Here is a 576716-nt window from a genome sequence, read left to right as displayed (position 1 = left end):
AAATAGTTGACCATTTATCTTCATAGTCCATAACAGCCACCTTATTCAATATCATGTCCTCAGCATCACCAATAGGTGTTTATTTTCATCACCAAAACATTTTTGAGCACCAAAGAAAGGCTACCCATACTTCAGAATATCTGCAATTTAATCCCATAGTCAAATCTTTAACGCAGTCACTTGAATGACTCACTCGTTCTCCATCTTTTACCCACTCGGCTTCAGCTCACAATCAATATCATGCAATCTCCAATGGATCAAATCCCTCAATCTCAGATTTAAAGTGCTCATTCTCCAGTTTCATTTTCAGACCCATCAAACCTACCAGTGCCTTAAAAATATTTCCCACCTCCCTTCTCTCATATCCGATTACACTCAAATTCTCTGATCAAGCTTTCAGTCACTCCTTGGGTGTTTCTCTCTTTGGCTCTGTATCCATTGGTTTAGTGTTGCTTCACCATGCATTTTTTATTAAAAGGGTCAATACTTGTAATGATTATTGGTGATGGTGGTATTTTGAATACAACATTAGCTGTGTGTAAATGTGCAAGTTGGGTTACTTAGAGCATTAAGTAGGTGGTGACAATGGAAAGTAGTGAGGGATTATTATAGCAAAGTAGAAAGTTCTCACAGTGAGACTCTGATGGTGTCTGTCATTCAAAGTAGTGAGGGATTATTATAGCAAAGTAGAGAGTTCAAATTGATAGGGGATAGGAAAATCAGGAATGATGCGGGAGTGAAATGAAGAGAGCATCGAGAGTGGAAAATGAATGAGAAAGTGTGGATGCAGAGCCATTTACTTTCACTGCACATCGACGACCCCAGAAGGGAGCTGGTAATGGCCCTTGCCTTTTTTCTGCATCACAAATAATCAGCATGAAGGGAGAACAGAAAACAGACAAAGCATCAACTTTAAACATCAAGAAAAGGCAAGATATCATTTTTCATCTTGCTGCATGGAACGTTGATAAGTTTAAAAACCAAAGCCATTAAAGATTCACGACTACTGAAATGTAATGCATCATTTAATACACTTGATCACAACAGCTTAATATCATCACAAAAATAAATTTACATCAAGTGCTGTAAAGTGCTCTGTAAAGGTCGAGTTTCCATTAATTTTTCAATAGAATAAATATGGAGGTTACAGGAGACAAAATAAACTTAAAAGCAGCAATATCATTACTCAAAACATTTTCAAACTTGAAATGCAAACAAGTACATTATGTACAAATAATTATGGGCTTCATTACTTTTGATCTAGCCACATTATTAGCCATGAAGGAAGAATAACCCCATTGCTACTGAATAAACAGTTAACTGCACTTTATTTCTAATTCTTATTTTATCTTGCTCTTCACGCTTGTTCCTTCATTTGTTCACTCTTCCTATTTTTATTACATTCATATTGCAAAATTCCTAAAAGTGCTAAATAATGAATCTTGAAGAATAAATGCAAACGTGCAAAGTATTGTGCAGTTAACTTGGTGACTCTATAGTTTTTAAGCAGTGCAGCAGCTTTTCATGGGTGGCTTCTTAATCAATGCCGTGCTGGACAAATTAGTTAAGGTCTCCAGATTGGTTCCATCACCTCTCTTCCTCACTTCCCTATGGAATGAATTAATCGGAAATATGAAAACAGGGACAGTCAAAATTTGTTAAACATTAATTAGGATTGTAAAATAGACATATCCAGATCCTTCTTGTCAAGCAACATCACCAATATTAAGTATATGACTAATAGATGCAAGAGATTATGATTTTACTCATTTCTTCTCAGGTTCAAAGGATGCACAGTTGGGCAGATGGCGTTCAAACCAGAAAATTTGGACAATCGAACACAAAGGCGGTGTTTAATGGCAGAATTCTAAACAGTGTGGAGGAACTGAAGGATCTTGAGGTCCAAGTCCATAGATTCCTGAAAATTGTTGCAAAGGTTGGTTAAGGCAGCACATATTTGGGGAAATCGAGTACATGAGCCAATACTGCAGCTCTATAAAACTCTGGTTCAGAGTATTGCGTTCCATTATGTTTGCCTTGTGATAGGATGGATGTGGAAGCTTTAGAGAGGGCGGAGAGTTGATTTTTCAGGATTCATCTGGATTAAAGAAGATGTTTTATGAGGACAGGTCAAGTGAGAGCTTTTCTCTTTCGAGCAATGAAAGACGAGAGATGATTTCATGCTTTTCAAACTCTATTATTGGATCTGCTTCTAACACTGCCTTTGGCAGTCTGTTCCAGGCAATTCTCAGTGTGCATAGAAATCTTACCCAACATATTGAAGTGCAAAATTGCAAGCTCAGTGAAACTACCAATAACATTATGCTGATAGGAAGATTCTGGAGGACCGGAAAATTGATAGCATCATTCCACTCTTCAAGAAGGGAAAGAGGAAAAAGGCAGGAAATTCTAAACTTGTTAGCCTGACTTCGATAGTTGGCAAGATGTGAGAATTTATTTTTAAGGATGAGGTTTTAAGACCTTGGAGGCTCAGTGCAAAATAGGCCAAATTCAGAGTGGTTTCCTTAAGGGGAATTCTTTGAGGAAATTACAGAAAGGACAAAGGAGAGTCAGTAGATGTTGTTTACTTAGATTTTTATGAGCCCTTTGACAACAAAATTTTGCTTAGCAACCTCATGCAGCACAAGATATTAGCATGAATAGAGACTGGCAGAAGGCAAAGAGTGGGGATAAAAGTGACCTTTTCTGGTTGGCTGCCGATGACCAGTGCTTCATCGGGCTTGGTGCTGGGACCACTTTTCATATTAAATGTCAATGATTTGCATGACAGAAATGATGACGTTTGGCCAAGTTTGCAGATACAAAGATAGGAGGAGAGGCAGGTAGCATTTAGGAAGCACTGAGACTGCAGAAGGACTTGGACAGGCTCAGAGATGGGGCAAGTAAATGGCAGATCGAACAAGGACAGAGAAATATATGATCATGCACTTTGATGGAAGGAATAAAGGTGGAGACTATTTTCTAAACGGCCAATGAGTTCAGAAATCAGAGCTGCAGAGGGATTTTGAAGTTCTTGTGCAAGATTCCCCAAAGATCAACTTGTAAGCAGGGTAAGTGATAAGGAAGTCAAATACATTGCTTCATTTATAGAGAGGAAGAATACAATGTTGAGCCTTCATAAGATTTTGGTCTGACTGCATGGAATATTGAGAGCAGACCATCAAACTTGCTTTTGACTACTCTTGCAGCGAGAGCAAGACCCCATGGACTTGCTGATATACTTAATAAAAATCAGCGTTTACCTAGCAAGGTGAAGGACTGCTTCAATAATGTTCGAACCTTCTCTGGCACTCGTTTCACAGAATAGCACACTGTAGTTCTGTAAATAAATGATGTAATAGAAGAATGAATCTTGATTTATCTCCTTAAAATACCTCCCAAAGATTACTAAGGCCAACCAATATGCTGCACAATTACAGTTTCCATCAGTGTCCATCTTAGATCAAAAAAACGATAACATTAACTGCAACTTCAGGCAGCATGGTTAGCGTGGCAGTTCCCACAAATATTACAATGCCAGCAACTCTGGTTCGAATCTGGCACTGTCTGTAAGAAGTTTGCACCTTCCCCTTGACCTGCATGGGTTTTCCCCAGTTGCTCTTGTGTCCACATTCAAGTGATGCATGGAATGTACAGGTTAATTGGTGTATTTGGGCAGCATGAGCTCATGAGCCTGTTACCATGCTGAATCTCTACATTAAACAAAAACAAGACACAAATTAAAAGTTTTATTAAATAATTCATTCTTTGCTACTTGTCATACTGTTCATTATGGAAACAGTGACCTTACCGCCCCCAAGGTGCATACTTGCCATTAAGCACCCACAGGCACTAATTCCACTTTACGAACCACACATCACCATAAACTCTTCCTTTCCCAATTCTACCACTCACAAAATAGGCCATTGAAACAAACAACCCTTGTCTGGGAGATGGGAGGAAAGTGCAGCACCCAATGAAAACCCATTCAGTCTTAGGGATAGCGAGCCAATACCAGAAGTCAGGATGGAATCTGGATTATCGATTTGTGAAGCAATTTGACCAGCTATAACACTGTATTGCCTGGGCTGTTTTGTGTAACTCAACCCTTTTGTTGCCAACCAGAAGACTATTAAGATTTCAAGCTCAATGTCACAATAAAACTGTAATATACAGGGAGGGTTGCAAAAACATGTCCTTTTTCAATTTTCTGGTTATATTTTGGTGAAACAGCCTAATCAGTACTTTGAGTTTTGGAGAAATTACTTGGATTGAGCTAGATAATGGGGGACTGAGTGTAATTACAAGTCAATGCATTCATCAAAACAAAAGCAAAACTTTCTTAGATTTATGGTTAGAGTACATACAATCCAGAGATTCTTTTTCCTGCTGGCAAGGCAGAATTACCACTTATTGGAAGTGCAAAAAACTGTACTTAATTTATACATGTAAACAAGAGATGCCAACAAACTGACTGCAATATTGAGAAAAAAATGTGGAAAAAGTAAGAGCCCTTAAACAAGTCCCTGCTTGGGTTTGTTGTTGAGAAGTCTGACGGTGGAGGGGTAGCAGCTGTTCCTGAACCTGGTGGTGCTTGAATACTTAAAACAATGCTTTCAATAACTCAAACTCTTCAATACTCACCATGGCTAGTTTCTCTCCGTAACTGGTGGGTATGGACTTCTGTCCCTCTTTCGTTGCTTTGTTTCTCAGGTCCACTTTGTTCCCCACCAACATAATGGGTACGGCTTCATTGGTCGAATCCTTTCAGGATACATTATCATAACTTTTTAAATCACAGAGGAAAAATCATCCTTCCTTTTCCTTTAAACTATTACTTTAGAAAGGTTTCTTCAAAAAAATAATTGAAACTATCCTGTATGATATCTTTTTTTTAAGATTTAAGATATATTGTGATTTGTTGTAACACTAATTATTGATTTATGTGTATAATTGTTTTAACAGATAAACACAATTAATAATAAGGAATGGAATGTATACATTATTTTTGCCTTACTTTTTAATATTTTGTATATGGATGGTTATGTTAACCTCAATAAAAAATATTTTTAAAATAAATTAAACCAAAACACAGGATGTAGCTTTTGTGTACATCATCTTTGCAGATGATGCCGCTTTAGTTGCCCATTCAGAGCCAGCTCTTCAGCGCTTGACGTCCTGCTTTGCGGAAACTGCCAAAATGTTTGGCCTGGAAGTCAGCCTGAAGAAAACTGAGGTCCTCCATCAGCCAGCTCCCCACCATGACTACCAGCCCCCCCACATCTCCATCGGGCACACAAAACTAAAAACGGTCAACCAGTTTACCTATCTCGGCTGCACCATTTCATCAGATGCAAGGATCGACAATGAGATAGACAACAGACTCGCCAAGGCAAATAGCGCCTTTGGAAGACTACACAAAAGAGTCTGGAAAAACAACCAACTGAAAAACCTCACAAAGATAAGCGTATACAGAGCCGTTGTCATACCCACACTCCTGTTCGGCTCCGAATCATGGGTCATCTACCGGCACCACCTACGGCTCCTAGAACGCTTCCACCAGCGTTGTCTCCGCTCCATCCTCAACATCCATTGGAGCGCTTACACCCCTAACGGCGAAGTACTCGAGATGGCAGAGGTCGACAGCATCGAGTCCACGCTGCTGAAGATCCAGCTGCGCTGGATGGGTCACGTCTCCAGAATGGAGGACCATCGCCTTCCCAAGATCCTGTTATATGGCGAGCTCTCCACTGGCCACCGTGACAGAGGTGCACCAAAGAAAAGGTACAAGGACTGCCTAAAGAAATCTCTTGGTGCCTGCCACATTGACCACCGCCAGTGGGCTGATAACGCCTCAAACCGTGCATCTTGGCGCCTCACAGTTTGGCGGGCAGCAACCTCCTTTGAAGAAGACCGCAGAGCCCACCTCACTGATAAAAGGCTAAGGAGGAAAAACCCAACACCCAACCCCAACCAACCAATTTTCCCTTGCAACCGCTGCAATCGTGTCTGCCTGTCCCGCATCGGACTTGTCAGCCACAAACGAGCCTGCAGCTGACGTGGACTTTTTACCCCCTCCATAAATCTTCGTCCGCGAAGCCAAGCCAAAGAAAGATTACACAAGATGAGAATCATGTACATCATTTCATATTAATCATAAGTAAATTGAAAATGCTGAAACTCCAAGTGCCCTACTTCGCTATTTTTGCTAATTTTCTGTTGATCTAAACTACAGAGATCATTACTGCTGTTCAGCTCTGTTGCTGCAGTCTCAAAAGGCAGCCCTGGCCGTCTCCTAGCCCATAGGTCATCCAGTTCTCAGCCACCAGGACTTTTAAGTTCTTCTGACTATAATGTGGAGCTCTCACCTTTGCCCCTATAGCCCCTCCTTCAATGGTAGCCATAGAGAGTTTCTAAAACTGTCATAGGGAGTGTGCCTTTAAGGACTGATGTCATGTCAGATTTCTACGCAGCAAAGTGCTTTAAGATGCATTAAATTGACTGAGGTCTCAAATGAAACCATATAGGTTCCATTTCAGCATGATCTTGGGTACAAACTACCATGTATTGTTTGTAATTTCACAAATCATAGTAGAGACCAGCTTGGACACAAAAACCCCAAACAACAAATGTTTTGTGTATAAAAGCCTAAATCTACTTCCTAGACTTTCAGTAATTCTTCTCTTCCTTCCATGAACTGTGACTTAAAGATCACAATCCAAATCTAGTAGCAGGAGTAAAATATTTTTGTGATGCTCCAATGTGTCTCCTAAAAATATTATTGCAGAGTCTAGTTAATAGTATGGGTGCTTAACTTTTGCAGGCACATTTTCAGATTTTTCTCACCCAGTAAGTTCAGCAAGACAGATCCAGAATAAAAAGAAATAAACAGAAATTGCCTTGAAAAGACACTACATGTAATAGTATGCCACCAACAGAAAAGTGAAGGTTTGGTAATTATATAATTGTTATAATGACACCACTTTTAATTAAATGGGAATTATGAACTCAAATTACTTTATATATTGGAGGTATAGAGAAACCTGAGATATGGATCCAGGCCTAATTTTACACCACCCATGCTACAGTTATAGGTAACATGAAATTCATTGTTAATGCTTACCTTAATCGTGTCAACCCATTCGCGTACATTGAGGAAACTTTTCTCACAAGTGACATCATATAGCAATAAAACACCATCCGCACGTCTGAAATAAGACTTGGCAATACTCCGAAATCTGAAACAGATTGTAGTTACTTTATTTGGATAAAAAAAGTTATGGTACTGCCATTGTCCTATTATATAAATGACAATTTAACATTCGGGTTTAAGGAAACCTAGTTTCAGTGACTCATTATCATCATGTCACAGATCCTTGCAGAAACCATGATGATCAGCTTAAAATTAAAAATTCAATATTTATTCTTCTAATTGTGATATCTTTGCATTCATACCTGCTTTGGCAAAAACGAGATCAGTAGATTGAATCAGTCAACATTCCACTTGCAACTGGCATGCATTTCTAGTAAACCTTTGAGAAAGGTTTACATTGAATACACTGATTACTTTTAAGCCCTTGAAGTTCAGAAATATTGTAGTACTGTTACATCCAGCTAAGGTGCACAAAATAGGATGCATTTTTTTTTTAAACATTACATCAGAAATTAAATTCTTAACCAGTAATTAGCTTTAGTTCATAAGACAGTAGAAACCCCATTCTCTACCTTAGAGCAAGATTGCTCAGAAGGTGATTAAGGGACAAAGGAAATGTTTCTGTTGTGTTGTAGCGTGAATAAAAGCTCTCACATCTGGAAGGAGAACATACGCTTTTATTAGCTTATAACTGAGGGGAGGGTCTTACAGTGGTCTTCAGAAGGGCTCAAGGTTTAGGTGGAAAACCAGGGCTATATATGGGTAGATGGGGACAGAGTTGGGAGGCAGAGCCAGGCATCAGTACAACACCACCAGTGAATCTCAGTTCACTGCATGTATATATTTGGTTTTGCAATTTCAAACATGAATGTTACTTATTTACCTTTCTTGGCCTGCAGTATCCCACAGCTGCAATATTGTTTGCTCTCCATCAACAACCAAAGTTTTCATCTGAAAGTCAACCCCTGCGCGAAAACACATGCAATATTTAGTTGCCTCTCAATGACATCCAAAATTCAGAATAAATTTGCCACTAATGATACGCAGATCAAAGTTTACACACTCTCAATATATATTAGATATTACTGGACAAGTTAGCATTTCCATTTTTGGCTATAGACTTTAAAAATTACTCTTTTACTCTGTCTTCATAATCTCTTCGGCTACTCATTCAGGCTAAATTAAGCAATGCAAAAAATCTCTGCTGCAAAAGTTTATTTTCAAAATATTTTTAAGGCCTTGATTTTCCACTATTTTATGACCTCAAACACAATAGAGCGTCTACCTTTTCTCCACTCACCTAGGTATTTTCCTGACCCCATTGCTGCCACCAAAGTTTGTACATTGCAACTTCCCGTGCCCTCAAATTGCAAACTTTGCATTCCTTCTGCATTAACCTTTTGATTTGACGCCAGATTACCCAATTCTATCACGCTTTAGAACCGATGATAAGATCTACAAATATATTGATGGAGGTCCCATTGACTAATATTTAAGGACATTAAGGAGAATGCAACACTCAGATATGCAAGTTGCATTGTTAAATTTTCTTATATTCAGTTGTAAACTTAAAGTACAGCTGCAGATTATCAGCTTTAACTCAGTAATTAGTGTTGCCTTTTACCATTCAAGCACATAATAAGGCTGATATTTTATATTGGCAGTGGAGTGCTGCAACGATTAGAAGCTACATCTTGTTGATGTAAAATGTTTATCTCTCAATCAACATTTCTTTCACACTATTTTAGTTATCCCGTTTGTGGGATCTCCTCAAGAACAAACTGCTTTATGTTAAAAAAACAAAAACAGGCTGCATTAAAACAGTGAAATGTAACTAAGATCACGCAGAAAAATTCAAATTTAGGAATGGATTACATTTTCTTCGGGCCTTATTGAAAGTTAATAATTAAAACTGCACAACTTGCAATTAACATTATACACAGAGGACATCTGTAGCAACAAACAGGTTCTGGTCAAAACTGCAATTTTATTAAGTGCAGCAAAGCAATGTCCCAGCGTGTGATTTGGTATCTATTAATTTATAGAAAGTTGGTTGGAAAACATACCCAAGGTGGCACTGGTGCTCCCCCGGAACTCGTTTTTGCAGAGCCGTAGAAGGAAACTTGATTTGCCTACAGCTGCATCCCCAGCAAGCACTATCCTGAAGGTTTTGCTAGATTGGGGGCTTTTAGAATTTCCATCTGTGTTACATGGCTGAAGAAAGAACAAGGTTTAGATCGATTAATATTCTGGTTATTGCAAAAGGACATTCATGCCGAGTATAACAAATGCAATCTTTTAGAAAGAATCAATCCACTGCTGATTTAAATGTTGCCACATCCATGTACACATAAGCACAGCTGAGAGGCCAATAATTATGGCATTTGTTTACACCCTAGGAATTTCCTCCTCCTGATGTAATGAGGTACAAGAATGTATGCCTATTTAGAGGAGACTTGTGACAAAATACATTGTGTTTGGATTGTACATAGGATATGTTTTTGGGAGATAAATTGTGGCAGGTTTTTTTTAGTGGAGGTCACATACAAAAACTTCAAAACAGGTCTCTTTTAAAATACTGGAGCTCTGCTCAAGCCAGACAGTCCGGCTTTGAATACCTTTGCAAAATCTTAGGGGAGTGCTCAGGGGACTTCACTAATGGATTGTTGTTTTAAAAAGCAACAGATGAAAGAACTCATTAGCTCTAGGGCTGCAGTCTGTCTGAGTGGTGGTTGCTGTTCTAAGAGGGTCATGTGGTTTTGCAAGTAGAGAGGGTAAAACAGGCTTTTCTCTGAGAGAGTGAGTGAGTGAGTGAGTGAATTCAGTTCTCCAGCAGTAGCTGGGATTAGAACAGGACCAGCTGGCAAGCTTATGGGAAAAAAAAAACATTTTGAAGATGGATTGTGAATGATTAGTTCAGCCTGGTCAAAGCCCTAGTGGTCCATACAAGAGGAGAGGACTGGCTGCTAATGTTTCACTTGAAATAAGAGAAACAAAAAGAAATTCTGTGGTGACCTGAAAGAAAAAAAGTTATCATCTGGAAAACCCTGATAGGGCAAGTTTATCCAGCAAGACATTGATGTAGATGATTAAAAGGGATCAGTTTGTGTCCAGGAACAACAAATCTCTTGCTCTGAAAACTGACAAGAACCTTCCTGAGTGGTGGCCATTTACCTTTCAAGCACCAAATCCTGGTGAACTTTATAAATATTAAATTCTGTGCACAGTCTAAGAATTGCCTGATACCAATGAATTTGGAGGAGTGAGAAGTGAGATTGTTGTTTTGAAAAGCAACAGATGAAAAAACTCAGAGGACCTTTCTAAACTTACACACACACTACATACATGTACGTTTAGAATTAGAAGGGGGTTAAGTTAGGTTAAGAAAGTTAATAGTGATAAGTTAGTGTGATCCTGTCTTCATGTTTACAGATAATTAAAAGCAACTTTTGTTTAAATAACCATTTGTCTCAGTGAATATCTATTGCTGCTGGGTTTTGGGGTCTTCTGGCCTCGTAACAGACTCAAATGTAGAAGAGTTCTTATCACTGGACAATAATTTCAACTCTCATTTTTAAATATTTATTTTCTTTCTTCTGAAGCTATTAATTCATATTGATGATACTTTCTATCTCCATAACCCTCACTGCAATCTCACTATTGCATTTACCAAATTCAGAGAATATTCCTGATTTTTTTTAAAATCTCTTCCCTTACATTTGGGAATTTTCCATATCTCTAACATTAAGGAGGTGCCCATAGAAATTACATCACAAGTGTCAACAGACTATTTAACTTTGCAAAGATCTGGAGAGCCAGAAGAAAAATAACTTTATTCAGGCCTCACCCTATGCTTACATAGTCACTGAACGTTATAGAACATTACATTATAGAGCCTCACCACTGATACTAAGTTAACATTAGCCTCTGGTGAATACTCTTCCCCTGTCCATTTCATTTTTCCTACATCATAAAATTGACACAAAAATCAGCTACTTGCAGATAAATTTGTCTACACATCTAAACAAAAATATAAAATCACTGAGCACCTTCGCTCCATCCACAACAGTAACAGAGACCACCCAGTAGCCAACCATTTCAGTTCTGTGTCACACTCTCACACTTGCAACTCTATGGCCTTAAACACCGTCACAACAAAACCACCCGCAAATTGGAGGAACACCTTATTTTCCATCTGGCCATTATCCAGCCAGACTTTTTTGGTTTCTGCTAACCTGCTCCCCTTTTCCCACTCCCTTCCCTTCACCTAACAATCCCTTCTCCCCTTGATCTCTTGTCCCCTCCCTCCTTTCTCCACCTATCATCTCCTGCCTAGCTAGCACCCCTTCCCCCTCAACTACTCTTTTGTTTGGATGTCTACTGACATCTTCGCATACCTTGAAAGGCTATGTACTTTTTCCTTTGCTATATAAAGATGCAGATAATGTATTTTTACCTTTGCTACATAACAGACACTGCTTGACCTCCTGAGTTTCTCCAGCATTGTGTTTTTACTTCAACCACAGTGTTTGCAGATTATCGTGTTTTGTTTCCAATATAAAATCAAAGTCTGACATGGGAGTATTGTTTAAGAATGTGCAAAAAGGCATTACCTGCTGTGAAAAGGCAGAGATACAGCGTCGTGCAGAGGAGGCCCCAGAATTGCTCCGGCTCACAGTGTGGGATGATTCCCATTCTAAATCAGTGTTTGTACCATCCTGGCTTAAAGCTTCATCATCCTGGACTTCAGACACCTGCAGAATAAGCCAATTCTACTGTAACTTCAGACAAATGCAACACAACTCTAACTAATTTGTATGTTTTAGCTATTGATCAAACTAGGAAGTTTTGAACCCAAGTATCCAATTGAGGAAACTTCTATATGAGGCATATAGCATTGAGGGCACTGCACTGAAATAGAGCACATAATTGGAAATAATATTTAGATTTACGAGGATATTGCTTGGATTGAAGGAGCAGAATTACAGGGAAAGTAAAATGAGGGGAACAAGTGGAGTTATTCAAGTGAACTGGCGCGGACTCGCAAGGCCGATATGGCCTGTTTCCGCGCTGTAATCTGATGTATGGTTATATTCCCTAGAGCATCAGAGAATGAGGGAAAATTTGATAGAGGTATAAAAAATTGAGGTGTATAGAAAGTTAATGCCAACAGGGGTTTTACCCACTGAGATTAGGTGAGACAAGATATTGAGGACATGGGTAAAGGGTGAAAGTTGAAAATTTAAAGGGAAAACCACAGAGTAGCAAGAGTATGGTAAGAGGTAAATGAAGGTTCAGTTGTGATATTTAAGAAAAAATTTGGATAGATACATGGATGGGAAAGGTATGGAGGACTAAGGGTCTGTATTCTGGCCCAGGGATAAGGTAGAGTGATAGTTTTGTACAGATCAGAAAGGCCAACGGGCCTGTTTCTGTGCTGTAGTGTTCTATGGTTCAAATAGATTGAGAATTGGTTATTGAATGGAGAATAAATTGTGAGAATAAACAGATCCTTCTCAGTTCAACAGGTTGTGACTAGCGAGTATCATTGGTATCAATGTTTTGGGCCTCACCATTCACATATGGATCAACAAATAACTAGGTGAAATTGTGAGTATGAAAGAAGCCAAAGCAGGTGTCAAGGACATATGGACAAGCCAAGCAGGTGGACAAGAACATGGTAGACAGAGTGCAATGTTGACAAATAGGATTTTATCCAGTTTGGAGCATAAAACAAAAAAGTAAAAGAGACCAAATAGAGTTGACGTTCACAGAGGTTATGTTGTTCTTTTGTACATTTCATTGAAGCTCGGTATGTGGGTTCAGCATTCAATTGGGACAACAAATATTATTTTAGCCTTTATTATGATAGGGTCTGATCGCAAGTGTAAAGAAGGCCTGATGCAATGGTGCTAGGTCTGGAACAGTGCACACAATGTTGATCTCTTTACCCAAAAGGTGAACTTGCCATGCAGAAGTGCAGCAATGATTTACTAGACCTATTCCAGAGATGGGAAGTTTCCCCAGATGTTAAGAGAACAGATTAAATTATATTCAGTCCGAGTTCAGAAAAACAATCTCAATGAAATATGAATATTTGTAAGAGGCTTAACAGGGAAGTTTCAGGAGGAATTTTCCCCTGTCAGAAATGCCTAAAGGTATAGTTTGAATGTGAAGGATTTGACCTTTAAGACTGAAGAAAGTTGAGAGTTTGGTGAACCTTTTGAAGTCTCTATCCTAGGAGGCTGTGAAAGGTCAGTCACTGTATTCACTCAAAACAGATTAATAGATGACTGAGCACAATAGCAATTAAACAACATGGAGATGTTGCTGCAAATGTGCTAAGAGAGAAGATTAGCCACAACCTTGATGAATGTCAATGCAGGTTGCAAGGACTAGAAGACCTATTTCTGCTCAATCCCTTACAAAATTCATCCTAACCAAGTACCATTCATAAATATTCAGAACCAAGTAGGTTTTTTTTTAAAAAAGTATGGCTGCATTGTGGGGCAGAAAATCCAGCAGACAAACAAGCATCAGTGATGTGAAAACTAAATAATCTATTCAAACGAAATTGGTTAAGGAACCAATAAGGCCAGGACACCAGATGATCTTCAACTTTCTTAATTTGTTCTGTGCATTCCTCTGCATCCATCAAGTTAAAAAATAGGCTTCCAACATTATAAATGTGTCCAAATGCTGAAACCAATTATTTTCTCAGAGCCAAGTGTTACCAGGAACTAGGACTTTTGCATTTGATGTAATTCCAGTTTGAAGTTACAAATGATCCTCTATCAATCACAATGTCAGGTACAAATTGAATGCAGCAATGAGGAATTATTGCATTCTCACAGGAGCACATTTTTCCAGATGAAGTAGCTAAACAAACACTTTTTAATAAAAATATTTACAAAATCACCACTTGACTATTTCTGTCTTGACTAATCCATTCCACGACTAATAGATCAATTACTACGTTTGCCCTAATGGCTAAAAGGTCTACACATTTGATTCCTCTTAGAAATATTGGGATCAAGACCTCTCCCCGTGAAGGAAAAGGGAAAAATACTCCAAGCTTAGCTCTAAAGCAATCCTGACCAGTCAACTGTATGCTGGTATTATGAGCAACCCTCTTGCTTATTCTCCAGAGCTCAAAATGTTCTTTCACTAATGTACAATGAGGAACGGGAAGCACTAAACAATAAAATTAAGCAGCATTTGAAACACGAGAATTCTTGGTCTCGAAAACTATACCAAAAGGTTAATCAACACTCTGCAGCCAGCTTCCACTCTTAATGGAAAAGTACCCAAGAACCTGGCCCCTTGCCAAGTTCCATAATGTTTTATTCTTATTCTGCCTGCAAGCTCTAGTACCAGAAACAAAGCGCAGAATAGAAAGTGATTGCACTTCCTGAGAAGATAGAGATGGCAAAAGCTATTGGCCACCATCCTGACAACTTTCTACAGGGGCTTGATCGAGAGACTCCTGGTTGGCTGCGTCACAAGAATGGCAGAGAATCACTGGGGTCTTCCTCCACCTCCACCCCACCCCACCCCACCAATTGACATGATCTAACAGGACTGTTATTTGAGGAGGACTCCCAAAAAATCATTGAAGACCTTATCACTGGGACAGAGAATCTTTCAGCTACTCCTGCTGGGAAAGAGATACAGGAGTACCAGAGCCAGAATCACCAGGCTGAGAAACAGTTTCTTCTCCTAGGCAGTGAGATTTATGAATGACTGAATGAGTTCAAACATGAGCCTTCAAAGCTGTCCCATCATTAAAGCATGCATGTCTGCCCGCTCTCTGCAATGCCTCGATACCAATACTTTTTGTTTCGGTAAGACTCAATAGATTTCAATTAAACCAATATGCACATATTTTTGAAAGAATTTTCCCAATTTCTACTACATTAGTTCTAATTTTAAAACAGTGTTTTTCATGATATTCTTCTGGAGCATCAGATTCTTCCAGTCTATCCTGTTAAATTTCATCATTTGATCATTTTAAACTTTGATCAATAACTCCAATTTCCAACTCAAAAAGAATAATCATACTTATGGATTCGGTGATTTCTTTTCATCAAACCTGAGGTAGGGGTGCTCACAGCAATAATGAACATTTTGGTTTTACTAATGTGCAGTGCAATTACCATCATTCTAAAGGTCAGGAGTATTTGTTACACAAGAAACCAACTTTCATTAATTACTTATGCGAGCCAAAATATTTAGTAAATAAAAATCTACACAGCTGAAAAATTATTTTAAAAGTTGCGACGACCCACCTGTGGAGAAAAAGCAGAACTGCAATGCTGTGATGAATCAGCTCTAGATTTGCTCCTGTGTGCCGTGCAAGACATTTTCCCCTCCAGAACGGTGTGCGTACTATCTTGGCTGTATGCTTCTTCGTCATGGATTTCAGGCACCTACAAAAAAAATGTTACCAGTATAAAGTAAGTATCCAGTGCCAATCTCAAATCTCAGTAGCTGACTTAGGCTTTGCAGCTCTGCATCTCTTTAAGGAAAGATACATTCCTACAATTTAGTTTTGCAATTGAGACTTCTTTCTAGTGGAAAGAAATCAAAGATTGCAGATTCTAGAATCTACAGTGCAAGATCTTTTGGCATCTGTGAGGTGGTGCGGGGGGGGGGGGGTGTGGGGAAGGAGTGGTTGACATTTCAGCACAGAATCTTGCATCCTATGGACAGTGGAGAAGGAATATAGCCAGTAATAAAGAGGAGAAGAGTCACACTCTGGTGGAAAATCTCATGATATGATGCGAGAATAACAACCCAAGTCTCAATGTGGACGAGACAGTGGAGATTACTGTGGACTTCAGGTGGGCTAGGGATGAACACACCCTACTATACATTAATAGTTCAGTATAGTGGAGAGAGTAGAGAGCATCAAGTTCCTCAGAATCTATTTAAATAGTGATCAATCCTGGACACACATCTCCTCACTTGTCAGGAATGCACAAAAGTGATTGCATTTCCTGAAAAGATAGAGATGGTGAAAGCTTTTGGCCACCACCCTGACAACTTTTTACAGGGACTTGATCGAGAGATTCCTGGTTTGCGTCACAAGAATGGCAGAGAGAATCACTGGGGTCTTCCTCCACCCCCCCCCCCCCCCCACCAATTGACATGATCTAACAGGACTGTTATTTGAGGAGGGCTCCCAAAAATCATTGAAGACCTTATCACTGGGACAGAGAATCTTTCAGCTACTCCCTCTGGGAAAGAGATACAGGAGTATCAGAGCTAGAATCACCAGGCTGAGAAACAGTTTCTTCTCCTGGGCAGTGAGATTTATGAATGACTGAATGAACTCCTCATCCAAACCTCTGAGAGTTTACTATTTATTAAACAATATTTATTTTTATATGTATAGCATGTGTCATATGTCTGTATGTGTGTTAAATCTGGATGTGTGTACATCAGTGGTTCTCAACCTTTTTCCTTCCACTCACATAACACTTTAAGTAATCCCTATGCATCAGTGCTCTGTGATTAGTAAGGGATTTGTCAAGGCTGTATGTGAGTGAGAAGGTTAAGAATCACTGCTCTAAACCTAACTGTTACTGAAATATTTTGCCCATTTCCTTTGGAGTTATAAAACCATGCACATAACGAGTCAATTAGCTATGATTAAAACAGTGGTTTTCAAACTTTTTCTTTCCTCCCACATACCACCTTAAGCAATCCCTTACTAATCAAAGAGCACCTATGGCATAGGGAATACTTAAAGTGGTATGTGAGTGGAAAGAAAAAGGTTGAGAATCCTGGTGTACACAGAGGACCTGACTTTGTACTTATAAAATCAGATCATAATAAACTTGAGTTAACAAGTTGGTGGCAGGTGAATGATGACAGATGGATGGATCTGGCTGTGGGAGGTGGGGGGCAGTGGAGGAAGGGGTTAGAAAAGATGAGAGATAGCTGCTGAGTGACAGGTGAGGACACAAAGGTCAACAGCAGTCGAATCTGACAAGATGATAATATAAACTGTTGAGAGAAAGGGAGGATTGAGCCAGATGGGCAAGGACCCAGTGCTAAGCCATTACACAAATAGTGAATCAGTAGTTGCTTACAGATCAAGCAATTGTCCCTTTTGTTGAATTATGTGGAAATCTTTTTTTTTTTTTTTAAAAAGTAGACCAAACGAAAATCATACTCCCATAGCTTATTGGGCTACATTGTCAGCAGCTGCCCTTTTAATAACAGGAAGCATCTTTAAAATTGTTCACTCAACTTTTTGCCATTCAAAAACACAATTAAGTGCACATTTGTAACCCACATCTCCATAAGGTTGTTCATTTTTTTTTAAATTACAGGGTGCAACATGGCAAGGATTGCCTAAAAAATATCACTTATTTCACTACTTACATCCGTGTCGGAGGCATCATATTCAAAGGCTTCTTGAGTAGATGGTGATCTTCTAAAGTTTCTCTGATGCTTGTATTCAACCTCTGAATCACATTCATTTGAATCCCTCATTGTGGACATTCCACTATCAAAACAGCTTTCAGATAAGCTTTCTAATTCATAGCTGGCTCTGCGCATGGGATCACATAAAGCCAGTAACTCACTGTCTTCACCTTGGCAAGAGGATCTGGATGATTTAAAAAAAAACACATTTGGTTGTCTATTTGGTTGAAGTTTAGAGTTGATGGAATGAGACTCTTGAAAGAAACTCAACCTCTTCCAACTTGGGAGAGGAGAAGCAGAGCTCAGCTTGATGGGATAGTCTTCTGGAGATTTGGCCCCAAAGTGTTCGAGTCACAGAATGTTAAGCCATTACACAAATAGCTGCTTGAAAAGCAGCAAAGATATTTCATACATTTTAATACCGGTGGTATGGTCAGTAAATTAGTGACTGCCTGAGAAAGGATTTCAACATTCTGAAGATTATACCTTGTGAAAGCTGCTAGGCCTTCGACATTAAAGGCATTTCTATCATTAAATGATATTACTGCAAAGTGACAAGGATGGTGATGGGTGTTTGCAATCTGTATTAACAATTTTGAATGATAATGTAGTTATGACTAGTAAATTTGTAGATGCTGTCTAAATTGCTGCAATAGTTGACAGGGAGGAAGGATCTAGATCAATTAGGAGAGTGAGCCAATGAGTGACAAATGGAATTTGACAATTGCAAGTTATTTCACTTTGTTAAGCCAAACCAGAGCAGAACTTGTGCATTAAATAGGAGAGTCTTGTAGACTGTTGAAGAATGGAGAGAGACAAGTACATTGTCCATCTGGTTCCCCTCTTACATGGAACAATGTGGGGAGGGTGGTGTTGGTATGCTTGCTTTCATTGACCTTGGTGCCAAGGAAGGACGTTTATAAATTAGAAAGTGTGCAGAAGGGATTCACCAAGATGTAGCTGGGACTAAAAGGTTTCAGTTATGGGGAGAGGCTGTAATTTGTTTATGCAATAATAGTATATAAATAAAAATATAAGCATGATGCCAAGTGGGAGGGTTAGTAGATTGAAGATAAAGTTTAAGATATTGGAAAGTACAAAATTTTGTTATCAAATTAAGATGTTTTGTGAAATTTTTGGTCAAGATTTATTATTACTAGTGGAGACAGAAGTAGAATTATTATTATGTACTAGAGATGTAAAGAAATTTATTTCAGAGATGTATAAATTATTACAAAAGACATAAATGGGAGGTAGATTTAAATAAACAAATAGATGAATGTAGATGTATTCAGATATGTAGAGAGAGAATGAAAAGTACAATAAATGAGAGATCGGTTAGTTCAATATAACTATTCATTGGTTATATTTAAGGCCACAAAAGTTACATAATAGGAATTATATTTATTCAGATTTATGTTTTAGATGTGGACAAGAAGTTGCTTTTATTTTGTATCCAACTTGGTGTGTTCTACAATTAAACCTTTTTTGCTTGTTTTGGGTAATTTATTGGAACAAATAATTAGAGTAAGATTTCCTCAGGATCCAATGTCATTTTTACTGAGAGATGCTAGAGGAATTAAACCTAAAATAAAAGTGAATATGCATCGTATAATTTGTTCAAATTGCCTTGGCAATAGCTAGAAAATATATTGCTATAAATGAAGTCGGATACGGATTTGGGAATGGATAGATGACATGCAGAAGTTCAGAGTTTTGTATTCCACTTGAGAAAATTACTTAGAATTTAAGAGCCCATATTTACAAATTGTTGGTATTAAAATTTAAATTAATCTCCAACATCCCCTCTCTTATATTTATATGTTTAAAAGTATCAGTGTGACATACTCCTGTTGTGGTTTTCTTGTCCCTCTGTTTTTTAAAGTTTGTAGGGGTTTGGGGGAGAGGGGAGGTTTATAGGAGGTTTTTCTTTCTTTTGTATTTCTTTACTTTTTTTATTAAAGAAATGCCACATGTATTTGGATTAAGTTTGAAATATTGTTACATGTTTGCTAAGTATTTAAAAAAAGTATTAAAAAATCAAGTGGGAAGGTTTGCTAAGAAAGGTTTATGTCTTTTTGACCTCATAAGCATGTATAGCATTCCTCCTCATATCTCCAGAAAAAGTCCAAGAAATTGTTCATTGATCAGCTACCAATTCATCACCAAACATGCAGTTCTGAGAACTGTAGCCGAAACTCACCATTTTTGCACCATTACAATACCATACACCACACATGTCAAACTCTGGCCCGCGGGCCAAGTTTGGCCCGCGATATAATTATATTTGGCCCGCAAGATCATTTCAAAAATGTATTAGAGGTGGCCCACTGGCCGCCGCGCCAGTATAGCGCATGCACAGCTAATACTATAAATCCCAGAATGCATTGGCGTCAGCCCGCTAATCGCCCCCACCTCCTCTATTTACGTTGCAGGGTCTCACCGTGGACTCTGGTTTTGGGGCCTGGCCGGTGTCAGGGGAAGCCAAGGCCGCTTCACAGCGCCCAGAACCGGAGGCCTCGGGCCTGACCTCGCCAGGACCATTGCCCACTCCCCCTCCCTGCCGCAGGCCGACCCGCAACTCACGGTGACGGGGCCGCTGATCCGCCGAGATGCCGCCCTGCAGCAAGAGCCGATGCCCCCGCACTGTCGTTGTCCAACCCGATCGCCCGCAAACCCCGCCCTCCCGCACACAGGCCTGAGTAAGTATTATGAACTTTAATCTCAGGATAAAACGATCTTCCAATAGTTTCATGTCACAGTGATAAATATATTCCTGGTTAAAAATGGTCCTGCACCTGGATACAAGCTCATTAGGCATAAAATTTGAAAAGTGTGTAAATCAAAGGATATCTGTACCAATGGAAAAAGGGCATGGCAAATAACCCTGCTAGAGTTCATGCCCACAATCAGTCACCCATTTGATTGTTTCAGGAATCATGTTATTCTCCCACATTCTCAATAGCCCTCAGATTTTACTATTCAACAGCACACTAGCAACATTTGAAAAATCTTCTATAGAGAAATATTATTTATTGAATATTTTATTTCTCATTTGTTAATGCTTCTGGAAAGAGTTTATCCAAAACTATTATTAAACATTAATTTTAATAAGGAAAAGTTTAACATTACATATGTTGAAAGAAGAGAAAACATGCAGATGTTGTTGAAAATTTTCAATAAATATTTAGTTCGGCCCTCGATTTAGTCCAAATTTTTAATTTTGGCCCTCCGTGAATTTGAGTTTGACACCCCTGCCATACACGAAGAAGGACATTAGACCTTAAAAGCACTTTTTAATCCAAAGGAAGGCACAAACTTCGGGCAAGTAACCCCTCTCTGCGTGTGTGTTCCTCTGAATGTGTGTACAGGAAAAGAGTATGTATGCCTGATTGATTAATCAAATCCACTGGTCCCATGCTACAAGTGGCCCCATGCCAATACGATGTAAGCATTGATCAATATGGGAGACAGCATGGCACCTTGTGATTTCATCTGCGTTAATTGAAAATTCGCAAGCAATATATACATTGCTTCTATATACATAGAGAGTAATGCAAACAGTGACTATCAACATTATTAGAGGGATTATTACTTCTAATTCAAGTATCATCAATCTGCTACAGGATCTGCAGTTCATACTTTTTGGTGCAGTATAAACAAAGGTTGCAAATTTCACCATGCACTGATTTAATCTGGAAATAGCTACTGCCCACGTGACATTATTAACTGCACAACCAACACCAAACAAGAAACATAGATATCAATTGATCTGGAACTTTTCCCCATAACTATCCAATCTGTTGATAACTATTAAGCTATACATGTAAAAAAAATTACTAATTTATTCAGATTGTAAGCAATTTTGCTTTTAATAAATCTTTGACAGGGTGGGATTGATGAAGATACTCTATTTGAATTAAAAGGTCCCTGCAATAATGTTGACTTAGATAATCTTTTGCAAGAACACAGAGTTATAATGAAATTTCGACATGCAAAGATGCTCACCTGTCATACAAATTTGAAGAGCGGCACTCACAATGTTTTGGGCTACTTCTGAATACAGCAAATCCTGGGGAAGAATTTGCAGCGTGCTGCAATACAAAAAAGTTCATTATTTATACATTATGCATGATGGGGAAACTGCTGAGCTTACTTCTGAAAACTTCCCCATTTAGAGAGCAGTTTCATGAAGAATTGGGTTGGCATTGCTGAGCTACAGCAGTTCTTCACTGTAGTCTTTAGTTCAACTAGTTCTGCCAAAGCAACTCCAGTGCATCTTTGATGTTTCAAGTGCTTCAAAAACAAAAGCAAAGTTCATAGCACACCGGGAAACAAACAATCTGATGGATCAACGAAATTCTGTAAGATAATTGACTTCAGTACAAAAGAAAATTACATGCAGTCAAGTACATCTCAAGTTGAAGTTAGAAGGGAGGTCTACATTTCTATAGCAAGACTCATGTTCTCAGGACATCATCAAGAAGCTCATAATGAAAAAACAAACATGGCAGACAATTTGCCTGCAGCAAACCTGCAGTCAACTAGTTTCTGGTGCCCTTGGTTGAGTTACATATGGGTAGAATAATAAGAGGCTTTCATCTGCAACCAAACATTTTTAACCTCCACTTGAGTAGGCATGTAACGCCCAAGTCAGAGGGAGACAGCAGAGAAACAGGTTCCACAGTGTCAACACTACTATCCAACACATTTGCACAAATCCTATCCTGAACCAATTTATTCTCATGTTTCCATCAACTCCCCAGATTTTCCCAAACTGGAGGTGTTTTACAGCATGCTAACCCACAGGTTCCAGGAACGTGGGAGGAAATCCAAGAAGTCCTTGTTACACAGCAGAACATGCAAACTTCACAGACAGAAGTTGAGATCAGAATTGAAGCCAGGTCATTGAACTTGTAAGCTACTCCTCTACTGCTCTTCAGTTTAATATTTCATCTGAAAGACCACAATGCACATTGTTTGATTGCTACAAATGCAGAATGATTCTGGTAACAAAAACTGAGTAAACATATTCCTATTTTGTACTGAATCATCACCATGTTTGCAAGTGATACTAATACCTGTGAGGAGAATACAGAGTCGGCAGGTCAAACTCAGTCTGCAATGCTGATTTGATATAAATACTGCCATATTGGAGCTACTAGCATATGTAAAACACTGTCAGAAAAACAAGTACTCAGCAGGAGAACTCTTTTCTAGAGCAATTTAAAGGGATTGTTCACTTCCAGAAGCCTTCAGATACATATTTTTTTAAAAACCTACACTTGCTTTTATTTACTAATGCTTAGTGCTCTAGAGTAAAAAGTTCTAGTCGATAGAAAGAATAATCAATAAAAAGAGTTGTATCAGAAATTGGAGTGCACTTTAACGCTTCCACAATCTGTTCTCAAATCTGGGTGCATCATAGTTTAACAGACCCTTCAGGCAAACATGTCCATGCCAACCAAGTTAACTACCCAAGTGAGTCCCATTTACCTGCATTTGGCCAATATCCCTCTAAACGATTCCGATCCATATGTCTTAAATTTCAATGTCTTAAATTTTGCAATTATATCCATCCCCTTCCATTCCCTCTGTCCTCTCTACCCACCATTCTCTGAGTGAAAAGGTGCCCCTCAGGTCAGTTTTAAATCTTTCCCTTCTCACTTCAAATTCACGTCCTCTAATTTTAGATTCACCCACCCTGCGAGAAACATTACGACTATTTAAATTATCTATGCTCGTGATTTTATAAACTTCTAGTGTATCAGTTTCCTACATTCCACAGTGAAAAGTCTTAGCCTAACTTACTTCTTGTTAAAATTCAAACTGTCCAGTCCCAGTAAAATTCTTGTGAATGTTTCCTGAACAAGGACATCTTTCCTATAAATAGTTGACCAAAACTGTGCACAATACCTCATGTGTCATCTCACCAATATCTTATAATTTTGTAACAACACCCTGCTCTTGTATTCAATGTCAGGACCAACAAAGGCAAGTGTGCCAAATATCTTTTCACTGCTATCTCTTCTTTCTTTGGCTTGGCTTCGCGGACGAAGATTTATGGAGGGGGTAAAAAGTCCACGTCAGCTGCAGGCTCGTTTGTGGCTGACCAGTCCGATGCGGGACAGGCAGACACGATTGCAGCGGTTGCAAGGGAAAATTGGTTGGTTGGGGTTGGGTGTTGGGTTTTTCCTCCTTTGCCTTTTGTCAGTGAGGTGGACTCTGCGGTCTTCTTCAAAGGAGGCTGCTGCCCGCCAAACTGTGAGGCGCCAAGATGCACGGTTTGAGGCGTTATCAGCCCACTGGCGGTGGTCAATGTGGCAGGCACCAAGAGATTTCTTTAGGCAGTCCTTGTACCTTTTCTTTGGTGCACCTCTGTCACGGTGGCCAGTGGAGAGCACGCCATATAATACGATCTTGGGAAGGCGATGGTCCTCCATTCTGGAGACGTGACCCATCCAGCGCAGCTGGATCTTCAGCAGCGTGGACTCGATGCTGTCGACCTCTGCCATCTCGAGTACCTCGACGTTAGGGGTGTGAGCGCTCCAATGGATGTTGAGGATGGAGCGGAGACAACGCTGGTGGAAGCGTTCTAGGAGCCGTAGGTGGTGCCGGTAGAGGACCCATGATTCGGAGCCGAACAGGAGTGTGGGTATGACAACGGCTCTGTATACGCTTATCTTTGTGAGGTTTTTCAGTTGGTTGTTTTTCCAGACTCTTTTGTGTAGTCTTCCAAAGGCGCTATTTGCCTTGGCGAGTCTGTTGTCTATCTCATTGTCGATCCTTGCATCTGATGAAATGGTGCAGCCGAGATAGGTAAACTGGTTGACCGTTTTGAGTTTTGTGTGCCCGATGGAGATGTGGGGGGGCTGGTAGTCATGGTGGGGAGCTGGCTGATGGAGGACCTCAGTTTTCTTCAGGCTGACTTCCAGGCCAAACATTTTGGCAGTTTCCGCAAAGCAGGACGTCAAGCGCTGAAGAGCTGGCTCTGAATGGGCAACTAAAGCGGCATCATCTGCAAAGAGTAGTTCACGGACAAGTTTCTCTTGTGTCTTGGTGTGAGCTTGCAGGCGCCTCAGATTGAAGAGACTGCCATCCGTGCGGTACCGGATGTAAACAGCGTCTTCATTGTTGGGGTCTTTCATGGCTTGGTTCAGCATCATGCTGAAGAAGATTGAAAAGAGGGTTGGTGCGAGAACACAGCCTTGCTTCACGCCATTGTTAATGGAGAAGGGTTCAGAGAGCTCATTGCTGTATCTGACCCGACCTTGTTGGTTTTCGTGCAGCTGTGTTCTCGCACCAACCCTCTTTTCAATCTTCACTGCTATCTACCCATGTCACAACTTCCTTGTTCTTACAAGTACAATTGTGCCCTGGAGCAAAACATAAAATGCTGGTGAAATTTATAAGGCCCAAAACATTGATTATTGCCTTCCAATTGATACTACCTGATGCACGGAGCTCCCTGAGTATCTTGTGTGTTGCTCTAGTTTTCCAACATTTGCAGTCACACTTGTTTACTTGTACCATCCAGTCTCTGTTTTTCACTTTCAAGGGTCCCACCATTCATTCCATGGTGCCCTTGTAACACCATGCTCTTGCCAGACTCAAATTCCACCTGCCATCCCTGGGCCACTTTTCCAGTTCATTAGAACCTGTTGCAATCTCAGGCAAATTTCTTCATTATTTACTCTGCCACTAATTTGGCATCATCTGCCAAGATTTTAACTATTCCAACTACATTCTCATTCAAGTTGTTAATATAGATGACATAAAACTTAGAATCCAGTACTGATACCTCTGGTTCACCACTAATCACAAGCCTCCAATCTGAATTACAAACCTCCACTACCACCACATGACTCCTACCTTTAAGCAAATTCTGTATCCAATTGGCCAACTCACTCTGGATCCCATGCAATCTGACCTTCTAGACCAGTCTACATGCAGAATTTTGCCAAAACCCTTGCTGAAGTCCAATAACAACCACACAACTGAGCACAGCTCAACTGGGAAACAGGTAGAACAGTGAGAGGAAGGGGAGGAATGAACAGCTCTCTGAAGGAGACTATACACTTATCCATATAGTTCTCCAAGACAATTTCTAAATTTCATGCATCAACATTGAAACACTGTCCTCACCAAAAATTCCACCTGTGACCACAACTTAAGAAGAGCAAGAAAAAGGTCATCATAAGCATCAACTTCAATGAGCCAAGTTTCTTCAAGCAGAGGCTAGAAATATTTGGAATATGATCACGTTAGCATCAAGTGCTGCAAAATGGAGGATACATATACTCAAGGAGTTCAAGAATGTGGAATATGCAACTATCCAAATTAAAAGACTGTTTTGTAGAGAATAAAGAGGTGTCTTCACAAAAATTTCTAGCTTCTTTGGTGCAATGGGTGAGAAATGGCATGCAAGAGTGTAATTATTGACCTTCTTAAACACAAAATCATTTGAATTGGTGATACTGCAATTAATCCTCTTGAGCCTCCTGCAGATGGAGGACCTCAGCCACCAATGTAACATATTAAAGCATGAAGCTGGACTATGACTCTTCCGGCCTGATGTTATTACCACAATACACTTCTCCTTAAGAGGGAAGCTGTATTCAGTAATCCAGGCGATTTTAACATAGTGCTATTAATTAAATTGGCCTCATGTTGAAATGTGGCTGAAGATGGCCATCGTACTTGCCTTGCAACGGAACATTACTGCCAGACTGCGATGGACTGAATGGGCACAGGCTGATCATACATAGTGATACCTGCACCCATTTCCTAGTATTATCCAGCTGAACCCAACATCTGCAGAACATTCAGTCTTCACTGCAGTGACAGTTGTGACTGCACAAAGTCCTAGAGCAGTGCATGCTTAATAGGCTGCTTGCCCACATCTTTAAAGTGCATGCACAAAACAATCCGCTGGATAAACCAGTGTGTCAAGAGTATCAGTGCTCTTAGTTGCTATTCAACTTCAGTTCCTAAAACAGATTTTTTTTCCAGATTCCAGAATTTGCCCTCGTGTATCTCTTTAAAACATTAAAAAAGCCATAGAAAGCAATGTTTACAAGCAAAGTATAACATTTTGAAGACCATGTATTAAGTTAACAAAATTGCTCTTCATATGAATTTACAAGTTAATTATAAATATTTAATCGGATACTCACTAATGATCTGTTATACTTGCTGAAACTGTTTTCAAGAGCAGATCTTAGGCCGTCGTTGCTATCATGAAGTTTACGGTTAGCTGATCTGTTTTTTTAAAAAAAAACTTCAGGGATCAAACATTGCATTGATACTTACAAAACATTGAACAATCTCACATTATGCACTGGCAAATAAAAAGAAAAGTACTCAAGAGTTTAGAATTTGACTTCAAGTCAAATTTTTACATTTTACAACCACCAATATCTTTATTTTAATGAACATCTCTGGGGGAAACATTGAACAAAATAAAACAGTAAAATGGCACTTTGTCCCATGTTGATTTCATAAATGGCTTTCATGAATATTATATTTTATTATGCAATTTTTTTACACGTACATTTCTTTTGAAGGGAGACTGTTATTGAATGTTTTAATTATATGCAAAAGGACTAGATGATGCAAAGTCAATAAAAAATGGAAGCACCAAAAAATTCTCTAATTTAATAATTAAAAAAATAGCCAAAGCATTGGTGACAAACCAAAACAGATGGACTGTATCTTAGAGGGAAATTTATCATTGAGCTAATGCACTTTAAATATGGAAGAATGTGACAATTTCCTTAGTAGTTTGCAATGATGACCAGATTGTCCAGAATGAGGAAGGGTTCTTGGATGAGCAATATTCCCAGCACAGAATAGTGAAACAAGGTTAGTGAGTTTTAAAGAGAAAAATATTCAATGTCAACTATATTCACTAAATATTTTGCAATTAAAAACAATTACTGAAGCATTTCAATTTGCCGTGTTAGGTTTTCTCGATCCTCCGTATATTCTTTGACAACATCTTGATCCCTGCAGTAAATGTAGACACAGTTAGATCAAAGTTAAAACACATTTTACTCAAAGTTACACAGCACCTGTAAAACAGATATTTTTAGTTATTTTTACCTTTCTAAATTCAAACTCTGATTCATATAATCACTTTTCAAGGTAGCCACTTCACTCTGCAGCAACATTATATCTGTCTGTGCTTCAAGTATTTCTTTCTTCAATTTATCGTTTTCCTGAAAAAGAAACCTGTATTTGGTTTTCTAGTATCAAAATGCTTTCACAGCATTCCATTTTTATTATCTGAGAAAAGTACAAGTCAGGAATTTTCCCCAGATGACAAGATGTTGAACAGGTCCCGCTCCAGAGGAAAGGAGGAGAGTGAAAGGCATAGGACTGAGCTAACATATTTTAAATGAGAAGTGTGCACAGTGGGCAGATCACTATGTTAATTGCCAGCCCTCATGTTGGAACTCAATGTTGTGGATAAATGTTCCTGGCAAACAAAATCGTGCGTTCAGCTGCAAAATTATGCTCATGCTTAACAAGGTTACTTTAACAGCCATTTTCCAAGGAATGCAACAAGAAGAATTTTTTGCTCCATACATTCAACCCTATTCTGGCTGTGGGAAGGATTAAAGACAAAAGGGTCGTGCTTAGGAATGGGGAATAAAAAGGCTCACAGCAGACAGCCACATGTATTCCATGTCTCCATGTCTTAAGATTGCAATTTGCTTACCAGAACCTGAGTGCAGAACATTTTATACAACATCTTCAGTTTGCAAAACACTTTTGGATTACAAAAAGAATCACAGATATACTCTATTGCACAAAAAAAGAATGTGTAGCATTCTCCTTTAGAGAGTGGTGGTGATGTTTCCTCCATTGTATATAGTTATGATTGACTACTATATATATGAAGCTGGCCCACCCACTGATGACTCATACCCTATGACTCCTCTCCCATGGTCCTGGGCAAAAAGGTCGAGCCACCTTTCCCTTCCCTCCATTCCAATACCTGGATCCAGGCAGCAAGGCTTTTCTGTATATTAAAGCCTATTGTTCCCTCAGTCTAGTCTCTGTGGTTATTAGTAGTGCCTACCAAGAGTACAAGGCTCTTCTATGAGAAGTGGACACATAGAAAAATGGCACCGAATGCCAATTAGTGGATGCATACTTCACAGTCACAAAGCCAGGCATCATCCCACAATAGAATTTGTTGATCACGTCCTCTCCACCTTGCAATCAAACTTTCTTGAAATAATTTTCATTCATATGTCAAAGATTTAATAAAATTACACAAAGTGTGCACAAGGTTCTTACACCAAGTGTCACAATATTCATATGCTGTAGAAAATTTTGATTTTGTTTCAGGTCAACATTGTTGGCATTTAACTTACGATGGTAATATCATTTATTTTTCTTTTTAATGCAATTCTCTCATCCTTTGGACTAATTGATCTGTATTGTTCTTCTAACTGCAAGAGAAGAAAATGTATTTCAGTTTTTCTTACCATGTGAAAAGACAACAAACAGCATTTTCTTACAACAATTCCAGCAAGGCAACACCAAAGACCAGTCTACGAGCACAGGTGCAAGATAATCAGTGTGAAGCATTTAAACCAAATCTGCCTCTAACTAGGGATCACGTCATCAGCAGGGCTGCATTACATCTCACCTGAACTCCAACAGCAGCTTGCTGGAAGAGTCAGGGCAGAGTTGTGACCTCCATGTGGATTTTTTACAAATTCTTTACAAATTCTTTGCAATCAAGAGATACAATCAGGGTCATCCATTACTCAAATTGTCACCTTCCAGTTCCATGAAAATTAAATGCTGCTAATACAGGCACTCCTCAAAACGAGTATACCCAGAGCAACACAATGGCAACATATCCACGTCCTTCTTTATTCAGGATCTATGTAGAAGCCCTATTATAGACCTTTAAAAAACATTAATGATAAAAAATGTACAGTTCACAGATCAAATCAGGTTTAAAAAAAAAGCTTGACATTTTTCCAATTGGGCCCAAATCTTCACAGCAACAGCAAATAGCATACATCAGCTGAAATAAAAGACAACGAAAAGCATAAAACCAATGCAGTGAAGGGCATACATGAGAGATGTACAGTTGATCACTGAAAGATCAGAGCATTATTTCACCATCCAGGAATCACCCTACACCAGTCACATTCTGTCCCTACCCTCTTCAATCTGGTATTGGACATTACAAGTCCCACCTCTGCACATTTTAGGGGATTAAACACATCTTGGTCCAAATGCCCTACCACCACCACTACCACCATCTTCTCCCTTTCCATTTCTGGGTCAAAAATCAGACCATCCTGTTTGTGTGGTCTGCCACAAGCAATGAACAATTCCATCCAACTTGAAAACATGCACAACTTTTGATCAGGGTAGATGCAACTAAAATATCTACTTGTTAGAATTAAGATCCGAAGGAAAAAGGGAAACCTAAACTTTCCAGATATTTGTACAAACTCCACCACCCCTCTCTTCTGTAAATATCAAAACCATTGTTTACGTACAACACAATGTCTACACCCTTCCCTCAAGAAGCATGAAAATTACTTCACAAGCCACTTGTCCAATTTTTCTCCAGTTCCTTATCACAGGATTATGGGTCACAGCTTCAATTGGGAAAAATTATGGTCATTAAGACCACAAGATACAGGAGGAGAACTGGACCATTCTGCCATCGAGCCTGCTCCACTATTCCATTAGGATCTTATCTATTCTCCCTCTTAGCCCCATTCCCATGCCTGCTCTCCATAATCCTTGATATCCTGACTATTCGTATACCTATAAATCTCTACCTTAAATACACCCAACAACCTGGCCTCCACAGCCATCTGCGGTAGAAAATTCCAGAGGTTGATCAGACTCTGGCTGAAGAAATTCATTCAGATCTGTTTTAAGTGAGCAGCCTTCAATCTTGAAGTTATGACCTCTTGCCCTAGATTCCCCTACCATGGGGAAGAACTTTGTCACATCTACTTTGCCAAGGTCTTTCAACATTCAGAATGCTTCTGTGAGGTCTCTGCTTCATTCTTCTGAACTCCAAGGAGTACAGTCAAAGAGCCATCAAACATTCTTCTTGTGCTAAACCCTTCAATGCATGAATTGTTCTTGTGAATCTTCTCCAAACCCTCTCCAATGCATCCTTTCTTAAACAAGGAGCCCAAAACTGTACCCCATAGTCCAAGGGGGTCTCACCTTATAAAGTCTCAAAATCATATTCCTATTCTTGTAATCTATTCCTTTAGATATAAATTCCAACATGGCATCCACCTTCTTTACCAAGTCATCCTGGAAGTTAATCTTTAGGGTATCTTGCACAAGGATTCTCAAATCCTTTTGCATCTCCAAAGTTTGAATTTTCTCCCCATCTGAAATAAAATCTGCCCTTTTATTCCTTCTGCCAAAGTACATGCCCATACACTTTCCAACATTGTATTTCATTTGCCACTTTGCCCATTTTCTTATCCAAGTCCTCTGTAGCCTCTCCATCTCATTCTCACTAGCTGCCCCTCCACTCATCTTTGTATCATCTGCACACTTAGTCACAAAGCCATTTATTCTGCAATCCAAATCATTTACAATGCAAAAAGTGTCCTCAACACTGACCCCTGCAGAACACCACAGCCAACCAGAAAAGGATCCCTTTACTCCTACTGTTTCTTGCTGATCACCCAATACTAATCTTTTTCCAGTAATTTCATGAGCTCTCATCTTGCTAAGCTTCACATCCCACACCTTGTCAAAGGCATTTTGAAAGTCGAAGTATTCAACATTCACTGCATGTCCTTTGTCTAGCCTGCTTGTGGTTTCCTCAATAAATAAAACTGCTGCAGGGATCTTAAGCTACAAGAAATTTTTGCTCCACCTTTTACAAAAGGTTTCTTTAAATTGTTGCCAAATACAAGCACAAAGGTTATTCTACTATCAGCTCTAGAGATAATCCTTACCTTTTTCAATTTTGTAATTGTTAGTTGAAGTTCATTGATATTTGCATCGTATTGATGTTGAATGCTAATGAGAGCCAACTCTGCTTTTCTTTGCTCCTGCAATCAAAGTTGAATGGCTCAAGCTTTAGCAAAATGTATATACAACATGCTGTTCCAACTATGAAGTTCATCTTATAAACCTCCATTAGCATCCTTGCTAATTCAACTACCTTAGAGGAAAATTACTTAAAAATTTTCTATGAATTTTTTTTTCCTTAAGAATAGAGACTAAACAGATGCATAACATGGCAAAATGACCAGGCAGCCAAAAGCAATGAGATATTCCACCACCCCCAACTCCCAACCATAATAATAAAAGGAATTGCATGGTTTATTATGGGGCTTGAACCTGCAGGAGTAATGGAAGACATCACAGGTTTTTAATCTGAGAGTCTGTTTCTTCTCTAGCTTTCTACAGAATGCTTCTTTGAGTGACCGGGTCTCATTAGCCTTAAATCTTAAAATTCTTTAGGATGATACATGCTCCGCAAAAAAAATTCTGCATTGGAAATCCAGCTCATCCAGTGAAAACAAAACAAACAATATCGTTTTTTAACTCTTCAATATTAACTTAGAGGCTGACCAAACTAAATTACATCATTTTTTAAAAAAAAAACATTTCATCAGTCTGGACTCCATTTAAAATTTAAGGTGTAAAAATGAGTGAAAAGCCCATATAGAGTGGCATCCAACTCTTAAGATAATGACGTGCTTGAAGGGAAGGGCTCCATAAGGCAATGAATTCCTACAGAAAGATGACCGAGCTGAAAAGTGATTCATACCTCAAGGAGAGATACATTTTCACTTGATTTTAGGTTTAAAAGAAAGTAACCCTCTAAACCAAGATGCTTTGCCCTGGTCAACTTACTGGACTCACAGCCACAGTTCTGACCTTTGATCCAGATATACAGTTTAAATCCCACCATGGGAGAAAGGGAATTTAAAACATTTAACTACATAAATTCATCTGCAATTAACATAAAATAGTGGTAACAAAAAAAAACTGTCAGATCATTGCAAAAATGGTCACTAATAGTTTCTGGAATGGAAACTTGGCATCAGTCTGGCCTATTTATGACCCCCAAGCCCATCAATGTAGTGAATTCCCAACTGCCTTTTTAAGCATAATTAATTTTATTTCACCATTAATGGCCACAACCCATGAACAAACAATTTAAAAACCATAACAGAGGTTGAGCAAAAAGCATCATTAAATATACAAGTCTATTATTTATGATTATGTTGAAACTACACGTTTGCTTCTTTCTTGGCACAAATGTATTATTTGCCAACATGTCTTGGGCTAAAAACACGTGCTGATTTTAAAAAAATTATGATTTAGCAGTGCTAGCCACACTGGCAAAGCCAGTATTGAACCCACCCCCAAAGAAACAGAAAATCGTTTGTCGTGATGGATAAGGTTTTTACACTATGCTCCAGTGAAAGCTAAATACTACAAAGTTACTGCAGCTTCAAACTGCTTGAGAAAAAAAGAACTGAAATGCTCCTTGAACAACATCAGCCTCTGCAATGTTACTACGAAATTCAAAATATTCTAACTTACCATTTGCCACCAAGCCGTGGGTGAACTTACACAACTACCTGCGCTAATCAGATCAAATGGTGAGTTATTTTATGCTAATATGACTGCCACCCATTCCACCCTGTTCTGCGACTGGATTCAAGAACAATGAGGCACATCAGTGGAAGACTGAGGATCAAATCCACACACAAGCAGAAGATGCAGATGAGGGCTTGGAGGCTCCAAGTGTTTGGAGCAGAATATGGAACTGGGTATGAAGTATATCACTGGGTTTGGATCATTTTACATAAATTAGTAGTTATACAAATTGTAATTCTGCTTATGGTGTCAGCAGTTTACATGGTGATATTGCTGGGGTGATGATAAAGATCAAGATTTTTTTGTTTAACATCCTTCAGGTATTTCTTCATAGTCATGGTCAGCTCACAGGCCAAGGCCCAAGAAGAGGGACTTGAGGCATAAAGCAAACAGTTTCAACCTGGGGAAAGTTTAGCTTATTGATTTGGCAGATAGGCCATGATGTTCTCCATTCATGATTGGTTTCAATAAATATTCTATTGGCCCAATGTCTAAACTGCCATTATGAGATGATGTGAACTTGACAAGTTATTGAACTTGTACTCATCATTCTGACATGCTGTATTTGGGGAAGTTTCCAAAACAATTGTAGTACAAAACTGCATGATTTGTACAAAGACTGAACAATTCTGAACCTCAGCAGAATAAGCCAGAAATCTTTCAGGGTATGACTCCAAGGCATCGGTTGAGTTGAGCTTCTGAATAAACTGCCTTGCTGTTAACCAGATCTTCTGCAGTGTTGATTTTTGAAATGCTCATATAGCAATTGATTTCTATTTTTCAACAGAATTCAACTCAGGAACTTATTTATGAAGCACAGTAGCATTTTTTTTAAACTTTATTTTCAACAGAATGAAATTCAGATTGGTTCCACAGCAGGCAGCCAATCCATTCTGTCAGCTCACCACTGCATGAAGTTGAAAATTATTCTCAAGAGGGCTACCAATCTTCTACACTTGGTTTAGAGGCTTTTTAAAAAAAAAATGGCTATATTTTTCATCCTATTATACAAAAATGTTTTATTTCAAACTATAAAATCAAGTCCAATAGAAAACATGTTTTCCTTTTAAATCTCACCTCTTTTTGGGACTCCTGAACAGCAGTCTTTATTCGCTGATCAGTTTCCTCCTCAAGCTCACTCAGATGTTGTGCAGCCTCATCCTGGGACCTGAAACAGAAGTAACAATGGAACAAAGGTTAACAAGCAAGTTTGCAAAGGTTAAAAGGTAGCAGAGAGCAAGAAACCACAATATTTACCTGCTATATAGATTCTGGTCCCCAAAACAGAACAAGTAATTGAATTTTAAGAAAAGCCATACTTTTGAATTTTAAGAAAAGCCATACTTTAAGTACCAAGGGTCAGCTTTTTAAAAAGTATGTTATTAACTATTTTCCCCCTCCAAAAGAAATAGTGAGAGAAATTAACCAAAACTACTCCAAAAATTGGGCTTCAGGGACCACTGTGAATGAGGAGGAAAGAAGAGATTTGGAGCTTTGGAATTCAGTCTACATTTGGAGCAACAGAATCAGATCATTCAAGCCAAGGTTGCCACAGTCAGTTGAATTCTGGTCAGTTTTATGGAGATAAGATGGGGCCAAACAATCAAAGCACAGAAATGGTCCCTTCACCCCTCCCAGTCTGTGCCTCTCAATCACCCATTTAAATCTCTCAAGTCTTTGAATCTTTTGCTTTCACTTGAGTCCAGAGAGATCCTCACATTTGATATTTCATTGAAGATACAGCAACTCCAACATTTTAGTGCCTGCTCATGGGAGCAAGGACCAAAGCAAAGATTCTGCAGTCATCTTTGAAATAGACAGTACAACCAGAACTATAGCTGAACTTGGGGAGAAAATTTGAAAGCAAAAAAAAATTGGCTTGGGAGCAATGGAATCAATGGAAAGTATTCATAGGTGCCAAAGGCCATGATATCCTCCCCTCCTCCAATAGTTAACTGGAAATATCTGCACACCACCAATAGAGCAGCAGTGTAACAGGTGAGACAAGGAGAGAAGAGAGGCCGAATTGTGTTACTATCATATGGTATCTTATATCCCATCAAAGAACAGCACGAAAAAGAGGAAATCAAAAATTGATTTCAAGATTTTGGTTAGCCCAGTTTTGGATTAAAGCAAGCCCTTGTCAACCCAAGATTAGCAATGACTACTTCATTATCCAATTGACAAGAATTAAGTTGCATTCCACTGAACAATCAATGCAGAACCTTCCTACTCAAATCAGGTGGAAAATTTAATTGATGAATTGTCTATGGTTTGTCAGGTCACCAGTTAATGTGGGCTGGTCTTCAATGAGATCAGTGAAAACAGTCAAATTTGCATGTGCTTTTACACTGGAATCAAATAATCATTCTTGTTGGGCGCATTAGTGCTGTAGCCATTCGAGTATGTTGTCAACACCAACTACTCACACCTCTAAATCATACTTATATTTATCTGGGTTTTTTTGTGTACAATTTTACAAAATGACAAATAAACCTGGTAAGTGTCACCATTCTACTGTGGATGATTTCATTTAGAAATTACAAACATCATCCTTAGTAAAGGCCAGTCATACAAAATCACAGACATTTTCCACGAGCATCTGGTGAGGGAAGCTAACTGTCCGCCCTGCTTCTGGACCTACTATCAAATGCAGTGGCAGAACCCACAGATGCTGTGTAGAGGCATCAGATTCCAAAGGTTTATGCTCAAGCCTGAAGGCACATATGAGACGAGTAAATAGGTAATAATTTTTACTTTAAATGACTAGAAGTTTAAAAACACTAATTTTATTTTTTTAAGACTATTACAATTCACTTTCATTTTTTTCCATTAAGTGTATTGAAACTCATTTAAATATCTGATCAGAATTACTTACAAACACACAAAATGCCCAAATCAGCTAATTCAAATTTAAGGACCAAAGGGGACACAAGGTCAATCTCAGTCACTAATCAGAAGGCTCTTACATGCAGTGAAAAAGCTCGACTTCAAAGGTGGAGATTCTTCGTCTTTACGTAGGGAGACTTACCTTTACGAATGCACTGTGGCCAGCTCCAAGGCGCTGACTGCAATCTCTCCTGGGGGCAGAGTCCTGCACTCCACCGCCTCACATGAATGTAATGCCACTGTAAGCAACTGGCTAGGGATGGGCTAATGACGTCGCGATGATGCCATCAGCCCGTAACCCATCTCCCACCCACTCACCCCTTTCCCTCCATGACCCACTCAGGGCGGGGGCCAGCAGCCGCTCTGGCACCTCACCGGGCCACTTCAGCCTTCAGGGCTGCTTGTCAGCAGCTCAAAATGCGGCAGAACAATGGCCATCTTCACTGCTCATATTCCCCCCAAGCAGCTGGAATCATACTGGGAAACAGAACGGTTCCAGCTGGATGGGTGATTATGAGTAGGAAGGACAGCTATATATGCTGCAATATTTATGACAGATATATTTTGTACTGTATATAGATATGTTTTGGGGAGATAATTATGGCAGGTTTTTTAATATAGGTCACATACAAACACTTCAAAACAGATCTCATTTAAAATGCCCGAGCTCTGCTCAAGCCAGACATTTCAGGCTCCAACTGCCTTTGCAAAAACTTTGAAGAATGCCTATAAGGACTTCACAAGTAGGTGTTAATTGAACATGCTGTGGAGTAAAGGATTATTGTTTTGGAAGCAACAGATGGCGAACTCAGAAGATTAGGTCCAGAGCCACAGTCTGTCTGAGTGCAGTTGGCTGTTCTAAGAGGATCATGTGGTTTTCTGTGAGAGAGAATTCAGTTCTACAGTTCAGCAGCAGCAGATGGGACTGGAATGTGACAAACTGGCAAGCTTGTGGAAAAACCCTATTTTGAAGACAGTATGTGAGTTCTTATTCAGCCTGGTCAAAGACCTTTGACCATACAAGAGGACTGGCTGCATAATGTTTCACTTGAAATAAGTGAAACAAAAAGGAACTCTGTGGTGACCTGAAAGAGATTATCATCTGGAAAACCCTGATGGGGCAAGTTTCTTTGTAAAGACACTGAAGTGGCTGATCAGAAGGAATCAGTTGTGAGTATCTAACAAGCAACAAATCTCTCTCTGAAAACCAACAAGAACCTTCCTGAGCGGTAACTATTTACCTTTCAACCACCAAAGCCGAGTGAACTTCATAAATGTTAAATTCTGTGCACAGTATAAAAATTCCCTGCAACCAGTGAACTTGGAGGAGTGAGGTGAGTTTGGACTGTGAATTAAAGAACTTTTCTGAACTTATATACATATTACATACTGTTACGAGCCCAAAGGACCCCAAAACCCAGCAGCAATAGATATTCACCCAGACAAATGGTTACTTAAACAAAATTTGCTTTTAATTATCTTTTAACGTGAAAATAGAAACAAACTTTAACTTATATATTATCTTACTATAATTCTAAGCACACATGTGTGTAATGTGTGGTAAGTTTAGAAAAGTTCTTTGGTTCACAGTCCAATCTCACTTCTCACTCTTCCAAGTTCACTGGTTGCAGGCAATTCTTATACTGTGCACAGAATTTAACATGTATAAAGTTCACCAGGCTTTGGTGCTTGAAAGGTAAATGGTTACCACTCAGGAAGGTTCTTGTAGGGAGAGATGTGTTGTTCCAGGACTTCCCTCAGTATCTTGCTGATGAAACTTGCCCCATCAAGGTTCTCCCGATGACCATCTCCTTCCCCTCTCTCTCTCTCTCTCTCTCTCTCTCTCTCTCTCTCTCTCTCACACACACACTTTGACCCTCAGTCAGGGACTGCTTTCTCCCTCTGCTTGCAAAAACCACCTGACCTTCTCCATCAAACAATAGGAGTCCGTCTTCTGGTTCATCTGTTGTTTTTAGGTAAACAAGAACCCATCAGTGACCTCTCTGAGCACTCTTGTGAAAATCCATCATGTCTCTGCTGTTGCTTTAAAGATAATAGTCCATTCATTTCACAACATCTGTCCAATTAATATCTACTTGTGAAGTTTCCATAGGTATTCTTCCAAAGTTTCTGTAAAGTCACTGTGGACATGAAGTTTCCAGTATTTTCAATTAAGATCTGTTTTAAAGTGTTTGTATGTAATCTACTCTAATGTTTCCCAATTTATCTCCCAAAAATATTTCTATATATTCTGTCACAATACACATGTGCTTAAGTTAGGTTGTTAATTTTTTTTTTCTTTCTTTGGCTTGGCGGACGAAGATTTATGGAGGGGATAAAAAGTCCACGTCAGCTGCAGGCTCGTTTGTGGCTGACAAGTCCGATGCGGGACAGGCAGACACGGTTGCAGCGGTTGCAGGGGAAAATTGGTTGGTTGGGGTTGGGTGTTGGGTTTTTCCTCCTTTGCCTTTTGTCAGTGAGGTGGGCTCTGCGGTCTTCTTCAAAGGAGGTTGCTGCCCGCCAAACTGTGAGGCGCCAAGAGGCGTTATCAGCCCACTGGCGGTGGTCAATGTGGCAGGCACCAAGAGATTTCTTTAGGCAGTCCTTGTACCTTTTCTTTGGTGCACCTCTGTCACGGTGGCCAGTGGAGAGCTCGCCATATAACACGATCTTGGGAAGGCGATGGTCCTCCATTCTGGAGACGTTACCCATCCAGCGCAGCTGGATCTTCAGCAGCATGGACTCGATGCTGTCGACCTCTGCCATCTCGAGTACTTCGACGTTAGGGATGAAAGCGCTCCAATAGATGTTGAGGATGGAGCGGAGACAACGCTGGTGGAAGCGTTCTAGGAGCTGTAGGTTATGCTGGTAGAGGACCCATGATTCGGAGCCGAACAGGAGTGTGGGTATGACAACGGCTCTGTATACGCTTATCTTTGTGAGGTTTTTCAGTTGGTTGTTTTTCCAGACTCTTTTGTGTAGTCTTCCAAAGGCGCTATTTGCCTTGGCGAGTCTGTTGTCTATCTCATTGTCGATCCTTGCATCTGATGAAATGGTGCAGCCGAGATAGGTAAACTGGTTGACCGTTTTGAGTTTTGTGTGCCCAATGGAGATGTGGGGGGGCTGGTAGTCATGGTGGGGAGCTGGCTGATGGAGGACCTCAGTTTTCTTCAGGCTGACTTCCAGGCCAAACATTTTGGCAGTTTCCGCAAAGCAGGACGTCAAGCGCTGAAGAGCTGGCTCTGAATGGGCAACTAAAGCGGCATCGTCTGCAAAGAGTAGTTCACAGACAAGTTTCTCTTGTGTCTTGGTGTGAGCTTGCAGGCGCCTCAGATTGAAGAGACTGCCATCCGTGCGGTACCGGATGTAAACAGCGTCTTCATTGTTGACCTCACCAAAGCCTTCGACACCGTGAGCAGGAAAGGGCTTTGGCAAATACTAGAGCGCATCGGATGTCCCCCAAAGTTCCTCAACATGATTATCCAACTGCACGAAAACCAACAAGGTCGGGTCAGATACAGCAATGAGCTCTCTGAACCCTTCTCCATTAACAATGGCGTGAAGCAAGGCTGTGTTCTCGCACCAACCCTCTTTTCAATCTTCTTCAGCATGATGCTGAACCAAGCCATGAAAGACCCCAACAGGTTGTTAATAGTCATAAGTTAAAGTTTGATCCTATTTTCATGTTTAAAGATAATTAAAAGTAACTTTTGTTTAAGTAACCATTTGTCTTGATGGGTTTTGGGGACCTCTGGACTCAAAACACCCTGCCTCCATCAAATCTAGAGGGCGCTACAAGGCACCGCTAAACATGAAGGTGATGCAAGGACAGCCTTTTAGGGCTGCTCCATGAAAGGCATATTTATATTTTTCCTTCCATGCTTATAACTAGCTTCCAGGCAGAGGCTTGGCATGAAAGGGTCTATAGGCTACTCTACTTCATGCTGGGATTCCTGGATCAAAAAGTCAGTCAGTCCACCAGATTTAGATCTGGCTTGTACATGCAAGCAATATGGCAGTGAGTTCAGACATCATGCCAGATTCATTGCAATTCATATGCTAATGTCCTACAAATCAAAAGGTACATATGTTAGAAATACAGTGTTCAATTGTTAACAAGATATGGGATCATGCATACAAGTTTCCATAACAAGCTCCTGAACAATTTGCTCAGATTTGTTTACAAAAAACACTGACTGAATTAGTACATGACCAAATTGTAGGTATAATTTGCAGAACAGTTCTGTTCAATGCAGGCTTTCAGTAGCAATTGCAGTGTTATTTGTACAATAGATAGCCTGTTCCAGCACAGAAAGATACTTGTTTATTTTCAAAAAAACATTGGCATCTGACATTTAAAATAATGTCACAATATTTTATTCAGCGAGACTTGATGCAACTGATGAAAACTAGCATAACCAAATGACTGTGGAAGATGGGACGGCATAATACTTAGACATTTATCATTTCATTTTTAGCTTGGTTGACTCTGATAAATAACCACATCATTACATTGGTTGGCAGAATCTTAGGTTATGTAAAGATGCTAAAATTGCTCTTTATCAAAGGACAATCAATTTCTGGAGAGTTAATTTTGTAAGGGGGTTAAAAATGTTGAAAATTGTTATGAAAGATGGCAATTAATGTCATTTGAGCAATTGAAAAATAATATGGTAGAATTCACAATACTCTCTTTTTTTATTTCCAGTAGCATATTTGAGGGATAAGTTAGGACCAACCATGTTGTTGCCTAGTTGTACTGAAGAAGAACTCCTTATTAGAAGAGGAATAGTTAAAAAGTTTACTTCTATGATATACTCTTTATTTGTATTAAGTAGGAACTTTTAAATGAGGAGTTCACAAGTCTGGACAAAGGTGGGAAACAGATCTGAATATTGTAATTGATGAGTAAATATGGGTAGATTTATGTAGGGATTGTACTATTAATGCAAGATATAGATTAGTTCAGTATAATTTTTTTACATCTTACACCACAGAAATTGATTAGAATAAAATCCAATTTATCAGATCAATGCTTTAGGTGTGGTGGTGTGGTGAAGATGCAGGGACTTTCTTGCATTCATCTTGGTCTTGGGCTAATGCAAGAACTTTTTGGGTAGATTTACAGAAATTTTTTTGGAACAAGTTACAGGAGTTGTTTTTCTGCAAAATCTGTACTTATTTTTATTAGGAAATATTGAAGGAACAAGGCCCAAATTAAAATTATCAATTGGAATTTGTTAAAGAAGCGTTAGCGGTGGTGAGGAAATGTATTGCAGTTACTTGGAAATCAGAGATGGTACATATAGCTTGAGAAATAAATATCCTATGTTTTTTTTGCAAATTTGGTGCCCGCATACCCAAATATTAGGCTTAAATTTGTAGCAATGGTTTTTCTGCTCCTCTAGACCTGCGAGATTCTTCTGAGTTGTATAGAAGAATTTTTATATACGTGTATTAAGACAACAATCCTATGCAATCCTGAAAATTTTCTTTCTTCTTTCATTTCTTTCTACATTTATATAGCTATATTATATCTTTTAAATTAGCTATTTTGAGGGGGGGGGGGTACATATCTTTTCCAATCTGTATTATTATATTAATTTTGCTTACTGCAAGTATGGAGAAAATTTTTAATAAAATATTTTTAAAAATGCTACAATTGTATTAGAACAAAACTATTGTACACCATCATCTGATTATTTAGGCATAATATCCATGGGCAGTCTCAAGACATAGAAGAATTAGGCCATTTTCCCCCATCAAGACTGCTCCACCATCCACCATTGCCTTTGACGCATTTACTGTCAAGAACACATTAATCACCACTTTAAATATACTCAACAGCTTGGCATCCACAGCCATTTATGGCAAAGAATTCCACAGATTCAACTCCTTCCGGCTGAAGAAATTTCTCTTCATCTCTTTTCTAAAGAGATTTTATTCCGAGATTGTACCCTCTGGTCCTAAACTATCCCACTACTGGTAACAACAGCATGTCCGCTCTATCCAAACATTTCAATATTTTGAACATTTCTGTGAGATTCTCCTCATCCTTCTAAACTCCAGTGAGTACAGGCCCAGAGCCAAATGCTCTTCACAAGTCCACTCTCTTCTCTGGGATCATTCTCATAAGCCTCCTCCAGATTTTCTCCAACAGCAGTATATCCTTCCTTAGATAAAAGCGTGCAAAACCCCTCACAATACTCCAAATGTGGTTGGACCATTGTCATAGAATATCAGCCTTCTATCCTTGATTTTATATTCTAGTCCTCTAGAAATGAATGCCAACATTGTATTTGCCTTTTTTTCCCCCCACTCAACCTGCAAGTTAAGCATCAGGGAAACCAGCTCGAGGAATCCCCAAGTCTCTTTGGACCTCTGTTCCATTTTTCAAAGCTTAGAAGAAAATGTGATGTTATCTAGCCATTTAAAGAATGAATGGTCCCCTCCTGAAACATTGGATAACCAATACAGTCGGAAGGAACCGAGTCATTTTAAAACACGTTGCAGGCAAAAACAGTCTGCAATTATTCAAAAGATCAGAGAAAAAGTCCGACAATACATTCTTTTTAAGCACTTATAACCTGGAGGAGCATCAGCTTAAGTCTCGAATCCAAAAAACTATTGGTTCAGGGACTGCTACAAGTTAGAACCAAAGAAGCATTTCATTTGTCAGAGATATCTCAGGTGAGATATTAAACAGAAAGATCAGTCTGGTAAAGTCTATAACAGCATTTTTAAATCAAACACATCAAGGAATCATTGGATCAAATGGAAACCAACTCAACAATCAGAGGATAATGAAGAGTTTGGAGGCACTCAGCTTTTCAGGAGACAGAATAGAAGTAGAGAAGCTTCAAAAGAATTCCTGTGAGAGAAAAGTTGCTGACATTTTTTGAAAGATGGAAAATGAGAAGCTGGACGGGCAACCAAATGCAGGCAATGACAAACCCTTGGATTACATGCATCGGTAGATCCACCACTCCAGCTGTTCTCTCAACCTTTTTACTGGATGTGGCCAGACTGCTAAGTGATATCTGTCTTGAATGAACCATTTTTTTCTTCAAATATAAATTAGCAAGACAAAAGACAATCTCTTGATTTCTGCAATCTCTGCATGGTTAGCATTGATTCAATCTCTTTGTCTGGGGTGAAAATGATTTGGAGCTCAATGGGTCACTCTTTATCGCCTCCATTTTAATAACACATTGCCTCCAGCCACTTCCTACAGCTGTTGTTATCAGCAGGCATTTCCGACCAATCCAATATCTAATAATGCCTGTGAGATAGGTGCCCTCAATGGCTTGATAGGATGTTTAGAGTTTATAGTAAAGTCTTCTTACCCCCTTCTCAATTAAATAGATTTTCACATTGATAGTCAGACACTCAAAACTTCTGCCCAATTTTCTACCCATTCAGATCAGTGGTGGATGAACTACCACCCAGGCTGCAAGGCTGACCTTGAGTAAGGACCCCTAGGGCCAGCATCATTGGCAGGGGGCAGAGGGGCGGGTAAGCATTCGTAGGCCATGCTCAACCACCCAGAGGTGTACTTATATAAAATAGCACCTACAACCAGCATTGAAATTGCACCCTCTCAAAACAATCAGCTTTTAGATAAATTTACCAACTCAAAAAATACAAGTCAAGCTCTCAATGCTGCAGGGATCTGCCAATTCCCCAATTCCCTCCCCAGCCAGCCACCTACTCCCTTTCCCCACACCCACTCACCCCCTCCTTGACCCTGCCAACCCCCTTCCCCAGGCTATACCTGCACATGCCTCTCTAGCACCTCTGTTTCTTGACCAATCAATGCTGAATGCTGCAACTCTACAGTCACCACACCTCCATTTCCTCGAGGGCCCAGCAGCATCCCCTTCCCCAGGGCCCTCCCACATTTTTGCTGCTTCTGATCCACACCCAGGCTCCTTCACTCCTTCCTTCCTCAAACACACTTTAAGGTCAGACTGCCTCTTTGCGAGGCCAATCGGCAGCCCCATGCTGAACCATGATGGTACTGGAGATGTTGCGATGGTGCATACTGCTGCTTCTTCCTTTCCCCCCCCCACCCCGCCCACTGCTCTGCCCAGGACGCAATGTGGCATAACTGACAGTGGATGCACATCACTGGCTGCCTGGCGTTCGACCGGGCAGGAAGCCAATGGAAAGCAAGCTTGGCACCAGCCTGGCCAATGGGAAGCACAGTGTATCCCGAATTTTTGGATTTTTCTGGATTTTGGAAAACCAGATTTAAGCCCACCCGAATTGTGCTGCCGTATTCACCCCTACCCCCTTCCAGTCGCACTGCGGTCTCCCCCCCAACCCCCTCACCCACCGACTCGTGCTTCCAGTCTCCCCCCCCCATACCCCTCGCCCGCCCGACTCGCGCTGCAGTCTCTCTCCCCAGTTGCTGGATTTTGGAGCTTTCTGGATTTTAGATGTCCGGATAAAGGATTGAGTACCTGATACAACAGCATAAACTTCCTGAAACAGATTAGTCAATATTTTATTTTGTCTTAGAATTGGAAAATATAATAAAAGTAATGATCGAATGAAAGGAAGTATACTTATCCTAAAATTAACCATTAGCGCAGTTTCTGACATTTTTCTTTGCAGAAAGTGCATCAAAACTGCGCTAACCTCATGCTTTACTTTCTGGGGTCCTTTTTTTTTCTGTGATTTTGACACCCGCCCCCTCAGGCTGGCACCTGGGGTGGACCCTTCCCACCCCCATCAATACGCTAGTGCACAAAGATACATACAGATATCTTTCACTCACTACTGAACTGAAAAAGTAAAGGGGTATGGACAGAGACATGATTGTTGAGATAACATGGAATCCTCGTTGCTAATGAGATCATTTGGAATGGATGATAATAAGACCGGTCAGAAAAATATAATTATAATGTTAACCAAGGACAACAACAGTTAAGAGAAACAACAAAGAAACATCAGAAGAGCAAAAACACGTTATGAAAATAAAAACAAAGTGATTTTACTTGGTAGTTACCACATTTGTGTTGTACTGACGTGTTGCCAAGTCATATCTTTCATACCAACATAATAAGTTTATTTTTTCAAACCAATTTTTTAAATTATTTCCCAAAATATTCCTACACCCCACTGAAATATTCCTAAGCCCCACCAAAATATTCCCACGCCCCACCTTGAGAATCTTGATAGAGCATAGAAATCTATTGCACAGGCTTTTTGCCTAAATGTTGTGCTGACCTATGAATAACTGCACAGAATTTCCCAACCATATAACCTCCCCATTCTACTTAATTCCACATATCTAATAGTTTCTTAAAAGATCCTACTATACCTGCCTCCACCAGAGCATCAACCACTCTATGTGGAAAAATATGCCTCTTACTTACTTCCAAGCACCTTAAAAATATGCCCCCTCATGTTATCCATTTCCGTCCTGGGAAAATGCCTCTGACTATCCACATGATCAATGCCTCTCCATCTTGTACACGTCTATCAGGTCATCCTTCATTCTCCTTCACTCCAAGGAGGAAAGACCCAAGTTTATTCAACCTCATGAGGCATGTTCTCTAATCCTGCAACATTCTCTGCACCCTCTCTATAGATTCACACCTATCCTGCAATGTGGTGATTAGAACTGAACACAATATTCCAAGTGGCGTCTGACCAAGATTTTGTATAGCTGCAACATTACCTCACAGCTCTTGAACTAGACCCCACAGTTAAGGAAGGTCAACACACCATACATCTTCATAACAACATTATCAACCTTTGCAACAGCTTGAAGTGTCCTCTGGACACAGACCCCTAAAGTTCTCAATTTGTTCATGCTGCTCAAAGTCTTCCCATTAATATTTCATTTTGCCTTCCATTTTGACCTACCAAAATAAACCACTTCACACTTTTCTGTGTTAAACTCCATCTGAAAGTTATTAGCCCAGCTCTGCATCAAATCAATGTCCCTTTGTAACCTCTGGAAACCCTCCAGACTAACCCACCCAATCCTCTGTGATCTTTAATGAAAACTTCAGGTTTACCTTTTCATAGTACATGTTAGTTTCTCCAGTTCTGCATTCTGCAGCATAATATCTGGAACAAAGTTCCTGATGACACATTCATATTGATGAATCAGCCTGGGCTCTGCTGTTTTTAGGTTCTGATAAAGGCCAGCAGCTTGTTGGGGTCTGTAGAGTGGGGGGGGGGGGGGGGGAAGAGAGAAGAAAACAGAATAATGAAACAAAATAAGGCATGATTAGAGGGCTTTAAAATATCTTCAATCTAACTATTTTGTACATTGTTCATATACCCAAAGATTCTCAGTAGTTAGTTTCCTGACCAAATATTGAAGTTATTGCCAACAGCCTTGACAAAAAGCTTAAAAATAAAAGCAAGAAAAACCATGCAAGAAAAATCAGATCAGATTATGGTTGACCTTTATTCTCAATGCTTCTTTCTAGACCAATTCTGTATTTTTCAATGCCCAAAACAATATTTATTTGTTAAATATACTCAGTTATGAGGAACACAATATGGAAATTTAAAAGAAACAAACATCACAATCCAAGGTGCATTCCACTGGGCCTATGCAAACATTTCTAAAAGCTTGAGATGATAACAATTATGTTTACCACAGAGATGCAAATACAGATTAATGGATATAATTATATAATGCTGCCACATTTCCTTTACCAGATCATCTACACGTTTTATTAAAAGTATCCAGAAAGGGTACCAAAGAAAATTCAGTTGGCAGGAACAGAAATGAAAGGTGGTTTTTTTGGGGGTGGGGTGGGGTGGGCGGTTGGAAATAAGAAGAGGCAGAGTGTTAGAGGAAAATTTTAATTGTCCTTTTTTGGTGATTTAATTTAACCTGCTTCCAATTCAGAATTTAGTTTAGAGACCTTAACAGTAAAAGCATTTATTCCATTAGCTGTGAAGTAACTACTAATTTGCTGAACTATATATATTGCTTCCTCAGTAATCCTCATCCTATTAAAATACATTGATCCAAACAAATTTAAAATGGAAAATAGCCCAAGCTGATCCTTCTCTCAAGTCCAAAGGAAAATGAGATCAATTGTGATTACAACAGACATTTGGCCAATGAAAAATATTCAATTCAGAGGCCAACAATTGATAGGTTGTATTGGGAAGGGTTGTGGCTGTCATGTGACAGCACTGTCCCCTACCTAGTCAGAGAACACACCAGCTGCCAATCAAGGTTTGGATTCACCCCACCTATTAGTGCACTCCTCGCTGTTGAACCCATGTAAATTACCTGGACTTGACTCACCAGCCTGCCAGTACTTGGCTTTGGGCCATTGGCTGTTGTAATTGGATTAGCCCTCCTGGCACCAAGCAATTTTTCCCTGCTTACGGTGTGGACTGGAACCTCCAGCACTATAAATGTGCCATGTGTTCTTTGTTCTCTCCCTTTGGGAGCCGTGGTTTTCTAGAAAAATTAGGTAGTTTGTTCGGGATAAGAGGGAGGCCTATGCTAAATATAGGAAACAAAAGATTGATGAGATGTATGATCATTACTTAGATTGCAGAAAGAACCTTAAGAGGGAAATTAGAAAAGCAAAAAGATATGAGGTGTCCATAGCTAATAAGGTGAAAGTGAATCCCAAGGGTTTTTACAGATACAGGAATAGTAAAAGGAGGGTTAAGGACAGAGTAGGTCCACTGGAAAATGGGAACGGTGGACTATGTGAGGAACCGTATGAGATGGGGGAGATATTGAATGATTTTTTTTCTCATCTGTATTCACAAGGAAAGGGATATTGGACTATGTGAGATAAGTGAGGTGAATGGCTTAGTTATGGAAAGGATAGGGATTAGTAAAAAGAGGGTTTTGGAGCTTCTAGGATCAATAAAGGTGGACAAGTCTCCTGTCCTGATAGGATTTTTCCCAGGACGTTAAAGGAGGTCAGGGAGCAAAGAGCGGGGGCTCTGACAGTGATTTTTCAATGATCTCTCGAGGAAGGTGTGGTGCTGCAGAATTGGAGGGTTGCAAATGTAGTTCCGTTGTTTAAAAAAAGGCACAAGGTGCAGGCCAAGTAATTATCGGCCAGTTAAGTTTGACTTTGGTGGTGGGGAAATTATGGAGGGTATTCTTAGAGATAGTATATACAAATATCTGGATAGGCAGGCATTGATCAGGGGCACCCAGCATGGGTTTGTGAAGGGAAAGTCATGTTTGACAAATCTTGTTGAGTTTTTTGAAGAGGTGACAAAAAAAAGTGCATGAAGGTTGACGAGATCTATTTGGATTTTAGTAAGGCTTTTGATAAGGTTCCGCATGCAAGGTTAGTAAGGAAGGTTCTGTCACTAGGGATTAATAGAGAGATAGTGAGATGGATTCAGAGGTGGCTGGAAGATAGACAGCAGAGAGATGGAAGCCTGTGACGAGTGGTGTGCCTCAGGGATAGTGCTGGGTCCTCTGTTGTTTATCATTTTATATTAATGATTTGGATGAGGGGGTGGTTAACTGTGTAAACAAATATGCAGACAATATGAAAAAAGGGGGAGGGTTGGATAGTGAGGAAGGCTTAATTGAATTACAGAAAGATTTGGTTTGTTTGGTAAAGTGGGCTGAAAGATGGCAGATGGAATTAATGCAGACAAGTGCAAGGTGCTGCATTTTGGAAAAAAATAAATATGCAGTGAAGGAGAGGGCATTGAGGAATGCAGAGGAACAGAAGAATCTTGGTTATGGTATAGAGTTCCTTGAAAGTGGATTCCCATGTAGACAGGATGGTTAAGAAGGCATATGGTATGCTGGCCTTCATAAATCATAGCATAGAGTTTAGGAGCTGCGAAGTGATGCTGCGACTGTTTAAGGCATTGGTGAGGCCAGGTTTGGAGAATTGTGTTCAGTTCTGGTCTCCAAATTATAGGAAGGATATAGATAAGGTGGAGAGGGTGCAGTGAAGATTTACAAAAATGTTGCCTGGATTACCACATCTAGAGTACAGAGAAAGATCAAGGAGACTGGGACTTTATTCATTGGAAAGTAGACGGTTGAGAGGGGATTTGATAGAGGTATTTAAAATTATGAAGGCAATAGATAGACTAGACATGGGTGGACTCTTTCCCCTGAGGGCAGGGAAGGTTGGAACAAGAGGCCATAAGTTAAGGGTAAGATGGTAAAACTTTAGGAGAAATGTTAGAGGATGCTTCTTCATTCAGAAAATGGTGGCAGAATGGAATGATTTTTCAGAGACTATAGTTGTGGCAGGGTCCTTTCTGTAACTTAAGAGAAGGTTGGATGTGTACATGGATATGAGGGGATAGGAGAGTTATGGGCAGAGGGTGGGGGGGGGGGGGAGAACTAGTGGAGTTGTTCAAGTGAACTGGCACGGACTTGAAGGGCCAATATGGCTTGTTTCTGCACTGTAAATTGTTATATGGTTTGCCAGCTTCGAACCACCCTGCTTCACTCCGGGCCTAGAAATGTAGGAGTGCGCTGGAGAAACTGTTGGGAAGATGTGCACTGTTAAAAGGGTTGGGAGTATTTAATTCGTGTCCCTAATAGCACAGATCCGTGCCTGAGAGTCAAGGGGTGGTCGGCATTGTATTGACTTTTCCCGTGCGTGTGTGTGTGTGTGTGTGTGTGTGTGTGTGTGTGTGTGTGTGTGTGTGTGTGTGTGTGTGTGTGTGTGTGTGTGTGTGTGTGTGTGTGTGTGTGTGTGTGTGTGTGTGTGTGTGTGTGTTTTCCTCACTCTCAACATAAGTACATTATAGGCCTGTTGGAAATCTACATTGAAACCTTAACATATGGCATAGGACATTATCTTTTTGAACCTGCTGCCTTTCAATAAGATAAACAATCAACTTCAAATCTACTTCCCTAGACTTCACCCTGATCTTTCAGTATTGTAATGGAATATTTGGGAGATAAATTGGTAAAATTAGAGTAGGTTACATTTTAAAACAGATTTTATTTGAAATATTGAAGAATTCATATTCAGTAAATTTACAGAAACTATGGAGAATGCTGTGCACATTTCACCAGTAGGTGCTAATTGAAATGACATCTTTAAAGCAATAAGCAGCAGATGCTCTGGCTGTTAAAAGCTCTTTGCAAGGATTTTGACAGAGTGCACAGAAAGGTCACTCCTGGGTTTTTGCTTACCTAAAGACAACAGCTTGACCAAGAAGACTAACTCCTATTGTTTGCTGGAGAAGGTCAAGAGTTTCACAAGTAAGAGAGTCGCATGGGCTTTCTGGCAGTTGGAGAGAGAGAGAGTGTGAGAAAGATGGCTAGCTGAAATAAGCAGGAGAAGCTGGTTGGAACTAAAACAAACTCCAGAGCAGCCGATGGCTGTGAATGCTATCTGTCTGATGTTTCTCTTGGAATAAGAGAAACAGAAAGGAACTCTGTGATAGCCTGAAAGAAAGAGGTTATCACCTGGAGAACCCTGATGAGGCAAGTTTCATCAGCAAGACATTGAGGTGACTAATGGTGGTACCTCAGTTATGGAAATCCTGAAACAACAAATCTCTCTCTGCAAACCCTATGAGAACCTTCCTGAGCAGTAAACATTTACCTTTCGAGCACCAAAGTCTGGTGAACTTTATACATGTTAAATTTTGTGCACAGTATAAGAATTGCCTGCAACCAGAGAAATTGGAAGAATGAAAAGTGAGATTGAACTGTGAACCAAAGAACTTTTCTTACATTTACACACACATCACATACTTAGAATTAGAAGGGGGTTAAGTTGGGTTTAATTAAGTTAATAGAGATAAGTTAAAGTTTGATTCGGTTTTCATGTTTAAAGATAATTAAAAACAATTTTTGTTTAAGTAACTACTTATCTTGGTGAATGCCTATTGCTGCTGGGTTTTGGGGTCCTTTGGGCTCGTAAAAGTATCTGAGCACCTATCGATCAGTCTCAGTAAGGTATTCGGTGATTTATCAGCTGCAGATCTCCAAGGCAGAATTTCAAAAATCATGACCAGAATAAAAACTGTTTCTCCAGCGTGGCACTTAGTGTAGTGGTTAGCATAGCGCTATTCCAGCACAATCGACCTGGGCACAAATCCAGCACTATCTTCAAGGAGTTTGTACAATATCACCGTGTCTGCGTAGGTTTACTCCCACATTCCAAAGTCATACGAGATTGGTTGGTTAATTGGTCACATGGGTGTATTTGGGTGGTGTGGCTCATGGGCCAGAAGGGAATGTTATGGTGCTGTATCTCTAATCTTAACTAATCTTAATACCCGCCTGCTGAGATGATTATTCACTTCCAGATTAGGCTGTCAGTGGAACCATTATTCAAACAATTAACAAACAAAGAATTAACTTTCAATGAAGTTATCTCAAGGTGCTATACCCAAAAATAGGCCACAGAATGTTGCCTGAAAAAATCTTACTGAATACTACTCTCAGGGAATCATGTCATTCTTTCCTCAATTACAGAAAATTATTTTTAATCCAAATTTCAAATTATCAAAAGTGCATTCATGATAATCACATACAACCCTGAGATTCTTTTTCCTGCAGGCCAGACAGAATGTCTACTTCTCTGTAGTGCAAAAAAAATTGGACTCAAAAGATACTTAGACAAAAGAGAGAAATGTAAACAAACTGTGCAATACAAAAAATATTCAGTAATAAATGTGTAAAGTCCTGTAAAAGTCCTTAAAAGAGTCTTTGATTGAGTTGTTGTTGATGAGTCAGATGGTAGGGGATTAGCAGCTGTTCCTGAACCTGGTGGTACAAGTCTTGTGGCACCTATACCTCTTTCCTGATGGCAGCAGTGAGATCTTTGATGATTACTGCTGCTCTCCAACAGCAGCATTAATGTAGATGACTCTCGAGGGTGGGGAGGGTTTTTCCTGTGATGTACTAGGCTGTGTCCACTACCATTTGCAGAGTTTTCTGCTCAGAGGTACTGGCGCCCCCATACTAGGCTGTGATGCAGCCCAGTCAGCATATTTTGCATTACATTCCAGACTCTTTATAATAAAAACCAACATTGCAATTTGCAGATATACACATGTACACTGTTACATCTCACACCTACAATTTAAGTTAAAAATTCTGCTTTTCCATCTTTCTCCAAAGGCAATTTTGTTCTATTTGTCACGTTCTTGCCCTTTTGGACCACAATGTTGTACCAAGCTATAGAAACCCAATCCTTCCCTACCTCACACCCATAACCATCTATTTTTCATTCATCCATGTGCATGTCTAAGCATCTTTTAAATAACTGTATTGTGCCAACCTCCACCACCACCATTGACAATGTATTGAAGGCACCTATCACAGTATACAAAAAAAATTACCCCTGATGTGTCCCCTCAATTTGTACAGATGTCCTCGGGTATTTGCTACTGTCATCCCAGAAGATGTTGGTTTGCCACCCTATCAATGCCTATCAACCATGTACACCTCCATTAAGTCACATCTCATTCATCTTCACTCCAAACACAAAAGCGCTAACACTGTTAACCTTACCTCATTAGATAGGTTTGGGGCAGTTCGGATGGCAATAGCAGTTAGTGCAATGTTTTTACAGTGCCAGTGATTGGGACCAGGGTTTGAATCCCACACTGCGTGTTTTCCCCTGGGGCTCCAGTTTCCTCCCACCATTCAAACCATACCGGGGGTGTAGGTTAATTGGGTGCAAATTGGGCGGCACGGGCTTGTGGGCCGAAATGGTCTGTTACCATGTATGTCTAAATTTAAATTGAAAAAAATTAAAGTTCCTCAATCCACAGAACATCCAGGTAAATCTCATTTGCACCTTTTCCAAAGCTCCCATGCCCTTCCTGCAATGAGGCAATCAGAACAGAACACACTTTACCAAATCAGGTTTTACCAGAGTTTTATAGAGCTGCAACATGACCTCACTGCCCTTGAACTCAATCCTCTGACTAATGAAGGCCACAAACTTTCATAGAGGGCAGCAGGTCCAGACGACATACCTGATCAGTCATAAAGGACTGTGCAGACCAATTGACGGAGAGCTTCACAGACATAGTCAACACCTCACTTCAGCAGTCCATCATTCCAGCATGGTTCAAGACAGCTACCATCATCCCTGTACCCAAGAGGGCAATAATAACAGGCTTCCATGACTATCACTCTGTTGCACTGACCTCCACCGTTATGAAATGTTTCGACCGTCTGGTGATGGAACTAATCAAAGCACACCTCTCAGACACTGGATCTATTTCAATTTTCCTAGAGAAGAAACCATTCCACAGACAATTCTATAGCCTTGTCACTTCACTCTGTCCTGGCCCACCTGAAAAATGATGCCTCATATGCCTCATCACCCTAGTTCATCGACTTCAGCTTGGCATTTAATACAATTCCCCAGAGGATGGTAGAGAAGCAGTCCTTGCTGGGACTCAACACCCCTCTCTGTAATTGGTTCCTGGACTTCCTAATGGAAAGATCACAGCCTGTCCAAGTCGGTAGCAGAATATTGAGTACCACCATGCTGAACACTGGCACACCTCGGGCCTGTGTACTCGCCCAATCCTGTTCACGCTACTGACCCAAGACTGCATCGCCAGATCCAGCTCCAAAAGTGTCATCAAGTTTGCAGATGCCACAACAGTAGTTGGCCTCATCAGCACAACAATGAGTCTCAATACAGAGAAGAGGTGGAAAATCTCATGAAATGGTGCGAGAGTTGCAACCCAAATCTCAAAGTGGACAAGATGAAGGAGATAATCTTGGACTTTAGGAGGACCAACATCTCTGTAGTAGAGGGAGTGGAGAGCACCAAGTTGCTTGGAGTTCACTTAACTAGTAACCTATCATGGACACTCAATATCTCACTTGTCAGGAAGGCACAGCAGCGACTGCACCTCCTGAGAAGACCGAAGCAATCAAGGCTACTGGCCACCATGATGTCAATTTTCTATAGGAACTTTATTGAGAGCATCCAATGTAGTAAGGTTGCTGCAGAGAAAAGGATCGGAGGACAATCCACATGACCATAAGAGTGGCAGAGTGGATCACTGGAGTCTCTCCTCCCAACCCCATTCCCCCTTCCAATCAACAGGATTCACTGCAATAGTTGTCTGAAGTGGGCAAATTATTGAGGACCCCTTCCACCCTGCATCTTTCATCAGTCCCATAAGGGAAGAGATACAGAAGTATCAGAGCCAGCACCACCTGGCTGAGGATCAGCTTCTTCCACAAGCAGTGAAAATGCTGAATGACCAAAGGAACTGCTCACACATAGAAAATAGGTGTAAAAGGCGGCCATTTGGCCCTTCAAGCCTACATCACCATTCATTTTGATCATGACTGATCATCTACTCAGTACCCAGTACCTGCCCTCTCCCCATATCCCCGATCCCCTTAGCCACATGGGCCAAATCTAATACCCTCTTAAATATAGACAAACCTAGCTTCAACTACCTTCTGTGGCAAAGAATTCCACAGATTCACCACATTCTGAGAGATTTTCTTTTCATCTCGGTCCTAAAAGACTCTCTTCTCCCTCCCCCCATCCTTAAACTGTGACCCCTTGTTCTGGTCTTCCCCAACATCGGAAACAACCTTCCTGTATCTAGCCTGTTCACTCCCTTAAGAATTTTATATTTCTACAAGATTCCCCCCCCCCCTCAATCTTCTAAATTCCAGCAAGTCCAAGCCTAGTCGATCCAGCCTTTCTTCATATGCAACTCCTGCCATCCCTGGTATCAATCTAGTGAACCTTCTTTGTACTCTCTCAATAGCAAGGATGTCTTTCCTCAGATATTCTAGGTGTGGTCTCACCAAGGACCTGTATAGCTATAGTAGAACCTCTCTGCTCCTGTACTCGAATCCTCTTGCTATGAATGCCAACATACCATTCGCTTTCCTCACTGCTTGCTGTACCTACTTGCCCACTTTCAATGACTGATGAACAGCGACACCCAGGTCTCGTTGCGTCTGTCCTTTTCCTAATCGGACACCATTTGGGTAATAATATTCTCGCCTCCAAAGTGGATAACCTCACATTTATCCACATTATATGGCATCTGCCATGCATTAGCCCACTCACTTAACTTGTCCAAGTCACCCTGTGCCCTCTTAGCATCCTCTACACAGCTAACCCTGTCACCCAGCTTCAAGTCATCTGTAAACTTGGAGATTCTGCTTTCTATTCCCTCATCTAAGTCACTGACATATTATAAATAACTGCTGTCCCAGCTCTGAGCCTTGCGGTACCCCACTAGTCACTGCCTGCCATTCTGAAAAGAACCCGTTTATTCCAACTCTTTGCTTCTTGTCTGTCAACCAATTCTTTATCCACTTTAACACCATAACTCCTATACTGTGTGCTTTGAGTTTGTACACTAATCTCCTATGTGGGACCTTATCAAAAGCCTTTTGAAAGTCCAAATATATCACATCCACAACTGTTTCTCACTTATCCACTCTACTAGTTACATCCTCAAAAAATTCTATAAGATTGGTCAGATGTGATTTTCCCCTCGTAAAACCATACTGACTCTGTCTGCTGATATCACTACTTTCTAAATGTGCTGCAATTGCATCTTTAATAATTGGCTCTAGCATTTTCCCCACTACTGACGTCAGGCTAACTGGTCTATAGTTTCCCATTTTCTCCCCCCCTTCTTAAAAAGTGGGATTACGTTTTACAATCCTCAAGAACTAATTCAGAATTTAAAGAGTTTTTGAAAAATTAACACTAATGCATCCACTATTTCTTGGGCTACTTCCTTAAGCACTCTGGGATACAGACTATCTGGCCCTGGAGATTTATCTCCCTTTAATCCTTTCAATTTACCTAATGCAACCTCTCAACTTACATTTATTTCCTTCAGTCCTTCCATCACATTAGATCCTTGGTCCCCTACTATTTCCTGAAGATTATTTAGGTTTTCCTTAGTAACTAAAGTAGTTATTCAGTTGGTTTGCCATGACCAATTGACCTATTTCTGACTGTAACGGACATACATTTGTCTTAACTAATCTCTTTCTCTTTACACATCTATAAAAGCTTTTACAGTCATTTTTTATGTTCTCTGCCAGCTTTCTCTCAATCACTTTTACCTTTCCTAATTAATCCTTTTGTCATCAAGTTTAGCTTTTAAAATGCATCACTTCACACATATCCAAACTGATTCCAACGGCCACTTTTCTGTCCAATGCTGCATCCTGTCTACATCCTGTTGTAACCTACAACAACCTTCACTGTCCACATTACCTCCCGACCTTAATGTCATCTGCAAACTTACTGACCCAACCTTTCATTTCTTCCTCAATGTCATTTATATCTTAAAAAGATCACAGTCAGCTGGGGTCCCAGAACAGACCCCTGCAAAACTCCACTGGTCACTGAACTCCAGGCAGAATATATTCCATCTACAACTACCCTCAGTTTTCTGCAGGCAAACCAATTCTGAATTCATCTGTATCATAGATATCGATTGCAAATATAAAGCCTTTTTTGACCTATCACTGATTAAACAACTCAAATATGACTCATTTATTCCTCATTTTACCTGTCCATCAACAATCCTCAATCCATGCCAATCCATCACTCCCAATTTCACAAGCTATAAGAATGGCAGCTTGCATGGTGCCTTGAAAATTTAAGTGCATTACTTCTACAGGTCCTCCTTTATCTACCCCACTGGATAAACTAAATTTTAAACAAGCTTGCTCTTTAATTCTACCCAATCACATGATGCTCAATGAACCAGCACGGTGCCCAGAACCACAAGAACAGAATTTGCAGCAGTCATGCAAGGCAATTCACCCACTTTTTCAAAACAAACATTGAAACTTCTTTCAGAACAAGAAGAAATGGGAAACACTAGATCAAGGTACAAATGAGGAAAGAAATAATTTAAAATTATGTTATATTGAAATCTGAGGGAATCACAATACACACAAAATTATATTTTTTTAGAACCAGGGATAAGTTTTAAATGAAGCCTTAAAGTAAAAGCCTAGCACTTTTTTTAAAAAAAAGCTTCACAGTGATTCTACACCCAAGTGGTTTGACTTGATATTTAATTTTCGTCCTTCCCATTTTTCCTCAAATGTCCTGTAAGCGGTATCCTGAGACATTTAATTCTCACCCTTAATGATTCTGCAGCTAAGGGGCCATCAATCAAACCCATTTACAGAAAACCCATTACAAGCTCTTAGTGCACAAATAATGCTTGTGCGTTTAACCTAGTGTCGACAAAAATGTTGCTACTTCCTCATAGTCACAATCAACCTGGTTGTAACCCATTGTAAATCGCCTTATGCAGTCCCGCAAATGGTTTTGCATAGAGTTCAACTTTACTTCTATTAAATCAAAAGTTGTGAGGCAGATACACCCACTTTTAATGATCACTTAAATACAATTAGCCTTCACGCAGCTTTAACACATTCATTTGTATATGTTTACTTCTTAGGATGAACAGCAGGGTCAAAATTAATCAGGAACCCAGGAATGATTCGCCATCTATTTAGCATTAATTCCTTCACAACGTCAATGAATCATTTAAACTCAAACTCCTGAAATGGAAATAACACTACAACCATTTCCAAAAATTTCTGGAAAGCTTACTAACAAGAATCTATCCAATAAAAATAAAAATAGATAAATTCAGAGTAATGTTTGGGGCACCTGCAGATTATATTTTGGATGATAATTTTATCACAGTGCTTTAGGAAGGATATTAAGAGTGTGGCATATGCAAATGTCTGCTACTATAAGCCAATTTTAAAATGGGTTGGGTTCCCATTCTTAAATGTTATGCACTCTAATCTCATTTTAATGAAATATTGTAGCGAAGTATTCTATACTGAGCTACTATAGTCCTAAGTGTACGTTGTTGAGTTGATGAATACGTGGGGGAGTCGATGTACACACTGTGGAGTCTAGTGCAAGTCTGATACCTCCAGGCTTGCATGCTGGGCTTATATACATCACTGCTTCTGTCACATGGTCAAGAAGTGACATCATCAGTAGTGTCATCAGCTCAGATAAAAACCAGTGTTGGATGCAGGTCAATTTCTCACATTTTCCACAGTACGTCCACCATTTTAGGAGCTGGTTCACTTGCTGGTGAGTGGCCACATGACCTCCTTTCCACCCCCCACCCCCGCCAGATTCTGCAATCCTGGTGTAACCCCATTCAACCTGTATATTTTTCTGTTTGGGAAGCCTTCATCTCCACCAAGGTGCCTAAACCATGACTGATCTGTCCAGATCCAGATGAACAGGTTTGAGGCAAAAGTTTCCCCTTTACCTCTGATGTCCAAAATGTACATCAAGCCATGCGACTTAGTACCTCAAAGGGCCCTCATATGGATACTGGAATGGTGCTCGATGTGCTCTTTTCTGTATGAAATCATACTTGCAGTTCTGCAAGTTCTGGGGTATATAGGACCTGGTCTGACTGTGTTGAGATGTCGGTATGGGTGCTAAATAACTGAGCTTCTCGTGCAGCTTGCACCACTGAGAGTGTCTCCTCCCATCCTTGTGACTCTGATACAAATTCTCCTGGAACCATCAGGGGCGCACCATAAACCAGTTCTGTCTATGAGGTGCCTACGTCATCCTTAGGTGCAGTTCGCATCAACAAGAGTACCCACAGCAATTTATTAACCAGGTTAGGTCCCTACACATGCACCATAAGGGCCAATTTCAAATGCCTATGGAACCCTTTTACTAGTCTGTTGGATTGTGCGTAGAATGCATTTGTGTGATGCAACTTGGTTCCAAGCAGGGAGGCCAAAGGCTTGATCTGAATTGGCCACGCATGTCAGATGTGATATGTGTTGGCAGACCAAAGCATTCTATCCAGGCAGAAATGAGGGCCCTGACGCAGGTGTCTGTAGTCATGTCTGCCAGTGCAACCACCTCTGGCCACTGCGAGGCCCGATCCAGTATAGTGAGAAGAAAACGGGAACCACGTGACACCGGCAGGGGGCCTACAATATCCACACCTCTGATCCATCGGCTCATTGTAGTGGGGCATCGGAACGATTGGGCGAGGATGACCTGTAGATACGTCACACCGGAGTTTGAGCTCCTACCGGCTTACTGGAATTTTCCTCCAGCTGCAGGTTTGAGTCTCCTGTTCTGTAACACAGAATTTATTGGTCTGCCTGTTGTGCTTTTGTGAGTGCAACATAGTCCACCCCTTAGGGAGGCTAAGGTCTACATGGATTGTATAGCCAGGCAAGACAGTGCATCTGCCAATACGTTGGCCTTTCCTGAGATGTGTTCGATGGCCGACATGAACTCAGAAATATATGGCAGACATCTCTGTTGATGAGCCGACCATGGATCTGATGCCATAGTGAAGGCCATTGTAATCAGCTTGTGGTCCGTAAAGGCCGTGAAATGCCTGCCTTCCAGAAAGTGCCAACAAATCTCAATCAGAAGCATTGTACTCTAGTTCTTGTGGTTTTAGGTGCTTGCAAAAGAAAGCCAATGGTTTCCAATCCCCATTGACGTATTGTTAAGCACCGTCGTACTAGACCCATCCATTCTTGAGTGGACCAGCAATGCAGCATTAGCCAGCGCTTCCTTGGTGTTTCCGAATGCTGCCAACGATTCTTCATCCAAAGTGACATCCCTTGCCTGACTGACACCAGGGCAAAGAGAGGGCACATGATGCAAGCCGGTGATGTAGAAAATGTGCTTAGTAAATGCTCAGATTGCCTCGACCTTCGCCGGTAGTGGCTTTGCTCCATGTTTTCAGACCCAAAAGGTCGATGGTCACTAACCCAAATTGACTTTGGCCAGTTTGATGGTCAGCCCAAACTCATTTAAATGGGTAAAAAGCTTGCGCGGGTGCGACAAGTGTTCCTGACACCTGTGGCTAGTGAGAAGTGTGTCATCTACGTATATGAAGGTAGAGTTTGCGTTGCACTCTGTCCATTATACATTGGAAAGTCTGCACAGCATTCTTGAGTGCATAAGGCATCCTTCTGAATTCAAAGAGGCTAAAGGGTGTATTATTTTTGGAATGTCATCCAGGTGGACCAGGATCTATTGATACTCCTGGACCAGGTCCACCTTGAAAAAGATGCAGGCTCCCTGCAGGTTGGACATGAAGTCCCGTAAATGTGGTACCGGGTAGCAAACTGGTGCAGTAACCCCATTCAACCTGTGGTAATCACCGTAGAGTCTCCATCCGCCTGCGGCCTTGGGTAACGTGGAGTAGGGAGGTCCAAAAGCTATCAGACTATTGTGTAACAACCATTTTCTCCATCCTTTTAAACTCCTCTTAGCCCAGATGAAGTTTATCTGGAGGGTGCCTGCGATCTCAGGCATGCAGTGGTGTCCCTTCGGTTTGTACATGGTGTTGCATCCCATGTTTTGGCATTGCTGAGGTGAATTGCGATGTAATTATTGTGGGGAATTCCACCAACAATCTAGCAAATTCATTCTCCAAAAGAGTAATGGAGTCTAAATGCAGGGCTGGCAGCTTGGCCTCACCTTGGGTGAAGGTTTGGAAAGTGTTGGTACGAATGAGCCTTTATCCGTCTAGATCACACATGTCAAACTCTGGCGCGCGGGCCAAATTTGGCCCGCGATATAATTATATTTGGCCCACAAGATCATTTCAAAAATGTATTAGAGGTGGCCCGCCCTGCAGCAAGAGCCAATGCTGTTTTTTGGTAATGTCACCCCCACCATCCTCCCCCTTCATTGCACATCCTTCCCCATTGTAACACGAGAAATTGTAACACGAGAAGTCTGTCGATGTCATCAGCCGACAAGCCGGTTGGAAGGCTCCCCGCACAACCAGTCACTTCTCCCACCTGTCGAGTGGTGCGGCGGATTGGCGAGCACCTGTCGGTGCGACGGGCATGGCACGGCCCCCGGGCAGCGCGAGCCCCGCGCTACTGGCACCGGACGGCCCTTCCACAGCGCGAGCGCACTTCTCCCGGTCGCCACGGCCTTCAGCGCTTGTACCCGCGTGGACCCCAGGGACGGCTGGTTCGGCCCTGCACGTGAAGAGAGAGATGGTGGCTGTCCGCAAAGGCTGATCGGCAGCGCGCTGGGCCTGAGTGGGTGGGTAAGCAGGGGTGGGCAGAGGGTGTAGGTGAGGAGTAATGGGCAGGGGAAGTTATGGTGGTGAGAGGGGCAGTTAGAGGGAGGGATGAGTAGAAGGAGGGGTGGATAGGGAAGAGGTAAAAGGGGAGGGGCAGGGCGAGTAGGGGAGGGGTGATTAGAGGGTGAGAGACGGGTAGAGGGATGAACAGGTTGAGGGGAGAGGCAGTAGAGGGGCGTGTATAGGATGGGGTGGGTAGAGGCAGAGCGAGTGGAGTGAGGGGTGAGTAGAGGTTGGGTAAAGGACTGGTCAGGTAGAGGGATGGGGGGTCAAGGGTGAATAGAGGCCTAGAGCCTGAGGAGTGAGCAGGAAATGCTGAGTCCTGATGCAGGCCAAAATGGACACAGCCTGTGAATGCTGACTACATCTCCACAGGGACCAAATATGTTTTCCTCAGGTCAAGCAAAGGGTGAACTTGAGCTACCTACTCCTGACCTGTAACATTATCCTCCTAAAGTTATATCCTAAAGTTTAACATTACATATGTTGAAAGAAGAGAAAACATGCAGATGTTGTTGAAAATTTTCAATAAATATTTAGTTCGGCCCTCGACTTAGTCCAAGTTTTTAATTTTGGCCCTCCGTGAATTTGAGTTTGACACCCCTGGTCTAGATCAACCAGCCGGCCATGTGCTCTGAGAAAAATCAGCTTCCAGTAGCAGTTATGCAACCGCAGCCAATGTGAACGTCCACGTGTACTTTGTATCACCAAGCTGAAGCAGGACCCTACACGTGCCAAATATCTGAATAGTACTGTAGTTTGCGGGTTTGATGGCCCAGGTTTTCTGTTATGTGTATAATATCCCAAAGGGGGAAACACGCTGATGTCAACCACTGTATCCACCAAGAAAAGCTGGCTAGAATGTCTATCCCAGACATAAAAGGCTGTCTCGATGGCCAGCCGCTGCAGCCATTAGCGACAGCTGGCCCCGACGTTTTCCCTGAAATGGACAGGGAGGTTGGCAGTTGCAAGCTTCTGCGGCCTATTTTTGATGGTAGAAACACCAGTGGGTGCTATCTTCATCCCACTGTCTCCTGGTCAACTGACGGTCTGACAATGGATTTGATCGACCCTGTACTGGTCTAATGTTGGAGTTGCACGCTCCTGCTGCTGTGAGCGGGATCTGGCGACCTGTCCTACAGATGTCACGCTTTCTTGCTTAGCCTGCCATAGAATGTCTGCATGGGCCGCAACTCTCCATGGGTCACTGAAATCCTCATTAGCCAGTGGCATGTGGCAACTGGTCTAAGAAAGATTACTCGAACATGAGGCAGGGCTTATGCCCTTTTGTTAGTGCCAGCATTTCATTCATGAGCATGGAAGGGGTCCTGTCTCCCAAGCCATCCACGTGAACGAGCCGCTCGCTCATGTCATGAGAGGCCAAAGGTATGGATGAGGAGACTTTTGAGATCCATATGCTTGTCCTCCTCTGGAGGCTACTGCAGAAAAATCAGAAACTCGGCATGCCATCTCTTGATCCAGGCACTTACTACATAGAAGTACCACATGGAATCAAATGTTATCTGCCCCAATTGGGCTTCTGCTCAGTCAAATCATACACGTGGTTGTTAAGTCCAAAACATTGGCAGTTTCAGAGCCACAGAATGCATCAAAGAAAAATTTTCCATGTTGGAGCCCAAAAATCGTTTGGACCGTTGGGGGTTACCAATGTCGCAAAGCATTCTATTCTGATCTCCTATAAACATCAGTGAACACTCTGTGGAATTGCAGTACAAGTTGTCAAGTTGATTGTATACGTTGTAAAATCTAGTGCAAGACTGACACATCTAGGTTTGCATGCTGGGCTTGTATACATCACTGCTTCTGTCACATGGACAGGAAGTGATATCATCAGTGATGTCATCAGCTCAGATGAATGTGTTGGATGCAGGTCAATTTACCGGATTTTCCACAGCACGTCCACCATTTTGAGAGCCAGTTTGCTTGCTGGTATGTGGGACTCCACAAAACTTTAATTGTTTTAAATGTTCATTTCAAGTATTAGCAGAATAAATTAGTTTTATTACAGCTGAGATAGCAAGTGGATGAATCAACTGTTTTTCCAATGGATACATGAGGTTGCTCTTGTCCTCCACAAGTACAAATTTGTGTATTTCATAGCTAAAGATTACAAATTAACAATCTGACACCAACACAGTGAAACTGCAAGTTGGAAAGAGGGGATTGGGAAATAAGTGAAGCAGGTGGGGAGAAAAAAAAAATCACTTCTCAGACAACCAGATTTTTTTTTTTTTACAACTTTTTTTTTTAAAGTATTAACTAACAGAACAAATAAAGGGTAAAATCAGTAGATACATTTTCAGATGGCCTCTGTTAAGGTCCTGCTGAGAGACCTTTAAACTGGGAATGATATGGCATAAATTGACTGCTTAATCAACAGAAAACAGTTGGATGAAATGGGTATTTTCAGGATTATGGGGCCTATGGGGATTGGTGCCTGGGTCTCACCAGTTCACAACCTGTGTTAATCAAAGCCTATGTGGCAAATGGATGAGTACAACAGTAAAGCTTCCAACTACAATTAAATAGGTGACCAGAACAGAGTGTACAGATTTACTCTCCCAACCATGGCAGTGGAAGAGGGAATGCAATGAAGATTTACCCAATTAATTTTTGGCTGGAGGACTGACCTACAAGATCAAGGCAGAAATTAGAGGTATGAGGAAACACAAGAGTTGATAAGATAGATACTGGGATAACTTATCCATGGCTGGGGTATCACGATCCTGAAATCATGGCATCGAAATAAGGAGATTTGTCACCTAAAGTTGCAAAATATCTTTAAATGCCTGGGTGCCAATAAGTCTATGCAATTCTCTTTCTCAATGTATTCAGCTAAATATAGAATTTTTATTTTGGTGGGGGGGGGGGGGGGAAAGGAGAGGAGAGGAGGAATAAAACAATATGAAATCAGGATAAGGAAATGAAGTAAAAGAATAATCCCGATCATCTGAAGGGCTGAACATACACAAAAGGCCAAATGGTTAATTTTTGTTTCTATGTTCTTATGAGTTCATAACAATGCAAACACTCTATAATCAAACTTATTCCAATTTTTACAAGCTTTTAATTGCATTTTAATGTGCAAAGTGAACATAAAGCAATTCTTCACTAAATTGCAATAAATGCTAATTTAGCAGGTCCATATTTTTGCAGTGACAAAGCATAAAGAATTGCCAATATCAAATCCAAAACAATAAACTCAATAAAGACAATTTAATTATCCATTTAGTGCTAGATTATACATTGCATTTGCTTTATACACAATACAAGAAAACAATGGAATTACCACCACGAAGCTCAATTGAAAAGGCACTGAAACTGCTGACCTCACAAATGTGTGGGATCCAGATGTCACAAGTTAGTAATAAGCTCCCAAACTGCTTCTTTTGATTTTAAATAAACCCCATTGAGAAATTATTGAAGCCTCCATTTTCCAGGATTTGCCACGACTCAGAAACAACAGTGGATTTTTTGAAATAAAGGCGATTATAGCAAAATTCCTTTAAACCATCAATAACACTATTTAAAAATACAAACCTTTAAGAGGATGCCATCCAATAAAATTAGTCTGACATCACGTGCCAAAATGTATGATTTGTAATCAATAAAAGTTAATTGAGAAGAATATTAAAACCTTGTAAACACAAAAGTGACAAGTCTGAATGAGGCCATCACAGCACAGAAGGTTGCTATTAGGCCGAACAATCTATGTTGGCTTTCTGTCGAGGAATGCATTCAGCCCCATATCCCTACTAGATAGATTAAAAATTGTTCCAGAAAAGAAATACAAGAGAATGGAAACATTTCGAATGCTGAAAGAATTGGACAGAGTAGATGTGAATAAGATGTTTGCCTCATAGCTAAACCAATTTTAACATTTTTTGACTTGCAGTGTGCCTCAAAATAGACTGATAGGATCTTCCCATTTCCTTCCGATAAAAAAATTGAACCTCTGAGGTTTAAAAACAAAACTTCCCCTAAAGCTCTTAAAAGTCAGACTACAGGACCTCATTTCTTCTCAATATCTTTGACCAGGATAAACAAGATGCACTTTGGACAGCAAAAGTCCCTAAACACATTTGGAAAGCTATTATTCACTGCAGTGCAGCAGACAGCAATAAATCTACAAGCCTGCAAAACAGGTGTGCCTAAAAGTCAATATGCCTTCCACATTGTGAAGATCAGTGTACATATCAAAAGTTTCATAGTCAAATTTTCACTCCACGCCCTCTTAAAGAACATGATGTCACTGGGAACTAATTTTCAAGAAACTGTTCAGCACTGATGATTATGACAAAATGAATTACCACAACCAGTTTAAGTTTAATCAGATGTTTGCTTCTGAAAAGGCTAGTATACAAGTTACTCTATTCATTAAGCAGGCTGCAGCATCAAAACAGCCAACATTTCCAAAATATGCAGATTCACTCAAACTTCAAGAAATAATTTGATACCAAATTATCATTAGATTGCAACAGCAAAATCCATCAGATCAAGTCCCAGGAACTGCAAAACTTTATAGTTCAAATTAAGCTCTAAAGACATTCCACATGCTATTGAAAATCTGGCTGAGAATCAAATACTCTCCAAAACTACCAACCCAGCCCCTTGCATTCACATACCAAATCTTTGGCCACTCAGTGATTCCAGCATCCCAATTATAATTTTCCTCACACAAGTTTCCTGAACAAAATCTGGTAGTGAAACAAATATAGCTCACTGATAATTCCTATGTCTAATACTGTTTTACACCAGTATTCAAGATGAAAGTGTATTTGCATGAAAGAAGACAGATGACTCTAAATGAAGCATTTGTGGCGGCTCACCACAAGGCAGGCGAACCAGCCCCAGTTATAAGCCAAGCAGCGGGGCAGCCGGCCAAAATGGCGTCGTCAGGGGTTTCCCTTCCTTCCAGCTCGGGGCTCAGAAACCCATGCTTGGTGACCACATGACGCCCGGATGACCTCAGTGCCCTCCAGCGTGGTTCTCAGCCAGGTTGGGGCTGGAAGTACGTGCAGCCCAGCAGCCTGCAATAAACTAGTCTGCTCACTGAGCTCAACCCGCCTGGTTGCATGTGTTATTGCAGGACCAGTGTAGCCGCCGCTACACATTTAAATTTTGAACCTAGAGCAGACTTCAATAATTCTCCATCAGCAATCACTCACTCAAGAACCTCCTACTTCTGCTTTCCAAGATCTATTAATTGAAATGGTAGCTTAGTGCATTTTTTCTCTCCAAATCCAAACAAAAATCAGCATTAAACCAAGGCTTATTCCCAAGCACAAAAATGCACCATGCACATTAAGTAACCAAGATTGAAGACAGAACAGTAGATGTAATCTGCACAGACATTATCAAGATATTTGACTAGATCCCACATGGTATGCTAGTCCACAAGGTTAAGGCACGTGGGATCCAAGGCAAGATGGCTAATTTCATCCAAAATTCGCTTTATGATAGGAAGCAGAGGACAGTGATCTACTGCTGAAAACTATATTAAATGCAATATACAAGTTATTGTAAGAGGAGTGAATGGCAAGCTAGCAAACGACACACACAAAATTGGTGGCTGTCTAATCTTCCCCCAAGGCTACAGCAGGATCTAGATCAGATGGAAAGGTGGGTGGAGCATTGGCAGATTAAATTTAATCCCCATCAAGTGCAAGGCAATAAAGGATACAGACCCAAGGTAGACAAATGGGATTAGTGGAGATAAGTGGGGGGGGGGGGAAGGAGGATCAGCATGGTGGGTTTGGGCTTAAAAGTCTATTTCTGTAATATGACTCTAATCACTCATGGAAACAAACCAACACAATCACAATCCCCAGACTCCATTGGATCCAAACCAAAACTGGCTTCACCCACATTCTCCTTCGAAGAATCTCAGACTCTTGTACCACAACTTCCAGCAACATATTGTGAAGATGTACAAAAGGTATCAACATTTTTTTTAACCTCAACTTTAAAAAGTAAACAAACAGTAAAACTTGGATAAAAATTATTCAGGAGGTACACAATCTGAGTGTATCGGATTAATTATATTCTAATTAGAGGTGTTGGAGCAGAGATATCAGAAGGCATACATGCACAAATTACTGAAAATGGCAGCATTTGGAGATACCACAGCAATGTTTAACCCTTTGGACTCTGTGTCCCAGTTTTCAGGCATTACCAACAAGCGCATATACTTTGTGACCCCATTTTCCAAGGCTGGTTTTATACCCAACCACCAGCTGGTTCTTACTGGTGTTCGTACTCTGCTTATGGACCTCATCCGGAGTATATATTATGAAAGGTTCAAAATGGCCGATGTCCAAAGGATTACAAACATTTAGACATGCAAATAATCAGGGGAATGGAGGAAACAGACTATATGCAGCAGGCATATTTTCAGCTCAAATTGACAAAGGGCTCGTTCCTATGCTGCAAAGTTCTATGTTCTTATGGTCCAGGTGCAGTCTCACCAAGACATTTATTCCAGTATTAAATCTTCCAATTCTAACGTCAATGGAACTGTTCTTTCTTAATTGTCTGCTGCAGCTCGCAGCAGCTGCATTTGGTATTCAGTGACTGGTGTTTATGGACACCAATTTATGATCTTTTGGGATGATCAGTCCCTCACCATTAAAGCACACATCTTATGCACATTTTTTTCTGCAATAAATTCCATCTCCCTTGTTCTTACCTTTGTGCTCCTTGAGGCCCCCTGGAGGCCACTCTTTTCCTCATCCCCACTCTTTTTTAATATTTTATTTAAAATTTAAAATCACATTACATACGAGTTACTATATATTGATACAAATATAATGTGATTAATAATTTTTAAGTAAAAAAAAATACCCCTAACCTCCCCAACCACCCTACTAATACCCTCCCATACAAAAGATAGATAAAGGAGATCATCATCTACTACAATCATATTTAAACTTTTTGGCTGCAGGAGTGGTGGCATCCATCGAAGCAAACCTAGAGATCAAATTCTAATACCAATAATTTTCAGAGAAGGGCTCCAAACTTTAATAAAGAAAAAAAATATTTGTCTCTTAAATTATATGCAAATCTTTTCTCAAGGAATACAGGCTCTCATTTCATTATGCCATCTTCTCATACTCAAAATCATATCAGATTTCTTCTTCTTTCTTTCTTTGGCTTGGCTTCGCGGACGAAGATTTATGGAGGGGGTAAAAGTCCATGTCAGCTGCAGGCTCGATTATGGCTGACAAGTCCGATGCGGGACAGGCAGACACGGTTGCAGCGGTTGCAGGGGAAAATTGGTTGGTTGGGGTTGGGTGTTGGGTTTTTCCTCCTTTGCCTTTTGTCAGTGAGGTGGGCTCTGCGGTCTTCTTCAAAGGAGGTTGCTGCCCGCCAAACTGTGAGGCGCCAAGATGCACGGTTTGAGGCGAGATCAGCCCACTGGCGGTGCTCAATGTGGCAGGCACCAAGAGATTTCTTTAGGCAGTCCTTGTACCTCTTCTTTGGTGCACCTCTGTCACGGTGGCCAGTGGAGAGCTCGCCATAACACTTTTTTGAAATAGCCAGGACCAAACGCAAAAATTCGATTTGATACATCGTCAATCTCAATCGACTTAATATCTCCTAGTAAACTCATCTCCATTCGTAATCCAACTCATTTTCTCACTGCCAAACTTGATTGATCAGATTCGCAATTAACTGAAAAGTCCAATTATTTTTTTAAAGTTATAATATTCCACACGAGCTAAATCAGGAGAGATATTGTTACTTGCAGCGAGTCTGTAAAGGCACTGGCCATGATTTCCGTTGCCCGATCACCTGTAGGCTCCCGACATTCACATACAAGAGTTGTCTCACCACCGCTCGGGTTTGCAGAGAGCCCGACTGGCCTGGCCCTGCACTTCCTTGCAAGATTGAGGCGACAGCACCCGAGCAAACCCCGGCACCGGGGTGAGGTAACCGCATCAACCGTTAAAGAGAGAACAAAAAAAGGGCAAGTAAAGCACGAAAGTCTGCAGTCACCGTGGTTGAAGAAACATTGTGAGTAAAACATGAAAGACTACAGAAGTAGTTGAAGTAGAAGCGCAAGGCTATCTTTATCCTTGCTCTATAAAGGACACGGTTTGACAGCTGAGTTTCTTCAACGTTGTGTTTTAATAAAGATACGTAACTAACGTTTCGGCTTGAGCCCTTCACCAAGGTATGGCCAAACGCCTGGCGACATTGTATCCAGACCTCAGCCCAACACGTTGGTTATCTTTCCAGTATTTCACAGTTCGGCGGGCAGCAACCTCCTTTGAAGAAGACCGCAGAGCCCACCTCACTGACAAAAGACAAGGAGGAAAAACCCAATCCCAACCCACCAATTTTCCCCTGCAACCGTGTCTGCCTGTCCCGCATCGGACTTGTCAGCCACCAACGAGCCTGCAGCAGACGTGGACATTACCCCTCCATAAATCTTCGTCCGTGAAGCCAAGCCAAAGAAAGATATATTATAATATACAGTACACTGTTCAACCTGCGGAGTTTCGCCCGCCTTGTGTTTTTACAATAAACCTCAACCCCAGTAAACGTTACGAGACGCCACAGGAGTAACGTGTTACACGGTTTTCACCTTGGGATGAACCTGGCTTCTTCGCCCAGTCTTTGTTGGAATTCGTCCCAGTCCGGCTCGACACTCAGAGTCTCGAAGTTGAGCATTTCGGAAACTCCTTGAAACCCTTGGGCGAACTCGCAGAAATCGATGCCGTCGTCTCCGTTGGAATCGAGCTTGCGAAAGATCGCGTCGATCTCGCACTCTTGTACTTGTAATTGCAGGCAGACGGTGAAGAATTCCTCATACTCGATGCGCCCGGAGTTATTCACGTCGCAGGCGTGGAAGAGAGCGCGCAGTCTCGGCTCCTCTTCCATCCGGAAATGGAGACACACACAACATGCAAGACAGATACTCTCCAGCCGGACGAGTGCAGGTCGTGCCTCCAAGTGACCGCCGACTTGCGTGGTGGTCAGCTGCATTGGTCCGAGTCGCCCACCCAGCTCTCCGCCGTCTTTGAGGTGAGCTGGCTCGGCGATTCCGAGCCCCAGGCCCCCCGGGACTCGTTCATTCCGCCAGGTAGTGAGAAGGGTGGAAACTCCTCCTGACGTCTGTCTCCCCGTCCCACCTCGCGGCTTTGTTCAAAGATTCTGCAGGAACTCCGTGTACTCGTGCACCTGGTCCGCGTCACACAACCAAGGAGCAGACGTGAGCTCGCCGCCGATTGCCGTGCCGCTGCGACCACCTGGGCAGAGAGGGGCTCCAGCCAGGTCCGATCGCCTGTTTGCGCTCGGCCGGCAGCTTTGAAGTTCGAAGAATAAATGTGGCCAAAAAAAATCCGTCAATAGCAGGTGCCGCAAAATGAACTCGAGAACTAATCGATTTAGATGGGTGATTTGGGCTTGGAGACGTGTGCCCTGATAGTTTGAACCTTTTATCTTGTCTCTTGTATGTCCTCTTTTCCTGAATCTGCCCGCATCCCCGTGAAAACAATTGCAATTTATTCACAGATCGGGCCTGTCTTAATAATTACTGTATTTTTTTAAAATCTCTAAGTACCTAATTTCACGTTTTCCCACCTGTTTGTTACTTAAACACTGACAGAAGTTATTCAGGTTCCTTTTCTGTTAGCTACCAATATGTTTTCGTATTCTGTCCTTGTCCCTCTTTTGCGCTCACCTTTTAATCATTCTATATCCATATAACTCTTTCATATTGATAATCTGACATTTCTATTTCTCTTTCCGCTTCATTTTACATTCCATTTCATTTATAACTAGCAGGATACCCCGGAGTGACCAGGAAATAAAACACACCGTTGTTGAGTACATGGTTGAAACAACATTTCAAGGTAATTCTGCATAAATATTTTTTTTTCCCAAACACAACATTTATATTCTTTGTAACAGAAAATGGTGCTTCCCTTTGGCTGGCGGGTGGCTTTTGTTCGGATTGCTTCTTGCTTGTTCTTTCTCAGCAGATTCTTGTTGTCTGCTCAGGAAGGCCTGGTGACATCACCACTGAGGTGGGCTTGGTGTTGTTCCGAAGTCTCCTGGTGCCTGCTCCTTGCTTGTCTGGAGGCCTGAGCACTGAGACAGTCGTATTGCTGCTGTTCTGTTTCCTGCTGCCTGCTCCTTGCTTGTCTGGAGGCCTCAGCAGTGAGACAGTCGTATTGCTGCTGTTCTGTTTCCTGCTGCCTGCTCCTTGCTTGTCTGGAGGCCTGAGCACTGAGACAGTCGTATTGCTGCTGTTCTGTTTCCTGCTGCCTGCTCCTTGCTTGTCTGGAAGCATCAACAGTGAGGTGAGACTGATGTTCCTCTGCTGTTTCATGCTTCCTCTTCTGTCTAACGCTACTGGCTTCTGAAGAGTTTCTGCCAATGTTACTTTGCTTTTTTGGGACCCATATTGAACTGGGTTTGGCCACTTGTTTTTTTTTATTCTGAATGTACATTAATACACAGCACTGCAACTAAATGAGGTGTCCCTGTGGCAAGTTCAAACTTCATATGACCTTAAAGGTCATTCAATGTGGTTCAGCATCAAATGTTACCATGATTACTGTAATGCAAGTCAGTGCTAGTGAATACTTGTCTAATAAACAGTAATGCAAGTCAGTGCAAGATTGTCAAAATACACTTTTGAACTTCATATGACCTTAAAGAATAACTTCAATGTGGTCATGACATTCAGCATCAGATCTTACCCCTTTTGAACCTCCTTGGACATTTCTAGAATGCTCCATTATTGATTTGCATGGAAAACAGACAAACAGACATATATGGACAAATATACATTAGATTCAGTGAGTCCCAGTTTCGATGACCTTGCATTTCCCTTCACACAAATAATCCTGGGTTTCACCTGAATTATCTCTACTTCAAAATCTGCTCATTTTTTTCAACCTACTGATGCTGGCTTTCCACCGATGTACATTTTTGCTCCTTGTCTTTTTCCATAGCTAACCTTAACCTTATGATCACAATTCCTCAAATTTTGTAGGATTTTTAACCACTTCCATCCACACCTATCCAACCTCCCTCCCTGAACACTCTGCAGTCATCAATTTAAAAAAAAATAAGAGATGCATTCACTCAACTTCCTTGTCTACCCTGCTTGTTACATTACTGATGGTATAGATTGTCCTGGACTTGTAGAGGGATACAACATGGAACTAAGTTGACCATCAACATTCATCTATACTTATCCAATTTACTAGCACTAGATCCATCTCCTTCTGTGCCTCGGTTATTTAAGTGCTCAAGTTATATCAGTTTGACACTAATATCAGGAGGCTAATCTTGCCTGAACTAACGTTCATCGAGAAAGGAGTTTTTAGACCTACAGGGTGACCCAAAGCAATTTACAACCAATGGACTACTTCAGTCAGGCGAACATAATTGTCAGAAAATAAAGTGGCCAGCTAGCAACTCGATAAATAGGTGAGCCAACGTTCCATGTGCAATGTACCTTTCTAGATCTTCCTCTTCTATCTTTTTTTGTCTTCTGTTACTTCTATGAATGGTACAGAGTGGTTGCAGTTATGAGGTATTTTGGTTTATCGACATAATCTAACTGTGTGAATATTACTGTTAATATTCTTTATTCTTTGACAGGTGGTTAACTTAATCTGTTATTTCATTCTTGCATCATGGTGAGTCATTAAGATATGTTGCTTTCTCCATATTTGTGATTTGATCAACCTATAATATTGTAAACAACTTCCATGGCTCAGATATCTCAGAATTTTGATTTTAAATGGGTTATACATTTAAGTTCAGTATTGCCCCAGTCTCCTCAATCTTTTAAATCTATCCATCAATGTCATTGAAACTCTATATACAAACTGGACATGTCATCAAATACAAGTATCCTCCGTTTGCACTTGTCGATAGATCTGAAGAGGGGGGACTCTCAACACTGCTTTGAAATTTCAGACACAACAGGACATTTAATAATTTATTGTGGTATTTTAATAGTTTATTATTGTTTAAAAATAGTCCTCATTGAGTTTTTTCTTTTTACTGATTTATATTTGATTTCTAGATTTTTATGCTACATAAATCACATTAAAATTAAAATGCTTCCCTGAAATAAACATGGGGTGCCTGAATTTGTATGAATAATAGTTGAACAAGTGGAAGTATAAATATGAAGGCTTGTGTATGAAATCTGTTCATTTCTTTGGAGTGTGATTTATATCCATTTTAAGTTTGTGGATTTGAGTATGAAAGTCTGTTATTGTATATATAAGTAAAATGTACAGATGCACCAAAATTCTTGATTTGTATTCGATGGAGTGGGGGTAAATAGCACAATTTAATTGTGGTAAAAAGGGTTCAACTTTACTTACAGTTTTGGCATAAGCTTCCAATTTTCCCCATTGAGGAAAAACTGGGCTTCATAAGCAGAAACACAAAGCACAATGGTTAATGCAAGGAGGTTATGTTGAATCTTCAGCAAATTGGTTAGGTTATTAGTAAAGTATGGTATCCAGTTCCGATTGCCACATAGTAGGATGGATGTGAAGTTACTGGAGGGTGCATTGCATGGATCATGAGGAATTTCAAAGAGATTAGACCTAAAAATTAGGCTTGTACTCCTTAAAGCTAAAAGGATCAAGAGATTTGATAGCAGTCTAAAGGTAATCCTGCCAATGCACAGGGCATTTCCTTGTGCATACAGTAAGCCTTGTTCTCTCAGCTGCCCATAAAGATATTTCACCTCAGAATTCAAGTAAAAGCTTGCCCTCTGGGAACTTCAACCTACCATTTCTCCCTGCCCTCAACCTGTCCTTTATCTAGTGTCCAGTGATTCATAATCTCTGTTTAATGACTATTATTGAGAAAAGGTACAAGGACTGCCTAAAGAAATCTCTTGGTGCCTGCCACATTGACCACCGCCAGTGGGCTGATATCGCCTCAAACTGTGCATCTTGGCGCCTCACAGTTTGGCGGGCAGCAACCTCCTTTGAAGAAGACCGCAGAGCCCACCTCACTGACAAAAGGCAAAGGAGGAAAAACACAACACCCAACCCCAACCAACCAATTTTCCCCTGCAGCCGCTGCAACCGTGTCTGCCTGTCCCGCATCGGACTTGTCAGCCACAAACGAGCCTGCAGCAGACGTGGACTTTTACCCCCTCCATAAATCTTTGTCCGCGAAGCCAAGCCAAAGAAAGATTGACAATAAAGTGAGTTGTTGTCTGTGAGAAACAAAAAAACTGAAGATGCTGGAATCCTGAGCACACAATGGGCTCCTGGAGGAACTTGGCAGCATCTATGGATAGAAACGGTCAGTCAATGTTTCAATTTAGGTCCCTTAATTAAAATTGAAGTAAGATAAAGTGATATTAAATATTTCAAAGGGCGAAAGAAGCTGAGGTGGGGCTCAGAAGTGATAGAATATTAGACAGAAGGTGGGAGAGGAGGAGAGATGATTGGAAAGCAGAGTAAGAAAGAGAAAAATAAGAACATGAGTCACCAAAGAAGACGTGGAATCAAATGGAGTTGGGGGGGGGGGGGTTACCAAAAATTAGAAAAAATCCAATGTTGATGCCTTTGGTTGTAAGGTTGTTCTGTGGTGTGGTGTGTTGTGCGCCAGCTCAGCGAAAAGACTGAGACAACAGACTGTAAGATTGTTTAGCACAACTGATTTACTTTGAAGTTCGTGCTGCAGCCTTTAAGCCCATTTTCAGCCTGCCCTTCATATTCCAGAACTTGCATCACATTGACGTAAGCGAGCATGCGCTCTTCCGGTCTGCACCAGAATAGAAGGATCGTGTATGACAAGCAGAGCCAGTTCGCCACTACAATTATGTGTGTCGCCACAGTTCCTCGGTTTTGTCAATGATGAGACCGAGAAAGTCTGTATGGGAATGGTGAGGGGAGTTGAAATGGTTTGTTACTGGGATTTTAGGCATAAGCACACCAAGTATATGGCAAAGCAATTGCCCTCTCTGCATTTGGTCTCACTGATATAGAGCACATCGAGCACACCAAATGCAATAGATTAGATTGGACGATGTGCATGTAAAGCTCTTCTTCACAGGGATCCTCTGATTGTGGCCCAGGACAGAGGTGAGGGCACAGATGTTGGGACATGGTTTGCACTTTCTTTGATTACAGCAGAGAGTGGATGAAAGGGTGGGTGGGAATGGACCAGGGAGTCTTGGAGCGATTGATCCATGTGAGAAGCAGAAAGGGGTGAAGACAGAGATGTGGCTGATGGTGGAATCGCACTGAAGTTGGTGCAGTTGTCAGAGGATAATGTATTGGATGTAAAGGCTGGTGAGGTGGAAAGCGATGGCCGAAGGTCTCTGACACTGTTCTGTAAGGGGAGAGGATAGAAGTAACAGAAAGGGAGGTGATGGGACTTTATTAATGATAGAAAGGGGGAATCCACATTTATTAAAGAAAGGGGCATTTTGGGTGCTGATTGTGAGCATCAAGTATACCAATTGTCCATTGTTGCTCTCATCTTTTTGTCTACCCCCTAGTCAGAATGGACCAGTTGGTAACAGGAAAAGGAAAAAGCAATTGGCTGGGATTACAATGTGCATATTGGGGGGCATGAGAACAGTACCATCTACAATGGTCTCAGCACCACCACTGGCTGACAGCTTTATAATAGTTGGTGCAGTGCTGTTCAATACAATACTTGTGCAATGTACATGTCCCTAGATAGTTTGCTCATACTGAAACAATATGCACCAAAAGGAAATGCGTGGATGTTTAGGATGATAAGGTTAGAGTATGGCCAGTGTTTGTGTTGAGGCACGTTAAGTTGTTAGAAATGTTGACATTTATGGCCCCTGAACTGAGGAAATAGTTAAGAGTTGCATATGAACCATACCAGAGAAGGAAGGCAGACTTCCAACTACAAAGGAACCCCACTGAGCCAGATAGATTAATACAACAAGGCTGCAAATCCATGGCTTTCATCACAGAGATTAGCTTTAACTCAGAATGTATTTGATTAATTTAAATTCTCTAACTGCCTTGGTGGGATTCTGACCTGCCTTTGGATCAACTGTCCAGGGCTTTGGTTACTAGTCTGGTAAGTTGACTGCAACAGTATTTTACCCTTTATTCTGATTAGCAGAGCTTGTTGATCCATGTGAGTATGATGTATTGAGCAGTTTTTAAGTCTAGAGAAGCCTTTAAGAAATGTCATTTGAAGAGTTATTTTTCATATGAACAATTAGCAGGAATGAACGATTTGTCTCTTAAGCACACTGTCCCATTTAATAAGATCAGGGTTAATCTGATTATAACTCAACTTTGCATTTCCAAGAACCCTTTGCTTATTAGGAATCTACCCCACATTAAAAATACACAGAAATTCTGTGCTTATTACCTTTGAGGAAAAGCGTTCCAAAGATTCACTGAAATCTGAGGAAAGGATATTTTGCCTTGTCCCTGTCTTGAATAGATGACACACTTATTTTCAAACAGTGGCCCCCTAAGTTTTAGATTCTGCCACAGAATTAAACATCCTTTTTGCTTCCACCCTGTTAAATCTCTCAGGATGTGAAATGTTTAAATTACGTCTCCCCTCTCTTTGCTAAACTGCAGAGGATGCAAGCCTCGTCTGGACAATCTTTTAACAAAACATAATCCTCTGATTCAAAAGAGTTCAGTAAACCTTTGCAGAACTCTTACAATTAATTTCAGTCTAAATAAGGAGGCCAATTAGGTACATAGCACTTCAAGTGTAGTCCTCCAAGGTCCAAAATCATCAAAGTATAACCTTCTATTTACAGATTCCTCCATAATGTAGGAGACAGACACTTTTGTGTTCTTTTATTTGCCTCTGTGCTCCACAATTTTAAATTTGTAATCAAACAATTCACTTGTAATTCACAGTGATGGGCCTTATTAGTAAGAATGAGGAATCAGCGAACAGAGATGAGGTGCAGTCACCAACGGACTGGTGCAAACAACAATCTGTATCTGAACATTAATAAAAAACAGATGGTTGTTAACTTCAGGAGGGTCCTGAGGACCATGCTCCGGTGACCACTGATGGCTCGACCATTGAGGTCATCAAGAGTATCAAGTTCCTTGGTGTCCACTTGGCAGAGAATGTCACCTGGACCCTTAACACCAGTTCCATAGCCAAGAAAGCCCAGCAGCACCTCTACTTCCTGTGAAGGCTGAGGAAAGTTTATCTCCTACCCTCCATCCTCACTACATTCTTCAGAGGATGAATCGAGAGCATCCTGTCCAACTGCCTGTTTTGGAAGCTGTACCATCTGCAAAGGATAGTGAAGTCAGCAGAAAAGGTAATTGGGGGCTCTCTTCGTACCATGAAGGACATCTACAACAACACTTGATGCAGGCAAAAGGCAATAAACATTGTGAAGGACTCCACACACCCCTCACGTAAACTGTTCACCGTCCAAATTGGGCAACAGTTTTTATCCCCCAAGCCATCAGGCTCCTGAATGGCCATAATTCCCAGAATATATGTGGATAGTGTGAATAGTACAATGGACATTTTCTTTTAAATGTCTTAATATTTTAATATTTCAATGTGTTTATTTTCTAATTTATATTTATGTAAATATCCTCCGTGGTTCTGGAGAAACACTATCTCGCCTTTACTGTGCGAGCATGGTATGAGCGATAAATAAAGGTGATGACTGAATTAAAGTGCATATTCCAGATTTTATTTGACATTATTTGTATACATTTTGGTTTGACCAGGTATAAATTACAGCACTTTTTATACATAGTTCCCTCATTTCAGGACACCTTAATGTTTGGAACGTTTGACTTTACAGGTGATTGTGAGTACTCCGGTATATTTAATTGCTTCATTGATGCAAGTATAAGAGAACTTGACTTGCTTCTAAGCATTTGATCACCTTTTGAGTCTGTAGTTTTCAACGAGGACCAAAATTCTGCCAATGAAAGTCAAAGAAGTCATTGTGGACTAAAAAGCAAGAATAAATCTGTGAGACATCACCCCAAACCTTAGGATTACCAAAATCAACAGTTTGGAACATCATTAAGAAGAAAGTACTGGTGAGCTCAGCAATTGCTGAGAGGTGATCCAAGCAAGACTTCCCTGCTGATGACAGAAGAATTCTCATCATAATGAAGAAAAGTTCCTAAACACCTGTTTGATATATCAGAAATACACTTCAGGAGGCAGGTGTGGATGTGTCAATGACTACTTTCCACAGAAGATTTCATGAACAGAAATACAGAGGCCACACAGCTAGATGCAAACCATTAGTTAGCCACAGAAACCAGATGGCAAGATTACATGCAAGAAGGATTTAAAAGAGCCTGCAGAATTCTGGGAATAGGTCTTGGGGACAGATGAGACCAAGATTGACCTGTAATGGCAAGCGCAAAGTATGGAGGTGTAAAAGAGGCCCAAGATCCAAAGCATACCACCTCATCTGTGAAACATGGTGTTAGGGCCTGGGCATGCATGGCTGTCACAGGTTCTGGTGTACTTATCTTCATTGATGACATAACTGCTGATGGCAGTAGCAAAATGAATTCTGAAGTGTATAGAAACATCTTATCTCCTCAAGTATGAGCAAATGCCTCACTGAATGGCATTTCATCCAACAGCAAAGCAATGATCGCAAACATACTGCTAAAGCAATAAAGGAGTTTTTCAAAGCTAAAAACTGGAAAATTTTTGAATGGCCAAGACAGTTATCCGGATCTAAATCCATTTGAGCATACGTTCCATCAGCTGAAGAGAAAACATAAGGGGACATGCCCCTGAAATAAGCAGGAGCTGAAGATGGCTGCAGTAGAGGCCTGACAGAGCATCACCAGAGAAGATACCAGCACCTGGTGATGTCAATGAATCAGAGACTTCAAGCAGGCAAGGGATATGCCAAAGTACTAAACATGACTACTTTAATATACGTACCATTGTTACATCCCAAATATTAGGATGCCCTGAAATGAGGGAACTATGTACAAAAAGACTGTAATTACTACATGGTCAAACTAAAATGTATAAAAATAGAATTGAATAAAATTTGGAATTGTCACTTTAATCAGCTGTGAATTGTTTAATTTAAAATTTAAAATTGTGGAGCACAGGGAAAAATAAACATAAAAAGTGCCTTTGTCCCAAATGTTATGGAAGGCACTGTATCTTCTTCTACACTGACTTGCACCAGGAGTATGAGGTCTTAGAACCTCCATAGTACTGCAATTAGCTTGTTAGAATCCAATCCACTCATTGTTCTGAACACTGACACTCCCATTGCTGCTTGAGCGTATATCAGTTGAACTTGAGGGTATAGAAACTTTATCCTCTTCATCTATTGAGGTATCTAGCATTGGGTGCCGGTGTTTGATCTGCCATTAAGTTGTTTTGACCTTTAAAATATTTTTCCCTACTAGCTCCAGCAACAATTAACCTTGCCTTTTAGAGCAAAAAAAGGTTAGCTTAAATTGATGCCAAGTAGCTTGAACTTGTGATAATCAATCACAAATTAGGCCCTGAAATGATAAGATGAGCTAATAAATAGGCTGGTCATATAACTCATGATAATGTGCAAGCAGCACTTATTTGTCCATGCTCCACACCAGCTTTAATAGGAATAGGTTAATCACATCACAATCTCTGCACCTGCTTTCCTGTATTCTCCAAATTAGCCTCCGATGTTTTTTTTTAAATCACCTGACTTGTTATGCAAACTTCAATACTTTTCTTCCCGCCACCTGAAAACATTTTAGATTAGGAAGGTACCCATAGAAACATTGCTGAGTATTAGGCCGGTGGAGTGATTAATTCAAGATATGTTTTCTTATTCTTTTTATATTCTTGTATACAAAGAATGATTAACTATCATATGGTGAATATTCCAGGGGGTTGGAGATAATGGGAGCCTGATTTCTATCATACCATTGTCACAATCCATACAATGGAGGGGGGTTACTAACCTTGATGTATGATCAATGTAACCTCGATCTATGTTATATATTTTTTTACTGTATTCCTTTTCTGTTTCGACAGCTGGAGGTTGTGTGCCCATCACGTAAGATAAAGATTTAACAACTTATTGGAGGAGACATGTGGGGAGAGGCGAAAGGGGATCATGTAGATATTATGAGGAACCTCTGTAGAGATGAATAACACAGTGAAATATATACGTTTTAATGTTAGTGGGATAAATGGAACAGTGAAGAGAGAGTATTGTAACACGTTAAGAAAATGGCCTTTCTGCAAGAATCTCACTTAATTGACAACTTCAAAAATTAAAAAGGGACTGGGTAAGGTAGTCCTTTGCTTCTTCTTTTTATTTGAAAGCAAGAGGAGTGGCGATCTTGATGCATAAGAATCTTCCAGTTAGAGTATAGGATATGGTAATAGGGTACTGTCAAATACACTCAGAACCCTGGACTCTTATGAATATATATGTGCCAAATGTTGACAATTAGAAATTCATTCATTTCTTAATTTTAGCAGATGCTAATGAAAATATTTTAGTAGGAGGAGACTTTAATTTCTGTTTGAACACAGTTTTAGAAAGATTTACAAGGGCAGTAGTAAAGACAAAAATTGCAAAAGCCACTTTGGTATTAATGGGAGAGCTGAACTTAGTGGAAGAATTCATTCAAGCGAAAGAGATTGTTCTTGTTTATTCAAATAGACACGGCTCCTATTCTAGGATGAATTTATTTTTAGTATCAGCTCGATTATGTCAGGATTATGGAAGCTGAATATAACATGAGAATTTTATCAGATCACTTACCTTTGATATTAAACGATCAGGATGCCAGATAAAGAAAAAATGGTCTACAGGTGGCATTTTAACACTTCATTGTTAAGATTAGAGTTTCGTGATTTTATTGGAAGACAAATTCAGATATTTTGTGAGACCAACTGCAATTCAACTACTGATAAATTTATTAAATTTATTAAGTTGTTTTTTTTTATTTAAAGTGCTGGAAAGATTTGGACTAGGTCAAATTTTTACAAATTGGATTAAGGCATTAGACAATGAGCCTAAAGCCAAAGTGGTGACTAATGGACAAATCTCTACACCATTCCAGTTGCCAAGATCTAGTGGACAAGGATGCCCATTATCTCCATCTCTAGTCATTTTAGCTACAGAACCACTTGCAGAAGCAATCTGTTGAGACCCAGACATTAAAGGATTTAGGGTTAATCGGGAGGAATATGATTAATTTATTTGCTGATGACTTATTGATATATTTGACACAGCCAGCAATTTTGTTACAGAAACTCTACTCAAAACTGGAAGACTATGGGAAAGTTTCAGGTTATAAAATAAATTGGGATAAGAGTGAAATTATGCCTCTTACAGGAGGATATTATACTCATTGTGTCAAAGAAATACCCCATTTAAATGGCCGGCAAATGGGATAAAATACTTAGGAATACGTACAGATAATAACTTTAAACATTTATACAAATTGAATTATTTACCTTTACTTAAAAAGGTTGAAGAAGATCTGAACAGATGGATGACCCTACCTATAACATTAAGAGTCAATTGTGTTAAAATTAATATTTTTTCAAGAGTACAATATCTCTTTCAGGCACTACCTATACCATTATCTCAGAGGTTCTTTCAGAAATTAAATAAATATGTCAGAAAATTTCTTTGGAAGGGTAAGATGGCAAGAGCCTCCACAGAAAAACATGGAAATATGAACTGGGAGTTTTTAAAACTCCTAATTTAAAAAATTGCTATCAAGCATCTGAGTCACTTTTTCTGAAGAAGGAGATAAACCTGGAGGGGTGAAAATAGAACTGGATAAAATAGAATGGCAGAGGATTTTATATATAAATGGAATGTGAAATGAGTAACTGATGAGAAAGAAACCCCTTTGCTAAATTATTTAATCAATAGTTGATATAAAATCAACAGGGAGCAGGGTGGGGGGGGGGGGGGGGGGGCTTATCTCCCAAAAGCCCTGTACAAGGGGTAACCAAATTTTTGAAATTTGGTCTCGTAAAGGGATCATATTCATCGAATATTGTTATGAGCGTGGGCAACTGATGTCATTTGAACAATTAAAAAAATGTTGGAATTCTTAATAATACAATTGTTGGAATTCTTAATAATACAATCTTTTGCTATTTTAAATAAGAGCTAATTGGGCCCAACAATGTTTTTACTAAACTGTAGTGATGTGGAGACTCTGATTTGAAAGGGAAATATAAAGGAATTTACTTCAGCAATGTATCACTTACTTCAAATGGGAACCCCCCCCCCCCATCTCCCCCCCCACCACCAAGGAGGGTGATCATAAGTCCAGACAGAGATGGAAATCAGACTTAAATGTAAGAATTGATGAGAAAAACTGGTCTGACTAACACATAAATTTAAGATATAGATTAGTACAATATAATTTTTTGCAACAATTATATCGCATCCATATTAGACCAATGTTTTAGATGTGGCGAGGAGTTAGGAACCTTTCTACATTGAACTTGGTCATGTTCTAAAGTGAGACCTTTTTGGGTAGATTTAGGAAATTCCTTAGAGCAGATTACAGGAAACCCAGAATTGTTTTTAACGTGGAATATTATAGGGATAAGACCGAAAGTGGAACTATCCAAACATCAAACAGAATTTATTAAAATTGAGTTGACAGTGGCCATAATGTATCACAGTTACTTGGAAGTTTGATTCACATTTAGGTATGGCATGTTGGAATGCGGAAATGCATAGTTGTATTCCTGTTGAGAAGATTTAGTATAATTTAAGAAATAAATACAACATATTTTTACAAGTTTGGTATCCATATTTACATATTTCAGGTGTAAATCTTTAGTTGTGTTCTTCCTATCCCTCGAGACCTACATCGATTCTCTCCAAAAAAAATTAAATGGAATATGAACTTATGATCTGTGGAGGGTGCAGCACTTTTCGGCAATCTATTCTGCTTTTTCTTTCTTTTCTATTTCTTTATCTTTTACCTGCTTTTCTTTTTCAATATCTTCATCTTTTTCTTCGGGGTCTTTCTTGGGTGGGGGATTGGGGTTGTGACCATCATGGAGTAAATACTGGATTTATTTGTTCTCTTTAACTTTGTACTTTACTGCATGTATGGCCAAAAAATAAAAATAAAAATGGAAAGTACCCAATTACCACGTATCCAAGTACGTGGCTCAGATACAGAGCCACGTCAGCTAGTAGGTGCTCTCAGTGAGTACTGATCACATATTTGTTCCTTGATGCCATTCTCTCATTTTGTACCTTCATGAACTGGTCTTGTGACATTTAAATGAAAATAGTCAAACCTTAACTTGACTATGAGAAATAAATGTTCTGGTTGGTTGTTCTTAAAAATTTTACAGCAAAAGTAATTCTTTGGAACTAAGTGACTTGCATGAAAATCAGCTTCAGGAAAAATATGGCAAAATGCCACAGAAGTTAAGCAAACATCATTAGATGACGCATAGGAAAATTAGCCAAAAAAAAACTGCCACAGTATTTTATAACAGGTACAGTAGAAAATTGAGGCAAATTATTAATATAATGAATTTGTTTAAAAAGTCCTTAGTAAGTCATAACTTTTTATATCTCATGACTTATACTTAAAATGACCACGGCTCCCATGCTTCTCCTAAACTCTGATCCCATAAAAATACTTCACTCCTTTGTCTAAGGGCTTGCTTACTCTGTGTCCCTTTCTCCTTATTCCAACTGATGTTCTCAATGGCAATGGAACAACTACTAGAGCTCTTTAAGTCTGGGAACAGCAGTTTTCGCTTGGAGCATAAATCCTGATCACATAATCAGATGGTTCTGAAATAAACAATGTACTAACACTGTCACAAGATCTAGAAGGCCAACACACTTGAAACAGCACTCTCAAAATCAACACCAACAAATCTGCAAATACTTTAAGAGGCAGATGTCTTCCCTATTGCAAATACAAATGTTCTATGTGAGATATACATTAACAATGAGTTTCATTTCTTACTGATTTGCAAAATAACTATCATTGAAGCAGCATGGAGACAGTTAATCAGATTTAAAAGTTTAAAACAAATCTTCTATGTTTTAATTACAATTTCCATTGAGAATCAGTAATATAATTTGACTGTGATGGAGTATATCAACCAAAACACAACTGTGAAGCAAGATGGATCTACAGTCAGCACAAATCTGATTAATTCAAGAAAGCTATATACTGTATAGAATTGTGCAAAGAAAAGGAACAAGGAAGGTGATTTTCTCTCCTTTCTTTCCTGGTAAACTATAAACTCAAGGTAGGGTTACCTTCTTCCATTTATTTAAACTTGTACAAGATTGTAGGCCAGTAGTATTCTGCTGTTTAAATTCTTGTTCTGTTCATAATGTTCCTTTAGTTGGGAACAGACAAGTTTCACTATGATCAACTATGCTTTTGCAGTATAATCTTTAATAACTAACACTTTCTGGAGAGACTGTCTAAAGCCTTTCTCAAAGGCTTATAGTTCAACTGGATGAATATTAAAAAGGGTGTAACCCATTAGTCTTTGGCTCAATAAAAGCTAAGCTTATGAACTAAGCATTCTAAAATGATTGTCCACGGAGTTTATTCAGTGTGATGTAATTGGCTCACTAAAATATGTAAGACATTAATAAAAATGAGCCAACAGGCTATTTCAACCAGCATGTAATTAATGCAGTATATGTTGGCCGAGAATTTCACTCATGCTGTGTTTCTGCATGGACCATATAATTGAATTGCAATGTAAGATTAATTGTTAAACATGAAAACCTTATAGCATTCAGTACATAAAGCAGTTTTTGATTTCCAACAGATAATATTTATATGCACAAAGCACTTGGAGCGCACAGGGATACTGTTAATCCACATGCAATCACAGTTCCCCATTGATGATTACTTCCAACATTGCATATTGGCTTCAGTTACAGGAAAACAAATCTATAATTCAGGGGCTGAGCTCTGTACCTCTGCTCTAGTAGTAAATGTTGACTTCACCAATAATGCCCACCACCCATGACTGATGTTTAACAGAACTAGCTTAATTCCTATGTCACCATCACACTATTTCATTTCATTGCCCTCTCACCAACAACTCAACATGCCAACAGATTTTGTGCATTGACAACAATCTATATAACTTTTATTTTTCAGTATGCAATGTTTGTTAATTTTCCAAGATGCAATAGTTTAACGTGAGCACACATACTAGAGTATCCTCGGCACTAGAGGAATTTTGTTGCCAGGTTGAACATGCCTACACTCTGTGACTAACACTGGTATCAATAGACGTGCTGTAATCAGACACTAATATTGTCTGTGGCACTAAATAAATAGAGCTATTTATCACTCTTTTCTAAAGAAGAGAAACCAATTTCACTAAAAAAGGTGTAAGTATGGACATAATAGGACTATCAAAAAGCTTTCAAAATAAAGTCATAACTAGTAAATGGCAACATTTTAATTTAACAAGTTTTCCACAATTAAGAAAAATATATGCAACCTATATGCATTTTTGTGCATAATTTTAGATTTTTTTAAAATCTGATGATTCAAAAAGGCTTTGTAGTTCATTATTTTTTAAATACACAATTAAATGAGGTATATGCTATTCTTACTATAAGGTTGTTTGCATGATACATTAGTGGGAGTCGATTCTAAAAGTTAATTATGCCTAAGTGTTGTACAGTGGTGCAGCAAATAGATCCTGACCTTGGGGTCTTTCTATTGAGTTTTGCATATTTTCCTTGTCATCAAGTGGGTATTCCCCAGGCACCCCGTTTCTTCCCATATCCTAATAGACTCATTATAAATACCCTAGTGAAATTGGGTGCCAGAAGAATCAGTGGAGAGTTGATTGATTGTGAGAAAGAATAGATTTCAGGGAAATAAGTGGAAGAATTAAACTCTTGGGCATGTTCTGAGAGCTGGCATAGACTCAATCAGTGGAATGGTCTCTTCCTATGTCATTATGAGAAATAATTATTCCAAGATATTTAGAGCAGAATCTTCATCAAAAACCATTTGGCAACCTTTATATTCCTTGTTTGCTGTAGCACAATATCCTGACAAAGTTTTGTCAGATTGCATCATGAAATTTGTGTATATCAAAACAACTTCTGTTTTATTTCCCTGGGTAACAAACTAATTCTTCAAAGTACTTCAGAAAAGGGTCTTACACTAACTCCTTCATTTTTTTTGTATTGGGGGAGGAGGGGGGGTGGGGGAATGATCTGCATTCTGTAAACCATTAATCCAAAACTTTGTTTTTAGGTGAAGATGAGTGCTACATTTGTGCTGACATTTTAAAAACTGTAATGTTTTGAATCTCCTTCAAGGCGTGACAGTATACAGGACATACGCTTCTCTGTCTCAGATCTCCAGGATGTGGCTTTTGCTTAGTTACTATGGTTTCACAAGCTTGTTTTTCAGCCATTGCCATGGTATTAATATCTCAATGGGCTTTCCTAAAACAAATACAATTTCTTATAATCAGAATTTTGCTAGAATTTGTCATATAGTTTAAAAAATATTAATTTATTTTTAAAAAATCATTAACCCTTTAGCAAGTCATCAATTGGACTGCTCCTTCCTAAATGAATGGCATTTATTCTTAAAATTTGAATTGGATCTCAATGCAGGAGGAATGAGTGAAATATAACACAAATTTATGTGAGGAACAGTTGGCTTAGCTGTAAGCACAATGCCTTTACAGCACCAGCAACTGGTTTGAATCCCACGCTGTCTGGAAGGAGTTTGTACGTTCTCCCCATGTCTGCTGGGTTTTTCCAGGGGGCTACAGTTTCCTCCCACCGTTTGAAACATACTGGGGGTGTAAGTTAATTGGATGAAAATTGGGCAGCACAGACTCATGGGCTGAAATGGCTTGTTACCGGGTGTCAGCACAGATTTTAAAAAACCATTAAGCTTGTAGGAAATTTGAGGTTAGGGCATTCTTCACTGAAGGAACCTGTAGGTATGCAAATTAATATAGAAACAAGTTGTTTAGCTCTGGCCAGCCCAATGCAGTCAACCTGTGTCCCCCACCTGCCTTACCACCTCACTCAGAACATGACTATCTCCATCTTTTGATCATTGAGAAGCACTGAATTGATGCCATTTGAACATGGCACCTGCAATTCTAAAGCTACAAATTGGGGAAGGAACCAGTTGAGCATACTCCTTAAATACATTTTTAAGTTGTGAAACATGACCCAATAACATTCCCGAAAAGGTGTCATCGTGACACCAGAATCTTGCCTTGAAAACCCCCAATACCAGCCTTCTATAGATTCCTAGAGGCCCCATAATTGCAGTTGAGACAGAACAAATGTAATAGGAACACAATGCTGAGTGTATGGAAAAAAAGTTATAAATTTGTTAGAAAATTTGAGCATATAGGAGTTTGAAGACAGCTTGTTTTCCTGGAATTGGTGTGGGGGGGGGGGGGGGGGGTGTGGGAAGAGGATAAGAGGGTAAAAATTTAAATATTTAAATAGATGAAAAATTAGGATGTCAGAATTAACACTGTGGCCTCAAGGCTCCAGATGCCCTCGTTCGATCGAGTTGATTAGTGATATCATGTCAAATTTGCATGTTTTCCATGTAATTGTTTGGATTTTCCCCCAGGGATTGTGGTTCCCTCTTGTATCACAAAAATATACGATTTCAGAGGAGAATTGGCAACGGCAGAGAAATGGAATTACCTTCTATGCTATTAGTAAACATGAGAAATATTGCTAGAAATGAGAAAATAGGTCATAAATATTCAAGTCCAATCCTCAGCCTGGCATGGTAAATATGACATGATGGTCACAATATGCTCCTAAGGATGAAAGACTCATGCAGGCTACCCAGATGTTTGGTGTTCATCTTATAATATATAACCATATAACAGTTTACAGCGCAGAAACAGTCCATATCGGCCCTTCGAGACGGCGCTGGTTCAGTTGAACAACTCCACTAGCTCCCCCTCCCACTCTCCACCCATAACCCTCCAACCCCCTCATATCCATGTACACATCCAGCCTTCTCTTAAATAACAGAAAGGACCTTGCCACAAATATCTCCTCTGGAAGATCATTCCAATCTGCCACTCTCTGAGTGAAGAAGCATCCTCTAATATTTCTCTTAAAGTTTTGCCCACTTACCCTTAACTTATGCCATCTTGTTCCAGCCTCCCCTGCCTTCAGGGGAAAGAGTCTACTCACGTCTAGTCTATCTATTCCCTTCAAATTTTAAATACCTCTATCAAATACCCTCTCAACCGTCTACGTTCCAATGAATAAAGCCCCAGTCTCCTTAATCTTTCTCTGTACTCTAGATATTGTAAGTATTTTCTAAATCCTCTCTGTACCCTCTCCACCTTATCTACATCCTTGCTATAATTTGGAGACCAGAACTGAACACAATACTCCAAACATGGCCTCACCAATGCCTTAAACAGTCATAGCATCACTTCCCAGCTCCTATACTCTATGGTATGATTTATGAAGGCCAGCATACCATACACCTTTTTAACCACCCTGTCTACATAGGAATTCAACTTCCACGAACTCTGTACCATAGCTCCAAGATCCCTCTGTTTCTCTGCATTCCACAATGCCCTCCCCTTCACTGCATATGTCCTATTTTGATTAATTTTTTCCGAAATGCAGCACCTTGCACTTGTCTGCATTAAATTCCATCTGCCATCTTTCAGCCCACTTTTCCAAACAAACCAAATCCTTCTGTAATCCAAGAAAAACTTCCTCACTATCCAACTCTCCCCCTATTTTCATATCATCTGCATATTTGCTTATCCAGTTAACCACCCCCTCATTCAAATCATTAATATAAATGATAAACAACAGGGGACCCAGTACCGATCCCTGAGGCACACCGCTCGTCACAGGCTTCCATCCTGACAGACAGTTGTACACTATGACTCTCTGCTGTCTATCTTCCAGCCACCTATGAACCCATCTCACTATCTCTCTATTAATCCCTAGTGACAGAACCTTCCTTACTAACCTTACATGTGGAACCTTAACAAAAGCCTTACTAAAATCCAAATAGATCCTGTCAACCTTCATCCACTTTTTTTGTCACCTCTTCAAAAAACTCAACAAGATTCATCAAACATGAATTTCCCTTCACAAACCCATGCTGGGTGCCCCTGATCAATCCCTGCCTATCCAGATATTTGTACATACTATCTCTAAGAATACCCTCCATAACTATTCCCACCACCGAAGTCAAGCTTACAGGCCGATAATTACTTGGCCTGCACCTTGTGCCTTTTTTAAACAATGGAACTACATTTGCAACCCTCCAATCCCGCGGCACCACACCCTCCTCCAGTGATAGTTGAAAAATCACTGTCAGAGCCCCCACTATTTGCTCCCTGAACTCCCTTAATGTCCTGGGAAAAATTCCATCAGGACCAGGAGTCTTATCCACCTTTATTGACCCTAGAAGCTCCAAACCCTCTCTTTACTGATCCCTCTCCTTTCCATAACTAAGCCATTCTCCTCACTTATCTCACATAGTCCAATATCCCTTTCCCTTGTGAATACAGACAAGAAAAAAATCATTCATTATCTTCCCCATCTCAAACAGTTCCTCACATAGTCCACTGTTCCCATTTTCCCTCTTTTTACTATTCATGTAAGTGTAAAAACCCTTAGGATTCACTTTCACCTTGTTAGCTATGGACACCTCATACCTTCTTTTTGACTTTCTAATTTCCCTCTTAAGGCTCTTTCTGCAATCTAAGTAATGATCATACATCTCATAAATCTTTTGTTTCTTATATTTAGCTTAGGCCTCCCTCCTATCCCGAACCAACTTCCTAATTTTTTCTAGAAAATCACGGCTCCCTTGAACTTTTGGTCTTGCCTTTCAGCCGGACTGGAACATAAAGATCCTGTGCTCTCAAAATCTCACCTTTAAATACCCTCCTATTTATTAAGGGACAATTCACACAGAAAGATAAACAGGAAGGAGAATAATCATGTGTTTGTTGCAGTTTAACACTCTATTTCCTTCACAATCTCTGAGGTCTAGCTGTATATTAAAAAAAATTACAAATCCCCACCAAGCCTGACTTCCTTTCTAAAAACCTTTGAAATTGTTACCATTGGAGTGAAATTCAATTTATCAATGTTTCAAAATGTTGAATATCCCAAAACCTTCCCTTCAGAAGATCTTGACATGATAATGGTCAATGCACCCATCAGGATGCAGATAATAAACTAATGCACTATCACAAGAATGGAAAAGAATGGATTAAGATGGACTATGATATCAAATTGAATTTTTATGCTTAGCTTTGGCTGTTTCTAAAAGATGTTTGGCCATCACCTCGAAATCTGATTTAGCTTTAGGAATGCAAAGATGGCATACTGAAATTAAATCCTGTATTCCTCTTGAAAAGATAATGTACAATTTGAGAGATAAATACCATTTTTTTTGTAAAAGTATGGAGCCCATACTTAAAAATTCTTGGTTTGAAGATTTAATCTCTCAATCCATTCCAGTATGGTGTCTCGGTTTTCACAGCTAAATAGCTGAATTTTTTTTTAAATGATGGTCTCCTTTCTTCTTTCTTAGTGGGTAAAAGGGGGAGGAGGGTGGGTGTTAGTGGGGAGGGAGAGGAAGGTTGGGGGGGTTTATTAATTATATACTCTCTGTATGAATATATTATAATTGATGTTATATGATTTAAAAATTACAAATAAAATGTTCAAAAAAAAAGAATGGAAAAGAATCATTTGTCATCAACAAACAGACAAGGCTAAAATATCAATTAAATGGGAGGGAGTGTTGCAAGTCAAATTTGGATCGGTTTATTTTTCATGTCATTGAAAATCAGGTAAAGTTGTGCCAGTTGGATTGATCCTTTGCAGATTTGTAGAGGATTTCTTTCAGTGACTTCAAAATATCTGGAATTAAAGAGACTCAAGATACGAATGAGTAATAAAAATTAAGGATGAACAGTTTTAAAGGAAATCACAGAGCAGTCACAATAATTACAATGAACCATTAAAAGAACATATTTAGACCAATTTTATTCAGAAAACATGGCATCAGTCGAGGGAGGTGAGCATCGCCTAACTAAAAGTCCGATTTGATTTCAGGAGTATGATTCACTGTAGACATTTTGGAGGGAGGTTCCTCTGGCAAATACACTTCTGCTGCTTCTCCTTCAGGGCTCTCTGCCAAGTTACTTTTGTCTTCAGTTCTTTTTTTTCTTATTTCTGGGTTGCATCAAAGATCCAGTGGAATAATGGCTAAAACTTGGATTTTTTTTTAGATGACAAACACATAACTTTGCAATGTTCAGAATACACCTTTATTAAGAGTTTGGTGCAATTCACAGTCACAATGATCATAGAAAAAAAACACCCCTTTTAGCCCAACTCATCCACGAGAACCAACTTGAGTAACTGAATGGTTGGTATAGTGGTTACCACAACACCTTTACAGTATCAACAAGCAGGACCGGGGTTCGAATCCTGTGCTTTCTGTAAGGAGCTTGTACATTCTCCCCATGTCAAAATGGGTTTTCCCCAGGGGATTTGGTTTCCTCCCACTGTTCAAAATGTACTGGGGTGTAGGTAATTGGGTGTAAATTGGGCAGCATGAATTCGTGGGCCGAAATGGCCTATTACGGGGCTGTATGTCTAAAATAAATAGTACCATTTGCTTACCTTTGGTCCATATCCCTCTAAACTATTTCTATCCATGTACCTGTACAAATGTACCTCAAGTGTCATAAATGCAACAGTCTCTGCAACTTCCGCTAGCAGCTCGTTTCCATTTACACACCATCCTAACTGTCAATATGTTACCTTCAGGTGCCTTTTAAGTCTCTCCCCCCCACCCCCCTCACCTTCATCCATTTATCCTTTCCAGTTTTAGACTCCCATAACCTGGGGAAAAGACTATGACTATTCATTTATCTATGCCCTTCATGGTTTTATATTCCTCTATAAAGACACCCCTTGGCCTCATACCTCCAGGTACAAGGCTAAAAGGTGTCCAGTATCCGCTTATACCCAAGCCTTCTGTCATAATTACAGCCTTGTGAAACTTTCCTGCATTTTTTGCAACTGAATTTCATTGTTCCAATGAACTAGACAGAATATTCCAAATATAGACTCATACAGCAGTAACATAATGTTCCAATTCTTGCATTTAATGCCCTGACTGATGAAGGCAGGCCAGATCGATGCCTTTTCATCACCGTGTGTACCTGTGTCGCAACTTTCAGAGAACTATATACCTGCATCCCAAAGGTTCTCTGTTTTACCACTTCCTCCAGGATCCTCTAATAGGCTTATCTGCAAGTGAACGCCCAATGTTGAGTGATTAACAATCCTTTTTATCGAGAGATGTGAAGCATGCTCCTCTGTCCCATACATATCACAGACTGTACATTAATTACATTTTCATGACACTATTTTATAGCAGTGAATCCAATTGAAGATTGCACAGAATTTGCTTTCATTCCTATATGCTCTGTGTGATGCATTCATAGGAGCATTATATGCATGTAAGTTCCAAAACAACTCTTTTCAAGCAAAGAATCCACTTTTGTCTATATTCATTGTAAGCAAATGAATGTGAAATAAATAAAGCACACCCTGGTTAAAAAAACAAATAATGCACAACAAACTTCTCGTCTAATAAGTTTGGTCCAATTCATTTTACTTGTATTTAATCAGTGAGATTAAAAAAAACTTCCCTCAGTCCTATCATAACATTAAAAGGAAGGCAGAGAGGAGGCTAACACAGTTCTTTTCAACTGTGGTAAATGCAACAGTCTCTGCAACTTCCGCTAGCAGCTCGTTTCCATTTACACACCATCCTGTGAATATGTTACCTTCAGGTACCTTTTAAGTCTCTTCCCCCTCCTCCCCCTTTTTTTTTCATGGTTGGCATGGTCATGCATTGTGTGGGAATAAATATGCAAAGGAATTAAATGCATGGCATTACATCAGTGATTTTTACATGCTGAAAGCACAAAAATGAAAGGAGAAAGTATCTCCATCTTTCACATATAATACAATTGCTTCAGATTACTTTTCAACTGTACTCTTTAGAGCTTAACAGAGTCGTGCAAGGGAAAAAAATAAATGCAGCTGAATTGATTTTGAAGCAGCTTAGTGAACTAACAAGGCATCTAACTTGGCCATATCCTTTGAATACTTTATCAAGAACATTGGCCATTGACTATTGTGGACCTAAGACAATATTTTTAATACAAACCTCTCACCACCTGGCCATGTCTAATCTATAGCACAACATTTTCTTGGTGATCTTCATTGTTCACACTGGAGGGAGATTAAGGAAGATAATCACTTGAGCTCTGCTGGAAGGCCTTTTGTGCATTTCATAATCCCTGAAGTTAAATACACTTACATCCATGATCATTTAACATGCCAACAAGAAACGGGTTTCTTGGCTGTGAACTACAACTGCCCCAATTCAAAAGATACAATACATTCTTCAGGTCTAGTTCACAATGATACTTTCTCCTTTCAAACTTCCAAAAACAAGCTCGCTATTTCCTTTTTTTTGCTACATGCAACTCATCCGTAGTTCCCCAGTTTAATGCACTTTTTCCATCCCTAGTTCCTCAGTTTAATGCACTTTCTTCCATCCCTAGTTCCTCAGTTTAATGCACTTTCTTCCATCCCTAGTTCCTCAGTTTAATGCACTTTCTTCCATCCCTAGTTCCTCAGTTTAATGCACTTTCTTCCATCCCTAGTTCCTCAGTTTAATGCACTTTCTTCCATCCCTAGTTCCTTCGTTTAATGCATTTTCTTCCATCCCTAGTTCCTCAGTTTAATGCACTTTTCTTCCATCCATAGTTCCCCAGTTTAATGCACTTTTTTCCATCCCTAGTGTAATGGAGGATTTAGACCAGCTTATGCAAGAAAGGATGCAGTTGCATCAGAAGACATAACCTAAATTCCATCATGAGGCCCAGGGATGTAGTTGAATAAGAAGACATAATCTAATTTACTCTATGAGGCCCAGGGATGCATATGAATCAGTAGACATTATCTAATTTCCACCATGAGGCCCAGAGATGCAGTTGTCTTTTGTTGGTCGCAGACTGTCAGGAGACCTTAAAGATAATTAAATCATTTATTCAAAGAGATAAGCTATGAGTAAACCACTTTTGGGTAATATAAACCATGGTCCCACTGCTGAAGTTTGAGACTCTCCGAGAGGTGGCAACATCTCTCAGCAAGAAGAAGAACTTCTAGATTCCAACCAAAGTCCCGGTCGGGGAAGGTGGAGAAGCTGCCACCGGCGCCCAGACAACCTACTACAAGTGTGCAGTCATTGCCTCGCTTTGACAGTTGGGACCAGTCCAGGCGTTGATAAGTATAATTGGGAAGGGCTTGCATATTGTAGTTTGAATTCAGCTTTAGATTTAGTAATAAAAACTTGTATAAACTGAAGTGCTCTCGGTGTGTGTGTCTATTTTCTTTCGGTAGCTCAAATACTGTGACCAATCTAAAACGAAGAAAGTGAGAGGTACAAGTTTACCCAGGACACCTAGATCCTCAGTTTAATGCACTTTTTTTCCATCCCAAGTTCCCCAGTTTAATGCAGTTTTTTCCATCCCAAGTTCCCCAGTTGAATGCAGTTTTTTCCATCCCTAGTTCCCCAGTTTAATGCATTTTTTTCCATCCCTAGTTCCTCAGTTTAATGCACTTTTCTTCCATCCCTAGTTCCTCAGTTTAATGCACTTTTTTCCATCCCTAGTTCCTCAGTTTAATGCACTTTTCTTCCATCCCTAGTTCCTCAGTTTAATGCACTTTTTTCCATCCCTAGTTCCTCAGTTTAATGCACTTTTCTTCCATCCCTAGTTCCTCAGTTTAATGCACTTTTTTCCAGCCCTAGTTTCCCAGTCTAATGCACTTTTTTCCATCCCTAGTTCCTCAGTTTAATGCACTTTTCTTCCATCCCTAGTTCCCCAATTTAATGCACTTTTTTTTCATCCCCAGTTTTTCTGTTTAATGCACTTTGTACCATCCCTAGTTCTCCAGTTTAATGCACTATTTTCCATCCCAAGTTCCCCAGTTTAATGCACTTTTTTTCTAGCCCAAGTTCCCCAGTTTAATGCACTTTTTTCCATCCCTAGTTCCTCAGTTTAATGCACTTTTTTTCCACTACTCTGGCTATATAGATATTATCTATGAAACACAGAGGCTCAGGTCAAGTGTAAAGATTTCAATTGATTTTCAACCCAGGTACATCATCAATTTCAATGTGAAAGTTGCAGCTAGACTCCTCAAAAGAGGAAGTAAAATATAATCTTGGCAGCTGACACTCACTATTTAAGTACGTTAAAAGGTGAAAAATGGCTATATTTATTTCAAGATAGGAACTAATCTCAACAGGAAAAACTGTGGGCATGATCATTTCAATTACCTTTTTAATGTCAGCACATAACCACTCGGGTACTGAAAAATACCATTTATAAATAGAGAGTCTTGATCTTTCAGATTTTTATTACTGGACATTTACAAAATTACATTTTTAAAAGTTTCTTTGTATATATCCTTCTTATCTTCCACTAATCCAATCACTCAATCCTTAACTTTTGTGATCAATATTTCTTGGTTTGGTTTAAGTTCTGGTATTTTATGATTCTCTATTATGATCAGTTGCTTGCCAGTTCATAAAGGTTCTTGTAGTTCTCTAGAGGGTATTACATCATTTTGGTTCAGTAATTAAAGTAAGAACCATTGTAAAACTTCACTTTATGAGTATGCTCAAGTATACTTTACAGCAATTTGCTGCTCAGAGCAAAAAGCCACCTGCTATCTTTGAAGGGCAATTGTTACTTCTTCAAAATGAAATTAAATGAAAAATACTTGTTATAAAACTTATTAGCTTTCCTAACTTTTTCTAACTTACAAAATCATGACCAGATGAAACATTTCTCCAGTCCTTACAAGGTGAATAATGCACAAACATCAGTAAAATCTCATCACTGTAACTGATAAAGGAATCAATAATTTATTAACATTTTGTTTGGACACTGCTTAGTGGATGATCGTAATGCAATTTCACTTGCTTGTTCACATCTTGAATTGCCTTCAGATTGTGGACAGATTGGCACCCATAGAGATGAAGTAACTTAAGCCTAAAAGTAAAATGTAAGTGTACAAGTATATGGGTTAAGATTTACAGAAGTTAAACACAAACTGGCAGAACTGAAGTCAATGACCTACTTTCTTGTATAAAGTATTTTGAATGCAATTCATTTCTTTAGTGTATAGTTTAATAAATTTCTGATTGCACACCTGGTCATTTAAAGAAATGGACAAAAATTTCCACTATGTTCTTTTACATCCAAATCAAGTGTGGCAATGAGATTTCTAATCTGCAAAAATTGAATAAAAGTAAAGAGAACATTTGAGAAATGGAACAAAATACATTTTTCATGTATGGTTGCCTGGAAATGTAACCCCTATCTGTTGTATGGTGTATGCCAAATTGTAAAGTTATTTCTTCATACTTTGTCTCCAAAATATATTCCAATGATCTTTAAACCTCCAGATGTCACGTTCTATCCAAATTATTGGTGACTTGCTTAGTTTAATAATGATGGGACAGTGTGATTTTCCTCATGTTATTGTGAGAGTTAGACTTTTGCTCATTATTTGATGTAGAAATTTGTAGGATAGATGTAGGAAATTTCCACAGTGACTCAATTGCTCTGTAGTACTGTGATTTAAAAAAAACATACAGTATGTCCTGCTTGGGATATTTAAACACTAGATCACTGAAACATCAAATCAGAACTGATCCATATAATAAATGTGACAAACTTACTGTTTGCTGTTTTTACACAATTTTTTAATGGCATCTTCAGTTATATCTTTGCAGAAGCTAAGTTTCACACATTCCAAGTTCTGGTTGCAATAAGCTGCAAGTAAACAAATTCTGGATTTGGATAAAAAGAAAAAAAAACATAAGTGTGATTTTTTTTTCAGCTATCCTGAATTTACTTTAGGCCATGCTTTTCACACAGAAAATGAATGGGCATATGCCAGAGAAACTAGTAAAGACAGATGGAATTACAGTCAAAAGACCTTTAGTCAGGGCATGGATTGGAAAGGTTAAATAGCATTTTCCACTTTGGGGCAGACAAATGGAAACAATCAAGTCATCTGGCAATGACAGCTGTGCCAAAGTTGGGGAAATGGGAAGAGCTCAAATAGCCATCTTGGTCAGCATAGATGAGTTAGGCCAAATGGTCTGTTTCCATGATTTACCCTAACCAGAAGTGTCACGTATGAGATGATCTTGCTGGCAGTGCTGACACAGAAATAGCATTGTGGGAGCTGTCATTGCCAGGTGACCTGATTGTTTCCATTTGCCTACCCCAAAGTGGAAAATGCTACTTAAAAGCAATCTTATTTAGGGGCTTGCAGTTATAATAGAGAAATAGTGGGATGAACATTGTCCCTTTGAAGTCTTGTGATAGTTTAATAGTTATCTTGAAACTGAAAAGAACATATGCAGAAGTTCAAGATGAAGAACCCGAGAATTGTCATAACAAATTATGGTAATAACCAGGGTTCAGAGTACAGTTCACAACAGGAGTGATGATATTGCCATGCACCTATATTGGCTGGACCATTATAATAGAATGAATGCATGCAATGATGTATTATGGTGTTGATGGTATACACATGAGCTGGCGATTGCTTCTCTTTTGTTGCCTTGAATGTCTTTGGGTGTGAAGTAATATCCCTGTGTGTTTCACTTCAATAGCGAAACAAAGAAAAAACTGCCCTAGTGAACAATTTGCAGACATGGCTATTTGTTTGATACGAATGATTGCACCATCTGTAAAAATGTGATCTCCCACCCAGTTGACAAATATAGCATTGATAAGCATCATGGTCAAAGGTTTTATGTGCTCCAACAGCTGGTATTACCAGATTATAAAACATATTGGCAAGAGAAAATTCTTTTTCTGAATGGCAAAAAGAACAGTAAAAAGAAGTGATGAATCACCTGGATGGAATGCAATAGTCTACATTATACATGCAAAACTTCATGCCCAAATATGTTTTGAATACAATAGTCAAGGGCTCCTTTATACCTGAGTTTATTTATGTGTCTTTTTTGATAATTCTTCACTGCAAATATTCTGAGTTTTCTTAGTTCACAGTAATCATGGATTAAAATATTGTAATTAATATTGCTATTATTGCTACCCATGATCTCACAGGCCTGGAAATTGCACTATTCACTGCTGTGATTTACACGCTTAATGCATTTATTCAAAATTCCTTTGTTTTCTTTTATAATGTAAGTATTAACCTACTTAAAGTGAATAGGGTCAATATTTCTATTAAAATGGAAAACATTAGAATTTTATACAAGTACAGTTTGCAAAATATCACAGTTTAATTCCCAGACCACTGCACTTTGACAGATAAAGAGAAGGGAGAAAGAGCCGATTATGGGCACTCACCCATATTTTCCAGTTGCTGTTGAGCTGAGGTCAATATATTGTAACTTGTGGCAGCTCATGGCTATAGCCCGAACTCCAGTATCTGTCACTTTCTTACACCCACTGACATCAAGGTGCCTGGAGAGAAGAAACAAAAGAATATCTTAGGGAGATGAAACTGAACATACATGGTATTACAGGAGGCAATTCACTGCCCCAGGTCTGCCATTTAATTAACACACGTGCCTTAATGCAACAGACCTATTTTGTGCTCAGGAAACAGAAGACATAGCATACAAATTAATTCCGTCCTTCACCTGCAACAGTTGTGGAACAATGATATCAATTTTTCCAACATCTATTAGTTTACCTTATTATTGCTCACTTTTATTTCTCAGGTGTAATAAAACTTTGAAAATATAAACTAATCAAAATATTATAACTCTGAATGGCAAACCTTAAAGCAAATTTGAAGCTAATTTTGCGTTAAATCTTGCAATGGGATTTCTTTCCTTTTTTGAATTAGGTTAGACAAACACAAAAAGCTTTTCCACAGAGTTTTCTCTATAGTATGCCTTTCAGTGCAGGTGATGGAGTGACTTAGCTTCCTTTCACCTGATTTATCCTTTATCAGCATGAGGATTTGATAACTAAACTCTTCCAAATTTTTCTAATTTTCTTGTGTGTTCACATAAAATCTAGATTTGCTGTACCATTTGAAACTGTACCATTTGTGAAACCCTTTTGTTTTGCATAAGGGCATGCCAAAGGTGTCTTTGGGTTTAAGTGACATCCTGGATCATCAAGCAAATTTTTCAACATTCAGGTTGAATAGCTCCTTTGCTATTGAGACATTCTCAGATACTTACAAGGGATCCAGAGGATAGTTCTTCTTCACTCTCCATAATAATTGTGCAACACAAATGAGGCACATCTTGCACTCCCCTGATAGAGCTGACTGTGATACATTTGGATCATGCAATTTCTCTCAGGGCAATCTGAGTACCATAATTGATTCGCAGCCTGACTCCCACCACATATGTGACATACTGTAAGACTGAAACTGTCTCTACAAATGAGACAGTTGCTTTAACAGCTAAATGAGGCCCTGCCCTAGGCTCGTCAACAGTGACAGCTGTCAATAATATTGAATGTTTTTGATAATCACGAAACACATTCAAAGTACTCTTTGAGTACCTTAAATGTGTGTTTTCTATTTATTATTCATCTTAACAAAAACAAATAGTATAAAGGAGATATTTGAATTGTGTGTACGTTATCATTCTCATTCTCAGCATCGCCAAGGTGAACATAGTAATTCTGTGACTTATAACTGTTTTAACTTTTTTATTCTATTTCCACTTCATCATGACAAGCTCATTGCAGTGGAATAAGTACATCTATATTTAGATTTGGTCAAATTATTCAGATTAATTGAATTTAATTGTCAGCATAAGTTGAAAAGGACAAACAAATGGACAAAAATATAGAAAAATCTAGTTCTTCCAATATAAACATAAAAACCATCCTTAATGTTACTGGTTGAGATTTTCTTGCATAGTTTGTAAAACACTTCTTTGTCCATTCTTTGAACAACTTGTTTACTCTGAATATGTGTTCTAATGAACAAAATAATTTCATATCGTTGTGTAGTTGAAATCATTCCTGAACAATGGAAAAAAAAATGTTTTGGTCATCATAAAGCATATTTACCAACCATTATAATTACCAACTAATTTTAACTCATTACCTATGAGATTAGACACTTATAAGTATATTTATTCAGTCAATTCAGTAATTTGTTTGCATTGCTAGCAAAAAAAAGGAGAAATTAACATTTCAGTTAAGAATCTTGCTGCCAATAAAAATGCTGATAAAAAGTACCAATGTATCTTGAGTGAGCAACTCAGGAATTTCCAAAATTTGTACCAGGTATGCTTGCATAAAATATTATGGGTGTAGATATGAGCTGTGACATACAACATATAATACATGGTTTGCCATTTGGGACCCTCATATAGAAGGAGGTTTTACCTGGGGAGCTGATACCTGTACCTGTTTGTGCTACTGAAAGAAGGCCAGTGATACCTATTCATTTGAAGTGGTGAAATTCTGTCAAATAGATAATTCTTTATAATATTTACAAGAGTTGGCTTCCATTCCCTACTCTGACCATTCCAAGCCCAATTCTCACTCCCAATATCCTTACTGGTTGAGATTTTCCTTTGGAAAATCCCATTACCCCACTCCCAAACTCTCGCCTGATTAGATATCCAAATCTATCACCCACTCCTGATTGCATCTCTGGCTAACCCTGTCCCCAACTCTACCACCTCAATCTCATGACAGGATATTGGCCCAATTTGCATCACCAACCAATCCAATTAACCATGTCTTAATTTATCCTGTCTTCAAACCCTCTTCTATCACTTCATGTTTCAGAGTCTAATTATAACCAATTTTAAATCTCTTGATGCTCTGATCTTCAATGTTCCAACCTATGACATCCTTCATTTTGGTGCCTTGAACTTCCATGTTCTAACCCAATTTCTATTCCCCATCCCCTTCCCAATCATCAACCAGATCTGACGATCTGAACGGTTCTTTGAAACTAGCCTTACTACTGCTGATTAGTGGCTTGGTTTTATTTGCCAATCTGCAATAATGGAGCTAGACTTCTCTGCAAAGGCAGCACTGATGGTAAGATTCACCACCATTAGTTAATTGAGGAAAAGTGTATTTGAAAAATATATGTTTCTCTATGTTTCATAGAAATCCAAATGTTTCTGAGATCTGAGACCTAAAGGCAGTGGAAGCATATTCCTAATGTTGCTTCCATAAACTTCTCCAAATTCACTGGAAGAATGAGCATCCTCTTCCAGGTCAAAATCTCCAATATTGAGGGCCTATTAACATTTAGTCGGCTGTAGTGGTTTGTCCATATCATTCGCTTGCCCAACATCAGACTCATCAAAACACTGTATTCCAAGCTCTGTTGTGAGAGGAGATTATCAGACCAACAGAGGAAAAGATTCAAAGTTGTGCTCAAAGCTTCTCTGAAGAAGTGAAACTTTTCCACTGACTCCTGGGAACCTCTGGCTCATAACCCTTCAAAGAGGAGAAGGAGCACTTGCCATGGTTTTGATAACCTCAAGGCCACATATCAGAAGCACAAATACGTCTTGTGTAAGTGGTGGAAGGCGCACCAAATGCACCAAAAACCTGCTCCTGTCTCATTTGAGAAGGGACCTATAATTCCTAAATTGGCCTCATTAGCCATTTCCGATCCCATAAAATTGAATGAGGTGCAAGTCATCCTGAAACTGGAAGCACTGTCATAGAAGAAGAAATGCTTTGGTGAGAAGTTTCACATGATGCTTTGCATCTAATGGCCACAAATCCAGTTCTGGGCTGGTTTAATGTTCAATTCTCAGCATGAACCAAGTTCCAAGATGCAGTGATTTGCTTGAGTTTTGTGTTCTAAATGATGCATGGTTACATTTTGTTTTGCACCAATGGAAATGTCTTAAATGCTAAAGTCTATTATAAATTACTTTTTTGTACATAATTCCTTCTTCCATTTTCTCAATCAAGAGGAGAGGAAAGCATACAAGGGTAGAGATTTTCTACCCTTTAAAACATGGGGTCTTGCACCTGTTTTGAGGATTAGCTTTCCTCCTAAACTTCATGTTGAACTGTGAATGCACCTAGTACATTGATTAATGAGCAATAAGTGTTACTGTTGAGTTGTGTAAATGATCCAGCAGTAAATGGCATCAGGGCTTCATCTCTGAAAGGAAACCACCACTGTTGATGTCTTTAGACTCCATGCAAAAATGGCTGAAAGGGACCTTGTTTTGAGCATGGCCAGGAACCCAGATTCATCATGGGAAAACTTGACAGAAATGCAATAATGCAAGGAGGCCCCCTGGAGAAACAAAGTGCGGAAGGAGGAGGTAACAGAAGAGATAAACACTGGGGTTATGACTGTCCTGGTACCCGTATCAAACACGACAGCCATTTCAAAAATACACACTAGAAATAAACAACAACTCTTCCTTCTCTCTTGCAGGAGGATGCTCACAATCACTGCTTGGAGCAGGAGACTGGAATGGGCCCCATTCAACCACAGTAGATTGCTAGTTTGCAGGATTTGTATTTGTGATCAGGTTGACTCACAAATGCATGGAAATCATCAGGGCTGACAGCATGCCCAAACAAGCTTTTCCTGTGGTACTTTACTTATTCCATCGTAAATTCTGTTTTTCGTTTGTGCCCTTTTAACTTGTGTAATTCATGTCCATTGTAGAGACCTATTCTCTGAATGTCGGTATGTTTAACTTATATTGACGCTCATCTCGTTCTCTGTTCCGTTACGAAATCCAACAATAAGTTCAGTTTAATGTTGTTTATTGATGTAAATGCAATTTCAAACTGTGTTGCATTTCATTTTTGATAGTATACAATTTTTCAATTGTAGAAACATTGTTAAATAATTACAATTCTTTGAAATTACTTGGTAACTTGAAATAGTTAACATAGTTTGAGATATTTGAAATGTTGCAGATGAGTCAATTCTTGCAATTTTTGCTGATGTGTTCTTTACACAAACAACCAAAACATATCCCATTTTCCTTCAAAAAGGTTTTTTTTTTTCATTATGTATCTTCTTCTCATACCGTGAATATGTTTCCAAAGCATGTCCAACTTCTTTAGAGAACAAACAGCTATTCTCAGCAGGCTTATATTCCTTTTCCTTCACTCCATTTTTCTTCTCTTTATTCTCAATAGATATAGTTGTAGCAAAAGCACTCCCCCTTGTTTTCTGAAGAGACTGTGCCTTATTCTTCTTTGCATCTTTACTTGAAGTAAAAGTGCATCTGATATTACTATAGACTGGATCCATTACAATATCCATTTGTTCCTCCATAAATTTTGATATTCATTAACCAAAACTCTCCATAATTCTCTCATCCTATAAGGTAGTTTACTTATAATAATCTTCAAATTTGCAGATATATTAAGGTCCTGCAGATAGTCAATTTTAGCCGTAGCATTACAACATCCTCTTAGAAACGGAGTGTAAGCTTGTAAACCCCTTGTGCTTGCGGTGAAACCATTATTGTATATATAAATGATATGACCTTTTATGTTTGACCCTGTTCTCACTGGCCGGCTCATGACTCCTCCCCTTTATCCCCCATAAAGGCTGCCATGCCACAACCCTGTCCCCAGTTTGAGTCCGGGTCAGGGAGAGCCAGCAGCACAATGGATGGGTGTCCATTTCTTGCTAATAAAAGCCTTCAGTTCCAATAACTTCAGTCTTTGTGTAATTGATCATATGTCAATTTTATTTGCAAAATTTTGTTTCTTCTGAACATGAACAAATACTTGAAGCTGGACTGCCTAGAGATTGACCTGAGAGAACCCGAAGCAGCCAACAAATTCGAACTGGCGCTGCTGCTTCAAAAGATTCCTCTGCGGCTGTGATCCAGGATGACAAAGTCAAGCTCCATCTGCTATTTTTGTACATCGGGCATCAAGTCTACTTGTAAACTGTTCAAATTACATAGGCGTTCCGCCAGATCTTGATTTTGTTTTCAATACCACGTTCAAAGGATCTCATGAACATTTGATATTGTAATAAGTCATCACTAAAAACTTGAACTTCTATTTTAGGTAAAGAAAACAATGAATGTAACTGTGTTACCAATGAAACTAATTCTGGTTGCCTTGTCAAGCTTGTATATACATCACTTTGCCCTCCAGGTAATGTTGTTGGGAATGGCCTTTCCATTCTTTCACCTGTATTCCTAATTGACGGTAATTCAAGTGCTCACTGCAAGAAGAACGACTTTCACTTACACCTCTATCTCCTGTCATCTCCAATAGCATTTGTAAATTATCAACACAATTTGTTCAGACTGGTACACACCTTGTGGCTGCTGTACAACATGATAAGTTTCCTTTTCACAATGTCCTTCTTCAAAATGTGTTTCTTTACTCATAGATACTCGTGACAAGTTGGATCTAATTTGAGATTCTTCTGAAGTATCTAATATCTCCATTATGGCTTTAGCAGCAGCAAAGTTCGCTTGCATTTCCTGTTGCTCTCTTTTCATCTTTAAGTCAAAATTCATGCATTCTTCCTGCTTTCTTAATTGCTTTACACACACTCTTTGTTGCTCCTCTTGCGCTCTTTGTTGTGCTCTTAGTTGTTCCCTTTGTTGCAACTCCCACTCGTCTAAAGTCTGTTTATCTTTAAGTGCCTTTTCCTTTGTATAAAGAACAGCCATATTAATGTGTGCCTTTTCACACCTTGATGCAGTATTTGAAACCTTGGAACTTGCATTCGAACTTCGTTTGCTTCTTTTACTTCCTGCATTTGACACTCTATCTTCTGGCTGTATTTCATCTTGTAAGTCATATGAAATTGTGATGTTTACCTTTTCTTTAGGATCAGATACCTCTATCACCAGTTCCACTTCCTTGTCACATTCTCGTGACACAACTTGAGCTATTTCCCAGCCACTGGCTAGCTGTTCATCTGATGCCATTTGCTCTTGACTGATCACAGGTTTCTTCTCCGTTGCTGTTATCTTCTCTGCTTCTATTGCATCCAACAATCTTTCCATCAGGACTGCTTTGGTTCCATCCGTGCTCAAACCACACTGTTCCAATTCGTCCTTAAGCTCCTGAACTTTCATCTCCATGAAGTATCAGAAGATGGTGAAACACAGCAGCTTGTCTTAGGCTGGTAACCAAGGCCTGGTTCATCCAACCTTTCCTTTGTAGAAATCCTGGCACAAAGCAGTGATGTGGCTCCTTTAAGAATCTTCACATCCTGGTAGCCTGCAAATTCTCAGCTACAGACAGTCAAGAGCAAACTCCTTATCTTCAAGGTAATTTACAAAGCTGTAAACTGGTTTAGGCTCAAATACAAACTCTGAACATTCCAAAGCTTACAGACAGAATCCAATGGTTTACATGGAATTTACATTCAAATATCACTTCTTAATAACAAATTTCAATCCACAATCAGAATCTTGTTTGTTGACAAATACGTAGAGACCTATTCTCTTCTGAATATCGATATGTTTAACTTAGTTATTGATGCTCATTTCATTCTCTGTTCCATAACGAAATCCAACAATAAGTTCAGTTTAATGTTATTTATTGATGTAAATACAATTTCAAACTGTGTTGCATTTCATTTTTGATAGTTTACAATTTCTTCAGTTGTAGAAACATTGTTAAATAATTGCAATTCTTTGAAATTACTTGGTAACTTGAAATAGTTAAGATAGTTTGAGATATTTGAAATACCGTAACTTGAGGTTGAGGTCAACAAACATTATCGAAACATTCTTACCAACCATCAAACTTCTTGCTTGATCCACAGCGACAAACTGACTGACCCTGACCCTCACATTCTCAACAAATCCAGACACTCTAATGACCTTCACACTATTAGAAATTCTAAACAAGCAGTACCATAAATATACTAATACAGAAACTATATCATTTTAGCCTCTACACCCATCCTTCCCATCATAATCATCCACTTGTGTCTTGCACCTTGAGTGCTATTCATTGGCGTCACTAGGGGATTGCAGACCACACCGGGTGACACCAAAATGACTGACCATAAAATTTTTGTACAGGGTTTTGCAGAAATTTATTATTTTTAATAAAAATATCCCTGTAGTTAGTTATAACAACATTTTTCGTAAGCCCAGCTTACATGAATCAATATAGATACAAGGCTAAAACTCGATGCTGATTTACTTTTTGAAACTCTTAATGCACTCCGGTCAGACCTCCCCCCTCCAGCTCAGTGCTGCCATCATCCTCCCCACTCATTCGCTCCGCTGTCACCCTGGACATACAAGGAACATACACCTGTTTCTTCTAAGCTCAGTACACTTGGTCCATTGTTGGGGGAGGTGGGGAGCAGAGGTGACACCAACCCTAGTGACGCCAGTGGTACTATTGAAGAATCAGCCAACAGAAAGAAAGAAAACATCACCCACCTGCCCCCCCTCCCCCTCCCACCACCACCACCCACTGGAGCTGTCATTCTTCCCCATCAGTTCAAACAGCAGTACTTCACATAAGTGGTATTGCTGAGGTTTAAATTTCATGTGGTGAGATACCTGGCATTTTTTGTCTGTAGCTCAACTGTGAGGCTGGGGTAACTCATGTGACACCCAGTTGGAGGGTACATTCATATACCAGGTCTTACAGAACTGAGGAAATATTAATATTTCCATGACTGAGATAAGTATGATACTAAATGAAAAATCCTACATTCGACACCAATTCTTGTCCATACACCAGATTTCTAGTGAATTGTACCTAGTGATCATTTAAATTCTTCCTTTGGTTTCTTACCTTATGGTAGACAAGTAGGTACTTATTTCAAAAAGACTGACATCTGTTAGTTGAGGGCACGAGCTGAGAATGAGATGATCCAATTTAGGACAATGTCTGGCAGTGTGATGCACAATGGAATCATGAACCTACAAAACACCAAAATGTCATTCTGTTCAGAGTCTTGTATCCCTCATTCTGTTTGTAGGGACAACAATGTCTCACCATGATTTAAAACATTGGAAACATTTGGTATAGGCAGAAAAATTATAAATTGGATAAAAACTCTATCATAAGCCACAAGCTAAAATTATAACTAATAACCAAATGTCATCTATTTTTCCCTTTAGGAGATCAAGTAGACAGGGGTTTCACTATCACCAGCATTATTCATACTAGCTATTGAACCTCTGGTTGAGATTATAAGAAGGGATCAGGATATTAAAGGCTTCAAAGTTGGACAAGAAGAACAAAAAATTAGTTTATTTGTTGATGATGTGCTATTATATATGTCTGACCCAGCTGGATCCTTGATAAGATTACAAACAATATTAGAAAAATATGGAAGAATATCAGGATATAAAATAAATATGGATAAAAGTGAGATAATGACATTGCATAATTGTGATTATGAAAGATACCAAAAAGATAGTAGATTTAAATGGAAAAAAGATGGAATTAAATGCTTTGGAATAATGACAGATAATCATTTACAAAATTTATATAAATTCATTATACCCCTCTAATAGAAAAATAGAAAACAATCTACAGAAGTGAAAAGATCTGCCAATTACATTAGCGGGAAGAGTAAATTGTATAAAAATGAAGGTAATGCTGTTATAGAGTCCAGAGGACCCCAAAATCCAGCTACAATAGATATGCACCATAACACAGGGTTATTTAAACAAAAGTAGTTTTTAATTATATTTGAACAAGAAAACAATTAATCTTTAACTTATTACTTAACCTACCTAACTACTTAATCCCCCCTCTAATACTAAGTGCAGGCCTATGTAATGTATATTTAAGATTAGAAAAGTTCTTTGGATCACAGTCCAATCTCACTGGTTGCAGGCAATTCTTGTTCTGTGCACAGAAGTTAGCATTAACAAAGTTCACCAGTCTTTGTGCTTAACAGGCAAATGGTTACCACTCAGGAGGGTTCTTGCTGGTTTTCAGAGAGATTCCTTTTCCAGGACATCCGCAACTGATTCCTTCTCAATCAATCTTGCTGACGAAACTTGCCCCCTTTAGGGTTCTCCTTCTTTCTTTCAGGTCACCTTTCACACTGCCAGTCTTCTCCTTCAACCAGGCAGCCTTCCAAAGTTTGCCAGATTGTCCTTCTTGAACTGATTTCTTTCTCCTCTCTCTCTGTTTCACACACTCTCTGAGAGCAAAACAGTCCTCTTCTGCCTGCAAAGATCACATGCTCTCCCAGGCAAGCTGCAGTCAATACTTTGTTGCCTCCTGCAAAAAGCATTCTGCAAAAGTCCTGCAAATATTCTGGGTTTTAAAATGTGTGTGTGCAAGCTGCTCTAACAATTCCTCCCAAACCACCTCTAAATACTCTGTCACAATGCCAAGACTACATTATCTTTTTCAATCGTTGCCTATTGTAATAACTAATATTTTATTTAAATGTATTATTAATTGTGTAAGACCATTACTATGGAATAACAAAGTACCAACAATTGCACTGGAAAACTTAACATGGGATTATAAATTGGGAGGGTTTAGACTTCCAGATTTTAAGAAGTACTATCTATCAGCACAAACAAGATTTCTATAATCTTTCTTTGAAGAAATCAGTCTCCCTTCATGGATTAAAATGGGTTTGAATTCAATAAAAGAGGGAGACAATGAAGGACTTTATATATAAGAGTACTGTTAAGTCAATAACAAAAAAACAGATAACCCTATATTAATACATATGATTAAAATACGGCAAGAAATAAATGAACGTATCTGGGGAAAAAGCAGGTATATCACTGAAGACACTATTATTTTTACTACTGCCTGTGAATCTGGGTAACAAAATATTGAATTCATAGTATGATAAAGGAATAACATATGTTGATAATTGTTATATGAATGGATCTCATGTCTTTTGAACAATTAAGAAATAAGTATGGAGTAGGTAATGGGATATTCTTTTGCTTTCTCCTGCTAAGATCATTCTTAAGAGAAAGATGGGGACCAAACTTGGACCCATTGAAATTAGTGAGATGGAATGAATGATTTGGCTGGGCAACACACCTAAATTTATAACTAAGGTGTACTTTGTTCTTCAAAATGAAAGTGCAAAACCAGGTTTACAGAGATCGAAAGAGAGATGTGAGTTGGATTTAGGAGTTGCAATAATGGAAAGATGCTGGTCTGATTGGTGTTTGGATAGCATGACATCAATTATAAATGCAAAGTATGGATTAGTACAATATAATTTTTTACACCAATTATACCTCACCACAGAAACTACGTAGATCAAAATCGGAAATATCAGAGATCAGTTTTAGATGTGGAACAGAAATAGGAATGTTTGTATATGCTATATGGCTGTGTGTGAAGGTGAGACCTTTCTGGCAGGAGATTACTTATATACTAACAAGGATAACAGGGGTGGCCTTTGCGGATAACCTGGAGCTTTATCTTTTGGGCAACTATATTGAAATAAGTAATACTTAACTAAATTCCAAATGTCATTTGTTAAAATAGCTTTAGCTGAGGCTGAGAAATGCATTGCATTCACTTGGAAATCTGATTCTCCTCTACAGATAGCATGATGGAAGACAGAGATGAACAGTTGTATACCTATGGAAAACAATCATATATGATCTAAAGAACAAATATGATGTATTTATAAAATTATGGCAACTATATTTGTATTATGTAGGGGCCCAATTATTAATAAAAAAGGTGTGACTGTTATAACAATGTAAGTGAACCCCCCTCCCCAAATACTTTTAAAAAAACTCTTATGGTGTACGGCTTTATACTGTGAAGGGGGTGGTGGGAAGGGGTGGTTTTGTAAGAAAAAGAATTATGTGTGTGTGTGGGTGTCTGTGTGTTTATATATTTTGAAAATTGAACATTTTGATATGTATATTATTATAATGTTTTATTTTTCACACTATGAACCATATCAACCAAAATATGTACAAACGTTTCTCATTAAATTTACACAGTGGTGTTTTCCCCTTTTCCCTCACTCCCCTCTACCCACCCCCCTCCAAAACCCATAAATATTCAACATATACAATACAATAAAACCATAAACCAATATCTTCATCATCTATTTATTACACATTGAATCTAGTCATTTTGTCTTCTTATAATTTTCATTCTCATTTTAGGGGATGGAGGTTGTAGGCAAGCTCTCTCTGATATGTTCCATGTATGGTTCCCAAATTTGTTCAAACAATGTGACTTTATTTTTTAAATCATATGTTATTTTTTCCAATTGAATACATTTATTCATTTCCATGTACCATTGCTGTATTCTCAGGCTCTCTTCCATTTTCCAAGTTGACATTATACATTTTTTTGCTATCGCTAAAGCTATCATAATGAATTTTTTTTTGCACTTTATCCAATTTGAGGCCTAATTCTCTACTTCTTATGTTACTTAAAAGAAATATCTCTGTTTTTTTTTGTAATTTTATTTAGTATCTGATTTAATTCTTTCCAAAACGTATTAACTTTCGTACATGCCCAAGTTGCATGTAATGTTGTTCCCATTTCCTTTCAGTGAAAATATCTATCTGATAATGTTGAATCCCTCATTTAAAATTTTTGAGGAGTGATATATAACCTGTATCATGCATAACCTTGTGTTTATTGTATTCCTCATAGTTCCAGAACATAACTTTTCCCATACTTCATTTTTTATCTTTATGTTAGATCCTTTTCCCACTTCTGCTTAGGTTTATAGTTTATTTTATTTTCCTTACCTTGCAGCTTAATGTACATGTTTGTTATAAATCTTTTAATTATCATTGTGTCTGTAATCACGTATTCAAAGCTGTTTCCTTCAGGTAATCTCAAGCTGTTTCCCAATTTATCCTTTAAATAAGCTTTCAATTGATGATATAGAAACATTGTACCATGAGTTATTCCATATTTGTACTTCAACTGTTCAAATGTTAATAAATTATTTCCCAAAAAACAATTTTCTATTCTTTTGATTCCTTTTCTCTCCCATTCTCTAAAGGAAAGGTTGTCCATTGTAAAAGGGATTAGTGGATTTTGCATCATTAGTAATTTTGGTATTTGATCATTAGTTTTTTTCCTTTCTAAGTGGATCTTCTTCCATGTATTAAGTAAATGATGCAATACTGGTGAATTTTTATATTGCACCAGCTTTTCATCCCACTTATAAAGTATATGTTCCGGTACCTTTTCCCCTATTTTATCTAGTTCTATCTTAGTCCAGTCTGGTTTTTCCCTTGTCTGGTAAAAATCTGATTAAATACCTTAATTGTGCAGCTCTATAATAATTTCTAAAATTTGGTAACTGCAAACCACCTTGATTATACCTCTCTGCTAATTTATCTAACGCTACCTTTGGATTCGTCCCTTTCCACAAGAATTTCCTTATTATTCTCTTTAGTTCCTTAAAGAATTTTTCTGTTAAAGGAATTGGTAACGTTTGAAATAAGTTCATTTTAATGCAGTTTACCCTCCCTATCAACATTAGTGGTAATTCTTTCCAATGTTCTAAGCCTTTCTGCAATTTCTTTATTAATGGCTGATAATTTAGTTTGTACAAGTGGGTTAAGTTATTATCTAACCAAATCCCTAGATATTGGATTGCTTGTGCTTGGCATTTAAATGGTGATTCTTTTTAAAATTCTGTATAGTCTGCATTACTCATTGGCATCACTTCACTTTTATTTGTGTTGATCTTGTACCCTGATATTTCTCCATATTCCTTCAATTTCTTATGTAATTCTTTTACTGATACCTCTGGTTCTGTTAGGTATACTATGATGTTATCTGCAAATAAGCAGATTTTATATTCCTTCTCCTTTATTTTTATCCCTTTTATTTTATTTTCTGTTCTGCCAATGGTTCTATTGCTAAAGCAAACAGAGAGGGAGATAGTGGACATCCCTGACTAGTTGACCTACTTAATTTAAAGTGATTCGATACATATTCATTTACTGTTACCTTCACCAACAGTCCATTATACAATGCTTTAATCCAATTTATATATTTTTCTGGTAGATTGAACTTCTGTAATATTTTAAATAAGTAATTCCATTCTACTCTGTCAAAGGCTTTTTCTGCATCTAGAGCAACAGCCACTGTTGGTTTCTTATTTCCTTGAACTGCGTGGATTAGATTAATAAGTTTGCAGACATTGTCCGCTGTTCGTCTTTTAATAAATCCAGTTTGATCTTGTTTTACTATTTTAGGTACACAATCGGCCAATCTTTGCTAATAATTTTGCTATTATCTTATAGTCTGAGTTAAGTAGAGATATTGGTCTATATGATGCTGGTGTTAATGGATGCTTCCCCGTTTTTGGCATTACTGTAATTATTACTGTCTTACATGAATCTGGCAAGTTTTGTGTTCCTTCTACTTGGTTCATTACTTCCAGGAGAGGAGGAATTAATAACTCTAAATCTTTTATAAAATTTTATTGGAAATCCATCCTCTCGTGGTGTTTTATTGTTTTGCAGCTTTTTTAATATATCCTGTACTTCCTCTATTTCAAATGGTTTTATTAGTTTGTTTTGTTCCTCTTCTTGCAATTTCGGCAATTCAGTTATAGCTAAAAATTCCCCTATTTTATCATCTTTCCCTTCGTTCTCAGTTTGATACAATTGTTCCATAAAATTCCTTAAAATTTTCATTAATCTCTGTTGGATTATATGTAATCTGTTTGTCCTTTTTCCTTGATGCCAGTATCGTTCTTTTAGCTTGTTCTGTTTTAAGTTGCCAGGCTAATATTTTATGCATTTTTTTTCTCCCAGTTTGTAATACTTTTGCTTTGTTTTCATTATGTTCTTCTCCACCTTGAACGTTTGTAATGTTTCGTATTTAATTTTTTTGTCTGCCAATTCTCTCCTTTTCGTTATATCATCCCTTTTTACTATCTCCCTTTCCAACTGCTCTATTACCCAATTGAAATCCTTTTTCATCTTAGTCACATAACTTATCTGCCTTCTAATTGCATCCCATAATATAAATTTGTCTTTCACTGATCCTGTGTTTATTTCAAAATATGTTTTAATTTGGCATTCAATAAACTCCCTAAATTCCTGTCTTTTAAGTAGCATAATGCTTAACCTCCATCAATATGTTCTTGGTGGGATATTATTGCTAATAATAGGGGTGAATGATCTGATAGTAGTCTAGCTTTCTACTCAGTTTTCCTAACTCTCCCTTGAATATGGGCTGACAATAAAAACATATCAATCCTTGAGCAAGTTTTGTGCCTACTCGAATAATATGAAAATTCCTTCTCTCTTGGGTGTTGCCTCCTCCATATATCCATAAGTTTCATTTCCTGCATTGATTTAACTATACATTTGGCTACTTTATTCTTTTTACTTGTCTTTTGTCCAGTTTTATCCAACATTGGGTCCAAATTAAGGTTAAAATCCCCTCCTATCAATATATTTCCTTGTGTGTCTGCAATCTTCAAAAAAAATCCTGCATAAACTTTTGATCCTCCTCATTAATGCATATATATTGAGCAAATTCCAAAATTCTGAGTATATCTGACATTTTATCATTGCATACCTCCCTGCCGGATCTATTATTTCCTCCTTTATTTTGATTGGTACATTTTTGTTAACTAGTATGGCTATACCTCTAGCTTTTGAATTATAGGATTGTGCCATTACCTGTCCTACCCAGTCTCTCTTTAGTTTGTTATGTTCCGCTTCAGTTAAATGTGTTTCCTGCTCAAATGCTATATCTATTTTTTCCTTCTTCAATAAATTTAGTAGCCTCTTCCTTTTAATTTGGCTATGTATTCCATTAATGTTTATAGTCATATAGTTCAACATGGTCATCTTGTATCTTGCATACTCCTCTTTTCTACCTCTTCGCCACCTCCATCCCCCTTTTCCCCATTTTCATCTCTGAGTTAATGTACGACAACACATTTAAGACATAAAGTACCCCCGCAGTCCCAGCATCCACTAATACCTTAACCCCAAAAGTCCCCCCCTCTCTGAGTTGCCCCATATCCCTTGCCGAGCAACCATAACTCCCCTTTTTATTTGGATTGCGATCTTGTTCGCAGCGTCAACTGATTTTGCAGTGACAGTAATTCCCCCTCTACCCAGCCCTCTCCAGAAAACACTTTTTCCTCTTTCTCCTTTGATTCCACACTGCGCACTTTTGTTTGGCTCCAACAGCCATTTTTGTAGTGTATCGGCTGGTGGGTTGCGACTCCGCAGGGCAGTCTCTGACCTCAGTTGGGCACTCCTTGCTACCATGGTCCTGTTCCTTCATGCAGGTAAGGCCTTCTTCTTTCTTCTCCGGTGACTTTTCTACTTTTTTTCCAGTTTTTTTAAATTTTCTCCTTCTTGGAAGCCATTTTCTTTCTCTTCTCTGTATCTTTATCTTTTATTTCTTATATTTTATTTTTGTTATGCTTTGCTTTTTCCTAACTTTTTTCCTATTTTCCTGGAGAGGGCTGGTTTTCCCGACCGGCCACTACTCCAACACGTGACTCCTCTGATATGTATATTTATGGAAAAAAAATTAAAAAACAATGTCCCACCATGTGAATTCAAAATATAGTGGAATAATGATATTTTACAAAGGGAAGCAGCATCAATTGTGCATCATTTTAGCTCAAAACTCTACAAAATAGATGATTTTTCAGTTTGGATTCTTTGAACAGAGTATTTCTGTCATGGACATATCCTGGAAAGTGAGATGCACTAGAAAAGCAGATCTACTCTATCCACATAAACATAAATAAATGCCAGTAAATTGAAATTAAATTTATTTTGCAGGATTATGCAGATTTGTGAGCTGGGATGGAGTTGCTGATGGAGATCAGAATAATTTTTAGGCAGGATGTGTGTGAAACCCATTTGTATGTCTTGGATACTTACTGATTTGACCATAAAATAAATATTCACTAATTTTTTTCAGTTTAGGGAGGGAGGGGAGGCTAGGGATTTTCTTTTAGTATTTTCTGTAATTCTTTTTAGGTTATTTCTCTGTAACCACAAACGATTTTGACAGTTTGTTAACATTTCAGTTATATAATTGTGGTTATTGCTTTGTTTTCTAATAAAATATTTTGCAAAAATTTCAGTTTAATATAGGCCCCACTAATTTCCTTAAAAATTATTAGTGAAAATTAATAGGCCTTAATCAGTCAATAGAGTTTCAACAGGGAAGTTGTTTTCTTAATTGGTAGCTGAAAAGATCTGGTTTACAGTAGTTTTACAGGAATTTTACTTGTTATGGAGAAGCAATTTCACATCATGGAAGGTATATTTTAAACACTTAACCTTGTTGCTTTTTGTCTAACATATAGTTGTTTGAAGTCTCAACTAATCATGCAGTATGACCCAAATTACATAAGCAAAGTCCCAACATTGTTTCAGATTTTGGCAAATGCACTGCAACTTTTGACCTTAAGCAAGATGGAAAAAAAACAGATATTTAGTTCATTATGAACATGTAGTTTCAGCAACTATCTTAGAGATGTAAAAGGCCATTTACTGCCTGCAAAATGACTACTGAGGCGCCAAAGAAAAGGTACAAGGACTGCCTAAAGAAATCTCTTGGTGCCTGCCACATTGACCACCGCCAGTGGGCTGATAACGCCTCAAACCGTGCATCTTGGCGCCTCACAGTTTGGCGGGCAGCAACCTCCTTTGAAGAAGACCACAGAGCCCACCTCACTGACAAAAGGCAAAGGAGGAAAAACCCAACACCCAACCCCAACCAACCAATTTTCCCCTGCAACCGCTGCAATCGTGTCTGCCTGTCCCGCATCGGACTTGTCAGCCACAAACGAGCCTGCAGCTGACGTGGACTTTTTACCCCCTCCATAAATCTTCGTCCGCGAAGCCAAGCCAAAGATTCCAGAATGTTTTCGAATCTCACCGCATTCAATCCGGATAAATTCAGAGTTCTTAGATTTTTCAAACTGGTCACGATCTGTATCAGACAAGCTGTTGTAAGCTTTGGGATTCGACCGATATTCAGAATCTGCAGGTTTAAGCATTTTTGTGCCAAATGGATTAAGCAGTGTGAGCTCAGCGCATGACATCCGAAAAGTTCCAGCTCCCTTAGACTGCAAGAAAATAAAGATAAAAATTAGATCCTACACAGACAAAGAACATTCAATAAAAGTTATGCAGTTTTGGTATTTCTTACTCTTCAGTCAATGTTAACTTCCACACGCATAAATGGGCCTATGTTGAGCTAATTGCTCATATAGTCATTGAGAGGTTCAGCATGAAACTGGTCCTACTGCCCAAGTTCATGTTATCATCAGTCACCTACTTTACACAAATCCTAGATTAATCCCAAATTTATTCACATCTTCCACCAATTCTATCCCTAACTTGCACATCAGGGACAATTTATACAACCAATTAACATACAAATCCACACGTCTTTAGGATGTGGAGTAAACTGGAACACCTGAATTGAATCCATGCTGTTATAGGGAAAACAGATAGTTCATGAGTTCAGGATCAAACCTGAATATCAAGCATTGTGAGGTCATGGCTATTCTAGCTGTACCTCCATGCTACCATCTGTGTCATTGGAGAAACAGCAATCAATGAGCAGAGGCTTGCTAGCCAAGAACACATGATAGAACACTACAGCCCCAGAATCTCTGTCATTAATTAAATTTGGAATTCGGGCTGTGAATGCTGTGTCATGACTTGAGAACACAAGATCATAAGAAACAGAAGCAGAAGTAGGCCATTGGCCCCATCAAGCCAGCTCTGCCATTCAATAAGATTATGCCTGATCTAATGATAGGCTGGTATCCACCTACCTGCCTTTTCCCCATATACCTTAATTTGCCTAGTATGTAAAAATCTATTCAACCTTGTCTTAAATATATTTACTTAAGTAGCCTCCTCTGCTTCAATGACCAGTGAATTCCACAGATTCACCACCCTCTGGGAAAAGCAGTTCCTCTTCATCTCTGTCCTAAATCTACCATTCTGAATCCTGAAGCTATGTCCCCTATTCTTGTCTCCCCCATCAATGAAAACAACTTACCTACCTCCATCTTATCTATGCCTTTCATAATTTTATGTTTCTTATTCTTCTAAATTCCAATGAGTACAGACCCAGATGACTCAATCACTCCTCATAAGCTAAACTCCTCATTTGTGCAATCAACCTGCTGAACCTCTGTACTGCCACTAAAGCCAGAACACTCATGATAGAGTCCAGAACTGCATGCAGTATCTCAGATGCGGCTTGACCAGTACCTTGTAAGTTACAGATGTATTAGCATGGATACAGGATTGGTTAATCAATAGAAAGCAGAGAGTTGGGGTACAGGGATGTCTGCCTGATGAATCTATTTTGCTCCAGATGCCTCGCTATTTCTTCTTCAATGATAGCTTAAAGCATTTTCCAATTACAGATGTTAAACTAACTGGCCTATAGTTCCCTGTCTTTAGCCTACATTCTTTTTTGAATAGTGGTGTTACATTTGCAATCTTCCAATCCACTGGGACCAGCCCAGAATCCAGACAATTTTGGTAAATTATCAGCAAAGCCTCAACTATAACTTCTGCCATTTTTTTCAGTACCCTGGGATGCATTCCATCAGGACTAGGGGATTTAGCTATCTTAATACCCTCAGGTTTTCTGAGTACTACCTCTTTAGTGATAGCTGCTAGTTGAGTCAAGTCAAATTTATTGTCATCTGATTACATAAGTAAAACTGACAAAACAATGTTCTCCAGTCATCAGTCCAAAACATTCAGATGCATAATCAGACATAACGCACATACACAAAATCAATTACATCCAGGTCCTCACCTCCCATCACATCCATAACATATATCTTTGGCATGTTTGATGTGACCTCCACCATGAAGAATAAACCAAAGTAGTCATTCAAAGCATCTTTACCCAATATCAATACCCACTTCTCATCTTCTAAGGGCCTTCACTTTAGTTACCCTTTTGTGGTTTATATAATTATTAAAAAACTTTTACTGTTGGTTTTTATATGTTGTGTTAATCTTTTCTCATATCTACCTTCCCTCTCTTTATTGCTTGCTTCATGGTCCTTTGTTGCTTTCAAGAGGTGACAGAGAGTAGTGTAGCTAAGTTTGCAGATTATACTAAATTGAGTGGAAACGAAAATTGTGCAGAGGATGTGGAGAGGCTGCAGAAGGATATAGTTAAGTTAGGTGAGTGGGCAAAGGTCTGGCAGATGGAGTACAACATTATTAAATGTGAGGTCATCTACTTTGGTAGGAAAAATAGAAGAGCAGATTATTATTTAAATAGTGAAAAACTGCATCATGCTGTTGTGTAGAAGGTCTTGGGAGTGCTTGTGCATTAATTGCAAGAGGTTGGGTTTCAGAATGGGAATGGAGAGAACAAGGTCAAAATGTATGGCAAAAATCCAATGAAAATAATTGGCGGGATAATGCGAGAAGGTGGACTAAAAGATTGGGAGATCCTGCCAACTATACCAATCCGGAAATCAGCCCGTGCCTCTGAAATTAAATCAGACTGCAAAAGAACAATCAGCAAAAATATCTCTTTGAAGCATGCAGGCTTTATTATAAATGTTCAATTCATGTACGGGATGTGAGGATGACTAGTCAGGAGGTGTCTCAAACAGATATCTTTCTTAAGGCTCAGCTCTCACTTCAAAGATACAGATGGTTGCTTCTATATTTATACAATTTATAAGTAAGGGGCAGAACAACCCTCATTCTTAATGTTACATCATTCTATATATGAAAAAAAAAAGATTTCCCAGTCCTGATACCTGGCTTTTTGGTGTTTGCTTTTTATAAGACAAAATAGAATATGTTATGGTTTGAGATTGCCCCCAAAAATACAAAATTAATGATGTTATGCTAACTTTATCTTTGGTTTTCATTGTATCTGTCCTTGCAGAGTCTGCACAATTGGTGCCTATTCTCAAAGCATGTTTGCAAGATCTAACTGTTTTCAGCCATCTTATGTCACACTAAACGTTTGTCAGCCATCTTGTGTTAAAAGAAAAAGCTTTAGCATTGAGATCCAAGTCAAAATCATTAAAATATAGGTGAGATATAAATCATCCTTCTACATTACAACAGGTTATTAAGAATATGGGCCTTCATTGCTAGAGGAATTGAATTCAAGAGCAGGAAGATCATGCTGCAACTGTACAAGGTACTAGTGAGGCTGCACCCGGAGTACTGTGTAGAGTTCTGGTCTCCATATTTGAGCAAGCCTTGGAGGCAGTCCAGAGGAAGTTCACCAGGTTGATCCTGGAGATGAGGGGTTGACCTACGAGGAGAGACTAAATTGCCTGGGATTATACTCAGTCGAATTCAGAAGAATGAGAGGAGATCTTATAAAAACATAAAAAATTATGAAAGGGATAGATAAGATAGAGGCAGGAAAATTGTTTTCACTTGTAGGTGAGACCAGAACTAGGGGAAATAACTTCAAGATTCAGGGGAGTAGATATAAGACAGAGATGAGGGAAAACTGTTTTTCCCAAAGAGCAATGAATCTGTGGTATTCTCTGCCCAGGGAAGCAGTTGAGGCTACTTCATTAAAGATATTTAAGGTTCAATTACATGGATTTTTACATAAAAGAATTAATGGACATGGGGAAAAGGGAGGTAGGTGGAGTTGAGCCAATGATCAGATCAGCCATGATCTTAATGAATGGTGGAGCAGGCTGACTGGCCGGATGGCCTACTCCTGTTCCTATTTCTTATGTTTCCAATCTTCTCGTTTCCCACTGCTCTTGGTGAGTTTCTATGCATGGGCTTTTTACTTGATGCCTTCCTTTATTTCCTTAGTTATCCACAGCTGACTGTCCCCACCCTTACTGTCCTTGCTTTTACTAGAATATACTTTTGTGGAGCAGTGTGAAAACTCTCATTGAAAATCTTTCTTTGTTCCTCAATTGTCCCTTTGTATATCCTGCATTCCCAGTTTACCTTGGCCAACTCTTCCCTCATCCCCTTGTAGCATCCCTTGTTTAGGCATAACACACTGGTTTTAGATTGAACTATTGTACCTTCCATTTGTATGAGAAACCAAATCATACTGTGATTACTCTTTCCAAGAGGATCCTTAACTACAAAATCGCTAATTTTACCTGTCACATTGCATTGAACCAGATCCAAGATAGCATGTTCCCTTGTAGATTTAGTAACATGGTGTTCAAGAAAGCAATCACGTAAGCATTCTATGAAGTCCTCCTCAAGGTTGCCTCAACCAACCTGAGTCTAAGTGCATGTTAAAGGTCCCAAAAGAACTGCTGCTCCATCCTTACAGGCCTCTGATATTTCTTGGTTTATTGCCTGTGCCACTGTAATGTTATTATTTGATGTCGTCCAGACAAGTACCACCAGAGATTTTTTTCCCTTTACTATTCCCAATCTCTACCTAAATAGATTGAACATTTTATTCCTTAGATCTTACACTATCTCTCACTATTGCCCTGATCTCATCCTTAACCAAGAGCACTACCCTGCCTCCCTTACTTTCCTGAATGTCATTTCTTATTATTTGAGATCCTTGGCTATTTAATTCCCAATCCTCTCCACCCTGCAACTACATTTCTGTACTGGCCACTAAATCATAGCCCATTGTACTGATTTGTGCTTCAAGTTCACTGACCTTGTTTCATATACTATGAGTATTCAGATAAAATGCCCTTATACACATTGTACTTTTAAAATCTGGTAATCTTTGCTTCTTTTGCACTTGACATTTATCTACTCTTACTTTTCTTTTTTCTAACTTTTGCATTTAATTTATCCACACTCTTCTCTTTCACTTTATCCATCCCTCTCCAATCCACTCTCCTACTATTTAATTTGAAGCCCTGTCCACAGTCCTACTTATGTGAGCCGACAGGTTCCAGGTCCCATCATGTTTCAGATGGAGCCCATCACCTTTGAACAGTTCCTTCCTTCTCCAATACTGATGCCAATTTCCCATGAATTAGAACTCACTTCTCCCACACCAATCATTGAGCCATGCATTTAACTCTCTAATCTTTTGGCCCCTGTGCCAATATGTGTGTGCCTCAGGCAGTAATCCAGAGATAACCACCTTTTTGGTTCTGCTTTTTAATTTGATCCCTAGCTCCTCAAATTCTCTCAGCAGAAGCCGTTTCCTGGTTGTATCTATGTTGTTGGTACCCACATGGATCTCGACAGCTGGATCTTCCCCTCCCACTGTAAATTCCTCTGCAGACTAGATAAGATGTCTCAAACCTGGGCACCAGGCAGGCAACACATCCTTTGGGATGTTTTATCCCTGAGAAAGAGAACTTTGTTTATTCCTCTAACTATACTATCTGCGATTACCACTAAATTTCTCATTCCTGCCCCACCCTCACCTTGAATGGCTTCCACAGGGCCACAGTTAGGTTGCTCATCCTTCCAAGAGCCTCCACAAAAGGAGTAAGGATCTCAGATTGTGAGATAAAATCAAGGGTTAAGGCTTCTTCAGCACTGTCTCTTCGATCCCACTACCCGCCTCAATCATAGCCACACCATCTTGTCCCTGACCATAGGCCAAATCTGAGGCATATATTCGAATGAGTGTGACTGCCTCTCGAAATATAGTGTCCATGTATCTCTTCCCCTCCCTGATGTGCCACAGTTTTTGAAGCTCAGATACGAGGTCATCAAAGTTGAACCTGAATTCTTCACCAACACTTGCTGCAGATGTAATCATCAGGAACCACAATGGGGTCCACCTGCTCCCACATCATGCAGCTACAACACATCAACTGATCCTGAATCAGTTTACTTTATTGCTTCTAATTTGTTGACTTTTATATACCCACAACAAAAGCCTTGCCTACTCTGTGCCTCCTCGCTGAAGCCTTAAAGTGACACTCTTTCACTGCACCACTCACACACTGGCTGCTCTGCTTGAACTTTCCCTCTTTTTATTGGCTCCAGCTAATTAGCCAATTGAGAAATTTAAAAGAGTGCCTACCTCTCCCGCTGTTTTTTAAAGCCTTCTGAGTTCCTCTAACAGCCCTCTCTCGCAGAATATCTGCTTTTCCAAAAGTCCTTGATTGTCATCTTATAGGGAAAGCTATTCCATGTTTTGCAATTTTGATCACCACAAACGAGCCTGCAGCTGACGTGGACATTTACCCCCTCCATAAATCTTCGTTCGCGAAGCCAAGCCAAAGATGGAGACCTTTCCATAAAGTTTCACTTGAAATACACTTGCACATGTGTGTACGCAACATCAACTTTGAGGGAATAGATGACTGGCAAGAGTATAAGAGTGTATACACATTACAATCTACTGTGCTTGCCCAAATTACCCCACTGTATAGGACGATGATTTGATCCTACTCTGAAAGATTAGAATATGCAGATTTTACAAAGTTAAATTAAATGAAAGTGGTAATAAAAAATGATTGGTTATTATTGCTTCAGGTTGGTGCTAATTTTTTTAATCTCAAGAACTATTTAACTCAAGATTATACTCACTCAGACATAACATCAATGCAACTGATAAATGCACCCATGTATATTGTTGAACCAAAATTCTTAACTGAGGTAACATGAGGAAAACCAATTAAACAAAAAGCACTGTAGCTACATATTTTCACTTCTAGGTGTCTTTGCAGAGAAAGTCTACAGCAAACCTTGAAAGATCCAATCAGAAAATGTAATACTCTTAACTTTTTCAAGAACTAAATTAATTTTATTTTGAAGTTGAGAATATATGGTAGTTCAAAGTACTAGAAATCCATCTACTGAAATGCAGGCTTACTGCCAATTTTCTGACTGAAAAATTTGCATTCTTACAAATAAACAAAACATTGATCAAACTTGAATGTTTGTTTTGCTAAAGCAGCTTCTGTTGATGTTACCTTTGTCCTCATTCTGAAAATGTCTACAATTCTTTAAGAGAATATTGACAACAAGGAGATACTTTTCAAATTTTAGCTTCATTTTAGTCCTTCCTTCCTGATCTTTCCCATCTTGATGTATGGAGTGCAAAGAAAGTATTGTGGACAGATGAGAAAAAAATCCTGTAGTTGGAACATCCAGCCCTTTCAGTCATTGGATTCTAATCTGTAAGTAATGACCTCAAGGTTTGGCACTAATAAACACATCCCAGTGAATGGAGATGGGGGGGGGGGGGGGGGGGGAGGATAGGAGGGTGAAATGTATTTCAGTCTGATTGCCCACTTTTGAAGAGTGGGAGAAAATGGGAGCACCCAAAAGAAATCCACGCCAACATGGGAAGAAAGTACAAACTCCTAAAGACAGCAACTGATTTGAACCCAGGTCACTGGCACTGTAATAGCATTGCACTAACAGCTACACTAACCATGACATAAATATGTCTCCTTACATTTCTTTTTTTTATTTTGTAAAATGTACATTTTAACATTTCTGGTCATACATTTGTGCTTTTCAAATTGTTTTCCTGCTCTTCCCACCCGAGGGATTTTACCACCCTTTTGATGTAGTAACATTGATGAAACTATCTATATTATGTGTCACTATCTGTGCAGATAATGTTTGTTTTTTTTAATATACATTTTCATAATCTGTGCATTGTCAGCGAGGCCCACAGTTTTTGTATGTCCTTAATTGCCTTCGAGAATGTGCTGGTGAGTTCTCTTTTTGAAATATTGCAGTCATTCTGGAGAAAGTAATCGCAAAGTGCAACTTGGGAAGGGGTTGCAGGATTTAGACCCAGTGACTATGAAGGGGCAGCAATATATTTCCAAGTCAGGTATGCTGTCCTTATCCATCTTGATAGTAGAGGCCATGGATTTTGGAGAAGCTGACAGAATTTCCAGGTGAGCTGTTGTGTATTGTGGAAATGGAACATTGGGCAGCCACCATACAGTGGTTGGAAGGAATCAATGCCAATCATAGAAGACTGCTTTGTTGTAGATGTGTTTGTACTGCACTCATCCAGGTAGAGGGAGTGTATTCTATCACTCTTGATGTGTGTCTTGTGGATGGTGTGAACACTATGGAGTGAATATGGAGTCACAAAGAGAGTTTTTCAGTATGAATTTCACAGCTGACAATTGCAAAGGACAGTTGTAAGCAAGTAATTGTCCTTGAGAGGGTACTGTAAATTATCTTCTTGAATTTCTTATGAATATATTCCCATAATGTTGTTGAGTAGAAAATTCTAGGATTATATATTTCCAAGCAAGAACCATGTGCAGGTTCAGATTTCAGATTTATTGCCAGAGTACATACATGACATCACATACAACCCTGAGATTCTTTTTCCTGCTGGCCAGGCAGAGTTGTTGGTAGTGCAAAAACAACTGAACACAACACACACATGTAAACAAATGTTAGCAATCATAGGACACCATAGAAAGCATGCCATTCAGCCCTTCTAGTCTGTGCCAAAAATAATTCCACTACTCCCATTGACCTGCACCCAGTCCATAACCCTCCAGATCCCTCCCATCCATGTATCTATCCAATTTATTCTTAAAACTTAAGAGTGAGCCCACATTTACATGTCAGATGACAGCTCATTCCACACTCCCACCCTCTGAGTGAAGAGGTTACCCCTAATGTTCCCCCAAACCTTTCCCATTTCACCCTCAAACCATGTCCTCTCGTCTTTATCTCCCCTAATCTAAGTGGAAAGAGATTACTTGCATTTATTCTGTCTATACCCTTCATAATTTTGTAAACCTCTATCAAATCTCCCCTCATTCTTCTACACACCAAGAAATTAAATCCTAACTTGTTTAATCTTTCCCTGTAATTAAACTCCTGAAGACCCGCAACATCCTAGTAAATCTTCTCTGCACTCCTTCAATCTTACTGATATCCTTCCTGTAGTTAGGTGACCAGAACCGCACACAATTCTACAAATTTAGCCTTAGCAATGTCTTATACAACCTCGCCATAACATCCCAATTCCTATACTCAATATTTTGATTTATGAAGATCAAGATGGCAAAAGCTTTCTTCACAACCCTGTCTACCTGTGATGCCACCTTCGTTGAATTATGTATCTTTATTCCCAGATCCTTTTGTTCCTCCGCATTCCTCAATGCCCTACCTATAGCAACTTCCATCCAACAAATAGTCGCTTGAAGGCTAAATGAGACACTTATAAGTGACACGTTTTCAATTAGTTTCAATACAATATTCTCCAGTTGACTAAAGTTGTGGTGATCTCACTCACCCTTCTTTATGTTAACACCATGTTTTATAACATTATAGCTAAAAACTCCCAATTTGCGCTCTGCCCCAACACACATGCTTCAATTGGCACTACAACATCTGAATGCACTGTGCAAAACAGCAAAGATGACAACAAAAAATGAGAAACTAACTTGGGATGCCTCCAATGACCATGCAGGACCAACGGGATGCCGACCTAACAAAATAATGAATTATTTACACTGTGACAGGTTATTTTATATTTTATATTGTAAATAGATATGTTTTAAAAGAGATAAATTGTGCAGGTTTTTTAGTGTAGGTCACAAACAAACACTTCAAAACAGATCTCATTTAAAATGCCAGAGCTCTGTTCAAGCCAGACAGTCCAGGTTCCGGGTGCATTTGCAAAAACTTTGAAGAATGCCTATAAAGACTTCACAAGGAAGTGTTAATTGGACATGCTGTGGAGTAATGTATTATTGTTTTGGAAAGCAACAGATAAATTAACTCAGAAGATTGGGTCTGGAGCCGCAGTCTGAGTGCAGTTTGCTGTTCTAAAAGGGTCATGTGGTTTTCTCTGTGTGGGAGAGAGAGATGGGAGAGAGAGAGAATTCAGTTCTACAGTTCAGCAGCAGCAGGTGGGACTGGAACATGACAAGCTGGCAAGCTTGTGGAAAAACCCCATTTGGAAGACGGGTTGTGAGTTCTTAGTTCAGCCTGGTCAAAGCCCTTGTGCTCCATACAAGAGGAGAGGACTGGCTGTATAATGTTTCACTTCAAATAAGCGAAACAAAAAGGAACTCTGTGGTGACCTGAAAGAAAGAGATTATCATCTGGAAAACTCTGATGAGGCAAGTTTCTTCAGCAAGACACTGAAGTGGCTGATCAGAAAGAATCAGTTGTGGGTGTCCAACGAGTAACAAATTTCTTGCTGAAAACTGACAAGAACCTTGCTAAGCTTTAACCATTTACCTTTCAAGCACCAAAGCTTGGGGAAATTCATAAATGTTAAATTCTGTGCACAGTATAAGAATTGCCTGATACCGGTGAACTTGGAGGAGTGAAAAGTGAGATTGGACTGTGAATCAAATAACTTTTTTTGAACTTATATACATATTACATACACATGTGCTTAGAATTAGAAGGAGGTTAAGTTGTTAATAGTAATAAGTTAAAGTTTGATCCTGTTTTCTTGTTTAAAGATAATTAAAAGCAACTTTTGTTTAAGTAACCATTTGTCTTGGTGAATTTCTATTGCTGCTGGATTTTAGAGTCTTCTGGGCTCATAACAACACATTTTTTGCCCCTAAACTATCATTTACTGTGTATGTCCTACCTTGGTTTGTCCTTCCAAAATGCAACACCTCACACTTATCTGCATTAAATTCTATCTGCCATTTTCTGGCCCAGTGTTGCAGTTTGTCCAGATCCCTCTGCAAACTTTGAAAGCCTTCCTCACTGTTAACAATGCCTCCATCAGCAATCTTGCTGATCCAATTTACCACATTATTATCCAGATCGATATAGACAACAAACAACAATGGTCCCAACACCAATCTCTGAGGCACACCACAGGCCTCCAGTCTGAGACATAATCATCCACTACCACTCTCTGTCTTCTCCCTTTCAGCCAATTTCAATTCCAGTTTACACCCTCTCCATGGATACCTAGTGTCCAAACCTTGTGAACTAACCTCCCATGGGGGACCTTGACAAAGGCCTTACTAAAGTCCATGTAGACAACATCCACATCCTTTCCTTTGTCAACTTTCCTCATAACCTCCTCGAAAAACTCTAAAATTTGTTAAACACAACCTACCACACACAAAGCCATGCACACTATCCTTAATTAGCCCTTGGCTATCTAAATACTTGTATATTCGATCTCTCAGAGCACCCTCCAATAATTTACCTAGTACAGTATTGACATCAGGCTCACTAGCCTGTAATTTCCTGGTTTACTTTTGGAGCCTTTTTTAAACCACAGAATACTATGAGCTTCCCTCCACTCCTTGGGCACCTCACCTGTGGCAAAGGACGTTTTAAATATTTCTTCTAGGGCCCCTGCAATTTCTACACTAGTCTCCCTCAAGGACCGAGGGAATATCATGTCAGGCCTGGGGGATTTATCTACCTTTATTTGCTGTAAGGCAGCAAGCACTTCCTCCTCTTTAATCTCTAAATGTTCCATGTCACTACTGCTTGTTTCCCTTCCTTCCTTATACACTATGCCAATTTCCTGAGTAAATTGATCCAAAAAAGTTTACAATCTCCCCCATCTCATGAGGCTCCACACAAAGATGACCACTCTGATCTTCTAGGAGTCCAATTTTATCCCTTACTATCCATTTACTCTTATATACTTGTAGAAACTCTTCAGGTTTACTTTCACATAATCTCCCAAAGCAACCTCATGTCTTATTTTTGCCCTCGTGATTTTCTTAAACTTTTTTTTTTACATTTTCTATACTCTTCTAGTACCTCGTTTGTTCCTTGTTGCCTGTTCCTGCTATACACGTCTCTTCTTCTTAACCAGATCGCCAATATCCCTTGAAAACCAAGGTTCCCTATGCCTATTAACTTTGTCTTTAATCCTGATAGGAACATGGAAACTCTGCACTCTCAAAATGTTGCCTTTGAAGGCCTTCCACTTACTGAGCACATCCTTACCAGAAAACAACTTATCCCAATCCACTCTTCCTTTCTCATTTCCACAAAATTGGACAAAAAAAGAAACAAACAACAGAGAGCAAAATTAAGAGTCCTTAAATGAATCTCCAATCGAGTATGTTGTTGTGGGGTCTGATGATGGAGGGGTAGCAGCTGTTCCTGAATCTGGTGGTGTAAGTTTTATGGCACTCATACCTCTTTCCTGATGGTAGCAGTGAAAACAGATAATGTGTTGGCTGGTGTGGATCCTTGCTGATTGCTGCTGCTCTCCAACAACAGCATTCCCTGTAGATGTTCTTGATGGTGGGAAGGGGTTTGCCTGTGATATCCTGGGCTGTGTCCACTACCTTTTGCAGGGCTTTATGCTCAGGTGTATAGATATCCCCATACCAGACCTTGACGTGTTTTCTTCACGATGCCATTAACATGTTGGCTCCTGCAAAATCCTCCGAGAAAGTTTCTCCCAAGAACTTAAATTTGCTCACCCTCTTCACCTCTGATCCCTCAATGATTATTGAATCGTACACATCTGGTTTTCCCTTTCTCCTTGGTATTGGTGACATTGAGTACGAGGTTATTGTTGATGCCCCATTCGACCAAGTTTTCAATCTCCCTCCTGTATGCTGACCGATCACCTCCCACTACCATGGTATCGTCAGCAAATTTGTAGATGGTGCTGTTGTCATACCGAGCCACACCATCATAGGTATAAAGCGAGCATAGGTGTTGGAGGGAAACCTGCAAGTCATTGTAATCCCTTGCACTTTCTGCCCTTGTTTGCTTTAGTGATGGAAGTCATGGATTTTGGATGTACATTTAGAGTAACTTAGTATAATAATTGCAGTACATTTTGTAGATGGCATACAGTGGTCAAGAGAGTGATTATTTAAGTTTGACCAGAGGCATGACTAGTCTTGGGTTGTAAGGATTACAGACAAAATGTTTTCTGGTTCACCAGTCTTTGTTCTATTATGTTGTTCCAGCCATATTTTACTGGGTGGACTGAATCAAATTATCTAAAGATTGGCTTCTGTAATGTTCATAATCTCAGAAGGAAGCTGAGTTAGACCATCCACTCACAGTTCTGGGTGAAAATGGCAAATGCTTCACCCTTGACTTTTGCTCCTGTGTGCTAGAACATTAGAAGCAGGAATAAGCCAATTATCCCTTTCATCTTATTCCACCACTCAGCAATTAAATATGTATTGTTTACAATGTGGCCTTCCACTTTGTTCTCTTGGATTTTTTTTTATGCTGTCTGTTGTAATAACAACAATTTGTAGTCAGAGAATAGATGATATGTATATTTATATTTGCATAATATGCAGATTTTACAAGGTGAAACAATTTATGATATACACCTTGCTTTAACTTCTGGGCTGCCTTGTAAAATCAACCATTAACAGCCTGCACGTTTGTGTTGTGTTATACTTCATACGTCCAATTTAATTTTATGATGAATATAGCTTTGAAGTGACTAATTTTACAAAATGTACTGTACAAACAGTACCGCTACAAAAGCAAATTGTTCATTGTTTATGCTTATTCAGCATGACACCTGATTCTCATGTTCCAAGGTCTTAGAAAATGTTTTCTTTCAGCTGCAACAGCAAAAACTTTATTTTGATCTTACCTATTTTATCAGAACCATCACAGATCAGGCAACGTTCACTTGGAAACAGCTGGTAAAATATACCAAACTGAAATTGTATGCCACTTGTTCCAGTGCAACTGAGAGGTTTTCTGGTGACACACATTGTACAAGATATGACAATGTCAGTCACAATCTTCTGCATGTTTGCATGTATTAAGTGGTAAAGAAGACTTTTGGCATGCTTACCTTCATTGGGTGCGGCCCTGAAGTTGGGACGTCATGATACAGATGTACAAGGAATTAGCGAGTACTGTGTACGATCTAGTCACAGTTATAGGAAGATCAATAAATTGGAAGGGTTGCGGAGGAAATTCATCAGAATGTTGCTGGGATTTGATTTATTGGGAAAAGTTGGATAGACATAGGAGGCTGAAGAGTGCCATTTTATAAGGTTATGATTATAAGGATCCTGGATAAAGTGAATGCTCAGTATTTTTCCTAGGGGAGTAGATTTAAAACTATGGAGGGCATGGATTATAGATGAAAGAGGAGAAACATAAGAGGGAACAGGAGGGTAACATTAGGGGTTTACAAACTGGATTGTAAAATGAGTTTAACCTGCCAATTTGACCTGCGTACAGGTCAATTGGTGGGTAGAATTTTTTTTAAAAACTGCACAGGTAGGCAAATCACCTCGGAGTTGGATTATCTACCTCTGTACACGCACCATGTAGCTGATGCTGGTCAATTTGTAAGTGAGCGATGGCTTCCCGGATAGAACTTGACTTCAGTGTTTGCATGCAATGGCTGTCTTCCAGTGGTGTGGAGGATTATGGGTAAGAAGGACAGCCATTGCTCCTGCCCCAACTCTGCTCCCCACTGGCCCACTCCATTCCCTGCCAGCTCACTCTGCTCCCCTGACAGTCTACTCCCTCCCTTCCAGCTCACTCTGCTCCCCACTGACCCACTCTGCTCCCCTGACAGCCCAATCAGCTCCCCGCCAGCCCAAAAGCATTCCCCCTAACCCCAACAGCATTCTCCTCTGGCCCCGCAAGCATTCCAACTCCACGCTCACCTCAGGCCCAAAAGCACCCACCTGCCCCTGCCCCCCACCCACCAATTTCGTGCCTGCCCCAGCCACTTACCTTTTGGAGGTAAGTGGCCTCCAGCTACCCGATGAGTGCATGACATGTCATTCACCGTGTCACCAAAGGGGTGAGACTGCCCTTAAATTGCCTGATCGCCATTCGATTGGGCCATTTAGGGTCCAGTGTGCAAAGGGCTGCATAGGTAGGATACATGGGTCCCGAGCAGCCCGTTTATAAACCCCTGTTTTCACCCAGAGCGTAGTCAGTAACTGGATTGAGATTCTAGAGGAAGCTATAGAATCAGGTAAATTACAGCATTTAGAGACATAGATATATGGAGAGGAAAGGTTCAGAAGGATATGAATCAAACAAAGGAAAAAGGAACTGACCCAGAATACCAAATTGTTTGGCATAGATGAATTGGGCTAAAGGGCCTATTCCTTGCTATCTTGCTCTATTAATTGCAGCAAAATATCATTAGGAGTCAACCCTTATTATGATAGTCCCATAATCCATGATTGAGTTATACTAATACTACTGTATAACATCTGAGTAAATAATTAGAATGTAGATGTTGCCAATAGGAACAGAAGGCACTCCAAGTCTTTGTACCATTCCATACAACTATTAATTGTGCATTACCAATGAGAGATGAGTTTGTATGTTCCTGTCAGGTTTAAAGGTAAAGTTAACAGGCAAAAACCTTGGTTTTGAGGGATATTGGGGATATGGTTAAAAAGAAGATGGGCAGGATGTAGTAGAGAGATGGAAGTCTTTTAAAGATCAGATTTTGCAAAATCTTTATGTTCCTGTTAGGTTAAAAGGAGGGGCAAAAGGTTTGAGAGAGCCGTGGTTTTCAAGGAATATTGGAAACTTGGTTCGAAGAAAAAGGGAGGCGTACATTAGATATAAGAAGCATGGAGTTAAGGAGATGTTTGAAAGATACATTGAATGTAAGAGGAATCTTAAGAGAGGAATTAGGAAAGCTAAAAGAAGGTACGAGAAAACTATGGCAAGCAGGGTGAAAACTAATCCAAAAGAGTTCTACAAATATGTTAATGGTAAGAGGAAAGCTAGAGACAAAATTGGTCCCTTAGAAAATCAGAGTGGAAAACTGTGTGTGGAACCTAGAGAAATGGGGGAGATATTGAACAGTTTCTTTTCTTCGGTATTCACTAAGGAGAAGGATATTGGGAGATGTGGGATAAAAAAAGCAAATTGGGTAAATATGGGGAATATAGAGATTACAAAAGGTGTAGTTTTAAGGCTTTTGAAGAATATAAAGGTGGATAAGTCTCCGGGACCAGACGGGATCTTCCCCAGGACATTGAGAGAAGTGAAGGAGGAAATAGCAGAGGCTCTGGCGGTAATTTTTCAAATGTCATTAGATATGGGGATAGTGCCGGAGGATTGGCGCATTGCGCATGTGGTTCCGTTATTTAAAAAGGGTTCAAGGAGGAAGCCTGGCAACTATCGGCCTGTAAGTTTGACGTCTGTGGTAGGTAAATTAATGGAGAAAATTCTTAGAGATAGTACTTATAAACATCTGGATAGACAGGGTCTGATCAGGAGCACTCAACATGGATTTGTGGGAGGAAGGTCATGTTTGACCAATCTGATTGAATTTTTTGAAGATGTGACTAGGAATGTGGATGAGGGTAGCGCAGTGGATGTTGTCTATATGGACTTCAGTAAGGCCTTCGATAAGGTACCACATGGAAGGTTAGTTAGGAAGGTGCAGTCTTTAGGTATAAATTTTGAGATAGTCAAATGGATTGAACATTGGCTGAAAGGGAGAGGCCAGAGAGTGGTAGTGGATAATTGTCTGTCAGGTTGGAGGCCGGTGACCAGTGGTGTGCCTCAAGGATCTGTATTGGGCCCATTGTTGTTCGTTATATACATTAATGATCTAGATGATGGGGTGGTGAATTGGATTAGTAAATATGCAGACGATACTAAGATAGGTGGAATAGTGGATAATGAAGAAGGTTTTCAAGGATTGCAGAGGGATTTGGGCTGCTTAGAAAAGTGGGCTGAAAAATGGCAGATGGAATTTAATGCTGATAAGTGTGAGGTGCTTCATTTTGGTAAGAAGAATCAGAATAGGACATATGTGGTAAATGGGAGAGCATTGAGGAATACAGAAGAGCAGAAAGATTTAGGAGTGACGGTACATCGTTCCCTGAAGGTAGAAACTCACGTGAATAGGGTGGTGAAGAAGGCTTTTAGTATGCTGGCCTTTATCAATCATTGCATGGAATATAGGAGTTGGGAGGTGATGTTGAGATTGTATAAGACGTTGGTGCGGCCTAATTTGGAGTTCTGTGTCGCCTAATTATAGGAAGGATATAAACAGAGTGGAGAGAGTGCAGAGAAGGTTTACCAGAATGTTGCCTGGGTTTAAGCATCTGGAGTATGGGGAGAGATTGGACAGATTGGGTCTTTATTCTTTGGAGCGTAGAAGGTTGAGAGGGGATTTGATAGAAGTATTTAAGATTATGAAAGGGATAGACAGAATGGATGTGGATAGACTATTTCCGTTAAGAGGAGGAAAGTTTAAAACAAGAGGACATGAGTTAAGAATTAAGGGGCAGAGGTTTAGAGGTAACATGAGGGGGAACTTCTTTACTCAGAGAGTGGTAGCTGTGTGGAATGATCTTCCGGGAGAAATAGTGGCGGCGGAGTCAATTGTATTATTTAAAAGGTTGGACAGATATATGGATGAGAAGAAGATGGAGGGTTATGGGCATTGTGCAGGGAGGTGGGATTAGAAAGGGGTGTTTGGTTCGGTGCGGACTAGAAGGGCCTAATGGCCTGTTTCCATGCTGTAATTGTTATGTTATGTTATGTATAGCAAGTATTAGCAATAAAGTTCAAATGAGGTACTTGAGGAGCATAAAATTGCAAGAATAAACAAGACAGAAATCAGGAAGGCTAAAAGAAGGCATGAGATTGCTTTGGCAGACATATGAAGAGCAAAAGGATAGTAAGGAACAAAACTGGTCTTCTTGAAAATCAGCGTGGTTGGCTCTGTACGGAGCCAAAAGAGATGAGGGAGATCGTAAATGTTTTTTTTAATCAGTATTTACTCAGGAAACTGGCACAGAGCCTAGGGAAGTATGGGAAACATGCAGCAAGGTCATGAAATCTATACAGATTAAAAATCTATACAGCCATTGCTACCTTTAAGAAATTAAGGGTAGATAAATCTCCACAGACCTTAAAGAGGAGAATGTAGAAATTGCAAGGGACCTGGCAGAAATATTTAAAATGTCCTTAGCCTCCGTGAGGTGCCAGAGGATTGGAGAGGGGTTCATGTTGTTCCATTATTTAAAAAAGACTCCAAAAGTAACCTTGGAAATTATAGACTGATGAGCCTGATGTCAGTAGTAGATAAATTATTGAAAGATATTCTGAGAGATTGGATAAACAAGTATTTCGATATCCGGGACCTAATTATGGATATTCAACATAGTTTTGTGCGTGATAGGTTGTGTCTAACCAATCTTACTAAGTTTTTGAGGAGGATACCAGAAAAGTTGATGAAGGAAAGGGTGTGGATGCTGTCTAAATGGACTTTAGTTAGGCCTTTGACAAGATCTCACAAGGGAAGTTAGTCAGGTCCAGACACTTGGGGTATTCATAGTGAGATAGTAAACTGGATTCAACATTAGCTATATGGAAGAATCGAGAGAGTGGTGGTGGATGATTGCTTCTCAGACTGAAGGCCCGTGACTAGTGGTGTGCCTCAGGGATAGGTGCTGGAACTATTATTGTTTGTCATTTATATCAATGATCTGAATGATAATGAGGTAAATTGGATCAGCAAGTTTGCAGATGACAAGAAGAAATGTGGACAGCAAGGAAGGCTTTCAAGAGCTTGCAGAGGGTTCTGGACCAGCTGGAAAATGACAGATGGAATTTAATGCACCCAAATGTGAGATGTTGCATTTTGGAAGGACAAACCAAGGTAGGACTTACACAGTATATGGAAGGGGACTGAGGAATGTGGTAGAACAGAAGGATCTGGGAATATAGGTAAATAATTCCCTGAAAGTGATGTCACAGGTAGATAGGGTTGTAAAGAGAGCTTTTGACATATTGGCCTTCATAAATCAAAGCATTGAATATAGGAGGTGGGATATTATGGTAAAGTTGTGTTTGACATTGGTGAGGCCAAATTTGGGGTATTGTGTACATTTTTGGTCACCCAACTGCAGGAAAGATATCAATAAGATTAAGAGTGCAGAGAAAATTTACAAGGATGTTGCCGGGAATTCATGAACTGAGTTACAGGTTAGGATTTTATTCCCTGAAACATAGAAGAATGAGGAGGGATATGAAGGAAATATACAAAATAATGGCGGGGGGGGGGGGGGGGGTATTATAGACAGAATAAGTGCAACTAGGCTTTTTCCACTGAGATTCGATGAGATACAAACCAGACAACATGCTTTAAGGTTGAAAAGGGAAATGTTTAGGGGGATATAAGGGGGAACTTCTTCCCACAGAGAGTAATAGGAGCGTGGAATGGCCTGCCAGCTGAAGTGAAGGCTCAATTTTAACATTTAAGAAGAATTTGGACAGGTACATGGATGGGAGGGGAATTGAGGGCTAAGAACTAGGTGGAGGTCAGTACAAGGATGCAGAATAATAGTTCAAAATAAACTAAAAGGGCCAAAGGGCCTGTATTCTGTGCTGTAATGTTCTATGATTCTATGAATTAATGCCAAACCTTTAAAGTTAAACATCACTATGGATGTCCATCCATTACATCTCACATGTCTTCTATCTGTTCAATAACTTCCAATTCCCTGAACTTGACCACTTAATTTTCACTATGGATATCCAATCTCTTTACACCTCCATCCCCCATATAGAAGGTCTTAAAGTCCTTTGTTTCTTTCTTAACAACAAACTAAACCAGTCCCCCTCCATCACCCTGGCAGAACTTGTTCTCATCCTTACTAACTTCACCTTTGACTCATCCCACTTTCTCCAAGTCAATGGAGTAGCCATGGGTACCAACATAGGTTCCAGCTATGCCTGCCTTTTTGATGGCTCTGTGGAATCCTACAAAGGCAAGGCTTCTCAACTCTTGCTCTGTTACACTGACAACTACATTGGTGCTGTCTCATGCACCCATGATGAGCTTGACAACTTTATTCACTTTGCTGCTAACTTTCATCCCAACCTCAACTTCACTTGGTCCATCTCTAGCGATTCTCTCCCCTCTTCTTGATCTCTCTTCCTCCATCTTGGGAGACAAACTTTCTACAGACATTTTTTTACAAATCTACCAAGTGGCACAACTACCTTGACTATACTCCTTCACACCCAATTACCTGTAAGTATTCTATTCCTTTCTCTCAATTCCTCCATTACATCATTTTCCAAGAAGAGGTCTTCCAGTCCAGATTATCTGAGATGTCCTCTTTCAAAAAAATGTGGCTTTTCCTCCACTAACATCAACTTAGCCCTTACATGCATCTTCTCCATTTTCTGCACATCTTCCCTGACCCCTAGATGCAACAAAAACAGGATTCCCCTTGTCCACACCTACCAGCCTCTGTATTCAACATGATGTTCATCACCTACAGCAGGATCCCACCACCATCTATCCTCTCATTTCCTCTTCACTTTCTAGAGACCACTCCCTCCGTGACTCAGTCATCCAAACATCCCTTCCCACTAATCACCCCCATAGCAATTTTCCTGTGACCACAGGAGGTGCTCCACTTGTGCCCACACCTCTTCCCTCTCCACCATTTGGGGCCCCAACACAGTCTTTCTAAGAGATGAAACACTTCACTTGTGAATCTGTGTGAGTCATCAACTGCATCTGGTGCTCCCATTGTGGTCTTCTCTAAATTGGAGAGATGAGACGCAGACTGGGAGATCACTTCACTGACCGCCTTTGCTCTGTCCACATCCAATGACAGGGATCTCCCAGTGGCCAACCATTTCAATTCCCACTCTCACACCAACATGTCCGTCCATGGCCTCATGTACTGCTGAACCATGGTCATCCATAAATTAGATGTGCAACACCTAATATTCTGTCTGGGTACTCTCCAACCAGATGGTATTAACATTGACCTGCTCTTTCTGTTAAACCACTCTCCATTCTCCCTTTTCTCCCTATCCCTTTCTCTTCTTTCCTCCAATTTTCCATCCCTTCTCTCTCTACTCACAGAGCAATCCCCTCCCCCTGCTTTCTGTTGTGCCCCTCCTCCCTTATCCACATTACCTCTTTCCTGTGAGCCTATGCTCCTCCCACCACCATTTTATTCAAGTGCCTGTCTACATTTTGCTCATACCTGATGAAGGGCTCTAGCCTGAAATGTTGGTTTGTAATATAATGTACGTTGCTAATGCATGAGTCAGAAAGCAGGATGGAGATCAAGAATCTGGTTGTGTGGTGCCAGGACAACAATCTTGCTTTCAATTTCAATAAGATTCCACCTGTATTGAATTCACCCATCATTATTGAATGAAGATCTACTGGGACCAATGCCTGAAGAAGGTGCACAAAATCAGTGAACCGGTGCGGACTCGAAAGGCCAACATGGCCTGTTTCCACTCCGTAAATGGTTATATGGTTTGACCTGCTGAGTTTCTCCAGCGCTGTATTTTTACTTCAGTCACTGCATCTGCAGCCTTTCGTATCTTACTCCAGTGTAAAACATGAAGCAAATGACATTATTTAATGGACCAAATCACACTAATGATTTGCTGACAAAAGTAAAACATATATTGGAATCAAAAAAATGTTGCTGTTTCTGACTTCCAGTACAAAGTCCATAAGTGCCTCAGAATCTGACTAAGCTGAATGACTCAGCACATTTCATACACAAGCCCTCAACCATATTCTCCACATAATTAATATCAAAGGTTTTAAAGCATATTATTTTGTAATCTTTAATTGTTCTAATAGTCCTGACTTTTTAAAATTATTTAAATCTTATATCATTTATCAATAAAATATTTAGAAACAATAGGGGGCAACCTCTATACTTGCAGGAGTGTAAAGGGACAGGACAACACCTGGCCGGCTGTCAATCAGTCGGACTGAATGGATCAAGCCCCACCTGGTCGGGTGTCAATCACCCTTCGGGATATAAGCCTGCGCCGGCCTCCCGAAGTCTCACTCAGAGTTACTGCAGCTACAGCCAGCCTGGCTCTGTGGAAGTCTTTGTGGATTAAAGCCTGTTGTACAGTCTTTACCTTGTGTGTGTCTGATTCTGGCTAACAGCACACCACACTATGTCTCCAGTATTTCAAATAAGATCTGTTTTAAAGTGTTTGCATGTGAGCTATTCTAACAAACCTTTCCCAATTTATGTCCCAAAAACTTTTCGATATACTCTGTCACAATGTATATAAAAGAGAAATGCAAACAAGAAAGAATTGCAAACAAGCGATGCAACACACAAAATATCAATAATAAATAATGTGCAAAGTAAGAGTCCGTAAATAAGTCTCTGAATTTTTGGTTTAGGAGTCTGATGGTGAAGGGTTAGGAACTGTTCCTGAACCTGGTTGTATGTGTCTTGTGGCACTGAAATCTCAGACCTGATGGCAGCAATGAGAACAGAGCATGTCAAAAATCAGAATTTATTCAAGAATCAGAATTTGTCAAGAATGTGACAAAATTTGTTGTTTTATGGCAGCATTACAGGTGCAAATGTTGTTATAAATTACAGTTTTTAAAAATGAGTGAAAAAGAAGATGGATAGTGTCTGTGTTTCATTGTCCATTCAAAAATCTGATGGCAGAGAGGATGAAACTGTTTTTGTATCATTGGATGTTCGTCTTTGGGCTCCTGTACCTTTTTCCTGAGCGTAGCCATGTGTGGTGAAGGCCCTTGAGCATAGAGGGTGTTTTCTTGCGACACTGACTCTTGTAGATGTCCTTGATGGAATGAAGATTGATGCCCATGATGGCGCTGGCTGAGTTCACAATTCTGTAGTCTTTTCATCTCTTGTGTATTTGTGCCGTCATACCAGAATCAGTCAGAATGCTCTCCACAGAACACCTGTAACATACCAAATCTCCTCAAACTCCTCAGAGATGTTGACACCCAGAAATTTGAAGTTCTTAACCTTTTCCATTGCTGAACCCTCGACAAGGACCAGTTCATGTTCTCCTGATTTCCCCTTCCTGAAGTCCACAATTATTTGCTCAGTTTTGCTAATGTTGAGTGCAAGGTTGTCGTGACACCACTCAACTAGCTGATCTCTCTCACTCCTGTACGCTTCTTCATTGCCGTCTGATTCTGCTGACAAATGTGGTGTAATTGGAAAATTTGTAAATGTCATTTGAATTGTGCCTAGCATATAGTCATGGGTGTAGACTGAGTAGAGCAGTAGGCTGAGCACTCATCATGAGTGCAACTGTGTTGATTGTCAGTGAGGAGGAGACATTGTTTCCGATTCATACTGACTGTGGTCTTCCAATGAGAAAGTCTAGAATCCAGTTGCAGAAGGAGCTGCAGAGGCCTAGGCTTTGAGGCTTGCTGACCAATAATGAGGGGATGATGGTGTTAAAAGCTGAGCTGTAGTTGATGAAAAATAGTCTGATGTATGTGTTGGTGTTGTTCTAGGTGATCCAGGGCTGAGCGGAGAGCCAATTATATTGCATCTGCTTTGGAGTGATTGTGGAAGTAGGCAAATTGCATTGGGTCCAGATCTTTACTTAGCTGTAAATTGATTATGGCCATAACCAGCCTCTCAAAGCATTTCATCACAGTTGATAGTTATTGAGGCAGCCCATTCTGCTCTTCTTGGGTACCAGGATGAGTGATGCCCTTTTGAAACAGCTTGGAACCTCTGACTGCAGCAGTGAGAGATTGAAAACGTCTGTGAGTACTCCAGCCAGTTGGTCAGCACAGATTTTCAGTAACCTGCCAGGTACACCATCATGGCCTGACACCTTGCAAGGGTTCACCCTCTTGAAGGATGTTCTGATGTTGGCTTCTGAAGGGATTCTCATTGGAACCATTGAGTTCTCCTTTTCAAAGTGACCAGAAAATGTGTTCAGCTCATTGGGCAGTGAAACTGCACTGCCATTTATTATGCTCAGCTTTGCCTGGTAGAATGCAATGGCCTGCAATCCCTGCCATAGCTGGAGAGTATCTGACTGCCTCTAGCTTCCCTCAGAATTGCCTATTTCCTGCTGAGAAAGTCTTCCTGTAGAGATCTGAAACATCAGTTTTAAATGCCCTCCACTTTGCCCTCAGCAGGTTGCAATTCTTTTGCTTCATCCATGGCTTCTGGATGGGGTACTCCTGCTATGTGTGCGTGGGTACACACTCATCTACGCAGGTTTTCATGAAGTCCTGGGTGGTGTAGATCCTTGACGATTGCTACTGTTCTCCAATGGCAGCATTCCATGTAATTTTTTTCAATGGTGGGGAGTATTTTGCCTGTGATGTTTTGGGCTGTGTCCACTCTCTTTTGCATTCAGAAGTATTTGTGCCCCCATACCAGACCGTGATGCATACTTTCTATGATACATCTGTAGAAGTTTGCCAGGTTTTTTTTAATGTTGTATCAAACCTCCATAAAGTCCTAAGAAAATAGAGGTGCTTCCTTCATGATGATATTCGTGGGTCCAGTCCAGGAAAGGTCCTCTGAAATAGTACTTGGCAGAAATTTAAATTTGCTCATCCTCTCCATCTCTGATCCCCAATGATCACTGGATCATACACCTCTGGTTTACCCTCCTCAGCTCCTTGGTTATGGTAACATTGAGCTGGAGATTGTTGTTAGTACATCATTCAGCCAAGGTTACAACCTCCCTCCTGAATGCTGACTCATCACCTTTTAGACAACTCACTACTGTAGCATCATCAGCAAATTTCTAAATGGTGTTATTGTTGTACTGTGCCATAGGTGTAAAGTGAGTAGAGCAGCACTGATGGAGATTGTGGAGGAGATGTCCTTACCAATTCTTACTGATTGTGATCTTGAGGTGAGGAAATCCAGGAACCAATTACACAGTGGGGTATTGAGACCCAGGTCTTGGAGTTTGGTGATCAGTTTTGAGGTGATGTAATGGAGGATTTAAACCATGCTTTTGCTTATGCAAGGCTGAGTATCAGTAACCTACTTTGAGAATAATGTATGACATAATCTAAATTCCACCATGGGGCCCAGTGATGCAGTTGTCTTTTGTTGGTCGCAGACTGTCAGGAGACCTTGAAGATAAGTAAACCATTTATTCAAAGTGATAAGCTATGAGTAAACAATTTTTGGGTAATATAAGCCATGATCGTGCTGCTGAAGTTTGAGACGCTCTGAGGGGTGGAAACGTCTCTCAGCAAGAAGAGAACATCTAGAGTCCAACCAACGTCCCGGTCGGGGGAGATGGAGAAGCTGCTACCGGCTCCCCGACAACTTACTACAAGTGTGTGGTCGTTGCCTCGCTTCGGCAGTTGGGACCAGTCCAGGCGTTGATAAGTATAATTGGGAAGGGCTTGCATATTGTAGTTTGAATTCAGCTTAAGATTTTGTAATAAAGATTTGTATAAACTGAAGTGCTCTCGGCGTGTGTCTCTGTTTTCTTTCGGTAGCTCAAACACTGTGACCAATCTAAAACGAACAAAGTGAGAGGTACAAGTTTACCAGGACTGGTGATGATGGTGTAGGATGCTGAAATGTGGTCAATAAAGAGCATCCTGATGTATCCATCTTTTCTGTCAAGGTGTTCCAGGACTTTGAAGAGACCCAGTGAGATGGCATCTGCCATAGATGGCTGTTGCTCCAGTATGCACATGGAAAGGATCCATGTCACACATTTGTGATAAGATCCATCAAACTGGAAGTGTGGCAAAAAAATGTTGGAAGACCAGAAAACATTTTTGTTCATTGCAGTGGCATGTTGATAGCTTCTTCCCCTCACACACCACCCCCCACCCCACCACCTGCTGACTCCCTTTTCATCATTCCAATGGGATATTGTGTCAGATTGTGCTTGTTCAGCCTGCACCTCAAACCTATCACCCATTTGATCTCATGGCCATACAACATGTTTGAGACTGTTTGGATCTATTGAACCTGAGGCCTCTCTACCTCAGCTTTACCTGAAATAGAAGTGCATGTGTAGTGATTGAGACTTAGCTGGCAGAAGATGAGGTCCCCATGGGCATCTTCAGAGCCTTTCGAGAGTAGGCCAGTGGTGTACCACCACATTCACCCTCTTCTTTAAAATTCTCCCGGGGGGGGGGGGGGGGTCAGTAACAAGGAATCATACCCACTATACAAAATACAATATTTACAGACTGAGATGATCCGGCGGCCGCCGGGGTCTCTGTGACCGTCGTATGACTGGCTCCTGGACACTGGTCGGAGGGGAAGGGGTCTGTGTGACTGGTGTGGTGCCACGCGGAGGGGTGACTGAAGGGGCCAGGGTCGACGTGTGTGAGTCGTATTGGATGGGTGGGGGGGCAGGTTCGTCCCCCAGGGCTGAAGCATGACCCTGGTGGTCATGGAGTTTGTGTGCGCCCCATAGCTGTCTGGGGTCGGGATGTACGCCCGGTTGGAGTCATCCTGGGCTGAAGGCCAAGTCACTGGTTGAGATGGTGTCCTCCCTGCCATAGCTGAACCTAACGTAAACGTAGTTGTGGTTCGCGTGTAGGAGGAAGACCTACTCAACCAGGGGTTCGGCCTTATGTGTCTGTACGTGCTTATGCAGGAGCACCGGTCCTGGGGATGTGAGCCATGCTGGGAGGGACATTCCAGTCGCTGACTTCCTGGGGAATGAGAACAGAAGTTCATGAAGAGTCTCGTTGGTAGCCATACACAGCAGCGACCAAATGGCATGGAGTGCCTCAGGAGGGCATCCTGCCAGTACTCAACAGCCCACCCTTTTGACTTGAGAGCCAGGAGGACCACCTTCCAGACTACCCCATTTTTGCGTTCCACTTGCCCATTGCCTCTTGAGTTATAACTCGTCGTGCGGCTAGTCACGATGCCCCTCGCCATCAGGTACTGGCGCAGCTCATCACTCATGAAACTAGACCCCTGGTCGCGTGGATGAAAGCGGGGTAGCCAAACATGGTGAAGATCTGCTCCAGGGCCCTGATGATGGTGGCCGTGGAGGTGTCCGGGCAAGGGAAAGCGAAAGGGAAGCGTGAATACGCATCCACTACCGTGAGGAAGTAGACGTTTCAGTTCGTGGAAGGCATCCCGAGACGCTCGAAGGGCCGGGTGGCCTTTACAACATGGGCCTGGGGCGGGCAGAAGAAATGGGGTTTACACTCCGCGCAGACCTGCAGGCTTCGGTCATGTCCCTGACATCCCTGATGGTATACAGCAGGTTCCGCGACTTAATGAAGTGGTACAACGTGTTGACAGCCAGATGGCAGAATGACTCATGCAGTGCCTGCAGCCTGTTGTCATGCATAGACGTGCAGGTCCGAGAGAGGGCATTGGGGGAGTCGTTAAACTTTCTGGGATGGTATTGGATGTCGTAGCCGTAGGTTGCCAGCATGACTCTCCAGCGCAGGATCTTGTTGTTCTTAATGTTGCTCTTGCGGGTAGTGTCAAACATGAACACCACGGCCCACTGGTCAGTGAGGAGGGTGAATCTCCTGAGGGCCAGGTAGTGGCTCCAGTGGCAGTCCGCTTCCCAAATCGCCTGGGCCTCCTTTTCAATGGTGGAATGCCCTCGCTCGGAACCTTGGAGGGTCCTAGAGAAGAAAACAATGGGGAGCCCCCCCTTGGTTGAAGGTAGTGGCGAGGGCTACCTGGAAGGGGGAGTCCTCATCCATGGCCTGCATCATGGCATCCGCGATGTCCTGCCTGATGCGGATGAAGGCTGCCTGTGCCTTGGGTGGGAGGGGAAAAGTTGTAGCTTGGGCCAGTGGGTGGACCTTGTCCGAAAAGCGAGGGACCCACTGCAAGTAATAAGAGAATAGGCCAAGGCACCTGCGGAGGGCCTTTAGCATGGGGGGAAGAGGTAGCTCCATTAATGGGCACATCCTTTCTGGATCTGGGCCGACGACCCCATGGGCCACGATGTACCCCAGGATGGTGAGGCAGGTGGTGCTAAACACACACTTCTCCTTGTTATAAATGAGGTTCAGCTCCCTGGCCATCTGAAGGAATTTTTCCAGGTTAGTATCGTAGTCGTGCTGATCACGGCCGCAGATAGTAACGTTATCCAGATATGGGAACATCTCCTTTAACTTGTGCCAGTCTACCATGCGATCCATTTCCTGCTGGAAGACGGAGACCCCATTTGTGACGCAAAAGGTAAGTTGGCGGCACTGCTACAGGCGCCCATCCGCCTTGAAGGCTGCATAGGGCTTGTCCTTCGGGTGGATGGGAATTTGGTGATACGCTGACTTCAGGTCAATCGTGGAGAAAACCCGGTAGTGGGCTATCACGTTGACCACGTCGGCTATCCTCGGCAGGGGGGAGGCGTCCATTTGGGTGTACTGGTTAATGGTCTGGCTGTAATCCATGACCATCCTCAACTTTGACTACCAGGACTTGGGCACTCCAAGGGATGTTACTGGGCTCTATGACACCTTCCGCCAGGAGTCGCAGCACCTCCTCCTTGATGAAGTCTTGGTCTGTGGCGCAGTAGCGCCTACTTCTTGCGGCAATCGGCTTGCAGCCTAGTGTAAGATGTAGGAAGTGCACCAGTGGGGTGATGCATAGTGTGGAGAGGCCACAGGTTGGCCGAGGCTGGTAGATTGGCACGCTGTGTAATGTGAGTGGAGGTTGGGGCCCCCCGAAGGCAAGGGTGACACTGCAGGTGGCACTGGAAATCTAGGCCCAAGAGGACTGGGGTGCAGAGTTTGGGCAAGATCAGGAGCCTGAACCCCGTGTATGTCTCCCCTCCCGCAGCACAAGAGGGTACCAACAGTCTTATCTTTGGCAGCGTGGGCGATCGAGCAGGTGGTGGGGTGGACTTTTAACCTCAGGGAGAGGGCCACGCTTGGGTGAATGCTCTCGGTGTTGCCACTGTCGAACAGGCACCTTTTTACCTGCCCCTTGACTTGCTCATCCATCATAGAGTGCCCGAGGTTGTGAGGGATGTCCCTGGTCAGAGTAGTGGCAGCCAGGACCATCTCGGAGTTGGAGTCATTGTTCTCCGGCTGTGTGCGGTGATTTACGACATCTGGAGGTATGGGGATCATCAGTAGGGTGGCCTGGTCATCGTCCGTTTTGACCACGTCGACGTCGGTCGTGCGGTGTGGCGTGCGGCAACCGATGACATCCGGAGGCATGGTGTGTGTCAGTAGGGTGGCCTGGTCATCACCCGTGTTGACCACGTCATCCCCTTCGTTGTCGGGAGCCCTCCGTGTCGGCCGCTGCTTGGCCCAAGATGGCAGTGACACATGGCATCCCGCCGCGTGACTGGCATCCTTCCCCAACCGTGTTCGTTGCACCAGGGGAAGTGACATCATTGCGACCGGCAGAAATTACATCTTTACGTCAGCCGGAGGTGACGCCATGCTGTGAGCCAGATGTGACGTCACTGTAGTTCTTGGTGAATGGCGCTGGCATGCTACGATCATCGCTGATGGGACCGGATGCTGCAACATTGGGGTCGGGGAAGGTGTAAGTTGGAGTGGTGACAATGGCACCACCCGACACGTGCACATGGAGGGGTCCGCGGGGGAGGTGGGGAGGTCATAGAGGGCTGCTGAGTTGCTGGCTGGTTTTCAGAGGCACACTTTAGCAAAGTGGCCTTTCTTGCCGCATCGGGAACAGTACTGATTCCTAGCTGGGTGGGTTTGGTGCGCACTTACAGGGGCGCCGGGTGCCCACCGCAGCGATGTTCTCCTCCCCAGCTCAGACTGGGGCTGGAGATGCAGTGTAAGAGGGCCATAAAGGAGCCTGGGATCGAAGGCTTCGATGTGCAGAGCTGCAGCTTCCAGGATTCTGACCACTTCCACTGTCTTGGTCAGGACGTAGATACTATCAGCAACTTCTGCCGTATGGCCCTTGAGCGTAGCCCTCGGACAAAGACATCCCGGATCAGCCTCTTGACCTCCTCTGCACCTACCCCAGGTTCAGCCAGATATGGTCAGGCCAACTCTCGCAGGTGTCCCAGGTAAGACTCAGCCATCTCCCTGGGTTGCTAGGCTCGGGTATTGAGGAGATATCTTGCACAGACCGCATTCATGGGGGGCTTGTACAAGTTCTCGAGAGTGTCCATTGCGCTCTTGTACGTGGAGCAACCTTTGGTTGCCTGGAAGGCGTAGGGACCCAGCTTTGACCGGAGTAGGACCAGCTTCTTCCAATCTGAGTCCAGCTTCCCACCTGCATGCACCTCGATGATTGGCTTGACCACGTGCTGCCAGATCTCGAAGCGTGTCTGGGCTTCTGGGTACTTTGGGTCAACTTCGAGGCTCCCTGCGCTCAGGAGTTTTTCCATAGCAGACGTGGGAAAAATTGTGGATTAAATTGTGGTGCACTGTTAGCCAGAATCAGACACACACAAGATAAAGACTGTACAACAGGCTTTAATTGACAAAGACTTCCACAGAGCAAGGCTGGCTATATTGCAGTAAATCTGAATGAGACTTCAGGAGGCTAGCACAGGCTTATATCCCAGAGGGTGATTGACATCTGACCGGGTGGGGCTTGATCCATTCGGCCAACTGATTGACAGCCGGCCAGGTGTTGTCCTGTCTCCTTACACTCCTGTAGGTACAGAGGTTTCCACCTGCAGTAGGCTGGTTATGTACCACAACACACAGTGGCTTCTCACACCTTTTTTCGAGAGCTTTAAGGAGTACTCAAAAGACATCACTAAATGGGTTCTTGTTTACCCAAAAGCAACAGAAGAAAAAGAATGCTGGCTCCTATTGTCTGCAGGATATTTGCTGTTGTAAGAGGGTCATGTAGTATTGCAAGCAAAGAGTCAAAAAAAGGCTTTCTCTCGGTCTCACAGAGAGAGAGAGAGAGAGAGAGAGAGAGAGAGAGAGAGAGCAGAGACTCTAACAGTGTCAGCCAGCAAAAGTTGCTGGGACTGAAACAGGACTAGCTGGCAAGCTTTTGGAAAACAGCCTATTCACAGCCCTTGTGGTTCATGCAAGAGGAGAGGACTGGCTGTCTACTGTTTCACTTGGAATAAGAGAAACAGAAAGGAACTCTGTGGTGACATGAAAGAAGGAAGTTATCATCTGGAGAACCTTGAAGGGGCAAGTTTCATCATCAAGACACTGAGGTGACTGATGGAAGTACATCAGTTGTCGATGTCCTGGAACAACACATCCCTCTTTGAAAACCGACAAGAACCTTCCTGAGCACCAAAACCTGGTGAACTTTATACATGTTAAATTCTGTGCACAGTATAAGAATTGCCTGTAACCAGTGAATTTGGAGGAATGAAAAATGAGATTGGACTGTGAACCAAAGAACTTTTCTGAACTTACACACACATTACATGCACGTGTGCTTAGAATTAGAAGGGTAAAGTAAGTTAATAGTGATAAGTTAAAGTGTAATTCCGTTTTCATGTTTAAAGATAATTAAAATCAATTTTTGTTTAAGTAACCATTTGTCTTGGTGAATATCTATTCCTGCTGGGTTTTGGGGTCCTCTGGGCTCGGAACAACGTATCTTCTTGAGTACAATATTTTTGCAGTATTAATAAATATAAAATTCTGCCTGGCCCACAGAAAAAAATATCTCAGGGTTATATGTGATATATTCCCTGACAATACATCTGAACTTTGAATTTCATGTAAATCTACTGGGAATGTACTTGGCCTTGTATCTGCAATTCTCCTTGAGACAGATTTTTCTGTTACTGCTCTATATGGATTGAATTACTCAGGTCCAATATGTTATAGATAGAGAATTTGGGTTAAAAAGGGTTTAAGTTAAAATGTGATGATTAGTCATAAAAGGGGGATAACCACTAGAGTTTAGCTGGAAAATGTTACAACAGACTTGCAACAGATTTAACTACAGAGAGACATGCAGGAGCCAAAGATTGATAAAGAGTGAAAAACAGAATTTGGTGTGAGCGGAGGTCATGAATGATCGTGGTGTGCGTGACTAACAGTAATCAGGATGATTCTGCAAAAACTAACCAATTAAAGCAGTGTAGTGGAGATGCCGAAGGACAAGCAAATTGTATAAAAAACAATGCACTGTATGTATCGGGGCTTGACTTGGCAAGAAGCCGGTTGAGTCCAACTCTGCAGACTTGTGAATAAAGCTTGCCGTGTCACCGATCTTAAAGAGACTCATTTGTGAGAATTTGTGTTTCTGACACAATATATAGCAGAAAACTAATGAACACTACAGGGAAACTAAAAAAATTATATTGTTTATGTTGAAACATTTGAATAGAAAGGTAGGAAGATTATGTTTCAGTGATGATCCCCTAATTTAAGGAAGGATGCTTTACTTGATCAATACTGGAATAAGCACTTGTCCTTTGAAGAAATGTAAAGGTTAGACTTGTTTTTACTGCCATTTAGAAGAGTGACAAGAACTTAATCTATAAGATCCTGAAAAGTTTTGACTGGATGGATGTGATGAGGTTTAATAATAAGTCAACCTATTATAGACAGATTGAGTTGAAATGTTTTGCTTCTTATTTGTATGCTTGTATGAAAACAATCCCTTTAAAATTAATAACAAGAAATTCCTGTGGTCTGCTGTGGTTGTATAATAATTTCTGTTCAATCTCACTATATGCTGAGCCCAGGTGGTACAATATGCTCAAGTGAAAAAAAAATCTGATCCGCTCAATTCACTCATTTTGTTCTTACACGGGGAAAATCCCCCCAAAATACTGTTTCAACCTTTTTTCTCTGCATGTGCCCTTGAATTAGTGAAGGAAAGCAATTACCTTTCTCCATGTTTTTTAATCAAAGCGTTGATACTTTCATCTGTGAGTTGGCAGCCATTGACAAGGAGCCTGTAAAGACTAAAATAAACACTTTTGGATGATATATGAACACACTCATACACTTACACAAAGATAACAATTATTGTCAAAAGAAGGATCATCAATCTGAGAGGTTTCCCTCTCCTCAAATGCTGCCTGTCCTGTTGAGTATTTTCAACATTTATTTGAATATTTTATTTAAAATTTTTATCCCATGCATCAACACGTGGTCTGTAGTCTTTTATTCCTTGTCAAGTCAGATGCCTGACTAGGTAATTGTGTGTTCCTTCCTCTACCATCCACCCAGTCAGCATATTCTATATTCCCTCACCTTTATTCCTCAGACCCCTTTTCAATCTCTTTTCTTGACCTATATCTACATTTTTTTGGATTTTTAACATTTTGATTATGGGAAAAAGTTGCTTTCCATTTGTATGATCTTCTAATTTTGGATTATTCAACCAGATCCCCACTTCTAGTCCAAGGAAAAAAAATCCATTTATCCAATGTCTCCTCATAATTAATCCTGTTTTTTTAGACATACAGCGCAAAAAGGCCATTTCAGTTTATGAGTCCGTGCTGCCCAATTTTCAACCAATTAACCTACATGCTCGGTACATCTAGAACGGTGGGAGGAAACCGGAATCCCTAGGAAAAACCCACACAGACACAGGGAGAACATACAAATTCCTTACAGACAGTGAAGATTAATCCTGGTTAATCTCCTCAGAACCTTCTCCAGTATAATCACATCATTCTTATCATGTGTTGACCAATTACGGTCTAACCAATATTTTTTCAAACTCCGCCATATATTCCCTGTTCTTTTATACTATATCCTAGCTATTGAGATGAGTATCCTGTATACATTTTTTTTACCACCTTATCCACCTGTCCTGCCACCTTCAGGAATCCTTGAAAAATAGACAAAGGCCCTCTGTTTCTCAATATTACTTGGAGTCCATTCTCTGCTACTTCTTCCAAAGTGTACCACCTCATCAGGATTAAATTTCATCTACCCATTTTACCAATTGTTCAATTTCTTCCTGTAATCTAAAACTATCTATTACTAACACCATCAAGCTTTGTGTCTCTGCAAATTTACTAATCATACCATCTACTTTCATGTCCAACTTGTTAATGTTTATTGTTAACAATAAGGGTCCCAGCACCAGTCCTCATGGTTGAGGATGGAGGCATTGGGGGATAGACGGAACTGATAAAGACTCTTTGTAAAGCAAATATTCAACTTAAAAGAGACATACCTGGACCAGAAATGTAATCTGCAACCAGAGACATGCTCAGGTGCTCCCTCACAATGGGACTTGCATGCACAACAAAAACACGAATCGATGAAAGTTAACAAAATGACCAAATGAACACTATATGTTGTGTGTCATTGGATATAATGGTACATGAGAAGACTCAAAGGACTAAATAGGCTATTTCTTCCCCTGTGTCTTATGGTATTTGTTATGCTTCTGTGGCAATGTATCAGACCAAGAAAGAACCCAGAGGAAAATAATGGGGCCCACAATTCACATATTAACTTCACAATCTACTTTAACCAGTTTTTTCCACATGAATGTTATGAGAGAATGAACATGAACAACATGTTACTTGATTGAATTGAAATTGATCACAAAAATTTTATTTCCAGCAGAGTTCACAATTCACCAACAACACAAAACAAAGCACATACCATGAAGAAGCCTGAGCGAGAGCTACAATTCCTTTATCAGTAGCAGCTGTCCATCTGACATCCACAGAATTTAACTTGTGACAAAATGCACTTGCATGGAGAAGAATTGAGTCCCCTGTCAGCTTGGGTCCACTGCAGCATGTAACATATAGTTCCTGTGTATTGGTAAATGGTGCTTTTAAAAGAGCAGCCAAAATCAACAGAATATACAAGATTTTCATGATTCAATGTATTGAAAAAAATTTGTATGGATTTGCTAACATTAAACGTACATTGTTTTATAAGACAAAACTAATATACAAAGTGTGATGAAATCACTATTGTATATATTTACCATATGTAAATGTCATGACCTTTCCTGGTTGACCCTCTCTCACTGGCCGGCTCATGATTCCTCCCCCTTTATTCCCCATAAAGGATGTTATGCCACAAGCCTGCCCCCAGTTTGAGTCTGGGTCAGTGTAAGCAAGCAACATAGTCCATCTCTTGTAAATAAAGCTTTCAGTCTTAGCAACTTCAGTCTTTGTGTAATTGATCATGCATCACAAAATTGTGTTCAACATGCCTGCCTCATACTAATTACTCTGAATGGACATAATCTGGGAAGCATGTTCTGAGGAAGAATAAAGGTAAATTGCATACTTTTGCTTTCCTGGATGCTGATTGTGTTAATAGTTGATGTTTCATTCTGATATTGCTTTATATATTTGCAGAAATTAAGGATTGTTGAGGAACAAGGGGGACAAATTTCCTTCATCATTTAAGGAAGTGGAGGCATGAGTGTGGTTTCTTGTCTGCTGTGTTAACATAGTCATTCCAGGCCAGGTCATTGGAAATCTTAACTCCCAGGGAACTTGAAACAATCTTCTCTTTCCACTTCAGCATCATTGATGTGGACAGGGAAGTGGGCTCCACCCCTTCTCATGAAATTTATGATCAGGTATACAAGAAAGTCTGCACCTCCTGGGGATTAAATGCAATACACAAACGTGCAGGAGAAATCAGCAGGTCATGTGGAATATGAGGAAGAACCCCTCAACAGGGCTCTCATGCTACCTTTGCGATGTGCAAGCTGACTTTTTTCATTCTAACTCTGTACTCTTACTTTGTATGGTTGAATACATATTTATGATGAATTTCTAGACTCTTCATGGAAGATCCCTTCTCATGGTACCAGGTACAAGTGGTAATAAAATTGAACTAATGCTATGATTCCAAGGTTTTTTTTTTTAAATTTTAGCAGTTGTTCAATTTTCAAAAGTTCACAGAAACCCTGTGCCATTTACCAAGAACATTTGGTTGAATTCAGTCTTCTATTTAACCTATTCTTCCCATAGATGGCTCAATCGACATTACCCTCAGATCACAGCATGATTGAGAGAAAGTACAAAAGGCACAGAGGGTAAGGTAAGTGAGAATATGTTGAAGGGCTGTCAGCAAGAAGTCGTGCCTACCCTGGGTGTTTAAGGAAATATTTTCCCAGCCGAAACTCAATATTTCAATGAGGACCTACTGAACTCTGCCATGTGCTGCTGAGAACCACATTGGCCATCAGGTTGACCATAGCAGTGGGGGTTACAATTACAGCTCATAATATTTCAAATTTAACAAACACTTCATCAGGAGACTCTCTCCATTCAAGGGAGCTGTCTCTATTTCATTGTCCCTTTCCAGAAATTGGTGAGGAGAAAAATCATGCTGTTTTGTCAGGTCAGGATTTCAGACCACCATTTATTCTGCATGCACATCACTTTGGGGGGTGTCTGCCTGTCAATCCAGTCCTTCAAAAGAAGTGAGAGCATCACTGGTGACGTTGGTGCACAGCTCACATATATTTTGCTAGTCTTTTGGGATCAAGTATTTTATTAAATTTGTGCCAAGGTGGATAATGAGGCCATTGAGCGAACCATAGACACATCCACAAGATAAGGCAGGAGGGTAGTTAGTTTGTGAGATGTTACATTTCCTTCTGCTGCTCCTCTCTGTGCCTGCAAAGCATCAGCTCAAAGTTCCCAATAATGTCCCAAATACTCCTCCCCAACTTTGAGCAGAGGACAAAAAATTCACAGAGTATTACAATTCTTTGAGAAGGCTAAAAACATCCTTGAATCATTTTCTCTGTTCACCTTATAATCTCTTCCGATTCAAATTCCAGAACAGTGCATCTGTTACAAGAGTCTGGCACCAGGCACATGAATGACATGGCCTGCCTCGACATAACTGAGTGCATATAGCTGAAGTCTCAATGCTAAGGAATTTGGACAGGGAGAAGCACTAATATTGGTTGGTTTATCTTTCCAGTTAGTTTAGATGTTTATGGTAGGTTTCCCATGACAAAGAGGCCATTGTTTCTGGAAGACCATGAGTTCTGTGCAAGGTCTGAGGTTTTGAACTTCATATGCCCATTTCTTCAATTGATCAAAAGCTGGCATGTTGAAATGATAATCAATGTCCATCTTTTCTAGAAGAAACTCTTAATGATGGGAAATGATATGCTGAGAAAATAATATTCTTGTTGAAATACTTGATGTTTCTATTGTTTTAGTCATAAATGATTGTAACATTCCAGCACTGTTGAACTGTTTCTTCATTTAGGACATAGCTTTGTTCTAAAGAAACAACTTACACAGATGCAGCAGCTGCTGGCATTGCTATTGGTGTCAATGAATGAGTGCATCAGCAATTAAGTGCTGAGAGCACTCCCTGTCAGAGTAAGCATTCTCTATCAACGCAGAAAAATGTTTGAGCTGTCTTCCTGAGGTCCGAAGCTACCTTGTCAAGTCTCACATTATAAGCAAACAGTCCCTGCAAGATAAGCACAAAATGTAGGTTCCACCCAAAAATTAATTTAGGCCAGTAACTGATGAGTGCCTCTGTAACATGATTAGGTGTAGGACTAATCCTGGGAAAATAATTCCATGTTTTTCGATGCCCATTTGAGGACCAGCTACCACCTTCAGCTCTCAAGGGAATGCAGTTGAACATCAAAATTTGTCGTTGCTAATCAGTTTACACTTCCTTGCAAAGATAAAATGATTATGTTGCTTCTTAAAAAAACCAGAAGTTATTATTTCCTAGTATCGAATCCACGCTGCTGAAGATCCAACTGCGCTGGGTAGGTCACGTCTCCAGAATGGAGGTCCATCGCCTTCCCAAGATCGTGTTATATGGCGAGCTCTCCACTGGCCACCGTGACAGAGGTGCACCAAAGAAGAGGTACAAGGACTGCCTAAAGAAATCTCTTGGTGCCTGCCACATTGACCATCGCCAGTGGGCTGATATCGCCTCAAACCGTGCATCTTGGCGTCTCACAGTTCGGCGGGCAGCAACCTCCTTTGAAGAAGAACGCAGAGCCCACCTCCCTGTCAAAAGACAAAGGAGGAAAAACCCAACACCCAACCCCAACCCACCAATTTTTCCCTGCAACCGCTGCAACCGTGTCTGCCTGTCCTGCATCGGACTTGTCAGCCACAAACGAGCCTGCAGCTGACGTGGAGATTACCCCTCCATAAATCTTCGTCCGCGAAGCCAAGCTAAAGAAAAAATATTGTAGGCTACTTTGGCTGGCTATATAAGCAAGGCTTACCTTTACAGTGAGCTTTAGTGTGATTGTAAGGGCATCCCCTGGTGCTGATTTTGCATCCAATTAATTGGACAGGAGATAGTTGCCAGTTTTCTCCATGTGGTGAGGGCAAGTGCAAAAGGAAAAGTTCATCAGCAGACCAAAGGGATATAATTTTATGAAATTTGCTTCATGCTATGCATCTGTTTGCATGAAATAAGAGGTTAATCTCCTAGCTATTACTGACATTTTCACTGAACCAAATGAGAAAATGGGCTTTACTCTCAATATCCACAAAACAAAGGTCCATATTTAACTTATCAGGACAGCACTGTTGGCATAGCAGTTAGAGAACATATTTATAGCACCAGCTTTCTTTAAAAAGTTTGTACGTTCTCTGCTTGACTGTGTCGGTTTTCCCTGGGGGCTCCAGTTTCCTCCTACCCTTCAAAATATACCGGGGGTGTAGGTTAATTGGACAGTAATACGATTAGCCATGATCACTCAGTTATAAAGAAGTAAACACTAACAGTAAAACTAATTTCAGAAAGTCCAATGTGCATGTGCAAAGCTGTACTTGTGCACAATGACCTCCAGCCTGCAGATGTCCTTATTAAACCAGAGGGTACAACTTCTTAAGATGTAACCAAATAATAATAAAAATAGAGCACTAAGGCAATGCAGAACACCCATACACCCACCCCCGTTCTTCTCTAGTCCCACCCAACTAAGGCTTTTGAATAGGCCAACAGCGCACTAATTAATTCTAGAAACCCATTATCTTCCATTTGAGATTAGGTGTTCCTGCTCTAAAGCAAAATAATTAAAATTCCCCCACAGCTACTCATAGCACCCCAAAATAAGATATGTTTAGTCTAAATCACAGAATATGTTAAAAAGAGATGAAAAACTTCTCAAAGTTTTCTTTTAAATGTATTACAAAATAAGATATTTTATCCCGTTTTGGTAAAACAATCTTCACTGTAAATACAACCGAAGTTTTGTGGTGGCGCACATCGCTCATGATGAAATGGCCCCGCTTGTATCGCCGCGCCAGCGGGGCAGCTGCAGGAAGATGGCACCATCGGGGTACCTCAGTACCTTGTGGCTTAGGCCAAAGCGCATGCCTCAGGCAAACGTAATGACATCACCCCCAGCACAGGGAAACGACCCAGCCAGCCGTCGTCGATGGCTGCGACGGCTGGCCACACTAACAGCCTCCTGCATGTGATCAATAAGACCAGTGGCCTACATTTCCTGGTAGACACTGGAGCAGAGCTGGGTGTGCTTTCCCTGACCGCCCTCGAGACCCGCACCTGAGCACGAGGCCCAACACTATGGGCAGCCATTGGATTCTCCATCAAGACCTTCGGCACACATAGCGTCCAGATCCAGATTGGCAAGGACAGATTTCGCTGGAGTTCAAACTGGCCACAGTGGGCACAGTGCTGCTGGGAGCTGATTACCTCTGGGCGCACAGCCTGTTGGTGGACATCAAAGGCAAGCAGTTGGTGCATGCCCACATGTTCCAATCCACCCGTCTCAATTCCACAAACACGTGCGACCCGGGAATAGTTTCCATTAGCACCCCCAAGGATGTGTGCTCTCGCATACTCAATGAATTTCCCGCCATCCTGCAGCCACAGTTCACTTTCTCCATGCCCAACATGGCGTCCGCCACATTTCGACCCATGGCCCCCCTCCATGCGAAAGCCAGACGTTATCCCCCCCAAGAAGCTACAACTGGAAAAGGAGTCCTCCCGACTCCAGGACCGATATCCTATCCCGCATATACAGGACTTTACAGCCAACTTGCATGGAACCCAAGTGTTATTGAAGTTTGACCTGGTACGGGGGTACCATCAAATCCCGGACCACCCTGATGATATTGGCAAGACAGCCATCATCACCCCTTTTGGCCTATTCGAGTTTCTGCGGATGTTGGCCTTAAAAACGCGGCCCAGACCTGGATTTCATGTTTATCTATCTCGATGACATTCTCCTCACCAGTCATGACCACGATGAACACAAAGTCCGTCTCTGTGCAATATTTGCTCACCTGACAGAGTTTGGCCTCACCGTCAATGTGATTAAGTGCCAGTTCGGCAAGGAGTCTCTGCAGTTCCTGGGCCATACCATCTCTGAGGATGGGGCCGCCCCATCTCCAGAGAAGGTTGCAGCCATACGCCAGTTTCCGAAGCCTGACACCCTCAAGGGTCTACAGGAATTCAACGGGATGGTCAACTTCTACAACTGTTTCATCCCGGGGTGGCTCACATCATGCGGCCATTGTTCGCACTGATCGCCGCCTAAAGAAAGGCCCTGGAGTGGACGGAGGAGGCTGAGAGCGCTTTCACCACAACGAAGGACTCCCTCGTGAGCACAACCCTTCTGACCCACCTACAGCCCGATGCCCAATCTGCACTCTCAGTGGACGCTTTGGCCACGAACATCGGAGGCATCCTGGAGCAACTGGTCAATGGCCAGTGGCACCCACTTGCATTCTTCAGCAAGCACCTCCGCTCTCCGGAACTAAAATACAGCCCCTTCAACAGGGAACTCCTGGCCATGTGTCTTTTCATCAGGCACATCCGGTACTTCCTGGAGGGTAGGCCGTTCATGCTTTTCACCGACCACAAACCACTCACTCAGACCCTCACCACATCCAAAGACCCCTGGTCGGCGCGCCACGAGCGACATCTGTCCTATGTATCGGAGTTCACCACTAATATCCAACATCGAGCGGGTAAGGACAATGTTGTTGCAGACGTGCTAACAAGGCCCACCATTCATAGCCTGCCCCTAGCCCGGACTATGCACAGCTAGAGCAAGTGCAGAATGGGGAACGAAGAAACACAGGCCTTCCGTCCCGCCATCATGGGCCTCTGTCTCAAGGACTTTAAACTGCCGGACAGCCCCAACACACTGCTCTGCGACATCTCCACCAGCTTGCCGTGCCCGGTAGTTCCACCACAATGGAGGCTGCAGGTTTTCAGCATGGTTCACGACTTGCCTCACCCCTTGGTCAAGACCTCAGTGTGCATGGTAGCAGAACGATTCATGTGGCACAGACTCAAGAAACAAGTAGCACAGATGGCGAGAAACTGCACACAGTGCCAGGCTTCTAAAGTCCAGCACCATGTTAAGGCTCTGGTGCAGCAGTTTGATCCCCCCAACCAAAAGGTTCGAGCATATCCACAGCGACATCGTGGGCCCCCTTCTGGTGTCCATGGACGCCCGCTACTTGTTGACTGTCGTCAACCACACAACGAGGTGGCCAGAAGCTGTGCCACTGAAAGACACTTCCGCTGAGTCCTGTGCCAGAAATCTGCTCACCCACTGGATCACCAGGTTCGGTGTTCCGACATACATGACCAGCGACAGGGGTGCCCAGTTCACATCAGCCCTCTGATCACAGCTGGCGCACCTCTTGGGCATTAAGTTCCACCATACCACTGTGTACCATCCCCAGGCCAATGGTCTAATGGAGTGTTTCCACCGGCACCTGAAGTCAGCTCTCATGGCATGCCTCACTGGCCCCAACTGGATGGACGAATTGCCCTGTTACTGCTTGGCATCAGAACGGATCCGAAGGAAGACCTACAGGTATCGTTCGCAAAGCTGATCTACGGCGGACCACTGTCATTACCCAGGGAGTTTTTTGGCCCAAGCATTGGTTCTGCGACCAAGAATCAGACCCTACTGGCAAACCTGCGGGACAAGTTTGCCTCATTTGTGCCCCCACCACCGACCCACCATGGCAGCCGCCTGACTTGCATTTCCAAAGAACTGGTCATGACAGACTTCATTTGCATCCGGCAAGGCCCACACCCCGTGCCCCTATGAGGGCCCCTACAAAGTCCTGAAATATTCAGGTAAGACATTCACTTTGGACATTGGGGGCAAGGAGGAGATATTCACAGTTGACAGACTCAAGGCGGCACTCTTGAACCTTAGCCAGCTAGAACTGACAGCCCAACCAAAATGACGAGGTCGGCCGCTGAAGTAAGGCAGTTCTGTGGGGGGGGGGGGTTGTGTGGCGGCGCACATCTCTCATGGCGAACTGACCCCGCTTGTATCATCGCGCCGGCAGGGCAGTCACGGGAAGATGGCGCCATCAGGGGACCTCAGTGCCTCGTGGCTTAGGCCAAAGCATGCGCCTCGAGGAAACATGATGACATCACCCCCAGCACTGGGGTGGAGCTCACGCCACCCTTAAAGGGTGCATGCGAAGTTTGAATAAACCAGTTCAACTGAAACCCCTCAGCGTCCTGTGGTGTGTTTCAGAGTTGGTAGCTGCCGCTACAGTTTGTCATATTCTTTTCTTTTAATCACTCCAAATTCAATCAATTCCCAATAACAATGCTTTCCCTGTGAAACCCTTTAAAAACAAATGAATGTACCCTTAACATGTGCAAATTCAATCATTGGTTCAAAAGAGAATGCCATTCAGTAACTAGAGCGGGAAGGTTACGAGTATACTCCTGAGATTTCTCCACTGAACCAATCCATTTGGAAGAGAGATGCAAAGTCTTGCTGGAAACAGCTGTGAAGGCTTACACCCACTTGTACAGCTCCGACATAACTTCCCCTGTAGATGGCCCGCTGCTTCATAACTTCAGGAGAGTAATCTTCAACAATTCTAAATTGTTTGCCTTAATATTGCAGTGTACCTTTCCAATGGACTTCACGAATCAGCTGATAGAGATATAGGTATATAACTACCGAACGTGGTTTTTGCCCCGGTTTAGGCTTGGGCAATAGTGAGTGATATGCTCTGTCAAGCTTCAGTGGTGTCAGAAATATGTCAACCCAAACACCAGAGAAAAACTTGGGAAGCGTATACAGCAATAAAAAGCTTTGATTTCTTCAACTGCTTCAGAGAAGCCCTCAGTAATCAGGTTTGCCTGTGGATTAGCCGGAGTTTCTTGTTTCTTTCCAATTTTTCCCTTTCTTTCACTATTTCCAATTCTTGTATCGATTTCAAACACAGAATATGAAATTCAACACCACTTCGAAAGTTTTTAAAAAGTAAACAGGGAGAAAAAAGAATGCTGAAGGTATGGAGCTGTGATAGAGTTGCCTACTCCATATTACACTCTAACTGGAAGTACTTTCTCCTCCCTTTTTATTTGGATGTTTGATTTGCAAGTCTGGCTCAAGAAGATGCCAGAAACATTGATGGCAAGAAAGTTTTACTATGGAAATAACAGTCTATTCACCCAAAATCTACAGCAAACTACAAAAATGTGTGTAAGTGTATGAAGGACTCTTTAAATAATGCTGCTGCCCAGTGTGGCTAAAAAATGCTTCTGTAATAATTAACCAACAATGTCTGATTTGGAACAATTTCTGCCAGCAAGGCTCTAAAGGAATATTACTCACTGTATTAAGTATTTTATGATGAATAAACCTAAAAATATCTTCAGCTCACATGACCGTAGACTAAACTAAAAATTAAACTATATACCATGTCTAGCCTACCTCACCATCATCAATTTTCTTCAAACAAAGGCATTCATATACTTTTATTTAATGTATACATTCAATGTATATGACCTATTTAAATTTGCCTTTCCAAAATGTAGCACCTCACATTTATCTGTATTAAATTCCATCAGCCATTTCTCAGCCCACACCTCCAGCCTTCCTAAATCACCTTTTAATCTACGGTAATCTACCTCACTGTCCACAACACCACCAATCTTTGTGTCATCCGCAAACTTGCTTATCCAATTCTCCACCCCTACATCCAGATCGTTAATATATATAACAAATAATAGTGGACCCAGGACCGAACCCTGAGGAACTCCACTAGTCACCGGCTTCCAATTGGACAAACAATTTTCTACCACTACTCTCTGACACCTCCCATCCAACCACTGCTGAATCCATTTCACTACCTCTTTATTTATACCTAATGCCTCCACCTTTTTTCCTAACCTCCTGTGGGGAACTTTGTCAAAAGCTTTACTAAAGTCCAAATAGACAACATCCACAGCTTTCCCTTCATCAACCTTTTTTGTAACCCCCTCGAAGAACTCAATCAGGTTTGTCACACACAACCAGATTTTCAATCTCTATCCTATATTCTGACTCAGCCAACAACAAGTGTCAGCAAATTTCTAGATTGCATTAGAGTTATTCACTTTTGTTTATGGGATTTTCTGTGCTTTGTAAGCATTGCATTTCTATAGAGAACCAAAAGGAATTCCTTTCCTTCAGAATCTAGGAAATATGTGACCAGAGGCATTTAGTGAAGCAGCTCGATGCTTGATTACACTGAGTGTAATGCCTGAGTGCAAAAGTGGCGTCTTTATTCAATTGAGCAGAACATGTTACTGCAGATGCAGTTTGCATCGATGTATCAAATGGAGGGGAGGCTGGTGCCCTAAGAGTATCCTCCTTACTATCAACACCACCATCAATTTTCCTGTCATTTGCAAACTTACCTCCTACATTCACATTTGTCATTAATGGATATAACAAACAGCTGGGGTCCCAGTACTGATCTCTGAGGTACCCTGCTAGTCACAGATTTCCAATCACAAAAGCTACCTATGATCATCATCCACTATGTCCTAATACAAATCCAAATTTCAACCAATCCTGCATGTGGGTTTTTGTCAAAGATCTTAGTGAAGCTTGTGCAAATTTCAGATTTATTGCCAGAGTGCACACATTACATCACATACAACCCTAAGATTCCTTTTTCTTGTGGGTGCAACAGAATTACCACTTAATGGCAGTGCAAAAAATAAACTGTACTCAGTGTAAAATGTAAACAAATAAAAGAACTGTAATAGATAATGAATGTAAACAAACTGACTGCGCGATAAAGAGAGGACAAAGAAAATCAATCTATAAAGTGCACAATTAAGAGTCCTTAAATGAGTCTCTGATGACTTTGTCATTGAGGATTCTGATGGTGGAGGGGTAGCAGCTATTCCTGAACCTGGTGGTGCAAATCTTGTGGCACCCGTACCTCTTTCCTGATGGCAGCAGTGAGAACAGAGCGTGTGCTAGGTAGTGTAGATCTTTGATAATTGTTGCTTCCCTCCAACGGCAGCATTCCCTGTAGATGTACTTAATAGTGGGGAGGGTTTTGCCTGTAATATCCTGGGCTGTGTCCACTACCTTATGGAGGGCTTTGCACTCAGGGGTATTGGTGTTCCCATGCTAGACTGTGATGCAGCTGGTCAGCACACTTTCCGCCACACCTCTGTAGAAATTTGCCAGGGTTTCTGGTGTCATACCAAATCTCTGCAAGTTCCTGAGTAAGTAGAGGCGTTGATGTGCTTTCTTCACGATGCCATGATGTGTTGGATCCAAGAAAGATCTTCCAAGCTGATGACTCCCAAAAATTTGAATTTGTTCACCCTCTCCACCTCTAATCCCACAATGCACACTGGAATGTACACTTCTGGCTTTCCTTTCCTGAACTCAACAATCAGCTCCTTAATTTTGATGACCTCGAGTACAAGGTTATTGTTGGTGCACCATTCAGCCAAGTTTTTAATCTCCATCCTGTATGCTGGCTTATTCCCTTCCTACATATAACCCACTATCATGGTATCATCGGCAAATTTGTAGTTGGTGTTATTGTCATTCCGAGCTACACAGTATTAGGTGTAAAGTAAGTAGAGCAGGGGGCTAAGAACACAGCCCTGTGGTGCTCTGGTACTGATGGAGATTGTGGAGGAGAAGTTCTTACCAATCTTCACTGATTGTGGTCTGGAGGTGAGGAAATCCATGATCCAATTATGCAGTGGGGTGTAAACTCCCAAGCCTTGGAGTTTGCTGATCAGTTTTGAGGGGATGATGGTGTTAAATGCCGAACTGTAGTCGATAAAGAGCATCCTGATGTATTAATCTTTGCTGTCCAAGTGTTCCAGGGCTTTGTGTAGACCATATCAACTGCATTGCCCTCATGATTATATTCAGTTACCTCCTCAAAAGCAATTAAATTAGTTAGGCAGGATCTTCCACCATAAATTCACTCTGGCTATTGCTGTACAACCCCAGGCTTTCCAAGAACACTTTCATGCTGTCCTTCAGAATTTTTTCCCAATAATTTCTCTACCACTGCTATCAGATTAAGTGGCCTGTAATTACCTTTATTACCTGCCCTTCTTAAATAAAGGTTACAAGTTTCCTGTCTTCCAGTCATCTGGCAACTCACCTGTGGCAGGCAAAGATTAAAAACTGTCAGAGCACCTACAATTTACTCCTTTGCCTTTCAGATCGCCTAAGGATAACCATGGGGAGACGCGGATAATGTAGCAGTTAACGCAAATCTATTACAGCGCCAGCAACCCGTGTTCAAATCTGGCAATGTCTGAAACATTTGAATATTCTCCCCGTGTCTGTGTGAGATTCTTCCGGGTGCTCTAGTTTCCTCCCATCCTTCAAAAAAACATATGGGGGTTGAGGGTTAATAGGCGGTATTTTGGTGGAAGTGGACCAGAAGGTCCTGTTACCATGCTGTATGTCTAAAAATAAAATTTATCAAGCTCTGGGGATTTATACACCTGTATATCCATCACGACACACAGTGGCTCTGAAACTTCGGTAATACATCTTTACCTCCTGCGGACGCTGCAAGACCTACTGAGTTACTCCAGCATTTCTGTATTTTTACTGTAATCACTGTATCTGCACACTTTTATGTTTCACTCTCGTCATTATTTTAAAAGAACTTAACCACTGACATGACATCCATATGCCTACTTCATTCCATAAAATTAGATCTAATATTGTCTATTGGCACAAAAAAACTCTCCTGAGATCCATCAAATCAGTTCACATTAACATGATCCTGGTTAATATTGTAGAAGTTGAAATCTCCTATTATTAGAGCCTGATTGCTCTCACAGCTCTATGATTTGCCTACATATCTGCTCATTTGTCTTCTATAAACTATTGGAAGGTCAGTTGTATTATCACTTTGCCATCAAAGTGATCTTCATTTAGTTTTGAAACTCTGCCCTATGGCTTCATTTGAAAACCATATCTGATTATCATTCTTTCTATCCCCTCCCCTTTCATTAACTTACCTGAAGAGTTGTCATGGCTTTATCAGCATGCAATGCTGGCTCAATCAACATGGATGTTTCCCCTGTCTTATCCATCCCTCTCTGCAGAGTCTTCAACCTGAAATGTTAATTTTCTTTTCCCTTCACAGTGCACGTCCAATGTTTACTGTTTTTATAATTAAAGTGATTGGAACAACAAAGTACTATTGATATAAAGTGTACTTTAACACTTGTACACACTTCACAGCTTCCCAATGTAGACCATCACCTCTGAAGTATAAAAATGTAAATATTTACAAGGGTAGACACAGTTATAAATTCAACCAATAATAAATCTAGCCAATCTTCCAGTATACTTATACACTGAGATTTCTTCTTGCAAAGATATATTTGTCATTCCTAAATATGTATTCCACATTCCCACAATTCTGGAGGATCCCCTTTGCAAGTTGGTGATGTACCAGCCACTCAGACACAGGTCTCCTGTGCCAACTCACTATCTCCGATCCAGCAGTGGCTGCAATATAAAAACATCCAGCAACTTGCCTGCCCTATAGTTTAGGTTCTATGTTCACATACTAAATTGATCATGCAGATACATTTCAACTAAAGCTGCATTGTCTGTTTGCTGCCTTTCTCACTATTTAAAGGGACACACTGCTGTCAGAGGTAGTTCAGACTTGGAACAATCAGAACTGCCATCTTCTCAATGTTTTCCTCCCTCTAGCATCACAGAGATAACGTGAGCACTACACTTGTGATGAAATTATTTAATCTACTTTGACCTTAGTCATTTGCAAATGCCCTTGGGCACCCCTTAATACCTCAAACAGTTTCATCAACAGGCAAGTTACCCCCTTCCCCACTTAACAACATAAGATTTAACTTCTTATGGTGAATGAAATGCTATCAGGAAGCACAAATGACTCAGTTGTCTTGAAGAGCCCACTTCACCAGGTATATTCAATGGTCAGAAGGATGGCTCCTGCAGAACAAGGGTACTTACAGCTTTCCAGATTCTGCAAATCAGTGCACTCACCACTCACAACAGCTGAGCATGGATATTAGCGGAGCCATGCAAGAGCAGAGGACACAAACATTAGCTGTGTATGATATGTAAGGCAGAAGGTGCTCTCTAATTAAGAGTTTCATAGAAAATGTGTAAAATTGTTCCCATTGCAAACCAAATGAGTCTCTTCACAAAATGATCAACAACATGTTACACAAATCAGGAGGGGGTGGGCTCCAGATAACATCTTACCCCACATCTTATTTGCAGAACCTTTTGTACTGATGTTATTACATGAATGAATTAATCCCTGCTCCAGGTACTTTAATGGCTTGCTACAACATCTCTACATTTTATGTAGAGTGACACTTCAATTACAGAATACAACCTTTACAAAATATCTGCTTGAAAGTGAGAATCTGTTGTACTGTTCATCAGAAGCATGGCAGATCTTCTATTTCAAAACAATTTTCATATCCTATCCTTTTGTTCCTTGATTTTTCTGATATCCCAAATTCCAATGTTCACAGTGTTGATATGAAATCAATAATCAAACCTCCAAAGTCCTCTGGAAAAGAGAATTCTGAAGATTTGCCATGCTTCAAGTGAAGAAATCTCTCCTCATATGTCCAAATGTCCAACCCCTTATTTTGACACTTGGAGTCTTTCTTCACCAAGGAAAGCATCTGCATAATTTTGCAGTTGAGCTCCCTCTAAGAATTCTGTCCATTTCAATCAGATCACCTCTCATTCTTCTATACACTACAGAGGCCGAGCATACTCATTTTCTATCTTCACAGGAACTGACTGATGAATCTTTGATGCACTCTCTTTGAAATAACTACATCATTTTTCAGGTAAGAAACCAAAATTCCACATAGTACTTCAAGTGTGGTTGCACCAAAGTCATAGCATAAAAGATGAAAATATTCAAAATGACTGACATTAATACTTTTTAATTAATCTCCTTATGAAATTTAAAAAAAACTTACATAGCATTTCATCATTTGCCAGGCGGTAGAAGCAGTAACAGACCTGGGCAACTTGACAGAGGTCATGGTGTGGTAACAGAGTAAAAACTCTAATCCAGATCTCATCAGGCAGAAAAAGCCATGGTGAATGGTTATCATCTCCTTGGCAAATCTAGGTCAAGATAATGCAAATAGAAGAATGAGATCCATCCTTTATGTATGCATCTGTATAATGAAAATATATACACCACTTAAAATTTATTTGCTCAGCTCTACAGAGGCTATTCTGGAGTGAAATTGATTGTGGATATTTCTATCCACTGTGCCACTGAGAAAATGTACGCTTGTATCCAAAATGATATATCTGCCTCAGAACCCTAGCAACATAAATACCCATGCAATACTCCTTCAGAGCATTTCCTATAAAATCTAGTCATGTCATAGAGTCACAGAGACATAGCATGGGCTGCTTCATCTATGCCAAATGTTATGCCCATGTACGTCCCATTTACCTGCATTAGAACCATACAATTCTATGCTTTGCCTATTTAAATATCTAAATGCCTCAAATGTAATAATTGTACAAGGTATGTATCAGATTCCACTCCTTCCTCAGGCACTACATTTCAGGTATCAACCACTCTTTTTAAAATAACACCCCTCAAATTGTCTTTTAAATTCTCTCTTCTCACCAAATGCTCTCCTGTTTTTGTTAACCCATAGTGGGGGGGGGAAAAAAAGTTTGACTATCGACCTTTCTGTTCTTCTCATGATCTTATATCACTACTCAGCCTTCCATCTGGTCCAGCCTATCCAATCTCTCCCAATAACTAAAATTCTCCATTTCCAGGCAATATCCAGGAAACTCTCTCTAGCGCAATCACAAAACTGAACACAATACTCATTTCTTAATCATTGTTTTGTGAAGTTGCAACATAATGTCACACTCTTTCATTCAATGACTCATCCTATGAAGGTAAGAATGCTACATGCCTTCATCATTCTATTAACATGTCGTCACTTTCAAGAAACTGTGGTCTTGATCTCATAGGTCTGTCTGCTCATCAACATTCCTTCGTGCCCTCCCTTTTACTATATTTGTGTGACCCCTAAATTACTTCTGCATCACACCTTTTGTTGAGTACCTTCAGAACAATCATGTTTTTTTTTAATCTGCTGTTGCCTACAGCACTGCAATTCCTCAGAATTTTCTTCATTCACTGACCAACCATCGTACCAAACTTATACCCCAGCAACGTCCTGAAAAACTTCCCAAGTCTAGTTTGTCCAGTCACTTAATCACCCTTCCCCCAAATCTGCTCCCAAGGCTCTTCAGAGAACACTCAAGTTTTGGTTCTAATTCACAATATGAAGGCCCGACCCACTTGCATTTCCAATCTGAGCCTGATGCAACTTCTCTCCAAAGTTTTAACTGGGTTCTCAATCATTGGTCCTCTTTTACATAGATCTTAATCCTAACCCTACCCACAGACCTTTCTGACACTTGCAGAATTGCATGGATGGTGTAATGGACATTCAACAACACTAACACGTTGACCTTGTGTATTGGGCATTGGTGAATTATTTTTTGTTACAGACCCAGAACTGAAATGGTTACTGCCTTGATGGCTGACAATCTTGTAAAATAACATTTTTTTAATATTTTAATTTTTCCAAGACTCATATAGAATATTAATACATACATCATATAAATAAGTATTTTAAATTAAAGATCTCATATGATTGCCCAAATTTCACCTCCCTCCCCCAACTGCTAACATTTAAAAAAAATTGTCCAAAAAGGGGTGTTTGAGCTGCCTTCATTAATTGATCCATATCTTGATCTTCAGGAATTTAATGCTATTAACCTAATTATATTATTTAAACCTTTTTGGGGAGATAATCATATCCTTAAGCAGGTATGATTCAAAAAAAGTTGCCATATTTTAAAACATGTCATATTTCTTTCTAAGATTATAAGTTAAATTTTCCAGGGGGCACAATTTTGAACTTCCATATTCCAGTGAGTAATAAGTAGGGGGGAGTCGGACATCCATGTAACAGCTACACATCTCCTGACTCCTGCTGGTGTAATCTTCACAAACTGTATTTGATATTTTGTCAACTTTTGTGCAGATAACCATTAGATTGCTCAAGAAATATAGATCTGGTTTCAATGGAAAATCTACTTCTATAATTTTTGTCAAAATTTCTGCCAAGTCATTCCAAAAGGATCTTTCACGATTAGGCAGGTTGAATGTATAAATGTTCTAACCTCTATACTACACCTAAAACACAAATCCGGAATTTCAGATTTTAAACTGTGCAATTTTTGTGGTGCAAGGTATAATTAGTGCATAAAATTGTATTGTTCTGATCCATATCTGACATTAATAAATGATGTCATATTATCAGAGCACAATTTTGACCAATATTGTTCTTGAATCCTTTTCCCAAGTCCATCTCCCACCTCGATTTGTGCAAGCCTGGTTTTAGGCTATTGCTTTGCAATAGGAAATACATCTTGTAAAAGAATTTCCCCAGCACCAATAAATCACTGTGATGTAGTCACCATCTAGTGGATGACTGACACAGGTGTTTACTCTGAGCAATATGCCTGTGTGACCCAGATTTCAAATAAAATTTAAAAAAAACAGTTCAAATTTCATAGAATGCATGAACATAAAGATATACTGAAAAGCCTTTTCATACTTTTGCAATTGTCTCTTTTTCACATTGCCTCCTTTGAACACTGTTGTTACCAACTTCATGCATGAATGAGTGTTTCCCCTGCTAAGTTTATACAGACGTGCACTGTTATGTATGCACCTACACAATGAGGACTCAGAGATGTGGTGGTTTTTTTCATTCTTTAATACCATCAGACTAACATGGCTATTGACATACAGAGATATGTATGTGGTGGGGGGTGACATCATGACGTTGCTGTCACGATGTACAGCAGGGCAGGCTTATACACAACACTCTTTCTCCCCCCCACCCTCCCCACCCCTGTGCAATAAATGTTGAATGGGCCCCCTCTAACTACCATTACTACATCGGGCCCTTGACTACTAGTGAGAATTAGGGTACATATACTGAGTGATTATAATACAGAAAGGAACAATGATAATTATGGAACATAGTCCTTGAAGCACTCAGGTGGACTTCTTTCTCTCTTGGACCGCCTCGGCATGACATGCTGGACTGGTATTTGTTTGGGGTTGTTCAGGGTGGGACCCATTGATAGCCGGTTGACGGTGACTGCCGGCCTTCGCTGGCCTCCGGGGTTCTACGTGCTGGGCTACTAGTCACAGTTACTGAACTACCTGTCTCTGCCCCTCCTTCACTTGGCTCAAGGGGTTGGATTGCCATGGCAAGTCTGGTTCTATCTCCTCCAGGTGATAAGGTAGTTCGCGGACTTTAGTACAGACAATGGTCGCAATTGGGCAATGTGTTGCTTCCATAGTCTGTCTCCCACTGGAACAGAGTATGAGCAGGGGCTCCACCTTTGGAGGATCACCCCTACCATCCATGGGTCTTTGCATTGTCTATAATCTTGTGCCAATACTCTCTTGCCCACCTCTAGTGCTCTAGGTAAAGTTTGTGGCGATGTGGATTTTTCTAAACAGAGGCTCAAATTGGGGTGAACCACGGAATGTATTGTCCGCAGGCTGCAGCCCAACATCAATTCTGCTGTGGTGTGTTTTGTGGTAGAATGCAGTGTGTTTCTGTACCCCAATAGGAAACCTGCAATTTTGTGAGTCCAGGAAATGTTTAGAAGTTTCTTGGTTTTCATTGCCTTTTTGAATGTTTGCACAAAGCGTTCCACCTCCCCATTAGTACTTGGGTGATCGGATGCTGACAAAATATGTCTGATATTGTTGTCGCATATAAATTTTTTAAAAGGTTCTGATGTAAACTGTAGTCCATTGTCTGTGACCAATTCATAAGGTAATCTGTATGAGGTAAACATGGCCCTGTAGACATTAAATTGTAGAATCGGCTTTGGTGTTTTTCATATACAAAACTACTGGCCATTTGGAATGTATGTCCACCACTATAAGGAAAGTCTCTCCCAGGAATGGCCCCGCAAAGTCTACGTGAATCCGATGCCAGGGTCTGGAAGGCCATTTCCATGGATTGGCCTCGCCCTGCGGCATTTTTGGTTGCATTGACTAACATATTTTGAATTATCTCACTGTTATTTCAATGTTTCTGTCTATTGACGGCAACCAAACATTCATCCAGGCCAGCGCTGTCAATCGTTCCATTCCTGGATGGTTATGGTGCAGCTCTGATAATATGGAGCTTTGCCATTTGGCCGGGATAATTATACGGGTACCCCAAAGTAAACATCCTTCTTCAACTGATAGTTCATGGCGGCATGTGAAGTAAGTTTTCAGGTCTTTTGGTATGATCTCAGAATCTGGCCATCCATTAAGGATGAAGTACAAGACTGCTTAATGTTGCCTCCTTTTGGGTTTCTTTGCCGATCATCTGAGCTATAATGGACAGTTGTTGCAGTTGTTCTTGGTTGATGGCGGCTGCTTCTGTTGTCCATTTAATAATTTCTCCTTTTTGTTCAGTTTTGGGTAGTGGTAAGCATGATAAGGCATCCGCATGGCTGTTGAATGTTCCCGGTTTATGTTTTACCTGGTAGTTGTATGCGGCTAGTAGCATGGCCCATCTTTGAATTCTGGTTGCAGCTAATATTAGTATCCCTTTGTGGGGGCCCAGAATCAAACTTGGAAGTTTGGTGTCAGTGATTTGGGTGAAAGTTCTTCCATAGAGATATTAGTGGAATCTTTTTACTCCAAAAATTATTGCTAATCCTTCTTTTTCCACTCATGTATAATTGCATTTGCTTACAGTTAATGTCTGCAAAGCATATGTCACTGGATGCTCATCCTTCTCTGTGATTTGGGACAATACTACTCCCAGTCCTACATGTGAAGCATTAATGGCTTGAGTCACTTCCTTGTTTGGGTCATAGTGGATTAGAACCTCATTCGTTGACGTTAATATTTCCTTTAGTCCATCAACTGTGTTTTTAGTTTCCATATTCTAGTACCATTTTTGATCCTTCTTGAGTAAGAAGTTTAGGGGGCTACATAGTGAAGACATGTTAGGGATATGTTTCCGGTAGTGATTTATGGGCCCTAGAAGGACTATAATTCCGACTTTTTGGTTGGATCTGGGACATTGCTAATGGCTCTGTGGCTTCCAGATCCATTTGTAACCCCTCCTTGTCGATTGTAAATCCCAAGAATGTCACTGAGGCCAGCATGAAGACACACTTATCTTGTCGTAATCATATTATAGTCTGTTTAGGACCTCTTCAACGTTTTCTAAGTGTTCCTTGTTGTTTTGGCCCATGACGATGATATCATCAAGGTAACATCCCACTGATATTCCATGTAGTAATTTGTCCATTGTAGCTTGAAAAAAATGCAGGTGTTGCTGAAACTCCGTATTGGCCCGTGTAGGTGAACAGGCCCAGGTGGGTACTGATTGTCACATATTTTCCTGATCCTTTGTCCAACTGTATTTGTTGGTATGCCTCTGACAAATCCAATTTTGTGAACTTTTGCCCTCCATTTAGTGCTTGGGCATGGGATGTTCTGGTACTTTTTAGTGCCTATTTAATGGTGACTTTGTAATCATTGCATATGCAAATCTCACCGTTTGCTTTCAGTACAGATGTGATGGGCACTAGTTCTATTATGCATTCATCTTTCAATCTATTTAACTCAGCTTCAATTTTTCCTTTCATTGTAAATGGAACTGTTCTGGCTTTGATGAACTTTGGTTCCACATTCTCTTTTAATTGCAGTTTGGCTTTAACCTCTTTTATCTTTCCCAACCCTTGTTGGAAAACCACAACATGGTCATTGAAAATCTGGTTGAGTTCTGGCTGGGTGTTGTCTTCGTTGTTTTATTCAGTATTGAACTGATTTCCAGTCAGTCCAGGGGAACGTGTTGTAGCCAGTTTCTTCCAAAAAGTGCTGGTCCTTCTATAATGTAGAGAGATAGCGTTTTTGGTTATTGTTGCTTGTATTGTACGTTGATCGTACATTTTCCAAACATTTTGATTTTTGTCTCCCGTAACAGATCTCCGTATTGCTTCAGTTGTTTTCACTAGAATGTGTAGTAACAAGCATTGTTTTAAATGGAATGCCATTAGAGACATGGCAGCCCCTGTGTCGAGCTCCATTTTAAGAGGTTCATTGTTTATTTTCAGCTGAACATAAAGTGCTGTGCTTTTCTTGTTTATCTTTTGGATGTGTAAAACTGCAGCTGTTTTTTGTTGTTGTCTTCAGAGCTGTTGCTATGCTCGTTGCTAAGGCTGCTCTCTCTTTCTCTCTCTCTCTCTTTCTCTGTTAGTCATTTGACCTCAGCTGGGTGGTTATCACAATTTTGAGTTCTCAGTTTTTTACTGTTTCTTTAATTGGACATCTCGCTCCAATATGTCCTTTTTTTGTTGCAACAGTGGCATTTGAAATTTTTGAAGTAACAGTTTTCTGGGCAATGGTTGTACTTCCCACAACGGAAGTACTTTTGGTGGGAAAATCTGCTGACCAGAAGATCTTGTGACTCACATCCAAATTTTCGTCTGCTATTTCTGAGCTGCAGGCTGTTGTATAAGTATTTCGAGAGTTACTTCATCATCCATTGCCAGTAATTCCTGCTTTGCCTGCCTGGTGATCTGCCAACCCCATCACCAATCTGTCTTGAAGTGCTTGGGTCAGAAACTGCTCAAAGTGACAGTTTACGCAATGCTGCCAGGTATTCATTTACTGCCTCCCCTGGCATTTGTCTCCTTTCACAGAATCGTGGCCTTTCTGCCATAACCGGTAGTCTGGTGCTTAAGTGCTGTGCATAACTCAGTATATGTCTTTGTCCCTGGGTCCTCAAAAAAAGTTTTAAGGAGATTGAATGTTTTGCTGCCCATTATATTGAGGAATAGGACATATTGTCAGTTTACCAGGGCTTCAATAATATTATGAGCTACGCAGTAGTGGTTAAACTGTTGTACGTAATTGCCCCAACTTTCATCTACTTCGTTGAATTCTCCGAACTTTAATTCTGCCATCTTGCCATGCTTTCGCTTTGATATTTGGGTGGGAACTTGTGGAGCTCATTAGGTAGTTACCTTTTGCTTCCTTCCCCCGGTTGGTGCATGGAGCACACATAGGTTCGTTTAGTTTCTCGACATCATTGTCATGTATGCACTTACACAATGAGGACTCAAGAGACGTGGTGCTTTTCTCATTCTTTAATACCATCGGACTAACATGGCTACTGACATACAGTATATATGTGGGGGGGGGTGGTGACATCATGACATGGGTGTCATGATGTACAGCAGGGTGGCGGGCTTATACACAATATACACGAATCAGAAGCTGTGGATGAACCAGGAGATCTACAACCAATTCAGGATACAATTATTGCATTTAAGAGGTACAACTTCAGGATTATAGGTGTCCACTTGGAACAGAATATGTGGAGGAATTTCTTTAGCCAGAGGGTGGTAAATCTGTGAATATGTTGCCACAGGCGGTTGTGGAAGCCGTCATCGGGTGCATTAAGGCAGAGATTGATAGGTTCTTTATTAGCCAGGGCATCAAAGGTTAAGGGGAGAAGGATGGACAGTGAGATTGAGTGGGAAAATAAATCGGCTCATGATAAAATTGTGGAGAAGACTTGATGGGCTGAATAGCCTACTTCTGATCCTATGTCTTATGGTCTTATTTAGACAAGCATATGGCCCTGATGCAGAAAATGTGATGTCTAGATGGGCATAAAGTATGATTCACAACTTGCTAAAGACTAGATCTGTGTTGTTCTTATCAGGTAATTCAGTCATACAGTAAGACTGGGTATGACCTCTTGAGGCCATTAAAGCACAAAAAGATAATTCCGTATGAAGTTGGAGTCTCAGAGGATGCCAGTAGGTGTGACAGGACGTGAACTTCATCACTTCCCATGAAGTGAAATTGAATCATTTCCAGAATAAATGCCTTATGGTCTCACTTTGAATGGAAATCAATGATTCAGCCTCACAAGTACGCAAGGCCAACACCATACCTGTGCTCCTAATCACTGAGGTTGGTGTAAAAACCTGATAGTGCCTTAGTTACTTATTTTATATTGAATTTAGTATTCACTTACATGTCACTTTACAACCAGGCACAGCATTCTATATCTGCCAAATCTAATATTGCCATGTAAGGCTCATGTTTATTTCATAACATTCCCTAAATAGTTAAATTTCACATGCCATCTTTCAAAGTGCATGAAAACACTGGTAACATTATGACGCCTATCTCATGATGATTACATAATAATGTTTCATGTTTATTTATATCATACTTTTCATGACCTTAGGCTTTGAGGACCAAGAAAATACTTCTGAAGTATAACTATAATTGGGGTAGCATAATTAATCTGGCCACAGCAAGGTCCCAAAGACAACATAATAATAAGAAGAAAACCTTCTTTTCCTGTTGGCAATTCATACCTAAGGCTGCTCTTCATTGACTACAGCTTGGCCTTCAATACCATTATTCCCTCAGTGCTGCTCAAGAAGCTACAAACTCCAGGCCTCTGTACCCCACTCTGCAAGTAGATCCTTAACTTTCTCATCAGAAGACCACAGTCAATACGAATCAGAAACAATGTCTCCTCCTCACTGAATATCAACACAGGTCCACCGCAAGGATATGTGTTTCGCCCAATGCTCTGCTCATTATACACCCATGACTGTGTGGCCAGGCGCAATTCCAAATCTATCCGCAAGTTTTCCGATGACACCACAGTTATCGGCAGAATCACAAATGGCAAAGAGGAAGCGTACTTTGAATGGTGTAACGACAACAACCCTGCATTTAACGTTAGCAAAACCAAGGAGGTGATTGTGGTCTTCAGAAGGAAGTCAGGAGAACACGACCCAGTCCTCATCAAGGGCTCAGTAGTGGAGAGAGCCAAGAACTTCAAATTCCTTGGCGTCAACATCTCTGAGAATCTGTCCTGAAGCCTCCATGTTGATGCAATCACAAAGAAGGCTTGCCAACGGCTGTACTTGTGAGGTGTCTGAGGAGATTCGGTATGTCATTGAAAACTCTCAAAAACTTCTACAGGTGTACCATAGAGAACATTCTGGATGGTTGCATCACTGCTTGGTGTGGAGGTACCAACTCTCAGGACAAGAATAAACTCCAGATGGTTAGTGTCTCAGCTTGCAACATCACGGACACCAGACTTCATTCCATCAAGAGGCGGTGTCTTAAAAAAGCAGCCTCAATCCTCAAAGACCCCACCACCCAGGCCATGCACTTTTCACTCTGCTACCATTGGGAAAAAGGTTCAGGAGCCTAAAAATGAGCACTCAATACCACAAGGACAGGTACATTGCCTTACTTTTTGTGCACTTTTTTATTTATAGTAATGTTGTAAGATGGTTATAATATGAATGTTTGCACTACGATGCTGCCACAAAACACCGAATTTCATGACTTATTCATGACAATAAATTCTAATTCTGATTCTGAGGGTTAAATAATAGCCACAACAACATGCTCTCTGCTCAAATGGTAATATGGAATCCGTTACATCTAACTGAGAAGTCAGAGGAGTTTCCAGGAAAGAAAAACAACACTTATTTGTACCAGACTATATTTTATGATCTGGCCTCTGGAGGGGGACACGGTAAAGATCTCCTTACTCAAAGTGGGAGTGCTGCAACTAAGACAAATGCAAAACCTACTCAGTAAACTTCATATATGCCATTGGTCTGTGGTGGATAGATGTTAAGGCTTTATTTTCACTCACATTAAAGAAACTCTGATTTCAATTTTTACTTCTAACCAGATAACTCATGGTAAATGAACAAAGACCTTATACATGTTTGGTAAAAATGGAGTTGCCAATAATCAATTAATTTCTAAATTTCTTATATAAAATAAACAAAGGTAAAACACTTGCCTGCTTTGCACAAAACTGTGAAGCATTGTTTCTGAAATACTTAGCGGTTTCTCCTAAAAACAAAGTAGTACATTTCACATCATTTTGTAATTCATAACATATAATTGTACAAGAAAATAAACATGGAGAATATATATTTATGAAGATTATGAAATAGTCAAAGATACAGATAAGTTTGCATCAATTACATCAATATACAAAGGTAACAATGCAGAAAATGTGATAAAGCACATTTGGTATACAAAACTTCAAAAATACATCCTAAATATGAAATTGTATTTTGTGTTAGAAATGCATGAACAGATTATTTTAGATGGTAAAGTAAAAATACATAGTTATAAAAATGGTAAATAGCATCCATTGGTTTTAAATCCAAAGATACAGGATAAATAAACATTTTAATGGTTATTTTGCAGTATTGTGTAGAGATCTTAGGACAAAATTTACAATCAATGGAGTGCACTGTAAATTCATAACCATATCAGGGCTGGAGGGGTGAATTTTAAAATAGATGATTATGTATATTACTTTGAACTGTTATTCTGAGAGGAAACAGAACACAAGTATTCAGAGAAACAATGTCATATAGTAGATATGAAATGTAACATTTGAGGGGATAAAAGGTTCAGAGTAATTTTACACCAAATGTCTAATACAGTGTTAAAATACTGGAACATTATAATTCAATAATGCTGTGACACCAATTGCAATAAATCAATCTATTCCTGATAGCCAGAAGTTCTATCGTGAACTATTGGCATTTACCCCTTTAAAGTAGGATCAGCTCTTCAATATTTTGGCAATCAAAATGAAGCAGTCCTGGATTTGTTGAGAGATTCTAAGAAATGATCCCTCAAAAGGTTCAACATTAGCTCCACACAAAGACCAATGGTGAAGTAAAAAATCAGGAACATTTAGAAGTATTTCAAAACTTATTAGCTCTGACAGGTAACAAGGCTGGAACACAGATTAGGTTTTGTAAACAAATGATGATGTCTAATGTGACTTTTTGAATATTGACTACCCCAGATGTTTCAAATTGAGCAAAAGCTTGGCAATTCAATAGCAGGTCCAATGAGATCAGGCATTATTCAGTAGGCACACAGTAGACAGCAGATGCTGAAATCTGAAGCTAAACACTATCGATAAGTGGAACCCAAGGTTTGAGCAGCATCAATAGGAGAAAAAAATGGTTGATGTTTTGGGCCAAACACCTTTAGACCTTTGAGAATTTCTGTCCCTTTTTACAAACCTGATAACTTTAACATTAGAATATATTAACTAATTTGTATTTAAGATCAGAATGAAGACACATTTGGATTAAAACTATTTTTGCATCACAGTTTCAGAGCCTAAGACAGAATATTCAAGGATAGGATGTCAGTAAAGCTTTCTTGTTGCCCCCAAAGTTAGCAGTGACAATTAAGATTAAAGATTCAATTAATTCTCATGTAATAAAACGTCATATTACACAGAATTCCTTTTGCCTGCTTTAAGGCAGGCAGATTCACCATCAGAAAAATTGCTTGAAGTGCCTCTTGCAGTCTTTTGCTTCTCTTTTTCATACTGCAAGAGACCCCTCAGAGTCATCATGTGGTGCCAGACTATTTTGTGCCGCTGGTCAACAGGGCAGGGGCTGCTGACAGGGTGGAGGGATACCTGATGTGATGTCCGATGTGCGCAGTACCACTTCCTCCCTCCGCCTTACCAGACTAATGCGCATTAGTCAGAACCATGTCATTCATGATGCAGAGGTGCTGGAACTGTTGGAATCTCTCTTCAACAGCATCCCTCTGAGGTCTGCGCCCTGGGCAGCTGCCTAGTTTGGCTAATGTCGCGCCAGCCCGGTGTCCATGGATTTGCCTCCAGTGTTCCCGCAACCTCTGCAGCCACATAGAATCCAGTCCAAAATATTGGCAATCCGAGATCCAGATCCAAACCTCCAACACGATCAGGAACCCTTCAGCACTCCCTCAGATCCTGGCTCCAATACCTGGTATCCCTTCAATCAGTTTCAAGCCAGTCTCCAGCAGTCTTCAGCCCGGCGTGAGTCCCATGACAGAGTCTCCAACACCCAACAGCCTCCGTGGGTTCCTCAACCAGCAGCCCGCCACATACATGGATCTTTTAGTCTTAGAGCCGCTGTGGCCACCGTCCCGTAGGTCGTCTTGTCTGCTTCTCCTTCTCAGACAGGGGGTGGTCTCCCTGTTTTCTGGTGCTGTGTGCCAGTCCTCCTCTCCACTGGAGTCTGCCATCCCTCATGGCTGCTGCCGATCAAAGGCGCTGCCATCTTGGGCACAGACCCCCGCGGTCACAAGATTTTAAATAAAACTACTGATGGTTCCTTTTAACAGACCACTTAAAGCCTATGTGGAGCTGACAGTAATTGACTGAGTGGTTGGACCCCGCAGGAGTGCTGTATCTCCACTCCTTGCTCTTTGTGGGCCCCCACCAACGGCAGCACTGCTGTTAGAGTGCTCTGGCAGTGCTACCATTTTCCTTAGGGAAAATAGAGGAAATCAATACTGTTGTTTGTTTAGCTCAATTAATGTATTCTGACACCAGAACATTGATTATTAATGTAAAACCTGAATGCTGGTTTGGATGCAAATGATGCATTTAATGTGAAAATACTAGGCCCAGATATTCTATTCATCATAACCATATAACCATTTACAGCACGGAAACAGGCCATGTCGGCCCTTCAAGTCCGTACCGATTCACTTGAACAACTCCACTAGCTCCTCCGCAAACTCCTGAGGAAGTAGAGGCTTTCTTCATGATGCCATTGGTGTGTGGTTCCAGGAAAGATCTTCCGAGATAGTGACTCCCAAGAACCTACATTTGCTCATCCTCTATTGATGACAATAAAACAATCAAGTCATTAAGGAAAAGTTCAAGGAAGCCAATTTGAAATCCTAATCTGATCTAGAAACACTTTTGCTGATGTATGTGTGCTCTTGGTACACAAAGACAGTGATCTATGGTTTTTCTTTGGCTTGGCTTCGCGGACGAAGATTTATGGAGGGGGTAAAAAGTCCACGTCAGCTGCAGACTCGTTTGTGGCTGACAAGTCCGATGCGGGACAGGCAGACACGATTGCAGCGGTTGCAGGGGAAAATTGGTTGGTTGGGGATGGGTGTTGGGTTTTTCCTCCTTTGCCTTTTGTCAGTGAGGTAGGCTCTGCGGTCTTCTTCAAAGGAGGTTGCTGCCCGCCAAACTGTGAGGCGCCAAGATGCACGGTTTGAGGCGATATCAGCCCACTGGCGGTGGTCAATGTGGCAGGCGCCAAGAGATTTCTTTAGGCAGTCCTTGTACCTTTTCTTTGGTGCACCTCTGTCACGGTGGCCAGTGGAGAGCTCGCCATATAACACGATCTTGGGAAGGCGATGGTCCTCCATTCTGGAGACGTGACCTACCCAGCGCAGTTGGATCTTCAGCAGCGTGGACTCGATGCTGTCGACCTCTGCCATCTCGAGTACTTCGACGTTAGGGATGTAAGCACTCCAATGGATGTTGAGGATGGAGCGGAGACAACGCTGGTGGAAGCGTTCTAGGAGCCGTAGGTGGTGCCGGTAGAGGACCCATGATTCGGAGCCGAACAGGAGTGTGGGTATGACAACGGCTCTGTATACGCTTATCTTTGTGAGGTTTTTCAGTTGGTTGTTTTTCCAGACTCTTTTGTGTAGTCTTCCAAAGGCGCTATTTGCCTTGGCGAGTCTGTTGTCTATCTCATTGTTGATCCTTGCATCTGATGAAATGGTGCAGCCGAGATAGGTAAACTGGTTGACCGTTTTGAGTTTTGTGTGCCCGATGGAGATGTGGGGGGGCTGGTAATCATGGTGGGGAGCTGGCTGATGGAGGACCTCAGTTTTCTTCAGGCTGACTTCCAGGCCAAATATTTTGGCAGTTTCCGCAAAGCAGGACGTCAAGCGCTGAAGAGCTGAACAAATTCTCAGACATTGTAATGGAGTAGATAAATTTGGGAGAATTTGGTAAAATTAGAGTATGTTACATACATACACACATTTTAAAACAGATCTTTTTGAAATACTGAAGAATTCATATTCAAGAACTTTACAGAAACTATGGAGAATACTAAGCACATTTCACAAGTAGGAGCTAATTGAAATGATGTCATGAAATGAATAAACCATTGTTTAGATTGGAGACAGGCTGGCTGGTTGAATAACTACAAGGCTTCTGATCTTTCTACAAAGTGCTCACAAAAAGGTCACTCGTGGGTTTTGTTTACCTAAGACAACAGCTTGACCAAGAAGGATAACTCCTGTTGTTTGCTGAAGAAGGTGGGGTTTTTTTGCAAGTGAGAGAGTCACATGGGTTTTCTGGCAGTTGGCAGTTGGAGAGAGAGAAAGGTGAGACTAGCTCAACAAGCTATCTCAGACAGTGTGTTTGTGACACTAAAAGAGAACGAACAGTCATGGCTGAAACAAGTCAGGAAAAGCTGGTGGGAAACAGAAAGCTCCAGAGTGGCAGTGCTATCTGTCTGATGTTTCTCTTGAAATAAAAGACACAGAAAGGAACTCTGTAGTAGCCTGAAAGAAAGAGGTTATCATCTGGAGAACTCTGATGGGGCAAGTTTCATCAGTGAGACATTGAGGTGACTAATAGTGGTACCTCAGTTGTGGAAATCCTGGAACAACAAATCTCTCTCTCTCTCTTTCTGCAAACCCTACAAGAACCTTCCTGAGCGGTAAACATTTACCTTTCAAGCACAAAAGCCTGGAAAACTTTATACATGTTAAATTCTGTGCACAGTATAAGAATTGCCTGCTACCAGAGGACTTGGAAGAAGGAGAAGTGAGATTGAACTGTGAACAAAGAACTTTTCTTAAATTTACACACACATCATACACATGCACTTAGAATTAGAAGGGGGTTAATTTGGGTTAGTTAAGTTAATAGAGATAAGTTAGTGTGATTCTGTTTTTATGTTTAAAGATAATTAAAAACAACTTTTGTTTAAGTAACCATTTGTTGTGGTAAATATCTATTGCTGCTGGGTTTTGGGGTCCTTTGGGCTCGTAACAATAACTCCAAATTTTTTAAAATTTCAGCAGATGTTGGAATGCAAGTTTTCTTTTTCCTTATTGCTGCTCCTGCCAGCATATTAATCAGGAATCTCTGGTATCTAACAAGTCACATCAGTAGGTTGGTTGACTAATCAGACTGAAGAGTTTTGACAGACAGTAGATAGAAGTTAAAATGCTTTGTTTTTAATTTTACACGGTGTGGTGGAACATTGTAAATACATGCTTTATAGAGATTGGCCTGCCTCATACTGTACCTTCTCCCCTTCAGGATTCCTAATAAAGGTTGTACTACCCAATTCCTTCCTTCAGTATTGACTTGGAATTGGACCAACATCATGTAAGATATGCCTGTAAGTTAATAGCTGACTTCTGGTCTGTCGGGTCTAATTGTCAACGTTAAACTTTAATCGCTACACTTTCATGCAATGGACAAAACTATGCAAGTGGAGAAGCTGGACACTGACCCTAGGAATCCAGAGGCCTCCATAAAATTCAACAAGTGGTTGCTCTACCTGAATGCCTTTATGAGGCAACATGATATTTGGGAAGAAGTCGACAAGAGAGGCCTGCTGTTTGCACAGGTTGGCCACCGCGTTTTTCAGATGATTAGAGACCGTCAAACTTACTCAGTCACCATGGGGCTCCTGCAAAAGCAATACCGGGCCCTGAAGAACTTAATATACACCAGATACCTCCTGGGCAGCTGAGTCCATTGATGAATACATTCAAGCCATGCAGGAGCTGGGGCAAGCTTGGGGCTGCACCAACGTTACGGCAGCCATCTAACAGGAGGAGCTGATCAGGGACACATGTGTGGCCAGCTTCAGGTCTGACCACATCAGACAAAGGCTCCTGGAGAAGGGCGATCAAACCCTGCAGTACATAATTGATCTCACCAAATCGTTAGAGACAGCCTAACAGAACGCAGAGGCTTACTCCTCCGCCATTGCGGCTGCCACGTGAGGAGCACGGGTGCCACCATTTTTGGATGCAGGATCCCTAACAGCAGCCACTATCACCAAGCACTTGAAGTGTTATTACTGCAGCCAGATGAAACACCCACAGAAGAACTGCCCTGCCAGAAGCATAACCTGCTCCAACTGTGGAAGGAAAGGACACTACACAAGAGTTTATAGGTCAAAATCTTCCCCCTGCAGTGCTGTGTTCAGGCAGCAGCTGTCACCATCTTGGACCACGTCATTCCCGGTTCCACTTCCAGTCGCAGAAAATAGCATGACAAGAATGCAGCGACGACAGCCCAGGTCAGCGTCACTTCCGGCTTCACTTCGGGCAGCAACTGCATGTGAACCATGGAGGCAGCCATCTTCGGGGTGGACATCTTGGAGGTTCCAACACACTTATAGCAGCAGCGAGATGAACAATGAGCTGACACTGGCATCTATTGTTCTGAACTACAGCAGGCCACATCAATTAGCAAGGTCCACCATGGACATCGAGGTAAACGTCTGCATTACAAACTGCTTGTTCGACGTGGGAAGCAATAAAAGCTTTATACACCCTGGCACTGTACAGCGCTGCTCCCTTTTATGAGCCAAGAGGACCCCAAAATCCAACAGCAATGGATATTCACCAACACAAATGGTTTCTTAAAATAAAAGTTGCTTTTAATTATCTTTAAACATGAAATCAGGATCAAGCTCTAACTTATTCCTATTAACTTAACCTAACTTAACCCCCTCCTAATTCTACGCGCACATGTATGTAATGTGTATATATTCAGAAAAGTTCTTTAATTCACATTCCAATCTCACTTCTCATTCCTTCAAGTTCACCATTATCAGGCAATTCTTATACTGTGCACAGAATTTAACATTTATGAAATTCACCAGGCTTTGGTACTTGAAGGGTAAATGGTTACAGCTCAGGAAGGTTCTTGTTGGTTTTCAGAGAGAGATTTGTTGCTTGTTGGACATCCATAACTGATTCCTTCCGATAAGCCACTTCAGTGTCTTGCCAAACAAGCTTGCCTCATCAAGGTTTTCTAGATGATAACCTTTTTCTTTCAGGTCACCACAGAGTTCCTTTTTGTTTCCCTTATTCCAAGTGAAACATTAAACAGCCAGTCTTCTCCTCTTGTATGGACCACAAGGGCTTTGACCAGGCTGAACTAAGAACTCACAACCAGTCTTCAAAATGGGGGTTTTCCACAAGCTTGCCAGCTTGTCCTGTTCCAGTCCCAGCTGCTGTTGCTGAACTGTAGAACTCAATTCTATCTCTCTCTCTCAGAAAAAACCACATGACCCTCTTAGAACAGCAAACTGCACTCAGACTGTGGCACCAGACCCAATCTTCTAAGTCCTTTCATCTGTTGCTTTCCAAAATAATAATCCATTACTCCACAACATATCCAATGAACACCTGCTTGTGAAGTCCTTATAGGCATTTTTAAAAGTTTTTGCAAAGGCACTCGGAGCCTAGACTGCCTGGCTTGAGCCAAGCTCTGGCATTTAAATGAGATCTGTTTTGAAATGTTTGTATCTGTTTGTGAGTTAGACTAAAAAAAAACCTGCTACAATTTATATCCTTTAAAACATATCGATATACAATATAAAATATAACATAATCTGTAACATCCCTCAATGGGACCCCAGTCCAGTGTAAAATCTCGTTGTCCTCCAAGCCCCACTCAACCAAAATCTGAGGTAACTGCACAGTAACATTAACTGTGGATGAGACCAAGTACAAGAATTTTAAATTGCTCGTTATGCCACAACTCTGTGCACCGGTCATACTGGGGCTGGACTTTCAGTGCCAACTTAAAATTGTTCTGATGGAATTTGAGGGCCCCTACCCCACCCTTATGGTCCATAATAACCAAATTTTAAACCACCTGCCTGCCTCCCCAGTCACAGCCAATCAGCGACCTGAACACCGTCCACTGCTCATGACCTGCGGTCTGTCCACCCTCCAGGTCCCACCACCCCCCTTGTCAAAAACATCACTCCCGACTACGTCTGTGGCCATCAAGGGTAGGTGATAGTCCTGGGGACAGAGCCTTTATCAAGGCTGAGGTTAAACGACTCCTGGCCAAGGATATCAAAGAGTAGAGAGAAGCACAAGATGGTCATAGACCACAGCAGACCATCCTCTTGGACGCTTACCCCGCATAGCCAACATGGTGAATTACATTGCCCAATACCGGGTCTTTTCCACTATAGACCTCAAGTCGGTCTATCACCAGCTCCTGATCCACCCAGAGCACAGTCAATACACAGCATTCAAGGCAGACAGCCACCTCTACCATTTCCTCACGGACCCCTTTGAAGTCACGAATGGAATTTTGGTCTTCCAGAGTGAAATGGTGGATGACCACCAACTGAAAGCCATGATTTCCTACCCAGATAACGTGACCATCTCTGGTCATGACCTGCAGGATCATGATGCTGACCTGCAAAAATTCATCCTGACAGCTAAAGCCCTAAAACTCATGTAGAACCAGAAGAAATACATGTTGTCCACTGCACTTTGGCTACACTAGGGTGTGTGGTGGAGGATGGAGTCATTGGACTAACCCTGAGCATATGTGACCCCTGCTAGAGCTCCCACTTTCCTATAACCTTAAGACCTTGAAAGGATGCCTGGGTTTTTTTTTTCCATATTATGCACAATGGGTCCCTCATAATGCAGACAAAGCCCATCCTCTAGTAAAAACTACCATATTTCTCCCAAGCAGTCAAGGTGACAATGCATGCTACAGATGAATCCATCCAATTTCAGGTGGAGAGTGATGCATCTGACTTGACTTAACCAGGTGGCAGGCCAGTGGCATTTTTCTCCTGTACCCTCCAGGGCCCTGGACTCTGGCACTCAGCCATTGAGAAAGAGCCCCAGGCTATAGTGGAAGTTGTGCACCACTAGAGGCATTATCAGGCCTGCAAATCATTCACCCTGCTGACTGACCAACATGCAGTCCATTCGTGTTTAACAACAAGCAGCAGGTATAAATTAAGAACGACAAGGTCGTGAGGTGGAGAATTGAACTGTCCACCTACAGCTACAAGATTTTGTACTGGTCCAAGAAGTTCAACGCCCTGTCAATGCCCTGTCTTGGGTTACCTGTACCAATGCACAAGCAGACTGCCTCCAAGCACTCACAACTGCCTTTGCCACTCCAGGGTCACCAGGTTTTATCACTTTGTGAGAGCCCACATCCTATCATACTTGGTTGAGGACATCAGGGAGCTGACCTGCAGCTGCTCGTTCTGCATGGAGTACAAGCCACACTTCTAACAGCTAGAGAAAGCTCACTTGATCAAGGCCACCTGCCCCTTCAAATGCCTAATTATGGACTTCAAGGGCTCCCTTTCCTCCATGAACCGGAACGTGTATTTTCTCAGCATTATAGACGGATACTCACAATTTCCATTCCCCATCCCCTGCCCAGATATATTAAGTTCCTGTGTAATCTCTTCACGCTCTTCAGATACCCCAGCTATATCCACAGTGTCTGGGGGTCCTCATTCATGAGCAATACCAAAGGAATTGCCACGAGCAGGACCATCAGCTATAAACTCTGAGGAAATGGTCAGATGGAAAGGGAGAACATTTAGAGGGCAGTCTTCCTGGCCTTTAAATCAAAAGGGCTTCCTGTCTCCCAGTGGCAAGAGGTCCTCCCAGAGGCTCTCCATGCCACCAGGTCTCTCCTCTGTACTGCAACAGATGCTACCCTGCATGAAAAATTATTCTCCTTTCCCAGGAGGTCGGCATCAGGAACCATGCTACTAGTCTAGCTGATGACCCCAGGGCCTATGCTACTCCAGAGACACATCAGACCAAGAAAGCAGACCCCCTAGTTGAGAAGGTCCACCTTCTCCACGCAAACCCCTAGTATGTCTACATGCATTACCAGGATAGGTGGAGAGACATTGTCCCTGTCCAGGAGCCCTCACAACTGAGGCACTGCTGGAACCCCCCCCCCCACCGGTCAACCAACCAGCACCCCTCCTTCCTGCACAATTATCAGGTACATGGTCGGGTATCCAACCTCACCATTGGTACCAGTTGCACCACCCCAACCCACCCATCCCCCAACCCAGCCCCAACTGATTCTGTTTAACCATCCAAATCGCAGCCCAGGAACCAACGGCTACACCACAACCAGTATTTTGATGGACAAAACCATCAGATAGGCTGAACCTGTAAATAGACTCTGACACTTCACCCACACTGAACTTTGTTTTAAAAGAAGGGGTAAATGTGGTGGAACACTGAAATACTTGCATTAAGGCAGTTTTGCCCAATCCCCTCTTTCAGAACTGTCCCGGAATTGGGGCCAACACCTTGTAAGATATACCTGTAAGTTTATAACAATTAAAGCCTGTTAATCTCGATTTTTGTTCTGTAAGGTCTAATTGATAGCGCTACACACGGAAATAAAGATTAGGACATGGCATAAATTAAGTTAGAAACTGAAATATAAACAAACTAGTAAAAAATTCTTAATTTTGAAAGCCATAGAAATTAGAAATAGATACCTGTAATTTGCAGAAATTAGAGTCCACACAAACAAAGTTGGGCTTTCAGGACTATTAAAAATAAATCATACTTTATTCAACTAGGTGTAACATTTGTGTTTTTTACGGCAAGGATAATTAGAGAAAATTGAGGTTCAAAGCAATTAACGAATTCAGAACCAATTCTGTGGCAGCAGGGTAGTGACCAAAAAACATTGGATTCTCGTCCTTCACTGTCCATGTGCAATGCTGAATGCAGCTGAGAATTTCACAGCATAATGATAATGAAAGCCAGTACTTTTTCCATTGTTATTAACATAAAGTTCCCACTCAAGTTTTTAATAGCAAAATATATTACAGTACATGATTTTGCAATTACAAAAAAGTTGTATTCTGTACATATTGCACAATCTGTTATCTGATTTAGATATATTATTCAAATCAGTAAAATTGTTATAAAAAGATAAATCAAATAGGAAAATTGGAAACACATGACTAAAACTTATTCACTGCACAGAGATCATGGCCAATAGAAAAATAACTTATGTTGATTATGTTCTGCAAATAATTACATCTAACATAAGATTTTAAAGGATATCTGAAATTTTAGAAATCAAAAAATATTTGAAAGGTAAGTTTTATTGTTTAAACTTACTTGGTTTCATTGTTGGCCTCAAAGTCACTGCTGTGTTTTCAAATGGTAGTTTTGATCTTCGTGCATCCAGAATATTACCATTCACGAGCCTTTTGATTGGCTGCTTCCAAGGCACCTTGTTGTTTTTCATATGCACTAACAAAAAACACTCAATTTAGATTTTATTTCAAAAAGGCATTAATTTCCTAAGAAATTAATCTACCAACAACTGATTCAAAGTTCAAATTAAAAGTTTAGAGTGGTACAGTTGGCATAGCGGGTAACACAATGCCTTTACAGCACCAGTGATCGGGATTTGTATCCAGTGCTGTCTGTAAGGAGTTTGTCTGTTCTCTCTGTATCTGTGTGGGTTTTCCCTGGGGCCTCCAGTTTCCTCCCACCCTTCAAAACATACCAAGTGTGTATGGGTGCAATTGGGCGGCACGAGCTTGTGGGGCAAAACGGTCTGTAACCGTGCTGTATGACTAAAAGAAAATCGTCAGAGTACATATATTTTCTAAATAATTTTTGATTTAATACTTCACTACAAACCACATTAGTAACAATATGTACAAATATTCAGCATTAAAATATACAGTGGCATTTTCCTTTTTCCCCCTTCCCTCAATCCTCCCCACCCCCTATAACTTAAAGCAAGAAATGAAAGAAGAAAGAAAGAATAAATAAATTGGAGAATAGAAAGAAAATAAAAAGAAATTGTGTCATCCAATATTTCATATTTAATTATTTTCATAATTGTAACATCATGTCAAGAGATGGAGGTCTGAAATTGGCAGTTTCTAATATACTCTAATGCAGGGGTGTCAAACTCAAATTCATAGAGGGCCAAAATTAAAACCTTGGACTAAGTTGTGGGCCAAACTAAATATTTATTGAAAATTTTCAACAACATTTGCATGTTTTCTCTTCTTTCAACGTATGTAATGTTAAACTTTTTCTCATTAAAATAAATGTTTAATAATAGTTTTGGTTAAACTCTTTCCAGAAGAAGCATTAACAAATGAGAAATAAAATATTCAATAAATAATATTTCTTTATAGCCTTTAAGCTCCTTTTAAATGTTTTTTTTTTTCACAAGCCAACAAGTCAAAAAAATAACAACTAGCTTCAATGAAAATCCAATCTTTCAACTATGAACAGTCCAAAGTTAACCAAAGAAAATATTAATCCAAGCTTAGCTTGCTACACTGTGATTTACTCTGATGCACCTGGGTCTAAACCAGATACTTGGCATCTCTTCTTAGATGCAAGTTCATCAAACTGTGGGGTCAGAGTTTGCCTCCCACCTGTCTTGAAAGGTCCTGTTTTCTGTCTTTGGTTTGGCCATTTATCGTAAGGGGTTTATTACATGTGAGTTCGGCGACAGGTCATAGATGCTAATGAAAGTAAAGAGAGGAGGTGGGGGTGATTAGCGGGCTGACGGGCCGACGCCAACACATTTGCAAAGCATTCTGGGATTTGTAGTATTAGCTGTGCATGCGCTATATTGGCGCGGTGGCCAGCGGGCCAGCTCTAATACATATTTGATATGATCTTGCGGGGAAAATATAATTATATCACAGGCCAAATTTGGCCCGCGGGCCTGAGTTTGAGATGTGTGCTCTAATGTATGGTTCCCAAATTTGCTGAAATAAAGCATATTTGTCTTTTAGACTGTAGGTATTTTTTTTCTAATGGAATACACTTGTTCATTTTTATGTACTATTGTTGTTTTCCAAGTTATCATTATGCACTTTTTTGAGCCCTGTCTAATTTTAGACCTAAATCTTTATCTTTTATATTGTTTAACAGGAAGATTTTTGGTATCCTATTTTTTGTAATTCTATTTAATATTAGGTTTAAATCCTCCCCCAAAAATTTCACTTAAGTTCATATCCAAATTGCATATATTGTTGTTCCAATTTCTTGTTTACAACGGAAGCATTTGTCCGATAGTGTTGGATTCCATTCTTTTAACTCTTGAGGTGTAACATAAAGTTTATGTAGTCAATTGTATCGTATCATACAAAAATGAGTATTTATTGTATTAATCATGGTCCCTGCACATAGTTCCTTCCATGTTTCATTCTTTATTTGTGTATTTAAACCTTTTTTCCAACCTTGTTTGGGTTTATATATTGGTTCATCATTTTCCTTGTTTTGCAATTTGCTATATATGTTTGTAATTTTTCTTTACTATCACAGTATCTGTAATTAAGTATTCATAGCAGCTACACTCAAGTAATCTTAGACTAGTTGGCAACTTTTCTTTTAAATAAATTTTAAACCGATAGTATGAAAATATTATACCATGTGATATTCCATATTTATTTATAACTGTTCAAATGTCAATAAATTATTTCCCAAAAAGCAATCTTCTATTCTTGTAATTCCTTTTCTTGCTCATTCCTTAAAAAATGAATTGTCTATTGTAAAAGGAATTAATGGGTTTTGCATTAGTAACATTTTTGGTATTTGATAATTTATCATCTTTCGCTCCAGATGCATTCTCTTCCATATTTTTAGTATATGATGTAGTATTGGTAGATTGTTATGTTGCACCAGTTTATCATCCAATTTATAGAGTAAATGTTCAGGGACCTTTTTACCTAATTTATATTATTCTATCTTGAGCTAATCCAGTTTTTCTCCCATCTGATAAAAAAATCTGCTACCTTAACTGTGCTGCCCTGTGATAGTTTTTGAAATTTGGTAGCTGCAATCTCCTTGTTTATACACCCATGTTATTTTTTCCAAAGCCACTCTTGATTTTTTACCCTTCCATAAAAACGTTATTATTAATTTATTTAATTTCATTAAAAATTCCCGTCAAGGGAATCGGTAGCATTTGGAACAGATATAGTAGCTGTGGAAATACATTCATCTTGATGCAGTTTGCTCTCCCTATAAAGTTCCATTTCTCTAAGTCTTCCTGTATTTTTTTTATTAATGGTTTTATACAAATGATTTAAATTATTATCTATCATGATACTGAGGTAACGTATGGCCTGTGATTGCCTTTTAAATATATTTTGTATAAATCGAATTTGTTCATTGGCATCACTTCACTTTTATCAATATTAATCTTGTATCCTGATATCGCCCCATATTCTTTCAATTTTGTTTATAACCTTTTTATTGATTTATCTGTGTCTGTTAAATATACTACAATATAATCATCTACAAATAAGCTCATTTTAAATTCTTCCTCTTTTACTTTTATTGCCTTTATCGTAGGTTCTTTTCTCATCAGCTCTGTCAATGGTTCTATAGCCAAAGCAAACAGTGATGCTGATAATGGGCATCCCTGTCTTGTTTACCTACTCAATTTAAAATGGTCTGAAAAATATCCATTTGTTACCACTTTTGCCAAAGGACCTTTATACAATGCTCTAATCCAATTAATAAATGTTTCCGGTAATTTGAATTTCTGTAGTACTTTAAACAGATAATTCCATTCCATCCTATCAAAAGCTTTCTCTGCATCTAGAGCTACTGTCACAGTTGGTGTTTTATTTCTTTGTGCTGTATGTATTAAATTAATAAATTTACAGACATTATCTGCTGCTCTTTTTTTAAAACAAATCCTGTCTGATCTAGCGTCACTAATTTTGGTACACAGTCTGTTAATCTATTAATAAGTAAATTTGCTATTAACTTATAATCTGTATTTAGTAAAGATATTGGTGTATATGAAGTCGATGACAACAGGTCTTTTCCCATTTTTAGAATTACTCTAATTATTGCTGTTTTATGAGTCAGGCAAATTCTGGTCTCTTCCACCTGTTTCATTACTCTAAGAAGGGCGGAAATAGTAGATTATTGAATACCTTTTAAAACTCTGTAGGGAATCCATCTTCACCTGGCGCTTTATTGTTTGGTAATGTCATTAGTGTATCATGTATTTCGTTCTTGTCAGGGGTTTTAGCAATTTATTTTGATCTTCTAATTGTAATTAGGGAAATTCAATGTTCACTATTCTTCCCTGGGTTTTTGGTTTGATACAATTGCTTGTATTTTTTTTTAATTCCATTAATCCCTAATGGGTTATATGAGATCTGTTTATCCTCCTTCCTTCTTGCTATGATAGTTTTTGCTGCTTGCTCTGTTTTTAGTTGTCAAGCAAATGTTTTGTGGGTTTTCTCTCCTAATTCATATCTTTGCTTTTTTTTCATAATATTTTTCTCCACTTTGTATGTTTGCAATGTATCATATTTTAACTTTTCCTCTATCAATTCTCTCTTTTTCTCTATATCTTCCCTTCTCATTTAATCTATCTCTATAGTTACTATCTTTTTTTCCAACTGTTCTATTTCCCAATCATATTCTTTTTTAATCTTGGTCATGTAACTAATTATTTGTCCCTAATAAAGACCTTCATTGTGTCCCATTATATAAATTTGTCTGTTACCGAATTTGTATTTGCCTCAAAATATATTTTAATTTGTTATTCTACATATTCCTTAAAATCTTGCCTTTTTAACAATATGGGTTTTAGCTTCCATCTATATGTTTTCGGTGGAATATCCTCTGAAGAAATTGTCAATAACAAGGGTGAGTGATCTGATAAAAGTCTTGCCTTATATTCGGTCTTTTGAACTCTCCCTTGAATCTGAGCTGACAACACGAATATATCAATCCTAGAATAGATTTTATGTCTGTTTGAATAATATGAATAATCTCTTTCTTTTGGATGTTGTTTTCTCCATATATCGACTATATTCATGTCATGCACTGAGTTCAATGTAAATTTAGCTGCTTTATTTTTTATAATAGTCTTCCTGGGTTTATTCATTGATTGGTCAAGGTTCAAATTAATATCGCCCCCCCCTAGTAAAATGTGTCCCTGTGTATCTGCTATCTTTAAAAAAACATCCTGCACAAATTCCTGGTCATCTTCATTAGGTGCAAAAATGTTCAACAAGTTCCAAGATTCTGAATAAATCTGGCACATCATCATTACATATCTACCCGCTGGATCTGTTATTACTTTCTTTATCTTAATTGGTAGATTCTTATTAACTAATATAGAAACTCCCCTGGGTTTTGAATTGTACGATGATGCCACTACATGACCTACCCAGTCTCTCTTCAGTTTGTGATGTTCTAACTCAGTAAACTGTACTTTTTGTATAAATGCTGTCATACTTTCTCCTTTTTTAGTGTCAGTAACTTTTTTCTCTTAATTTGAATTCCATTAATATTAATAGTCATTTAGTTCAATGTATTCATTTTACCCATGCATTTTCACCTCTGTCCCACCTCTTCAACCTCTCCATTCCCTTCTTCTAAAATCACTCTTTAGATTGTTCTTACTCTTTACTATACGCAACGACACAACTAATAGGCAAATAACAAAATCCATAAGAAAACCAAAGAATACTATTAAAGACAACAACATTAAATCCCCCTTAACTGAGTTGCCCTTGCCACCTCGCAAGACAACCACAACTCCCTTGCCTACGTGGGTTGCGGTGTATACCACAAATGTCAAGATTTCACAGTGGACAAATCCTCTCCCCTCCCCAAGAGAAATCATTATATATTATTCTTAAAAATCAAACAAAGCCTTTTTTAACCTCTTTTTTTCTTAAACGCCTGTAATCAAATTATTAACATACCAAATATTTATATACATTATCTTAACAGCCCTTTTATTATTTTCTTTACTCCTCTTCTTGTTGCTTATTTGGTAATTGGTCTGCAAAGCTTCTTCTGAATCTGAAAATAGTCTGTTTTGCCCACCAGGGATGAATATCTGCAACACTGCTAGATGCCTTAACACAAAGTTATAACCTTTTTTTCATAGTACAGTTTTTGTTAAATTAAACTCCTTTCGCTTCTTTAAAAATTTGAAGCTTATATCTGGATAAAAAAATATTTTTCCCATTGTACTCCAATGGTTCCTTTGATTTCTTTCACTCTTTTCATTGCCAGTTCCAATACTTTCTCTCTTATTGTACATCGTAGTAGTTTTATTAGTATGGATCATGGATTCTGATGTGGCTATGTCTTTGGCGTCAATGCTCTTTCAATTTCTATTTCTTCTTGGAGTCCTTCTATTCGCAAGATCTGTGGGATCCATCTTTTTATAAACCCTTCTTCATCTTCTTTCAGGCCCACTATTTTTATATTATTACATCTGCTGAAATTCTCTAAAATGTCATTTTTTTGGGCTAGCAGTCATGTATTTTCTTAATCTCCTTACCTCTATCTTCCAATTTTTCTCTTAACTCATTCACCTCCATTTCCACACTTATCATTTTGTCTTCCAGTTCATCACTTCACTTTCTCATTTCTGCCATAGCATTTTCCATTCTTAGTATTTTTACATCTGTCTTTTGCATGGTTTTTTTTAATAGTACTGAACTCAGCCATTATTTTTTCCATTGGAATATTTAATTTGGCTGTCAAAGTATTCCTTATCTACCATCTGCATCTGTTTTTTTAATCTTGTAGTTTTTCTTGTTTGTCTTTATCTTCCTCTTGATCTTCTTTCTCTTGCTCCATTTCTTTGTTCCGTGTATCTTGCTTCTATCATTTACTTCTCTGCAGCTTCTCCCATTACAGAGTCAGCGTCTTGCTGTCAGCGTCCATTCCCTTCGGCATCTTCTTTAGAATGCATACCATGCATGCACAAGGAGTCACGCATGCATGTTGGCATTTCTTTTTCAGGCTCCGCCAGCCAACGTTCCAGACTGCCCTGGGGGCTGTTGCCGCCGAGCTGCCGCTTACCGGCTTCACAGCTCGGGCCATCCTCTTTGGGAGAGCTCCCTGTTCACCGTCTCTGGTAAGGCTTTTCTCTTTTTTTTCCCAGCAATTTCTTCATCTCTTCTTTGCTTGCCATTATAGTATTTTCCTTCTTTGGAGCCATCCTCAGGTCCTTTCTATACTTCTTATCTTGAAACTTTTTTTATGTTTTATTTCTCTGACTTGTTTTTCTACCTTTTATTTTCAACTTTCTCTGTGAAGGGCTGGTTTTCCCTAACCAGCCGTTACCCCATCACGTGACCACCCACCATCAGAGTACATATATGACATCATATACCAACCTGAGATTCTTTTTCCTGTGGGCCAGGCAGAATTTCTAACTGTAAACTAGTCAAGAAGAAGAATATAAATACAAACAAGAGAAATGTTAACAAAGAAATGTTAACAAACTGTGTCCAATACAGAAAAAAAAATATTCAGTAATAAATAATGAGAAAAGTTAGAGCCCTTAAATGAGTCTTTGATTGAGTCAGTTGTTTAGGAGTCTGATGGTTGAGGGATAGCAACTGCTCCAAAACCTGGTGGTACAAGTTCTCTGGCACCTCTATCTCTTTTCTCATGGCAGCAACAAGAACAGAACATGTTCTGCGTGGTGTTGACCTTAATGATTGCTGCTGCTCTCTAATGGTAGCTCTCCATGTAGATGTTCTCAATGTGTGGGAGAATTTTACCTGAGATAGGCTGTGTCTGCTACCTTTTCCAAGGCTTTCTGCTCAGATGTATTGGGGCCTCAATACCAGGCCATGATGCAGCCAGTCGACACACATTCCACTACACATCTGTTGAAGTTTGCCAAGGTTTACAAATGACATAGCAAAATTCTGCAAACTCCTGAGGAAGTAGAGGCACTGATGTGCTTTCTTCACAAATGACATTAGTACATTGGGTCCAGGAAAAGTCCTCCCAGGAGTTTAAATTTGCTCACCCTATCTACCTCTAATCCTGCAATGATCACTGGACTGTACACCTCCGGTTTTCCTTTCCTCTCCTTGGTCTTGGTGGCATAGAGCAAGAAGTCATTGTTAGTACACCATCAGCTAAGTTTCAGTCTCTCTCCTGTATGCTGACTCATCATTAGAAATTTGGAAATGGTATTGTTGTCGTACTGAGCCACACAGTCATAGATATAAAGCACGTAAAGCTGGTGACTAAGTACACAGACCTGCAATGCTCCAGTGGTGATGAAGATTGTAGAGGAGATGGTCAAGCAATCCTCATTGATTGCAGTTTGGAAGTGAGGAAATTCAGGATCCAGTTACATGGTGGAGTATAGAGGCTCAAGACTTGGAGTTTGCTGATTACTTTTGAGGAGATGATGGTGTTGAATGCTGAACTGTAGTCAATAAATGCATTCTGATTTATACATCTTTACTGTCCAGGTGTTCCATGGTGTTGCGTTGAGCCAGTGAGATGGCACCTACTATAGACTTGTTGCTGTGGTAAGCAAATTGAAACAGATCCATGTCACCACTCAACAGGAGCTGATATGCTTCAATACCAATCTCTCAAAACACTTCGTTACTGTGGGTGTGAAAACCACTGCTTGTAGTCATTTAGGGAAGTTACCACATTCTTCTTGCACACTAGTATGAATGAGACCTGTTTGAAACACATGAGTAGCCCTGTTAGGGAGAGATATTGAAGATGCCCATTAATACATATTTTTGACCTACTGAGTCTATCCAGCATTGCGTGTTTTTACTTCAACCACAGTGTCCACAGAATTCTGTGTTTTACCTCCATGAATATATTGGCCAGTTAGTCAGGACAGGTTTACAATACTCTACCTGGACTAGATTCTTTCCTTGGATTCACACTCCTGAAGGCAGCCCAATTGTCATCTTGAGATACTGACAGTGAAGTATCATCAGGAGGCTCAGCTGTTATGTTCTGGTGGTTAAATCGGACATAGATGGCATTAAGTTCATCTGGGAGTGAAGCTTTCCCGTCTCCTACTGCACTGGATTTGGTTTTGTAGCAGGTTATGTCATTTAGGCACTGCCACAGCTATTGGATATCCTTTGTTGTTTCCATTCTCATTCGAAATCTCCACTTCGTCCAGGAGATGGCTTTCCATACCTGCACCTTGTGCAATGTTTTGGATTTCCAGATTAAAAGCCTGTGATCTGTCTCTCAGCAGGTTCCAGATCTCATTGTTCACCCAGGGCTTCCTGTTGGGGGAACCCTGAACCATTGTTACTGATATTTTAAATAGAATTAATGCTTTGTAAATAATAAAGCGAATCAACAGAAACTTATTCCATTGAGTGAAACACTTAGAATAAATTTGATTCAAATATAGATTAGTAACAATAGTTCAATGAATTCTACTTGAAATAACATGCTGTTTGGAGATCATGAGTCATATTTCTGTTTTACATGCCATATAGGTTAATTATTTTTCTTGTAGCTATTTGAATAAAGATAACTTAATATCTAAACTTTATAAAACAGATTCTATTTTACCATATTTATCTGCACAGATGCTTAATATTGAGACTCAAAGGTTCTTGACCTGGTGTTAACACTGTTTTGCTCTCTACAGATGCTGACTAACCTGTTGATATTTCCAGCAATTTTTATTTTTATTCCATCTTTGTTCCCACACAACAGTCAAAGCAAAGAATTTCTCAAAATCCACTCTATTAAGCCCCTCCAAAACCTAACATATTTCAATAAAATTACCTTAACTTCTACATTTCAGAGAATATAGGCCCCTTCAGATCAAACTTTCAAGAGCAATTGCCTGAAGGAGTCACGTGATGGAGTAGTGGCCGGTAGGGGAACTCCAGCCCTCTCCAGAAAAGTTAAAAAAAAGATAGAGAAAAAGCAAAGGCACAAACATAAAAACCAAAACAGTGAAAGTAAAAGTGTGGAGAAAATGGCAGCAAAAAAAGAAAAACCAAAAACAATGGGAAGGAAAGCAGAAGGAAAGACGTCGGAAGAAGAAGGTGAAGGCCTTACCTGTACGAGGAGGCCCGCCGTGGAGAGAGAAGCCCGCTCCCTGAGGTCAGTCGAAGCCCCGAACTCTGGACTACAAAAATGGCTCACGGAGCCAAACAAAAGTGCGCAGCCGCGCATGCGCAAGGATTCGCGCATGCGCGATGCGCAAGACAAAAATAACACTGACGGGAGGGGGGGACCAGCTGAGGAGTCAATCTCCACAGCTGAAACAGACAACTACAACCCAACAGCAAGAGGAAAACATAGAGAATAACGAGAGCAAGAAAGAAGAGAGTAAAAATAAGAAATCAAAGAAACAACAGATGACCAACCCAGAGGAAGAAGACCAACATCAAGACACTTCTAATAAAAATAAGAAGATCAAAAATACCCAACAAATTAAAACAAACAACCCAACAAGAAAACCAGAAGAGACATAGGTAAAGGACACAGATCCTGGAGTGGACTCAGAAGAAGAGGAAGAACACAGAGAAATGGAAGATGAAGGGAAGGGCAAGTACATGGATATATTTTTTTTTAAAAGAATATATGGAAACAGTAAAAGAATGGCAGTCACAAGAATTCAGTGAAATAAAAAGAAGAATAAAAAGTACAGAAGAAAAAGTGAATAGATTAGCGATGATCATGACAGATATAGGAAAAAGAGTAGACAAGGTGGAAGAACGAGAAACAGCCATAGAAATGGAAGTAGATGACTTAAAAAAGAAATCAGAAGAATCTGATAAAAAAAGTTAAAGAGACACAAGAGCTGTTAGCTCAGAAGATAGATATAATGGAAAATTATAATAGAAGAAACAATATAAAGATAGTGGGCCTTAAGGAAGATGAAGAAGGCAAGAATATGAGAGAATTTATAAAAGAATGGATCCCCAGGGTCCTAGGATGACCAGAATTACAGGAAGAAATGGAAATAGAAAGGGCACACAGAACATTAGCCCCTAAACCACAACCACAACAAAAACCAAGATCCATTCTAGTAAAATTCCTAAGATATACAACAAGAGAAAATATATTGGAGAAAGCAATGAGGAAAATAAGAGAAGACAAAAAACCACTGGAATACAAAGGTCAAAATTTTTTTTTCTACCCAGATATAAGTTTTGAACTCCTGAAGAAGAGGAAAATTGAACTAATATCGAGAATTGAACTAAAATTGAACTACCGAAATTACAAACAGAGGAACAAAATAAATTAACAAAACCATTTGAAATAGAAGAAATACAGGAGATAATAAAAAAACTACCGAATAATAAAACACCAGGAGAGGATGGATTCCCAATAGAATTCTATAAAACATTTAAAGACTTATTAATTCCTCCCCTTCTGGAAGTAATCAACCAGATTGATAAAACACAAAGCATACCAGATTCATGCAAAACAGCAATAATTACAGTAATACCAAAGACAGGGAAAGATCCACTTGCACCAGCGTCATATAGACCAATACCTTTACTTAACACAGATTATAAGATAATAGCTAAACTATTAGCAAACGGATTAGCCGACTATGTACCAAAAATAGTAAATCTAGACCAAACTAGATTTATTAAAAAAAGACAAACAACAGACAATATCTGTAAATTTATTAACTTAATTCATGCAGTAGAAGGAAATAAAACTCCAACAGTAGTGGTTGCTTTAGACGCAGAGAAGGCCTTTAACAGAGTAGAATGGAATTATTTATTCAAAGTACTACAAAAATTCAGCCTACCAGAGAAATATATTAATTGGATTAAAGCATTATATAAAGGGCCATTGGCGAAAGTGACAGTAAATGGATATATATCAAAACAATTTAACTTAAGCAGATCAACAAGGCAGGGATGTCCACTATCTCCCTCACTGTTCGCATTAGCTATAGAACCACTAGCAGAACTGATAAGAACAGAAAATAAAATAAAAGGGATAAAAATAAAAGAGAAGGAATATAAAATCAGTCTATTTGCAGATGACATTATAATATACTTAACAGAACCAGAAATATCAATAAAAGAATTACATAGGAAATTGAAGGAATATGGAGCAGTGTCGGGGTACAAGATCGCAAATAAAAGTGAAGCAATGCCAATGAATAATGCGGATTTCTCAAAGTTTAAGAAAGAATCGCCATTTAGATGGCAAACGCAAGCAATGCGATACCTAGGTATACAACTAAATAAAAAACCTCGGCCATCTATATAAACTCAATTACCATCCATTAATGGAAAAATTACAAGACGACTTAGAGCATTGGAAAGACTTACCACTAACACTGATAGGAAGGATAAACTGTATTAAAATGAACATTTTCCCAAGGATACAATACCTATTTCAGTCATTACCAATACGCCTAACAGAGAAATTCTTCAAGGAGTTAAAGAAAATAATAAGGAAATTTTTATGGAAAGGGGGGAAACCGAGGATAGCACTAGATAAATTAACAGAATGGTACAAACAAGGAGGCTTACAACTACCAAACTTTAAAAATTATTATAGAGCCACACAATTAAGATACCTATCAGATTTTTATCAAACAAGGGAAAAACCAGATTGGACCAGATTAGAACTAGATAAAATAGGGGAGAAGATACCTGAACATATACTATATAAATGGGATGAAAAATTGGTACAACGTAGGAATTCACCGGTATTGCATCATCTGCTCAACATTTGGAAGAAGATTCATGTAGAAAGGAATAAAACAAATTACCAACTACCAAAACTAATATTGACGCAAAATCAGCTAATCCCTTTTACAATAGATAACCTTTCCTTTAGAGAATGGGAGAGAAAAGGGATCAAAAGAATAGAAAATTGTTTTTCGGGAAATAAATTATTATCTTTTGAATAAATTAAGGATAAATATAATATAACTCACGATACAATGTTTGCATACTACCAACTGAAAACCTACTTGAAGGACAAATTGGGAAACAGTCTGAGGTTACCAGAAGGAAGCAATTTTGAATATGTGATTACAGACACAATGATAATCAAAAAATTTGTAACAAACATGTACATCAAACTGCAAGAAAAGGAGAACGAGGAAACAAATGGTAAACCTAAACAAAAATGGAAACAAGATCTAAACATAAAGATAAAGAATGAAACATGGGAGAAGCTATGCTCCGGAACTATGAGAAATACAATAAACACGAGGTTACGCATGATACAATATAACTGGATACACAGGCTATACATCACATCTCAAAAGTTAAATAAATGGGACCCAACAGTATCAGACAGATGTTTTCGCTGTAAAAAGGAAACGGGAACAACAATTCATGCAATTTGGAATGTGAGAAAGTGGAAAAATTTTGGGAAGATCTAAACCAGATATTAAATAAAATCACAAAAAGCAATATACCAAAAAAACCCAGAGATCTTCCTCCTAAGTAATATAAGAAACAAAGAATTTGGACTCGATTTGGATGGAGCACAAAAAAGATTTGTTATGATAGCCCTAGCTGTAGCAAAAAAATGTATTATGTCAACCTGGAAATTAGAAGACAACTTGAGAATACAACAATGGTATATAGAAATGAAAAAATGTATTCCATTAGAAAAAATAACATATAATTTAAGAAATAACATTACAATATTCGAACAAATATGGGAGCCATACATGAAACACAATAGAGAAATCCTACCGTGGACTTCCACCACCTAAAATGACAGAAGGAGAAGATAATGAAAAGAACTGACTCAGTAAAATTTCTTGTTTATTTTTATTAAGTGACAACATTGTTTAACGGGTTTAATGTATCTTATAGATTGAACTTTAAATAAATGGGAAAGGGAGTGAGGGAGGGAGGGAAGGGAGGGGGGACAAAGGGGGAGAAAACTACACTGTATATATTTAAGAAGAAAAATGTCTGTATGTATCTTGGTCAATATGGTTTATAGTGTGAAAAATAAAAAAAATTAAAAAAAAAGAGCAATTGCCTAATCCCAGATTAGGAGAACTCTAAACTGTCAACTAAAGGCAACCATGCTTTTTATTGCCACTTGTTTTGCTCTACCCGTACATGACAATTAAGAGTTGCTTTCTATTTAAAAAATTATGTCAAGAAATTTGCCTTTCATACAGAATAGTTCATAGCTTTAAATGGTTGAAATTCTTGGTTATTTGTTTTCCTATTCTTTTTGCTGAAGCAAATAATCTATCAATAACAAGTATACCCTCTTGGATATTGTTGGGAGGGGTTGACCTACCAGGGACAAGCCACAGTGGTCAGGTCTCTGGCATGGAGTCTGATCTTGTGGTGAAGAAGGTAAGGGAGGAAAAGAGGCAAGCAGTGGTGATAAGGGATTTCATAGTTAGGGGAACAGATAATAGGTTCTGTGCAAGACATCAAGAATCCCGGATGGTAAGTTGCCTCCCTGCTGCCAGGGTCTAAGATATCTCAAATCAAGTTCAGGGCATTCTCAGGAGGGTGGGTGAGTAACTAGATGTTGTGATCCATGAGGGGACCAATAACTTGGATAGAAAAGGTGATGAGGTCCTGCAAAGTGAGTTCAGGGAGTTAGGTGCTAAGTTGAAGGACAGGACCTCCAGGATTGTGATCTCAGGACTGCTATCCATGCCACAAGCTTGTAAGTTTAGAAATAGGAGGAGAATGCAGCATAATATATGGCAAAAAGAGATGGTGCAAGGAGGGGGGGTTTCAGGGCTCTGGACCATTGGGGTCTCTTCCAAGGAAGGTGGGACCTGTTTTGATGGAATGTTTTGCATCAGAACTGCAGAAACACTATTCTCCTTGTGGGAAAGTTTGCTAGTGTTGCTCTAGGAAGTTTAAACTAGATTTGCAAGGGGATGCAAACCAGAATTGCAGAATGGAGGAGAAAAAAGATGATGTGAAGGATGCATGTAAAATCAGAAATCAAAGGGTTGTACGTGGTGGAAATGTTCTCGGGTGCATCTATTTCACTGCAAGGAGTATTGTAGGAAAGGCAGATAAACTTAGAACGGGCATCGGCACGTGGAATTATGACATTGTGGCCATTAATGAAACTTGGTTGCAGGAGGGGCAGGACTGGCAGCTCAATGTTCCTGGAGTCTGTTGTTTCCAACTTGATAGAATAGGGAAGTATGAAAGGAGGAGGAGTGGCATTGCTCATCAGGGAAAATATGTCAGCTGTGCTCAGGCAAGACAGACCAGAGGGCTCATTGACTAAGGATATATGGGTGGAGCTGAGGAATGGGAAAGATATGACCACACTCTTGAGGTTGTATTATAGACCACCCAATAGTCAATGAGAATTGGAGGAGAAAATATGTAAAGAGATAGCAGACAGCTGCAGGAAAGATAAGGTTGTAATAGGGGATTTTAACTTTCCACATATTGACTGGGACTCCCAAACTCTAAAAGGCTGGATGGCTTGGAGTTTTTAAAATGTATTCAGGAATGTTTTCTAAATCAATATATAGAGTAGGGGTCTCCAAAGTGGTCGATATTGACTTCTAAGGGTTAATGGACTATCCAAGGGATCAAAAAATGGAAGGAGGTCAAAAGAGGATCGATAAATGCTGCAGGGGGATTGATTGAACTTTTTGGGTCGAAATAATTGTAGAGCTCAAGGTCCCCACTCCTGCTGGCAGTCCAAGACCCCCTGCTCCTGCCGGCAGCCCGAGGTGACTACTTCAATGCGGATATATATGTTATAGCTTTTCGAGGAGGTTACCAGGAAAGTTGATGAAGGAAAGACTGTGGATATTGTCTACCTAGACAAGGACAAGGTCCCACATGGGAGGTTAGTCAAGAAGGTTAGTCAAGAAGGTTTAGACATTTGGCATTCATGGTGAAGTAGTAAAATGGATTTGACAATGGCTGGACGAGAGAAACCAGAGAGTAGTGGTGGATGGTTGCTTCATAGACTGGAAGCCTGTGTGTGCCTCAGGCACTGGTGCTGGGACCATTGTTGTTTGTCATCTATATCAATGATCTGGATCATAACATGGTAAATTGGATCAGCAAGTTTGCAGATGATACTATGATTGGAGGCATTGTGGACAGCGAAAAAGGTTTTCAAAGGTTGCAGAGGGATCTGGACAAACAGTAAAAGTGGAATTTAATGCAGACAAGTGTGAGGTGCTGCACTTTAGAAGGACAAACCAAGGTAGGACATGCATTTTAAATGGTAGGGCTCTGAGGGGTGCAATAGAACAGAGGGATCTGGGAATATAGATACATAATTCTCTGAAAGTGGTGTCACAGGTTGATAGGGTTGTACAGAGAGCTTTTGTCATATTGTCCTTCATAAATCAAAGTATTGAGTACAGGTGTTGGGATGTTATAGTAAGTTGTATAAGACATTGGTGAGACCAAATTTAGAGTATTGTGTGCAGTTTTGGTCATCAAACTCCAGGAAAGGTATCAATAAGATTTTTTTCTAGGATGTGCCAGGATTTCAGGAACTGAGTTACAGGGAAAGATTAAACAGGTTAGAACTTTATTTCCTGGAGCATAGAAGAATGAGGGAAGATTTGATAGAGGCATACAAAATTATGAGGGGTTTAGACAGTAAATTCAATTAACCTTTATACACTGAGGTTAGGTGTAATACAAATCAGAGGGTACAAGTTAAGAGTGAAAGGGGAAAAGATTAGGGGGAACATGATGGGGAACCTCCACATAGAGAGCAATGCGAATGTGGATTGAGCTGCAAGCTGAAGTGGTGAATGTAGGCTCAATTTTAACATTAAAACAAAATTTGGTAAGGTAAATGGATGGGAAGAGTATGGAGGGATATATTTTGGGTGCATGTTAGTGGGTCTTGGCAGAATAATAGTTCGGCACAGACTAGAAGGGCAGAAGGACCTGTTTTCTGTGCTGCAATATTCTATCATTTGTCAAAGTTATACGACATCAACTTAACCTGCCTTCCTGCTGATATCACTTTGCATCCTTCTTATGACTTACTCTCCCACCTTCTTGTGGAAGGAGTTAACCCCCATAGCAAAGAAGCATTTGCATCAGGGTTGTTACCCCCCCACTGCTGCAGCGAGTCAGGGGTGTCTGGATAATTAAAAGATCAGAAAAGAAAGAGATTGGGAATGGAGTTAGAAGTGATGGGGAGACTGGGAATTAGGATGAGATGATTAAGGTTCAAGCAAAGGAAAGTTTAGGAAATTGGCAAACGAGGGGATTCAGGAATAACAGCTATATGCTGATCAAGAGAGGAATTATGAAAGGGGCAGCTGGTCAAGAAGTTGATGAACTATGGGGACTTTAATGTGGTTAAATATTGAACGATTGTTCCCAGAGAAATGATAGTTGGAATAAGACCTTAAAAGATCAGATCTTCCCACTGAAGAGGCAAAGCAAATGAGAGAAGGAAAGTTCACAAAGTGAGTATTCTCTCTGGAATTATCACCTGAAATTACTCCATAATAGAGTTTATGGCAATGTGAAGAGAAACTACTAACTCCTTCCACATTTCCAATATGAAATTAGACCTCCCATGAGACCACACCCATCCCCCACTTTACCATTAACCTTCTCCTATGATGTATCCCAGTTAATAAAGAGACTAATATGGAACTTAAATGTTTTAAGTAGATTGAAAGTGCTAAGAAGAGTTATCAGCAGGTAAACAGATGTTATGGCAAATAATTAATTAGCTATAAGAATACAGTTCTGCTCCTCCCTTTACCTTTCCTTTCTAAATGCTCTCTGCCTGAAGTTACTGCTAACTTCTGTAGCTATGAAACAGATATTTTGGGTGGAAAACAAGAATTAATAACACTGCATTCTTTCAGGGAACTTTCAATTGCTTCATCTTATGGCAGGAGGCAACTTTGCTTGGGATATTCATTCATAAATTGATAACAGCTTTTCCAGTGCCCTGTAGTTGAACAATATATAGATGCACCTCCCTCTGTCTTTACCAAAGAATGCTTGAACTTCATGAACAGGGACAATAATGTGGTGCAGAAGCCTTGCTGACTGAACTCCACTCACTGATGAGGTTATATTTCATGAATTGCATGGAAGGGATGCCCAGATGTAGCACTCATTTACAGCCATCTATAGACTGCCTGCCTGGTGGCTTCTAAGCTTTCTGGTGGCTGTAGGGTATCCATCAAGAGATCTCCAAGTTTGAAAGTTCAATTGATTATCCAAGAAAAATAAATTGACTTATTCCTACAGACTCTTCAATCTCAGCTGATTACTTAATTGTCACCAGTGTACAAGGCCACTGCCAGAAATTGACATTTTTTGTGTAGACCACTGCCAGAAATTGACATTTTTTGATTCAACCATAGAAAGTATAAAAGATCTTCTGGAACAAGTGGAATGATTACATGTGCTCCTCAAGTGAAGTTCTTGAAATAACACTGGACAATGAAGATGTTGCTTCCTGAACACTTTTAGGAGGATTTTATAGATTTTCAGCTGCTGATCACGAAAAATCACCTTAAAAGTTTCCTATCACATATTTTTGTGATTTCCTGTCATATTTTAAGTCTGCTAGTATATTGCCCATAAAGCAGGCTGTTTTGGTCAGTCCAAACAGAATTTTCTTGGCATCTACAGAGCACAAACTACATCCAGCTGATTGGCAACATGCTTCAAGCATACAAAACCATGAAGTGCAAAATTCATTGTCTGCATTTGCATTTGGACTTCTTCCCTGCTGATCTTGGTGCACTCGGTGACAAAGTGAGTTTCACCAGGATATGTGACCATAGAAAAGTGGTTTCAGGCCAAATGGAATTCATCAGTGCTGGCCGACTATTGTTGGACACTGACACGAGAGGCATCAGATGCTGAGTACAAACAGAAATCAGCAGCAAAACATTTTTAGGTCAGTTGAACGATCGCAATCCATCAACATCATTATGCGATTAAATATGCTGAATTTAATAAGTTAATGTAATGTTTCTCCAACCCTATATAATAGAGCAAATCTGCAATTATCTTTGTGTCCAGCTTGAAGTTGTCTATCATAATCCCCCTTTTTTTTTCAGGAAGCAAACCTTTTGAAAAATTTGTTGTCCAGTATATTGAACTAAGCCAGCTGGACATAATAGTCATCAGATCATACCAGCAGAACAGCCATAAAGTAGAAGTGGTTTTCCTTTTGTACCATGACATTCATCATCTGATCTTGGATGATTAGCATTTGTTGACCTATGGAATATAAAACATATCATTCTAAGAATTATTCATATAAAGCTTCCTTCATCAACGTCATTTCTCTTAAAATTCTACAATTGCTTTTGGGGAAGAGTTCCAGCATACATGCAACTTGGCAGGTCAACTGTTAAATAGTTCAGAATAACCTGTCATTTACAAGGTTTTAAAACAGAAAACTGATATGCAAGTGAGGCCAGAAATGTACACCTCCACAAAAGTACAAAACTTGAAAGAAGTGCCTGGATTGAGCCTTGGCTCTGGAGATTACATAGAGACTCTCATATTCATGAAACAATATTTATTTATTTGTATAGATGAAATATTTGTCCTGCATATGCATTGCTTGTCTGTATGTGAGTTATGTCTGGTTGTGTGTCTGTGGGTTTTGCACTAAGGACAGAACGCGGTTTCGTTGGGTTGTACTTGTACAATCAGATGACAATAAACTTGACTCACCTGGAGATGGATTAATATAGATGGGCGCCCACTGGGTGATGTGAATGTGATGGGCTACTTGGCTTGTTTCTGTACACCCATGTTTTATTTATGGACAACTTTACGTCATAATATTCACTATCTACAGCCCCCCAAATCATAGTTAATGATGTTCTCAGCAACAATCCACAAGAATCACAAAGTGTGCCACCATCAAAAAATCTCTCAAATCCGACCTCATTCTCCCCAAAAGCATTCTGGGCTCTCCCGTCTTCTCAATCCACAGCTAGTGAACCATCTCTGTACTCCCAGAGGCAGACAGATGGCCAGCTGCCAGTTAATAAGACCTGGCATAACAATGGATCCTAATGCTCACAGCAGTTGGATTTCTGCCTTGAAATTAAAAATTCCCTCTCAAATCTTTCTAATTCAAATATTGTCATGTTTTATTTCAGCATTATTTCTCACCAAGTATACTATCACCATAAGTAATGTGAAAGGTGTCTTGTGACAACTGTAGGTCTGACTCACAGTCTATTCACATTTTTCAAGCTGCAATAATTAGAGACCATTGCATTTCAAGCTTCCCTATTTTGTATGAAAGGGTTTGAATGCACTGTGGTCACCCATTGTTAACAGATTCTCACAATAAATGTAACTCAAAGTAACACTACCATGCTTTCATGTTTATGCAATATTTGTTCAACATGCCCCTTCAAACTCCTGAAATGAAGGGCTGTTCAGCAAACTGCTTACTAGCATCAATGGATTTGCAGAACAATTCAAAGCAAGATTATATTTTCAAGCAATTTTTTTAAAGAAATTAAATAGTAGTAAATGCTAATCTCAAAGTGAGCTTTAGTTGAGCTATTTTTTAAATTTTCACTGCAATTATATTTTTGTAAACGGATAAGTCACCAATATTTTAGCTCGGAAAAATCATTGTAAAAACAAACTATTATAAGGCAAGGGAAAACATAGCATTAAATTTTATTTTAAATTAACTGCATTTCACTACACTGCCTCACCCAATTAAAAGCAAGTCCTTGATGCTTAGTTTACTTCAAAGCTTTATACTTCTGTAAGTACGCGAGTTTTAACCTGGAAATAAATTGCATAAGTGACACCTATGTTCTCTTCACAATTAATTATTTCAAACATTTGTAGGACTGGTCAATTAATTTGCACATGTTCCAAGTTATTACAAACAATTATGTTTGGGATCATCTTTAAGGACATGAACCATACCAGAGGAAATATCTGAATGGAAAAATCTCATCACTGTGGCTGACAAGGCAAGTCAAAGCCAATGTGAAAGCAAAAGAGAGGGCAAACATTAGTGGGAAGATGGAGGATTGAAAAGTTTTTAAAAACTTACAGAAGGTAACTAAAAAACATAAGGAAAGAAAAGATGATTGTGAAAGTAGGTTAGCAAATAATATCACAGAGGTAACAAAAAGTTTCTTCAAGTATATAGATAATAAAAGAAAGGTGAGAGTAGATATAGAACCACTAGAAAATGGCACTGGAGAAATAATAATGAAAAACAAGGAGATGGAGTATTTTACATCAATCTTCACTGTGGAAGACATTACCAGTTGAAGGGCATCAGGGAAGTGAATCCAGTTATTATTTCAAGGAAGAAGGTGCTCAGAAAATTGAATGGTCTCAGGGTGGATAAGTCTCCCAGACAAAATGGATTGCATGCATGGGTACGAAAAGAGGTAGTGATAGAGATTGTGGAGGTATTGGTAATGATCTTTCAGGAATCAATAGATTCTGAAGGACTGTAAATTGAAAATACCCAGAAGCAAAGGGACCTGAGAATCCTAGCACTGAAGATAAACTTGGATGTTGAGATGGTGGTGATGAAGGCAAATGCAATGTTGGCATTCATTTCAAGAGGAATAGAATATAAGAGCAGGGATGTGATGTTGAGGCTTTATCAGGTACTGGTGAGACCTCACTTGGAATATTGTGAGCAATTTTGGAATCCTCATTTAAGAAAGGATGTGCTAAAGTTGGAAAGGGTTCAAAAGAAGTTCACCAGGATGATTCCTGTTATGAAAGGGTTATCATATGAGGAGCATTTGACAGGTCTTTGGCTTGTATTTCTTGGAAGTTAGAAGAATGAGGGGGGTATCTCATTGTAACATTGCAAATATTGAAAGGCATGATGGGAGAGTCTAGGACAAGAGGGCATAACTTCAGGGTTGAAGGGCATCTGTAAAGAACAGCAAAAAGTGGGAATTTCTTCAGCCCACAGGGTGGTCATGTGGTGGAACACATTAATGCAGGTGGGGACCTCACTAGGCTCCTCAGGCTGGCCCGCCTCCAACCTGGGAACTCCTCCCCATAATTTCCCAATAAAGGCTGAGACCCACTAGTCTCCTCCCACGATACCAGCCTTGGATCTGAGCCAGAAGCATGTAGTTATGTGCTGGATGTTTCAGAACATTAAAGCTTCATGTCTGCTTGTGGTTATTGATCATGCTACAATTTACTGTCCTGAATACTTTGCCATGGACAAGTCGACACGGGTGGAGAAGCTGGAGACCAATCCCAAGGAACCAGAGGTCTCCATTAAATTTGATAGGTGCCTACATTGTCTGAAGGCCTTCATGAGGCACCACGAGACCTCAGCCGATGGCGATAAGTATGATTTGCTTTTTTCATCACTGGGCAACCGAGCCTACCAAATAATACAGGGCTGTGAGAAATATGACAGCACAATGGCCCTCCTGCAACAGCAATATGGGGCCCCTATAAACTCGATGTATGGCCGCTCTTTATTGGGCACCCTATACCAGAATCCTGGTGAGTCTGTCGATGACTTTGTGAGAGCCATGAGAGAGCTGGAGCAAGCCAATGGATTCAAAGATATAATGGTCGCAGTCTACCAAGAATAACTCATCAGTGACGGGTTAGTGGCTGGTTTCCGTTCCAACCACATCCGTAAGCGACTCCTGGAGAAGGGCGATTGGACCCTTCAGCTAGTTTGATTGTTAGAAACAGCCCAAAAAAATGCAAGGCCTATTCAGCAAACCATGCAGCTGCCAGATGAAGAGCACAGGTGCTGCTATATTGGGATTCGGGGGACTCTGACTGTCGTTGCAACCACTGAGCACACAAAGTGCAATTACTGCGGCCAAACCAACACCCGAAAAAATACTACCCAGCCCATAGCACAACCTATTCGAACTGCCAGATGAAGGGGCATTATGCTTAGGTATGTCACTCTAAACCCCCTTCCAGCAGTGCCATGTATGGGCCGCGACCCACATCGCTATCTGGGCTCGACCTTCTTCCAGCGTCACTTCTGGTAGCCGAGAACCAAATGACAGGAATGGGAGACCGTCGACCCAGGATGATGTCACATCCGGCATCTCTTCTGCACCACACTGTGTGCAATTCATGAGGGTGGCCATCTTCGAGATCCCCATGGCCGCCATCTTGGAGGAAACCATCCCTATGTTACAGCAGCAGTGACTCCGATGAGTTGACACTAGCTTTCATCGTGCTAGACTAGGACAGGCCAAACCAACTGGCATGATCAATGAGGGACATCAAGATAAAAGGTCACACCGCAGATGCCTATTCGACACAGGGAGTTCTGAGAGCTTTATACACCCGGCACAGTGCAACAATATTCCTTTGGAGTGTCCCCTGCCAAATGTAGGGTAGCATTAGCATCCAAGTCCCGTTCTACAGAAATTTGCAGGTGCTGCACCGTGACCCTAACCATTAAGGGCACAAAATGTAAAAGCTTCAAACTGCTAGTAATGCCCCATATCTGTGTGCCAGTCATAGTGGGGCTAGATTTCCAGTGTCAGTTTATGAGCGTGCTGATGCAGTTTGACTGGTCCCACCCCCCCAATCATGGTCAGAAATAACCAATTCCTGGAGGGCCCACCCTCCCTTCTGAATGTGGCCAATCACACACCAGAACGCCTTCTTGGGCAACTGACCTGCAGGCTGGTCATCCTCCTGCCCTTTGCGCCACCCCACCCCCCTTCCAGAACCTTACCCCCCTCGAAAAGCAGAAGATACAGCTCCGGGGTCAGGGAGTTGATAAAATCCGAAGTGGGGCAGCAACTTGTGGAGGGTACCACAGAACCCAGTAACAGCCCCTGGAGGGCACAAGTGGTGTGGTTAAAAGTTGAGAGAAGCACCAGATGGTCATCACACCTTATTGGATGTCTACCCCCCTCCCCAGCCTAGCCGACATGGTGAATGACATTGCCCAATTCTGGGTCTCCTCCACCATAGACCTCAAGTCGGCATACCGCCAGATCCCAATTTGCCCGGAGGACCGTCCATACACATTGTTTGAGGCAAACGGCTGCCTCTAACACTTTCTGTGGGTCCCATTTGGCTTCACAACCTGAGTGTCAGTATTCCAAAGGGAAATGAACCTCATGGTGGACAACAATAAATTAAAATCCATGTATCCCTTTTTGGATAATGTCACCATCTGTGGCCGTACCCAAGAGGAACACGATAAAAACCTGCAAAAGTTTCCAACAAGAACCCTGAACTTAACATACAATCAGAAGAAGTGTGAGTTCAGTACCATGTGGTTGGCAATATTGGGGTATGTGGTGGAGCATGCTGTCATTGCTCCCAACCCCAAGTGCATGCACCCCCTGGAGGAACTCCCACTGCCCCAGAACCCCAAGGCTTTAAAAAGATGCCTGGGGTTCTTCTCATACCACATGCAGTGGATCCCCAACTACGTGGACAAAGCTCACCCTCTGGTGAAAACAACTACCTTTCCTCCATCAGTAGAGGCCCACGAGGCATTTGAGGGCATTAAGGGAGAGATCGCCAAGGCAGCCATACACATCACTGATGAAACCATCCCTTTCCAAATCAGGCTCATAGCATTATTTTCCCACACCCTCCAGGGCCCCAAACTCCAGCACTTGGCCATTGAGAAGGAGGCACCTGGCTATAGTGGAGGCTGTGCACCACTGGAGGCACTATTTGGCTGGCAGACCTTTCACCCTGCTGAGGAACGAGAGAGCCTTTGATTTTATGCTTAACAATAAACTGCCGGGGAAATTCAATGAGCCACCCGATGCTCTTTATAGAGGAATCTGAGCAAGAGAGTGCCCTCCACGATAGTCTTTGCCACCCTGGGGTCACCAGGCTCTACCACTTCGTGAGACCCCGCAACCTCCCCCATGTGGTGGAGGAGATCAGGGAGCTGATCTGAAACTGCTCGGTCTGTGCATAGTGCAAGGTCCACTTCGACCAGCTGGAGAAAGCTCAGCTGATCAAGCCCACTCGCCCCTTTGAACGGCTCAATATGAACTTAAAGGGCTCCCTCCTGTCCACAAACAGGAATGTGTACTTACTTAATATCGTGGACGAGTACTCCCACTTCCCATTATGGAAAATATATCTATGTACTATTCCTAATGTATTCATTAATCCATTACTATGTAACAATTTACTAAGTACTTCAACTACACACTGTTTATGGAAAATATTCATGAAATTAAGTAACAGCCATAGTGTGTAGAAATGTTGCTTGATTATAGTATGTGTAGAATTTGCTGACTCCAAAGCCTGCTAACTTTAAAACACAAGTCCAAAGAGAAAACATCAAGGTCATACATTCAAATCTAAGAAAATAATAGTGGTTACAGACACCGGAGAATAATCATTCAAACAGGATGAGATCGGGGGAGTAACAGGAGATTAGATTGGAGAAGTTAGACAGGATAACCATAGTGACGAGTGATTTATTATGAAACAGGCCAGTTACAAGAGGATAAGTGTTCGCAAAGATAAGTGATAAGAATACCATGACCGAGAAATGAACCCAGGATGAGCTAATTGGTACAAAACATCAATCAAAGTTGAACATTGATAAGTAACTGAAAATCTGTTCAAAAAAGGGCAGTGTCTCATAGCAACAGGCATTTGATTTGTCTCAGCTTTTGTTTGCAAATAAAGGCTTAAACTTTTCTGAAGAATTCTCATTTTTGGACATCAAAAAACCACACCACCATTTGCAATCCCCTGCCCAGATATGACCACGCCCGCAGTCATTAAAGTCCTCTGCAACCTCTTCACCTTGTTCGGATATCACAGTTACATTCACAGTGACCGGGGGTCCTCATTTATGACTGAGGAGTTGCATCAGTACCCTGTCCAAAGCTATAGCAACGAGCAGAATCACCAGCTACAACCCCTGTGGAAACAGGCAGATGGAAAGGGAGAACGACACTATCTGGAGGGCAATCCTCTTGGCCATCAAGTAAAAAGGAATGTCCATCTGCCAGTGGCAAGATGTCATCCCAGAAATGCTACATGCCACCAGGTCCCTATTATGTACGGCCAAGTATGCCACCCCACATGAGAAATTGTTCTCCTTCCCTAGGAGGTCGGCATCAGGAACCACGTTGCCTGTCTAGCTGACGACCCCCTGAGCCGGTGCTTATCCGCAGACATGTTAGGACTCACAAGGCAGACCTGCTTGTTGAGGAAGTGCACCCCTTGCATACCAACCCCCAGTATGCCCACATACAGCACCCAGACAGGTGGGAAGACACAGTGTCAGTCCAGGTTTTGTTCCAGCAGGGGCTCCAGCAGGGAGATGCACCCAGAAGCCCTCATCGGCAACTAGCTGGTCCCAGGTATTATCCAGGTAAATGATATCTTACCACCACCACCACAACTCCCCAAAGTCCCCGCCCCCAACACCCGCCAACGGAACAACCGACATTCCCACTCACATCAGAACTGGTTCACACTGCCACAGTTCAGCCCCCGGACACTCAGCCCACCAGACGAGTCGCCGCACCACAGGAGCCAATGAAACACCACCAATGCTGCAGTGATAGCACAGCAGATAAAGCCACCAGACCGGTTGAATCTATGGACTGGCATAGACTGCATGACCGGAGATAATGTACACTGTCCCACTTCAACCTGCAGGACTTTATCCAAAAGGAAGGGGTGAATGTGGAGGAACACAGTAATGTAGGTGGGAACCTCACTTGACTGCTCAGGCTGGCCCGCCGCCAACCTGGTAACTCCTTCCTGTAGTTTCTCAGAAAAGGTTGAGAGCCTTAATCTCCTCCCTCCAAACCAACCCTGGATCCAGGCTAGAAGCATGTAGTTACATGCTGGATGTTTCAGGACATTAAAGCCTTTGACCACGTGCTTTGTGTCTGCTTGTGGTTATTAATCGTGTAACAGGTCAATCTGTGGAACTTGTTGCCACAGGCAGTTGTGGAGGCCAAGTCATGGGATGTATTTAAGACAGAGATTGAAAGGTTCTTGATTAACCAAGGTACCAAAGATTATGGGGAGAAGGTTGGGCAATGGGGATGAGCAGGAAAATGGATCAGCAGACATGATGACCTGAATAGCCTATTTCTGCTTCTGTCTTATGGCCATTCTACTTCAGATTTGGTTGTAATTAGCTCAACAGGGCCATGAGACTTTGAATCTGCCACATATAGAAAATAATAGCTGGACTGTGCTTGTTCATTGTGCAAATATAGACAAATACTCTATTACTGGAAATATCAGTAAGGTCAATCACTGCAGAAGAAGCTCTGCAAATATTAGAGGAAAGTATAGAGGAGAGTTGCAAGACTTTGTTTACACGGGGAATAGTAAGGGCATGGAATACACTGCCAATAGGGATGATCAAAGCAGAGTGAAGCAATGGTTAAAAGGCACTTAGACAAACATATGAATAGACTGAAGAGAGTGATACAGACTGATATGGTGCAAAAAGATGGTATTAGTTTAGAATGAAATCATGTCAGTACAGACATTTAGGGCCAAATGGCCTGTCCTTCTGCTGTATTGCTCTATATTTTATGTTTTAAAATAGAAGCATGACTGGTTACAAAAGATGGGGAGCTTAGAGGATTAAGCAAAGTCAAAAGTAAATCTATGAAACATCAATTAATTTTAATTTTAATTTAATTCCATCCCACCATCCTGCCTCTCCAAAATTTCTCCACCATAATTTTAGAGTCTATTATTAATGTGGAATAAAATAGGCTGAAGAAAGCATTGTTCCCTTAAGAGATCTTGATGACAAACATGTTGGAATTCTTTGAGGAAGTAACAAAAAGGACTGACAAAGGAGAGTCAGTGGATGTTGTTTACTTAAAGTTTCACTGGGCCTTTGTAAAGTTGCCACATACGAGTTTGTGAAACAAGATAGGAGTCTATGATATTACAGGAAATGTACTAGGTTGCTGGTAATTAGTCATGTTCCATGGGGGTTAGTGTTGGATCTGCTCATTTCCACATTATTTTTAATGATCTGGATGCTAGAACTTATGGCTTTGAAGCTAAGTTTGCAGATGATACAAAAGATGGATGGAGGACAGGGAGTGTTAAGGAAGCAGAGAGTCTGCAAAGGGACTGGTACTGGTTGGAAGAATAGGCAAATAAGTTGCAGATGGAATACAGCATATGGTGATGTACTTGGTTGAAAAATAATAAAGGCAAAGAATATTTCTAAATGGGGAGAGGATTCAGAAAGCAGAGGTCCAAAGGGACTTAGAAGTCCTGATGCACAATTCCAGAAAGGTTAACTTGCAGGTTGAGTTGACAGTAGGGAAGGCAAATGCAATGTTTATTTTAAGAGGGCCAGAATATAAAAGCAAGTATGTAATGTTGTCAAGTGATGGATGTTCAGTTTCTAGAGACAGAGTATAATTGGTTGTGGAAGAGTTTGGATAATCAGTTGAAGTATTAGGTTGGGCTAGAGACAAGGTTGGCTTGAATACTGCATATGGAATTACTTATTTCACCCACTTGAAATTTACTCTAAATAATATAAATTATTTCAATTAGATGTTCATTCCAAATAGACACCAACTTACAGCAATCCCCTCCTATAATTCCTATACACGAAGTAGCCAAAAAAATACACGGGATAAAATCAGGTGAATTTGACTCATTGTTGCATGTTGCTTAATGTGCAAATGAATGAATTAAACTGACCAATGCATTCAATACTGATGCAGAGAAGTAAAAGAAATCAGTTCAGTTGAGTTTTCTCGATTTATCTCTTCTATCCAGCAGATGGTGCTCATTGATAAATCTGAAGCCAGAGCTCTAAAAAAAATTTAGGAGTAGAGGAGGCAAATTTACAAACTAAATTGCTACAAAGCCGTGGACAAAAAAGCAGAGGCATTTTTCCACACATTTATGAAGTTAGAAACACTAGAGTTCATTACAGTCAGAGTTTTGTTTAACCTGCCACAAAGCACAAAAACAAACAATCATTTAGCATTTATCACTTGCAACCATCAACTCCTGAAATTCCAACTTATACTGCAGTCTCGCTGGAGCATCCTGTAGCAGAATCAGCTCCTAATTCTTTAGCATATAGTTCAAACCCCTTCAGATCCACATTAAAGATCAAGCAAGCGAGCAATAGAAAATGTGAACATCTCACAACTTAGTCAATTTTTACAGGTTTTAAATAAGTAGGTGGTGAAAATCACATAATTGCTGCCTTGGCTTGGGGTTTAAATGCATGTGTAGAACTGAACCAAAGAAGGTACTAAGCTCATTTGCTGATTAATGCCAGTTAGATATTTTTTGACAGCATTTCACCTCACCATTCCAAAACTAAGAAAGAGAGGAGCAAGGATTCCACTTCTGACTGCAATTCAGTACCTCTTGCTGGAAAGTCGCTGTAGCAATGGATTAGGTTAAAAAAAAGAGCACACTTGATCTAGGTTAGATGTTGGCCATGATAAATTAACTTGCCATTCCAGCACAACTAACATTTGCACTTGAAGAAAAGAAAAGTGGTTGGGTGTTACATAATAGAGGGCCTGAACATAGAATGCTTGTGTCACAAAAGGGAATAAAATTACGGAAGAAATTAAACTATTGCAAGTTAGTACAAGTCATTGCAGCAGAGCTCTATACCTTGTCTTTATCCCTCCACGGGTGTAGGATAACCCTGCAATACTAGACTTCTCCCAACACCTTTGGTGTTGATTAATGCTTGACTGGATATCATTTTTTCTCCTGGGTTTTTTTTCTGCAACTTGAAAACAAAATACTATTTTAGGATTCTAGCATTGTTCGACAGCTTACTAACAATGAATTACAATGCCTCAAAAATATATTTTTTACCTGCAATGTTTATAAAACACAAAGAACTTTGGGAAAAAATATGGTTATTTGGCCTACCAAATTCAGTTTAAGACCCGGCAAAAAAAAATTTTAAATACAGCTCACCAAATCCCCTAATTTCCACTCCAGAGGAGAGTGTGATTTTTTAAAAATCTACAATTGTAAATTTATTGGCCATGGTTAGATCAGTAACCTCCTATCAAACATATTTCCCTGATTCTAGCAGCAAGAGTAAACAACACATTTTATGGAGTTTGTTTGTTTACATTAGATCTACAGATATCCCTGTCAACTTCAAGATTCATTATCACTCTTTGAGATATTTGTATTCATAACTCATTTGAGATTGCTGTGTGTTCTGGCACCATGTTCATTTCAAATTAAATTATGACTATTAAAAGGCATTAACTAAAGGAGCATTTTTATATTTTGAAATTAAACTGAAATTATCTGGAGTCCTCAGAATAGCAGTATTCCTTATCCTTTGTGTCAGCTTCATATAATCTACATATTTCTAAAGTCCAAAATTGCTTCAATTAATGCCTTTTTACATTTAAATCCCATTCCAGAAATTAGTTGTTTAGCATCTTCAGGTACTGTCTTTCAAAGTAAATTTAAAAGGTTCAATTCCCCTGATAGCCTGACCACTATGTGTTAATAAAAAATATTGTCCAAAGGAATTTTCTCAGACCTATTGGTTTTTACGAACTTAACTGAGGAAAAACTTGACAATCCCAAGTGTAATCTGAGGTCCCAACTCATGCTCCAGTTACATGTCATCCTCTGGATATACAAGTTGTTGCAGTAGATTTATTGACCTGGTCCAAGTAGAGTTGTTCCGATGAAAAAAAATGGGAAGAAATGGGCGTCTATTGGATAGGAGGTAGTTCATTTCATTTTATCAAATTTATTTTCGATGTATTTGCATGTTTTTAAAGTATCCCCGTTTTTAATGCTTGTTTTAAAAAACTGCAAACCCGTAACTAATAATTAACAAGTTTGGGTGGTTTGCTATTCCACAGAAGATTTAGCCAAAGTTATGTTAACTTTAGTATTATTGTTAGGCATTCCTGTGAATAAGATGGCTGATACATTACAATGCCTCTGCATTTCAATCATCATAAAATTTCAATATTTGAAATTTTCCAACTTATTGAAAAGTGCATCATAATCAGAAGACCTGTCTTAAGAAATACTTTGGTCTTCTAAACCAAATGCTTAAGTAATAACCTGTATTACATAATAAAAAAATCCTAAGGTGATTTACAGAAATGCTACTGAAGTAAAATTTAATATTGAATCTCATAATCTCATATTAGCGCAAGAAGAAAGTTCGAACAGTAGACCAATTTTGCAGGAGAACTCCTGGGCTTTCGACAAGGCCACCAATGGTGGAGTGTTTTAAATCAAATACTTAAAATCAGATTGGAAACCGATGAAAGTGAGTACAGGGACACGAAGTTAGGAAATAAGCATCAGTGCTTTGGAAGGTCTTAAATTAATATGGAATGAGATGTGTAATGCTTGTAGAACTGTAATGAAATAGCTACAGCTACCAAATACTTGGATGGGTTTTCAACAGTAGAGTCATGTTACAGTATTAACTTAAATGAACAAATAAGATCAGAGATGAAACTTTGAAAAAAATGGCTGATTAAAAAAATATGACAAGACCAAATATTGTGTGTAAAGATTTTATTCCGTTCAATAACTTATTTTAACATATTAATACAAACTATTAATAGAATTCTTACCTCCAAAACTAATAGTTTAAATGTGGTCTTATGTTATGAAATTAAAATCTCTAACGTTACCTGGGTAGGATGGGGAATGTACTCAATTTGTTGGCATTTTATGTTCTCAAGGAAAAAATGCTTCCGACTATATAACCATGATATCAAAACGTGAGATATTTTCACACAAATGAAGCGGAATGGGTGGGTCATGTGTGTTAATTCCATGACACAACAAAAGGATTTTACATGCCACAGAGACTCCTGATGATTTATTTCAATTATCGTACCCCTGCGCATAAAATCAAAATTTCCTACTGATAATTTTTGCAGCACAAGAAAGCTAACTGCATTTTTGTGATGCCACGTAGGAAATAAATTATGACATCGTTTCCAGTACTTCAAACAATTCATGGTATTTAGAGTAAAATAAAATCATTACACCCTATACACAAAAGAGCCTAACTTGTGTTCTAATAGATTTAAAATAATTGTGGAAACTAACATCATTGGGTATTTGATCATTCATGAATTTGTTGTTCATGAGAATATGCTCTGTGTACATAGTAACAATTACCATGCTACACAAGCATTTTTTTGGCAAAGTGCCTTAGACATCCCAAGGACATGAAAAGATTTAATTTGAACACCTGATTTTCTGATTAATGATTAATGAATAAAGAAAGGTGTTTACTTAAAATACAAATTCTCTCCAATTCAAAGACTGAATATGTTTTGAAGTTAATACATGTTCCAATGGCATGGTTTGCTAGCACCATATCTATTATAGGTTAGTAAAGAAGGTTAAGTCTCTAGGGATTAATATGGAGATAGTCAGATGGGTTCAAAGGTGGCTGGAAGATAGGCACCAGAGAGTCATGGTAGACAACTGTCTGTCAAGATTGCAGTATCTTGAATATGGAGAAAGATTGAGTGGACTGCGATTTTATTCACTGGAGCGTAGAAGGTTGAGAGGGGATTTGAAAGAGGTATTTAAAATTATGAAGGGAATAGATCGAGTAGATGTGAATAGGCTCTTTCCTTTGTTGTTCGTCATTTATATTGATGATTTGGATGTCTGGGTGATAAATTGGGTGAGTAAATATGCGGACAATACAAAAATAGGGGAAGTTGTGGATAGTGAGGAGGGTTTACAGGGATGACAGAAGGATTTGTACTGTTCGGAAAGGTGGGCTGAAAGGTGGCAGATGGAGTTTAATGTAGATAAGTGTGAAGTGCTTCATTATGGGAAGAATAGCCAAAATAGGACATAAGCAGTGAAGGGGAGGGCATTGAGGAATGCTGAGGAACAGAGGGATCTTGGAATAATGATTCAGCATTCCTTGAAGGTGGATTCCCATGTAGATAGGGTGGTGAAGAAGGCTTTTGGCATGCTGGCCTTTATAAATCATAGCATAGAATATAGGACCTGGGAGGTGATGTTGAGACTCTTTAAGGCATTGGTGAGGCCAAGTTTGGAGTATTGTGTGCAGTTCTGGTCTCCAACTTATAGGAAGGATATAAATAAGGTAGAGAGGGTGCAAAGAAGGTTTACAAAAATGTTGCCTGGATTGCAGTATCTTGAATATGGAGAAAGATTGAGTGGACTGCGATTTTATTCACTGGAGCGTAGAAGGTTGAGAGGGGATTTGAAAGAGGTATTTAAAATTATGAAGGGAATAGATCGAGTAGATGTGAATAGGCTCTTTCCCCTGAGGGTAGGGAAGAGAGGAGCAAGGGCTCATAAGTTAAGGGCTTGGGGGCAAAATTTTAGGAGTAATATAAGAGGATGCTTCTTCACTCAGAGAGTGGTGGCTGAGTGGAGTGATCTACTGGAAGAGGTAATTGTGGCAGGGTCAATTCTGTCATTTAAGAGGAGGTTAGATGAGTACATGGATGTGAGGGGGTTGGAAGGTTATGGGCATGGGAGTGGGTAGGTGGAACTAGTGTAGTTTCACGTAAATCAGTGCGGACTAGAAGGACTGATATGGCCTGATTCCGTACTGTAAATTGTTATATTGTCTTTTGATAAAAATTTCCTTACAATGTTAAAAACCATTAATTTTATGGGACAATTTCAATTTAATGAACAACAAAGTAAGGATTACATAAATTATATCCATACAAAATGTGGTGGAGAGAGGGTAAAAGGGCACAGTGAATCTTTAACTATTTAATAATTACCTTTTAAAGTTTCTTTATTATTCTCATGCTTCAAAGAAATAAAATTCTGATTTCCAAAGTTTTGTTTCAAAGTAGTTCCATGAAAAATATTTTTCGATTTTTCAACATTGCTATTTTGCTTTAAGTAATTTCTCTTCTGAATACCACAGTGCAGTTCTAAAGCTTCTTGTACATTTTCTGCCAAAGGTATTTTTCCCATCTCTGGTATGAGAATTGGGTTATCTTCTGAATCTTGTTCGTAGTCAATGTGCTTTTTATCTGTTTGGTTAGTGAAATGTGTTGATAATTTGAATGAGGCAATATTACTATCTTCAGGTTCACATTCTCCACAGAAGTTTTGGTTTTCATCTTTTGATTTGGTTTGATTTGTGCTTTCCTTTTCTAAAAGGGCATCTGTCTGCAGGTGTTCTGGAGTTTGATGTTGGCCTCGTATTTTTTCCAGGTGGCCCATGTACAGAAGATATTTCTGATACGCACTTAACTGAAGTTCTTTCATCTCTGAAGGGAAACAAGCGCTGTCTTCAGAATCTTTAAAATCATAATTGTTAGATTCTGCAATTTCAAAATCTTCCTTTAATCCATCTGTTGCTATGGTTGGCAAAATATCAATTTTTTCTTTATTAGAACTACCTCTTGGATTTGAGAATGCACATCTATCAACGTTGCTGGTGACATCACAATGTTGTGGCACAATCCCAATCAGAACACATCCACATTTTGTGCACCAGTTGACAGTTGAATTGTTGTCACTTTTGCACTTGGGGCAACGTTTGACCAGATTACTTGTATAGAGGAAAGAGCCACGATATTCCTTTGTGATATGGTCTCTTTCTCTTTCTATAGACTCCTCTTTTTTAAATTGCAAACTGGATATTTTTGAATTATTGAAATCATAGGATGATTGTAAAGGCAAGGAAGACAATTTCAAGGTATGTTGTGCCTTACTCTCAGTTATTTGGTACTTTGCTTCCTTTTCATCATTATTACAGTTTGTTTGTTTCTTTACTACGTAATTGTCCAAAGCTGGCAGATTTTCACTTCCTCTGCTGTCCAATATTATGTCACTACAATCTTTCGGAGATATTGATGAACATGAAACGAAATTTTCATTTGCATTGCATAGGTTTCTATTTTTTTTGAGGGTTTGGTCACTATTTGGTATTTCCTGGGAACCTTTGACTAGGTTGGTTCTTTTGCCTTTTTTATTTGCTGTTGTTTCATCTGAGCTTTCAGTTATACCTTTGCAGGGGATTGGAATAACTGATAAAGCAAATGGAGATTTCAAATTAAAACCATCTTTTTCCAGACTCAATGAATCTCTGAGCATATAAGCAATTTTTGGGTCTCCCTGTGAAATCTCATAACATCCTGAGTACTCCTCTACTTTTTTGTCTTCCCATGCATAATTATGTTTTCCTTGATTGCAAACAGTTGATTTGCAATGTGGTACAGCATAATGCAGATTAACAGGATTTCCCAAAACATTTCCTAAACTGTTACAATTTGTTGCAGGAGATCTTCTAAGTGTTACTGTTCTTGATGATAAAGCTGGATTCGCATTATTATTATTATAATGATAGTCACTCCTAACGTTGTGTTGTGTCGTGTTGTGCAGATTAACAGAGTTTCCCAACACACCTCCTGAACTGTGACATGTTGTTGGGGATGTTCTAATTACTACTGTTCTGGCTGATAAGATTGGCTCTCCATTATTATGATATTGATTGGTACTATCACAGAAATGTGGAATTATATCTTTTACAAAATGATCCACAGATGCTTCCTTCATTTGTCTATTTTCTATGATATTTTCATCATCTGAACCACCTTCAAGGGGAATCCAAAAATAATCATTCTTTTTGAGTGCATTCACTTTATCAATCAGAGAATCAGAATTTTCAGATGGCAACTTGGTCTCCAGTATTTTACTTTCACATGTCCAGTTGTTACCTGAAACTTTATATGTATCGACTTGTCCAGTAGATTCTCTTTGCAAAATATTATTAGAATCAAAGTGATGTTTGCTTGAATAGCCAGTATTTGTTGATGTATATTGTTCCTGCACATCATTCAGAGGGGAAGAAGTCTGAAATAAAGTCCTATTTGACCTTAATAAATCAAGTGAACTGCAGCTTCCAGAAGAACTGTCTGCTGAATAATTTGTATAATCATATCTGCTACCTACAGGACTACTGCAGGTACTTTTATTGGTACTTGAAGGCCGATTAAAAGTTGTTGTTTGTGAAATGTCAGGATTCATGTGCTCTTCAGCTAATTTGGTCTCATTTACCGTGGTGTTCTGACATACTTGGGTATTTGAAACCTCCTTACTTTTTTTCAGGATTTTTTGAGCCCAGCATAGAATATGCCTGAGCTTCTCGATTTCTGAAATAGTGGGATTCTCCAGGAAATTATAATCTGGCTTTGGCAGGCAAGTAGCTTCCTCAGCACTCTCAGAAATCTTCAATGTTGTTTCTAAATCTGTACAATGCATACCCTGTATATTTTTAACTTGAGTATGTTGAACTGGTTCATTAACATCAAGATTCTTTTCTTTTAAAGATATATTTTGCTCAACATTAAGCACATTTTCTCTTGGTGGATCACCATTTGTGTAATTATTGTTAACTTGTCTATCACCCAAACTGCCAATAGCTAGTGTTGAATTTGTGTAGCAATGGTTACGGTCTACAAAGTAAGCCAGACGTTTTGCTCGAAGGTTCTTCAAATCACAGGTGCGAGGAGAGTCTGTCTGTAAGATGGTAACAGAATTTCCATTCTTTGATGTTCCTGCAGTTGTACACTTGTTCTGAAAGATATTACAATTATTTTATTATTTTCTGTGACTATAAGAAAAACTCACTTAGGGAGAGAAGTACACTTATTTAAATACTTGAGATCAAGTTATTTAGGAAAGGTTTCATAATACAATTCATCTGTTAATTTGCTTTACTTCTTACGGAACACATCAAATCCAACATCCAAATGGCTAGTATATTATATTTATGCAATTGCATGTTACATAAAACAGTTGTGAAACATTTTTTTCCTCTGAAGCAATGAAATGAAAAGGAAGAAATATATCTCACCACATCTGTAGGAGTTAATGGCCGAAAACCCTCAGAAGATCTTGAACTGATCATATTTTCCCTTCCTTTCTTATTGACTTCACAAATTCAGCACCTGATTATGAAATGGATAACTTTAGAGTGATGATTAAACAGAATATATAATCAAAGCAATCTTTTCTTAACAGTAGATTAAAAGTACATTACCCAAAGGACTAAACTATGGAACCAGAATCAACAGTTGTCAACTCCTGTACACAGTTGTGGCAACATTTACAAGGCATCAAGCACTGCAGTTCCTCCATTGATCAAAAAAGCTTCGGGTAGAGACATAAACACCTGAATAAAAAGGTGAGGTAAAGAGAGAGGAGGAGCACAAGCTAACGGGCAAGAGGAAATAGATGAATAAAAGTGGGAGGGTAGACAAGAAAGAAGCTGAGAAGTGATAGGAGAGAGCAGATAGTTAAGGAGGGTATCTCTCTGATAAGGAAAGATTGTGGATAGCTGGAGGAAAGGATACAGAGGAATAGGGAAAGAGAGAGTCTGGGGAGGTAATGGGAAGTCAATATTGATACTGTCTGGTTGGAGACTGGCAAAGCTGAATACAAGGTGTTGTTCCTCCAATACACGAGTGGCCTCAGTACACAATGCCTTTATCAGACATGCTGGTATGTCAGTGGTGTGAGGAATTAAAATGGTTGATCACTGGAATGTCCATGCTGATGCAGCAGATGCATTGAAGGTGCTCAACGAAACAATCTTCCAGTCTGCCTCCAGTCTCCCTAATGTTGAGGAGGCCAAACCAGGAGCACTGAATGCAGTAAATAACCCTTGCAAATTCTGCTTCCTTCGTCCCCTCCTACCTGTATCCGGCTATCACCTCATATCTATTAGCCTGTGCTCCTCCCTGACCTTTATATTCAGACATCTATCTGTGGGCTCAGGCCCAAAATGTTGATTGACTTTTACTTTCTATGGATACTGCATTACTTGTTGAGTTTATGCAGCACTTTTGTGCTTATTTATCACTAAAAAATCTTCCACTGACTCATTGACTTAAATATTATCCACTTACTTATGGATCATAAATGAAGGAAACATAAACAGAGTCATCCCGAAGGAGGAAACTCAGATTTAAAGTGTCACACATTTTGACAAATAGATACAGGAGACTGCAGATGTTGGTGGAAACTGGAACAAAGAAATCTGCTGGAGGAACACAGCGGTCAAGCAGCATCTAAAATAGGGTTTCCACTCAAAACAATGACTATCTCTGATTCCACAGATGCTGTTGTGAAATGACTGTTTATAACCAGCTAAGCAGCAATTTGATTTTGTTGCACCATGACAACAAAAAAAAATGGGTTTAAAAAAAAATCCCACAGTTCAGTAGCTCCCCCACCTAGGCAAAGGAGGTAGTGCCATAGACTTGAATAAAAGTGCTGGAGAAACTCATCAGGTCATGCAGCTTATTTTTATTGAGGCACCTGCCTGCTTGTTGCTCATACCCTAATGAAGGGATCAGGTTCAAAACATTGATCTACCTCCTGTAGATGCTGTGTGACCTATTGAGTTTCTCCAGTACTTTTGTGCATTGCACTACAATCGCAACATCTACAGACTTTCCTCTTTAAATGATACTACGATGGCTGAAACAGAAAGTTTTCTCTGCCCTTCTCCAAGCAATAGTAAAATGACCAATCAGTACACAGCGGTTTTATTTAGTAAGTCACAATAATTCAAAATTATATGCTTTACATACACAAATTCATATATATAGTGACATTTTCCATTTTCTCGCCATCCCTCCTCCCTCTCCTCGCCCCCCAAAAAAAGCTGTCATCTGGTTATTATCCAATATTTATTGACGATGAATAATATTATATTGTCCAAAATTATCTATTAAATTATAGGTAGTTTTTTTTTAATGGAATACAGCTATCTATTTCTATATACCAGCACTGTATTTTCAAAGAAGTTTCCATTTTCCAAGTTGTCGCTAGGCATTTTTTTGGTGCTGCAAAAGCAATCATAATAAATTATTTTTGAGATCTATCCAATTTTAACTGTAAGTCTTTATCATTTATATCAGTTAATACAAATTTTTTTGATCTTTATCAATCTGAACACAGGTTGACGCAGCTCGATGTAAGATGAGAGCCACTTATCTTGGTAAAACAAATAACTTTTCTCTTCAACAGATCTATACAGTACAGTTTCCATTCACGCCCCTCATAATTCCTTCTGGCCTTTAGTTTGATCCTTGTTGATAGAACAGTGGGCACGACACATTTTGAGCGTGGCCTCAGTCGGTCATGGTCGACCCTGGGGACTGCACCTAAAGCAAAGCTGGAGTAGCCTCTCCTGGGCGCTGATATGGAGATCCATCTGTGGCCCATGCAGTGGGATTCCCCTCTCCAAACTAATGACAAGTCCAAAGGAACGACCAAAGTCGGTACAGTTTGGTGCTAGCAACATCACAGGAGTTGCCATGCCGGTGCTGGTACAGTAGTCAGCCACTTTCGGGACTCCGACCCCTGACTTTTCCTCGGGGTTTACTCCAAAGCCTTTACCATGAGTGGGAAAAGCCACAAGGTTTGAAATCAGAGCTTTCCCTTTCCTAGCTGAGTTACTATCAGTGGTTAAAAAGCCCCATCTGGCCAGAGCAACTGGTTTCAAGGCGCCAGTGGCCCACCTTTGCCCCCTCTCCCTGTCAGTGAGAAGGTCCTTGGGCATGACCTCTGTCACACTTGAAGGCCAGGAGTTGGACTTGCTTGTCTCATGCCATGAAGAGCATTTGGGCAGCAGGGGGAGCTTGTCCCCACCACCACCCTTCGGCTGGAACTTGCCCCCCCCCCCCACCCTTCGGCTGGAACTTGCCCCCCCCCCCCACCCTTCGGCTGGAACTTGCCCCCCCCCCCCACTCGCATTCCACTTCTGCCATAAGTGATGTGATTGGTGAGATGTGAGTTGGGGGTGGGGGGCAGTTATTCCAAAGAAAAATCCTCTATTGCACAGAGGCGGTGAAATATAAACAGGAGGGGAAAAGTGAAACTGTTCGTGAATGACATACCTCCTTCAGCTGAACCCGCTTTCTTTCTCCTCCAGTGTGAAATGGCCGCAGACACGGGTCGCCACGGCAACCGCACTCCTCGCAGGGAAACACGACGCCTGCCCTTTCGCGGGGACAAACCTCAAGGCCCCTCTGGTTGACGTTTGCCTCTTTCGCCAGATCCAAACGGAAAGGTGCCTCTGCTCAGAGAAGGACGCCGCGCTGCAGCCGGTGAGCGCTCCCGGAAGCCCGCGCTGAGAGGTTGGCCGGGCGGCGCCGTTCTGCCTCGCGGGAGGGGGGGGGGGGGGGGTGGCCGCCCGTTCCCACTCACGGACGCAACCACGTGAGCCCATGGTGTTGCAGGGCGCCCTCCTCAGCCCGGCCAATCCGGCTGCAGGAGATTTCCGGAGCCACTCCGGAGAGGTCATGGGGACGCACTGGAAAGTGCTGGAGGAACTCAGCAGGTCTCCCAGTGCCCACTGGAGGTAAAGGTTTTCACTGATGCCTTTCTTCAAGGTGGCAGGGGCCTGAATAAAAAGTCTGGGGGAGGATGGAAGGGCGGAGGAGCACACGGGCCAACAGATACGGACCTGGATGTGGACAGGAGAGGAAGGGTTAGAATTGACCGCTCTGTCAATGCAGAGCTGGAGGAAGGAAAAATAGGGATGGGAAGGGGCGAATGAACAAGGGCAGAGTGGTTGGCAGAGCAGTCTTTGACAGTGCTGGCAATTGGGACCGGGGTTTGAATCCTCTGCTGGCTTTCAGGAGCTTGTTTCTTCTCCCCGTGTCTGTGTGGGTTTTCCCTGGGGACTCTTGCTTCCTCCCACCGTTCAAAACATATCAGGGGTTGAGGTCAGTTGGGCAGCACAGACTCATAGTCTGAAATGGTCTGTCGAAATTCTAAAAATACAGTGTTAATGCTCTCAGGTTAGAGGCTGCACAGATGGAATACAAGATGTTATTCCTCCTATTTTCAGGTGGTCTCAATCGAGGAGTGCATGAGACCATGGACAGAGATGTCAGCAAGTGAATGGGGAGGGAATTGAAATGGGTGCCAAGATGTCCAATCCTCCAAAGCAGCAGAGAGCCATATTCAAACTAAAAAGAATCAGCAAAGATACAAAACAGCACATTTCAATTTCTCTCATTTCTTATTTCTATAAATGTCTCCATTCCTGTTTATCATGAGAAGGATGGCGCAGTGATACTGCCGCAAAACGATGAATTTCGTGAAATGGTTGTGACCCTAAATTCTGATCTCCATGAACTTAGGAATCCATTATAGAAAGAGGCAGCCAAATGTTCCTAATAAAGGCAAAGAGTGGGATTTGCATCATGTTTGAATGTAAAAGTAGAGGGTGAAGAAAAAAAAGTAATATTAATAACCTGGCTATAGAGTCTGGAAAAACAACCAACTGAAAAACCTCACAAAGATTAGCGTATACAGAGCCGTTGTCATACCCACACTCTTGTTCGGCTCCGAATCATGGGTCCTCTACCGGCATCACCTACGACTCCTAGAACGCTTCCACCAGCGTTGTCTCCGCTCCATCCTCAACATTCATTGGAGCGACTTCATCTCCAACATCGAAGTACTCGAGATGGCAGAGGCCGACAACATCGAATCCATGCTGCTAAAGATCCAACTGCGCTGGGTAGGTCACGTCTCCAGAATAGAGGACCATCGCCTTCCCAAGATCGTGTTATATGGCGAGCTCTCCACTGGCCACCGTGACAGAGGTGCACCAAAGAAGAGGTACAAGGACTGCCTAAAGAAATCTCTTGGTGCCTGCCACATTGACCTCCGCCAGTGGGCTGATATCGCCTCAAACCATGCATCTTGGCGCCTCACAGTTCGGCAGGCAGCAACCTCCTTTGAAGAAGACCGCAGAGCCCACCTCACTGACAAAAGACAAAGGAGGTAAAACCCAAAACCCAACACCCAACCCCAACCAATCAATTTTCCCTTGCAACCGCTGCAACCTTGTCTGCCTGTCCCGCGTCGGACTTGTCAGCCACAAACGAGCCTGCAGCTGACGTGGACATTACCCCTCCATAAATCTTCGTCCGCGAAGCCAAGCCAAAGAAAGAAGATAGATCAGAAATAGAGTACATAGTTGTGTGTGGAGAATAGAGTGCACCGTGGCGAATGGCAATAGGTGGTGTGAGATTAAGATTGTGGGCTGATGAGAAGTAACCACTAAGCTGTATCAATTAAAGAAGCAGTGCTGCAGAAATGGGATGGTATATAATACAAAGATGACAGGCATTTATTTGAAACTGGTTAAAGGGTAACATTAGAAGCATGTTAGATATTGTAATCATAGAGACCAAGAAAAAGAAAAGAAATGTGGGGGTAAAAAAACAAGAAATGTGAAAACAAAATTCAAGCAGGAGTTTTAGTTCTGGGAATCTGACTGAGTAGACAATTCAGGATACATCTGAGAAGCTACTAATACAAGAAAGAAGCAAAGGGTACAGTCTTCCACCATCCTGTCCATGAGGAATTAATTTTCACATTTGCTAGTAAAGCGGCTGTGTCAGTTCCTGCAGCCTCTTGTCCCAAGCTCACCAGCTGCCAAATATATTTGACATTCATAAAAATTCATAACATTTGGGGCTTGTTTAAAAATAATAAAAACATTATTTTGAAATATACTATAAACACACACTTAAAAATTGTAAAAGCGATATTTATCTTTTTTCTGGCAGCTGATATTTCCTGTTCATTTTAATGGGCACAAGGGTGCTTGGATGAAGTTAGATGCAGCTGGGAAGTTTGTGGAAGGTTGTAATGCCTTATTGAGCAAATAGCAGCACCAGTAGCAAGGCAAAAGATCTCCTGATGAGCTAAGCTTGTACTAACAATGGAAAACGACTTTCCCAAAGGCTGAAAAATAGCTGGCTATTTACTAACTTTAAGAAAATCATTGTCATTCTATAAGGACGAATTTAAGCATTCGCTGGTGATGCTTTGTTTTCTCTTTAGTGAATAACGAGCAGTGTAATCTGCAGCCACAGTGAAAATAGAAGGACTGCAAACATTCAAGAGGACTGGCCATATCTGTGAAAAGAGAAATAGAATTAACATTTCAACTGGATGTTGGCAAAACAATAAAGAAGAAAAGAAGTAAGTTTTACGTTTCAGAGAAGTTTGCAGATGGATAGAGAAAGGAACTATTTCTGATAATCTGATAAAGTGTCATGAAGGTTGATGTGATATGATGTTGCTATCAGATAACATTCAATCTACTTATTAAAATGGTTAAAAAAAAATCATTGATACCTTCTCGCCCACAAAATCCATGCCAACTAATTATACCCAACTAACCTGCTTTCCATTAAACCTTAAACTTCCTCCCTTTTCTGTCCTTCCAGTTCTTTCACCCACACAGCCCTTCCATCCCCACCTCCCCCCTCACTGCTGCTGTCTCCTCCCTCCTGTCTCCACCTATCATCTCCTGCCTTGCCTCCCCCTTTCCCCCTCCTACTTTTTTGTTGGGACGCTTGCTGACATTCTATCATACTTTGATGAAGGGCTGAAGCCCGAAATGTCAGTTATTTATCTTTGCCTTTGCTACATAAAGGACACTGTTTGACTGCTAAGCTTCTCCAGCATTTTATGTTTTTAGCCCAACTAACCTTCCAAACATTACGTTTTTGGATGGTGGGAGGAAACTGGAGCACCCGATGAAAGCCCATGCTGGCCATGGGGAGTACACACCAACTCCTTATGGACAGCACTGGATCAGAACCTGGATTCTGATCAAATCATGCTTCCAAATATTCTTGTGGCATTTTTTTAAATGCCTTAAACTGACATTTAAAACAAAATATTTGAAAATATGGGCCCATTGCCAAAGCTATATACTGGGATGTAAGGTAAATCAACAAACAGCAATTATTTAAATGTAAAATATTAATGAAAAAGCTTTTGTTCAAATGTGCTTTTATTGATGGTTTGTCATGGTTATAACATACAAAACAATCCAGACATAATTTAACATTTAAATTTGAAAAGCCAACCTCCTCTACATTTAATAGCTGAAAGTTACAGCTTTCTTCCCTGTATGATTAAATATATAATGACAAGTATCTCATTTTCCCCAGAGTTGGTATTTATTAAGGTAGGCCAAACAACAATTAGTGAACTATCCTTACTTACACAGTATATCACAGCAAGACACCACAATGTGAACACAGACTGTACATTCTATCTCTGCTATCCATCTCAATAAATTGGATAAATTATCCCCATGTATTTCTACATAGTTCATCTAATTTTCATTATCAATGTAAATTAGTTAATGAAAACAGTAAAAATCTGACAAGGCTTTAATGGCGACTGATTCATTCTGAATGCAAGAATAAAAGATGACATTTTAAACATTTATTTTGGTGTACTATAGAATTTCATTGTTGACAAATGACACAAAGGTAATACAGGGAGCAGAATATGTTGTGAATAACAACATTCTGGTATCTTCAGTTGCTTTTCTGTGGTAGAAAGGAATACTATTTTGTTTGCAAGCAAGCATATGACACTACAAGAAGATTCTTTTCTGTGTTAAAACAAAAAATACTGAAATAATTTAATATTTTTGTTTATTGAAATGTTTTTGCAACTAATTATTAATATTTCATTATAATAATTGCTTTGAGTTAGATTCTCCATCTAAATAATATAATTAGAATTGTTCACATAGATTTTTAAGAGTATGAGACATATTTAAATTTTAATACTCATTTATTTATTTAACTTATTTAAATAAAATTTATTTATTTTGATTCCTTTTCAACAATCAATATTGAACCATGAACTTTCAATTTATTATTTTAATGATAAACACAGTTCTCTGGATGAGAAGTCTATCTTGTCAAACCACTTAACCAGTTGATTATTCACTAAATAAAATATTATTTTAATAGCTTAGCTCTCACAATGCACCGCCTAATTTTGTTTAGTTTAAAGGTTGGCTCAATTTAAGATTAAAAAAAAATGAATGGATCCATTTGCTGATCAACTGAGGAATTTGTGTGTACACATAAGTAACGTCTATATAATGTGTCTCAGTAGAAAATAGTGTGGTGGTTTTGAAATGGTGCTGAAGCATATATAAGATTCCAATGAAAAGGTCTAAAAAGTATTTTATATAAAACTGCTGCATAGAAACAGGAGTTGATAGACACTCTGGTGAGTCGACAGCAATAGTAGATTTTAAATGGTATGTTTTTAGCTTCACAGTGAAATTTACAATGTTTTTATCAATGCCATAAAACACTCATTTTTTTTATAGTGAGAAAAAATTGTGTGGCTCAAGATAGCTAGTAATTTTATGAAGTGACCATAGAGCAAAATAATAGTTGAAAATGTTTTTTTCAATTACCATGGAAATTGAAATGGGCTAATAAATATTATGTTTTATCACTTCAATGTAAGTCAAATATCACCAAAGTTCTCAGAAAAAAATAGTGATAATACTATTTTAATTTTTTTAAATTTATTTTTTCTTTAAATGTAATTCTCTATTGTATTCATGTTATAAAATTTTAAATAAAGTCTTCAAACAAAAAAGAAAAAATAGTGGAAATGTGTAATTTCTTTTCAACCATTTGCTCCCTTTCTCGGCTTTTTTTCTGGCAGTCACTTCCTGAAGTTACAACAGTAGATTCAAAGATCACCTGCGCATTTCATCGGTAGAATCAGAGGCAGGCACTGGTTATAGGCACACGATCAAACACGGAGTAAAACATTATTTCTTGGGAATTTAGCACACTTAGAGGCAAAAGTGCACATTAAGTGGTAATTCATTGGAACCATTTAGATGCAACACCCAACATTCATTTTCATGAGTTTCAATCAAGCAGAATATCAGGTGGTCCCATAATAAAGAGTTGTTAACTGTGCTTCTGCTACTTTGATGCCCATGTTCAATGCCTATTTATTTTAAATAAATTTAGTCAGTATAAATCTTTCCAAAACTGTTAATTAAATAACTTAAGTATGCAAATGCATTGTAAATAACGAATCTAATTTCTGTAAAGACTAAGTAGAGTGGTGAAATTAATGAAATGAACATTTTTTTAATGTTCTTGTGAGTGATAGCCTGTTTGACCAGATAATCCAGTTAATCTTATTTGATAGTTCCAAAATGAGGAGTCAGGAGATGTAGCTGATGGCATTAAAATATCGATGATTTTATTAGCAAACTGAAATGTACCAATATACCAATGGTCGCATACCTAGAGCAACTTTTGGAAATTGGCTACTCCGATCTAAGATTCATGTATCATGTGAAATGCTGCTATGGTAATCACTAAATGAAGTAATACAAAATCCTTTTTTTGAAAACTGATTAGAATTGCTATTTTGAGTGTTTAGTTTATAACTATAACAAGAAAGCCAAATTTTAAAATAAATCTGAAAATTTGGTGCATAAAAATGTATATGGCACTTAAAAATACATTGAATAATGAAAATAGCAAAATTGCTAACTATGGAGAATTTACCAGAATGTTATATCAAGGGTCTAGATATAAAAGACCAAATTTTGCAAGTATAAAGCATGGAACAGCAAATAAAATGTGCATCATAGAAGCAGATGTGTATGATTTTAATGAGCTTATACTGTAAAAGAGCTAGAATTGTGCTACCATGGTCAAGATAAAATACAGAATTTTATACAAGACAAAGATTTTTAAAAAAACAGTAAATAATATTCTTGGAAGCAGGGATGACTGAAGATCATTTGTGTGTTGAGAACAAGGGATTGAGGGGGAAATTGACTATACTGTTGAAAGTAATAGAAAAAAAAAGACTGTTGGGTACTTTCTGATATATGACCACATAGGATGACACCATGATTTTAATTCCAAAGACACACTTTCATTGGTGTAAAAATATGGATTAAAAACAAATCAAACATGTTTCCTCCTTCATTATGTCTAGTAGGGATTGACAGGGATCCAGATATCCATGATCCATACAAATAGTTTAGGGACACAGACAAATTGACTGAGTGAGCAAGGGCATGGCAGATGCCATATAGTATGGGGATATATGTGGAATTATCCACTGCAGCACACAGAACAAAAGTAGTGATAGATTGGTTAGATGATCAAAGGCAGGAGTCACTTAAGATAAACTTGCAAGGGCAGCAAGTAATTATGAAAACAAATTGTAGGTTGACTTTATGATGCAAGGACAAATCTAGGGATAAACATGTTTTTCTCCAGTTATAGGGCTTTAATGGGACCACACCAAGTGTAATGCCTTTGTGTTAGGCATTCACCTCATTGTGTTAGTTCTGAGGTGACTCCTCCATAGATGGGCCAGGAAATGCCTATAGAGGTCTGAAAAGTGGGTAGTTTGTGAAGTGGTATACTCTTTTAGTCATTTTCAAAGGATTTCTATGTGCTCCCAACACATGAGATTCTCAATTAAATCCCAAGTACTCCTCTTCCACTTTGAGTGTCTACAGAGTGGAAGAGCCTTCAGCTTAATTCACACATGCCTTCTAAGCCGGCATTCTGGGCTAGTCCCATTTGCATGCATTTGGTCTATATCCTTCAAAACTCCTCCTATTCATAAATCTGTCCAAATAACGTTTGAATATCAAAATTGCACCTTCTTCCTCTGCCAATTCATTCCATCCTCTGCTGAAAAAAGTTGCTCTTCTGGTTCTATTAAATCTCTCCCCTCTCACAAGCAAAGTTCTGTCCTCCTATCTAAGAAAGGATGTGTTGGCAGTGCAGAGTGTTCAGATAAAAGATATCCTGAGGATGAGAAGGTTAGCGTATAAGAGCAGTTGATTACTCTAGACCTGTATCCGCTGGAGTTTAGAAGGATGAGGAAAGACCTCATCAGAACATACCAAATATTGAAAGGGGTGGATAGAGTGCATATGAAGAAGATGTTTCCAGCTGTAAGAGTAGCATTAGAGCCCCAGAATAAAAGGACACCTCTTTAGAACAGACATGAGGAGAGATTTCTTCACTTTGAGGGTGGTGACTCTGTGTAATCTCGAATTTTTCCCTTGTGATTCCCCTCTTGAGCGTACTCTACACTTGTACCCTTCAAGGGATTTAATTGATCCAGACTGCTTAAATATAATGCCACTTTCTTTTTCTTGACCAGAATTTCATTGTCCCTCGCTAACCAGCATTCCTTAAACTTACTAACATGCCCTTCACCTGAAGTCTTGCTCTTTCACTTTTAAAACCATCCCATTTCCAGCCATCCTTGTACCTGTAAACATCCTCTCCCAATCAACTTCTTCAGGTACCTGCCTATTTGCTTCTTGCTCCATTTAGGACTTTAATTTGTGGGCCAGTCCCATCTTTCTCTATAACTTTTAAAACTATAGTCACTGGTCTCAAAGCGCTCTCTCAATATCACTTCAGTACTTACCCTTCCTCATTCCCTAAATGGAAGGTCTAATAGAACATTCAATATTTTGATTGAGGAAACTCTCTAGGACACACTGAACAAATTCAAGCCCTTCATAGTATGGTTGCCAGTAAATCTTAGGGAAGATAAAATCCCCCAGGAAACACCAGAGATTTTCAAAATGGTTTTGAGAATCCCTTTAAATTTCCTCTTCCCCTTGTAATCTCTTTCTGAACAGAGTGACTAAAACTATGATATGAGTACCTTGATTCCATCCCTCACTTAGCCAACTTTGCTGCCATCTTGGCTTACAACAATGGAAAAAAAAAATAACAAGTCTTCAAGAACAGACAGTATTCCTGTTGAAGTTATGATACTTGAAGGATCACTTTGATCGCTTATCTGGTGCAAAAGAGGATACATCACAGGACCACAGTGATGCTGTTGATCATAACACTTTCAAGAAGTTGCACAAGTATGACTTTAGTAACTACAAAGGGAAATCTCTGCTCTCTGCCACATGAAAGGTCATTCCCTTGGATCTCCTCAACTACAGCCTGCCAGAGGCTGCTGGGCTACACTCCAAATTGCAGTATTATTCATCGTTTTGGCCTCTTTACCCAAATAAAGGATATATTTGCTTGCAGTGAGAGGGCAGAATAAATTCACTTGAATTGAATTCTTCATTGTCATGTGTAAGGAAGTACAGTGGGAAAACTTTTTTTTGCCAGCTATCCAGGCAAGTCAACCTCTCCTTGAGAACAATAGGTAGTATAAAATAAACAAAAATGCAGAGTCTGCTGTTATAGAGAAAATGTTCAGTTAAAAATGTGGAAGGGCAGCTAATGAGAGGTCCAATTCAATAGTCTAATAATTGGAAGAAACAGTCTTGGAGTCTGGTGGTGGGGGGTTATCAAACTCATTGCACCAGGGCGCAATGGGTCTTTTAACATGTTGACAACTTTCCTAAGGCAAAGGGAAGTGTATATTGAATCATTAGAGGAGAGGTTAGTTTGCTTGATGGCCTTGCACTCTTGGGCAGAGCCATTCCCATACCAAGCTGTGGAATTGTTAGAGTAGGATATGTTCTATAATGTATCTATAAAAATGCTAAAAGACAGATGATATGCCAAATTTCTCTCGGCTTTTCGTTGAAACGTAATAAATTCTAAGGCTCTTCTGGCCGGATGCAAAGGGGATGTTTAAATTGCCTGATGAGTCTACATGCAGCAGTCTGTATTAGAATAAGAGTAAGCCATTTAGCACAAAGTTGAAGGGAAATTTCTTCAGAAGATGGGATATCTTTGGAATCCTCTAACTTGGAGGACTGTGGAGGATCAATCATTGAGTTCATTCAAAACTGAGATCAATAGAGTTCTGGATATTAAGGAAATCTAAGGATACAGATAATGCAAGAAAATCATAATCTTAATGAATGGACAGGAAAAGGCTACGGAGAATTGTGAACCCAGACAGTACCATCATGGAGCCTTCACTCCATTAAGGATGTCTGGAAGAGATGGTACCTCAAGAAAAACAGCATCTATCATCAAGGACCCTCACTACTCAGGCCATGCCTTTTCTCACTCCTACCATCAAGAAGGAGATACAGGAGCCTGAAAACGAACAACCAATGGTACAAAAACAACTTCTTCCCCTCCGCCATCAAATTTCTGAATGGAGAACAAACACAGTCACCACCTTACTTTTTATCTTCTTTTGCACTAATTATTTTTAATGTAAATTATAGCAATTTTTGCATCTAATGGTGCCACAAAACAACAAATGTTTTGACGTGTTCATGATGATACATTCTGATTCTAAATGATGAGCAGGCTTAAAGAGCCAGGTATGGTTTTTGTTTAAACTTGTGTTCTTATTTATAATCACTTGCTGTGATTATTTTAAATTGGAGCATTTTGTCTCTATTTTGTTCACTGTTTAGTGTAGATACCAAGAAATATTCCACTTACTAATTTAAGTCTGTCTTGCCTTCATTACTGTGCAAAATTTAAAATGTCCTGGATTTTGTGTAAAATTTAAGAAAATTATCCATTTCTTATTCCATTCCTCTTTTATCAATCTCTTTTTTTATTTGAAGATTAAGGTCTATTGTCATCCAACATTATATTCAACATAAATATTCAATTACTTAGATTACCGACCAGTCAGTGACAGATTCAGTTAGGCATTAACAATTTTGACAGACCTAAATATTTAATTAATTTTCAAACTGACATTTGATAAAAACTGTCAACATTATTAAAGACTGGTGGTGTCATAAAATAATGATAAATTAACTGCAAATTGACATGTTTAAACTGTATCTGAAGAATTACTAATTGAAAAAGGTTCTTAATGACTTTCAAATCCTTTAACTTCCAACTCCAAAAATCCTTACTTACAAAAAGTCTCATTCACTGTGCTCACTGACCAAAACTAGCTGTTACGGGCTACAGTTTAGCAACTTTAAAGTTTTAATTCTCCTATTCAATAATTCTTTGATCCTTATCTCTCAGCCTCCTGCAACCCTACATGTCTGCTTCTTCTTGTTCCACAAGGATGACATTTGCCTTGAGCTCTGTCATTCTCTCCCTATAATTCTCCACCTTTACTTTTTTTTAAAGTTGCTTTTTTTAAAATCCTACCTCTTTGGGTAAGTATTTAATCATCTGTCCTAATATCTTTTTATGTAGCTCCATATAGTCATTTGCTTGACAATACACCAAGAAATGTCAGCTGTTTTTACGGTTTTATATTTATAAAACAAACATGGTTCCCATTTTTTTCAAATTTGTCTTTTTATTTTTCAGTTAAAGTATAAATTATATAATATTCAATTTTTTTTAATTTCACAAATTCTCATTATTTGTAATATAAAATTAGGATTAATTAACTAATGTCAGTTTGTTTTTTTAATCATACATTAAATTCTTGTGCATAATAATCTCATTGCTCCATAAATCAGAGCACAAATTTCAGCGATAATTGTTTTAATCAACTCTCTTAAAAATGAAATGTTGGAAAAGTCTATTTTTCAGAACATGAGGGATAGAACAGGATTCCACGTGTTTAGAAAGGGAACTACATATTAGTACCAACACATTTGCTGCCTTCCCCATATACATCAATGATAAAATCGGAAGAGAGATCTTGTGTTATATTTTGTGTACAACCTATACAAAGTGGTGATTCTTGGGCATATATTTCAAAAAATTCAATTAAGCATGTTGGCCAGAAGATCTTTGTTCAAATGACATCTTAATGGTTATGCTTGGAAATTAATGTTTTTATTTACTGGCAACGTAAATCAAAATCAACTGATAGTGTACAATTAATAGGCCAGGTGCCTTTCCAATCCACAATGGAAAAAAAGTTATTTGAAAATGTATGAATATTTGTGTTATCTATATTTGATATTTTCAACACTACTCACTTTGGCTTTCTTACTTGCAATAGATATGTGTTGACTGCTGTTTGTTAACTTTAGCATTGTATCTGCTCCACTGAAAAGATTCACTATCCAAAATTCATGATTTGTGATTGAATTACTGAAACACAAGCCTGTACATTGAAACAAAAAATTAATTTTGGTCATATTTCCCATGAAACATGTTTTAATGAAGAAAATTATACAGCTTTGTATAATTGACAGTATTAATGTAAATGTGCAGTGACTTCACCAGGTATCATACGATGTTAAATATTCTTTTGTTGTAGCAGTATGCTTGAAGGGAGTGGGCAGAACCAGCGCTTATAGCTCCTGTAGGTCTACTGAGAAGCCCTGGCCTACTCAACATAGTTATGTCATGAGGTCGTTAGCACTTCAGATGTCATGACGCCAAGTCACATGTTATATGCCTATATTAAGCCTGATAACACTGTAATAAACACTCTTTTCTTCGCTGGCTGATAACTTCAGGTGTGGTCTCGTTATTTCAACATGATGGTGTATGAGCACAAACATCGTCCGCCATATTGTATTGATAAATTTCAGTTTGCTCAATGAAGTGAAAAAAGTGAATATAAGCAATGAAATGAAAGATCTCTGGCAGTTGCCAAATGTTTTTTGATTCCTGATCTTATAAGTCTAGTTCAAAAATGGTAACATCGCCTTACATTTTCCCATAACTCCTCCAAACCTCCATGTCATCTCTCAATCTCTTTTTCAGAGGGTGTATTTACAAAAGTTGGATTTCTGCAGATTAACTATCATTTCCAGTACCTTTCCAGTTTCTGCCATTCCCCCACCCATGACAGACAGGCAAGAGAATCTTCAAGAATATTCACCCCTAATGAATCTGCTACTTCTAATTAATACAGACATAACTGATCATTTCCAGTAAACAGAGTATTGACATCATTGCAATACATGTAAATACCAAGTTACTATTTCCAAAAATAATGCCTTTGTAGCTAATACAATCTTGAAAATGGCCAATGCTTAATCAGTTTAACAAAGTACAGCTCTGATTATTCAAAATCAGATTCTCCAAGATCCTCATTTATCCAAATTTTTAAAAAAAATTTGGATAAATGATATCCGAAACAAATTAGAAATCCTCACTAATCCAAACATTTTTTCGGAGCCGAACTCACCTCACAGGTTGAAAAAATATTCACTCAACATGAAATTAGAACGACAATTGTCCTCATTACAGGTAACTCCCTCCCATCTCTTTTTTGAATTCTTCTTTACCTTCCCCATTGCCCTTTCTTTCCAACTCTCAAACTGTTTGCCACTGTCTCCCAGCCAGTCGGAAGAATCCCTTGACCTGGCGTCAACAAGGGGAGTGGCCTCCCGGGCAGGAGTGGGGACCTTGGACTCAGTGGCGTTCCCTCTCTCCTCGGTACAGCAGAGCTGCCAACTCCAAACTCTCCCCTTGGCCTACTACCACACACCGGCTCCCCAGGCCTCTGGAGAGGATTCAGAGTTGGGACTCGGGCATTGCCGTCAGGAGCTCCGGTGACTGGGGAGACCAGAGCCCGCTGACTCACCAGTGAATGTTCCACCAGCCCGGGAAGCATCCCAGGGATCAGCAGCAGTGGTGAGGATATGTCGGGGACCAGCAGCGGCCATTGGGAGGTCTCGGTGATCGGCAGTGGCATTGCGGCCACTATCTTTTTGGTGAGAATTAAGCATTATTTTAAAAGTCTTCCCTTGTTGTTTGTGGTCGTTTAAACATTGATACAAGTGATTTGCTGCTGCTACTGGATTGTTTTTTAAAAATGACCAGTTACCCAAACACACCGTTTATCCAACATAGGCCCAGATCTGACCATTTCAGATCATTGGAGTTGCACTATAATTGTTTATCTGCGTCAACCTTTAGAATCTGTCACCATGGGCAAAATGGAGATAAAATGTTGTGCAGTCACTCAAGAATACAATAACCTTGAACACCAGATAAAATGTTGTAGTAATTTACAAAAATCTTTCATGCCACATCTAATACTTTGGATGTAAAATTCAATCATTTCATGAGCAATTTTCACTTAAAAAAACTGAATAAAATTTCCTGATATACTTTTTAAACCACATTAAAAAGGTACAAAACAGTAAAAACAGCAGAAATAAGTTTTGCTCAAAGTTTTGTTACTGTTCGTCCAACTGCACACTGGTGTGGCCTCAGGAGCTGCCTTGTCTGTCTAGGAGATAGTGCATTTTACATATCAACCACTGTCTAAGTGGACAGTAATATTCATTGTGAAACTGCTCAAACTCAGGTGTTTGCCGGATTTCCCTCAGAAAAGAAGCATCAATGTCAGATTCCAGTAGGACCAAAAGAAGTGGGAAAGCAAACAGCATCAAACCCAGGCCTGCCAGAAGGAGTTTGGCAATACTCTTTGCCAGCATATTTAGATGTCTGTGGCTTGTTAAGAATTCAAAACTCCCAGCAAGTGCCCACTTCTCCTCCTTCAGCTCTTCCTCATCTGTAATCAGGGGTGTACTTTCAGATGCATCTAACTCATCATATGAGCTTCCATCTTCCTTCTGGTTCCCAAGTGGATGACTATTAAAAAGCAAATCTATCCCACCATCTTCCACAGGAGTAGGCAGGACACTGGCACTTGGACTGTACACTAACTCTGATATAGTTGGACAATCTTCACTCTTTTTCTCTTGGTTTTCACATTTAGATTCTTCCACTTCTCCTGACTCATTATACAGCTCTTTTACCTCTTCCTCATCTGGTGCTGAATGATCACTGAATTTCAACAGCTCTCCACCTAAAAAAAAAACAGAAGAATTTAAGATATGGATCACTTCATGTTGTTTTCCCTAATAAATGTCAGTCTTTGAGTGAGTGGCTGCTTTTGTAAAATTGTCTCTTATTTTAACATTTTATTAAAATAATGATTTATTTTTAAACACTGTCAAACAGCAATCAACTCAGATTTGTCATTGATAAAATTATTGTATTGGAAGTTGGAAAAAAATTTCCAGACAACTGAGCATTTGATGTTTTATTTAGGCTCTTTCAGATGGCCAGAATACCCCGATGTAAAAGCCACATATTCTACCCCTATGTGGCTGTCGGGAGGCCCCGTGAAAGAGTAGGAAGCGCCTCTGACGTGCACTTTCTAACCCTCCTTCGGGAGGGATAATCGCTGAAGCATTGAAGTCTCCCTCGGCCCCTGAATGCAGCCGCCTGAAAGCGGCTGCTAAGGGGTGGGCTGATGACAATCAGCCAGCGACCCAACTCCCCACACCTGACAGCCCCCGTCTCCATGCCTAACAGCCCCAGTCCCTGCTGCCTGACACCCCTCCTCTCTGCTACCCCTGCCCCCTGGCGTGGGAATTCAAGGCAGTGGCTGGCGTGAGACATCGGGGCAGGGGCAGCCGGCGCAGAACTTCGGGGCAAGGGTGGCCGGAGGGGGAATTTGGGGCAGGGGCAGCCAGCGGGGGGGGATGTTAGGGCAGGGGCTGCCGGCGCGGGACTTCGTGGCAGGGATGGCCGGCGCAGGATGTCGAGGCAGGACGTCAGGGCAGGGGTGGCCGGTGGGTGATGTTGGGGCAGGGGCTGCCGGTGCAGGATGTCAGGGCTGGGGCGGCAGGTGCAGAATTTCTGGGCAGGGGTGGCTGGCGTGGGACGTCATGGCAGGGGCAGCCAACGGGTGACGTCGGAGCAGGAGTGGCCAGCCCCGACGTCAACCGTCAGCCACGATGTCCCATGCCGGCCACCCCTGACCAGAAGTCCCACACCTGCCGCCCCTGCCCCGACGTCCCGAAGGGACAGGAGCCGGAGTGCGCTCCAAGGCACCTCTCCTGGAGCTGTCCCTTTCAGGTGGACAGCGCAGTGCTTTCAGGGCTGCCACCTGAACGACCATTCCACAGGTCTGTATCCGCTTCTGCAGGCGCATTCCTGAAAGCGCCTTTTGATAGTATGTAAACAAGCTGCTCAAGGAGTTGTGCATTGGTTTACATTTTCCCTTCCTGTGCAGAAAAATACATGAACCATAAGTAAAAACATATTGCTAAAAAAAATCAGCAGATCAAACAGTGAACTATATACAGCAAAGATAAGGATATATCACCAATGTTTCAGGCTTGAACCCTTCATCAAGATATGAACAAAATTTAGGCAGGTGTCCAAATAAAATGGTGGGGGGAGGAGCATAGTCCCACAGGCAGGAGGTAATATGTGGATAAAGGAGGGAGAGCACACCAGCAAATGGTAGGGGGGGTTGGCTCTTAATGGAGAGCTGGAGGAAAGAAGACAGGGATGGGGAAGAGAGGAAAAACAGGGTGGGCTAGCAGAAACTGGAGAAGTCGATGTTAATGCCATCTGGCTGGAGAGTACCCAAACAAAATATTAGGTGTTGCTCCTGGAATTTACAGGTGGCCTTACATTACATGAAGCTATGGACAGACATGTCAGCACAGGAGAGGAACACAGAATTGAAATGGTTTGCCACTGGGAAATCCCTGTCATTGATGCGGACAGAGCAAAGGTGCTCAATGAAGCGATCTTCCAGTCTGTATCCAATCTTTCCAATGTAGAGAAGACCACAACAGGAGCACTGGATGTAATAGATAACTCCCACAGATTCATTTGAAAGGACTTTTACTAGTAAGGGAGGAGATGTGGGTGCACGTGAAGGTGCCAAGGAGGTGATTGATGGTGATGGGAATGGAGGAATGGATGAGGGAGTTATGGAGGGAGAGGTCCATATGGGAGGGAGAGAGGAACATGTGTTTAGTTGTAGGATCATGTTGTAGCTGGTGAAAATTATGGAGAATCATGTGTTGGATGATGAGGCTTGTGGGGTGGTTGGTAAGGACAAGGGAAATCCTGTTTTTGTTGCATCTGAAGGCAGAAGGGGCCAGGGCAGATGAGTGGGAAATGGAGATGTGGGGAAAGCTGAGTTGATGCTGGTGGAGAAGAAACCACATTTTCTGAAGAAGGAGGACATCTCAGATGATATGAACTGGGAGACCTCATCTTGGGAGCAGGTATGACAGAGACAGAGGAATTCAGAGAAAAAAATAGAATCACTGCAGAGGACTGTGTGAATAAATGCAGTTGAAGTAGTTGTGGGATTTGGTAGGTTTGTAAAATATGTCTGTTGAAAGCTTGTCTCCTGAAATGGAGACAGAGAGATCAAGAAAGAGAAGGTTGTCCCTGGATATGGATCAAGAGAATTTGAGGTTCGGGTGAAAGTTAGGAGCAAAGTGAATAAAGTTGATGAGCTCATCACAGACAATTGAGGCAGCACTGATGTAAGTGTTAATGTAGCAGAGGAAGGGTTGAGGGGCTTTGCCTGTGTAGGCTTGCAGCATGGATCGCTCTACTAGCCCCACAAACAGACAGGTATAGCTAGGACCCGTGGCTACTCCTTTGATTTGGAGAAACTGGGATGAGTCAAAGGTGAAATTATTAAGGGTGTGAACAAATTACGTCAGGCAAAGGTGGATGGTGGTGGAAGGGGACTGGTTCGGTCTGTTGTTCAGAAAGAAACAAAGGGCAATGGAGACCTGTAAGGGGATGGAGGTGTAAAGACATTGGACATCCATAGTGAAAATGAAGCAGTCAAGTTCAGAGAATTGAAAGTCATTGAAGAGATGGAGGGTAAGTGAGGTATTGTGGATGTTGATGAAGAGGGACTGGACCAGAGGAGAAAAAAATGGAGATGAGGTAAGATAATACTAGTTTAGTAGGGTAGGAGCATGGATAAACAATTGTTCCACCTGGATAATTGGGTTTGTGCATCTTGGGTGGGAGGTAGAACCGGGCAATGCAGGGATGGGACACAACGAGGGAGGGAGGGAGATAACCGGAGGTTAGTACTTGAGACAATGGCTTGATGTTTTTTGGTGAGGTCCTGTTGAAGGTGTTTGAGATCTGTTGTCTGATTTCAGCAAGATCGAATGAGTATGTCAGCACCATCCTCATCTGCAGATTTGATAGTAAGGTTGGGATTGTTGTAGAAAGAAAGAGCAGGGCAAAGCATTCGGAGGAGGTGAGACTGGAATAAAAAGGGAATGGTGAATTTGAGACGGTTGATGTCTTGGCAGCAATTGGAAATAAATAAATCTAGAGCAGGCAGCTGGCCAGGACAAGGTGTCCAAGAGGAGGAAGAAGATTTAAAGTGGAAGAAGGGGTCTTCAGCGGGGGAGGGGGGGTGGAGAATCCTGGTTGTGGAAGTGGGCACAGAGACGGCGGAGAAGAACTCGGCATTGTGGCATGCATGGAACTCATTAAGGTGTGGGTGGAGGGGGATGAATGGGAAGCCTGAACTAGGACAGAGCATTCTGTCTCTGAGAGGGGAAGGTCAGAGTGGATGGTAAAGACCAAGTAGGGGTCAGTGTGGAAGAGGATGTTAGGGGAAGGATGGTGAGGGAGAATGGGGGTGAAGTGGAGGGTTGGGGAAGTCAGAGTAGGGAGGTGGTGGTTTGGGGAGGTCAGAGGGTGGAGAAGGTAGGTAGGGGGAGTCAGAGGGAGGAGGTGGATAGTTGTGGAGGTGGAGGGTAGGGTGGTCACTCGAGAGTAGGGAAGAGATGACAGGGTCTGAGGGTTAGGGGGTGAACAAAGGGGAAGCTCAAAAGGGAAGATGGGGTTTGAGTAGGGAGAGGTGTGAGGGGATTGTTAAATGTAAGGGATAATGGTAAGAGGGATGAGACTGTGGGATCCAGTAGTGGTGTCAGCCTTGGCAGTTTAGGAGAGGTCAGGACTGCAGTAAGTGTCTTTGTCATCGTGACATCAGGAGTTCATTACATGAACCATAATTGCCTCTGTGTTTCAGACCAATTTGTTGGATATGAGCCCATCTTCTAACGGATCTGGCATCTACTGACTATGGAAGCTACACAGATATATAACTAACGTTTTTGGGCTGAGCCCTTCTTCAGGAAAGGCATCAATAAATTTGAAAGAGTGCAGAGAAGATTTACAAGGACCTGAGTTATAGGGGAAGGTTGAATAGGTTAAAACTTTTATTCCCTGGATGTTAGAGAATAAGGGGAGAGTTAATAGAGGTTTACAAAATTTTGAGGGGTGTAGATATGGTAAGTGCAAGCAGGCTTTTTCCACTGAGGTTGGGTGAGACAAAAACTAGAGGACATGGATTAAGGGTGAAAAGTGAAATGTTTAAGGGGAACATTCGGGGGGCATCTTCACTCAGGGTGGTTTGAATGTGGAACAAGCTGCCAGTGGAATCAGTGAATACGGGATTTATTTCAACATTTAATAGAAATTTGGATAGTTACATGCATGGGAGGGCTATGGTCCAGGTGCAGGTTGATAGGACTTGGGTGAAAAAATAGCTTGGTATGAGCCAAAGGGCCTATTTCTGTGCTAGAGTGTTTTATAGATCAACTGCTATTTTATAAATATTCTTGATTAATGTTTAGTTCCCTTATGAGTAAGGTCTATTGCCTTTAAATTGAATGGCAATGCAAAATCATGTCAGTGGGGAAGTAGTTGGCAAGTCAACATGTACCTCTCGTCCATTTGATAGTGTGCAAAGGAAATCAGGAATCAGGTGAGGACAAGTCCACGCTGGTTGGCGATGGAGCAGCAAGGAAGATATAGCTGGGTGAAGTTCAGGAATATTAGATCTAAAAATTACATCCACTAGTATCTGCTGGGTACATCATCAAGGCTGTCATGTTGTATTACTGGGGTTGGTCAAAGGTCGAGAGACAGATTTGTTGAAAGAGAGTGGATGATTTGGGCACCATTCTGTGGTGGGTTGAAAGTTGTGGGGTTCAGCATTGGTTGGGATAGCAATTGATAACTGAGGTACAGTTAGGCAAAGATCATGAGCTGTGCATATAGTTAATTAGAATGAAGGAGTCTTTCTTAGTAAGGGATATTGATAATGAATTTGAAAGGTTGAGGAATCTAGTTGAAAAAAATGGGATCCAACCAATGGACAAGAAAATGAAATAGAGTGCTGCATGAGGGTGGGATGAAACATGTAATAGATGAACTCCATGGAAAATTTAAGATCAGAGAAAACTAACATAAATGGGAGATAAAACAATGCAGTGAATACCAGCATCAGTCTCAAGATCAATGGCTTGTTTTGGGACAACATTAACAGTTGCTCCCAAATCGAAACATCATTGTTTTCCTGTGAAAATTTTCAACTGGTAAGCTGAATCTGACCTTGTTTTTCTGCCTTTTGCTTCATACTTCCCTCTATATACTTTCTTCCAATGGGCTACCAACATTTCTAGCCCGTCTGACAAACAGCCCAGGCCCAAAACAATGGTTACCCTTTACTTATTATGGATGCTGTCTGACGTGCTGAGTTTCTCCAACATGTTTGTGTTTTGCACTTTTGATAGCTTGCATATCTTTATGCACTTCACTAAAATTAACTCTGTTTCACATTCTAACTGTTCACTCAAGGAGGATTCCTGGATTTATAAATAATCAAATTACTGATCAGCGAGCCTTTCAAATCTGTTAAAATAATTATCTGCTTGTATCCTTGTCTCCATCAAGGGATAACCATAACCATAGAAAGATTTGTTCTGCTTCTGTGGAAAGAATGGGCAATTTCACATCTCAGCAAGTTACAACTTGCTTTCCATTCCTCTGACACATTCTCCAGGGATTCATCTGAGGACTTTATGGTATCAATGGGAAACTTATTTAGGAGTGCACCAACTTAATTTTGCATCATTGTCCTATTACCTCATCTGAGCAGGTACTATCTAATATCTTGGCATAATAATACTGAAGAAGGTGCATTATTACATTCACTGGAATACCAGAGCAGAGAGAATACTTTTTTTCTGGAAAAGGTAAATAAACTGGGATTCTTTTTCCTTGTAAATAAAATACTAAGTGATAACTTGAAAGCGTCTGTAAAATAAATGGACATTAAAAGGTAGATAGACAGAAAATATTTCCATTGGTAAGGGCATTCAAAACTATGCCATATATGCAGGATAGTCTTTCATAAATCCATTTGCGCTTGTAGTGCACATGTGTGTATCCAAGGAAGCTACCACAGATAGTAATTTAGGCTCACTGCATTACTACATTTAATGGAAAGCTAATTAAGAAAATTATTAGGAAAGAGTGTGTTTGTACAGTTACATGAAATACAGTAAAATGTTTGTATTGTGGCGGCACACCACTAGGCAGGCGAACCAGCCCCGCTTGTAAATCATGCAGCGGGGCAGCCGGCCAGAATTGTGCCATCGGGGGTTTTCCCTTCTTCTCAGCACAGGGCTCAGAAGCCCACGCTGGGGGACCACGTGACACCCGGGTGACATCAGTGCCCCCCAGCACGGTTCTCAGCCAGGTCCGGGCTGGGAGTATGTCCAGCCCAGCACCCTGCAATAAATCAGTTCTGCTTACTGAGCTCAACTTGTCTGGCTGTTCTTTCAGTAACAGTGTAGCTGCGGCTACAATTGGTGACTCCGACTGGTTCAAACATCTTTGAACCCATCATGAGTGAACCTGGGATCAGTGCTATAGCTGTCAAGCTGTCTGAATTCTGGATTCAGGAACCAGAGACCTGGTTCGGCCACGCGGAGGCTCAGTTTCACCTCCGCCAGATTTCATCTGACACGATCAAATTCTACCATGTGGTCACCGCCTTGGACCAGGCCACCGCAAAACACGTGCTGCACCTCGTTCAGCACCCACCCGCAGAAGACAAATACGAGACCATCAAGCGAGTGCTCACCGGATCCCTCGGACTATCCAGGCGCCAGCATGCCGCTCAGATGCTGCACCTCGACGCCCTGGGGTCAGGTCCCCGATGGAGCTGATGGACGAGATGCTCGCGCTCATGGGTGATCACACCAACTACCCATTCTTCGAGTGGATTTTCCTTGATCATCTGGCCGAGGACATCTGGCCGTAACAGGCCCAAGAGAGCTTTACAGACCTGAGGAAGGTCACTCAGAAGGCCCGGAGAGCTCAGCGGTCCAGCAGGTCACGAGGCAGAGGTATGACCATGCGAAACCCGCCCGTAGCATTGCAGTAGAGCATCCGGCCCCTGCAGCGGCCACCAAGAGCATAACCAGGGGCATGGCATCCGCTCCAGGCCTCTGCTACTATCACCAGTGCTAGAGAGTCAAGGCTCAAAAGTGTTGTCAGCCCTGCTCATTACAGGGAAACGAACAGGCAGCTGCTGTTGATGGCTGCGGCAGCTGGCCAAGGACACAGCCTCCTCTACCTGCGGGAGTCAGTCAGCGGCCGCGGTTCCTCATCAACACTGGGGCCCAGATCAGCGTTATCCCAGCCACAGCCATCGATTCCAGGAACCGACTTCGAGGACCTGCCTCCGTGCGGCCAACGCAACAGAGATCCAGACGTACGGAGACAAAACAGTCCACTTACAGTCTGGCCGACGAAAGTTCTCATGGAAGTTAACCGTCTCATCCCTTTCGACTGCCATCCTGGGGGCTGACTTCCTCCTTGCCCACGGGCTTCTGGTGGACATTCGGGGTAGGCGCCTGATGGATGCCCATATTTTCCAGGCCATTCGCCTCGACGTCTCCCGCATAGAGCAGCCACAGATGGCCATGATCAGCACACCCAGAGACAAGTTCCAGTGAATCCTGAATGAGTTTCCGACCCTCCTTAAGCCACAGTTCTCTGCTGCCTCGCCGTGCCACGGGGTGTTCCACCACATCCCCAGCCAGGGCCTACCGGTTCATGCCAAGGCACGCCGGCTCCTGCCTGACAAGCTCCAGGTGGCAAAGGAGGAGTTTTCACATTGTTGGAGCTGGGGATCATTCGGCGGTCCGACAGCTCCACCTGGTCCCGAAAGCCTCCGGTGGCTGGCGCCTCTACGGAGACTATTGATCGCTCAACGAGATGACAGTTCCTGACCCTTACCCCATCCGACACATCCAGGACTTTACGGCCAACCTGCATGGTGCGAGGGTTTTCTCCAAGGTTGACCTGGTGCCCGGGTATCACCAAATCCCAGTGCACCCTGAGAATATATCCAAGACGGCCATCATCACCCCCTTCAACTTGTTTGAATTCCTTTGCATGCCGTTAGGGCTCAAGAATGCCACTCAGACCTTCCAACACTTCATGCACTCAGTGGTCAGGGACCTGGACTTCGTCTTCATTTATTTAGACGACATCCTCATTGCCAGCAGGGATCGGGTGCAACACAAAGCCCACCTGCGCACTGGCCAACTTTGGCCTCACCATCAACCCAGCCAAGTGTCAGTTTGGGAAAGAGTCCATGCAGTTCCTGGGCCATTCCATCACAGCCGAGGGAGCCACGCCCACTGCTACGAAGGTCACTGCTATCAAGGAGTTTCCACGTCTGGACAATCTCAAGGGGCTGCAGGAGTTCGCGAGTATGGTCAACTACTAGAACCGACTCATCCTGGGAGCTGCGCACATCGTGCAGCTGCTATTCGCCCTCATCGCAGCCAAGCAGAAAACGCTCACCTGGACCCCAGAGGCCTGCAGTGCATTTGAGGCCACCAAGGACGCCCTCGTGAAGGCTACCATGCTCGCCCACCCGCACACCGACCTGCATATGGTGCTCTCCGTCGATGCCTCTGCCACAGCCGTCAGTGCCGTCTTGGAGCAGCAGGTGAACGGACAATGGAAGCCGCTGGAATTCTTTAGCCGGCTTCTCTGCCCACCAGAGCACAAGTATAGCACTTTTGACCATGAGTTACTGGGCATGTAACTGGTGGTGTGGCATTTCTTCTATTTCTTAGAGGGGAGGACTATTACCATCTTCACTGACCACAAAGCCCTCACTCAGGCACTCGTGATGGCAAAGGAATCCTGGTCAGCCCGCCAGCAGCGTCACCTCTCCTTCATGTCAGAGTTTACCACCGACATTCGGCACAAGGCGGGGAAGGACAACGTGGATGCCGATGCACTCTCACGACCAGCCATCTACGGCTGACGCCCGGCCTCAACTTCAACGAGCTCGCCCAGGACCAGAAGTCTGATGAGGAGACACGAGCCTTCAGGACTGCCATCATGGGCCTGCGGTTCCAAGACCTCCTGACTCCGAGCAGCAGAAGCACCATCCTGTGCGATGGCTCCATGGGCACCCCGCAGCCAGTGGTTCCCCAGGAGTGGCACAGGCAAGTCTTCCAGCACATCCACGACCTTTCGCACATGTCCATCATGTCCACGGTCTGGATGGTGGCAGAGCAGTTCGTCTGGCATGGGGATGCGGAAGCAGATCGCGGGCTGGGCCAGAACATGCACCCATTGCCAAATGTCCAAGGTACACAGGCATACCAGGGCACCCAGGCAAGAGTTCAAGCATGTTCGGGAATGGTTCAGCCACATTCATGTGGACATAGTCGGGCCCTTACCCGTTTCCCGGGGCAACCATTACCAGTTCATAGAGGTGGACCGCACCACTTGTTGGCCCGAAGCGATCCCGATGCCGGACTCCTCCACGGACTCCTGCTCTCGAGCGCTGTTGCACGGTTGGGTCACCCGGTTCGGCATTCCGAATCACCTCACCAGCGATCGGGGTGCCCAGTTCACCTCCACACTCTGGGCACAGCTCGCCAACAGGTTGGGGATCGAGCTACACCACACCACGACCTATCACCCGCAGGCCAATGGGTCGGTCGAGCCAGGTGACATCAGTGCCCCCCAGCGCGGTTCTCAGCCAGATCCAGGATGGGAGTTTAAGTCCAGCCCAGCAGCCTGCAATAAATCAGTTATGTTCATTGAGCTCAACCCGTCTGGTTGTGTGTTCTTTCAGTCGCAGTGTAGCTGCCGCTACAGTATGAAACATAAACTAGCAGCCCAGACAAGTGGATGAATATCTTGTTTCTAATGCCAGAGGCTATCTAACCTTGGAACTCACAAATTACCAGTATTATAAAGACCATATTGGTGGAAAGCTTCTCACACTGATGCATTTGTATACATTTGTCGCTGTTGCCCTCGTGTTCATGTCACTTAACTGTTTAAACACAAAACCAGCTGTACTTTTACAATTTGGTTCAAAATAGATGCATACCAATGTAAATTGCGACCATGCAAGGCAATAAAACATCTGTCTATGTTTCCATGATGTCATTTACTATTTTAATAATGATTACAGAATCGCATTACCATTTCCCTGGGGAATGACCTAGTTCTGATTAATATTTTACATATACTGGTCTACTGGAACAGTTTGGGAAAGTATCAGCTGTTGAATTTACTTCAAAGAATGGGTGACAGATTCCCTTTACACACACCCATTATATTTCTGATTTGGATATTGCTGCATGTTTAAAATCTCACAAGAATGACAATAATAATGTACTTTGAAATTAATTCTTGGAAACATTTATCCATAGTTGTACTGTGAACATTCCGAGCAAATTCCACAAAATGCTTATGTTTTATCATCACAGATGCATGTACAAGCAGTCAAAGAATGTATTTGGTCTGATGTTTTCTCAGTAGAGTTAATTAATGCAGTTCAAGACCACTATAAGACAGTGAGTATTTTTAATACAGTTTTTAGATTGTTCTAATGACTATTTTAATTCCCTTTTTTCATTTAAATAGTGCGAGAGAAAAAATTTTTTTCTTTCCTAAGACCTACAGGCCAAAATCCTGGCAGCTAAGCTTGGATAACAACCTTCAGAAACAAATTGTCAAGATTTTTCTAGGTCAGCATGTGGCTGTCAAATGCATTTTCTCACTGAAGATGCACAATACTTGTAGTAGCCTCCTAGCACTGCATTTGCAAGATCCACCATGCAGCCCATCATTAAATACAGTTCATGGTCCTCAATATTAGGCAACCAATTTTTTAATCAATTAATATTGCAAAATATTAATATTATGTGTGAAGCTACTTCTACAGATCAGGCACAGATTTGGTTCTTTGGAAATAATTTCCAAATAACAACTGCTAATAATAATCACTTTTTCTACAGGGTAAGTCCACTCCTCATATCAGAATGGCTCATCATCATATTCAGACTGATGTATTTCTAACCCAGCAACACTTGTTCCTCAACTGTTCCTCCAGCAACTTTTTTTAAGAATCACATAACACCAAATATATCGTTGGATACGCAAGGATGAAGTTCCAGCAGTTGTGCTCTACAACGATGTGCAATGGAGTAAAATTTTTGATTGACTCCAAAATCCAAGAGCACAAAATGCTCTGCTTAAAGATTTTATAAAACTAAGGCTTTATATAAAATCAGGTGGTTCTCAAATTTAGCAGCTGCCCGAACCAGTGGGAACCACCATCTAACAGTGCTGTAGTGTGGCTGTCAGAAAGTGCAAGAGTGTTGATGAATCTGATCACTGCCACTGATTACAGGACTAGTAGGCAGGGTATTGTGGTACGTGTCATCAACTGGGATTTAAAAGGAAGTACAGTTCAGTGGTTTGTTCTTTCTTTATTTTAAGAAATATTAATGTTTTAAATGATTTAAATTGTCTTTTAAATTGAGTGAACAAAGAGAAGTTGGAGAGACTCAGTCTCTCCATTGCATCCATGGAACAAAATCATCCGTCAGTGTTTAGGATTGTGGTGTTTTATTGAGACTAAAGAGAAAAGGGGAGATAGAAAGCATAAAAAGGTGCTGGGAAGGAGTTGGCAAGGAGCCATGGTGATAGGTAACTGGACTGGAGATGGAGAGACAGAAATGCCACCAAGGTTGAGGGGTGGGGAGCAGGGAAGAAGAGGGTGGAGAAGTTTTGAGAGAAAAATGAGAACAGGAGCAGGCAAAGGACTGATGGAAACTGTGGAACTAGATTGGGGTGGGGTGGGGGGGGGGGGGGTTATCATGTTAGCCACGGCAACATGGCCCAGAATCCCTTTATCTCCCAGAGCCAAGAAAAGTTATAGCATCCCACAGGAATTAACCAGGGAGTGAATTTGAGGGGAAGGACAGATCAAACATAATCTGACCCAAGATGTGAAACTGTTGATTGCATTATTGCCATAGATGTGACTGTTAAATGCAATCATGGTGAATTGTGGGATGCAGAAGAGGTACAAAATCCAGAAGTCTACACTGATTTCCCAACAAAAATGGCAGGAGATAATGAAGCTTGATTAGCCCATATCTCCTGAACTTTAATTTTAAATAAGATATACTAACATCTCTAGATGAAAAGCTTTTAAAAGCTGAGTGAAATTAATTAGATTTAGAAAGACATAGTTTAATCAACGTCAGCCAGCTCTGATTTGTAAAAGGCAATTCTGTGTTTGTTTATGAAAATGAGAATGCAAGTCAACTGAACAGTTTGGTCAGAGGATTGGTTAATTAAGTTACCACTGATTAATAAAGGGCAAATTACATTTGACAAATGCAAATTTAAGCAGTGTATTAATTAAGCAATTGAGCTTGTTAATAAAAGGCTCATAGAACTTAAACTAAAGTGACAGGATATCAGTAATGAGTCAGAAAACTGTGATAACAATTCATGAATACTTTCTAGGCCGGAGGAATTATGAAGAGTGATTAATATTCAACTAAGGTGTGCATACATAAATATCTGCTCTTGTTTGGCTCTTAATAAATTCAAGGCTTTCTTCGTATATGAGGAACTGTGTATGATCTTTGAACAACATTGACAGATTAATAGGTTTAACAGGTAGATATTGAAAGAGAGCATTACTTTTAGAGAAAGAATTCATTTGCATTTGCATTGACATATGGTTAACAGTAAAATTTCAATTGAGTGGTACAAGCAAGTGGCAGTGATTCAGATGGGCAAATCTTTAAAATTTGCAACTCAAAGTTGTAAATATATCAAAGCAAAGCTCTGTAAGCTTGCCATATTCAGTCCATATTGACAATTAAGCAACTCACAGCAGGAAGCAGCTCAACAAATATCACTACCTTCAATGGTGGGGATACTTACAATATGAATGCAAAATGACCACCTTCAGCTGCAGGTGAAAAATATATGATCAATCCTGCTCTCTTAAAATTGCTAAAGAAGAACCCAATCTTTAGTCAATTCCACTAAATTCATGGTTTATCGAGATATTGGTGTCAAACATCTGTAGTGTTGGAGATGTTTCCTGGAACTGGAAGCAACTCCAGGCAATATGACCCAATATAAATACAACATTGGAATGAACTCAACAGTCCACTACAAACCAGAACAAACTCAATAGTGGCAATGACCACTCCAGGATCACTTGGCTCCAGGCCCCATTACAACTCAAACTGAAATATGAACTAAACAGCTAAATTGTTACACAATATCCCACAAAGACTGCAAAAATTATTAATATAGAGTTTTCAATTATTTTTAATGTGATTTTCATCCATTTTTGCATTGAGAATCAAGCCAAATGAAAGGTACAAATGAATTCTCACCATCCATAGCTGAGTGCTCTTCAGATTCATCAGGTGATGGGAGGTATAATTCCACAGCTTCCACATTTGCTATCAACTGCTTGGATAGAGAACAATGACTGCGACTCTGAGCAAGTGTGGACCTGAAAGAGATGATGGTACTGAAACCCATCATTTTTGGACAGTAAAATTGACAAATTATTCTGATAGTTTTCTGCTTTCCATAAAATTGCCCAAAAAGTGCAATATATTTTTGACTTTTCCACACATTTAACCTGAAATTAAGGACATCAGTATTCATCTCTTGACTGATATTCAAAGGTCCCCATTATAAGATTGTTAAGAATGAAATAAAACTCAACAACAAAACCAACAATACAAATCAAACTTTACTGAAAAGCAAGGTCTGCTTTTGGTGGCTTTCCATCATTTTTGGGTAAATGCATCACAAATAATTCAACTGCTGACAATAGAATGGTTTAGGTGCTATCCCCTCTCTTAGGAGAATTAACACATTCCAAATGGATTAATAGTTCAAGTGCAATAATTCCTCTTGGGTCGCTGAGAGAAATTGCATAGTCGATATTTCTGATGGTAGTGACTACTGCTGGCAGAGGAGCATTGTTAAAGCCCCATTGTTGGACCTCTTAGGCTTGACACTGAGAGGTCCAAACAAAATTATTTAGTATATATTTTAAAGTACAAAGACACTGGTCAAGAAGTCTGGAACAGTAAGAGTTGCAGCTGAACAAATATTGAGGCAGCCAGTGATAAGGTACAGGTTCACACGTTTAATCACAGCCATGCTGAAACCTCATACAGAACAAATGGAGGTCACTTCTCATATGAATGTTAGTAAAATGTTACCTTTGGCCATTTCTAATCCTCATGATAAGATATAGAGAAATCTCCAAACTTAAAATTATCCATTTGTATTTAAGGATAAATAAATGACATGGGAGGTTACTTGAAACCCCATTGCCTTCATGGGGTTCGGAGTGACGTGTCTGTAAATATTGAGGATCAATTAAAAAACAGAAAATAGTTATTTAACCAATCTATGCTGAACTATATCAATTGGCAAAAAATGTAACATATGGAATGTCACAGGTAAAGACCATTTAAATTAATGACTTTGTTGAGAAAAAAGTCACCTAAAAATTCATCTCCAGTTGGTAACACAAGCTGCACTATAGAGTAATAGCTGTGTTTTCTCCTTCACTTCCAAAATATCATTTAAATGGCTATAAGGTGTAGACAGTACTTTATAGAAAGTTCACAATTGGTGGTCAGGGATGAATTTCCCATTTCCCATATTTTACTGTTACCTGTGAACTTCAGGGGGGGGTCGCTGTATTTTGGTGCTTGCTTCTATAACTTCTTTGGCAACTCTTCCACTACAAATAAGATTAAGAATATATAAATATTTAGATAAAAATCTAACTCGTTTTGAAAATAATAGAATTGTTAAAACTAAAGAGAAATAAAATACAGACAGTCCCTGAGTTGAAGACGACCGATTAACAAACAACCTGTAGTCACGACGACCTCCACCCCCACCGCCTCCAACGAGGCCTGGCCACCACCCTGCGCACCACTCCAATGCGGCTGCTACCTTCTCAACTGGATTGGATAACTTCTGAATCAGATGGAAAAAATGGCTCCAGTTTTCCATGTTGTAAATCACCCAAATAAAAATCTTATCTGCTAATTTTGGTAGCTAGCACCTTGATGAGATGAAAACTTGTATTGTTAGAACTCAAAGTGATAGCATTTAATGATGAATATTAAATGTTTTCCTCTTGGGTTTCTTCGGCTACCAGTTGCCATTCCGAGAATACTGGCTGTCATCTTGTAAATTCCAAGGGTTCACTTCTCCTGTTTGATCCTTGGATTTTTTTTAATATAGTGAATACTAAACAGACCCATATATATTCCCTCCCTCCACCACCTTGCCAAAGTAATTATATATACAGTAGCTTCCAGCACTTAATGACATAAGAAGTGGGTGCTGAATTGCCAACAAAACTGATGTGATTTATTATTTTTATTTTGACACTGATGTGGTCAACAAGGGCTGGCTATAGAACTCTAATCTGTTTTGCTGGGAGATCAATCTTAGATTTGTTTATTACAGTACTGCATTATTATGTAGTGTATTATTATGTTTAAGATGTTTTAGTGTTGCGAAGTGTTTTATATGTGTTGAAAGGTAAAATATATACTAAATATGTTATATAGTAAGATAAACATATGCCTAACTGATGCTAATTAAGGACTTGTTCCGACTTAAATACAAATTCAAGTTAAAGTCAGACCTAGGTAATGGAACTTGGATTTAACCTGGGGACTGCCTGTACAGAAATAAGAATTGTCAAAAGATTCATAAACAAAGCAGTTTATATTGGCCTTCTCCCATCATCTAGTTATTTCCATTTCTTCAAGCATGCCCATAATCACCTCTTCAGTTATAAGTATTAAGTGGGTTTCAAAACTGTTATTTACATTTATTCCATCTCCCTTTCTCGTATATATTATCCTACACTGCAATACAAATCTGTAAGTGTTACCAACTCTCTGGTTCATCTGACCAGTCATCATTCTTCATTTGTGATCAGTTTTAGCAGTCTTAAATCATGATCCCTGAGGTTGCTGAACTCAAATTGGCTAGTGATCAAAAATTGAGTTAAACAGGAAAGTCTGCAGATGCTGGGATTGTCGTACAATACACAAGAGTGCTGGAGAAACTCAGTAGGAAGTAAAGGGTAACCAATGCTTTGGGCCTGAGCCCTTCATCAAGGTATGAGCAAAAAGCAAGCATTGAAAACTTCCATCACTTTGTTGGTTATCAAAAGTAGACTAATGAGGTGGTAATTGCCTAGAGTAAGATTTGTCATGCTTCACAGGGATATGATATACTCGAGTAATTTTCCACATTTTTAGGTAGATTCCAGTGTTGTAGCAGCACTGGAACAGGTTGGTTAGGGTGCAGCAAGTTCAGAGCCCACAGTGTCCTTTAGTTATTTCTTGCTATCATATGGATCGAATTACATGGCTGAAGACTGGCATCCACAATGCTGGGGACCACTGAAGGAGGCCAAATGGTCAACAACTTGGCACTTCTGGATGAAGATTCTTGCAAATACTTCAGCTTTCTCTTTTGCACTGACCGTCTGGGCTCGTTGAGAATGGAGATATTTAGTATCTTAAGCCAATATAAAGAGGCAAATTTATTGAGACAAAAATGAAAACACTTACCTGAAACGAAATCTCCTGCCTTTGAAAAAGATGTTACTGCTGGAGACTGTCTTAATGTGACAGGATTTTTCATACCTATAACAAGGTGGAAAAGGTTATTCATAGGGAGTTTTAGAGAAAAATAAACATCGAAACCAGTGGTTCTCTACCATTTTTTCCACTCACATACCACTGAAAGTAATCCCTTACTAACCACTGAGCACCTATGGAATACAGTAGGTGCTTTGTGGTTAGTAAGGGATTACTTAAGGTGGTAAGTGTATGGGGAAAAAAAGGTTAAGAACCACTGATCTAGACATAATATTTAGTATAACCTTAAAGGCAAGATTCACTGCTTCTGCACATTAGTTCATAATTCTTCAGTTCATTGAAAGTTTAATGGGAAAAATTGCAGACTGATGAGTTCACCAAAATGGTTCTACACAATGGGCAGCAGAGTGGCACTGAATGTAGTTCTGTATCTCATACTCTGGGATTTAGAAGAAAATGTATGCTCCAGAATAGATATTCAATATAATAGAAATAGCACTTCACACTCATGAAAATATCTCTCCTTGCAAAAAGAATACGATATACTATTTACATTCCATAGTCTGTGGCTGAAGGTTTCCTGGTCATGTCAGAGGTTTTGATCATATGGGGCTTGGGTTGCCAATGGATCAAACAGGAGTCTGTACAGTTGTAGAGGCTGCAGGAGTGCTGGTGGGGAAACAATGGACGCTCAGTGACTCTAAAGGGACTCTCTTTTGCTTTTCTATCTTTCGTACAGTAAGGGGCACCAGGCAACACTAATGGCAATTCTTTGTTTAACTTATGGCAGGCAAAAGGCAATTTTGTGTAATATTACAAGTTTTGTATTATTACATGACAATAAAGGATTACTGGATCTTGAATAGTCCATACCAGACAAATATACATAATTTTAGAATGAACTATTCCTGCATTCATCAGGGATGCAAAACTAGAAACTAATCTTTAATATCTGAAAACAAATGTCCCAATCATTTTAATAAAAAGTTAATTGGCAATAATTTTCCTACAATCTGTTTGGGTGCATCACCATATAGTTACCTCAGATTTTTCTTTACATGACTTGAGTAATTTTCCTCAAGATGTTTCACAAAGAACTTGCATTCCCCAGCATTTTCATACAACACTGTAGTCATCTCCTTCAAACCGGATTGTTTCTCAGTGAATGCTTGAATTGACCTTGGTCTTACTCTCAAAAGAGACATAACTTTGCTATGAGTTGATTTAGGAGTGTATCCAATTCTGATGGTCACAGGTTATCAAGAGGGAAGTAATTGGCTATTTGATAGTCATGAAGTAATGTTTAATAAGTCCCATTATTAGCTTTTGTCTAAATTGCAAATCAAGAATGGAAGTAATCAGGATGGATGTTGCTCTATTAGCTACTGGAATGATTTTGAAATACCTCAACAATCAAAGGTTACTGGTTTGGTTTAATCTCCAATCCTCACGAGGGAACAATAGCTTTGTCAGAACGCTTAAAATAGGGCAAATTGATTTATTAGCCCAAGAGTAGTCTGTTCTTAGCCAGTGCCATTTGCTTTCTGCCAAGACTTTGATAATGTCTCATACTAAATTCAATTAGAGCCACCAGCCACAATTTAATAGACAAAATTGTGTGTACTCTTTTGCAAATGATGAAAATTGCACATGGTGCAAGAACTTGCAAGATGCAGTAAATTATGCTCTTGAACTTTCTTGTGTGATGTCTCAATGAACATTGACATTGTCATTTTTCTCAACAAATGAGATAAAAAATTTAGATTTCAGATATATTGTCGGAGAGCATACATGACATCACATACAACCCTGAGATTATTTTTCCTGTGGGCAAGGCAGAATTACACTTATTGGCAGTGCAAAAAAAAACTGTACACAACATATACATGTAAACAAATGAAGAACCGTAAACCGCAATAGAGAAAGAAAACAAAAAGTATAAACGAGTCCCTGATTGAGTTTGTTGTTGAGGAGTCTGATGGTGAGATGGGGGGGGGGGGGGGGGGTAGCAGCTGTTCTTGAACCTGGTGGTGAAGTGTTGTGGACCCTATACTGCTATCCTGATGGTAGCAGCGAGAACAGTGTGTGTGCTGGGTGGTGTGAATCCTTGACGATAGCTGCTGCTCTCTGACAGCAGCATTCCATGTAAATTTTCTTGATTTTGGAGAGGGTTTTACTTATCATGTACTAGGCTATGTTCACCACTACCTATTGCAGGGCTTTCCAATCAGAGGACTTGGTATCCCAATTCCAGGCCATGATGTAGTCAGTCAGCACACTTTCCACTGAACATCTATAGAAGTTTGCAAGGGATCTGATGTCATACTAAACCTCTACAAACTCCTTAGGAAGTAAAGGTGATGACATGTTCTATTCAATATGACATTATTATTGGGACCAGGAGAGATCCTGCAAGATGGTGACACCCAAGAACTTAAATTTTCTCACCCTCTCCACCTCTTATCCTCCAATGATCACTGCATCGTACACCTTTGGTTTTCCCTTTCTGAAGTCTACCATCAGTTCCTTAGTTTTGATGGCAGTGAGATGGCATTTGCTGTCGATAGGTCCCCATAGACCCGTTACTACGATAGTCAAATTGTAATGGGTCCATATTGTCACTCAAATAGGAGCTGATTTGCTTCAACACCAGCCATTCAAAACACTTCACTATCCCGGAGGATCTTTCCTGGATCCAACATTATCTCAGAGGATCTTTAATGGACCCAACACACTAATGCCACTGAGAAGAAAGCACATCAGCACCTGTACTTCCTCAAGAGTTTGCAGAGGTTTGGTAGGACATCGGAATCCCTGACAAATTTCTACAGATGTATGGTGGAAAGGGTGATGATGGGGTGCATCATGGTCTGGGTATGGGGACTCCAAAACCCTGAGCTTAAAGCCCTCCAAAAGGTGGTGGACACAGCCCAGGACAAGAAAAATCCTCCCCACCGTCAAGAACATCACAGGGAATGCTGCCGTTAGAGAGCAACAGCAATCATCAAGGATTCACCCCACCCAGCACACACTCTATGCTACAATCAGGAAAGACATATAGGTGCCACAAGATTTACACCACCAGGTCCAGCTGCTACAACAAATTCAATCAGGGATTCATTTAAGGAATTTTACCTTTGCACTTTTTTTTTATTATTCACTCTGCGTTGTACAATTTATTTACATTTCTTTATCTGTTTACTGTACATTTCTTTATTTGTTTATGTGTGTACATTGTTTTATTTCTGCATTACCAAATAAGTGGCAATTCTGCCTCGCCCACAGGAAAAAAAGTCTCATCATTGTATATGTGAAGCATTGTTTGCACTCTGACAATAATAAATCTGAAAATTTGAATCAGAAATCACTGTTAATATGAGTGTTACTGGTCGACAGCATCAATTAGGTGAAAATCTAATTGCAGACAAAATTTATCAACTGGAGTACTGCTTGAGTTAGTTCGGCACCAGAAAAACGTTTGCCAGTGCCAAAAACAAAAAGAAAAAAAATCCAATTATGGAGAAGATAAATTTCCTATACAAAATTGTTCCACACTTGGCTAATTTTCAACAACATGGAATGATTTTTGGAATTGTGCAAATGAATGTTTAGGCAAAATTATTAAAACAAGACCATGGAATTAAAATCACCTGAGGGTGGTTTCCTTTACTATCCTATGAATATACACTTTGGACTGTTGTTTCATGGTCCAAGTGTGTCAATATTTCCTCAAGTTAGATTTGTTGGCATGCGTCAACTTCCCCTCCTTACAGAAGGAACAGCACCATTTATTTTACTGGGATTGCTGTTATCAAGAACTAAATTAGTTAGAAAACATCAGAGGGTTTCAGAACAAATTAGTTGGAGAGCTATTTAAAAAACAGAAATCCTGCATGTGTTCACAATAGTTACTTCCTTCATCCCGGTAATATTAACTTAAAACTATTGAAGTCAAGCGTAACAAGCAACTTTAATTTTAAAAGTAAGCATGTAAACTTCTAGTCATTGGTTAAATTGCAAATAATCATGAAAAATCAGAAAAACTATGGGATCACATAAATAAGCCAAGAAAAGGCAGTCACCACATTCTTTAGTTTTCAACAGAACTATTTTACTCATTACAAACTCACTTGTAAAATGCTTGGTTCTCCACTCCACACTTCCAAAGATGTTTGCAAGCATCTGGTGTTGATGTATGGAATGTAAGCACAATCTTTTTCTGAATATTTAAATTAAAAACGTAATAAATATTCATTCTAAAAAATATGATTTTAAACAAACAAAATATACACTTCTTTTGAGCATGTGTCAGATGAGCAAATTTTCTATCAATACATTAGTTTTCAAAATATTAATATTCAAAGGTGCTGGCACCTATTCTTTTTAAATTGATAATTCTTTTTGTTTGTCAGCAAGGATCATGCAAAGCTATGGGCACCAAAACCAGCATCCATTCATCCAAGAGTTCATACACCTGCTCCATGCAGATGGAAAAGACCAAAATTTAGATCACTGGATGGTTTTTCCATTTCCTTTATGGTAAAAACTGAAGCCAGTTAATTTGTTCTATTAATAATTCTGTCGCACAGACCAACAACCTGATTGGAGACATTCACTCCCAATATGTCTAAATACCAGCAAACAATCATCATGCAATTAAACAATGAAGAGGTCACAACAATAAGATTTTGAATATTATTTGTTATGTTTGCTAATTCACAGTGACTATAGCTTTATACCGGCTAATAAATGTGTTATTCTGCTTGGATAATAAGAGAATTTTGTGTAAAGAAATCAAAAACCCACAGTGGGTCATTTAAAATAAACTAAATTTTAAAAATCGATGTTGAATTGAATAATTTCCTTCTTGACCATTGGCAAAATTTAACCTTTTGGATTCAGAGTTGGATGCACAATTAGGAATACCAATTTATTTCAAAAATTACTCAGTTCTCATTTGAAATTCCAAATTTATAAGGAGATTACAGACTTAGCCACTCTTCTTTGCTAATTTAACTGGTCACTATCTTCTTCTTCTCTGTAATCTAAATATGTGTACTACTCCTGACAGTACCTAACTTCAAATCTACTGCAGATTCTCAGGATGTGAAACAATACATATTTTTAGATAAATATTTATCCCATATTGAATCCTGAGTCGTCTGTAAGGAAATTGTACATTCTCCCTACATCTGTGTGGGTTTTCCCTGGGGGCTCTGGTTTTGTCCCCTGTACAAAACTTACCAGTAGTTGTAAGTCAATTGGGTGTAATTGGGTGGCATGGGCTTATGGGCCAAAAGGGCCTGTTACCATGCTGCATGTCTAAATTAAATCTCTAAAATCTTTTCAGGACATATCTATCTGTGACATTACAAGACATTCACATTACGGCAGCCTGCACATGAAAACCATAAGATCATTTTCTGGCCTTGAGAAGAACAATTATTTTATACATTCCATCAAAAAATGTTACGAGGTCCTAATTAAATAACATTCTGTTTTTCTCATGCCACAACTCCATCCATGATTTAGGAATTATTGATGATTAAATACCACATTAACTTCTTGAAGTCTGAAAGTCAGAAATGGAGTATGTACACAAAGATAGGCTGTTGGAAATTTCTGCCAGGTTACATTATCAAATTTATGAAGCATATAGAAGATATCCCTAATGTACCAACCTGGCCGACAGAAACAGGTGGAGTTTAATTAGTGTTTAATTTAATAAAATGCAAATTGTTATCTTATAATGCAAAGAGACACAGGTTTTTACACAACAAAAGCTAGTCAACCAGAGCTATATGTTGTCCATCTTTTTCATACAAATGTACATCCATTAAAAAAAATGTCTAACTTCTTTCTGAAGACCATGAACACAGAACGTCTTCCCACTGAATTTCAATTTGCTGACATCAGCCCTAGAAAAGAAAACAAAATATCATGGTAAGAATTATATGATAAAACGAAGAACATTATAAAACTAAAATGCATTATTCCCCAGATATAAAAAAAGTGAAAAAGAAAAACTGAATGGAAAATGATGGAAGCACTCAGATTAGACAGAAAATGTAGAAAGAGGAAGAGAGATAATCTTTCAGATAACATGTTTCCAGCAAAGCTGTGTCATAAGGTCAATGATTTGAAACCTTAACTTTGTATTTCTTATCACAGGTTCAGTTGAATCGACTACAGTAAAACCTCATTAGAACGTGGTAGTTGGGGTCCAAGATTTCATACCATGTTACATCCGAGTCGCGGAACTGATGCATATATGTCAGAGTGCCTCGCACCAGCCACCTGTGCCCCAACGTCCCGTGCCGGCCGCACCTGCCCCAAAGTCCTGCACCAGCAGCCCCTGCCCCAAAGTCTCGTGCCTGACATCCCCCATCCCTACTGCCTGACAGTCCCCTCCCCACTGCCTGACAACCCCTCTCCCCACTGTCCTTGGCCCCCCTACATGGGACGTCAGGGCAGGAGCAGCCACCGCCAGACGTCGGGGCAGGGGTGTCCTGCACAAGCTGGGGGGCAGGGGCAGTGGGAAGGGGGGCTGTCAGGTGTGGGGAAGGGGGCTGTCAGTCAGCGGGGAGGGGGGCGTTCAGGTGCGGGGAGTTGGGTCACCAGCTGATTGTTATCAGCCCACCCCTTCGCATTTTGGGGTCCATAGACACCCGCGTTATAGGCGATTCCGCGGAAAACAAATCGTGTTCTAACGAGGTTTCAGTGTATTTTCAAAAATGTTCATGTTTATACAAAATACTAGGCCATATCATGGTTGACCCAAACTACAAAATGCATTTGCTCCTCTTCATCTCCTCATGAGGCTGCAAGCTCCCAATGTCTGAGAGGTGGATCCTCACACTATGTTCCTCGATCATTCAGAGACAGTTCAGATTGTCAAAAAAATTTCCTACTGATTTTAAATGCTTCAGATATTCTAAGTCACTTCGAAACAATTGAAATACATTTAATAATTAAAAATGATTAATTATTAAACCCTTTTACTTATATACATTAATTTAAAGCATTAATAGTAGAAGAGAGAAAAATCTAAAATTTAACTTTTAGTCAACAAAGGTAAGATCTACATTTGAATGAACAGACACAATTGATCCATTAAGAATAGTTGGTGTAAAGCCAAGGGACCATATACAATATATTCAACCCTTCAGGTCAATATGAGCAGGAACTGGTGTTGAAATCGTTGCTGAGTCAAGCTGTAGAGCATCAGCCTCTGACATCTAGCACATTGCTTACTTCCACATGGATCGTCATTTTCATTGCCAACAGCAAGCTAAAAATCAGAACAACCTGGCTCATTTGTAATTATTTCATAATTACACACTGGAATAGTTGTTTGCCCCTTGATCTCTCAAGATTCTTTAGACATTCAGTTTGATTATACAGTACCTGACCAACAGATTAATCCTCTTTGTTTTGAAATTTTCCATTAATTCAGTATCGAAATCTTTTTGGTGAAAGACATTCAGAGATTTCCACTGATCTTTCTGTGAAAGTTATATGGCATTACCCTTCAACAGTTTATTTCTAATATTAGAGTTCTAAACTCATTCTCTCAGCCTTACGAAGCTCCTTCTACATCTCAATTATAACACAAATTCATCTTCAATTTTCAAGATATTCAGTGATATAACTCTTTCTATTATATTCATTCAGAAATAAATGCATTACCTGGGTAGATTTTTGGAAATAATTGACTAAATTACATTTCTGCCCAGTTGGAACTCGGTCATGATTGCATTTGACATCAATAGTACCGACAACTTTAATTAACTAAATTACTTCAAACCAGTTTATGTTATTTTAATCTGGGGTTTATATAAATCTGCGTTTTTACCTAGACACTTTTTTGAAGCATCTAGTTATCCATATTTTCCTTTGATTACAATATAAACAATGGGCAGTTAAAATGGAGCAGTTGGCTTAACTAATTTTTGCTCACCCTGATAGACTGCAATTAGAAAATTTCAAGTTGGATGAAACTACCTTCAGGCCACTTAAATATCCAGTTTGAGTTCAACTTACATTATTAGGGCCTGATATTTTAACCCTGGGCATGGATGAAGAGGCAGCGTTGACCCATCTGTAGCTGCAGTTAAGGGCAGAAGAGGCCAACCAAGGCAAGATTTGTCATTCCTTTATGATCCTCCTATTCCCCTTACTGCAGCATTTCCTTATTACTTCTCCAAATAAAATTCCCTTTCTTGTTCATTGAACATTCCTCTACATCACAGGAAGCAGTGTCAACCAGATAATTTCATAAGCTAGAGAGCTTCTTCCTTCCCTTGCTATGCAACAGATTAGGTGGGAAGATATCATGCACAGATGAAACCAGCCAGCCCTGCTTTCTGTTGTTCTTTTGAGAAGTACATTGAGCTTTATTTCATTCTCACAAGAACAAGACCTCCCATTGAAAATTATTGTATACTGAAGATCTAAATAAATACAAGTGTCCATTCTTCATTTTATCTATTAAGAAAATTATTACAAAACCTTCCTTATTGTCACAGAACCTAATCTTTTCTGGGCACTTCCAATATGCATTTAGATTAATTCTCAGCATAATGTTAAAGCTGTTCTCAAACAAGATCAAAGATGGAATAAGGACTTCATAGTGAAAAAAACACTATAATTTTATATATTCCACAAAACAATAATGCTGAAATCAGCTGTTTCTACAAACAATGAGGATCAAATGCATTTCAGAGCCCCATCATTAGTCACTACAACAGGATGGATCATTCAGTAATGGAGCCAAATGATGCCAACAGAATTAGAAAAATCTGTAGTTTCATGACTTGTTATATCACAAATATGCCACAGATAAAACATTACTTACCATAAAAGCACAGATGCACAAGGGGGATTTTGGTGCATCTTATTTAGTACTGCTAAATTACAACACAATGTCATATTTTTTCAATATTTTAACATTGAAATTTCGCATCCAAAAATACCGAGTACATGTTAAAAGTGAAAATGATACATTACACTTAAATCATATAATTTCATCCAAGGTACTCCGCATTTTAATCAAATAGATTATATTATATTGATATTTTATTATTTTATTAAAAAAGGAAAATCTAAACCCACTATCGAGTAAGAAGATGTTTAGCCAAAAAAAGAAGACAGAATTCTTATCAGAGAGATAAATTACCTCATTAACCAACACTCCTACCTTCATAACAAATCAAAGATTATAAAAGAAATTTAAATCAGAAATTGAGCATCTAATCTTCTTTAAATTTAAACACAACATGACATCACATTGCCTGCCTATCTATATGAGAAATACAAGCCAATACAAACAACTCTGATGCTGTTAAAGTTATGTTACTCTCCCCCACAATACCAAATAAAGCAGTTAAGGGATTAGATTTAAAATTAACTTTAAAAAGTGAAGAGAGAGTTTGAAATACTTTGTTCCAATATTTCTCAAGACTCTGACATATCCTAAATTAATGAATTAATGAAGCATCTCCATTGTTGCATTTATCACAATGAGGAGATACATCCGCATAAAAACATTATCATTTGACATTGGACATGTGAGCCCTATGGACTAAATTGAAGGAGAGTGGGTGGCCACATAAAGAAGAGGTATTAACCAATTTGAAAATTACATTCCAAGATACCAAGCTGAAGATCCTGTTCCCAGGGTTCTTTTTAATTTTATCTGAGGGAACCTCTTTTATTCCCAACAACATATAATAAATGCTAGATATTGAACCATTAAAATTACACCAATTTAATTCTTATCATTCCTCTTAGGAAATTTATGTAATTGAGATAATAATAAAATCTCTAATCTGTCAATAATGAAAAAATGAGTATTTGGTAGACTGCATTTAACTGAAAGTTGTTCAAAAGAAATGAGACTCCCCTCAATAAATAAATCTTTAAAACATTTAATGACCAATCTATACCATTCTTTAAAAGTTACATCAATCATGGAAGGTTTAAAGAAATAATTAGAAAAAATAGGACTAAAAAGAGAAAATCTCATTAAACCAAAATGTTTTCTAAATTGCAACCATATCCTCAAAGTATGTTTAACCACCAGGTTATTAGTTAATTTATTTAAAGATATAGGAAGTGAGGATTCAAGATAAGAAATTAGAGAAAATTTTCTAACAGAATTAGATTACAAAGAGACCCATATCGAACAGTCTTCACAGTAAATATTTTACAATCAGAACTTAAGATTCCATATATTGACTGCAAAATTATAAGACCTAAAGTTTAGCAAGGCGAAACCTCCATTCTTTTAAAGTTTTTGTAAATGGACTATTTAGGTAAGGATGTTTATTCTTCCATATATTAGAAGATAATATTGAGTCGAAGGAATCAAAAACGACTTAGAAATAAAAACAGACAGCCTGAAAAAGGTATACAAATTTCAGTAATGTATTCATTTTAATAGAGTTGAATTGACCAACTAATGATAAAGAAAGGGATGACCAATTTGGTAACACCCTTTCACATCATATTCAAATGAAATATAGAAATATTTTTATGCATAAAATGCACATTAACATCCCCCCCCCTCCCTCGATACAATTGAGTACTGTTTACCATGTTAGGAGATGGATCCGTTTATTCCCTTGGAACACAACAAAACCTGTCGCAGTGAACCCTATGAAAGCTGTAGCTCCTGAAGAATCCTTAAAGGTAAAAGACAAATAGTTACAATCCTTTCAAGAGACACCATGCTAGAAATTAGACTATAAACACACAATTTTTCTAAGACTATTAACATATCCACTGTTTCAAAGGTAGAATTAATCTGCATACATGACATGGGCCCAATTCACCTCAATGAATTTATAGTACAAGGAAGATATACTGTATGTGTTTAACGAGTAACACAGAGTGATCATCAGCGAGATCATGCTAACTTTTAGCTGTGCATTCCAAAGAGAAACAATTTTTCCCAGAATAATGCTTGATCTGCCATTTTAAAGGGAGAATTTACTTCAGTTGGGTTGACCTTGCCAATGAATTTCATATCTTAACCATGCTCTTTATGACTCACTTCTAAGTCTTGGTTGGAGAGAGGGGAAGGGAGGAGGTGGAAGAGGAGGGAGGATGTGATGTAAGGTTATTCCATAATATACTAAGCAAAGGGACCTGATATACTTCATATCTGGATCATCAGCTTTATGCCATCAAAGCAGATCCAATGCAACCCCTTTCAAGTGAACAAGGCTATAAACCTTCACTAAAATTAAAACCTTTACAAACCTGCATTAAAATTGTTACAATAAGTTGCTTTAGTTTATTTTAATTAGTATCAATGCTTTTAACTATTTACATGTTGAATATTGATTTTTAATTGTTTTTTTTATATAATTGTTTTCAAACTGTTTGTCAATGTTCTCTGTTCATCAGGGATCTTTAGAGATGGTAGTTAAGGCCTTCTGTGGCAAAACCTTAGTTTCCACCTTGCAGTCTTGACCCGGCTCATAGACCACCATGTTTTCTGAAAGGCTACTGCAGCACAGAGAGCAAAATGCTGGAAATTGTGCAACTGCAAACACGTGTAGAATTTTGAGTATCTCACAAGTGAGGAGGTCCAAGCTCTGACCAATTCAAACACAATTCGACACAATATTTTGTGTTTTAGAAAAGTCCAAAGATGGGGACTATGAACATTTAAGAGGGACCAGAAGGGAATATTTTCATTCAGAGGATGGTTGTATCTGGAACAAGCTGCCTGAGGAAACTGTCTCAGCTAGCACAGTTTTGACGTTCAAAAGAAATGTGAACATATTTCTGGTTAACAAGGCCTGATTGAGGTATGTACCAAATTCAAGCATGCCCAACTTGGTTGGCATAGACAAGCAGGGCTAAAGGGCCTGTTCCATGCTGCTAACTCCATAGGCAATATTAAAAAGTATCTGAACTTTGCTTTCATATTGTGCATTTGAGATGAATAGCATAAAGGTATTTATTAGTCAATTGGAGGAGCACATGGAGGAGAAAAGAATAAGGTGAGTTCAGATAAGATTAGTTGAAATTTGGTGGAAGGAGACCTCAGTGAATCATGTGGGATGTAAACACCAATAGAGACCAATGGATTGATTGATTTGTTTTTGTATGGCAGATTCAATGTAGATCAATGCGAGCAAAGGAAGATGATGAACTTCTTTAATGTTATCTACAGACATATTTACAGTTGGAAAATTACTTTAATTTAGATTTCCTCTGACATTCAATTTTCTCTCTCCCCCATTCCAGCTTCTCATTTCCAAATTCCTCCCCATTTCAGCATCCCCTCCTATTCACTCAAGCATCTTTATTTTTGATCTCTTTGTACCTCTGACTATAGTCTTCATTTATAACTACTATTTTATCAGAACCTATCAAAATTGTCTTCAGATATTATTTTAAAGTAAAGAATGAGTACAGGCGTATCTGTGCTTCCAATAACAAAATGCAAAAGGCATCAATCCTCAGTTCAGATTCTACTCTCTGGGTGTCATATGTTAACTTTGTCTATTCATGCTATATTCCAGGTTTGATTTGATTTGGTGTATTTTTAAATTGCTTTTAAAATCAAATTCACACAAACATTCATTGCACTACCGCTGCCCAGACAATCTTGATACAACTTTCTGGCGTGCATTTTGCAGGTTTGCTGAAGACCCACTTCAACAAGGCAGAAAGGACTGAACTCTTGCAGTACCTGTAAACCAGCAAGAAATGTCAACTTTCTATCAATGGGATCAAACTGCTACCTGATTTTGAAATATAGCATTCAGAAACTTGCAAAAGTTGGTACTAATGGTGATGTGGTTGATTCTTTTCCTCACAGTGTGAAGGTTGCTAGGCCATAACAAAACAAGCCACTGAAGCACCTCAAATAATTTCTAATTCCTTGCATCTGTGGGTTTCTATCTTCACAAAAAAAGGAACAAAAATCATACCCAAAATAGTTTTAAGTATGAGGAATAATATTAGTAAACAAAATATTACTATTTTGTTCTGATAGCTCAGTGGTTAGTTATCGCACTGGTCTTGTAAACCAGGAGTTGCAAGTTCATTTCTCGCTGGGGCCTCATTTCTGTGAGGGATGTTGAACAAAGTGATGACTCTCCGTCTTACATATGGTAGACAAAGTTAAAGAATTTCAAATATGTTAGGTTCTAAATGTAGTATTACGCGACAATAATGGAATCTTTACCAAAATATACAAGGAAAATTACTGAGGATAAAAAGTGAGCTGTGGGTGAGAAGGCCTAACATCCAGAATTTTAAAAGAGGTGGCTATGAAGATGATAAAGTGTTGAACTACCATATTTTCCTATGTTCCAGATTGGTCAACGTGGATTGGAAAATTACAAATAAAAGGGAAATATTCAAGAAAGGAAAGAGTGAAAACAGGCAAAACTATAGGACCAATTACTGGGATTTTTGCATCATGACATAAAATAATGTCACCAAGCAGTTTGGTGAAAGAAAATCAATTGGAGATTGCTGACATAGTAGACAGCTAAGTAGATAAGGATCTAATGTATATATACCAGAGATTATTATGAAAAATTATTGGATTGGAAATAAAATTTGCATGGAGCAAGGGCCGGTTAACAATAAACTGAAACAAATAAATGGATTACATTTGGACTGGCAGGATTACTGCAAGGAACAATGCATTAACTTGAACTGATAATGTTCAATATCAATGATTCAGATAAGATGATGCAATATCATATATATTAGTTTGATTCTGGAGAAGTTCATCTGCTATGCTTTCTGAAGTCTGCAAGGACAGATCATCCCATTGAAAAAAAAAACATTTCTTAGACAGTTTGGAAGTTAATATTCTGGTTCTAGAGTCTGGAACTGGGCTGTTGTGTTTCAAGACAAATGAAGGGTATATTTATTTCTGGAAGGAAACAAAGTCCACTGTATTATTCACTATCTGAAGTCACTTAAACCCAAGACAAAAAGGCTAATGCCACTGTAATTCAAGAATGGAAAAAGTATTCAGGGATCGAGGAGGCAAGAAGCTCACAGTTGATCCATGATTTATTAAGGGATGAACTGAATGTGTCCGTCAGCCTCTTCCTGAAAATGCAGGAAACTCAATGGAAGTAATTATCAGAATTTGCATGAACTGCAAAACTGATGCATGTTTGATAAAATGTGCAACCTAAGTTTCAAAGAATAACTTACAGAGTGCTGGAAACAATGGCTGGGAATTTCCTCGGAACTGCTCCCTTTCCGCCGCACTTCTGGAGAAGTTACGGCAGCCTGTTTGCACGAAAACACTGGCTGGGGTCATGAGTAAAAGGAAAAGGAGTCATGGGTGTGAGAATTATGTTTGGATTTAGTTTGTACAGCATTTATGATTCTAAAAGAACAGGTTAGTTACTAATTAAACATCTTTTGTTACTTTTCCTGGAATTTATCTAACATTTAAACATCAGGGTGATCATATTTAGTGATGTAAATATATTCCAAAGAGTCATAAAGAGTTGAAATGCCTGCTAAATCCTTCAAAGGTTAATTTTGCCATATACCCACTTATAAAGTGGGTTTCTCAGATCCTATTTTGGGATTTGAAAGGCCTCCATTATCCCAGGTTCCTATTCAAATGTCCAACCGAAAAAGACCCCAAGGCTACCATTTCCCAGTCCTTCACACTCCAACCAAATCCACAAGCAGCACTTGCCCTAACAGACCCATTAATTTAATCTGTTCTTGCTCTAACAAACTTATTTCTTCCACCTTGACTCTATTGTTTCTCCTCTGGCCCAGTCCTTTCCTACTTATATACATAAGTATATCTCTGAATCCATATGCCAATTTGAGCATTTCAACTTCCCTGATCCCAACAAGTTCATCCTTACCATAGATATATAATATTTTTACACCTGCAGCCCTCATGAAGATAGTCAATGGGCTCTCCACTTCTTCCATGACCAGTACCCCTCCACCAAAAAACTCATTTGTCTGGCTGAACTTATTCTCACTTTGAACAATTTCTCCTTTAGTTCAATTCACTTTCTCCTGATCAAAATCATTTATGGGAACTTAATTTTTTTAATTTAAATTTCGACATACAGCACAGTAATAGAGGCCATTTTGGCTCATGTGTTTGTGCTACCCAATTTACACCCCAAAGAAAACCCATGGAGACACGGGGAGAATGTACAAACTCCTTACAGGCAGTGTGGGACTTGAACCCCAGTCCGGTCCCAATCACTGGCACTGTAAAGGCGTGGTACTAACCATTACACCAATTGGGCCACCCAAGAGCTCATGCATGAGCCCAAGCTATGCCCAGCCTTTTGTGGGATATATGGAACCATTCCAATCTGGGCTCACTCTCATTGTGTTTTTTCAGTTCATGGATCTCTGCTGAATAACAATTTAATTACTTTTTCTACCAATTTCTACCCTGCCCTCATTTTTACATGGGCCAATCTTCCTTTACTGGATCTCTTTGTCTGCATCTCAGGAGACAGGCAGGCAAATAATATCTATTGTGAGCCTATTGACTCTAACCATTCCATTGATGTTGTTCCCCTCCCTGCAGGACTCTATTCCATCTCATATTTCGTCTGTCTTCATTCATATTTACTCTAATAATGCTACTCTTCATACAGCTGACTTTGAAATTCCTTCCCTCTACCACTGTTTACAAAACGCTTGACCACATCTCATTCATTTCCTGCATCACTTCTCTTAGCCTGTCTATTCCGGGATAGAATGAAGCTAGATTAAAATTGTTGAGTTTTGCATTGAGTACAGGTGCAGCATCAATGGGGGAGAGAGAGGATTACAATGATTTCTGGTAAGATTGAATCTCCACTACCTTCAAAGAATTACAGTCACGAGATACATCTTCCCTTTCCTCCTTCAACATTTCATAGGGACTGTTCCCTTCATGACTCCCTAGTCCATTTTTCTACCAACTTTCCCATTCAACTAAAGGCAATAAAACACTTGACCTTTAATCTGTCCACTTCCTACAATTGAGAGATCCAAACAGTTTTTTTCTGATGAAGCAGCAATTTACTTGCATTTTTTCCAATCGAGTTTACAGCATTAGATGCTCACAATGTGGTCTCTTCTGCTCTGGAGAAACTAAATACAGAGGGGATGTTCATTCAGTCTACAGGGATGAACTTGAGTTTCTTGTTACCTAACACTTCAATTCCTCGTCCCACACTGACCGAGCAAACTGTGGACTCCTGGACAGTCACAGTGAGGCCCAGTGCAAGCTTGAGGAACAGCTCCTCATCTTCAAGCTGCGCACATTACAGCCTTCTGGATTCTAATCCGAATTCTGCAATTTCAAGCAACTGGATTGTCTGTATCAGTCATCCATCTGTGATATTTGCTCAGCTTGTTCATTTTTTTACTCCTTTGGAAGTGGACGACATGTTCAGTCTGACCAGCTGATCATGCCTTCCTGCTCTGCATCTTTCAGCTCTTGTATTCTTTAAATTAGGTTCTTTAGTTCACCTTCTCACTCATTAACTGCTCCATTCATTCGTTGACCAGATAACTTTGTTTGCAGCCAGAGTCACCCAGATTTACCCAATCAAAGGCATTCCTCCACCCCACGTTTTCCATGCAGTTTGAGAGAATCTCGTCTTTGTTTTCTCCCTCAGATGGTGTTTGACCCACTGCGTTCTACCAACAGACTGTTTTCTGAGCACAAGTTTATTTCCTCTCCTTCCCAGTTCTGATGAAAAGTTTTCAACTTGAAACTTTTTCTGTTTTTCTTCCCACTGAAGTGGCTTGTCTTGCTGAGTATTTCCAGAATTTCCTGTTTTTTTTTATTTTAGGTTTACAGCATCTGCAGGTTCTTTTATTCCAATTTTTTTTCTCTGTCAATTATTTGTTTACCAAAAGGCAGGAGTAAGCCAATTAGTGTAATATTTGTTTGCATTCAAGATGAGTCATAATTGGATAGACCAGTTTTGGGGTAGTTTAAGGAGGAAATTGATAGGTATCTAATTAGTCAGGGTATCAAGGAATATGGGGAAAAAGATGGAAATTGGAACTAGATGTGAGAATGGTTTAGTTCAGGGTGGAGTTGTGGAGCAGACTTGATGGGCCGAATGGTCTACTTCTGTTCCTTTATCTTGTGATCAGCATTTATTGTCCATCCTTAATTGCATTTAAGAGGGTGATGGGGTGCATCAACATATTGAACCACTGCAGTCATTCCAAAATTTAGACCCAAAAATTATAAAGAAAGAGCATTATTACTTCTGTCAGTAACATATGCAACATGGAAGGGAACCTGTGATATTGGTATTCTTAGATACTCATTGCCCTTGCAGAGACATTGAGTTTGGGGTGCTGCCTTGGCAAGGATCTGCCCTGCAACTTAATGTGGTCATGTTATAACCATCAATTTGAAAGAAATTAATATTTAGGATGGTGATTATCAATGAAATTCACAAGGTAATAATGGGAGTTTACATCACCTATAATGTTAACTAGTGTTATTATCAAAGAAAGCAAGGCTGAGCCAAACATGTATCGCACATCTGAAAAGTGCTTGCAAAGCACTCAGATAAGATTATTTGAGGGCTAATTGCTTTCCCCTTGTAGCTATGAATAGTGTGAGCAGAAACAAATCAATTTTTTTTTTTTAAAAAGTGGCACTAAAATAATGTTGATTAAATGCCCAATCAATTAGATAATATGAAGTGGAACAATGTTGTAAAAATCTCACAAATATTAATTATTAATTACAAATATTAATCATTATCCTCCCTATTATCAGAGACATTATTAGCTACACTTGAACTAAATCCTGAAGTTCTAAAATGGACTTACAAAATAACTTGACAATCGGCATTTTAAGCAGTATAAATCAGATTTTAGGTCAATTTGAAATGAACTAAAGATCACATGCACACCATTAATTGTTTATAAATGTTTAATTATAAAACATTTTTGCCGTAACATTGAAAAGTTCAGTAGATTTATGATTCACCTCTTTCTCATGATTAATAATATTAACTATAAGAATATTCATGCATCACAAATATCACTTTTAATAATAACATGTAAATCGAATCTGACGCTGTCTTAAAAGGTTTGCACGTACTCCCCGTGTCTCCGTGGATTTCCTCCAGGTGCTCAGATTTCTCCCATCCTTGAAAGTGGATGGGGATTGTAGGTCAGTTGGGTATTGGGAGGTATGGGCTGGAAGGGCCCGTTACCATGCTGTGTGTCTACATTTAATTTAATTTAAAAATTAAATTTGAAATATTGATTATTTCAACCCAATATTTACTTTGTTTTCGGCACTTCCTTTATTGGGTTGATTGTCTTTTTACTAAATGGACTGGATGCTCATATAAAAAGACTCATCACATCCCTCCCATTGTCAAGAAGATACACAAGTATTAAATCACAAATCAGTTTCTTTCCTTGTTAGACTCCTGAACGAACTCCGAAATAGTACTTATACTGATCTCACCTTATAACTCCACACTTTTGTACTGTTTTATTTGTTGTACTATGTATGAGAAGTCTGCTTGCAAAATAACCTCTGTCCCTGGATCTTTAGTGCATGTGAAAATAAACAAACTTGAAAACTGATATCAGTCCAAAAGGAAATTAATACAGTAAATTGGATCAGCAATTTTAGAAATTCAAGGCCTCCAAATCTAGCTCCATGGGTCAAGTACATGTGATCAAATTGGTTCCACTAGGAGGAATAATGTTAGCAAAGTTATTTGTAGTGAGAGCCACACTATTAACTATATTGATAAGGGTGTCAGGGCATATTAATACTGACATCTACGTAAGTATATAGAGCAAGCAGATTGAAACATCAATGAATCTGTCACACAGATTCAATGAGGTCCTGTTAGATCACAGTTCATTGTTCTTTCTCTTAACAGTTGAACATTTGTCTAGCAACAGGAAGAATCCCACCAAAAATAAAATCATCAATTGCTTCCAGGTTATTTTCTATTGGCTGCTGCTACATTTGCCCAAGAATTTTTCAATTTCTGGACCTTTAAAAATCCTTAAGTACATAGAGGCAGCATTGTGGTGCAGCAGATCATGCTCCATGAACCCAGATTTCAGCCTGAGTTCTTGTACTATCGTGCTCTGATCTCAAGGGCTTCTACCATGTGCTCTCATCCAATATCCCATGGATGAGGAAGACTGTCGTGGGTGACAACAGGATATGGACAGAATACAGAGTTGGGCAGAGAAGTGGCAGAAGGAGGTCAATCCAGAAAAGTATGGTAATGCACTTTAGTACATTTAACTTGAAAGCGGAGTATATGGTTAATGGCAGGATTTGTAGGACTGTGGAGGAACAGAGGAACCTAGGGCTCCAAGTCACCAGATCCCTCAAGTGGCCTCACAAGTTGCTAGGGTGGTTAAGAGGGAGTAGTCACGGGGTAATGTTGTAACCCTATAAAACTCTGATTAGAACCATAGAATATTCAGGCAATTCGGCCCTTGAGTCTATGCCAAACTATTATTTTGCCTAGTCCCTCTGATCTGAACCCATTCACATCCGTCAGTGTACCTGCCCAGATTTTTATTAAATATTAAAAATGAGACCACATTCACCACTTCAACAAGTAGTTTATTCCATACTCCCAATGCAGTGGAAAAAAGCCTACTTGGATTTATTCTATCTACACCCATCATAATTTTAAATACCTCTATCAAATCTCCCATCATCCTTTTATGTTCCAGTGAATAAAGTCCTAACCTGTTTTTTTCCTTGTAACTCATTTCCTGAAGTCCTGCCAGTAAATCTTCTCTGTACTTTTTCAATTTTCTTTGAATATTTTATTTTTGATTTTCAAAGAGATATAAATTCAAACACACAATACAATCTCTTTCAACACCAATATGACCTTTTTTAATTCTCCCCCACCAACCCACTTCCTACCACTTCCCACACCTGCCCCAATACAACTGAGAATAAAGTCATATAAATTCTTCTTTTTCTTCTTTGGCTTGGCTTCGCAGACGAAGATTTATGGAGGGGGTAAATGTCCACGTCAGCTGCAGGCTTGTTTGTGGCTGACAAGTCCGATGTGGGACAGGCAGACACGGTTGCAGCGGTTGCAGGGGAAAATTGGTTGGTTGGGGTTGGGTGTTGGGTTTTTCCTCCTTTGCCTTTTGTCAGTGAGGTGGGCTCTGCGGTCTTCTTCAAAGGAGGTTGCTGCCCGCCAAACTGTGAGGCGCCAAGATGCACGGTTTGAGGCGATATCAGCCCACTGGCGGTGGTCAATGTGGCAGGCACCAAGAGATTTCTTTAGGCAGTCCTTGTACCTTTTCTTCGGTGCACCTCTGTCACGGTGGCCAGTGGAGAGCTTGCCATATAACACGATCTTGGGAAGGTGATGGTCCTCCATTCTGGAGACGTGACCCACCCAGCGCAGCTGGATCTTCAGCAGCGTGGACTCGATGCTGTCGACCTCTGCCATCTCGAGTACTTCGACGTTAGGGATGAAAGCGCTCCAATGAATGTTGAGGATGGAGCGGAGACAACGCTGGTGGAAGCGTTCTAGGAGCTGTAGGTTATGCTGGTAGAGGACCCATGATTCGGAGCCGAACAGGAGTATGGGTATGACAACGGCTCTGTATACGCTTATCTTTGTGAGGTTTTTCAGTTGGTTGTTTTTTCAGACTCTTTTGTGTAGTCTTCCAAAGGCGCTATTTGCCTTGGCGAGTCTGTTGTCTATCTCGTTATCTTTCTTTGGCTTGGCTTCACGGACGAAGATTTATGGAGGGGGTAAAAAGTCCACGTCAGCTGCAGGCTCGTTTGTGGCTGACAAGTCCGATGCGGGACAGGCAGACACGGTTGCAGCGGTTGCAGGGGAAAATTGGTTGGTTGGGGTTGGATGTTGGGTTTTTCCTCCTTTGCCTTTTGTCAGTGAGGTGGGCTCTGCGGTCTTCTTCAAAGGAGGTTGCTGCCCGCCAAACTGTGAGGCGCCAAGATGCACGGTTTGAGGCGTTATCAGCCCACTGGCGGTGGTCAATGTGGCAGGCACCAAGAGATTTCTTTAGGCAGTCCTTGTACCTTTTCTTTGGTGCACCTCTGTCACGATGGCCAGTGGAGAGCTCGCCATATAACACGATCTTGGGAAGGCGATGGTCCTCCATTCTGGAGACGTGACCCACCCAGCGCAGCTGGATCTTCAGCAGCGTGGACTCGATGCTGTCGACCTCTGCCATCTCGAGTACTTCGACGTTAGGGATGAAAGCGCTCCAATGGATGTTGAGGATGGAGCGGAGACAACGCTGGTGGAAGCGTTCTAGGAGCCGTAGGTGGTGCCGGTAGAGGACCCATGATTCGGAGCCGAACAGGAGTGTGGGTATGACAACGGCTCTGTATACGCTTATCTTTGTGAGGTTTTTCAGTTGGTTGTTTTTCCAGACTCTTTTGTGTAGTCTTCCAAAGGCGCTATTTGCCTTGGCGAGTCTGTTGTCTATCTCATTGTCGATCCTTGCATCTGATGAAATGGTGCAGCCGAGATAGGTAAACTGGTTGACCGTTTTGAGTTTTGTGTGCCCGATGGAGATGTGGGGTGGCTGGTAGTCATGGTGGGGAGCTGGCTGATGGAGGACCTCAGTTTTCTTCAGGCTGACTTCCAGGCCAAACATTTTGGCAGTGTCCGAAAAACATAGATACCAATGGGGTCAACAACCCCCCCCTACAGAAGCCTAGGGAAAAGCCTAGAATAAAACAACCAAAGTGACCAAGTAATCGAAGGTAAAGAATAAAAAGAAAAAACTAAAAGAGCACATTATCTGCGCCACATCCCATTTCATTGATCCTAATCATTTCCCTGTTAGGACAGATTGTTTCAGTACCCTTGTTCCGAAGGGGGACAGTCATTTCTGCAAACCAACATATTTCAGCTAAGGTTGCTACTCTCTAACAAATGTGTCACATTTCCTTCTTAAATTGTATGTGGGTTTCTCCAGGGAATTGCAACTCTGCATTTCCATATTCCATCATGCGATATTTAGTAGGGAGTTGGACTTCCACATAACTGCTATACAATTCCTGGCTACTGCCAAGGTGACCTTCACAAACTGAATTTGGTACTTGGACAGCTTAAAACACACATCCATAATGTTCACCTGAAGGTACAATTCTGGATCCTGTGGATTATCCACCCTTTGTCATTTTTTTCAGACTGTCCCCCAGGTCCTCCCAGAAGGATCTCACCTTTGTACACAGCCAGGTTGAATGGATAAAGGTTCTATCTCCACACTACACCTAAAGCACATTTCCAAGATTCCTGATTTAGATTAATGTAATTGTTGTGGTGTGAGGTACAGTTGATGCAGGAAATTGTATTTCACCAACCTATACCTGGCATTAATAACAACTGTCATGCTGTCCAAACACAGATCTGACCAGCACCGTTCATGGATTGTGTGTCCAAGTCTGACTCCCACCTTTCCCTTGACCTATGTAAGCCCTGCTTCAGGCCCTCACTTTGGAATATGAAATATATTATAAGCTTATGCACATTCCCCCTTCGAATTAGAATCTCCATGTCCCCAACGCATAGGCAGGATCATAGATGGTCCCAATTTTTACCTCAAAAAATCTTAGTTGAGTACCAGAAGAATGTTCTATTAGACAAATCATATTTATTCATCAGTTGCTTGAATTACTACATGAGCTGCCCTCACTTGTAGCAATCCTCAATAAATCTGATCCCTTTCTGGCACCAGGTGCCTAGGATCTTACTTTCCAGAGTCATGGGTATTAAGTTGTTCTGGGTCAAGGGCATTTTGGGAGACTCTTTCAATTTTATTGATATCTTTCCTGTGGTTAGGTGACCAAAAATGCACACAATACTCCAAATTTGACCTCACCAATATCTTATACAACTTTACTAACATCTCAGCACCTATATTCAACATTTTGATTTATGAAGGTGAATGAGCCAAAAAGCTATCTTTAAAACCTTGTGATGCCATTTTCAGGGAATTATGTATCTGTATTCCCAGATCCCTCTGTTCTACCGCACTCCTCAGAGCCCTACTGTTTACTATGTCCTTCCTTGATTTGTCCTTCAAAATTCCTCAAACCTGCCTAAATTAAACCCCATCTGCCATTTTGTAACCCATTTTCCCAGCTGGTCCTGATCTCTCTGAAAGCTTTGAAAGCCTGCCCCACTCTCCATAACACCTCTAATCCTAGTTTCATAGAATCATAGAACACTATAGGACTGAAATAGCCCCCTTTGGAACTTCTAATCTCTGCTGAACCATTTTGTTTTGCCCAGTCCCACTAACCTGCACCCAGTCCATAGCCTTTCATACCTCTGACATTCATGTATCAGGCAAAATTCTTCTTAAATGTTAAAATTAAGCCTGCATTCATCACCTCAGCTGGCAGCTTGTTCCACACTCCCACCATTCTCTGTGTGAAGAAGCTCCTCCTCATCTTCCCCCTAAACTATTCCCCTTTCACTTTTAACCCATGTCCTTTGGTTTGTATCTTAGCTACTCTCAGTGGAAAAAGTCTATCTAGATTTACTCTGTCTATGCCCATCATAATTTTAAATACCTCTATCAAATCTCCTCTCATTCTTCTACCCTCCAGGGAATAAAGTCCTAACCTGTTTAACCTTTCCCTTTAACTCAGTTCCTGAAGTCCAGGCAACATTCTAATAAATCTTCTCTGCACTCTTTCTAAGTTATTGATATCTTTCCTGTAGTTAGATGACCCAAAACTGCACACAATATTCCAAATTTAGCCTCACAAATGTCTTATACAACTTTACCATAGCATACCAACTCCCATACTCAATATTTTGATATATGAAGGCCAATATGACAAATGCTCTCTTTACAAACCAATCCACCTGTGACAACACTTTCAGGGAATTATGTATCTGTATTCCCAGATCCCTCTGTTCTACCGCACTCCTCAGTGCCCTCCCATTCACCATGTATATCGTTTCTTGGTTTGTCCTTCAAAAATACAACAACTTACACTTGTCTGCATTAATTTCCATCTGCCATTTTTCAGCCCATTGTCCACATCCCTCTGTGAGCTTTGAAAACCTTCTTCACTATCCACAATGCCTCCAATCTTAGTGCCATTTGCAAACTTGCTGATCCAATTAACTACATTATCATTGATAATGCTGATCCAATTAACTACAGATCATTGATATCCATGACAAACAACAGGACCGATCCCAGGATCCCAGGACCGATCCCCAAGGCACACCACTAGTCACAGTCCTCCAGTCTGAGAAGAAATCATCCCCCACTACTCCTTCACTCATCCAGCCATTGTTGAATCCAGTTCATGACTTCAATATGAATATTTAGCATCTGATCCTTCCTGACTAACCTCCCATGTGGGACCTTGTCAAAGGCTTTACTAAAGTCCATGTAGACAATATCCACAGCCTTTCCTTCATCAACTTTCCTTGTAACCTCCTTGAAAAACTCTATGTGGTAAACCACTGTAATGTATAATTATCTTGTCAAGCATACCTATTGGCTGGTTGTACCTGTGGCCCCTCCCTACAGGCTCCTATACAAGAGTGATTATCCCACAGTCAACTGCAACTCAGTGTAGGACAACCAAACAGTAGGGATATGCTATGTTCTCAAGTGAATGAAAGCCTTTGGGTTTCTCCACAATAGTCTCCTGATGGATTGATGGTGCATCACACTACAAGATTGGTTAAACAAAACCTACCACGCACAAAGCCATGTTGACTATCCCAAATCAGTTTAATCAGTTTCTGGCGATCCAAATAATTGTATACCCGATCTCTTAGAACACCTTGCAATAATTTACCTACTACTGATGTCAGGCTCACTGGCCTGTAATTTCCAGGTTTACTTTTGGAACCTTTTTTAAACAACTGAACAATATAAGCCATCCAGCTCTTTTACAGTATGGCAGTCCCAATCAATAATGAGAAAGTTAAAATCACTTACTACCACAACTTTATGTTTCCTTTCTCCCTACAGATTTGCTCCTCCAATTCTCTCTGTCTATTCGGTGGTCTATAATACAACCCATTACTGAGGTAATTCCTTTCCCAATCCTCAGCTCAACCTACATAGCCTCAGTACACAAGTCCTCTGGTCTGTCCTGTCTGAGCACAACTGTGATATTTACCCTGATGAGTAATGCCACTCCTGTCCCTTTCATCCTTCCCATTCTATCACTTCTGAAAGAACAGAAGTCTAGAACATTGAGCTTCCCATCCTGCCTCTTCTGCAACCAAGTTTCACTAATGGCCACAATGTCATAATTCCATGTGCTAATCCACACTCTAAGCACATACTTCTTGCATTGACATAAATTATACCTAAGAACATTATTTCCAGCATGCTCAACCCTTTAATTTATGTCTCTATATGCAGTTTTGACATCATCTTTTTCCTCCTTACCTCCGCTATGTGCTCTGACACTCTAGTTCCTATCCCCCTTCAAATCTACTTTAAACTCCCCAGGGCAGTATGAGCAAACCTTTCTGCAAGGAGGTTAGTCCCCCTTCAGTTCAGATTCAAACCGTCACACTGGTACAGGTTCAACCTTCCCTGGAAGGAAGCCCAATGATCCAGAAATATGAATCCTTACCTCCTGCTCCATCTCTTTAATCACATATCAAGTTGTATTATCCTCTTATTTCTAACCTCACTAGCATGTGGCACGCGTAGTTATCCTGATATTACAATCCTGGAGTTTCTGTTCTTCAACTACACACCTAACTCCCTGAATTCTCTTTGCAGGACCTCATCACCCTTCCTTCCCATGTTATTGGTCCCTACACGGACCACGACATTTGGCTACTCATCTTTACTTTTGAGGATGCCGTGAACTCGATCTGAGATATCCCAGACACTGTCACCTGGTTAAACCATACATAGGAATATTATCTTCAGTGCTGGTTGTCTCATTGTGGGGAAAAATGTTGAATCTTTAAAGGATACAGAGTAGATTTACCAGGATTCTGCCTGAATTGGAGAACCTGTCTTCTGTTTCAATATTTTTATCAAGATTGAATAATAATAATAAACAAGTAAAAGCCATTAAACAAAGTAAGTATGTAAAAAGGAATATACAGGTATAGTAATTACATGGAGAAAAACAATATAAGCAAAGTACTTTAACAAACAGACTAGAAGAAATACATTGGTAGAGCATCTGATGTTTTCCAAAGTTAAACATACCATCATATTAGATAACTATTGAATATGAGAGGAAGAACAACATCTTTCCATTTCAACAGTATTGCAATAAGGGAAGCAAAGGAGATTACATGGAATTGAGAGAATATCCAAAATAGAAAGCTGAAGCTCTTGCTTCCATAACTTTTTAATCTTGTCTAAGTAATTGTCCCTAACTTTAATAATAAATCATATACAGCTGATAGCATTTTTTTAATTTGGTTTAAATTTATAAATAGTCCCTATATATTTATATAAATGTCCTGAAGAAGTCGCAACAATAAAGAATTCACAAAACTCCTAATTTGTAGGTATATAAAGAAGTCGTGCTTGGCTAATTTGAATTTAGAAGATGGTTGTTCAAATGAAGCTAAATTATTATCAATAATTAAATCTTGAAAGGACTGGATACCCAACCATTCATTAAAAGCTGATTATTGCACAGAAGATGAGAAAAAAGAATTAATTAATACAGAGATAGCTAGTAAAAATTTGATACCCAAAAGATTTTCTAAATTGAAACCAGATTCTCAAAGTAAGTTTAACAACATTATTGGTTAATTTAGAAGCTGAAAAAGGTAATGGTGCTCCATGTATTGAAATAAGAGAATATTTTTTTAGTAGAATTAATTTCTAAATTAATCCAATCTGAAGCATCCCTTCTGTCCTTATAATGAATCCAAAAAATGATATCCAAAAAAAAATATTAACTGTCCAATAATAAAATCTAAAATTAGGTAATGCCAAACCACCTTTCTTTTTAAGATATTGCAGAAAAACTTTACTAAGATGAGGAAGCTTATTTTTCTAAATATATGAAGAAATAATTGAGTCAAAAAATGTTTCAAGAACAAAGACAGCTTGAAAGATATATAAAAATTTAGGTAAAATATTCATCTTGACAGCATTAATTTGCCAAATTAAGGACATTGAAAGTGGAGGCCATTGAGCTAAAGATTTCTTAACATAATTCAATAAAGTAAGAAAATTCTCTTTGAACAGATTATTGTAATTTTTAGTAATAGTGACACCTAGATAATTAAGGAAAGACAGTATCTAGGGAACCAGAAGATTTCAATACAAACAGCTCACTTTTCTTAGTTTCTTAGATTTAGTTTATACCCTGAAAATTGACCCAATTGGTGGAGCAGTGACACAATAGATGGGATGGAATGATCAGGGTCTGAAATATACAACAATTAAATAATAAAGGGCTAAGAGGACAACCTTGTCTAGACCCACAGTAAAAAAGGTTTGAATTTTAAAGAGTTGGTAAAATTTGAAGCAACAGGAGATAAATATAACAGTTTGATCCAATTTTTAAATTTAGGGCCAAAGTTAAATTTTTCTAGCACTTTAAATAGATAGTCCCATTCTACCCTATCAAAGGCTTTTCAGCATCTAGGGAGATAACACACTCCAAAGGAGAGACAGGAGGGGAGTAAAGAATGTCAAATAAATGACAGATATTAAACTGAGTAATATTCCTTAATAATCTCTGTTTGATCTGAAGAAATAATGAGCCATAATGTGATCCAACCTACAAGCTAATAACTTAGACAAAATCTTAGCATCAGAATTCAAAAGAGAAATAGACCTATAAGAGAACAATCAGATAAGTCCTTGATCTTTTCTGGGATGTGAAACTGAAGCTTCATAAAAAGTAGTAGGTAATTTCCCAACAATAAAAGATTCAGAAAACATTGAATATAAATAGGGTACCAAAGATTGTGAAAAAGTTTTATCAAGAATGGGAACTTTACTGGATTGTAGAGTTAATTGTTGCAGTGATCTCTTCAGAGGAGACAGGCTTATCCAACAATAACTGGTCTTGTGATGAAAACAAAGGAAAAGTCAGCTTATCAAAAAGTTTCTCCACACTGAATGAATCTTTAGGAGATTCTTATTTATAGACGTTGGAATAAAATTGTTGAAAGGCTTCATTTATCTCTAAGAGGTCAGTGGTAATCACCCCATTGTATTTACGAATTTCTGAAATAATTTGCGGAGAACCTGTCTTATGAAGAAAGGCTGAGAAACAGACATTTGAAAGAAATTAAAGACATTTAATAAAGTTGTATAAGATTATGAGAGCCACAAATAGAGTGGACAGCCAGCAGATTTTTTTTCTAGGGTGGCAATGGACAATACCAGAGAACATCTGTTTAAGGTAAGTGGAGGAATGTTTAGGGAGATATCAGAGAATGGTGGGGGTCTGGAATATATTGCTAGGGAGAGGGAGTGACGGTAGAGGTTGATATAATAGCAACATTTAAGAGACTGGCATATGGATGCAAAAAAAATGGAAGGTTATGAGCTATGGGAGGAGTAAAGATTAATTGATGAGGAGTAGACCTATATAGGTCAGCACAACATCATGGGCTGAAGGGCCTGTATTGTCCTGTTCTGTTATATGGTCATTAGTTTAAGTGGCTACTGTAAATTACCACTGAATACAGGTCAGTGGCATAAAAAAAATCAAAGGGGAAATTGATGGGAATGTGAGAGAGAAAATAAGTTACAGAGCCACTGGAAATAAGTGATGAAATTTGAATGGTGGGATAGCTCTGCTCAGAGCCACTATAGATCCATGTGGCTGAATGGCCTCCTTCTATGTGGTAATAAATAGAGTATATCACGCAAGATACATAGAAATTTTATCTTAACCTCTTTTTTTTTGTACAAAGCTATTGGTCACAGCTTCTCCGTGGATTATCACCTTGTTGTGTTGGAGAAGCATGTGTGGTCCTGAGAACCCGAGAGTGAAGGTATCTGGAGCTATGCTCCTAGTAGGGGCAAGATTGAGGATGATATCCCTGGCAAAGAACAATCCAACCAAGTCCTCAATAGTGGAACATGCGGACAAAGTTAATCTGAACTCAATGGCTATAAAAGCAGACGAAGGCCACAACAAATCCATCAGCTCCAATCATCATGGTTTCCATGCCATTGGAATTAGTTGGTTGGTTTGTGAAGTATTGTGTGCTTCTTGGAGGGCAACATCAAGTACACGTTAAACAAATACACGCCCAGGCATCTTCACTCTGTGGATCAATGAAACGAAGGCCATCATCCTCGACTACGAGGGAGAGCCACGACGATTGGTCACACACATTAGTTCCATTAATGAGCATTCCTATCGGAAGACAACATGACTTGACAAAAAGCCAAGGACTTGTAGAAGAGGATAAATAAAAAGTGATACTGTATTACACAGTAATACAGATTCATTTGAAAGAAAGAGACAAGATGTTTTAACTGTTACTTATCATTATGGGTCTTGTTAATCCATCTTTCTCATTTGGGGACTGGCTTATCAGCACTGTATTTTCTTTTTATTTCAGACTTTCACCATTTATAGCTTATAGTTATTTTTAAGTCAATAATTGTTTTCCATTCATAGTAGTGAAAGGTAAGTAGTATGCATCTACAACAGGTTATTGACATACAAACAGTGAATCTGGGTGTTATTACCTTGCAAGGATGTGGATCAACACCATAGGTTTCTAATGTGTGAGCTTTTTGCAGGAGATTCAGTTCAGCAACAGCCTCACTCTGTCCTCTAAATGAAAAAGTGAATTGCAGATTTTAATTTTAAAGCAGTAGTATAATTTCATAAAGTATTTGTGCAAATTTTGTGAAAAAGTGTCCATGCAGCAGAGTGTAATAAATTTAAAACCTGAACAGTAACATGAAATCAGTAAGAAAGCGAGTTGAGGATAGTGTTTGAAAGCACAAAGGCAAGATCTCACTAAAGAAGAAAAGCAACAAGGATATGTGGTTTTTGAAAACAAGCTATAGAGAAGCAAGTAAGGTCTAGCTTCATTACCACCTACGTAGGCATCATCTATGGAGAAAGATACAGAGTCAATATTTCATGTCAATGACTCTTCATTGGAAGAAAGAAAACCGGTGGGGGAGGGGGGGTTTGAGTGTGTGTGTGTGTGTGTGTGTGTGTGTGTGTGTGTTTAAACGCGCGTGTCAGAGACGGCAAGAAGTAGATAGCGAGAGTTAGGGTTGAATCTCATAGAGTGCAGAACAAAGTTGTCAAAGTGAACCTTACCATTACTTTTAATTAATTAGAGATAGAAGGAAGAAAACAAAAGATTGAAAGTGAAATAGACATAAAAGAAATACAAGAATGGTAAGCATATATTGCTGAATTCAATACTCAGTCCAAATCACACCTCAAGCGAGATGTACCAGCTATCCTTTTACCTCTGCCCATCCCATAATCCAGTGAGCTAACCAATTTTTCACTTAGACTTCTTCCAAATGAGTGCATTGCATTTGATTTTCTTGTTATGACCTCTCTCTACTGGATATACCAAATACAGGTTGGGTGACTGTTTTATGAAACACCAACGGTATGTTAATAGCTTTGGTGTGTTCCCTGAAACAGTCTGAGCTTCCAGTTGCCTGTCACTTTTATTCTTTATCCCATTTTGATCTTACCATCTTTAGCCCACTATTCTATTCCAATAATGCCCAAAGTAGTTTGAGCAATAGCACTTCATCTTTTGAGAAGACAAGTTGGAGCCCTTGTAAGTCAATACTGAATTTAATTACTTCAGTTACCAGATCTTTGTTTGGCTTCATTTTTCTGATTCAGTTAGGCCTATTGCTTCATTTAATTTCTGCCTGCATTAAGTTATGGGTTACCTTTTCAACTTTCACGTGCATTTTATCACAATCATTCTATCAGTTCTCTCCAGCTAAATCACCCCCCCCACCCCCTCTCACCCCAACTGGTGCCCAACTTTCTGCAACTTTAAAAGACACTTTTTTTTTCCAAATAAGTTTACTTCTGATGAAAAGTCCAATCATTTGCTCCAATCTTTGTTCATCTCCTTGGTCTTATTTTATAAAAGCAAAAGTGAGGTGATCAGCACAGTTATCATTGTATATATTTGACACAAGCATAGTAAAAATTCAGAAATTATGTAGAGTCCTAAAGCTGAAATAACTAGCACAATGAATTCTGTCTTCTTACAACCATCTCTAGAAGCGAGTAAACCTTTGATGGCATAATGCCTGGCCAATTCTCCTTGGTCCTCAAAATCAACATTGCAAGAGTGGCTCAGTATAGTTTTTGTTCCACCACCTATCCCCACAAAGGAGTTAATAAAACTGCACAACCGTTGTATTATAATTAAAGCTATTCACACATTCATCTATTGTGTACATTTACCAGACTGTTAAAAGCTTGATATGGCATCTGATGATTTAATCTCCTGTCACCTTTTAAGAATCAGTACCAACACAAGATTTTAAAAAGTTATGAAGAAAGGTTTTATGGATATGCTGGTAAAACCCACCTCAATTACAATATAGCATAAGTAGCTAAGGATCTACTAATGAATTTAATCTAAATATAAGTAACTGAGATCTCAAGGATATATTAAAAGACGCAAGAATTAAAAAAAATACCTCAATTCGTTTTTATGAATATCTGCTATTTTTCTTTCCAGCTTCTGTGTTTGTTTAGGAAACAACTTAATTTCATTAACGTAACCCTCCGGGTGTTCATCTGGCTCATAATTGCCTAATTCTGCTGCAAGGGAGAACATATTTAACAGCAAGGTGAATATTCAACCACTGTAGTATACTACATTTCAATTACAAAACCTAAAGATATTTTTGAATGAATTTTGTTTTCCTAAAGACTGTGCCTATTTTTTAACAAAACAAATTTATTCAACCCCAGCATCTGCAGTCTTTCTTGTTTAACAAATCCACAAAACCTATCATTTCCATAGATTATTGGCTATCTGATATATTAATTTCCTGTCTTGAAGTATATTAATTTACAAATATTCTCCACAGATTTATTGTAGAAAGATTTCTATAATCAGTTGTTAAGATAACTGAGTTGGTCTTTTCCCATCAATGGTGCCAAAGTATAAACTAAACCAATTCTGCCTGAGGATTTCCAAAATGCAGTAGCAAGGGCAGTTTATATTAAGTTTCAATAAGTATTTGACTTCAAGTACTATATCATTCACTCCACTCTTCAACTCTTCCTGCAATCCATTTATTAAGATCTGACTGCTAGTAGTACAAACATTCAGTTCATAAAGTCAATGGAAATGTAAGTCAGGTCACACATATCATGTTTGCTTGATTAGATATTCATCAATCTAAATTATTGTCCAAAATTTAGTTTCCATTTTGAATGTGCAGAGAATCTCAGTCTTTTATCCCTTTCCAGAACTTCCATAAGTGTTATTCTTCTTAAATTTCCAGGAAACAAAACATCATTTCTCTTGCTCTCTGCTCTCCTTGACTTGTGCTGCATTCACCAATGCACATGAAAGTATTTTTGAGGAAGCATCTTCCTAAACTTTCCCCAGACTATGCCAGGTAACAAGATTTAGCAATAAAGCAACAACATGAATCATATAGTAGTTATTCACCTCAACAAATGATGAAGGAACAACAAAATTTTCAGTACATGGCATTATGATGGTCAGTGAGATCACACTGCAAACCAATTGACCAGTGTACTGAGCTTATGATTATATATACACACATAGAGTGTGTAAAAAACACACATATATACATATATAAAAACATGCTTTCTTTCAACAATTTTTAAAGTTACATTTTGGTACTTGTATTTACTTCCTTGCAGAGTAATGCCTGACTATAGTCATTTTGTAGTTCATGTTATTCCAATTACCCTAGGAGTTTCTTTAACAGTTCTGTTATAGAGTTATTGGATAATTCTATCTATTTGAATATTAATGTTGATCTTATGCCTATCATCATCTGTAGTCTTGAAAAATGCTATCAAAATGCAATTAGTATTGTGAAAGAAAGTTTAACAATTAACTGATCAATTTCATTTGAGAATAGTTGACCAATTTTAATAGAAAGTTGATAATTTGTGAATAGTTTCTTCAAGGATATTACCATTTACATGTAATCCAAATTGTATCTCAAACTTGTTATCAAGTTGCCACCTACCTTGTAAAGTATATGCACCCAAAGAAGCTGCATCTGATAAAGAGCAAAGCAGGCGTCCATGAAATATATCCCTTTTAATTTGAAGATATAGCAAATATCTGTAAAAGAGCAAAATTAAATGAACAATTGTACAAGAAACTATATTAACAGAAAAGGCCAGAATTTAGCTTGGATGCTGAGAGTATCAGAGCCTCAATCAAACTTGAGGTTTTACTTAGCAAGCGGTTCAAATTAATGAATGGCTGGAGCACACTTGTAGGAAGCAGCAGTATAGGCTTCTATTGCTACCAGTAGCTAGCAATGGTGTATTATTAAGAAGAGATTCTCCTGATCAAATTTCTACCTATCATCCCAAATCCCCCAGACTCCCCCTCCTCATCATTGTTTCAACACATGATCCATACCTTTCACTTATCCTTTGAATACTTTCCACTGCTACACTGATATACCCTCATGTAAAACAAAAATACAAAGATTGAAGAAAATCATCTTTACATATCATCAAGCCCACTGTTATATTTTTTAACTTTCCAATATTGAACTGAAGACCCTTCACCCAAAATTAAGAGAACTCAGGTGTTCGTGCATAAACTCTATTGCAAATTTGTTTCAAAATTATTTAAAGAGAATTAATTTATTTTAATTTAACCACATTCCCCCACTGTGTCTTTCCATCTTCCCATTAAGAAAGGCAAGTAATTTACAAGCATTTTATTAAAAGCCCAACTTGAACTGACATGACCTCCATTTATCACCACTGTCTGCAAAACGTGATGCCTGTGTTTCAATTAAATAGCTTACCTAAGCATTAGCCTCTCTATTTAATCAAAGAGAAGACATTTATTGTTTAATTTATGCTTCTGATAGATGAGATATTTTTCTAGGAGTAAACAAATTAGTCCAGAAATAGATGGAGATGTTTTTTTTTTAGAGAAATAGGATAAGATACAAGAGATGATAACATCTGGCTTTTGAATGCTATTAATGCCTTGAAAGAAATGAAATATCATTCATGCCACATGCACACAAAAATGGAACCGAGAGTACCAGGTGCCTGTTTGCTCTGAGACCCCAGTGCTTCCAGCACAAATATTTAGTGGAATCATTTATTATCTATGTTACTTAATGGACATTTTCCATTTGCTATCATACAAAACATTTTTATATTTTTGCAGTTGCTTCAAATATCAACATGAAGTGTTCTAGAAGTTGTTTCTATACCACTCCCCAAAGATATTTGCAAAGACTAGTTGCTCCCTGATGGGGAAATATGCAATGTCTTCCTTTTTGAAATGTGCCTGATCAAATGTCACTAAGTGAAAGGCTAAGTTTATCTAAGCTTCATGTTCCACTGTTCAATACCAAAGCTAGTCCTTGGATTAATCAGCTGTTAACATTCATTAGCACCTGTCTGGAAGCAGGCAGGCTCTTGGTGGTTATACGAAGTCTCTCCATCTCTCTATTTACTTCAACATATTTTCCAATATAGCATTGGAAAACCTTCTGTTTTTTGTATGTCCTCTTTCTTAGATGAAATTCAGCTCATAAAAATGTGCTCTGTTTTAGCAACAACAATACATCTCCTTTTTAAGAGACTAACTTTCAACAACACATCCCCTTAACTACTGGTCTCCTGCCCACACACATATAGAAAATCAAAAGCCAAGTTACCAATCCCAATCTTGAAATTTATCAGGTGGCATCTAGATGCCATGCATCCATCATACAAATACTTGCAGGATAACTGGACTTTGTGATATCCAGATCAATTTTCCTGGGCCTTTCAATTTAGCTCCTACAATCTCTCAATATCTAAAAATGTTAATCTTCTTGGTACATTAAAGAAAAATCAGTAAATAAAAGGAATTTAATTTGATGAAATGTTCAGAAAGACATTAATTGATTTTTAATACCAGAAACCATATTTGAAAGGAACAATGGGATGCAATGTTAATAAAAAATGAATTTGAAAGGGGGTTTTGAAAATCTGCACATTACCCTTTCTAATATAATATTTAACAATTATACAGAACACAAAACACCAAAGAAACTCCACTTCCCTAGCCTTCCTATATAAACCCAATTAAACAAAGACAAAAAGAAAAAAACATCAATGCATACAATGAAAGACATAGAGACTCTGTACTAATACAGTGTTATATCCTTTATAGAGGTATTCTGGTGAGGACCACCAACGCCGGCCAGGACAGGGCTCATCATCTCGCCTGCTCACTCACCCATCGCTCACTCCCTCAATCCCTCTCCCCCCCCCCCCCCGATCCCCCTCAGTCCCTCTTTCCTGCCCCCCTGGTCCCCCTCAGTCCCTCTTTCCCACCCCCACCCCGGTCCCCCTCAGTCCCAGGAACCGTTACTGCAGCCCCACCATCCCGGTTCCCCCGCCGTCCCCTCATAGCTTGGGGACTGCTCCCTCCCCTCTCCCACAGAGTTCCATTGTTTGGGGGCCTCTCCTGCCTCTTCCTCCCGGTGTTAATGCTCCATCTTCCAGGACTGGCAGGTTACGAGTTAGTGCATCGGCAGGAATCTCCTCCCAAAGGCTCATCAGGTCGGGAGACAGAACAGAGTCCAGTGCCCTGCTTCATTGTCAAGCCCCTTTAAGCAAAGGCTAAGAGATGGCAAACTCTGAATTGGTTTTGCCTCTTCATGCAAAGGCTAGGAGAAGGTAACTCTGACTTCAAATCCCCGGGCTCGGCTCGCCCAGTATCAATACCTGGAAAGGACCCCAGCTATGGGCAAATAGCACATGTTAGGCTGGCAGCTGTGACAGAGAGCAGGAAACAGTTTCCCTAGTGGTCTGCAGCAGCAAACTCGGTGAGCGAAGGATCTGTAAGGACAACGGCCAGCGAGCATGATCTTGCAATAGACCACTGCAGGGCAATCCCACGTCACTCTGGCTGTCGTGCCTCGTATTCTACCAACTCCAGTGGCATGGGACCCAGAGGGAGGCGTTTGTCTTGGGCAAGCACTCGCCTCGCAATGTGGGAGGTTAAGCTCTGAGATTTATTGAGGCTGGAAGGGCTCCTTTTATACAGTTGGAGTTGCCGCCGTTTGTTTGATTGGCTGATATCAGCCACATGAAATTACAATAGTGGACGAGAACATTCTTGCATGTGAATACCCATCTTTCCCAGCCTGTTATTGATCTGTTAGCTGGGCAGCTTGGCCAGTGCCATTTTAGGGCTGCTGGTTTTGTACTGCTCCAGCTTTCAACCGCGCCTGTTTGCTGTGTTAAGGGACGTGTTACAGTATGTTATGCTGCTGTTCACTACCGTGCATGCCACGCAATGTGCCGGCTTGATCTCCGCAGTGCCAGGCCACCACAAATTAATACATATCAGCCTGATGGATCAATAATAGTTTCTCCAATCATCCCAGGGATGTTTTTATTTATCAAAATAGCCACTCACCCCAGCTTTGGAATTAAGATGATAATACATGTCCTACCCATTCTCTCCTCAGTTTCTTATGCTCTTGTATTTCTTGTATAAAAGCAATATCAATTTGCAGATTTTTCAAGTGTGTCAAGATTCTTTTCCTTTTAACTGTACCATTTATCCCATTAATATTAAAACTGATAAATTTCCCTTTAAACTGATAAATTACCCTTTATCTCAACAATAAGCATATACATCTGTCAAAGTGTTATGACCTCTTCGTGGAATCTCTGTGCAAGTGAAAATGTGTCTCATAATAAAATAGCAAAAAATAAGATAAAGCATTGAGTCAGTTAAAAAAAAAACACCCTTCCCCCTCCCAGAGCTGACTATTGAATATTCAGCACCATCTTCCCTATCAAACTGAGATACACACTTTGCACTTGTCAGATATTATATGTCAGCTGAGTCATTAACATCTTGCCCAGCCGAGGGCTCTATCTGAAAATGTGAATTACCATACAAAAATATCCAATTTTAAATTAAACAATTAATTTTTAAAACACCCATTTCAAAAATTGTTACTACAGAAATTAGTCGATTTAAACTGAAACCTATCCATCAAATTTAAACTAAAAATGCTGTCATCACTTACTTTATCTAGAATGTCTTTAACAAAACAAGAGTGACCACAGTTTTAAGCATATAGCCATGACAGCTCATAAAAACTATGGCTTTCTGTCCAGTTTTCATCCATTATTTTTCTCATGGAAAGTTACATCAGAGAGTGTGATCCTCATGTTGCAGGGTGGAGTAGATCAAAGCTCACTCTTAACTTGATCATAATCCTTCCTGCATTTCATTAAGCTGGCAATCAAGTTGGGAAAAAAGCAGCAGTCATATCATCGTACATGATGGAACCCTTAATCTCTCTTGTGGCAAAACACATGATTTTTTTCCCAGTCTTGATATTTGAACAGGCATATCAGGACATTTCTCGGTCTCTGGTCTGTAGGTATATGGGGTGTAAGACCCTGATGTGCTCACTCTATTATCATGAGCTTAGTAAAATGCTCCTGTCTTACAATGATTGGGATCCAATTAGCAAAAAAAGTTTACAGGATAATTTCCCTCACAGCCTTCACGAAGATTAATAACACGTCTGCTGTTCCATTGGCTGTAGTTTTCAAGTTGATCGATTTTCTCCATTAAAAAGTAATTTTCCTTCCTCAACTTGATAAACAAGACAAGCTCTACCAACCAGTCTTCCGCTGCGCTGACGCGCTCAGCTTATCCAACATAGTTTTCAGTCCAGAAATAGACTGATTAATTTCTGTGGTTTTCGAGTCAAGTTTACTGGAAAGGGTTTGATTGCCTTTTCTTATCTCTTGAAGGTTAAGTGAGACTCCTCCACTCAGATGTTCCGGTTTCGTTGCCATTATAGGAGCTTCTTGGCAGCCAGCCCCAGGAAGTTTTCTCTGCAGATGTTGGAATTTGCTCACTAGCTAAATATACTTGTTTATTCTATCGTCTCTGGTCCATACTGCAACTGTCCAACCAAATTAAATGTTTTTAGAAGCTTTAAAATTAATTTGTTTGGAGAGCACTTCAGCCAATGTTATCTAGCTTTGTTGTATCACATGATTTTCCCGTTGGTGCTCCAATCTCCTTGAACATCCTAAAGATGTGTTGGCTGGTTAATGATGTCTTGGTAGGTTGTAAAGGGGTTTACAGGGAAATGATGGGCTACAGGCACTTTTGAGAAATGCAATAGGATTACTCTGCTGGAAGCCAACATGGACCTGATGGATTTTATGGCCTCCTTCAATGCTAGAGATCTAAAAATTCATATTTGCAAACTGAAGATGCTAGATAAGATAAATAACATAAATCACATACATAGAGGCTAACTATAGAAAATAAATATTTATACAGTTTTTTTTAACAAATCAGATGAAAAATATTTCTGTGAAGACCATGACATAATCTAGACTGCACTCCCTAAAAGGCTGGTGGACAAAGATACCTCTGCATTTTTAAGTGAAATAAGGTAAATATGCTTGGAACTTTTTATTTAAAATGTGGGATAATGATTCAATATTTCTATATTGTCATGAAATAGTACAGGACATGGAATACACAAAATTGCCTTCTGCCTGCCTAAGGCAAAGAGTTGGCATTAGTGTTGCCCAGCGACCCCAAGAAAGAAAGAGAAGGAAAAGAGAGTCCCTTTAGTGAATGTCCGTGGATTCACCTCCAGCCATTCCTCAGCATCTGCAGCTGCATAGACTCCTGTTTGATCCATCAGTAACCTGAACTTTAGATCCAAACCTCAGACATGATCAAGAAGCCTTCAATGGTTGAGGCTCTTCAGGGGCCCTTCTTGTACTCCAGTGAGACAAGCTCAGAACTGAGGCCCCAGCTGCCAAAACCACTGCAGACAGGGGTGGATTCTTATTGTCAGAGAGTTGTACAGCAGAGAAACAGGCACTATAGCCACCACACTTGTGCTGAGCATCACCCAATTCACAACCAATCCCATCTGCCTGCATTGATTCCCTTGATGTTCTCTGCATTTAAGTATCTGCCCTTTGAAATTTGTTACTGTTCCTAGCTGAACCAGCCAATCCAATCTCTCCTCTTAACTCTGGCCCTCCAATCCAGGTATAACTTTGTGAATATTTTCTGCACACTGCCCAGTAATTAGAAGGAAAGGACCTATTGCACTAACCGGACACTCTTTCTGAGAACCATGGTGGCAGATTAGGCTAAAGGTCTTATTGTTCTGCAGGATCTCATGTCCATGGTCTTGAATATGAGCTCAATTGGGGGAAGTCACGTGATGGAGTAAGTAAAATACCAGCCCTCTCCAGAAAAGTTTTAAAAAAGTAAAGAAAAAGCAAAGCCACAGACACAGAAACCACAACAAATTAAAAATAAAGGTGTGGAGAAAATGGCAGCAAAGAAAGAAAAACCAAAAACAACGGGAAGAAAAGAAGAAGGAAAGACGTCGAGAGAGAGAGAGACTCTTTCTGCTTGGAACACCATATGACCCTCTTACAACAGCAAGTATCATGCAGACAATAGGAACCAGCATTCTTTTTCATCTGTTGCTTTTGGGTAAACAAGAATCCATTTAATGAGGTGTTTTGAGCACTCTTCAAAATTCCTGCAAAAAGGTCTGAGAAGCCACTATGTCTCCAGTATTATCAGACCTCCAGCACTTCAAATAAGATCTGTTTTAAAGTGTTTGCACGTGACCTACCCTAACAAACCTTTCCCAATCTCCCAGAAATATTTCTATATACTCTGTCACACACTGAAGAAATTAATGAGAAAGAGAAGAACAAAAGAGGTGCCATCCAACACCTTACTCACCAAGGCTACAAGGACAACCACTTTCTTATCAATATTGGCTACAGAAGCAATATCGACGCGACCAATCTTTCAAAGAATGGTCCTCATTCTCAACTGTCACTTCAGAAAACATCAAGCACAAGATCATGTAGATGTCTGCTCTACTCTCAAAGGCAAGTCCCACATGAAGGTCATCCACAAATTTGAAAAGTATCCTCACAATTCTTCCAGCTATCTTAGCATTTACAAGCCATGTATGACTCTCCGTGCTTTATAATGAGACAAAAGAAACTTCAAATATGAAGGTGAGGAACATAAGACATTTGATTTATACAACTTCACGATGATCTGGAAAGAGCAAGTATATGGAGAATTCCAGATAGCCTGAAAATATGAAGCAGCCTCCCACATGCACTGTTCTTCAACTACCACTATAAGTCCCACTTTGCCCAAGAGTGTTCTGCTACACATTCCCTCCCACTTCTGGAGCATGCTCTCAATTCTTGTGAACACAACTTAGGAGCTGCAAGGGTTCAGCTGGTATTGTACAGTGTCCTTTTCAGGTCTGCTTCATGAGATCAAAAGCCATAAAGATACATTTTGGGATTGGAAAAAATTCAACTGTGATAGTACAGACCTATCACCAATATATATATAGTTACAGTATCTAGAGTATGTAATGACTGTGCTTACAGCAATTGGCTGAGAGCTTAGCCACGCCTTCTGTCTGGGCCTTAAAGGGTTGTGTCCCTATCCAGGTCAGATCATTCCGGACTGGTCGGCCACCTGTGAAGAGCTCCTGTCTTTTGCTAATAAAAGCCTTGGTTTGGATCAACAAGTCTTTGGTTCTTTCGATGAGCTCTACAATTTTATTAGCAAAAATAATTTTTTTTAAAAGGGATGGAGCATCTGACTTGGCCAGAAAAACTTGACATCAACCCACAGTCAGCTACAGCCTTCAAAGCCTTTAAGTTCTGGCTGTTGAACTTTGAAAACTTCCTAAGGCTCATTGAGGTGGAGGAGGATAACCAGCGTCTAACAGCATTGCTGTCTATGGTGTCCTTGAGAGTCTACGAGAACATAGAGGATGAGACCACTTACACCGCAGCCATAAAGGTACTGAAAGAACTGTACGATCAACCAATGAACAGAGTTCATGCCCGGCTCGTGCTTGCGTCGAGGAAGCAACAGCCCGGCAAGTCCAGCAGGGCATATTTACAAGCAGTAAAGGCATTGGGCAAGGACTGTAACTGTGTGGACAAAACTGCTGCCGAGATCACAAACGACCTCGTCCAGGATGCCTATGTGGCCGGGCTCCTATCGAACAAAGTGAGGCTGCGCTTGCTCGAACAAGGGGTAGAAAAACTAGAGGACGTGGCCCGGATTGCAATTACAATGGAGGATGCAGCCTTAAAGTCAAATGAGTTCTTTAGGGACTGGACCCCACGTTCTGATGTGAGTAGAGTGCCCTTCTACCCTACCACCCCCTGATATACTGACTATGACATCCTGTACCGGCCTGGTAAGCTCAACGACCCGCCTGACATGCTCTCCAGGGGGACGTGCACCAGCGTACAGATGGACAGACTACAGAAACTCCATGTGGCACTCTGTCATCCAGGGGTCACTAGGTTTGCCCACTTTGTGAAGGCGCGCAACCTACCCTACACAGTCAAGGAGATTCGCTCCATGACCCAAGTCTGTTCGGTGTGTGCTGAATGCAAGCCCCACTTCTTCCGTCCGGGGAACTCCCACGTTATCAAAGCCACCCGCCCCTTCGAGCATCTTAGTGTAGACTTTAAGGGACCCCTACCATCGACCAACCGTAATAACTACATCCTTACGGCCATCGACGGATACTCCCGCTTCCCGTTCGCTGTGCCCTGCCCAGACACCACTGCCACCTCAGTGATACAGGACCTTCACAGTATCTTCGCCATTTTCGGGTACCCCAATTCCATCCACAGTGATAGGGGGTCCTCATTCATGAGTGCAGAGCTGCAACAGTACCTTCTGGAGTGTGGTATCGCTTCAAGCAGGACCACCAGCTATAACCCACGCGGTAACGGCCAGGTCGAGAGGGAGAATGCCACTATCTGGAGAGCGGTTACTCTGGCTCTCTGGTCTAAAGGTCTCCCCACCTCTCACTGGCAGGAGGTTCTCACTAGTGCCTTACACTCCATCCGCTCCCTCCAATGTACCGCAACAAATGCCACCCCCCTCGAAAGGATGTTCCTTTTCCCGAGGAAATCCGAATCAGGAACCACTGTACCAGCATGGCTCACCGTCCCTGGCCCCATCCTTTTGCGACGCCACGTCTGGCACTCAAAGAACGACCCCTTGGTCGACCGAGTGACTCTAGTCCATGCGAACCCACATTACACCTATGTTGAGTTCCCAGACGGGCAGGAGGACACTGTTTCAGTGCGGGACCTAGCTCAGGACGCGGTAGGTCCAGAAACCCCCCCAACCCAACCTTCCCCAACTCTTTATTCCCCAGGCCCCGTGCCAGAACAGCAGGACCAACAGCACCCCAACGACCCGGGCCACCCTGCCGACAACACGGCTAGGGAATTGAGCGAAGGAGCGGTCGCACCCAACGAGCCCGCTGGCGACACCACTCCAGTGACCCCAATCCCGGAACCACGGGGGTCACGCCGGATAGTCAGACCCCCTGACCGCTAGTCCTTAACCTACCCCTTCCATTCATCCTCTCCCTCATTTTTTTTTCCTTCCCTTCGCTCTTTTCAGCCCTTCCACCAGTTCTCCAAGAAGGGGTGAATGTGATAGTACAGATCTATCACCAATGTATATAGTGTATATAGTTACAGTATCTAGACTGTGCTTACAGCGATTGGCTGAGAGCTTAGCCACGCCTACTGTCTGGGCCTTAAAGGGTTGTGTCCCTATCCAGGTCGGTTCATTCCGGACTGGTCGGCCACCTGTGAAGAGCTCCTGTCTTTTGCTAATAAAAGCCTTGGTTTGGATCAACAAGTCTTTGGTTCTTTCGATGAGCTCTACATCAACTTATGACATTCTATTATTGAACTGGGTAGAGTTACACAAGGGAATCTAAAAATGTTGTTCTCAACAAATTTGTATGTCAACAAACTTTGCTACATTTTAAAACCTTTCTAAAATAGGACAAGGAAGGATGATAATGCTATTTAATGGTAGGCCAAACTTCGAGGTCCATTTATTTTCTAAGGGATAAATCCTTTGAATATCTTATAATATTGTTAGAATAATATAAAAATAACATAACTCTTACAAACTTTTGAAAACAGAATCCACAACTTTTATTCTGAACATTCACATGTTTAATTTGAAAGAGAATCTTATTCTTAGGCAACAGAACCTATCGTTAATTGGTACCAATGGAATGTATAAAAATGTAAAAGTTACAATGTAAAAGCTTACAATGTAATTATGGTATAAAAGATGCAGAAAACTAGAGAAACATTTCCTGCAGCTTGTTGGTTAGAACATTAAAATTCAGTAAGAGCTCTAGTAATCAACAGTTCCAGGGTAATGTGCTCAAGTCCAATTGTTAGATTAGGTTAATGCTTCAGCAAAGCCATCTGCTGGTGATCAAACAGATTTGGCTTTTAAATTGCAATAGCTTGCATTAAAGAATGATTCTCATTTAATTGAAGGCAGTTCAAATGGAATGACCACAACTATCAAGGTTAGTAGAACTGCTGTGAATTTACGCCTGCATGCATATGACATAATCACATATGATGTCATCACATATGACATCATCATACTTGGCATCATCAAGTGTGCTGCAGTTTAGTAATAAAGAATGAATAAAGCACCATGTCTCCATGTGCTAGTACATTTCTATGCTTAGAATAAGCGACGAGGATCAAAATGAACTTGCTCTATGCTCCAAACATCAGAGTGAAGATTTAAAAAGAAAACACAATGCTACCACAGCAGTGAGTCTCACAGGCTCAAACACAGAGAACATAGAAAGAGAGGCAGGAAAATTGACTCAAAATGGTGGAAGGACAGTTTAGAAAATTTGTGGAGTCAGAAGAAGACTGGTATGATTATGTAGAAAGATTTGATGAACACTGTCTTGTCCATAATATTAGAGACACACCGTTTTTTTTTTAATTATTTCTCACACTGTTAACCAATATCAACCAAAATATGTACAAACGTTTTTCATTAAATATACACAGTGGCATTTTCCCCCTTTTTCCTCCCATCCCTCCCTCCCCCCTTCCCACACCCCTCCAAAACCAATAAATATTCAACATATACAATACAATAAAACCATAAAACAACATCTTCACACAAGGGAAAAACAAAAAGAAAAATGTGTCATCTACTTTTATACACTAAATCAATCATTTTGTCTTCTTATCATTTTAGGGGATGGAGATCCGAGCAAGCTCTCTCTGTTATGTTCCATGTATGGTTCCCAAATTTGTTCAAACAATGTCACTTTATTTTTTAAATTATATGTTTTTTTCCAATGGAATACATTTATTCATTTCCATGTACCATTGCTATATTCTCAGGCTCTCTTCCATTTTCCACGTTGACATTATGCATTTTTTTGCTACTCCTAAGGCTATCATAATGAATCATTTTTGCACTTTATCCAATTTGAGAGCAGATGGCTGTGTTGAAAAAGATAAAGGTGGATAAATCTCCAGGACCAGACAAAATATTCCCAAAGACACTCAGGGAGGCTTGTGGACAGATAGTGGTGCCATTAACAGAGATATTTAGGATGTCATTGGTCACGGGGGTAGTGTCAAAGGATTGGAGGGTGGCGCATGTGGTTCCACTGTTTAAGAAAGGGTCCAAATGTAAACCTGGGAATTGTAGGCCCGTGAGTCTGACGTCTGTGGTGGGTAAGTTGATGGAAAGTGTTCTGAGGGATGCTATTTACAAATATTTGGAGGTACAAGGATTGATAGGGAGTAATCAGCAGGGTTTTGTCAGGGGTAGATCATGCTTGACAAACCTGATTGAGTTTTTCGAGGGGATTACAAAAAAGGTTGATGAAGGGAAAGCTGTGGATCTTGTCTATTTAGACTTTAGTAAAGCTTTTGACAAAGTTCCCCACAGGAGGTTAGGAAAAAAGGTGGAGGCATTAGGTATAAATAAGGAGGTAGTGAAATGGATTTAGCAATGGTTGGATGGGAGGATTCAGAGAGTAGTGGTAGAAAATTGTTTGTCCAATTGGAGGCCGGTGACTAGTGGAGTTCCTCAGGGATCGGTCCTGGGTCCACTATTGTTTGTTATATATATTAACGATCTGGAAGTAGGGGTGGAGAATTGGGTAAGCAAGTTTGCGGATGATACAAAGATTGGTGGTGTTGTAGACAGTGAGGAAGATTATCGTAGATTAAAAGGTGATTTAGGAAGGCTGGAGGTGTGGGCTGAGAAATGGTTGATGGAATTTAATACAGATAAGTGTGAAGTGTTACATTTTGGAAAGGCAAATCTAAATAGGTCATATGCATTAAATGGTAGGCTATTGAGATGTACAGAACAACAAAGGGATTTAGGAGTGATGGTAAATAGTACCCTCAAGGCTGATACTCAGGTAGATGGTGTGGTGAAGAAGGCATTTGGAATGTTGGCCTTCATAAATCGGAGTATTGAATTCAAGAGTAGGGAGGTTATAATGAAATTGTACAAGGCATTGGTGAAGCCAAATTTGGAGTACTGTGTACAGTTTTGGTCACCAAATTATAGGAAAGATATAAACAAAGTAGAGAGAGTGCAGAGAAGGTTCACGAGAATGTTGACAGGATTTCAAGGTTTGAGTTACAGGGAAAGGTTGTGCAGACTGGGGCTTTTTTCTCTGGAGCGTAGAAGATTGAGGGGGGACTTGATAGAGGTGTTTAAGATTTTCAAAGGGACAGACAAAGTAAATGTGGATAGGCTTTTTCAATTAAGAGTGGGGGAGATTCCAACTAGAGGGGATGGTTTAAGATCGAAGGGGGAAAATTATAAGGGGAACATGAGGGGAAATTGCTTTACGCAAAGGGTGGTAGGGATGTGGAATGAGCTTCCGACAGACGTAGTTGAGGCAGGATCATTGGTTACATTTAAGGATAGACTGGATAGTTACATGGAGAGGAGAGGACTGGAGGGGTATGGACTGGGTGCTGGTCAGTGGGACTAAGAGGGTGGGGATTTGTTACGGCATGGACTAGTAGGGCCAAACTGGCCTGTTCTGTGTTGTAAGTGGTTATATGGTTATATGGTTATATGTTACTTAAAAGAAAGATCTCTGGATTTTTTGTTTTTTTTGTTTTTTGTGATTTTATTTAATATCTGATTTAGTTTTTCCCAAAACATATTCACTTTTGTACATGCCAAAATTGCATGTATTGTTGTTCCCATTTCATTTTAACAGCGAAAACACCTATCTGATACTGTTGGATCACATTCTTTTAATTTTTGAGGAGTGATATATAACCTTTGTAACCAATTATACCTTGTCATGCGTAACCTTGTGTTTATTATATTCTTCATAGTTCCAGAATATAACTTTTCCCATATTTCATTCTTTATCTTTATATTACTTTTGTTTGGATTTATAGCTTATTTCATTATTTTCCTTACCTTGCAGATAATGTAGATATTTGTTATAAATCTTTTAATTATCATTGTATCTGTAATCACATATTCAAAGCTGCTTCCTTCTGGTAATCTCAATCTGTTTCCCAATTTATCCTTTAAATAAGCTTTCATTTGATGGTATCCAAACATTGTACCATGAGTTATACAATATTTGTCCTTCAACTATTCAAATGTTAATAAATTATTTCCCAAAAAACAATTTTCTATTCTCTTGATTCCTTTTCTCTCCCATTCTTTAAAGAAAAGGTTATCTATTGTAAAAGGGATGAGTGGATTTTGTGTCAATAACAATTTTGGAATTTGGTAATTCATTTTTTTTTCCTTTCTACGTGAATCTTATTCCATATATTAAGTAAATGATGCAATACTGGTGAGCTGTTATATTGCACCAGCTTTTCATCCCACTGATAAAGTATATGTTCTGGTACCTTCTCTCCTATTTTATCTAGTTCTATCTTAGTCCAGTCCGGTTTTTCTCTCTTCTGGTAAAAATCTGATAAATGCCTTAATTGTGCAGCCCTATAATAATGTCTGAAGTTTGGTAACTGCAAACCACCTTCGTTATACCTCTCTGTTAATTTATCTAGTGCTACCCTCAGTTTTCCCCCTTTCCACAAGAATTTCCTTATTATTCTCTTTCGTTCAACAAAGAATTTCTCTGTTAAGGGAATTGGTAATTTTTGAAATAAGTATTGTATCCTTGGGAACACATTCATTTTAATGCAGTGCACCCTTCCTATCATCGTTAGCGGTAATTCTTTCCAATGTTCTAAGTCTTCCTGCAATTTCTTTATTAATGGTTGATCATTTAGTTTGTACAAGTGGCTTAAGTTATTGTCTAACCTAATACCGAGGTATTACCGAGGATTGCTTGTGTTTGCCATTTAAATGGTGATTCTTTTTTAAGTTCTGTATAATCCACATTACTCATAGGTATCACTTCACTTTTATTTGCATTGACCTTCTACCCCGATATTTCTCCATATTCCTTCAATTTCTTATGTACTTCTTTTATTGACATCTCTGTATCTGTTAGGTGTACTATGATGTGATTTGCAAATAAACTGATTTTATATTCCTTCTCCTTTATTTTTATCCCTATTATTTTATTTTCTATTCTTATCAGCTCTGCCAATGGTTCTATTGCTAAGGTGAACAATGAGGGGGATAATGGACATCCCTGCCTAGTTGATCTAATTAATTTGAATTGATTCGATACATATCCATATACCTATATTCATATACCTTTGCCAACGGTCTATTATATAATACTTTAATCCAGTTAATATATTTTTCTGGCACATTGAACTTCTGTAATACTTTAAATAAGTAGTTCCACTCTACCCTGTCAAAGGCTTTTTCTGCGTCTAAGGCAAAATCCACCATTGTATTTTTTTACTTCCTTCAGCTGCATGAATTAAATTAACAAGTTTACAGATATTGTCCGCTGTTTGTCTTTTTTTGATAAATCCAGTTTGATCTTGTTTTACTATTTTTGGTACACAGTCAGCCAATCTGTTTGCTAATAATCTTGCTATTATCTTATAATTTGAGTTAAGTAGGGATATTGGTCTATACGATGCTGGTGTTAATGGATCCTTCCCCGTCTTTGGAATTACTGTAATTATTGCTGTCTTACATGAATCTAGCAAGTTTTGTGTTTCTTCTACCTGATTCATTATTTCCAGGAGAGGAGGAATTAATAACGCTTTAAATGTTTTGTAAAATTCTATTAGAAATCCATCCTCTCCTGATGTTTTATTGTTTTGCAGCTTTTTTAATATATCCTGTACTTCCTCTATTTCAAATGGTTTTATCAGTTTGTTTTGTTCCTCTTCCTGCAATTTTGGCAGTTCAATTTTAGCTAAAAACTCTTCTATTTTATCATCTTTCCCCTCATTCTCAGTTTGATATAATTGTTCATAAAATTCCTTAAAGTTTTCATTAATCTCTATTGGGTTATATGTAATTTATTTGTCCTTTTTCCTTGATGCCAATACAGTTCTTTTAGCTTGTTCTGTTATAAGTTGCCAGGCCAATATTTTATGTCATTTTTCTCCCAATTCATAATACTTTTGCTTTGCTTTCATTATGTTCTTCTCCACTTTGTACATTTGTAATGCTTCATCATTTATTTTTTTATCCACCAATTCTCTCCTTTCGTTATACCATCCCTTTTTACTAGTTCATTTCCCATTCCAACTGCTCTATTTCCCAATTGTAGCCCTTTTTCATCTTAGTTACATAACTTATTATCTGCCCTCTAATGAAGGCTTTCATTGCATCCCATAATATAAATTTGTCTTTCACTGATTCCATATTTATTTCAAAATATGTTTTAATTTGGCGTTCAATAAACTCTCTAAATTCCTGCCTTTTAAGTAGCATGAAGTTTAACCTCCATCTATATGTTCTTCATGGGATGTCCTCCCGTTCTATTGCTAATAACAGGAGTGAATGATTTGATAGTAATCTAGCTTTATATTCAGTTTTCCTAACTCTCCCTTGAATATGGGCTGACAACAAAAACATATCAATCCTTGAGTATGTTTTATGCCTACTTAAATAATATGAGTATTCCTTCTCTCTTGGGTGCTGCCTCCTCCATATATCCATAAGTTTCATTTCCTGCATTGATTTAACCATAAATTTGGCCACTTTATTCTTTTTATTAGTCTTTTGTCCAGTTTTATCCAACATTGTGTATCCTTGTGTATCTACAATCTTCAAAAAAAATATCTTGCATAAACTTTTGATCCTCATCGTTAGGTGCATATATATTGAGCAAATTCCAAATTCTGAGTATATTTGACACTTTATCATTACATACCTCCCTGCTGGATCTGTTATTTCCTTCTCTATCTTGATTGGTAAATTTTTGTTAACTAATATGGCTACATCTCTAGCTTTTGAATTATATGATGCTGCTGCTACATGTCCTACCCAGTCTCTCTTCAATTTGTTATGTTCCACCTCGGTTAGATGGATCTTGGTTTTTGATTGGACTGTGGTTTTGGTGCTAGTGCTCTATGTGCCCTTTCTATTTCCATTTCTTCATGCAATTCTGTTGTTCTCAAAACCTTCTGGATCCATCCTTTTATAAATTCCTTCATGACTGAGCCTTCTTCATCCTCCTTCAGGCCCACTATTTTTATGTTGTTTCACCTACTATAGTTTTCCAACATATCAATTTTCTGAGATAACAACTCTTGTGTCTCTTTAATTTTTTTTCACTTTCTTCCAATTTTTCTCTTAAATCATTTACTTTCAATTCTACAGCAGTTTCCTGTTCCTCCACATTTTCTACTCTTTTCCCTATTTCTGTCATGACCAGTTCTAAACTTTGCATTTTATCTTCTGCTCTTTTCATTTTTCTTTTAATTACACTAAATTCTAATGATAACTATTTCTTTAATGATCTCATTTGTTCTTCAAAAAAGGCTTTATCTATATTTTGTCCTTCTGTTTTACCTTCTATTTCCCTGTGAAGATCTTGGTCTTCTTCTTCCTCTTCTTCTATGTCTGTACCTGTGTTTGTGTCTTCTTCTCTTCGTTGTATCTGTGTCTCTTCTGCTTTTTCTGATGAATTACTTCTATGTCTTTGTCGGGTCTCCTCTTGCTGGGCCTCTTGCTATTAGGCCTCCAGTCGCAGGCCATCTGTCTGTCGGGCTCCTGCTGTTGATCACCTTGTCGTCGGTCACCCTGCTGCTGTTTTCCCTCTTCCGGCTCCTCGATCCTTTCCTCGCTGTTATTTTGCTCCTCCAGCTGAGTGCCTCGATGCCGGGCTTCCCTCAGCTGGTTGCATTTTAGCTGCCCGCTCCTCAGCTGAGCTCCCCTCCCACCAGTGTTCATTTTATCCTTTGATTGCGCAGTTGCACACTTTTGTTTGGCTCCGAGAACCATTTTTGCAGTCACTGGCTGGGAGGTCGCGACTTCGCAGGGCACTCATCAACCTCGGAGATCAGCTGCTCTTCACCACCATAGCTCCCTGCTCCTGTGTGCAGGTAAGGCCTTTTTCTTTCTTCTCCGGTGATTTTCCTTCTTTTTTTTTCCTTTGTTCTTACTTTCTCTTTCTTGGGTTCCATCTTCTTGTTCTTCTCTGTACCTTCGTCTTCTATTTCTTGAGTTTTATATTCATTAAGCTCTGTCTTTTCCAAACTGGTTCAACCTGACTGGCCACTACTCCATCACATGACTCCTCGAGACACACTGGTTTTGAACCAAAAACGAGTGCTATTTCTGAGCCAAGTGAGAACGAAAACATTTAAACTGATGAAATCTCTGTTAGCACCTGAAAGACCAATACAAAAACATATGCTGAGTTATGTGCTGTAATTGGACCACACCTGAGCCCCAAACTATTAGTTATGGCAGAAAGAAAAAAAAAATTATTTCAGAAAGCAGGCAAATCTGTAAGCGAATTTTTGACTGAATTGTGTGGACTGTCAGAAAACAGTGAATTTGGTGCGTTCTTGAACGAGGCATTAAGAGACTGGTTAGTAATGGGTTTAGCAGACCACAGTGCCAAACCACGATAGCTAAGTACAAAACAAGTAACCCTTAAGTCGGTGTATGACACAGCCTTGGGTTTTGATAACAACTTGGATATTGGTAAATTTTCCTGCCAAGAATGCTTCTGCTGTGGAAAAACCAACCATAGTCTGTATAATTGTTATTTTAGAAAATCCAGATGCCATCTATGTGCCAAAAATGGGCACATTAGAGCCAAGTATCCAATAAAGAAAGACAGTGCCACCAAGGGGAAAAAGGAGAAAAAGCGAAGACCTAGATACAGAAAATAGCTCTGCAGAGTGAACATTGTGGAGGAGAAGGATGAAAGGGATGAAAGCCCTAGCAGTGAAACTAACAACTCGGAGGAAGATAAGGCACTGGATGTAATGTATATTCATGGATTAAAGGATAAGAAATCGGAAATCTACGTCCATGTGAAAATCAATAATGTACCTCTTCGAATGAAGCTGGACACGGTGGCAGCAGTGTCATTAATGCCACTAAAGTTAAAAAACATGACTGTTACCTCACTTCACCATTAAAGAGTCTGACATGGTGTTAAAAAAAAACAGTCAAAGGGGAGAAAGTCAATGTGTTTGGAAAAAGCAAAGTAAATGAGGCATAAAAAGGACACACACCAAAAAGATTACCCCTCTACATCATTGACATCAAGGTGCTGGTGTTTTTTGGAAGAAATTGGTTAATCAGACATTCAACTAGGTTGGATGGAAATTGGATCCGTAATGAATGTATGCCAGGAGGATGAAGCCAAGCCAAAACTGGAACAAATGCTTAAGAAATATCAGACAGTTTTTGAAAAAGTCCTGGGGAAAACCAAGGAGTCCAGATGTAGTTGCACTTGAAATAAGGTGTTGAACTCAAGTTCTATAAGCCCAAAATGGTACAATTTGCAATAAAGGGGAAAAATTGAAAAATGAAGGAATCCTGGAAAGAATCAAATACAGTGACTGGGCAGCTCTCATCATGTCAGTGCAAAAAGCCAATAGAGAAATCCAAATTTGTGGTGATTACAAAGTCATCGTTAATCAGGCTCTACAAATACCTGAACATCCTATGCCCAAAGCAGAGGAACTAATCCAGGCCCTGAATGGGGAAAAGAAATTCATGAAGCAGGACTTATCCCAAACATATCAGGAATTAGAATTGGGTGAGGCCTCAAATAAATATGTGGTAATCAATACTCATTTGGTGTTATTCACCTATATCTGAATGCCATATGGAATTTCAGCGGCCCCGGCAATATTTCATATTATTACATGGCATAAATGTAGAATGCTATCTTGATGACATTATAATTACAGGTCAAGATGACTCAGAGCACCTATCTAACCTAGAAAGGGTCCTACCCTGATTGCAACAAGTGAATGTGTGTCTGCGCCAGGACAAGTGTGTATTTATGGTAACTTCCGTAACCTATTTAGGCTTTACAGTTAATAGCAAACAATCCGAATGGATACCACTGGTATCGAAGCTGTCCACAGAGCACCCTACCCAATAAATCGAGCTGAATTGCAGTCATTCCTGGGTTTAGTTAACCATTATCGGAAGCACATTCCAAATATGTCAGCCCGCTGAACCAATTGTTAAAAGAACAGAAATGTTCTTATCTACTATGACGCAGAAAAGGAAGCGATCCTTGTGGTGGATTCTTTGCCAGTAGGTTTAGGAGTAGTGTTGTTACAGGTGATGGAAAAAGGGGAACAACCGGTGGCTTATGCCTCCTGATCTTTGACAGCTGGTGAATGTTATTATACACAACTGGAAAAATAAGAGGTTGCCATAATATTAGGTGTCAAACGATTCCACTAATACTTATATGGTCAAAAGTTTACTTTCGTAACAAATAACTAAACACTGAGTTTGATTCTAGGCCCTAAAAAGAAGACACCAGTGCTAGCTGAAACAAGAATTCAAAGGTGAGCCATTCACTTGCCGCATATGATTACGATTTGAAGCATAAACAAGCAGCATAAAACAGCCATGCAGATGCCCTATTCAGCTTAATTCTACCTGAAACCATACAGAAAGACAAGATAATTAAATGGACTGTGGAGGCAACCACTATTAATCAAGAACAACTTAATTCCTTATCAATTATAACAAAGACCATCAGCAAAGAAGCTATGCTGTCAAAGGTTCTATTTTTCATATTAAATGGATGGCCCGAGGCCGAAGCCTTCTCTCCAGGACTGAAACTTTATTATATACAACGTAATGAAATATTAATTGAAGAAGGTTGGTAATTATGGGGGACCAGGACAATCATTCCTATGGAATGGAAGACTGCCATGTTACCAGAGCTACACAACAACCACCCAGGGATGGTTCAGATGAAAGCTTTGACATGTATGCAGGTCTGGTGGCCATTAATGGACATCGATATTGAACAAATGGTGAAAAGATATTACATTTGTCAGGAGATGCCACCCAAAGAACCACAAGTGCCAGCTAACCCATGGAAATGGCCATCATGGCCATGGCACAGGATTCAAATAGATTTTGCTGGTCCCTTTATTGGAGAAAACTTCCTTATTGTTGTTGATGCACGCTCTAAATTGCCAGTAGTGTCACACATGAAAACAACAACAACAAACCAAATGATTGAGAGATTACGAAGTATGTTCCCATCATATTGGATTACCTAAAGAACAATAATGGGCTGCAGTTTGTATTTGATGTTTTAATGTATTCCTATGCAATAACAATATACGACACATCTTATCAGCACTCTTCCACCCAAGCACGAATGGGAATGTTTCATGCAAACTTTTAAAAAGGCCATGAAGATTAAGCAATCCCTAAACACATCATGGAATCACAAACTCGCAAGATTTTGTAATAGCATATAGAAACATGCTTGCCTCTACTACCAAACAAACACAGCAGAATTGATGTTTGGATAAGAGATGAGGATAAAACTTTCCATGGTGCAGCCAAACATCAGCCTACCAGATCTCTGGAAGTAGGAGAATGAGTACTGATAAGGAACTCCTGAGACAAAAGGAAGCCGTGGATAAAAGAAAAAATTGAGACTCTATTCTTATTCCATATTGGTAGGAACTTAAAATATGGAAATGCCATATCAACCAGTTAAAAGCAGTGGATGATCCAATGGTCAGACCCACTGCTCACGACCCTGATGCATTTCCATTGGGGCTCCTGTCAACAACAATGATCCAGAAATATTTTCAGATGATTTTGCACTGACTGCTCAGCAGAGCAGTGCGACACTACTTCCAGCTCAGCAGAGCAGCCTTACGCCGTGTCCGAATAGGGCTCGCCAAAGACCAAGTTCACAGTCCTTACCATCAACAGGGGAGGAAGTACTGCCCAAAAAGGCAGAGTCTGGAGAAGTTACAAAGTCTCATGGCATATTCTATCTCACCAAGAAGATCAAGAAGGGAAAGATGTCCTCCAGAATGGCTAAAGGACTATGTGCAGTTACTTGGCTGCTTAACACTTACATTGTAGTGTAGTGGTAATTCACTCCATTAGTCCATAGGTACCACATAGTTATCGTAGTTTAGTAAAGTGGTGCCTATATGTTATTTTCACAAAGTATTTATTTAGTTGGGGAGGGGGGTGGTGGTGGTGGTGGAAAGAGTGTTGTGAATATACACCTGCATGTGCATAACTTCATCACATATGATGTCATCATATATGTTGTGTGCTGCAGGAACCATTTCTAGTTTAGTAATAAAGAATGAATGAAACACCATGTCTCTGTGTGCTAGTGTATTTCTATGATTAGAATACACAAGAATGTCGAGCATCGTCATGTTGAGCACTGGCATATCTCATGGCTGTGCTACTGACCCATGACTCCATCACCAGATCCAGCTCCAACAGTGTCAACAAGTTTGTAGATGACACAACAGTAGTTGGCCTCATCAGCAACAACGATGAATCACACTACAGAGAAGAGGTTGAAAATCTCGTGAAATGGTGAGAGTACCAACCTGAATCTCAACGTGGATAAAATGAAGGAGATAATTGTGGACTTCAAGAGGTCCAGGAATGACCACGTTCCAATACACTTCAATAACACTGTGGTGGAGAGAGTAGATAGCACCAAGTTCCTTGGAGTCCACTTAACTAGTGACCTACCCTGGACACACATTTCCTCAAATCAGAAAGGCGCAAAAGAGACTGCACTTCCTGAGAAGACTGAAGCGATTAAGGCAACTGGCCACCATTATGGCAACTTTCTATAGGAGCTCTTGTGAGAGCATCTTGGCCAGCTGTATCCCAGTGTGGTACAGTTGCTGCAGAGAAATGGATTGGAGGTCAATCTACAGGACCATAAAAGTGGCAGAGAGGATCACTAGTCTTCCCTTCCCACCTCATGATCTATCAGGATCGTTGTCTGAAGAATACCTACCACCTCATACACAGCATCTTACAGCTCCTCCCTTCAGGAAAGGGATACAGGAGTATCAGAGACAGAACCACCAAGCTGAGAAACAGCTTCTTCCCATGGACAGTGAGAATGTTGAACGACCAAAGCAACTGCTCACACAAACCAGCAAGACTCCCATACTCATGAAACAATATTTATTTATTTGTATTGATGAAACACTTATCGTGTGTGTGTGTGTGTGTGTGTGTGTGTGTGTGTGTGTGTGTGTTTGTGTGTGTGTGTGTTTGTGTGTGTTGTTTGTCTGTATTTGTGTTTTGTTTGGCTGTATGTGTGTATGTTTTGCACCAAGGTCTGGAAAACACTGATACTTGTACAATCAGATGATAATAGTCTTGACTTGACTTATATTGACTATTTCAGTGAAAGGGCAAAAGAGCCATTTGCTGCAAATATCTTGTCTGTGTCAGGCAAGAACATCATAGTCCATATGCAGTGCAAAATTTCCTCCAACTCACTCCAATTTCTTTGGCTTGGCTTCGCGGACGAAAGATTTATGGAGGGGGTAAATGTCCACATCAGCTGCAGGCTCGTTTGTGGCTGACAAGTCCGATGCGGGACAGGCAGACACGGTTGCAGCGGTTGTAGGGGAAAATGGGTTGGTTGGGGTTGGGTGTTGGGTTTTTCCTCCTTTGCCTTTTGTCAGTGAGGTGGGCTCTGCGGTCTTCTTCAAAGGAGGTTGCTGCCCGCCGAACTGTGAGATGCCAAGATGCACGGTTTGAGGCAATATCAGCCCACTGGCGGTGGTCAATGTGGCAGGCACCAAGAGATTTCTTTAGGCAGTCCTTGTACCTTTTCTTTGGTGCACCTCTGTCACGGTGGCCAGTGGAGAGCTCGCCATATAACACGATCTTGGGAAGGCGATGGTCCTCCATTCTGGAGACGTGACCCACCCAGCGCAGCTGGATCTTCAGCAGCGTGGACTCAATGCTGTCGACCTCTGCCATCTCGAGTACTTCGACGTTAGGGATGAAAGCGCTCCAATGAATGTTGAGGATGGAGCGGAGACAACGCTGGTGGAAGCGTTCTAGGAGCCGTAGGTGATGCCGGTAGAGGACCCATGATTCGGAGCCGAACAGGAGTGTGGGTATGACAATTGCTCTGTATACGCTTATCTTTGTGAGGTTTTTCAGTTGGTTGTTTTTCCAGACTCTTTTGTGTAGTCTTCCAAAGGCGCTATTTGCCTTGGTGAGTCTGTTGTCTATCTCGTTGTCGATCCTTGCATCCGATGAAATGGAGCAGCCGAGATAGGTAAACTGGTTGACCGTTTTGAGTTTTGTGTGCCCAATGGAGATGTGGGGGGGCTGGTATTCATGGTGGGGAGCTGGCTGATGGAGGACCTCAGTTTTCTTCAGGCTGACTTCCAGGCCAAACATTTTGGCAGTTTCCGCAAAACAGGACGTCAAGCGCTGAAGAGCTGACTCTGAATGGGCAACTAAAGCGGCATCATCTGCAAAGAGTAGTTCTCTTGTGTCTTGGTGTGAGCTTGCAGGTGCTTCAGATTGAAGAGACTGCCATCCGTGCGGTACCGGATGTAAACAGTGTCTTCATTGTTGAGGTCTTTCATGGCTTGGTTCAGCATCATGCTGAAGAAGATTGAAAAGAGGGTTGGTGCGAGAACACAGCCTTGCTTCACGCCATTGTTAATGGAGAAGAGTTCAGAGAGCTCATTGCTGTATCTGACCCGACCTTGTTGGTTTTCGTGCAGTTGGATAATCATGTTGAGGAACTTTGGGGGGCATCCGATGCGCTCTAGTATTTGCCATTCTCTGCACTTTTCTTGGAGCTGTCTGAGGGCAAAGATCATGTCAGTAGTTCCTCTGCGCGAAAGCCGCACTGTGATTCTGGGGGAATATTCTCGGCGACACTAGGTATTATTCTATTTAGGAGAATCCTAGCGAAGATTTTGCCTGCAATGGAGAGCAGCGTGATTCCCCTGTAGTTTGAGCAGTCAGATTTCTCGCCTTTGTTTTTGTACAGGGTGATGATGGTGGCATCACGATGGTCCTGAGGCAGTTTTCCTTGGTCCCAACAAAGCTTGAAAAACTCATGTAGTTTGACATGCAGAGTTTTGCCGCCAGCCTTCCAGACCTCTGGGGGGATTCCATCCATACCTGCTGCTTTGCCACTTTTCACTCCAATAACATACGTTCATATAGCAATCAGAAAGTTATTTCCTCCAATGAGAATACACGAACTTGACCCACACCAAATTTGCAGTACTGATCTATACTCTTTGGCAACCATTTTGAATACACTAAAAAAAAATGCTAAAAAAAAAAGATGGATAGAAGAGTTGAATTTTATTGGCTTGCATTACTGTCTGGAAACTATTGGTACAGTATTTGTGCTGTATGTAAAATACACTCTCTCATCTTTTGAGTATATCATGGAATAATGAAACTATATGGCACAAAATTCTGTCCATGTGCTTATGCCACCTTGAGGATCAAAGTAGTCCCATTCTCCTGCTCAATCACCATAGTGTTGTATTTTATCTTAAATATTGGTTATTTGATCAATTCCCTTTTGAAAGTTGCTAATGAATCTATTTCTACCATGCTTTCGGGCAGTGCATTTCAGATTACAAATTGCTTCATGAAAGTTCCCATTTAATCACTGGCTCTTTTGCCAGCTATGTTAAATCTGCGACCTCTGGTTACTGACTGAATCTGTCACTGTTAACAAGTTATTCTTAATTACTCTATGAAAACCATTTATGATTTTAAATATCTCCACCAAATTTTCTCTGGACTATTTGATCCACATTTTTTAATTCATAGACTACTTTATTCCTTTACTTTATTCTACTATTCCTTTACTCACCACAAACCACTTACACCAGTGTTGTGGGGGTGGGGGGGTGGAGGAAGGGAGCTAGTGAGCTCAGCCTCCTTCCCGGTCCATCAACAGGACTTTTGTTTTGGCAGAAAAAGTTTTAAAGAATTTTTGGAGTTTCTTTCATCTTGTCAAATATTCAACATCATTTTATATACATCGCTTGTGTGTTATACAATTAATATTTGTCTTTGCTGCATTCTTGTGGACCCTCTGGAAAATAACCATTGGTGTCAGGCTGATTTTAGACACTTGTGACAAAAGGCTCAAGCCCAAAACGTTGACTACAATTTACTTCTCGCAGATACTGTGTGACCACTGAGTTTCTTCAGCACCTTTGTGTATTCAACACTATTTTCTGGGGTTTTTTTTGTTTCACGGTAAATGTTATATCCAATCATTTTCCACTTCCCCATTCCAATGGCCTTTGGTTTTGTTAACATCTATTATCTTTAATGATTTTAAATAAACCAAATGAACCTCATCAACCCTCTCCATTGCTTCACCAATAATATCTAAGCTTTAGTTAATTTAAAAACATACTTCTAAAAACATCACAGTTCCGTTTTTGTAAGAAAATGGAAGTACCTGGTGAGCTCTTCTTTGACCTTCACTGGCTCTGCAGGATAAAATTTCACTCTGAAGCACATAGTGTATGGAGGCTGAGCTGCAATATTAGGAAGAAATAAGTAAAAGCAGAACAAAATAAATATTTTGTAAGTCTAGGAAACCTGTAAATCATTTAAAACAAACCTTGTATTTTCAGGCAAAGCTGTGGACACAAAGTTCATAAGTGAAAGTGAAATAAAGATCATTAAAAACCCAGATTCAAAGCTTGGAACATCTGGGGAAAGAACTTGCACAGAGTAATTTATTTCTCACAATATTTGGCAGCTGCATTATGTTCCACTTGTGAAAATCCTATTTTCCAACTAAAAAAAAATATTTTTATTAGTCCTCTGAGACACATTCAATTCTATTAATCTGCAATAAATGACTAATTATGACTAATTCCAAAGCTAAATTTGTGTATAAAATTGCCTACATGCTAATTAACCTTCTCAATCCATGCAAAAATCTGGATATTCATAACTGACATATCAGGGACTTCTATCATCACTCCTCAGAGAACAGAAAGTAAGAGACAAAACCAGAATTGGGAAATCTGAAGCCTGAAGGAAGGAAGCAGGAAGCGGGAACCAAAAGAAAAGGCAGTTTGAGATCAAAAGGTTGTAGAGAATGATATCCCCAGAGTAAAACGAAATGGGGATCAGCTGGTGGAAAAAAATATTACACACTCTAAATAGATCGGACAAATATTACAAAACAAGACCTGGTGAAAGAACTCATCACTATAAAATACAGAGCCATTCATTATGATTTACATAGCTTATATTTAATCACCAAACAATGACCTAAAATCACTGACATCACATGGAAGAATATGCAATAAGAATAACTGAAGACTACAAATACGTCAATTAAATACCATCATAGAGTACTCATGAATGTTTTATACCTAACTGCAATTTTCAGTTAGTAGCCTTTTCAAGGAGTTGTCGTTCAAGAGAAAGTTAATCTGGAGCCATATTTGTTATCTCAGATGCACATGGGAGATATCTTACCACTATTGCAAGGGAGGCAAAGAGAGTTATCCCTGCTGTCCTAGCAAATATTGATCCCTCAGCTAACATCACTAATATTAGCTGATCATAATCATTTTGTTGTTTGTGGGACAATGCAGCAGGAAAACTGGTCATTTTGTCTGCCATATTGCAATAGTGACCATGACTACACCTATAATAGATTATGTATTGACTGCATGTGCTTTGAAGGGTCATGAGATTGTGAAGAGTGCTGGACAATTGTGGCATTGTTAAAAAGAACAATGGACTTCATTTCTTGTTGCTCACCAGTTACCCCTACCTGATGATTGGCCTTTATCCACAATCAATATAGGTTATGATGGGCTCCACTTTCCACTGTAGTAGAGCAGGCCACCATTACTCAAAACACAGACTTATAAGGAATGGGCAGTTATAGGAGGCTCATTACAACTCTTAAATAATACATCCAGTCATCCTAGTTCCTGAAATATTCCTGGAATAATATAATATCAATTTTGATAAAAAGATAGAGTATATTTCATGGAAAGGTGCTGGTATTCAAAGAGATCCAGATGCCCTTGTTCAAGAAGTGATGGAAGTTAACATGGAAGAAATTTGAAAGGCAAATATTTTATTGCTGAAGACATCTTGCTCCAATTGCATAGGGCTTCAGCAAGACTGCTTCTGGAATAGCGCATACAGATATGATATCTTTAGCTAAATCAGGGTATACATATGATAAGGATGTGCAGTGAATGTTTATCACACTGATTTCTGAAGTAACAGGCTTACAGTGTAAAGACAGATTAATCAGATTCAGCCTGTACTCTCGCTTTTAGAAGATTTAAAGAACCTCGAAGAATAGGTACACGAAGTGAAATAGAATCCTTTCAGACTCAAATTCTGGATTTGGGGTATGATTTGCTACACAAAAAAATGGATCTGAATACTCCCTTAAGTGAACCACTTGAAAACTCACAGTCCACAAGTTCAAGTTTAGAGTGTTATCTGAATGGTATTTAAGTCTTTCTGTTTCTACAGCAATCTAACCTGCAGTCCTTAGAGTGCCCACTAGAGGTTCCTGAAGATCAACTATATTTTATTTCTGTCCACAATAATGTGGGGCATTCTAGCCTAACAGACCCCACCCATTAGTTTACTGCCCTATTTCCCTCAGGATTTAACTGATCAAAACTGATGTTAAAATCCCACGCCGTCTGTAATGAATTTGTATGTTCTCTCTGTGTTTGGGTAGGTTTTCGCTGGGTGCTCCGGTTTCTTCCCACCATCCAAAAATGCACTGGGGGATTAGGTAATTTGGGTGTCAATGGGTGGTGCAGGCTGATGGGCAGAAAGGGCCTGTTACCATGCTGTATGTCAAAATTAAAATTTAAAAATATTCCATTGAAAGAGAATCGTGACCAGCAGCAGAATGTTCAATGCTGACCAAGGCCAATTTGCAATATTCTCTGACTATCATTTCTGAGTTATCACCATTTTAGAAACTATATTAAAAAAATTAAAATGATTCTTGGACCAATGCAGACTGCCTTCAGATATGGATGTACAAAGGACAAGTAATTATGAATGTAATTTAAGGACCTGTAATTATCATTGATCAAAAACATTTCAAGATGCTCTTCTGACACCGAAAAAAAATCAATAGCTAACCACACAAGATGTCACAGAGGAAGACACTTGCTCAATAATGGAGACCGTAATTTCCAAATGATCCATCATCACCAGACAGCCACACCAATGAAGTGAGCAATTTAAATCTGTCTGAATTTGGCAGCATTTCTGTAAGTCAGCTAATGCCAGAGTTAGGCAAGGCTGGATTTAAACAGTTGACATTTTCCACCTCCACTTACACAGAGAAAAAAAGTCTAACTTACATTTCATTTGCTTCACAACAGACTTGTTGGATTCCAGCCAATGCTATGAAATAAAAATTGGAGATTGATAATGAGAAAAGATTGCATCTCCCCTTCACATTCTTCCATACACACACAAAGAGAGCTTTGTGATATGTAATGCAGGTGCCAACAAATCACAAAAGTTCACCTACATTAACTTAAGAATGTGTGCCTACAAGACAAAGAATTATTTGGTCAGCATTTACTGTACAAATATTAAACAAATTGAAAAGTTCAGAAGGAATTCAGACAGGAAGACGGGGGATGGCTCTGTGAGTGGAGAGGCAATTTGGTGGAGAGCTGGAGGAGAAAGGCATTAACGTTGACTTCTCCAGTTTTTGCTGGCCTACTCCCCATTCTTCCTCTCTCTCTTCATCCTTCCTCCACCTCTCCACCCTCTTCCCTCTCCATTCACAGATCATCCCCCCCATTCCTTGTTTGCTGATGTGCCTTCCCTCCCTTATCCACCTATTACACCTGCCTGTGGGACTGTGCTCCTCCCTTTGCCCCTTCCCCCCCACCAATTTGATCAGGCACTTGCCTACATTTTCTCATACCTTGAAAGGCTTAAGCTCAAAACGTTAGTTATGAATCTTTATCTTTGCTAGATGAAGTACACTGCTGAGTTTATCCAGCATTGGATTTTTACAGTTACATATCATTGATTTCTGATTATATTATATATTAGAAGAATGGGGTGTTCACTACAAGGCCTCTGAATATTATCTGCATTCATTTGAAATGGCAAGTGACAAGGTAGAAATGTCATGAAAATGGAGAAAAAAATTCAGAAGTGCATGGACTAGAACATGCATGAAGAATGTTATTCAGTCAGCAGAAGCATTTTTAACAGCATCCTTTGAAGGAAAATCCATGTTCACAAAAAATATTCAGAATCTATTACAACATGCAAGAGAAATTCTCATTTGCCAACTGAAATAAGAGAAGCAATTTAAGGTTGGGAATGTTGCCTAATGAATCAATATGGCCCAGTAACATTCACCAGCTGGCCCACATTATTATGCTACTAATCAGTTCTTAGGAAACTGAGAAAATGATACCAGATATAATAGCATGTGACGAGATGCTTGGACTCACAAGGATGTTGGTAACCAAGGACATCTTGGAGGGGACCACCCTATTATCATCTCTTCCTCAAATGGCATGGTTGTACTTAGCCCACAGAATAAGTTGAAAAGTCCAGTTCACTGACTGTCAGTGAAAGATTCTAGATGAAGTGTTGAAGAATCAAGGACTCAGAAGCAACTGCTACCCTAAAGGCTCAATAATATTTATTTGTTAAGCAAAATCCCTGCTTGAAAATTATTCAAATAGAGCAGTGAAAACATAGTCAAGCATGCTTCTTAAATGTGTAGTAAAAGTTCACTTTGGTGAGTGATCAAAACTCCCACTGATGCACTGGGATCAAAACAGTTTGGCATCATGATCTATAGACACATTATGGCTCAAAGGATGTACTGTTCAATAACATGCAACCTCCTCCCTTTGACATTTGGGAGGTAGTCATTTGCAATGCAACTTGAAGTTCCAGGGAAATTTGGCTTTCGCAGATCTGCCAATTATTACTTATTCCCCAAAATTTCTCTCATTTCCTAGTAATTGAAAATCACATCTCAGTCACTCCCAAATGATTCTCAATTTAAGGGACCACTATAGGATGACATCAATCCATTGGAAGAAAATTTGTAGCCTAAATCCTGAGTTAGTTGACCTCTGTAATAGCAATGACGGGAAAACCAAAACTAGTTTTACTAAGTAACTAAATGAAAATATCAACCCCGAGTTCTGAAGACTGGTCATAACTCCCTGGCTCCATTTGGTGTGGTTTGGAGTGGAGAAATCATGAGGTTCTCTATGATTCATTAGCCTTCTGTTACTCATGGGATCTATTAATAAAAGGTTATAAAATACCCAGATGTAGTATCAAATGTTTGCATGCCCTTGGTATAGAATCTCAGCACCAATTGTCTTTCAGGAAAGGAAATTAAAATGGAAACTTGAACAAGATATTTCTGCCTGGTTAAAAATACATACCCTTTGCTTCTCTGGATCAACATATCTAATGCCAAAGTAATCCTTCTCCAACAAGCTGAAATGGTTGCAGATGTAGTCAATGAGGAATTGACCTTTGGCGTCCCTCTGGAAAAACAAAATTAATATTTTCCTTCTCAAACAAACATCAATATGGTGTTTATCATCATCAATATTCTTTAAAGTATGAAGTTACTTCCTTACTTATTCCTAACTTATTCTGTCCAAAATTATTTTTCAGTCACTCCAGTTTCAGGATAACATTTTCAGGCCATTTCAGCCAGAGTTAAAAATAATAAATAATTTGAATATTAACTGGGAATGAAAGTGTAGTTTTAAAAAAAATTGTATTAACTAAAATTAATTAAATACCAATTCAAATTTTTTTATAAATCAACATTCCTTCATTTATATATCATCTGTTTAGGGACTGAGGAATGAACAAACTTCATGCAAATTCTGTTCGATATTGCGACTACATTCAGCTTTTGGAGTAAAATACATGATTATGAGCACATCATATCAATCACAGACAAGACAGTAAGTTCCAACATCGCATTCCAATTATCAAAAGAGTTTCTAACAATTTGTTTGAATCATATCTTAATATAATCAGTCCTTGACTGCTCAGAGTTTATGAAATGTTCCCATTAATTAGTAATGAAGATGACTGAATAAATTCTGATTTGAATTAATTTTATTTCACAAAATAAATATTAACTAAAGTCAAATAAAAAGGCACGATTTTTTCTGGTATGTATATGCATTGTACCATGGTCTAGATGTTATACAGGTATATTGAAAATGACTTAAAGACTAAAGAAAGCATAAGATCAATTTAGTTGTACTGTTCAAGAGATGAGGCAACAATAGTAAACATTCTGCAGAAACTTAGTTTATTCCTAGAGCAACTGAGGTTCAAAAAAAGGGGTGGGGGGTGCAGTGAACTGGGATTCACTGGTAGTGTGTTGTGTTGATGGTTGGCTCCAACTCCCAGCTCCACCCCCATCTGCTCACATATAACCCCGGTTTCCCACCTAAACCCAGAACCCTTTGGAAGTCTACTGTGAAACCCTACCTATAGTAATAAGCAAATAAAAGTGTTTGTTCTCTCTCCAGTCACGAGAGCTTTTATTTGCACGACAGGGGGTGAGTTTAAAATCATGAAGGATATGGATAAAGTAAATAAAAAGAAAATGGAATAGAAATTGAATAGAACCTGAAATGAGTACAGGAAAAAAAACACATTTGTGGTGTTACCATTTGAAGTTGTACTTTGGATGATTTAATCACTTCTATTTCCAGTGCTATAGTCTGTCTAGATATGTTATGGAGATAACATCATGAATAATTAACATCAGTAAAACCTATTCTACACTATTTAAAACTAACCCTCTTAAAACAGAGTTTGCAAGTGAGTCTGGCCTGGAAAACAATAATATGATTGCGAGACCAAGAGTCAGACCATGAGAGAGGGAAGCATCTCCAAGAATTTTGAAAACTATATTGGAGCTCTTGGCGGAGGAGATGGAAATTAAGAAATACATCCTGAATCTTTGAGAGCAGGGGCCCCTTCAAACATTCTCAGGATGCAGCTTGTCATAATGAAATCAATGCCCTGAGTCAAGCACCCTGAGCCCTGAAACTGAATTCTGATAATATGTCTAGACTATAGAGTAGATCACGATTCAGGGTACAGCACAACTTACAAATAACAAAGGAATGAATCCTCAAATTCCATATCATCCTATTGACCACTAGCCTCAAATAATGATCAACACACTCTTTCAATCACTACCTACCAAAAAAATATTCTTAATCAGGACTTGAACTTAACATTTGTCAACTTCAGCTCTCTCACACACCTGGAACTTCTACAGCCTTGCATCCACATCTGAATCCTTGCACGTAATGCCGCTATACAACATGAAAGTTGCATCATATCACCACATGGCGGCACACTCAGTAACACAACTCCCTCTCTTAAAGATGAAGGAAATGCAAAACAGGAGACAACAGGAAATAATGGAGGAGGAAAAGCATATCTGCTGGGTCTCACTCCCAGCAGATAGTGTTAGCCCATTGCTAGGGATAGGTCTGAGTTATAGCTGAATGCATTCCAAAGATGATATCCTCATAATTCTCTTGCTCACATCCCACCTCTTCTGACCTTTCCAAATGAAAACTTTACTTACATGGCTTTTATTTTTGCAAGTACCAAGAAGGTATCAATGATGAACAATTACTATCACTCAGTTTCACAATCTCATAACTGCAGTGTGACAGATGATGTTATATTTTATATTGTATATAGATATGTTTTAAAAGGAGATAAATTGTGGCAGATTTTTTAATACAGGCCACATATAAACATTTCAAAAGAGATCTAATTTAAAATGCCAGAGCTCTGCTAAAGCCAGACAGTCCAGGATCCGGGTACCTTTGCAGAAAACTTTGAAGAATGCCTATAAGGACTTCACAAGTAGGTGTTAATTGGAGAGGCTGTGGAGTAATGGATTATTGTTTTGGAAAACAACAGATGAACAAACTCAGAAGATTAGGTCCGGTGCCACAGTTTGGGTGCAGTTTGCTGCTCTAAGAGGATCATGTGGGGATTTTTCTGAGAGAGAGAGAGATAGAATTGAGTTCTACAGTTCAGCAGCAGCAGTTGGGACTGGAACAGGACAAGCTGGCAAACTGGTGGAAAACCCCCATTTTGAAGACTGGTTGTGAGTTCTTAGTTCAGCCTGGTCAAAACGCTTGTGGTCCATACAAGAGGAGAGGACTGGCTGCATAATGTTTCACTTGAAATAAGGGACACAAAAAGGAACTCTGTGGAGACCTGAAAGAAAGAGGTTATCACTTGGAAAACCCTGATGGGGCAAATCTCTCTCTGAAAACTGATAAGAACCTTCCTGAGTGATAACCATTTACCTTTCAAGCACCAAAGCCTGGTGAAGATTGATAAATGTTATATTTTGTGCACAGTATAAAAATTGCCTGATACTGGTGAACTTGGAGGAGTGAGAAGTGAGATTGGACTGTGAATCAAAGAAATTTTCTGAACTTATATACACATTACATACACATGCGCTTAGAATTAGAAGGGGGTTAAGTTAGGTCAAGTAAGTTAATAGTAGTAAGTTAAAATTTGATCCTGTTTTTATGTTTAAAGATAATTAAAAGCAACTTTTGTTTAAGTAACCATTTGTCTTGGTGAATTTGGGGTTCTCTGGGCTCATAACAGCAGAAATTTACAACCTATCTTATAGCACAATCATTTTATAGTAATTCACCATACTTTAATGCCATTTGAATGGCAATAGATTAAGAGATGGGGAAGTGCAGAGAGACCTAGGGGTACTTGTACATCAGCCTCTGAAGGCGAGCATGCAGGTACAGCAGGCGGTTAAAAAGGCAAATGGTATGTTGGCCTTCATATCAAGAGGGTTTGAGTATAGGAACAAGGATACCTTACTGCAGCTGTACAGGGCCTTGGTGAGACCCCACCTGGAGTATTGTGTGCAGTTTTGGTCACCTTATCTAAGGAAGGATGTTCTTGCAATGGAGGGAGTGCAGAGGCGATTTACCAGGCTAATACCTGGAATGGCAGAAATGACTTATGAGGAAAGATTGCGCAAATTGGGATTGTACTCGCTGGAGTTTAGAAGATTGAGAGGGGATCTCATAGAGACATATAAAATTCTGGCAGGACTGGACAGAATGGATGCAGATGGGATGTTTCCAATGATGGGAAAATCCAGAACCCGGGGCCATGGTTTGAGGATAATAGGCAAACCATTTAGGACCGAGATGAGGAGGAATTTCTTTACCCAGAGGGTGGTGAATCTGTGGAATTCATTGCCACAGAGGGCAGTAGAGGCAGGTTCATTAAATATATTTAAGAGGGAATTAGATACATTTCTTCAGTATAAGGGTATTAAAGGTTACGGAGAGAAGGCGGGGACGGGGTACTGAACTTTAGATCAGCCATGATCTCGTTGAATGGCGGAGCAGGCTCAAAGGCTCGAATGACCTACTCCTGCTCCTATCTTCTATGTTTCTATGTTTCTATGTTTACCATGCTCTATGTACAATTCTAAACCTTAGGTACCCATTTTATCCTGCACTTTAAATAGCTGCTTAAGTTGAGATGTAACTTATGATCTGTACAGCACTTTGGTCAGTGTGAGTTGTTTTAAATGTGCCATATAAATAAAATAAAATAAACTAACCCTAGTTTTCCCTATTCATTAGGATGAAGTTGCTGAACTTTCTTAAAATAGCAAGTTTGGCTAGGTTTTTTTTTTAAAACTTTATGCCATGCAATATATATGGTTTTAATTTTTCTTTTAAATAGTTTTATAGTTTGAAGTATTTATCATTTTAATTATTTAAATTATTTATTTTCCCTGTATTTAGAAGTATTCATCATTATGAGTTGACAAAAATTTGCTGGATAATGCTAGAGCAAGATCTTAGAATATTTTGTTTAGGGGTCTAGTCACTAAAGATAATGCAACCAAGGCTTTCAGATTGTTTGGAATCATGCAACTTTATAAGCTAAGTGCAGCTGCAGAGCTAGGGCAAGCACAGCTGTAGGCAATTGGTCACATCAAGCAGAATATGGCCCATTATGTCAAGTCAGGAGAATGATGAAGTTGTACATCGTGATCTGGTTGTTTTTTATGGAAATGTCACAAAGAAGCAAGCAATATTGTTTTATTTCTGCAGTGCATCTTGCACATCATAAATTCTGCATCAAAATTGTGGTGCTGGTGAGATAGGGTAGGCATTTAATTTAGTTATAAGGGCAAACATCTCTATCCCAGTTGATGTTGAGCTTTCTAAATGTTCTTGAGGTGGCATCCACTGAAGCTTGTAGATCACCATGTTTTGCAATTTGATCATTCTCGACTTGAAGCTCATGGTCATTATTACAGTAATCTACAGTCTTCCAGATGGGAGAATGGCATTTTCTATTTTATTTCAACTTAGCATAAAAGTTTTGAAAAATTATATTCTATACAATTATTCTTCGGGTACATTCTCTCTGAGCAGTCATTGTGGATCCAATGTAGTCTAAACAAAACACCATAAAAACAATCAAAAGATCTCTGCTAATTTATGGATCTTTGTTTTATTTGACAAGAAAAATCCTATCTTTTAATGATTATGGTGAAACCACTATTGAATATATTTGCCAAATGCAAATGTCATGACCTTTCTTGGTTGATCCTGCTCTCATTGGCCGGCTTGTAACTCCTCCTTTCTTTCTCATAAAGGCTCTCATACCACAAGCCTGACCCCAGTTTGAGTCCGGGTCAGTGTGAGCAACCCACACAAGGATGTGGTCCATCTCTTGTAAATTAAAAACCTTCAGTTTCGGCACAATTTTTAGCAATTTTAATGTGAGCACATAAAATGAAAGCAGCTATTATTTTATACAGATGTACTGTGGTCTGTACTGTTTTGAGGCTTACTTGCATTATGTAGTCTGTTATTCAGATCCATGAGGATTACAGATCCAGAATTAGAATTTACAGATGGCAAGATTGTGGGGTGAGGCCTTCTTTGGCAATTGGGCTGGAGTCAAAGCAATCTTAAAATATTTCAAGTGACCTAAGGAAATAAATAAATCTAATACAATTCCAAGCAGCTTTATTCAATTTGGTATTTCTAGCAGTCCATTCAGATTGATCTGATCATGATTTACATGGACAATTTCATATTCTTGATAAAAATACACTGTTTTTTTTTTCAGATATAAAATACTGAAAAACCAATGCATGGTGCAAAATACTGCTGTTACTTGAGGTAACTGATAATTGACTATGTATATTCTTGATGGAGAAATATTTACACCAACTCAAAATGCTAATCTTAACATGGCAAAATGCAGCATTTGAAAATTTGTGGGTGTAAACATTTACAAGAATCCGAGCTATTCTAAATCATGAAATGCTAGTACTGTTCTACAACACGTACAGAATATAAGTGAACAACAAACAATAAGAACATTAAAATAAAACTTCAGATCAGAGAATAAGCTTATTCTTTGTCAGTCATGTGAGCAGAGCTGACAATGCATTGTGTACACTATCAATTAAGCATGGTGCCAGAAATCAAACAAACCTTGCCAAGTGTTCAACAACCCCTTACATATGTACCACAAGCACAAGGCAATGATCTGCATGGCAGAAAATTAATATTACGCATATCTCTGAAACAATCTTCTTTGGCACTGACCATGGAAATCTGAACAAAATTGAAATGAATTCAATAAACAAAGCACCACATGGAGAAGGGGAAGCTTGTGGGGGTGTGAGCAGTGGAAGAAACACAGCTACCATGTTTAGGGTCATTAATGACTGTTTTTATTCAAATTCAGCACGCCCCTATAAGGGCAGCATGAGCTCAGTCACCCGGTACTTTGTGACATCATAATCACTGTCCAGGGTGCGTGCTGGAAGGGATGCTGGAGTCACAGAGAAATCTCTGATGACCCCATTACCCATGGCTACCCTGCCACGTGGCAATACAAGCAGGGCCGATTCGCCATGAGGATGTGCGCCACCACACAACCCAAGCCCAAAACCGGCTACGTGTCCTGTCATTTTGGCAGCCGGCCCCGGCGCCTGGGCGCAGCCGTCTGCACCGGCTGTGATAAGTCCAGATGGGCCGCCTTCAGGCGGTCCACCGTAAAAAGTTCCTCTCTCCCCCTCCCCCCAATGTCCAGGGTGAAGGTTCCGCCGGACGGGTGCAAGACTTTGTATGGCCCCTCGTATAGTCGCTGTAGTGGTTCACTCCGGATGAAAACGAACTGGGCCGAGACGAGCTCTTTGGGGAGATGAAATGGCCGGGTGCCATGGCATGCTGGGGGTGGGGGAGTTAGGGAGGCTAGTCGCCTGCGTAGGTCCACCAGCAGGTTTTTGTCGGTGGCCATGGTATCAGGGTCTGGGTCAGGGTCCACCAACCCATTGCACTGCGGGTGGTATGCTGTGGTGTGGCAGAGCTTGACCCCAGGAGCTTCGCCATGTGAGTCCACAGGGCAGACGTGAACTGCACACATCTGTCGCTAGTGATGTGCACCGGGACTCCAAAACATGCGATCCATTGGCTGACCAAGTCCTGGCGCACGTCTCCGCGGAGGCCTCCTTAATCGGATGGCCTCCGGCAACCTTGTGGCCCGATCCATCACTGTGAGGAGGTAATGAGCCTCCTTGGACACCGGCAGGGGCCCGACGACATCAACGTGGATGTTTTGCAAGGATACAATACTTATTTCAAAAGTTACCAATTCCCTTAACAGAGAAATTCTTTGTTGAACTAAAGAGAATAATAAGGAAATTCTTGTGGAAAGGGGGAAACCGAGGGTAGCGCTAGATAAGTTAACAGAGAGGTATAATCAAGGTGGTTTGCAGTTACCAAACTTCAGACATTACTATAGAGCTGCACAATTAAGGCATTTATCAGATTTTTACCAGATGAGAGAAAAACCAGACTGGACTATGATAGAACTAGATAAAATAGGAGAGAAGGTACCTTTATAAGTGGGATGAAAAGCTGGTGCAATATATCAGCTCACCAGTATTGCATCATTTACTTAATATATGGAAGAAAATTCACGTAAAAACGAAAAATTGGATTACCAAATGCCAAAATTGTTATTGACGCAAAATCCACTCATCCCTTTTACAATAGATAACCTTTCCTTTAAAGAATGGGAGAGAAAAGGAATCAAGAGAATAGAAAATTGTTTTTTGGGAAATAATTTATTAACATTTGAACAGTTGCATTTCTTGCATCGATTTAATTATAAATTTGGTTACTTTGTTCTTTCTGTTAGTTTTTTTTCCAGTTTTATCCATGTTTGAATCCAAATTAAGGTTAAAATCCCCTCCTGTTAGTATGTTCCCTTGTGTATCTGCTATCTTCAAAAAGATATCTTGCATAAATTTTTGATCTTCATTAGGTGAATATACATTGAGTAAATTCCAAAATTCTGACATTTTATCATTACATATCTCCCTGCTGGGTCTATTATTTCCTCTTCTATTTTGATTGGTACATTTTTATTGATTAATATAGCTACTCCTCTGGCTTTTGAATTATATGATGTTGCTGTTACATGTCCTATCCAATCTCTCTTTAATTTCTTGTGTTCCACTTCAGTTAGATGTGTTTCTTGTACGAATGCTATATCAATTTTTTATTTTTTCAGTAAATTTAACAGTTTCTTCCTTTTGATTTGGTTATGTATTCCATTAATATTTAAAGTCATATAGTTCAACATAGCCATTTCATACTTTGTTTATCTTTCCTTTCCGTTTCCTCATCACCACCTTCCCTTCTTATCCATTTCTACTTTTTTTTTTGAACACATTATAAGACAACATTTCTAAAACATAAAATATTTCCACTATTCTCATATCTAAAATTCCTTTAACCCCAATAATCCCTCCCCTTTCTGAGTTGCCCTTTGTCCCTTGTCGGGCAACCACATCTCCCCTCTCCATTTGGATTTGCGAATCTGCTCGCAAGTGTCAACTGATTTCGCAGTGACTGTAATTCTTCCCCACCCAGCACCCCCCAGAAAATATTTTAATCTTCATATATAATAAAGGTCACTCTCTTACTTCCCTCCTTACTTCCTTTCTTCCCTTTCTTAGTTCTTACCTATACCCTATTTTTTATATATACACATATATATACATACACACAAATACATATTTATTTTATATATATATGTATATCTATCTATATATATATATATAGATAGATATACATACACACATACATATAGTTTGTTGTTATTTTTGTTCTTGTTGCATCTCTTCATCTCTCTGTCTGTTTTGTAGTTGTTCTGCAAATTTTTATGCTTCTTCTGGATCCGAGAATAGTTTGTTTTGCTGCCCCGGAATAACTATTTTAAGTACCGCTGGGTATTTTAACATAAATTTATAACCTTTTTTCCATCGGGTCGTTTTTGCTGCATTGAACTCCTTCCTCTTCTTCAGGAGTTCAAAACTTATATCTGGATAGAAAAAAAATTTTTGACCCTTGTATTCCAGTGGTTTTTTTTGTCTTCTCTTATTTTATTCATTGCCTTCTCCAATATATTTTCTCTTGTTGTATATCTTAGGAATTTTACTAGAATGGATCTTGGTTTTTGTTGTGGTTGTGGTTTAGGGGCTAATGTTCTGTGTGCCCTTTCTATTTCCATTTCTTCCTGTAATTCTGGTCTTCCTAGGACCCTGGGGATCCATTCTTTTATAAATTCTTTCATATTTTTGCCTTCTTCATCTTCCTTAAGGCCCACTATCTTTATATTGTTTCTTCTATTATAATTTTCCATTATATCTATCTTCTGAGCTAACAGCTCCTGTGTCTCTTTAACTTTTTTATCAGATTCTTCTAATTTATTTTTTAAGTCATCTACTTCCATTTCTATGGCTGTTTCTCGTTCTTCCACCTTGTCTACTCTTTTTCCTATATCTGTCATGATCATCTCTAATCTATTCACTTTTTCTTCTGTACTTTTTATTCTTCTTTTTATTTCACTGAATTCCTGTGACTGCCATTCTTTTACTGTTTCCATATATTCTTTAAAAAAATATATATCCATGTACTTGCCCTTCCCTTCATCTTCCATTTCTCTGTGTTCTTCCTCCTCTTCTTCTAAGTCCGCTCCAGGGTCTGTGTCCTTTACCTCTGTCTCTTCTGGTTTTCTTGTTGGGTTGTTTGTTTTATTTTGTTGGGTATTTTTGGTCTTCTTATTTTTATTAGAAGTGTCTTGGTGTTGGTCTTCTTCCTCTGGGTTGGTCATCTGTTGTTTCTTTGATTTCTTATTTTTATTCTCTTCCTTCTTGTTCTCGCTATTTTCTATGTTTTCCTCTTGCTGTTGTGTTGTAGTTGTCTGTTTCAGCTGTGGAGATCTACTCCTCAGCTGGTCCCCCCTCCCGTCAGTGTTATTTTTGTCTTGTGCATCGTGAGCCATTTTTGTAGTCCCGAGTTCGGGGCTTCAACTGACCTCAGGGAGTGAGCTTCTCTCTCCACGGCGGGCCTCCTCATATAGGTAAGGCCTTCACCTTCTTCTTCCGACGTCTTTCCTTCTTCTTTTCTTCCCATTGTTTTTGGTTTTTCTTTCTTCGCTGCCATTTTCTCCACACTTTTACTTTCACTTTGTTATGGTTTTTATGCTTGTGCCTTTGTTTTTTCTCTATCTTTTTTAAACTTTTCTGGAGAGGGCTGGAGTTCCCCTAAAGGCCATCACGTGACTCCTCTCAACATTTGAACAGTTGAAGGACAAATATGGTATAACTCATGGTACAATGTTTGGATACCATCAACTGAAAGCTTATTTAAAGGATAAATTGGAAAACAGATTGAGATTACCAGAAGGAAGCAGCTTTGAATATGTGATTACAGATACAATGATAATTAAAAGATTTATAACAAATATTTACATTAAGCTGCAAGGTAAGGAAAATGATGAAATAAGCTATAAATCCAAACAAAAGTGGAAAAAAGACTTAAATATAAAGATAAAGAATGAAACATGGGAAAAGTTATGTTCTGGAACTAAGACTACAATAAACACAAGGTTATGCATGATACAGTATAATTAGTTACACAGGTTATATATCACTCCTCAAAAATTAAAAGAATGTGATCCAACATTACCAGATAAGTGTTTTCGCTGTAAAAATAAAATGGAAACAACAATACATACAATTTGGGCATGTACAAAAGTGATTTAGTTTTGGGAAAAACTAAATCAGATATTAAATAAAATCACAAAATAAAAACAAAAAAATCCAGAGAACTTTCTTTTAAGTAACATAAGAAGTAAAGAATTAGGCCTCAAATTGCATAAAGCGCAAAAAAGATTTATTATGATAGCCTTAGCAGTAGCAAAAAAATGCATAATGTCAACTTGGAAAATGGAAGAGAGCCTGAAAATACAGCAATGGTACATGGAAATGAATAAATGTATTCCATTGGAAAAAATAACATATAATTTAAAAAATAAAGTTACATTGTTTGAACAAATTTGGGAACCATACATGGAACATAACAGAGAGAGCTTGCCTCAGACCTCCATCCCCTAAAATGATAAGAAGATAAAACTATTGATTTAATGTGTAAAAGTAGATGACACACTTTTTTTTTGTTTTTCCTTTGTATGAAGACACTGTTTTATGGTTTTATTGTATTGTATATGTTGAATATTTATTGGTTTTGGAGAGGTGTGGAAAGGGGGGAGGGAGGGATTGGGGGAAAATGCCACTGTGTATATTTAATGAGAAACGTTTTTACATATTTTTGTTGATATGGTTCACAGTGTGAGTAATAAAAAAAATTTTTAAAACATGGATGTGTTGGAATCTGCGAATCGTTGGATCGAAGTTCTGGATGGGGGCTCGCGTGTGCCACTGGACCTTTGAGATCTGGCCAGTTCCACCACCTCCTTCCTCAGCCCGTGTCACACAAACCGCTCTGTGACCATCTACAGAGTTGTCTTTACCGCTGGGTGAGCGAGGTCATGGATCAGACTGAAGACCTTCGCCCTCCAGAGCAGCCGGACCAACAGGTGCGGTGTGCCTGTTGAGATGTGGCAGAGCAATGTGTCCGGGCTGCTGGAATGGCGGTCCACAAGACCTGCATCTCCGCATCGTTTCTCGGTGCCTGAGCCAGTTGCTCGTAATCCAGGCCAGGCACGAGAGTGTTGATGGTTGGACAGGAGAACACATCTGCCACCACATGGTCCTTGCTGGCCCTGTGTCGGATGTCAGTCGTGAACTCAGACACGTACGAGAGATAACGCAGCTGTCTGGCAGACCACAAATCCTTGGCCATCACCAGTGCTTGAGTGAGGGGCTAGTGATCCGTGAAGGCTGCGAACGGCCTGCCCTCGAGAAAGTAGCGGAAATGGCGGATGGCCAAATACAACGCCAGGAGTTCCCGGTCAAAGGTGCTGTATTTGAGCTCCGGTGGGCGCAACTGCTTGCTGGAAAAGGCCAGCAGGCACCATTGTCCATTGAGCCACTGTTCAGAATCCTCCCCCCCACCCCCCCCCACTGCCATAGCTGAGGTGTCCACGGAGAGCGCCGGGTGCGCCTCTGGCCGCGGGTGCACCAGCAGCATGGCACTGGCTAGAGCCTCCTTTGTCATGATGAAAGCCCTGTCCGCCTCCTCTGACCATGATAAAGTATTTTCTTTGGTGGTTATGAGTGCGAACAATGGGCGCATGGTGTGCGCAGATCCAGGGATGAAATTATGGTGAAAGTTCACCATCCCCATGAACTCTTGGAGGCCTTTCAGGGTGGAGGGTTTGGGGAATCGCTGAACAGCCGCTACCTTCTCCGGCAGCGGCGTGGCCCCAGCTGCCAAAATGGTGTGCCCCAGGAACTGGAGGGACTCCTTGCCAAACTGGTATTTGACTGCGTTGACCATGAGGCTGAAGTCCGCCAGCCGCGCAAAGAGTGTGCAAAGATAGGCTTTGTATTCATTGAGGTTGCGACTGGCAATGAGTATATCGTCCAGTAAATGAACACAAACTCCAGGTCTTTTCCAACCAAGTCCATGAGGCACTGGAATGTTTGGGCCACGTTCTTTAGATTGAAGAACATACGCAGGAACTCGAAGAGGCCAAAGATGGCAATAATGGCCATCTTACCCACATCGTCTGGATGCACCAGGATCTGATGGTATCCCCGCAAAAGGTCCACTTTGGAGAAGACCCATGCACCGTGGAGGTTGGCGGAGAAGTCCTGTATGTGGAGTACCGGGTACCTGTCGGGGGTGGTTGCATCATTCAACCGACAGTAGTCCCTGCACGGTCTCCAGCCCCCAGATGATTTTGGGACCATATGGAGCGGCGATACCCAGGCGCTGTCCGAACGCCGGACTATTCCCAGTTCCTGGAGCCTGGAGAACTCCTCCTTTGCCTGCTGGAGCTTCTCGGGTGGCAGCCATCTGGGTCTAGCATGCAGCAGGGGGCCCTGTGTGGTGATATGGTGGAAGACCCCATGCTGGGGCAGGGCGACGTTGAACCGTGGCTCTAAGATGGCGGGGAATTCGTAGAGAATCTCGTCAAACATGTACCTGGCGGCGGCTAAAGTGACAATTTTGGGCTGTGTCCAGTCTGGTGGAGTGGAACGTTCGGGCATTGACCAGCCTTTTGCCCATCATGTCAACCAGTAGGCTGTGAACTCTGAGGAAGTCGGCCCCTAACAGCGCGCTGCCCATGGAAGCTAGGACGAATCTCCAGTGGAACTTCTCCTTCCCGATCTGGATCTGTGACCTGCGGGTGCCATAGGTCCTGATGGTGGAGCCGTTGGCCTCCCGCAGGGTTGGACCTCGAGATCAGGTGTGAGTCTCTAATGCTGTTGGGGGAAGGATGCTAAGCTCAGCCTCTGTGTCCACCAGGAATCGGCAGCCAATGGATCTGTCCATCACATGAAGGAGGCTGTTTGTGTGGTCAGCTGTCGCAGCCATCAACGGTGGCTGGCCTGGTTGTTTCCCTGAAGAAACCCACAGGGCTGGTGGCACTTACAGGCTTGCACTTCCCAGTGCTGGTGGTAGAAACACCAGGTTGACTGGCCCTCCTCTGGCTTGGTCTTGGGAGCAGCTGGCTCCTGGTTGAGGCTCTTGGCCACCTAGTTGAGGGCTGCCTCGTTCTCCCTCTTCATGTGCCAGAGGGCATCTGCACGGGCTGCTGCTCTCCTCGGGTATGAGAATTCTTCATCTGTGAGGAGCAGCTGGATGTCCTCCTGCATCTGTTCCAGAATATCTGGCGGAAGAGAAAACAAGGCTTGTGGTCTTCTGCCAGGTCAGCATTTCGTCCGTCAGTGCCGACGGACTATGGTCCCCAAGCCCATCTAGGTGAAGGAGCCTGGAAGTCCATTGCTGGATAGTTAGCCCGAAAGTTTCAAGCAGCAGGTCTTTGACGGCAATGTACTTGCTTGTAGCCGTGGGGTGGTGGATGATGTTGTCCACCTTCGCTGCCGTATCTTGGTCCAGAGCACTCACGACATGATAGAATATTGTGGCATCTGAGGAGATGTTACGGAGTTGAAATTGTGCTTCTGCCTGCCCGAACCACGTTCTCAGTTGGTGGGTCCAAAAGGGGGAAACCTTGATGGAGACAGTGTTAACCTCTGCTGAATCCATGGTGTTTTGAGTCCAGAGAAACATCTGGGTTTGTTGGGGTCACCACTGTGGCAGTTTGAGCAGAGGAAGAAACCCAGCCACTACATTGAGGATCACATTCAGCACGCCCCTATAAGGGCAGCATGAGCTCAGTCACCTGGTGCATTGTGATGTCATAATTGCTGCCCAGGATGTGTGCTGGAAGGGATGCTGGAGTCAGAGAGAAACCTCTGATGACTCCATTTCCCCATGGCTACCCCGTCACGTGGCAATACAAGCGGAGCTGGTTCACCATGAGGATGTGCGTCGCCACAAGTTCTCCAATCATTCCCTTCCCTACTCTCCAGCTTATGCACATTAACAATCCACTGATTCTCCTATCACAACCTAGAGAAGTCGTTAACAATCTTGTATTTTATTTTTGTTTTCACTATTGAAGACAGAACTATGATTTTAATTTAGATTACTTTATATCATTTATCTGCAACAGAATTTCTACAAAAACAAATCTACCTTATACTTTGGCATATAAAAAAAAACTTTCAGATAAGATGAGTCCCCATTTTCAGTCTGAATTTCATGGTTTTATCACATATCAGACGTATAAGACGACATGCCAATTTTCTGCTCTGCACATCAGAGCGGCTGCAAGGAATGTGCCAGAGACTAGTGTCCAGGCCTCCAAGCAAAACACCCAAACTTTGTTAAAACATCCTAATCGCCAAGTAACAAATCTGTAAATTAAGCAAGCAAGTGATTACAATAACAGTAAAAAAAACTTTGCTTCTGGCTGGGAAGGTGCCAAACAGTGCTGGGACCAAGCCTTTAGCATCGGCTGCAGCAGGAGTTGGCAACAATGACTCTATTCTCAACAATGGATCTGGTGTCATCCTCATCTAAGAAGTTCCCTCACTACCCAAGTGTGCGTGGTGAAGGAACCACAGCTATGTGTTGGCTTGCGGGGCACCGGTTCCTGGGAAGGAGTGGGGACCTCAGGCTCCCAGGCAGGAGCAGGGACCTCAGGCTCCCAGGCAGGAGTGGGGACCTCAGGCTCCCGGGCAAGAGTGGGGACCTCAGGCTCTACAATTGTAAAATATCTGAGTGAGTTAAGGTAGTGATGGGTAATTCTTGGAACTGGCAGTGGGGAGATGGTCAGGACAAGCAGCAGTAGGGAAGTGCCAGAACTGGCAGTGGTGGAGAGGGCAGGACCGGTGGCAGTGGGGAGGAGCCAGGCACCAGCAACAGTGGGTAAGTGCCGGGAACCAGTGACGGTGGTGAGGTGGCCGGGACCAGCGGCAGTTGGGAGGTGGTCACGTAGCAGCGGTGGGGAAGTGGTCAGGATTGGTCCGCTTTTCCATTCAGAATTTTAAGGTCACATTTTTGTATTTGGCGTGTTTTTTGGGTGCTTCGGGCCGTCTTATACGCCAAACTATACGGTACTTATGCTTTTAATAAAATCCATGAAAATGAATAATGAATGTCCGTGCATTTCTAGTCATGTCTTGAATTATTGAATACCAACCAAACTCAGGATATAAAAATGAATTCTGGAGGGGTTTGCCAAATAGAACAAGACATTTCTCCGGAGATAACAGCAAGAGGATTAAAGTAAATGTAAAGTTGAGTAATGCCTGACAGATGCAGATACATGAAAATGGTTCTTCCAGTCACAAGCGTAATTCAAAAATTAAAATTTAATGCAGCTGGTAAAAATGAGTGCGACACTGGAGCTTGTTAGAATTTATTCACTCCATGTATAATTTCAGGTTTAAGATCTTTACAATTAATTTACTGCTGTGTTAAAAAGGTAGTGGTTAGCTTCAGTGAGTTTTTAACGCACTTGCCTTTAGCTCAAGTTTTATCCTCTAATCTTAATACATTACTTAGCTTAGTGGTACTAACTGCAGAGCCCAAGAAAAAGCTACCAGAGAAGAGTCAACTACCAACTGGTTTTATTTTAAATAAAAGCAAGCCTCACAAAGGGGACTGATGTCAGCACGCCTCACAAAGGGGAGTGAAGTTAGCGCACTGCAGAATCATTGTCTCTATGGCAACATTGTCTCTCTGTCAACTCACGCGGGTCTGCAAACACGGGCTTCTCCTGTTCTCCTGGGCAAAGAAGGGGAACCTGCACCATTCTGTGCTGGCCACTCAGTGCGGTGAATCTGCCTGTCCAGCTGTGGCCGCTCGGACTGCCACATCACCCTCCCATCCCTCATTGCACAGCTGCAATGTTACAACTTTGGGTATTTTAGGAGGGCATCCCTGGCGCTTGGAAGGTGGGACATGCACAGATTCAACAATGCCCATATGTGCAGGCTTCAGTCTGTCTCATGTAAAAAGTTCTGGTTGACCACCAATGTCCAATAGCACCATAGATCCATTGTGCTGCAGCACTTTATAAGGCCCCTCGTAAGGTTGCTGCAGGAGTGTAGCATGGGATGGACATTGAACAAAGACATAAGAAGTAGAGTCAAGAGCAGCAGGAATGTATGTAGGCAGTGGTCTATGATGAGTTGCTGGAACCGGAACCAGGGAACTCATCTTGTTTCTTAGTTCTTGTAATTCCTCTGTAACCAAGGATCTACCTTTGGCTGGAGAAGGAGTGATGCCTGCCAGTACTAAGAGTGGAGTGCCATAAACTAATTCTGCTAAAGAGGTCTCCAGGTCATCCTTAGGTACCATTCTAATACCCAACAGCACCCACGGTAAGTCTTGCCCACAAGGCTTGTTTAAAATGCCAGTGGAAATGTTCCACTAGCCCATTAGCCTGCAAGTGGTATGCTGTAGTATGATATAATTGTGTACCACAAAGTCTCACCAGGTTTGCCCACAAGGATGTAGTAAGCTGAGTTCTTCTGTTAGAGGTGAGATGGACTGATATTCCAAATCAAGCAACCCAGGTGGAGAGAAAAGTCCAAGCACACATTTCAGCCGTGATGGCCATCATTGGTGTAGCTTCCGGACAGCTGGTAAAACGGTCAACCATTGTTAATCTATAATGTTGACCTCTGGACACGGGCAGCGGGCCCACGATGTCTATGTGTACATGTTGAAACCTTTAGAGTCGTAGGTGGAAATTGTTGAAGTGGACCTTAGTTGCCTGGCAGGAGAGGCATGTTCATGCCCTGCTTACTTAAGCCATGCCAGATATATTTTGAGGACCTAAGCTTGGCAGTTGTGCAGACAGATGGATGGGACAGGCCAAGAATGTGGTTGAAAAGTTTCCTCTGCCAAGACAATGGGATGATTGATCATGGGTGGCCGGATGAAGTATCACAAAGTATGTTCACCTGGTTGGGGCCAAATGGAACTTCGGCTAAGAACAGGGCCATAATAGTTGTACTAAAGCTTGTACCTCCTGGTCCTCTTGTTGGGCTATTGTGAGATCCCGGCAAGCCAGCCCTCCTTTAATCACATTGACCTCTGTCCTGGACAAGGCATCAGCTACAACATTGTCTTTACCGGACAAATGCCGCACATCAGAGATAAATATAAGCTAGATGCCTCTGTTGACGCACCGACTAGGGATCCGTAATCTTGGCAAGGGCAAACGTTAGAGGCTTGTGGTCAATAAACGCAGTAAAATGCCTCCCCTCAAGAAAATATCTGAAATGTTTGATGGCCAGATAAAGTGTTAACAACTCCCAGTCTGCTGTACTTCAGGCGGGTTTAGGTGGTGGCTGAAAAATGCCAGGGGTTGCCAGTGACTGCTAATTTTCTGTTCTAGGACCACCCTCAAAGCAATGTCTGATGCGTCTGATGTGAGCGCAAGTGGGGCGTGCATAAGGGGGTGGGCCAATATGGCTATCTTTGAAAGCACCTCTTGCTTTGTCAAATGCTTCTGTGGCCTTTGTAGTCCAGAGCAGTTTTTTTTTTAGGTTTGCCGGTAAGGATGTGGAACAAAGGCCTCATGATCCTGGCAGCTGCTGGGATGAACCTGTTATAAAAGTTATCCATTCCCAGGAATTCTTGTAGCCCTTTAACTGTAGTGGGCTTTGGGAAAGCCCGAATGGCTGATACTTTGTCTGGAAGTGGGGTTGCGCCTATGTTTGAAATCCTGTGTCCCAAAAAGTCAATTGTATGTTTGCCAAATGCACACTTCGCAAGGTTAATAGAAAGGCTGAAATCCCGAAGCCTCTGGAACAATTGTCGCAGGTGTTGTCTGTGCTCTTGTGTTGACTCGCTGGCCACTAAGATGTCATCGAGGTAGATGAAAAGGAAAGGAAAATCTCTTATGACAGCGTCCATTAAATGTTGGAACATCTAAGCTGCGTTCTTAAAAGGCATCCTCAGAAACTCAAATTGACCAAATGGAGTAATAATGGGCATTTTAGGGATGTCCTCCGGGTGGACAGGGATTTAGCGATATCCTTTTACTAAAGCCGCTTTTAGGTGTCCCGATGAAGATTACCTGCCTGCAGGCGCGGCAAGCGGAGTTCTGCTGGGATGTTTAGATGGCCATGGAATGGACGGGTTTCTGGTACCTAAACGTGCCAGCTGACCGCTAGCCATCTAGCAGCGAAAGCCGGCTACTCGGGACAGCAGTCTGACAACCCCCTCCCCGCTGCCTGACAGCCCTCTCCTCGCTGCCTGAAGCCCCCGCCGCGGGACTGCAGGGAGGGAGCGGCTGGCGGGGGAGTACGCGGCTGGCGTGACCGGGGGAGAAGTACGGAGCTGGGGTGGCTGGCGGGGGGAGTACGGGCTTGGGGTGGCCGGTGGGGGAGTACGGGGCTGGAGTGGCCGGTGGGGGAGTACAGGGCTGGGGCGGCCGGGGTGGGGGGGGGGAGGGGAGTACGGGGCTGGGGCGGGGAGTACGGGGCTGGGGCGGCCGTCCCAGAGAATCCTGACATCGAAAGCTCTCATCTTTTAAATTTAGCAGGATTTTGTGTGCGTGCGTAAGTGCTGTCGTCCCCCGCCGGGTGCCCCAGCCCCGTAGTCCCATGCCAGGGGTCTGTCAGGCAGCGGGGAGGGTAGGTTTCGGCAGCGGGGAGGGTGGCTGTCAACAGGTCACCAGCTGAGAGTCAGCCTGCCCGCTGCTAGCAGCTTTGCCTGAGCTACTTTCAGCTGCAATGGGGAATACTCCAAGCAGGATATTATACCTACTGGAGAAGGGTAGGGTGAGTAGACCTCCTGGGCGGCTTTTCCCATTTCAGATTGCCGCCCGATAGCCGCACAGAAGCTTAATGTGCGGCTTTCCAGCCGGGTATTGTGGCCATCTGAAAGCGGCTTAAGTCTACCTTCCAAAACTACATTTGCCATGGAGGTTTGCGGTGAAATCTTGAATGTGTGGTATTGTATACCTATCCCGCACAGTTGTGCCGTTGAGGTGTCGGTAACCTCTACAAGGTCTTAGGCCGCCGGATGCTTTGGGCACCATATGGAGTGGCGATGTCCAACGACTACTGGACCTTCGAATGATGCCTAGTTCCTCCATAGTTTTGAACTCTTTTTTGGCCTGTAGTAGCCAGTCAGGCAAAGTCTGCGTGCCTTGGAATGTAGAGGAGAGTCGGTGGTGGTTACATAGTGCTGAACTCCATGATGTGGAGCGACTAAATAGATATCTGGTGTAAGTAGTTCAGGAAACTGCTAATAAGTTCACAAAATCATCGGTAACGAGTGTTTGCACATGTAGCAGTGTTGCCAGCTGAAGAAAGTGGGCATGTGTGGAATGTGATGGCGGCGACCAAACGGCACCCTTTCACGTCTACCAACAAGTCATGTGCCCTCAGGAAGATGACTCCCAAAAGTGGGCTGTCCTCCGGCCATTCGTGTGCAAGTCCAGTAGTAAGGTGCTTCACCTAATGCCAATTGTATCGACTTGGTACCATAATTGCTAATCAATAATGCCACTGGCGGCACGCAAGTCGGCTTGAGGCGGTCGAGATTCCCACTCATTAGAGGATGGTGGGAAGATAATGAGCTGATCTCCAGTGTCGACTAGCAGTTTGCATCCCATGCGGTGATCAGTGGCATATGACAAGCCGGTCTGGTCGCCAACTGCCGAAGCCATCAGTTTTCTCCAATGGCTTTTTCTTCCTCAGTAGCTTGTGGAGTGCTGTAGGAGTGGCCTCTGACTGTCCAAGCTGTCCCTTTGCCACGGGAGGCTGCGGTACCCTGTGAAGTCTGTCTCCCTCCCTCGCCACTTCCCTTGGTTTGGAGAAGTCGGCAGAATAGAGCAGCAGGGTGATGTCATGAGGGACCCATTCCTAGAAGGTTGCCTTGAACCATAAGCAGTTGAAATGGCCATCTGATAATGCAAGCATTTCATTCATCGGTTCTGACTGTCTTCTGTCCCCCAAATTGTCGAGATAGAGTAAGCGTGTGCCTCTTTCCAGGTCAGACATGCCGAAAATCGCGAGGAGATGTGTCTTCGAAGCACTGTATTGATCCTCTTCAGGCGGGTTGTTGATAAAATTATCTACCTTTGCAGCAGAATCTTCATCTAATGTGGCGACTACATGCCAGAATTTGGTGGTTTCATTTGTTCTGTTCCTAATGTGAAACTGAGCCTCAGCCTGCTGGAATTATGGATGTGGTCTGTGAGGCAAGAAGATGGGCAGTTTCACAGCCACTGCGTGCAGCGCAGTCGTGGCATCCATTCTGCAGGTTTCCTCACAATGTTTCACTGCTGGGGCTCAAAAGACGTTGAGCATCTGTCGGGGTCACCAATTTAGTGGGACTATCTGCAGAGCTCAAGAAACACAGCTTATCAGAGAAGAGTCAATAGCCAACTGCTTTTTTTTTATTTTAAACAATCACGTGCCTCATAAAGGGGAGTGATGTCAGCACCCTTCATAAAGGGGAGTGATGTCAGCGCCCTTCACATAGGGGAATGATGTCAGCACACCTCATAAAGGGGAGTGATGTCAGCGCCCTTCATAAAGGGGAGCGATGTCAGCACCCTTCATAAAGGGGAGTGATGTCAGCGCGCTTCACATAGGGGAGTGATGTCAGCACACCTCATAAAGGAGAGTGATGTCAGCGCCCTTCACATAGGGGAGTGATGTCAGCACACCTCATAAAGGGGAGTGATGTCAGCACCCTTCATAAAGGGGAGCGATGTCAGCACCCTTCATAAAGGGGAGTGATGTCAGCGCGCTTCATAAAGGGGAGTGATGTCAGCGCGCTTCATAAAGGGGAGTGATGTCAGCACCCTTCATAAAGAGGAGTGATGTCAGCACCCTTCATAAAGGGGAGTGATGTCAGCGCGCTTCACATAGGGGAGTGATGTCAGCACACCTCATAAAGGGGAGTGATGTCAGCGCCCTTCACATAGGGGAGTGATGTCAGCACACCTCATAAAGGGGAGCGATGTCAGCACCCTTCATAAAGGGGAGCGATGTCAGCACCCTTCATAAAGGGGAGTGATGTCAGCGCGCTTCACATAGGGGAGTGATGTCAGCACACCTCATAAAGGGGAGTGATGTCAGCGCCTTTCACATTGGGGAGTGATGTCAGCACACCTCATAAAGGGGAGTGATGTCAGCACCCTTCATAAAGGGGAGCGATGTCAGCACCCTTCATAAAGGGGAGTGATGTCAGCGCGCTTCATAAAGGGGAGTGATGTCAGCGCGCTTCATAAAGGGGAGTGATGTCAGCACCCTTCATAAAGAGGAGTGATGTCAGCACCCTTCATAAAGGGGAGTGATGTCAGCGCGCTTCACATAGGGGAGTGATGTCAGCACACCTCATAAAGGGGAGCGATGTCAGCACCCTTCATAAAGGGGAGCGATGTCAGCACCCTTCATAAAGGGGAGCGATGTCAGCGCGCTTCACATAGGGGAGTGATGTCAGCACACCTCATAAAGGGGAGTGATGTCAGTGCCTTTCACATTGGGGAGTGATGTCAGCACACCTCATAAAGGGGAGTGATGTCAGCACCCTTCATAAAGGGGAGCGATGTCAGCACCCTTCATAAAGGGGAGTGATGTCAGCGCGCTTCATAAAGGGGAGTGATGTCAGCGCGCTTCATAAAGGGGAGTGATGTCAGCACCCTTCATAAAGAGGAGTAATGTCAGTACACCTCATAAAGGGGAGTGATGTCAGTACACCTCATAAAGGGGAGCGATGTCAGCACCCTTCATAAAGGGGAGTGATGTCAGCACCCTTCATAAAGGGGAGTGATGTCAGTACACCTCATAAAGGGGAGTGATGTCAGTACACCTCATAAAGGGGAGCGATGTCAGCACGCTTCATAAAGGGGAGTGATGTCAGCGCCCTTCACATAGGGGAGTGATGTCAGCACGCTTCATAAAGGGGAGTGATGTCAGCGCCCTTCACATAGGGGAGTGATGTCAGCACACCTCATAAAGGGGAGTGATGTCAGCGCCCTTCACATAGGGGAGTGATGTCAGCACACCTCATAAAGGGGAGTGATGTCAGCGCCCTTCACATAGGGGAGTGATGTCAGCACGCTTCATAAAGGGGAGTGATGTCAGCGCCCTTCACATAGGGGAGTGATGTCAGCACCCTTCATAAAGGGGAGTGATGTCAGCGCCCTTCACATAGGGGAGTGATGTCAGCACCCTTCATAAAGGGGAGTGATGTCAGCACACCTCATAAAGGGGAGTGATGTCAGCACCCTTCATAAAGGGGAGTGATGTCAGCACACCTCATAAAGGGGAGCGATGTCAGCACCCTTCATAAAGGGGAGTGATGTCAGCGCGCTTCACATAGGGGAGTGATGTCAGCACACCTCATAAAGGGGTGTGATGTCAGCGCCCTTCACATAGGGGAGTGATGTCAGCACACCTCATAAAGGGGAGCGATGTCAGCACCCTTCATAAAGGGGAGCGATGTCAGCACCCTTCATAAAGGGGAGTGATGTCAGCGCGCTTCACATAGGGGAGTGATGTCAGCACACCTCATAAAGGGGAGTGATGTCAGCGCCTTTCACATTGGGAAGTGATGTCAGCACACCTCATAAAGGGGAGTGATGTCAGCACCCTTCATAAAGGGGAGCGATGTCAGCACCCTTCATAAAGGGGAGTGATGTCAGCGCGCTTCATAAAGGGGAGTGATGTCAGCGCGCTTCATAAAGGGGAGTGATGTCAGCACCCTTCATAAAGGGGAGCGATGTCAGCACCCTTCATAAAGGGGAGCGATGTCAGCACCCTTCATAAAGGGGAGTGATGTCAGCGCGCTTCACATAGGGGAGTGATGTCAGCACACCTCATAAAGGGGAGCGATGTCAGCACCCTTCATAAAGGGGAGTGATGTCAGCACACCTCATAAAGGGGAGTGATGTTAGCGCACCTCATAAAGGGGAGTGATGTCAGCACCCTTCATAAAGAGGAGCGATGTCAGCACCCTTCATAAAGGGGAGTGATGTCAGCACCCTTCATAAAGGGGAGTGATGTCAGCGCGCTTCACAAAAGGGAATGATGTCAGCACACCTCAGAAAGGGGAGTGATGTTAGTGCACCTCATAAAGGGGAGCGATGTCAGTGCCCTTCAGAAAGGGGAGTGAAGTTAGTCGCTGCAGAGTCATTGTCTCTCTGGCAACATGCCAGTGGGGAAGCAACATGCTCCATCAACCCGCGTGGGTCGGCAAACGCAGGCTTCTCCTGGGCAAATAAGGGGAGCCCACGCCATTCTGTGTTGGCTGTTCAGTGCGGCAATTCTGCCTGTCAAGCTGTGCGGCCACTTGGTCCACCACATCTAGCTTATTTCCATCACTTTGTGTGTAAACAGAAGAAAAACATATGTTGTACTTTTTTCAAAACCACACATTTTTACAGATTGGTAATGCAATGGAGTTATGATGATTCAGAATCAGGACTATTGTCATGAACATGCATTACAAAATTTGTTGTTTTGCAGCAGCAGTATTGTGCATTACAGGTGAAAATTTGCTAAAAATTTTCTGTAAATATTAAAAAATAAATAATTACTGAAAAAAATGAGGGGCCTACAGGTTCATTGTCCTTTCAGAAATTCAATAGAGGAGGAGAAGATGCTGTTTTTGTAACATTTGGTCCTTTAAGCTCCTGTACCTCCTTACTGATGGTAGCAGAGAGAAAAGGAGGTAAGGGTCCTTGAGGATAGAGGGTGCTTTCTTGTGACATTGCCTGGTATAGATGTCTTCAATGGAGTGAAGGCGGATGCCTATGATGGCACTGGCTGAGTTCACAACTCTCTGTAGTTTTTTCATGTCCTGTGCATTGGCACCTCCATACGAGATAGTGATGCAACCAGTCAGAATGCTCTCTATAGAACACCTGTAGAAATTTGCAAGAATTCCTATTGAAATATAGCCTCAGGCAAGGCTTCTTGATGATTCGATCAACATGATAACCCCTAGATAGATATTCAGATTTGGTGACAACCAGGACTTCAAAGTTCTTTACCTTTTCCACTGCTGACACCTTGAGGATTCCAGCCAGGTATTATCCACCTTTCGAATGCTTCGCTTACTTGTATTGGGGGGTCTGAATTAACCCGGCTTTTATCCACCCAGGTAAGTAGTGTCAGAGGCAAAGCATGGCCAGTCTAAAAGGGCGAGCCATGTTGCTGGGTTGAAACGGGAAGGAAGATGACGTCGTGTTGATGACTTATGTGGCGACATAAATCCATAGTCCCATAGAAAATGCGAAAACTTGATCCATGAATCCCCAACTCCCTTTTCCACCCCACCATCACCACTCCCCCACACCTGTCTCCCCCTTCCACTTCCCCCCCCCACTCCTGGATCCCCCTTCCACCCCCACCCCCTAGCTCCCCCCCACTCCTGGATCCCCCTTCCTCCCTCACCCACCTAGCTCCCCCTTCCACCACCTAACCCAACCCACCTCCCATCCAACTCCTCCATGCCCCACTTCACTTCCATCCCACCTATTTCCATTCCCTTTCCTCAGCTCCCTCTTCTATCCCCACCTCTCCTCCATCCCCGGGCTCCCCGACCCACTTTGACTGAGTAGATGAGGCAATGAAGCCCAAGCAGCAGAAGTTCATGTAGGAGAGATCAGAGCACCTAGGTATTTTTCTTTCTTTTTTTCTGTTTAGGTTTTTGTTGCATTCAACAGCCTCATTGATGTCTGTATTTATGGTGAAACAACCACTACACTTGCTGCAATCCTACCAGCCTACTGCTGGGGGCACCCACTGTACCTGCAGGTAGGCAACCTGGAAGGCTGGCCCCACCTGCTGGCTGTCAATCATCGGTCCATATAAAGACTCAAGCCAGTCCCTTCAGGAACAGTCATAAACGAGGAGCCAGCAAAGGGTACAGAGACTGGTGTGTACAAGTTTAAGCTAATTAAACCCTGCTCTTCAGTCTGTGGACTATGAGTCAGAATTATTCATACAGCAGCACTCACAGTATTAACATAATTTACTTGACTATGTTAAATTGTATGTGAGGGGTGGGGAGGGAATAAATACAGACTCTGTATATACACAGGAATGTTGGAAAGATTGAATGGTTTGTTGAGTTTTGTGTGTCAATGAAAACCAAAGAAAATATTTAAAAAAGAGACCAGAGGAAATAATCGCGGACTGACAAGGTCTTGGTATCGACTGGATGGGCAAAGACTCGAGCGCCTGACGCCCCGGCCACCCTCTCATCTGAGCTCCCGATAGCTGCCCACACATCAGAGCTCCCAACAACCTGGCTGCCAGCACATCCAAGGTTCGGCCACCTGGGCATCCTATTTAGCATCCCCATTATCCTCACCATCCATTGAATAATTTTAGTGCAATGCTTCATTAGTCAAGCACAGTGTACTTTCAGCTGTGTACATTGCAGTAATTTTTTTTCCAGTGTAAATGGCTTTTGAATAAAGGTTTTAAGAATGAAAAACTATATTAAGAAAAACAAACTGAACTGTACAAGGGTGCTGTGATATCTCACCAAAGGCAGTTTATTCATATGTAAAGAGTACAGCTGACCATCACAAGTCCTCATTTCAATAACATCCATATACCTATAGCACAATTAGAAGTTTCAAAACCCCAAGATGTTCAGCATTGTGGACAATTCTATGCCCCTATTATGCTTCAAAGTAACTCATGTGTTCCATTAAAACAAAATACGTCATTATTGTGTACAGAGCCATGTCACTGCCTGGCACATATGTTTTACATCACACTAGATGCCGACAATGCTGTGCTACATGCCTTGCCTCTTTTGCTGTAGGATGCTGGCTTGCTGTGTCAAAGGACTCACTAACCTGGCATTTCTTCAGTTCTGTGTGAACAAGCTTCCAGAGACGAGTCTCTCAATAATTTACCTCACATATTAAACAAAATGTGAGGGAAGATGTCCATGATCTCACAGAAAGTTTAAAAAATCTTCCATCAATATGCTAAGAAAATAATTACTTGAAGATTGCATTTTAGTTCACTAAAGGAGATTCATTTATAGAGAGAACTTTCTAAATCTTAAAGTGCAAAAAGATTCAGCAGAATGTTACAAAAAAAATCAATAAATTAATGAATTTGTTGCTTCTGGATTTAAATGTCACTGGGAGAATGAGAAAAATGCTCAAAAGAAACTGAAAGAGGTGCAGGGTTGTATTAGGGATTATTAGACCAACAACCTCAAAAGGAAAGGAGTTAACTATTTCAATGGTAAAATTTAGGACAGGAATGGAGCTATTAAGAGATAGATTAATACCACAAGTTCTAACATGAAAATGGCAGAAACAGTAATTATTTCTCCTTGTGAAATAAGATAAGTGCATTTCGGGATTAGAATATGTCTTGGAAATTACATCAAGTTAACAATGATGGCAAAACAAAAGAATGTCACACATATAGGCAACACCAAAAGTCAGGATTGATCCAAGGCCATTTGCAACACTCCCTTCTATGAAGAGGCCCATCATGTGAGTAAAGAGTAAAGATCAAGTTGGTTAGCCTAGGTGAAATTCATGGCAAATGGAGGTGTGTGTGTGTGTGTGTGTGGGGGGGGGGGGGGGCGGGGGGGGGGGGGAATTGTTTCCTGGCAAAAGTGTCTTGATCCAGATCACAGTCTCAAAATAGGAAATTGGATATTTAGGATTGAAATGAGGAGTAATTTCTTCACATTTAGAATGATGACTCTTTGGAATTCTTTCATAAAAAGAGTTTTGGAGGCCAATTTGTTGATTACTTTCTCCATCTCAGAGAAATCAAGGGATTATGGTAACAAGGCAGGAAAAATATGTTTGTGATTGAAGATCACCCAATACCTGATATTGTTTATGGTCTTTTTACCTTAGAAAAGATCAAGAATGAGCTAACCTATGATGGCAAAGGATTAAATGGGTTGGTTGAATTAATTCTAGAAATAATGGAGGATGACAGTTGGAGCATGCATGCTTCATGACCTGGTTTGGACAAGTGACCTGTTTCAGTGCCAAGGAATGAAAGACACTACCAGGAAATGGTAGAACAGTAGACTTACTTATTGCATTGCTGTAGGGGAGATCTAGTATACAATGAGCCAAATAGTTACCTTCTATGCCAGGCATTCTGTAACAAAGTTCAGATTTATTGTCAGAGTACCTACATGACATCACATACAACTCTCAGATTTTATTTTCCTGCGGACAAGGCAGAATTATCACTTATTGGAAGTGCAAAAGATGGTACTCAAGAAGATACACATACATGCAAAGAAATAAAGAAATGTAAACAAACTGATTGTGCAATACAGAGAGAAAAAAAGTGCAAAAGTAAGAGTCCTTAAGTGAGTCTCTGATTGAGTTTGCTGTCGAGGAATCTGATGGTGGAGGGGTAGCAGCTGTTTCTGAACCTGATGGTGTGAGTCTTATGACACCTATGCTTCTTTCTTGATGGTAGCAGCAAGAACAGAGCATGTGCTGGGTGATGTGGATCCTTGATGATTGCTGCTGCTCTCCGACAGCAGTGTTCCCTGTAGATGTTCTCAATAGTGGGGAGTGTTTTGCCTGTTTGGTCTTTGGCAGGTTCCATTAACTTTTTCAAGGCTTTATGCTCAGGGGTATTGGTGTCCCCGTACCTGACCATAATGCAGCCAGTTAGTACACTTTCCACCATACATTTGCCAGTGTTTTCAATGTCAGACCAAATATCCGTAAACTCGTGAAGAAGCAGAGGCTCTGATGTGCTTCTTTCACGATGCCATTCATATGTTGGGTCCAGGAAAAACCCTCCAAGATAGTGACTCCAAAGAACTTAAATTTGTTCACCCTCTCAACCTCTGATCCCCAATGATCACTGAATTGTATACCTCTGGATTTCCCTTCCTGAAGTCATTCGGGTAATAATAACAAAACCCAAATCATTCCATGGTTTACCTCATTCTCACTTATGGATCATAGCAGTCTACACCTGCATTTTCAGACTTTCATTTGCATTGCAAGAGTTTGTATATTACTGAAAATTTAGAATAAAGGGATAATAGTAAGGTAAAGATAACTTGAAACTATATCCATTATGATACTGGTTTAAGACACTAGAAATGAAATGGAGTGGAGGGGTGGGGGCAAGGAAGGAAGAGAGTCCCAATCACCTCAGTTAAATGCCAGTTGCAGAAGTGTGAAGGACACAGCAGAGTCACCTTTATACAAAGTGCTCTAATACCGAAATATGGATATTATGTTATGAATTATTCATCACTCCCAACAAATTATTTAAAACATATAACATTATTGCTTCCATATATTTTTAAAATGCATGGATGCAATCCATCTGGAGCTTCCATATCGATGCAATCAAGAAGAAGGCTCGCCAGTGGCTATACTTTGTGAGGTGTTTGAAGCGATTTGATATGTCATGGAAGACTTTTGAAATCTTCTGCATATATACCGTGAAGACCATTCTGGTTGCTGGAATCATTGTCTGATATAGAGGTGCCAATGTTCAGGACAATAAAAAACTACAGCATTGTGAATTTGGGCCAGCGTCATCCATCAGTCCACTCCAATGAGGACATCTACAAGAGGCAGTCTCTAACCTCAAGGACCCCCACCATCGAGGCCATGCCCTCTTCACTCTGCTAACATTGGGAGAAAAGTACAGGAGCCTGAAGACGAGCATTCAGCTTCTTCCCCGCTGCCATCAGATCCTTGAATGATCAATGAGCCAAAGACACTGCCTTACTTTGACTTTTCGTGAAATATTTTTATTTATTTTTGTAAGATGGCTTATATGAATGTTTGCGCTGTGACGCTGCTGCAAGACAACAAATTTTGTGAATTGGTCATGATAATAAATTCTGAGTCTGATTCAAAATACCAGAGTTAGCAGAAGCTAAATGTTGCTGTTCTACCTGGCAATGCCTGTGCAAGTCTTGTATTACAATTAAAGCACCTATACAGGGGTATTCATTGACACCCCCAAGGACCTGTGTTCCACTATGTCTGTCCATGGCCTCATGCACTGCCAAAACAGGGCCACCCGTAAATTGGAGGAGCCACACCTAATATTCCGTTCGGGCACTGTCAAACTAGATTGCGATTACATCAACTTATCCAGTTTCTGCTAAACCACCCCCATTCTCCATCTCTTCCTTATCGCTGTCTCCTTTCCTCCAGCTTTCCTCCCCCTTCACTCTCCATTCAAAGAGCTATTCCTCCCTCCCTCTGTTTTCTCTTGTGTCTTCCCTTTCTTATCCACCTATTAATTCTTTCCCCACCATTTTATTTAGGTGCTTGCCGACATACTGATAAAGGACTCAGGCCTGAAATGTTAACTAGGTCAGCAAAATCCGCAGTATCCAATTAAAACCAATTGACTCATTATGTGCATGGTTTCATAACTTCAAAAGAAATGGGCCAATGACAACTTTTCTCAAGCAAAATATTTCAGTAACAATTGGGTCTAGAAAGTGGTTCTCACCCTTTTTCCCCCCACTCACAACCCACCTTAAGTAATCCCTTATTAATCACAGAGTACCTATGGCATAGGGATTATGTAAAGTTGTATGTGAGTGGAAAGAAAAAGTTTGAAAATCACTGTGATAGAGGATAACCTTTCTGGTTAGAAGCCTGTGACCAGTGTGAAAACCAGAGATTGCTGCCATAATCCTTGCTGTTTCTCAAATGTGTTAATGATTTAGATATGAATATTGGAAGTGTGATGAGTAAGGATAGCCTTAGGTTACAGAATGGTGTTGAACTGCTGATAAATTGGGCAGAGCAATGGCAGATAGAATTTAATCCCATAGAGTACAAGATGATGTAGGCATAGAATGTGAATGGTAGGCCCCCAGGGAATAGTGAGAATCAGAAGGACCATATATCCCTAAAGCAGGTGCAATGCCTTTACAGCGCGAACAATTGGGACCAGACTGGGGTTCAACTCCTATGCTGTCTGTAAGGAGTTTGTACATTCTCCCTGTGTCTGCATGGATTTTCTCGGGGGCTCTAGTTTCCACCCACCACTCAAAAAACGTAGGTTAATGGGGTGTAAGTTGGGTGGCACAGACTTGTAGGCCAAAATGGCCTGTTACCAGGTTGTATGTCAATTAAAAAAAAAAATTAATATAAGTATATGGATGCTGACTTTCACTGGCCAGGGCAGAGAATACAAGAATATGGAAGTCATGGTGTAATCTTATGGAATATAGTGTACAGTTCTGTTAACCATATGGGAGGAAGGTGAATGCAATGGAAAGGGAGCAGAAAAGATTTACAGGGATGTTACTGTCTGGAAGGCTTGAGTTACAAGGAGAGGCTGGCTATATCTCCAGATCTTGCCTGGAATTAAACATTTCAGCTATGAGGAGAGACTGGATAGTCAGGGCTTGTTTTCCTGGGAGAAGAGGAGGTGAATGGGGACCTTATTATGATAGGGTAGATTGTAAGAAACGTTTCCCTTAAAACAAGAGCCCATAGGCTTAAGGTGAGTAAGAGGATCAGAGAATTGATATTAAAGAAGATTTTTTTTAAAATTTACCATACAAAGATTATGCACATCAGAAGAGTCATTAAACTGATTAGACTCCAGTTGCTAGTCAATGATAAGGTACTTAATGAGATAGGTTCTCACAAGTAACAAAGAGCTGACACCAAGACCAACCTAGATAACAAAACCTACACAATTGATCAATTTCATCAAAACACAAAATTAAATGAATACACATCAAAACTAAAAATGGAACAGTGTAAAAATAGAAATATCTATAAAAAAAGATCGCTGAAGTTTCAAACAGAAAATTACTAAGAGCAGAAAGGAAATGGCAACATGAACACTAAAGCTAAATTCAAGATTCTTCTTTTATTGTCATGTAATAAAACAGATGTAATATTACACAAAATTGTATTTCATCTGCAGTATAGCAAAGATTTGCGAACAGCAGAAATTGCCCAGCACCTCTTAGAGTTAGAGAAGCAAAAGAGAGTCGCTTCAGAAAAATCCCATGGATTTGCCACCAGCACTGCCACAGTCTCTGTAGCCAGACAGACTTCAGTCCAAGCCATCAGAAAGGCTTCGTGCACGAGGCCCATCAGGAGCCCTTCTTGCCCTCGGCATCCTCTCGCATCCCGGTTCTGATTCCTGGTACCCCTTCAGCCAGTATCCTGTAGTCTGCAGCCTGGTGTGTCCTTGGACAGCAAGTCGCCAGGTGTCCGCAGCCTGTGTGAGTTCCTCACCTTGAATCACCAACTGCAGCCACCTCTGTGCTCTTCAACCACAGAAATCTTCAATGACCCACTGCTGTGGTCACCATCCAATATGGTCATTTCCTCTGCTTCTCCTTCTCAAACAAGGGGTAGACAAAAAGCATGGTCACTAATGGGGATTTTAGACCAAGGAGCGAAGCAGAGATATTTTTCAGGAATTGCAGAGTTTGCTGTCTGACCAAAGACATGGCCACCAATGTTGTTATTTCAGCAAGCACAGACAATGAAGAAGGAATGAAACTACAGAGACAAATAGGTCAGAGAATAGAATTTTAAATTTGAAACATTAGGAGGTATTGATCTAATATATATTCGAAAATAAAACATGATGAATGAATGGAATTGCTACAAGATAGCATTAGTGTGTGGATAATCTTAAATGAGCTTAAGGTAATGAAGGGTGGAGGATAGGAGGCTTGTAAAATACCAGCATGACATAGTCTGACTAATACACAATTTACCAGCAATGTAATTAATCATTCTATCTCCTTTATTCTTCACTGCTCAACATAAGTGCTGACTGTTTTCACATCAATATTCCTTCCAACTTCACCTTTAGCTATTTCCTCTCCATCAGGCATTGCTTGCAACATCCATTCTTCCTCTGATAAAGCAGCACTTGGCACTTATTTACATTAATTTGCTTCTGACATTTACTCCTTGTTACATCCTTGGCTGCTCCCTCCAACTGACTAACTGACTAGTTTGAAAGAAAGCAAATTAATTACAGTAGATTTTTTTTTGAAACAGCCAAAAGTGTACATTGGGAAATTACACGAAGCCCAGCACTTCTACATGTCATGGTGGGATAGCAGGATGAAAAGATCATTTCAACATAATTTACCTTCACGATGTGTAACTTTCTTTTTTACAATCCCTTGATATGATTAAAACAATTGAAACACTACGAAACCTCTGAACTTCTTGATGACATTATTGCTTTACTATTACTTTATCTTCATTATTTCCCATTAATGAAATAAAAATAAAATGTGAAAAAATAAAATATCTATTAATAATATCTTTCCATACATTATGACACAATTACCCAGTATATTTTGGTTGTTCAACAGGAAAAATTAAATCCTCATATATCCAGCTATTCTTCACTCTAGTAGGTACCACAGGTATCATCAAATAATCTTCTTGCACAATTTATCATTTTAACAATATTTAAATATAGCTAACTGATCATTTGAATATCAAAAATGTTGGTGAACAACCTCCTGAGATGGCCATATACCACCATATTCATCATTGTGCTGACAATACATGTGAAGTCAACACAAAGGACAGAAGGAGAGGGAAAATGAAGTACATCTTAAAGCATAAATTCACTCTCATTCAATGTGAGAGATTAACCTAGCCTCTTACATTAAACAAGAGTGAATCTAAGTTACAAGATGTTCTTCATTTTACCTCTCTCATTTTCTCCTTCATATTGTTCCAAATGCATGCAATCAGCACTTTATATTTGGCTCTGGTTCAAGTCCCAAAATATCTTCAGATGAGATAATTCCGATAATGGCTGATAGAAATATGATGCGAGAATGTAACAGGAACTGTCCACTGTATAAAAGGACTGGAAATCAATAAGTCAAAGAAAATCTCCATTACCAAGCCACTCTATGGAAATGAATGGCAGAAGGTGACTTGTTGGAAAAAGCAATCGACTGAAAGGAAGAATATATTCTAAATGGAATCTATGCAATTAATCTGAATGTGGTATGCGACGTAATTGAAGCTATTAAATGCCAGGCATACAATCCAATCCAAAACCTAGCCCTCAATACTCCACAGTGTAATTGGATCCTGGATTTTCTCACTTCCAAACCACAACCAACAAGGGATCCAGGATCCAATTACACAGTGGGATATTAGGGCACAGGTGAAAACATCTCCTCCATAATCTCCACCAGTACTGGAGCACCACTTGGACGTCTGGTCTGCTCACTTTACACCCTGTCTGTGTGGCTCAGTAAGTCAATGGCACCATCTACAAATTCGCTGACAATACCACAATAGTGAGTTGAATAAAAGAGGGTGATGTGTCACCATAAAGGAGGGAGATTGAAAGCTTGGCTGAATGGTGTACTAACAGCAACATTGCACTCATTGTCACCAAAACCAAGGAATTGACTGTGCACTTTAGGAAGGGAAAACCAGAGATGTATTATTCGGTGATCATTGGGGGATCAAAGGTGGAGAGGGTGAAAAAAATTAAATTCCTGGGAGTCACCATCTCAGAGGACCTTTCCTTGACACAACAAACCCACGTGAGGAAAGCATGTCAGTGCTCTAATTTCTGATGAGTTTGTGGAATTTTGGAATGACATTGAAAACCTTGGCAAACTTCTGCAGATGTGCAGTGGAAAGTGTACTAACCAGCTGCATCACAGCCTGATATGGGGACATCAATATCTGTGAGCAGAAAGACCTGCAAAAAGTAGTACATCACAGGCAAAACTCTCCTCACTATTGAGAAAATCTACATGCAAAGCTGCTGAGGAGAGCTGAAGCAATCATTAAGGATCCACACCACTCAGCACACGCCCTGTTCTCGATGCAGCTATTAGGAAAAAGGTGCAGGTGCCACAAGACTCATAACACCAGGTTAAAAAATGGTTGCTACCCCTCCACCATCAAACTCCTAAATGACAAACTAAATCAGAGACTCATTTAACTCTTGCTTTACACCTTATTTATTATTGAATAAATACTTTTTCTGTATTGCACAATTTGTTTACATTTCTCTTTTCTACATACACATCTTGAGTGTTTTTTTTGCACTACCAATAAGTAGAAATTCTGCCTGGCCAGCAGAAAAAAGAATCTCTGGGCTGTATATGATGTCTGACAATAAATCTGAACTTTAGAACTTTAGATTTTGGCTAATTGCAGTAATTTAGTCAGAAAATAAGCCCACCACTTATGACATGAATTCAACAGGCAGATTCTTCTGAATTGCACAAGACACAAAACTAAAATTTTTAAATATGGGATCTGCTTGATGCTCAAAAGGTATTTCATGCATTAAATTCCCAGAAAATGAATACAAGATAAATGTTGGACCTCCCATTAGGTTAAAATGAAGATGTGCCTGACAACATCAAAATGTTTTCAAGGTATTGACTGTTAATGGGGTTTAATTTACTGTAATGCACAGTTGATGAAGGTTTAATGTGAAATTTCAAATCCTGTATGCGCATAGAGAGGAAATGTGTACCAAAAATGTGCATCACTAATCTTTAATAGTGCAGTACTCTAGAGTAGATCAATAATTCCTGCAAAAACAATTGATTAATTCAATGGCAATAAATTATTATATCTATTAAGCAGTAATATTGATGCCCAATTTCAAATCATCTAACTTTCTGGGAGACACAAGAGAGAGCAATCTGCAGCAAAAAGTAATCTGCTCGAGGAACCCACATCTGTTGAGGCAAAACGACAGTTAATGCATCAGGACTGAGAGTAAACAGGGGAGATACCCAGAATCAAGTTATGGGGAGGGGGAATGTTGAGGCAAGGGCTGGCAGGTAATAGGTAGAAGCAGGTGATGAGGACAGATGAGAGACAGATGGGGCAGGGTGCAGCTAGGAGGCATTGGCTGATGGGTGAAAGAGAAAAGAGAAAAATGAGGCAGAGGAGGTACTGCACAACTCTGATTATCCAAAATCCTCATTTATCTGAAAAAAAAATTAAATTTTGGATAAATGAGGATATCCAAAACAAATCAGAAATCTTCATTTATCCAAAATTTTTTTCGGTGCCAAATTGACCTCACAGGTTGAAAACATTTCACTCGACATGAAATTAGAAAGACAATTGTCGTGGTTTCAGGTAAGTCCTTCCCTTCTCTCTTTCTATTTCTTCTTTACCTTCCCCAATTGACTTTTCTCTCCAACTCTCCCTCTCAAACTGTGCGCCACCGTCTCCCAGCCACAAGCAGTCAGAAGAATCCCTTGTCCTGGTGTCATCGAGGAGAGCAGCCTCCTGTCAGGAGCATGGACCTCAGGCTTCTGGGCAGGAGCAGGGACTCTGGTGAGGAGGTGTCAGTGATTGGCAGCAGTCAGGATTTTTTTGGTGAGAATTAAACATGATTTTAATGCTTAAAAAGCCTTCCCCTGTTGTTTGTTGTTGTTTAAACATTGATAAAAGTGATTTGCTGCTGCCTCTGGGATGTTGTTTTAAAAATCTCCAGTTCTCAAAAAAATACATTTATAGGTCCAGTCCCGAACATTTTGGATAATCAGAATTGTACTCGACGTAGAAGAGACAGAAGCTAGAAGGTGATAAGTAGAAACACAGCATGCTGAAGATGCTAGATTCTGACAAGTAAGGAAGTTGATAAGTGGAAATAGATGAGAAGAAATGATGGGAAGATGGAAGCAGGTGTGGGAAGGAAATAAAAGTGGGTCTCAGAGTGAGGAGAACAGAGGAACAAAATTCAATGTTTGTACCATTGGGTTTGGAGACTACCCAGGTGGAATTTGAAGCACTGATCATCAAGTTTGCACTTGTCCTCAACTTGACAGTGGAGAAGGCCAAGAGCCAACATGTCAGTGAAAGAATGGAGAGGAGTTGGAAGGTCAGGACACATATTATGGCCAAAAAGAAAATGCTGGGATTGACATTTACGGATCTTTATATATTTCATCAGATCAAATTGTTAACACATTTCCATATGGGCTATTGGTAATAATTTGTAAGAGAACATGGGCAATTCTGCAAACTTTCAAATTTAACCTGCTGAAATGTTAAAATATACATGATTCCACAGATTGTTCAACAATTGCACAAGCTCATATTTCATTTAATTCTATAAACCAGCTCTCTTCCAGTTATATTTACAGTCCATCTTGAAGTAGATGTTTTCAGCCAATTTAAAAGTAAGTGTTATTATTGGCATAGACATCCTGGCATAAGAATAAAGTTAGGTATGATTCAGTCTCTTAATCTTCTCAACTTGTTTTCACAATTCTTAATGGGAAAAGTCAAACTTCCACGAGAACATTGGCAGGTGTCCTCTTTGGCCATTCCATATCACAGCAATAGGAGGACTGATTTCCCAAGGCCTTTGCATTATTTACAGATCTGCAGTGAAATTCTTGTTCAGCAGCTTGAACATATAACAGAAGCCCAATAACACAGTCATAATCAAGCAAGTGGACCAAGGCTTCCAATCACCACCGAGCTGCCTGAATTTTATGGTTGCCTGCTGCTGAAAGTACACTTTTTCTTTCAGCATGCTCCTGTGTGTACTTTCCCAATAGCTTCCAGATCCTGTTCAGCCTTTCCAGTCACAAGACTGTCCAGTCATTTATCCTATTCTGAATGGCCTCGGCACCTTTCAGGTCCCTGCCTTGGCTCATCAACTGGCCAGGAATGGGAAGACCAGCTGCATTACCTCGTACCCCATATGTATTTTAATCATCTTGATTCTACATTTCATATGGCAGAGCAAATTACCTTGATTTTTGCTTGCTTTTGAAGGACATCGCTTTTCAGTTTTTGTAAGTGAAATATTATGGAAATATTCAATGGCTGAAGAAACAGTTACTTTCTAAAAAGTCAAATCAATAAGTTTTGATGGCAATTTCATGAGTTTGCCATGCTTAAGCTGTGCACGTATAACATTACCTACTAAAGGATATAGTAGTGACAGAGAGAGTCCAAAGAAAATTCACCATGCTAATTCCTGGGATATAGGGACTGTTCTATCAAGAGAAGCTAAGCACTTTGGATCTCTTTTTTTGAAGTTCAGAAGAATGGGAGGGGTATTTATTGAAGCAGACAAAATCCTAAAGGGACATGTAAAGGTAGATGTCAAAATTTTACAAGTATGAGACTCTTAAACGAGGGAAGATAGTTTCACAAGAAGCAGCTAGTCATTTATAACCAAGGTACAAAGAAATTTCTTCCCTCAGATGGTAGTGAGTCTTTGGAATTCTTTGACCTAGAGAGTCGTGGAGGCTGAATCATTAGAAATGTTTTGTGAAAGTAGATAAATTTTTGAAAGATTAAAGATTTAGGACTATGGAAAAGTCTGGCAAAGAAGAGTTAACGCCTGGGGTAAATCAGTCATGTCTGGCTTGAGGGGCCAGGTAGTTGGAACTGCATCTTGAACTATTCCAGCTCTATTTTCTTGTGTTCTTGTACCTAAGTGCATTACTTAATCTGGGATAATAGTTAAAAGTCTGAGGTCATTTTCAGCAAAACCCAAGGCAAAAAAAACTCACAGCAGGGATTAACCTCAACTCTTGCTTACATACATCTCAGTGATTTGCTGTGAGCTCTTGTCCATGGCTTTAACTCTAAGAAACTCATTGCCTTGGGAAACAATAGGATTAATTGATTCATTCATATGATTCACATACTTCAGAGAGAAATGCTTCAGTAGAAAAAATGGATATTAAAAAAGAAGCTAAGTGTAGTTGAGAAGACAGACACATGATTAAAGCTGAATTAGCCCAGGTCTAAACCCCGATTCTCCAGACTAAGCCTGGGACAGCCTCGGTGATATAGTTCCAAAGCATAGATTTGCTGACTCGCATTGAACAGTCCAAATGACTGGATCACTATTAGCAGGGATTATCAAACAATGTGAGGGATGAGTCCATTGAGTTGCTGAGCTCAATAGTTCAAATTGCAGTGGAGCTGCCTACTGAAGCAAGGGTGAAATAAACTTTCAGCACTATATCATTCTGAAGCACCATCCTTTTGCAATCCCACCCCTTCACATGCACCAACACCAACTAAAAACATAGCCCAAAGAGTCCACCCAATAGTTCAAGATGCAGTTCCAGCAAACTCACTGTTAGGTTCTCTTAATTTAGCAAATTGATTTTCATTTTGGAGCAGAGAAAACAAGGTGAATAATTTTCTCTCAGGCACAAGTTTTGCACTTCCTCAACATTCATAATCAACATAGCCTCAGACCAGTAATTTGCATTTATAAATTACAGACATTAAAACATGCTGCAGTTTAATGGGCCACCACAGAATACACCATGCTGGCACATGAACCAATATGATGCACTAATGAGCTGACAATATAATTAGTAGTTACATGAGCAAGACAAATAAAAGAAACGTGACAAATCTTGAAATGTTAACTCCATTTCTCTCTCCACATATCCTGCTGATCTTAACAGCATTTTAGTTTTCTTTACATTTTTCCAGCATTTAATAGTGTTTTGTTTATGCTTTAAGAAACCATAAGCACTGGTCAATGAACCACATGGGATTAAGGAATATTGGTTTATCCCACTAAATTCTATTTCTAATTTTTATTTGAGCTTTAAATTTCAGTAACAATGGTATTGATATCTAGCAATGAGAGGATAGATAAGGTAAATATGTGGCAGCCCATTCACTATGCATGCGAACTGGCTCCCAAAATGGCAGTCGCACATCGTCAAAGAGGCTGGCTTGGCTTGGAGCTTATTTCATTGAGGATAGGAAGTCTGTCCACGGGAAGAACCCGTTGTGTTTGCCGGTGATATAATTTCTGCCAACAATGGAGGAAACAAAAGTGCATATAAAGTCGGGCCTGCAGACCCAAATAAAGTACTCTTAAGTACGATGCTAAACAAGCATGTTGTTGTTATTTCAGCACTGTGTGTAGCACATCGCTACAATTGGTGGCCCCGATGATCCAGATGCTATTTAGACCAACAATGACTGGCTCATCCATACACACAATCACATTGAAGCTACTGACTTTCTGAAGCCCAGTTTCAGATCTGTTAAGTAACCTCAGACTCAATGCGCTACTTTTATGCAGAAAGTTCCCTGGACCAGGAGACAAAAAGTCGAGTCGCAGACTTTATATAATCATCTCCGAAAGAGTGAAAATATACAGCATTTAAAGAGCTGCTCATAAGACCTTCGGCCTCTCACAGCAAGAACAAGGCGCACGTCAGTTCCACTTAGAAACAGACCCCTGTCAGCATTGAGGAATGAGATGCTGGCCCTGGCTGAGGGGCACACATACTTCATCATGTTTGAGCAGGCGTTTTTGGAGCAGCTATCTTCGGAAGGTGGTGGCCCAGGCAGATGTGCTGAGGAGGGACAAGAAGGAGAGTGTGGTGGCCACTAGGCAAATTACGAGACCCCACAAATAGCATCAGGCCAGATTAGGACCAGCAACAAAGTGCCCACAAACAAGCAAGCAGTGGTGTTTCTACCGCCAGTGATGAGGCACAGAAGCCTGCCATTATCGCCCACTCTACATGTTCCTGGGAAACACTGGGGCCAGCCACCTCTGATGAATGGTGGTTGGCCACAAGGACAGCCTCCTGTTTGTCTGGGTCAAACAGTCCAGCCACTGCTTTCTGGTTGACACAGGAGCAAAGATCACCATCCTGTCCCCATTGGGGCAAGACACCTGCAGGAAGAAGACCAGACCCACTCTGAGGGTGGAAAACAGCAGCACGATATGAACCTATGGTGCCCGCGTAGTCCACCTGAACTTTGGCAACAGCAGATTCATATGGGACTTCACACTGGCCGCCATGGCCCAACCACTCCTGAGGGAAGACTTTCTATGAGCGCATAGTCTGCTAGTCAATCTACAGGGGAGAAGACTCATCCACACCAAGACTTTCCAGATGTTCTCTTTGGGTGAAGCCAGGTTACCAGCCCCACACCTCAGAAGACGAGTTCACCAGGATTCTTGTGAAATTCCAATTGGTGCTGGCCCCACAGTTCATGTCAACCATGCCCAAACACGAAGTGCAACATCACATCTTCACACAGGGACAACCACTCCATGCCAGAGCACAGAGACTTCCCCTAGACAAGCTCCGCCTAGCAAAGAAAAATTTCAAGAGGATGGAGGAATTTGGGATTGTATAGTGATCCAACAGCCCATGGGCCTCCCCCCTGCACATGGTACCTAAGGCAGCCAGGAGCTGGAGATCATGCAGGGACTACTGCATGGAACAAGGCTACAACTCCAGACCAGTACCCCGGAAGACAATGTTGTTTAGACGCCTGTTCTATGACATTTAAAAAATAATTGAATCAACAAATCTTTAAACGCTTTATAAAATTCAACTGGAACCCATCTTTACCCAGAGATTTATTATTATGTAAACTAGTAAGTGCATCATAAATCTCCTGGTCAGTAAAATGACTCTTTAATTCATATAAACTTTCTTGAGTCAAAGATGGTAATGTTAATTGTGACAAATAATTGTCTATAGCTTCTTCATCTTGTAGTGAATCAGATGTATATAACCTCATAAAATTTCTTAAATACATCATTAATTCTTTGTGGCTTATACATCACTTCATCATTAATTGTTCTAGAAGATTGTTCCACTTTTAATTGCCAAGCCAAAACTTTATGCGATCTTTCCCTAACTCATGATATTCCTACTTGTAATATCATTTTCTCTGTTCAGTATTTTAACATTGTATTACATTTTAATTTTTTATTTACTAAAATTCTATATTTATCCTCAGAGGATGATTTTTGAATTTATTTTTCCAATAAATTTATCTCCTTTTCCAATTTGTCTACATCTTTCATATATTATTTTTTAAATTTTGAAGAATGACTTATAATTTGACCTCGTAAATAAGCTTTCAATGTATACCAAATAACAAACATATTTTCTACTGAATGTAAATTAATTTCACAATCAACTGAATATGTTGTCTCATAAATAAACAAAAATCTGGTCTCTTCAATAATAAAGAATTCAATCTCCATCTATAAACTAAATGTTGTTTCTCTGCAAATTCCAACTCAATTAAAAGAGGAGAATGGTCAAATAATAATCTAGGTTTATTATCTACATCAATCACTCTTGATTGATTGATTTTGAGCAGAAAGTGAGAAAAAAATCAATTCTAGATTAATGTATCAAACCTGCTAGAATAAAAAGAATAATCTCTTTCCTTAGGATGCATTCTTCTCCATATACCAATTAAATTAACATCTTTCATTAAAGTTAACAATGTTTTAGCTGCCTTTGATTTCACTATATTTCTTGAAAATGTATTCAATACAGGATCGAAACAACAATTAAAATCACCACCCACCAAAACATTTTCATGTACATTCACTAAGTTTAAAAAAGTGTCCTGTATAAATTTCTGATCATCTAAATTCGGTGCATAAATATTCAATAAAGTCCATTCATCAGAAAATATTTGACAATTTACTATAAAGATACCTTCCCGCCAGATCTGTAATTACATCTTGAATTTTAAATGGTAATTTTTGAAAATAAAATTACCATTCCCCTAGCTTTAGAATTAAATGTAAAGAAAGCTACTTGTAAAGAAAGCTATTGATCCTTTTCAATTTTAAATGTTCACTTTTAGTTAAATGAGTCTCTTGTAAAAAAGCAATATCTACTCCTAATTTCTTGATGTACAATAATATCTTCCTTCTTTTTATGGGTTTGTTAACCCCATTAATATTAAAATTCAATATCTTAACTGTTTTACCCATTATTTTCCAAATTTTTACCATACATTTGTATCCAGGAAGAATTCCCATAAATTAAATTGGTCTGAGGTCTCATCTGCAATCCAAAAACACTGAACTTATTAAAAATAAAAATATTATGAAAAAGTGTTAAATTAAGAAACAAAAATATAAGAAAATCCTCCCTCCCCAAAATGCCAGAAAAACCAGCATTTCCACCCTCCATTTATAGATCGTGGTCAAACCATGAAAACACATGTAGTCAACAGAAACTAACAAACTCAACCCCCGACTCCCGGGGAAAAAGAAAAAAAAATTATAGAAATAGAACATACTTCCTATTTTAATAAATAATTTCAACAAGTCCTCTTGTGGTAGCAAGCCATGGCCAGATCTTTAACAAAACCTTCAGCCTGGATATTGTTGGTGAAGAAGACATTCTGCTGATTTGGATTAAAAACTTTCAAAGTTGCTGGATAACACAACACAAATCTATAACCTTTATCATATAAAGCCTTCTTAACTGGATTGATCATTTTCCTCCTCTTTAAAAGAGATTGACTTCGATCTAAATAAAAAAGATCTTGTCACCATTGTAATTCAGAGGTCCATATTCTTTAGCTCTTCTCATTGCCAAGCCAAGTATCTTTTCTCTATCTTGATAATTTAAACATCTGATCAATATCGACCGAGGTCTTTGATTTGGTCCTGGTTTTGGACAGAGAGCTCTATGGGCTCTTTCAATCAACATTTTCTCTTCGAAGTTTTTCTCATCCAAATATTTGCAGTATTCAATCTTGAAAAAAGCGAATCACATCTTGGGCTTCTTTATCTTCAGAAATTCCAACAGTTTTAAGATTATTCTTTCAATTTTCCAAGTTATCAACCTTCTCCAACAATGTTTCATTCATAGAAACCAAGTCAGTAACAGAGTCTTCATTAATATTTGTTCTTTCTGCAATGCGTTGAACTTCTTCATGGTCGTCTTGAATCCTTTCTTCTAATTTATCAACCCTTTGTGAAACATTATTTATTTATTTTATTTGATCAATTTTAACTTGTTGAATTTCTCCAGTTAAAAATTTAAAATTGTTCTCCATTGCATTCACAAGATTATAAATTTTAGCCTCAATTTTATCCATTTTTTTCTTTAAAAACTTTGCCTTGCCTTTAAATTCTTCTTCTTTGGTGGTTGTACCTTCATCTTCACTTGTAGAATCACTAGAATCATCTTCCGTACCAGGTAAGTCTTCTTCTTCCTACAGACCTCGAGTGCTGGATTGGCCATTTAAGAGGAATGATTTTCCCTTTAATTTTTTTCATCCACAGCGCACATGCGTGACTCCTCGCACATGCGTAGTGTGTAAGTAATTTTTGGGATGGCGCCATCTTTGTAGAGAGCCACAGGGCAATCTCCAGCAGGTCCAGGAAGAACTCCAATGGCCGGCTTCATTGAAGAGGTAGGCCCAGGTTCTTTTTCTTTCCTTGGTTTTTGGTTTTTTTTCATTGTAGTTTTTGGAGTTTTTTCTTTTATCAGTGACATTATAATTAAAGTTGTCAGTACTTTAAAAAGACTTAAACTAACTTTAATGGTAAAAACTTTACTTAATGAACACTTTTTAAATTAAAATCCCTGGAAGTCATAAGGAAATGCTGCATTTCCTACAGCATCACGTGTCCTCCCCCTAGAAATTCATCCATATTCACCATAGCTGGACAGTGACTATGCACCATAGAAGTGGATACTCAAGCTCCATAGAAATGCATACAACACTTGGAAGAAGCATACAACTGCAGTCAGCAATACATTGGCACATTTAGTATGAATGATTATATTCTTCTTTCTACCACATAGAATCATTCCATTGGACAAAATGAACCCTAAATAGAATAGCAGGCAATTTAATCTATTAGTGTTTGAATGAAATAACGTTAAAGTAAAATTTAAACTATTAGGCATCTATTAAACCTACATTGGGTGAAAACAATATCAGATATATGGTCCCAAATTTTATAAATTGTTTTGAAATAAAAAACATAAGGAAAACATAACAGTGCTTGACTAAAATAAATTCATTGTTTGAATTACAGAATCAATTCCATATTTTATATATCTTTAAAATACTAATGAAACCATAGCGAAGATCAAATGTTAACAGAGCTTAGCAAATTTTTTTAAAATGTCCTGATTTGAATTTTTCCTCTACTATTGCAAGAAGCAGTTAGACTAGATCTTATTGGCATAAACTTAATGGTCCACAATATTACAGTGAGGAGCTAATTATATTAAGAAAATATAACCAGACTCTCCTGATGGCAGGGATAAAAATTAATTAACTTAGTCACATGGCAAACATGACTCCTTGTGCAGTGAAAACATTGTAGATAATTAAAACATCAATTATAATAAAGAAAAATTACATGTTGTCAATCATACTTCAATAATTAACTTAAAACATGCTAAAAATCAGATTGTGCTTCACTGTGCAATTCCAGCCCAATGAACATTGCATCTGAATAACACTGCCTGCAGCAGCACTGTTCAAAGTGATCCATCCACTCCATCAGAACCAGTGAGCAGTGGGTATCATTTATAACCCTTCTGGTTGGATGCGAAAGAGGTGGTGATAGATGTAGCTCAGATGGAGCCCAAGGTCCGGAGGGAAATCTAATGGAGAATGGGAAGCTGGGTTATTAGAATGGGAGTGATGCTAGATAAAGAATCATGAATTAAATGTGGAACTGAAAGGACCACTCCTGCTCCACTTCACTCCACTGAAACAAGAAACCTTAAAAGCATTCCTTCTGGATGGGAGCATTCAGAGGTTCTTTCAAAGGATGCCAATGTGGTCCAGACCATGTAATATGTTCACTTGCAATCCAATTTAATGGTTGTTGCATTAGTCTGCTCTATTAGCACCTGGGAAGAGCTACCCAGCGAATTAGTAATGTAGCTGTCCAAAATAGTCATCCTATTTCAAGTAGGAGCCATAAGTTATGTATGATAATCAGAGAATTATGATTACAAATTTGAGCCACAAATAAATAGAACATCTGACTTCCTGGCTCCACAAAAAAAAAACTGCCAAGTATAACTTTTGCATGGCTTTTCCAGGATAATTTCCTACATTTATCAATAGTTGACTTCCACCATCTGTCTCAGATCTTGTAATGGTGTCACAGGGCAGACACTCACTCAGATGGCATATACTACCTGTCAAATGTGCATTATGCATCTAAACTTTAAACTTCTACCTTGCTCAATGCACATGTTGAAAATGGCAAAACAGAATATTTCTCTATCAACAATAATCTGACAGAGGAAATATAATTATGAAGAAAAATAAAATATATACCTGCTTAAAAGATGGTCCTTGAACATTAAAAAATTCACCCAAAAACCAGGGGTCATCTTATACACCAAATATAAAATCCGAACCTTAACAGTGAAGTCTCAGCGCTCCCCTGTGGGTCCATCTTGCCCAGCCTGATTGCCATCAGCTCTGTACAGGCTTTAAATGGCCTTTTAAAGGAGTCAATGGTGATTTATTTTAAAATGTGCTAATAAAATTTAAACCTTTACTGTGTAATTTGCTTCCAAAATATTGTGAATTAGTCTATTAATATACCTATCACCATCACTCCACTGGTCAGCGGTAAGTGCCAGACTTGGGATAATCTTGTACACCAAGCATAGCTCAAAACCTATATTTTAACTAGAAAGTCAGTAGTTGTCTTGTACACAAGTCATCTTGTACACCGGCATATACTGTATTATTATTAATAACTTGTTATGACAGATCAGTTCTAATAAGATATTTACAGTTGAAAAAATAAATAAATTTGCATTGTCAATTCTAAGGAAGTTTGAGTCCATAATCATATCCTATTGATCATGGTACTATCCAACAATTTACAATAGCCTTGAGGATTGGATGCTTCCTGTCATGATTTTAGTATTAGAAAGATCTTTTCTTTGGAATTACAGTATTTCAGAGTTATCAAAGGGGAATATCCTTAGTAAAGTTCATCAAAGAAATTTGCTATAGCTACTTGGATAATAATTCTATGACATAAAATAGTGTAAGTGAATGCAAATGCCACTTGTAGTCCAATAATATCACATTTTTGTTCTGTTTTGATCAACGTGGCCCATTTGTTTACAGGTGCACATTATGTACAGGTTTTTTTTGGCACTACCAATAAGTGGTCATTCTGCCTGGCCCGTAGGGTCAGGGTTGTATGTGATGTCATCTGTGTACTCTGACAATAAATCTGAAAATAAATTATGAATAACATCCAAACATATAGCAGCTCTGTGAAAACACAGCAGGTGCTCAGTAACATTTGAATGTCACAGAAAACAAAAATGGAGCTACCTTGTTGAATAAAAATCACTGGTAATCATCTGATTACCCATAAAGTTTAAACTTCCTACCTGTTGGATATTAGTTTAGCCCTGTCTAAAAATAATCAATTACAATTGTCCACTTACATTCAAAGAATGTAACTATGTTACTCTTCATGTTACACTAAACCCCAAGTGAAAATATTTCCTAAATATTCTTCTTTTTGGAGAGTCTGTGTCTTCTCATTATGATTCAATGAAGAGTAAAAACATTGTTTTTTGCCACATAGGTACCAAAAAAAAATCTTTCCTTATTCTTTTCCATACTTAATATCTCTTATCGTTGAAGTGAATGTAATACTCCAAATGTGAAAATATAGCTATCTGAAACTCAACAATAACAATTTGGTGTTGAAAACTCATGTCCCAACAATCTTCTCATTTATTTCAATTGTAGTGCCCTTCATACGAAAACAGCATGCAGGGTCAGAAGAGAACCCAATTTTATAGCTATTCACATCAATGGTATATATTCTTAGTCTGAGACAATCTTGTCGTCCAAAGAGTTCATTCATAGGCTCCCAGTACTAAGGAAATACCTTTCAAATTTATACAACCAACATTTCAAATGCGCCCAGCAAAACAGTGAGCAATTACATTCTCATTAAACCTGAAAGACAAATAATAAATTACATTAAAATTAATGAAGATCAAAAGTCTTTCAATTTTGGTCAAAATATCTATTGGGGTATCACCAATATCCAATGGCAACATTTTTCATACTTCAGAGCATCATCAAAGTCAACAAGCCCATTGTTTCCTGAACCCAAATAGCATTAAGATTCTGATACAAGCTTTCTGCACAAAACTTTTAGGCTTATTCAAGGGTTACAACCTAAAAACCATACCCCTCCCTCCTTCTCTTGTTTCCTGTGGACCAAACCTAACAACTAAAGGCAAAACAATTACCATTATTGATAATACATAACTGACAAATTTTCAGGATACAAAATGGCTGTATCCCATTGTGTGCTCTATTCACTTCTATTCATGCTACTGACCCATGACTGCATCACTAGATCCACGTCTAACAGTGTCATAAAATTTGCAGATCACACAACAGTAGTTGGCCTCATCAACAATGATGAGTTGCACGACAAAGAAGAGGTGAAAAATCTCATGAAATTAAGAGAGTGTAACAACATGAGTCTCAAGGTGGACAAGATGAAGGAGATGATCGTGGATTTCAGGGGGACCAGGAACGACCACCTCCACTATACATTAACAACACCGTAGTAGAGAGAGTGGAAGCACCAAATTCCTTGCAGTTCACTTATCTAATGACCTATCATGGATGCTCAACATCTCCTCACTTGTCAGGAAGGCACAACAGCGACTGTACTTCCTGAGAAGACTGAAGCAGGCAAGGCTACCAGCCACCATTATGTCAACCTTCTATAGGAGCTCTATTGAGAGTGTCCTGGCCAGCTGCATCATAGTGTGGTTTGGTGGCTGCAGAGAAATTAATCAGAGGTCAATTTACAGGAACATAATAGGAACATAGGAACATAGGAAGTAGGAACAGGAGTAGGCCAAAAATGGCCCATCGAGCCTGCTCTGCCATTCAATACGATCATGGCGGAACTAATTTATGAATAATAGTGGCAGAGAGGATTAATGGAGTCTCCCTCCCCACCCCCACCCCCTCCCCAACATTGCTGTGATCTACCAGGATTGTTGTCTGAATAGGACACGCAAAATCATTGAGGAAGCCTTCCACCTTTCAGCTGCTGATCCCATCAGGGAAGAGATAGAGGAATATTAGAGCCAGCACCATCAGGCTGAGGAACAGCTTCTTTCCAGGGGCAGTGAGAATGCTGAATGACCAAAGGAACTGATCACACTAACCACCCGAGACTCTCATTTGTACAAAACAATATTTATTTACTTTTATAGATATAATACTTGTCCTGTATATTTATTATTTGTCTGTATGTATGTTATGTCTGGTTGTGTGTCTGCATTGTTTTTGCACCGAGGACCGAAGAATGCTGTGCGTTGGGTTGCACTTGCTTGTACAATCAGATGGCAATAAACATGACTTGACCATTTCTTTGCCTCAGTGTAGGAATGACTGAAAATTCTCTTCACAAATAGAATTTGAGCAAACAAAACAATCCAATGATACATGGAGTACAGTGGTTCCATTTATCCATTTGCAACACACCTCAGGGAGTAAACAATACACCCATTTATACAAGATATATGCCAATTTCATCAACGTGACCCAACTGCAAAGATTTATTTTTCCCTGACTTCCTCATAGTATTAAAAGTATTCTTCACTCATTACTTCTCTCTGCTACATTTAGGTGAGACTGATAATACAGTATTTCCAAGAACTGGAAATTAACTTCTAAATTTCATCAGGACCATTCACTCCTTTAGAAGATGATTCTCAGTGATGTCACGTTCAGACACGTCTCAAACAAACTTAAACCAATGTTTCTCTATGCAAGTCATCCAGTTTGATTCCACTCTAATAATTAATCTTTTGCCCTCAATATTCTTCAGGCTAGTCTCCATTCAAGTTAATGAACTTGGCATTTTAAACCAATTCTTGTGCCATCTTATATGGCAGGGGTGGCCAAACTGTGGCTCACAAGCCACATGTGGCTCTCTGACCTGTAATGTGTGGCTCACGGCAATACCTGACATGCCATTGAATAGAGCCCCTTTCAGGTGGTTTTGCCTGGGAAATGCGGCTCCAGAGCCGGCTGCGGACCTTTCAGGTGGCAGTGCTAAAAGCGCTGTTCTGCCACCTGAAACGTCCGCAGCGGGGAGAAGTGCCACGGAACAAACGCCTGGGGCTGGGTTGGCCAGTGCAGGGCTTTGGCGCTGGGGCAGCTGGCATCGGGGCAGGGGTAGTCACCTGACAGCCCTCTAGTCCTGCGCCGGGGAGCTGACAGGCAGTGGGGAGTTGGGTCGCCGGGCAGTGGGGAGGGGGGATGTCAGGCATGGGGAGTTGGTCACCAGCTAATTGTCATCAGCACACCCCTTGCTAGGCACCTGAAAGCAGCTAGCTGCTTTCAGGCTGCTGTTTTCAGGTCCCTAGGGGGAGCGCTCAGAAGTGGAGAATATATCTCCCCAAGGTGGGATGAGTAAGTACACCTCGGGGACAGGTTCTCCGCTTTCAGGTGGCCTCCCGACAGCTGCATTCGGGTATTTTAGGCAGCTTTACATTTGGATATTATGGCCACCTGAAAGGGGCTAACGATAGTGTTAGTGGGTGTGGCTTGCGATCGCGTGTTTGCTACGGCTCTTAAACATCTGAAGTTTATGGAATGCGGCTCTTATGTTAATGAAGTTTGACACCCCTGTTATATGGCCTGCATCTCTGAAAAATTATAGATAATTTAATCCATTCAAGATATATATTTTAATTCATTATTCTCAGTTTCAAAATATGTTACTTGATTTTTTTTTCCAAGATCAATGCAGCTGCCTTTTTTTCTATCTTACATGAAGCATATTGTTGCAGATTTACATATTAAATCTTGCAATTTTTTCTCCTATCAAAATAAATGTGGTGCAATTGAATTCTGCATTCTTTTAACTCTAAATGAAACTTCCTACTGAAATACAGATCTGTCTGATAAATTCGATGGGAAGGCAATGTTTATACAAATAAATTCTGCCACTTCTAAGCTTTTTGACACCTAATCTTTAAATAGCAATGGAAACGCAGCTGTTTGAGTTCACAGAACTGTTGAAGTGCAAATCAAATACAAAAATGTCAAGGAGAAGCAGCTCCTGAAGGATGTTCTGAATGAAATTACTATTAAAAATTAATTAGTCAGTTCAGTCATATATCTTAATATATGGAACATCTAATATTTAACATTTCTTCTTAAAATCAGAAAGAACTTCAGTATCCATGTTGTGGTGCCATAAAATACATAAATAATATTTAACAATCTACAATATGTTCCTATTAAATGTGTATTCTTGGATTTGTTTTTAAATATTTCAGAAGCATTGTCTCATCTAACTAAAATGGAGTTTATAGCAGGTAGAAATAATTAACCTACCATTGTGCACCAGCATGAATAACAGCAAAGCACCAGAGAGTAACCATATTGCAAATGATACTTACAACATCACATTGAAACAGATATCTGTTAAGACATCCAAATAAACTATTAAATAACAAGTCTCCATTCACAGCAACAGGATTCTTTTACTAAGTTGAGGTTATACACTAAATTACTTAACCACATGGTCAAAGTTTGACCAACTACATACCACTACTACTTTACCTGGGTGGTATGATTTCTAGAGTTGCTATTCCTTACATCCAAGATGTAACACTGAGGACTTGCATATTTTACCAGAATTTTCCTCTCCTTCTTTTCCTGTTCTGAAGGTATTGATTCTAAGCAGCTTAAAGATCCAGGACTATCCATTTGGTCAAATGAAGATTTGTCAATAAATATCAATAGGTTGATTGTCTGCAGAATCACTACAGCCAACTCTTATTCTGATACACTGATATGTTCAATTCCAGTGAACAGCAGTGGAGTGCCAATGGTGCATTTCACTTTTAAGATTGGAAAACTGGAGGACAAATGTAGAGCGTTTGTTACTCATTGGCTTAATTAGTTATTGAAGGGTTCTCATAAAATGTATATATTTGATCATACAGAGTCTACAAATTAAACAGAACAGCACAATTTTAAAAAAACGTGCTAATAAATTACAAGAAATCGCATTGAATCATGGCCAGAAATGTCTTCTCAGCTTTCCCATTCCACTTTCATGAAGGTTGTTTTGCTAATTGGATAACTGTGATGTGGTATTCCACAAAGATTAGTGGTGGAACCCTTGCTGTTTGTGATAAACGTGAATGATGAGACATCACCACCAAGTTCGCAAATTATAAAGATTGGTGGAGTTGTTGATAGTGTATTGGTTATAGGATGAAATCATGTGTTGGTGAAATGGTTGATAAATGGCAAACCCAGATAAATGTGTGTGGTGCGCTGTGGTGCAGCAGACACAAAAACACAGAAAAGACTGTACTACAAGCTTTAATCCATTAAAGGTCTGTACACCAGTTTCAGTCCTGATGGCTCCACGAGTGACTAGCCCAGGAGGTGCCCGCTCATGTTTATATCCAGGTCAGTTGATTGACAGCTGGCCAGGTGGAGTCAGCCCCTTAGGTGATCTTCCTGCAGGTACAGAGGTCGCTGCCTACAGTAGGCAGGTGGTCACATTACACCAGAAAGGCTAGGACATACACAGTGAATGGTAGGGTCCTAGAGAGTACTGAGGAACAAAGGGATTGTGTAAATTTCAAAAAGATCTTTGAAAGTGGAAGTACAGGTAGATAACAAAGTTTGGAAAGCACATGGGATGCTGCCTTCATTAGTCAGGGTATTAAATACAAGAGCAGGGAGGTGATGCTCCAACTTTGACTCTGTGACTCTGTGGGGGGGGGGGTGGGGGGAATGACTTTCTCTTGCTTCTCTTTCTCTGACTGTAAGAGGTGCTTCAGGCAATTTCTGCCAATGGCGAATCTGTCTGCCTTACAGCAGACTAAAATAAATTTTGTGCAATATGACACTATTTTTATTACATGACAATAAATTGAATCTTGAACATTATAAGACATTAGTTAGGCTTCAGCTTGAGTACTGCATGCAGTTCTGGTCCTCATACTGCAGGAAAGACTAATAATGCTGGAAACAGTGAAAGAGTTGATTCAACAGGATGATGTCTGGGATAAGGCAGTTTAGTTAGGGTGCAAGACCAGACAGCCGAGATCCATTTTCCCTGGAATGGAGGAGGTCAAGACGGGACAAATTCTGAGAGGAAACACTAAGGTAGACCACAGGAAAACTTTTCCACAGATTAGTAGATAAAACTAGAGGAAACAGATTTTGAAGGAATCTGAGGAAGACTTGATGCATGTTATGGCTAATTCAAGGGTTTAAAAAAAAAACTAAAAATTTGTGCGTTTTTCTACAGAGCATGGTGAATACCTGGATACACTGCCTGAGAGAGTGCTGAAGCAGAGTTACTGATAGAATTTAGAAAATGTCCAGACGAGCATTTGAATTGTCTAGGCTCAGGAGGCTATGGTGTCAAATACTGGAAAATGCGATTAATATGGATGGGTACCCACTGGACAGCATGGATATGGTGGGCCGAATGCTTTGTTTCCATGCTGTATGACTCCATGAGCAATGAAAATTTACTGGAGGGGTAAGAGGCAGCTCAGAGGAAAATTCTCAGATCATCAGGAACATAACTCAGAAGAAAACAAAATCCATTTCACAATCAGTGCACTTCATCATTTTTTCTTCAATTGATTAATTCTGTCTAGCTGTAAATTTAAGGTTTTTTATACCTACCAGAATTATCAAGGGAATTCAGCTGGTTAAAAAATGGTGAACATGTCAAATTTGAACAAAATCTGAGAATTTTAGACCTCCAAAGTATCTAAGGGAATCCAACTGCATCTTAAATTAAGGCTGTATACTTCCCTTTGAAGACACAATTGAAGTTTTTTAAAAAAAGTTAAAAGATTTAAACACTGTTCAGTCAATAAATATTGACAATATCTTTGGATGTTAATCAAACTGCAGGTGTTTTTTTCTAAAACAAAACAAATTATTTTTTTTTTTAATTCTTTTTAATTCATGTCGCCCTTCTTAAGAAGACTGAAGTGGGAAAAGCTACCAGCCACCATTATGTCAACCTTCTACTGGTGCTCTATTGAGAACGTCCTGGCCGGCTGCACCAAAGTGTGGTTTGGTTGGTGAAGAGAAATGGATCAGAGCTCAATCCACTGTTCCATAAGAGTGGTAGAGAGAATCATTGGAGATTCCCTCTCCCCCACCCCACCCACCCCCCCCCCCCCCCAAATTGATGTGATCTACTCGGATTGTTGTCAAAAGAAGGCATACAAAATCATTGAAGACCCCTTCCATCCTGCACACAGCATCTTTCAACCAAAAGAACTAACTGCTCACACTAACCATCATAGTCTCTCACAATTATGAAACAATATTTATTTACCTATCTGTATATATGATACTTGTCCTGCATGTGCATTGTTTGTCTATATGTGTGTTATATCTGGTTGTATGTCTGCGTTTTACACCGAGTAATGGAGAATGCCGTTTCGTCAGGTTGTACTTGTCCAATCAGCAATAAACTTGACTTGAACATGAATGACAGATAGTGTTTTAGCATTGTACTACCTTTAAAAGGGGCAGTCCATGAAATGCAGTTACCAGTTACATCACAAATAAATAAAGGTTCCCACAAATTATTTAAATAAATGGCAATTATCAAATTAAAACAAACTTGTCTCAATTTAAAAAAAAATGTTCATTGTATATTTGTTTGGACAAAATGTAGCAGAAAATGGAAAGGCCTCTTCCCAAAAAAAGAAAAAATAGTTGCAGTCCAGGTAGTCTGAGAACAAGTATAGTGTTGACTCAAGAGCTCAAAGAGCTTTATGGCACAGAAAGAGGACCTTCTGCCAAATTTGTCGATGCTGACCAAGTTGCCTATCTAAGCTAGTCTCACTTGTCCACACACATCCCCCTAATCCTTTCCTATCTATGCACCTGTCTAAATGGTTTTTAAACATTACAATTCTCCATGCCACTGTCACTTTCTCTGGCAATGATACTGAGAAAATAGTTGTCCACTAATGATGTGGTAACAGGGCATTTGGAAAAAAAAATCATAACAAGATTAGAAAGAGCCAACATAATTAAATAGTAAATGTAATAAGGTTTCTTGAGGGTCAAGCCAACAGGCCAGATAAGAGGAAAGCTAATAGATGTAGTTCACCCATGTCAACAGAATGGTTAAGGAAGCACACCAATGTCTCTATTTCCTCAGAAGCCCAAAGAACTTTGGCACATCTCCAGCATTTCTTAACAATTTCTATTGGTACACCATGAAAAATATCCTTTTGGGGTGTGTCACTGCATGGTATAGAAACTGCTCCGTCCAGGACTGAAAGAAACTACAGAGGGTTGCAAACATGGCTCAGGCCATTGTGGCAATGCTCTTTTTAGCCCCTTTTCATCAAGAAGATTCATAAGTGTTAGATCACACATCACCAGATTCAAGGTCAGGTTCTTTCCTGCCATTATCAGGAATGATAACTGAATGATCCCCAAAATAGTAAAACTATGTTACCTTTGCTCCATACCAACTGGTTTCTCTGGTCGTGGTTATACTCTGTATGAGAATTCTACTAGTCAGCTCTGTCATTGCATTTTAGTATATGTGACAAGAAACTTGTGCTAAATAAAAGGTCATTGTATCAACAGGTTTGTGAAATAAATTGGAAGAAAGGCTAACTAGAGAACACAGAATAACAATAACAGTCATTTCAAGTTGGCAAGCTATTACTAGTAGAGTCCTATTGGGATCAGTAACATGTCTCAGTTACTTATAATCAACTATAAAAGAACTTGGGGGAAAAAGATCAGAGTTTAACAGAAACAATGGTGAAGCTTTCAGTCATCATTTTTGAAAAGTAGGATATCTGAAAGTAATCTCTGTGAACTGTGTTAAGTTAAGCAGAGGAAGCATGAAGTCTATGGCGTGCACAATTTCAGTCTCTCTCACATAATTTACAGTAATTAATCAATTTATTAGTATGCACAATGAAAGAAAATCTTTATCCTTTGTTGCACAAAGTATCGCTGCATTTTCAATTCCATACTAAACTACAATTACTACTTAACAATGTCGGGCCTAAAAATATTAATATTGCTTATGTAAATTGTCTTTTTTTCCCCACAAGTATTTCAAAATCTATAGTGTTGGAACAAATAAAAGCTCATTTTTTTTAAAATTTTATTGATTTACCTGTATGGTATTTCAGATTATTATTTCATCTCATGCAAGTTCACACATGTCAAAAATATATTTTAGCTTCCTGATGTTTTTGTAAATGTTAATCCTTCAAACTGATTTTCCCTTTAGTTAATCATATTGTTAGAAGCCAGAGGTCACCTGGGAGTAGTGCCGAAATGTAGGTAATATCAAGAGAAATTAAATCGCAAACGCTTTTCTTTGAAATGAACGATGAAAGCCATTGATTGGGAGGTTGACACTAAAAGATCATTTTCTCTAGATGCAAAGTCTAAAATGCGATTGGAAAGTCAGGATTGTGTCAGTTATTTCTTTATTAAGAGAGTTATAAATCATTGGAAATCATTCCTTGAGGTGACAGTCAATGTATCCAATTTTCTTGAGGATACAAAACTGAGTAGGAAATTGAGGTGGGTGCAAAGAATCTGCAATGGGGTAAAGACAAGTTCATTTAAGGAGTCATATGAATTTTAGAAATTTGTACTTCAAAAGCAAAATATCTTCTCAGTGATTTTCAGACTAAATGTTGTAGGGATATGTGTGCTTTTATTTAAAAATTCATAGAGTTAACATGCAAGTGCAGCATATAAATTGGGAATGTATAGACTTTTATTGATTTAGAGCACATCTTGCCAGGTGTACAGACCTTTAGTGAGATTACACCTAAAGTGACAAGTATTGTTTTGCACCCTGTACCTATCGAAGAGTGAGAACATGCTTTTATTTGACTGCATGAACATAGTAAAACATACCTATACAGTTTCCATGAGCTTTTGCAAATTAATTTTAACACACAGCCAAGGAAGGTGGTGTTAGGAATCAAAAATATAAAGGGGATAGTAAACAAGCAAAAAAAAACCCAGCAAATGCAGAACATACAACAGACAACTGAAAAACAACTTAGTTACAAGATACAGATGTTAGATTGATTAAATTTGGAGATGAGGACAGGTAACAGTTCAGACAAGGCAAAAGTAAGCATCTCTTAGAGTTTCCTTGAGAAACATGGCACTATGGAGGGATTTGAAACCAGAATTGTCTGTATCTCCCTCCTTGAGTCATCTTTCACACATTGCTTTTGAGGAACAGGTTTTGATACCCAGACAAGAGGAGGTGTGATGAGGTGAAAACTGTAACAGGGGCAGGCTGGACAATTATATTGTATCATGCGTAACCTCGTGTTTATTGTATTTCTCATAGTTCCGGAGCATAGCTTTTCCCATGTTTCATTCTTTATCTTTAAGTTTAGATCTTGTTCCCATTTTTGTTTAGGTTTACAGCTTGTTTCCTCATTCTCTTTTTCTTGCAGTTTGATGTATATGTTTGTTATAAATCTTTTAATTATCATTGTGTCTGTAATCACATATTCAAAGCTGCTTCCTTCTGGTAACCTCAGTCTGCTTCCCAATTTGTCCTTCAAGTAGGTTTTCATTTGGTGGTATGCAAACATTGTACCGTGAGTTATACCATATTTATCCTTCATTTGTTCAAAAGATAATAATTTATTTCCCGAAAAACATTTTTCTATTCTTTTGATCCCTTTTCTCTCCCATTCTCTAAAGGAAAGGTTATCTATTGTGAAAGGGATTAATTGATTTTGCGTCAATATAAATTTTGGTAGTTGATCATTTGTTTTATTCCTTTCTATGTGAATCTTCTTCCAAATGTTGAGCAGATGATGCAGTACTGGTGAATTCCTATGTTGCACCAACTTTTTAATCTCACTTATATATGTTCAGGTACCTTCTCCCCTATTTTATCTAGCTCTAATCTGGTTTTTCCCTTGTTTGATAAAAATCTGATAGATATCTTAATTGTGCTGCTCTATAATAATTCTTAAAGTTTGGTAGCTGTAAGCCCCCTTGTTTGTACCATTCAGTTAATTTATCTAGCTCTATCCTTGGTTTCCCCCCTTTCCATAAGAATTTCCTTATTATTTTCTTTAGCTCCTTGAAGAATTTCTCTGTTAGGTGAATTGGTAATGATTGAAATAGGTATTGTATCCTTGGGAAGATATTCATTTTAATACAATTTAACCTTCCTATCAGTGTTAGTGGTAAGTCTTTCCAATGCTCTAAGTCGTCTTGTAATTTCTTCATTAATGGCTGATAATTTAGTATGTATAGATGGCCTAGATTATTACCTAGTTGTATACCTAGGTATCGAATTGCTTGTGTTTGCCATCTAAATGGTGATTCTTTCTTAAACTTTGTGAAATCCGCATTATTCATTGGCATTGCTTCACTTTTATTTGTGTTGATCTTGTGCCCCAATATTTCTCCATATTCCTTCAATTTCTTATGTAATTCTTTTATTGATATTTCTGGTTCTGTTTACTAATGACATCATCCTTCTCTTTTATTTTTATCCCTCTTATTTTATTTTCTGCTCTCATCAGTTCTCCCAGTGGTTCTATAGCTACTGCGAACAGTGAGGGAGATAGTGGACATCCCTGCCTAGTTGATCTGCTTAATTTAAATTGGTTTGATATAATATCCATTTATTGTCACATTCGCCAATGGTCCCTTATATAATGCTTTAATCCAATTAATATATTTCTCTTGTAGGTTGAACCTCTGTCGTACTTTGAATAAATAATTCCATTCTACTCTGTCAAAGGCTTTCTCTGTGTCTAAGGCAACCGCCACTGTTGGTGTCTTATTTCCTTGTACTGCATGGATTAAGTTAATGAACTTACAGATATTGTCCATTATTCGTCTTTTCTTAATAAATGCAGTTTGATCTAATTTTACTATTTTTGATACACAATCGGCCAATCTGTTTGCTAATAGTTTAGCTATTATCTTATAATCTGTGTTAAGTAGAGATATTGGTCTATACGATGCTAATGTTAGTGGATCTTTCCCCGTCTTTGGTATTACTGTAATTATTGCTGTTTTGCATGAATTTGGCTTGTTTTGTGTTTCCTCAATCTGGTTCATTACTTCCAGGAGAGGAGGAATTAATAAGTCTTTAAATGTTTTATAGAATTCTATTGGGAGTCCATCCTCTCCCGGTGTTTTATTGATCGGTAGTTTTTTTAAATATATCCTGTATTTCCTCTATTTCAAATGGTTTTATTAATTTATTTTGCTCTTCTTGCAATTTCGGTAGTTTAATTTTAGCAAGAAATTCATCTATTTTGTCTTCTTTCCCTTCGTTCTCAGTTCGATATAGTTGTTCATAGAATTCCTTGGTTTTTGTTGATCTCCATTGGGTTATATGTAATTAGTTTTTTCCTTTTTCCTTGATGCCAATACCATTCTTTTAATTTGTTCTGTCTTAAGCTGCCAAGCTAGTATTTTGTGCATTTTTTCTCATAGCTCATAATACTTCTGTTTTGTCTTCATTATCTTCTCCACCTTATATGTTTGTAGTATTTTATATTTTATTTTATTGTCTGCCAATTCTCTTCTTTTTGTTGTATCTTTCTTTATTGCTAATTCTTTTTCTGTACTTGCTATTTCCCTTTCCAACTGTTCTATTTCCCGATTGTAGTCTTTCTTCATCTTAGTTACATAACTTATTATCTGCCCTCTGATGAATGCTTTCATTGCATCCCATAGTATAAACTTATCCTTCACTGATTCCGTATTTATTTCAAAGTACATTTTAATTTGTCGCTCAATTAATTGTCTAAAATCTTGTCTTTTAAGTAGCATAGAGTTTAATCTCCTTCTATGCATTCTCAGTGGGATGTCCTCCAGCTCTATTGCCAAGAACAGGGGTGAGTGATCCGATAAAAATCTAGCTTTATATTCCGTTTTCCTAACTCTCCCTTGGATGTGGGCTGACAACAGGAACAGGTCTATCCTTGAGTAGGTTTTATGTCGACCCGAATAATATGAGTATTCCTTCTCCTTTAGGTGTTGTCTCCTCCATATATCCAAAAGTTGCATTTCCTGCATCGATTTAACCATAAATTTGGTTACTTTGTTCTTTCTGCTAGTCTTTTTTCCAGTTTTATCCATCTTTGAGTCCAAATTAAGGTTAAAGTCCCCTCCTATCGGTATATTCCCCTGCGTATCTGCAATCTTCAAAAAGATATCTTGCATAAATTTTTGATCTTCTTCATTACATTGAGCAAATTACAAAATTCTGAATATATCTGACACTTTATTACATACCTCCCTGCTGGATCTATTATTTCTTCCTCTATTTTGATTGGTACATTTTTATTGATTAATATGGCTACTCCTCTGGCTTTTGAATTATATGATGCTGCCATTACGTGCCCTACCCAATCTCTCCTTAATTTCTTGTGTTCCACTTCAGTTAGGTGTGTTTCTTGCACGAATGTTTTATCAATTTTTTCCTTTCTTCAGTAAATTTAACAGCCTCTTCCTTTTGATTTGGTTATGTATTCTGTTAATATTTAAAGTCATATAGTTCACATGGCTATTTCATACTTTGTTTACCTTTCCTTTCCACTTCCTCATCACCACCTTCCCTCCTTATCCATTTCTGTTTTATTTTTTTGAACACACTGTAAGACAACACTTCTAAAACATAAAATATTTCCACTATTCCCACATCTAAAATTCCCTTAACCCCAAAAGTCCCCCCCCCCCTCTGAGTTGCCCCTTGTCAGGCAACCACATCTCCCCTTTCCATTTAGATTGTGAACCCGCTCGCAAGCGTCAACTGATTTCGCAGTGACTGTTATTTCCTCCTACCCAGCCCCCTCAAGAAAAGACTTTTATGTTCACATATAACAAAGCTCACTCTCTTAATTCCCCCCTTACTTCCTTTCTTCCCCTCCTTAGTTCATACTTATACTTTATTCTTCTTTATATGTAGTTTGTCGTCATTCTTGTTCTTGTTACATCTCTTCATCTCTCTGTCTGTATTGCAGGCATTTTGCAAATTCTCGTGCTTTCTCCAGATCCGAGAATAGTCTGCTTTGCTGCCCCGGGATAACTATTTTAAGCACCGCTGGATATCTTACATAAATTTATAGCCTTTTTTGCGTTAAACTCCTTCCTCTTCTTCAGAAGCTCAAAACTTATGTCTGGGTAGAAAAAAATATTTTGACCTTTGTATTCCAGTGGCTTTTTATCTTCTCTTATTTTTTTTCATTGCCTTCTCCAATATATATTCTCTTGTCGTATATCTTAGGAATTTTACTAGAATGGATCTTGGTTTTTGTTGTGCCTGTGGTTTAGGGGTTAATATTCTGTGTGCCCTTTCTATTTCCATTCTGGCATTCCTAGGACCCTGGGGACCCATTCTTTTATAAATTCTTTCAAATCTTTGCATTCTTCATCTTCCTTAAGGCCTACTATCTTTATATTGTTTCTCCTATTATAGTTTTCCATTATATCTATCTTCTGAGCTAACAACTCCTGTGTTTCTTTAACTTTTTTTTTAATCAGATTCTTCCAATTTCCTTTTTAAGTCGTCCACTTCCATTTCTATGGCTGTTTCTCGTTCTTCCACCTTGTCTTTCTTCTTTCTTTGGCTTGGCTTCACAGACAAAGATTTATGGAGGGGTATGTCCACGTCTGCTGCAGGCTCGTTGGTGACTGACAAGTCCGATGCGGGACAGGCAGGCACGGTTGCAGCGGTTGCAAGGGAAAATGGGTTGGTTGGGGTTGGGTGTTTGGTTTTTCCTCCTTTGTCTTTTGTCAGTGAGGTTGGCTCTGCGGTCTTCTTCAAAGGAGGTTGCTGCCCGCTGAACTGTAAGGTGCCAAGATACATGGTTGGAGGCGATATCAGCCCACTGGCAGTGGTCAATGTGGCAGGCATCAAGAGATTTCTTTAAGCAGTCCTTGTACCTCTTCTTTGGTGCACCTCTATCTCGGTGGCCAGTAGGGAGCTCGCCATATAACACGATCTTGGGAAGGCGATGGTCCTCCATTCTGGAGACGTGACCCACCCAGCCTAGTTGGGTCTCCAGCAGCATGGATTCAATGCTTGCGGACTCTGCCAGCTCGAGTACTTCGATGTTGGTGATGAAGTCATTCCAATGAATGTTGAGGATGGAGCGGAGACAGCGCTGAGGGAAGCGTTCTAGGAGCCGTAGGTGATACCGGTAGAGGACCCATGATTCAGAGCCGAACAGGGAGCGTGGGTATGACAACGGTTCTGTACACGCTGATCTTTGTGTGTTTCTTCAGGTGGTTGTTTTTCCAGACTCTTTTGTGTAGTCTTCCAAAGGCGCTATTTGCCTTGGGGAGTCTTGTCTATCTCTTTGTCGATCCTTGCGTCAGATGAAATGGTGCACCTTGTCTACTCTTTTCCCTATTTCTGTCATTACCATCTCTAATCTACTCACTTTTTCTTCAGTACCTTTTATTCTTCTTTTTATTTCATTAAATTCTCACGTCTGCCATTCTTTTACTGCTTCCATATATTCTTCAAAAAAATGTCCTATCTATGTGCAGTCCATTCCCTTTATCTTCTATTTCTCTGTGCAGAGCTTGATGTTCTCCCTCCTCTTCCCGTGAGTCCACTCCAGGACATGTATCCTCTACCTCTCTTCCTTGTATCTGTGTCTCTTCTGACTTTCTTGTTGGGCTGTTTGTTTCAGTTTGCTGAGTATTTTTTTTTGATTAATGGTGTCTTGATGTTGGTCCTCTTCCTCTGGGCTGGTCATCTGTTGAGTCTCTGATTTCATTTTTTCATTCTCCTCGATTCCTCGTGCATGCACGGTTGCGCACCACTGACCTCAGGGAGTGGGCTCCTCTCTCCACGGCGGGTCCCTGCTTCTTCGTACAGGTAAGGCCTTCACCTTTCTCTTCCGATGTCTTTCCTCCTTCTTTTCTTCCTGTTGTTTTTGGCTTTTCTTCCTTTGGTGCCATTTTCTCCACACCTTTATTTTTTATTTGTTGTGGTTTGTGTGTCTGTGGCTTTGCTTTTTCTTTACTTTTTTCCTTCTTTTCTGGAGTGGGCTGGTATTCCCCTACCGGCCACTACTCCATCACGTGACTCCACTAAACATGCAGTCTTGAGGAGTTCCTGTGTTGATGGTCAGTGAAGTGATGTTGTCGATCCACACTGATTAGTTTTGCCGATAAAGAAATTGAGATCCATTTGCAGAGGGATAAACAGAGTCCCTGATCCCTTAATTTTGTCATTGGTTTTGCTGGTATTTTGGTGATAAATATCAAGCTTTAGTTAATGAAGGTGAAGGTGTTCTAACAGTCTAGGTGATCTACAGCAAAGTGAAGGGCCAGCCAGATGATGTCTACTGTTAGCTTGCTGTGATGATAAGCAGAGTTAAGTGGATCCAGGACCTTCCTGAGATTGGCCTTGACCTACTCAGGGGTTAACTTCTCAAAGTACTTCATCAACTCCTTCCTCCATATGACGTGAAAATGTTAACAGATGAACCTTCATAGCAGAGTATACCGTAGCTCAGAGAAAAATAGCAAGAATGAAATCAAAAAGATAAAACACCAGTTCCACAAAATGTATAGAGCAGGGTAAAACAAGCACTGAAAGCAGAGAATTTAAAAAGATCAGGACTAATGCAAAGCAAGGGCAAATTCAACAAAATGATTTTTTTTTTTATACAAAGACTTCAAAACTCGAAGCATTAATAAAAAAGCTGCACATAATTACGGAGATTACCAGCACTACAACTCTGAGAACTAAAGATTTCTGATGCTTTTCCTTGGTTTAAATAGATTGTGGGTTATCGTAATAAATGTAATCCGGAACTGACAATTAAATCAATTTGCCAAATGCGAAGTTATTTCAGTCTGCAGATGGAACAGCAAACTGCACTTAACAGGATTAGGTTCATGAATTAAATATGAAAATGTTCATATTTTTTGAATAATGAAATGGTTTAAAGTCACATTTTCATTAGCTAATAAATCCAGAAGAGTATTTTTGCTGTCAGTCCAATAGCAATGTTGCACAAGGCATCCAGTTCTAAGTCAAATAAACATGCTAAAAATAAAATAGCACATTTTGGGAACAACTAATATTGAAAGAAATGTAGAAAATAGTGAATGCTTGGATCTTTCTGCAGGATTTGTGTGTTCCAGTTTTAAAACAGATTGCCCACAGAAAAAGAGCCCAGAGCTTGCAAGAGATCCTTAATTGGATCCTTATCAAGCACAATTCTGAGCCATATAAGATACCGGTAGAACAAAATTTTAATCAAAGTCAAAGAGATGCAGCAAGGGAACTTCAGAATTTACAGCCTTGGCAACTCAGGGTCCAACTACAATGCTGGATCTATTACATATGGGGGAAATCAAATGACAAGAACTCCCCCTAACAGACATCTCAGAAGGTTGTTTGACTGGTAGAGATAATAAAAGGGGGTGTAGGGGGACAAGTGAAATAGAGGACCATTTTAAAAAAAAATCAAGACCATGGTTAACTAGGAGCTAACATATGTCATTAAATATACAAGGGTGATGGATACGTTACTACTGATAGAACATATAGAGTATAAAACAGTCCAGTATAGGAATAGGCCCTTCATCCCATGAGGTTTGTGCCAAAAAGTATGCCAACTTAAACTAAATCCCTCTGCCTGAACATGATAGAGATCCCTCCATTCCCTGCACAAAAATAGGTCTATCTAAAACTTCTTAACCAAAATCCCTGGAAGCTCATGATAGGTACTCTCCACTGTGTGAAACTTGTCCTGCACATCTTCCAGGATGAGACTGTCACTTTCTAGAGGACATTAAAGTCAGAAAGGAAACGTTTAATCCTCTAGTATTTGACATATTCACCCTTGAAAAAGATACTGTTTACCCAATCTATGCCTCTCATTATTTTTATAAACTTCTATCAGGTCTTTCCCTCCAGTCTCTGGTGGTCCAGAGAAAGCAACACAAGTTTGTCCAGCCTCTCTCTCGTAGCTCGTACACTTTAATCCATGCAGCATCCTGGTAAATTTCTTCTGTATCCTTTCCAAATCCTCCACCTCCTACCTATAATGACCAATAAAGGCCTTCAACCTTTACCATCCTGACGACATGCGTGGCTATTTTCAAGTTCATCATCAATAAATTGTACAAGTACAACCTGACAAAACAGCGTTCTCCAGTCCTCGGTGTAAAAACATGAAAAACACAAATACAGACAAACGATACGCATTATGTATGTATAAAAATTAAAAATTTCAATAAATAGTAGACTCTCGGAGGATTTGAATGAGCAGTTTCTCAGCTTTGTGGTTCGGCCTCTGATACTCCTGTATCACTTTCCCAATGAGAGTAGCATAAAGATGTTGCATGCAGATGTTGGAGGTCCTCTGATCCAATGGTCTACAGCCCGCGGGCTAAATCTGGCTAGTGATCCAAATTTATCCGGCCTGGTGCACGGCTCCCCCCCCCCCCACCTCAGTGTGAGCTCCACCTCAGTGCACGGCTCCCCCACTCTCTGTGCATTGAAGGCTCCCCCACTCTCTGTGCATAAATTCCTCTCTCGGTCACTTTCTCTCTCTCTCTCTCTCTCTGACTCATCCTCTCTCTGTGTGTGAAGCTCACCCTCTCTTTGTGTGTCATTCTCCCCCTCTCATTTCTGTCTGTTTTCTGGTTAGTTATTTTGTTTTCATTGTAACTAATTTTTCTCCTTAACTTTTAAAATGACACAGAGAAAAAAAGCAATGACAAACTCATGATTTTTGGTGCATTTACAGATTTGAAGATGCCTTCCCTGTCCTGAAATTCATTATCGTCTTCATCCCATCTATGTATTTATTTATTTATCTAACTGTCTATTTATTTATCTAATTTATGGTAGCGTCATTGTGGCCTGCCGTTCACCACTGACATACTATCCGGCCCACGCATGGTAAAAGGTTGCTTGCCCCTGCTCTACAGCAACTGCCCCACACTGTGCTGTAGCCGTCCAGGATATTCTTGATAGAGCTTCTGTAGAAAGGATAGTGGCTGGTAGCCTTTCCTGCCACAGTCTTGTCAGAAAGTGCAGTCACTGTGGCGCCTTCCTGACAAGTGAGAAGGTGTGTGCCAAGTATAGATATGGACTCCAAGGAACTTGGTGTCAATTTTCAATGAGCTATTGACCTGGACTCCAACATCTCTCTGTACATCAATATTGTTAAGGGTCTAATATAATGGTATATTTCCCATTACATTTAGAACATAAAACATTACAGAACAGTACAGACTCTTCAGCCTTTGATGCTATGCTGACCTATATATTCCTACCAAAATATACTAAACCTTTCCTACCTCGTAATCCTATTTTTTTTCATCCATGTGTCTTTCTCAGTCTCTTAAATGCCCCTAATGTTTCAGCCTTCATCACCATCCCTCACAAAGCATTCCAGGCACCCATAACTCACTGTGCAAAAAAAAACTTACCCCAGAAGTTTCCTCTAAACTTCCTTCCCTCCACTTTATTCAGATGTTTTCTGGTGTTTGCCATTCCTGCTCAGGTTAAAAGGCACTGGCTATCCCCCTTATCTATGCCTCTCAGAATCTTGTAGACCTCTATTAAGACACCTCTCAACCATCTTCGCTCCAAAACTTGCCTCATAAGACTTAATTTCCAATTCAGACCACATCCTGGTAAATCTCCTCTCCACAGCTTCCACATCCTTTCTGTAATGAGGTAACCAGAACTGAACACCACAAGAGATTTGTAGAGTTGCAATGCGACTTCTCCACATTTGAACTCGATCTCCTGACAAATGAAGCCCAGCATCCCATAGGCCTTCTTAACTATCCTATCAACCTGCGCGGCAACCTGAAAAGAAGAATGAATTTGGACACCAAAGTCCCCCTGTTCCTCAACACTGTTAAGTATTCAACCTATCTGAAGTATCACTTGGTAGACCAAAGTGCAACTCCTCACACTTGTCCTATTTAAATTCCATCTCCCATTTTCCACCCATATCTGTAACTGATCAATATTTTGCTGTATCCTTTGATAGGCTTCTACACTTTCCACAACTCCACCAATCTTTGTGTCATCTGCAAAATTACAAACACACCCTGCTACATTATGGATAATTATTTACCATAATTAACAGGGGTCACAGCACAGAAAACTGCAAAACCTTTAACCAAAGCAACATCTCTTCTCCAACTCCCCCTATTTTCCATAGTCATGTCAACTCTGAACCCAACCTATTAATTTACTAGGGATCCCATGCACCTTTACCTTCTAAATCAGCTTTAACCTAAGGGATTGCCTTACTAAGATCTATATAGACAGCAGGAACTGCCCTACTCTAATTGCCCATCTTCACCAGCTGATGTCGTCAGATTCTGTACAGTACAAATTTCTGAAGAGTAGAATGAAAGCAGTCAGCCAGGAGTGCAATGGAATAAGCATCTCCATATCAGATTGGTCACAAACTATTCTCCCTGCTACCTTCAGACAGAAGGTGTAGAAGACTGAAGTCCATAACCTCCATGTCCAAAAACGTGTTTTTCTCCCCACAATACTAGGTTCTTGAACCTCTCCATACTACCCTAAACAGAACTGTACTCCAGGACCAAAGATCAGTTTGCACCAACTGAAACTGTGAATATTTATCTATCCTTTTATATTTATTATCTTTTATTATCTTATGTGGTAGTTTGTAATATATTGGTGTACCTGTTTAACTGCAGCAATGAAGAAGAATTTCAATGTATTTGTTTAATGTACTTATGCTTATGACAATAAACTCTCATCTCAACTGATAAAGTTGAGGGATACCAATGGTTTAGATGAGTTTTTCAATTGCAGATAAGCTAAGTCAAGGAACATTTCAGTGAGGTGCAACATTTATTCTTTTAAGATGAAAAGACTGGGATAAAAAATTGATAGTCTTTACACAGGGCCACACAATCTCCCAACATTCATCAAGATCCTTCTTCACAGCTCCAGAGCCATCAGAATTGCCAAAGAACCACTCCACTGAGCTCTGCTACCCTCTCCAATGCACCCTTGCTTGGGCACATTCTGTTTGGGCAGGTCATGGAGTATTAAAGGAAAAAGGCATTCCTCTAAAGTTTGGAGGTGGAAACCAAGTAACAGGAACAGCACGAGATTTCTTGGTCCACAAAGAGTAGCTCCTACTACATCTCCCTGTACTAAGCTGCAACCTTACAAATGAATAACTGATTCTATCCTTATCACAAATAAAAGTAAACTCTAATTACTAGTGGATAACTTCATATAAATTATTATTCCCAAAACAGGAAATGCATTCAATATAAATATGGACTGGGATGCTCCTGGTTATTTTTTTATACTCTGGCTGGTACTAATCATAACCTCATTGTTCTAAACATTAGGCCTCTGATTTGTTTGAACACAACAAGAATTCTATCATTTTTGACTTCTTTTCAGGTTGCCGTGCAGGTTGACAACTTTTAAAGACAAGGAAGTAAAATAAAACATTTTAGACAGAAGCATCAACTATTGCATTGGAAGGGATATTTCAACATTTTTCGTTCAATCTTGTTCACAGTGGGACAAATATAGTACTAAAAGAACAACCCAATCAATTTAATGTTACAAAATCTTGGCAAATTACAAATTCTAAGTATTGATTATAGAACAAAAACAAACCTCAATTTTTACAATGCTGTTTGTAACATTTAACAAGTGACTTTTTATTGATTCACAAATGCGAAAAAGGCAGATGCATTGAGAACATAAACCTTGATGTTCAATGTAACAAAGGAACTGCACTCAGATATAATTTTTTCTTTGTCCCTGATTCAAGGCACAACTAAAGTAATTATTGAAGTATTGAAAGCAGTACCAATTTGTGGCAGGAACTCCTACTGTAACAAAAGTGTTACTTTTTTAAAAAAATCAGCTGTACAATCTTTATGAATGAACTGTTGTATATTTCAGCTTAAATTGATTCCATTCTTTTTAATATACAGTAGTCTTCCAGAGGAACTAATTACCATATTTGATGATATATAGGACCCCCCTCCCTTCCTCCCCCAAAAAATCACCTCAAAAACAACCCCGGGTCCTATATGCAAGGGTGGCATTTTGGTTCCACCATTTTAGGCACCAAAATACAAAGCTCTCAAACTACTCACCCAGCTTCAAGAAGCCCACGGAGGTGCTGTGGCTGTCCAGGATGCAGGCCCGCAGCTTCGTGGATCACCTTCCGCTGCTACTCATGCCCCCGTGAGAAGCTGACCACAATGACCCCCTCCAGCAGCACAACAGCTGTATTTGTAGTACATACGATGGTATGATCGATCACTTGTTTTGAGGCGAGTGCTGGGCCTCAATGATCAGGTGCCCCACTGAGCTTTTGTTCAATGATCACAGCCCCCCAGCCCGAGCAAATTGAATGAGGTGCAGGAGTGGGGTGGCAGCAAGTCAGTGGCCTATCAAGCTCACTCAGCGCTCTCATCAAAACAAGTGATTAATTGCACCCCACAACAATGGGCCTTGTCCGTTGCCCTGGTGACCAGCTTCTCTCCCTCCTGCCCTTATCTGTCAATCAATCAGTGTTTGCATGGTGGGGAGAGCAGGCGAGGGGAGGCAACCTGAACCTCAATGTGCAGTGGGCAGGAGAACATCTGGCTACTGTTGCTCATGTCCAAGGAGGCTTCGGCATCTCGACCATGGTGGTTTCCATTGAGGTGAGTGAAGGCACTCATGTGTCCTTACAGAAGGAACCTGTTTGTCAACTTACTGGATACCCATAAATACATTAAAACAAATGTTTCCTAAAATTTGGGGAGGTGGGGGGAAGGGGATCCTTATATGCTAGTGGGTCCTATATGCTGTCAAATACAGTACTTCAAGCCAATTATTTAACCATGTACTGTATATTTTTCATTACAATTTAATAATAATGAGATGCAATATAATTACAATAATCTTAAAATACTTCTCTTGAAATTGTAGAAATAAGAGTCTTTCTAGTTTAGATTGATGTCGATTAATACATGAACACATTAATTATTTAACAAAATATGAATATATAATTACAACTTGGCTCATGCTAACACTGAGACTGTTGTTGATGCCCAAGGACAGTGAGCAACTCCAGGATACGCATTGTCCAGCAACAACAGCCAAGCTGAAATTCCACTAGCCCTGATTAAGGACAGCGAGAGTCTCTGGAATGAGAGTTGCTTGATAAATTTCCAACAGTCCCTTTCCTCTCTGGAATCATGTGCCTTAATGAATTGGGGGACCGAAACAGTAAAAATACTCAAGAGGAGTGGGACACATCTGTGTGCTTGGTCTGCAATATGGTGCAACATGCAGATGGATATTGGATATAGCTGACTACTGATGGGATAATGCTTGCAGCCTCGGAAGTGACCGTTTTAGAGATTGGTTAATGTCACTGTGTTGGAAAATTTAAACCTGTGTATTTGTATGTTTGGGAGCCCCTCGGTCCCTCTGCAGAGGTGATGAACCTCCAACAAGCTTGCGTATCAAATAAAAGGAATTAGTTGAAGAAAAGTCCTTCATTCCTCAGGATAGCAAACTGCTGACTGGGACCTCACCCCAGAATCCAGATTGATGATTAACACTGGTCCTCTACAAAATGTGCAATTTTTGAGAATCAACCATCTCTTTAGCAACTATTTGATAGATTGGATTCAGAATTGATTTGCTCACAGAAGACAGAGGATAGTGGTGGATAAGTGTTGTTCTGCAGGGAGGTCTCTGACCAGTTGTGACCTGCATGGATTAGTGTCAAGAATTCTGTTGTTTGCAAAATACATCAATGTATTAGATAAAAATGCAGGTGAGTGGGTTAGCAAGTTTGCAGATTATACAAAGATTGATGGAGTTTTGGACAGCATCAACAATGCAATAAAATATAGATCATAAATATAGGTAGATAAATGGCAGATGGCATTTACTCTAGATAAGAGGGAGGTGTTGCAGTTTGGGAGGTCAAATGTGAATGGAAAGTATAAAATTAATGGTATGACTCTTAAAAGCATTGATGTGTAGATGGATTTGGGGGTTCAGGTCCACATCTCCTTGAAAGAGACCACACAGATAGGGTGGTAAAGAGGGAGTTCAACAGGTTTGCTTTCATTGGTCAGGGCATTGAGTACATGAGTAAGGAAGTTGTGTGACAGGTACATAAAACTTTGGTTAGTCCACACCTGCTGGTTGTCCCGTAACAAGAAAGATGTTGTAAAGGGTTCTGGAGATATTTACCAGAATTCTGCCTAGATTAAAGAGTACAAATGATGGGAAGAGGTTGGAGAAACTTTCTGGACCATTGGAGGTTGAAGAGAAACCTGATAGATGTTTATAAAATTATGAGAAGCATAGAGAGAATAGACAGTCTTTCCCCCACCCTCCAAAGAGTAAAACTGTCACATGCTGGAGAACATGTGTTTAATGAGTGGAGGGAAAAGTTTAAAGGAAATGTGGAATGCAATTTTTTTTTACACAGAGACTGGTGGGTTTCTGGCACAGGTTGCCGGGGTAGTGGTGGAAGTAGATACAATAGCAGTATTTTAATGGTTTATGAACCATTTAATTTGGGCATCCTGTTTGGCACAGTCTCATGGGCTGAAAGGCCTGTTCCTGTGTTGCCCAGAATCAGAGGATACGCACCGCTCATTAAGAATGAAGTGACTTTATTTGCTGCCACGCCCCCTGGTCAGCCAAATGAAAAAAAACTATATGGAGTTAGAAATTGATGTATTCTCCTTCACATTTCCAATGAGATAACAAAGTGAAAAAAATGAGTAGCCAAGACAGTGTAATAAAATAGAGGTATTAAGAGATATTAGCTTGATGCACTAAATTTGGCTTCACTGCCCCCGGAGAGTGAGGAAAGGAAAGAAAATATTATCCAAGATTTATGCTTTATTCTTCTGATCTGCAGCACCTGTTAAATGAATGAACCATCTATACCAATCAAGGTCACGTAAAGAGAGACAAGGCTGGATTCCACTCATTCAGGCTTAGCAGAAGTAAGGTTTTTTTTTGAAGACTAAAATACTAAAAAGAGCTGCATCATTCTGCAAAATGGTACAAATTGCCGTCACCAGGAGTCCAAATCAAAAAAACAATCTGTATCCTCAAATGGCAAGGAATGCATAATTGTCAGATAGCCAAGAGCCACTATTTTCTACAAGAAGACTAGCACCATGCCCTGCAACTCTAATGAAGTACAACCCTATTTGCTTCTTTGATAATTGCATCCTCAGACAGTCTTTGCTCTAGGCTTCAGTGGGGTCTGTAACTAAGATCCACAGCAGTCATAATCCTGGTTCCAGTGCTTGGAGTTTCATAAGGATATACCAGCTATTTAGCAAATGGTTAAATAGCAATTTGATATTTTACAATGTACCCAAATATTTAACAGAATGGCATTCAATGGCAAGAAAGGCTGTGCATCATGTCAGAAATCAGCTTATCTGTGCTGTAATTATTTAGATTAGAATAAATAAAAAAAGCTTTTAAATTTCTATGATATACTTCACTCTCAATGACAAGGCTACTTTTTTAAAATTTAGCATTATCGCACAGTAACAGGTCTATGCTACCCAAATACCCCAATTAATCTACACCCCCCCACCCCCCACCCCCGTACTTTTTGAAGGATGGGATAAAATCAAAGCACCCGGAGGAGACCCATGCAGACATTGGGAGAACATACAAACTCGTTAAAACACCTGTGGATTCAAACCCAGGTCACTGGTGCTGCAATAGTGTTGCACTAACCGCTAAGGTAACTGCTTTTTACAATTCATTACAACCATTACTTCAAAATAAAGATGAACAAACTTCTGTTCTGAGCTTAAAAAGTATGCAATTGATTAAACATGACCTTGGAATTGAAAGAAATGCAGTTTGAATACATATAATATGTATTTATGAACATCAAGAGCAGAAAGTAATCAAGCATTCAAAGTAAAGACAGTGCTGGAGAAACTCAGCTGGTCAAACAGTGAAGATGTAGCAAAGATAAAGATACAAAACTGACATTTTGGGCTTGAGCCCTTCATCAAGGTATGAAAAATGCAAGTAGACAACCGAACAAAATGGTGGGGAGGGAGGAGAAGGGGAAGGAGCACGGTCCCAAAGACAGGGGATATAGGTGGATCAGGGAGGGCAGGCACATCAATAAGCAGGAGGAGGAGAGATGACTCTGTGAATGGAAAAGGAAGGGGGTAGAGAGCTAGAGAAAAGAAAGGGAAGGGAGGGAGAACAGAGAGTAGGAGCAGAAACCAGAGAAGTCAATGTTAATACCATCCAGAAAATCAAGTTTTGTTCCTCCAATTTATGGGTGGCCTTGATGAGATAGAACACAAGGCCGTGGACAGACATGGGGCACGGAATTGAAATGATTGACAGCTAGGAGATCTCTACTGATGCAGAAGGAAGGTGTCCAGTTGTTATCTTATAAATGATCTACATACAGTATATGTAAGCATTTAATCTTGTTACTTTTGAATTAAACTCTCCTGGCAATAAATATCATTTTTCTTAGTTACTTTTGGCTTGCAGAAACATTAAAAATTCAATATCAGACATTATTGTATTTTTTTCCATTTATTCTGTGCTAATATTACATTATTGATCAGGATGTGTAGAAATGGGGATCAAATATGTTTAAATTATTTCAGATGTAGCTTCCTTGTACTGTATTCTAAATAATTGAAAAATGCTGTTTAAATGCTTTGGTAATCAACATCCAAACTGTATTACTCTCAGCTTAACATATCAAAATGTTTGTTTCATCTTCTGATCTGTACATAAGATTTTTTTTAATAGTAAATTTTAAATTTAGACATACAGCCATTTGATAACAGGCCATTTCGGATCATGAGCCCGTGCCGCCCAATAATACCCAATTGACTACACCCCCGGTATGTTTTTGAACAGTGGGAGGAAAATGGAGCTCCCAGAGGAAATCCACGCAGACATGGGGAGACATACAACTCCTGACAGATAGTGTGGGATTTGAACCCGAGTCCCGATCACTGATGCTGTAAAAGCATTGCACCAATATTTCTGTGCCATCCCTACACCAAGCATGCCGCTATTATTTATGATGAAGGAGTAATTTTTAAGCAGACATTGAACTTCTGAGCTATTTTTTGGGCAAAATACATCACTATGACTTGTGAAGTTTGGAAAATATTACATAATGGTTGTATCTTAAACAGCAGAACTGCTTTGATCTTCGAGATTAGGGGATAGTACTTTAAGATTAATGAGATTAGAATTTTAAGAATTTTGACTTAAAATAAGAGAGCAGCTAAGAATATATTGGCTTTTCAAGCACTATGAGTTGGAGTCAGGGAATAGTGACAAAGGTTTAAGTCAATATTAGGAGATAAATGTCAAGGCCACACAATCTGATGAGTGGAATCTGTTTTTATTTTAACTCCTATACTCAATATCACATGGATCAGCTGCTCATCTAGAATGGTGGAATTAAAAGGCTTGTGGTTCTCTGGATAAAACTTAGTTGCCCATATTCTTGATCTAATGAAAGGAATAAATCTGAACAATTCATCTTGGTGAGAAGGGGTGGTCCTTAATAAACTGTAGCAGAGACTTCCCTTGCCTGGAAAAGTAAACTTAACTTAACGGTGCAGCCACAGCATGTGTTCCAGTCAGATTGCCATTAAAGAGTTGTTAGCACCATACTGATGGAATGGGACCTCATGTAGTGGCCTGCAAACCAAGTCGCGTCCCAGCTCACAAAATGGCTGGCGAATGAGGCGATCGCAAGGGCCCCACAGGGGTCAATGGCCATCATCTGTGCGACCTCCTGAATGACATCACTCCTGTCATCAGAGGCAGGGAGTGAATATAAACAGAGCTGGCAGAGCAATACATCAGTCTTCGACCACGACTCAACTGTATGTGTGTTGTTCTTACTCTACACCTCACATAATGCGCACGCTACATTGGTGACCAACCAGCAGTTGCACCCGGAGATGACCGTCCAAGCAGCTCTCCACTTGGTTTCACTCAAGCTGTCAATGTTCTGGGCATCGCAGCCACAAGCGTGGTTCAAAAAGGCATTTTTCTGCAAGCCAAAAGATATTTTTTAATTATTTAGAATACAGTACAAGGAAGCTTCAACAGACCACCAGCAACGACATCCGCTGCTATGAGGTGAGCTCACTCGATCAGGTCACAGCAGAAAGGGTCATCAATTTCCTACGCCAGCCTCTGGAGCAAGGCAAATACAGTGTCTACAAAGAGCTACAAAACAGGACTTTCGGGCTATCAACTGCTGCTCTTGGATGGTTTGAGCAAGATGCTTGCACTTGCCAAATGGCACAAGCCTTGCCTGCTCTTTGAACAGATTTTCCTGGAGCAGCTGCTCTAGGATGTCCAACACTTGCTCTCCAACAAGGGCTTCAGCAACCTAAAGAAAATCGCAGCCTGGACGGATGTGTTCTGGCGAGTGAAGAAAGAAAATGGCACCTCAGTGGAACAAATCGTCAAGCCCTGACCCTAGCCGACAGCAAGGTCACAGCAGACAGAGAGGCAAGTGGACCCCCTCAACCTAGCCATATTGTTATTACCATCAACAATGGGGTGTAGGGGCCCGTCAGTGCTGTCCACCCTGCGCGTTTCTGAAAACGCCATGGCCAGCCATTGTTAATGCCTGCGGCGGTTGGCCAATGAGAAGCCACATCTATGGGTGGGACTCTCTGTCGGGAAATTACTCCTTCATCTTTGTGGACACCAGAGAGAAAATAAATGTCCTTTCCCCCCCCCCACGGCACCCGGAACGTCAAGTCAGGCCTGGCAATGAGGGTAGTGAACAGCACCTCTATATGAACTTATGGCACCCGCATCATCCCCCTACAATTTGCTAGCTGCCGATTTAAGTGGACTTTAACTGTTGCAGCAGAGACAACCACTTCTGGGAGCCAATTTCCTGTGTATCCACTGCCTACTGGTAGACTTGAAAAGGCGAGGTTTGGTGCACGCCAAAACTTTTCAAATGATGGCCTTGGGGAAAGCCAAGCTACCGACCCCCACCTCGACTCCATCACGCAGTCCAATGACAGCTACATACACATCCTGATGGAGTTTCCTGCAATTGTGGCGCCATAATTCTCTGCTGATCCAAAGCATGAGCTAAGGCATCACCTCCTCATGGAGGGCCCCCACCCCCGCCCACCCCGCTCCATGCCAGGGCATGCCACCTTGCTCCCAAAAACATGCCCTGGCCAAAGAGGAATTTAAGAAAATGGAAGAGTTGGGGATAGTGCGTCGGTCAGACAAGCCCCTGGGCCTCCCCCCTGCACATAGTCCCAAAGGCAGCATGAGGGTGGAGGCTGTGTGGTGATTATCAACACCTCAACAAGGCTATCACACAGGACAGATACTCCGTGCACCATATCCAAAACTTTACTACCAACTTAAAAGGGGCGGACGGGTGTTTCCAAAGGTCAATTTAATCTGCAGTTATCATCAAATCCTAGTACACCCTGTTCAAATTCATGAGGTTTAAGAATGCTGCTCAAACTTTTCAGTAACTGATGGATGTGGTGGGCTGGGACCTCCCATTCATGTTCATCTAACTGGACAATATCCTTATTGCCAATCACAACCATTCAGAGAACATGGCCCCACCTCAGACAACTATTCACCTATTTGCAGGAGTTCGGGCTGCAGGTGGGACACAATTGACTTTCTGGGGCATTATATTGACAGGTACGGGGCAAAACCACTACCTGAGAAGGTGGAGGCCATTCAGTGGTTCATGAAACCTCACAGTGTAAAGGGGCTGCAGGAGCATGCCAGTATAATTAACTTCTTCCATCGATCCATACCGCAGCAGCTCAGATCATGCGCCCCCTTTTACGAACTCATGGTGGGGAAAAATAAAGACATTGTCGGGTACGGGGAGGCTTCAGAGGCATTCAAGAAGACTAAGGACGCTCTGGCCAATGCTACTCTTCTGGTTCACCCCAGGCCAGAGATGCTGACCACCCTCACAGTGGACATCACCAGCACAGCGGTCAGAGGGGTCCTTGAAAAGCTGATCAATGGGCAATGGCAGCCTCTGGCCTTTTTAGCAGGCACTTCTGGCTACCTGAACTTAAATACAGCACCTTTGACCAGGAGCTATTGGCACTGTACCTGGTGGTCAGGCACTTCCTATACTTTCTGCAAGGCAGACAATTCATGGACTTCACAGACCCCAAACCACTGACTTTTGCCTTCCACAAAGTGTCTGACCAGTGGTTGGCCAGGCAGCAGAGGCATTTCTTCTAATTGCCCAAATTCACCATGGACATCCAACACATCGCCAGCAAGAGCAACGTGGTGGCCAATGCACTCTTCCATCCCTCCATGGAGTCCGTCCACGCCCTAACCCTAGCCAGGCCATAAAATAACGACCCTGAGATCCTGGTGTCCACAACAGCGCTTTCCAGGCTGCGCCTGGAGGATGTCATCATCACCCCTGGCAACCAGATGCTCTTCTGCAACGTCTCCACTGGCAAACCCCGCCTCATCATGCCGGCAGCATGGAGATGGCAGGTCTTCGATGCGGTGCACAACTTGGCGCATCGGACTATCAGAACCACGGTAAAGATGGTGTCCAGCAAGTTTGTCTGGCATGGGCTCCACAAGCAGGTCAGTCATTGACGTTCTGCAAGCGCCCAAGGTGCAAACTCACACTAAAGCACCTCCCCAGACTTTTGAGCCCACGCGGTGCAGGTTCAGCCACATCCACATCATGGGGCTGCTACTGGTTTCCTGTGGGGCGAGATACCTCCTCACTATGATTGACTGTTCCATGAGGTGGCTGAAGGTGGTCCGGATGGCCAACACAACTACAGAGCCCTGCTCCAGGGACTAATCACTAATCAACACCTGGGTGCCCAGGTTCAGAGTCCTGGAACATCTCACCTTCAACAGGGGAGCGTAGTTTACCTCGGGGCTCTAGGCAGCACTAGCCAAACTATTGGGAACCCAACTCCACCATACCACGGCATATCACCCACAGGCCAACAGGTTGGTGGAGTGGTGTGGTTCTTCAGACACCAGCCCTAATGGCCTGGCTCAAGGGGCCCAACTGGGCTGATGACCTGCCTTGGGTCCTTCTGGGGATACCCACTGTACTGAAAGAGGACTAATGCCTCCACAGCAGAAATGGTCTACGGCACACCCTCAGTAATCCCAGGGCAGTTCTTGGCCAAGGATCCGGAAACAGCTGAGGGAGAGACTGGGTACCCTAACTCCTCCCCAGCCCCTGACGCATGGCCAGCCCAAATATTTCATCGCCAAGGACTTGAACACCTGTGAATGTTTTTGTGAGCAGGGGAACACACCAGGCACCCCTCCAATGGCCATATGAGGGGCTGTACAGAGTCGTGAGGCATAACAGGTCAATGTGCATATTGGACATTGCTGGCAAAGAGGAAACCTTCAACCACCTGAAACCAGTCTATGTAAACAATAGCCAGCCAGGCGAGACTCAGCCCATGCGTTGCAGACGTAGGTCATCCAAAACGGTGATGGACATTCCAAACACCACTTCTGCGGGTGGGGAGGGGTCATGTAGCGGCTTGCAAATTGAGTCACAATCCAGTTCACAAAATGGCCAGCGAACGCAGCAATCGCGAGGGCCTCGAAGGGACCAATGACTGTCGTCCCACATGGCCTCCTGCATGGCAGGAAATGGGGCAACAGTGGAAACACCAGCCAGTCAGAGTCCAGCAATGCGATGATGTCACTCCTGTCATCAGAAGCAGGGAGTGAATATCAACAGACCTGGCAGAGCAATAAATCAGTCTTCGACTTCGGCTCAACTGTGTGTGACGTTCTTACTCCACACTTCGCGTAGCGCGCACGTAACACTCATATCACATACATGTATTATAATTATGCCTCATCTCGATGGACATGGCCAAAAACAGTATGGTTCCTTGCAATAATAGAGCATCTTCTCAAACCTCAGGATATTACATGATTTTTTTTTTAAGTTCCTCTTTGCTTCTCATGGAGAGAAAAAGAAGAGCATGTTTAGCATGATAAGATATCATGAATGTATCAACAACAAGGCATTCATTTCTTAGCTGCAGTTAATTGTCCACAGTAGGAAGCTGTTTTGAACCACTTGAACCACTGCAATCCTCTGGTGAAAGTTCTCATACAACTTTGATTTATTGGGTTCCAGGAATTAAAAACTGCAATGATAAAGGAACAGCAATAAATTTCTAAGTGAGAATAATGGGCAATTTGGAGGGGAAGCTGTAAGTGACATTGCACCCCTGTGGCCACTGCACTGTTCTTCCTGTTGGTGGAGGCTACAGAATTGAGAGTTAATCTTGGAACAGTTGAGGCGAGTATTCATTACAGCCTTGATGTGGCAGTGGTGGAAGGAATTAGATTTAGGATGGTGGATGGGGTGCCATTTCAAGCAACCAGCTTTATCCTAGTGGTAATTTCCTTTATAGCATGCATGTTGCTCATTGTTTAATCAGCCCATGCCTACATATTGCCCAAGGCCTAGACTTGTCTGCTCAAATGGACATCAACTTTGTTTCAAACAACCCTTCCCCACTTCTGAAATGATGATGGAAGCCTGAGGAAGTATTAGCACCTCAGCAGCATCCCTCTGACAATTTCTACAGTCCATCAGACATCCTCCCCCTCCATTCACTGCATCAAGAATTCTCTTCTACACCTCACTGAACCAGGGTTAATCCTCTGGAAAGAGGGACATAATTAAAACAAAGGAGCAATGCAGCGTTCAGATTTTTAATAGTTCGGCAATCAGTTCTAATCTTTCTTCCCTTATTTTGCTTGTCATCTCTTATGTGGCCATCACCAAATCAGCTGCGGTTCTTTTGCCATTTTCCTGATGTAAGGGGTAATTTATAGAAGCTAATTAACCTACCAGCATGTCTTTGTGATTTTTTTTTCTTTGGCTTGGCTTCGCGGACGAAAGATTTATGGAGGGGGTAAATGTCCACGTCAGCTGCAGGCTCGTTTGTGGCTGACAAGTCCGATGCGGGACAGGCAGACACGGTTGCAGCGGTTGCAGGGGAAAATTGGTTGGTTGGGGTTGGGTGTTGGGTTTTTCCTCCTTTGCCTTTTGTCAGTGAGGTGGGCTCTGCGGTCTTCTTCAAAGGAGGTTGCTGCCCGCCAAACTGTGAGGCGCCAAGATGCACGGTTTGAGGCGATATCAGCCCACTGGCGGTGGTCAATGTGGCAGGCACCAAGAGATTTCTTTAGGCAGTCCTTGTACCTTTTCTTTGGTGCACCTCTGTCATGGTGGCCAGTGGAGAGCTCGCCATATAACACGATCTTGGGAATGCGATGGTCCTCCATTCTGGAGACGTGACCCACCCAGCGCAGCTGGATCTTCCGCAGCGTGGAAAACAAAGTCCCTCCAAAAGCCATCCAGTTACAGCAAGGAAATTCAGTTCGCCAAAGCTGTAAGGCAGCAGTGATAACTGCTGTGCCACTGAACATATCCATTACTGATATTTTAATATTCATCACTAATTATCTTTGAGACAATTGTAAACTGATCCAATGTTTGTGGTGAGCATTCTCTCTCCATTAGTATTAAAATGCAAAATGAAGAGGTATATTTATTTCTCCTGCTGACAATGATCCACTGCATCTCAAAGATACCATTGTCAGGCCCATGTCCATCTTGATTGTGACGCTAAGCAACAAAATGGAGGGTATCCTCTCTGTGATGGCAAGACTTTGTTCTAATAATGAACAGGTGAATTAAAAATACACAAATTGGTGAGAGTGAAATCAAATGGGTTCACTCGTGTTGTTCACTGCCTACCACAAGTGCAATCTGTCAGCTTTCCTCTTTGTATTTAGACAGGTTCATTCAGTGATGGCATTACCAATCAACCCTTAGTGATAGATACTGAAGTTCCCCATCAGAGTACATTTTGTATCTCGGCAACATCCTTGTAAATCTTTTCTGTATTCTTTCAGTCTTGTTGATATCTTTAGGAATGGCACAGTTGGTGTAGCAGTTAGCACTATGCCTTTACAGCACCAGCAATTGGGACCGGGTTTCAAATCCCGCGCTGACTGTAAGGAGTTTGTACTGTGACAGATTGTAGATATGTTTTTGGGAGATAAATTGGGGCAGGTTTTTTAGAGTAGATTACATCCAAACACTTTAAAACAGATCTTATTTAAAATACTGGAGCTCTGTCCCATGCTAGACATAACGCCTCCACAGCTTCTGCAAGAGCTTTGGATTGTTGTTTACAAAAGGCAACAGGTGAAAGATCTTGTTGGAGCCGCAGATGGTCTGGAAGAGAACCTGTTGTTCTAAGAGGGACATGAGGTTTTGCAAGCAGAGAGAATCAAACAGGCTTTCTCTCAGAGAGAGAGAGAGACAGACAGAGATCACTCTAGAGTGTTTCAGCCAGCAGAGGCAGCTGGGACTGGAACAGGACAAGCTGGCAAGCTTGTGGAAAGCTCTTTTGGAAGATGGCCTGGTTCAAGCTCTTGTGGTTCATGCAAGAAGAGAGGACTGGCTGTCTAATGTTTAACTTGAAATAAGAGAAACAAAAAGGAACTCTGTGGTGACCTGAAAGAAGGAGATTATCATCTGGAGAACCCTGAGGGGGCAAGTTTTTTCAGTAAAACACTGAAGGCTGATTAAAAAGGAATCAATTGTGGGTGTCCAGTGAACAACAAATCTCTCTCTGAAAACCAACAAGAACCTTCTTGAGCGATAACCATTTACCTTTCAAGCACCAAAGCCTGGTTAACTTTATAAATGTTAAATTCTGTGCACAGTCTAAGAATTACCTGCAACCAGTGAACTTGTAGGAATGAGAAGTGAGATTGGACAGTGAATCAAAGAACTTTTTTTGAACTTATATACACATTACATACTTGGAATTAGAAGGGCTTACTAAAGTCACTGTGGACAACATCCAATGATTTTTCTTCATCAATTTTTCTGATAACCTTCTTTTCACATTACATAATCATGCACTTAGAATTAGAAGGGCTTACTAAACAACATCCAATGCTTTATCTTCATCAATTTTTCTGGTAACCTTATTAAAAACTCTAGTTTTTTGATTATACATGACCCACCATGCACAAATTGACTATCCCGAATCAGTCGCCATCTATCCAAATACTTATATATATCCAGTCTCTTCCAATAACTTTCTACTAAACCAGATTTGGACCCAGTTGGGTAGCTCACTTTGGATCCCATTTAATCTAACCTTCCAGTGTAACCAGCCATTTGGGATCTTGTAACAGGCTTATGCTCATTTATTTAATGCCTATTGCCCTGTCTTTTTCAATCCACTTGGTCAATTCTTCCAAACCATTAAGAGATTCATGATACATTACCTCCCACACACAATGCCAGGCGACAGTAAGGATTTAAAAGAGTGACTTGCTTGGTAATTTCAGAGGGTTGTTGTGACATGTCTGAAATCACATGAAGCCCAGATCAGAAATACTGTGAACAATTCTAGAACTTTAACAATATGGCTGACATATATTCCTGTGAGGAGTCAGGGAGAGTATCCCTATTTTTCTTAAGTAGCTTAATGAAATCCACTGACTTAAATTTCCACCCCCCCCCCCCCCCCATGCAGGCATTGGAGTCTTCAGGGTAAGCACAAATGTGAAATGGCTGAACATTCAAATGGTGCATGACTGTTATCAATTTAACATTATTCCAATGCCAGGCTCCTTGTGAAGTCCAATAAATAAATGCAAAAGTCTGCAGTTCCCAGCAGTTATATTAGAAATCTGCTTGCTGAACACAATGGCTCCATTTATTCCAGTGGATGGAATAGCTGTCATGCCCTGGACCTCACCAATCAAATCAGTCTTGATTTCAAGTGAAGAAATTAGCACTAAGGAAGCACAAAAGACTTGCAGCCAACAGCTAGGTGGAAGTTGTAGACAACTCTCCAAGGAAATTCTGAGCCACTGCATCCACTGGAGAGGACACATATGATTTAGGACAATTTATTTCCCCAACAGCAATCAGGCTCTTGAACCTCCCCTTATCATAAACTACTGCAGAACCACAAAAAGGCATGCTTGCATGACTGAAATTCCACTTTTTTCTTGCACCACAGCAAGTGTGAAAATTACTATCTATCTTTTGTATTTATTGCCCCTTTCCCATTTAATTTAATGTATACTATTGGAGAGTTTTTTTTTTAATTTACAAAATACCTGTTTGGCTGCTGCAAGCAAGAATTTTAATGCTTATGATTGTGTTTAGTTCTGGTCACCTCATTACAGAAAGGACGTGGAAACTATGGAGTGGCTGCAGAGGAGATTTACCAGGATGTTGCCAGGATTGGGAAACAAATCTTGTGATGCAAGGTTAGCAGAGCTGGGACTTTTCTCTTTGGAGTGTTGAAGGATGAGAGGAGACTTGATAGAGGTCTACAAGATTATGACAAGCATAGATAGGGTGGAGAGCCAGCATCTGTTTCCCAGGGCAGGATGAGCAAACACCACAGGACAGGTGTACAAATTTAAGGGAGGGAATTTTTATTTATTTATTTTTTTTTTTTTTTTTTTTTTTTTTTTTTTTTTTTTACACAGAGAATTGTGGTTGCATGGAATGCCTTGCCAGTGATGATGGTGGAGGCTGAAACATGGATGAAAGAAATACGGAGGGTTATGGAGAAGGGAGGGTTGAGTACTTTTTTTTGGAAGGAATATATGGGTCGGCACAACATCAAAGATCGAAGGGTCTGTACTATATTGTTCTATGTCTGATAGCAAGCACAGAAAATAGCAGATTACTAAATAGTAAGGTTCTCATGTGTATGAGAAGAAACTCATTAGAGAACAGAAATTTACAGCACCCACTACTGTCTGTATGGAAAAACTTACCTCTTATATCCCCCTGAACATACCCCCAAGCATCTTTAAATTATGCTCCCTCTTGTTAGCCTTTTCAGTCCCTGGAAAAAGCTCCTGGCCATCCACTCGATCAATGCCTCTCATCATCTTATATGGCTCTATCACGTCATCTTGCTCTCCATGGCTCCAAGGAGAAAAGACCAAGTTCACTCAACCTTTCCTCATAAGGCATACTCTCCAATCCAGGCAGCATCCTTGCAAATCTCCTCTGCACCATCTCGTTAGCATCCACATCCTTTCTGTCATTAGATGACCAGAACTGAACACAATATTCCAAGTGGGGTCTAATTAAGATCTTGTATAGCTGCAATATTACCTCACAGCTCTTGAATTTGATCCCACAGTTAATAAATGCCAACAGACCATATGCCTTCTTAACAATACTATCAGCCTCTGCAGCAGCTTTGAGTGTCCAGTGGGCAAGTACACCAAGATCTCTCAGTTTTTCCACACTGCTCTGAGTCCTCCCTTAACATTGTATTCTGCCTTCAAATTTGACCTACCAAAATGAACCACTTCACACTTTTCAGGGTGAAGTTCTTCTGCCACTTCTCAGCGCGGATCAATCCAATTAATGTTCCTCTGTAACCTCTGGCAACCCCCAGACTATCTCTGTGGATCACCTTTGGTCACTGATAAATCATCTACAACCATCCTCTGCCTTCTCTGGGCAAGCCAATTATGTATCCAATATAGATATCGACGAGAGTGGGATATATCATTAGGTTTAACTTCTTACCCTAAAGGCTGCCACAGCAAGCCTCTGGAACACATCTTTAATTTGTAGCCTTGTGACACAAAGGCAACATTGATGAAACCCACCCAATAATCTATAAATTACAATGATCATACAAAAAGTATCATCAATGATATAATAAACCCAAGCAAATACCTATTAAAATGAAACCAACACTGCCATAAATTCTTCAATTAACTTATCCATGAGTGGCCATAGAACTTCTCATGGCCATTAAAAATCCTTGATTCAGGGCAGCTGGTCCAGGTCAAGAATAGCCTAACCTCTATGGCATTGACAAGACATTCACCCAAGGAAAAAATAACTTCTGAAGAAAATGGGACATTCAGGCATTGAACTGGCAAAAATAATAACAATCTGATGTGACAATTTTAGTTTATCCTTAGGGTAATAGTTACTATTTAGTAATCTGCTATTTTCTATGCTTGCTATCAGACATAGAACAATACAGTACAGACCCTTTGATCTTTGATGTTGTGCCGACCCATATATTCCTTCCAAAAAAAAGTACTCAACTCTCCCTTCCCCATAACCCTCCGTATTTCTTTCATCCATGTTTCAGCCTCCACCATCATCACTGGCAAGGCATTCCATGCAACCACAACTCTCTGTGTAAAAAATAAAAGTTCTCTCCCTTAAATTTGTACACGTCCACTGGTGTTTGCTCATCCTGCCCTGGGAAACAGATGCTGGCTCTCCACCCTATCTATACCTGTCATAATCTTGTAGACCTCTATCAAATCTCCTCTCATCCTTCAACACTCCAAAGAGAAAAGTCCCAGCTCTGCTAACCTTGCATCACAAGATTTGTTTCCCAATCCTGGCGACATCCTGGTAAATCTCCTCTGCACCCTCTCTATAGTTTCCATGACCTTTCTGTAATGAGGTGACCAGAACTAAACACAATATTCTAAGTATGGTCTTACCAGAGATTTGTAGAGTTGCAACACGACATTATCCATCACACAGGCCTGTTCAATTTCAACCTCACCATGATTAAGGTCCTTTTTTCTAGAGAATACTGATACAAGGTATTCATTTAGGTCCTCCCCAACCTCCTTTGCCTCCAGGCACATGTTACGTCCTTTAACCTTTAGCAGCCCCACCTTCATTCTCATCATCCTTTTGTTCCTCACATATGCATAAAATGCTTTGGGGTTTTCCTTAATTCTACATGCCAAAGTCTTCTCATGCCTCCTTTGACCTCTCCAAAGCTCCTTCCTGGCTACCATATACCTCTCATGAGCCCTTCCTGTTTTCTGCTTCCAAAATCTAATGTATGCTTCCTTCTTCCTCTTGACTAGTTGCCTGACCTAGTTCATCAGTCATGGTTCCCTTTTCCTACCATCTTTTCCTTAACCCAATGAGACAAACTTATTTTGAACGCTGCACAAGTGATCCCTCAACTTCCTCCACATTACTTCTGTGCTTTCCCCCTTAAACATCTGTTTCCAATTTATTCTCCCTAGTTCCTGTTTAATCCCTTCATAATTAGCTCTTCCTCAATTTAACTGTTTTTATCCTTTTCCATAACTTTATTGAATTTAAGGGAGTTGTGGTCACTCTTATCAAAATGCTCCCCCACTGAGAGGTCCACCACCTGACCAGGTTCATTCCCCAGTACCAGATCCAGTATGGCCTCTCCTCTCATCAGTCAGTCTACATACTGTGTCAGGAATCTTCCTTGTACACACCTGATAAATTCAGCCCCTAACTGGCAGTTAGGAGGTGCCAATCAATATTAGGGAAGTTAGAATCACACATAACTACAACCATGTATTTCCCACACCATTCCAAAATATGCCTGCTTATCTGTTCCTTGGTGTTCTGAGGATAATTTGGGAGCCTACAGACTACACCCACCAGTGATAGCTCCCTTCTGGTTTCTGACTTCCACCCACATGAACTCAGTGGATACTCCCTCTTCAGCATCTTCCCTTTCTGTAGCCATGATACTATCCCTGACCAGTACTGCTACTCCCCCCCTTCCCCTTTTCTACCTCCAATCCTTTTCTTTCTAAAACATCTGAACCCCAGTACCTATATCAGCCAATCTTGCCCTTCCTCCAGCCAAGTTTCAGTAACGGCCACAACATCATAGTTCCACGTACTGATCCATGCTCTAAGATCATTCCCTTTATTCCTAATACTCCTAGCATTGAAATAGATACATTTCAAACCCACTAACTGGCTACCTTTACGTTTTGTCCCCTCCCTGTCTTTCCTCACCAACTCAGAACACTTAGCATCATGTTTTTGTCCTTCTAGCCTAATTTCTGCACTCACATTCTGATTCCCAATCCCCTGCCAAACTAGTTTAAACCCTCCCCAACAGCTCCAGAAAACTTTCCCACCAGGATATTGGTTCCCCCTCCAGTTCTTTTGTGGCTTTTTTTACTTTCATTAATATTTTTACCTGGTAGGGAAACAAATATACCTTGTGCCTTCTCAAATTTGATACAGAATTTTTTTTAATGTGAATAATCTCTGTAAATACTGGGCATTTGACAAGGTTTCCCAAGAGAGACTCATCCAGAAAGTCATAAGGCATGGAATCAGTGGAACCTTGGCTATGTGGATGAAAAATTGGCTTGTAGAAAGAAAGGAGAGAATAGTTATGGAAGGAAAGTATTCTGCCTGGAGGTCAGTGACTAGTGGAGTTCTGCAGCCATCTGTTCTGGGACCCCTGCTCTTTGTGATTTTTATAAATGGCCTGGATGAAGATGCAGAAGGATGGGTCAGTAAGTTTGCTGATGTCATTAAAGTTGGAGGAGTTGTGGATGAGCTGAAGGCTGTTGAAGGTTACAAAAGGATGTAGACTGGATACAGAGTTGGACAGAAAAATAACAGATGGATTTCAATCCCCAGAAGAGATCCCAATGATCCACAAATCCGAACCTCTGCCCCTGGCTCCAACTCTTCAGCCACATATTCATCTGCCAGAAATTCCTGTTCCTACCCTCTCTGGTGCATAGCACAGACAGCAATCCTGAGATTACCACCCTTGAGGTCCTGCTTTTTAATTTCTTTCCTATAATTCCCTATATTCCCTCTTCAGGACCTCATCCTTACTCCTATCTATGCCATTGGTCCCCACATGGACCACAACATCTGGCTGCTCATCCTCCCTCTCTAGAATGCAATAAACTTGATCAGAGATGTCCTTGAACTGGCACCTTGGAGGCAACATACCATCCGGGTGCCTGTAAAGTGTCATTATGCCTGTAAGAATTTTGCAATTATTTGAAGGATATCTTAAATAGAAGTGGCACTTTGTGCTGGAAGCTTGGATCACAAGATCAAGCAGAGAAGTGCATAATGCATTTGCTCATCAAAATCAGTGCTTTTGTTTTGAGATTAGACTATGCAGCAAGTATTCATTGCTATTACCTTTATATATTACAGAATAAACTCTATGGATCTATATACATTGAAGGGCAAGATTTCATCTCTATTTCTGCAAAACAACTATCATAAAATCACTGGTTATTCCAAAGCGTCTTTTGTTTATTAAAGCATGTTAAATTTATAAAAATGTTTTCCACCAACCAGGTTAATTACTAACCTGCAAAATATTTATATGAAAGTTTTAGAACAAAAGAAATAGTGGAAATTATTTTCTTCTCAGACCCAATGAACATCAAGATTATGTCAAAGGCTCCAGAAACAATTTTTTGGTTAAAATATATGCCATTCTTAAAATGTTTATTTGACATTTTATTCATTTTTCGTGATCAATCATATGGAAATCATTTATTATACACTTAGGAACTTAATCAACCAAAAACATATTACCAACATTTAAAGTAAATTTATAAAATCACGTTATCATGATTTAAAAATAAGCATACAAAATATTGGCAAAAGGAAAGTGTTTTCTAGTATTCACTATCATATCTGTGCAAAACTGACTTCAACATCATGACTTCTATGTTTACATGTTCCACTGCCAAAATTCCAAACTTGCTGCCGATGATTCATTGTAAATCTAGAGGCAATGCTCAAATGTTGGAATCTGCCCAGTATTTACAGAGATTATTCACATTTTTTAAAAATCTGTATCAAATTTGAGAAGGCACAAGGTATGTTTGTTTCCCTACCAGGTAAAAATATTAATGAAAGTAAAAAAAGCTGCAAAAGACCTTGAAAGCTTAAAAAAAAGTTTCCTAACTTAAGATTTCTCATTAGATTTTTAAAATTTAAAAATACAATTTTAAATTTTTCCTGGACTTTTTTTTTTAAATCTAAGCAGGATATATATTTCAGGTTGAATGATCTAGGGTTTTCAGCATAAAATGTCAATAATCTTTCTCTTCCATACATGTGGCATTTGCTGTTTTTATTCTCTAACTCAAGATATTTTACTCAAGAACATGAAGGTCTGCTGTAAAATCATACTCATTAGCTATTCTGCTACGTTTTCCAAAGGATGATGAATTTTTAGATCAAGTTTATGATAAATACGTCTCTTCTCCTTCAGTGAATCAAATTTACATCATGAAACACCAGAATATGGCACTAAATTCTCTTGGGTTTCAATCACAGGATACACCTCTAAATGTACAGTAAACAGTGTGCAACTCATCCCAATGTTCAGGACACAGAATGGATCCCAAAATCCAAGCCTTCACCTGGAAGGCAAATACCTGCTCCTCCATTACTTAAGGTAACTCTTAGCACTGCTCCATGGAGTTCAGCAGTGAACATTCTAGTTAAGTCTTGTTATTTTTCGTTCAGTCAAATCATACCAGCATCCAAGCATTTGGCAATATCTGCTGACTTTGCAATATAAACTGAAACAGTCATTTCCATATTAGAATAGATGGGTTCCAGGTTCTTCACACAGCTCTGTGCAAGGTTACTGATGAAGTTCTTAATGCTCCTCTTAACAGCACACAAAGGTTTCTTGCTGGCATGAAAATACACCAAGCACTTCAATGTATACATCCACCACTCTTCTTCAGAATGCTGCACCATCAAATCCTTCGCCAGCAAAACAGTTCATTTAACCTTTCGATCATTGTCTAAATGAGTAAACTGTGTCCCTAATGATCCAGAAATTCATGTCTGAAGTTGTGTGAAGCATGGTTGAAATCAGAGCATTGCAAGTTAAAATTGCCATAGAATTTTTTGTATTTAAATCACTTGCATTGAGATTTAGACATAATAATTATTCAAAGAATATCACTGTGTACATAGACTGAGTTTTCTACTAATATATTCATGTGTTCTTCATTATTCCCCATTATCCTTTTGCAGCTAACGCAATGCTACTACAACACCAGCAATCGAGATTCGAATCCCGTGCTGTCTCTAAGGAGTTTGTACGCTCACCACATGTCTGCGTGGACTTCCTCCCACTGTTCAAAACGTACCAGGAGTTGTAGGTCAATTGGGTGTAATTAGGCAGGCTTGTGGGCCAAAAGGGCCTGTTACTGTGCTGTAAGTCTAAATGAAAATTAAAGTTGAATTAAATATAGTGAATAATCAAAAACCCAAGAACAAGCAAGCATACAAATAGAAAATCCTGGCTTTAGTTCTAAAGTCTTTTTTTGCAGCAGATACAATGATCACTTTTCCTTATCTAGAAAACTAATTTCTGCAGCACCCTTCAATAAATCCTACATCAGCAATATTTCCGATTACATGTGTGACATGGATACTCAGACAGAATGCTTTCTTTTGACAATGATTTTTGACTTTGAAAATGAGTTCATCCAAACCTCTCTTTTGCATGTGTTAATTCAAACCCAAGTTCCATTCATGCTGTCTTCTTAACCAGTGAAGTTTTAGATTTTAAAAAATTGACTCTAATTTTAAAATTCATCCCAAGGTGAGCCTCTCCCATTGTAACTAAAACTTGCCAAGACTACATATCTTATACCCTTTTGACTTGTTCATGTTTGACTCTTTTGATCCATGTTGAATGTTGCAATACAAGCCCTATTTGGTAGATTTACCTCTTTAAAGCTCCCACCCTTTATCTCCTGCAGATTGGTGCTACAAAATAGATGCAGCTTTTAACCAGCAAGAATGTTTTTCATTTTAAGGTTTTGTTCACCAGGCAGGAAAGGTGGATGGGGAAAATCATGAAAGGTCTAATGATGAACAAGGAACACAAAATTCATATTTGTACAATGAGAAACACAAGTTGAAGGATTATTACAATTTTGAACATATTACCATATCTGTCTAGATGTCCATGTCAACTCAGAGGAAAAACAAAATTTCAAAGGCACATTGTCATAAAGACAACATCAGTTCAAGTAGATGCCCACCATTTTAAGAGAACAGAATGGGATTTGGCTTATCATATTTCTCACAAACTGCCTTAAAAATATTAAGGCACTGCCGCCCCTGCCCTTTGAGGAAGATAGTTCCAAAGACTTAGGAATCACTCTGTAAATTTGTTTGTACCTTATTGGTTTTAAATGAGCAATCCGTTATTTTTAAGCAGTGACCTCAAATCTAAATCCTTCCTCAAAAGAAACAAATTCTCCACATCTGTACTGTCAAAACCCACCAACATTTTCCATGTTGAAATCAATTTCCTTTTCATTCATCTGAACTACAGCAGAGACAATCCCAGCCTTGACCAAGGCTTATTGGACCCATCAACCCTCTCTGAACTGCTTATAATTCATTTATTTCCTTTCTTAAAAAGGGAGAGTAATACTCTTTACAGTAATTTAAGCATATCTGCACAATTTTTGTATCCAATTTCCCTGGCACTAAGTGATAACATTTTGATAACTTCATTAATTATTTTCAGTATCTACATTTTATCCTTTTGCAAATTATGCACTGAGGACACCTGGATTCCTCTACATCTCAGAGCCTTTTAACTTCTAACCAATTAGATAATATGCTTCTTTTATTTTTCCTACAAAAAGACAAATTTTGCATTTTCCCCACAGTCCACAGGCAGTCCCCAGGTTATGAAAGTCCGACTTACGGACAACTCTTATATGCGCGGAATCAGCGGTTCGTCGACTCGAGGAAGGAGAATGCCATCCACCATTTTAAATCAGATCATGTACACTTGCCTCCAATGCTTAAATCCGATACAAGAAAAGCTCTGTACAAACCTCCCTTGATGCCCACTTCAAGAAATTTGACTAACTGATGCTAAATAAGAACTGTATGTACTTCTTCCAACTTACCTAGAAATTTGACTTAAAGACAGACTTAGGAACAGTCCTCATTCGTAACCTGGGAACTGCCTGCACTCCATTTCATATTTCTATCCTTTTGTATTCTCCTTTAAGTCCTCTGCAAACTTTCCTACTTACTTGCAAGTCACCAGCAAATTTAGCCACCATACCTTCAGTTCCTTTATTTAGATAATTTATACAAACAGCAAAAGTTTGCGGTCCTACCATTAAACATTGTAGCACACCTTACCAACCAGTAAAAGGCCCTGCTCTCCATTTCATGTCAGCTAACCAATCCTCTACCCACACCAACACATGATATAATTCACCATGAACTTTCATTTAATTCAGTGATCACTAATGTAGTTTGTTATCAAATATCTTCTGCAAAGTATAATACATCTGTCAGTCTCCCTTTATCTTCAGTACTTGTTACTTCTCAAATAATTCCAGTACTGTAAATTAGTCAAACATGATTTTCCGTTCACAAAATCACAGTCTGAAGTGGTTAATGATATCAATGTGAGAATCATGCACTCTTCCACAACAGAAAAGGAGGTAGCTGGTGGGGCAGATGTGCAAATAGTTTGCAGTGCTATATTCTTTCCACCGCTGAAACAAGGCACCTTCTGCACAATGAGTGGCCATGTGCTGGAGATGCATGTCAGAACACTGATCGTAGCAAAGGTACAAACTATATCCTGGATAAATTGTTTGGATAGATAGTTTCTCCATTCACAATGAGAATATCCTCCCTCATTCTGTGTATAACTAACACAATGTTAAATATTAAAGACAATAATACAGATTTGAATATCAAAAGTGGGAATTAATAAAGGGTTATGGGCTGTAGAGCACATCGAAAGAACCATAGACTTGTTGATACAAACCAAGGCTTTTATTAACTAAAAGACTGGAGCATATCACATGTAGGTCGACCAGTCCAGAATGACCTGGTCTGGCTAGGAGCAATCCTTTAAGACCTGCCAGTAGGTGTGGCTACGGTCTCAGCCAATCACAGTCATCCTACACTACAATCTGTACATATACACATTGGTGATAGAATCTGTACTATCAGATGGGCCTACAGCAGCAGAAATGTATTTCACCACAACCTGTCATTCTTTTATCTACCATTTAAATAAGACAAGTCCAATCCCAGTTCAAAGAGGTCCAAAAAATCAAACCAGAAACAACTTAGGACATATCCAAAATGAGTTGCTTCCTGGTGAAACTCTAAGACAATACTTACTCCCATGCTGAACAGAAACAGAATGCAATGGACTGAACAAAGCAATGCTCAACCAAACAGATCAAAGATCTTTAGTACTGTCACAGCCAGTCATGAATGTCACTGCCCACTAACAACTGAGAATGTCTTCATGAATATTTCCATCCTCAATAACTGCACAGTTCTGCAAATAAATGTAAAATACAAAACTGAAGCATTTACAATCAGCTTTGGCAATACTTGTCAAATGGATGACCTGTCTTGGCTTTAAACAAGGATTTGTCTTCATCCAATTCAATCCATTCTACACTATATCAAGAAACAACACGAGCAGGCTGCATACAATAAATCAATGATATTGAGACCATGGCTTTTAAGTTGTAATGCTTCAGGACTTGTAAATTCTGAATGAGCCAGTGAAATGCTATTAAAATGCTATTATTATTGTTTCTATTAAACATTGATAATATGGACAGTAATTAAGAAACAATCAGAAATCTTTGAGCAACTTTTTGAATACTTTCTGTCTACTTTCTGTGTGTATATGAGAGGCTGCATCTGGCATACTGTGGTCTTGTGGCACTTTTGATTAATAGTGATTGTAAATATAGCTCCCAGAGTCACATAACTTTTTACTGTGAAAAATTATACAAATGTTCTCAAAAGCCAGGTACAGCGCTGAAAACTTGTACTAGTGAGTCATCTAGACTGACACTCCATTCACAACTGTAATGGATAAACATTGGGAGGATTTTGGTAAGATTAGTGGGTTACATTCACACATTTTAAAACAGATCTTATTTGAAAGACTGAAGAATTCATATTAAATAACATTCAGGATCTCTGGAGAATGTGATGCACATTTCACAAGTAGGTGATAATTGATGTCACGAAATGAAGGGACTGGAGACACTGGCTGTTGGAAGCTCTTTTCAAGGGTTTTGACAGAGTGCACAGAAAGGTCACTCCTGGGTTTTGTTTACCTAAGGCAACAGCTTGACCAAGAGACTAACTCCTATTGTTTGCTGGAGAAGGTGGGGGTTTTGTTGCAAGTGAGAGAGTCACATGGGCTTTCTTGCATTTGGCAGTTGGAGAGAGAGAGAGGGGGGGGGGGGGGGGAGAGAAAACAAGCCCTCTCAGCTAGTGTGTGTGACACTGAAAAGAGACTGAACAATCATGGCTGAAACAAACCAGGAAGAGCAGATTGGAAACAGAAAGTTCTAGAGCAGTAGATGGCTGGAAGTGCTAACTGTCTGATGTTTCTCTTGGAATAAGAGGACCAGAACGGAACTCTGTGGTAGCCCTAAAGAAAGAGGTTACCATCTGGAAAACCCTGATGGGGCAAGTTTCATCAGTGAGACATTGAGGTGACTAATGGTGGTACCTCAGTTGTGGAAATCCTGGAACAACAAATCTCTCTCTGCAAACCCTACAAGAACTTTCCTGAGTGGTAAACATTTACCTTTCAAGCACCAAAGTCTGGTGAACTTTATACATGTTAAATTCTGTGCACAGTATATGAATTGCCTGCAACCAGAGAACTTGGAAGAATGAGAAGTGAGCTTGAACTGTGAACCAAAGAACTTTTCTTAAATTTACACACACATCACATACACATCTGCTTAGAATTAGAAGGGGGTTGATTTGGGTTAGTTAAGTATAGAAATAAGTTAAAGTTTGATTCTATTTTCATGCTTAAAGTTGATTAAAAATAACTTTTGTTTTAAAAACCACTCGTCTTGGTGAATGTCTATTGCTGCTGGGTTTTGGGGTCCTTTGGGTTCGTAGCACTGCACAAAAGGGAACATTGCTTCCATCACTGGTATGCTGTGGCTCTAGTTTGTACCATTTATAAAATGCATTGCCATTACTCACCTTGGCTACTAAAATACATTATCAAAATGTGCAAATTCTATTGCAAAAGAGGACGTGGGTAGCAGATTCATAGAAGACCATGACCTGAAGATTCCCTTCCAAGTTGCGCATCGTCCTTATTTGGAAATACCTTCATCATTTCTTAATCCTTGAACTCTTTGGCTAACAGCATTTTAGTAGTATCTTCACCTGGGAGACTACAGTGATTCAAGCAGCAAGAATCATCTCAAAATATAAATAAATAAAGTTAAAACCATGCCTCTAGACAAACAGTATTGATGCAGCATTGGTAAATGGAAAATTGTCCAAGTATGTCCTGTCTACAGAAGCAGGACATACCTAATGGGCAAAAGTTGGTCCATTAGCTTACTTTTAATAATAGCCTAGAAATGGAAGATGTGAATACCACGGAGCAACATTTATTCACCAATATTCTGCTCCACACTATCCATGTTGGGTTCTAACAGGATTATTCAAAAATATTTCAATACCAACTGGTGAGATTAGTGCAATTATCCAATCAAAGCAGGATTAGATCAAGTACAGCATCAAGAAGCCCTAGCAAAATTAAAATCAAAAGAAATCTGGGACAAATCACTTCATGGCATCATGCCCATGAATGAACTAAAATCATCAAGTGGATCTCTGCATTAGTTCACTTCAGTCAGTTGATGAATCATATAAATGTCAATTTGATATGAATGCATAAATATAAGAAATCAGGTTTTAAAAAAATATATTTTTGCTTATTCCAAATTCCTTCCATCATGAAACTATTACCCAGTAGCATTATGAGAGCATCTTCACCAGAAACACTGCAGCAGTTGAAGAAGATGATTGATCACCACCTTAAGTGCAGTTAGGGACAGGTAATAAATGTTGGCCTTTCCAGCAATACTCAGATCCCAACAATAAATACATTGAAAAGAAGTGGTTCCAAGATTCTTAGTTATATTTTAAAGGCCAGATGAGAAAATATTTTTTTCTTTTTATTTATTCACCTGAATGATATGGTGATAGAAATCCTGAACAATTTTTAATTGAGGTATCCTTGTCAAAATATTAGTGAACAATCCAGCTCCAGATTATCAACTGTACAATTTATAAAACTAAAGTAGTTAGGATTCATAGAAAGAAAAGCTAAGGAAAGAATTTTAGAACACAAGAACTGGAGGAGTTATCATTGATACAACAATATAAAGAGTTTAAATTGTTTGTTCATAATTTTAAGTCAATTTTTAAATTAATTGTTTTAAATTTAGATATACAGCAGAGTAACGGGCCATTTCAACCCATGACCACATGCTGCCCAATTACACCCAATTAACCTATACCCCTGGTATGTTTTGAAAGGTAGTAGGAAACCGGAGCTCCCATGGAAGACCCATGCAGACACGGAATGTACAAACTCCTTACATACAGTGAACCCTGGTCCCAATCACTAGTGCTAACCGCTACACCAACCATGCTGCCCTAAAATACTGCAGATGCTATAACCATGAAATAAAGAGAAACATTTTGTAAATACTCAGCAGGTGAGAGTGCCTATGGAGAAACAAACAACATCAGTAACTCAGGACAATTTCTCATCAGACTGGGAAAAATAGATAAAGATAACACTTCCAAATTTTAAAGAAAGGCATGGGGTGATGGCAAGGGAGGGGATGGATTGAGGATGGTTGCTAAAGGGATAGTCTTCGATAGTGCTAGGAGAGACTGTAGGCACAAGTAGTGGTACTGCAGCTAAAAGAGGCTGAAAAGGCCTTTGAAGGTATGCAGGAATAGCTGTACATGGGAGGAAATAATGAACCCTGAATCAACAATCATACGGAGAAGAAACGGGAGTATGCAACTCAGCTTCACCACCTTCTCGACCATTTTATAAAATCCAAGCTGATCAGAATGGAATCACTTCTCCATGCTTCTCTTCTATGGCAGCATCCTTTCACTCTTTCATTTATTCAAAATCAGGATGCCATAATAGAGGGGGGAATGAATTGGGACTTGCTGGAGATAGAGGAGAGATGCAAAGGACCCCAAAGAGAACCATTCCTTGAGAATACTGAAAGAAGGGAAGGAGGCACTGAAGATAATCAGTCATGCTAGTCTTCTTTCTTGTGCAGCCATAGCTCGACTTGCGCCCGAATGAGTAATGTCCAATCGCAGATACGTCTGAGGTCACCACAAGGGCTTAATACAGTAATATTACTATTATTATCTGTGTATATTTTTATAAGAACTGTACAGTATTTACATTAACTATGTTATTTAGACGTGAATGTACAATATAGAGGTTTAGGTTAATATGTATGTTAATACATTAACTATGTTATTTAGACGTGAATGTACAATATAGAGGTTTAGGTTAATAAGGATGCTGCAATCATGGCATCTTATGAAATATTATATTATATATTTCACCTATAATAATCGACTTACATCCAAATCAATTCCAGAACATAACCAGGACACAAGTCAATGCAAGGCTGTACATCTAGCATTTAGGTATTCTTACAATCAGAGAACATTTTTGGCATAGCCCTTGGCTCATCCTGTTGGATCTGGTAACTTTTCGAGTTAACGAGATGTGTGCTTACTATGTTATAGGATTAGTGTTGAATCTTCAAGTGACTATGGTGAAGATACCACCTAAACATTTGCTGGATTTGCAAATGACTGAGTGATGAGACCTATAGATGAGCTATAAGTGGGGAAGAGTCAGACAAACGAATTACAATTTAGCAAACTTTTCATTTCGGGAACAGAATATAAAAACTATACTATATGAATAGTAAGAGATTGCAAGCCTCTGAGATATAGAGGGGCCAAATGTAAAGGCCACAATGCAGTGCAGCATGCAATATGGAAGTTAATAAAATGTTGTTGGTTATTGTGAGGTCAATACATTATCAGGGAGCAAAAGAAATCTGCTGGAGGAACTCAGTGGGTGGAGAAACATGAGTTGAGGGGGTGGGGGGGGCAGCCAAGAATTGTTGCTTTCAGGTTGAAAGCCTTCATCAAGACACTCTTGAAGTCTTTGACCCAAAATGTCAATAAGTTCTCCCCACCCCCATCCCATTGATGTTACTAAACCTGCTGAATTCATTTTAGAGCACTGGTGAGACCACGTCTGGAGCTATGTCTCCATATTTAAGGAAAGATTCAAAAGTTTTCGAAGATTGGATTTTCTTCCATTTTGGTCACCATGCTATTGGAAGGATGCTGCAAACTAGAAAGGCTGTAGAGAAGTTTTACAGGATGTTTCTAGGACTCATGGGCCTGAGCTACAAGGAGAAATCAGCAGACTATTTGCTTTATTCTTTGGAACGCAGGAAGATAAGAGGTAATCTCAGAGATTTACAAAATCACGAGAGGAATAGATCTACCTATCGCACAGTCTTTTGCCCAGAGTAGGGGGATAAAGAGAACCAGAGGGTGCAGTTTAAGGTGAGGGGAACCTGAGGCAGATGGGACTAGTGCAAATGGATATTTTGGTTAGCATGGGCAAGTTAGGTTGAAGGGTCTATTTCTACACTGTAGGACTCCAACTCTAAGATTAGAGGTTTACTAAATTGAATCCTGGGATTAGTAGGTTATCTCATGAGCTTTACGACAGAAATGAAGTTATTCTTTTCCTGTCTTTGAGGGCCCCTAGGCTTTAGAAACCTCTTCCTCAAAGGACAATAGAAAGTCTTTTAATATTTTTAAAACAGAAGGGGTAATATTTTTGATGAGCAAGGACAGGCAGGATTGCAGAGATGAGGTTCCAATCAGATCAGTTTTATTCAGTTTTAAAGTAACCTCAAGGAGCTATATAGCCTTCTCATTTTCTTAATTGTCCATCTGTTCAGATTTAATTCACATCCCTGATATCCTTTTGTTATCCACTACCCTCTTTCAACCAATACCATCAGCCTCTACAAATCACAAACCTTGCCTTTCATTCTCTCGATCCCTTCTTTCTCTACCACTTATAACTTGATCATTTCTAACTTTTCCCAACTCTGAAAAGTCACCAACATGAAAGATTTCTCTCTTTCCCTCTTCACATATTACCTGACCTGTTGAATAATTACAACATTTTTATTTACAAATCTATCAAGACCATAACTTAAATTAAATGAGCAAGAAATTCCATCGAATTTTAGTTTGCTAGCATGGATTTAAAAATTATGCTTGAACAAAACCCATCGACTCTTGTCTTAGACACAAAGAAGTTAAATTAAACAAGTTTGCCAAAATACACTGATAACATCAATGGGAAAATAAACCTCAATAATATGAACAATTTCTTTCAATTTTATGATTAAATTGAAATAAACACAAAACGTGCATAATGTTTTTTCTCTAAATTTAATATCATTCCTCACTTAAAAGAAAACTGTCTCCAATTTCAAAATTAAATGTTGGCAATAAGCATATATGAAATAAAGGTGTATTTTAAACTTATAAATTGATTACTATGTCAATAGGCACGGGAAAATATCGCACGTTGTATACAAAAGGCAGAAAGTAAACATAGTACAAATCTTGTATAGACAGATTTAAAATATGAAACTATGCAATCTCCACAGTCCATATACCGAAAACCACATGTGCTTACACACTTGCAAGTATATGATCAGTTTTTTTGGAACGAATATTTTCAGACGGCAAAAGCTGGAATCAGCAAATATATTCCAATGAAATAGCATAATAAATAATAAATAGTAATAATGAATCGTCGATTAATTGGCAACACTTTTGCAACAATACAGTAGTCATTATCACTCGCTAGGAAAGGGGAAAGTGTCCAAAGCTTCAATTTTAAAAAAACGTGGTAATGAATAAAGGTCTGTCGTGCATGTTCACCTTAGAGAATAGCAAATATATATCGGGGGGGGGGGGGGGGGGGAGAGAAAAATAACCATATCATAAGCTATAAAAAAAACTTCAAATAGCGTATTGCTTAAAAATACGATTTCGATGGCCTCCAAAAGGAAAATCTCCCCCATCATTCGAGAGCTTTTGAACGAGTTTATGTGTGGCAGGATTTTTCAATGTTAAACCTATCACCCTTGCTACTGTACCTGGATAATACAAGGTAGCTCAGTGTCATCCAGGAGTCTGATTGTACACTTGATCTCTTGACTTAACGACTTGATGCTTGAACTGCGAAAGCGAAGCATTTTCATTCTTCCTCCTCTTTAAATAATCATAAAGAAGCGCCCGACTCGAAAACATGCATGCTCGGCTAAACTGCCTTGGGTGTGTATCGTATTAGGAAGAAAACACTCGCACATGGAGAAAAACACCGACTGCGTCAAACAGTGTTTCTAGCTAGACCGTCATTGAAGAAAACGCTGACATTAACACAGCGACATGAAACTCCAACGATTCAATCCTTGCTAAACAATGCTAGCCTGGTCGCTCTGTGAGCAAGCTGCTGGTGTGTGTGCCGCCTGCAAAGATGCTCCGTGTTGCATCGATGAACGGGCTCCACCTCGCTCACAATGTTCACGCACAGGAGAAACCATACGCGCGGCTCCAGACCCGCTGCCCTCATTTCGGGCGACTCAGCCAATCACAACAGCGACTGGCGAGTATGCGCGCTCCAGCAGGTAGGGAGCAAAGGTACGCGCGCCGCAAGACAACAAAGGAGAGTAAAGTGCCAACACAGCTCTTCAAAGACGTCTCTGTTCTTTCCTTGTCTTTTGCTGACCAATGCAATCATGTTTTCCCCCTGCACTTGCATATTTACTTTGATGGTTTTGGTTATTAAAATGACACCTTTTCTCTTGGAACATGTAAAATGTGCACTATCTAATCAATACATTTCGTTCACAGTGATTTCGTCCTGCATATACACATGCAAATTGAAAAAACCACGTTAATATATTATTTATCCTCGTAAATTATGACGGTAACAGATCTGGGAGCGGCCGAAATCCACGGTGTGACTAATAATGCGATGTGCATTCATTCACTTCCTCCTTAACATTTCTTCCACCTCGTTCCGCCAATGACATTGTTGAGGAGAGTTTGTGCTGGACTGCTGGTTTCTTTTCGAAGATGATGATTTTGATTTTTCTTTGTCTTTTCAAACATGGGTACAGCAACTTTATATTCCGGAAGCCCTGATTGTCATTCCTACTGCATGCTCCATTCCCACTAAAGTCCAGCAGCTTAATGTACATTGTACAAAGTACATATGCCCAAAGTTCTTGTTTCCTGCAGTCCAGCAGGAACTTATAAAGAAAAACTATAATAGTAAACTCATTGATTTAAATTAAAAAGAGGCAATAAAAACATAAGATATATAATAACTATTCACAAAGTGAATTTGCAGACAATCCTTTTTGCAGTCAGAGCAGTCTCTGATAGCTGTTGGAAATAAACTATTCTGGTGTTGGTTTTCAGGCTTCTTCCAGAACGTAGCAGTGTTCTCTCTTCACCTCCTTCCCATCATTGCAGACAGGTGCATGGATCCTCAGTCTTTCCTTTTTTTTTGAAAATTTTATTTCTTTGTATCATTACAAAGAAATAAAAACAATGAATAAAATATTAATCAAATATCCAAGTCCAATGATGCAAAAAAAGTACTTTTGTAATTTTTCTCCCAACCCCCCTCCCTCCCAAAAGTAAGAAAAAGAAAGGAAATAAGAAATCACCTACTATTTAATATACAATATGTGGTGGCGCCCGTCGCGACATTGGCAAACTGACTCCGAATGTGACGGTTGCGGTAGCAGAGTAGCTGCGTTACGATGGCACAGTTGGGTTCAGGTATTCCTCATGGTCTCAGCCACTGTGCACGCCCTTTCGGCTGTGTCATGACATCACAGCCAACGTGGTGATGTGGCGTGGGCTCACCCTTAAAGAGAAGTGCGCGGATTTCAAATAAACAGCTGCACCAGGGACTCACCTCAACTTGTAGTTTCTTTCAATCGTGTAGCTACCACTACAATTGGTGACCTCTGAGTCCAGACGTTTCTGGCCTCTCAATCATGGACACGGCAGCAGTGAATGCAGTCACAGTGAAACTGCCCCCCTTTTGGACGCTTTGCCCGCGCACATGGTTCAGGCCAGCGGAAACACAGTTTCACCTCTGGCAGATCAACTCTGACTCAACGATGTTCTACCATGTCGTCAGCGTCCTCAGCCAGGAGACTGCCACCAGAGTGGATGACCTGATCCACAACCCACCTGAGGAAGGTAAATACCCAGCACTTAAACAGCTCCTCCTCAGCATGTTCAGTCTGTCTAGACGTCAGCGCACTGCCAGGCTCATGCATTTGGAAGGCTTGTGAGACAAGGCCCCATCCACCCTCATGGATGAGATGCTCGCTTTAGCAGAAGGCCACAAACCATGCCTCATGTTCGAGCAGGCTTTCCTTGAACAGATGCCAGACGACATCCAGCTCCTGTTGGCCGACGAAAACTTCTCCACCCACGCAAGGCGGATCAAGCAGACATCCTGTGGCGCACGAAGCATGAAAATGAAGCCACCATGAGTCAGGTGCCGCACCCCAAAAACAAAATGGAGGGCCTGAGCAATACCTGGTGCTTCTACCACCAGCGCTGGGGAGCCCAGGCATGCAAATGCAGTCAACCCTGTTTTATTCCAGGAAAACGACCAGGCCAGCCACCATTAATGGCTGTGACGGCTGGCCAAATCAACAGCCTCCTCCACGTGACTGACAAAACAAGCGGCCAGCACTTTCTGGTTGACACCTGCTCTGAGCTCAGCATCATCCCAACGACCGCCCTGGAAACCTGTACCTGACCACGAAGCCCCTCACTAAGGGTGGCCAACGGCTCCGGCATTAGGACTTACAGCATGCGCAATGTGCAGATTCAGTTAGGGAGAGACAAATCCCGGTGGTGATTCACCCTGGCCACGGTAGGCATAGCGATCCTCGGCACCAACTTCCTCCGGGCCCACAGCCTCCCAGTGGACCTCAAAGGCAAATGCCTGGTTCATGCCCGCACCTTCCAGACAGTCCACCTCAATGCCACAATCATCCACGACCCGGGCATCGCCACAATCTGCACTCTCAAAGATGAATATGCCCGCATCCTCAGTGAATACTCGGTAGTCCTGAGATCACAATTCACCTCTGTCATGCCCCACAGGGCATGCTGCACCAGATTCTAACTCTGGGCCCGCCTCTCCATACCAAGGCCAGAAGGCTGCCCCCAGACAAACTGCAACTAGACAAAGAGGAGTTCTCCCGCATGTAGGAATTGGGGATAGTCTGTAGATCAGATAGCCCTTGGGCTATCTGCACATGGTACTCAAGGCCTTGGATGCTTGGTGACCCTGTGAGGACTCTCGCCACCTGAATGATGCAACCACGCCAGACCGTTACCCCATTCCCCACATTCAGGACTTCACCAACCTGCATGGCGCAAAGGTGTTTTAAAAAGGTCGACCTGGTACGGGGCAACCACCAGATCCCAGTACAACCCGATGACATCAGCAAGACGGTGATCTTTACCCCGTTCGGCCTGTTCGAATTCCTGCACATGTCCTTTAACCTCAAGATTGCGACACAAACCTTCAAGCATCTTATGGACTCAGTGGGCAAGGATCTGGATTTTGTGTTCATCTATCTTTTTTATTTTTTAGTTTTCACACTATGAACCATATTAAACAAAATACAGACCAACATTTCCCTCTTGAATATACACAGTGTCATTTTCTCCCCTTTTTCCCCCCTCCCTTCCCTCCCTCCTTCCCACCCCCCTCCAAACCCATTAAACGTTCAACATATACAATACAATAAACCCATTAAACCACACATGTCAAACTCTGGCCCGCAGGCCAAATTTGGCCCGCGATATAATTATATTTGGCCCGCAAGATCATATTAAATATATATATTAGAGTTGGCCCGCTGGCCGGCGCGCCAGTATAGCGCATGCACACTGAAGGTGAAAATGAAGACGCGGAGGTGTGGAGGGATCTCAGAGTCCCGAATCCTGGGGATCGGAGCGCCGCACTCAGCCCACCCGGCTCCCGGACACACAGACGCGGCTGGAGTTGGGGACCATCCTTGCTGGGTCTGCGTTTCAGCGGCGACGCCGGACCGAACGTCTCGTTGGTGATGCCTTCCCCCTCGCTCCATGCGCGGCGGACCCTGCCTCCCGCTCCTTTTGTTGGAGACGAGCCCGGCGCCGTGAGATTGCAGTTTAATCCCTCTCCAACCATGGGAGGCGGGTGGGAGCAACGCGCTCTTCTCAGCCAATTCCTCCACCGCCCCGGACGCCGGCGTTTCAACGGGTGGTTCGGGTGCCTTCGTCAGGCGACCGACCTGTTGGTCCAAGACAAGGGGAGAGTGTACAAACTCCACACAGACAGCACCTGAACTCGGGTGAACGTGGAGCTGCGACCCCACATTCCACATCAGGACTGTGTGTAAGATTGGGAGCAGTGAGACGGAAGCTTATTTTGTTCCTGTGATTTAAGCCTTTCTTGGGGTGGGGGGGGGGATCCTTCTCTGACCACTTGCCTAACAATTAACCTAATCAGATGTGGAGTTACCACAATACATCAGTTTTCAACCTTTTTCTTTCCACTCGCTTCCCTGTGCCATTGGTGCTCTGTGACTAGTAAGGGATTGCTTAAGTGGTCTGTGGGTGGAAAAAAAAAGTTTGAAGACCACTGCTTTAATCATCCCTCATTGACTCGTCATGTGCACGGTTTCAGAATGCAAAAGGAAATGGGCCAATGACAATGACAATGAAAGAGTTTATCCAAAACTATTATTAAACATTTATTTTAATAAAAAAAAGTTTAACATTACATATGTTGAAAGAAGAGAAAACATGCAGATGTTGTTGAAAATTTTCAATAAATATTTAGTTTGGCCCTCGACTTAGTCCAAGTTTTTAATTTTGGCCCTCCGTGAATTTGAGTTTGACACCCCTGCATTAAACAATGTCATCACACAATGAAAATAAACAAGAAAATTGTGTCATCTACTTTTACACACTGGGTCAGATCATTTCGTCTTCTTCTCATTCTATCATTTTAGGCGGTGAATGCAGTAGGCCCTCTCTGTTGTGTTCCATGTACAGTTCCTAAATTTGTTCAAATAATGTGACTTTATTTTTTAAATTATATGTTATTTTTTCCAATGGAATACATTTATTCATTTCCATGTACCATTGCTGTACTCTCAGGCTCTCTTCTGATTTCCAAGTTGACATTAGGGAGAAGAACATCATGAAAATAAAGCAGAAGTATTATAAGCTAGGAGAAAAAACACACAAAATACCAGCTTGGTAGCTTAAAACAGAACAAGATAAAAGAACGGTATTGGCATCAAGGAAAAAGGACAAACAAATTACATATAACCCAACGGAGATCAATGAAAACTTTAAGGAATTCTATGAGTAATTATACCAAACTGAGAACGAAGGGAAGGAAAACAAAATAGATGAGTTTCTAGCTAAAATTGAACTACCGAAATTGCAAGAAGAGGAGCAAAACAAATTGATAAAACCATTTGAAATAGAGGAAATACAAGCTATATTAAAGAAGCTACCAAACAATAAATCACCTCCAGAGGACAGACTCCCAATAGAATTCTATAAAACATTTAAAGAGTTATTAATTCCTCCTCTCCTGGAAGTAATGAACCAGATAGAAGAAACTTGCCAGATTCATGTAAAACAGCAATAATTATAATAATACCAAAGACAGGGAAAGATCCACTAACACCAGCATTGTATAGACCAATATCTCTACTTAACTCAGATTATAAGATAATAGCAAAACTATTTGCAAACAGATTGGCCGACTGTGTAACAAAAATAGTAAAACTAGATCAAACTGGATTTATTAAGAAAAGACGAACAACGGACAATATCTATAAGTTCATTAACTTAATCCATGCAGTACAAGGAAATAAGATGGCAAGAGTGTCTGTTGCTTTAAACGCAGAGAAAGCCTTTGACAGGGTAGAATGGAATTATTTCTTCAAAGTATTACAGAGGTTTAACCTACCAGAGAAATATATTAATTGGATTAAAGCATTATATAAGGGTCCAATGGCGAAGGTGACAGTAAATGGATATATATCTAACCAATTTAAATTAAGCAGGTCAACTAGGCAGGGATGTCCACTATCTCCCTCACTGTTCGCTTTAGCAAAAGAACCATGGCAGAACTGATAAGAACAAAAAATAAAATAAAAGGGATAAAAATAAAATAGAAGGAATATAAAATCAGTCTATTTGCAGATGTCATCATAGTATACTTAACAGAACCAGAATTATCAATAAAAGAATTACATAAGAAATTGAAGGAATGTGGAGAAATATCAGGGTACAAGATCAATGCAAATAAAAGTGAAGCGATGCCAATGAATAATGCGGATTACACAGAGTTTAAAAATGAATCACCATTTAAATGGCAAACACAAGCAATCCGATACCTAGGTATTAGACTAGATAATAATCTAGGCCATCTATACAAATTAAATTATCAGCCATTAATGAAGAAATTACAAGATGACTTAGAACATTGGAAAGATTTACCACTAACACTGATAGGAAGGGAAAATTGCATTAAAATGAATATCTTCCCAAGGATACAATACCTATTTCAATCGTTACCAATTCCCTTAACAGAGAAATTCTTCAATGAGCTAAAGAAAATAATAAGGAAATTCTTATAAAAAGGGGGGAAACCGAGGATCTCTTTCTCTTTTTTCTTTCTTTGGCTTGGCTTCGCAGACGAAGATTTATGGAGGGGTAAATGTCCACATCAACTGCAGGCTCGTTTGTGGCTGACAAGTCCGATGCGGGACAGGCAGACACGGTTAAAGCGGTTGCAGGGGAAAATTGGTTGGTTGGGGTTGGGTGTTGGGTTTTTCCTCCTTTGTCTTTTGTCAGTGAGGTGGGATCTGCGGTCTTCTTCAAAGGAGGTTGCTGCCCGCCAAACTGTGAGGCGCCAAGATGCACGGTTTGAGGCGATATCAGCCCACTGGCGGTGGTCAATGTGGCAGGCACGAGGAGATTTCTTCAGGCAGTCCTTGTACCTCTTCTTTGGTGCACCTCTGTCACGGTGGCCAGTGGAGAGCTCGCCATAGAACACGATCTTGGGAAGGCGATGGTCCTCCATTCTGGAGACGTGACCTACCTAGCGCAGTTGGATCTTCAGCAGCGTGGATTCGATGCTGTCGGCCTCTGCCATCTCGAGTACTTCGATGTTAGGGATGAAGTCGCTCCAATTAATGTTGAGGATGGAGCGGAGACAACGCTGGTGAAAACGTTCTAGGAGCCATAGGTGATGCCGGTAGAGGACCCATGATTCGGAGCCGAACAGGAGTGTGGGTATGACAACGGCTCTGTATACGCTAATCTTTGTGAGGTTTTTCAGTTGGTTGTTTTTCCAGACTCTTTTGTGTAGTCTTCCAAAGGCGCTATTTGCCTTGGCTAGTCTGTTGTCTATCTCGTTGTCGATCCTTGCATCCGATGAAATGGTGCAGCCGAGATCGGTAAACTGGTTGACCGTTTTGAGTTTTGTGTGCCCAATGGAGATGTGGGGGGGGGGGGGCTGGTAGTCATGGTGGGGAGCTGGCTGATGGAGGACCTCAGTTTTCTTCAGGCTGACTTCCAGGCCAAACATTTTGGCAGTTTCCGCAAAACAGGACGTCAAGCGCTGAAGAGCTGGCTCTGAATGGGCAACTAAAGCGGCATCGTCTGCAAAGAGTAGTTCACAGACAAGTTGCTCTTGTGTCTTGGTGTGAGCTTGCAGGCGCCTCAGATTGAAGAGACTGCCATCCGTGCGGTACCACATGGGAAACCGAGGATAGTGCTAGATAAATTAACAGAATGGTACAAACAAGGTGGTTTGCAGCTACCAAACTTTAAAAATTATTATAGAGCAGCACAATTATGATATCTATCAGATTTTTATCAAACAAGGGAAAAATCAGATTGGACCAGGATAGAGGTAGATAAAATAGGGGAGAAGATACCAGAACATATACTTTATAAGTGGGATGAAAAATTGGTGCAATATAGAAATTCACCAGTACTGCACCATCTGCTCAACATTTGGAAGAAGATTCATGTAGGAAGGAAAAAAAACAAATTACCAACTACCAAAATTATTATTAACGCAAAATCAACTAATCCCTTTCACAATAGATAACCTTTCCTTTAGAGAATGGGAGAGAAAAGGGATTAAAAGAATAGAAAATTGATTTTTGGGAATTAATTTATTATCATTTGAACAAATGAAGTACAAATATGGATTAACTCACAATACAATGTTTGCATACCACCAACCGAAAACCGACTTAAAGGACAATTTGGGAAGCAGACTGAGGTTACCAGAAGGAAGCAGCTTTGAATATGTGATTACAGACATAATGATAATTAAAAGATTTATAACAAACATGTACATCAAACTGCAAGAGAAAGAAAATGATGAAATAAGCTATAATCCCAAACAAAAGTGGGAACAAGATCTAAACATAAAGATAAAAAATGAAATATGGGAAAAGCTATGCTCTGGAACTATGAGAAATACAATAAACACGAGGTTACGCATGATACAATATAATTGGTTACACAGGGTATATATCACACCCCAAAAGTTAAATAAATGGGACCCAACAGTATCAGACAGATGTTTTCGCTGTAAGAAGGAATCGGGAACAACAGTACATGCAATTTGGGCATGTGAGAAAGTGGAAAAGTTTTGGGAAGATCTAAATCGGGTATTAAATAAAATCACAAAAAGCAACATACCAAAAAATCCAGAGATCTTTCTTCTAAGTAATATTTCTTTGGCTTGGCTTCGCGGACGAAGATTTATGGAGGGGGTAAAAGTCCACGTCAGCTGCAGGCTCGTTTGTGGCTGACAAGTCCGATGCGGGACAGGCAGACACGGTTGCAGCGGCTGCAGGGGAAAATTGGTTGGTTGGGGTTGGGTGTTGGGTTTTTCCTCCTTTGCCTTTTGTCAGTGAGGTGGGCTCTGTGGTCTTCTTCAAAGGAGGTTGCTGCCTGCCAAACTGTGAGGCGCCAAGATGCACGGTTTGAGGCGATATCAGCCCACTGGCGGTGGTCAATGTGGCAGGCACCAAGAGATTTCTTTAGGCAGTCCTTGTACCTTTTCTTTGGTGCACCTCTGTCACGGTGGCCAGTGGAGAGCTCGCCATATAACACGATCTTGGGAAGGCGATGGTCCTCCATTCTGGAGACATGACCCATCCAACGCAGCTGGATCTTCAGCAGCGTGGACTCGATGCTGTCGACCTCTGCCATCTCGAGTCCTTCGACGTTAGGGATGAAAGCGCTCCAATGGATGTTGAGGATGGAGCGGAGACAACGCTGGTGAAAACGTTCTAGGAGCCGTAGGTGATGCCGGTAGAGGACCCATGATTCGGAGCCGAACAGGAGTGTGGGTATGACAACGGCTCTGTATACGCTTATCTTTGTGAGGTTTTTCAGTTGGTTGTTTTTCCAGACTCTTTTGTGTAGTCTTCCAAAGGCGCTATTTGCCTTGGCGAGTCTGTTGTCTATCTCATTGTCGATCCTTGCATCTGATGAAATGGTGCAGCCGAGATAGGTAAACTGGTTGACCGTTTTGAGTTTTGTGTGCCCGATGGAGATGTGGGGGGGCTGGTAGTCATGGTGGGGAGCTGGCTGATGGAGGACCTCAGTTTTCTTCAGGCTGACTTCCAGGCCAAACATTTTGGCAGTTTCCGCAAAACAGGACGTCAAGCGCTAAAGAGCTGGCTCTGAATGGGCAACTAAAGCGGCAACGTCTGCAAAGAGTAGTTCACGGACAAGTTTCTCTTGTGTCTTGGTGTGAGCTTGCAGGTGCCTCAGATTGAAGAGACTGCCATCCGTGCGGTACTTCTAAGTAATATAAGAAGTAAGGAATTAGGCCTCAAACTGGATGAAGCACAAAAAAGATTTATTATGATAGCCTTAGCTGTAGCAAAACAATGTATAATGTCAACGTGTTCATCTATCTTGACGACATCCTCATTGCGAGCAGAGATCACGATGAGCACAAGGCCCACCTCCGCCAACTGTTTGCCCGCCTGGCGGAATTTGGCCTCACAGTTAACATGGCCAAATGCCAGTTCGGCAAGGAGTTCATGCAGTTCTTAGGTCACACAATTACAGCAACCGGTACTATGCCATCAGCTGAAAAGGTCGCAGCCATCCGCCACTTCACTTGATCCAACACCTTCAAGGGCCTGCAGGAATTCACCAGGATGATTAACTTTTACAATCTCTCATGCGACCGTTGTTCACGATGATCGCCACCAAGAATAAGACCTTGGCATGGACGGAGGAGGCCAAAGCAGCTTTCGTCACAACCACGGATGCCATAGCAAAGGGTCACATCACTGGTCCACCTGCGATTCGATGACGACACTGCGCTCTCCGTAGACGTGACAACCACTGCCTTCAGAGGGATCCTGGAGCAGTCAGTAGGTCAGTGGAAACCCCTGGTGTTCTTCAGCTGAACCTGTGCCCTCCCAAAACAAAATACAGGGCGTTCGACAGGGAGCCCCTGGCCCTCTATCTGGCAATCAGACACTTCCACTACTTCCTAGAGGGCAGGCCATTCATGGTCTTCACAGACCACGAGCCCCTAAACTAAACCCTCGCCATGGCCAAGGACCCTTGGTTGGCGCGCCAACAACTCCATCTGTCCTACATCTCCAAGTTCACTAAGGACATCCGGCATCTGGTGGGGAAGGACAACATCATGGCCGATGAACTGTCACGACCTTTGATCCAAACTTTAGCCCCCAGTTTGGACTACTTGCAATTAGCGCAGGCACAAATTTGGGGATGAAAAGACACAGGCTTTTCGTACCGCTATCACTGGCCTCCACTTTCAGGACTTCAAGCTGCCAGACAGCCCAGCCCCGACATTCTTCTGTGTGATGTCTCCACTGGCACGCTGAGCCTGGTAGTGCCACAGCAGTGGAGGCACCAGCCTTCAAAATGGTCCATGACTTTGCACATCTATGCATCAAAGCCTCGGTAGGCATGGTAGTGGAAAGATTCGTCTGGCATAGCCTCAGGAAACAGGTAGCACAGATAGCACGTAACTGCACCCAATGCCAAACCTCTAAAATCCACCGCCACGTAAAGACCTCAGTGAAGCAATTCAACCCTCCGATTAAACATTTTGAGCACATCCACGTCGACATCATGGGCCCCATGCCAGTGTCCAGGGATGCTCATTATCTCTTTACAGTAGTCGATCCCACAACCAAGTGGCCGGAAGCCATCCCCCTCAAAGACACGTCTGCTGACTCCTGCGCCAGGGTGCTGCTCGCCCATTGGATCATGAGGTTTGGGGTTCCGGCGCATGTGACCAACGACAGCAGTACCCAGTTCACACCTGCCCTCTGGACAAAACCTGCAACTTTCTTGGGCAATAAACTACATCATACCACCGCCTACCACCCCAAGGCCAACGGGCTAGTGGAACGTTTCCACCGTCACCTAAAATCGGCCTTTATGGTGTGGCTAGACGGCCCCAATTGGACAGACGAACTCCCCTGGGTCCTGCTAGGTATCAGGACGGCTCCCAAGGAGGAACTGCAAGCATCCTCTGCTGAGCTGGTCTACGGCGCACCACTATCCTTGCCCGGTGAGTTCTTTTCTCCAACCTCGGACTCCAGCACCGGTGAACAAGCACTGTTAATGGGCTTACGGGACAAGTTGGCCCCGTTAGCAGCACCTCCACCCTCCCACCATGGCAACTGGCCAGCTTGCATCCCCAAGGACTTATCCACCACTGACTATGTGTTTTTTCGGTGTGCCCCACACACAGCCCCCCTCCGACAAGCCTACGAAGGCCCATACAATGTCCTGAAATGCTCGGACAAGACTTTCACCCTAGACATTGGGGGCAAGGCTGAGGTAGAGGAACAGGCGCATTAAGATGGCGCCATCGGGTTCAGGGATTCCTCGTGGCCTCAGGCACCGTGCACGCCCTTTCGGCTGTGTCATGACATCACAGCTGACATGGTGATGTGGCGTAGGCTCGCCCTTAAAGAGCAGCACAAAAGTTTCAAATAAACAGTTGAACCTGGGACTCACCTCGACTTGTGGTTTCTTTAAATCGTGTAACTACCGCTACAAATATTAGCATATACAAACATTGATTATTAATACAATTCTAATTAAGAGGAGTGGATAAGGTAGAAGAGGTGGACGGAAAATTATTCATAAAATCCATATGTGGTTTCCAAATATTATAAAATTTTTCAACTCAATCCCCTAAACTATATGTAATTTTTTTCCAAAGGCATCTCACTATACAATCCACTTAATAGCACTTCCTTATCATCTTTCCATGATATCACTATACATTTCTTTGCTGTTGTTATTGCAATACTTAAAACATTTTCTTGATATTTATCCAATTTCAATTTTGTATCCTTTTCATATATATCCACAAGTAAAAATATATTTATCTTCATAATTTGCCCTCATAATAGACTTAGTTCATTCCAAAACCTTTCCACTTTTTCACAAGACCATATGGAATGAAAAAAAAGTCCCTATTTCTTTCATACATTGAAAACATTTATCTGAATAATTAGAATTAAGTCCATTTAACTTAAGGAGTATAAAATAATTGAGTTTCTTTGGAAAGGTAAGAAGTCGAGAATAGGTTTAAAAAAATTAATGTGGAAATTTGATCAGGATGTACTAAGACTGCTAAATTTTAAGAATTATTTTAAAGCAGCTCAATTGAGATATTTGTTGTCCTGTTATCAAAGGGGTGAAAAACAAGCTTGGGTTCAAATAGAAATGAATAAAATTGGTAAAACTATTCCAGAGAAAATTCTGTATGGAATAGTGAGTCATTTAAAGGAATTAAAGATCTGTCAGTATTAAAGCATATATTAATAATATGGTACAGAATTCATTTTTAGAGAGGAATTAAAAATCATCAATTACCAAAAATGTTGTTAAAACAAAATCAACTTGTCCCTTTTACTTTGAATAATTCTTTATTTGACAATTGGTATAGTATAGTAAAGGTATAGAGAGGATAAAAGATTGTTTCTTAGGATCTTTTTTTCTAACCTTTGATCGACTAAACAATAAATATAATATACATAATAATACAATTTTTGCATATTATCAATTAAAAATGTATTTAAAAAAGAAATTGGGAGCAGATTTGAGACTCCCTAAACAAATACAATTTGAAGATATAACAAATACACTTAATTTATTACTAACATGCATATAAAATTACAAGAAAACCACAAAGAAAAAAGATTTATATTAATCAAAAATGCATTGGGAGAAAGATTTAAATATACAAATTCAGGAGGAGATTTGGTCTAAATTATGCCAAGAAAGTGTTACAAATTCTGTAAACATTAGATATCAAATGGTTCAATATAATTTTCAGTCTTTCCTTACTAAAATCAACAATGTGCTCCTTGGTCTTCGTGACGTTGAGAGCAAGATTGTTGTTCGGGCACCACCAGTTCTCAATTTCCATCCTGCATTCTGATTCATTGCTTCCAGTTATTCAGCCAACAATGGTGGTGTCATCAGCGAATCTGCAGATTGAGTTGGAGATGAATTTGGCTCTGCATCATGGGTGTAGAAGGTATAGATTAGGGGACTAAGCACACAGCCTTGGATGCCTCTATGTTGATGGAGCATGGACGAGATGATATTGCTAATCTACACTCATCTGTTGATGAGAAAGTTGAGGATCCAGTTGGAGAGGGACAGACAGAGCTTCAACATCTCCTTGAGTCTGGGACCATATCTGTAATCTGAGCACACGGTGACCTTCTCAGTGACCAATATAACTAAGCATCTTATTTTTCAGATGAAAAAGCAGTTGTCAGTTGCTATTTCTCATACAGGAACCTTTAAAAATGTTCTACTCCACCAGAATTATAAAGCAATTCTGTTCTCTGGATGGCCACTGGCAGATCTGTCCACGCCTTTTTTTTTTAAATTTCATCACCCTCTACTTTGATGTTTTGAGAACATATTTCTCCAGTTGATTTTTTGACTGCTTCATTCATGAAAACTATTAACATTAGATCCACACCAGTGTTATAAGCCTGTGGCTGGTAACATGAAAAGTTAAAGCATCTTAGCATCAAGTAGAGATGTTACTTTGAATGACCATTGTTGCGAGCCCAGAGGATCCATAAACCCAGCAGCAATATATATTCACCAAAACAAATGGTTACTTAAACAATTATTTACCTTTTAATTATCTTTAAACATGAAAACAGAATCACATTTTAACTTAACCCCCTTCTAATTCTAAGCGCACGCATGTGTAATATGTGTATACGTTCAGAAAAGTTCTTTGGTTCACAGTCCAATCTCACTTCTCACTCCTCTAAGTTCACTGGTTGCAGCCAATTCTTATATTGTGTACAGAATTTAACATTTATAAAGTTCACCAGGCTTTGGTGCTTGAAGGTAAATGGTTACTGTTTAGGAAGGTTCTTGTTGTTTTTCCAGAAAGAGATTTGTTGTTCCAGGACAAATGATATACTTCCATCACCCACCTCAGTGTCTTGCTGAAAAAACTTGCCCCTTGAGGGTTCTCCAGATGATAACCTCTTTCTTTCAGCTCATTACAGAGTTCCTTTGTAGTTTGTCTTATTCCAAGTGAAACATCAGATAGCCAGTCCTCTCCTCTTGCATGAACCACAAGGGCTTTGACCAGACCATCTTCTAAAAGGGCTTTCCACAAGCTTGCCAGCTTGTCCTGTTCCAGTCCCAGCTGCCTCTGCTGGCTGTAACTCTCCAGAATGATCTCTGTCTGTCTCTGTCTCTGTCTCTCTCTGAGAGAAAGCCTGTTTGACCCTCTCTGCTTGCAAAACCACATGACCTTCTTAGAACAACAGGTTCTCTTCCAGACCATCTGCGGCTCCAACAAGATCTTTCACCTGTTGCCTTTTGTAAACAACAATCCATTAATGAAATCTCTTGAGCACACTTCAAAGCTCTTGCAAAATCTGTGGAGCTGATATGTCTAGCATGGGGCAGAGCCCAGTATTTTAAATAAGATCTGTTTTAAAGTGTTTGTATGTAAACTACTCTAACAAACCTTTCCCAATTTATCTCCCAAAAACTTATCTATATACTCTGTCACACCATCAATTTAGCCACAACTGTCTAGACAATTAACCCTCGAGACAATTTCACAATTCATTGAGACTGTGCAAAATAAATCAAATTAATCTAGAGGGTCCAAAAGTAGTTTGTGTAATGGTCTTCATATTTCAACACACAGAGTCAACATGTTTCTCTGATAAAACTGTCCTGCCAAAATATATCCTTCTAACAGATCAGGAATGTGTAGGGGTGTGGCAGAACATCCATTTTTTTTTCCAAATTCTATATCTAAAAGCCAACATTCTCTTTGCATTATTGATTATGAAATGTATTGGTCCTCTACATTATAGAAATCAATGTACATAAAAACCAAATCTTTACATTTTTCAACATTTAGAAAATTATGTTTTCTATCTTTTTAGGGGTTCATGTTTACTCATCAAAATCTGTTACCAATGTTCTGCCTAACAGTCAAGTAAAATCACTTTGTGATATAATATCATCATCTATACTATCCTGTCTTGTCTGTCCTTATATTATCAGCACATATGGATATGTTGAATTTTTTTTAACCATCTGAGATATTTATAACTATGATGAAAAATTCACTCCCCAAAGACAGATGGTTCCTGGAAACGACAAGTCTCATGTTACCAGTTTGAATGCCAGGCAATTATCCTGATCTTAAAATGTAGTGGATGGTAACATTTAGCTCTTAGGCAATTTGCTTTTGAAATTGCAGAACTAATTGGTTCCATTAAGGCATCCAATGCACTTACGTATTTGTGGTTTAAAGACACAAAAAAGGCAACATGATCATGGGCTATGAATTTCTTCCAATAATCACAACCATCAATATTTGTTCTGGGTACAAATCCAGTCAGATTATTAGAACTAAATACAAAAGAATATTCATTCAGCACATTGAGTCTGCTCCATTGTTTCCTTTAATATCCTGAAATCTATTGATCTCTGTAATAATCAATGACTAAAGCTTCACATCTCTTGAGATTTCCAAAGATTCACCACTCACTGAATACAGTCCTAATGGACTTCCACATTCTTTTGACCTCTTAAATGCCTGATGAAACATAATCCGCATGTCAAGCCAGCTAAAAATGCTGTATTATTCAATTAAGTTACTTCTCGTTTGACCAAATTCTACAGTATAACCATCTGGCTGACTCAATCTCTCCTCATATGACAGACCTGCCATCCAGGAACGAAACTATTGAATCTTGACTGCATTCCCTCTATACCAAGTGTATCCTTTTTAAGGTAGGGTAATAAACTGTACACACATCTAATTTCCTAGTCAGGAAATTGCTTTGTCCTCAATTTTAGTGTGATCTGCCATGAAAGACTTATTGAAGGTATTTCAGAAGTACATGTAAATAATATTCAGAGCATTCCTCTTTCCATTACCTTAAACATTCTATCAGGTTTGTCAGAAATAACTCAGCTATTGAAAATCCAAAAGTCCTTCAGTCATTGCCAACTAAAGAAAATTGAGGTGTTCAGTCACTCTGATTTATAATTTAATGATAATAAATGACCAGACTACCAAACTGTGATTTCCCTGTCCCCAAAACACCAGAATCCCCAAACAGAAGGAATGATTCCAGGATCTACAAAACTTCAAAGGGTAATAGTTTTGAACTACACTAATATTTTTAGCCATTTTCAATAAAAATCAATTCATGGGAAGGCAATACACTTGAGTGAAATTAGTTATTCATTACTATTATTTTAGCTACAAATTTTAGTAGAAGCTTATATTCCAACAACAACTGTACTTCAAAAAGCAATTGATGGGCAAGAAAGTGCTTTGGAATATTCCCAAGCCCCAAGCTGTGAAAGGTACTATGCAAATACAATATAAATGCAAATAATTAAACCATGAAATTTAGCCATGGTGAAAGGCATGATCATGTACTGTAGTTGTGCAGTATTTAAATTATTAGATTAGTCATCTGGAGGCTGGACTAATAATCCAGTGACCTTAATTCATGTCCCATCATAGCAGCTGTGAAATTTGTGCAAACAAAATTTTTGGGGAAAAAATCCGTTAGCAGTGATTTTTTTTTTTACAGAAAGGAAATCTTCTACCCTAATCTGGTCTAACCTAAGTGTTGCTTCAGACCTTTGACTCTGAAATGGCCTACTAATCCATCCAATTTAAAGGCAATTAGATTTGGCCAACAAATGCTATCCCTGCCAAAGATGATCACATCCTGAAAAATGATGCATGATCCTCAAATAAGACCACAAGATGCTAAGATATAGGAGCTGAAGTAGGCTATTCAGTCCATTAAGTCTGCACTGCCATTCCATCATAAGTAATTCCATTCTCCCACTCAGCACACTCCTCTGCCTTTTCCCCATAACTCTTGATACCTTGACTATTCACATACCTATCAATCTCTGCCTTAAATACAACCAATGACTTGGCTGCTGACCTTGGTAGCAAGTTTCAGATATTCACCATTCTTTGGCTAAAGGAATTCCTCTGCATCTGTTTTAAATGAGTGCCCCTTTCAACCAAAGTCTCCAAACACTTTAATTGTTGTGAAAACACAGAAATGCTAGATGAATTCAGCAGGTTTTACAGTGTCCAAAGGAGGTAAAGATATATAACTAACATTTCAGGTCTGAGCCCTTCTTCAAGGTAGTTCAGAATAGCTAGTTGAGGGGTGTCACAACAACAACCTTGCATTCAACATTAGCAAAACTAAGGAGCTGATTGTGGACTTCAGGAGGAGGAAATCAGGAGAACACAAACCAGTCCTCATAGAAGGGTCAGCAGTGGAAAAGAGTAAAGAACTTCAAATTCCTGGGTGTCAATATCTCTGTAGGTCTGTCCAGGGGCCTCCATATCAGAAGGCTCGCCAGCGCCTATACTTCTATGGAGTTTGGGAGATTTGATAAGTCACAAAAGATTCTCACAAAGGGAATGACTTAGACAGATGTGTTTTGTTTAAGCTCTCTGTGAAGAGTACTAAATAGATGGTTAAAACTTAAAAATCAAGATTTACTTCATCAAAAATGGATAAAACTAGAACGAAGCCAAGGCAGCTGAGAACAAAGATTGAAGAAGCTCCTATTCAACCAGGAACATTGGGTGAAAGTCCGAAAGGGAGCAGTGCAACAATGGAGATGGGTCCGGCAGAAACAGGTAAAACTGGGGAGTCGGGTCAAGAAATGAGCATCATCCTGGAAAAAAGTAGAGAACTTGAGTAACCAATATGAGAGATATAACAGAGAAAATGACCAAAATTTTTTTTAAATGCTGAAGACTTGATGGAGAGAATGGGTCAAGCAGAGATGGAAACAACAAAAACACATGAAAAACTTGAGGCTTTGGGGGAAAAAACACAAAGAATGGGAGTTGGATAAACAAGGACTATTTGACAAAATTGATCATGTGGAGAACTTTAGTCGACAAAATAAAGTCTGAATCATTGGACTGAAGGAAGGAATTGAGGGAAGAGACCCAGTGAACATTTTCCAAAAATGGATTCCAAAGTTTTGGGAGAAGACAAATTTAGAAAAAAAAAACTAATTTATTAGAACAAGTAACTTGAGTAAGATTCCCACAGGATCCAATGTTATTTTTACTGAGATTTATTAAAGAGATTAAACCTAAATTAAAACTGAATATGTATCACCCAAATTGCCTTGGCAATAGCTATAAAATGTATTGCTATAACTTGGAAATCGGATACTGATTTGGAAATGGATTTATGGCATACAGAAGTTTGGAGTTGTATTCCACTTGAGAAAATTACTTATAATTTAAGAGATAAATATCATGCAGTTAATAAAATTTGGAACCTATATTAAATTAAATTGTAATGAATCTCAAGCATACCCTTTCTTTTAAAGGTCTCTATAAATATTTATATGTTTAAAAGTATCAGAAAGTGAAGTACTCCTGTTGTGGTTTTCTTGTCCCTCTTTTTCTTTTTCTTCTCATTTTTTTTAAGTTTGTAAGGGGTTGAGGGGACGCATAGGAGATTTTGCTTTATTTTGTATTTCTTTACTCTCTTTTTACTTTTTTTATAAAATACCACATGTACTTGGATTAAGTTTGAAATATTGTAATATGTTTGCAAAGTGGTTTTATTTTAAATAAAGTATTTTTAAAAAGTTGGAGAAAAACTACATATCAGACCCAGAAGAGCCAGCGACCAGAGACCAAGACCAGTTCTGATGAGACCTTTAAGCTACTGAGAATGGGAGATAATTCTGAGAGCAGCATATGATTAGTCTAAGCAGAAAAATGACCCACACAAAATTGATCATGATATTTTCTCAAGACCTTGATTAAGCAAAGAATAGAATTTGAAGATGTGAAAAGACAACTATGTGCTAAAAACTTGAAATAATGATATATCCAGCAATTTTCAGGGTCGAAGTAGCAGAAGGGAACCAATGATTTTTTTAAGAACAAGAATGAGATGGAAGACTTTCTGTAAAGTTCGTAAAGAAAAAAAAGGCTGCTGAGGAAGAAGAATATCGATAATGGAACTAAGTAAAAGTACTAAAAGTTGTATTTTTTAATTTTTATAGAACTGTCTTGTATTTATTGTTTAAAAGTAAAGTGTACAGAAATCTTCACTGAGAGCTCAGAAAAAGGAAGAAAATCTGGGAAAAGTGGTAGCAGGGTGAAAACTCTGGTCTAAAGGGGAAAATGGCACCTGAAAAGGAGTAGCAAAAAAAAAGATTGTATCAAAGGAAGGGGTTTTTCTTCGAGAGAGATTTCGTGAGCTTTTTTTGTAGGCTTTCGGGGCTCTATGTATATGTCACCATCAGGGCAGGGACATTGTGTGTTTTTCTTAAAGGAAAAGGATAACTTTATTATTTAAAGAGTCCAAGAGATTTTACTGTTAAAAAAAATATTGCTTTAAAGAAGAATATGGATAGAACACTAAAATTTATTAGTCCTAATGTTAATGAAATTAATTGGTTGGTGAAGAGAAAACAAGTCTTGACATACCTAAAAAATTAAAGGCAGCTATAGTCTTTTTTAAAGGAAACATATCTTACCAAATCAGAATATGCAAAATTAAAAAGAGGATAGGTGGGGCAAATGGACATTTGGATCAAAAGCAAGAGGTGTAGCGATTTTAATTAGTAAAATATACCAATAGTAATAGAAGAGACTTTAAATGATCAAGCTGGAAGATTTTTAATGACACATTATAAAATTTATTCAGAATTATGAATGTTCATAAATATTTATGCCCCAAATTATGATGATGAAGTCCACTTCCTTACACTAACAGCAGTTTTCTAATATGGGATATGCTTAAAGTTTAACTGAGGGGACAAATTATTTCTCACACTTAAAATCTTAAGAGAGAATATGCAAGAGATTTAGAAGATCTAGAGAAGGATATGACAAAATTGGGAAAAGAATATCAGATATCAGGAACACAAGAAAAATATAGACTATTGGAGAACAAAAAGTTACAATACAACACTCTACAACCATATAGAACAGAAAAAAATGATAATAAAAACTAAAAAAAATATTATGAACTAGAAGAACGGGCGCATAATGTGTTATCTTGGCAGGTTAAAGTAGAGGAACCATCCAGGATGATAAATGCAACAGAAACAGAGACAGATAGTATAACATTTAGACAATACTTTTTTTAATAAGTTTTTTCAAAAGTATACATAACAATATCTTCAATAACACAATATATTAAGCTTTTCTTACAAATAACAAAAGAACATAAACAAAACATTCTCTCCCTCCATTCTTCTATACATAGAGATCTACACACCATCAGAGCTTAAATATCTTTTAAATATACAGAATACAGTTGGGGAAATCACTTTTGGGTGTATAATATTAGCATTTATATTCCTTTCTGTTAATATGTTTGGGCCACTATGTGGACAAGGTATGGCTGCCAGATCTTTATAAAAGTCATATTTATTATTTAAATTATACATGATTTTTTTTCCATAGGTATACAGCTGCTCATTTCCACAGTCCATTGTGCTATAAGTAGAGGGGAGTTATAAATGAGATTTGATATTTAGTAAATTTGTTGCTTATTTCAATAAAACTGCTTTGTAGATATAGCTCCAGATCACACATAAAGGCCTCTCCAGTTATCCTGGCTAATTTTTCTGCAATACCTTGCCAGAACGGCCTTAGCTTTACACACTTCCACGTAGCGTGTAGAAACGTTCCTATTTCAGTTCCACATCTGAAATACATCCCTGAAATTTCTGCTTTTGATCTATGTAAATTCTGTGGAGTAAGATTATAATTGCTGCAGAAAATTATACTGAACTAGTCCATAATGTGCATTTATGATTGATGTCATACTGTCCATGCACCAATCTGACTAGCTTCTTTCTGAGATTACTATGCCCAAGTCCAACTCCCTTCTTTCCCTTGGCCTCTGTAAACCCGGCTTTGTACTTTCACTTTGGAGAATAATGCATTTTTGTGATAAATTTGAGTGTATTCTTGAATCCATATCATTGGTTCCATTTCACTAGTTTCAGGTGGGGTCAATGTTGGTCCCCATTCCTCTCTTAGGAATGATCTTAGCTGGAGAAAATAATAGAAGGTCCCATTGGTCACTCCGTATTTATGTTTTAGTTGTTCGAAAGACATGAGTTCCCTCTGTGTAACAGTCTTTAATATATCTTATTCTTTTGTCATACCACAAATTTAATATTCTATTGTCCCTTTGTCATACCACAAATTCAATATTCTATTGCCTATGCTCGGTAATGGAGTAGGCAGCGATTGAAAAAAGATATTGTACTCTTGGCATTACTTTCATTTTGATACAATTAACCCTTCCCACTAAAGAAATCAGTAAATATCTCCATGTGTTCAGGTCTTTTTCTATCTTCACCAAAAGAGGAAAATAATTTAGTTTATACAAATTCTGTAGATTATTGTCAGTTGCTATTCTGATGTTTTATTCCATCTGTTTTCCATTTAAATTTGCTTCCTTTTTGCTACCTTTCTCATTCTAAATGTGTCCATTGCATTATCTCACTTTTGTTCATATTTATTTTATAGCCAGATATTCTTTCTCATGTTTCTTGTAATTTATCCAAAGATCTAACCAGGTCTGATAGGTTTAATAGCATGTCATCAGCAAATAGACTAATTTTGGGTTCTTCTTGTCCAATTGTGAACCCTTTTGTATCTGGATCCCTTCTATTATCTCTGCAAGCGGATCAATCGCTAGTATAAAAAGTATTGTGGACAGGGGCATCCCTGTCTACTCAATCTACTCAAGGGAAACAGCGCTGACATCTGACTATTGCTTATAATTTTAGCTTGTGGGTAATGGTTTAAAGATTTTTTTCCAGTTTATAAATCTTCTGTATATCCCAAATTTTTCCAGTGTTTTTAAATAGAAAGGGCCATTACAAACAGTTGAATGTTTTTTCCGCATCTAGGGAGGTTGTAATATTTGGATATCATTCAAATTTTTCCATATGTATTATATTAAAAAAAACCTTCCTAGACTATTTGAAGAGTGTCTTTCTTTAACTAATCCTACCTGGTCTTTATGTATCCGGTTCGGTAGATATTGTCCTGATCTGCTTTTGCTAGTATCTTATAATCAGCATTTAATATGATGAAGATTTTAATATATCAATTTTTGTTGTTGTACTATAATAAGAGCATTTCAGAATGATTCCAGGAGGGTCCATGTCTTTACTGCTTGGTCCAGAACATCCATTGATAGGGGCATTAGTAATTTAGTTTTTAATATAGCTTTTTCTGTTCTATATGTTTGCAATGTATTGTATGAGGTTTTTTTTGTTCTCTATTAGTCTGTATTCTTCTTGTGGTCCTGTTCTTTGATATATATTTTTTTAAATTCTGTATTATCTTTCTCCCAACTGTTTACTTCTGCCATATACTCTCTCTTAAGATTTTTTTTAATAGGATATAATTTTGTCCCCTCAAGTATACTTTGAGCGTGACCCATATAAAAAGCTATTAGTAGATGGCTGATTTGTTTCACAAAATATTTCTATCTGTCTCTTTCATAAAGTCACAGAAGTCTGTTCTTTTAAGTAGTGTGGCATTGAGACTCCATCTGTGTACATTTTCTTGTTTTTCCATTATTGCAATAGTTAATGTTTGTGGTGATTAGTCTTATAAAAGCCTTGCAAGTTATTCTGTTTTTAATCACTACCTTTTAGTTGGGCAGACATTAAAAATAAATCAATCCTTGTATATGAATCATGTGGGATTTAATTTCCCCCATATATTGAAAAGATAAAGATCTTTCCTATATGAAATTGTGGTTTTTGCCACTTTTGCCTTTGTTACTCTTCTTGCAGATTTATCTAATATTGGGTACAAGCAACAGTTAAAATCTCCTCTGACCAATATATTTTGTATTCATGCTTCTCCATAAATTTTACAATGTGCCATTACATAGCTTCCAGCAACAGTCAACCAATATGTCTTCTATTAATACTGGTGTATTTTTTATTAATTAGAATCGCTACTCCCTTCCCTTTGAACAAAAAGATGATATTATTTGTCCCACCTATTCTCTTTTCAATTTATCATGTTTCAATTTAGTAAGATGTGTTCCCTGTAGAAAGATTATATCTACTTTTAATTCTTTAAGTATGCCAAGACTCTTTTCCTTTTCACCGACCCGTTTAACCTGTTAATATTAAGACTAATAAACTTTAGTGTTTTGTTCATTCCATTTTTCAAACAAATGTTGTATAATAATATTTCCAACATTTTCAATAATACTATGCAGCAGCCCACACCTCGGGCGGACACAGGAAATGGTAGTTGAACACAGCAACTACATGCAGGCTGAAATGCCCATTTCCATAGGCCACCAGCAGAGCAGTGAAACTGACCAATCACTGCCAATGAATCACAGGGGGGCCCAATCAGGACCCAAACATCTAAGGTAACCAATCGGCAGCCAGCTTGCTCAAGCCACACCCCGGTGGTGATGCGACCGATCTGACTATAAAAGCCAGAGCTGCCACTGAATAAACTCAATGCTGAATACACTCTACTGGTGGGTGTGTCATTCTTCTCCTGTGGATTCCATCTACAGCCTTAGGGCTATAACTGAGAGCTATATCCTAGCCGTAGCCTTAGCGACCTCACTACAACTGCAGTGTTTCCCTTTTAAGAACCATTTCCCTTTTAAGTAACATAGACATTTCCCCTTTAAAAACACACACACACATCCCAAGCTGTAAGCAGTAAAACCCAGAAGCCCGCTAAAGAAAACCTACGGAATTTCCTTTTAGCGCCATTTTTTAAAACCGCTCCTCTCCCGGTGCCATTTTCCCTCTTAGATCAGAGACCCCACCCTGCCACTTACCTCTCCACTTTTCTTTCTCTCCAGAGCTCTCCATGTCTATTACAGTGATATTTTTTTTCTTTTAGCAATAAAATTAAGATGGTTCAATACCAAAATTGAAAAAAGATACATTTTTCAGTTAGTCCTGTTTAAAAATTATCTTTTTAATCTTATCTCGCAGCTTTAATCTTCCCACAGCTTTTGTAAAAATTCTTCCATTTCTTCCTTATTCTTTATAATTCTTCGATTGCCTTCTGAGACCTTGACCCTCAACGTTGCTGGGTAAGTAATTGAGTATTTAAAGTTTTTGGATCATAGCTGTCACTTTACTTCATCAAATTCTTTTCTTTGTTTGACCAAGGCAGGACTAAAGTCCTAGAAAAACATTACTTCTTGTTGTCCACCATTAATGGGCCATTGTTATTTTTTGAATATTCGTATGTTGCTCCCAAGATCGCATCCTGTTCCCGGTAACTTAAAACTCTTACCAGGAATGGTCGTGGTCATTGATCACTGGTTCATCTGGGTCTGAGGGTCCAGTGTTCCCTTTAAATTTGCAGCCTTGCATTGAACTTATTTTGCCCCAGGAATTGTGGGATCCATGTTTCAAAAAAGCTCACTGTGTCTTTCCCCTTGATTCCTTCTCTCAGTCCAATAATTCTTACATTATTACATCTGCTGAAATTTTCCATCATTCCTTTTCTGTCTGTGTACCATGTTTTTGCTTTTTTTTCCCAAAGTTTTTAGCCTGTCGTGTTTTGTCCAGCTCAGCCTCCACTTGTGTCATTCATTCCATTAAGTCTTCCATGATTTCTTCAATTTACAATATAATTTCTGTTATGTCTCATCGTTGATTCAATGCTCATCAAGTGAGTGCACAGTTTCCATCTTGTTCAAGATATTGGCTATATCTAGGGCCAAACCCCCAGCTCTGCTGGGTTCAGTCAGTCCCAAGGACCCTGTGTGCCACTCATCAAGCTTTCACTCTATGTTCCTGGCTGAGCTGCTGTTTCTTCAGTTTTTGTTTTTGGTTGACTTGGTCATTTTGTACTAGTTTTATTCATTTTTGACAATGAAATGCTGATTTTTAAGCTTTCAAACTATATTTTTAATACTTTTCCTGGAGAGCTCTTTCAGAATACGTCTGATCAGATTCTCTGCATGGCCACACTTCCCACATTTGGACAATACTGTATCAAACTATATAATCAGAATTAATAGGAGATGAAAACGAAATGGAAGAATTTTTAACAAATGTTGAACTTTCTAAACTAGAAGAAAGAGGAAAAAATGACTTAGATTCACCTTTTACAAGGGAAGAAATAGACAAAGCTCTGGGTACTTTACAAGCTAACAAGTCCCAAGGGGAAGATGGATTCTCTCCTGAGTTCCATGGACAATTTAAAGATTTATTGATGCCTCTATTGATGGATGTGTTAGACCAGCCGGCGGAGATCCAGACCCTCCCAGAAACTTTTAAAACTACTATAATTACAGTGCTACCGAAGAAAGGTAGAGATCATTAAAAACCTCATCACACAGACTAATATCACTGTTGAATACAGATTACACAATTCTAGCAAAAGCACTAGGCAATAGATTGGGAGAGTATTTACCAAAATTAATACATTCAGTTCAGGTAGGACTTGTTAATGAAAACATTTTTCAAATAGTTTAGATAGATTATTCAATATATATGGTAAAATCATGGGTGAATCCAAACATAACTATTTCTTTCGATGCAGAAAAGAATAGTCTTCCTTATATAAAAGATTGTAAAAAAAATTTGGCATAGATAGAAAATTTATAAATTGGTTAAAAACTCTTAATCATAAGTCACAAGCTAAAATTAAGTCTAATAACAAAATGACATCTATTTTTCCCTTGAGTAGATCAAGTAGACAGGGGTGTCCTCTATCTTCAGCATTATTTATACGAACTACTGAACCACTAGCGGAGATGAATTATAAGAAGTGATCGTATATTAAGGGCTTCAAAGTTGGACGGGAAGAACATAAAATCATATTATTTTCTGTTAATGCGCTATTATATATGTCTGACCCAGTTGAATTATTGATAAGATTACAAACAATATTATAAAATTATGGAAGAATATCACAATATAAAATAAATATGGACAAATTTTTCCTGTAATTTTTTCATTATGAAAGATAGAAAAAAGGTAGTAGATTTAATTGGAAGATGGAATTGAATATTTAGGAATAATAACATAATAATTTACAGAATTTATACAAGCTCTACTAGAAAAAAATAGAAAAATATTTAAAGAAATGGAAAGATCTGCCAATTACGGTAACAATGCCAAGACTACAGTATCACTTTCAATTGTTGCCTATTGTACTAACTAAATATTTCTTTAAATTTATTACTTAATTATATAAGACAATTTCTATGGAATAACAGAGTACCAAGAATTGCACTGGAAAATTTAACATGGGATTGGGATTATAAATTGGGAGGATTTAGACTCCTGGATTTTAAGAAGTATCAGATTTTTACCATCTTTCTTTGAAGAAAATAGTCCCACTTCATGGATTCGAATAAGATTGATTTCAATAAAAGAGGAGACAATTAAGGACTTTATTTATAAGTGGAATGTGAAGTCAATAACAAAAAGAGGATTAATATACATGATTAGAATATGGCAAAAATAAATGAATGTATCAGGAAAAAAGCAGGTATATCACTGAGAACAGCATTATGTAAAAATGTACTTGTGCCTATAAATCTGAGTAATAAAATATTGAATTCATGGTATGACAATGGAATGATATGTTGATGATTGTTATATGAATGGATCTCTTATGTCTTTTGAACAATTAAGAAATAAGTATGGATAGCTAATGGGACATTCTTCTACTTTGTCCAGTTAAGATCATCCTTAAGAGATAGATGGGGACCAAACTTGGCCACACCTATAATTAATGAGATGGAAAATACATTTTGGCTGAGGAACACTCAAAATTTATAACTAAGATGTACTTTGCTCTCCAAAATGAAAGTGCAAAACCAGGTTTACAGAGATCAAGAAAGAGATGGGAGTCGGATTTAGGAGTTGCAATAATGGAAAGATGCTGGTCTGATTGGTGTTTGGATGGCATGACGTCAATTATAAATGCAAAATACAGATTAGTACAATATAATTTTCTATACCTCACACCACAGAAATTATATAAATCAAAATCAGAAATATTCGAGATGCATTTTAGATGTGGAATAGAAATAGGAATGTTTGTACATGCTACATGGTCATGTGTGAAGGTGAGACCTTTTTGGAAAGATATTACTGAAATATTAACAAGGATATTAGGGTGGCATTTGTGGACAAATAATCACAATACTTATCTTTTGGGTAATTTTATTGAAATAAGTAACAAACTAACTAAATTCCAAATTTTATTTGTTAAAATAGCTTTAGCTGTGGCTAAAAAATGTATTGTGATTATTTGGAAATCCAAATCCCCTCTACAAACAGCATGATGGAAGGCAGAGATAAACAGTTGTGTACCAATGTATACATATAGGGGCCCAAATATAAATTTAAAAAGGCACTACTACTATAAAAATGTAAGTGATCTCCTCGATGAAAGACTTGCTTTTTTTGAACCCAACTGTAAGCCCTGACAGTGTACAGATTTATACTGTGAAGGGGGTGGATGTGGTGGGGGAGTAGTGAAAAGGGCTGTTGTGTTTTGTTTTGTAAGGCAACAATATATACATGCATATATATACATATATATATATATATATATATATATATATACACACACACATACATATCTTGAAAATGGAAAATTCTGATATGTATATTTATGGAAAAAAAAACAAAAAGAAAATATTTTTTTTAAACTCTTGCAAATGTCTACAAGTGTACCATGGAGAGCATTCTGAATGGCAGCATCACTCTCTGGTATGGAGGTGGAAATGCACGACTCAAGAAAAAAACTACAGAATTGTGAAATCAGCCAGCGCCATTTTGGGCATCAGTGTTCAGTCTATCGAGAACATCTATAAGTGGTAGTGTCTTAGAAAAAGCAGCCTCGATCCTCAAGGACCCTCACTACACAGGCCATGACCTCTTCACACTGCTACCATCAGAAAGGAGGTATAGGTTCCTAGAAGATGTACACTCAGGTCACAAGGACTGCTTTTTCCCCTCTACTATCAAATTGCTGAATGGACAATGAAGCATAGGCTTTCTCTTCTTTTGCACTAATTTATATATTTTTAAAAGAAATTTATCGCAATATTTGCAGTGTAAAGCTGCCACAAAACAAAAAATTTCCTGACATGTTCAGGACAATTAATTCTGCTTCTTATTCATAATCTTCTGAACTCCAAGGAGTACAGTCCAAGAGTCATCAAATATTCCACATATGCTAATCCCTTAATTCCAGGAATCATTCTTGTGAATCTTCTCTGAGCCCTCTCCAATGCCAGCACATACTTTCTCAAATAAGACCAAAACTACACCAATGCCTTAAAAAGCCTCAGCATCACATCCCTGCTCTTACCTCCTATTCCTCGAGATATGAATGCCAATATTGGACTCACCTTCTTCACCAATGACTTAACTTAAAGGTTAATCTTTAGGGTATCCATTACAAGGATTCCCAAGTCCCTTTGCACCTCCAAATTTTGAATTTTATTCCCATCCAAATAATAGTCTGCCCTTTTATTCCTTCTACCAAAGTGCATGGCCAACATTTGCCAATTCTCCTAAACTGTCTCTCTGTTGACTCTCCTTTTCTTCACCACTTCCTGCCACTCCACCTATCTAAATCTGCAACGTTAGCCACAAAAACATTTATTCCGCAAACCAATCATTAACATTTAATATAAAAAGAAGTGGCCCAACACCATCCACTGTGGAACACTACTGGTAACCGGTTGCCAAACAGAATATGATCCCTTTATTCCCACTTTTTCCTGCCAATCAGCCAATGCTTTACCCACACAAGTATCTTCCCTGTAATTCCATGAGCTCTCATCTTGTTAAGCAGCCTCATGTGCAGCACCTTGTCAAAGGCCTTTTGAAAATCCAAATATACAACATCCACTGAAACTTGGTTGCTGGAGAGAATTGGATCAGAGGTCAATCCACAGGACATTAAAGTAGCAGAGAGGATCACAGGGGTCTCCCTCCTCCCCAATGATGTGATCTACCGGGATCAATGTTTGAAGAGGTCATGAAAAATCATTGAGGACACCTATCATACCGCACACAGCATATTTCAAGTGCATCAGAGCCATCACCACCAGGTTAAGAAACAATGAACCACAGAGCAGTGAGAATGCTGAATGACCAAAGGAACAGCTCACACTAACCATTCAAGAATAATATTTATTGAACAATGGTTATTTATTTATTTATTTGTATGTATAATTTGCCCTGCATATGTTTTGCTGTTCGTGTGTTATGTCTGGTTGTGTGGCTGCATACTTTGCATTGAGGACCAGAGAACACTGTTTGGTTGGGTTGTACTTGTGCAATTGGATGATAATTAACTTGAATTTGAACTTGTGTAACCTGCTTGTGTTTCATCATAAAATTGCAGTAGGGTTGTCAGGCAAGATTTTCCCTTAAGGAAACCATGTTGTCTTTGGCTTATCTTGTCATGCATTTCCAGGTACTCTTTATCTTCATCCTTGAAAATCAACTCCAACAATTTCCCAACCATTGATGTTAGGCTAACAGGTCTACAATTTCCTTTCTGCTGCCCCCTTCACTTTTTAAATAGAGGAATGACCTCTGCAATTTTCCAGTCCTCTGGAACTTATTAGATCCCAGATTTTATTTATTCCTGGAAGATCTTTACTGGCACCTGTTGTGCATGGAGGAAGTGTGGCCCACCTGCCTATCTGGAATGTGTGTATTGCGAGTGGTCACATGTCCTCTGGATCTTATTCAGAAATCTTCTATCAATCAAGGTTGAGGTCCAGCCACTAATTACATCACCCGTCAGTCAAGGTTAGGCTTTGGCCACTAATTTGTGCACACCTTGCTATTGGCTAATTCAAATCACTCAGCATCACTATTCACACAAATTAGCACTCTATTTAGCACTAGGACAGAGCACATTTCTCTCTCTCTGCCTCATGGTGATAGCCTCGGACACCACTCCATGGCAGGTCGCTACTGTAGACGGCACGTGGAAGGGTCGCGGGTAAAGTGTGCACGGCACTGAAGCTGAGCTGTATTATCGCTATAATTCAAATTACTATAGGTCAATACTCACAGTAGAGCCACACCTTCCAACCATCAGGGGACCAGGAATGTGTGTATACCCCTGCAAGTACCATTTGTATCAAATCTGCCTCCCAACAATTAGGGGTCCAAGATGGGTGTGTATAACCCCTGCTTAAAGCACCACCTATGTGAATGATTAATTGTGTACTGTTTAACATTCAGCATTTTTAAACACTTGTTCTGTATTCTGACTCCATTTGCTGTCTATTTATTTTGCTTGCAACATTTTTAATTTCCACTTCCAGCTTTGTTTCTCTCCCTTTGGGTTTACACTCTTATCACTGCCTCCCAAAAATTTATCACTGTATTGCCATCCCGTGTGGGATGGTGAAAGAGGAATGTGGGGCATTAGTTGATACTATTATAATGCCGAATATGTCACAATACCAAATTGTAGCTTGATTAACTTGTGAGACACACATCACAATTTTGAATCTCATCCCTGTTGTGTTGGGTTCACATACACACAATAAAGACCACTTTGAGCTTAGCGTTCAGACCCTTTACTGAAAGCTACCTCACAGTACACTTTTCATGCAGGGCCCCTCCTTCAGCTCCATCGCTGAGATCGACCAGGAAAAAAATACTGAAGCCTACTTGGTGACATCATCAACAGGTCAAATGCCAAACTAATAACATTACACCCTCATACTTTAAAGTTAACCTTAGCTGCAGCTTCTGCTACTTCAATTAACACAAAAAACATTAACAATACACATTTCCTTTGAAAAATTTTTTCCAGTCCTTCACAGGTTAAGTCTCTGTGGTTTTATAACTTCTCAACCTGACCTTGTTCTCATGATGCTAAGTGTACTCTAGGATTTTGTTGCTGGTGTCAGAGTTCCTGAATCTGCTTCTGCAGAAGTATCCACTTCAGGCAGGTGCTCCTGTTGATTCTCGCCCTGAGACTCTGGCACTGGTATAGACATGAGATGATGACGATTCCTCCTCAGTGTTCCTTGTGGTCCGCTGACCAGGTACGATCATGGGCTGTGGTGTATGGATGTCACTGTGCCTTGTGCTATTGCATCAGAAATTTAAACATGGTCTCCAAGTGACAGCTTTGTAAGGTTGCTTGTTCTGTGCCTCTTATTGAAAAGTTTTGCATCCATCCATCTTTTCTCCCTCTCCTTGTGATGGAGTTTTAGCAGGTCTGGAAGAGCCAGCTGCAACCTCTCTGGAAGGGTAGGCAATGTGGTGCGAAGATGACGTCCCATAAGTAACTGGGCAGGGCTGTAGCCGTTGCTCAGAGGTGTGGCTCTGTAGGCCAATAAGGATCTCTGCTCTTTATAAGCAAGTTTTTAACTGTTTGAACAGCGTGTTCTGTCTCACCATTACTCTGGGTGTATTTAGGGCTGCTGGTTACATGCTCAAAGCCGTAATCTGCCTCAAAGTCCTTAATTTCGTGTCCAGAGAATTGTGGCCCATTATCATTTATGAATGTCTCTGGGATACCATGTCGTGCGACATAGATTTCAGATGAACAATTACAACTGTGGACCTTGTTGGACTGAGCTGCGCTATTTCTAAATATCTAGGAACCTGTCTCTGAGAGTGAATATATCTGCACCTAGTTTTTGCCATGGCCTGTCTGGAAGTTTGGTTGGCATCAAAGGTTCTTTTGAATTTGCCCTTTCCTTAATACATTCTCTGCATTTAAGGACAAGCTCACTTATCTGACTGCTTAGTCCAGGCCACCACAATGTCTGTCTGGCAGGTTCCCTACACCTTACTACCCCCTGGTGGCCCTTGTGTATTTTGTCAAAAACATAGTTTCTCACGTTACTAAGAATAACTAACCTTGTGCCAAACAGAAATCCATCATGAATGTTTAGAACTGCTCTCTCATGCCAGCAGTGTTTGATTGGTCCCTGTAGCTGGTTTCTGTCTGGCCAACCCTCTAAACAGTATCTTACAACTCACTGTCAGCTGCTTGCGAAGCTCAGGCAGGTTTCGGTCTCTTGTTGGGAGATTGTCCAGCACAGACTCAATGTAGATATTAGTATCTTCCATGAGGTCACTGTCAGCATGTATAGCACCATCTTTGAGTGGGGAGTGAGAGTGCGTCAACTGTCATGAGGCTTCTTCCAGTTATGTGTAGGATCGTGCAATAGTATCTCTTCAAGCGCATCTTGAATCTCTGTATCCGAGGTGGTAGCAAGTCCAAAGCCTGCCCACCTAGTAGATTCACAAGAAGTTTGTGGTCTGTTTCCAGTTCGAATTGTAGTCCAAGGATGAAATCTCTAAATCTCTTGCAGGCCCAGGTCAGTGCTAGTGCCTCCTTTCCCAGTTGAGCAAATTATCCTCTATTACTCATGACCCCAGCACCACTGGTCCTTTTTGGACAGCAGGTCTCTGTGGTTTTGTAGCGGCCCGCACACGGAGACGCAAAATGGTCGACAAACGCAGCAACTGCGTGGACCTGGGGTGACACTGGCCATCATCCCAGGTGACCTCCACACAGTGGGAAGGTGGGGAACCCTGGTGGGAATGCCAGCCAACCGATGATGCGAGGCCCTGACATCAGCGCTAGGGGCCAGTGGGAAAGCAGAGCTGCCAGTGCAATAAAGCAGTCTTCGATTTCAACTCCTCATGTGTGTTTCATTCTTCTGTACTAATCATAGCGCGTATGCTACATTGGTGACCCCAACAGGTCCAACTGGCAGTTGGACACGAAGATGACGGATCAAGCGGAGCTACGACCGTCCACGTGATTTCCCTCAGGCTCCCAATGTTCTGGGTGTTGCAGCACATGTGTGGTTCAAGCAGGCCAAGGCTCAGTTCCATCTTCGCCACATCACCGCCAACGACACCCGCTACTTCTATGTTGTAAGTGCCCTTGATCAGGTCAAAGCGGGAAGGGTTGTAGATTTCCAATGGCAGTCTCCAGAGCAAGGCAAATAGATGGCCTTCAAAGAGCTACTAACCCACACTTTCAAGCTTTTCTGGCACGAGTGCATCGCTCGATTACTGCACATGAACGGACTTGGGGACAGGGCCTCGTCTGGCCTAATGAGCGAGATGCATTAACCGAGGGCCACAAGCCTTTCCTGGTCTTCGAGCAGATCTTCTTGTAGCAGCTGCTCGAAGATATACTGCTCTTGCTCAGAGACGAGGACTTCAGTGATCCTTGATGGAGTTCTCCTTGATAGTGGCCCCACAGTTCTCCACAGCCGAGCTAAAGGATGGGGTAAGGAACCACATATTGACCGAGGGCTCCTTGCTCCACACCAGGACACGCTGACTCCCCCCACCCAAAAAATCTCAGCCTGGTGAAGGAGGAGCTCAAAAAGATGGAGGAACTTGGTATTGAGCAATGCTTCGACAGTACCTGGTCTCTTCCCTCCACATGGTGCTCAAATCAGATAAGGATTGGAGACCATGCAGGGATTACCACTGCCTCAATAAAGCCACTACACCCAGCAGATATCCTGTGCACCCCATCCAAGACTTTACTGCCAACCTGTATGGGGCACAGGTGTTCCCCAAGGGTGATCTCATCCAGGAGTACCACCAAATCCCAATTCACCCCCAGGACATCCCCAAGTCTGCAATCATAACCCTCTTTGGATTGTTTGAATTTTTTACACATGCCCTTCAACCTAAAGAATATGGCACAAACTTTCCAGCGGTTGATGGATGCAGTGGGCCTGGACCTCCCATTTGCGTTCATCTATTTGGGTGATATCCTCATCGCAGCCGCAAAGACCACACCGCCCACCTGAGACAGTTGTGCGCATGACTGACCAAATTTAGGCTGACCATCAACCCCGTTAAGTGCCAGTTCAGTCTGGACACCATCGACTTCCTGGGGCATAGGATTAACAGGCACGGGGCCGCACCTCTCCCTGAGAAGATTAAAGCAGTCCAGCGCTTTGCTAAGCCCCACATGGTGAAAGGACTGCAAGAATTCACCAGTAAAATAAACTTTTACCAAAGGTTCATACCGGCAGTGGCATACATCATGGCCTCCTCTTTGCGCTGATGACAAGCAAGACAAAAGACATTGCTTGGGACAAGGAATCCTCCAGGGCATTCCAGAGTGCCAAAGACCCGCTGGCCAATACCACTGTCCTGGTCAACCCCAGTCCAAAGGCACCTCCCACTCTACTCTTCACGCCTCCAGCACAGCGGTAGGAGGCATGCTATAACAACTCATTAAGAGCCAGTGGCAACCCCTGGCCTTTTTCAGCAAGCACCTCTGCCCATCAGAACTCAAATACAGCACTTTCAACCGGGAGCTGTTAGCGCTGTACCTGGTGTTAAGCCATTTATTACTTTTTGGGAGGCTGGCAATTCAGGGTGTTCACTGACCACAAGCCACTTGTCCTACATATCTGAATTTACCACATTCAACATATCGCGGGGAAAAACAACACGGTAGCTGATGCTCTGTCACGCCCTGCGATTTAATCGATACAAGCTCTGTCTCAAGGGCCAATTATGTGGCCCTCGCCAAAGCACAGCAATAAGACCATAAGATTCTCACTTACAGGACAGCCGTCTCCAGTCTCAGGGTGGAGGATGTCTCAATCGGCCCAAGTAACCTGTCACTGCTGTGCGACATTTTTATCGGTAGTTCCTGCCCCATCATCCATGGAGACGCCAGGTTTTCGAGGCTATCCACAACCTGGCGCACACCAACATCTGCGCTAGTCAAAATAGTGGACAACAGGTTTGCCTGGCATGGGTCAACCAGTGCTAAGACCTGTACGAACTGTCAGTCCTCCAAAATGCAGGTTCACACCAGAGCACCCACACACTTTTCAGCCAGTGCTTGTTGACTGACTTGTTCAGTCACATTGAGTTAGTAGGGCCATTACTGGTTTCTCATGGAGCAAGATAACTCTTGACCATGGTAGACCACTCCACAAGTTGGCCGGAGGCAGTCCTGCTGGCTAATACCACCACAGAAGCCTGTGCCAGGGCACTCATTGACACATGGGTGTCCCGATTCAGCATCCCAGAGCACCTCACCTCAGACGGGGGGCACAATTCATCTTCGGGCTCTGGGCGGCGCTGGCTAACTTTCTGGGGATGCAGCTGCACCATACCTGAAGGCCAACGGGTTGGTGGAGTGTTCCCACAGGCACATCAAGGCAGCCTTGATGGCGTGGCTCAGGCGTCCCAACTGGGTGGATTAACTTCCTCGGGTCTTCCTGAGACCCAAAGGAGTACTTCAATGGCTCAGCAGCAGAGAAAGGACACCACAGTAATCTTCGAGAGTCTGTGGTGGAAGCTGGGCTCCTTGGTTCCACAGCAATCCGATGACATGGTCAGCCCAAGCATGGCATCCCAAAGGACCTAAAGACTTCCAGTATATGTTTGTGAGGAGGGGAGCACACAGACTACCATTGCAATGACCCTATGAGGGGTCCTACAACATCATTAGAGACAATGGTTCCACCTTCATCCTCGACATTGGTGGTACGGAGGAAATCTTTACTGTCGCCCACCTGAAACAGCAAATCTGTAACGAGCCACTGAAGGCTATGAAAAATTGTCCAGTTTCCAGTTCTGGGGAGGGGGGCGCGGTCAGGGTGGAAGAGGAGGAAAGGTTGTGTAGTGGCTCGCACACAGAGACGTGATCCGGCCTGCAATACGGCCGAGGGAAATATCGGCTGTCGTCCCAGGTGACCTCCGCATGGCGGGAGGAACGCCAGCCAACCTGAGGATGATGGTCCAATGACACAGAGCCCTGATGTCAGCATCAGGGGCCCATATAAGCAGAGATGCCAGTGCAATAAAGCAGTCTTTGATTTTGACTCCTCGTGTGTGTGTGTGTGTATTGTGTCTTCCTTCCACACTCATTGTTACACGTATACTACAGTTTGTCCTTTTCAGCCAGGTTTGGTATGAACTTCCCTAAATGATTCACCATATAGAAGAAGCTCCTGAGCTCACTTATATTCGTTGGCTCTTTCATGTCCTGCACTGCTCTCATTTTATCTGGGTCTGGCCTCATGCTGACAGCTGAGATGATGTATCCAAGAAACACTTTTCACAAACTCACATTTGGACACGTTGAGAGTGACCCCTGCTTTTTCTGCTTGCTCCAGGACAACATGGACCCTAGTGTCACGTGGTCCTTTGTGGTCCCCCAGATGAGAATATTGTCCATGTGGAAGGTAACCCCTTCCAGATCTGTGGTAACCTCAGTCACCATTCTGTCCTGGACGTGTTAAAAATGCCCAAATGGTGAGATAGAGGTGGTAGAGAGAGCTTTATACAGGGAAATCTGCCAAAAGCCTATGTTCGCATCCAGCTTGGTGAAATACTGTGTACCATGCCTAAAGTTTGGTCTACTGAAGGGAGAATAAACTTTTCACAGCATACCGACCAATTTAGGGGTATCAAGTCCACACAAATGCAGACGTCCTCTTTGTCACAACACCAATCTGTTGGTTCCTCTGCATAGCTGATTCCCCCTATATTTTTTATTCTCTCTAGCTTTTTCTTTACTTTTCCCATGAGTGGCAATGGGAGTTGTCATGGCACTTTAAGAGAAAATGGCTTAGCTTCGGGTTTGAATTTAATGATGCAAGGCTTCTGAACCAGCCCGAGTCCCTCACAGAGTTTAGGATATGTATTTCTGACTCTTTCTCGGCCTATGGCATCAACTCTGGCTACTAGCTTGAATTTCACTGAGGCTGGTCTGCTCAATAGCACTACCTATAGATCTCTCACCACAAGGACTTCCTCTGTGGTACTCCTCTCTCTGTGGTACTCCTCTCTCTGTATGAGTTTCAATAGCAGACCCCAGGACCAACAGCTTCACTCCACCCGGACCATTGAGCGGTTTCCGAGGTTTATCTCGCTTACCCTCTCCACGTATGACTCTTTTTAAAAACCTGCTTAGAAATGACTAAAACATTGGCCCTAGTGTCGATTTTAAAGGTTACCTTTCTGTCTCCTATGTTGATGTCAGCCATCCATGGTTCCTTGTCAGAAGCCACCTCTCCCAGAAACAGTCCATCCACATCTTCTGCAACCTCATTCTCTATGCTGGTTGACCTACAGACTTTTCCACAATGTTCTCGTTTACCACAGTTGTGGCATTCTGCACTCACCGAAATGCTGAGTGGAAAAGTGATTTACCACATTTGGGGGATGCTTTGTTGTCCACTCTGCTCTGCTCTGTACTGTTTTCTTAATTTTGGTTGTCCCTGTGTCTGTTCTTTGCCTTTGTTTGTATTTGAGCTGGTTTCCCCTTCATGTGCACTCCATCCATTGCTACTTTACCAGCACTTATTTCTCCTCTCAAGTCAGCCTGTTGCTGCTTTATTTCCTTTGACTGTCTTGCCATTGTGATAGCTTTTGTGAGGGTGAGGTCTACATCAAGTTGCATCCTCTCTAACAGTGATGAATCTCTAAGGCCCAGTACTAATCTGTCTCCCAAAAGTTTGTCATGCAGATCTCCAAACTCATAATTCTCTGATAGTGCATACAATGCTGTGATAAATGAGTCCACTGCTTCTGTAGGCTGCTGTTAAACTTGACCTGTTCATATATCACGTTTTTCTTTGGAACGAAATAGGTGTCAAAACCTTTCCTTTCTGCATCTTAATATTGGCACTGCGTGCTCGTTAAATCTAGCCCTTGTAGCACATCATCAGCCTCATCCCCCATGCAGTATACCAATGTATTCACTTGGTTAGCTTCGATGGAATTGTTCAAGTTACTTGCACAGTCTGAAATACTCAAATCTCCATCCTAATCCACTTCTCCCTCTCCTGTGGCTTTGAGAAGTCCAATGTATTCACTTGGTTAGCTTCGATGGAATTGTTCAAGTTACTTGCACAGTCTGAAATACTCAAATCTCCATCCTAATCCACTTCTCCCTCTCCTGTGGCTTTGAGAAGTCCAATGTATTCACTTGGTTAGCTTCGATGGAATTGTTCAAGTTACTTGCACAGTCTGAAATACTCAAATCTCCATCCTAATCCACTTCTCCCTCTCCTGTGGCTTTGAGAAGTCCAATGTATTCACTTGGTTAGCTTCGATGGAATTGTTCAAGTTACTTGCACAGTCTGAAATACTCAAATCTCCATCCTAATCCACTTCTCCCTCTCCTGTGGCTTTGAGAAGTCCAATGTATTCACTTGGTTAGCTTCGATGGAATTGTTCAAGTTACTTGCACAGTCTGAAATACTCAAATCTCCATCCTAATCCACTTCTCCCTCTCCTGTGGCTTTGAGAAGTCCAATGTATTCACTTGGTTAGCTTCGATGGAATTGTTCAAGTTACTTGCACAGTCTGAAATACTCAAATCTCCATCCTAATCCACTTCTCCCTCTCCTGTGGCTTTGAGAAGTCCAATGTATTCACTTGGTTAGCTTCGATGGAATTGTTCAAGTTACTTGCACAGTCTGAAATACTCAAATCTCCATCCTAATCCACTTCTCCCTCTCCTGTGGCTTTGAGAAGACCAATGTATTCACTTGGTTAGCTTCGATGGAATTGTTCAAGTTACTTGCACAGTCTGAAATACTCAAATCTCCATCCTAATCCACTTCTCCCTCTCCTGTGGCTTTGAGAAGTCCAATGTATTCACTTGGTTAGCTTCGATGGAATTGTTCAAGTTACTTGCACAGTCTGAAATACTCAAATCTCCATCCTAATCCACTTCTCCCTCTCCTGTGGCTTTGAGAAGTCCAATGTATTCACTTGGTTAGCTTCGATGGAATTGTTCAAGTTACTTGCACAGTCTGAAATACTCAAATCTCCATCCTAATCCACTTCTCCCTCTCCTGTGGCTTTGAGAAGTCGAAGGGTTCTGTTTGTTTAATAGTGAAAGTCACCGTCAGAGGTGCCGCAGTTCCCAGTTGGGACACCTCCACGTGCCCCGGCTCAATCTCCATACTGGTCTGTCCTCCAGTCCGTGGCTCAAAGCAGCTCCAACTGACACCATGTTGTGTTGGGTTCACAGACACACACTAAAGACCACTATGAGTTTAGCATTTTTTTTTTCTTTGGCTTGGCTTCGCGGACGAAGATTTATGGAGGGGGTAAAAAGTCCACGTCAGCTGCAGGCTCGTTTGTGGCTGACAAGTCCGATGCGGGACAGGCAGACACGATTGCAGCGGTTGCAGGGGAAAATTGGTTGGTATCTAGTATAAACGGTCAACCAGTTTACCTATCTCGGCTGCACCATTTCATCAGATGCAAGGATCGACAATGAGATAGACAACAGACTCGCCAAGGCAAATAGCGCCTTTGGAAGACTACACAAAAGAGTCTGGAAAAACAACCAACTGAAAAACCTCACAAAGATAAGCGTATACAGAGCCGTTGTCATACCCACACTCCTGTTCGGCTCCGAATCATGGGTCCTCTACCGGCACCACCTACGGCTCCTAGAACGCTTCCACCAGCGTTGTCTCCGCTCCATCCTCAACATCCATTGGAGCGCTTACATCCCTAACGTCGAAGTACTCGAGATGGCAGAGGTCGACAGCATCGAGTCCACGCTGCTGAAGATCCAGCTGCGCTGGATGGGTCACGTCTCCAGAATGGAGGACCATCGCCTTCCCAAGATCCTGTTATATGGCGAGCTCTCCACTGGCCACCGTGACAGAGGTGCACCAAAGAAAAGGTACAAGGACTGCCTAAAGAAATCTCTTGTTGCCTGCCACATTGACCACCGCCAGTGGGCTGATAACGCCTCAAACCGTGCATCTTGGCGCCTCACAGTTTGGCGGGCAGCAACCTCCTTTGAAGAAGACCGCAGAGCCCACCTCACTGACAAAAGGCAAAGGAGGAAAAACCCAACAGCATCGGATGTCCCCCAAAGTTCCTCAACATGATTATCCAACTGCACGAAAACCAACAAGGTCGGGTCAGATACAGCAATGAGCTCTCTGAACCCTTCTCTATTAACAATGGCGTGAAGCAAGGCTGTGTTCTCGCACCAACCCTCTTTTCAATCTTCTTCAGCATGATGCTGAACCAAGCCATGAAAGACCCCAACAATGAAGACGCTGTTTACATCCGGTACCGCACGGATGGCAGTCTCTTCAATCTGAGGTGTCTGCAAGCTCACACCAAGACACAAGAGCAACTTGTCCGTGAACTACTCTTTGCAGATGATGCCGCTTTAGTTGCCCATTCAGAGCCAGCTCTTCAGCGCTTGACGTCCTGCTTTGCGGAAACTGCCAAAATGTTTGGCCTGGAAGTCAGCCTGAAGAAAACTGAGGTCCTCCATCAGCCAGCTCCCCACCATGACTACCAGCCCCCCCACATCTCCATCGGGCACACAAAACTCATTAGCATTTAGAACCTTGACTGAAAACAACGTGTCAGTAACTCTTCATGTGGGCGCCCCTCCTTCAACACCATCACTTGGACGGACTCAGAAAAAAGACTGAAGCCCGCCCCCGTGAATCATCAACAAGTCAAATGCCAAACTAATAACATTACACCACAGTCCCCAGTTAATAATATGGCTGACCTTCTCTAATATCAACGATATCTGGACGATATTGGTATTCTGCTTGGTTTTATTCCTATTGTCCTTTGTAAAAGTGATTATCGTGAGCAGGCAAGAGTCGGCCACGTTAACTTGAGAGTCATTCAACATTCGTCTCTCCACCATCTGGCAGATTCAAAGTCAGCAGAGATGTTGTTATTAGGCTATTTCAGATTTATTTAATGCCTCAGCTGCGATAATAAAATTTGAACTCACGTCGTCAGGTAACTGGTCCAGAGCTCTGCATTCTTTATCCGAAACCACAGCTACTATGACACTAAGGTAAGATATGCCTTATTTCTGCATTGTATTTCACTTGCTGCTTGGAATTTGAGAAATGTTTCCCCGCTCTATTTCTTTCGAACACAGACTTGCATCCCCGATACATGACAGTCCCCTGTTTAGCGCTGACCTCCCTTGATCCTCGTCATTACCGTCTGCGCCGATGCAACGAACAGTTGCTCTCAGCCACATCGGGGAGAGAAATAAAACCCGAGTTTATGCTTATTTTTTTTTAATCGGGTTGTAAAATAAGTTAACGTTTTTTTGACGAAAACTTCCGACGTGACACAACCCCCAGGTGAGCGTGGTCCCTTCCAGCTGTTCCGGTCGCGCGAAGATCTCGCGAGAAGTCGTCGCAGCTCGCGGTCGAGGTGATGATCCTGGTGTTGATGGGGGTCAGCGGCTGCGGGAAGTGAGTGCTGGGGCTCGAGCTGGGGGTGAGGGTGGGGGTGGGGCTCGAGCTGGGGGTGGGGCTGGGGCTCGAGCTGGGGGTGGGGCTGGGGCTCGAGCTGGGGGTGGGGCTGGGGCTCGAGCTGGGGGTGGGGGTGGGGTTGGGGCTCGAGCTGGGGGTGGGGTTGGGGCTGGGGCTCGAGCTGGGGGTGGGGCTCGAGCTGGGGGTGGGGCTCGAGCTGGAGGTGGGGCTGGGGCTCGAGCTGGCGGTGGGGCTGGGGCTCGAGCTGGGGGTGGGGCTCGAGCTGGGGGTGGGGCTGGGGCTCGAGCTGGGGGTGGGGCTGGGGCTCGAGCTGGGAGTGGGGTTGGGGCTCGAGCTGGGGTTGGGGCTGGGGCTGGGGCTCGAGCTGGGGCTGGGCAGGCCATTGTGGAACATGGAAACGACCATGAGGCCTCTGTGCACAGATCTGATTTGTATTGATTCTGTGTCCTTCGATGTTCACTCACGATTGTGCACAGGTGCCATTTTTTTAGTGTTGTTACTTTTCCTGCGGCCACCACTTCCAGCAGCTTCTTCCAGGTGGCGACCACATTTTGCATACTTCTTGTTCTCTCTGGCCGCAGGAAGTGGGCATCTACCCTATCTTTTCCTGTCATCATGTTGTAAGCCTATATCACAGCACCGGTATTCCAGGGAAAGGAGACCGAGCTTCTCCCAACGTTCCTGATGACCCCCATCCCTCCAATTCGAGCAAAATCATTGCGAATAGTTTCTACACCCTCAACAGCTTATTTAAATCTTACGACAGTGGAGGCCAGAACTGCAAGTAGTACACCAAATGCAACCTGACCAACTGCAGGAAATCCATCTTCTGGCAATATATTATTTTGCATTGAACTCATTACCTCGCTAATTTCCCTTGCCTTAAATGCTACATTCAAATCTTTCTGCTCCCTATCATTCTGACTAGGTAAACTAATTTAAGATTTTAAAAAACTAGTCAATCTTATTTTCATATTGTATTGATTATTTTCATATTGTATTGATTATTTTCATATTGTATTGATTCCTAATTCAGAATAACATTCCTGAAATACCTCATTTATTTCTTGTGTTTTATATGTAATAGTCCCTGAAGATTTCTTAACTGCATAAATGACTCGAGATGGCAGTTCTGCTTTCAGTTTGAGCACTTTCTCCTAATTCATAATATCTCTTGTTTAGTTCTTTGGATTAACTTTTCTGTTCTCTATGTCTTAATAGTATTAAAATTTTTATTAATTAATTATTTTTTCTTTCTTCAGAAGAATTATTTTGTAAATCTTTTTCTAATTTACCTATGCCCTGTTCTAATTGATGTGTCCATTTTTATATATTCCTTTTTAATTTTAGACAAGTAATTTATTTTTTGACCACTTAATACATTCCAAATAGTACATTTATTATCTATTGAATTCAAATTGACTTTAAAAAATTGAATTTGCTTTCTTATAAAATCATTAAAATCTACTCTTTTTAATAATGCAGTGTTAAACCTCCAACAATTGAAATCACCTCCAGTTAAAAACTTTTCCTGTGCTTCTGCCAAGAGTAAAAAGTATTCTCTATAAAATCTTCCTCATCAACATTTGTTGCATAAATATTCATGTGTCCACATTTCAGAATCAATCTGGCAATTAATCAAAGCATATCAATTATGGAGGATCCACAGGATCAATTATAGTATCACAATTTTTTACTGGTAATGTTTTTCTAATTAATATAGCTACTCCTCTTGCTTTAAAATTAAAAGATGAAGCTATAACTTGGCCTACCCAATCATTTTTTAATTTAGAATGTTCTTTTTTCTGTCAAATGAGTTTCTTGCAAAAAACCTTCAAATTATTCAAATAACTTGATATTCTTTTAATTTAACTGTTTATCCGATTAATATTCAAACTAAAAAAAATAATATATTTTTATCATCTATTATCCACCACTCTCTTCCAATCCCATTCTCCCAGGTCTCCTGTGTACATCTCTGTCCCTTAAGAAAAAAAAAAGTTGGTCTCTTTATCAATTCTAACCGACTCCTTGGAGGAGTACTCTCTTGTTTGCTTGTACCCTCACTGTTCCTGGTACTTTCCCATTTCATTGAGCCTCAATTTGGTGCTGGGACCATGTGGTCACCAGCCTGGCTTGCAAGGTCTCTGGGACATGGGGGGGGGGGGGGGGGGGGGGGGGGGGGGTGGCGCGGTGGTGGTGGAAAGGAACACAATTGGTTTCAGCCTCTACGAATTCATTATTATCCAACCGCACATCCCCATCCCCTGACCGTGTATCACTCTCCTTCCCACACTCATAATGATTGCCCTGAACTTAACTGAGTCGACCTGTCGGTCAGATCAATGGGCTGCCTGAAGCTGTTTTGCTTTGATCAGCTCACAAGCAGCTTTGATGTATTTTGCTTCCATGTGGTTTTCACATGTCCTAGCAGTGTCCAGTGCATCCCACATGGACCTGCATTCGATGGCCATGGATCCACTCTGTTCAGTGTGCTGAGCACACTATTGGCTTAATTCTGATGTGATATCCTATTGGCGCCTCAGTAGGAATATTAGTAGCCATAGAGCTTGCCCACTACTCTCCATGGTCCCAGAAAACCCCAGTTCCTCCATTAAGGGAGACCATTGGTGCCCTATCTTCTGCCCGTGGGGGTCCAACTTGTCAACCCAGTTGAATCCTTGACACTCATCAGTCCACCCGGGGATTTAGTACTCCGACGCAGGGGTCTCTCCTATTTGTGGGTCGCCTACTGCTACCATTGTTAGTGAGCAGGTACACAATATACCCATGCACTTGACAGGATACCCACACACACAGTAATCAATACAATCTCCCACATGGTTAAACCATTCTCCCACTCCAACACGGTTAAAACTCCAACACAGTTAAAATTCCACCTGTGTCCAGTCATAACTCTTTGAACCCTGCTCGCAGTGCCAATTTTTTGTTGAGAAAGTGTTAGGTTCGGTGGGTTCAAAGAGAAATGAGTCTGGACACAAGGATTTGCAATCAAACGCAATTTTATTAACACAACAATTAATAAAAGAGACAATTTATAAGGGAGCGTGGGAACACAGACGCACAATTTATAAGGGAGTGTGTAGATGCACAATTTATAAGGGAGTGTGGGAACATAGATGCACAATTTATAAGGGAGCGTGGGAACATAGACGCAAAATTTATAAGGGAGCATGGAAACATGCACAATTTATAAGGGAGCGTGGGAACATAGGTGCACAATTTATGAGGGAGCATGAAATATAAGCAAACAATTTATAAGGGAGCGTGGGAGCATGGGAATTATATACGCACAATTTATAAGGGAACGTGAGAAAATATACGCACAATTTATAATTTGTGGCCCGAAATGTGAAGTTAATGAAACATTAAACACAAGTTTATCAGGTAAACTTCTCAGTGGCTTTTTATTCTCCGGTTTCCTTTGTTCTCCTGCTTGTGTTCTTATCTCTCTCTCACACCACGTGACTTCCGGTACATCTCATACATATTCATTATCATGACATCCCTCCTTTAATCAGAAATAAACTTTACCTTCACTTACCAATATTCTTCAGAAACCTACAAACATCGTAACTAATGGTAATACTATAACTCAACTACATAAAGTTTACTTCCTACAGCACTCATACATGCACTTTATGATATAAGATTAAAATACTGTCCCAAAGTTCTTATTAAAACTATGGCACAAAGTCTTCGTATCGTTTGGGCACTTTCCGGTTTTGTTTCGGCCTGCCTGCGAATTTGTCGTCGCTTCTCGGTTGTTCACTCTCAGCGTCGGAAATACTGCTCGCCACGGCTTCGGGTGTTTCTGGCGCTCTAGTCACTTCATCAGGAGTGCTGGTAACTGCCTTTGGAACATCATCAGGTCTCTCAGTTTCAGCATCTCGTATTGGCCTTTCAACCTCTTCGCTCGATGTATCTCTGGACTGGTACCTTTTTACACCTGATACATTTCTCTTATACAGGACTCCAGTCGGAGACTTGACTGTCACCATACTGCCACTTCTAGATACGACAGTATAGGGTTGATGGTAATAAGGTGTGTCTAGCTTACCACCAGTTTCATACCTCACTAGAACATTATCTCCTGGCATGATGTCTGAGTACTTGGCTCCACGTTTCGAATCTGTGTACAGCTTTGCTGCACCTTTCTTTTCAGCATCGTGATCCCTCATCTCCTGGTCGTCTCGGATTTCCTTTATTTCTGGCATTTTTGTGCGGATTTTTCTCCCAAAAAATGCTTCTGCAGGACTTTTTCCAGTGGTTGCATGAGGTGTTGCTCGATCGACAGCCACATAAGATAGCAATGCTTCTCGCCAATTTTGTCCTTCAGCGTGTGCAGTCCTCAATCGTTTTTCAATGGACTGATTTTGTCTCTCTACTTCTCCATTGGCTTGCGGCCATTTCGGAGTTACTTTATGATGGTGGATACCTGTGGTCCTCATGTATTCCGCAAATGTCTCTGAAATGAATTGTGGACCATTGTCAGAGTATAATGTAACAGGTAATCCATATCTTGCGAATATCTCTGCTAACGCTTGTATTGTTTTTTCAATGGTTGTGGACTTCAACACCACGTACTCATAGTATCTGCTGTAGTAATCTATCACTACCATAATTGATTCACCCGTCGGTAAAGGTCCAAGAAAATCAACAGCTACGTCGATCCATGGTCCTGTCGGGAGTTGCGTACTCCGGATCGGTTCTGGCGGATTACTCCTACTTGTGATTTGACATCCGTGACAAGTTTTAACAAATTTCTCTGCGTCTTTATCACAACCTGGCCACCAAACCTTGGTCCTGAAGTTTTGCTTGGTACCAACAATACCTAGGTGTCCTTCATGCGCTAAGGATACGATCTTCGGTCTCAATCTTTGCGGTATCACCAATCTGCAACCTCTTAATACACACTGTCCGATGCAACAAAGTTCGTCTCTAATGTGAATGTAAGCCTTGTGAGTACACTTGTCCCATTGTCCACTCTGTATGCATTCTCTTACTTCCATGAGTTCTGGATCACGTTCGGATTCTCTCTCGACTTCCTTCGTAGTCACAGCTTTCGGTGTCGACTGAATAGCTACGAAGCGTACAAAGCTCTCTGTTTCTGTTCCCAATTCTGACTTGGATTGTGGACCACCATCCTTCACCAATCTGGACAGCGGATCTGCAATGTTTGCTTTCCCTGCAATGTGGATTACTTTATATTTGTAGGGTTGTAGTCTGAGTACCCATCTCTCTATTCTGGCACATGGTTTGGATCTAGGTGCATAGATCACCTCTAATGGCTTATGATCTGTGATGAGTTCAAATTCAATGCCGTATAAATATGCATGGAACCTCTCACAGGCCCATACAAGTCTGAGTGCTTCTTTCTCTGTCTGTGAGTATCTTCTTTCCACATCTGATAACGATCTGCTGGCGTAGGCAATGATTCTTGGTCCTCCATTATGCATCTGGACCAACACGGCTCCTAAACCAACTGGGCTGGCATCTGCTATGACTTTGGTTGATGCCGCCGGATCGTAATATCCAAGAGTTTTTGCATCTGTCAGGCTCTGCTTCAGCGCTGTGAACGCTTTCTTCTGCTCAGATCCAAAATGAAATGGTACACCTTTCCTGGTTAGTTTCCTTAGTGGTTCTGCCACTGTAGTGAAATTAGGAATGAACTTTGCACAAAAATTGACCAATCCCAGGAAACTCCTCACCTCTGTTGCGTTCTGAGGTGCACGTGCCTCTTCAATAGCTTTCACCTTGGCCTCTGCAGGGTTTAGTCCTTCCCGTGTAAGTCTGTGTCCCATGAAGTCCATTTCTGACACACCGAACTGGCACTTGTTTCCATTCACGGTAAGGCCTTCCTCCTGTAGTCTAGATAGTACATGCCTCAACCGTTTGTCATGCTCTTCCTTCGTTGGTGCATGGACTATGATGTCGTCAGAAATGTCCAGGAATGCCTTGAATCACTCGACGGATTTCATACTGGTAGATCTCCGAAGCTGCATTAATTCCAAATGATAGTCTCTTGTAACGATACAATCCACAGTGAGTCACAAATGTAGTTACATCTCGGGAACCTGGATCCAGCTCTAATTGATAATAGTCCCATTTCAGATCAATTTTTGAAAATATCTTACTGGTAGTTAGTTCTTGAAGTATTTCCTCCACCGTTGGTATAGGGTGTCGTTCTCTAATTATAGCTTCATTGGCCATTCTCATGTCAACACATAGTCTTATGTCACCCTTTGGTTTGGGCACAATCAATACGGGACTGACTCATTGTGTCGAATGTTCCACCGGTTCAATAATGTCTTGTTCGATCAATTCTTTAATTTTGGCTTCGACTTTCCCACGAAGTCCAAACGGAGTTCGGCGCATTGGTTGTGCCTTAGGTTTGACCGTTTCATCTACCGCTAGCTTCAATTGTCGACCTTTCAGCTTTCCTACTCTTTGGAAGACTGCGGGGAATTCTTGCTTCATATCCTCGTATGACTGAATTGAATTGACACAAGCTCCAATATGAAGTATTGCCAGGTCTTGCGCTGTGCTTCTACTCAGCAATGGTTCTCCCCTCTCTTCTATGACCATAAACTCTGCTTCGGTGTACTTATCTCCAGCTTCAGCAGTTGCAGTAAAACATCCAATGGTCTGCAATGGCTTGGTTGCTGTGTATGGATACAGTTTCTTGGAACACTTCTTTGAGGTACAGATGATCTTTTTCCTTTTCAACTTCTCCCATAAATGTCGATCAATCACATTACTGTCGCTGCCTGAATCTACAATGACCTGCACTGTCACTCCACCAATGATCACTGGGACCTTCTCATGATGTACTTCATTCAACGTAAGTTGGTAACAACTCTGTTCCTCCTGGGTATCATCATCGTCACCGTATATCTGGCGAATGGTATCTTTCTTTCCAGGATACTTTCCTTTCCCCCAGGCTTTGCCTTTGGAAGTTGTACTCTTCCTCTTCTGGTCTGCATTGGACTTGCTTTTGCACTTCTTTGCAAAGTGGTCCTTACCTCCACACTTTCTGCAAACTTTGCCTTTGGCCGGGCAATATGGGTCTTTTCCAAAGTGACCTCGGTTTCCACATCGATAACACTCCATGTCCTGTGTCGACAAATGTCTTGGCTGATTATGGCGATGTGAGAGCCTCTTAATTTTCTGGCTTGAGTTGTCTTTCAGGGTCATGGTATGAAATTGCCCTTCAACAGCCTCTAATGCAGCAGCAATAGCTAAAGCATTGGTGAGTTCCAACTCACTCCCTCTTTCCAGTAGACGTCTTCTGAGTTTATCTGATCTGCAGTGCTGTACGACTTGATCCAGTAATTGGTTGTCCAAATCAGCTGGCATGTAATTGCATCCAACAGCTAGCTGGCGTAGTCTCGTCACGTACTGAGCAATTGTCTGGCCATCTTCTTGTCTCGTTCTCCGAAACAAATGGCGTTGAAATGTAGCATTCGGTGTCACTACATAGTGTGCATTTAATGCATCTACCGCTTTCCGGTACTCATCCTTTCTTCCAGTATTTAAAAGTGTCTTAAATGTTTCCCGAACTGAGGGTCCTGCAGTGAAAAGAAGTAACGCCCTTCTCTGCTCTTTTTGTTCAACTGTACCGGTATCTAGAAATAGGCCACGACTGTCGGCGTAGGACTCAAATTCTTCCAGCCATGCCTTCCACTTCACACTTACAGTGCTTGCATCACCATTCGGGTCAAAATGAGCAATTCCACTATGTGTTAGAAAGTCACCGTCTGCACCAGCCATGAGGAAATATTCCAGCCCCAAAAGTACTGAAGCAAAGAGAAAATTCTTATCACCTTTAAGTTGTCTGTAAACCTCTGTAATCTTGTTTAGTCTTTAATTTTCTTCATGCTTCTTCCATCCTCGTCGCCAATGTCACATTTGTGGCCCGAAATGTGAAGTTAATGAATCATTAAACACAAGTTTATCAGGTAAACTTCTCAGTGGCTTTTTATTCTCCGGTTTCCTTTGTTCTCCTGCTTGTGTTCTTATCTCTCTCTCAAACCATGTGACTTCCGGTACATCTCATACATATTCATTATCATGACAGGAACGTGAGAAGATATACGCACAATTTATAAGGGAGCGTGGGAATATACATAAACAATTCATAAGGAAGCTTGGGAAGAGATCATAATGGGAAACTCGGGGAAGAATGTTAAACAGTACACAATTATTAATTCACATAGGCAATGCAGACATTCGCATACTATAAGCAAGGGTTATACACACCCTCCCGGACCCATGAATAAAAGGAGGTGGATCTGGTACAATTGTACCCACAGGGGTGTACACATGCTCTTGGACCCCTGATCAGTTGAGAGCAATGACCATTCCAAGCAATGTCTGCAGTAGCGACCTGGCATGGAATGGTGTCCAGGGCTATCACCACAAGGCAGGGAGTGATTGTCCTCTGTGCTGGTGCTAAATACAGGGCTCTAACCAATAACAATGCTAGGTGATTTGAACCAGACAATGGCAAGGTGTGCACTGACCAGTGGTCTGAGCCCAATCTTAACTGACATTTCTACCTGCAAACCATAACTTTGTCTATAAGTTTGTAACTTTGAGTGGAACAAAAAGAACACCATGTACTGACAGGTGATGTGACTTCCGAATGAGTTTCAGACAGGGAGGCCATGTGACCAACAACAATAGGAAGGGAGGCCATGCCTCCACACAGCAATGATGTTGCATAAAACTGCAGGGTTATGGAATAATACAGAGCATATTGGTGCTTCTGCAGAAAGAGAACACTACCTCATTGTGATGTTAAAAGGGCATTGTTGAAGTTGGCATATTTACTTGGAGCAAAGATTCTTTTTCCAAAATCTCTGCATCAGATTGTCCATGTGTTCTTTATGGGAAAAATAAAATGAAATTGGTGAGTCAGTTTTCTAACTTGCACGTTTTAATAAATCAGAATTTAAATATGTTGGCCACACTTACTGAAATTTGTAAGTTTTGAATTACATTACAGCCTTTTATTTATCAGTAACAACAAATTGAGTCAAAAATTAGTCAAACATCCATGATTGTATATTTGATGTACTCAGATTTACTTAATTTTATCCTTTCTCTTTTAGGACTGCTGTGTCTACATCTCTTGCTGATAAGGTATGTACTTTGACAACTGTTTAAATGAAAAAAGAAACTTGATTTTAATTTACCCAGTAGATTTTTACCTTTGACTTTCTTTTTTAATTGACCAGTTTATTATGATTTGAACCAGTGACGGCGAGATGAGCACCAAGTGAACATTTTCATGTGTAGAGTTCTTCAAAATTGAGTTCTAGGTAAAGGTTGGAGTATAATAATCTGAAAAACCTGAAAATTCAAAACACTGTCGTGACACAACAAGTGGTGATGCTTCTGGGTAGCTTCAGTGAACTGAGTTCAATCCTGATCTTGGCTACAATCCAATATGGAGCTTTTCCTGTGACTATGTGGGTGCTACACTCTCTTTCCACATTGCAAAGATGATCTTGTAGGGGAAATTTCCCCTACTGTAGTTACGTGGCAGGAGAGATGTGCAGCAGTTGATTAACATACAAGAGAGAATGAGTTTGGAAATTGGTGGGGAAATGGGATTAATGTAAATGCTTTGACTGACATCTTATATACAATGAGCTGAAAGGTTTGTTTTGTTAGAAAATATAAAATAAGAAATACTGTTCCGAGCCCAAAGGACCCCAAAACTCAGGAGCAATAGACATTCACCAAGACAAGTAGTTACTTAAAGAAAAATTGTTTTTAATTATCCTTAAACAAGAAAACAGGATCAAACTTCAACTTATCTCTATTAACTTAACTAACCTTAACCCCCTCCCTTCTAATTCTAAGCACATGTGTATGTAATGTGTGTGTAAATTTTAAAAAAAGTTACTTGGTTCACAGTTCAATCTCATTTCTCATTTTTCCAAGTTTGGTTGTAGGCAATTCTTATTCTATGCACAAAATTTAACATGTATAAAGTTCACCAGGCTTTGGTACTCGAAAGGTAAATGCTTTCTGCTCAGGAAGGTTCTTGTAGGGTTTGCAGAGAGAGATTGTGTTGTTCCAGGATTTCCATAACTGAGGTACCACCATTAGTTACCTCAATGTCTTGCTGATGAAACTTGCCCCCTCAGGGTTCTCCAGATGATAACCTCTTTCTTTCAGGCTACCACAGTGTTCCTTTCTGTACCTTTTATTCCAAGAGAAACATAAGGCAGATAGCACTTCCAGTCATCTGCTGCTCTGGAGTTTTTCTTCAGGTCCAACAAGCTTCCTGGCTTGAACTGTTCAGCTGCTTTCAGTGTCACACACACTAGCTGAGAGAGCTTGTTTCATCTCTCTCTCTCTCTCTCTCTCTCTCTCTCTCTCTCTGTCTCCAACTGAGACTGCTTGAAAGCCCATGTGACACTCTCACTTGCCACAAAATTCCTACCTTCTTCAGCAAACCACAGGAGTTATCCTTCTGCTCCCATCTATTGCTTTACGTAAAGAAAACCCGGGAGTGACCTTTCTGTGAGCACTAAAGATACTTGCAAACAGCCAGAGTGTCTCCATTCCAAAACAATGGTCTATTCATTTTATGACATCATTTCAATTAGCACCTGCTTGTGAAATGTGCATAGCATTCTCTATAGTTTCTGTAAACTCCACTGAATATGAATTCTTCAATATTTCAAATAAGATCTGTTTTAAATTGTGTGTATATATGTAAACTACTCTAATTTTACCAATTATCTCCCAAATAGTCCATTACGATATGTCAAAAAGAATTAAGCAATTAGATTACATGAAGCTTGGCTTTTTAATGTCTGTTCATTGTTTCAAGGAGAGAAAGAAAGGTTTCTAATTAACTCCACACTCTTGATTCGGTGGATAAGAAGTAGTCTGCAATGCACAAGCATTTTTTCCAGATAAAATTATCTTAAGAGGATGTGCCAGAATGCCTGTGATTGGTTCCAATACATAACTAGATTTTTTAAAATAATTTGGATGTTATTTTTGGAGCATAGAGTATCTGGTTAATGTTAGAAGATTGCCTGATGGAGATTTCCTTTCTTTGTCTGTGGTTCTTGTAGAAGGTTCATGCTTAGGAGCATATAAGCATGGGAAAAGTTGGAAAGGGTTTGTGATAATAATGAAGACTAATTGGGTGTATCAAACCAACTGCAGATCAATGCCAAGCTTGAGGGGCTCAAAAATGTTCCAGTCGATCAAGTTCTTGAAACGTTTGTAGTTCTTTTCTCTTCACTCTATCCTTCACAGCTGTTCCTCAATATTTACATGAAAGGACTTGCTATATCTGCAAATTTATCCAGTGTGGCCATAGAGGGATTACAGCAAGTTTGGGTTCACCTAGTGAAAAGCGAGTAGTCTAGGGAATCACTAACTTCATTCTGTTAAGCTGTAGAACCCTTTGTTCCTGCACTTTCCCAAGATTGACACTGGATAGACTTAGGATGTGTAAATTAATTGCCATCTTTCTGTATTATTTTGGTTTGTTTAAAGAGTTTTTATTTATTTATACATTTTACTTCTCTTTCTTTTCCTTTCTTTGGCTTGGCTTCGCGGACGAAGATTTATGGAGGGGTAATGTCCACGTCAGCTGCAGGCTCGTTTGTGGCTGACAAGTCCGATGCGGGACAGGCAGGCACGGTTGCAGCAGTTGCAAGGGAAAATTGGTGGGTTGGGGTTGGGTGTTGGGTTTTTCCTCCTTTGTCTTTTGTCAGTGAGGTGGGCTCTGTGGTCTTCTTCAAAGGAGGTTGCTGCCCGCCGAACTGTGAGGCGCCAAGATGCACGGTTTGAGGCGATATCAGCCCACTGGTGGTGATCAATGTGGCAGGCACCAAGAGATTTCTTTAGGCAGTCCTTGTAGCTCTTCTTTGGTGCACCTCTGTCTCGGTGGCCAGTGGAGAGCTCGCCATATAACACGATCTTGGGAAGGCGATGGTCCTCCATTCTGGAGACGTGACCTACCCAGCGCAGTTGGATCTTCAGCAGTGTGGATTCGATGCTGTCGGCCTCTGCCATCTCGAGTACTTCAATGTTGTTGATGAAGTCGCTGCTATGAATGTTGAGGATGGAGTGGTGACAATGCTGGTGGAAGCATTCTAGGAGCCGTAGTTGATGCCGGTAGAGGACCCATGATTCGGAGCCAAACAGGAGTGTGGGTATGACAACAGCTCTGTATACGCTAATCTTTGTGAGGTTTTTCAGTTGGTTGTTTTTCCAGACTCTTTTGTGTAGTCTTCCAAAGGCGCTATTTGCCTTGGCGAGTCTGTTGTCTATCTCGTCGTCGATCCTTGCATCCGATGAAATGGTGCAGCCGAGATAGGTAAACTGGTTGACCGTTTTGAGTTTTGTGTGCCCGATAGAGATGTGGGGGGGGCTGGTAATCATGGTGGGGAGCTGGCTGATGGAGGACCTCAGTTTTCTTCAGGCTGACTTCCAGGCCAAACATTTTGGCAGTTTCCGCAAAACAGGACGTCAAGCGCTGAAAAGCTGGCTCTGAATGGGCAACTAAAGCAGCATCATCTGTAAAGAGTAGTTCACGGACAAGTTGCTCTTGTGTCTTGGTGTGAGCTTGCAGATTGAAGAGACTGCCATCCGTGCAGTACCGGATGTAAACAGTGTCTTCATTGTTGAGGTCTTTCATGGCTTTTTTCAGCATCATGCTGAAGAAGATTGAAAAGAAGTTTGGTGCAGCCTTGCTTCACGCCATTGTTAATAGAGAAAGGTTCAGAGGGCTCATTGCTGTATCTGACTCGACCTTGTTGGTTTTCGTGCAGTTGGATAACCATGTTGAGGAACTTTGGGGGGCATCCGAGGTGCTCTAGTATTTGCCAAAGACCTTTCCTACTCACGGTGTCGAAGGCTTTGGTGAGGTCAACAAAGGTGATGTAGAGTCCTTTGTTTTGTTCTCTGCACTTTTCTTGGAGCTGTCTGAGGGAAAAGACCATGTCAGTAGTTCCTCTGTTTGCGCGAAAGCCGCACTGTGATTCTGGGAGAACATTTTCGGCGACACTAGGTGTTATTTCTATTTAGGAGAATCCTAGCGAAGATTTTGCCTGCAATGGAGAGCAGCATGATTCCCCAGTAGTTTGAGCAGTCTGATTTCTCGCCTTTGTTTTTGTACAGGATGATGATGATGGCATCACGAAGGTCCTGAGGCAACTTTCCTTGGTCCCAGCAGAGCTTGAAAAACTCATGCAGTTTGGCATGCAGAGTTTTGCCGCCAGCCTTCCAGACCTCTGGGGGGATTCCATCCATACCTGCTGCTTTGCCACTTATCAGTTGTTCAATTGCCTTATATGTCTCTTCTCGGGTGAGGACCTCATCCAGCTCTAGCCTTAAGGGCTGTTGAGGGAGCTGGAGCAGGGCGGATTCTTGGACTGAGCGGTTGGCACTGAAAAGAGATTGGAAATGTTCTGACCATCGGTTGAGGATGGAGATCTTGTCGCTGAGGAGGACTTTGCCGTCTGAGCTGCGCAGCGGGCTTTGGAGTTGTGGTGAGGGGCCATACACAGCCTTTAGAGCCTCGTAAAAACCCCTGAAGTCGCCAATGTCCGCGCTGAGCTGGGTTCGTTTGGCGAGGCTAGTCCAGCACTCATTTTGGATCCCTTGGAGTTTCCGCTGAAGATGGCTGCATTTTACTTCTATGTATAACAAATAAAACCATTTAAACAAACTAAAATAATGTTACATTGACAGGCACTCAAAAGGCCATGAAAATCAATGTTAAGGATATTCGGGAACATTGAAAGTCCTTGATTGGTTGGAAACAATTGGCTAACCCCAGTGGTGGAATGGATGGTGACATAACTTTGTCAGCTGCCTGAGAATAATTTTCAATCATTTTGTTTGCAGCGTTTGGACTGGCCCAACTACTTGTTGACTTAATGCATTGCAAACTCATTTTGGATCAAAGTGCTTTAGGCAGCAAGTCAGTAGCAATTGATCTGGAAAAAACAAGCAATTAGATTACATGAGTTAACCTGGCGACCATTTATTCAATATTTTCATTTGTGGTGAGTTGATCTGGCTCTGTTTTCTTTCTATGATTATGTATGATAATTGGGCTGTAAGATGAGATCGGAGTGATCGGCGTGGTTTAGCTATATCTGTAGGTTTTTTTTTTAAGTTTTTTTTAAAGTTTTTTTTAATTCAGATTTGTTTTTTCTTCTTTTTTGGGTTTTTTTTTCTCTTTTTTCATATATTGTTATTAATTATATCTTTTTTTAGAGATAGTTCACACCCTAAACTGATCAAAAAAAAATTTTTTTATGATATATTTTTATTCTGTAATATTGTTTAATATCTCTGTATTATTTCAATCTTCTTCAGCATGATGCTGAACCAAGCCATGAAAGACCCCAACAATGAAGACGCTGTTTACATCCGGTACCGCACGGATGGCAGTCTCTTCAATCTGAGGCACCTGCAAGCTCACACCAAGACACAAGAGAAACTTGTCCGTGAACTACTCTTTGCAGATGATGCCGCTTTAGTTGCCCATTCAGAGCCAGCTCTTCAGCGCTTGACGTCCTGCTTTGCGGAAACTGCCAAAATGTTTGGCCTGGAAGTCAGCCTGAAGAAAACTGAGGTCCTCCATCAGCCAGCTCCCCACCATGACTACCAGCCCCCCCACATCTCCATCGGGCACACAAAACTCAAAACGGTCAACCAGTTTACCTATCTTGGCTGCACCATTTCATCAGATGCAAGGATCGACAATGAGATAGACAACAGACTCGCCAAGGCAAATAGCGCCTTTGGAAGACTACACAAAAGAGTCTGGAAAAACAACCAACTGAAAAACCTCACAAAGATAAGCGTATACAGAGCCGTTGTCATACCCACACTCCTGTTCGGCTCCGAATCATGGGTCCTCTACCGGCACCACCTACGGCTCCTAGAACGCTTCCACCAGCGTTGTCTCCGCTCCATCCTCAACATCCATTGGAGCGCTCACACCCCTAACGTCGAGGTACTCGAGATGGCAGAGGTCGACAGCATCGAGTCCACGCTGCTGAAGATCCAGCTGCGCTGGATGGGTCACGTCTCCAGAATGGAGGACCATCGCCTTCCCAAGATCGTATTATATGGCGAGCTCTCCACTGGCCACCGTGACAGAGGTGCACCAAAGAAAAGGTACAAGGACTGCCTAAAGAAATCTCTTGGTGCCTGCCACATTGACCACCGCCAGTGGGCTGATAACGCCTCAAACCGTGCATCTTGGCGCCTCACAGTTTGGCGGGCAGCAGCCTCCTTTGAAGAAGACCGCAGAGCCCACCTCACTGACAAAAGGCAAAGGAGGAAAAACCCAACACCCAACCCCAACCAACAAATTTTCCCTTGCAACCGCTGCAATCGTGTCTGCCTGTCCCGCATCGGACTGGTCAGCCACAAACGAGCCTGCAGCTGACGTGGACTTTTTTACCCCCTCCATAAATCTTCGTCCGCGAAGCCAAGCCAAAGAAAGAATTCATTACTTACTATGTATTTTTTTAATATCTCTTTGAACTGTATGTGTTTATAAATTATAATAATAATAATAAAAAGATTGAAAAAGAAAAAGATTACATGAAGCTTGGCCAAGTTAGTCAGCTGTGAGGTTGGGATACTAACTGCTGGCAGCAAGTTATAGCCCATTTAGTTTTAGGATTGGTATAAAACACCATGGATATTTAAAACACCCAGTGTATACTTAGCTCACTGTCCTACAATTGTATTATTTAGCACAATACTATGTGACAGAACTTTCATTAGATGGCTTGGTAAAAGTGTTTGTAGTTCAATACATAAATGTGCTGGAGAAAGTTTTGTTGAACTCCACTGGCAAAAGGGATTGGATACTTTGCAATTATCAGACTACACCACATTGCTTCTAGGTCTTCTGTACACATTATCCATGTATGTGCATGGCAAACGATGCACGTTTGGTCACCACTGCCATGAAATTTAGATGCTCTTGCAATTACAGATGTCGCAAGCCAGTTACTTCTTACTAACTTTCCAAGAGTACCACTGTTGATTTCTAAAGATGTGAACATTTGTAAAAAGCTGCTACCTTAACCTACTGATGGAGCCAAGTTCCTTTTTCCCAATGTTTTTTCTCATCCACCTCTTTTCTTTTAACACTATGGCTATTTTTGTCTGTCCATTCTTTCACTTATTTCTAATCACACATTGCACAGTGTGCAATTTGTTCTTTCCTGCTATCTTGTTTAAAATCATATTTCTAATGAAAACTTTGGAATCATCCTCCTCTTCAACCTCTCTTTTATTCAAATGATTTTCTTTCACCCCTTTGAGAAGTAATATTATATTAATTTGTGATATTATATCCCAGATTTGTATAGTATCATTGAGAGAGGAGCAGAGGAAGGCATCTGGGCCATTGAATCTGCTCCGCCATTAAATAAGATCATGGCTGATCTGGCTGTGGACTCAAAAACTTATCTGCTCATTTCCCATTCTTGGTAGGTACCCTGTCCTTATAAAATCTAGTTATCTGCCTCTTAAATGCATTCAATTAGGCAGCTCTTTGGGCACAGAATTGCACTATTCTCTGGGAAAAGCAGTTCCTCCCTCTCTCTATCAAATCTATTCCCATGAGACTATGTCCCCCCTGCTCAAGTCTCGCCTGTCCTTGGAAACAACCTCCCTACTCTATTCCTTTTAAAATTTTCTGTCTCTATAAGATAACCACCTTCTTAACTCAAAAGATGATGTGGAATGAATGAATGATCCCTTAACATTACAATGTGCAATTTTTTCATGAATTACAAAATTCTGTGGAGATCTGCATCACCACTTTCTCTTTGGCTAATATATTGTCATAGGCACTGATATTATCCAATTACAATCTAACTCTAGTTGTACGATTAAATAAAATAACAAGGAATTCTCTCCTCTCTGTTCACTGCTATACTTCCTTTACACCCACCATTGTACAGCTAAATACTGTTCCAAATCCATCTTCAGATATGCTGACAGCACCACAGGAGTTGGGTGGATGTCAAATAATGATGAGTAGGAGCATGGGAAAGGAGATTGAAAGTCTGCACATGGTGCCAAAATAACAATCCCTCTCTCAATGTCAATAAGACAAAGTAAATGATCATTGACCTCAGGAAAGGGGGCAGAGTACACACCTCTGTCCTCATTAATGGTGGTGAAGTCCAAAGAGTAGATGGCTTCAAATTCTTAGGAATAATATCTCTCATGAATTGACCTTGGACAAGCACACAAATGCCTCGACTCACTTCAAAGACTAAGCAAGTTTGGCATTTTTCCCCTATCTCATTGAAAGCATACTGAATGGTAAGGAGCTGCTCTGATCAAGATCAGAAGAAACAGCCCAGAACTTAAATATTTAAGGCTTAAGAGTGTTGAAACATGCACCAACAGGGTGACAGAGAATTTCATCCCTACAGCCATCAGGCTTCTGGATGAACTCCTTAAAAGTGCTATGATGCTGAACTTGTTTGGTGCTAATTGATCTTCCTTCTTTGTGTGATCCCATGCTGTACAAATTGTGCTCTATAAACAGCTGTAATGCTAGAGGAAACCTGTTGGTCTGTTTGTAGAAGAATCCTTTTCACTGTATTTGATATTTTGTAAAAAAAAAATTTAAGATTTCAATTAGGAAAGGAAGATTCTTGTGTTGAACCGTGGCTCCTACAGACCATGAGGAGGCCATTCCAAACTGGTGACAAAATGTCCAGCTATCGTTAATGTGAATTGTTGTAACAAATTCAACTCACTACCAAATGTAAAAGAAAATAACCATAAAATCATTGATAAATAACTTTGGAGAACATGCCAACACTGCTGTAACTGCCATAACAATAGCACTGCTGCTGGTGTACATTCAGGGACAGCGGGGAGTGGAGTTATGGTCTTCCACCACTCAACCACAGGGTCCTACTGCCCAGCAGCCCCACGTAACAGCTCCATACAGGTTAAAATTGCCTGATGAACAGGGCCAGCAGCAACTTTTGTACATCGCTATCTTGATTGTGGTCCCTTTTTGTGTGCCTTTACAGGACCAAGGAAAGCAAACTGTTGTACATGACAATAAACAGAATCTTGATGTGACTATTAACTTGCTTCAGGGCCAGCCCAAATCTTAATTATTCTGATTAACTTTACTTCCAAATGGGATTAATGCCAATTGGTTGCCAAAAGGTAAAACAATGAAGTGAAAGAAGGCAAAACTAATTGTAAATCTTGAAAATTCTCTAAAGCACAATCTGCTGGAGGAACACAGCAGTGGGAGAAAAGATTGGTCGACATTCAAAGCCAAAACCCTTTATCAAAACTGTGTTGAGGGTTTGGGGTAGAAACAATGACCATTATTTTTTTCTTACTTATTTTTGCTTCAGATTCCAGCATCTTCAGTGAAAGTTTCTTGTGTGTCTCTAAAAGATGCTGTCACTTGAAGACACAGTATGTGGTTTCAGATGAGAGGGGAAAAATGTTCCAGAGATTTGAAATTCTGAAAAGACAAAAGTAAAGATAAACATTGTGGTACAGAAGAAGTGCTATTACACAGACAGGATGCAAGGAGCTTTCCTGTGTTTTGCAGCCTGGAGCATCCTGGATGGGGTTGCATCAACCATGACAAAACTAACAAGGTGCTGTGAACATTGAACTTGTGGACAATTGTGTTTTTAGATTGCAGTCTTCTGATCTGTTTGTTAATCCCTGTAGATTATTGCTTGTATTCCTTGTTCCTTGCTTACCTGTGTGGATTGTATGGAGAATTGAGGGTTAGTGCTTGCCAACCTCCGGTCTTCCTGCTCATTAAAATAAATGGAGGAAAATAATAGACTGGGGAACTTGAATGTGGAAAATCTTTCTGAAATGATGGGAAAAAAGATGGATCTTTTTGCTGTATCGTATATGGTATATTATTTGTGGTGTAATTATATAAATGCATTCAATATTTGAGATTTGAAAAGGATAATAACTATAACTAACATTTATTTGCCATCTTTGACATTGCAGATGTCTAATTGCCAAAAAATAGGGGAATGAATAATGAGTAGGTTGGAAGAAGGTGTATTTCAAGGACTGTGCTTTGAGATGCTTGTGAAAGTGGGAGATATATGTATTTGGTATGTAATGTGGAAGATAGTTCCAGATACATGGTTTTAACACCTGAAATATAAATAAGTGCAAACAATAAATTTGGGCCATAAGGTGTAGCAAAAATAAGATGTTAAATGGGAACATGTAATGGTTTAGATTCAGTTATACAGCCTGGAAACGGGCCCTTTAACTGAACTACAGTCTACGTGGCCAATCTATGCTTCTCTCATTTACCTGCTTTTGGTCCATATCTCTCTAACCTTTCCTATCTGGATAACTGTTGAAATGTATTTTGAAAGTTCTAATTATACCTGCCTCTGCCACTTTCTCTGGCAGATCATTCCACACCACCCTGTGTGGGGGAAAAAACTTGCTCCTCAAATCTTCAAGTAGCAAGGAAATGAAAATGTTAATGGAAATAAATTTTGAAATTATTTCATTTGAAAGAAGAGGGATGGGACAACAGCAGAGGAAGACAAGTGCAGATGTGCTCAGTCAATGGGACAAGGAATATGATGGAAAGGCAAGATTTTGGTTAAATTTGGTAAGGAAAATTGAGAACAGGAAAGATTATGAGAGTTTGTTGTCATATTGCACTTGTGTACAAAATTATTCCCTGCTGTAGCCATCTTTGGCTTGTCTTCGCGGACGAAGATTTATGGAGGGGGTAAAAGTCCACGTCAGCTGCAGGCTCGATTGTGGCTGACAAGTCTGATGCGGGACAGGCAGACACGGTTGTAGCGGTTGCAGGGGAAAATTGGTGGGTTGGGTGTTGGGTTTTTCCTCCTTTGTCTTTTGTCAGTGAGGTGGGCTCTGTGGTCTTCTTCAAAGGAGGTTGCTGCCCGCCGAACTGTGAGGCGCCAAGATGCACGGTTTGAGGCGATATCAGCCCACTGGCGGTGGTCAATGTAGCAGGCACCAAGAGATTTCTTTAGGCAGTCCTTGTACCTCTTCTTTGGTGCACCTCTGTCACGGTGGCCAGTGGAGAGCTCGCCATATAACACGATCTTGGGAAGGCGATGGTCCTCCATTCTGGAGACGTGACCCACCCAGCGCAGCTGGATCTTCAGCAGCATGGACTCGATGCTGTCGGCCTCTGCCATCTCGAGTACTTCGATGTTAGGGATGAAGTGGCTCCAATGAATGTTGAGGATGGAGCGGAGACAACGCTGGTGGAAGCGTTCTAGGAGCCGTAGGTGATGCCAGTAGAGGACCCATGATTCGGAGCCGAACAGGAGTGTGGGTATGACACGGCTCTGTATACGCTTATCTTTGTGAGGTTTTTCAGTTGGTTGTTTTTCCAGACTCTTTTGTGTAGTCTTCCAAAGGCGCTATTTGCCTTGGCGAGTCTGTTGTCTATCTCGTTGTCGATCCTTGCATCTGATGAAATGGTGCAGCCGAGATAGGTAAACTGGTTGACAGTTTTGTGTGCCCGATGGAGATGTGGGGGGACTAGTAGTCATGGTGGGGAGCTGGCTGATGGAGGACCTCAGTTTTCTTCAGGCTGACTTCCAAGCCAAACATTTTGGCAGTTTCCGCAAAACAGGACGTCAAGCGCTGAAGAGCTGGCTCTGAATGGGCAACTAAAGCGGCATACAGGTATGCAAAATACACCAACTACAACAGTATAAATTAAATTACTGCAATGTACCATGACAGAAAAAGAGATAATAAATTTAAAAAGACGAGGTAGGTATTCAAGGCGAGGGTGGTGCGTAGGAGCCGTCGAGAGGTGTGGAGAGATATTTGAGGTGAGGGCGGTGTAGGAATGTTGGGTTGTCCCCTTATGAGATGCTATTCAGACTGCCACTTTTGGGAAGAGAAGGGGAATTGCCTTCTGTAGAAGTCACTGACAAATTTCTAAGGAACTATCTATTGGAGCTCGCTTCTTCTTTATTTGTTCTTAGGAAAAAGGGTCTGTTAGCCCAGACACCTCCACTCGAATTTGCCGTTCACAGAATTCAACCAGGTGATTGGGTTCTGGTTAAGATGTGGAAGGATGCCAAGCTTCATCCAAGTTGGAAGGGACCATTTCTAACCCTCCTGACCACTGAGCAGTGATAAGAACTGCAGAAAAAGGTGGACACATCACACCAAAGTGAAAGGACCAGTGAGGACCCCTGCTGAGCCACCAACTTTGCACATACATCCCACCGAAAACCCGCTCAAGATCCAGTTGAAAAGACATTGATGGTATTAGAACAGGACTTTGAATAGTTTGTGAAACATAAGTTAAATATCTATGTACAACCCTCCTCCTTCGGTAGAAAGAAACATGAGATGGTGGTGGATATACTGAATAGAGTTGGTAAGTGGGAACCATGGTTGGGCTGATGGGATTCATACCCCAATAAGGAGAGGATTGGAATCCATCGTCAAGCCCTCAGGGCCAGTAAAGTTCACCATTACCATTCCCAAGAGTTCTAAACTACAGGTGATACAGTTCGATGCTTGTAGTTTAATAAGATGTGGAAGGATCGAGTATCAGAGATGAAATAGTGTTCAGGAGAAATATATGCGTCTTAATAGATACTGCCCCTATTGGAACGATGTATGGTGGACTATCCAGAAAAACATACTCGAAAGGGATAAATGGGAAAAATTTGGAATGGGGATAAACATCAGTGGAAAGGACCTGTTGGCATGTTGTTTTAGAATAATCGTAGAAGGATCAAAGACTAATCCAACTGATAGTACCTTCACAATAATGCCCAAGGTGAAACCCTATACTTCACCCAATGATCCGAAAATGGTACAGATAGTAGAGGTAGAGGACCTTAGACAGATGATTGAGACTGAGACAGGATATGGGGATACAAATGCCTGGGTAGAATGGGTAAAATATACGGTGAAGAGTTTAAACAAGAGCAATTGCTATGCTTGCGCTTCTGGGTGTCCGATAGCACAGGTGGTTCCACCTCCGTTGGGGTGGGGTAAAGACAGAAAAGAAATGAGGTGTATGATGGCTTTGTATCAGGATAGAGAGGACTGGGGTAACCAGTCCTGTAAATCTCAATCCTTGGTGTTCCCTCCTCTGAAGAGGAAGGATGTCTACAGATTCCGCCGGCATTCTGGGCTGTGTCGGAATCACACAGCCTGCATTTCAAGACAAGGAAGACAGTTCACAAAGGACCTAGGAAAGCTACAACTATGCACAAAGGTACAAGAGGGAGAGGGGAGGGAACCACTCAGCCTTGAATATACCTCGAGTGGTGGTTCTGTGGAGGCAAAATCCTTGGACCAATTCTTCTTCCCAATTGGAAAAGCACCTGTGCAATCATTCAATTGGCTATACCCTTCACCTTGGCATTTGAATGGGAGAAGGTAATAGGGATAAAGAAAAGTAAAGAGGAGTTCCTTGGGACGGTTTTCAATAACCAAATTTATATTGATTCAATTGGGGTGTCAAGGGGAGAACCTAATGAATTTTAGGCACGCAATCAGGTAGCAGCAGGGTTTGATGTAGTTTAATCAAAGATGCATGGTAAAAAGAAAAAGGATGGTTTGTGAAAAATGGTCGAAGAGATTAAACTAGCACCACTCTGCAAAGGGTGATGGAATGTGAAATATGTAGATTGGAGCTTGAAAATAGATAGCACTAACTAGTGGGCCCCTTTCTTATCAGAAACCTCAAGGATGAAGGAATCTGGTTCGGACTGGCACAGTGACCAAGGGTACCCCATAGTCACCATTGCGCTTGCTTAATAAAGACATGAATATTAACTTAGACGCCCCTAAGGATGGGACTGCCTAATTAACAAAACATGCAATGTATGATGAGGGAGGGACTGTGTGGTATCTGGTATAAGGGAAAAGGGGAAGGTTGTAAGGTATTGAAATTCCGATTGGAAGAGACTAAATGAAGGTGTGGTGATGTTAAGCGTGGGACTGTACAAAAGAGTGATGATTCTGGACCTCCGGTGTGTCTTGGGAATAGAGACACCCAGCTCTGCTGACCCAAAATAAAGCTGAACCTGTTCTCCAAGACTTTGTCTCCATTGTTTCTGTATAATTCACTGAATATGAATTCTTCAGTCTTTCAAATAAGATCTGTTTTTTTTAAAAATTACCAAATTCTCCCAATATTTATCCATTACAATGGTCCCAGAGTAATTTATAGCTAGGGTTATGATCATGCTGGAAGTTTCAAGAGCCTGATTGTCATCTGGGGAAAAAAACCCTTTTATTGAATTTGAAGATGCTGGGTTCATGCTTCTGTACCTTCTGTCTGAAGGTTGCAGCAAAGAAGAGGTTGTAACTAGGGTGATGGGGATCCTTTCTAATGTTGCCTCTGTTCTGGAGGCTGCTTCTCACATAAATTTCTTTATTGGACAGGAGGTTGGTGCCTTTAATGGACTTGGCTAGATTTGCCACTTCCTACAGCCTTTGCATTCCTGGGCACTTGAGTTTCCAAATCAGGCAGTAATGCAACCGGTCAGTAGACTTAGCACAGTACACCTGTAGATGTTTGATAAGAGTATTTTATGAAATGCGTAATCTCCTCAGATTTAGAAAATAGAGGAGCTGTTCTGCCACCTTCCAGTTGTCTTGAAGTGCTGGGTCCAATATATGGATTCTCGGAAACATGAAGGCACTAACCCACTCCACTACAATCGAGTCAATAAAGACGGGAGATTATAAACTAAAAGTTTTATTATCAATTAAGTGAAGTTGGATTACAAAATCACTATCCTCTCTCAAGATTTAAAAAAACCTAAAAATATTTTTTGATACCTTTTTAATAGTTGGGCTGGAAATTCTATGACGCTGATGACTTCCATTCTGAAGAAAATAAAGAAAGAATGTCTCAAGGAATACCATTAAATGATGAGGTAATTCTTTTCTTTAATTGTACTTGTCTATCTTTGTCGGAAGTTCATCAGTAAGTAATATTTTTATCCTGACAAATTGAAAATAGTATTTAAAACAAAGGAACTTGCACATTGTTAAAAAACCATTTAACAGGTACTCTGGTCACTGTCATTTTTGATTCATTGCCTTCTTCTACTCACTGTAGTCTAAAAATTGGTTTGAATTTCACCCTGCAGCTGTATAATCAACTAAAATTGGGTTAACAAAATAATTTGCCCCTTTATAAATATCCACTTCCCAGAGAGCAACATTTTTAATCAATCATTAATTGTCCTTGTGGAGCTAGTGGTGAAATATTTGCATGTGAAGAAATGCCCGCAATGCAAGGAATTCCAGAATTGTGAGTGAATAACAAAAAAGGAAGAGCAATACCATTTTAAATAATTCCTGGAGATATCTGCCAACATTTCATTATTCCTATAATTAACATACTCTTGTATTATTTTTCAGAAACAAATTGGAACAGGCCATATCTGTGACATCAGGTCATATTTCGATCGAGACCCAACCTGAAACATTAACTGACCATTTTTACCCATGTATGCTGCCTGCCCTTCTGAGTTGCTTCCAGCCACTAATTACTTGTTCAAGATTCCAAGATCTGGAGTTTGTCCCATCCCTCCTTTCTCCACCTATCATCTCCTGCCTTTGTCCTTCACCACCACCCACCCACCCACCCCCCAATTCTTTTGCTTGGACGTCTGCCAGTATTCTCTCATACTTTGACGAAGAACTCAAGCCCAAAACATCAGTTATGTATCTTTACCTTTCCTATATAAAGGATGGTTTGACCTGCTGAGCTTCTCCAGCATTGTGTGTGTGTTTTACTTCAACCATGGTGTCTACAGAATTTTGTGATTAACATCTGGAGTTTGTGTCCTAGGGTCACTCATTTGTAATATTAACTGAGTTTTCCTCCACTATGAGATTGGTTGGGTATTTCCTGCAGTGCTAACTTGCATTTCATAGTTTTTATATGCTGATGTGTTCTCAAAATCCCTCATCATCCTATCAGCCTCATCTACTTAACATCACCACCCTATCAGAGATCTCATCTCACTTATCCATCACTCTCACACACCAACTTTAAAGCTAACTTGTTTTCTCTCATTTGATTCTGATGAGGGGTATTCAACCTGAAACCATATAACAATTACAGCATGGAAACAGTCCATTTTGGCCCTTCTAATCCACACCGAACTAAGTGCTCTCCTCTAGTCCCCCCTACCTGCACTCTGCCGATAACCCTCCATTCCCCTCCCATCCATATACCTATCCAATTTTTCCTTAAATGACAAAATTGACCCTGCTGCCACTACTTCTCCTGGAAGCTCATTTCACACAGCCACCACTCTGAGTAAAGTTCCCCCTCATGTTACTTCTAAACTTTTGTCCCTTAATGCTTAATCTCTTGTTTCAATCTATTTTTTTTCTTTTCACATCAAGAGCTAATGATTCCAGAAATATTTGTCTCTATATAAGAGCAGTATGGTTTGCGTAGTGGTTAGTGCAACACCTTTACAGTGATCAGGACCGGAACTGGGCTAGAATCCTGTGCTGTCTGCAAGGAGTTTGTACATTCTCCCCATATCTATATGGGTTTTCTCCAGGGGCACCAGTTTCCTCCCACCAAAAACTTACTGGGGTGTAGGTTAATAGGGTGTAAATTGGGCAGCATTGAGTCATAAGGCTGAATTGGCCTGTTACATTGCTGTATCTCTAAATTTTAAAATAAAAAATATATACTGTGTGAGCCTCAGAATGGTTTTTGTCAATGAAGTACTGTTGTAATTTAAGAAAGGCAACAGCAAATCTGCCAACTGCTATTTCTTCGAGATAGATCATTTGATTTAGTAATATGGATTAAAAAAAAGAGTAGAGGAGGACACCCAGGTTTTCACAATAGGATCATCCGATCTTTTGCCCCATCCAAAGGTTACAGCCTCTGTTGCATAGTAGATACCAATCGTTATGATTATGTAGGGGAAAAAAACAAAACTGACCATGATAAATTGTAAACAACTTTCCTGAATAAAACTTAATAAGAAATAACATTGAACTGAGTTCTCATATGTACTACAGGTCAAGTACCATTATCAGAAGATCTGAAAATTGTAAAGATCCAAAACCAGAAAAAGTTTTAGCGCCGACATGACATCACAAGTGGGAAAAAATTCAACACCTGACTTGCCCATGTGGGGCCCTAACGCTCTGTTGGCACTAGTTTGATTACAATAACAATTTTTTAAAAAACAGAAATCTTTGCCTCTGGCCAGGAAGATGCCAAATGGAGCTGGGTTCAAGTCTTCAGCATCGGCAGCAGCGACTCCATTCTCAACATCGGGTGCAGGGCTGTCCGCAGGAGCGGGGACTGGCAATAGAGAGGTGGTTTTCTTTTGTAAGCAGAGATTGTTTTTTTTTGCTAAGCACTAAACATTATTTCATGAATTTTCCACTTGTGACATCGTGTCAGTGCTCAAAAGCCTGCCTTTGTTGTTATTGCTGTTTAACTGCCAATGCAAGTATCCTACTGATGTTACTGTCCTGCTCATTTCCATGGTTCCAAAATCTGAAAAACAAAAATATCTGGTCCCAAGCATTTTGGATAAGGGGTACTCAACTGTATATTTAAACCTCATGGAAGTATAAGAATGTGTACGATGCAGAATTAATAGTGTAAATACCTGAACGAGAAATATTTTATTTGAGTCTTGTTAATTAAAATCTTTTGAGGCACAGTTGTTTGTTAAGGTGTTTGTTGTTCACAGGAGAGAATACCTTGGCTCTACACTTTACAAGAAATACTACTGAGGTAAATTGAAACTAAATGTATCTCTTGTATGGAACAAAATATTACTAAACTTATTAAAATTATCACAAAATGAGATCAGTTGTGCTTTGATAGGTGGTGAAAATAACTAAAGCACTACTGCTACCCACATACAACAGAATTTTATTTTTTAATAAAAAAATTAGTTTCTGTTTTATTTGACAAACTATAACAGGGATACAGGGCATGTAAGAGCCAAAATGTGCATACTTGCTTGTCAGCATCCCAGGATCCATAGGCTGGGCTTGGGCATCTTGATGCTTCTGTGCATGTGCTAGCCTTTGGTTGGCGCAGGTATTGGAATTCGATTGGCACACACGCAATTTAAACGTCTTAATGATATTCGGGACCTTAACTCTCATGCATGCACCAACCGAACTCCAATATGCAAACCTACCACACATGCCCCAACCAAAGACTTGCGCATGCACACAGAAATCAAGATGACCACACCCAGCCTATGGACCCCGGGATGCCAACTAACAAGGTAAGTTCGCATATTTTTGCTCTTACTTGCTCTGTATCCCTGATAGTTTTTTTAAAAACATTTGATTAAAAAGTTCAAGACTTCTGTACTCCATGCATGGCCAAAATTCTGACGTGTCCATTTTGAATTATGACTGATCCTTCGGTCCCAATTACAGTCATAAGTTGGGGAGTACCTGTATTTCTTTAGTTGCAAGCATTTAACCTCTTCAGAATTATAGGAGCAGACTATTGTCATTAGATGTGGAATTATTACCTCTGTATGTTAATGTTTACATCCTTGTGGATTTGACATTGGCAACTACTGGATGAGAATTTATTTACTGCATCCCTTACTATTTGGTCACAAGACTTGCATTCCTTTGTTTGCCAATAACTTTGTTGCTTGAACTAGTGTCTTCAGCCAATTTTAGATCACTTTAAAAGAGCATTTTGCCAAATTTTTAACAGAATTCAATGTTATTGAATTAAATATGACAAACATCTTTAAGGAAAAATCTGTTTAAAAGTAGTTATTATCTCTATGCACATATTTTGCTCACCCACAGAGAATATTCACTCGGCGTAAATGTGATCCTAGCCTGTTCTTCTCTGAAGAGAATGTATCGAAGAATTTTAATGGGTGAGCACAGTAGGATCAGAAAATCAGAAAACTGTAAGGAACAGGATCAAGAACATTCAGAACTTGGCTTTAACCAGAACATTTTGTTTGTGCACCTTCATGGCTCTAAAGAACTGATCACTAAGAGGATAGAAATGAGAAAAGAACATTTTGTATCACCTTCTTTGCTCCAATCTCAATTTGACACCTTGGAACCACCCGAGGACACTGAAAAATTCATGAGTATAAATGTTGAGAAAAGCATTCTAGAGATCGTGGGTGAGATTGAAAAAACTCTGGGTTTAAATCTTTAACAGAACATGTGAAGAAAAATAGTAAATTAGTTTGACAGACTGGAATTGGTTCTAAAGGAAGCAAAATTATTAGCTTTAATATCATTACACAAGGTTGACTGTACCCTTGTAGAAATCCCAAAGATGGTCTTTGGAAAATGTCTCCATTATATTGAAAACATTTGCCAAACTGCAGCCTGTAAAGAAAAGGCTGTAGTTTGGTAGGAAATCAGTTAAATTGATGGAAACAGCAGAAATTTAACCAGTTTCTGTAAAATGCCTTGTTCTTATTTGTACAAAATACACATGCTTCTTAAATAAATAATCTTTAACCTATAACAAGGTCAGTGTTTGTTCTACTTTAATTCCAATTTTCATTTAAGGTAAAACTAGGTATTTTCCATCTTTGCTGTGCATTGAGGATTCTCTAATTCACCAGGGAACCTGTTGGACCATGTTTCCAAGCTTGAATTCAGATTTGGGATAGGAATAGCACTTCAATTCTCAGGATTTTGAGTCAGTGATTTTTGTTTAATGCTGGGCAAGTTCTAAAACCATCTATTTCTTTAAATACAAATTAAGTACCATTATATGACATGGCTGAGGCCAAAGATCAGTGGTCCTTGACTGGTGAAGAAGGCCATTCCTTCAATGACCCCATAAACTCTGGGCTTTCTTGACCTCAGGTCTTTGTATTGAATCACCCAGCAGATTCTTCATACATTTGTCAAAATACGACAACATTTTATTTTTAACTGGTTTAATGATCTAAGTGCATAACTAATTACTTCTAATAAAAACTCACAGGTTAAATATTTTGTACAAGGCAGTTCAGAAATTAGATTAGTATCGCATGACACTTGAAAAAGAAATGACATCTCAAATTATAATGCACGTACAGTATGCAAGTATTGTATTGGCCAAAACCAATCTGCTGTCGTCAAAAGCACACTGTTTAGAGTAAGGTGCTCATTAAGCTGCACAAAGATTTGAAGTAATCCAGAATCAGGAAGCTCAAAACCACTGCAATTGCATTCAACAAGACTAGAAAGGTTACTGAATATTTTCTGGTGAAATCATATGTAATGCACTACATTTCTAGGCATTATTTGCATGTAAAGCAAAGTAATAAATAGTGGATTCAGTGTAATCTGTATTTAATTTTTTGGATGTTATTTGCCATAAATGCATGCTTCATTCACAATACACAACTGGTTGTCAGATTGCTGCTGTTGATCAGTATCTGATGCATCTCTTGCAAGTTTTTGTTCTATACAAATTGCTATCAAGAGTTATCGGTTAAACAGCAAGGCTTGAGATTTAAACAGGGCAGACAAAAAAATATTCACATGACTTGAAATGCTAAATGAGGTTGCTTAAAAATTACAAACTCAAAAAGAAAATTGTTATGCATGCAACATCTTCCATGATATCCTAAGGTTCATGTTCTGTACAAATGCCTCTTAATTCACTTATAATAATGCATCAATTATCTCAAGTCTCCAACTACAACCCACTCTCAAAAGTCAAGCTGGAAAGAGCTTTAAGATTTAACTGCTGTTATATCAAAAATAAATTACAATTTGTTTGCAAGCTGCAAAAAGGTTGCTAAGAGGGTTGAGAACCCAGTAGCCTCTCAATGGCAGCATTGACATCTCCACCAGTTGCTATTAGGGCTTGAAGATTGGCCTCGCGGTTCAGGAATCCCATTGCACTGAGCTGATCAAGTTGTTGCTGAAACTGAACTTCAGGATTTGGAGTCAAAGTCTGTTCAGCAGAGACAGGCAGAAACAAATGGAGAGATTAAATGTCATGTGTGTTGTCAGGCAAGTGACCATTATTATCACAGCAGACCCTTAATAGACCATTTAACATTAGAGAAAATTACAACCGAGGTAAGCTGGCCACCAAAGAGTGTGTAGATAGGCACGTACACCACATTAATTTGTTAATGAGAAAATTAGGGTATTGTTTACATGGTGACCACTTAACAGCCAACTTTCACAGCTTTGTAATGTGACAACAAGCTATTGCTTGGAACCACTAGAATTCTAGAAAGCTATTCTTATATGCTATTAGCAAGTTCTGGATTTTGACCAAGCACTGAAGAATCAGCAATATTTCCAAAACTTGTGGATTGCAGCATTCTCATGGGCTTGCTGCCCTTGTCCTAATTTGTGGTTAAAGTAATGGATTTTGGAGTTGCTGCATAAATAACAACAGCTTGCATGATGTGAATAGCACATGTAGCACCCCATTCCTAACTTCTGCCTTGTAAATGATGACATTTTTGAAAAAGTGGGGGGGAGAGGGGGGGGGGGGCGGATTGTCAGGAAAAATAGCAAGTGCCTAAACCAAGTACAGGTTTGATGATAGCTTGTTCATCATGTAATCAGAGAATTGGGGATTAAAACTTTAGAAACCCAAGCATGAGACTTGCTCTCCAACATCTAAAATTATAATAATGTGGTATTTGTAAAATTTTCTTTTGAAATACTTATTGTATCACTTCAGGGCAAATAAATATAATGTGCTACAAGATTTACAACAGATCCATTATAGGTCGCAACAAAGCCATAGACCCTTGCAGTGGTTTGACAAGCCAATTAGCTACTGCTGATTTTAAAAAAAAATTCTATATGAGTCTTGTTTATACTGAGAGCAGATTCCAAAAATTAGTCAATGTTCTGTTCTCACTATTACTGAAATCACCCAACCAATTTGACCAAGGCAACACATGAATTAGATAATATTTAAATGATAAATATGATGATAAAACATTGAAGATTGGAATGGTTGTAGTTGTAACAATATAATTTCAATTAAACCACTTTAACATTTTAAAATGGTGCACAATTTATTTCTCAGAAAAGCCCCACATTGTGGACAGACATTTTGATTTTGGGATTTCAGAGAAAATCTTGTGAGCTTCAGGATGATTATAAAATCATAACTGAGACTATGTTAGTATCAGCTGGATTTTATACAACATCGCAGCCCAGTCTAGTGTTGTCTTTGTTACATCAGAAAAACTGACAATGTGTACCACCTGTGTGTTTGTTCCAGCCAATGCCTGCAACATCTGCTGCACAAAATATTGTTGTCCAGTGTCAGTTCCCCCTGCTCCGCCAGCAGTTTCATTTGTGCTAGGGGGAGCACTGCCGATTCCTCCGATACCACTTCCATATCTTTAAAGAGAAAAATGAAATATTTGGATGAAAAGATTGCTGATAGAAGGATATTAACACTCACCTCTTAGTACAGGTTACATTCTCAATTGCTGCACTCACAGTCTGCCGTGAATTTTATGCCAGCTTTATGGTCACATTTTCAGTAATCAAATTCTTCATGAAGAGAATTATAAAACCATATAACAGTTTACAGCACGGAAACAGGCCATATCGGCCCTTCGAGTCTCATGTTTTCTAAATAATGTATATATTGATGAAATAGCAGAAGTGTTTATAGTTCAACTGTAATACCAGCAATGAGTGATTTGATTAAGAGCAAAAGCTACAAAGCACAGCCTTTCAAAAACATCAGCTGAACAACATTAAAGAAACCATCAAGAATAATTTAAATTCTTCTAAAGGAATGGAATCACATTGATAAGGAAGTAGATAGCTGTAGTTGAATTTTGCTCTCAAGATTTATTAAGTAACCAAAGCTATTCTCTACTAAGACAACACGAGGGCTCCAGGAGGTGTTGACTATGTAACACTACATTAGTAAAATTCTGCAGATCAACTAGGGAAAAACTAAATAAATTAGGCATATTAATTACAAGCCCACTGCAATTTGCATTCACTAACTCTCAATTATGAACAAATACCTTCAACCTTGATGAAGACTGAGGGAAAAAAATTACAACTAGTTTCCTGTAAGAGTTTATAACAAGTTACTTAGGATAATTTTCTGGAGTAATACATCTCAGAACCAACCAGATTTACTTTTGATCTTATTTAGAAAATTTTAAATGATTAAAAAAAAGTAGTTGATCTCGCATTAAGGAATCTTCTAGATTATTTTACATCAGGTTTAAGAGTGGAATTCGGTTTAAATAATTTTGCTAATGAAGGAAGAATTGGTTAAAGTAAATTGGAAAAAATAAATTTTAGAAGACTTGCTGCGAATAGGTATGATTTCAGATTTATTGTCAAAATACATACATGACATCACATACAACCCTGAGATTGTTTTTTCTGCGCCAAGGCAGAATTATCATTTATCGATAGTGCTAAAAAAACAGTACTCAACATACACATGTAAACAAATATAGAAATGTAAAAAGAACTGACTGCAATACAGAGAATGAAAAAAAAATCAAAAGCATGACCTTAAATTAGTCCCTGATTGAGTTTGTAGTTGTGGAATCTAATGATGGAAGCAAACTTTTTTTTAAATTACTTGTCAGCATTAAATTCATTGAAAATAAGAACTTCACATAAAAGTGATCAAATGCAGCAAACTAAAGAAAGAAATAGATTAAGAATATTTAATGTCACTAAGATTGGGAGAATTTTAGAAACCAATAAAAGATGGCCCAAAGAGCTTCCACAACCACACAAAATGGAAAAAATATAAAATAAATGTGAATCTCCTGCAATTTGAGAGAGAAACAGTGGGGAAATAAGAAATGGCTAAAGTTCCAAATAAATGGTGTCAGCAGAGTGAAGGAATGTAATAAAGAGAATGAAATGGAGAAACTAATGGAACTAGACTTGGTGGCCTAACACAAGACACTAAAAAGATTGCATTGGTGGTTATTTTCCAAAATGTATTAAATTCTGCAACAATTACAATTAATTGGAAAGCACTATTCCAGAGCACAGGGGGGCAGGAAAGGGGAAACTACAAAACAACTTGCTGCAGGTGATGAGGTGTGGACAGGTAATGTGGAAGTAGTGTATGTAATTGGTTCCCAAAGTAAGAATATTATTGCCTTGGAATTGCACGATGAAACAAAGTTATGCCAAGAATTAACATGGTAGATGTTGAGGCTGTTTACTCTGGATGGAGTGTTCTTGATGTTTTACATCTAATGTGAAGAGAAAGGAGGATAAATCTCAAAATATGGGGTCAGCCATTTATGAATGGATTAAGAAGAAATTTCTTCTTTAGGGTTCAGATCCTTGTTATTCTCCCCTCCACAAGGCTATGGATCTTCAGGTTATAACAATATTTAAAGCTGAGATTCAATCTCTCTTGGAATCAGAGGGAAATCAGACAAATGTACTGCAGAATAAAATCAATAAAGTGGCTTAAGGGCATAAACTCAAATCCCATTCTTGTATACTTATGATAATTAGCCTTCCACTTGATACCAGTGGAAACATACAAGGAGGAAATGAACGGGAATCTTGCTGAAGCTAAGAAAATGGTACGATTCAAATACATTGGTATTCACCTACTCCAAGAAGCTTACATAATTTGTACATAGTTTAAAGTACAACGTAAAGGAGGTCTAAACCCCAACGTTCATTTTCAATCCACTGAGCTGAATAAAACCCTTACCCTGGTAGAAGCCCTGGAGCCTCAGTAGACAAGGTCTGCAGACCCTGCTGAATCTGTAACAAAGCCTGCATAGCTCTTGGGTTTGACATAGCAGACAATGTTTCAGGATTCTGCATCTGAAATGACAAGAAAATGCTCACGTTTTATTCACTTGTTAGATCAAGTTGTTTCGGAATTGTGTTATTAATAATCTTACGTTAGAATAGTATATATTTCTTAGAAATGACTGTGTGGGCGGACAGGAACACACAATAACAGATAACCTCTGCTATTTACAAGATTTCAAAAATGTCCTATGTTAAGAAACCATTTTGAGAGTCAAAATGCATGCTAATTCATTGCTTTGTTTTCTTCTTTGGCTTGGCTTCGCGGAAGAAGATTTATGGAGGGGGTAAAAAGTCCACGTCAGCTGCAGGCTCGTTTGTGGCTGACAAGTCCGATGCGGGACAGGCAGACACGGTTGCAGTGGCTGCAGGGGAAAATTGGTTGGTTGGGGTTGGGTGTTGGGTTTTTCCTCCTTTGCCTTTTGTCAGTGAGGTGGGCTCTGCGGTTTTCTTCAAAGGAGGTTGCTGCCCGCCAAACTGTGAGGCGCCAAGATGCACAGTTTGAGGCGATATCAGCCCACTGGCGGTGGTCAATGTGGCAGGCACCAAGAGATTTCTTTAGGCAGTCCTTGTACCTTTTCTTTGGTGCACCTCTGTCACGGTGGCCAGTGGAGAGCTCGCCATATAATACGATCTTGGGAAGGCGATGGTCCTCCATTCTGGAGACGTGACCCATCCAGCGCAGCTGGATCTTCATAAGCGTGGACTCGATGCTGTCGACCTCTGCCATCTCGAGTACTTCGACGTTAGGGGTGTAAGCGCTCCAATGGATGTTGAGGATGGAGCGGAGACAACGCTGGTGGAAGCGTTCTAGGAGCCGTAGGTGGTGCCGGTAGAGGACCCATGATTCGGAGCCGAACAGGAGTGTGGGTATGACAACGGCTCTGTATACGCTTATCTTTGTGAGGTTTTTCAGTTGGTTGTTTTTCCAGACTCTTTTGTGTAGTCTTCCAAAGGCGCTATTTGCCTTGGCGAGTCTGTTGTCTATCTCATTGTCGATCCTTGCATCTGATGAAATGGTGCAGCCGAGATAGGTAAACTGGTTGACCGTTTTGAGTTTTGTGTGCCCGATGGAGATGTGGGGGGGCTGGTAGTCATGGTGGGGAGCTGGCTGATGGAGGACCTCAGTTTTCTTCAGGCTGACTTCCAGGCCAAACATTTTGGCAGTTTCCGCAAAGCAGGACGTCAAGCGCTGAAGAGCTGGCTCTGAATGGGCAACTAAAGCGGCATCATCTGCAAAGAGTAGTTCACGGACAAGTTTCTCTTGTGTCTTGGTGTGAGCTTGCAGGCGCCTCAGATTGAAGAGACTGCCATCCGTGCGGTACCGGATGTAAACAGCGTCTTCATTGTTGGGGTCTTTCATTGCTTTGTAGAAGCTGTGTAAACAACCATAAAACCTGATGATTGTCCATTGAAATGTTGAAGATAATGCTGTTTACTCAGAGAAACACCAGGATAATCTGTTCAATCAAATAGGCTTGTGCTTCAATTACCTGTACGTACAGAGCAGAAGCATTGGCTTGTAAATGCTTTAGGAAGAGAAGAATTTCAAACAAAATCAACAGGGATGTCATGTCATGTGATTAAAGACGCTTCAAGGAGACATATTTGGAGGAGTCACGTGATGGAGTAGTGGCCGGACGGTGAACTCCAGCCCTCACCAGAAAAGTCGGGAAAAACAAAAGAAAACACAAAGGCACAGAAATAAAAGTTACAGAAAAGTGAGTATAAAGGTGGAAAGAAGATGGCGACAAAAAAAGAAAAATCAAAAGCAACGGTAAGAAGAGAGGAAGAGAAGACAAAGGAGGAAAAAGGTGAAGGCCTTACCTGTCCGAAGAGGCCCGCTGCGGAGAGAGAAACCCGCTCCCTCAGGTCGGTAAATAATGGACTACAAAAATGGCTCGCTGAGCCGAGTAAAAGTGCGCAACCGCGCATGCGCGATACTTCGCGCATGCGCGATGCGAATGAAAAAAAACACACCAACGGGAGGGGGGACCAGCTGGGGAGTTGATCTCCACAGCCGGCAATGACAGCTGCAGAACACCTGCAGCAAGAAGAGACCACAGAAGACAATAGAAACAAGAAAGAAGAGGAGGAAAGGGCACCAAAGAAACAACAGATGGTCAACCCAGAGGAAGAAGAAGAGGAAGAGGAAGAGTACAGAGAAATAGAAGAAGAAAAGAAAGGCAAGGTAAAGGATATACTTGCTCTTATTAAAGGATACATGGAGTCATTTAAAGAATGGCAAACACAGGAATTTAAGGATTTAAGAAAAAGAATAAACAACACAGAAGAGAAAATAAATAAAATGGAGATGACCTTAACAGAAATGGGAAAGAAAATGGACAAGATGGAAGAGCGGGCAGTAGCAGCAGAAATGGAGGTAGAAGACTTAAAAAAGAAATTGGAGAAATCTAATAAAAAAACTAAAGAGACACAAGAACTACTAGCTCAAAAAATAGATACAATGGAAAACCATAACAGAAGAAATAACATAAAGATAGTGGGCCTTAAGGAAGATGAAGAAGGCAAGAATATGAGGGAGTTTATAAAAGAGTGGATCCCTAAGACCCTAGGATGTCCAGAACTACAGCAAGAAATGGAAATAGAAAGGGCACATAGAGTATTGGCCTCTAAACCACAACCACAACAAAAACCAAGATCTATTGTAGTAAAATTCCTAAGATATACTACAAGAGTAAAGGTACTGGAGAAGACAATGGAAAAAGTAAGAGAGGGCAACAAACCACTGGAGTATAAAGGGCAAAAAATCTTCATTTATCCAGATATAAGTTTTGAACTCCTAAAGAAGAGAAAAGAGTTCAATACAGCAAAGGCGATTTTATGGAAGAAAGGGTATAAATTTATACTAAAGCATCCAGCGGCATTGAAAATATTTATTCCAGGACAACAAAACAGACTATTCTCGGATCCAGAAGAAGCACGAAAATTTGCAGAACAATTACAAAAATAGACTGAGGGAGGAAGACGGGTAATGAAAGTAAAAATGATCACGATTGATATGTATGTGGGTAAAGACAAAAATAGACTGAGGGATGAAGACGGGTAATGAGAGTAAAAATGATCACGATTGATATGTATGCGGGTAAAGAGGTATAAGAGTGAATAGAGACAATGAGCATACGTGAATGTATCTGTACTTAGAGGAAAATATAGATAGTATAGACAAGAATTAATAAGGGAAGGTAATGGAATAGAGAGAATAAGGAGGGAATTAAAAGAGTGACCTTTGTGACATATGAAAAGTGAAATCTTTTCTGGGGGGCGGGGTGGGGGGAAATAGCGGTCACTGCAAAATCAGTTGACGCTTGCGAGTGGATTCGCAAATCCAAATGGAGAGGGGAGATGTGGTTGTCCGACAAGGGATAAAGGACAACTCAGGAGGTGAAGGGGAGATTGGGGATAAATAAGATAGAAATAGGAGAATAAGGAAAATGTTGGATGTTGTAGGAATGTTGTCTTATAATGAGTTGAAAATAAGAAAACAGAAATGGAAAAGGAGGAAAGGTAATGATGGAAAAACGGAAAGAGAAGATAAACAAAATATAAAAGGGCTACGCTGAACTATATGTCTTTAAATATTAATGGAATACATAACAAAATTAAAAGGAAGAAACTACTAAATTTAAATGAATAAATGTATTCCATTAGAAAAAATAACAGATAGGTTAAGAAATAATATTGAAATATTCGAGCAAGTATAGGAGCCTTACATTAAATACAATAGCGAAAACCTACCGGGGACAAACAGTACCTAAGTTGATGGAAGGAGAAGGAAAGAAAAGAATGGAATCAGTAGAATTTCTGGTGTAATTTTGTTGAATGACAACATTGTCTGACTGGCTTAATGCAACCTAGATTGTATACCTAAAATGGATGAGAGGGGGGGGAGGTGGGGGGGTGGTTTAGGAGGAAAGGGGGGGGGGGGAGAAAAAGTCACTGTATATGTGTGAAAAAGAAATAGTGTATATCATGGCTAATGTGATTTATGGTGTGAAAAATAAAAAAATTTAAAAAAAAGGAGACATATTTAATATTAGACCAATTTCATCTGAGGTCAGAAATGCAGTAACATTCTGTGAGAAAATAACTGCTTCTGTTTGTAGAGGTTAAAACCTTGTGTTTATGATTTATGGTAGTTTTATGACTTTCCCTTTAAGATTAATTATTTGTGTAGAGTTACCATAGTTACTATGATATATGTCATCATATCCAAGCAGACAAGCTCATTCTCATTCTTGGAATAGTTATGAAAGGTGAGTAAGCTCACTCAAGAAATTTTTCTTTGAATTTATCATTATTATTAATAATGTATTATCATTTTAATTTGTTTATGTGTTTGAAGTTGAGTATTGTTATTATTTACAATATGTTTTCTTTTACTCATCGCTATGAAGTGCAAAGCTATGAAAATGTCTATTCGCTTTTATCAATGAAAAATTAAAGCTATTTACAGCTGCAATTACAAAGTTTGATTTATTTGGATAAATAAGATACAATTCAGAATATCAAGGCTTACTTTTTTGGAAGATGACATGTTTTGAGATTTAGAAATATTAGAAGCTGGGCAGTGTCATCTACATTTCATTCAAAGTAAATGTTTTTTTTTAAATTGTGAATTTGGTTGGAAGAAAGTTAAGATTTAAAGAAAGTCTGTTAGAAAATTCTGGAAGCTTCTGTGAAAACATCTCTGGAATTGTACAGTTACAGCATGTCTGTCTGTCTGTAAGGCACCTGTAACCTTGAAAGTGAGATTAAAAACACTCTGGTATTCAGATGCAAAGAGCCATTGGCAGGAATCCCAGATTCCGTGTTCTATAAATATAGATATCGCAGCCAGTTTGCAGAACACAGAACTAAGAAATACTCTTAAAGGGACCAGGCAAAATAAAAATTTGTTTACAATTCGAAGAAGCCAGGAGAAGATAATCTGCAGTGTGAAGAATTTAAGATGGAGAAAAAGTCTTGTCAGGCTAAAGACCTCAAGCAAACAGATCCTCTCACAGAGCTGTTTGATCATGAGTTGAGCCAGCAAGGATGATGGATAAGGCCTGGTGGAAGGTTGGAGTCAGTGACCAGAGAAGTAGCTTCAACTACCAAGCAGGAAGAAGACTCAGATAAGGCACTGCAGACCTCAATGGCTAGTTTTGAGGTTAGTGGAACTGGAACAGATGAATGTACATTGCAAAGCCCCACTGGTGCAATACCGAGCGAAATGCTGAAGATAGAGACTCAATCAGCAGTATCTGAATGTTCAGATGTGAATCCTGATGATAGTATTTCCAGGGTTATGAGTGTAGGGAGATCTTCAAAGTCTGCTTCAAGTATATTGGCTATGCATGTTAAGGCACAAGCAGACTTGGCTACTATATGTGCACAACGTGAGTTGTTTGAGAAAAAAGCATGCTTTAGAAGATATGACTTAAATGAAAAATCAGCAACTTAGGCAAGAAACTGAAATGAAGAGTCAGCAATTAATTCAAGAATTTTTAAAAAACTTTATTTAGTATTTTTTCAATAAAAATAAACAGACTTTCACAGAATAAGTAGTCTAATAATAAAACAATAAAACAAACCCACCCCCCCTCACAACAGATCCCTAAAGGGAAGCATTAAAAATAAACAAAAACATTCAGTAATTTGCAATATTACTAAATTCATATTCTTCATATATGGTGTCCACATCTTAACAAAAAAAATCATAATTATTATGTAAATTATATGTTATTTTCTCCACATAGATACACGACTTCAACTCATGATGCCATCGAACTACATTTAACTCCGCTTCATCTTTCCAAGACATAACAATACATTTACGAGCAACTGCCAATGTTAGATGAATAAACGCTGTCGGAAACTTATCCAACCCCAAGTCCACTAACGGAGTAAAATAACTGGACAAAAAAATTTTTGGATCTGAAGGAAATTGAATTTTAAACAAATTTTGAGGAAAATTCCTTATTTTAAACTAGAAAGGATGAACTTAATCACAAAACCAAACAGAATGCAGAAATGTTCCAACACGTAATCCACACCTAAAACACAGATCTGAATTACTAAATCCATATTTTTTTCAATTTTTCAGGGGTTAAATATAAATGATGCAAAAAATAATAATTAACCATACTATATCTTAATTAATTTAGTCAACCCATCATAACACATTTTCCCAATCCACCTGACTAATCTCACAACTTAAATCATGCTCCCGCTAATTCAAGAATTTGAAATGAATATTCAGCAAGAAGAACGAAAAAGATTATTGAAGAGTGAAAGGACAAGAGCTTGAGAAACAACATGCTATGAAGATGGCCAGAGTAAAACCATTAGCTCAGGCTTCTGCAAGATCTATCACTTAGCCTGAAGTACCCAAAGAACAACCAAGAGGTCAATGGGTACTATAGCCACAAGAAACGAGTATACTTGAGCAAGGAGCTGTCACATTCGTGGCCCGAAATGTGAAGTTAATAAAACATCAAACACAAGTTTTATCATGTAAACTTCTCAGAGTCTTTATTTTCCAGTTTCCTTTGTTCTCCTGCTTGTGCTCTTATCTCTCTCTCATACCACGTGAGTTCCGGTACATCTCATACATATTCATTATCATGACATCCCTCCTTTAATCAGAAACAAACTTTACCTTCACTTACCAATATCCCTCGGAAACATACAAACATCGTAACTAATGGTAATACTATAACTCAACTACATAAAGTTTACTTCCTACAGCACTCATACATGCACTTTATGATATAAGATTAAAATACTGTCCCAAAGTTCTTATTAAAACTATGGCACAAAGTCTTCGTATCGTTTGGGCACTTTCCGGTTTCGTTTCGGCCTGCCTGTGATATTGTCGTCGCTTCTCGGTTGTTCATTCTCGGCGTCGGAATTACTGCTCGCCACGGCTTCAGGTGTTTCTGGCACTCTAGTCACTTCATCAGGAGTGCTGGTAACTGCCTCTGGAACATCATCAGGTCTCTCAGTTTCAGCATCTCGTATTAGCCTTTCAACCTCTTCGCTCGAAGTATCTCTGGACTGGTACCTTTTTACACCTGATACATTTCTCTTATAAAGGACTCCAGTCGGAGACTTGACTGTCACCATACTGCCACTTCTGGATACGACAGTATAGGGTTGATGGTAATAAGGTGTGGCTAGCTTACCACCAGTTTCATGCCTCACTAGAATATTATCTCCTGGCATGATGTCTGAGTACTTGGCTCCACGTTTCGAATCTGTGTACAGCTTTGCTGCACCTTTCTTTTCAGCATCGTGGTCCCTCATCTCCTGGTTGTCTCGGATTTCCTTTATTTCTGGCATTTTTGTGCAGATTTTTCTCCCAAAAAATGCTTCTGCAGGACTTTTTCCAGTGGTTGCATGAGGCCTTGCTTGATAGACAGCTACATAAGATAGCAATGCTTCTCGCCAATTTTGTCCTTCGGCGTGTGCAATCCTCAATCGTTTTTCAATGGACTGATTTTGTCTCTCTCCTTCTCCGTTGGCTTGCGGCCATTTCGGAGTTACTTTATGATGGTGGATACCTGTGGTCCTCATGTATTCCGCAAATGTCTCTGAAGTGAATTGTGGACCATTGTCAGAGTATAATGTAACAGGTAATCCATATCTTGCGAATATCTCTGCTAATGCTTGTATTGTTTTTTCAGTGGTTGTGGACTTCAACACCACGTACTCATAGTATCTGCTGTAGTAATCTATCACTACCATAATTGATTCACCCGTCGGTAAAGGTCCAAGAAAATCAACAGCTACGTCGATCCATGGTCCTGTCGGGAGTTGCGTACTCCGGATCGGTTCTGGCGGATTACTCCTACTTGTGATTTGACATCCGTGACAAGTTTTAACAAATTTCTCTGCATCTTTATCACAACCTGGCCACCATACCTTGGTCCTGAGGTTTTGCTTGGTACCAACAATACCTAGGTGTCCTTCATGCGCTAAGGATACGATCTTCGGTCTCAATCTTTGCGGTATCACCAATCTGCAACCTCTTAATACACACTGTCCGATGCAACAAAGTTCGTCTCTAATGGGAATGTAAGCCTTGTGAGTACACTTGTCCCATTGTCCACTCTGTATGCATTCTCTTACTTCCATGAGTTCTGGATCACGTTCGGATTCTCTCTCGACTTCCTTCGTAGTCACAGCTTTCGGTGTCGACTGAATAGCTACAAAGCGTACAAAGCTCTCTGTTTCTGTTCCCAATTCTGACTTGGATTGTGGACCACCATCCTTCACCAATTTGGACAGCGGATCAGCAATGTTTGCTTTCCCTGCAATGTGGATTACTTTATATTTGTAGGGTTGTAGTCTGAGTACCCATCTTTCTATTCTGGCACATGGTTTGGATCTAGGTGCATAGATCACCTCTAATGGCTTATGATCTGTGATGAGTTCAAATTCAATGCCGTATAAATATGCATGGAACCTCTCACAGGCCCATACAAGTCCGAGTGCTTCTTTCTCTGTCTGAGAGTATCTTCTTTCCACATCTGATAACGATCTGCTGGCATAGGCAATGATTCTTGGTCCTCCATCATGCATCTGGACCAACACGGCTCCTAAACCAACTGGGCTGGCATCCGCTATGACTTTGGTTGATGCCGCCGGATCGTAATATCCAAGAGTTTTTGCATCTGTCAGGCTTTGCTTCAGCGCTGTGAACGCTTTCTTCTGCTCAGATCCAAAATGAAATGGTACACCTTTCCTGGTTAGTTTCCTTAGTGGTTCTGCCACTGTAGCGAAATTAGGAATGAACTTTGCACAAAAATTGACCAATCCCAGGAAACTCCTCACCTCTGTTGCGTTCTGAGGTGCACGTGCCTCTTCAATAGCTTTCACCTTGGCCTCTGCAGGGTTTAGTCCTTCCCGTGTAAGTCTGTATCCCATGAAGTCCATTTCTGACACACCGAACTGGCACTTGTTTCCATTCACGGTAAGGCCTGCCTCCTGTAGTCTAGATAGTACATGCCTCAACCGTTTGTCATGCTCTTCCTTCGTTGGTGCATGGACTATGATGTCGTCAGAAATGTTGGCAACTCCAGGAATGCCTTGAATCACTCGATGGATTTCATACTGGTAGATCTCCGAAGCTGCATTAATTCCAAATGATAGACTCTTGTAACGATACAATCCACAGTGAGTCACAAATGTTGTCACATCTCGGGAACCTGGATCCAGCTCTAATTGATGATAGCCCCATTTCAGATCAACTTTTGAGAATACATTGCTGGTAGTTAATTCTTGAAGTATTTCCTCCACTGTTGGTATAGGGTGTCGTTCTCCAATTATAGCTTCATTGGCCATTCTCATGTCAACACATAGTCTTATGTCACCCTTTGGTTTGGGCACAATCACTACGGGACTGACCCATTGTGTCGAATGTTCCCCCGGTTCAATAATGTCTTGTTCGATCAATTCTTTAATTTTGGCTTCGACTTTCCCACAAAGTCCAAACGGAGTTCGGCGCATTGGTTGTGCCTTGGGTTTGACCGTTTCATCTACCGCTAGCTTCAATTGTCGACCTTTCAGCTTTCCTACTCCTTGGAAGACTGCGGGGAATTCTTGCTTCATATCCTCGTATGACTGAATTAAATTGACACAAGCTCCAATATGAAGTATTGCCAGGTCTTGCGCTGTGCTTCTACTCAGCAATGGTTCTCCCCTCTCTTCTATGACCATAAACTCTGCTTTGGTGTACTTATCTCCAGCTTCAACAGTTGCAGTAAAACATCCAATGGTCTGCAATGGCTTGGTTGCTGTGTATGGATACAGTTTCTTGGAACACTTCTTTGAGGGACAGATGATCTTTTTCCTTTTCAACTTCTCCCATAAATGTCGATCAATCACATTACTGTCACTGCCTGAGTCTACAATGACCTGCACTGTCACTCCACCAATGATCACTGGGACCTTTTCATGACGTACTTCATTCAACGTAAATTGGTAACAACTCTGTTCCTCCTGGGTATCATCATCGTCACCGTCTATCTGGCAAATGGTACCTTTCTTTCCAGGATACTTTCCTTTCCCCCAGGCTTTGCCTTTGGAAGTTGTACTCTTCCTCTTCTGGTCTGTATTGGACTTACTTTTGCACTTCTTTGCAAAGTGGTCCTTACCTCCACACTTTCTGCAAACTTTGCCTTTGGCCGGGCAATATGGGTCTTTTCCAAAGTGACCTCGGTTTCCACATCTATAACACTCCACGTCATGTGTCGGTGTATATCTTGGCTGGTTATGGCGATGTGAGAGCCTCTTAATTTGCTGGCTTGAGTTGTCTTTCAGGGTCATGGTATGAAATTGCACTTCAACAGCCTCTAATGCAGCAGCAATGGTTAAAGCATCGGTGAGTTCCAACTCACTCCCTCTTTCCTGTAGACGTCTTCTGAGTTTATCTGATCTGCAGTGCTGTACGACTTGATCCAATAATTGGTTGTCCAAATCAGCTGGCATGTAATTGCATCCAACAGCTAGCTGGCGTAGTCTCGTCACGTACTGAGCAATTGTCTGGCCATCTTCTTGTCTCGTTCTCCGAAACAAATGGCGTTGAAATGTAGCATTCGGTGTCACTACATAGTGTGCATTTAATGCATCTACCGCTTTCCGGTACTCATCCTTTCTTCCAGTATTCAAAAGTGTCTTAAATGTTTCCCGAACTGCAGGTCCAGCCGTGAAAAGAAGTAACGCCCTTCTCTGCGCTTTTTGTTCAACTGTACCGGTATCTAGAAATAGGCCACGACTGTCGCCGTAGGATTCAAATTCTTCCAGCCATGCCTTCCACTTCACACTTACAGTGCTTGCATCACCCGTTGGGTCAAAATGAGCAATTCCACTATGTGCTGTTTGTATTGCAAATAACTACATGCTTTAGAAATATGTTTACAATCGGAGAAAAAAATCGTATGACGAGAAATTAATCTTTTTAAAGAAGAATGGAATATGTTTCGGTTGCTTGTACAAAGGACACATCAGCAAAACTTGTAACAAGTGACTCAGTTGTGATATTTGCAGCTGAAAGCATCCCAAGTTACTGCATATTCAACAAAGCAAAGTTGAGAAGGAAGTTAAACCATCTGAATCCAAGACTAAAGACACAGTCAAAGAGAATGCTTCAGCTTCGATTCAGACAAACAGCTTTGTCCGGAGACAAAGCTTTCTCAATAGTTCCTGTACAGGTTAAAGCTAAAAAAGTAAGCTTCGTACTAAGACTTATGCATTTCTTAATCCAGGATGTACCCCGCATCATTTTGTACTGTTGAATTGATGAATAAACTTAATCTTCATGGGAAAAGATTACAAATTTTGTTGAAGACAATGAATATAGTTTCAGGTTTAATGATTGCCGAATTGGATAACAATAAATTTTGCGATCTCCCAAGTGTATGTACTCAGAAGACCATGCCTGTAAATAAGGAAAATATTCCATCTCAGGATGATATCAAACAGTGGGATCATCTAAAAGATGTTTTCTTACTCAAGATTGATGATAATATTGAGATGTTAATTGGATGTGGAAACGTTGCTCGGATGGACAATTAACAGACCATTAGGAGGAAAAATGAATAATAATCAGGAGTTGTGAATGTTAATATCAACAGAATTTCAGTTGTCAAACTTAATGATCTATGGAAACAACAGTTTAAAATTGATTTCCCTGAATGTCACAAAGATATTCATAACCTTTGAAGGAGGAGAAAGAGTTTCTGAATTTAGTTTCAAATTCTGTGAAACATGTTGATGGTCATTACTGTATAGCATTACCTTTGAAGGAAAGAGAAATCTGTATGCTAGATAATAAAATAATTGCAGAACAGCATACGCTGAATTTGAAGAGAAAATTCAAAAGGAATCCTTCCTTTCATTTGGAAAATACCAATGTCACGTTGGATATGATGACCAAGGGTTATGTAGAAAAAGTACAGAGGATATCTTGGAACATAATGGTAGAAAATGGTATTTACCTCATCATGGAGTTATATATCCACAAAAGGAGTTTCAATGAATTCTCAACTTTTACAAGGTTTAGACTTAACTAGTACATTAATAGCCATTCTTTTTTTTAAACTTTATTTAAGATTTTATAACATGAATAACATATAGGATTACATTAAAAAAAATTAAGAATAAAATAATAAAATTACAATACAGTATCAGTAATCTAAATAAACTATACCCTCCCCAATAATTATTACACATGAATAACCCAACTCAAATTAGTCCAACCCCCCCTTTCCCCTCAAAATAAAGAGTGAAGAATTAATAAAGTTAATAATATGTGAGAAAAAAAACCCACTTACAAAAAAAACAAAAACATAACCGATTAAAATACTAACAAAAAGAAAAGTAATTAATACTAAGATATCAGACTTAAAAAACATATTTAAATCAAACTTAAATGCATATATTTAACAAACAGAGTTAAGATGAAACATATATTTAACTCAAACTTAATATAAAAATTAGTAAAGTTAGTAAAATTATCTATCAAAAATTCTTAAACAATAATCAATTCATTAAAAAAATGTAGCATGAAAAAAAGATGAAAAAAAAACTTTCTCTATAGAGATAAACCTTCACCAAATATCAACTAACTTCACGTCTATCATCATATTAGTCACATAAACCACCTTCTTAAAACAAAATTCAAACCTCATTAAGCATTGTACAATTCAATTTTAGTACTCTTCCACCATTTTTCCCTTTTACTCTTGAATAGTTATCCAATAGGAGTCACGTGATGGAGTAGTGGCCGGACGGTGAACTCCAGCCCTCTCCAGAAAAGTCGGAAAAAACAAAGGAAAACACAAAGGCACAGAAATAAAAGTTAAAAAGTGAGTATAAAGGTGAAAAGAAGATGGCGACAAAAAAAGAAAAATCGAAATCAACGGTAAGAAGAGAGGAAGAGAAGACAACGGAGGAAGAAGGAGAAGGCCTTACCTGTTCGAAGAGGCCCGCGGTGGAAAGAGAAACCCGCTCCCTCAGGTCGGTAGAAATTGGACTACAAAAATGGCTCGCTGAGCCAAGTAAAAGTGCGCAACCGCGCATGAAAAAAAACACACCGACGGGAGGGGTGACCAGCTGGGGAGTCGATCTCCACAGCCGGCAATGACAGCTGCAGAACACCTGCAGCAAGAAGAGAACACAGAAGACAATGGAAACAAGAAAGAAGAGAAGAAAAGGGCAACAAAGAAACAACAGATGGCCAACCCAGAGGAAGAAGAAGAGGAAGAGGAAGAGTACAGTGAAATAGAAGAAGAAGGGAAAGGCAAGATAAAGGATTTACTTTCTCTTATTAAAGAATACATGGAGTCATTTAAAGAGTGGCAAACACAGGAATTTAATGATTTAAGAAGAAGAATAAACAACACAGAAGAGAAAATGAATAAAATAGATATGACCTTAACAGAAATGGGAAAGAAAATGGACAAGATGGAAGAGCGGGCAGTAGCAGCAGAAATGGAGGTAGAGGACTTAAAAAAGAAATTAGAGGAATCTAATAAAAAAGTTATAGAGACCCAAGAACTGTTAGCTCAGAAAATAGATATAATGGAAAATTATAACAGAAGAAATAACATAAAGATAGTGGGCCTTAAGGAAGATGAAGAAGGCAAGAATTTGAGAGAGTTTATAAAAGATTGGATCCCTAGGATCCTAGGATGTCCAGAACTACAGCAAGAAATGGAAATAGAAAGGGCACATAGAGCATTGGCCTTTAAACCACAACCACAACAAAAACCAAGATCTATTTTAGTAAAATTCCTAAGATATACTACAAGAGAAAAGGTACTGGAGAAGACAATGGAAAAAGTAAGAGAGGGCAACAAGCCACTGGAGTATAAAGGGCAAAAAATCTTCATTTATCCAGATATAAGTTTTGAACTCCTAAAGAAGAGAAAGGAGTTCAATACAGCAAAGGCGATTTTATGGAAGAAAGGGTATAAATTTATACTAAAGCATCCAGCGGTATTGAAAATATTTATTCCAGGACAACAAAACAGACTATTCTCGGATCCAGAAGAAGCACAAAAATTTGCAGAACAATTACAAAATAGACTGAGGGATGAAGACGTGTAATGAGAGTAAAAATGATATATGTATGTGGGTAAAGAGGTATAAGAGTGTATAGGTATAATGTGCATACGTGAATGTATCTGTATATAGAGGAAAATATAGATAGTATAGACAAGAATTAATAAGGGAAGGTAATGGAATAGAGAGAATAAGGAGGGAATTAAAAGAGTGACCTTTGTTACATATGAAAAGTGAAATCTTTTCTGGGGGGGCTGGGTGGGGGGGAGTTGCGGTCACTACAAAATCAGTTGACGCTTGCAAGTGAATTCGCAAACCCAAATGGAGAGGGGAGATGTGGTTGTCCGACAAGGGATAAAGGACAACTCAGGAGGGGAAGGGGAGATTGGGGCTAAAGAAGTTATAAATAGGAGAATAAGGAAAATGTTTGATGTTTTAGGAATGTTGTCTTATAAAGGGTTTAAAATAAGAAAACAGAAATGGAAAAGGAGGAAAGGTAATGATGGAAAAACGGAAAGGGAAGATAAACAAAGTATAAAATGGCTACGTTGAACTATATGACTTTAAATATTAATGGAATACATAACCAAATTAAAAGGAAGAAACTGCTAAATTTACTGAAAAAAGAAAAAATTGATATAGCATTTGTCCAAGAAACACACTTAACTGAATTGGAGCACAAGAAATTAAAGAGAGATTGGGTAGGACATGTAACAGCAGCATCGTATAATTCAAAAGCCTAACGAAGAAGATCAAAAGTTTATGCAAGATATCTTTTTGAAGGTAGCTAATATGCAAGGGAACATACTAATAGGAGGGGGTTTCAACCTGAATTTGGATTCAAATATGGATAAAACTGGGGAAAAAATTAACAGAAAGAACAAAGTAACCAAATTTATAATTAAATCAATGCAAGAAATGCAACTTTTGGATATATGGAGGAAACAAAACCCAAAAGAAAAGTAATATTCATATTCATATTACTCGGCTAGACATAAAACATACTCAAGAATAGACCTATTTTTGTTATCAGCTAGTATGCAAGATAGAGTAAGAAAAACAGAATATAAAGCTAGAATACTATCGGACCATTCACCCTTAATATTGACAGTAAAGCTAGAGGACATCCCTCCAAGAATGTATAGATGGAGATTAAACCCCATGCTACTTAAAAGGCAGGATTTTAGAGAATTTATTGAAAAACAATTAAAAATGTATTTTGAAATAAATATGGAATCAGTGGAAGATAAGTTTATACTATGGGATGCAATGAAAGCATTCATTAGAGGGCAAATAATAAGTTATGTAACCAAGATGAAGAAGGACTATAATCAGGAAACAGAGCAGTTGGAAATGGAAATAGTAAATATAGAAAAAAAATTAGCAATGAATACGACTAAAAGAAGAGAATTGGCGGATAAAAAAATAAAATATGAAACATTACAAACATATAAGGTAGAGAAGAATATAATGAAGACAAAACAGAAATATTATGAACTGGGTGAAAAAACGCACAAAATCCTAGCATGGCAGCTTAAGACAGAACAAGCTAAGAAAATGGTATTGGCATCAAGGAAAAAAGACAAATAAATTACATATAATCCAAAAGAAATTAAGGAAAACTTTAGAGAATTCTATGAACAATTATACCGAACTGAAAACGAAGGGAAAGAAGGGAAAATAGAAGAATTTTTGACTAAAATTGAACTACCAAAACTACAAATAGAGGAACAAAATAAATTAACAGAACCATTTGGAACAGTAGAAATACAAGAGATAATAAAAAAATTACCAAATAATAAGACACCAGGAGAGGATGGATTTCCAATAGAATTCTACAAAACATTTAAAGACTTATTAATTCCGCCCCTCCTGGATGTAATCAACCAGATTGATGAAACACAAAGCTTACCAGATTCATGTAAAACAGCAATAATTACAGTAATACTAAAACAAGGGAAAGATCCACTCTCACCAGCGTCATATAGACCAATATCTTTACTAAACACAGATTATAAGATAATAGCTAAACTATTAGCAAACAGATTAGCAGAGCAGGTACCGAAAATGGTAAATTTAGACCAAACTGGATTTATCAAAAAAAGACGCACAACAGACAATATTTGTAAATTTATTAACTTAATTCATGCAGTACAAGGAAATAAAGCACTTGCAGTAGCAGTTGCTTTAGACGCAGAGAAGGCCTTCGACAGAGTAGAATGGAATTATTTGTTCAAAGTATTGCAAAAATTCAGTTTACCGGAGAAGTATATTAATTGGATTAAAGCATTATATAAGGGACCGTTAGCGAAAGTGACAGTAAATGGACATGTATCAAAGCAATTTAACTTAAGCAGGTCAACGCGGCAGGGATGCCCACTATCACCTTTATTGTTTGCATTAGCTATAGAACCACTAGCAGAATTGATAAGAATAGATAATAATATAAAAGGAATAAAAATAAAAGACAAGGAATATAAAATCAGTCTATTTGCGGATGATGTTATAGTGTACTTAACAGAACCAGAATTATCAATAAAAGAATTATATAAGAAATTGAAGGAATATGGAGAAGTGTCGGGTTACAAGATAAACGTAAATAAAAGTGAAGCAATGCCTATGAATAATGCGGATTTCTCAAAATTTAAGAAGGAATCTCCATTTAGATGGCAAATGCAGGCAATCAGATACCTAGGTGTACAAATAAACAAAAATCTCGGCCAATTATACAAACTCAATTATTATCCACTAATGAAAAAATTACAGAACGATTTAGAGCATTGGAAAGATTTACCACTAACACTAATAGGAAGGATAAGCTGTATTAAAATGAACATTTTTCCAAGGATATTATACTTATTTCAGGCATTGCCAATACAACTGACAGAAAAATTCTTCAAAGAGTTAAAGAAAATAATAAGGAAATTTTTATGGAGAGGGGGGAAACTGAGGATAGCACTAGATAAATTAACAGAATGGTATAAACAGGGAGGCTTACAATTGCCAAACTTTAAAAATTATTATAGAGCCGCACAATTAAGATACCTATCAGATTTTTATCAAACAAGGGAAAAACCAGACTGGACGAGATTAGAATTAGATAAAATAGGGGAAAAGATACCTGAACACATATTATATAAATGGGATGAAAAATTGGTACAACATAGAACTTCTCCAGTATTACATCATCTCCTCAATATTTGGAAGAAGATTCATGTAGAAAGAAATAAAACAAATGATCAATTACCAAAACTAATATTGACGCAAAACAAGTTACTCCCTTTTACAATAGATAACCTTTCCTTTAGAGAATGGGAAAAAAAAGGGATTAAAAGAATAGAAAATTGTTTTTTAGGAAGTAGATTCTTATCCTTTGAACAAATGAGAGATAAGTACAATATAACTGGAGATACAGCGCTGGCATATTACCAATTGAGATCCTACTTGAAGGATAAATTAGGAAGCAGTTTGAGTTTGCCAGAGGGAAGTAACCTTGAATATGTGATTACAGATACAATGTTAATCAAAAGATTTATAACAAATATGTATATTAAACTGCAAGAAAAGGAGAATGAGGAAACAAATGGTAAAACTAAACAAAAATGGGAACAAGATTTAAATATAAAGATAAAAAGGAAACATGGGAGAAATTATGTTCTGGAACGATGAGAAGTACAATAAATACGAGGCTACGTATGATACAATATAACTGGTTACACAGACTATACATTACACCTCAAAAGTTAAATAAATGGGACCCAACAGTATCTGATAGATGTTTTTGATGTAAAAAAGAAATGGGAACAACAATTCATGCAATCTGGACATGTGAGAAAGTAGAAAAATTTTGGGAAGATCTCAATCAGATATTAAATAAAATAACAGAAAACAATATACCAAAGAATCCAGAGTTCTTTCTCCTAAGTAACATAAAAAACAAAGAATTTGGAATTGATTTGGAGGATGCACAAAAAAGATTTGTTAAGATAGCTCTAGCCGTAGCAAAAAAATGTATTATGTCAACCTGGAAATTGGAAGATAATCTGAAAATACAACAATGGTATATAGAAATGAATAAATGTATTCCATTAGAAAAAATTACATATAGTTTAAGAAATAATATTGAAATATTCAAACAAATATGGGAGCCTTACATTAAATACAATAGCGAAAACCTACCGGGGACAATCATTACCTAAGTTGATGGAAGGAGAAGGAAAGAAAAGAATGGACTCAGTAGAATTTCTGGTGTATTTTTGTTGAATGACAACATTGTGTGACTGGTTTAATGTAACCTAGATTGTATACCTAAAATGGATGGGGGGGGTGGCTTGGGAGGAGGGAGGCGGGGGAGAAAAAGTCACTGTATATGTGTGAAAAAGAAAAAGTGTGTATCATGGATAATGTGATTTATGGTGTGAAAAATAAAAAATTTAAAAAAAAGAATAGTTATCCAATAAAAGCTCCAATACCACATTTAAATATCCCCAATCATTACGTTAAAATTCAGATATCCAAATAATAAAAACACATCTACAACAAAATCTATATCTTCAACAAATGGAGCATAAACCACAAACAAAATTCAAGCCTCATTAAGAATTGTACAATTCAATTTAAAACTTTCACCATTATTCCCTTCGTTCTATAACTAAAATAGTAAAATAATATACACCAGAATTACCACTCCTTTCACCTTAAAGTTAAAGAAAAAATATTTAAAAAAACTTATCCATCCCATTCACATTTAAATTTCAGATATTCCTTACCTACTGAATAAACTTTACAAAAAAAACCACATCAATTTTTAGTTTTTTAAACAATCAAATACTTTCTTATGCTTTTTTTTATATTTAAACAAAAAAAAACCCCTTCACTCTTTAATCTAATAATACAAAGAAAAAGGAAAAAAAAACGGGTAGGAGGTTAAAAATACCCCCTCCCGTCTAAACCGCGCAATGCGGTAACTCCCAAAAAAAAATGGGTGTGAGATAACTCACACGTAGCAGATGACTTTCAGGAAATAGTGCCTATCCAGTTCTCTCCCCCAACTCTCACTTCATCTTAAACTAACATCATCATTATTTAATATCCCTTTTTTTAAAAAAAAATTAGAAAAAAAAAGGACAACTCTTCTTTTAATCAGCTCCAACTGCCGAGTCACCATTACAACCATTCCTTCTTGGAGCACGGCTCTTTTCTTCCATCTCTTGTCTCCTTAGAGATCGCGGCGGACTATGTCTCTGTTGAAACTGAGTAATTGGCAGCTCTTGAGCAAATGCTATAGCTTCCTTTGGAGAATCAAAGAACTTTGGTTGGCAACCATCTTGAAAAACATTCAAAACAGCTGGATATCTAAAGGTTGCCTTGTAACCGTTCTTCAACAACAACTCTTTAGCAGGATTGCATTTCCGTCGTTGGAACATAACTTCTTGACTCAAATCCGCATAGAAGAAAACTCGATTATTTTGAATCATTAAGGGTGATTTTCTCTGTTGTGCATTTCTAATAGCCACTCATAAAATTATTTCTCTGTCGTAATAATTCAAGCAACGAACCAAAACAGGTCTTGGACTTTGACCTGAAATAGGTCTTCTACTCAAGGCTCTGTGAGCACGTTCCAGTATTATGCCTTCCGGGAAATGTTCTTGACCCAGCACCTGCGGAATCCATTCAGTAAAAAATTTTCTTGGGTCTGGTCCCTCCATACCTTCCGGCAAACCAATAATCTTTATATTGTTCCATCTGGATTGGTTTTCCAAATAATCAATCTTTTTCACCAAATTTTTATTTTGAGTTTGTAAGTCTTCGACCATTTTGGTCACATCAAAAACTTGATCCCATATTTCGTCTATCTTCTTCACACGAATTAAATTTATCTCTCACTTCAAGCTTAAAAGCTCCAAACTCAGCCATCTGTTGAGAATGTATTTTCACCAGAGTATTAAACCTAGTACCAAGTTCAGTCATAATCTTGGATAATCCCTGCATTGTATAAGATAATTTAGATTCAAGATTCACAAAAATCTTTTCAATTGGAAGAGATTTTGGCTCAACAGATTCCTGCTTGTTCTGCATAACCAAAGGATCTTCTGTTCCTTCCTTCATTCTGGTTGCCTTCCTTGTAGTATGACTGCGTGTGGAAACCCCAGCCACAGCCTCTTCAGCAATAACTGGAGGACGCTGGCCGGGGTTTTCCCCAGTCCATAATGTATTAAGTTCTCCCAGAACATCAAGTTATATAGGTTCTTTTATCTCAAGAGATGCAGTTTGCAGCGTCACCTCTACAGTTGGCAAATGCCTTTGAGTAACTCTTTGTTCTAAAGGCTGTTTGGCGCCCTCTTTAGGGGGCTCTACCGATGTAACATAGAGCTCTACATCCGAACACTGTCCCTCTCTCCTGGGATCCATTTCACGCTGAGTCCCGGTGTCTTTCCTGTAGGTAGGCTCCAAAACTTGAACTTTTGGAAAATGTAGTTTTTTGATGATCTGTTGTCATTTTTTTTTTGCTCTTTTCCACCAATTGTACCATCATAAGTTAAATTAACAGCATTGAAATTATCTAAACTTTTAAAGAATTTTAATGGGCATTTCTAGACAAAACAATAAGATAGAGTCAGGAGAGGACTGGAAGGCACGTCTGATCCTTACGCCATCTTGCCATGCCTCCCATTAATAGGCATTCTGATAAGATTTTGTAAAGAGCCTATTGTGATTACAGCAGATATTGAAGCGATGTTTCATCAAGTGAAAGTACCATCAGAAGATAGTGATTTTCTACAATTGTATTGGTAGCCTAATGGCAATTACAGTAAAGGTATCAAGAGTGAATACATTGTGGATTGTAATGGGAAAGGCCAGAGTGGCTCCATTAAAGCCAGTCACCATACCTCACATGGAATTAACTGCCACTACTAAGGCGAGCAAAATGGACGCTGTGTTAAGAAGGGAATTACAGATGGAGTTAGCAGATTCTGTGTTTTGGTCTGATAGTACTTTTGCTTCGTACTTTTGTGATTAACAGAATTAATGAGATTGAGAAAGTTTCACATGTTAATCAATGGAGACATGTTAAAACAATGAATAATCCAGCTGACATGGCTTCACAGGATCAAATGAATTATATCAAAATCTGGACAACAACAAATGGCAGATTAACCACAAGACAGAGTTTACTCTGATGAACCCCTATTTACATGTGTGGGAACTGATTATTTTGGTCCTTTGCAAGTAAAAAAGGGAAGTGTTGAAAAGCGGCACAGAGCTATTTTATTTGTTTGACCACGAGAGCAATTCATATTGCAGTAGTGTCACCACTTGATACAGACTCTTTTATCAATGTTCTTCAACGTTTTATCACCAGGCGTGGTCAAGTGAAGGAGTTACATTCTGATGATGGATCTAATTTTATAGAACTCAACTGGAGTTTCAAAAAAGAATTCAAAATTGGAATCAACATCAAATTCATGATGCATTACTTCAAAAGGGAATTAATTGGATATTTAACCCATCTACAGGATCAAATCATGTGGGAAAGAATGATTAGATCAATCAAGAAAATTCATAATTCCATTTTGAATAATCAAATGCTGAATGATGACTATCTTCAGACAGAATTGTGTGAGATTGAAGCTGTTTTAAATGGTCGTCCAATAACTAAAGTTTCTATCGATTCAAATGACATCGAGGCACTTACACCAAATCATCTCTTACTTCTTAAATCTAAACCTTTAATGCCTCTGAGTCAATTTCAGAAAGAAGATATTTATGCAAGACACAGATGGAGACAAGTGCAGTTTATTGTGGATTTATTTTGGAAAAGATGGGTTAAAAATATCTTTCATTATTGCAAGAAAAAACAAAAATGGTCTAAAGCTAAAGGCAGTTTTGTATGTGGATACATTGTAATTGTCATGGATGATTAGGCTGCAAAAAATTCTTGGTTGCTGGGGAAAATCATGGAAACAGTTCAGACAAAAAAGCTTCCATTCGGCAAGTGCAGATTAAAACCAAGACCAGTTACTTAAATCAACCCATTACTAAAATCAGTCCTTTGCAGCAAACAGAATGTTTTGATTTTTAATTTGATACTTACCATATTTTATTTTGTAATAGTAATTATTATATTAGTCATTAATGTCTATTATAATAATTAGGGGCCGGAATGTAGAGATTAAAACCTTGTGTTTATGATTTATTGTTGTTTTATGATTTTCCCTTTAAGGATTAATTGTTTTTGTAGAGTTACCATAGTTATTATGATGTCATATGTCATAATATCTGACCAGACAAGGAGTTCATCTCATTCTTGGAATAGCCATGGAAGGAGAGTAAACTCACTCAGAAACTTTTCTTTGAATTTATTATTATTATTCATTATTAATAATTTATTATCATTTTAATTGGTTTATATTTGTTTGAAGTTGAGTATTGTTATTATTTACAAATATGCTTTGTTTTACTCATCATTATGAAGTGTGAAGCTATGAAAATGTTTATTCGCTTTATCAACCAAAAATTAAAGCTATTTACATCTGCAATTATGAAGTTTGATTTATTTGGATGAATAAGATACAATTCGGAATATCGAGGCTTACTTTTCTTGGAAGGTGATGTGTTTTGAGATTGGGAAATATTAGAAGCTGGGAAGTGTCATCTAAAGTGTTCTCCTTGTCAAGGGAGGAACAAAGAATTGTAGTGGCTTCGGAAAGGATGGCCACTTTGCTGCTTCTCTTTGTCAAGAGAAAGAGCAGTACTGCAGTGGCCATTTTAAATTGCCACTTGTGACTGACCCAATTCTGAGTGAAGATCATTCTTGTTTCCGGATCATAACCATTGTGATGGTTACTTTTTCTGACTCATACCTGAGTTTGTGAAATCATGGTGTGAAACACAGATTCCAAATCCTCCATGCAAGAGAGGGGATTTGTGGAAAGTCATTTGTGTGAATATTCCTCTGAAAACAACTCTACAAACTATTTGTGAGCTTGAGAACTTTTGAACAGCAGTTAAAAACTGAGTTTCTACACAAAATCATCTCTTCAGAATTATGCCTGAACATCCAGTAACCATTGTCTGTGGATGGGTGGAAAGTCCTCTTTCTATTTAACCAATATTCCTCTTCGAGCCAGTAATGTAGAAAATGCTAAGACCATTTTTTGGTTAGACATTAAATATATGTTTATATCACTGGAGAAGTCAAACAATGCAATCAATGGACATGGTTCTAGGTCGATCCGAAAGATAGCCAAAAATTTTCTGAAAATAGCTATCCAATATTCTGCTAAATTGGGACAAAACATATGTATCAAAGAGGCCTCAAATCTTTTACATTTGTCACACAATGAATTGATATCTGGGTAGATTTGAGTGAGCTTAACTTTAGAAAAATGTACTTTATACACCACTTTAAATTGAATTGAACTGTGCCTGGCACATAAAGATGAGTCCAATCTTCTTCTGAAATAGACATATTAAGATCATTCGCCCATTCAGTTTTGATCGTAATTAAAGAAACTTTTTAAAAATTCAATATTTTATAATATACAGCAGATATTATATCTTTATGTACAAATTCTAATTCGAAAAGTTCGTCTGTGAAGTTCGGATCGATAAGATATGGATATTAGAACAAATAAAATGTTTTAATGTCTGCTCAGCAGATTAAATTTCATCATCAATTGTTGAAAAGATACAAAATTTTATTGGATTAAAAAGATCATTTAAAGTTTTAATTCCAAGACAATTCAATTCTTCATAGTTTGCATCTAAAATGACAGTGGTTACTGGATATTATGTCCTTTCTAAGTTTGGAAGAAAAAAAAATCAAACATAATGTTAGGAAGATTAAGATCTCTTTCAATAAGATTTAATTTCACTTATAGCTTACTTTCATAATTGGAATGATCAAGGTGTGGGGATGCAGTAAATGGGCATGTTTCGTCGGATCTCTGGAGGCTGTTACTCAATTTCAAGTCTACTTGAATACTAATTTCAACCTTGATTGGTGGATGGGATTAGATCTTTATAATCAACCTTTTTTTTCTCCCTTTCCTTTTCTTTTTTACTATTCACATATGTTTAGATTAGAATTAGAATAGGAATACGAGTCCATGTATTGATATTTCAAAATATCAATCCAAATGTATATTATATTTAATTGATATGGACTTACAATGTTTGGTTGTATGATAAAACTAAAAAATCATTTTAAAATTAAAAAAATGCCTGAATCGTAATGATTTTGGGATTTGCCCCACACACGTACACACACACACACACACACACACACACACACACACACACACACGTACACACACACACACACACACTTGTGCATAGTGGGGTTAAGTTTAGAGTTAAGTGAGGAGTCTCGTGATGAAGTAGTGGCCAGTAGGGTAAAACCAGCCCTCTCCAGAAAAGAAAAAAAGTTAAGAAAAGACAAAGTTCAATAAATATAAAATATAAGAAATAAAAGATAAAGTTGCAGAGAAGAGAAAGAAAATGGCACCTAAGAAGGAAAAAGTAAAAACAACGGGAAAAAAAGAAAAGACACAGGAAAAGAAAGGAGAAGGCCTTACCTACACGAAGGAACAAGGAGCTGTGGTGGAGAAGAGCGCCCGATCTCAGAGGTTGGTGTCGGCCCTGCGGAGTCGCGACCCCCGACCGGTGGACTGCAAAAATGGCTCTCTGAGCCAAACAAAAGTGCGCAGTGCGCAATCTAAGGTAAAGGAGAACACCGACGGGAGGGGGGCTCAACCGAGGAGCGGGCAACCACGGTACGACCAGCTGAGGGATACCCGACACCAGGGTTCTCAGCTGGAAGATGAGAAAAGCAGCAGGAGTGGGAGTGAAGTACCAGGTGAGAAAGAAAGTCAACGGGGTGAATGGAAAGAGGAGCAGCAGCAGGAGGCTCGACATATGAACAGCTCAAAAGAAGAGGACTAACAGCAAGAGGCCAAGCAAGAAGAGACCCGACAAAGTGAAACAAGCTACTCAACAGAAAAATCAGAAGAGACACAGATACAAAGAAAAGACACAAACACAGGTACAGACACAGAAGAAGAGGAAGAAGACCAAGATCTTCACAGAGAGATAGAAGGTAAAACAGATGGACAGAATATAGATAAAGCTTTTTATGAAGAACAAATAAGAGCATTAAAAGAATGGTTGTCAATAGAATTTAGTGCAATTAAAAGAAAAATGAAAAGAACAGAAGATAAAATGCAAAGATTAGAACTAGTCATGAAAGAAATAGGAAAAAGAGTAGAAAATGTGGAAGAACGAGAAACGGCTATAGAAATGGAAGTAAATGACTTAAGAGGAAAATTGGAAGAAAGTGATAAAAAAATTCAAGAGACACAAGAGTTGTTAGCTCAGAAAATTGATATGTTGGAAAATTATAGCAGGCGAAACAACATAAAAATAGTGCGCCTAAAGGAAGATGGAGAAAGCACATATGAAGGAATTTATAAAAGAATGGATCCTGAAGGTCCTGGGAACGACAGAAATGCAGGAAGGAATGGAAATAGAAAGGGCACACAGAACACTAGCTCCAAAACCACAGACACATCAAAAACCAAGACCCATTTTAGTAAAATTTTTGAGATATACGACAAGAGAAAATATACTGGAGCGGGGAAGGAATAAAATTAGAGAAGACAATAAACCATTGGAATACAAGGGTCAAAAAATATTTTTTACCCAGACATAAGTTTTGAACTCTTCAATCCTTTGGAAAAAAGGTTATAAATTCATGTTAAGACATCCAGCTGTACTTAAAATATTTATCCCTGGGGAGCAAAACAGACAGTTTTCGGATCCGGGGGAAGCACAAGAATTTGCAGAAAGCTTGCAGGACAGAAGGAGAGATGAAGAGATGTAATAAGAATGAAGGATGGCGATAAAAGATATATAAAGATATAAAAACAATGTATATGTAAAGAACTAAAGAAGGGAAAGAGAAGGGAAGGAAGGAAGGAAGGGAGAACTTTGTTATATGCGTTAAAAAAAAGTGTTTTCGGGGGGGGGGGGTTGCGGGGGAGAAAATAACCGTCACTGCGAAATCAGTTGACGCTTGCAAGCAGGATCGCAATCTAAATGGAAAGGGGAGTTGTGGTTGCCCAGCAAGGGATAAGAGGCAACTCAGAGAAGGGGGGGGGGGATATTTGGGGTTAAGGGAATATTGGATGTGGGAGTTGTTGGAGTATTTTATGTTTTAAATATGTTGTCATACATTGAGCTTAAAAAGGGAAAACTGAGAGATGAAAATGGGGAAAAGGGAGATGGTGGTGGTGAGGAAGCGGAAATGAGGTGTAAACAGGATATGAGGTGGCCACGTTGAACTATATGACTATAAACATTAATGGAATACATAACCAAATTAAGAAAAAGAGGCTATTAAATTTACTAAAAAAAGAAAAAATAGATATCGCATTTGTGCAGGAAACGCATCTAACTGGTGGAACATAACAAATTAAAGAGAGACTGGATAGGACACGTAGAAGCAGCATCATATAATTCAAAAGCTAGAGGTGTAGCTATATTTATTAATTAATAAAAATGTACCAATCAAAATAGAGGAGGAAATAATCGATCCAGCAGGGAGGTATGTAATGATAAAGTGTCAGATATATTCAGAATTCTGGAATTTGATCAATATACATGCACCTAATAAGGAGGATCAAAAGTTTATGAAAGATATTTTTGTGAAGACTGTAGATACACAAGGAAATATAGATAGGAGGGGATTTTAACCTTAATTTGGATCCAATATTGGATAAAACTGAACAAAAAGACTAATAAAAAGAATAAAATGGCCATATTTATGGTTAAATCAATGCAGGAAATGAAACTTATGGATATATGGAGGAGGCAGCACCCGAGAGAAGTAATACTCATATTATTTAAGTAGGACATACTCAAGGATTGATATGTTTTTCTTGTCAGCCCATATTTTGTTGTCGGCCCATATAAAACTAGATTACTATCAAATCATTCACCCCCTATTATTAGCAATAGAACTGGAGGACATCACACCAAGAACATATAGATGGAGGTTAAACTCCATGCTACTTAAAAGGCAGGAATTTAGAGAGTTTATTGAACGCCAAATTAAAACATATTTTGAAATAAATGCAGAATCAGTGAAAGACAAATTTATATTATGGGACACGATGAAAGCCTTCGTTAGAGAGCAGATAATAAGTTATGTAACTAAGATAAAAAAGGACTACAATCTGGAAATAGAGCAGTTGGAAAGGGAAATAGTAAGTACAGAAAATGAACTGGTAAAATGGGATGATATAACGAAAAGGAGAAAATTGGCGGACGATAAAAAAACGACACATTACAAACGTACAAGGTGGAGAAGAACATAATGAAAATAAAGCAAAAGTATTACGAACTGGAGAAAAAAAACACATAAAATATTAGCCTGGCAAATTAAAACAGAACAAGCTAAAAGAACTGTATTGGTATCAAGGAAAAAGGACAAACAAATTACGTATAACCCAATAGAGATTAATGAGAACTTTAAGGAATTTTATGAAAAATTATCCCAAACTGAGAACGAGGGGAAAGATGATAAAATAGTTTTTAGCTAAAATTGAACTGCCGAAATTGCAAGAAGAGGAACAAAGCAAACTGATAAAACCATTTGAAATAGAGGAAGTACAGGATATATTAAAAAAGGTGCTGAACAATAAAATGCCTGGAGAGGATGGATTCCCAATAGAATTCTATAAAACATTTAAAGAGTTATTAATTCCTCCTCTCCTGGAAGTAATGAACCAGATAGAAGAAACACAAAACTTGCCAGATTCATGTAAGACAGCAATAATTACAGTAATACCAAAGACAGGGAAGGATCCACTAACATCAGCATCATATAGACCAATATCACTACTTAATTCAGATTATAAGATAATTGCAAAATTATTAGCATTCAGATTGGCTGATTGTGTACCAAAAATAGTAAAATAAGATCAAACTGGCTTTATTAAGAAAAGATGAACAGCAGATAATGTCTGTAAACTTATTAATCTAATTCATGCAGTTCAAGGAAATAAGAAGCAAACAGTGGCTGTTGCTTTAGATGCAGAAAAAGCCTTTGACAGAGTAGAATGGAATTATTGATTTTAAAGTATTACAGAGGGTCAACCTACCAGAAAAATATATTAATTGGATTAAAGCATTATATAATGGACCATTGGCAAAGGTAACAGTAAATGGATATGTATCGAACCAATTTAAATTAAGTAGGTCAACTAAACAGATGTGTCCATTATCCCCCTCATTGTTCGCTTTAGCAATAGAACCATTGGCAGAACTGATAAGAACAGAAAATAAAATAAAAGGGATAAAAATAAAGGAGAAGGAGTATACAATCAGTTTATTTGCAGATGACATCAAAATGTACTTAACAGAATCAGAAATATCAATAGAAGAATTACATAAGAATTTGAAGGAGTATGGAGAAATATCGGGGTACAAGATCAATGCAAATAAAAGTGAAGTGATGCCAATGAGTAACGCGGATTATACAGAATTTTTAAAAATCACCATTTAAATGGCAAACGCAAGCAATCTGATACCTGTGTATTAGGTTAGATAATAACTTAAGCCACCTGTACAAACTAAATTATCAGCCACTAATAAGGACATTGCAGGAAGACTTAGAACATTGGAATGAATTACCGCTAATGTTGATAGGGAGGGTAAATTGCATTAAAATGAATGTCTTCCCAAGGATACAATAGTTATTTCAATCATTGCCAATTCCCTTAACAGAGAAATTCTTCAATGAGCTAAAGAAAATAATAAGGAAATTCTTATGGAAAGGGGGAAAACCGAGGATAGTGCTAGATAAATTAACAGAGAGGTACAACCAAGGTGGTTTGCAGTTACCAAACTTTAAAAATTATTATAGAGCAGCACAATTAAGATATTTATCAGATTTTTACCAGACAAGGGAAAAACCAGACTGAACTAAAATAGAACTAAATAAAATAGGAGAGAAGGTACCGGAACATATACTTTATAAGTGGGATGAAAAGCTGGTGTAATATAAAAGCTTACCAGTATTGCATCATATACTTAATATATGGAAGAAGATCCACTTAGAAAGGAAAAAAATGAATGACCAAATACCAAAACTGTTATTGACACAAAACCCGCTAATCCCTTTTACAATAGATAACCTTTCTTTTAGAGAATGGGAGAGAAAAGGAATCAAAAGAATAGAAAATTGTTTTTTTGGGAAATAATTTATTAACATTTGAACAGTTGAAGGACAAATATGGAATAACTCACGGTACAATGTTTGCATACCATCATAACCATATAACAATTGAAAGTTTATTTAAAGAATAAATTGGGAAACAGACTGAGGTTACCTGAAGGAAGCAGCTTTGAATATGTGATTACAGACACAATGGTAATTAAAAGATTTATAATGAACATGTACATTAAGCTGCAAGATTTTAAAAAATGATGAAATAAGCTATAAACCCAAACAAAAGTGGGAAAAGGATTTAAACATAAAGATAAAAAATGAAACATGGGAAAAGTTATTTTCTGGAACTATAAAGAATATAATAAACACAAGGTTACACATGATACAGTATAATTGGTTACACAGGTTATATACATCACACCCCAAAAGTTAAAAAAATGGGATCCAACATTATTAGATAGATGTTTTCGCTGTAACAAAGAAATGGGAACAACAGTACATGCAATTTGGGCATGTAAGAAAGTGAAAAAGTTTTGGGAAGATCTAAATCAGGTATTAAATAAAATCACAAAAAATAACATACCAAAAAATCCAGAGATCTTTCTTCTAAGTAATATAAGAAGTAAGGAATTAGCCCTCAAATTGGATAAAGTGCAAAAAAAGATTTATGATAGCCATAGCAGTAGCAAAAAAAATGTATAATGTCAACTTAGAAAATGGAAGAGAGCAATGGTACATGGAAATAAATAAATGCATTCCATTTGAAAAAATAACATATAATTTAAAAAATAAAGTCACATTATTTGAACAAATTTGGGAACCATACATGGAACATACATGGACCTCCACCCCCTAAAATGATAAGAAGACAAAACAACTTGATCCAGTGTGTAAAAGTAGATGACACATTTTTCTTATTTATTTTTCATTGTGTGATGACATTGTTTAATGGTTTTATTGTATTGTATATGTTGAATATTTATTGGTTTTGGAGGGGGGTGGGAAGGGGGAGGGAGGGTAGGGGGGGGGGGAAAGGGAGAAAATGCCACTGTATATTTAATGAGAAACGTTTGTATATATTTTGGTTGATATGGTTCACAGTGTGGAAAAATAAAAAATTATTTTAAAAAAAGTTTAGAGTTAAGTAAGATAGGTGCGTTTGTGAGAGAGTCACTAAAACCACACCCTCTATCCTTCCTCCCCTATCCTCCAGTAAGGATAGCTACCTCTATTCTTACTGCACCAAACAATAGAAATTACAAGGCAAGAGGGAAATGAGGTCCAAAAGATGATATATGAATTTTACTGAGACACGAGGACATGTCACAGTCCAAATCCAGTGTTTGCATTTAAAGAGATATTTTGTCCGCATAAAGGAAGAAGATCCAATTAATGTGCTTAGAGGGACAACTGAGACTAACACAGATCAAGAATCCTTAAAACACGAAAAGTATAACACAGAAAAAATGCAGACAGCGAACAGATTTAATTCCCAAAGAGAATATTATTTCACAAAATTGTGTAAGTAGCACCTGATTTTAAATAAGAATATAGATTTTATGCTGGAGACCATGTAATGTATTTTAGATCAACAAATGTATTAATAAATATAAACATTTAACCTCTTTCAAACAGCAATTCTCCCTTTTAAAAAAAACAAAATGTGTAGAAACAAACAAAACTTACCTGCTGCAGAAAGTTTGGGATTTGCTGCCTCATTTGATCTTGCAGCTGAGGGTTTCCCGCAAACAAAGGATTGTTCAGCATGATCTGAAATATGCAAGAGTTTCCAGTGGTTATTTATTTGAAAGAATAGATACTGGTCATTTTTATTTCAAAATACTCCTCATTCATCAATTTAAAAGTCTAATTTTCTGAAGTATATGCATTTCAGCCAATATTATTAGTTATGGTTATGTTATTCCAATTACTTATGTATTCAATACTTCTATTACAATAGAATCTTGATAGCACCAATCTCTATTTGACCATTTTTTCCTACTGGATAAAAATCCTAACTTTTCTTGCATTTCTACCAAAAATATTATTTTTGTTACAATATTTAAATTTAGATGTATTCATTTCTTGAAAAGCTCTGACCAATTATGTTTCACAGCGTGTTACTAAACATTTATCCCTCAAAATGACACCATCTGTGCATGTATATACCATTTCTGAATGTCTTACATACATAATGTATACATTTGAACATGATACATTAAATGGACCCTCATAGCTAATAAATTCAGCATTATCTCTTTACTGCAGTAATCTTTTACCTAAATCTATCCACCTAAAAAATGTTCAAAAACTCTGCATTCATCAATCTTTGATGGAAAGTTTAAAGACTTACAAGATTTAATCTCATTTCAGTCTTAAATTCATGTTACAGTTGAGTTAAATAAAATCATACAAGGTTGTTTTTTTTTACCTGTGCTGCAAGGTCAGGGTTCTGACTCAGAGATTGCATTATACTTCTCATATAAGGTGCCGAGAGCATGTTCTGCATTAGCTGTGGATTTTCTGTGATCTGCTGCAATAGGCTTTGCATACCCGGTGTGTTGAACATACCAGATCCTGCTGTGGAAAAGTGACCATTTAATAATAGGAATTCATAAACACAAACTGGAAGTGAACAATGCAGTAGATTGCCCAGAGCATCAAGCTCCAACTCCCCTTCTACAGGGGGAGGAATTGTGGGAACGTAAAGCAAAAAAAATCCCCCTGCTAGGGTTTACAGAAAAGGTAGCAGTAAGTGCAACATTTGACCCTATCTTTTCCTGATGTACCAGGTTTCCAATTTGAACCTAGCATTCTGTGACATAATGCAAAGAGCACTGCATTTGGTGATAAGAAGTCATTTGGCAACATTTTTTTTAAATAGTGAAAGGTATTTATTTTGAGTCACAAAAAGGTATCATTCAATTTCAGACACTCCGCATAATGTGCATTTCTATTCTGAAGATGAAGCAAAAATCATAATTGTATCATTGTGCTGGATGTATTTTCATACAATACCTGGTATTCCACAAGATAAATCTACTGATGAGGCTTTATTTTTGGTGCAACACTGAATTACTTCATATGTAATGAAGAAATTGCAGGGGCTCTGGCAGAAATATTTAAAAAGTCCTTAGCCACAGATGTGGTGCCAGACGATTGGAGGGTAACTCATGTTGTTCCATTGTTTGAAAAAGGCTCCAAAAATAACCCTGGAAATTATAGCACAGTGAGCTTGACATCAGTAGTCAGTAAATTATTGGAAGGTCTTCTAAGAGATCAGATATACAAGTATTTGGTTAGCCAAGGACTGATTACGAATAGTCAACATGGCTTTGTGCATGGTAGGTTATATTTAACCAATCTGTAAGTTTTTTTGAGGAAGTGACCAGGAAATTTGAAAAGGCTGTGGATGTTCTCCACATGGACTTTCGTAAGGTCATTGACAAAGTCCCACATGAGAGGTTAGTCAGGAAGGTTCAGATGCTCTATTGAATGGTGAGGTAGTAAATTGGATTCAACATTGCAATATGCAGAGAGTGGTGATGGATGATTGCTTCTTAGACTGGAGGTGACTAGTGGTGTGCCTCAGGGATAGGTGCTGGGACAATTGTTGTTTGTCATCTATATCGATGATATGATAAGTTGAATCAGCAAGTTTGCTCATGACACAAAAATTGGAGGTGTTGTGGACAGCGAAGAAGGCTTTCAAAGCCTGTAGTGAGATCTGGAAAATGGGCTAAAAAATGGCAGATGGAATTTAATGCAGACAAGTGTGAGGTGTTGTAATTTCAAAGGACAAACCAAGAATGGACATACATGAAAAGGGCACTGACAAATGCAGTAAAACTGAAAGATCTGGGAAACCAAAAACATAATTCTCTGAAAGTGGTGTTACACGTAGGAATGGTTGCAAAGAGAGGTTTGTCATATTGGCCTTAATAAATCAAAATATTGAGTATAGGAGTTGGGATGTTATAGTAAAGTTTTATAAGATACTGCTGAAGGCAAATTTGGAGTATTGTGTGCAGTTTTGGTCATCTAACAGGAAAGGTATCTATAAAATTGAAAGAGTGCAGAGAAGATTTACTAGGATGTTTCCGGAACTTCAAGAACTGAGTTACAGGGAAAGATTCAGCAGGTTAGGACTAGAGTATAGAAGAATGAGGGGAGATTTTATAGGGGTATTTAAAATTATGAGGTGGATAGTCAGAGTAAATGTAGGTAGGTTTTTTCCTGAGGGTAGGTGAGATATAAACCAGGGGATGTGGGTTAAGGATGAAAGGGGTAATATAAGGGATAAATAGTTCATGTAGAGAGTGGTTGAAATGTGGAACAAACTGCCAGCTGAAGTGATGAATGCAGGCTCAATTTTAATTTGGACAGATTCATGATTGGGAGGGGTATGGAGGGCTATGGACTGGGTGCAGGTCAGTGGGACGAGGCAGAAAAGTAGTTTGGCATAGACGAGCAGGACTGAAGGGGCATGTTTCTGTGTTGTAATAGAATATTTTATAGGATATTCTATAAAATTCTTAAACCATGACAAAATGGATCCTTACCTCCCAAACCAGCTCCTAGACCTGTTGTTGTAAACTGATTGGTACTTCCACTTGTCGTTGTAGTTGTAGGCACCTGCGTACTTGACTGTGGAGCCCAAGGGTTGGGCAAGGGGTCTCTATTCTCCATTCGTGATGGCTGATTGCCTGCATCAGGACTATTCACCAAAGATGCAAAAGGATTGCCTCCAAACTGCACAGAAGATGAAACAGTAATACTAGCACACATATTCTGTTAGTTACAAAACATTTATCAATCTCCACTAACAAAAACAATTTGGGATTCTTCTAACAACTGGAGATCAATTTCAGAATTTATGAAGTTAAAAACCTTTTGTCCAGAGAAGGAAAATTAATAAGTAAAGGATGGGAGATATTTAATAGGAACCTGTAGGGTACCTTTTAGCTATCTAAAAGGTAGATATCTCTCACACACACACACACACACACACACACACACACACACACACACACACACACAGACAGAAGGTGGTTTGTATACTGAAGGAGTTGGCCGAGGCAGGTACACTACAACTCTGATTATCCAAAATCAGATTTTCCAAAATCATCATTTATCTAAAAATTTCGGATAAATTAGGATAATCAGAAATCCTCATTCATCTAAACTTTTTTCAGAGCCAAACTGACTGGGGACTTCGGGCCGCCGGTTGTAACGAAGACCTTGGGCTCCTGGCAGGAGCAGGAACCTTGCTGGGGCGATGTCAGTGATTGGCAGCAGCCAGCATTTTTTTGGTGAGATTTAAACATTATTTTAATGCTTATAAAGCATTCCCTTGTCGTTTGTTGTATTTTTAACACTGATACAAGTGATTTGCTGTTGCTACTGGGCCGTTTTTTTTTAAATATCAGTTCTCCCAAAAATAATTGTTTATCCGATGTAGGCCTGGCCCCAACCATTTTGGGTAATCAGAGTTGTAATGCCCAAGAAAAATTTGGACTGATCGATGGATAGTATAAGTTTAGAGGGATTGGTCCAAACACAGGCAGGTGAGACGAGTGTGCGTGGGATATTTTAGTCAGCGTGGACAAGTTCGGCCACAAGGTCCAGTTTCCATGTTGTTTGACTCTATGGCCGAGCATAAAAATACTTTAATTTAAATTCTTATGCACAAATTCATCAATGCCAAGATTTTCAAAAGATTAAAGGAAGACCCGACGATCAACTTTTCCACTTGGACTGGAAACAGTTTCTTCTATTTCAATCCATTCTTCAAAATAATTGCAAAACACAAAGCTACCGAGAGAAGTATATGAATCTAAGAACACGAAGTGGCAAAACTTTGTTTTCTCCACTGATAAATGTTTCTAATTCTATGCAAAGACACAATAAAATTAAGGTTTAGTAATTTTTTTAATTTTCAAGTCTTGTAGGAGAAAGACAGTAAAATTTGGTTATGGATCACTTGATATTTCATTGACAAACACAGCTATCAGAAATCCCAGACTTATATACTGAAGCTGGGATTCCTCTCTTCATGGTCTCAGCAAGGAAGGATTCCCAATGAGGTGCCCATTTTTTTTATTTTTGTGCTGAGACCACAGTTAAGATGATCTAAACACGTTGCAGAGGACTCATTTCAAGACGTACGCTAAATAAAAAAAATGCAATAAGTGAAAAGCTAATGTTTAACTTACTGCATAACTTAACAACCACAATATGACTTAACTACCAAAAAGTGAGTCCAAATAAAACACACCAAACTTATCAAAATATTGTTTCATATGGATATAGAAGTGAGAAAGGGGTTATCGAGCATCAATACTTCTACATGAGAGAATAATCGACAGGCACTAAAAGAAATTAAATACAACAGAGCCACTAGTGAGTAGAACAAGGGATCTTTTAGCAAGATTTTCAATTATTATAATGAATAATTATTCTGATATATATGCTCCACATCAAATGCATCTGTTTGAACCATTTATTAAAAAGGATTAAATAATTAATATAGCCATTGTTAACATCTGATCATATTGAAATCCCTGTCATTTCATTACTAATTGCACTAGAATAAGACATGACCAATGGAAATACCAATATGATGAAGTACCCTACCACATCCAACACCATTCACACCTACCCTTGAATTAGCTAGAACTGATGCATCAAATTATAGTGTCAGCTTACAATCACCCTTTGGACCATCCAGTTTGTGTATCTGACAAACAGTGCCAATTATAGAATAGCATCTTTTTCTTGCAAGTTATACAGGGTTTAAAAATGACACATTCATCTTCACTGTCTCCATGGGGATTCCTCTTGGGAGATGATTATATATTATTTAGATCCAATTGGCTTTTATAACCTTTTTCTTCTGTAGACCCTCAGAGCCAAGGATAACTTGTTTCCAGTCCAGTGGGCTCAGAAAAGATTAGAATATAGAACTCTACAGCACAGCACAGGCAGTTTGGCCCTTGATGTTGTGCCAACCCATTTTTTAAAAAAATGTACTAAACCCTCCCATTCTCATAACCCTTTATTTTCCTTCCATCAATGTTCTGAAGCCAAGCCAACCATCCCTGGCAATATATTCCAGACACTTACAACTCTAACAAAAAAACTTACTTCTGATGTCTCCCCTAAATTTCCCTCCCTTCACTTTGTATATGTCCTCTGGAATTTTTCTATTCCTGCTCAATGTTGATGAGGTTAACTTCAGACCTAAAGTCTCTAGCATAGGCTGGACAAGTGGATGGGAAATTAGAGATGTGATGCCTTCCTTCCACTCTTTACATAGGGTTTCTGTGAGCTTTTGGAGAGAATCAAGATTCTCAAAGCCATTCTAAATGTTCCTTCATGGACCAAGGATTCCCGTAAGTTGGTGAGGGAATATATTATTCCCCGCCCCCCACCCCCCCACACCCCGCTCCCCACAACAAAAACCACATCATTAATCATTTCCTGTGTAGAATGCTGATTACAACCCACTCACCTGTTCTTGGGCTGCATTCAACATTGGCTCCTGAATGTCTGTGTACATGCGCCTCAAGGCATTGTAACCACCTGGTATACTTTCCAGGTTGCTTAATGCCCGGTCTTGGTTTCGCATCATTTCCTGCATCATAGCTGGGTTTCGAGCAAGCTCCAGAGTCTAGTTTGAAAACATTTTTTTTAAAATATAAATTAAAACCAGGCAGACAACAATTATGCCTTCAATGCTGTCCAGTTTGGAAAGTGAGATTTAAAAGTTTTTTTTTTAAAAACTGAAGCTCTTGGACATATAATTTAGTTTAATATAGAAAAGTAGATTGGATCTTAACCAAGAACTTTAGATGACTAGGATTTTTCAAAAAGCCGAGCAAAACACCAGAAAGCATTTAAAAACTAATAATAAAACTATATTCACATTTAACGACATGCTCAAAAACTGAAAAATTACAAAATGCAAATTCAGCTATCATGCCTTCTCCCACCACTTACCTTTTCTCTCTGAAAGACTGTGTTCATACAGAAACTCAACTCAATTACATCTTGAGGTGGGAACATTCTTTGCCTCCAGGGCAATATGGATAGAATAGTGCAACACTATTTCAATGCCAGTAACCAATGTTCCAATCAGGCACTATCTGTCAGGAATTTATACATTTTCCCCACATTTACTTGGGTTTCCTCCTGGTGCTCCGGTTTCCTCCCACCCTTCAAAACATAGTGGGATTATGGTGGCACATGCTCGTGGACTGGAAGGGCCTGTTTCTGTGCTGTGTGTCTAAGAAAATAAACTTTCCACTTGCACCCAGCACTGTAACTTATTTCCAAACTTACCTGTCTCATTATGTCTGGGTTATTGAGCATGTGACTAATCTCTGGGTTTCGCTGGATCAATTGCTGCATCTGTGGGTTAGTCACAATTAACTGTCTCATCATCTCTGGATTTGACAGCATGTTCTGCACAAATGGGTTTTCCATTATCTGAGACATCATCTCGGGATTCGACATTAGCTGACGTTGCATCTGATTTTGTAACTCCATGAAATTGGATGAATTTAATCCCAAACTGCTCAAGCCTGCAAGTCCTCCCAATCCACCTGGAAATAAAAATCAAATTAGATCAAATGCTTCATGCAATTCAAAACAAAAAATATTTGGTAGTAAAGTTTATGTTAAACGTTATGGTTTCTAATCTTTACCTCAGATCTCCAGCAATGAATGGAAAATGTTAACAACTTTAATCCTTCACATGAAGCTCATTCAAATCTTCTCAGAACAAAAAGCATATGGAAATTATACAAGTCCATCAGGACAGAGCAATGAACAGAAGGAAAGTAAACATGCTCTAGGAGCCAAAACCTCCAGACCCCAATCACTGTGAATTAGCAAGAACATCTCCACAACGACATCAGCACTGGAGCACCACAGGGCTGCGTTCTTAGTACTTTGCTCTACTCGCTTTACACTTGACTGTGTGCTTCAGTACAACACCATTTACAAATTTGCTGTTGATACCACAGTCGCGGGCGATATACAAAAAGTCAGCACACACGAGGGAGAATGAAATTTGGCTGAATGGTGTACTGACAACCTCATACCTAATGTAACCAAGACCTAATGTAACCAAGACCTAATGTAACCAAGACCTAATGTAACCAAGACCTAATGTAACCAAGACCTAATGTAACCAAGACCTAATGTAACCAAGACCTAATGTAACCAAGACCTAATGTAACCAAGACCTAATGTAACCAAGACCTAATGTAACCAAGACCTAATGTAACCAAGACCTAATGTAACCAAGACCTAATGTAACCAAGACCTAATGTAACCAAGACCTAATGTAACCAAGACCTAATGTAACCAAGACCTAATGTAAACAAGACCTAATGTAACCAAGACCTAATGTAACCAAGACCAAGGAGCTGATTTTGGACTTTAGGAGGGGAAAGCTAACTGGGGGAAATCAGAGGTGGAGAGGGTGAGCAAATTTAAATTCCTGTGAGTCACTATCTCAGAGGACCTTTCCTGGATCCACCATACTAATGTCATCGTCAATAAAGTACATCAGCGTCTTTCCTGCCTCAGCAGCTTGCAGAGGTTCAGTATGTCATTGGAAACCTTGGCAAATTTCTACAGATGCAAAGTGGTGTATCATGGCTGTATTGAGGCACCTATACCTTTGAGGGGAAAGCCCTACAAAAGGTTGTGGACACAGTCAAGGACATAGCAGGCAAAACTCTCCTCATTATTGAGAACATCTACAGGGAACACCGCTGTCAGAGAGTAGCACCTATCATCAAGGATCCACATCACCCAGCAAATGCTCTGTTCTTGCTGCTACCATCATAAAAGAGGTAAGGGTATAAAAAGACTTGTACCACCAGGTTCAGGAATAGTTGCAACCCCTCCACCATCAGACTCCTAAACAGGCTCCTTCAGAGATTCACTTCAGTACTCTAACTTTGCACATTATTTATTACTGAATATTTATTTTTTTCTTTGTTTACATTTCTCTTTGAATATTTTTCTTCGAGTACATTATATAGCATAAATTCTGAATCGCCCACAGGAAAAAGAATCTCATGGATAAACGTGATATCTGACAATAAATTTGAACTTTGTAAATCTTGTTACTAGAGGAACTCAGCCAGCCAGGTGTCATCGATTTGATGCACGGTCTCAACCCAAAACACCAATTCTCCATTTTCCTCCACAGATGCTGCCTAACCTGATGAGTTTCTCCAGTGGTTCATTTTGTCTCCAGATTCCAGGACCTGCAGTCTCATGCATCTCCATACATTTAGAACATGCATAAGTCAGGTTTTCTTTAAATTTACATTTCAATTCCTCAAATCTTATAAACTAGATTAGGACTACACTCTACTTCTTCACTAAATATTTGGGCAGATGCAAGTTCCTGGTGCAGCATGACCTCAACAATTTATTGCAAGCAGTGATATTTCTTCCTATGAGGTAGCAATGTAGCCATAGGTCCTATCAGGAAGAGGAGGGATTTCAGAGTGGGGGGGGGGGGTGGTAGTTCAGATGGGAGAGCAGGGAAGAGGTTTAAGCAAACTACTGTGGGTCTGTGACCCTCTTCTTCTTATTCTTTGACTTGGCTTCGTGGACGAAGATTTATGGAAGGGAATGTCCATGTCTGCTGCAGGCTCATTGGTGACTGACAAGTCCGATGCGGGACAGGCACGCACGGTTGCAGCGGTTGCAAGGGAAAATTGGTTGGTTGGGGTTGGGTTTTTCCTCCTTTGTCTTTTGTCAGTGATGTGGGCTCTGCGGTCTTCTTCAAAGGAGGTTGCTGCCCACCGAACTGTGAGGCGCCAAGATGCACGGTTGGAGGCGATATCAGCCCACTGGCTGTGGTCAATGTGGTAGGCACCAAGAGATTTCTTTAAGCAGTCCTTATACCTCTTCTTTGGTGTACCTCTGTCTCGGTGGCCAGTGGAGAGCTCGCCATATAACACGATCTTGGGAAGGCGATGGTCCTCCATTCTGGAGACGTGACCCACCCAGCGCAGTTGGGTCTTCAGCAGCGTGGATTCGATGCTTGCAGACTCTGCCAACTCGAGTACTTCGATGTTGGTGATGAAGTCATTCCAATGAATGTTGAGGATGAAGCGGAGTCAGTGCTGATGGAAGTGTTCTTGGAGCCGTAGGTGATGCCAGTAGAGGACCCATGATTCGGAGCCGAACAGGAGCGTGGGTATGACAACGGCTCTGTACACGCTGATCTTTGTGTGTTTCTTCAGGTGATTGTTTTTCCAGACTCTTTTGTGTAGTCTTCCAAAGGCGCTATTTGCCTTGGCAAGTCTGTTGTCTATCTCATTGTCGATCCTTGCATCCAATGAAATGGTGCAGCTGAGGTAGATAAACTGGTTGACCGTTTTGAGTTCTGTGTGCCCTATGGAGATGTGGGGGGGGCTGGTAGTCATGGTGGGGAGCTGGCTGATGGAGGACCTCAGTTTTCTTCAGGCTAATTTCCAGGCCAAACATTTTGGCAGTTTCCACAAATAGGACGTCATGCGCTGGAGAGCTGGCTCTGAATGGGCAACTAAAGCGGCATCGTCTGCAAAGAGTAGTTCACGGACAAGTTGCTCTTGTGTCTTGGTGTGAGCTAATTAACATAATGTACATTTCTTTTCACTGTCGAGAATAAAATAATAATCTCTTCAGAGTTTTGGGGAACATTTAGTAAATATCACAATTCATTTTATGAGGCAGTGAATAACACAGTGGTTTTGATTAACGGATCAGTTTCAGAGTGATGAAAAGTGATGAGGACTAGTAGGAGCTGGGTAAAAACACAATGCACCACCTTGAAGCTCTGCATCCATTTCACTCTCATGAGAGGAAGAACATACGCTTTTATTAACTTATAACCAAGGGTTGGGTCTTACACTGGTCTTCAGAAGGGCTCAGTGTTTAGGTGGGAAATCAGGGTTATATATGAGTAGATGGAAGCGGAGCCAGCCATCAGTATAACACCCCACCAGTGAATCTCAGTTCACTGCATACACCTCTTCCTGCAGTATACAGGGTTTGTGGATGAAGACAGAGAACATTGATTCAGAAATTTTTTTAATAAATATATTTACAAATTTAAGCGATCTGGGGGTCTAGAGCACCTAAGCATGGGAGGACCTTGGGCTCCTTGGCTCTCCTGATCCCTTTGTGGGGGAGGAGTGGCGGGCGGTGTCTCTAGCTCTACGGTGGAGGGGGATGCACTTTCCTCCTGAACTAGATTCCCTGAGGTCCTGACTGGGAGTGGCGAGAATGAGCTCCGCGGCTCATAGGGTGCCAGCTCCCTGATGGAGACGGTCCCTGATGGAGACGGTGTCCTCCCTGCCATCCGGGTACTCCATATAGGCATACGTGGGATTGGCATGGAGCAGTTACACCCTTTCCACCAGGGCGTCGGTCTTGCTTCTCCTCATGAGCTTCCTGAGGACTGGACCAGGTATAGTGATCCAGGTTGGTGATGAAGTCATTCCAATGAATGTTGAGGATGAAGCGGAGTCAGTGCTGATGGAAGCGTTCTAGGAGCCGTAGGTGATGCCGGTAGAGGACCCATGACTCGGAGCCGAACAGGAGCGTGGGTATGATAACGGCTCTGTACACGCTGATCTTTGTGTGTTTCTTCAGGTGATTGTTTTTCCAGACTCTTTTGTGTAGTCTTCCAAAGGCGCTATTTGCCTTGGCAAGTCTGTTGTCGGCCTTCTCTCGAAATTGAATAGGAGCTCATGAGGAGTAGCAACGGTCATGGTACATAGTAGCGACCGGATGGAATGGAGCAAGGACTTCATAGGAAGGACTTCCTGCCAGTGTGAGTCTGGAAGGCCTCTTGACTTTGGGGCCAGTTTGACAGCCTTCTAGACAGCGATTTCCTTTTCAACCTGCCCATTCCGCCAAGGGTTATAGCTAGTAGTCCTGCTGGATGCAATGCCACTGCCAGCAGGGACTGACATAGCTCTTCGCTCATAAAAGATGAGCCCAGTCGTTATGTATATAGCTGGGATACCCGAACAGGGTGAAAATGGAATCTCGGGCCTTTATGACTGACGAAGTGGATGTGTCTGGACATGGGATGGCGAACAGGAAGCGGGAGTACTCATCAATGACAGAGAGGAAGAAAGAGTTCCTGTTCATGGAGAGGAGAGGTCGCTTAAAAATCGACACCAAACCATTTGAAGGGCCTGGATAACTTAAACAAGTGCGCCTTAGCGGGGCAGTAGAAGTGTGGCTTGCACTCTGCGCAGACTTGGCAAGACCTGGTCATTTCCCTGACATCTTCCATGGGGTAGGGCAGATTACGAGCCTCGACAAAATGAGCAATGTGGATAACCCTTGCATGCCAGAGCTCATTATGTAGAGACCACAGTGTGTGCAGAAGTACAGCTTCCTTTGGATACGGCATCTGGAGGGTCATTAAGGGCTCCTGGCCGATAGGCGACGTCATAATTGTAGGTGTAGAACTCAATCCTCCACCTACCAATTTTGTCATTTTTGGTTTTTCCCCTCTTGATGTTATTAAACATGAATGTGACAGAGTGCTGGTCAGTGAGGAGTGCAAATTTCCTACCAGCCAGGTAATACCTCCAGTGCCTCACAGCTTCTACAATGGCTTGAGCCTCCTTTTCCACAGAGGGGATTCGGAGCTCATGGCCTTGCAATATCTGATAAAAAATGCAACCAGCCTGCCCGCCTGGTTGAAGGTAGCAGCCAGGGTCATATCTATAGCGTCGCTTTCCACCTTGAAAGGTACATTCTCATCACTGCATGCATGGTGGCTTTCGCAATGTGGTTTTGGAGGTCGTTAAAAGCCGTTTGGGCTTTGGCTAAGAGGAGAAAAGAAGTGGCTTTTACGAGATGTCGAACCTTATCAGCGTGTTGAGGGATCCTTTGGGTGTAATATGAGGAAAACCCCAGGCATCTCCTCAAAGCCTTCGTGGCCCTGGGAACGGGGAGCTTTAACAGGGGCGGATCCTATTAGGGTCGGGACCAACAATGCCATTCTCCACCACATAGCCAAGGATAACCAGATATTTTGTCCTGAATACACACTTGGTCGTTATAAGCATTTTCAGGTTGGCATCATGGTCCTCCAGGGTATGGCCACAGATGGTGATGTTATTGAGGTAAGGGAAGGTAGCATTCAACCATACTCATCCACCATTCTGTCCATCTGCCTCCATTAGGGACCCTCTGGAATTGGTAGAGATAACTGTTAGCCTCAAATGCCATATATGAACGATCCTTGGAATGGATTGGCAGATGGTGATAAGCAGCTTTCAAGTCAATGGTCGAATAGACCTGATACTGCGCAATAACATTTACCATGTCCGCAATTTGAGGGAGGGGTTAAGTGTCCAGGAGCGTGTAACGATTAATAGTTTGGCTATAATCAATTATTAGCCTGAACTTGTTTTCCCCTTTTACCACCACCACTTGCGCTCTCCACGGGCTGGTGTGAGGTTCAATGATACTTTCATTGAGAAGATATTGTGTCTCAGACTTTATCAAGTCTCGATCTGCTGTGCTGTACATCCTGCTCTTGGTAGCGATAGATTTGCAGGGGACAGATTCAGGAAGAGAGGTGAGGGGAGGGGTCAATATTCAGTGTAGAGAGGCTGCACGTCTCTGGCCATGTTCAGGTAGGCCTGGAAGCAGTCTAGCCAGTATGTGAACTCCTCAGCTGCATTGGGAGACACAGGGACTATCAGCTGCATACCTGGCTTGAGCAGCGCTTTCTTCTTCTGGGGAATAAGCTAATAAAATTGTAGCGTCAATAAAAGCTCTCATGACTGAAAGGAGAACATATGCTTTTATTAGCATAACTGAGGGTAGGGTCTTACAGTAGTCTTCAGAAGGGCTCAGGGTTTAGGCAGGAAACCAGGGTTATACATGGGTAGATGGGGGCGGAGCCAGCCATCAGTATAACACACCATCAGTGAATCTCAGTTCATTGCACTCTTTAAGGGAGAGCAATTGCACCAAGAGACGTTACTCAGCTGGCAGCCTTGGTTCTAGGTCAGGAATTGATATCCCATTCATTATTGTAGAGGATGGGCTGCGACAGTTCAAAATAAATCATGCCTTTTAGATCCAAACGTAAAGCCGTAAGACAAAGACTTCAATAAGATTTTGTTTCTTCCAACATCAGTACATGGAGAGCAAGTTTAGAAATGCAAACCAGAACTTAAGTGCTATATGAATTTCAGTATTCAGTGACACGCGAGTAGTCTAGCTTGAATGTTGACTAACGATGCTTACCAAGGCTGCTGGTGGTTGTACCTGTGCTGCTTGAAGGTATGGAAGTGGTAGCAGTGTTCCTTTGGCTCTCAGGTTGACTTTGCTGCTCTGCAGGTCTGTACAACAAAAATGGGAAAGTCTTACAACAATTTTAATTCAATTTTCTTTGAGGCAGTGATTCAGGTTTTGCTTGAACAGGTATATGAAAGTAACTTGAGCACTTGATCTCAACACCAAATCAGGAGAAACAATTTTGGTTTTTAGACTGCAGACTTGCAACGGCACAATCAAGGAATTTTGCCACTATGCAGTCAAAGAAGGAATCTTGGGTCAATTCCTGCACCGTTATTTATCCTGCAGGAACTCTACAACTGACTGAAGGAAGCCTGCAATATAAATTGTATGGAAAAATTTGTTGTCAGTCATTAACTCTACTGCATGTCCTACCTCGGGGACTGTTGCACTCAGGTACTTGCAATCTAAAAAGGCACCCAGTGTGAACGACCACACGGACAGTAATTACATTATTTTTTTTCTGCTATTTTCCCAACATTGTTGTCTGAAAAACATTAACTTGAACAGAGTGAAGCTCTTCATTCTGCACCTCACACCAACATAAAAGCAATTCTAATCAGGACATTTTCATTTTCATCAACACCCTCACCATTAACCCATCCCTTGAACAATTCCCCATATCAATGGCATGTACATATTTATTGCTGATAGAAAATACTCCATTCAATCCCCTGAATTACATTTAAATGTCAGGACTAAATAGTCAATGTTAATTGCTTTTCAAAAAGAATGAGCAAATGGATGAAAGGAGAACCAATGGGGACACAAGTTATGCAAACTGTTGGTGATTAGTTTGTGGGAACAAGGTATTGGGTCTAGGAATTGTAATGGCATCCCATGAGCCCAAGCATCAACATTTTTCTAATTGCTTCAGGTGTTTTATACCAGGGGCTATTTATTGGAGAGCTTTGAAGAAGGAAGATGTGATGATGAAAAAGCCAATGAATATACTACATTTGGATTTCCAGAAGTTATGTGTGCTTTAAACATTATTGTGGAACATAAAAGCTCATTGTCCAGAAGATAATATATCAGCATGAATTGTTTGATTAAGAGGAAACAGAGGTGATCTTTTTCTGTTACCAATAAGTATAACAATGACATGCATGAATCCTGATTAACAGCAATCAAACCTGTGACCTCAACAATAATTTAGTAAAATCCCCATTATCCAAAATTCAATCAACTGGAAACTTAAACAACCAGGGGAAAAAAAAGGAAATAAATTCATATCAAATAAATACGACTGGGCAGATGGACCCACAGGGGAGCACTGAGATTTCGTTGGACACCTGCAAGTTTACCCCGCTGAACTAGCAATGCCCCTCAATACACGTACATCCTATTTGTTGTCACAGGAGGAGGGTGCACTGTGGGACTGACCGTTACACTTGCATGGAGGAGAGTCAGATTGCGACGAGGGTCTGACCGGGACACCAGGATGAAGAGCAGGCCAATGCCGCTCGCCGCTGCGGCGACTCTCCCGAAGTGTCTCCCTATCCTGCCTAGCAAGAGCCTTTATTTTTATTAGTATCAGATATATTAGTAAGGTTGTATCTGTAAACTTGTGGAGGGGGTGGTTAATTATGATGGCAGCATGGTTAGTGCAACACTGTTGCCACACCAGCAAATGGGGTTCGAATTTAAATTTCCATTTTATAAGTACAGGAATTACTTGACTAAAGTGAACTTTACATAATTAAAGACTACAATACTGATTTTTTTTTTTCCAAATTATTTTTCCTTTTGCACTGTCTTTTGTCTTTTCAACAGTGTATTCTTAATACAGGTGCATTAGTCAGGCATTGGAAGAGTCTTAGTCAATCAGAAAATTCACATATCCAGCATCCGCGATTCCTGTAGGTGCCAGATAACAGGGATTCTACTGTATATACTTTGATGAAGGAACTGAAGGTTTTGTTGTTAAATTTGCTTACACAGCAGGAAAATAAGTTCTAAGTGAACATAAGGAGGCTATGAAGGAAAACCAGCAGGAAAATGAATTGTTATGTAGGAAAAATGTAAAATGTCAATTTTAGCATGAAGAACAAAAAGGTATATTATCTTGATGGTGAGAGATTGCAGATCTCTGATATGCAGAGAGTTCTGAATATCCTAATGAATTATTCACTCAGATTCAACAGGTAATCAAAAAAACCAGAATGTTATAATTTGCGTCTGGGAGAACAGAAAGCAAAAGTAGGAACCTTATGCTTCAGTCATAACTTTTTCATCAATCCTTTGAGATTATAAACTACCTGCTTGTGCTCCAGTTTTATGGGTACTGAGTGGGCTCAAGGAGGTCAATAAGGGAACCACAGTCAGGGCAAGAGGATAGATGCATAAATTGTGAGATTGTGCATCTTCTTCAGCTGATGGAGGGCTTTTGTGTGCTTACAATTTTTAGGCTCATCCTGAAAGCTCTCTCTCCACTATGAGACAGAGATCCTCAGAAGACAAGGAGCTTTTCCCCATTCAACTTGTCATCTCTTTGCAGGGCAGAGTTCAGAATAGAAGGTCAGTTTCAGTCTGATGTCAGGTAAGCAAGTAGCATGGTCTGCCTGAAATAATTGATCTAATAACCAGGGTCTCATGATAGGAATGTTGGCCTGGGAAAGGATGTTCAAGTTGGTTCATTCATCCTTTTAGAGAATTTGAAAGATTTTGCTATTGTTAGTGGTATTTTAACAGTGAATTGAAATGCTTGCTGTAAGTTGATAAGGTCGCATCTGGAAAAATCTGTACAGTTACGATAGTTTTGAATAAAGATGTTAATGTACTGAAAGCAGTACATTACTGGAATAAACTGGAGTGGATTGTTTGTCTTTTGGGAACATTATACAGGCAAGGTCTGTACGAGCTAGTTTAGAAGAATGAAGAGGACCTTGTGGAAACTCAGATTCTGATAAAGGGCAATGTTCCTTGTGGGAGAATCTAAAACTTAAAAATCAATTTTTTTTTAAAATTGTACCACATATAGAGACAGATGAGGTATTTTTGTCATTTTCTCGGAGGGTTGAAAATCTATGGAATTCTGATTTTAACAGCTTTTGAGGAAGGCAGTCTGGAAATATTTTTAAGACAGAATTCAGCGATATTGATAAGCAAGCATGTGAAGGGTTATCAGAGATTACAACCATGATCTTCTCGATTAGCAGAGTCGGCTCAAGCAACAGAGTGGCCCATTTTAGTTCCTGAATTATACATATGTTCACATGAACCAAATCTAATCGCAATTCTATTCACTACCTCGGGCAAATAAAAATTTATTTTAAAACACCTTTTATTGCACTTTGCTTCGGCAATTCCTTTATTTTAATCACAAAAGCGAAAAAAACTGCAGATACTTCAAATCTAAAATAAACAAACAGTTGCAAATACCCAATGTCTGGCAACATTTGTGCAGAGATAATGAGGGTTAACCTATCCAGTTGATAAACTTTTTTATTGAATGTCCCTTGCACGAAATATTACCTGTTTCTCGCTACAAAGCTAATGTCTGACCTTCTGAGTATTTGCAACATTTTTGTTCATAATTTTCTTACTACAGCCCTTATAGGTTTTGGTTTGCAAACATGCATTACCTGCTTTGGGTTTTGATTACCAGGTGAACTGTGAGTCCATCCTGTATTCCATGCTGGGCAAGTGTATCTGGGTCTTTAAGGATTTTTCCAGCAAATATTAGTACAAGCTGCTCTGGCTGAGTCTTGAATCGTTTGGCTATGTCTTCCTTGAACTGTTTTTAAAAAAAAAAAAGAAAAAATATTGTATTATGCTTGAAGTATATCTGGTTATTTTCACACTGATGAAACAAAGTGTAGTCCATGGCCTGTAATATATGTTCAGAAACTTGTACATCACTAAAGAGGATTGCAGTAATCCTTGACTTCCTCACCAGAAGACCACAGTCAGTACAGATCAGTAACTGCATTGCCTCCTCACTGACTATCAACACAGGAGCAACTTAAGGATACGAGCTTAACCACTCTCTGCACATGACTGTGGCTGGGCACAATTCAAATGCCTGCAACAAATTTTCCGCTGACACCATGATTGTCGGCAATGAAGAAGCGTACAGGAGTGAGATAGATCAGTTAGTTGAGGGGTGTCACAACAATATTGCACTCAACATCAGCAAAACTAAGGAACTGATTATGGACTTCAGAAAGGGAAAACTGGGAGAACATCAACCAGTCCTCATCGAGGGTCTGCAATGGAAAGGGTAAAGAACTTCAAATTTCTAGGTGTCAACATCTCTTTTTTTTTTAATTTTTTTTATTTTTCACACCATAAAGCACATTAGCCATGATATACACTTTTTCACACATATACAGTGACTTTTTCTCCCCCCCCCCTCCCTCCTCCCAAGCCACCCCCCCACCTCTCATCCATTTTAGGTATACAATCTAGGTTGCATTAAGCCAGTCAGACAATGTTGTCATTCAACAAAAATACACCAGAAATTCTACTGAGTCCATTCTTTTCTTTCCTTCTCCTTCCATCAACTTAGGTAATGTTTGTTCCCGGTAGGTTTTCGCTATTGTATTTAATGTAAGGCTCCCATACTTGTTCGAATATTTCAATATTATTTCTTAAACTATATGTTATTTTTTCTAATGGAATACATTTATTCATTTCTATATACCATTGTTGTATTTTCAAATTATCTTCCAATTTCCAGGTTGACATAATACATTTTTTTGCTACGGCTAGGGCTATCTTAACAAATCTTTTTTGTGCATACTCCAAATCAATTCCAAATTCTTTGTTTTTTATGTTACTTAGGAGAAAGATCTCTGGATTCTTTGGTATATTGTTTTCTGTTATTTTATTTAATATCTGATTGAGATCTTCCCAAAATTTTTCTACTCTCTCACATGTCCAGATTGCATGAATTGTTGTTCCCATTTCTTTTTTACATCGAAAACATCTATCAGATACTGTTGGGTCCCATTTATTTAACTTTTGCGGTGTAATGTATAGTCTGTGTAACCAATTATATTGTATCATACGTAGCCTCGTATTTATTGTATTTCTCATCGTTCCAGAACATAATTTCTCCCATGTTTCCTTTTTTATCTTTATATTTAAATCTTGTTCCCATTTTTGTTTAGTTTTACCCTTTGTTTCCTCATTCTCCTTTTCTTACAGTTTAATATACATATTTGTTATAAATCTTTTGATTAACATTGTATCTGTAATCACATATTCAAGGTTACTTCCCTCTGGTAAACTCAAATTGCTTCCTAATTTATCTTTCAAGTAGGATCTCAGTTGGTAATATGCCAGCGCTGTATCTCCAGTTATATTGTACTTATCTCTCATTTGTTCAAAGAATAAGAATCTACTTCCTGAAAAACAATTTTCTATTCTTTTAATCCCTTTTTTTTCCCATTTTCTAAAGGAAAGGTTGTCTATTGTAAAAGGGAGTAGCTTATTTTGCGTCAATATTAGTTTTGGTAATTGATAATTTGTTTTATTTCTTTCTACATGAATTTTCTTTTCCAAATATTGAGGAGATGATGTAATACTGGAGAAGTTCTATGTTGTACCAATTTTTCGTCCCATTTATATAATATGTGTTCAGGTATCTTTTCCCCTATTTTATCTAATTCTAATCTCGTCCAGTCTGGTTTTTCCCTTGTTTGATAAAAATCTGATAGGTATCATAATTGTGCGGCTCTATAATAATTTTTGAAGTTTGGCAATTGTAAGCCTCCTTGTTTATACCATTCTGTTAATTTATCTAGTGCTATCCTCGGTTTCCCCCCTCTCCATAAAAATTTCCTTATTATTTTCTTTAGCTCTTTGAAGAATTTTTCTGTCAGTTGTATTGGCAATGCCTGAAATAAGTATAGTATCCTTGGAAAAATGTTCATTTTAATACAGTTTATCCTTCCTATCAGTGTTAGTGGTAGATCTTTCCAATGCTCTAAATCGTCCTGTAATTTTTTCATTAGTGGATTGTAATTGAGTTTATATAATTGGCCTAGATTTTTGTTTATTTGTACACCTAGGTATCTTATTGCCTGCATTTGCCATCTGAATGGAGATTCCTTCTTAAATTTTGAGAAATCTGCATTATTCATAGGCATTGTTTCACTTTTATTTGCGTTTATCTTGTAACCCGACACTTCTCCATATTCCTTCAATTTCTTATATAATTCTTTTATTGATAGTTCTGGTTCTGTTAAGTACACTATAACATCATCTGCAAATAGACTGATTTTATTTTCCCTGTCTTTTATTTTTATTCCTTTTATATTATTATCTATTCTTATCAATTCTGCTAGTGGTTCTATAGCTAGCGCAAACAATAACGGTGATAGTGGGCATCCCTGCCGCGTTGACCTGCTTAAGTTAAATTGCTTTGATACATGTCCATTTACTGTCACTTTCGCTAACGGTCCCTTATATAATGCTTAAATCCAATCAATATACTTCTCCGGTAAACTGAATTTTTGCAATACTTTGAACAAATAATTCCATTCTACTCTGTCGAAGGCCTTCTCTGCGTCTAAAGCAACTGCTACTGTAAGTGCTTTATTTCCTTCTACTGCATGAATTAAGTTAATAAATTTACAAATATTGTCTGTGTGCGTCTTTTTTTGATAAATCCAGTTTGGTCTAAATTTACCATTTTCGGTACCTGTTCTGCTAATCTGTTTGCTAATAGTTTAGCTATTATCTTATAATCTGTGTTTAGTAAAGATATTGGTCTATATGACGCTGGTGAGAGTGGATCTTTCCCTTGTTTTAGTATTACTGTAATTATTGCTGTTTTACATGAACCTGGTAAGTTTTGTGTCTCATCAATCTGGTTGATTACATCCAGGAAGGGCGGTATTAATAAGTCTTTAAATGTTTTGTAGAATTCTATTGGAAATCCATCCTCTCCTGGTGTCTTATTATTTGGTAATTTTTTTTATTATCTCTTGTATTTCTACTGTTCCAAATGGTTCTGTTAATTTATTTTGTTCCTCTATTTGTAGTTTTGGTAGTTCAATTTTAGTCAAAAATTCATCTATTTTCCCTTCGTTTTCAGTTCGGTATAATTGTTCATAGAATTCTCTAAAGTTTTCCTTAATTTCTTTTGGATTATATGTAATTTGTTTGTCTTTTTTCCTTGTTGCCAATACCATTTTCTTAGTTTGCTCTGTCCTACACTGCCATGCTAGGATTTTGTGTGTTTTTTCACCTAGTTCATAATATTTCTGTTTTGTCCTCATTATATTCTTCTCTACCTTATATGTTTGTAATGTTTCATATTTTATTTTTTTATCCGCCATTTCTCTTCTTTTAGTTGTATCTTCCTTCATTGCTAATTTTTTTTCTATGTTTACTATTTCCCTTTCCAACTGCTCTGTTTCCTGATTATAGTCCTTCTTCATCTTGGTTACATAACTTATTATTTGCCCTCTAATGAATGCTTTCATTGCGTCCCATAGTATAAACTTATCTTCCACTGATTCCGTATTTACTTCAAAATACATTTTTAATTGTTTTTCAATAAATTCTCTAAAATCCAGTGTTTTAAGTAGCATGGGGTTTAATCTCCATCTATACATTCTTGGAGGGATGTCCTCTAGCTTTACTGTCAGTATTAAGGGTGAATGGTCCGATAGCATTCTCGCTTTATATTCTGTTTTTCTTACTCTGTCCTGCATACTAGCTGATAACAAAAATAGGTCTATTCTTGAGTATGTTTTATGTCTAGTCGAGTAGTATGAGTATTCCTTTTCTTTTGGGTTTTGTTTCCTCCATATATCCAAAAGTTTCATTTCTTGCATTGATTTAATTATAAATTTGGTTACTTTGTTCTTCCTGTTAATTTTTTTCCCCGTTTTATCCATGTTTGGATCCAAATTCAGATTGAAATCCCCTCCTATTAGTATGTTCCCTTGCGTATTAGCTACCTTCAAAAAGATATCTTGCATAAACTTTTGATCTTCTTCGTTAGGTGAATATATATAAAGTAGATTCCAAAACTCCGAATATATCTGACATTTTATCATAACATATCTCCCTGCTGGATCTATTATTTCCTCTTCTATTTTAAATGGCACATTTTTGCTAATTAATATAGCCACTCCTCTTGCTTTTGAATTATACGATGCTGCTGTTACATGTCCTACCCAATCTCTCTTTAATTTCTTGTGCTCCAATTCAGTTAAGTGTGTTTCTTGGACAAATGCTATATCAATTTTTTCCTTTTTCAGTAAATTTAGTAGTTTCTTCCTTTTAATTTGGTTATGTATTCCATTAATATTTAAAGTCATATAGTTCAGCGTAGCCATTTTATATTTTGTTTATCTTCTCTTTCCGTTTTTCCATCATTACCTTTCCTCCTTTTCCATTTCTGTTTTCTTATTTTCAACTCTTTATAAGACAACATTCCTACAACATCCAACATTTTCCTTATTCTCCTATTTCTATCTTCTTTATCCCCAATCTCCCCTTCCCCTCCTGAGTTGTCCTTTATCCCTCGTCGGACAACCACATCTCCCCTCTCCATTTGGATTTGCGAATCCACTCGCAAGCGTCAACTGATTTTGCAGTGACCGCTATTTCCCCCCACCCAGCCCCCCCCAGAAAAGATTTCACTTTTCATATGTCACAAAGGTCACTCTTTTAATTCCCTCCTTATTCTCTCTATTTCATTACCTTCCCTTATTAATTCTTGTCTCTACTATCTATATTTTCCTCTAATTACAGATACAATCACGTATGCACATTGTCTCTATTCACTCTTATACCTCTTTACCTGCATACATATCAATCGTGATCATTTTTACTCTCATTACCCGTCTTCATCCCTCAGTCTATTTTTGTAATTGTTCTGCAAATTTTCGTGCTTCTTCTGGATCCGAGAATAGTCTGTTTTGTTGTCCTGGAATAAATATTTTCAATACCGCTGGATGCTTTAGTATAATTTTATACCCTTTCTTCCATAAAATCGCCTTTGCTGTATTGAACTCTTTTCTCTTCTTTAGGAGTTCAAAACTTATATCTGGATAAATGAAGATTTTTTGCCCTTTATACTCCAGTGGTTTGTTGCCTTCTCTTACTTTTTCCATTGTCTTCTCCAGTACCTTTTCTCTTGTAGTATATCTTAGGAATTTTACTACAATAGATCTTGGTTTTTGTTGTGGTTGTGGTTTAGAGGCCAATGCTCTATGTGCCCTTTCTATTTCCATTTCTTGCTGTAGTTCTGGACATCCTAGGGTCTTAGGGATCCACACTTTTATAAACTCCCTCATATTCTTGCCTTCTTCATCTTCCTTAAGGCCCACTATCTTTATGTTATTTCTTCTGTTATAATTTTCCATTATATCTATTTTTTGAGCTAGTAGTTCTTGTGTCTCTTTAGTTTTTTTATTAGATTCCTCCAATTTCTTTTTTAAGTCTTCTACCTCCATTTCTGCTGCTACTGCCCGCTCTTCCATCTTGTCCATTTTCTTTCCCATTTCTGTTAAGGTCATATCTATTTTATTCACTTTCTCTTCTGTGTTGTTTATTCTTCTTCTTAAATCATTGAATTCCTGTGTTTGCCATTCTTTAAATGACTCCATGTATCCTCTAACAAGAGAAAGTATATCATTTACCTTGCCTTTCCCTTCATCTATTTCACTGTATTCTTCCTCTTCTTCTTCCTCTGGGTTGGCCATCTGTTGTTTCTTTGTTACCCTTTTCTTCTCTTCTTTCTTGTTTTCATTGTTTTCTGTGGTCTCTTCTTGCTGCAGGTGTTCTGCAGCTGTCGTTGCCGGCTGTGGAGATCGACTCCCCAGCTGGTCCCCCCTCCCGTCGGTGTGTTTTTTTTCATGCGCAGTTGCGCACTTTTACTCGGCTCTGCGAGCCATTTTTGTAGTCGTATTTCTACCGACCTGAGGAAGCGGGCTTCTCTCTCCACATCGGGCCTCTTCGGACAGGTAAGGCCTTCTCTCTCTTCCTCCGTTGTCTTCTCTTCCTCTCTTCTTACCGTTGATTTTGATTTTTCTTTTTTTGTCGCCATCTTCTTTATACTCACTTTTCTTTAACTTTTATTTCTGTGCCTTTATATTTTCTCTTGTTTTTCCCAACTTTTCTGGAGAGGGCTGGAGTTCACCGTCCGGCCACTACTCCATCACGTGACTCCTCCCCAGGTGTCAACATCTCTGAAGATATATCCTCGATCCATCATGTTGATGCAATTATTAAGAAACCTCACCAGTGGTTATACCTTATTAAGAAAAAATTGAGGAGATTTGGTTTTGTCACCAAACACTTGCAAATTTCTACATGTGTCCTGTAGAGAGTATTCTGACTGGTTGCATCTCTGTTTGGTATGGAGGTCTGATGCACAAGGCAGGAAAGGCTACAGAGGGTTGTTAACTTGGCCAGCATCATCATGGGCATTCGTCTCGACTCCATTGAGGACATCTATAAGAGGTGGAGTCTCAAGAAAGAAGCCTCCATCATCAAGGAAGCTCACAACCCAGACCATGCCCTCTTCTTACTATTACCATCAGGAAGGAGGTACAGAAGCCCAAAGACGAACACCAAACGTTACAAAACCAGCTTCTTCCCCTCCACCATCATATTTCTGAATGGGCAATGGACCACAGGCACTACCTCACCATTTTTTTCTTTTGCATGAATTTATAGAAATGTAATTTATAGCCACTTTTGCACCTGTAATGCACAATACTTCTGCGGCAAAACAACAAATTTTGTAACTCATGTTCATGAAAATAGACCAGATTTCAATTCACATACGGATGCAGATGAAAAGTCAGTGGGTATATTTCAAGCAGAGATTGACAATTTATTGATTAGGAAGGGTGCCAACATTTATGAGAAGGCAGGAAAATGGGGTTGAAAGGAAAAATACATCACTCACAATTTAAATGGCAGAGCAGACTCAATGGGCCAAATGGCCTAATTCTGCTCCCAAGACTTATGGTCTAAGCCAGTGGTTCTCAACCTTTTTCTTCCTACTCACGTACCACTTTAAGTGGGAAGGGAAGCTTGAGAATCACTGCTCTAGACTCAATTGTTACTGAAATATTTTGCTTGAGAAAAATGGTCATTGGCCCTCTTCCTTTGGAGTTATGAAACCGTGCATATAACGAGTTAATTAGGTATGATTAAAACAGTACTTTTCAAACTTTTTCTTTCCATCCACATACCCCTTAAGAAATCCCTTACTAATCACAGAGCACTGATGGCATAGGGCACACATGTCAAACTCTCGCCGTAATTATATTTGGCCCGCAAGATCATATTAAATATATATTAGAGTTGGCCCGCTGGTCGCCGCGCCAGTATAGCGCATGCACACTGAAGGTGAAAATGAAGACGCTGGAGGTGTGGAGGGATCTCAGAGACCCGAATCCCGGGGATCGGAGCGCCGCACTCAGCCCGCCCGGCTCCCGGACACACAGAGGCGGCTGGAGTTGGGGACCATCCTCGCTGGGTCTGCGCTTCAGCGGCGACGCCGGACCGAACGTCTCGTTGGCGATGCCTTCCCCCTCGCTCCGTGCGCGGCGGACCCTGCCTCCCGCTCCTTTTGTTGGAGACGAGCCCGGCGCTGTGAGATCGCAGTTTAATCCCTCTCCAACCATGGGAGGGGGGTGGGAGCAACGCGCTCTTCTCAGCCAATTCCTCCACTGCCCCGGACGCCGGCGTTTCAACGGGGGGGGTTTGGGTGCCTTCGTCAGGCGATCGACCTGTTGGTCCAAGACAAGGGAAGAGCGTACAAACTCCACACAGACAGCACCTGAACTCGGGTGAACGTGGAGCTGCGACCCCACATTCCACATCAGGACTGTGTGTAAGATTGGGAGCAGTGAGATGGAAGCTTATTTTGTTCCTGTGATTTAAGCCTTTCTTGGGGTGGGGGAGGTCCTTCTCTGACCACTTGCCTAACAATTAAGCTAATCAGATGTGGAGTTACCACAATACAACAGTTCTCAACCTTTTTCTTTCCACTCGCGTCCCTGTGCCATTGGTGCTCTGTGATTAGTAAGGGATTGCTTAAGGTGGTCTGTGGGTGGAAAGAAAAAGTTTGAAGACCACTGCTTTAATCATCCCTCATTGACTCGTCATGTGCACGGTTTCAGATCTCCAAAGGAAATGGGCCAATGACAATGACAATGAAAGAGTTTATCCAAAACTATTATTAAACATTTATTTTAATAAGAAAAAGTTTAACATTACATATGTTGAAAGAAGAGAAAACATGCAGATGTTGTTGAAAATTTTCAATAAATATTTAGTTTGGCCCTCGACTTAGTCCAAGTTTTTAATTTTGGCCCTCCGTGAATTTGAGTTTGACACCCCTGGCATAGGGAATACTTAAAGTGGTATGTGAGTGGAAAGAAAAAGTTAAGAACCACTGGTCTTGGCAAATTGACCAAACAAACACAGGAGAAAGCCCTGAATCTTGACATTTACAGGCATTTCATACTCTGGACCCAAGCGTGCAAAACAAAAAAGCCAGTAAGGCCTCAAAAGTTGGAAGATGTATATTCAAACCTTGATCAAAATTTCAGTTTTAGTCATCTCTTCAAAATACAAATTATACCAAATCAGAATAGCATGCAAGGTGGCACAACAATTACTGGAATTCAATATCCTCAAGCACCTGAATTATTTTTATTTGGGAACTTAGAAGGCGTAAAACCTAAAATGAGGTTGTTGAAATATCAGTTAAAATTTGTTAACCTCATTTTAGCAGTGGCCAGGAAATCCATAGCAGTTATTTGGAAATCTGATTCCCAACTTGGTTTAGCACACTGGAAGATAGAAATACTAATTGTGTTCCACTGGAGAAGATCACCTATAACCTCAGAAACAGGTATGAAGTATTTTCAAGAATATGGAATTCATACCCAAGGTACATTGAGGAAAAGCTTTAACGATCTGCCTTCCTGTCTCTTTTCCCCTGGCGCTAGATAAGGACCTAGATAAGTCATGTTATTTGTCCCTTGATGTGAGTGGGGTTTATCCTAGGTGAAGCCAATCTTTTCTTTTTATTATTCTTTCTCTTTACTTACTTTTTCTTCTTTCTTGGAGGGTGGGAGGGTTCCTCTTATTTTGTTCTCCTTTCTCTCTATTATCTTTCTATCATCTTTTTCTCCCTTTGGTTCAACATGGACATTGAAATTGCATTTTTGTAGTATTAAAGTAATTTTTCTTTCTTTATAATAATTTGTATTATTTTGTTAATATTATTGATTATTCTTAATTGTGTCTGCATGTTGATTGAAAATTCTCAAAATAAAATATTTTTTAAAAGTGGCACAACACTCACAATCTCGCAGATAGATAAAAGAACAGAGCCCTAATGTGACGGATTATGTAATATTTTATATTGTATATAGATATGTTTTAAAAGGAGATAAATTGTGGCAGATTTTTTTAGTGTAGGTCAAATGCAAACACTTAAAACAGATCTCATTTAAAATGCCAGAGCTCTGCTCAAGCCAGACAGTCCAGGCTCTGGGAGCCTTTCAGAAGATTAGGTCCGGTGCCACAGTTTGCTGTTCTCAGAGAGTCATGTGGTTTTCTCAGAGAGAGAGAGAGAGAGAGAGAGAGAGAGAGAGAGAGAGAGAGAGAGAGAGAGAGAGAATTCAGTTCTACTGGAACATGACAAGCTGGCAAGCTTGTGAAAAAAAAACCATTTTGAAGACAGGTTGTGAATTCTTAGTTCAGCCTGGTCAAAGCCCTTGTGGTCCATACAAGAGGAGAGGACTGGCTGCATAACGTTTCACTTGAAATAAAGGAAACAAAAAAGAACTCTGTGGTGACCTGAAAGAAAGAAGTTATCATCTGGAAAACCCTGATGGGGAAAGTTTCTTCAGCAAGACACTGAAGTGGCTTGTCAAAGGAATCAGTTTGTGTCCAACAAACAACAAATTTCTCTCTGAAAACTGACAAGAACCTCCTGAGTGGTAACCATTTACCTTTCAAGCATCAAAGCCTGGTGAAATTCATTAATGTTAAATTATGTGCACAGTATAAGAATTGCCTGCAACCAGTGAACTTGGAGTAAGAAATGAGATCGGACTGTGAATCAAATAACTTTTTTTGAACTTATATTCACAAACATACACGTGTGCTTAGAATTAGAAGGGGGTTAAGTTAATAGTAATAAGTTAAAGTTTGATCCTGTTTTCATGCTTAAAGATAATTAAAAGCAACTTTTCTTTAAGTTGTCTTGGTGAATTTCTATTGCTGCTGGGGTTTGGGGTCCTCTGGGCTCATAACACTAGTATGTGAAAGAGAATCCAGAACCCATGGTCTTGTGAGCAAAAGGGACGCATCAGAATTTCTGAACAACTGGAAAGCAGGTTACCAGAGTTTAACTGTACTTGAATGATGCATTTAACATAATCCAGCGCAATCTGCATGGTGAAAAACAAAAACTGGAGATGCTGGAATTTTCAACAAACAATAATCTGCTGGAGGAACTCAACAGGTCAGGCAACATCTATGGGTAGAAATGGTCAGTTAACATTGTGTCGATACTAAAGTAGAAAATGGATAATATATAATGTACATGAAAGGAAAAAGAAGTAGAGAGGAGCCAAGTGGTGATCAGGTATTGGACAGGAGGTGGAGAGCCAAGTAGGTGGAGAACAAAGTGGGGAGGTGAGGAGTATTAAAGAAAGTATAGGGGAAGGATATAGCAGAACCAGATGGAGGTGGATGTTACCTAAAATGTCCAGGAGGAATATGTGATTGTTCCTTAAGCTTGTTTTTGGCCTCACTCTGACAATGGATGAGGTTGAGTACTAATGTATCTGTCATGGAAATACAGTACAACTCCAAAATCGGATTCTCCAAAATCGTCAATTATCCGAAAAAAAAATTTAAATTGGATAAATAAGGATATCCCAAACAAATCAGAAATCCTCATTTATCCAAAATTTTTCAGAGCTGAACTGACCAGAGATCTTGGGATCCTGACAGCAGCAGGAACATTGGGCTCCCGGGTGGCAAAGAGAAACTCAGGCTCCCGGCAGGTGTGGAACCTCAGTGGGGAAGTGTCAGTGTTCGACGGCGGCCAGCATTATTTTTGGTGAGAATTGAACATTATTTTAATGCTTTAAAAGCCCTCCTTTGTTGTTTGTTGTTTTTTTAAACATTGATACAAGTGATTGGGCTGTTTTTAAAAAATGACCAGTTCTCCGAAAAAACTGTTTACCCAAAATAGGCCTGGTCGTGACCATTTTATTTATCCTCGATAAAGGGTCCCAACCCAAAATGCTGACTGACCATGAATGCTGTCAGACCCGCTGAGTTGCTCCAGCAGTTCATTGTTTGCTGTGATGTTCCAGAGATAGCAGAACAGAAAGTTTTCTGGTATAATATGTTCTCATTTTGATGAAATATTTGCTTATACTTTATTTCCTTACCACATGAAGGAAGTCATTCAGCCCAATGAGTTTATGGTAGTTCTCAGAGCAATCGAACTCCCCCACTAATCTTCCCTGCAACCTATTCTTTCTCCATTCCTATCAACTCCCTTGAGATTCTACCACTCAATCCAATGACTTTACCGTAGCAAATTATCTTATCAACCACATGCATCAGAGGTGTGAGGAAACTAGAACACTAGGATGGTAAAGGGAAAATGTAGTACAGTGAGAATGTGCAAATACAACGACATATTGAATTGAACCTGGATCACTGGAACTGAAAGCAGCGCCACTATGCCACCTGTAATACAAAAACATTTTGCTGCCACGTTAAAGTTGCCTGGTTACAAAGTCCAAATGTTAAAAGGTTCAAAGTTAATATTTAATTGCCTTTAATGTTGCATCAGAACACCATCACCTTTTTTTAAAGCTACATATTTTTGAGTCAGATAAGTAGGCACAATACTTTGCACAGTTGCCATTTCACAGCTTCAGTGATTCAGTGGTGCCGTAGGCATAGAGTTTGCATGCTCTCCCTTTAACTGCATGAGTACTGCTAGATTAATTTGTGACTGTAAATTAGTCCTCAGTGTGAGTATTTGGCAAAATAGAAATTAACAGGTAGAGAGCAAGTTACAGAGCATGCCCATAAGTTCCAATAGTGGACAACCTCTATTGGGAGCTGGCATTTCCCCATTTTCTTGACAGAGAGGATCCAACTTGTCAAACTTATGTTCCACTCACAGTGCAATACCACTTCCTGCTAATTTTCCCTGTGAACTATTCTCTCTCTCTCTCCCCCCCCCCTCCAAATTCTTCCATTTGTTTACACACTGAATGCAATTTAGTGCAGACAATTAATCCTCCAGCTGCACATCTTTTGAGATTAAGCACATACAAACTACTCTGGCAGGATTAGTATTGAATCTGGTTCATTGGAGCTTTGAGGCAGCAAGTGTACCTGCAGCATCACTGTATAAACCGCTGGCAAGCGTGACCTGCTCTCTGTAGTTGTTTGTCATAACATGGCAACACACATTCAGAGTCAGGAATTTATTCACTACCTTGAAAAGTGTGGAGGTGGGCATAATGGAATGGGTCATCAAGGTTTCTTCAAAAAGACAGTAGAAAATAGATGCTGGACAACTTTGTGCCTGATTTCAAAAAGATTGCTTTGCAGGAAAAAAACTGAAAGTGCTGGTTTTAAAATGCAGAGGGATCTGGATGTCCTCCTATATAAAGTAAAAAGTTAATATGCAATTAAGACCAAGCAGGAAAGAAATCTCAATCTTTATTACAAAGGGAATGGCGTCTGTAAATAGGAAAATTTTGCTGCAAAGATACACTGGGTTGCTGAGATTGCACCCAGCATATAATTTTTGTTTCCCAAAAGGGACGTGGTCTTGCAATGGAGGCTGCTTAAGAACGTTTATTCCTGAAATAATACTTTATGAAGAAAGGTTGAACACACAAGGACTCTGCTCCCAGGAGTTTAGAAGAATGAGAAATGATCTTACTGAAGTACATCAACATTTCTCAGTGGCATGGGGACAGAGGGACGGGGGGTGGGGGGGGAGGAGGAGAAAGGGTGCTTGACAGAGTAGATGCCAACAATGTCTCCTCAACTTCTGTGGGAGAATCCCAAATTAATTTTAGAAATAAGGGATCATCGATTCTCCAGAAAACTATACAACTCAATGCTGGATTCCATTCATGAATGGATGCACATCCAAGCTACATTTTTTTGGGACCCGGAAGTGATGTCTGTTTCGCTCAAAAAAAATGTTCAGATAATTGAAGATTTCAGAAAAATATATTTATCTGAAAAATTTCAAAGCTGAAATAACAATTTCGACTGAAAATCTTTGGGTAAATGAGGATATCTGAAACAATCAGAAATCCTCAGATATCCGAAATGTTTTTCAGAGCTAAACTGACATCACAGGTTGAAAAAAATTTAATTTAAAATATCTTACTTTGTTCAGGTTGTTTTTCAGTAAGGATTAAACATTATTTTATGCTTAAACAGCCTTCCCTTGTTGTTTGTTGTTGTTTAAACACTGTTACAAGTGATTTCCTGTTGCTTCTAGGTGTTTTTAAAAAAATAACCAGTTATCTGAAAATATCATTTATCTAAAATTGGCCCGGTCCTGACCATTTCAGATAATCAGAGTTGTACTGTATTACCCAAGACAAAAATTAAAAAGATCCAGTATCCAGCAAGCAGTGATATTCTGGAAGATAACATGGTTGTTCCTGACATTTTAGATCAATGAGAGATTCCTTTGCGATGGGGTGGGGGGGGGGGGGGGGGGGGAAATGGCAGTGCGGGGTGATCTGGGAGTGACATCAATAGGTAGAAACTACAATAAAAGACTATTTTTTTTTAAATGAATTATTCAGACATTTACATTTTGGGAAATGATTTACAAAAGAGATACTGTAGATTTTACTTAACATTTTCCTTGCAAGTGAAAAAGACTCATTGCAATTTTCTTGGATGAAGCAATGCTAATGGTGTAAAGAAACAAAAATGAAAAGTGTAGATGCTGGAAATCTTTTAAAAATATGCTGGAAATAATCAGAAGTCAGGCTGCATCTGCAGGAAAGAGAGGTAATGTTTCAGGTTGAATATCCTTTGACAGAACTGGAAGGAAAGAAAAACGCAAAGCTACAGGGCAATGCCTCTAATAGGATGAAACCTTCATAAAATGGAAGCAATATGTAGTCAAGATTATTTGGTCAATGAATGAATGGAAGCAGTTAGAGGGTGAGAACTATTTACAACCCCAAAGGACTCAAAAACGAGCAGCAACAGAAATTCACCCTTAAACAAAACTGGTTTTATTTTCTTAATACATAATACGATCAACACTTAACTTATTATTATTATTAACTTAACCTCCTTCTAATTCTAATCAAACGTGTATGTAATGTTTGTGTGTTGAGGAAAATTATTTTTCACTGTCCAATCGTTCACTTTTCACTTCTCCAAGTTCACTGGTATCAGGCAATCTTCCATACTGTGCACAGAGTTGAACAGTTTTTATATTCACCAAGCTCTGATGCTTTAACTTAAGATGTACCACTGAGGAAGGTCTTTGTTGGTTTCAGTGAGATATTCATTGCTTGTTGGACATACAAACTGATCCCTTTCAATCAACAACTGAAATGTCTTACCGAAGAAACTTGTCCCCTCTTGGGTTTTTCCAAAAGATAACCTCTTCTTCCAGATTACTACAAAGAGTTCTTCTTTTTTTCCCCCTATTTCAGGAGAAACATAATAACCAGCCACAACCCCTGCAATTGACTAGATATTTAGAAACAGGCTGAACTCATAACTCAAAACCTGACTTGAAATGGGGTCTTGCAGCAGGTCTGCCAACTTGTAGCCTTCACCACAAACTGTTGCAGAATATTCTGACAAGCAATGAATGCTTTTTATTTGCAAAACCATGTGACCCCTCTTACAACAACAAACTCCACCAGACATTTAAAACTTTGTTTAAAAGCAAAAGGGTTCTGTTCTTGAGCCTGGTCCATTAACACCTATTTGTAAAACTCTCACAAACACTTTCCATTGTCTCTGCAAAGCTAACCGTAGGCACAAAGTCCACCCTTGCATATCTCTTGCACAGCAAATGAGATGTGTGTTTGTGAAATGTGACCTGACAACTAAACCTCAAAATCTTAACCTTTTAAGATATATTTTATAATAATTTTATGAATATATTCCATAACAGAACACAGACAAGTGGTTGGGAGTGTTGTAGAGCTAAGGGATCTAGGAACAGCAACATTGTACCTTGTAAGTAGCATCACGGAGATAGGATGGTCAAAAGGGATTTCAGTATATTGGCCTTCATCAGTCACTGTGTTGAATATAGAAGTTTGGAGTCATATTGTAGTTCTATAAGACGTTGGTGAGGCCATATTTGGAGGATTGTGTTCAATTTTGGTCACAGTGCGGTAGTAGGAAATATGTTGTCAAGCTGGAGAGGAAGAGAGAATTTTTATGAAGATGTTACCAGGACTTGAAGGCCTGAGGTTGAGCAGGAGCCTGAGGGGAGGTCTCATAGAGGCATAAACAAAAACAAAAAAAATCACAAAAGGAATAGATCAGGAGAATGCACAGAATTTTTGCCGAAAGTTACCAGGTACCCAAGGGCTAATTATATATATTTTTCTTACACAGAAAAAGCTGCTCGATGAGGTAGATGAAGCAGGGACTATTACAATGCTTAAGAAACATTTGGACAGATGCGTGGATAGAATAGATTTAGAAGGACATGGGCCACAAGCATGCAGGAGGAACTAGTGTGAGTGGGACATTGTGATTGACGTGGGTAAGTTGGGCACAGAGTCTGTTTTACTCGCATCCAATTTAAATTCTACACAAGAACATTCAGCTTAAAGGAGGGGGATAAAAACTATGAAACAACCAAGCTTTCATGAGCAAATAATTAAGTACAAACAAAATGAAAGAAACAAACTGGGAGTACAAAATTAAATTTGTCAAAAAAAAACAGGGGAAAACAATCATTACTCTCCCATCCAAACCAATACAAAACTTTAACATGAAAGACAGAAAGGAGAGCAACAGACTGAGTGAAGAACACAAGGTTAAAACTTTACACATAATATTAGTTTGCCATTAAACAGTAGTTACAAGTTAAAATAATTGAGCATGAAGATCAAAATTATATCCAATATATAATGAACCAAAAATAAAAGGTTCCACCTTTCAACATTAGAAGTTCAAACATCCTCTCATTTGGTTGACACCATGGAATTCAAAACAAATTCTAATCATTCGTACTTCCTATGCCAACCATAAACAGTATAGCATAAAATGGGAATTTGAGGATACATCACAATTAAGTGGTGTCTGCCAAAATAGCAACAGGTATCTAAGAAAATAGTGCAGCAGCAATTTATTTATGGTTTTAATTCATTGTAGAAAACCATCACTTTGTGCATAATTCCTGGAATAACACAACCAAACAACTCTGGGTCAAGCAGAAAATCTGGAAATACTTAAAAATTGAGTAACAGGCCTTCATCCTAATCTTGATATCAGCTAAATCTTGACCATTTAAATTGTTAATCAGAAGTGAACAGATTAATCAACATCATGACTAAAGAAACAATAAAAACAGTATTTTTGATGTTCTCTATATGAGTTTTTAAAAAAAGGCATTTTACAAAGTCACCCATGGGCTTACCAGAAATGCAGATACTGGAGGAAAAATTGGATCATTGACAAGTAAAGGTTAATGGAACTTTACCTGAGCAGTGCTGTGCACCATTGAATCTCAGGGCCAGATCCTTTACTCCTTAGAAGTTTGCAACCAATTTGAAAATTGACTGTATGGTTGACAGTGAGGAAAACATTTGTAAACCAGGAAAATGGGAATCAAAAGCATGGATGGGGGTCAGAAGATACAAAACTGGGATGTACCATATATACTCATGTAATAGTTACCCCCCCCCCCACCTATTTTGGCCCAAAAATTGCATTTTCCATATGACCCGTGTAAAGGTTCCCCACGCCCACTATTTTTGGAATTGACCACACACCCATCTGATCTCTTCATGCCCCAACCGTGCATCCCCGTCTCAGCCGCCCTCTGAGCTCCTGATGCCCCAACCAAGGACCCTTGCCCGACCACCCGCCTATCCGAGCTCCCGACACCCCAATTGCCCACCCATCTGAGCTCTCAACACCCCGATCGTGGATTCTTGTCCCAGCCATCCGCCCACCAATCCCAATGCCCAATCGCAGATCCTCCCCTGCCCACTGGAGCTCCCAATGCCCTAACTGCAGACCCTCATCCCAGCCACCTACCTACAGGACCTCCTGATGCCCTAGCCACAGACTCTCCCCTAGATTACAGCCACCCACCCATCTGAGCTCCCTATACCCTGGCCACAGACTCTCCTGTGCATAAACCACCTGTCCATCCAAGCTCCTGATGTCCCAAACACGGATTTACCACTCTGTCCTGGCCATCCGAGCTCCCATAAGTGAAGGAGGAAATAGCAGAGGCTCTGGCAGTAATTTTCCAAATGTCATTAGATATGGGGATAGTGCCGGAGGATTGGCGCATTGCGCATGTGGTTCCGTTATTTAAAATGGGTTCAAGGAGGAAGCCTGGCAACTATCGGCCTGTAAGTTTGACGTCTGTGGTAGGTAAATTAATGGAGAAAATTCTTAGAGATAGTACTTATAAACATCTGGATAGACAGGGTCTGATCAGGAGCACTCAACATGGATTTGTGGGAGGAAGGTCATGTTTGACCAATCTGATTGAATTTTTTGAAGAGGTGACTAGGACAGTGGATGTTGTCTATATGGACTTCAGTAAGGCCTTCGATAAGGTACCACATGGAAGGTTAGTTAAGAAGGTGTAGTCTTTAGGTATAAATTTTGAGATAGTCAAATGGATTGAACATTGGCTGAAAGGGAGAAGCCAGAGAGTGGTAGTGGATAATTGTCTGTCAGGTTGGAGGCCGGTGACCAGTGGTGTACCTCAAGGATCTGTATTAGGCCCATTGTTGTTCGTTATATACATTAATGATCTAGATGATGGGGTGATAAATTGGATTAGTAAATATGCAGACGATACTAAGATAGGTGGAATAGTGGATAATGAAGAAGGTTTTCAAGGATTGCAGAGGGATTTGGGCTGCTTAGAAAAGTGGGCTGAAAAATGGCAGATGGAATTTAATGCTGATAAGTGTGAGGTGCTTCATTTTGGTAAGAAGAATCAGAACAGGACATACGTGGTAAATGGGAGAGCATTGATGAATACAGAAGAGCAGAAAGATTTAGGAGTAACGGTACATCGTTCCCTGAAGGTAGAAACTCACATGAATAGGGTGGTGAAGAAGGCTTTTAGTATGCTGGCCTTTATCAATCATTGCATGGAATATAGGAGTTGGGAGGTGATGTTGAGACTGTATAAGACGTTGCTGCGGCCTAATTTGGAGTTCTGTGTGCAGTTCTGGTCGCCTAATTATAGGTAGGATATAAACAGAGTGAAGAGAGTGCAGAGAAGGTTTACCAAAATGTTACCTGGGTTTAAGCATCTAGAGTATAGGGAGAGATTGGACAGATTAGGTCTTTATTCTTTGGAGCGTAAAAGGTTGAGAGGGGATTTGATAGAAGTATTTAAGATTATGAAAGGGATAGACAGAGTGGATGTGGGTAGACTATTTCCGTTAAGAGGAGGAAAGATTAAAACAAGAGGACATGAGTTAAGAATTAAGGGGCAGAGGTTTAGAGCTAACATGAGGGGAAACTTCTTTACTCAGAGAGTGGTAGACGTGTGGAATGAGCTTCCGGGAGAAATAGTGGCGGCGGAGTCAATTGTATTATTTAAGAAAAGGTTGGACAGGTATATGGATGAGAAGAAGATGGAGGGTTATGGGCATTGTGCAGGGAGGTGGGACTAGAGAGGGGTGTTTGGTTTGGTGCGGACTAGAAGGGCCTAATGGCCTGTTTCCGTGCTGTAAATTGTTATGTTATTATGTTAAAGTCGACCCCTTCAAATTTGACACAAAAAATTGATCCAAAAAACTCAACTATTACACAAATATTTCAATGCTCAAAAATGAGAGGTTAATGTGTATGGAGAGGATAAATAAGACAAACAAATACATAATGTTGGGACATTGTTAAGTTCCTTATGGTAAGACAGATAGATAAAGTGGTTATATAGATATATCAATTGCTGATATTTATTGGCCTAATGGGTCAAGCACATTGATACAATAGTCAAGAAAACAAACTAACTCCCTACTTTCTCAGAACTAAGGAAATTTAGCATGTCCAATCTCTACACCTCCATTCCCCATACCAAAGGTCTCAAAGTCCTTTGTTTCTTTTGGAACAGACCGAACCAGACCCCTTCTAGCATCACCCTACTCTGCCTGGCAGAACTTGTTCTCACCGTCAATAACTTTTCCTCCTCCCACTTTCTCAAATTAAAGGGGTAGCCATAGACACCCACATGGATCCCAGCTATGCCGGTCTTTTTGTTGGCCTCGTGAGACAATCCATGCTACAAGCTCCCAACTCTTCTTCTGCCTCATTGTACCCATGATGAGCTTAACAACTTTATTAATTTTCCTGCTAACTTTCACCCCGACCTCAAATTCACTTGATCCATCTCTGGCGACACTCTCCCCTTTCTTGATCTCTCTGCCTCCATCTTGAGAAATAAAATTTCTACAGAAATTTTCTACAAACCTATCTACTCCCATAATTACCTCAACTTCTTCACACCCTATCCCCTGTAAGGATTTTATTCCTTTCTCTCAATTCCTCCATCTCTGTTGCATCTGATTCCAAGATGAGATCTTCCATTCCAGATTCCAAGAGGTCTTCCTTCTTCAAAAAAACGTGGCTTCACCTCCACCACCAATTCAGCCCTTATCCACACCTCCTCCATTTCCCACATCTGCTTTCACCCCCTCTGGCCTCAAATGCAACAAGAACAAGACTCCCTTTGTCCTCACCTACCACCCCACCAGCCTCCATAGCCAACATATTTTCTGCAATTTCCATCAACGACATGATCCCCCCCACCAGAAACATCTTCAACTCTCCACCTTCCGTAGGGATTGCTCCTTCCATGACTCCCTCGTCCATTCATCCCTTCCCACTAATTGCCCCTTTGCACCCACCCCTATGAACAAAGAAAGTACCAGAATTGCGCCCCATGTCCTCACTCACCACCAGTTGGGTCCCAAAACAGTCCTTCCAAGAGAAGCAAAGTTTCACTTGTGAATCTGCGGGGGTCATCTACTACATCTAGTGCTCCTGTTGTGGCCTTCTCTGCATGGGAGACACTGGACGCAGATTGATATCATTTCGTTGAGCACCTTCATACTGTCTGCATCTGTAAAAGGGATCTCTCAGTGGCCAAACATTTCAATTCTGTGCCCCACTCCCACACTGGCATGTCTCTCCATGGCCTCCTGCACTGCCAAAACAGAGCCACCCATAAAATGGAGGAGCAACACCTAATATTCTGTCTGGACACTCTCCAACTGGATTGCAATAACGACGATTTCTCCGGTATTGCGAGACAATTCCCCATTTTCCCTCACTTCTGTTTCTCTGTCTCCTTTTCTCTAGCTCTCCACCTCCTTTCATTTCCCTTCACAGAGCTATTTCCCACCCCCTCTGTTTTCTCTCATCCCTGGTAGGGAGAATCCTGGGAATTATAAATCTGCGAGTCTTTCGTCAGTGGTGGGCAATCAATTGGAGAGGAATCCTAGGGATAGGATTACAAGCATTTAGAGAAATATAGTCATCTCATGGATAATCAGCACAGCTTTGTGAAGGATAGGCTTTGCCTCATGAGCCTAATTGAGTGTTTTGAGGAAGTTACAAAAGAAATTGATGAAGGTAGTAGGGCAGTATATGTGCTGCAAGTTTTGTAAGTGGGATAAGTTATTTTTTTTTTTTACACGGAGAGTACCAGTGCTTGAAATGCGTTGCTGGGGTGGTGGTGGAGGCTGGTACAAGAGGAACATTTAAAAGACTCTTAGACACAATCGGTTGTGGGTGTAAAGTAGGAAAGACTTAGTTTGTTGAGTAGGTTTCTAGCCATCAGAACCACATCGTAAGCTGAAGGGCTTCTACTATGCTGTTGAGTCCTATATTCTACTTAGCACATTCTAAGCAAAAGTTAAGCCAATCAATCACAGCAAATAACTGTTCAATTCTTCTGAAAAGACATTTCTAAATTGCTAGAACCACTCACAGTACCATCCATAATATTTGGAACAAAGACACTTTTTTAAAAAAAACTTTATTTGCCCTGTGCTCCGCAATTTAAAAATTTTAATTTAACAATTCACATGTGAACATTTCAGATTTTACTCAAGATTATTTGTGTACATTTTGGTTTGACCATGTAGAAATTACAGCACTTTTTATACATAGTTCCCTCATTTCAGGGCTCCATAATACTTGGGACATATTAGTCATGTTTAGTACCTTGTTGCACATCTCTTGCATTCAATGACTGCTTGAATTATGTGATTCATTGACATCACCAGGTGCTGAGTATCTTCTCTGGAGATGCTCTGCCAGGCCTCTACTGCAGCCATCATCAGCTCGTGCTTGTTTAGGGGTTTCTCCCCTTAAGTTTTCTCTTCAGCATATGGAAGGCATGCTCAATTGGACTTAGAGAAGGTAACTGACTTGGCCATTCAAGAATTTTCCAGATTATTAAGATGATTTGGAAATTAATGTGAACTGAAATTGTTAATCGAATGTTTATTTGGATTAAAATATAGAAGTAATGAGTATTATTTTTTCTTGCTAGGTTTATATTGCTATTACAAATGTTTTGTTGGGTGGGGAAGTGCGGATTCCACCATCCTTTTCCTAACCAACATGCCTACTGTGGCGACAGCTGCAGCCTGCACAGTGGGGGGAGGGGGAGTTGTTGTAATTGGATACATGTTTAAGATAGATGTTAATTTTATTACTTTTTTCTTCTTACTTTTCTTCTAGGTTAGAGATATTTAAGGCGAGTTAATTTCACTGGATTAAAGTTGGGGAGAAGAGATGTCGTAAGATTTTGAATAATTGGACTTTGCTGAAATGGTTATGGTTAATACATTTTAAAAAGAATTTGTAGGAGTTATTTTAGCAATATCTTGCAAAAGTAACAATAATTATATAGGTTCAGAAATGGAAAAAGATGAAGTTGCATATTTTTAGATGATTATATAAAAAATAGATATCCTATATCTATTTTTGAAAATATGGAATCTATATTTATGAAATGATGTTTTTGAAGGTTTAATATGATGAGATAACGATTAATAATGAGATGCAATATTGTAAAATTAAGTACAATAATGATAAGAGATATAATGTAATCTGACAACAATGATGCAATTTTAACTTGCTTTTTTTGTATTTATGAAATTTATACGTGGTAAAGTCAAGAAAAATAGATTCTTCTAGTTTGGATGATAGTTCTAAGAAACATCTTTCTATTTTTCTTTCTGTGTCTTTTCTTTATTTCTTTTTGGGGATTTCTTATCTTTTCATTTGGGAGAGGGGGTGGGTAGATTAGATTTGGGTTTTAAAAGCCATCATATAACATGATTATGTATTAATATACTGTATATGAATTTTGAATGTGAATATATGTATGAATGACTTGAAAAATTCAAAATAAAATTAAAAAGCTTTGAAAAACTAGTTTTTTGTTTTAATAAATGTTTAGGATTATTGTCTTGCTGTAGAATGAAGCGCCATCCAATGAGTTTGGAAGCATTTGTTCAGACATGAGCAGATATTTCTATATACCACAGAATTAATTTTGCTTCTACCATCAGCAGTTACATCATCAAATAAGACAAGTGCACCAGTACCTGTGGCAGCCATAAATGCCCAGGCCAAAACACTTCCATCACCACTTTTCACAGATGAGATGGGAAGCTTTGGATCTTGGGCAGTTCCTTTATGCATCCATACTTTGTTCTTGCCATTACTCTGATACAGGCTAAACTTGGTCTCATCTGTCCACAAGATCTTTTTCCAGAATTCTTCAGGCACCTTTAAATACTTCTTGGCAAACTATAATCTGACCATTCTGTTTCTGTGGCTAACTAGTGGTTTGTTTTGCATCTTGCAGCGTTACTCTATATTTCTGTTCATGAAGTTTTCTGTGGATATTAGTCATTGACAGATCCACACCTGCTCCTGAAGAGTGTTTCTTCATTAAGAGGCAGTTAGTGCCACCCTTTACAACACCAGTAATTGGGACCGGGGTTGAAATCCTGTGCCGTCTATAAGGAATTTGTATGTTCTCCCGTGTCTGCATGAGTTTTCCTTAGGGGCTCTGGTTTTCTCCCACCATTCAAAACGTACTGGGGTGTAGGTCAATTGGGTGTAAATTGGGAAGCACAGATTCATAGGCTGAAATGGCCTGTTTCCATGCTGTATGTCTAAATTTAATTTAAAAATGTTAAAAGACGAGAATTCTTCTGTCATCAGCAATGGATGTCTTCCTTGGAAAACTAGTCCCTTTGCGATTACTGAACTCTTTATGATGTAAACAGTTGATTTTGGTAATCCTATGGATGGGGGATGTCTCTTACTGTCTTTAATTCTTGTTTTTCAGCCCCATAATGGCTTATTTGACTTTCAATGTCACAACTCTAGTCCTCGTGTTGAAAAGTGGGAACTACTTAGAAGCAAGCCTAGCTCTCTTTTCCTGCACTGAAGAAACAATTAAACACACCTGAGCAATCACAAACACCTGTGAAGTCAAATGTCCCAAATATTATGGTGCCCTGAAATGAAGTGACTATGTATAAAAAGCACTGTAATTTCCACATAGACAAATCAAAATGTATACAAATAACCTTGAACAAAATCTGAATGTGAAAATTAATTCACATGAATTGTTTGATTACTAATTTAAAACAGTGGAGCACAGGGGCAAATAAAGGAAAAAGTGATCATCCAAAACATTAGGTGGGCACTGTAGATGGCCAGTTGAAGTTTTCCATGGATAATCTTCAGCTCTCTGGACTTGCACTAGTCAACTAGTTGAGAGAACACATATGATGCATACTGTAAGGCAGTTCTCTGACCTAGCTTATACATGCAACACATACTTCAATCCTCCTTCATTACACACACCAACCACCTCTTCCCCCACCCCCCCCCCCCCCACCCCCCTCCGCCACTACATGCTCACCTGCCAACTTTCAAGGCTGAAACATTAAGTGTAAATGTATACATAAAATATTCTATGCATAACTTGCTAATATGGCAACATACAGTACAATTTACTAGTGTGAAACTACATAAAAGTACATTTTAACCCTCAAGATATTCTTCAAATACAGGATAAATTTGATTTCCACAAGCAAAGAGCGAAGTACAAAATGTTACACCTTGCCAGGTAATAAATAAAGTATAAAAGGATGAAAGTAGGGATTTATTGTGCCATTGATGTATAATGTACAATGTCTGAATTTCATGCAAGAATGATACCATTATACAGTTCAACAACCTGAACAAATATGCCAAAATACTGCTGAGTTATTTAATTCCAAGAAAATGTACTCCATCCCAAATTAGCAAAAATAATTCTCCATTTATAGATTACATAAGAAAACAAGTAACAGAATAGATCATCCAGCCGCTTGCTCTGCCATTCAAAAAAAATTCATAACTGATCTTTTCTATCAACATTCCTTTCCAGCTCAAAAAAAACCTTTTAAACACAAAAAAAAAAACCATTCCTTTCCAGCTCTAACTCCACATGTCCTGATTCCCTTAACATACAAAAGTCTATCAACCAGTCTTTAAATATATTCAGCAATTGAGCAGACAACCGTCTGATTCCAAGAGTTCTCAATTGCAAGTGAAATTACTTGTTAACTCTTTCTTGAGACAGAGTGATTTTTTTCCAGAAAGTCTGTGACCTCTGTCTTGCCCCAGAAGAACGTTGTACATTTCAATTACATCATCTCTCATTCTTCAGTTTTGGCCCAGGCTGCCTGTGGGATCAAAATTGCCAATTCAGCAATCAATCTGTAGAACCTCAACAACAGTCCTTCCTTTGCAATTAACCCCCATAGGCAGAGAGACCCATTTGTACACAATATTCTCAATATGGTCTCACAAGATTTATATTTATTTAAATTTGGACACAGCATGGTAACAGGCCCTTCCACCCCATGAGCTTGTGCCACCCAAATAACCTCAAACCCCGTACGCAATGAAGGGTGGGAAGAAACCAGAGTGCCTGGAGGAAACCCATACAGACACGGAGAAAACATAAAAAAATCCTTACGAACAGTGCCAGATTCAAACCCAGGTCACTGCCGCTGTACTAGCATTGCACTAACTGTGTTGTCCTGAGCAAGACTTCATTTTCAAATCCTTTTTTCTACTCTAGGCCAACAGACCACTTCCCTTTCTAGTCGCTTACATCACCTACAAGTTAAATACCCAGGGTTCTTCTAAACACCAACACCTCTCAATCACTCAGCATTTAAAAAAGCAAGTCTGTTTATTTCTCAAAGTGGATAAGATCAATTTTTTTTCACATATTTCATTGACCATTCTTGACTATTCACCTATCCAATTCATATCACCAGAGCTTCTCTGCATTTTCTTCATTGACCCTAATTCCGAGCTACTCAGCCAATTTGAATACATTACCTGTGATCACTTCATCCAAATCATGAAACAATATGAATACCTGCACCCGAACATCTATTCCCAAAGCATCTCATTAGTTTCAGCCTCCCAACCCAAAAATTATCTATTTTTGTCCATTAACTTGTATATTTGCCCCAATAATGTCCACTCCAGTTTGGTTTAATAATCCTGTATAGCATTTTCTGAAAATTCAAATGCACCCCATCAATCAATTCCCCCTTATCCATTTGGCTTGTTACAGCTTCAAACAACCAAAGATGACTTGTGAAAAGCAAACTCCCTTACATAAATTCATGCTGATTCTCCACGACCCAAACTACCTTGTCACCACTTCACTAATAGGCTCCAGCATTTCTGTACTACTGAAAAATTCAAAAGCTTCTGGTTTTCTTTCTTAAATAGTGGAGTTACATTTGGGACTTCAATCAATGGAAATCTGAGAACCCATGGAAATTTTAGGTGGCAACCAGTCATTCACCATCTACATTGTGTGACAGATTATGTTATATTTTATATTGTATATAGATATGTTATAAAGGAGATAAATTGTGGTAGATTTTTTTTAAGTGTAGGTCACAAACAAATACAAACACTTCAAAACAGGTATCATTTAAAATGCCAGAGCTCTGCTCAAGTCAGACAGTCCAGGCTCCGGATGCCTTGCAAAAACTTTGAAGGATGCCTATAAAGACTTCACAAGTAGATGTTAATTGGACATGCTGTGGAGTAATGGATTATTGTTTTGGAAAGCAACAGATGAATGAATTCAGAAGATTAGGTCCGGTGCCACAGTCTGGGTGGAGTTTACTGTTCTAAGAGGGTCATGTGGTTTTTCTCTGAGAGAGAATTCAGTTCTACAGTTCAGTAGCACCAGCTTGGACTGGAAAATAACAAGCTGGCAAGCTTGTGGAAAAACCCTATTTTGAACACAGGTTGTGAGTTCTTAGTTCAGCCTGGTCAAAGCCCTTGTGGTCCATAAAAGAGGAGAGGACTGGCTGCATGTTTCACTTGAATAAGGAAAACAAAAAATAAATCTGTGGTGACCTGAAAGAAAGAGGTTGTCATCTGGAAAACCCTGATGAGGGAAAATTTCTTCAGCAAGACAATGAAGTGGCTGTTCAAAGGAATCAGTTGTGGATGTCCAACAAACAACAAATCTCTCTTTGAAAACTGATAAGAACCTTCCTGAGCGGAAACCATTTACCTTTCAAGCACCAAAGCCTGGTGAAATTCGTAAATGTTCAATTCTGTGCACCATTTAAGAATTGCCTCCAAACAGTGAAACTTGGAGAGCAAGAAGCGAGATTGGACTGTGAATCAAATAACTTTTTTTGAACTTATATACAAATTACATACACTTGCGCTTAGAATTAGAAGTTAAAGTTTGATCCTGTTTTCACATTTAAAGATAATTAAAAGCAACTTTTGTTTAAGTAACCATTTGTCTTGGTGAATTTCTATTGCTGCTGGGTTTTGGGGTCCCCTGGGCTCGTAAAAATTGCTACGTCATTCCAAAAACTTGAGAAGCAGCTCATCATCCTCAAGTTTTATCATTTCTTTGTTCTATTATTTTCTCGCATGTTAATTTTTCACCTCTAGACCTGAGATTCTCCATTATTTCTAAAAGATCTTCTATCCCTTCCAAGAAACAGAAAAGGAGAAGGGTATATATTTCTTCAAACCCATGCCATTGTTCAATATAATGATGGATGATCTAATCTTTGGTCTTAACATTCTGTCTTATTCCTTTCTTTCTTTTTCTTTTTAAATTTTTTTTGAGCAGAACATAATAATCCATATTCAACATATTAACAAAGCAAGGCAAAATAATACACATAACATAAAATTAAAGAAATACACAATATGACAAATTTTAAATTCCATCCCTTATTATTAAAAGTGATTATCTATTAAAATGATTGTACGTATAAATCAGTTAAATACGATTATAACAAATTGCATTATACCTTAATAAAATCTAAAAGGGATATTACCCAGGATAATCATAATTAAACCCCATAAATCCATTTATATAAAACTAAGACTAATACTAATCTAACCCCCTCCCTCCAATCAAGGTTAGAAGAAAAATACAAAGATGGATCAAGTTGCAATCTCCAGAAGAGAGACGGATCAGGACTAGAGCACCCAAATCATCTAAAACTGCCAATTATAATAGTATTCTATAAATGAGCCCCATAAATTTTTCAAACTGTAACTTTTTATATTTAATATTATATCTAATTTTCTCTAAACTTAGCTATGACATTACATCATGTAACCATTGTGTGCGAGGCTGTGAGAGTTCATCTTTCCATTTCATTAAAACTGCTCATCTGGCTATCAATGTGCTAGTACATTTGTTCTGGTCTACAACTCCACAGCTCTCTAAATCTCTCACATTTCAATAAATTATGTTTTAGCACTCCCCGAGTCAGAGAATTCTAATTATTTGTCATCCGTGGGAAACTCCTTCTTGTCTCAGTCATAAAGCAACTGGCATCTTGACCTCATATGGTATCTACTAGTTCTTAAATCACACCACAAAGAATAGGTCTCCACAATGTTCACATTGTCAAGGCCCCTCTCAATTTTGCGTTACATTTTCTAATCTTATTTTGAAAATCAAGTTTAAAATTTAAAAGGGTCATGTCAAAATAAATACAATCTTTTCAATATAGGTGCAAGAGAATCAAACTCTTGTGATGCACTGGGGAAATCTCATTAAAATTAAGACAATAACTCCATTAATGAAGCCACCTATGTTTCAATCTCTGATCATTTACCGGTGCTGACTGCATCGTATGGTAAAAATCTGTAAAATGCATATACTAAAACTGCAATTGAATTAGAGCCAGGCAGAACAGAAAAAGGCTCTCCTGCCCACTATGCTGTGCCATCAAATGCACCCATTTACACTAATCCAATTTACCTGCATTTGGTCCGGAGTGTTCAATGCCTTTGTAATTCTAAAACTTGTTCAGATGCTTCTTGAATGTCACGCAAGAAACTGCCTCCACCACCTTCTCAGACAACATATTCCAGACTCCAACCACCCTCTGTGTGGAAGAAAATTCCCCTCAGCACTCCTGTAAATTACCTGCCTCTCATCTTAAAATTGTGCCCTTAAATTTAAACAATCACATCATGGGAACTGCCTATCCTATTTACCCCCTCACAATTAAATTTAAACAACCCCATCATGGGAACTGCCTATCCTATTTACCCCCTTCAGCCTCCTTTGATCCAGGTTAAACAAACCTTTACCAAAAAAAAGACAAGGTTTGTAGGTTAATTGGTGTATTTGGGTAGCATAGGTTTGTGGGGCAGAAGGACCTGTTAGTGGGTCGTAATAGTATATTTTTTTAAAAGAAAACAGCCTATCCAGTCTCTTCTTGTAACTGAATGAGAGTGAGAGTGAAGTACAAAATATAATATTCCATACAAGACCGCAAAATTTCAACATCACTTTTACAATCTCGTTTGATAGATATGGGATGAAAGTATCACCATAATTTCAGAAAAGTTGCTTGAAAGTAAATCTAAACCAATTCTGTGCATTTCTCGTCCACAAAAGTCCTTTTGATAACAATAACTCAATGGATTTGATGTGGCTAAATTTGTTTTATCAGCAAACTTCTGTAAACAAATCTCTTTGTACAATTTATAACACTCATTATACATTTAGTAGCAGAAATCATGAAAAAAGGAAAAGTATTTAATACCAACTATTACAATATGAAAGGAAACTGCACAATTTGTCCCATCAACATATACTGTATCTTAAATATCAATCGCATACAAAATATAGCACTTCCCAAAGTTATCAAAAGTACAATTGAATGAACTGGTCCATTGTGCATATAGAGCAGCCAATAGAGCCACTGCATTGAAGCCCCAGGTCCAAGTCAGACCTCCAGTACTGTCTGTGTGGAGTTTGCACATTCCCTTTGGGGCCACACGTTTCCTCTGGATGCTTCCGTTTTCTCCCACATCCCAAAGATGTGCATGTTGGTGGGTTAATTACAAGTTGCCTCAAGTATTTGTGTGAGTGGTGGAATCTGAAAGAGAGTTGATGGGTGCGAGGTGAAGAATAAAATAAGTTTGGTGTAAATAGGCGCTGAATGGTCAGCGTGGACTGTGGCTAAAGGCCCGTTTCCTTGCCATAAAGCAAGAACGTACTTATTTCCTTGATACCAATTTGGTAGTTCAAAATATGCTGGTTTTCTATTTAGTAGTCATGGACTTCCAATCAGTACAAGCCCCATCAACAAGTAAATTTAGGTACAAGTTATATTTGAACATTTTGAGAATACCTCATCAGGTTTGCAAATAAAAACCACAGTCTCACATAGCACATGGACTTTATGAATCAGTTATAACTCATTCAACCTTCAATATTTAAACAGCACTTCAGAAATGTAGAATATCATTGACTCTACATGTGGCTTTTCAGGTATCACAGGCCAAGTGCTTTGTCAGTAAGTTAACAAGGATTTAACCAGCTAACATTCACCTCTTATGCTTAGTTGAATACAAAGTCAGATGATCACATGGACACCAAAACTACATACCAAATTCTATGGTACCCCACCAAATGTGTCGAGTAATAAATAATTAAGGTTTGGCTCAGGCACCTCATGGCAGTACTGCGTATCAATTTATCCAGCTCCGAATTATTTGCCAAGATCTTCATAAATATTTGCTATTTTATTGTCAAATAGAAGAATAACAGGTTTGTTTAAAAAATGTCAAAAGCTGTTTAGGCTACAACACAAAAAACCAAATGCATTTCTAATTCTGTTAAATTTCACCACAACTACATTTGTAGTAGAAACGGAAAAATTAGATTACTGTTCTAATTATGTGCAAAATACTTTCAGCTCGTCTTGTGCTGTATGAGGAGGTACAATTCTCTTAAAATCATATTTCACAAATTAATTTGGACAATGACTACGATGTAGGTGATCTTTAGTGCTAATAGTCTTAACTTTGATCAAATATTGACATATCACTAGTAGCCTTATTTAAACCAAATAAAAACTTTCAGAAATTATTTATGTTAGAAAACATCCCCTCAAAGAGAGGAACATAAATAACTTGCTTGGAAAACGATAAATACTTAATTTAAATAAAATAAATAGTATGTTGATCTTAGAAAGAAACTAGTTCTTCGGAGTGTACCAAATATAACATGACAATGAAAAACAGATCTATCCTGTTAAGATCTCCAGGATCCCAGAACCACCTTGAAAATACATGCCTTAAAGATTGGAGAACAAGTCCACAACTATCATCACTTCTGATTCTGCAAGCAGAAAAGCAAGCACATCCTTACATTGGCTGTGCCATAAGTCCCATTTTATAAAAATTACAAAAACTAAGTTGAATGCTACCCAATTAAAAACTGCAAAGGAAGCAAGTGCAAACCCTACTTAAAACAAAGCAATACGACTTCACTGCTGCTTTTGATTGGCTAGAACATTTATTTTTAAATCACATTTTCCAGTAAATCTTTATTCCCAACAATTCCAAAATATATGTTGACTAAATTATGCTTTGTGGGCAAAAAATTCAATTTTTGTAAAGATTACCAGATGCCTGCCTCCCATATATTCTCTTACAATGTTACTGAATGCATGTTTATAATCACCATTAAGGCTTAAACATTGTTTACTGTACTAATCTTCCTCGATCTCTCAGCGTTCAAGTGCTCGGGGACCAGAATGGTTGTGATGACGATGTTTAAAGTCTGGAATGACACAGCGTGACTGGGAAATCCGCGTTCTACGTTTTTGCATCTCTGCAGGACAAAAAGCCCGAAAATAATCGCCGACGAGGTTAAACACGGGCTGTCTGCTCGCACGGCCGTTTGTTGGGGCTGGGGGCGGGGGCTGGGCTGGGGAGGGGGCTTTCTACGTCGGCTCCAAGCCGGCTCCTGGGTCGCGGCCACCGGTCTGCCCTCAGCTCCAATGCTCACACCCCACTCGCCTCTTTCACGGTGCAGTCCGGCGCCAGATCGAACTCCTCTTTGTCTTTAGGAGTCTTGACGGTGACCCGGATGGTTCCAGACCCGTGGCCGGCGCCCGCCGCCCTCTCTGCGTTCTCCGCCATCCCGGAGCCGCCTGTCAACAGCCAGCCAGCTTCCTCATTGCAGCGTGGCACCACGGGAAATCCGCGAGGGAAATCGACGCTCTCAAAAACCGCGTGAAAAATTAAAAGAACGCAACCGAGGAACAACAGCGAGCGCCGCCGCTCTTTAACTAATATTTATTTCTCGAAGTCCGCCTCGGCTAGTTTATGTCGTTACCCTCGGAATCTAACCTATGACGATGACGCAAGGAGGGGAGGACGTTGCCAGCAGCGGAAGCTCGAGCAGAGGCAGAGGGAGGCAGCGACAGTGAACACCTACCATCATACAGCGCTCCCTAAAAATGCAGCAATATTTAACTTTTCCAAATAATGCACCACACTTTGGCCCACGTCGTGTTGGATTAAACGAACTTCACATTACCTGAAATTATTATTAAAGTGCATATTGGTGCTGGTTTGTCCAACGAATCCAGTTTGAAGATCGTTTTAGAATTAGCTATATTAAATATTTCTCATAAACAGAATTCATTATCAACATGCATGTTTCCTCCATTGTATAGTTAGTCTTGGTTGCTGTATATATGGAGCTGGCCAGCCC

At 40.0% G+C, this 576716-nt stretch overlaps 5 protein-coding genes and 2 long non-coding RNA genes across 28 annotated transcripts; 3 read left to right on the top strand and 4 right to left on the bottom strand.

Moving 5' to 3' along the window:
* Nucleotides 1-1024: 1024 nt before the first annotated feature.
* Nucleotides 1025-106061, bottom strand: rasef (RAS and EF-hand domain containing). Of its 3 annotated transcripts, XM_069930337.1 has the most exons (20): nt 105997-106061; nt 98642-98758; nt 96988-97098; nt 46141-46287; nt 34298-34388; nt 31561-31656; nt 28972-29049; nt 27692-27807; nt 27527-27595; nt 26764-26848; nt 21596-21681; nt 17546-17771; nt 15442-15582; nt 11767-11907; nt 9220-9367; nt 8037-8118; nt 7124-7238; nt 4645-4764; nt 3264-3340; nt 1025-1608 (listed from the first exon to the last, which is right to left on the bottom strand). In XM_069930337.1, the coding sequence occupies exons 2-20, from the start codon at nt 98698-98700 to the stop codon at nt 1503-1505; spliced, it is 2094 nt and encodes a 697-aa protein (XP_069786438.1). In that variant the 5' UTR covers nt 98701-98758; nt 105997-106061; the 3' UTR covers nt 1025-1502. The 3 variants fall into 3 exon arrangements, with proteins under 3 accessions (XP_069786438.1, XP_069786441.1, XP_069786435.1); XM_069930340.1 differs by lacking the exon at nt 105997-106061 and having other exon boundaries at nt 96988-97081; nt 98642-98724; XM_069930334.1 differs by lacking the exons at nt 96988-97098; nt 98642-98758; nt 105997-106061 and adding an exon at nt 69771-70341.
* On the top strand, nt 69943-103002 carry LOC138759725 (uncharacterized). 2 transcript variants are annotated; one of them, XR_011355063.1, is made up of 4 exons: nt 69943-70210; nt 70973-71040; nt 72803-72840; nt 102693-103002. It is a non-coding gene; the product is annotated as an uncharacterized lncRNA (long non-coding RNA). The 2 variants fall into 2 exon arrangements; XR_011355057.1 differs by having other exon boundaries at nt 70970-71040.
* A 44265-nt stretch (nt 106062-150326) lies between the features above and the next one.
* Nucleotides 150327-225735, bottom strand: LOC138759605 (uncharacterized). 2 transcript variants are annotated; one of them, XM_069930333.1, is made up of 10 exons: nt 225473-225735; nt 224356-224416; nt 222421-222514; nt 219332-222140; nt 215205-215325; nt 204754-204839; nt 186010-186144; nt 174827-174879; nt 164858-165008; nt 150327-150414 (listed from the first exon to the last, which is right to left on the bottom strand). In XM_069930333.1, coding segments are annotated over exons 3-10 (3411 nt in total). In that variant the 5' UTR covers nt 222475-222514; nt 224356-224416; nt 225473-225735; the 3' UTR covers nt 150327-150412. The 2 variants fall into 2 exon arrangements, with proteins under 2 accessions (XP_069786434.1, XP_069786429.1); XM_069930328.1 differs by lacking the exon at nt 224356-224416.
* Nucleotides 222594-326800, top strand: LOC138759704 (uncharacterized). Of its 3 annotated transcripts, XR_011355045.1 has the most exons (7): nt 222594-222750; nt 225508-225682; nt 228441-228581; nt 288543-288654; nt 295386-295482; nt 321198-321310; nt 326535-326800. It is a non-coding gene; the product is annotated as an uncharacterized lncRNA (long non-coding RNA). The 3 variants fall into 3 exon arrangements; XR_011355047.1 differs by lacking the exon at nt 288543-288654; XR_011355043.1 differs by lacking the exons at nt 288543-288654; nt 295386-295482; nt 321198-321310; nt 326535-326800 and having other exon boundaries at nt 228441-230009.
* frmd3 (FERM domain containing 3) lies at nt 236747-422363 on the bottom strand. Of its 7 annotated transcripts, XM_069930350.1 has the most exons (16): nt 421670-422363; nt 410090-410203; nt 320774-320878; nt 318698-318740; nt 315784-315862; nt 290041-290138; nt 288502-288625; nt 286546-286633; nt 271072-271170; nt 267469-267557; nt 262727-262790; nt 261003-261091; nt 256843-256917; nt 254913-254981; nt 253606-253745; nt 236747-240071 (listed from the first exon to the last, which is right to left on the bottom strand). In XM_069930350.1, the coding sequence occupies exons 4-16, from the start codon at nt 318702-318704 to the stop codon at nt 239470-239472; spliced, it is 1623 nt and encodes a 540-aa protein (XP_069786451.1). In that variant the 5' UTR covers nt 318705-318740; nt 320774-320878; nt 410090-410203; nt 421670-422363; the 3' UTR covers nt 236747-239469. The 7 variants fall into 7 exon arrangements, with proteins under 7 accessions (XP_069786451.1, XP_069786452.1, XP_069786447.1 ...); XM_069930351.1 differs by lacking the exon at nt 318698-318740; XM_069930346.1 differs by lacking the exons at nt 410090-410203; nt 421670-422363 and adding an exon at nt 327020-327228.
* Nucleotides 422364-461794: 39431 nt separating this feature from the next.
* On the top strand, nt 461795-490480 carry LOC138759591 (probable gluconokinase). Of its 7 annotated transcripts, XM_069930294.1 has the most exons (7): nt 461800-461883; nt 471042-471072; nt 475816-475976; nt 482955-483240; nt 485793-485879; nt 488688-488731; nt 489784-490477. In XM_069930294.1, the coding sequence occupies exons 4-7, from the start codon at nt 483238-483240 to the stop codon at nt 490148-490150; spliced, it is 501 nt and encodes a 166-aa protein (XP_069786395.1). In that variant the 5' UTR covers nt 461800-461883; nt 471042-471072; nt 475816-475976; nt 482955-483237; the 3' UTR covers nt 490151-490477. The 7 variants fall into 7 exon arrangements, with proteins under 7 accessions (XP_069786383.1, XP_069786395.1, XP_069786396.1 ...); XM_069930282.1 differs by lacking the exons at nt 475816-475976; nt 482955-483240 and adding an exon at nt 488176-488317 and having other exon boundaries at nt 461795-461883; nt 489784-490480; XM_069930295.1 differs by lacking the exon at nt 475816-475976.
* Nucleotides 490481-490872: 392 nt separating this feature from the next.
* Nucleotides 490873-576316, bottom strand: LOC138759581 (ubiquilin-1-like). Of its 4 annotated transcripts, none has more exons than XM_069930253.1 (11): nt 576017-576316; nt 543991-544142; nt 540353-540447; nt 533399-533661; nt 532569-532727; nt 529618-529807; nt 527487-527632; nt 526742-526825; nt 495644-495759; nt 493179-493317; nt 490873-491896 (listed from the first exon to the last, which is right to left on the bottom strand). In XM_069930253.1, the coding sequence occupies exons 1-11, from the start codon at nt 576137-576139 to the stop codon at nt 491738-491740; spliced, it is 1626 nt and encodes a 541-aa protein (XP_069786354.1). In that variant the 5' UTR covers nt 576140-576316; the 3' UTR covers nt 490873-491737. The 4 variants fall into 4 exon arrangements, with proteins under 4 accessions (XP_069786354.1, XP_069786344.1, XP_069786368.1 ...); XM_069930243.1 differs by having other exon boundaries at nt 527487-527635; nt 576017-576315; XM_069930267.1 differs by lacking the exon at nt 576017-576316 and adding an exon at nt 575679-575997 and having other exon boundaries at nt 527487-527635.
* Nucleotides 576317-576716: the final 400 nt, after the last annotated feature.

Source organism: Narcine bancroftii, chromosome 1, assembly GCF_036971445.1.
Source record: "Narcine bancroftii isolate sNarBan1 chromosome 1, sNarBan1.hap1, whole genome shotgun sequence".
In the NCBI taxonomy this organism is placed as follows: domain Eukaryota; kingdom Metazoa; phylum Chordata; class Chondrichthyes; order Torpediniformes; family Narcinidae; genus Narcine; species Narcine bancroftii.
Note: the sequence above shows the minus strand (reverse complement) of the source record. Positions and strands in the feature narration are given on the sequence as shown.

Coding starts and splice junctions, on each gene's coding strand:
- LOC138759581 (XM_069930243.1), bottom strand. CDS start 576,139: ATGGCGGAGAACGCAGAGAGGGCGGCGGGCGCCGGCCACGGGTCTGGA. Junction 527,636..529,617: donor TCTAGGAGCTGGTTTGGGAG/GTAAGGATCCAT, acceptor ACTTTTCCACAG/CAGGATCTGGTATGTTCAAC. Junction 491,897..493,178: donor TGGCTGGAACAAACACACAG/GTGGTACACATT, acceptor TCTGCTGAACAG/ACTTTGACTCCAAATCCTGA.
- LOC138759591 (XM_069930275.1), top strand. CDS start 461,846: ATGATCCTGGTGTTGATGGGGGTCAGCGGCTGCGGGAA. Junction 471,073..485,792: donor CTACATCTCTTGCTGATAAG/GTATGTACTTTG, acceptor CCTTTTTAATAG/TTGGGCTGGAAATTCTATGA. Junction 485,880..488,687: donor GAATACCATTAAATGATGAG/GTAATTCTTTTC, acceptor TGTTGTTCACAG/GAGAGAATACCTTGGCTCTA.
- frmd3 (XM_069930345.1), bottom strand. Junction 290,139..315,783: donor GTCAAAGAAGAGCTCACCAG/GTACTTCCATTT, acceptor GCTCTTTTACAG/ATATTTGCTATATCTTCAAA. Junction 253,746..254,912: donor CCCCCCCCTGAAGTTCACAG/GTAACAGTAAAA, acceptor GATGGGTTTCAG/TACCATCATCTCTTTCAGGT.
- LOC138759605 (XM_069930333.1), bottom strand. CDS start 222,474: ATGATCAGTTCAAGATCTTCTGAGGGTTTTCGGCCATTAACTCCTACA. Junction 215,326..219,331: donor TAATAAAGAAACTTTAAAAG/GTAATTATTAAA, acceptor TTTGTTTTCAAG/TTGCAGAAAAAAAACCCAGG. Junction 204,840..215,204: donor CGTGGAGGGATAAAGACAAG/GTATAGAGCTCT, acceptor TATATTCCATAG/GTCAACAAATGCTAATCATC.
- rasef (XM_069930334.1), bottom strand. CDS start 70,171: ATGCAGCTGACCACCACGCAAGTCGGCGGTCACTTGGAGGCACGACCT. Junction 34,389..46,140: donor CTAACATGTACTATGAAAAG/GTAAACCTGAAG, acceptor CTTCTGTTTCAG/GTCCCAGGATGAGGCTGCAC. Junction 27,596..27,691: donor CAGAGTTTGAATTTAGAAAG/GTAAAAATAACT, acceptor CATTTACTGCAG/GGATCAAGATGTTGTCAAAG.